This window comes from Nyctereutes procyonoides, unplaced genomic scaffold (genome assembly GCF_905146905.1).
Source record: "Nyctereutes procyonoides isolate TBG_1078 unplaced genomic scaffold, NYPRO_anot_genome, whole genome shotgun sequence".
Taxonomy (NCBI): Eukaryota; Metazoa; Chordata; class Mammalia; order Carnivora; family Canidae; genus Nyctereutes; species Nyctereutes procyonoides.
In genome coordinates, this window is record NW_026575121.1 from 26,654,079 (window position 1) to 27,230,794 (window position 576,716).

At 37.0% G+C, this 576,716-nt stretch overlaps 5 protein-coding genes and 1 pseudogene across 9 annotated transcripts; 3 read left to right on the plus strand and 3 right to left on the minus strand.

The window, feature by feature from the left end:
• Positions 1-99,366: 99,366 nt before the first annotated feature.
• MZT1 (mitotic spindle organizing protein 1) lies at positions 99,367-118,194 on the minus strand. The gene is made up of 3 exons (XM_055335790.1): positions 117,953-118,194; positions 108,351-108,496; positions 99,367-101,130 (listed from the first exon to the last, which is right to left on the minus strand). The coding sequence occupies exons 1-3, from the start codon at positions 118,026-118,028 to the stop codon at positions 101,107-101,109; spliced, it is 246 nt and encodes an 81-aa protein (XP_055191765.1). The 5' UTR covers positions 118,029-118,194; the 3' UTR covers positions 99,367-101,106.
• BORA (BORA aurora kinase A activator) lies at positions 117,573-147,874 on the plus strand. Its single transcript, XM_055335788.1, has 12 exons — positions 117,573-117,915; positions 119,391-119,558; positions 121,237-121,343; positions 124,342-124,387; positions 127,351-127,432; positions 134,940-135,005; positions 136,087-136,143; positions 136,619-136,845; positions 137,607-137,739; positions 139,852-140,465; positions 146,575-146,691; positions 147,747-147,874. Exons 1-12 carry the CDS (start codon positions 117,778-117,780, stop codon positions 147,771-147,773), a joined length of 1,782 nt encoding a protein of 593 aa, XP_055191763.1. The 5' UTR covers positions 117,573-117,777; the 3' UTR covers positions 147,774-147,874.
• On the minus strand, positions 147,412-177,491 carry DIS3 (DIS3 homolog, exosome endoribonuclease and 3'-5' exoribonuclease). Of its 2 annotated transcripts, none has more exons than XM_055335786.1 (21): positions 177,146-177,491; positions 176,317-176,474; positions 174,205-174,398; positions 173,763-173,836; positions 169,379-169,546; positions 168,461-168,625; positions 167,226-167,339; positions 166,957-167,094; positions 166,223-166,369; positions 165,219-165,335; positions 164,858-164,959; positions 163,885-163,949; positions 163,714-163,798; positions 161,368-161,495; positions 157,494-157,580; positions 155,304-155,460; positions 153,726-153,940; positions 153,239-153,407; positions 152,948-153,106; positions 152,199-152,321; positions 147,412-151,355 (listed from the first exon to the last, which is right to left on the minus strand). In XM_055335786.1, exons 1-21 carry the CDS (start codon positions 177,371-177,373, stop codon positions 151,272-151,274), a joined length of 2,877 nt encoding a protein of 958 aa, XP_055191761.1. In that variant the 5' UTR covers positions 177,374-177,491; the 3' UTR covers positions 147,412-151,271. The 2 variants fall into 2 exon arrangements, with proteins under 2 accessions (XP_055191761.1, XP_055191762.1); XM_055335787.1 differs by lacking the exon at positions 177,146-177,491 and adding an exon at positions 176,790-176,863.
• Positions 177,492-177,692: 201 nt separating this feature from the next.
• On the plus strand, positions 177,693-365,789 carry PIBF1 (progesterone immunomodulatory binding factor 1). Of its 4 annotated transcripts, XM_055335942.1 has the most exons (18): positions 177,696-177,916; positions 178,947-179,260; positions 187,705-187,805; positions 190,300-190,498; positions 192,906-193,025; positions 218,428-218,561; positions 224,165-224,273; positions 224,522-224,703; positions 225,817-225,942; positions 241,765-241,863; positions 286,968-287,133; positions 293,833-293,983; positions 298,394-298,484; positions 308,967-309,069; positions 329,819-329,949; positions 337,129-337,213; positions 355,810-355,983; positions 365,499-365,789. In XM_055335942.1, exons 2-18 carry the CDS (start codon positions 179,009-179,011, stop codon positions 365,547-365,549), a joined length of 2,274 nt encoding a protein of 757 aa, XP_055191917.1. In that variant the 5' UTR covers positions 177,696-177,916; positions 178,947-179,008; the 3' UTR covers positions 365,550-365,789. The 4 variants fall into 4 exon arrangements, 3 of the variants coding, with proteins under 3 accessions (XP_055191918.1, XP_055191919.1, XP_055191917.1); XR_008665768.1 differs by lacking the exons at positions 355,810-355,983; positions 365,499-365,789 and adding an exon at positions 335,817-335,984 and having other exon boundaries at positions 177,694-177,916; XM_055335943.1 differs by lacking the exons at positions 329,819-329,949; positions 337,129-337,213; positions 355,810-355,983; positions 365,499-365,789 and adding an exon at positions 321,721-323,389 and having other exon boundaries at positions 177,693-177,916.
• A 34,560-nt stretch (positions 365,790-400,349) lies between these two features.
• KLF5 (KLF transcription factor 5) lies at positions 400,350-418,287 on the plus strand. Its single transcript, XM_055335968.1, has 4 exons — positions 400,350-400,963; positions 403,610-404,483; positions 405,489-405,548; positions 416,507-418,287. Exons 1-4 carry the CDS (start codon positions 400,703-400,705, stop codon positions 416,683-416,685), a joined length of 1,374 nt encoding a protein of 457 aa, XP_055191943.1. The 5' UTR covers positions 400,350-400,702; the 3' UTR covers positions 416,686-418,287.
• Positions 418,288-476,822: 58,535 nt separating this feature from the next.
• Positions 476,823-477,594, minus strand: LOC129516457 (40S ribosomal protein S4-like; annotated as a pseudogene).
• Between the last annotated feature and the right edge of the window lie 99,122 nt (positions 477,595-576,716).

The window sequence follows — 576,716 nt, forward strand, 5'->3', positions numbered from 1 at the left end:
CTACTATATAGAAAACTGCCACTCAGGACACCTAGATTCCTTCCGTCATTTGTAGCACATCCAGGGAGGAAAAAGCCTTTCTAACACAAAGTTCTCCATGTGGTATCACCTGCCCAGTTTTTCCCTGCCCAGGGCAAGAGAATCTTAATTATAACACTCAAAAAATATTCACTGAGTATCATTGCCATTCTCAAAAAAAAAAAAAAAAAAAAAAAGAAGAAAGAAAGATCCTTCTTATTCATGAACTAAAGTCCAAAATTTGAAAATAAATCCTATGCAGAGTTCAAATGATTTTTTTCCCAATCTGAGACAACTTCATGAAGACAGAAAAAGGATTTGCTAAGAATGGTAACAACCTTTCAACATGAGAATTATATATACGTTACCATACAGTTAATTAAAGCTTAATTATATGCATAAAACTATAAATGTTGAAATGTGAGGTTCTAATTGTACTTATAATTTCTCCCCACTAAAGACCTGGTAAATCTCTTAACCCAAAATGAATAATAAAATAAACTTGCTTTAGGTCTGATCTGGATTTGTCATCTTGTGTTATTTTTTTATTTTTATTGTTTTAAGATTTATTTATTTATTTACTTGAGAGAGATAGGAAGAAAGAGAGGGGTCAGAAGGAGACACAGAAGGAGAGGGAGAGAGAAACCCAAGCAGACTCCATGCTGAGTGCAGAGCCTGGTGTAGGACTGGATCTCACAACCCTGAGATCATGACCTGAGCTGAAATCAAGAGTCAGACACTTCACTGACTGAGTCATCCAGGGACATCTTTTTTTTTATTTTAATTTTCTTCTTTTTTTAAAGTTTATTTATCTTGTATTATTCTAGTTCTACTGATGGTCTTTGTGTCTAGGCTGTTTCTGTCTCTCACATGTCACCAGCAAAGTCACATCATCATAGTGTCAGAACATTTACTCTTGAGTCTTTGTTCCCTTTCTCAATGTTCGGGTTTTAATTGAACACACTCTTCAAAGAGGCTTCGCTAAATTCCTTCTATTCAACACTTCTGCTTTCTAGAGCCTTGGTGTCCCCATGCATACTTTCTGCATTCTTCACCTTAATGCCTTCTGAAGCAAAGTAGGCAGTTTTAATAGGCAGTTTTAATACCCTTGTAGCAGGAATTCTAATTATGAAAGTCCCAACTGAAAAAAAAAAAAAGTCTAGATACCCCACAATGGGGAGAAATGCAGACAGCATGAAACATTCTAATGTAAAATATATCTTCCACTTTTCCTGCAACTCTGTCCTCAGTCTCTGATCTAGATGTTTGAGGGATGCTTCTATTTAACCCTTTTGCACCCAGCATTTTTTATAAGACCCTATTTATTTAAGAGAGAGACTGAGAGAGCAGGAGTGGGGAGAGAGGCAGAAGGAGAAGAAGAAGCAGACTCCCCACTGAGCTCAGAGCGCTAGGCGGGGCTCGATTCCAGGGCCCTGAGAACATGACCTGAGCGGAAGGCAAGATGCTTAACCAAGTGAGCGCCCCAGGCACCCCTTGTACCCAGTATTATGGAAGCAAAACTTACAAATACTCAAGGTTAAAAAATTGTATGTTGCTTTATTTAAGCAATGATTTCTACTTTAACAATCTTTCTTTAGAGGCCAGCATTCCCTTTTCATAAATACATTCTCTTATAATTTTAGATTGTGATATTGAGTCTTAGTGTCATTCATGCACATCTATGAACCAAAGATAATTTTTATCCTCTAATTATTGATGACCCTTTCTGTACTCTTGCTTTTACCTTATTAATCTCGTGTATATTCCATGTTCCACTCCTTCCTATATCTTTTCAAGTCTTTTAATTCCAGCTAACATGTCATTTCCTTTGTGCAATCATTCATAATTATTTCAGTTTTTATCTATACATTACTTCTCTCTCACTCAAAAATTCTATAGTAAACCATACAATTAACACATAGGAAAATATTGCTTATTTGCTGATTTTGTATATATGTTAGTATTATCACCACAGTGAGACTGTCAGTATCTCTCTTATGTTTGCATATCCACCACAATCCTGTAACACCTATGAGTGTGATCAATAATAAAAATGGATTGGTTAATTGATGGGTTCAAAAACATCAAAAATGGATTGTACATTATGAAGGAAAGATAAATACATTATGAAACACTGATAAAAACCAGAAATATTTTAGATAGATACATACAAGTGGAATTATGATCCAAATTTATTTCAAAACTAAACTTTCTTGTGATGTTCAAATGATAAAGCTCAAAACTTGGGGAGGCGTATTTCCTACCAATTGAAGTAAGTCCCCCTCCCAGCAGACGCTGAACAGGGAAATCCTACACCAAGAAGGGAAAACAAAATGAAAACAAATGAGGCTCCTGAGAAGTTTAGATCATTTATTCATGCCAGAACCATCAATAGCTAACATTTTGCGATTTTTTATCACATATCAGACCCTGGGTCAAGCAGACTATTATCTCATTTTATCTATTATCATCCCTGTTTTATAGATGAGAAAATTGACATGCAAAAGAAGTTAAGGGACTTCTTGAAGGTAGCCCAAAATGTATTGAATTCCTATTTTCACAGGCTCTAGACTACAGATATAGGAAGAGACAATAGTTTGAGCAGTGCAATTTGAGAAGTGACTTGAGAGCACCCAGGAAAGAGATCCCATCCAGACCAAAGGCAACTTCCAAGGGAAGCTGGTACCTTTTAAAGGATGAGAGTGTGTCAAACAGATAAAGAAGCAAGAGAAGAATGTTCTAAGAAAAAAACAGCATAAATAAAGGCAAGGTGGCCCAAGAAGGCATAACCTAGCCTGAGAACTGCAAGTGGTTGGGACTAGAACACCAAATAGCAGGAAATTAAGTATACAGGATCCCATAATGACCTGCGCAGGCACTTACGGGTGTGTACAAAGGAGTATCCCATCATGACATCAAGGCATTTGAAAACTTTTTGTTCAGCAATGTTTATACTGATTGGAAGCTAACATAAAGGAAACAACCAGAGAACAAAAACAGATGTATAATCATATATTCCAAATTATCAAGAGGAAACATTTAAGGGACCTTAAAGAGAGGTACATGACCAGTCTGGGAGGAGACTTTTTGGAGAAGATAGATCCTGAATCAGCTAAAGAAAGCCATCTGACAGTGTTTGAATGAAACTTAAAGACAAAGACGTGTATGGTTTAATTTTTGAATATACACTCTTTTCTCCAATTAACAAATTTTTCCTGATTTGTTTTTAATACTATAACGAAACTTAACATGTCCAAGGCACAGAAGTCAGTATGCTATACAGTAAATCTTCATTTCTGTAGAATAATCAATACCATCTATAACAAAATAGACTTTTTCTTGGAAAATCTGTTTAAAACGGCACCTTACACACTCTGGTTTCTCTTCAGATCGCATAAAATGGCACCTTAGCTATTTCTAATAGACTATAATTAATTAACACAAACAAATCAACCGAAAATTGGTTCAAAAACAACTTAGTAGAAGCACAGAAATTTAAGAATAAAGCAGAACATTTTAAAGAGTTTTACTAGTATGATCTCATTTCCCTTTTTTCCTCCAACACAAAATAACAACCACAAATCTTTGTATATTGGTAAAAAGTATTTATTGGTATGTGAATAGTCGTGAATTTAATTGTTTATTGGAATTTAAACTTTGAGAGATGTTTTCTTAAGTTATATAAATGATTTATATAAAATATAGTGACAATAGTAAAATTAATAAGATCAAGTACTGAGACATGTATCAACTCTGCCTTCCCAAATATATAAGGGAAAAACAGGCAAAAAAATGAATGCTGCTGAATATAGGCAAAAAAATGTTGGCACCATGGGAAAATAATGGAATGAAATTGTAAGAGGTTATGAAATGCCTTTTTCTGGATATCTTCTCCTCGATTTTTTTTTAATTTAGATATTACTGTTCTGAAAGCAAAAGGTCTGACCAAATGATTGTTCTAAGATCTCTCAGAAATGAATCTACTATCTTCTTTTTTTTGTTTTTATTTGTGTTGTTTCTGTGTGTGTGTGTGTGTGTGTGTGTGTGTGTGTGTATGGAGATGGAACAAACAAATCCTAGTATTTTTAAATATTTATATTATTACTAAAAGTTATATATGTACTAAATATCCAACTAACATTTTATTTCTATGAATTGAGCTTTAAATCTCTTGGTCAAGTTTCTAACCATGATTATGCACAATGATCCAATTACATAGTTTATGAGTTAATTTATTAACATTAATTATTGTTCATGAAAAGCTAGAAAATGGGATCCTGAAAACACTAAGTTTAAATATAATATCACAGGCCCAATATTTCAACAGTAACATGAATCAGGTAATAAATAGCTCCCTTTGATCATTGTTTTTAAAGTCTCTTGAACCATGCTTTGATTAGTTCTATTTAATATTTAACATCTGGTTAGTCAATTTCAATCTGCAGGAAACACTGCTGGAAAAATTCTATGCTGACTAAATACATTTATAATACTACAAAGCTGACATGTAATTGATTTTAGTTCCCATAAAAGGATTATGTTAACTTTCCTTAATCTATATATTTGTATTTTGTGCAGTCTAGTGAATTCACACCAGAGATGCTAAATTTTTATTTCTTATCAATATTTTATGTAAAATTGATAGGATTATATTTTAGTCTAAGTACCACTTTCCAATTTTTCCCTCGAAAAGAAAATAAGATACTAAAAAATATGGCTGCACAGTCGTAGCACTAATACAAGAGAGGCTAACTGGCAGGTTGTGGTACTTTTAGTTATTGAAAGGCATACAGTAGTGAAACATTTTCTCTAGGCTATCAGGCCCCAGAGAGATTTCTGGATTAAAAAAAAAAAAAAAGATGTAAAAGTTTTTACTTCCCACAGCTCTGGTTTTGCTTTTTTTTTTTTTTTTTTTTTTTTTTTAGTACTAATTCATTCAGGGAATCAAGAATTTTCTCATCATTAAACAAAGGGTGGTGAGGTTGCAAAAATCTGTTAAAGCCAGTATTTTGGTTATTGATCACATACTATTTTACCTTATTGCATATTACAATATAGAAGTACACCAAATTGATAATTAGTAGTCATTTCCAAGGAGGCTATGAATTTTATGAGAGAAATTTTGGTTTTTATCTTTTTAACAGTAACTCAACTAACAGAGAAGTTATTTTTTTTAGAAAAAAAATATGCTTTTTCTATTTAGTTTCAAATATTCAATCTGTTGGGCATTCTTTTTTTTTTTTTTTTTTTTTTTTTTTTTTTTTTGCAGCAGGCTTTTAATTTCAGAATTCAGATTCTCCTCCTGTATGGGGTTAGGAATAATCACAAAGTGATACAAAAACTAGGAAGACAATGCCCAAATTTCAACTCTTTCTCTAATCTTATCTACACAGTATCTATCATTAAAATTGTAACAAGTTCAAAAGGTGCTACATTATGGAAAAGAGAAGTATTTAAAGCTATACTAAAAAAGAAATGTCTTTTCTTTCTAAAGAAAAAATCATCAAAGATTGCAATCTCTGGGCAATAAATACACTAAAGGAAATAAAGATCTCTGCAATTACAATGGTTGGCTGTGCCAATTCTACCCAAGTTTTCTATAGATCTACAGTAAACCATGTCTTTCACAACAGCCTCTTGGATATTCATAGTGCTTGGACCAGTACTGAGCCCATGCTTGATAAATAAATACTAATAAATAAGTACTGTGCCTGATAAATATTAATAGAGTGCAGTGAAAGCTTGTATATAGCAAGTAATTATTCTTAAAACGCACATAACAAGAGCTGACTGAAAGAGGGTTAACAGGTATTCATTCTCTAGATTCAGCATTTGCTTCCCTCTAATATAATTAAACTATGTTGCTAAAATAAAATCGGTTTTTGTTGTAAGGACTTCGGCTTTTACTCTGAGTGAATTGGGAAGTCTTGAAGGGTTTGAGCCAAGTAATGACATCATCTGGTCAATGTTTTTCACTGTGGCTGCTGCCTTGAGAACAGACTGAAGGACATACATGTGGAAGTGGAGAGATCAGTTGGGAGGCTAAGAGAATTTTGGCCAAATATGATGGAGACATGGACCAGAGATGGAGTGAAGGAATTAAAAAGAGCGTGTATTCAGCACACATATTTTTTAAAGATATATTTATTTATTTATTTTAGAGAGACAAGGAGAGCACGAGCAGGAGGGGCAAAGGGAAAGGAAGAGAAACTCTCAAGCAGACTCCACGCCAAGTGGGAACCCTCCAGGGACTCCATCTCTCAACCCTGAGATCACGGCATGAGCCAAAACCAAGAGTCAGAGGCTTAATCAAATGCACCACCCAGGTGCCCCTCCACACACTCTTTTTTTTGAAGGTACAGCCAAAATACTTGCTCACAGAGAAGATGAAATCCAAAAGAGAAAGTAGTTGAGAATGAGTTTGAGGACTTTGATCTGAACACAAAGCGGAGTTGAGTCTGAGGTGCTTGTTAGACCTCAAGTAAAGGAGAAGGCATCTGGACATATGGGTCTGGAGTGGAGAGAACCACCAGACACCATGAAGATTATTGGAAAGAAGCTCTGTGATGTCTCACTCTTCTTAAAATTTTACTACCGTGCCTGGGGCAGAAGTCCTTCCCTAGGGTCAGAAAGCTTATAGTTGTTTAAATCTTGAAGACGTGGAAGGAAACTATACTCGTCTTAAACCATATAATGACTTTGTCAACTCAAGTCCTAGTGCAGCTGTCACCTAAGGCATTGGTGCTTGAGAACCTCAAAAGAAAAGAGGCATTTTTATACAGTTACATTCTTTCTGACATCTTGTGGGATTTTCTGGAAATGTATAAAATGGCAAATACATTTGTTGTAATTCCATTCCATTTTAACAATATTTATTGAGCATTTGTGATGGGACGATTGCCAAGGGACTTACAAATTAAATAGAAATCCCATAAATTTTGCAAAAATATAAAATATTATGGCTCTCAAGGTACCTATAGTCTAAAGGGGAAATATACACAAAATAGGAGATATGCTTCGAAGGCAGTGGTTCTTAAACTTTAATATGCGTACGAATCTCTGCACTCAACCCTAGGGATTCTTTTGGTAAGTCTGGCCAGGGGCCTAGTATTTTAACCAAATCCTATGTTATTCTGTTGAAGATAGTCTGTGGCTCTAAATAATGATACTTTTAAATGTACTGAATGAAAATGATCCTTATTTATTTATAATGATATATGTCTAACCCAGATATAAGGTGAGGTTGGCCTATCCCTTGAGACCCAGAAAGGTTGACTCAAATTATAAAACCTGGCCATATTAAAGTCTGAAAATATCTTAAAGATTTCTGTATATTCTGGGGAGGCAAATTTTCAGTCTTAAATTCTTAAGGCAGCCTCTCAGATACCTGCTTCTATAAATATTGTTTCTTTTGTGCACAATTTTTACAATGATGTGAACCTCCATCCCATACCAACCTGTCCTACACACACACTCACACACACATACGCACATACACACGCACGCACAACATTAATAAATAGAATAGATTTTACTAAAGTTGCCAGGAAGAGTTGAGACAAGAATAGATGTTGTAAAATACAGTTAACTTCAAATTCAGCATTGGGCATCACATGCCCCACTCTCATGCACGAGTCAGAAATTTTACTGATTCTAAGTTTTGCTATGATTATATGATGCAATGTATGTAAAGAAGAAATGAGGGATATTTAAAATAACGTTTTGTGGAGACATTGAAACATCACATCATTCTCCAGAATTCTTTCTCCCTTATTAAGTTAATAGAAACAGTGTTGACTGTGATTTCCTGGTCTCGAAAAATAGATGACATTTTAGGACCTTTCTATCCTTGAGCTTCAATGATTCTGTGGGTAGTTATTACTGTTTGCTTAGAACTTTTCTCTAAGGCTCCCTAAAACAATGTATTTACATATGATATCCACTCAGCTCGAAACTTGCAGTAGTAAGCAGTTCATTTAAAATTTTGGGACCTAAGAGACTAAACAGGAAGTCAGAGGAGCTGTCTGCTATGGAACTGCTAAATCAACAAAGGATAATTTCAGAAGCTTGTCAGAGAACTCTATACATAGAATACCCATTCCAGCCTAATTTACAGTACCCAATGAAGGGAGAAAAGGTCTCCAGACTCCTCTCTTTGGCATGGATAATACCTCACCCTGATTCAAATAGCAATATAAAGTTATACTGTACATAAAAATATAAACACACCGACTACATAACCAAATTCACTTATACATTAGTGGAGAAGTGTTATTATTCTTGAAGTGATTAGATAGATCAGAAGAAAAGGAGAATCATTGGAATGGGCTCTACAGAGAAGCAGAGATTTGAAGCAAGGAAAGGATGGATGTATATTTTAAAAGAGAAATGAAGATGTTAAGCATGAAAACTAATGCTACATTGGTGAGGAATGACAGGAATATTTACCTGATTGAAGAGCATGCCTTCCTGTGTGTTATTGGCAGTGAGGTCAGATAGTTTGGATGGATGCAGTGGCTCATAAGGAACGTTAGAGGTTTAATTTTAAGCTCATGATTAGGAATTTAAAGATGATCATTGAGAGCTTTGGAGGGTGGATTTTATTTTAAATTGGAAAAGGAATTACTTAGCAAAGAAAGTCAAATAGTGTTGTAAAGGCAGACTATTGGAAGATGTAAATGCCTCGTTAAGTCCGAAGAAAAATAAATGACCTGCAATGATTATTGCAGGTGTTCATATAATAAAATAATTAAAGTTTACTGAAAGCTTACTATGTGCTGAGCATAATTATAAGTAGATTAGCATGTATTAACTTACTTATATCTCCCTGTCTAGATAGATATTACCATCCCCATTTTAAAGATGAAGACATTGAGGTATAGGATGATTACATTATATGACCACGTTTGCAATTTATATAAAGAAACTGAGATCTGAACCCAAGGACTTTGGCTCCTGAATTTGGTCTCTCAGCCACTCACTAGGGGTGTCTAGGGATATAAAGACAAAGAAAAGAGAGATAATAAAAGTTACCAAGAAAGAGCTGCAAGGATTTAGGGGGCAAAGAGAGAAAAGAGGTGGGGCACCTGGGTGGCTCAGTGGTTGAGTGTCTGCCTTCCGCTCAGGTCACGATCCCGGGGTCCTGGGATGGAGTCCTGCATCGGGCTCCCTGCAGGGAGCCTGCTTCTCCCTCTGCCTATGTCTCTGCCTCTTTCTCTGTGTCTCTTATGAATAAATAAGTAAAATCTTTTTAAAAAGAGAGAAAGAGAAGGAAAAGAAGATGAATCCGAAGTTTCCAGCATAAGGAACAGGAAGGATTGATCATGTGTTTGATAACTATTTAAGTTTTAAAAGTATATTAGTGACACAATAATAGAGAGAGGTGATGATGATGTATTTGCCAATCAATACATGAACATCATTTCTTTTGATATAAGGAATTTTCCACATTGAGAAAAAAATAGATGAGGAGTTGATTGTGCCTCTTAGCAGCTATATTTAAAGCATTGCAGCTATTTTTCATATGAGATAATACTCTGTATTTATGTAGCATCTTTCTTCTAAGGAGCTCAAAGCATTTTACCACAAAGCATTACCTTATTCATCCTCATAACATCCCCTTTTAAGAAAGGAAGTGTCAGGTATAATGACCACAATTTTACAGATGGGAACACTAAGACAAATGGAGCTAGTGACTTGCCAAGATCATAGAAACCCCAGTAGCAAAATTCAGAGTAGAACTTGTACTTTCTCTAGTTCAAAATCTCCTCCAATCTCTTTTTAATAATACATCTCAAATTTGTCCAAACTTTTGGCAAATTTACCTATAAATTAGCGTACTGAGAACCAGGTTATAATCTAGTACTTCCTGAGAATTGTGCATCATGCATTGGGTGTTTTTTAATTGAGAAAATCTGTAAAATGGTACAAATCAATGCTTCAGTCTTTAAAAAAATAAAAATAAAAACTGTCCTCCTCAGTTAGGCATTTACTATGCTTGGCTTTAACCCTAAAGTTTTAATAAGTATGTAAATCCTATGAATCCTGAGAAAATGCTGTTCTTTACCTGGAGAAACTTTAGTATATAGAAGCCTCAAGTTATCAATAAATTATTTTTTAAAAAAGACAATACACACATACAGGCACATACGTATGCACACACACACACACACACACACACAGGGGGTAGTAACAGCAAAAAATCAAGCAATTTCCTTAAAGAAAATTCAGTACTTCCTTCTAAATACTAAGAAGACAAACAATAATACCCTTCAATCTTGGGAAATATCTTAAAACTCAACCTATGTGACTCTTCACTTCTCTATATTAACTAAAAGTTCCATCTCATTTTTATTTCACTTTCCTACAAATGCAATGCAAGATTAGTTCACAGTCATATCCTTAGACATTCAGATCTTTAAAAAGAGAGAGAAAAGGCAGAGAAAGTGTTGACTTAATTTTTTTAAAAAAGGGCTAATTGAATATAGTCACTATTAGAGTCTTTTAACAAAATCCATCTGTGCACTGGTGGGCAGAGCAGAGTACAGGATACAGCAGCACTATAGTCAGTAAAACAATCTAAGGTCCCGGACTGGGGATCCCTGGGTGGCGCAGCGGTTTGGCGCCTGCCTTTGGCCCAGGGCACGATCCTGGAGACCCGGGATCGAATCCCACGTCGGGCTCCCGGTGCACGGAGCCTGCTTCTCCCTCTGCCTGTGTCTCTGCCTCTCTCTCTCTCTCTCTCTCTCTCTCTGTGTCTCTCATGAATGAATAAATAAAAAATCTTAAAAAAAAAAAAAAAAGAATTATTAAGGTCCCGGACTCAGTCACTGGCTTACACAGTTTAAGGCAGGTGTGCATTCCCCCTTTCCTCCTTCAGCTGCACATTTTCTGCTCTTAAAACGTGTAAAGTCTTTGAAAAATTCTACAGCAGTTTGGCAGGATATTCCAGTGCAAAAAGAAACTGGAACAGCTTTTTCAATGACAATCCATGGAAAGAACAAAAATGGTAAAACACAAATGATGTACAACAATGTGCCAAAAATTATATCAAATCGGATTCATCATTAGCCCCAAAGTCAGACAATAATTTGGGAAGCTAGGTTGTAGTTCACATTTATACCATTTTCCAAAGCATAGATCAGGCCTCATAAGATTTTTTTCTTGTTGCTTTAAGCCATCTAATTTTGGGGTAATCTGTGAAGTTTTTCAATTTATTTTAATTTTTTAAATTTTATTTAAATTGAATTAGCCAACATATAGTACATCGTTAGTTTCAAATGTAGAGTTTAGTAATTCATCAGTTGTATATAACACCCAGTGCTCATCACATCACATGCCCTCTTTAATGCCCATCACCCAATTACCCTATCCCCCCACCAACCTCCCTTCCAGCAACCCTCAGTTTGTTTCCCATAGTTAAGAATCTCTCATGGTTTGTCTCCCTCTCTGATGACTTCCCATTCAGTTTTCCCCCCCTTCATGTATAATCTTCTGCGTTGGTCCTTATATTCCGCATATGAATGAAACTATATGATAATTGCCTTTTTCTGATTAACTTATTTTGCTCAGCATAATATCCTCCAGTTCCATCCACATGAATGTAAATGATAAGTATTCATCATTTCTGACGGCTGAGTAATATTCCATTGTATATATATATTACCACTTAAGATGTTTTTCTTTGTAAGATGTTTTATAAGATGCTTTTCTGTGTCACAAAACCGCCACTAACAACTATTAACATTCGTGAACAACGGTCAATCATTTCCTAAATGAAAGTTTAAATTCTGAATAATCAGTGAGAATTTTTCTGAATGGCTTGATTTACTGCTATTATGCTTTGTGTTTCATAAAATGCCAAATCTAGTAGTCTCAAAATTGACACCAAAAAAGCAGTTCTTTTTATTGACACAATGCACATTCGCATATTTATGTTACAAACATTTACTGAATACTTGCTATGTTTCAAACATTGTTGACAGCAATGGGGATAAAGCAACAAACAAAAGTAAAGCACTGCTTTCATGGTGTCTACACTCCAGAGTGAGAAGATAGAAAATAGTTCATAGTTAATAAAATAATTATAATATGTAATATGTCTCATGGTGGTAGTGGCTGAAAAGACAAGCAAATTGCGGGGGCACCTGGGTGGTGCAGTAAGTTAAGTATCTGACTCTTGATTTCAGCTCAGCTCATGATCTCAGGGTCGTGAGATTGAGCCCTGCATTGGGCTCTGAGTTGAGCACAGAGTCTGCTTAAGATTCTCTCTCCCTCTCCCTCTAAGCCACCCCTCCCCCACTCATGGGCTCACTCACTCTCTCTCTCTCTCTCTCTCTCTCTCTCTCTCTTAAAAAAAGAAAAATCAAACTGCTGAAGAGTCAGAGTGGAGGATGAAATGTGCAGTCAAACATTATATCTTATGTTGCCTGAGTTAAGTCAAATCTGGAAACTAAGGAAACCTTTAAAAAAAAATGTGTATAATACCTTACGCTATTAGAAAATCCCGGAAAAATCCAATATGGTTGGAAAAACACATCTGCTTTGCCACATTGGTAGTCTGTGGGATTTATCCCACATGAAGATGAGGTGCCCTGTCTTTTCATTCATTCCATAAAAATCTATTGAGGACTTAACTATATACAGGGTCATATGTTCAGGAATGTATGTGGTAAGATCGAGGTTTTGTCCTCAAAGAAATGTGCTATGATGGTAAAAGGAGACTCAAAAGGAATTTGAGCCATATTGGTGACATAAATGCTACCCAAACTACAGAAAGTTGAATAATTAATCTCACCTAAAGCGTTAAGAAAAGCTCCATAGGGACGCCTGGGTTGCTCAGTGGTTGAGCGTCTGCCTTCAGCCCAGGGCATGACCCGGGGTCCTGGGATCTACCCTCCCATTGGGCTCCCTGCATGGAGCCTGCTTCTCCCTCTGCCTGTGTTTCTGCCTCTCTCTGTGTCTCTCATGAATAAATGAATAAAATCTTAAAAAAAGAAAAAGAAAAGAAAAGAAAACCTCCGTAAAGAAAAGTGACATCTGAGTGCCACTGTGGCCAATGAGAAGGATTTAGCAGAAAGAACAGCATGAGCAGAAATGAGTAGGGGAAGGGCTTTGTAGTCTCTGTGGGATCCGAAGCACAGAAGGCAGCTGGAGGTGGGGCTGAAAAAGTAAATTGAGGACAGATCCTGGAAGGATGAATGAATAGGTTTAAACTTTATCCTGTAGATAATTGTGATCCACTGAATATTTTTGAGTTTGGGCCAACAAAATATTGGTAGCTCCAACAGATTTGGGTTAGAAAGAGGTCTCTGGCAGCAAGGTGTAGGAAGAATGGAAAAAGGAAAACAATGAGGTTAGAATGATGGTTAGTGCTTGCCTCAGTCTCCTGGGAAATGAAAAGGATCTGAACGAAAACAGCAGAAATAGGAACTGAGTAGATGGAATGGTGGAGATAGACCTTTTTATGTGGCAACCAATCTGTGGAGCATGGAGCAGTGAAAAGGTCTCTTTACACATGTAAACAAATCTTCCAAATAAGAAGTAGGACAAGTAAACACCTCAGATTTCTTTTCTTTGGAATCAGTTCAAACATAAACACTGCTTGCAAAGTAAATACAACTTTCTATTTAATATAAGTATGTGTGGAGATCATAATTGGTGTCCAACACTGCCAGGCTCTGTTTGGGATGAAAGTATAAAGCCCTAAGATAATTATTAAGCCCCTGAAATATAAGAATAAGCTGCCAAAGTCAGTATATAACAGAGAGTTTAATTACACAGACCAATCTACAAATGTAACTGAGGCACTAGTGACTAACATGAACTCTTGAGCAGTTGGTAGACACTATATTAACCAACCTTAGATTTAATATCTTTGACTTTCTTGTTCAGAGAAAAAGATGAAGGGTCAAATAACTTGATCAATTTTTCCACTTGCTGGAAACCAATCACAATCAAGAATCATGTCTTGTCTAGTTTCAAATCTTCAAAAAGAATAGATTACTTTTCCTATTAGAAGAATTTTCCAAAAACTAATGATTTTCAATGTCAAAGAGTTCTTCTTACTAAATTACTCCTGGTAACTTACTCTTTTGTATCATTTTAAATAATTCTACTCCCACCTTTTTAACTTTCAAATATTTGTAGAATCTTATAATTTACCCTGTAGTCATTACCTGCCTAGCTATATCTTTGTCTACTTAGATCTTTTCTTATAAATTAATCCCTTCCTTCTCTTAATCATTTCTCCTGGCCCAGCTCCAAATGTTCTTCAAATTATTTGTTCTGAGGTACCTAAAGTCTGATACTGTATTCTAGGCCTAAATCCTATCCAGATATTTCCTTTTTATTTATTTATCATTCTGCTCCTGTGTATGTGATTTGCTGTATATCAGCACCCCATAGACACTTAGCCAGGTACAAATGTACTTCATACCTGGAAGATAACCATAATTCCCTCAAATCTGATACAGAATAATTGTCCATTTTCATGTATCACTTGTACTATTATAGTAAATCTACAGTTATCCACATCAGCATTAATAAAGTATGTGAGTTGAATTTGTTTTTATTTTTACTTCAACTTTCATTTCAGTATCATGTTTCTTGCCTGTTCTTTGCAAAAATGGATTATTTTAGAATGTTTTTATTTCCCAGAAACCAGTAGGTTTCACTAGTGGAAATGCATATATTGTCAAAAATTATTTTGCATGTTTCTCCTTTTATGCTATACTCTACCTAAATTAATATATGAACTAAGAAAAATTAATTAGAAGAAATGATTATCTTAGCTTCAACAACAAAAGAGAACTGTGAAAATTTATTTTAAAATTTGCCTTCTGTGTCTATTAAGTTGTTTATTGTGATTTTTTAAATAATATTTATCCAAATTTTTTTAAATCCTTATCTGGTGATTCAAATAAGTACATAATTCTCAATAATAAATACAGAAATAGAAAGTGAGTTAATACATGACTTCTAGATTTACAGACTTCAAAAGTATGTGTTCCTTCTGCCAGGGAAACAAAATATCCTTCACTCATGTCCCAACTGTGTGTCAACAACACAATTTATGAAGTTACATTCTCTCTCTTGCATCTAAAATCATGTGACGGGGAGATTTCTTTTTGCCTTCTCTTCTCTCCCCTTCATGACCTCCTGAATCTCAGTTATTCATCTATATTGAAAACAGTAGCTTCTCAGATTCTGAGCTCTTTTCAGGCAAAAACCATATTTTAGTTTTTCTAACACTTAGCAGAGTATCTGGCCTAGATTGGCTATTCAATAAACATTCACTGAATTCATGAAGTATGAATTAGTGAATAATTCATGATCACTTCTCCATTGCTGGCAACCTATGCAAAGATAGAGACAGTATTTATAGGAGGAATGTTGAAAAAAAAAGTTGGCTTTTATTCAGAGTAAAACTACTACACTTGTTTTCTTCATTATTTTTCCTTTCCATTTTCTCTGACACCTAGGAATCAAATGTGTTCCAATGTACATTTATAACTATGTATAAATGCATCCAACAATTTGGCCATTTAATAGTAGTAAATCTCAGATATTAGAAAGCAATTGGTGAAATTTAAATAAGCCCTTTAAATGCAATAATAGTACTGTGCTACCTGTTAATTTCCTTATGGTGTACTATGATTATGCAAGATAATGTTCTTGATTTTAGGAAATACATGCTGAAATATTTAGGAGGAAAGAGGCATTATGTCTATAGCTTATTCTCAAATGGTTGAGATAAAAAGTATCCAGAGAGAAACAGAGACAGAGACAAGAGAGAATGATTAAGCAAATGTAGTAAAATATTAACATTTTGGGGAATCAGAGTGAAAGGTACATGAGAATTCTTTGTACTAATTTATGCAACTTTAATGCAATCTGAAGTTATTATTTCAAAATAAAGAATTTTTTAAATGGTAGTATTAAATAATGATTAAAGAGGACAATTTAGATGACACAAACAAAATTTATTTACCACTTGATGAGGCAGGCAGGCAGTCTCCTTTCACAGAACTGTGAAATGGGGCAGAAGACTGGGAACTCTTTCAGGCTAATGAATAAAGAACATGGAGGAGAGAAACACAAATTATCTGATTGGCTGGGGCCCCACAGAGTCAACTTTGTTTGTGTTGAGAAGGAATAAGGAAATAAATATAGGACCCAGAGTTGGCTTGGCATTGGCAGATTGGTTGACTATATGGATATACTGAAATTCTGGTCAAGAGGAGCATTTACAGGGACATGGGAGTGATCTAATTTTCTGTTTGCTGATGCAGCATCCCAGGCAGGAACAACTCTAATTTGGACCCAGAAACTTATTTCAACAGCAGTCTTTATTTGATTGGTAATTTATGATTTATAAAGTTATTAGATTATATCATTCAATTGTCCTCATAGCTTTTGGGTTTTCTTTTTTCTCTAAAAAAGGAAACTCAGAAATTGTCTACATCATTAAGGCATCAGAACCTGGGAGTCAAAGGCTTCCAACCTGAGGCACAGAGTTATTTGTTCCACAAACCATTCTGCTTCTCTGTAATTAAAAACTTACTCATTGCTTTGAGGTCTTTTAAGAGTTTTGTGCTACTAAGGAACTTTTTGTCTAAATAATTGTTCAAATAAATGAACTTAACCTTGTTTCTCCACACCCAAGAGTGTCAGATCCGTCAAAAGTCTCTTTCGCTAACTTGGTTGGGCCCCTCTGGACTCTCCCTGACTTTTTCTCACACTCCTCCGCAGCCCCTTCCTGATCACAGTACCAAGGCCCAGGATCACAAATAGAGGACCATTGCAAACATATTCAGATTCTCCATGCAATCTGATCAGAAAGGAAAGTATGAAAGGAAAGAGTGTAATATATTAAACTGAGATTGTAAAACACTTCTGGTTCCTTACTGACCCTGACCACATCTGATGGTACCCAAGTGCCTTGGAAGAACTGGGGTCGTCTCAAGTCTCTTGTGGGCCACTCCGCATTGTTTAATTAACTATGAACTTTAGTGGCTTGAAAAAGTAACCACAATCCCACATAGGTCTCACTGGAATTTATTTACATACTAGAAGAATATGTATGAGTTCATCCTTCACTCAGACTTACTGATTTCTGTATGCCATGCCTTAGTTTCAAAAATTATCGTCATCTCTTTGATTTGAGACTCTTTCTTGAACATTTTAACCACTTCCTAATCATTCCAAATATTTTTTTTTTACTTTTTGCTCAATACACACTGATTTCAATGATCTTAGCTATTTCAGGATTGTAGACACTTTGAAGGCAGAATAAATAAGTAGTCCAAATGAAGTAAATCTTACTATGAGGAAAACTATTTTTCCTCCATTTTGAAACTACTCACTAGCTAAGTAGTTAAAGCTCTTTCCTTTTCTTCCTGTAAAAATTGACCCTGAACTGACAACAAAACCCTAGGTGGGATATTTAAATCTTAAGTGAGTGGTCAGTTAAGTGCCTGTGGAGGTAAAAGGACAGATAGCATATTTGGTATGCTAATGGAACCTATTTACTTCAAGGAAAGTGACAAAAACATCAATCAAATCAGAAGAGGCTATTAAGCATTGTTAACTCCCTTTCAGATGAGCAATGATTTCCATTGGGATTTAAATAAATATTCATGAAAAAGACCAATGACAGAAATTTCACCAAAAATCACAGCATGGTAAGGTTTCTATACATCGTATGACAAAACTTACTTGGCTCCCAATTTCAGAGAAGTTTTGACTATTTGAGGCACATTCCCCCTTTTAAAACATCAACAAAAATTGGCATTCTTTTTCCATTTTAAACCTAAAATACGTTTATCTAACATCATGCCCTTGAGATCTCTAATTTTCAAAAGATTATATAATACCTTTCCCCACCATAACAATTACACAATTACTAATGCATTCATATCATTCAGAATATACTTCAATTTAAAAAAAAACTGGCGAGGTTAAAAAACAACAGTATAAAATCATAATTTAAAACTGCACACAAATTATGTAAAGAGCATTTTTTTCTTTAATTAAACAAGTCAGGCATTAGGCAGTTTTTCCATGTTTACCGCCACCTGGTGACAAATCTGTGTAAGTTTACTATTAACACCCCCAAATCCCATTAGTAAAGATTAGTTCAATTTAATTCAATAAATATCTATTGAGTTACTACTATATTTTTAGGACTGGTTTAAATTATGTTAGGAACACAAACATATAGCACGAGGACTCTCTATCTTAAAGATGCTTACAATTGAGATGGAAAAGTAAAAAAAGAAGCAATTCTTATGGCTATTATCAAAAAGAAAAGAACAGGTGTTGATGAGGATGTGGAGAAAATGTGGATGTTTACCTTTGTATACTGTTGGTGGTAATGTAAATTTGTACAACCATTATGGAAAACAGGATAGAGGTTCCTCAAAAAATTAAAAATAGAACCACTTTGTTGTCTAGGAATCCCACTTCTATGTATATGTTCAAAGGAAATGGACTCAGTATATTAAAGAGATATCTGCACTTCCATGTTTGTGGAAGCATTATTCTCAATAGCCAAGACATGGAAACAACCTAAATATCTACCAACAGATGGATGGATAAAGAAGATGTGATATATGCATATATATATATACATATATATATATATCCAATATATATATCTGATATATATCCAATATATATTTATATAAATATACATAGGAATCAATACATATAGAAATATTATTCAGCCATAAAAAAGAAGGAAATCTTGCCATTTGTAACAATATGGATGAACTTGGAGGACTTTTTACTAAGTGAAATAAGCCAGACACAGAAAGACAGATACTGTATGATCTCACATATATGTGAAATCTAAAGTAGTTAGACTCATAGAAGCAGGGAGTAGAATGGTGGTTGCCAGGGGTAGGGAGATAGGGAAATGAGGAGACATTGGTCAAAAACGTACAAACTTTCCATTATGTAAGATGAATAAATTCTGTAGATTGATGTGACTATAGTTAATACTGTATTTTATACTTGAAATTTACTAAAAGAGTAGATCTTAAGTGTTCTTAACACACAAAAAAAGAAAATGACAACTATGTGAGTTGATGGAAATGTTAATTAGCTTGATTGATTTATAATGTATATGTATATCAAAACATCAAATTGTATACTTTTACTATATACAACCTTTATTTGTCAATTATACTTCAATAAAGCTTGGGCGGGCAATTCTTAAACAATATAGAACAGTGCCTAAGTAAACACTAAACATAAAAGAAAAAGAAAAAGAAAATAGGTACCAAATGTAGGCTTGGATTTTCATGCTTCTGGATGAAATGAGACTTAAGATAGTGTTTAGAAAACTTAAGAGAGGCTACATTATAAAGGTAATTGAAAATCAAAAGGATGTTAGACTTGGTACATGAGGTATTGGGAAGCCTGGAAATTTCTTAATCACAAGATTAATATAACAAAAATGGGGTATTAGGAAAGCTAATCCAAGAAAGGTCTTTAATGTGGACAAGATCAAGGAGATGAAGACCATTTCGGAGATAGCAATTTTCCTATGAGTTGACATAAACCTAGGTAAATTAATATTAGGAGAAATAGAGGAAAAAAAGACAAAATAGAATATTTCAGATAAAATTTTGGAAGAATTTGGTGGCTGGCTTTGAAAAAAGAGAAGACTCATGACTTTGGGCCTGGCTGACCACTAGCAAAAGGAAGGATTCAGAGAGAAAACAAATCATGGGGGGTGGGGGGGGGGGAGACAAGACAATTTGGAGATGCTGAATTTGAGATTCTGGTGAGGTATACAGATATAAATTCCAAATTGAAATCCTGAGGCTCACTTTTCAGAAGTTCGTTAACTAATGATAACATTAAATGGTATTTCTCCATTTTTAGTGCTCTATCCTAAAGGAAAGTTTTACCTCAAAGAAATCCTCATGAAAATTAGTCTTGATAAGATTCAAATTCAACTAATTGAGTCCCTTCTAACTGCCAGTCACTGTGGTAGACACTTTCACATACATTATCACATTTAATTCTCACAGCAACTGCGTGAAGTTGTTTATCTAGAAATTCTAATTAATTATATTGTAATGAAAATGCAACTGCCAAATATTAATCAAGTATTCATTGAATTAATTAGACATATATTGTTTGATTTCTAATCCTATACTGCTCCACTGCCCAGATTCCAATTTTCCTTTTAATAGACATTAATAGCACAAAGTAACAAAAAGAGTAGTTCAATGTCAAAGAATGCACAATGAATAAATGCCTTAGCAAAGGCAGAAGCATACCGGGAGATGGAAGACCTAAGTTACAATCTAAGCTCAAACTAGGCAAATCACTAAATATTCTTGAGGCTTAGTTATTCATCTGTCACATGAAATTAATTATTTTTATTCAGTCTACATTTTTAGGTTGTTATATGAGTCAAATGAGGTATTGGTAAAAAAAAAAAAAAAAAGCTCTTTACCAAACAGATCAAAGGTCTAGAGGTGGGGAGAAGAGAGTATTTTCCTCTGGGTTCCTCTTCTTCTATTTTCAGTCTTTTCTTGACAAAGCTTTATAGATAAAGAGAGGTGGCAAGAAAAAGGGCTCCCAGTTTCCCTCCCCTCTGTTCCTTATCCATGTCCAACATCCATCCCTTTTCCTCTTGGGTACCTAAGTCTATGTCCCAATACACCCCTGCAACTAGACTGTCAACTTGTTATTAATGATTGTTTATATGGTTTCACTCAATCATTGTTATAACTCTTGACTTTAGCCTCTGATCACTGACATTAATCAATGAATTGAGAAGTCCTTTGAAGAGACAGAGGAGTGTAGATTGAGCATACACCTGGATATTAACCTCAAATGTGGGCTGAGTTTATCTGTAGAGTATACCTCTTTCAAAACAGAACCTTGAGGGAAAAAAAAAAAAAGCTGTAAAGTCATTTAGAACAAAAACCCACAAAGAGCTTTCCTAACAGTTAATTTTAAATGTGCATATAATTACAAGCCAACTCAAGCATCACTGCAGTGTAGGTTTGATGTTAATGACCAGCCCTTCGGTCTTGGGGAGCTATGGAAGCACTAATCAAGAGACACTCAGGTTGCATCTGTGTTCTTAGATCTGGTGCTTTTATCCCACATCCGGTCCTCCCTACCTTATCTGTCACAGTTCCTTTCTCCATCACATGATAGCCAATTCCCTTCCAAGTTGATTCAACATTCTAACATGGAAAAGGTCTCAGTCTTTCTGTCTGCAAATATTCAAACTGTAAGCACAATTTTTCTCTCTGAAAAGAGTTACTAATTGATTCTCTTTCACTACCTCTGTGATAATTCAATCAAAAGAATCTGTGTAGAGCAAGAACCATAAAAGTTTCTCACACACACACCCTGACTCCTTCAAAGCACAAATACACATAAATGATCCCTAAAGTGCCTTTGACCCTGATATTGCTGGGGTGAGAAAGTTAGGGAGAACTCTATAGCTTTAGTATGATGAGGAATAACTCATCAGAGGCCCTCATCTGCCTACTGCTCAAAGCTTTCATCCAAGACTGAAGGCTTGGATGTCTTTCATTCAAGACAAGGCTTCCCCTGCGCCCTCCAACTTGATAGGGAGCTAAGAGCTCCTTGCCACTGAATATTGCCTCAGTCTGGCCTAGAGCCAGGATGAACTGTCCTGTTTAACTTGATTTGAACTAGAGAGAGGCTTTGTGTATTGCAACTGCCAAGTCAACATCTTATTTTCCTTATTGCCAAGTATGAAACTCCTACCACTATCACTATAACAAATACTGTTTATGGAGCCACCGCCTATGGCATTGTGATTAGACCTTACAAACATTAGCTTGAACCACATGAAACTTCCTTTTAAATTTATCAGTCAGACACAAGCAATTCTCTATAATCAATCCAATACTTTTCATTCAACAGCACTCAGCAGCCATGAAAAGTAGACACAATCATCCCTTTTTTAGCTGAAAAAACAGACTCAGAGTGATTAGGCCACAGTTAGACACCTGGGGAGGCAGTGGAGCCCAATTTTAGAACAACTATCAAAGTGCCACTGTCACATCTATACATGCAGAGATAGATTTTGAGGACAGATGAGGGGAATTCATGAGACTAACTGTGGGTAAGAAACATAGGCTAAGATTCAACGTGAAGATGATAATATAGAGACCACAGATAATAACAAACTTTAGGTCTCTTTAGGTCTCTTCCCTCTAGCAAAAGATCTCTTCCTTTTCCCAGAAAAAAAAAATAGCATAGACTACTTCACAAAAATAGTTTGCATAATATAAAAGCATATATCTCCTAGCAATTTAGTTCTTAAATATTGGAATGGCTTACTCATAAAATTGGTTGACTTGTCTTCTTTTTTCTTCAAAATAAGTAATGACCTGTTTAGCTACCCTAAATAAAAATAAATAGCCAAATATTATAGCCAAAAAATAATAGGCAAGCCTTCAAGTATAACTCTTAAGTTAAGATGGCAGAATGAAAAAAGTGTAAAGATCCCAGGCCTGGGATCTGGGGGCATTGCTAGAGTAACCATTCTGATCCTGGGTCGCCTATCCCCAACCGCCCCTAATGCAGGACTCACACAGAGTAATGCAACCTTGAAGCAAAGGTAGAGGGAAGCGATTGGCTAATTTCATTCAATGTCATGGAAGAAAACAGAAATCAAAGTGAGGGATATCAAGCTTAGAAAATGTGAAGGATTAATATCTAGTAATATCTAGTAAGATTGAATAAAAGTGTATTATCTCGGTAATGTATAAAATCAGTGAAATGCAGGGCCAGTCTTCAGTAAAAGAGAAAGTGGAACATTTGACCCAGGCACTATGGTACGAAGGACACAGGAATCCTTCTCTCAAAACTACTACTAATATGCTAAAGGCAGTTGTCATGTTGTCAAGAAGATCTGCACACACACACACACACACACACACACAAGTACCACATTCCTATCTAATGAGGTCAACTTTCATTCATTCACTGAACTTTCTCTTTTCTTTAACTAAAAGTCATAGAAACAAATGAAAGTATTTTTAAAGGAAAAAGTATCCATAAACATTCTAATCTAAACTATTTTCACTTTAAACATCCCTTCCAGATTTTATCTATGTAACTGTGACCTCTATGAACATAAGATTTATATTCTGTTTTTCTACCTATCATTATACCACAAGCAGGTTTCCATGTTTATAATTACCACTTTAAATGCCAGCATCTGCAGGGCATTCAATCTAGAAACTAGGATTTATGCTAAATGTTCGAGTGAACAATTGAACGCATTTTTTTTTCTTGTTGTGAAGCTCCAAATTCCAGTAAAGAGATCTGTGACGAGCATCTGTTTTTTCTGCCTGTCCAGCATTGACTCCCTCTTCTTTGGAGGACTTTGGTAGAAGAATCCTCTTTCCTTGTGGAATACGAGTCTGTCCCTACTTTTGTCCACTGGCTTCAGGTAGGGATGACCTCAAACTAGGAGTGGGGCAGCGACTGGATTGAACAATCATATTCCATCCCCTTGGATGAACTGATCGGGGGAGGGGTCATGTGGCCCTAGGCAGTAGAGTGAGACACAATTTCCAAAGAAAAATTCTATATCTGCCAGATTTGTAGTTGGTTGAGTAAAGGACTAGAATTACCAAGGCCACAACAAGGTAAGAGTTTGTCTGAGACTTTAATCCACAGACAAGAAAGTTTAGACAAGGGGTGTGGCAAAAACAAGAAGAAAAAAGCAAGCTCTAATTGACTTTTTTTGAGCCCATGGGAGGCAGCTAGGCCTGAATTTTCAAATATCTAACCTAATAAATCCTCCAAGGCTAAAGTCAGTCAGAGATAAACTTCTATCACTTGAAACCAAAACGGTCTTAAGTGATTCTAAATCTAAGACACAAGGCATGACATCAAGAAAGAAACCAGTATTAAATATATTAGTAAACATATTTCACCCAGAAATAATCTAACTATGATAAATGTGGTCTAAAAACTTGAAATTTACAAAATGCAGGGTCATGTCATTGCACGATGAGCCAAGGGACTCTGGGATGAGCCCACAAAGCCAGCTGGGTAATCCCAGGTTTGGCAGCCAAACCCATCCTGTTTCAGAGGCTACTGGCTGCTGTCTGCAAGGAGTGGCCCACTTAGTCTTACACACTGACTCTACTCATTTTGGCTGGTTGGAACTCCCAAGATTAATCAGCAGTGATTCTAGGACTCTGCTGCTTAGTTGGAAGCTGTTTTTGCTGGTCTGATCCAAGGTGACTGGGCTAGAAGGATCCTGGGAATCCAGGGGCCACCCCGTCAGGGACTTACTTCCTTGAGAACTCTTTTCCCCATTTGGCCCCACTGTCCCCTCCCCTGACTCTTTCCATAGAAGAAAAGAATTTTAGTTGGGAACATAACCTAGACAGAGGAGTGGATCCAATTAGCTCCATTGCAAGGTTCGCTATTGTTGAGTTAGTGAGCTCTTACTCTAGGACAGACACCATGTAGAACATATACATAAAATCTGATTTAATCCTAAATCTCCATAAGGCCGATGTTATTAGTATGGCCATTGTATAGGTGAGGAAATACCCACGCTCCAACAGAAATGACCCTGGATGCCCCACTTTGAGCCCTCATTGTATATATGAGGACCCTGGGGCATAAATGGTCCAGTCTGGCCCAAGGACATCCAGCAAATCAATGAGGTTCAGGGCTTGGACTCAGCCTTCCTGATTCTGTTCTCCTTTCTCCATTAGGCTCACTTGGCTTTCTGTCCTATAGCACTTAAGAACAGACATAGAAATTGGGCAAAACTAATTTTTGACAAACACAGAGACAGAACATCAAGCTTAAAAACCAGTAAGAAGGGAATTGATCGAGTTTGGGGAATAAGCCATTGTGGCATCTGGTAAAGGATATGAGAGACGAGATGCAGATCATGCCTCCTCAGAGGAGGAAAAGAATTGAATAGAAGAAACAGCTCACAATGTCCTTATGTTCAACTGTCATATTTATAATCTCCCCTTTCCAGTATAAACATAACCTTGATGAGGGAAATTTCCATGGCAAAAAAATGGAAGAACCGGTAAGAACAAGGAACTAATGAGATTAAGTGTCAAAAGGGCTAGTCTTTTTCCTGTTTATTAAACAACATCTCGTAAGACAGTCAAGAGTACGTAACTGCAAGCAGTGGATAAGTGAGTTGGTAGAAATCAGGCATTGTGAGATAAAGGTGATTCAGAAAATTAAAATGATAGAGAGTGGGGAATTTACTCACCTAATTAAGGCCAGTTTAAAAGCTCAGTCAGTGCAGTTGGTACTTGAAATGATGTCTAGGAGTGAGTGACTAGGGTCACTCGGTGTGCGCTCCTTTTCCATCCCATCCCAAAGAAAAGCATTAAAAGAAGAAATGGCCAGTTTCTCACCTTTCTTAATGCATCACAAGGATCAGATCCAAGCACAAATCTCTCTTAAAGAGCTTGGATAAGCACCACAGGGTGCCGAGTAAAACAGACACAAAGAACCCCAACGTGGCTTATTTAACTAGCTAATTGTTAACTGGTAGGAGGTGGGTGATGGCAAGGAGTGGAATGGGCCCGCCTTCTGCATGAATGAATTCAGCACATGGAATTCATGTTCATATTTACATTTATAACTTACAGAACTTCTATGTCATTGACCCCAAGCTGATAAACAAAATTACAAAGTTCATTTTCATTTCACAGACTTGGCCAATCTCATCAGTCTCCCCATTAGGTTTTCATATTAAAAGAAAGAGAAAAAAAAGTGAGAAAGCATATGTTTATAGCCAAGAATAAATATAACAATAATAAAGGAAATAAAAAAGGAAAACTGACCTTGGCACAGTTGCTTAAATTTTTCCACCTTTCTCATATGGACAGTTTCCAAGTTCTACCATTTCAAAGAAAACACCTCATCGAAGAACACGTAATTGCATGTTGTTTCCATTCTTTAAATGTGGGAAATGAAGCCTTTTCACATTCACATCATCAGCTGTGCCCCAGGAAACCTTCCATTCTTTCCAAATTAGTTTTTGTATCATTAAACCAATCAGCATTAGGTGCTTAGGATTATTTTCTGGAATAAACCCTGAATCATTACCTACATCATGTATGTAATAAAGTCAAATAATGACATCATTATATAGCACATGAGCACTGACCCTAAATGACCAGGACCTAAAAGAAATCAGGGCAGTCCTAATAAGAATCAGGCAGGATGCCTAATGAAAATCAAACAGCAAGCCTAATAAGAAACAATGTATTTTGCTTCTCCTTCAAATTCACTTTTGATTTGCTTTTCATGAGAATCCTTGTTTGAAGTAGAGCTCCCGCAGGCTGGAATCCTCAGAGCTAACTCTGAGATGAGTAACTCCCAGGTGGTTCTCTGGGCCATTTGATCTAGGACAAGAACCACTCGCTCATGCAGTAAGTATTTGTTGGGCATTTACCATAATATAGGCTTCAACTTGGTGTTTTTTTATTCTACAAACATTATTGAGTGACTAGTGTAAGCATGGATGGTGCTAGACTCAGAAATCTAAGCAATAAATAAGAAATGTCATAGACACCGCTTAAAGTGTATTTACTACATTGCACAAATACGTATGTGTTATTTATCGATAATTTCATATTCCCAGCAGCCCTATGAGAAAGTGTATGTTTTGCCCCCACTTTACATGAAAAGAAAGGCTAATCGAGATTACAAGACTTATCCAAATTCACACTGCTGGAGAGGGGTGGAGATGGTGGGGAAAATTCAGCCTCTGTCCAGCTCAAGCAGCACATTATATTACATCGGAACCATTTGAAATCGCTGATGTTGGACTATTGTCTGACCTACAAAATGACAAATATGTTTTTCCCAAGGGGAGCTCAGGGTATGATCGTGAAGACAGAAAGACAAACATAAACCCCAATAAGAGACAGATTTGCCATACGGTGAGTCCTCACATCACCAGCCCCCTTCCAACCTTGCCAGTCACAATTCTGTAAGTCCACATCTCTTCACTTGTCTGTGAGTCCAAATCTCTTCACTTCCTGTGTCTACCCAAAACCCAGCGCAGATAGAAGAGAGCACATCATGCGCTCTTCTGAGTCCTCCTGTATCTCATCCTGTCTGAGACCCCAACCACTCTCCTCATAACTTTAATAGGCTTGGGATTGAAAAACCAAAAAGATTTGCCAATATTTGCCCCGCCATAGAAGAAGCAGCAAACAGCATGGGCAGAGAGGAGCCGGTGTGTGCCAAAGGAGAAACCAAGGCCAAGCACAGGCAGGATGTCAAATGGATTTTTGCAACATTCTTTCGTATAGATTTCTTATAAACTTGAGTGTATGACTTACGTTCTGTCCTGCACCTTGCAAATCTCAAAGAATGGACATCATATGAGCATCCATGTGTTTTTGACAACATATAAATGATACTTTAAAAGGTGGAAAAGTTCCCTCTTGTGCACAGTGGATGACCTCCAAGTAATCCAAGCATCTCACCTCCCCTCTTCCCACTGCATGCATTCCACTAGTAGTAACTCAGCATGCATAAGCCTCATGGAAAGATTAGAAGCTTGTCTATCTCTGAGTATGATTAAGTATGAGAAAAATTTTTAAAAGTGGGTAATCAAAATAATGTTTACAGGGATTTAACCTTCTGCTTTCAAGACTATCAGCCTCTTGAAAGCAAGGACCACGCCTTTAATTCCTAATCGTTCACAGGTTAAATAACACCAACGAAAATATTGCTTGGTTGCTTTATTTAGGTCTCTGATAATATTTGTAACTCTTCAAGAGATAAACCGAGTAAGAAATTGTGTTTGTAGCCTTGATGTTTGTAATCAGAAAAGGGCTGAGTTGCAGGAAACAATGTTTTATCAGTCAACCATTAAAAATATTCCACATGGTATTAGGCCTATGCAGAGCCCAAACTGACCAACATGAAATACTTCATCTCCTTGGACAACACATCCCGTAAATTATGAAAAGAAAATGATATTTTATGAGAGCCAGGCAACCTCATTTTCTAGGCAGCACATTTCATTCATATTGCGGTTATTAATAGGTCACTTACAGGATTCATGACTGGTGCCACTGCGTGAAGGTACCCATACATGGACAATCACCGTGGTGAAAAGTAGTATATCTCAGTTCTTTCCAGGGCAGTAACTTTATCAAAACTATCACAGGTGTCCTTTGAACTCTACTCAAACATTCTCTAATTGGATTTTCGGTTGTGTTCATCAGAGTCCCCTGTAAGAGTTTTTTTTTTTTTTTTTTAACTTCGAGATTTTCAAAATCTCCTTTTCACTAATGAATTTTACCTACAAAAGTTAATATTTCCTCCGTGGACTACTGTGTGTAAAAGTGCCTGGTTGTACTTTTTTATAATTCTTGAAGCAGCTAGTCTTTTGCATGAGCAAACATATTCAATATTTTTAAAATGAGAAGTTGAAGAACACACAGGATGAGATGTCACTATAAAGGGAGCTCGGACAGATAATTAAGGATTAAAATCTAAACCATTCCCTCTCATACAAGGTAGAGCAAGAAGCACGGATGGCTTCCATCTCCTTAGAGAAATACAGCTACAATGTACCCGACAAGGCATTCTCTAGTTTTCATTATAAAGTTAATATTTATCTTAGAGCATTGAGTTTATCTTACCAACATATCTCATTCAGAAAAGGAGGAATTTCTTGATTTACCACATTAAAGTAAATATTGCTATGAGATACATGTTAAATTTTTAATAAAATCACCCTATCTTTGTTGGATCAGAGAGCCGCTTGAGCTGAGATACAAACAAAACCAAATAAAAATACATAATTCCAAATACTGAGCATCACTGCACATGGTGACGAGCCTGCCCGTGACGATTGCAGTTTTATATGACTGAGCATTTCAGAGCCTCAACTAAGTTTATTATAAGTCATCATCTTAGAGCTAAAATGGGCAATTACCTGTAATGCTGACCCACAGGATCGTGTTTCAGAGCTGCATACTCCTCGTGCTTGAACTATGCCCCCCAAAAGGCACAAAAGTGAAATTCAATTCAATTAGATTTACAAACATCATCCTTTGCCCCGTGTGGATATATTTTTAGTATGGGAGATTTATTAGCATGGTGTGTTTATCTTTGCACGGGCTACAGCCAGATGTAAAACCCAGTTTGTTTTCACTCATCCTATATCCTTTAAGTTCGCAATAAACATTCTATTACTCAAGAGCAAAAGCAGCCTGATGGGGTGATCCTGATTCTCTGCCTCATGTGAAGGAGAATGAGAAGTGGGCAAGCCCAGGAAGGCTTCACGTCTTTAGGAAGTGATTCTCCAGCACCCTGCAGTTAGCGCTTGGGGGTCTCTTCCCATCCTGGAATAAGCTCCAGAGAGGACACAAGACAAAATGGACACAGAACAGAGTTCTGCTTCAAATCCTTCAGTTCAGAAGGAAACAATGAAGTCAAATCCTCAAAACATAGTATATATATTAAATATCTATATTCAGGAATATATCTCACCTCAGCCTGGCTTCCTTTGTGTTGCTCCCTGTGACAGAAAAGCACCTCCAGCCTTAAGACCACAGACTCTAGGGGCAACTGGGGGGCTCAGTTAAGCATCTGCCTTCAGCTCAGGTCATGATATCAGGGTCCTGGGATCGAGCTCTGCATAAGGCTCCTTGCTCCGTGGGGAGTTTGCTGCTTCTCCCTCTTCCTCTGACGTTCCCCTGATTGAGCTCTCTCTCTCTCTCTCTGTCTTTCTCTCTGTATCTCTGTCTCTCTGTCAAATAAATAAATAAAATCTTAAAAAAAAAGAAAAAAAGACCACAAACTCTGCAGCCAGATTGCCATGCATTTGAATCCCTCTGCCATTTACTAGCTGTGTGACCTTGGGAGGCTACACAACCTCTCTGGGTCTGGATATTCTCATCTATACAAGGGAGAAAATAATTATATCTGTATCCTAGAGTTGATATGAGCTTTAAATGAGTTAATATTCATTAGCTCCTGGAAGGAGTCTGGCACATAATAAATGGCATTGTGTAAGTACTTATTAAATAAAGTGAAATCCTGGTTCTACCAGCTTCCTTGATTTATATCATGAGAGAACTGAGGATAAATTCAAACCCTACCTCTTGCTCCAACTCCACGTTTTCCCCTACCCCTCTGCCCAATTCATTGACCTTTTAATCATAATCAGAGGTACTTTTTCTCTTAATAACAAGGAAAGCTAAAGATTAGTAACTACTCCATACGTACTAGGTTCATTATCACATTCGGTCCTCATAAAAATGAATGAAACTGGTATTACTGTTACCCCCATTTAACAAATAAAGGTTAAGTAAATTGTCCAAGATAGCATAGTTAGCATGGAGCAGAACAAGGATCAGAACCAGAAGATGTTGAGATTTGCTTCATAAAAGGAAAGTCTATTGTACCAAGAAATTCCCTAATGCATAGACCCCTTACAAAACTAATCCTCATTCAAAAATCCTTCTTAACCTAGTCAAACTCACTGTATCAATCAAAACTCAGACAACCTACCAATCCAGGAGAATGAATGATGGTTGCTTTAAACCACTGAGTTTGGCACTGGCTTCTTATACAATATATTTATAGCAAAATCTCACTGACACAGGCTTTTTGTATGCTTTCGATAAATGGCAACAACCCCAAGCGCGCGCAAGCGCACGCGCGAGCACACACACACACACACACATATTAATTTTAGACTGATTATGTAAATGCAACATGAATAAAGCTTCTCCTAGAAAAACAATTCTTTTTTCCTTAACACTACATTGCCCTGTGTTTTGGGTTCATGTGCTTTTATAAACAACAAAATGAAATTGTAAACTTGACAAAAAAATCCAGGATTCCATGAAGTCAAAGAAAGTGCTGTCATAAGACTGTAGGACAGGCAAAGCCAACAACCAAAACAATCAGAAAGTGTTAAGCTAGTCAACAAAGAAGAGGATATCAACAAGTGTGACGACACAACAAGTGTTTTCAAAGAGATCGATTAAAGTATCAAAGAATCAGGGGATACCCTTGCAAAAACTGATAGTCTTTAAATAATTCCAAAAAATGATTTCTTACATAATCATACGAGGCAAATAAGCCAAGACAGCAACTCTTCCTCCAGGAGACAGAGCTGAACAGAAAGAGCACGAGCTGGATTCTGCCCAAAAGAAAAACACTGGATACATTTTTTGGTATAGTTGAAAATAAAATCTAAATTTGATTAAAAGTACGAGCAGCTGGAAAAAAAAAAGTATGAGCAGCTGAACATATTTTTATAATTCCTAATTTTACTGGTCATGATAAAAAGCCCACGCAAGCCATTTTTACCTGACCACATTTCAGCCAGCATTTTTAAGTGGATGCACTTGCAGAAGCTTTTTCCTCCAGTACCAATTATTCTCAGGTAACAAGTTAAGGAGGACTTCCTCTCTCTCATTTCTCTGTTAAAGAGTTGTTAAAAAGCAAACCCAACTAAGTCAAAAAAAAAAAAAGATTATAACAAGAGTAATTCTGCTATCTGGTGGCAAAACACACAAACAACAAGAGTAGGTGTTGGGACTGTGAGTACCAAAGAAAGGGTCTAATTTTTATTACCTTTTCCCCAAAAATGACAGGTTTTCTATTCTGAACTAAAAACAAAGAAACTACTTAGATTTTTGTCAAGGAGTCGTTGACATCAGAAAGGGAAAAAAAAGAAAGGAAAAAGGTAGCCGATCATTGAATACTGCGTTAGCATCTTAGAGACCTTGCATACGATTTCAGAGAAAATTTGGATCACTGAGACTTTCCTTCACGAGAAAGAACAACTCTCCAAAGCCAACTCAATTACCCCAAAGATAAACTGGTCCATTTGCCATCGTGATATGAATGCCTCCTCTGACTTAGAATAATACAAAACGAATTTGAGAGCCAGAAGAGATCTTAAACATCATCTAGCCTGACATTCTCATTTTACAGATGAGAAGACAGTATGCAGGAGATTAAATGATTTGTCTGAGACCGTGCAACTGGTTAGAGCCAATGCAAGGTCTAGAAATCTAAGTCTGGGGATCCCTGGGTGGCGCAGCGGTTTGGCGCCTGCCTTTGGCCCAGGGCGCGATCCTGGAGACTCGGGATCGAATCCCACGTCGGGCTCCCGGTGCATGGAGCCTGCTTCTCCCTCTGCCTGTGTCTCTGCCTCTCTCTCTCTCTCTCTCTCTCTCTCTGCTGTGTGTGTGTGACTATCATAAATAAATAAATAAATAAAAAATTAGAAATCTAAGTCTGGACTTGAGGGGGCCAACAGTCTTCCTCCCTTCTTCTTCACTGAGAAAGGGTAGCCAACCTACCAAAGAGAACTTTGCCCAAAGCCTATGTTTCCCTCATTGAGCCCCTTTCTCCCAGTTGAAAAGAGGTCAAGGGCTCTATTGATAATGAGTTCAGCATCATCTTCCATATTTAAACACAGCAGAGTCTTAAACCCTCAAAGCAGGATTGCAGGGGCTCCTTTGTGTGACGTCCAGCCCAGGCAGCCTATGGACTTCCGCCCCACTCACTCCATGGCCAGGCACCCTGAGAACACAGCCTGAAACAATGGTCTCGAAGGTGGTCCCTGGGCCAGCGGCATCAATATCAACAGAGGACCTGTTAGAAATGCACATTCTTAGGTCCTACCCTCGGCCACCTAGATCTGATGGTGGGGCCCAATCCGTGTTAGCAAGCCCTTCAGGCAACTCTACTGCCCACTCGAGTTTAGAACAACTGCTCTACGTAACCTCTACATGCAATGGCTACCTTAATAAAATCTGATGCTGCTCCACTTGAGTGGTGGTTCTTTATCAGATACAGAAATGCCAGCCCACGTGGTGATGTGTTCTCTGACCTCAATCTTGAAACAGTAGCACAAACTTACCTGATGGCAATTGTTCCAATTTGCTCATGGAGTCCATGCCTACCTTCATTTGAGATTTGCGGATTTGGTTTGGTTTGGTTTTGCTTTATTCCCTACAGATCATGAGTGCTCCTATCAATACAGAAACGATAGGGACGGGGAGGAACCACCTCAAGAGCATAAGAAGGAGCACAAGAAATATTTCCTTTGCCCTCCCCACCCTCTTCCTCTTCTGTTTCTTCCTCCTGTGGCTCCATCTCAGCTTGCCCAGCCAAAATCACCCCTTCAACCACTACTGACTCTTGCCTCCATGACATGCTACCTATGAGGCACCTGTCCCTCCAGCTCCCATAACTGCCACCTCTGCCCCTTTTCCCTCTTTATCTGCTGAGATGTCCACTCTGCCTGCTAATTTGGCTGCTTGGTCCCTTAGCTTCAGAAGATCAAGTAATCTCAGTACCTACAAGATACCTGAAGTCTAGTTAAGTCCATCTAATACAGAAGAGAAAAGTGCAGGTCTGAGTAAGTTAAATAAATTCTTCACTTGCTATATAGCTCTTCCAGTTAAAATAAATAAGACTGTTTTTTTCTATTATTCTCTAGCTTTCTTGCTTGAACCCATCATTTTAGCCCCTCAAAATTAAACTAAAGTTGGTTTTGTCATTGTATGGCTATTCTTCCTAGCTTAGGTTCATCAAAAATTTCCTAAGCCTACCTTTTTTGTCTTCAACCAGACTCCACTGAGAATTATCAAAGTTCTAAGTGACTCAGTACACCTGAAACCTTCCTGAAGGTTCTCATCAGGCATTGGTTCTGATGGTTCCATCCAAATAACCATGTTATCATTCACCCTGGATTTTAATATCTTCACAAAGATATGCTTTCTTTCAGCACCTTGTATGTACCATGGACTGTTCTAAGTGCTGGGGATATGGCAGTTAAGAGAATAGAGTAGGAGAAGGGAAAGAATCCTTCCTTGTGGAGCTTACATTCCAGAGGAACACACAAACTAATCAGACAATGTGTCTGGGGACAGTAAGCACTACGGAGAACAATGAGGCAGAGGTGGAGAATATTGAATGTTAAGAAAAGTTACAATTTTAAATAGGGTGACTGATAGAAACTCACTAAGAAGGGAAATTTTAATATCTTGAGATATTTGAAACATATCTTACATTTTGCTAAAACATTTTTTTTTAAATTTTTTTTAAATTTTTTTTTTTTTTTATTTATGATAGTCACATAGAATGAGAGAGAGAGAGAGGCAGAGACACAGGCAGAGGGAGAAACAGGCTCCATGCACCGGGAGCCCGACGTGGGATTCGATCCCGGGTCTCCAGGATCGCGCCCTGGGCCAAAGGCAGGCGCCAAACTGCTGCGCCACCCAGGGATCCCTAAAACAACATTTGTTTGACATCACTAACTCTTCAATAGTCCTGTTGATTTCTAAGAATCACCAAAACCCATCCATTTTTAGATCACTCAAAATCCACTTGTTTAACCATACTGGAATTCTGGAATTTTCGACAAGTTATAATCAACCTTATAAATTATATTTTCCTGAATTTTCCCTGTTTTCCCAGCATCAGTAATTTCAGGGACACCAGGAAGAAAGAAACAAATACTGGTACATTTAAAAATAGATAGAAAAGGCAGTGCCACATCTGCAGAACTATTTGTTTTCCAACAAGGAAAAATACCATGGAAGTTACTATTTAGGAAACATGTTTTTCCCTTTTGTGCCCTTTCCTACCAAAAGAAAATATCAGCGTTTATTATTATTATTATTAAAAGTCAGCTTCACAAGCCATTAAGAACTCAGCAATAAACTGTGAAATGGCCACATGGGTAGGAAAAAAAATTGTGGGAGAAAAAACAGGATGAACCTTTAAAACATCTTTTTGCAGCCAACTGTATCCTTTTTGTCCCAGCCCAAACTAATAAAGACATCATTTATCCAAAGCACCTCAAGTCAAATATAGAGTCTGCATTGTCCAGTAGATGTCATTTTTATGCCACTTTACACCTGGTTCACACAGGAACAGGTTCAAGGCATTTAGCCAAAGTCACGTGCCAACAGTTTCTAGTTTTGTCTGTTTTAAAACTGAAGTACTTAACACCTTCCCCTTCTTCTTGTATTCACCAGAATCCACCATCCCCTTCTAAACTTCTCTGCTCAGTTCTGCAGAAGACACTTAAAATCTTTATCTGCTTTTGGTCATTTAATTCTTCCAAATTTGGCAGTTACGTGAATTGCCTCATGTCCGATATAATGAGTCACTGTAAAATGTCCGCCCAAAATAGGGTAACATTGTTAGGGGAAAAAGAGGGGGAAATGTGGGGCTACTAGATGAAGTGATAAATAAATACATAAACAAATAAATAAAAGCAAAAACAAATTTAAAAACTTTATACAGAGTAAGTAGTATCTTTGAAACAGACTTCCCAGGATCATGCACAAATGTTGGTTTATTCATCTTTGTTTGGAGAAGACATCCAGTGATGAGTCAAAAAAATCGAGATATAACCTCTTCCCAATAAGCTACATTAAAGAATCCATAGGCTACTGATTAAATTTCAAGCTATACTAACTAACCTCTTGTGTGATAAAAAATCTTATCTTTCGCTTCCTGTTTGGCAATTTTTCAAGGTGGTTGGTTCTGACCCCTGTCTTAATAGGTCAGTTTAAAATTTATGTCCCAGAATTTTTCTCCATCCTTAAATCCTCTCCTTAATTTTTTCCCAGGTTTGGGAATCAGTCCCAGATTCAAATCCTGTCTCTTTTAATTACGTGCTGAGTCCTGTGTGTGACTTGGGTCCATGATTTAACACTTTGAAATTCATTTAATGCTTAAATGGCAACAAATGCTATGAAAACTCTTCAAGTGGTTATTTTGGGAATTAGGTAAATAAAAATACTACCCACAGGAATGTTTAATCAAAGTTAGTTGCACCCCTTCCTCACCAGAAATTTTCCTTGTTTACTTAAAACAATATTTTTTTATTCCAAAAGTTTTACAGGATAGTTGTCAAAAATCTAGAAAATAGAGATAAATCAAATGAAGAAAATTTAAATTATTCCTATTCCTCATAACCAGAGATAATCAGGCTAACAGTTTATATATACTTTTCCATTCTTTCCTTCTACAGGGAAACAGAGTATTGACTTTTTAAAAATTGTATCACTAACTTATTATTAAAGTGCGGCATACATATGAAAAAGTACATAAATCATAAATTTTCACAAAGTGAAAACACCCAATACCAGTACTTTGGGTCTGCTTCTGGGCTTACCAGTGCATCAAGACCAAGACAGTGTCGCCCCAAAGCTCCGGGGCCAGACTGCCTAAGGTTGACTCCTGCTCTGCCTTTTCCTGGTGATAGGATCTAAGTTATTTGACCTTTCCAGAGCTCAGTTATCTTACCTGTTAAACGGTAACAGTCTCCCCGATTATGAAGATTGAGTTAATGTAAATCATTTACTTAGAATCATGTGAGACACACAGCATACTCCCAATAAGAGTGTATTTTTGAACAATCCCTGGAGAACCTTGCCTCTCAAAATCATTTCGTGTTCGCCCTTGTGCAAGAAAGTTATTTTTCCCTTGAGGAATTTGGTTAACTCCCTTAAAGTCTTCCCTGATTCCCTTGTATGCAATTAGGGCCATGGAGAGGAATCCCCATATTCACAGAAACCACATTTCCACTGGAGATGAGACTCCCTCACTTGATTCTGAGACTGCAAATCTCCCCAGATAGGCCCTAACCTATCTTTCCATGCATAAATAAATCCTCTGCTCCTGTCTATAAACATACCTATGAGTCTGTTCATTGTCCTCTAAATGAGTCTTGTTGTTCTCTATCTCTGGCTTTGGGTTTAGATCCCCCTACTTTATTGGAATGCCTTTTCCATCATTGCTTTCAAATCTTCCCACACTGCTCCAGGTAAAGCCATCAGCCAGCGCTGAACTCGGTGCCGCCCTCAGCTGGCATCAGCATGTACTGCCTTCATCCTAAGGCAGTTCCCGTGTGTACATGGCACTTAACAGCTTGCAAAACGCTTTCACATATAGTGTCTCTTTTGATCCCCACAGCGATCTGATGAGACAGTAAAGCTGTGATTATTATCCCCATTTTACCGGAAATTAATTCTTCATCGTGAAAACACATCTGGTTTCTGCTAAAATGAAGCTCCCCAGACCAAAGACATTATAGGCTCCTCCTGGTTTAGTTTTCTTGCCCACAAGACCTATTTACCCTGGAATTGATCTACTGCCCAAATCATTGCTACCAATAAAAAGAGCAAACGCTTTTGAATGCCTCATACATATCTCTGAGCTAACACATATGGTTATCATTTACTTATTTAACAGTACACTAAATCTCTGCTGTGTGCCGGCGCTGTGCTCCATCCTGAGACCCTTTTCGGGGCCCTCTTTGTTTCTCTGTCTTCACTCAGGTTATGGGAAAGAGCAGTAGATTACACACCTAACGGCCAGAGTCAAGTGCTGCCTCCACTAACATACCCGTAGAGTTATCTTGTACATTTCTGGAACTGAGCTTCTTCATCCATAAGGAGATAATCTCTAATCTGATCTTCTCATGAGATTATGACGATCAAATAAGATAGGCCAGTGCTTTATATGCTTTATAAAAGCGTTAAAGCCCCAGTGCTCTACAGTTATTAAGAGACGGTTCTTGCCCTTGAGATCTTACAGTTTAGTTGAGAAGATAAGAAATGTCCATAAGCAGACAAGTTACAATATAAAATGACCTGTGCTAAGTGGCAGAAGGTGTAAAAGTATAATAACCTAGAGAGAAAACGTGAAAGGCACGTTTCTGTGCTTTAAAACTCAGAAGATTATAACAGTATTCCAGATCTCAGTTTTTCCCCTAGTTCGTTGACATTCAAATTGTGAAAATATTCATTCTTCCTGTGGCAATCAACTTGCAACCAGAAATTGGATTACCTATTTGGGTTTGTTAGATGTTTTTAATGCCCTGCATTACTGTGACCGTATTTATCCAGGCTCATTGCATTCTTCTACACATATACCAATGCCATTGCAAGACTTATTGTCCACCCCCCCCACCCCATTTCTAAGGTAGAGAGAATAGGAGAAAATGTAAGGAAGCTGCTCTTTGATCTCCATGCACATCAATTTCAGGTAATAAATCCTTCTGCAGTTGGAGCTAAGACAGGATCTCAAAAGCACATGGACTTTTCCTATTAGAAAATAGAAACCAAATAGTGACTATTTGTTGTTTAGATTTATTTTGTGAGTAATGTAACTGAAAAAACAACCCAGCATTGAAGGATGTATCATTTTTAATCTCAGCACTTTTAGCTACTGCCAACACCAGATAGAGTATCTTATTGCAATAATTCAAGGATTTCTCTATTAGTTTCTCTAAGCCCTTAAAGCAAATGAAGCTCTTATGATATAAAACACCTTCTTTCTATATTTTTTTCTCAGCTCTCAAGCCTAAATGCATTTCAGGGTAGAATTTTAAATGAACTAGATAAATGAAATTCTATCTAACTGTATTAATTTTTGACACTCTTTTTATGATTCTTTTAAAAAGAACATAGAAACGAATTGCAGCTCTGGCTGCTGTACAGCCATGATGAATAGCATGCTACAAATAATCTTTTTTTTCAAACTTTTGAGAGGACAATTTAGATGTTTAATCTCTTAGGTGGGTTTACAAACACCCTACATTGATAATTGACCAAGGAGCTATGAATAAGGTTTCTTAAACAAAGAAAAGCACTCGTATATTAAAGGAAGCATTTTCATACTTTTTCTCCCTATTGTTTAACCTTTTGTTCCCATCACAAATATCTCCGTGGAGTTCTTATCTCTGACCTTGAGGGATGCTATAGCTTTATCGAGGCTTCCTTTTAGATCACAGATGACCTTCAGCTGGTGTCATTGAGCTCTGACCTGCCTCAGTGATCTGCTCACACAAAATACATATGCTGAACAGTGCTGGTGTGTGCAGTAGGGGTAAGTGAATTATTTACAAAAATTTGAGTTGACACCTTTTATCAAATGTGGAAAGATGAAGACAAAACAGCTGCTATTGCTGTCGTAAGCAATCTGCTGGTGATTGAATAAAAGTGTCAAGAAAATGGCTGCTTGATGGCCTTTTGTTCTCCCTCATCCAGCTTGATGTTAGTTTGAGCTGTCAGTTAGGAATCACGGCAGTGTGATTTATCAATAGACTGAGTGACCTTCTATTTTAGCTCTCGGTAGACCTAGAAGACAGCGCCCTCTACTGCGAACACGCAGCATTTCCTCTTACTGGGCCACAGCCTGAGTGATAGGTTTGCATTTGCTAGGAGCAACTCATCCTTGCGATAATTATGGCTTTTTAAATTTCGTCCTGTTTCAATTGCCTCCACACATGTATTAAAAATTAGCAAAATTCAAAAAAAAAAAACTTCAAGCATATTTCTATACCTTCCAGCAAACTAATTTAGAAAATCAGTATTTCAGATAAAATGCTTCCTCCTTACTAATTAAACTGCAGAATAAGGAAACATTATCTTTGATAGCAAACTGAATCTTTAAATAGTGTTTGGATTATATTGATATTAATAACCCATCTGCATTAACTCAAATTATTTTATAGTCTCTATTTAAAATGGGGAGATTTAGAATTATTTTTCTGGCATACTATCGTGGTGTCCTCAGGGAAGATAATATTATCAATTATTTTGTGAATTCTTGAGAGACATGAAACCATAGTGGACCAGGACCTTACAAACGAATATTTCTACTGCCATCATGTAGATATATGCATTTTTAAAAGTGGTATTTTCTGATTTAATGGATATTTATTTGATCCAAAACTCAAATAAGTTTAAAGTAAATTATGAGCAAGAGGATATTCCAGCAGTTATTGAAAAGGTGAAAATGAATACAGTTAAAAGAATTAAAATAGCCTTATTTGACTTCTACTAACCCATAATCTTTTCAAGTGTCATTCCTAATTCACTACAATGTGCAGCAAATCTTTATTCTTTTAAACATTCAGAAATATACTATGTTAAATATGTTTATTCTCTTTGTGAGGTATTTCATAACAACTTTTTGTTTTCTTGTCTTGAATTTTTAAATCAGACGTGAAAAATAATCGTTTAGGTATCATTTTGTTGGCTGTATCACAGACTTTATTACTTAAAGATACCTTCCTAGAGCTTTCTTCACTCTCTTATATGTTGTTTTCATTGCACCTGAGACTAGGGCAGACTAGGTTAGGAGTACGAAAAGATGTGTTTCACTAATTCACAAAATTTCTACTTTGTAGTCCATGCTCTTTCCACCTCGATTTAATATTGTCCATTAGATGGTTTCCTCACTATCATTTAAATCCACAGAAACACCGCAAACAGATTCAAGCCTGGGGTTCAGACCTCAACTCCTTGCAAGAGCTTTGACTTTTTCCCCTCTGTCCTGATATACATACACACCATGACTTGTTCATAAAAGATCTGCAGCAAAGTTGAATAATATGTAAATTTTATGTTGTAATGAATTAGGTCCTAAGATCTTTAAAGGTCAGACACCTGGTATAATACATCACATTCTTTAATATCAACTACAAAATAACTGTAATAAATTTTTCCAACACCACATCCTCACACACTGTTACCCACAAGGAAGCACCAAAGGAAATGTGTCATTTGTCAAAACATGCAGAAAAACTGGCATGTGTACAAGTCACTTTAAAAGTAATGCTCAGGTTAGAAATAGCTTTCCAAATGAATATTTTGTGGTTAAACAAAGAAACACACATCAGTGCTTGACTAGAAGCATCTCCTGATATGTAAAAAGAACAAGAAAGAAACAACTACTATTGTAAGATATATGATAAAATCATCTTAATTAGTTGCAAGATAATGTATAATTTATAGGCAAAGAGCCTTATTTGATTATCTTTAAGGAAAAATTCAACAGGCAGGGAAATTTAAGCATGGATGAATGAGTGAGCTATTATAAAAATGTATACTATCTGAGTTATAGAAATATGATAGTTGCCATTAAAACAAAAACATTTATTTCTTTTATAATGCTATTTGCAAGCTTCAATTTCAAGTCTCTATTATAGGAGTATGTCTATTAGCAAGGGAAGGAAAAGAGATTTACCCACAAATAAAGCAGCCTTTGGGGATTAAAAAAAATGCAACCCCACATAAATACCTGCTTTCATTCCCATCCACCCTGTGTCCCTATTCTTCAAGAGGGTATTTTGTTAACTTAAGATACTGTAAAATGAACATAGAAGCAGAAGTATTCACCTTTAGAGTTTCTGGTGTGAATCCAGTTAGGTCTCTGATAAGTTTTTGCAATGCTGTTGAAGACATGTCCTCAAAATATACATTGTGAATGGTCATTTTATATATACCCCTTAGTTTGGCAATGAATCTTTAGATAGGGATTGAGACCATCTGAGAAATAATTGAATGGACTTATCAGTTTAAATAGTATTTGTGTAATAACTTGAATATGCTTAGAGAAAGACTGTGGTCACTTAAACAACCAATTTCATTTTTTCCAACCGACTATAATGGTTCAGTTAGCACATACATATGGCACCAGTCAATAGTCACAAAGCGAAGTGGAAATTTTGTCCAGATCATTAAGAGGCACCCCATGAGTAAAAAAAAAATTGAAGCCAGTATAGTTTTTGTATTTGAAAGTTCTGGAAAATTGCCCAAATCCCACCCTTTTAATACATATACATAAAGTTAAACAAAATATTCATAATTTTTATAGCCAGATCCAAAATGGACTTTCTAAGCTGGGGAGAATGAACTCTGCCCCCCACAGCAGCTGAACACCTGTGTTCTTGTTCCCAACAAACGCAGTGTAGAGCTCATTAGACAAACTGAGGGGAGTAAGGAGATCTAAAGTGAACCTTTCAGTGCTTAAATAAATTTGTTCAAAATGGGCAAAGAACATAAAGAAACAATTTAAAGAAAAGAAATATATAGTAATTGAAAGAAAGCAATAAAGTAAATTGACCTCCCCAAAATGTTTTAGACCATAACACATACTGCTCATGAAGGTGTAGTTAAGAGCATGCCCATACTCTGAAAGAAGTATACATTTCTTTAGTTTTCTGGAAAATTATTCCAGAAAGAAGAAATCTGGTAAAGAATTTGGCAGCATGATTCATTCATTCTTTCAGTCAACAAATGTTTAGGAGTGTCTAGTATGTGCCTAACAGTAAACAGACAAATAAATCCCTGTTTCCCTGGAGCTCATATTGTGGGCGAATGAGATAGACAGTCAGATGTCGGTAAAAGCAATGGAAGAATTATTTTCATTTGCAGAGAGGAGAACAAAGGTGCATGGCTATTTTAAATAGCTTCACTGAGAAAGTAGCATTTGAGCAAAGTATAGAAAGAAGTTAAGGCTATTGAGGGAAGAAACCAAGCATTGTTCTCAGAGAACCCAAACCCATCTCAGCCAGTGATGCAGGGACCCTGCACCCAGATGCCCCAGCCCAGGGAGCTGTCCTCAGTGCTGACAGGGCTGTGGCACTGGAGCAGGCAGCAAGACAGGGCTAGTCCCTTGCATGCCCCTGAGCAAAGGGAGCTCAGCCCTCTATGACGCCCCCATAAGCGCTCAGCCTGCCTCCTCCCCTCTGAGTGTTCTCTGAGAGAATTCACCTTGGTGCTCTTCATCTATCCTAGGGAACTAACAGAAATCAAAACCAAATATACGATTAAAGTTATTCATCATTTCTATTTGTGGTAGAAATATTCAGTGAGAGGCAGGATTACAACTTGTATTTACAATGAATTGGACATAGGCACACATGGAAAAAAAGACAGAAAAAGAGATTTATTAATGTGTCAGCAGCAGTTATAGAGCAGGAGCCAGTAAACTATGGCCCAAGGTACCAAATTTGACCAAAAGCAAAATTGGTTTTGTAAAATTTTACCAGAACACAGCCAAGCACATTTGTGTGGCTGCTTTTGCAATACGACAACAGAGTTGAGCGTGTCAACTACATGACCTACAAACCTAAACAGAGACTCTACAGCCTATAAACCTAAAATACTTAATACCTCACCCTTAACAGCAAAGATTTGCTTGTCCTTGATCTACAGAATTCACTTAGAGATGTTTTAATTCCTTCCTATGTCTGGGCATTTTCTATTTTCTGTGCAGATAAAAATATATAATGGTTATAGTCAGAGAAAAAGGTAAATAAATAATTTCGTTCTTTTCTGTTGTTCTGGGAATATACTATAAAATGACAAATAGTTATTATCAAATCCAGTTTGGTCCTGAGCCATAGTTAAAGAGCTTATAATGGGGGCTATAAAGTTACTATTTATGTCACAAACATTTGTTGCTCATCCTTACTACAGCTGAGGCATTGTTGTAAGTTCTTTGCAACTATTAACCCCCAATCCTCATGACGATTCTACGAGACAGGAATTATTCTTATCCTCACAGATGAGGAAACTGAACAACAAAGGAGTTAAATAATTCACCTTAGGTCACATGTTTGTACTCTGGAACCAGGATTCAAATCCCAGCAACATAGAGCTAGGGCTTGTACTCTAAATCCTATGTTGTGCTGCCTCCTTGTGACTACTTCATTCTTGCACTGCCTCCTTACAAGGAAAATGTACTCTGTCCGTGGTTAAGACTAGTTCTCTCAAATTAATACTTGAAGTCCAAAAACTTTTGCAGAGGCTGGAAAGGGAAATAAATATGTGGGAGAGAAGGAAGGGATAGATGTGGGAGGCTAAGTTTTTGTAGTCCAGATCATATTAAAAAGGTAAGCCATGGGAAAGAGTCTGGTGTATTAGCCCAGGTTCTCCAGAACAGAACCAATAGAGTGTGTGTGCAGAGAGGAAGATTTGTTTTTAAAAATTGGTTCACATAATTATGGGAACTGGCAAGTGTGAATTCTACAGGGCAGGCCAGCAGAGAAGAGCTGATGTTGCCAGCTTAACTCTGAAGGCAGTCTGGAAGCAAAATTCCTTCTTTCTTGTGGGATCTCATTTTTTTCTCTTAAGGTCCTCAACTGATTGGTTGAGGCCCACCCACACTGGAGAGAGTAATCTGCTTTACCCAGTCTACTATTTAATGTTAGTCTCATCTAAAAGCTATCTTCACAGTGACAGCTAGACTGGTGTTTGACCAAATATCTGGGCACCACGGCCCAGCCAAGTTGACACATAAAATTAACTATCAAATCTGAGTAAATGAATGAGAAGGGGGGAAAGAAAAGAAAGAGGAGAAGACTAAGGGACATAGCTACAGTAAGCTGGGGGGATTCTGGAGATGAATAAATACTCTTCTTCCCTTAAGTTGTTTAAAATCTGCTAGGAGAAACAGACAAGCCAACAGAAAAGTCACAGTTGTAGACAGGCTCATGCCTTGACTCTAAAAATGGATTTGGACACATCTGAGCATGAGGGATCAATGGGTAGACGATCAATTGGCATAAAGATTTGACTTGGAGGGGAAGGGAAGCTCAGTCAAGGGGGATTTGGGGTGAGAGAAGGGTTGGAAAGGGCAGCAAGGAGCCTAATAACATCTCCCTGATGCTGTACTACTGGCAAAAGCAAAGACTTGTCTTCATAAGGCATTCTGTAACATTCAGGAGCTGGCATGCTGCTTCTGTGAACAGGACAGCAGCATGATGAGAGTGGGGTTGAGTAGCCCAGCTTCAGCATTCAGGTGGCAAAAGCTCCAAGGACCTCTCTACCACTTCTAGACCTTTAGGGTTTACAGCTTGAGGAGGTCCAGGAACAATACTCTGCATCTCCAAGAGGTGGTATAGGGCCTCAAATGAGTATCAAAGAAGTGTTTGAGCAACAGACATGAGTGAGGCCAGATGGGAGGTCACTGCACATAACCAGATGTCAGACGTACCTGGAGAATCTTTAGTGAACCTGTGCATGGGCTCCTGGGCTCCTGGAGACTTGGAGATGGATTAATGCTGCTCTTAACCCATTAGTACAACAGGCTGAAGAAATCAGTGACAGCACCTGCTGACACTAGTTTCGATGGGCATAAAGAGTGATGCAAAGAGAGGCAGGGAGACTCAAGAGATCTTTGGATTTGGGCAACTGCGTACATTCTGTGTAATTTGAGCATGAAATACATGTCGGGGTCAGGTGGAGATTCACAGCTTCTCTGAGTTCACGGACCTTTTCAGATGAGTCTTTTCAGACTGAATCATTGAGCTACGTGATTCTTCTTCCCACCTCTCTCCACCCATTACTCCCCAGTACCTTCACTTAAATTCATCTTCCTTTTTTGCATCCCTCCCCCCGAGAGAAAATGTCCCTGTTCATTTGCAGACTGATAATTACCAAACCTGTTTCAGAACAAAAGCAGAATGTAAGCCCCATCCGGGCAAGAATTTCATTTCTGATATTCACTATCTTATCTCTGTTTCTTAATAGAGAGTAGTCAGACAAACTGTATTGCTAAGAAAGAAAAAATCCATTTCCTTTCATTTTGGAGATTAAAAATAACTTGTAATACCATAGAAAAGTCCAAGAAGATATAAAATCGCTTAGCAGGGCAGCCCGAATGGCTCAGCGGTTTAGCATCGCCTTCAGTCCAGGGTGTGATCTCGGAGACCCAGGATCGAGTCCCACATCGGGCTCCCTGCATGGAGTCTGCTTCTCCCTCTGCCTGTGTCTCTGCCTCTCTCTTTCTCTCTCTTTCATGAATAAATAAATAAAATCTTAAAAAATAAAATAAAATAAATAAAATCACTTAGCAGAATGCCTGCCACATACTTAGTGGTCAGCAAATGTCACCTGTTATTATTTGTATAAAGAAAAATAAGAAACACCAAAGTTGATTTTCTAGAAAAAAAATATATTAAGCATGTAGCAACCAGATTATGAAGAACCTCTCTACCATATTGAGATGTTTAAATTTTATCTAAAGCCAAGGTAAAACTTCAAAGAATTTTAAGCAAAGAAATAAATGGTATGTGTTACATTTTTAAAAGATTTCTCTCTTGGGTGCCTGAGTGCTCAGTCAGTTAAGCATCTGACTCTTGATTTTGGCTCAGGTCATGATCTCAGGGTCATGAGATCAAGACCCATGTCGGGCTCCACGCTGGGCATGGGGCCTGCTTAAGATTCTCTCTCCCTCTGTCCCTACTCCCTACCCCCACTTATATGGTCACCTGCACTCTGTGTAAAAAAAATAATAATATTAATTAATTAATTAATTAAATTAAGAAACTTCTCTCACAGTGTGAAGAACAAAATGGAACAAATTTTGAAAAGATAAAACAATAGAAAGGAGGTGACAGATAGGAAAGGTATTTGGGAGAAAAAGTTGGCAGAGATGTTAAGTAATTTTTTTAGAAAAGAAAACTGAGTAAAAGAAAATGCAGCATGAGTACTTTAGGCTTAAGAGACACTTTGCTACAAAAACGTTTATAACTGATTTACCAAGAAAGATCACACAAGCTCCTTTCCTGGAGATTTTTAGAAATGAGATGAAGCCAACTGTTTGGTAGCTGAAGGCTTGGGCTTGGTCGAAAATTGATCCTACTCTTGATGCTATGACTTCAACAGAAAACCAAAAAGCAAATAGTAATAGACAGAAATAAGATATAGTATTTTTAAGATTTTAGTCATCTATACATTTTATCATCACACCTTCTTATATTGTTCTTATTTAGTTACAGAATTTTCCCCATTCACCTTTAAATATGCTATCATTCTCTGCCCATGATCTTTTTCCAATCATGTTCTCATTATGTCCCATCACTTTATGACAATGACATTGCTGCAAAGTGACTTCATTACTGTAAAGAAACAATATGAGTTTACAGCTGAAAAAAGTATAATTAAAAGCATAAATTATGACTGCTGTCAAGACAACAGACATTAACATGAAACTCAGGACATAATGTAGAGAGATAGGCTAGGTTTATGCTACCTGAAATCATTGGGAACCTTGAAAGCTGGCTCTACAAATAACCCACCCAAAAGTTATTACATTTTTTGTAAACAAGGAAACTAAGTGAATCACCCTAGATTGTCTTTTCCGGGTCTTTTTCTTCTCTTAATATGTGCCACACTGGTATTAAGAGGTGTTATAAGAATGTATTAAAGAACACTGAAAGAGGGGTGCCTGGGTGATTCAGTCAGTTGAGCAATTGACTCTTGGTTTCAGTTCAGGTTATGATCTTAGTGTGGTGAGATAGAGACCTCGAGTCTCTCTAACTCTCTCCCTCTTCCTCTACCCCTCCTCCGTTCCTGTTCACTCCTATGCTCTGTCTCTGTCTCTCTCTCCCTCAAAAAAAAAAAAAAAAAGAATACTGCTAGAGATATTAGTATAAACTAGATTGCATTAAAAAACAATGAAATTATGAATATATGCATTAACCAAAATCTCTAATCTTGTACGAACTCTGAGAAATCTTATCCAACATGTAAAAAACGGGAGGTTCCAACTAACATCTGCTAAATGAAATCACAGCTGCATCAAAACTTTAATACCGTGAGATAAGAGAGGTGCCCCTGCTTCCATTATATATCATCCTCTCAAGCCAGCCTACTACTAAGGTTCAGAAAGTCATTCCTCCATTCCCAATGTGGTTCAGGACCTCAAATCCAAAACCAAAATTTCAGCATAGGCATTGAATAACACTTACTTAAAGTGTACTTAAAGAAAAGAAACGTAAGTATAATTTTAGACCAGGGAATCTTTAGCAGACTTGCTTTTGCTTGAAATGATGGGCTTCATCAGTAGAGAGCCACAACAGACAACTATGTAGGAGCAGAGGCTGCTTGGCCACTTCACTGGGGGTGTTGCAGTGGAAATCCACAATTATTTTGAGGGGCTAGAAGAGATGAGCTCTAAGATTACCACCTCTCAGAGGTTTCCAAATCTACAAACCACACACACACACACACATACACACACACACTGAAAACATTGGCAGTCCAAAATAATAACAATGGTCCCCCCAAAACTGTGATATTTTCCTTTGTATGTATGTGTCTATATCTACTTGTCTACATCTATATTTCTATTGTATATAGATAATATTTAAGATGTATGCATATATTTATATGATTTTTAGATTGTTGAGTATTTTAAATAGGTACACAGAAAAATAAAAGTATGCATGCCAAGTTATCAATGTATCAGAGCTTTTATATACACATGATCCTATAAAGACAATAAAATTGTATATCATCACAAAAAAATAACAAATAATAATAAATAAGAAAACCGGAGGAAACCATTGGAGGTGATGGATAAGTTTATGGCATAGATTGTGGTAATGGTTTCATGGGTATATACTTATCTCCAAACTTATCAAGTGTATATGTTAAATATGTGCAGCTTTCATGTGTCAAAAAACGAAAAAAAATCATTTTTCACATGCCATATTAACAAATATTTAAGAGAAAATTCTAATCTTGAACAAAATACATTTGAACAAGTAGCCAATGCACGGGTGGGGACAATTTAAATCTACTGAACCCTCCTGAAAAATAATTTGGCAATGTGTTTTATGAAATAAAAAAGGTTCACACAATATGACCCAGTAAAATTATTCATGGCAATATCCTAAGGAAAAAATAAAATATAAGAAAAACACGTGGGCATGAGTATTTTTATTGCAGTATTATTTACAAGATGAAATGGAAGCAACAACTATAGAACTGTGTGAAATATTATTCAGCCATTATAAAATTAATAAAAAAAGAAAAAATTACATAAAGAAAATATATCTAGGAGCCTGAATTCCTAAATGTATCATGACTATCAAGTTTAGTCATGTCTGCTCTCTGGTCCCTTAGAACTGCAATAGGACAATGCCTCTGATGTGGTTATAATACAAGGAGATACCAGATTTAATAAAATATATTTTCAAAAATGTTTTCCTTTGTTCTTGTTTTATTTGCATATAGCAAACTCATTTTATCATAATTATTGAAGATTTTTGGAGACAAGAAGCTGGGAAGATTTATTCCCACAATATATCAAGAAATTTTTCCTAATGGTGAATAGCAGGTTATTTATTCCTCAAATTCATCATTTTACTGTGGATGAATCATCATATGTGATAAACAAGTAAGTAGACTCCTTAAAAAGTGATTTGCCATGTTTACTAAAACATGAGGTCTAATTTCTGTTAAAATATTTTTCAATATTTTTAATGAATTTTAATAAAGGTTTATCAGGCGCTTGTTATGGTGCAGAACTTTTATTAAAATCTGTGATCCATAAAACGTTTTTTTTTTGAATGACACATAGTTTAGTTTTTCATTTAGAGGCTATAAAAGTGTTCACAAAAGTTATGTTGAAAAAAAGTGATTGAAAGTGCTAAAACACTGTACAGAATATAAAATCCTTTCATAGACTTTTTATGACACATGAAACATGAGTCTTAAAGGTTTAATGTTACTGACTTTTATACAAGGCTTTTTAATTCTTGATTCCAGTTATGGTTCTGCAAATGAACTGTGACATTAAAAGGAATCAGGCTGGAACTGCCTGGGCTCACTTTCTAGATGAGTTCCGACTGGCCATGAGAGGTTTGCTCTAGGATGCACCCCGCCCACAACTGATGAACACTCACTTGCTCGCGCAGCAGAGGAGTGAGCCTGCTTGACAGATTCCCTCCTACCTAAACTCAGTATTAATGTTGGGGAGGGCACCCAGATTACTATTAGCAAATATGAAATATGAAGGATGACTATGCCTTAGACCTTGTTTCTTTAATGTCGTACACCATTTACTGCTATAATTGCAATGTTGTCTTGGTGAACTACAGAGCCAATATTGCTGTCTGTCCCATTAAAATAACAGATAGAAATTCACTTTGGCTCTACCTTTTGAGACTTTTGAGTCAAGGTGCTGACCTGAATCCAGTACAGGAGACAAATTCACTAATTTTTTTGTTAATTTCTAGTATTTGAATTCAAACATATAAAGTTCCCATTTTTATAAGCTAAAAAACTTCCACTTCTTATGATTCACCTTAATTTTCTGAGCTTGTCTAAAAATTAACGTGTTTCAAAAGCTACAATGGTAGTTTTATTTAAAGGAAAAGAGAGCACTATGTGATGAGTCAAAGTAATATAAGAAAGCAATTTGGGTAATTCAGATTAGACTTCAGAATAATATGCTCAGCTTAAGTTATCTTGAGAAGTGCCTCAAATTACACATGATTTTCTATGTGTAGACACTGTTCTTATTGGTTAATTTCCTAAGAGAATCAGAACAAGTTCCAATTTCCATCTGTTGATATTATACTGTAAAAATCACTTTTGAAAATGCTCAAACTGATACAAGAGAATAAGAAAAAGATGGTGTTGAATGACTATTTCACACGTACTTTAGCTGCGGTAGGAATCATCAGTGGTATACTCCAAAAGGCTGAAATAAAATATCTGTGTCATATGTGATATTCATTATTCATCTGTTTGTCTTAATAAAAAATCTTTCTTATTTCAAAATTATTTTAATATGAAAGGCATGAGACATTGGATTTCTCAAAATGAGACATAACTTAATATCCTGAATGTAACTGAAAGAATGATCAAATATAATAAAAATGTCTACTTCCTTATAATCTGTAATCGTTCTAATATGAAGCATGTGATTCTAATTTAACAAAAATCATAAAATAATTTTTCATTTTTTTAGTAGGCTCTATGCTCAATGTGGGGCTTGAACTCACAACTCCTAGATAAAAAGTCACATGCTCTGCCAACAGAGCCCATGAGGCATCCCTAAAATAATTTTTCTTTATACATCCTAACACTACATATTTTAAACCAACATCTCACAAATTTTACAATAATTTTAGTGTACTTTAGAAATTATTGAAAGACATAATTTTGGTGCATTACCATATATTACATTAAAGACATACTGCAAATCATAATTTTTTCTTTAACTTCCATGATTCATTATAGTCCATTTGCAGTTTGGTTTATTATATATACCATGTCCATAAGATATTAAAACTGCATTCCAGCTAGAATACTCTGTGCAAGACTATTCAATAAGACATATTTTGCTTTTCTCTCATGTGTTCTAAATTAATAAACTTTTACTAAACTGCCAAATAAGGGGATCCCTGGGTGGCTCAGTGGTTTAGTGCCTGCCTTTGGCCCAGGGAGTGATCCTGGGGTCTGGGGATCGAGTCTCACATCAAGCTCCCTGCATGGAGCCTGCTTCTCCCTCTGCCTGTGTCTCTGCCTCTCTCTCGCTCTCTCTCTTTCTATGTCTCTCATGAATAAATAAATAAAATCTTAAAAAATAAATTGCCAAAAATTTCTGTACTATATGATCTTTGAATACTACTTACCTATTACCCTAGAGATGAACAATATAATATTCAAAATACTTAGTCCTTTTTTTTTATTCATAAGAGACACAGAGAGAGAGGCAGAGACACAGGCAGAGGGAGAAGCAGGCTCCCAGCAGGGAGCCCAATGCCTGGACTGGGGATCACACCCTGAACTGAAGGCAGACGCTCAACTGCTGAGCTACCCAGGTGTCCCAAAATACTTCTTTAAAACCAAGAGCTAACAAACAAATCCCTGCCTGACACTCAAGAGGACACAAGAAATCTGTCTGAAGGGAGAGAAGCTTCTGAGATACATTGATAGAAATCCAAGCAAACCAGGAAGAGAAAAAGCCATTTCAACTTTCATCAATATTAAAAACATTTTTAGAACTATCAAATGTTGCTAATTTAGAAAGAAGAAAAAGTAGGCTAAGGAACTGAAAACAAGTCTAACTTTTTGAAAAACAAACTATTTCTAAAAATGTGGTATTTTCTTTAAAAATCATATTTTAATCTTTCAGCAGGTAAAACATGTATTTCTCTTTTTTAGGACAATTTTATATGCTCCTGCTTGCTGTTTGACTGGATTCAAAAATTATGAGCATGATGGATAGAAGAGACATATGTTCCTTCCACTTGGAGGCAATAGAAGCAGGTGTGCGATTTCCAAGCTGTAGTTTCCTGTCAGCAGTGATCATAGAAGCCACAGCTGAGATAGCAGAACCACAAAACGGAAGATCCCTGAATCCCTGGGTCACTGCATGGAGAAAAACTGCCCTGGAACATCAACCTGACCTGCTTTGTAATTTGCAAGAAGAAGAAGCAAACCTTGTTGTGTTGTGTCACTAACATTTCAAGATTTGTTACTGCAGCAAGGCCTGTCTGGATTACAAACTGGATAACTCAGAGCTACTCTCAATTTCTCCCTCTTATCCCCTCCCCACATCAAATCAGCCCACACATTTACCTAGCTTCTTTGCTACTGTTCTAAGCTTTGTTATTGTTCTACTAAATTCAGCTACATTCTCAGCACCAAGAATACAATGGAAAAATAAGATCAAAGCTTACGTTTTTGTGGATGAAACAGAAAAAAATTATTTGAACATAGTGAGATTGGGTACAGCAACAGAAGCCAGAACAGCAGTGGTAAAAAATAAGAGACCATACTTTTCATGAATTGACTGAGGCTTCCCAGAATAGACAATGTTTAAGTAGTGTCCAGAAAGATGAAGGAAAACATTCTCTCCACAATCCTTGGTTAGCAAGGCCTTATCTCAGACTAAGACTATTATAATAGCCTGACTGGGATCCCTGCCTTCGGATTTCACCTGCCCTCTACTACCCTACACATCAATCCTCCCAAACGCCAGCTAGGCTGTCTTCCTAAAGCTCAATAGGGCCACATACCTGCCTGAAAGCCTTCCACCCTCAGGATTCCTACAACACCTCCCTTTGTGCCCACCACAGAAAAATTTTCATCTTTTCTTGAACACCCCAAACTTGTCACACCTGATTGCTTAGTGTCCCTTTTTTATCCTCTGATGTGATAGCGCACCTCCCCTTCCCTTATCTCTGCTTTGGCAAAAGGCGACGATAAAGCACTTCCTGATACACATCTGGCAAAATGAGTCACCCCTTCTGCTCGTGCTTTGCAAATTCATCTGCTCTAATAACAATAATAACTAATATTTATTGAGAACTTCCTTTTGCAGGCACTTAAGCACTTCCTACAAAGACTGTTTTACTCAATTCCCACAAAAGGCCTCTGAAGCAGCTATTACTATGCTGTCCCGTTTACAAACGAGGAAACTAAGACTTGCCTAAGTAGTAAGCCCAAATTTTTACACGGCTAGTAAGTGATAGAACCAGCAGCGTAAGAACCTACCACAGTAGGACAGCTGGATTCTAACTGTTGGCTAAACTCTCTCCACTCATCTCCCTCTTCCTCTCTCTCTCTCATCCCTGCAGGGCTGCTTGAGGACCAATATTACTCTTAGTCTCTATCTGCAGCACCTAACTAAGTGTCTGGCACACAATAAGTGCTCAACAAATGTTTCTGAGAGAATGAATGAATGATGTAGGTTTTGTTATTCACATTTTATCACTCTCAAAAATTTGGTCCCCCAAATTATGAATTTTTTATTTTTGAATGAAGGACATTTTGTCCCATCTTAATAACTTCCTAATGAAAGATTCAATTTGTGAGTTATGCGATCCCATTCATATTATATTTCTTAATTCATTATTTATTTCTCTCACATATGTATGAGCAGATATATATTACAGAAAATTAAAGCTCCACAGTGAGATTTAAAGTGATATTTTCTCCTAAACTTTTTATTTCAAAACTTAAATTTCAAGACTAAAAACATGATCTTAAAATGTGACATTTCCAATCTTTCCTTTTTCTTTTGTAGTTTCCTAAAGGGTTCAAAAATCACCTGACAAGTAATAACACAATAATAATAATTGAAAGGTATGTAAAAATCATTATATATAATAATCTCTATTTTCATGTTTTACATGAAGTAGCTCATGTACTCATCACACCCACTCTATAAGGTTATGTGTTCTTGTTATGCTTTTTTGACAAATGAGGAAACTGAGGAACCCAGGGCCCTCTGAGATTAAGTCACCTTACATAAATAAGGTTACACAGCTAGTGGAAACAGAACATGAAGACTGCTTTCATCTTATAGTAGAGTATTTTAAAGGAGATGATGTTTTATATGTTGATATCTATACTTCCAAACAAACTAATAAGAATGAGAAAAATGGAAGTAACCTATATTTGGGCTATGAGAGTATTATGGGGTGAAAATGGGACCTCACACATTGCCTTTGATCTTAATTGCATATCCCTACAATGCTTGGCAAAATGTAATGAACTTAATGAATTACCCATTCCTCCAGTCTGGGTGTGAAAAGGTAGATTTGTCAAGTGCTTTCATTATTACTCCTGCTTCAATATTCATATTGCTGAGGGCTTTCACTAACTGATGGACCTAACAGAGTTTATATAAAGAGGTTCAGGAGGCCCAAGACCTCATAATCAATTTTATTATTTTTTGAACACTGAAAATTATGGCTATCCACAGATCACATACTCAAGTACAGCCTCTGATCTTGTCTTCAAAGGCCTTATAGTCTGGCAGAGGAAATAAATAACTAGAATGCCAGACAGAAAAATGTGCCTGACATATAAGACACACAGAGAATAGCGAAATGGAACTAAAAGAGGGAGAGAGTATTTCTACTTAGTGAGACAAGTAGAATTTGACTTGGAATTTGAAGTAGGAGGAGAATTTCAACAAGTTCTAATAAGGAAAATGCAAATCTGACCAAGGACAAAAGAGTAGAAACAGAGCCGTTCAGACAGGCTGATGAATGGAGAATATGTGAAGAGGAGGACTGGAAAGGAAGAAAAGATATTCTTTGAGACTCATTTATAGAGTCTTGAATAATAGCTAAGGACTTGAATGGAATTCTTTAGGAATTGAGAAATCAATGAAGGTTTTCAGGAAGATGTTTTCTTGCAAAAATGCCAAAGAGAAGACAGAAGAGAGAAGCTAGAGATGAGAAATTGTGAGTCTATTGCAACCAAACTGATAGATGATCAGGACTTAAAGAATTTGGTGAAAGGGACAAATTTTGAAGATGGTATGAAATAGAAGCTATTAAGAGTCATAACAAATTGCATGCTGTGAGAAAACACTCAGAGTTTAAATTCTTTTTGGTATTTACTATTGATGATTTTATTCAAAATAGGAGACACAATAGCAAAATAAAGCTCAAGGGGAAAGATGATTTTCACATCTGGACATATTACATTCTGTGGGGCAGAGACTGTCCTTTGGGGATACATAATGGGCAGGATAAGAGCTCAGAAGAGTTGGCACTTGGACAGAAGCATTTCTAAATCACTCTGAAAGATGAAGTTGTTTGAAACCATGAGATTTGAACAAATGTCCAAATGAGGAAAGATGGTAAATAGAATGTGCACATTAAGAGAAAAAGCAAACAAACAAATGAAAAAACTCCAGAAGAGAAGAGCACACTGTAAAAAATAGAGTTATGAAAAACAGGGAAATTGAAAGTTTGGACGAGAGTGGCAAATTTCATGAAACCATCTGGAAGAATTATAACTAAGAGTGAAATGAGATGCTAACCAATAGCGTGAGGGGACAAGACATAATCTGAGACTATCCTGCAAACCAGGACACATAGTCACTCCATTTATAACTGAAGATGTAATTGGTGAATGTTAAGAGATTTTATACCCAACAAAATCAAGTGAGATGTTTCATAACAAAGCCTGTTATCTAGACTCTATTACAAACTCTTTCCCATTACATAGCCCTGAAAGAAGACAAAAATATAGAAACAGAAGAAAATTATCTAAAAACTAAGAAATTCACATGAACTATTTTAAAAAGGAGATTAAAATTTTATTACTTCAGCAGGAATATATTGAGTAGTTCTTATACCTAAGATTGTAGATGATACAAAAATGTAGATGTATATAAAAAGTTTTATAAAAAGTTACATCTATAAAAATGTAGATGATATACAAAGTTCATTCCCTAACTATTTTACAGTTTTAATGCTATTTTAAATAGGATTTTCTTAATTTCCTTTTTAGATATTTCATTTTTAATGTTTAAAAATTAAAACTGATTTTTATATGTTGATTTTGTAAATTTGCAATTTTATTCAATTCGTTTATTAGTTCTAGAAGTTTTTTTTTTGTGAAGTCTTTGGGATTTTCTACAAATAAAATCATGTCATCTACAAAAAGAGATCATTTTAATTCTTCTTTTCTCATTTGGACGATGTTTATTTCTTTTCCTTACTTAATTGCCCTAAGACTTCCAGTACTATGTTAAATAGAAGTGGCAAGAGTAAGCATTCTTGCCTTGTTCTGGATCTTAAAAGAATGCTTTCCATTTTCACCAAGTATGTTAGTTGTAGGCTTTTCATATATGGCTTTAACTGTGTTGGGGTATGTTCTTTCTATACCTAATTGGTTGAGAATTTTTATCATGAAAGGGTGCTGAATTTTCGTCAAATGCTTTTTCTGCATCTACTGAGATGATCATTTGATTTTTATCCTTCATTCTGTTAATATGGTATTTCACATTAATTTTTGTGTGGTGAACCATCCATGCATCCCAGGGATAAATCCCATTCAGGCAGGGTGTGTGATCCTTTTAATGTGCAGTTGAACCCTGTTTGCTAATGTTTTATTAAGTATTTTTGCATCTAGGGATCCCTGGGTGGCTCAATGGTTTAGTGCCTGCCTTCAGCCCAGGGCGTGATCCTGGAATCCTGGGATCGAGTCCCACATCGGGCTCCCTGCATGGAGCCTGCTTCTTCCTCTGCCTGTGTCTCTGCCTCTCTCTCTATCTCTCATGAATAAATAAATAAAATCATTTTTAAAAAGTATTTTTGCATCTATGTTCATCAGGGATATATGCCTGTGGTTTTCTTTTCTTGTGATGCCTTTGCCTGGCTTTTAACCAAAGAAGTGAAATACTTGTACACTGAAAACTACAAAACAGTAATGAAAGAAATTTTAAAAGACACAAATCAGTGGAAAGACATTCCATGCTCATGAGTTGGAAAAAATTGTATTGTCAAAACACCTATACTACCCAATGCAATCCACAGATTCAGTGCAATCTCTATCAAAGTCCCAATGGGCAGTTTTTAGAAATAGAAAAAACAATCTTACAATTTATATGGAATGACAAAAGACTCTGAAGAACCAAATAAATTTTGAGCAAGAACAAAGTTGAAAGCAGCATACTTCCTGACTTCAAAATATATTGCAAAGCTACAGTAATCAAAGCAATATGGTACTGGCATAAAAGCAGACATATAAACCAACGGAGCCAGAAGTAATCACACATGTGGTCAACTTATTTTCAACAAGGGTGCCAATAATACACAATGGAGAAAGGATAGTCTCTTCAATAAATGGTGTTGGAAAATCTGGATATCCCATGCAAAAGGGTAAAATTGGACTCTTAAGCAAAAATCAATTCTAAATGGATTAAAGACTTAAACTGTAAAACTCCTAGAAGGAAAGAAGGAAAAAATCTTTCTTATCTTGATGTTGGCCTTGATGATTATTTATTGAAAACCATAAGCATCAGGGCAGCCCAGGTGACTCAGCGGTTTAGCGCCTGCCTTCAGCCCAGGGTCTGATCCTGGAGACCCGGGATCGAGTCCCACATCAGGCTCCCTGCATGCAGCCTGCTTCTCCCTCTGCCTGTGTCTCTGCCTCTATCTCTCTCTCTCTGTGTGTCTCTCATGAATAAACAAATAAAATCTTTAAAAAAAAAAAGAAAGAAAGAAAAACATGGCATCAAAAGCAAAAAAAAGACAAATAGGAGTGATATACTACCTCATACCTGTTCAGGTGGAAGAAAGAAAGAAAGAAGGAAGGAAAGAAGGAAAAGAAAGAAAGAGAAAGAAAAAAGAAAGAAAGAAGGAAAGAAAGAAAGAAAGAAAGAAAGGAAAGAAAGAAAGAAAGAAAGAAAGAAAGAAAGAAAGAAAGAAAGAAAGGGTGAGTTTGTGGAGAAAAGGGAACTCTTATACACTATTGGTGGAAATGTAAATTGGTGTAGCTAGTATGAAAAACAGTATGGAGCTTCCTCAAAAAAATTAAAAATAAAACCACCACATGATCCACCAATCTCATTTCTGGATATATATCCAAAATAATTGAAATCAGAATATTGAAGAGATATAACTTAAGCATTCTCACGTTTATTGCAGCATCATTCACAATAACCAAGACATGGAGACAACCTACGACCATCAATTGATAAGTGGATAAAGAAACCATGATACTTCATTACACATAATGGAATATTACTCAGCCTTGAAAAAGAAGGAGATCCTATCATTTGCAACAACATAGGTAATTCTGGAGGACATTACACTAAGTGAAATAAGCCAGACATAGAAGGAAAAATACTACATTATCCCACTTCCATGAGGCATCTAAACAAGTCAAACTCATAAAAGCAGAGAGTAGAATGGTGGTTACCAAGGGTTGGGGGAGTAGGGAGGAAATGGGTAAGTATTGGTCAAAAGGTAAAAGTTTCAGTTACGGAAAGTGAATAAGTCCTTTCAGATCAGCAGTATCATTCAGTCCATTCAGATCAGCAGTACATTATAGGCTTATTGTTAATAATAGTGTATAGTATACTAGTATGCTTTGTAAGCATGTTTACTAGAAAAATAAATTAAAAGGGCAAGAAGAGACTTTTAGAGATGTTGCATATATTCATGCCATTGATTGTGGTGATGATTTCACAGATATATACTTATCTCTAAATTCATCAAGCCAGGGCAGCCCGGGTGGCTCAGCGGTTTAGTGTCGCCTTCAGCCCAGGGTCTGATCCTGGAGACCAAGGATCGAGTCCACATCCCGTTCCCTGCGTGGAGCCTGCTTCTCCCTCTGCCTGTGTCTCTGCCTCTCTCTCTGTGTCTCTCATGAATAAATAAATAAAATCTTTAAAAAATAAATAAATTCATCAAGCCATATACATCAAATACCTACAGTATTTTGCATGTCATTCATACCTCAATAAAGCATTTTTTAAAAATAGAACAAAAAGTAGTCTCTCCCCTTAGGAAATTTATTATCTAATTAGGGAAGGAATATGTTAAACCAAATTCATAGATACAGAGAACAGATTGGTGGTTGCCAGAGACAGAGATGGGTGAAATGGGTGAAGGGGGACAAAATACAAACTTCCAGTTATAAAATAAATAAATAAGTCAGGGTGAGGTAATGTCCAGCATGGTGATTATCGTTAACAGTAATGTATTGTAGATTTGAACATTGTTGAGAGAATAGATCTTAAAAGTTCTCATCAGAAGAAAAAAATTCTCTATGTGTAGTGATGGAATTTAACTAGACTTAGTGTGGTGATCATTTTGCAATACATATACACATAAATATCAAATCAATATGCTATATACCTGAAACTAATATCATGTTGTATGTCATTTTTAAAAAGAATGTGTTTATAACTAGCAATAAGTAATACAAAGACTTTTTTAATGTTTTATTTATTTTTTAAAAGATTTATTTACTTATTTATCCATGATAGAGAGAGAGAGAGAGAGAGAGGCAGAGACACAGGAGGAGGAAGAAGCAGGCTCCATGCAGGGAGCCCGACGTGGGCCTCAATCCAGGGTCTCCAGGATCACGCCCTGGGCCAAAGGCAGGCACTAAACTGCTGAGCCACCCAGGGATCCCTACAAAGACTTTTAAATATGATACTGAAACTTTAAATTGATTGAGAAATTGAATCAAAGAGAAAAGAGATTTTTTTTTCTTAAAGATTTTATTTATTATTCATAGAGATGCAGAGAGAGAGAAACAGGCAGAGACACAGGCAGAGGGAGAAGCAGGCTCCATACAGAGAGCCTGACGTGGGACTCGATCCAGGGTCTCCAGATCACGCCCTGGGCTGCAGGCAGTGCTGAACCGCCGTGCCACCGGGGCTGCCCAAGAAAAGAGATTTTTTAAAAAATATTTTCACCCAAGCAGAATTAAAGAACATATTTGAGATAAAGATAAGAGTGGGCCCTTTTAAAAGAGAAAAGTCTTACATGAGCTAGATGAAACACACAAAGAAATTTTAAAGGTTGTATCTGCTACATTAGCCTGACTTAAACATGTTCTCATAATTTCATCATTAACAACACCAAAAGCAATATCATGAGCATCTACTGTCATGAGAGCATTTGATCTATGACATAGAAACTAATTAACTAATTGAACATTGAGTTGCATGAAAGCTAAAATATGATTTGGGAATATTAGGATATTTATATTTAAAATTAAATCCTCTGCAAATGATTTAAATAACCTGAAAGGTAGTAATGACTATTCATTTCAACATATGACCAGATTTTAGGGTATATCAATGATACTCACATATCCAGTGAAAGTAAAAAGTAACAACCTCTAAACTACTAAGAATATCCAATGAAAAAAATTGATATTAAAATAAATCAAGTAGGCAAAAATGCTTCAAACTCTCCAGACTTATTTTGGGAAAGCATGAGCAAATAAATTAGGTGGTCAGTAAATAAATCTGGGATGCAAAGTAGCAATGCAAATAACAATCCATTTCTTATAATTAAAGCTTAGCTAAACTATCATTTGGCCACAATGATAATTTTTTTATGGAACTATAAATATCAACAAAGGTTATGTAGTGAAAAATTGCCTTGCAGCATTTTTGGAAAAATTAATGCATATCCAATATTGATCTTGATTTGTGCATGTTAAACTGTGCCTCCTAGAGTAAAATATTCTTGGAGAAGTCAATAATATGCCATAATCTCATATGACACTAATAAAATAACGCAAATGACAATTCATTTTTGTTTACTTGTCTATGACTTAATGGATAGATAAATTTTGTTAAAAGAGGAAGCAAGAAATTGGTGCATAGTAGGCATATTTATAAAGCAATTGTGATTGATTTTTTTTTTTTTTTTGGTCACTTTCCTAAGAGAGAAAGTGAAACAATCTCTTGGAATCCTTTCCTGAAAAGTATTTTTATAGCTGCTGATATATGTTTGAATTTCAGAAGACCAAAGCCACGTATATTAGGTAGTTTGTTTTGTTCACTAAGATATAACAAAGTAATAGCCTTGCCAATAAAGTCCAAGGAAGCTAAAATTATGCAAAATAGTGCCATTTTAATGACTTTATATGTAACACTAATTCTATTTACTCAAAATTGCTGAAATTAGTAACACTAAAGCTCATTTCTTATACTCAAAGGTAAGGGGAAAGAAAAATTGAGCAGTGAGACAGCCAAGTGAAATCTTAGATTCAAGGAAATATACAGAGCAAGTTAGAACTATTTTCTATCTAACCCAGTTTTGCCATTCATCCATTATGAGAATGCAATGAATTAAAGACAGTTGTGCTCAGTACACCAATGAAATTTGCAGTAACTAACTTGCTGGAGAAAATACAGACGGTGTACCTAGAGGAAACAAATCTGAGCCTGATTTTCCCTGGCTATTTCCCAGTCATCATTCAAACTTTTGGAAAGGCACCTAAACTCTTTTCAAGGCACTACCACTTAGGCTATTGCACAGACATTACAGTAATAGTCAAGATGCCACTTAAACCCCATAACTTAGAACCCAAAAGTGCCTTAGTCAATGAGAATTCCTCTAAGGCAAGCTTTCTCTGGATAAACTACTGTTTGACCACAATTTGTGTTTGGTCATTATATATATATAAATGAAATATTCAACAGAATGAATAGTCACTTAGGTGAAAGGTCAGTTATTGAAAAAAATAGTTAAAATTGGCTCACCTATGTAACAATAGGACTTAAAAATAAAAGGTAAGGGGCACCTGGGTGGCCCAATGGGTTAAGCATCTGACTTTTGATTTTGACTCAGGTCGTGATCTCAGGGTCATGAAATTGAGTCCCACATTGGGCTCTGTGCTGAGTGTGGAGCCTGCTTGGGATTCTCTTCCCTTCTCCTTTAGCTCCTCCCAATTCTCTCTAAAAAATAAATAAAAATAATAAATAAAAATAAAATAAAAGGAAGATCTCATCCTTTCTTGCTTTACTGTGTCTCACAAAAAGGAAAATTCAAATTCGTAAATTACTTATCCAAATTGGTGTCTTTTCATCATCATATAAAAAATGTTACTCAAAATGAATCATAGAACTAAGTGTGAAAACTAAAACTAAAAAATGTCAAAAACAAAATGTAGGGGAAAAAAATCTTTGTCACCTTGGGTTAGGTCACAAATATTTCTTAGATATGGCACCAAAAGCATGATTTATGAAAGAAACAAATGGATAAATTTGACTTCATCAGAATTAAAGTTTTATGCTCTTTGAAAGATACTGTTAAGAGAAGGAGAAAACAAATCATAGAGCTGGAGATAATATTTGCAAAGTATATATTTGATAAGACTTTTATCTAGAATGTATAAAGAATTCCTAAAACAATAATAAGGAAACAACCCAATTTTGCACAACAAAGGAAACCACCAACATGACCTAAAAGCAATCTTATGAATGAGAGAAGATATTTGTAAATGATATACCTGATAAGGGGTTAATATCCAAAATATATAAATGACTCATGCAACTCAATACCAAAACCCATAAATAATCCAATTAAAAATAGGCAGAGGACTTGAATAGACATTATTCTAAAGAAGACATACAGATGACCAACAGACACATGAAAGATGCTCAGTCATCAGGGAAATGTAAATCAAAACACAATGAGATGTCACCTCACACCAGTCAGAATAGCTAGTATCAAAAAGACAAGAAATAACAAGTGTTGGCGAGGAGGCCAGGAAGACCAACCCTCATGCACAATTGGCAGGTAAGTACATTGGCACAGACACAGTGGAAAATAATATGGAGGTTCTGTAACAGCACTCCAGCCAGTCTTGAGGGTTAACTTGCTGGCTGACCTAAGGTCCTTGATCTGTAAAAGAACTAACTCACTTTCTTTACATTTGTAGACCACTGGCCTCAGGGAATGAAGGACCAGAAAGTTTCCAGACCACAGAGTCTAGCAAGTCCATTTGAGGCTGCCTCAGCTTTCTAATTATCCCAGCAATTTTTTTTTAATTTTTATTTATTTTATGATAGTCACACAGAGAGAGAGAGAGAGAGAGGCAGAGACACAGGCAGAGGGAGAAGCAGGCTCCATGCACCAGGGGCCTGACGTGGGATTCGATCCCGGGTCTCCAGAATCGCGCCCTGGGCCAAAGGCAGGCGCCAATCTGCTGCGCCACTCAGGGATCCCTCCCAGCAATTTTTTTACCAAAATATTTCTCTTTCTTAAGATCACACCAATGACTTTACTGATCTCCCTTTGCACATCTGTAGACCTTGCCCTCCTTACAGAAAGAACAGAGCACTCTTGCATGACTCCCAAGCACTAAGGAACCACACCCTCTTGCACAAACTCCTGGATACCAAGGAAGGAGAACTTCTTGCATAACCTCTTAGCACCAAGATAATTCTGTAGCTGGCATCATGGAGTCTGTACTTAATCAAGAAATGTCACAGACCAATGGATTCCCTTAACTGAGTAAACCCTTTTAAAACCCCTGGGCCAGACAGAAACCTCAGAGTTGGCCTTTGAAGAACAGTCACCTTCTCTCCAGATCACCAGACTCCTGAATATAGTTCAAACTCCTTCCCAGTCAAACCTATCTCTGGAGTATTGCTTTTCGAGGGACGGGCAGCCAACCTTGGGTTCAGTAATGATTCCTCAAAAAATTAAAACCTAAATATACCATACGACTCAAATATTCCACTTCTAGGTATTTACCTTAAAAAACAAAAACACTAATTTGAAAAAATATATACACCTCTTTGTTTATCGCAGCATTATTTACACTAGCCAAGATATGGAAGCAAACTAAGTGTTCATTAATAGATAAATGGAGGGCAGCCCCAGGACTCAGGGGTTTAGCGCCACCTTCAGCCCAGGGCGAGACCCTGGAGACCCGGGATCCAGTCCCAGGTCGGGCTCCCTTATGAGCAGCCTGCTTCTCCCTCTGCCTGTGTTTCTGCCTCTCTTTCTCTCTGTGTCTCTCGTGAATAAATACATAAAATCTTTTTTAAAAAAATAGATAAATGGATAAAGATGTGGTATATATACAATAAGATATTAGTCATCAAAAAGAATGAAATCTTGCCATTCACGACAAAGAAAAACAGTATCATAAATACAGAGAACAAATTGGTGGTTGCCAGAGGCAAAGCTGGTGGGAGGGATCAGTGAAATAGGTGAAGGAGATTAGGAGATACAAACTTCCAGCTATAAAATAAGTCATGAAGATAAAAAATACAACACAGGAAATAGTCAATAATATCGTAATAACTTTATATGGTGACAGAAGGTAACTACACTTATCATGGTGAGCATTTCATAATGCATATAATTACTGAATCACTGTGTTGCACACCTGAAACTAACACAATATATGTCAACTATACTTCAGCTAAAAACTTTTAAAAGTTAAAAAAAAACTTTAAAAAGTAAATAAAAGAGAAGAAACCCCAATTTTTTAAGTAAGCAAAAGATTTTAACTGATACTTCACCAAAGAAGATATAATTCCAAAAAAAAAAAATATATATATATATATATATATATATACTAATTCCAAATAAGCACATGAAATGGTGCTAAACATTACTAGTTATAAGGGAAATACAAACTAAAACTACAATGAATGGCTAAAACTTTATGAACTAGCCATACCAACCATTGACAAGAGTGTGGAGTAACTGGAAATTTTATATACTTTTGATGGGAATGTAAGATGGTGCAGCCCTTTGGCAGTTCCTTAAAATGTTAAATAGACACTTGCCATATGACCCATCCATTCCACTCCTAGCTATTTACTCAAGAGAAATGAAAAACATATGTCCATAAAAAATCTGTACATGACTGTTTATAGTAGTGTTATTTGTAAGAGTCAAAACTCAAAACAATCCAAGTTCCCCTAAACAAATGGTAATCTATCCATAAAATGGAACACTAATCAGCAACAAAAAGATATAGTACCAATACACACAACAACATTGATGAATCTCAAAATAATTGTACTGAATAAAAGAAGCCAGACAAAAGTAGTACATGCTGTGTAATTCCATTTATTTGAAACTCTAGAAAATACAAACTAATCTGTAGTGACAGAAGGCAGAGAGCAGTGATTGCTTGGGCCAGAGGTGGGGCAGTGGGAGTTTTGGAGGGGAGGTGTGAGAAAGGATTACAAAGAGGCTTGAGGAAATGTTTGGGCACGATTGACATGTTCAGCATCTTGATTGTGGTGATGGCTTCATGGGCCAAAACTTCAAATGGTATACTTAAAGTAAATTTAAGTTTTGCATGTCAATCATATCTCAATAAAGTCATTTTTAAAAAATTGTGTAGCCCTCTTTTGTTTTACTAGAATCTTCTGGGCAAAGAAAAATGCAAGTAAATAAAAAAATCTTTTTTAAATAGTTTTTTTTTATGTTGCCATAAACATGGCCCTTCCTGAATGCAATAGAGACATAATTGTTTAGAGCACAGACTCTGAAACAGACTACCAAGAGCTCTAGGATCTTGAGAAAAGTATTCAGCTTCTCTTTATCTTACCGGTGGGAGGAAAAAAGAGTTATTGTAGGGCTTAAAGAGGTGGATCAAGTACACTATTTAAAACAGTGCCTGGAAGAATAAGTACTACATAGGTATTTCAATATTGTAACTTACTGTGCAGTCTCTGGTTCGTTCAACAGTTTTTTGAATAAATAGCATTTAATTTCATCAGATCAGCAATCCTTTCATGCATAATATTTTTAATACTAAAAGAAGGAAAACATTTCATGGATACTTTATTAAATTGCAAAACTATAATTTCATCTTTCCTCCAAGAGTTTTGCATTTTCTAAATTTTAGACATAAATATCTGTGGTATTGTCATCCATATTAAATTAGTGAAATTTAAAGACATGATCACTGAAATGAACACTTCAAAGAATAAGTGTTCTGTTGTGTTTTGACTTTAAACTACTCCTGTCTCAGATTTCCACAAATTCCAATCTAGATGAGCAATATTCATTAAAATACTCACTGCTTGTTTTATTATTTATAGTTTAGATGTCTTTCCATTCAAACAAAGAGACAGATTGTCTTCTAGCTGAGACACCTGGAAGGTGCTTGAAGCACAAAGGCCATGATTCAAAAGTCTTCAGTGCAGTCAACAAGCAATTACTTTTGCATGTGATAGGAGACTGTCAGCTTCAAACACAGGACATTCTTTGGGAAGATTAGTCCAAATTACATTTTATTACATTGGCCTACTTGAATGGCCTAAACTTCATATACTTCTTATTCTAATGGAATTCCAACTGGGGCATTAATATATTGTTTATGACATGTTTGGAGTTCTTGTGTTATCAGCATGCATTCATGAGAGAAGCTTCAAACAGTATCAGATAACAGTGAGCTGGATGTTGGCTGTTGTACAGCACAGGGGATTTTATCATCTTGTTGAACCAGTGGCAGTGATTAAATTAAACTGTCTGAACAAAGCTTTTGCATGTCAGACTGTTGAATGGCAAAATGAAAGAGTGACACACTTCAAAGATCAGAGGAAGGGAGAGAGGGCTAGAAAAACATAGTTACATAACTCCTTATTTCCAACATTCAGACACAAAATCAACAGTTAAGGGCAGTTTCCATTTTACTTCATCCTTAAAACTTTTTCTGTAGCATTTCATTCATTTCCTGGGCACATTTCCCCACATTCTTTTTCACATAACATATTTAACTTAACCTGAAACACTGACTGAATGATGAGGTAGTTTGGGGGATTTTTACTTGTGTTCTGTTTCTTTGTACAAAAAAGATTTTTTAATTTGTTTTAATTACTAATTTTTCTCTTATTAGTTCCAAATGAGATATTTAAGGAAGAAAAAACCTGGGAGATTAAAATGTTTCTATAATTTACAAGCACACTTTTTATTCGGAGAGACAAACATACGGGCTTTTGTTTTTCTACCTCAAGAAACAAATTAAAATTTTGAAAGAAAAGTTTAATACAATAGAACTAAATGAAAATTATTTGTATAAGTTGAAATATTATGATATGTGAACTCTCCGAAGAAGTTCATTGGCAAAGAAGTTTTAAGAATCTAAATATATCTGAGATACAAAGTAAGCTTTTTAAGAATCCACATGTTTCCTATCTAGTGAGATTTTTACATCAACAAACTGTTCTGACATTTATTTATAATTATCTTTGTTAGTAAAAAAAAAAATGGCTTTGTTAGTATTAAGAAAAATGCTATTTCCTCTCAAACAAAATAAAACTGGGAAAAAGTCCAGAGAAAGCAAATTGAATTTTAGTGCTGTTTCCATTACAAAATCTACATAGTCCCAGCTTTAAATTATTTTCTAGATTGGTCATTTCCTTTTTGTTTAAGACTTTCACTCAGTTATTTAGTAACATGGAAGAAACATCAGTGTGTCATGGTAGTAACAGAAGATAAATATTCAGATGATATTAACTTTTGTAAATTTATGTTTCTACTTTTACTTCAATTTTGATTATACAATTTCCAGAACTATAAAATAATGACCGTTTTGAAATAAATGCTGGTTCTTAAAAATGTATTTTCAAAATTGAGTTTTTCACTGTATTTATCCTGAAAGGTGGTAGCTTTTCAAAGAAATTCACTGCTGAGTGACATCCACTAACATTTTTTTCTCACTTTTTTTTTTCCATTAACATTTTAAAGTACAAAACACTGCAAAGCCAATTCCAATCAAGAACTTTAGTGGTGATTTAGTAGCGAAAAAAAAAAAATCATAGAAAAAACAAAAACAAAGTCAACCTGTCCTCTTAGAGTACTTCACTGAGAATAACTACATTAGTATATGCATCTTATAAATTTACTGCTTTCTTTAATACATTAAATATTCAGGTTTGCTGAGTGTAGCAAGGTCCAATGAAACCAATCGAGGACAATCAGAATTGTGTACAGATATAACAAAAGATGAATTTTGACTTAGTTATGTGGAAAATTTTCTGAATTAGGTTAGAAACATTGTCATTTAGAAATCCATGGAGACAGCATAAAAATTCTTAAATTCATAGATTTTAGAGCCCTGAAATCTTTGATTATAAACTTGTTCAGCATTTCATTTGACAAACTTCCCTCAAAGTATGTATTTTTGATTAAAATATAATTAGGAAGAAGTTATTTGGGGCATTTTCTTTATACAGAATGTTTATGTTTGTCACAGACATTCATTCATTTCTTATGCATTCAAAGCCATCTACAATCTTAAAAACAAACAAAAAAGATAATGTAAGTAATAGCAAATACTATATAAATATCATTTATAGTCTAAAAAAGTAAATCTTTCCATTTCTCCCTACACTTTATAAAAAACTAGCCATGAATTAGACAATGAAGTAAATGTCTTCATTGAAGTCATAAAAGTAGAAAAATTTTAATATATGTTACCTGGCAAAACTATAAGAAAATTAGAAATGAATAACAAAATTTATATAAACCCTCAATAACTAAGAAATTCTAAAAGACTTCTCAAGTAAAGCTTGTTTCAAAAAAGAAACTATAATGAAATCATCATGAGTCAAAACTCATGAGATATCTTCAAAGTAGATTTTCACAAGAAAACCATACTCCTGGGTGTTTACTATTCAATAAGTCAAAAAAAAAAAAGAATATAAATTAAATGAACTCTCAACTCACAAAATTAGAGAAGAAGTAAAAATGTCAAAAAGTGCAAAAAGGAATTAATGAACATAAATTTTGAAATTAATAAATGAAAACAGAAAACTCGGGAACTGATAACTTCACCCATAAGCTGATACTTGGAAAAGATCAATAAAATAGATAATCCTTTGGTAAATCTAGTCAGGAAAAAAAAAAGGAAATCAAATATATTGTTAAAAATCAGAACCTATAATTGCAAGTTAAATTTTCAAATTACAGATCTACCTCAACTTACAACGGTGTTACATCTGGATAAACCCATTGCAGGTTTAAAATATTGTAAGTAAAAATGCATTTGATCCACCTAACCTACCAAAGATCATAGCTTACCTCAGCCTCCATTAAATGTGTTCAGAACACTTACATTAACCTACCATTGGGCAAATCATCTAACAGAAATCCTATTTTATAATAAAGCGTTGACTATCTCGTGTGATTTATTGAATGTTCTACTGAAACTGAAAAACAGAATGGTTGTATGGGCACAGGATGTTTGTAAGTATATTGGTTGTTCACCTTCATGATCATGTCACTGACTGGGAGCTGTGGCTACTGTCCCTGCCCAGCCAGCACCACAAGAAAGGATAGGGTGCCTGGGTGGCTCAGTCACTTTCAACCATCATAAAGTCGAAAAATCGTAAGTCAAACCATCATAAGCCAGGGACTATCTGTATAAGGAAATACACTAACACAAGACCCAGACCCCCCTCCAAAAACATGAGAAAGAAAGCACAACTTATTTTACTACATTAAAAACATAAAACTTTTGTTTGGCAAAAGATATCCTCAACAAACTTAGAAGATAAATTACAAAATTAAAATCTGGGAGAAATGTTTGTTAGCTATATGAAAGATAATTAAAACAAGAATAAGCACATTTCAGAAGAAATAAATATGGTTACACATCTTTAAAAATATGGCTCTTCTGTAACCTAGTAGTCTATTTTTAGTAATTGATCCTCTAAAAGTGTTTGAAAAGACATAGTCAGATGTCCGTTGCAGTTAGCATTGGTGAAAAAAAATCACAGTACAAACTGCAATGAAATTATATGTAATCATTAAAAGAGTCAAGAAACAAATAAATAAAAATATCTCCAAAGCCTATTATTCAATGGGGAGCAAAGGGGAAGCAGGTTACAGAACAGTATGTACAGCATGATCAAAATTATGCTTTTAGGGGTGCCTGGGTGGCTCAGTCACTGAAGCGTCTGCCTTTGACTCAGGTCATGATCCCAAGGTGCTGGGATTGAGCCCCACATTGGGCTCTGTGCTCAGCACTAGTCTGCTTTTCTGTCTCTCTCTCTACCCCTCCTCCTGCTCATGCTCTCTCTCTCTCTCTCTCTCTCTCTCGTAAATAAATAATGTCTTTTTTTAAAATTATGCTTTTATAAAAATGAAGTGCTAGAAAGGTTACATATACATAGAAGAGCCTGGAAAAACATACACCAATTTAGTACCAATAGTTATCTCTGGGAATTGGCATTATGATTATGTAGGTTCAGTTTCTTTCTGACTAGAGCAGTCTCCTTTTTTCTTCCATGACATTGGTTGAGGAGACCTGTGCCATTTGTCCTTTAAAATGCCCCACCTCTGGATCATTTAAGTTGTGGTATTATATACTCAATTCATCTATCCCTTGTATTTTCTGTAATTGAAAGTTTTAGGTTGGAAATCTTGACTAAACATTCAGATTAGATATTTTTGGCAAAATATAAGCAGTTTTCTCTGAGCAATAGGATTACAGTGACCATAAAGAGAATATAATGATATTTCCTTCCTGTGATACAGATTTAAAAATTATTTGGGTTTTTGCAATAAACAAGTACATGTACACTTTTTAAAAAAGAAATTGAGACTTTGATAACTAAATAAACCTACTAGTATACCAATCATATAATTAAGAGAGAAAAGCAAGGTACAAAGTAAGATCTTTCTTTTCATAAAAAAGGAGGATTGTATGTGTGTGTGTTTCTACACATATGCACAGGAGAATCCGTATAGGGATTTATAAATCTGAAAAAAGTTAGCAAAGATTACTGTTAAGGATGATATTAATTTTCCATGTGACTCGTTCTTTGCTTTTGCTTAATTTCTACTTTTTCTTCCGTAAGCACAAAATGGTTTTTTAAAGGACTGAAATTTATGATTATTTAATGAAACTCATGATTTCAAATGTTGGAAATAGCAACTTCTGACAATGAGGAAAAAGAAAGAATGGTTGAAGCATATACAAGAACTCAAAAACAGCACTCATAGAAGCAATGGCCTGGTATTCGAAGGAAATACCAAATTATATTCAATATAAGTGATACTTACTTTCCAAAGCTGTGCATTTCTAGGAAATGCATTCCAATTGTGCCCTCATAAAGCAGACCGTATTTCATAATATCTTTAATATAACTGTGTTTGGGGGCAACAGACGGTAAATATATTTATTTGTTCCACAGAACTTTGCTGAACAAATTATAACCATGAGAAAATTTCTTTAGAATCATAGCAACAACCATGACCTGCTACAATAATTTAAAATATAAAATTATGTCCCAAGTAAAAATAACGAACAAAAATATGTTGCTAATTAGCATACAAGGGCCTGGAAGTATATAAATCAACACATACATATGTATTAAGCTATAAATTTGACCTTTTTAACCTTTATTTTGTAATTGTTTGCTACAAAAATTTTCGTAAACATCTCTGTCAAGAAGTATTCAGATTATTTTGGCAAAAGCAGTGTTTGATAGTGAGATCATTTATGTAACTAGGCATCGCAATTAAATCTAGTAAGTCCTCTTTTTAAATTTGGAGTCATGAGATCTTGGAAAGAATGAAAGTGTAAAACTTTTTTCCTTCTCTTCTCTTCTTGGTCTTTCCTAGCCTTGACAATAGTGCAAGCTTACCAAATGATTTCACTTATATGTAGAATCTAAAAAACAAATGAATCAACAACCAAAAACTAGAAACAGACTCATAAATGTAGAGAACAAACAAATAGTTACTAGATGGAAAGGGGTTGGAAAGATGGACAAAATGGGTGAAGGGGGAGTGGGATGCACAGGCTTCCACTTAAGGAATGACTAAATCGCAGGGATGAAAGGTACAACATAGAGAATATAGTCAGTGGTGTTGTAACAGTGTTGTATAGTGGCAGATGGTAGCTACGCTTGTAGTGAGCACCGCATAACACATAGATTTGTTGAATCATGTTATACACATAAAACTAGTGCAACATTGTGAGTCAACTGTATTTCAATAAAAAACAAGAAGTCTTAAAATCATTGTAAGCTTAAATGGGTAATGAAATCTTCAAAAGGAATTCTAAGGGATAAGGGAAGTCACAGAATAGAATGTTGCTTTACTAATAATGGTCTCAGTTAAAGAAGGATTGATGATATCAACTAATTGTGTCAATATCAGCTTCAGAGATTGTTACAGCCATCTCCCTCTTCCTACTGCTTCTTTAGAGTCCCTCAAATGAGCAGGTATATACTATGTAAAAGGAAGTGTGACTATCTTTCAAGTAGTGTCAGCACAGGAGAGGAATGTTGTTGTTTTAGTGTCCACATAAGTGCCAGTATCTTCTTCAGACAGATCAGAGCCAAATATTTCACTAGTTATGCAAGAAATTCCTTGTGGGGGCACCTGGGTGGCTCAGTCGGTTAAGCCTCTGACTTCAAGTCAGGTCATGATCTCAGGGTTCTGGGATCCATAAATACATACATACATACATACATACATTTCTTGTGAAAAGCTGAATTAGCTGGCACTACACCTATGATTTATCCTCGAGCTATAAAATTTAACCTTAAACACTGGTGCCTGAGAAGGCTGCAGCTCACTTCTTAGCCCATGCCCATTGTTTGAGAGCTGGGAAGTGCAGAGGAACACAGGGAAAAGGCAGAAAGCAGAAGACTGAGACAGTACCCGCAATGCAAAAGAAGCCAGGAGATGGAAAAGAGAGCCAGTCAGCTGGTTAATGAGTTGCTACAAAAGTGAAGCAGAGAACTCTCTGTTGAGAGAGTTTTCAACAGCGAAATGGTGAACCCCAGAGGAAGAAGCAAGATGTACTCATTCATTGTCTAGAGAGCAACCACTAGATTGATGAGTCATTGAGTCACCAGGGCAGCTGCTGCATGACTACAGCCCCTGCTGGGTTCTGATGGCACCTCAGTATCTATGAGGCTGTTTTTCCTCCTACTCCCGTGTCTTCACAACAAATGCCTAAAACTTAAAGTAGCGTAATACATGTCTCTTTTGCTTACTTCTGCAAGGAAACCAACAAATGTAAAAGTTTTAGATATTGTCAAATATTGAAAATTATGAATATATTTTCTTTTCAATTGAGTGTGAGGGATAAGATGATTTTCAACTATCAAAAACCAAGACTATTTTTCAAGCTTTTAAGCAAAAGAAGCCAGCATTTCATAATACTCTACCGTCTATAAACCACTGCCATGCTCGCAATGCCATGGAACACTCACCATTGGGTGGTCATTACTAGTCCTATTTCACAGATGAAGAAACAAACATACTTACATATACCATAGTGGTATTTAAAAAAAACAAAAAGCAGGTGATGGGCAACTAGTCTCATATACTTATGAAGTATTTTTAAAAATTCTCCACCAATTGATATATATCTTATGTGAATATTTTGTATAATTCCCAAATAGTTAGATTGATAATATTTTTAGTAAGCAGTTTCCATTTATTCCAGGGCAAATTAAGACGAATGAATATCTAGTAAGTAATGAGTGATATATATGCATAAATCAATTCAGAAGAGACTTTTTAATCATTCTAACTACAGCAAGAAATGTACAGTATTATTAGTGATTATTATTAGGGCTGTAATAACACACAAACAGAAGTTTTCATCTTTCTGGGAATTTAGGAACATTAAATATCTAATCTTCCCTGTGTCTGCTGGAGGTTTTCCTTTTTACTTGGTATTTTTATCAATATAATATTTTATCAAGATGCTATTCTTTAAAATTGTCTGTAATGGCTTCTCTGGAGAGGAGGCTCAGTGTGGTGTTTATGAGCATAGATTCTGATCCAGATTGTCTGGGTTCCAACCCCAGCCCAGCCATTTACCTTAGGCAAATTATTTTACCTCTCTTTGTCAGTTTTCTCATTAATAACATGGGAGTGATTATAATAATGGTATATATCCTCATAAGATTTTTGTAAGAATTAAATGATTTAGCACACACTAAACTCTTAGAATAACACCTGGCATGCAGTAGTCCCTCAATAGTTGACAGACATTAACAGTACAGTTATTTTTTATAACTAACTTATGAGGAAGGTTAACGTAAGCAGATTTAACTTGAGGACAGGGCAGGTTTCCAAAGGTTTGTTTGCCAAGTTAGAATGAATTGCCTCAAAGAAATAGTATTGCCAGTGGAGGACAGGAATCCAAAGAAGCGCATACATGCCCCAGCCATGATGTAGTTGAGATTGTACAGTACTCCTGCAATGAACCCCTCTAAGTTCTGGGGAGCGAGGTACCGAAGTAGTGTAGGAACTGTGGATGTCACTAGCCACATCAGGAACACCAACAAGTTATGGAAAAGATGTCGGAGCTGGTCGTAAGGGGTAACCTAGTACCAGTAAAGGATGTGGACTGTTCCTTCTGGTGCTTGAAGATGGCTCAAGGCTCAAGACTTGAAGAATGTCAGTTGCAAGAAAAGATTCCAGGTTGCAAGTATGGTTAGATATTCAATGATTTATAGGTGTAATTTACTCAACTGTGTGCCAGCATTATAGTTTTCAAGATGAGAAAAGTAAATGCCAAAAGACCTTCTCAAAACTATTTTCCATTATAGTTAAAAAGGTGGACCTGCATGAGTAATGGTGGGAGGATCATGTTTTCTCTAAGGGCAACAAGTCTTGAAACAGGATCATTAATGGAAGGAAAAGGAGGGAGAGACTGAGGAACTTCTGGGTTTGGCACCCTGCCACCTGAGACTGCCAGTAGATGTTGTCCAGGGCATTGTACGTGAAGACCACACTTTGGCCTTCTCGGTTTCTCTCCAACCATGTCCCGAAGGAGCCACAACAAACCAGGACATATAATGCAGCAGGGAAATGAGAAAGCATCTGGGCTTTTGCACATGCTGCTTCCTCTGCCTGGATTCTTTTTTAAAACCAAGTATTTGTGGATATGGCTGACTTGGGCTTCAGATCTTATTTAGAAATCCCTGGTTCCAGAAAACAACTTTCCAGATCCTGCCAAACTAGGTATGTGTTTATGTCCCTTATAGCAGTTGCGCACTGTATTGGATTGGCTTGTTTGTTAGCTAGCCTCTATTAATTTGAGAGCTCCTCGAGAGCAGAGAAAGTATCTTACTCATTTTTGATCTGCAGTACCGTTGGTTGGACTTTCATGCAGGAGCTACTCAACAAATACTCACTGCTCAAATGAATGAATGAACATAAGCAGGAATTTCAGGGAGGTGGAAAGATGATTCTTCAGTTCTTTCATGTTCTTTGTTTTATTTTGACTTGGAACTGAGTGGACTGTATCCTTTGTCTTTGTAGAATAAACTGGAGCTAATAGAAGATCCAGAGTAAAAAACTGTAAAAAGCTGGCTTCTAAGAGCTAGTTCTGGTCCAGGCTGTAAAGAAGAGAGATGAAGAGAGCATGGTGGTTTCCATGCTATCCAAGCAAGTTGACAGGAGCAAGAAATCAGAAGTGTCAGAGCAAAATCCCTAACTGAGAAAAAGCTGACATCCAGTTACAGTAACCTCTGCCTACTGTGTCTTTAAGGAATGCAAGCATAGAACTAGGAAGATGAACGGGTATTGATCAAATAGAGGAATGAAAACTCCAACAGTGGCCACTCAATTAAAGCTCACTTCTACAGAGGGCAGATCTGTCCTTTACTGACACACACTAGGTAAGTGTGAATTGGGAATAAGGAAGGAGAGAGCCTAATTACAGAAAGCGAGCTGGGCTCTCTGGGTACGTCCCCTCTCACCTGCTAGGTGGGCCATCTGTGAGCTCTGCCTGTGGAAACATGCAAGTTACTGTCCTTTTGCTGCTAAAATAGCTTTAGGTTATTCGGTATATTAATGGAAGCAGTTCTTCTCAGAATTAAAGAGAAGCAAATACCACTATATTCCAGTTATGGAGATCAGAGCTGAGAAGTTAAATGCCACTCAAAGAGACGATTTTCTACCTCAATAGAAGTAAAGAATTCTTAGCTTTAAACTCAGGTTTAAAAATAAATAAATAAATAAACTCAGGTTTATCAGATGGAAGGAAGTAGTGCTGGAGAATCAGGAGATTAAATGTCAAGACGAAGGCTGTATCTACATAGAGCAATCACATCGGCCAAAGTGGAGGGAAATCAATATACTTTGTGGCCTCTATGATGAAGGTGTGCAGGGATGTCAACTGAGATGTGATCTCACTCAGTGTGTAAGAAACAACCGATTCAGCTTTACGGTAATGTGAATTTGGTTATAATCCTAAATTAAGAGTCTCTGATCTTCCCTTTAAAATTTTATAAGGAAACGCAATTTCAATTAAACTAGTCAAAACTTCTCTCAAAGATTAAAAAAAGTATTTGAAATGCAGGGTTTCTGCAAAGCACAGATGCTTTCTAGGAATTACTTATTAAACATATTTACAATGGATCATGTTTTTAATTACTGACATTTTCCCATGTTATGTATTTTTCTTCAAGTATATAGTTTTATCATGTTTGCCCAATTACCTAATAAGCAAACTGTCAGGTTCTGGCTACATTTTCTCTATCTTTTTATATTACATATCTCACACATAGCATAAATAGTAGTAGCAAATGGCCAACAACTAATAATAACATTGGTGACCATGATTGTGAATTGACAAACCACCTCTTTTCCTGTACAGTTTTTATGAATTTAGAATTTAAATTAATATTACTACCTTCGGTGTCAAGCTTGAATTTCTTTTCTAGTCCCCATTATCTTGCTTCTTCCATTTTCGTATATTCTTATATGCATGCAGGGGAAAATAATAATAGGAGCTGATATTTGTTGAATGCTCTCTACTTTCTAGAAGTGGCACTATTTTCTTCACAGATTGTAACAAGACATGAGAACATTGAAACTGGTTGAGACTAAGCCATTTATTCAAGTACAGGTAGGATGTATAGATTATTGTTAAGCGAATAACCTCTCCCCTTCCCATTCTGTACAGAGTAGACTTTCCCACATCCTTGATATTGGACTTGGCCACACAATTTGCTGGGTCCACGTAATGTTAACGGACATGATGTGAGTAAAGGTCTTAAATGTGCTTGCTGTTTGCATTCTGGTCATCTGCCATAAGAAAACATGCTCCAGATGGATGCTGCCTTTCAGCCTTGGCCACTTTTTTTTTTTTAAGATTTTATTTATTTATTCATAAGAGGCACACAGAGAGAGAGAGAGAGGCAGAGACACAGGCAGAGGGAGAAGCAGGCTCCATGCAGGGAGCCCGATGTGGGACTTGATCCCGGGTCTCCAGGATCACACCCGGGCTGAAGGCGGCGCTAAACCGCTGAGCCACCGGGGCTGCCCCAGCTTTGGCCACTTAATGAAATACATGAAATAATGAAAGCCTTCTTCCTCCTTACACTCAGTCACCATATTTACACTGCCTTTTTCTCCTTCCTGCCCCAATCTCACATCTGGACACAGAAAAAAAAAAGTTAGAAATAATATATGTGCTGTCCAAAGAAAGCAAACTGCTCTAGAAAAATCCCGAAGTATCTGTTTTACATACATTTTTCTCATATTTCATTTTAAAGGATTGGAGAATACTTTTGCCCATATTTCCACTGGTTGCAAAGATCCAGAAAACCACTAATGAGTCAATATTTAACAGCTGCTCAAATATAAGTAGATTCTTTTTGATAGCAATATCACTTTTGGATGAGATGGAGGCCCAGAAATTCACAATAGTGATTTTCATTAAAGCATCCTTGGCACTTTTTATGGCAAAAATTATTAGCACTTGTCTTTTGGCAAAATTCCAAGCCTAGCAATTATATTATACCTGTTCATACTCCTCCCATGATTTCAAATGTCATTCTTCTTGCTTTCTTCCTTGAAACAATGCGATGTTACTGTGAATGTCAAATTCAATTCCAGGAGCCAGTGAGCCATGGTTTCTCTTTTCTTAAAATCAAAGCTTTTAAAGTTTTGATTAACTAATTATAAAAGCAATTGTATGAAGGGAAATATGGTATTTATAACATTGATACCAACTGGTTTATAATATTTAAAGCCAGTAAGATCATTAAAAGTGATAAATTAGAAAACCCCCTACATCTACTCCACTCCCAAGACCTGTGATATTTTAGGTATTTTGCCAGAATTGAGGCCTCTCTAGCAATATTTCCCGCTGAATCCATATTTCAGACTCACTTGATAAAAGGCAGAATCACACTAAAGCAAATATAAGGGAGCCTAGATTTTATTTTTCTTTGAGATTCTAAATTTTTTACTACCATCTTTGAACCTGGGGTTTATTATAATGACTCAAATCATGCCCTACCACAGATTGAAAGTGCTTCTCTAACTCACTGTATTAATCAGAATTCTCCAGAGAAACAACAGAATGTGTGTGTATATGTGTGTGTACATATTTGAAAGAGGCCACACAACACCTGTATATCTTGAAAGACAGAGAGAGAGAGATTTACTTTAAGGAATTGGCTCACCACAACTGTGGGGCTTGGGAAATCGGAAATCCTCAGGGCAGGCTAACAGACTGGAAATTCTGGCAGAAGTTGATGTTGGTTGGAGTCTTAAGTCCAAAGGCAGTCTAGAGATAGAATTTTTCCTCTTTGGGGGACTTCAGTCTTTTCTCTTAAGGCCTTCCACTGATTGGATAAGACTCATTACGGAGGATAATCTGCTAGTCTGCCTTACTCAAAGTCAACTGGTTAAATATTAATCACATCACTGCAGCATCTAGATTGGTATTTGACCAAATAGCTATGTAACCATAACATAGCCAAGTTGACACTTAAAATTAGCCATGACACTCATTGATCGCCAAAGTGGGATGACTATGTTCCTAAAGATGCTCTAGACAATCATGGCATTTGAGAATTAAAAATAGAACTTTTTAATACTTATTTTAATCCAAAAAATAAATTTATTTTATTTTATTTTCACCTGTATTTAGTGCATGGATTGACAGCAATATCATTCTTAGTCTTTACGTGAGGTATCACTTGACATGACCAGCATTTAAGGTGTCCTATATAAGGAGGTGGGTGGGGGATCTAGAGGACAAAGCATTGACAGGGGTCCCTCACAGCAGAGGCATCATTCTCAAGTTTACTTGAGCCACTGTGTAGACAAAATAATAACCCCCCAAAAGACATCAATGGCTTTATCCCTAGAAACTGTCAATATGTTACCTTACATGACAAAAAGCACTTTGCAGATGTAAACAATTTAAAAATTTCGAGATGGGAAGTTTATCCTGAATTATCCCGGGGGGACACAGGAGGAGCCAGAACCAGAAAAGACAATGTTGTGACAGAAGTAGAGACTGGAGTGATGCCCTTTGAAGAGAAGAAGAGGCCACAAGCCTAGGAATACAAGTGGCTCCCAGAAGCTTGGAAAGGCAGAGAAGTAGATTCTCTCCTAGAGCTTCCAGAAGGAATACAACTCTGCCAGTACCTTGATTTTAGCCCAGTGAAACTCATATTTGCAAAAACAATGCAATAATAGCAGAAAAGGTGGAAATTTCTTGCTAAATTTCAAGAAAAACTTCTGCATCATTTTTGAATGGGGTGTAAAAATGTATATCACGATTTTTAATTATTGCTGCACTGCTGCATTTATGAGATACTATCTTTGTGAGTTATTTCAACTATGGCAGTCATCAAACCAAGTATCAGAAACGTTTTTTTAAACCATTAGAATCAGACCTTCAAACTATATCATCCCAAAAGGGGTAAATTAAGATTTCAAAAATAATGTTGCATATTCACTCACATTGAGAGCCCAAGGCACCATAGAGATCACTGCTGATGACTGGTTTGCATCTCTGGTCATGATCTCTACCTTGAGCTCATAGGAAAAAGCAGCACTGGGGGAGACAGTCCATTCAGCTCGAGATCCAGCAGTCTTAAGAATGTGAAGAGAGAAAGTGAGAAGGGAATGGTCAAGAGCTTCTGGTCAGGGCACACCTGATTCAGCTTTAACCTGAAGATTACAGCTCCTAGGCACCCGTGATCCAGCCTGTGGTTGTGGATTTCCAGGGAGGACAGACAGGTTGATTATACCAAGGCCACTGGAAAGAAAGAGAAGAAAGTGCATGCTAATTCTCCACTTTGGCAAGAATGCCTTTAGGGACCTACTCACACCACCTCTGTAGACCCACCTCTAAACCCATTACCAACTTACTTAGAATACCAAAGACATCACCTCGAACGAATGCCTTTGAATTTCCTGCTGTCCATCTCAACACATTTTCCATCTTCTGAAACTACAAGGAAGGGTTCCTTCTCTTTTCGAAGGCTAGCCCTTGCTATCTTCCCTGTGATCAACAATCCCTTCCCTTTCTCCCATATTGTCTCCCCCCTTTCCATTGGCTCCTTTTCTTTCTCAAGCACAATTAGGTCCCACTTACTTTTAAATATGTCATCTTCCTAACTTTGTTACAGCCACAAGTCAACATTTTCTCATATTCCTTTCTCCTAGTGTTAAGTTTTAAGAAACTGATGCCTCCAGTTACCTCCACTTTCTCTCTGCCCCTGCCCTCCTTTCCAGTATTTTGTGCATGGATTGACAGCAGTACTACCCTCAGTCTGTGTGTGAGGGGTCACCTGACATGACCCGCATTTAAGGTGTCCTTTGAGGAGGTGGGTGGGGGATCTAGAGTGCAGAGCACTAACAAGGGTCTCTAACAGCAAGCTTCATTCTCAAGTTTATTTGAGCCATTGTGTAGACAAAATGTAGTAATCTTCGGGTTAAAGCCAAATCAAGTGTGCACTGACCAGCTGCCCTTGGCCATTCCCTTCTTACTTTCTCTCTTCACATTCTTAACACTGTTGGATCTTGAGCTGAAGAGACTACCCTATACTGCTTTTTCATGAATTTAAAGTGGCGATCCTGACCAGATATGCTGCCTGGCAGGGTAGCATCAAACCAGAGTCATCAACAGTGGTCTCTATGGTGTCTTGGGCTCTCAATGTGAGTGAATATGTAACATTATTTTTGAAATCTTAACTTACCCCCTTTGTGATGATATAGATTGAAGGTCTGATTCTAAGGGTTTGTTGTTGGGTTTTTTTATACTGGATTTAATGACTGCCATAGTTGAAATAACTCACCCTAGTGGAGAAGGAAGGTCTTTAATTATTTCCAATTCTGCAAACCAATAGCCTCTTCCCATTTCTTCTATGTTCCAATTGAAGATTTGACACCCATTCCTCATGGAGTTTTTTAAACTATACCACCCAGATTTACTTGCTACCTTTTAACCATCTTGAGTTTTTCTCATCATCCTCCCCCCCCCCGTGAGATATAGGGTCTCAAACTTTGATGTTTATAAGAAAAACGTTGACGACTTGTTAAAAGTGTAGAGTTCTTAATGCTAGCTCCCAATTCTGATTAAGTAGGTATTAATTGGGGCTGGGCATTAGGATTTTCAACAAGCTCTTTCCTGCTGTGGTCCTCAGGCTCTCATTCTCACTAGGGGAAATACTCTGTGACTGTCAGTTCACAAACTAACCCAATACACAGAGGACCAAAGAAAGAGGAGGACCATCCCAGAGTAGTAAGTGGCTGAAAGACTTTAATAAGCAAGGGAACTTCACTCAAGTCTTGCTCTCAAGGTTGTGAGTTGAAGTCCTGTGTTGGGCTCCATGCTCAGCATGGAGCCTACTTACAAGAAAAAATATATTGTCAACATTTACTTTTTCTTTTCTGACTTCAAGCTTTTTTTTTTTTTTTGGCTCAAGTTTGTGGGTCACCGCAGGGAACAGTCTATCTTGTTTATTCTTGTACATGTCTCCTCTGAGACCTTAGACTGTAAGTTCCTTAATGGTAATAATGCTATCTTCTTAATAGGTGTAATGAACATACTAATGAACACTTATTATGAGATACTATTGTTTTTAGCATCTTAAGAATACTAATTCATTTAATCCCCATTTCTACCCACGTAGAGGGTACTGCAAGTAGACTATTAGGTCCATTATGCAGATGTAGAAACTAAGGTAACTTGTCCAACTAGCATACGACAAAGTCACACTACCAGTAATCCTGATTGAGCCAGGTTTAGGATCTAGGCACTTTGACTTCAGAAACTCCACATGAAACGTCTACTGTATACTGCCTCCTCCTGTGTGTTCAATAAATACTGACTGAATGAATGAAATTTAATATATATACCAGCTGGGGTGGTATGTCTAGGCTACACACAGTTTCTTAGAAGACCTCCCAAGAGTTTTTGAGGTCAAGAGAAATGATCGAACAACCATACTGTGAAATGCCAAAGAACCCCAACCTGAGACTCCAAGTTATGAGGCTTTAGAGCACACCAGTTTTGATACACCTGGTTGGCTAAAAAAGAAATCTTGAATGATGAATGGAGGGGGCACAAAAAACGTGGGATCCAAAGCAATGGGCAGTTTTCCACATCGTTATAGCAGTATTTTGTAACAATTTCTTTGGCAACTGACAGTAGGCATTTAAATCAGCTATTTCCTCCTCAGAATTCCTCTCCAAAGAATAATAATGGCCTCTGCGACTCTGAAGGAAATGTAGCCCCTACTCGGATACAATCTTATCTGGGAAATTGCCATGGTATTCGTCACAGCTGTCACTGCTGAGCCCATTAGGGATGTGCTGAGTGGAGATCTACAGGGTTGTGTGCTCTGAGGGCTCTCACTACACATTCTTCCTGGTTTAAGCAGGAAAACAAAAAACACTCAACGTTTGGGGGGACAGAGTCCCCTCAGAGCAGGGTGAGCAAAAGAAAGCCATTCATACAGCCTAAAGGAGTTACTCTCGAGCTCAGGTTGTAGATTTGTAAAGGCAGTTGCCGTGACACCATTGCAAAAGGCAGAACTCAAGAAAGATTATATAGAGAAAGCTCAAATTTCTATTTCTTTCATTGGAGAGCATGAGGGGAGCTGAAGACCGAAAAAGTTGGGATAGGAGGTTAGCACTGGGACCTTGGACTTGGAGTTCTTTTCAGTTCCTTTCAATTAAACAATGGGCTGTTAGAGTTTCCATCCTTCTCATGGAGAGAATGTTAGTGCTGGGAGTCTAACTCCCTCTCCATGATATGCAATTTAAGAAATTAAACTTCTGGAGCCCAGAAGTGTAAAACGACTGACCAGGTCCCCGCATTTAGCAGGCAGCAGGACCCCCAGTGCCTGGATTAGGGCCACTGGGACTTTCTAAAGTTTGGTTTTGTAAGGGAAGTCTCCTGCAAATCTAATGTAAGGTTTTTTTATTTAAAAAAAGGAACCCCAAATCATATTCCCTTTTATTTTATTTATTTATTGTGTGTGGGTGTGTTTATAAAGTTTTTTAAGTTAGGTTTCATTTATTTTATTTTTTTATTATTTAAATTCAATTTGCCAACACCCAGTGCTCATCCCATCAAGTGCCCCTCTCAGTGCCCATCACCCAGTTACCCCATCCTCCCACCCACCTCCCCTTCTGCAACCCTTTGTTTGTTTCCCAGAATTAGGAATCTGTCATTATTTGTCTCCCTCTCTAATTTTTCCCACTCAGCTCCCCTCCTTTCCCTTATAATCCCTTTCACTATTTCTTATATTTCACATATGAGTGAAACCATAACCATATGTTGATTCTCCTTCTCCGATTGACTTATTTCACTCAGCATAATACCCTCCAGTTCCATCCATGTCGAAACAAATGGTGGGTATTTGTCATTTCTGATGGCTGAGTAATATTCCTCTGTATACATAGACCACATCTTCTTTATCCATTCATCTACTGAAGGACACCGAGGCTCCTTCCATAGTTTGGCTATTGTGGACATTGCTGCTATGAACACTGGGGTGCAGGTGTCCTGGCATTTCATTACATCAGTATCTTTAGAGTAAATACCCAGTAGTGCAATTGCTGGGTCGTAAGGTAGCTCTATTTTATTTTATTTTATTTTATTTTACCCATAGTTGCCTTTACAAAGAAACAGAAAAATAGACTTCTACTCAACATATAGCAAGGAAAATCATTTACTCTAATATTCCATTGTCCTAGAAATTAGCTTACTGCACCATGTGAGTTGCTTATTCCCCAAAGTCATTTACTCACCTTGACTCAAAACAAGATCAGGTATCTTTGTCACACACACATACACACACACACAGCACAGGCTTTTCTCAGCTAGAGACTCTGGGACTGGTTATAACTTACTTTGTACAGACAGCATGCCGCCTCGGGCCCACTGGGGTTCCCACCTCCATTCCTCTCCTACTGCCAGAGGCCCCCCCGTAGGTTCCTGGGGACTGTGGGCATTGCTGGCAGACTCCTGGATCTCCCTTTTGTTTTTGTTTTGTTGAGGAAGAGGTAGTTGGCAAAGCTTAGAGGGGAGAGAGCTAGGTAAGGTAACACCACCATGGCAACTATTACTCAATCTCAGCAATTCTTTTACTACTTCCTGTTGGCTCCCTTAACATCTTCCCTACTCTCTCTCATATGCTCTTGTTTTGATAGAATAAGCCACATCACCATTCTCACCCAGCCCCTGAACCAGAACATGTACTCAGCAGAAGTCCTCGAGCTGAATGAATGATTGGACTTTACTCTTTTTATCACCTCTTCTTTTCTATCATTTCTTTTTTCTCCTCTTTTCCAAGGCCAGATGTAAGATAAATAGTAGCAAAAGTAGTGACTGAAATCGGGGCAAAATACTCAGCCTCTATGAACTACTTTTTATCTGATAGTTTGATAGCACTTTATCAAATTATGTCTGTATTTTCTAAAACATTCTCTTTGGTATAACTCCTCTATTAGCCATTTTGTAGATTCATAAAATAATTTTCTCTTTGATGGTAAATGTACCAGAGCAAGTGTCTGTGAAACTCTTCTCAAGTGTATAGTAAAGTGGTCTAATTACAAATGCCCCTGAAGACTTATTGTTGATAAATGGCCACCTGACGCATCAATTCAGAGTAAAGAAAAAAATTCATATTAGAATTAACACAGAAAAAAAGGACATACCATGCTTAACTGTTCTATTATATTTCCTTAGCTTACACAGTTTTTATTCTCTTTATAAAAAATTATATTTTAGGTTCATAACCAAGGCTGTACCATCAATCTTTTTACTTCTATTATTATCATTATTTGCAATATATCATAGTTAAGTATATCTCAACTGTACACCTAATTATGCCCATGTGTATGAAAAATGTTTCTGCATTTAAATTTGTTTCTAAATGCTACTTTTTTTAAAAAAAAATTTGTATTAAAAGAGCACGGCCGTATTCCAAGGCCAATAAAATTCCATCATGTATGTTTTAATTGAGACATGTGGGCATATATGTACATACATAAACAAAAACTAATTCAAAGTTCCTCTTTAATTTTATGCTTAATATGATTAAATTAGTTAAAAATAATCAAATGTCTTATAATCATATTCTACAGTTCAAAGTGAAATGAAATATACTTCCCTTTATTAAAAAGTCTGCAGAACTGATTAAGTAGACAACAAAGTAGTGTCCATTACAAGTGCTTTTTCTGCCATCTAGTGGAAAAATGAAATCTATGAGGATTCACAATTTACATTTTTAATTCTATTGTCCTAAAATACTTAGCAAAGGTTGATTTTAAATCTCAAGAAAAGAAAGCAAAATAATGTATTCTCTCTCTGTTTCTGATTTGATCTGCAAGTGAATCAGCTGTAAGTAATCCTGAACACTCTCAATGATGCCAAAGGAGCTATAGACAGTAATGTAGAGGGTGAATTTGGCTTTCTATAAAAATGATGGAGGCCATTGGCTCTAACCAAAATACTAGCACCATTGTTTTACATAATTGGACTGTCTAAGGGACAAAAAATGCCTCAAGCCCCTATATGCCTCTGTTCCAGCCAATACTCAAAACCTATAACCTGGAGGATGGAAGGTTGGGAGAGATGATTTGTTGGGCACTGTCTAGATCAGTGGCTTTCAAACTTTTTAAACTACAACACACACTGAGAAATGCACTTGACATTACAACCTAGTCTGTGTACATAAAACAGAAGCCAAAGTACCACAAAGTAATAACCTTTCTAGGAGATCACTATATTTTACATTCTGTTCTCCTTTATTCTATTTCACTTTTTTTTGGTATTATTTTATAACATTTAAATTGACTTCATGATCCACTAATAGTCCTGAAGCTGAAAAAACACTGGTAAGATGTGTTTTTCACATATGTTTACCTCTACTGCTTTAAAAATATATGATACTAAGCCTAAAATTATGGCCAAGTAAAAAGTTATATGGAAAAAAATATGATGGTGATTGGCTAATTAACCTTTGAGATCTTATCAGTTCTGGATGTTTTATCTGATGAGTGTTTACATTTATTACCAACATCATCCGCTCTGTCTCCCAGAATAGAAGGTTTTGGGCCCATTTTCATAAACTTCTCTTGGTCAAGTTCTGTGGATTCTGTTAACCATGAGTCTTCTGTATTTGGTCTCTTTTCATCTTCATCTGGAATAGACCCTTCCTGTTTTTCCCCCTGGATGATTATACAAACTTCCATACTGTTGTCCCTGACTCCCATCTCTCGCCCCTCTCTACCCTCCTTCACACAGTTGCCAAGACCTAACCTCCTCCTCACCGGTCAGATAAAATCATTCACTGCATTCTCCTCCTAAGGAATAACACCCGAGTGACTAAGGATTACATTCAAGATCCTCTCTGTTCAGTGTTTTGTTGGCACTTATTATTTTTAAAATTTAAAAAAAGATTTTACGTATTTATTTATTTGAAAGAGGGAGCAAGCAGGAGAGAGAGAGAATAAGCATGAAGAGGGGTGGAGGGAAAGAGAGACAAGCAGACTCCCCACCAAGTGGGGAGCCCACTTGGTGTGGGACTCGATCCTAGGACTCTGGGATCTTGACCTGAGCCAGAGGCAGATGCTTAACCAGCTGAGCCACCCAGGCACCTCGGTATGTACAATTTTAGATTAAACTATCTCCTCATTAGGTTGTGAGCTAAGTCTTCATTTCTTTTTAAGCATACTATATTTGCCTCAGCAGGTACTTAATAAATATTTGTGGAAGGCTCTAAATGGATTACTTTCTGACCTTCAGTTTTGTGCACACCTACATTCCAGTTGCTGTTCTACTAACCATTCCCTGAACTCTCCTTTTATTAATTAATTAGTTCATTTTTTCTTTATTTTCAAAGAATGTGCATTTGCTTGAGCTTTTTTCTGGGTTGCCAGAATCTCTGTTTTCTGCCTGTGGAAATTCTTTTCACCCTTTATAAACACCAGCTTAAATGCCATTCTTGCAAGAAACTCCCTTGGTCCCCAGCAGAATAAACTCCCACAGCCTGTTGACGGTAACCGCTAGTTTCTATTCAAAGCTTCTGCTCTCCTGCAGTTTTAGATTATGCTTCTCTGTATCTGTCTCACTTGATTATGAACATCTTGAGGGCAGGGAACATGCCTTGTGCATGTTTCTAGTCCTTAGTAATATTCTAGGTATTAAATATATGTTCATTTACTTAAGCACACTTGTTGAGTATATCTTTTTAAATAGGTGGAACTGGAGCTTGAGCCTGCTGCCAATAATTTTTAATATAGGCCAGCCAATCTTAGATGGGCTATTATGGAGCATATACACAAGCTTCAGAGCAGGGATTTGACCAAGATTTTTACTTTCAATTATCAGTCCCCACATAGATGCTTTGTTTCAGCCCATGGCGATGTACTGATGGTGCTCTTCTCCGTGGGCCTTTCCTACTGTACCCTTGAGAGCTCGTCGTTCATGCGTCCCTCAACCATTGCCCAGGCTCCTCATTGGTTGGCTGTGAGCACTGAAGGGGGCTCTACAATGTGAAAAAAAAACCCACTTTGTTTCAGTATCTATGAGAACTAAATTCTGCTGAAAATACCAAGAAATGGAAAGCCAACTGCCAGCCTCCCTACAATGAAAGTCCTTCTGAGCGGCTCTTATCCCTGTTCCCATATTGATCTATACTTTTTTTTCTGTCCCTGGACTCTCTTTTTGTATTGCATGTATGTGTTTCCATGAGTTCACTGTAGGTAGACTTCTCTTATCCATTTGCATACTCAGCAACTAGCATACCACCTGCAATTACAGACATGCAATAAATATTTGTTGAATGAGAATGAGAGACAGAAAGAATTATCATGGATAAAGAACTATTAGATATTATGTCCATCTTCAAGGCATTTATGCCAGTTAGGGAAATAACTGCCTAAACATTCTGACCATAATGTCCTACACTTAATAGACATTCAATACATTTTAATGAATTACAATTAATGAAATGAGAGCCAATCTCTGTGTCCAAGAAAAATGCTAAATACTTATCAGGAGGTATAAGTGGCTGTTTCTGTCCTCTAGGAGAGGATAATCAAGTGTGAGGTAATAAAATGTTCATGAATACATTCCTGAGCATGTTGAGTTTCCTGCCAAATGTGTCTTAGAGATATCACTAGAAGCCAGTATAGTTAGAAAAGGCTTCCCAAAGGAAAAAGGTCTTTGTCAAGAACTGTGAAAAAGCTAAAATTTTACCCTATTTGCAAGCTGAAAGTTAGTCTGTCGCATTTTCATAGGTACTTGAAGAGAACACAAAACTCCTAGGTCAGAGATAATGGACCTCCTTACTCACAGGATAGCAGGCCATAGGAACTTTGCATCCACCCTGGTGAACTGGTCCTCCAAAGCCCATAGGGCCAACACAAAGTAGTCCGGGAGGGCACCATACACTCTATGGGTTTGTTATCACAGCTGAGGAACCCTGAGATAAGGAAACCCCAATCTTCTAAAGGGGCTGTTAGCAAACCTGTCCAATCTACCCTGGAAGGAAACATTATCTTTATTAACCTGGTCAGAAAACAAATTCGTCTTCTCTCAGAGGGAGATGCTCTCTCTCTTCAAGGCTGTATGCTATACATTCTTAAAAAAAATAGCACAGACCAAAAGTTGCCAGTGCCTTTACTCAGAAGATGGACAAAAACACAAGACACCCGTGGAGAATGTACTTCAACATTCTTGATGGTTGGGTGTGATTTGATCAAGCAATAGGAAGAGAACGGATATTCTAAAAGAGAGAAGAATTTCATGTGTACATATTTATTTCATGACAGATCCCTTTGGGCCTCAGTTTCTTTACCTGTAAAATTGGAATACCTTCATCATGAGGTTGCTGTAAAAATTGTATGAAGTAATCTATGTATGTTATCCAGCCTGATGACTGACATACAGCAGGTACCAAACTCTTAGTTCTTTTCCATTTCCCCCAGAATGTATAGGATGTGAGTCTGTAGCCTGCCCTGACATCAAGAAATAATCAAATGGAAGCACTTAATTATTCCACTTGCAAACTTTTTATTGAGCATCTACTCATGTTCCAGGCACCAGATTAGAGACCATGCTTGCTCTCTTGGACTTTACAGTCTGTTTCAAGGGTGAAATAGAGGAGAGCAGAATTTTCTTGCTTCTGCCAAATAAGCTTGTAGAAGGTATAGCTCCAAAGTTTTATGGTAATTCCATTTGACCATGAAGCCAGGGAATTCTTGAGACATAGAAGGAACATAAACCTAAAATAAGAGCAATGACATGTCCAGGTTCAGTGATGGCATACAGCATTCAACAATAGGCTTTCTTGGGATCTTTTTGGAAAAAGAATACTAATAACTGTTGCAGAAAGATTTCATGTGGACATTACTGTCACCAATGTACCATTGTTCTGTCATGCATTTGGTAAAGTTGTATTGATCACTCACTATATGCTATATATAATGATAGGTGCTAGAATTCAAGGATTGAGAGCAGGAATTTTCTTGAGAGTGAGATGGCCCCCAAGGGACACGGGATTGATTTTTCATAAGTTGGTGTCAACATTTAACTATATATAGATAGAGAAAAGTGAGGGGATCTGAGACATACTGTGAATAAGGGCTTCAATTTAAAGATATGATTATTGATTCATTGAACAATCCTAAAATAGCCTTTGGTTAGGAGAGAATAAAGTTGTTAAAATGTCTTTATCTGTGGAGAGGATATACAATTATTCTTTATAGACTCTATGTATCAAATACTTAATAGTAATACAATAATTTTTTGAGAGATACAAGGGTTATAACAACCATCCCTCCTTGGGGGGTGGGGCTTAATAATTCAACCACGCTGTGAAATCTGTTTGATGCATTAGAACAGTACATGAAAGGACAGCTCCAGTTGGTATTGGTACTAGTGGGAATGGTACTTGGTTCCTACCTTGCTTTCAGGGCAGTGCAGACTGGATTCCACTTATTTGCTTAGGATCTACCTATCCCACTGGATTTTGAAAAATGCTCATGCTGTTTGAGAGCTGAGTGTTGGAGAGTTAACCAGGAGAAGAAGTAAATTACATTGGAAATGAGAAACTGAGGACAAGGTATGAAAGCAGAGCCAAAGGGAGCTAGTGCTGCATCTTCAGTTTTTATTCCTCATAGGTGGTGAGGAGGGCCTCCGCCAGTACTAAAGAGCTGGCCTTATAGCAGATTGCTGAGGGGAATGCTGGGTCTAGCAGTCAAAGGGAGTCAAGGACCTTCACAACTCTCCAGATGCCAATCATCCTCGCTCCTCTGCTGCCCCGTGCTGTCTAGCTGGTTACATTCCTTCAGGTTAGATCATACTTCTAGATCTTGGCTTTCCCCAGGGAGGGGGGACACATTATCAGCAACATCTTACTTAGTATGGATTCCTTTGTGCCGACCTGAGTTTGCAAGAGAAACAAGAAAGACAGCACACAATACTGCAAATGAGAGAAGGAAAGACTGGAGAATTCCCAGGGGAGAAACATCTTTTCTCCGCCACACGTTGTTTTCCTTAGGGGCTCCCTTGTTAACCAGATTTACTGCTAAATCCCAACATAGGTTCTCAAACCTTTCTGAACTGATGAAAGTGACAGTGCGGGAGTCATAACAATCCATCACGACAGCCTTCTTCGTATCTGAGTCATGCTAGTGGCTGCTGTCTTGAAAGGTCAGGCCCACACCAGTTTTTCCTGAGACTGCAGGGCCCCCAGGGTCCTTGCCGAGCAGCCTTTCAGCCTGAGAACAGCACAGCAGATAGTGTCATCTTTGTGAAACCAAAGCGCTTTTGTCTTAGTGCCATGCAAAATGCTTTTCTCTCTCTCTTTCTCTCTGAACATGGCACCTAATTGATAAAGTCCCTTCTGCCTATATTGGGTGAAGCCAGATGAGAGCTGGGGTGGCCTACGTGCAGGGCCCAGATTAAACCTTCCAGCGCTCTCCCTCCCTGGGTGTCCCTCCTCCTCCTCCACCACGTTCTAGGAGCGGACTTCCCAGGAAGGTTTCCTTTAGCCAGGTGTTCGCTCTGATTTTACAAGACGGTTCTCCGTGTTCAGTAGGAACAAAGATCACTGATATCCCCATTGGGTTTATCAGAAGCAAGTGGGAACCATGAGCTCTTTTTATGTGGAAAAGAGAGATTTTGAAATTATTCATAATCCTGCTTCTTCTCTCAAAACATTCTCATCCCCATGGGCCCCTTTCACTAATCAGTTATGCAAGTCTTTACAGTAAAATTTAGCTACATATTAATCTTTTGTTTTTGTTGGTAGGATGTCTTGATTTTCCTCCCTGTATAAATGTGAAAATAAACAGAGAAAACATCACTTAAGGGGAGCCTACCTGGCTGAGTTGATAGAGAATGCAAACGGCCTCTTGATGCCAGGGTTGTGAGTTCAAGCCCCACATTGTGTCTAGATATTACTTAAAAATAAAATCTTAAGAGAGAAAACAATTTAAAATGGAGTCAGGAAGTCCAAAAGGAGGAGCTTTCACACACTACCACTTGCCATAGGAAGCATACCTTGCATTCCCAAACAGGAAACTTACCCTGCATCAGGAGGAAGGGAAGAATTTCTCCCTGTCCAGCAACAAGTGTAGCCGGTAAGAAATTGCCGGCGGGTTCAACCAAGGAGAAGCCCCGGGAGTCCCTCCCAAGTTCCTTCTTTCCCCTAAAAATGTATACTCCTCTCCCCTGTTCTCCAGGCTTGCCTATAATTCACCATAGTTTGCTTGTCCTGAATTGCAATTCCTCTGTTATTGCCAAAAAAAAAAAAAAACCACTCATTTTACTGATAAAATAACTGGCTCTTTTGTTCTTCTAAGGTCAACATAAACATAGTATATGCTTGTATTTAAACATATTTTGTCTATGTTTCAAAAAAGAGTATATAAAATTAGAATTTATGGAAGCATGAGGTCTGATTCCATTGGTGAGAAAAAGGTGCATTTTGAATTAAAGTCTTTTCAGAATTAATGGGCCATTCCTGAAATTAAGTGGTTAGATAAGTCCAATTAATACAAAATACTAAGTGAAGTTTTTTTTTTAGGTTTTATTTATTTATTCGTAAAAGACACAGAGAGAAGCAGAAACACAGGCAGAGGGTGAGGCAGGCTCTCCACAGGGAGTCAGATGCGGGACTCGATTGGTACTCCGGGATCACACCCTGAGCCAAAAGCAGACACTCAACGGCTGAGCCACCCAGGCGTCCCTGAAGTGAAGATTAACACTTATTGAGTTTCTACTATGTGCCAGATATGCTATGGGTTTTACATATCTCCACTTAATCTTCGTAACACTGAGATATATCCTATCTTTATCCTACAGATAACTGACACTTGGAGAGGGGACAACAAATCAAGCCTGTCTGCTCCTAAAGCCTGATCTTTCTATTACATTTTATGAATATTAAAGCAAAAAGGAATCTTGGGGGTGTTTTAAGATAGTGGCTTGCCAAAATGTAAGATGGGTACCAAAGAGGGTGGTACATGGGTCAATTACATTCGAAATGCAATAAATGCCATGGTGAAGAAGTTAATTCCTTTTCCAAGCTCTCATAATCCTTCTGATAACCCAGTTCTATGTTGCTAAGACTTGATCATCTGTGAAAGAAAGAGCAGGTCTCAGAATCACAGATTCTAAAGACAGTATTTAGCAATGTTGTAAGCCTATGTTTATTTTTCATTGTATTTTTTTTTTATAGATACTTTCTAGCTATGGCAAATGATGCTGTTTCCATGCTAGTAGCCTTGTAGTTTTTATTTTAAAAGTAAGTGTATTTGGATTTTAAGTAAGTCTATTTAAAGAAAGAGGTTTATAAATAATAGTACGGTGGCATATACATGAGGTAAAAATCATGAAGATGTCACAGGAAATGTAAACTTTGGGGGCACAGATCTGGAGATTCTAGGCCAAAACTCACATGATACAATTGAAGAAACAGACACCTAGAGAGGCACAGTTAAGTGTCCTTGACTTACGAGTTTCCTGAATTGCTGAATCATGATCATCTACCTCTTAAAACATACCATGATCTTCCCACCAGCAGGTCAATTTCCATTGTCATTCTCCATGCTTTCCTGGTGGTACATCAGATATCTTAAGACTAGTAAATACAAATTAGAATTAAGGAAAGAAACCACAAATTCTGTTTCCATGCATAGCAGTCAGCAAATTCAAGTATAAAGTGTAGCTGTTAAAATAAAAAGGGTGTTTGTTGGAGGGAGAGCAGATAGACTTGAAATATTTAACAAATTAAACAGTTTCCCAACATTGCTCCTTGAAAGCATAATTATCAGAACAATCATTTTTTTTATTTTATTTTGTGATTCATCACTTACATACATACAACACCTGGTACTCATCATAACAAGTGCCCTCCTTAACACCCATCATCCATTTATCTCATCTCCCCCCACCTTCCATCGACCCTCATTTGTCAGAATAATCTTTTTAAAGGCTTTTGATGTAACTCACCAAGTATGTATCTGGCAATTTATTGCTTTTAGTAGCTAGAGGTGATAATGTGGACGGTTTCTGATATAACATGCCTATATTTCCATTCAGCTATGGGAGACCCACAAGATGCCCCAGTATTCTGCGCTAAAGGACATGGTGTTACTGGTCAATAGATACATTTCCTGTGGCTGTTATTTAGAGCTGTCAGATGTACCATCTTTCCTGTAACACTTAAAACACTTCAACTTGGTGTATATGAGCCTGAATTTCATAAAACAAGATTTATTTTTTGCTAGTACTGGGTTTCCTAAATACCCAGTACTTCTGGAAAGTGAATGGCTTTAATATGTTATTTATTTTGTCCTAATTAAAAGACAACAACATAGATCTGCAAGATGCCACAAAAATTCACCAGTTCAGCAACATCAGCGGTAGCATGGTTAGGAAAAGAATGGGGCAATTCTAGGCAGGGTAAGCATCTATCATTAATTTTTTTAAAAGATATTTTTATTTATTATTTATTCATGAGAGACAGAGAGAGAGGCAGAGACATAGGCAGAGGGAGAAGCAGGCTCCATGCAGGGAGCCCAATGTGGAACTCGATCCCAGGACCCCAGGATTATGAGCCAAAGGACATGAGCCACCCAGCTGCCCCTATCATTAGTCTTTTATTATACTTTCAACATCTACTTCCAGAGTGTCAACTACTACTTTTGGGCAACTGATTCCAAGCTCTTTCAGTCCCTTCTCCCATTTTGCTCCTTCATCCCATGAGTTGGTGATGTAGAGCAAGGGGGCACTACAGCCAATTTACCTAGGTTTGAATCCTCTTGCCTGATAAATCGATTTCATTACCACTTTGTGCTTTAGTCTCCTTATCTGCAATGGGATGATGCTATCTATTCCTTAAGGTAGCTGTAAGCAATGTGATATAAGTAAAGCACTCAAAACAATGTCATGCACATAGAAGTTTTCAGTGTTAGTTATTATTTTTCAATGACACGGTAGAAATTCTCTTGGATGTCAACTCTGCCCATGCATGCATTCACCTAATACATAATTTTGAGCACTTATAATGTGCCAAGCACTGTTCAAGATACTTGAAAAACATAAATGAACAAAACCAAAAAATATCCCTTGCCTTGTGCAGATTTTTCAGGTAGAGGGAGATAGACCAATAGTCAATAAATAGAAGTAAGTTGTATTAAAGTTTAACTGCTGTGAGAAAAAAATGATGGAGTCAGTAAGGGAAATTCGGAGGGTAGGCAAGGGTGGGATTTAATATATGCTCAATATAATATTTCTTTTTTTTAAATTTTTATTTATGATAGGCACAGAGAGAGAGAGAGAGAGAGAGAGAGAGAGAGAGAGAGGCAGAGACACAGGCAGAGGGAGAAGCAGGCTCCATGCACTGGGAGCCCGATGTGGGATTCGATCCCGGGTCTCCAGGATCGCGCCCTGGGCCAAAGGCAGGCGCCAAACCGCTGCGCCACCCAGGGATCCCCTCAATATAATATTTCTAAAATAAAATAAAACTCACTTTTTGAGTAAAACCAGATTCTTAAAGTAGGGCCCATGCCCAGACCAGCTCGGGACTTGAACTCACAACCCCTCAGACCTGAGCTGAAATCAAGAGTTGGACACTTAACCAACTGAGCCACCCAGGCACCCCTAGATTCCCTTTTTTAGTTTTCCATTTACTGATGCTTAATCTTTGGTATCCTGGTTAAAAACTCAGTCACCTTACTTTCTTCTCTATGTTCCCCATAACTTGCCATTAAATCCCATGTGTTTTTCTTTTGTAATGTCTCTCCAATCTATCCTGATTGAGCACTTAGGTTTGGGTTACTCTAGTAGCCTCCAAGTCTCTGCTTCTAGTTTCTTCCTACTCCAATCCATCCTGCTCTTAATTCACTTGCAAAGCAAGTCCTAGAACAGAGCTAAACCAGGTCTCTTCCTTTCTTTGCTGTCTATGGAATAAAAGTCAAATTTGTTCAAGGATGTTCATAATCTGGTCTGAGCCTGCCTTTTCAAGCCCTCTCCTTCTCTTTTCCTCATACAGAACTTTCCATTTCAGCCAGAATAATCTACTGTGATTTCCTGATTTCCTTTCTGCACCTACACAATGCATTAGCTTCTTTTCTAACATTGTATTGCTAGTTTTCTCCTCTTTGTAGAAGTGTTAGAAATTTCAGTAAATTACAATTCAAAAAAAAATTAAAATTCCCTATAGAATTTACAAAATTCCACACAGTGAGACAACATCTTGAAGGTAACCCTGTGGGCCTGATCTCAGCAAGGCAGGGGTGCTGATGGAAGGACTCAGGGCTCTCTGGAGAACCCACAAATAACTAAAATGGATTGATACTACCAAGCCAATGCAAGAACGAATACTTACTGGTTTACCAGCAAAAACGTGCAAACAAGTCTTTTTCTAGACTGAATGCCTTCTTTTTAGTCCTCACTTGCAAATCCTTTCTCCACTTAGTTTCTATCAAGGATTCCCTCTTGACAGTAATTTCTATAAAAGTAACGGACACCTCAGTTTTTACAATAGGCACAGAAATAATTTTGCTTGCATTAAAAATGTTTGACTCATGTGATTAAAGATTTTGTAAAAAATAAATCAATTTTTTGTTCTGTAAAAATTGTATTTTATGGAATTTAAGTAAAAACATAAAAACACTCTTGCCATTGGTGGTATCAAAGTACTTTTATATTAATCCATTTCCTTCTGTGAGGTCTTAATCCACAATGGACTACCATTTTGATTTCTCAGTGATACAATTCACATCTGACTGCTGAAGCTGCTTGCATATAAATAAATGATTCAACCAATTTCCATTACTTATATGGGTTTCAGTGCTAAGCAGGATACACATTTCTGTCAAATAAGACAGATTTTTCCCAAAGATTTCTACTAATTTAAATGGTAACCTTCAATGGGACAGTATCTAGAACTACAGGTCCAAGTATCTCAAAAATAAGAAATACGTTATTTCAGATCATCAACCAAAATCTTTCTTCTTTCAGATTTCTGGCTTTCCAAATAACTGCCTGACCTCTGGGCTGTTTTCAGCAAAGTTCTGAGTAGGCCTGAGAACAGAACCTCTTTACCAATGAAGAGTTACAGCAGCCCATCTAGTTTTTTTTTTTTTTTTTTTAAGATTTTATTTATTTATTCATGAGAGACAGAGAGAGAGTCAGAGACATAGGCAGAGGGAGAAGCAGGCTCCATGCAAGGAGCCCGACGTGGGACTCAATCTCGGGTCTCCAGGATCACACCCTGGGCTGCAGGCAGTGCTAAACCACTGCGCCACCCGGGCTGCCCCCCCATCTAGTTCTTTAAAAATAAAACACTTGTTTATTTCATCTTCCCATTATTTACTCAGTCTACAGGAGTTACTAAGTGAGAACTATGTTTTGTCTGTAAGTATTTTGTAAATATTTATTCTGATATATTAGTTTGCTAGAGCTGCTATAACGAAGTACCACAGACTGGGTGGCTTAATCAAAAGATCTATTCTTTTACAGTTCCAGAGGTCAGAAATCCAAGACTGAGGTCTTTGGAGGTTTTACTTCTGAGGCCTTCCTCCTTGGCTTGCAGATCTCCCCTTCTGCTCCCTCTTCAGTTCCTCCATGCTTGTGCATCCCCCAGGTCTGCGTGTCCAGATTTCCTCTTACAATGACAGCAGTGGGTCTGGATTAGGACTCACCCTAAAGGACTCATTTTAATATAATTACCTCTTTAAAGGCTCTCCAAATATAGTCACATCCAAAATATTGGGAGTTAGGGCTTCAACATATGGATTTTGGGAAAAGAGAATCAGCCCATGAACAGTTTCCTAACAAAGAGAGTCAAACTGCCATTTATGATGTCTTAAAGAATTTTGGCTCTACCTTTGGGAAAGGTGTTAAAGTAGCTCTGGCAGTAAATGAAACTCATAGATCAAAGGAGGTAAAGAGTCCAAGTGCAAAGTATATCTGGAAATCAGAAATTTGTTCATGGACACAGAGTTTGCTCCCCTATCCTCGTTTTATGCATAATTCTTAAATAGCCCTTCACTCTTGACCCAATGGAATGTGTGTGCAAAAAATAAGCATTTAATGTGTTTCAGGTCCTGGGCAAAATATTTTCCACACAGTGTGGCAGGGATGAATTTCCCAAGTATTCTGAGAAGGACACTGGAACTCAGAGGAGTAATTTGCCCCAAATTGTTAAGCCAGAACAGGAAACCAGGTGAATCTGACTGCAGAGCCCAGGTACTTAAGCAGTATCGTCTTCTGGTTCCTGTGCTTTCCTCAGGGTGAGGCTATGAGAACTGCAGGGCTCTCACTGTGCTGGGGCCTACCACCTGTCAACTTAGCATTCCGGGGCACCTCTGGCAGGAGAGCAAAACCACAGGCATCAGAAGAAAAAAAAAAAAAAACTAAATTAGACTTCATCAAAATTTTAAAATCTTTGCAAAGAACAGTCAAGAGAGTGAAAAAACAATTCATAAAATGGGAAAAAATATTTGCAAATCATGTATCTGATAAGCAATTAATATCCCAAAACGTATCAAGAACTCCACCATTCTACAAACAAAAACAACTTAAAATTGGGCAAAGGATTGAATGGACACTCTCAAAAGATATACAATAGCTAGTAAGTAAATAAAAATATAGTCAAAATAACAATTAGGGAAATGAAAATTAAAACAATTAGTTACCACTTCACACCTAGAGTGACTATTATATAAGCAAAAACAGAAGATTGGCAAGGATATAAAAAACCGCAACCCTTGCGCACTGGTGATGGGAATGTAAAATGGCAGTCACTGTGTAAAACTACATGGCAGTTCCTCAAAAACTTAATTATAAAGTAACTACATGATAGCAATTCTACTTCTGGATATATACCAAAAGGAATTAAAAGCAGGCACTTGAACAGATATTTATACACCAATATTAAAAGCAGCATTACTCACAATAGCCAAGACAGAAATAACCCAAATATTCACTGGGTGAATGGGTAAACAAGATGTGGCAAATGCGTATTATGGAACATTATTCAGTTCTAAAAAGGAATGAAATTTTGTTACATGGTATATAACATGGATGAATCTTGAAGACATAATACTAAGTGAAAAAGAGGCACTAAAGGACATTACTGCATGATTCTACTTATAGGAGGTACTCAGAATAGTCAAATTCACGGAAACAGAAAGATGTTTACCTCGAAAAATGGGTTGAAAGTAGAAAAGTAGGGAAGTTACTGCTTAATGGGTAGTTTGTTTGGATGACGAAAAAGTTCTAGATAGTGGTGATGGCAGAACAGTGTGAATGTTCTTATTGTTATCACCTGTACAATTTAAAAATGGTTAAAATGGTAAATTTTATGTTGTGTATATTTTACAAAAAAATGTGGCCAGTGTGAGGAACTGAGTTTTTATGTTTAATTGATTTAAACATGTTTAAAACTTGATACTTGATTATTAGAAAACTTTTAAGTATGGAGTATGTATAAAACTTTGTAATGTCCCACTATGTAAGGAATCCCTTACTTGAAGTAATGAGAAATATGATCTGACACCTATTTGAAATGCCGACATTGTTTTCAAGTCTGGGGTAATGTTAATAGAGCTATCTACTCTACCAGGAGAAATGTATTGCAATTTATACCTCAAGCTTAATTTTTTACTGTAAATCATAGAGCCTTTAAATTATCTTCATTCTAAATATTTATAGAATATTTACAGAAACAAAAGTTGTGTTCACAAAGGATATATTAAATCAAAGTACATGCCAGTATCACCAAAATGGTTTTATTTCTGTCACTGACAACATGCATAACACTGCCAATTGTATCATTACAATTTGTTTTGATTTTGTTAAATAGTACTTAAGTATGCATTAAAAATATATGTTTACATTTAAATGTAACACTTAAAGAAGTTCTCTGTAACCATAGGCCTTCTCAATATATTTTCCTGCTCTGTATCAAACATAAATAACTTAATCTACAAAACCATAAATAAAACTATTAACTCTTGTGGCCTAAGAGTATATACCGATTTTGGAGCTTGACAAAAATGTCTTTATGATTTTATGAGTAACAACATGCAGGATCTGCAGTGTTTACTATCAAATAAATGACTTATCACAAGTCGTTATTGTTTCCCAACCAAGTCTGCCAATAATACACCTTTCTAGTGCCCTTGGTAAAGATTCTAGGTGCTTACAGTCAAAATAATCAAGACTAGATTTTTATAATAGTGCAGAAGGTTGTCACTTAAATATTAGTGCTAATTTGTCTGAAGAACAAAAAAATGCTGCTAAAGAGTAAATGCTTATACTATCATTTAAATGGAAGCTAACAAAATCTAAAATAAAATCAGATTAAAATCCTATCAGCCTTGGGAAAAATATTCCAATAAGATTCTGCTACAGGAACAGATTTAACACTATCCTACATTTTCTAAAATTTACTTTGAACCACCACTTTGATTAGTTAAAACTTTCAGGGAAAAAATAATGACAAAGTGTCCTTAGAAAGGAATACTTATAATTCCTGATACAGAACACTTGATTATTTAGCTTTTGTTTAATGGCTGGAAATTTATTCTTTCAGAAAATATCGTATTTGTTGAAACAGATTTCCTATTTAGGGATTTATTAGATAAGCACTCAAACTATTTTTATGTAATAAACTTCAAAGAATTTTGCATGTCAGAAATGTTTCATTATGTGTGTTTTTTTTTTTAGGTTGTCATATGTAGAGTATAAAACTCAAAGAAAAATATTGTCAATATTTTCATTAAATTTAAATGATTCATTCAAATGACAATACTAAGCACTACCACTTTTAAATCTAAGTTTCTAAGTTTTATTTTGTAATCAATGCAAAAACAATCTGGTTCATACTGCTAAGTGACAGATAAACTTTTATGTTTAAAAAACTAAATATTCTGTGTTAAAGAAGAGCAGATTAGAACAAATCATTTCAAATTTCTGTGCTCTTATAACAGATTCTGATATGTTGTAAGTCTAAATCAAAATTCATAAATGGTGGCTGAAATTCTGTCAACTTTTAGCCCAATACAACACAAATCTATGGTTATTTTGCATAAACAATTCAAAATTAAATTTTATAATGGAAATGTCAACAAGTCATAACTACTACATTACTTCTGATGGGTTCCACTATACTTCAACCAGGCACAGCAGATGTGCACATCTGATAGACAGACTGCTTAGAAAATTAAAGCTATCAGAGCTATAAATAAGGAATACATAAATATGAATACAGCAATGCCAATGCATTAGAGCTGTTAAAAAAAAAGTAAGATGTGATGTAAACACATCTGATAGTTCTCTCTGTAAGCCATTTTCCACTGATTTATAAAGCTATGGTTTTATAATTCTTTTAAAAAGGAAAATGTTTCTACACTGCTGCATGCAGTAATTTCACTGTACATTCTTGACTACAATGCAATCTTCAAATCCTCCTGAAGAGCTTGACATATCTCATCAGGATTTCTCCAGAAAGTCAGCTTGTCGTATTTTCAGCAGCCTAGAACAAGAAAGTAAGTTTCATTATAATAAATCCATGAAAAAAGAGACACCATGGAGATATATTTGTCAATACTGCACTGTCATTAACAAACAATTCCTCCTCCACAAACACTGAACCACTTTCATCAGGATAATGCAGTGCTTTTCACTCTTTGCAATACATTAGACCTACCTTTTGAACTGACTGCTAGGCTGACAGTGGAAAATTTGTCACATCATCTTAAATAATACAGTTAATGTAAAAATACACCGCTACTTGAAAAACAGACCCAAGTAGACCTTCTCCACACACTGTATCCACCTTATCCAGTCTTTGTTGGTTTGCTTGTTTATGCATGTTTCATTATAGTGTAAAAAGGGGATTAATAATGAAAAAGATCTTTCTGTCAGAAGACAGAGGAAAAAAGGGGCAAAAGGGAATAATGAACACATGTCTAATCCTCTTCACCTATATCACCATATACTTTCCCTGATTATTTTGCAGAAATTTGTAGACACCATATAATTCATCAATAAATGATTTGAGACTTTTTTTCTTTTTAAAGATTTATTTTAGAGAGAAAGAACAAGCATGCATGCGTGCTCAGGGAGGGGCAGAGGGAAAGCAGCAGACTCCTGGCTTAGCTTAGTGTGGAGCCTAATGGGGATCTCCATCTCACAACACTTGAGATCATGACCTGAGCAGAAATCAAGAGACGTTTAACAGAGCCACCCAGGTGCCCTTGATAAATATTTCTAAAAGATAAGGATTTAAACAAGTACTTTCTCAATGCTAAATAGGAAAATGATGACTTTAAATAAATTTAATTTCAGAAATATACGGTAAACTTTTAATTCATTTACATTTCCACTTCTTAATTAAAACTTGCTTTTAAGTTTAGTCTAAGTTCAAAGACCTTTCATGAAAATCCCTTAACATGCTGGGAAAATTGTAGTTAACTCAATCTGAAACACTCTTTGCCATTAGCAGAACCTACCACGTTTGTCCAATAGTTGGTTATTCTAGTTAGCCTTTCGCTTCTTTGGCTTTATTATTCACAAGGATTAGAAATTAGTGAAAAAAAAATATCCTTTGTTCTAGAAGGGTTTTCATTTTTTTTTTTTACCCCCTTAAAAGTTCTTATATTAGCTCTAGCTGCATATCTTTAGGCATTCTGTCTTCTTCCTAACCCCATTCTCAGAATCATCTACTTCAAAGATGACTTGAAATAATGTAAACAATTTTAGAGTTTCGAAAAAATTAAAGTACCTTAACTCTAATGGAATTTGTCTAGTCCCATTCCATTATCATACTAATTGTAGAGATTCTCCTCCAAGATGCAGACATTGAAAGAAGTATTTTCACCTGAACTAATTATAATATGCAAGCCATCAACCTTGTAAAGCATTCCTATTAATATGAATGCAGCACTACTTTCTGTTTGGAAGGACAGCACTGGCATCCTAAACTCCAGTTACCAAATTGCCATTAGAGCCTTCCAAACGTCCGAAACATTGCTCCTGGGAAAAATCAACTTCGGCAGTCTTGTCTCCCGGACTTTGCTTTCCTGTGTAAGCTTATTCCCTCCTTCCTTACTTCTCTCCCAACTCCAAATTCTACAGCTCCAGTGTCCTCGTGCTGTACAAAATGCTCCTACAGTGAGGAGACACATCATTCACTCTAAGGTGTTAGTAATCATATAAGAGAAAGGGCAAGGATTATTAGTACGAAATGCACCAATAAAAGTACAATTTGAGGTACCCTAGTCTTAGAGTAGAAGACACAGGAAAGTAGGTTTTTGCCCAGAATTCCTGAAATCACAATATGTAAATGTTGCTTATACTTCAGTATTAGCCTAGAGGAGACAATATGAAAATGCAGTGTTTGATAGAAGAATCATTCATAAAAATGTCTTTTAACAACTGCACCTTAATTAACAGTCCTACTTAGCCTGTGGGAGACACATACAAATAACACATCTACTGATGCTAAGAAGTTGACCTAATCCTGTGACACACAACCAGCTACTTGATAACTAATTGATTTAAACTGTATCAATATACAATCTGTGAGAAAGACAAAACAAGTAATGAAAAACTTGCAATTTTCTACATTGTTAACTAAAGGAAAAACTGGATGTTTCAGACCCCACAGCTCCTTGCAACATTTCAGGATGTCCCTAATTTATATTTTACACATTCTAAAATAGAAGTACATATAATGAAATTCTAATCAGTAGGCTTTCTAAGTAAAGGCAGAAGATCACAACAGGTACAGTTTTTTCTTACCCTATTTTTAGTACTGAAAGAAACACAAAAAATATGAAATTAATTACCAGCAACCATCCAAAAAGGAGAAAACCATATATGCTTTATTAAGTCTGTAAAGGATGGTCAAGGAAAGTTCACAACGCAGCTCCCAATACCAACCCAGTAACAGCAGGCAAGAGAGAATAAGCAGATTTTATAATTTAAAGAGAAGGAACCTATGAAAGGTTATTCTTTAATCCATAAAGTTAAATGTAATATTTTTATTTTTAAAGTAGCATGGTATCATCTAGAATGATGTTCACCAAGTATCGCTGGTTATCCCTTGGGTGGTTCTGAACGATTTATATCCTTCTTTGTATTTTGGTATTTAAATATTTTAAAATTGAGCATTTTTTAATAAAAATTATGTACAGATTTCAAAAATCCCTTTAAAGAAAAAAAAGTCCTAATTAACATTTTTCCTCTTTGCTAGAAACTTTTCAGGATTCTCCTCCCTGCCTGGTTTTAATGAGAAACTGGCATACTGGTTGTTGTTTATAGAGCAGTGTGTTTAAAGAGGCTTTGTGTGAGACCGTTCTTCCATTCAAATAGGCAATGCTTTTTAATTTTATCTTATTTATTTTCCCTCCTATATCTCACTATGGCCCACTATTCTCACTATGCAATAACCAGCATGTTGAAAGCAAAAACGCTATGTTAAGTAGGTAATTCTCAAACTCCTATCCTAATGCTTTGTGTGTTTTATTTTGTCTAAGTAAGTGCTATGCCAAAATACTTCTCTCAGTTTCTCTTGCTGCTAACTAGGTTGTCTCTGGTTCCTTTATGGTACTCAAACTGCATTACAATATGAAAACTTCATGCTCTTCTGCCTCCCTATTCTCTGTCAAATTCCAATATAACAAAAATTCATGCAGTTGTGGAAAATGTTTATTAAATAAATTCTCTTCCACTAGAATTTCAGAAATTTACCGATCAAAGACTGATACTACATTTTATTTTTAACAACAGTTATGAGAGAATACAAAGCCAGGGAATGTTCCCATGCCACAGTCCATTAACTTAGTTCTAATCACATTTCATCTTTTTTTAAAAAGCAGGCTCAGATATTTTTTAGAACTTACTATAGGTAAACTTACAGTTAACAACCTGAAGCCAGAGTCCAAGTTTAAATCTCAGTTCAACTACATCTCAGTAAGTTCTTGGGAGAAGCTGGCCACCATAAGCTTCAGTTTCCTTAACAGGAAACTACTAACCATAGTAGCAGTACATATCACTGCTGTGACCATTAAAGAAATAATGCAAAGAAAGCTGTTAGTGCAAAGAGAATGATAAAAGGCAAGTAATATTCTTATTATATTTAGTTATTTCTCTGTCGTATGAAAGCATGGTTGAGGGTTTAACATTTAACAACAACAACAAAAAAAACATTTAACAAAAGGTTCACATTCAGAATATTTAAGACTACTAATACAAAAGGAAAAATAGACAACCCAGAAAAAAATGGGCAAACTACTTGAAAAGGTATCTTGCAAAAGAAAATGACCAAAAGAACATGTAATAACACATTCCACCTCATTGGTACTAGGAGAAATGCAAACAAAACAAAAACGCACATAAGAAACTCATACACAATTACCAAAATAACTAAAATTAAAAACACAATAAATATTGGCAAAGATGTGGAGAAAGGAAGAGAAACTCAGATGCGGCTGGTGGAAATAGAAATTGACACAAATACTTTAGAAAACTCTGGCGTTATCTATTCCAGTTGAAGATAAACATAACCTAAAACCAAGCAACTTTACTAACAAAAATGCATGCATATATATGCATCATGAGTCATTAACAACTATGATCACAGCAGCATATTTCTAATAGTCCCACCCTGGTGGTACCTGAATATCCATTCACAGTAGAAAGGATAACAGGAGTATATTTGTGCTACAAAGCATGATTGATTATTCCAGTGAAAGGGACTGTATTACAGCTACACACAACATAAAAAAAAAAACAAAAAAACAAACAAACAAAAAAAACCTCTGGGGTGCCCGGGTGGCTCAGCTGAGTAAGCATCACTCTTGGTTTGGGCTCAGGTCAAGATCTCAGGGTTTTAAAAACAGAGATCCTCATAGAGTCTGCTTAACATTCTCTCTCCCCCTCTTTCTCTGAACCTTTCCCTGCTCATGTATGTGCTTGGATGCACTCTCCCTCTCAAATAAACAAATCTTGGGGAAAAAAAAACAAAAACAAAACAAAAAACAGGGCAGCCCAGGCGGCTCATTGGTTTAGCAGCGCCTTGAGCCCAGGGTGTTGATCCTGGAGACCTGGGAGCAAGTCCCACGTCGGGCTCCCTACATGGAGCCTGTTTCTCCCTCTGCCTGCATCTCTGCCTCTCTCTGTCTCTTATGAATAAATAAGTAAAATTAAAAAAAAAAACCATAAACCTCACATCCTCACAATTCTACTCGTAAATGGAATCCAAACACTCCTCCCCCCCCACACACACAAACTCCCAAAATAAAGAGGAAATCAGATCTATAAAAAGAGAAGAAACTAATGGTTGCAAAGAGGAGGGAGAGGAGTTCGAACAAATTGGGTGAAGGTGAGAGGGAAAAATAGGTTCCAGTTATGGAATGAGTAAGTCACAGGAATAAAAGACACAGCATAAGGAACACAGTCAATAATACTGTAATAGTGATATCACCAGACAAGTGGCAGCTCTACTTGTGGGTGAACAGATAGCATAATATACAAACCTGTCAAGTCATTAAGTTATACACCTGAAACTAATGAAACATTAATGTGTCAACTATATTAAAAAAAAAAAAAACACTCTCAAACATAATGTGAAATGAAGAACCCAATAAAGACCTCTATGATCCTGGTTTACATAAAATTCAAAACTTTTACAAAATTAAACTGCAGTGTTTAAAGACCCATGTTTAGTCAGTAAAACTGTTAAAAGTAAGAAAGCTCCTACCATAAAAATCAGAACAGTAGTTATTGAAAGGGGAAGCAGGACAGCCGAGGTGATAGGGGAGCTCAAAGGAACTTTAGGGCTCTGGCATGAGAACTGCACAGATAGTCTCTTTATGACAAATTTTTGCTGTGTAAATGTATTTGGTTTACCTTTCTGTGTTAGATTTAATAAGAAAGTTTAAAAAAATCTCAAAAACCCAAAGCACTGGAACTTACTGGAGACTGACTTAATTTTAGATAAATTACATGCATTATATAGTTTTGCTTTCTCAAAAAAAAAAAAGAAAAAAGGCTAGAGAAATGTTGTCTGTCCTTGGACAAGTTTTCAGAAGGATTAACTTGAGTATCAGCATCTGTGATGAGTTAGTTACATAAACAAGGAAATAAAATCATCCAAGGTCTTAAATCAGTGTCTGGAAGCAAGAGGGAATACACCTTTCCTGTTCCTAATGCGAGCAATTAAGAAATGGCGAGTATGAATTTGAAAAAAAGATAGTCCTCTGGGCCCCTGGTAGCAGTGCAGCCAACTGGCCTCTGCAGTCCCTTCGTCTTAGAGCTACTATGTGTCCTTCTTCCCTCTTCTTGAAGGAGAGACACTTCTTCACAGCCAGGTAGCCCTACTGGCCAGTTTCCTTCCTGTAGAATCCAGAAGTATAGAATCCCAGCCTTTTTTCATTTTGTCTGGGACCCTTTTATTGGGGTTAGAGATGGTTGACTACATCTATGAATCATATACTTCATCTCACCAGAGCCACCACTCTGGGCTTTCTCTCCAGAGTATGCTCTTTGGGTAAGGCTGAGAATTTTCCAGATCAATTGCTGGTTCCTTTTTTCTTAACCAGTTCCTTCCTCGATTTCTCATTCCTCTTACATTTTTATTTAAGTAGCAAGGAGAAATCTTTGCTACTTTCCATACTTTGTTAGGAAATTTCAACTAAATATCCAAGTTCATCACTTACAAGTTTTATTTTTCTTCCAATAGTAAAATATAATTCAGCCAGGTATTGTCACTTTACAGCAAGGACAATCGTCTCTCTGGTGTTCAGTATGTTCCTCATCAGATCTCACCAGAAGCCATTATCCATTATTTCTAGCAACATTCTGCTCAACATGATACATGTATTCGCTAAGACAATTAAAGCTTTCTCTACAGCTCTTTTCTCCTTTCTGAGCCCCTACCAGAACTGCCTTTAATGTTCAAAGTTCTACCAACACTTTCTTCAAGGAAAACTGGGCCTTTTCTATCAAGTGTGTAAAATTTTCCAATTCTACCCATTACCTAATTCCAAAGCCACTTCCTGACTTGCAGGTATTTGTTACAACAGCACCCCACTTTCTAATAGTGAAATCTGTATTAGACTTCTAGGGCTGCCACAACCAGGTACCATAAACTGAATGGACTGAAACAGGAATTTATTTTCTCACAGTTCTAAAGGCGAAAAATCTAAAATCAAGATGTCAGAAGGCTCTAGCAGAAGATCCTCCCCCTGGCTTCTTCCTAGCTTCTGATGGCTGCCAACAATCCTTGGCTACCATCGCAATCTCTGCCTTCACTGTCACAAGGCAATGTCTGTGTCTGTGTGTCCACATGGTACTCTCCTGGTGTATCTCTGTCCAAATTTCCCTTGTCTTATAAGGACATCAGTCATTAATCCACTATCTCATCTTAATTTGATTATACCTGCTGATACACAATTTCCAAATAAGGTCACATTCACAGGTACGTTATCTTTTTGGGCACAGACACAATTTTACTTACAACACTAGGAAAATTCTAAACACAGCTGGAGACTTCTGTGAAGAGACAATGTAGTCCATGATAGTAGCAATGCTTGTAACTGAACATACGTTACTAAGACTCTGGTTTTCAGAATTTCTGATGGTGACAGAAACTAATTTAATCACATTTAAGCAAGCTCTTCCACATAAATTCCACTCACCATTTTCTATAAAGCATCTTTCCTTAGAATAAACATACAAATCTCTAACCTTTAGTGCTTCAGTGGCCTTGCGAAGTTCCTTAATAACCGATGATAAAGCTTCTGGGTTAATTCCTTGTTCACAAAGCCGTACACAAATAGACAAAGTTTCCATATCTAAGCCAGTATTCAGAATTCTTGAAATTTCCAGCAGAACTGAAAAAGATATAGAGGATATTTAAAAAAAAATTACATTTAAAAATACGTACACAGTATTGTTTTTAATTCATATAATATTGCAAGTACCAAAAACTAGCACAGTATCCCTAGATTTTGAAATTATCATGTAATACTGTCTTGTTCTCTTACTTAGCCTAGCATCAGAAATACACTTATACTCTCCCTCCACATAACTGCTTTTTAGACTTTGGTTTATATTCTACAACTCATTTAATATCTTAAATATATGCATTATAATGAGGAGTATTATGAACATTTCCCCATTTTTAGTATGCTTTTACAATATAATTTAGTCTTACAACATTCCATTTTATGAAAACATCTTATGTTACTTAACTACTCTACTATGTAGGAGTTACTATTTAGGAGTTAAGGGTCTCAAGTTTTCCCCACTGAAATAATCCTGCGATAAACATCTGTACATACTAACTATATTTTATTTCATTAGGATAAATTCCTAAAAGTGCAATGCTCAGTGATGTACATATTTAAGGCTTGAAGTGCTTAGAAACTTCTACAATTTGACAGAGTAATCACGTCTGTTGAAATCATGAAAGCTTATTTTTTTAACTTTTTTTTTATAGTACTTCATTTTATTGCAGTTTATAAAAGTAATTGACATAAGAAACACTAGCAAAGGGAAGCACAGAATGTAAATACACTGGCTCCATTACATTTTGTTTTATGGTGGTTATTCCCCAGAGCATGTTTAGAATTTGTTAAGTCAATGGTCAACATATTATATATGGCTGCCTATATTATTTTCCCTTGGCAGTATACTTAGAAAGTTATTCCCCATGCAAAGATTATATAATTATATACCAGGATTCCCTTCTATTACTTCAAAGTTTGTTTCCCATCTGCCTATAAACACTTGAAGATTTAACTCCCTGGAGTTCAGGTGGAAGACAGGATTTAACTTTATCTCCCCTAAATAAGCCCATTTCCTCAATACTATTTATTGAATAATCTCTCCTACTATTCAGCTAAAATGCCTCCTTTATCACAGGAAATTCCCATTTACCCATGCATTTGTTGCTTCTCTTATGTCAGAACCACAATTTTAATTACTAACTTTTATCAGCATGTAGAAGGTTAAAGATTCTGTTATCTTTCCTTTTCATAAGCCCTTTCGTTCTCTCAGTGAACTTAAAAGTCTTAGTCAAGGGGTGCCTGGGTGGTTCAGTCGGTTAAGCATCAGACTCTTGATTTCAGTTCAGGTTATGATCTCAGGGTTGTGAGACAGCCCTGCATTTCCACACTGGGCATGGAGTCTGCTTAAGATTCTTTTTCTCCTTCTGCCCTTCCTCTTTCCTTCTTTAAAAAAAAAAAAAAAAATCGTATCAGACATTCATTTACATCTCTAGAGTTTTGAGTTTTTTAAAAAATGTCTTCCGTGCCTCTACTTAACTTTTGAACACATGGAGGACAGTTCAATGTCCTTGTTTTGCTAATTCTAACATATGTGTCAGCTTTAGGTCTGTTTCAACTGACTGAATTTTTCTACCATGGGTTGTTATTTTCTGGCTTTACATACTTAAGAATTTTTTATTAGATGCTTGACATTGTAATTTTACCTTGTTGGTTGCTATTTTTGTATTTCTATATACATTCTATATTTTTAATATTTATATACATATTCTTGGGTTTGGAATGAGATGCAGTTACCTGAAAGCAGTTTGATCCTTTTGAGTCTTTTAAAATTTATATAATCAGGATCAGATGCCTGTTTAGTGTACAGGTAATTATTCCTCACCACTGAAGGAAGACCCTCCTGAGTATTCTGTTTTGCAAATTATCCCTGTTCTGGTCTCTCTGGACTCTAAATTCCTTCTGCTAACTTAGGGGATCCACTGGGTTCTACCTAGGTTCATAGCACCCCTCAACCACATTGATGCCTGGTAACTCTCGGAAGGTACCAAGAACAGATAACTTGTGGATTCTTTTCATTTACAGTCTGGGATCACTGTCCTTTACTACCTGGTGTCCAGGGTCTTTAAAAATATTATTCCACCTGGGCTTTTTGTTGTTTTTTTCTTCTTCAGGTAGGAGGGTAAATAAATCCAGTTTCCGTTACTTCATCTTGGCTGAAAGCAGCCCTTTCCATTTCACTTCTTCACTTTTGATATCCTAACATATCAATACTGCTCTTCAGTTGTATGCAGGCTGTAGTTCTTGTTATCTGCTGAATTCATTTCAGTAACTCTATTTTGAGATTTCTTATTTCCCCCTAGTAACTGCTTGTTCAATAGTTAAATGCTTTTTTTATAACCACTCATTTTGTAGCTGTTGTTTCTGCTTTTACCTATTTGAAGCTACACGCTTGTCACTGGCTATTTTTGAAAGGTGCGTTTTCTATTTTAAGTATATGCATGCAGCAAAAAGGAGTGGTTAAGAGTCTGCTCTCTAGAACCAAAGTACTTGAGTTCAAATTTCACCTTCATTACTTAGTAGGCAAAGTAACCTTTCTGTGCCTTTCTTTTACAATTTTGTGAAATAGGAGTAGTAAGTACTTACTTTATAGGATCAGTGTGAGTACTACAAGACACACTCAGAATGCTGTGTCCATTGGCATCTCGCGCTCAAAAAGAGCTATTACTAATACCTTCTCTCTTTTCAATTTTTGTTTGTGTTGCTTATGTTTTGTATCTACCTTAGCTACTTAGTAAGTAGATTTCTGGCTGGAAGTTCATCTTCCACAGATTTTTCTTGATGTCTAAATTGGTGAAGCATTCTTGGGATAGGTAGTCTCACACTGGTCTCAGCCCTCTGGATCAGACCTGGTGGAAGCACACTGGCTCCAGACCCACAGGACACATGGATGGTACTTCCCAATCCCTGGCCATGGCAGATGGCACATTTCTGGCCTCCAGCTTCAACCAGGCACATAGGACACGTGGATGGTACTTCCCAATCCCTGGCCATGGCAGATGGCACATTTCTGGGCCCCAGCTTCACCCAAGCAGCGCAGCATGCTTTGTCAAGTTTCATTCCCAGTCTCCTGCTGTGGTTCCCATCTGCTCCTCTCTTTGGGGAAAACCTTTCTCTTTCTAAGCAGGAGATTTTTGCTTTCTTGAACATGGCTGTGCTGATAATTGCATTTTTACTAAAATTTTTCCTGTTATTTTTATATGCTTGGAGCAGAAAGTTTTAGCCAAGTGCTCAATCATCATCAATTTTGATAGTGAATCACCAATTTCTTTAATTTTTAGTTTTGTTTTCATAAATGCATTCTACCTTGCTTTGGTATATTCTAAGTGATTAATGTAGATATTCTAGAATATACTTATTTTTATTTTGTAGCCAGCCATCTTAACAAATCCTACTGATGTCTTTTAGTTAATTCTCTTCTGTTTTCCAATTAGATAATCATTTTACCTACAAATAATAGTTTCATGTCCTAACAGTCTTTTTCTTTTTTTATCCTACATTATTTGCTAAAACTTTTGTATCAGTGGTTAAAAAATAATTAAGTCAAAGAAATGCTTTTAACACTAATGTTAAGGATGATGTTAATTTCATATAACTATTCCTTGGCGTGTTAACAACGTACTGTTTTCTTTCACTAAGACTTTAAAATTAGAAGAAAAGTGTTGATTCTTATGAATTCTTTTTCATCAAACACTGAAATGACCAGGCAGCTTTCTGCCTTTGACATAGTAAAAGAGTACATTATATTGACAGACTATATTCACAGCTGAAGAACAGTGAGCTTAGGAAATCCCTACTTTTAATTGTAAGCAAGTTAGTAAACTTGTTCTTTATCTGGAAGTAGATGTTACCTCATCCCTCAAGTTGTTCACCATAAATACACTCTTGAGAAACCGCAGGAGGAAGGCCTTGCCTTCTCAGCCTATAGAGCAAGACTGTTCAAGTAGGCTCAGGGCTCACAGGCTGTATCTCCCAATAGTGACACTGCATGACTTCTGATGCTAGACTTGAGAAGGTAATATGGCTTCCTCCTGGCAATCTCTTGAAGCACTCTCTCTTGCACCCTAGCCACCAAGTGAGAAGAAACCCACATGCTGGAGACAACAGCCCCTGCTGCAGGCCCAGCTAACATGTGTCAACTAGAAGATATGTGAGTGAGAAAGCTTTGGGATGACTCTAGATTCAGCACTAACTGCAATGCATTAGAGACCTTCAATGAGAATTACCCAGATAAGCCAGGCCACCATACAGAACTGAGAGACAAGTACTTGTTGTTTTGTGCCAAGAAGTTTGGGATGGTTTGTTATGCACCAGGAAAAATGAAAGCAGGTACTCTGACCCTACTCCAACTCTCCAACATTACCAACATGAGCACCATCATCAACTATTCCTGACAAATTCTCACCAGTTTTCTCTGCATGACAGACCCTGGTCTATAAATGCTGTTTATTTCTGATTTCATGCCTTAGTTCATGCTTTTCTCCTCTGCCTTTTCTCTTCTCCCCATGTAATTCCATACTCTCTCTCAGGTCCATCTCAGGACTATTTCTTTCCTTTAAGCTTTCTTATAAAATCTATGTTGATCTTTACCTCCTAACTTCATAACCTATCTGTAATAAGTACTTCTGTGGTGCCTACTACATAACTGATACTTATATGTATTTTGTGCTATGTTACTGTTGGAAATACAATTGTGAAAAAAGACAGATATGGTCCCAATACTCATGGAATTACTGTATAGGAGAAATAGATATTAAAGTAATAACTGATCCTAGCCAAAAGGGAAATAAAGAAAGAAAAGCATACCTCCAAAACAAATTATAAGGGCATCTTACATAGTTGTGAAAGACAAGTGTTTAGGAAAGACTTGCCTGAAGAAGTGACAAGTAAGCTTACACTTCAAGGATGAAGAGAAATCAACCTAACACAGAGGTAAGAAGTACAAAGAGTGTGAAAAAAACAGCTTGTGCAAAAATTCCTGCATTAAAGAGAACTTGGTAAATTCATAGATCTGAAAGGTTCTAAATGTGGAGGCAATGTAATTCCAAGGAAAACACAGGTGTAAAATATGAGAAAGGACAGGCATGAACACTCACTAAGTCTCTGAAGATTTCAGAACTTTGGTAAGCTACTAAAAAATATAAAAATTAAAGTATGACAATCAGATTTTCATTTTTACAAGACCCCTGTGGCATAATATAATGATCCTGGAAAGAGGCAGAACACCCGTGGAGAGGGAGTCAACTTACTGCCATCTTAGAAGAGAGATTAAATGGTCAAACCTGAGACGAAGGAAGAAAGACTTAGTGAAGAACAGAAGGGAGGGGAGGTGAAACAAAGCAAGAATGATTCCTAGGTTTCTTTCTTCAGTGACTGACTAGACTGATAGCAGAGAGACTATATGTCCGTTTCACTGACATGCCTTGTATACTGTGAACTTTCTTAACTCCTTCTAACTTACTACCTGATATGTACTAAAGCAGCACTACACTGAAACCCTCTGGTGAGGAAGAGGTTCCTTTTAATCACATTTATAACAAGCATAATTATTAGTAGTAATTGAAGCCATAAGGAAATTTTTTAAATTTAAGAAAAATCAAAGTATAAAACTACCAATAAAGAGTACCTAAAATTTCAAAACATTGAAAAGCAAAAGAGGTAAGTGAGTACACTGGAGAACAGAGAGAGAGGCAGTATAGAAGACTGACATTTTTAAGAAGGAATCTGGAGAGAATGTTGAGGATATAAAAATGAGAGGAAGGGATTGACAGAAGACCTTATACTAAATCAGGGCCAGGGTATCAGTCGGGCTCCTTTCAGAGTAAGCCACACAACTACAAGCCTACCTGCTCCTGAAGTATCATTTTCAACATGCTTTCACTTCACAAAAATAAAAATGTTTATAGCTGAGTTCTATAACCCTGAAATCATGCAGATCCATTGGATTAGCTGATTCTAACCCAGCCATTAGAAATGACAAATACCCACCATTTGCTTCGATGTGGATGGAACTGGAGGGTATTATGCTGAGTGAAATAAGTCAATCAGAGAAGGACAAACATTGTATGGGTCTCATTCACTTGGGGAATATAAATAATAGTGAAAGGGAATAGAGGGGAAGGGAGAAGAAATGGGTAGGAAATATCAGAAAGGGAGACAGAACATGGAAGACTCCTAACTCTGGGAAACGAACTAGGGGTGTGTAAGGGGAGGAGGGCGGGGGGTGGGGGTGACTGGGTGGCGGGCACTGAGGGGGGCACTTGATGGGATGAGCACTGGGTGTTACTCTGTATGTTGGCAAATTGAACACCAATAACAAATAAATTTATTATTAAAATAAATAAACTAGTTGATTCTAGTAGTGATAGGAGGGAAGTAGTAAGATGATGAGAACTACACTAATCCTGAGAGAGGGTACTGGACTCAAAAACTTTTGGCACTCAAGGCTAGACTTAAGTTCAATGAAACCCCGCATTAACAAAGTTTCAAATGATAATCCTATTTGGGTAGTTCTGTTTAGCCCCTTTAGGCAAGCTGAAATTTTGTTTCTGGGAATGAATGTGGAGGAAGGTGGGATTATAAAATGACAACATGGGGATGCCTGGGTGGCTCAGTTGGTTAAGTGTCTAACTTAGGCCCAGGTCATGATCTCAGGGTCTTGGGATCCAGCCCAAGGTGGGCTCAGTGCTCAGCAGAGGAGTCTGAGTCTGCCTGACTCCCCAGCCTCTAGTTCCCCATCCTGCTGTGAGGGTATGTGTGCGCCCTTGCTCTAATAATTACATAAAATAGTTTAAAAATAAATAAAATAAAATGAAAACATGTAGGGTTTTTCCAGTTCAGTTTATGATTATTTACAGTGTTTTTAGTGTGCTTACCTTTGTGTCTTAATTATTAAACATGGAAAAGTTTTACATTAATTTTGCAGCAATTTAACTTCATATTTTATGTGACTGTCTTGGACTCCAATTATGGCAGAATACCAGGGATTTTCTGTAAGTTTAGAATTCTAATAGACGTGATATTCCCTAGCTGCCACATTTAATAAATGTTGATTCAGTGCCAACCCGGGGCCTTTTTATCTTGAGGTTTGTGGACTAACTGTATATGAAGGAGCGGTGTTCTCTAAGTCATAGAGCCTCTCAATTTTTATTTTTTAAAAAATCTGTATTTCTTCACTTTTTCCTGTTCTTTCACTCTCAATAATCTTCATTTTACACATACTCCTCCCAGTAAAAATATTGATGACGCAACCAATAGTCAGTTCTCATTTGTACATCAATAGTTCCACCAGTGATAAACTGGGAGTTCTCCATTCAAACAGGATTTTGTGGCCCTATAAATGAGGAACCTAAGTATAGCCATCATAAGAAAATTGACAGAAGTGGGGCCTCATACTCTATTCTTCAAAAGACCCACCGGCTTCCAAGCAAAGATGTAAGACAATATAACCATCGCTCACTTTTTGAAAGTTTATCTTATTTCACTTTGCTTTTATGGAAGCCATACATTAGTAGCTATTTTTGCTAACCAAAAGAAATCCAATAAATTTTTGCTTTTATGAAAATAGGCAAAAAGTGAAAATAGTGTTGTTTGTTTACGATAAGCCATTAGAGCCAGCACATAACCCCAGCATTTAGTGTTTGTTACTGCCAAGCTCCTTCCCCAGGAACTAAACTCAATCTCTTGCCATCAAGCTCCCAGAGCCTTAAACTAGTGTCTGGGAGCATCTGTGCTTTATCTCTATTTATTCTGTGCATCTGTTAACAAGATGTATCCTAGGGCATCACAAAACCCTAAGAAAGGTTATTTTGGGGAGTCTGAGAATGCTCAAAAAATTTTTCAATTCGTATTGGCTCTTCACTTTACATAATTTCAGCTTAGGAAAGGTTTCATGGGACCAGTCTGCTTCCAGATAGCTGGGGAAACCTATAATGTGGTACACTGAGAAAGAATGGGAAATAGGCTGAATATGATGTTAATAAAATTCTGGGGTGCCTGGTAGTTCAGTGGGTTGAACATCCAACTCCTGATTTCAGCTCAGGCTTGATCTCAGGGTCATGGGATGGAGTAGAGCCTTGTTCCTCTCTCTCTGCCTCCACCTCTAAAATAAATAAAATCTTTAAAGAATAAAGTCTGTTTTCTTTTCAGAGAAACAGCAAAATAGATACTTGGTAAGTAAAAAGCTAGATGCAAATGTTCTAATGTACATAGTTCTTTGAAAAGGAAAGCAGAGCAGCCCCAGTGGTTCAGCGGTTTAGCGCCACCTTCGGCCCAGGGGGTGATCCTGGGGACCTGGGATCGAGTCCTGGGTCGGGCTCCCTCCTTGGAGCCTGCTTCTCTCTCAGCCTGTGTCTCTGCCTCTCTCTTTCATATATAAATGAATTTTAAAAACCTTAAAAAAAAAAAAAAAAAGAATGTAAAGGAAAGCAACAACCTCTGCAGAAAAAGCCAGAAAACTTTAAAAGCCAGAAGCCCTTTAAGGAGTGACTGTATCAGTAAGTGAATCCCACAGGGAGATTCAGCAGAAAGGCCGGCACAACCAAGAACTGCAAAGTTTCTTCCTTTCTTAAAGATTTTATTATTTATTTATTTATTTATTTATTTATTTACTTACTTACTTACTTACTTATTTATTTATGAGGGGGAGAGAGAGAGAGAGAGAGGCAGAGACACAGGCAGAGGGAGAAGCAGGCTCCATGCAGGGAGCCCGATGTGGGACTTGATCCCGAGACTCCAGGATCGCGCCCTGGGCCAAAGGCAGGCGCCAAATCGCTAAGCCACCCAGGGATCCCCCAGAGTTATGTTTCAATAGAGATAAAGACTCATGTTAGTAACCCTCCGGAAAATGCAAAAAAAAAAAAAAAGAAAAGGGCATCAAACCCCTAAGTGGATGCTATAAAATGGAGACAAAGGAGTCCGCAAGTAGTGGGATGTACATGTAATACAACCCAAAGGTCATGGTAACTATTTTTTGCTTTATCGCCTCTGATACGCCTTTGCTTTGTGGTCTTAAATATTCACAAAGAACTTCTGGGAGGAGGTGACCTCACTTTATAGAAAAGAAAGAAATGGGGATCCCTGGGTGGCGCTGAGGAAACGGCCGGACGCCGGGGGTGGGGGGTGGGGCGCCCGAAGCCGGCTCCGCGGGAAAGGCCGCCAGGAGCCCGCCGCAGCGTGAGGCGCGCGTGAGGCGCGTGGGGTGCGTGAGGCGCGCGTGAGGCGCGTGGGGTGCGTGAGGCGCGGGGCGCGCGCGCCCGGCTGACGTGGCGGCTGGAACGCCGTGCGCGCGACACAGTACGCCGGAGCCCAGAGAGCGCTCTCGAAGGATGGCACCCTCAGCGCCACGGCCTCGGCGGATCCCCTGGGAGGATCCTCGAAGATGCCGTCCGGGGCCGGAAGTGGACCTCAAGTCCTTCTTGGCTTCCCGCCGCCTGGGGGCCCTGGCTGCGGGAAACGGAGACAAGGTAAAGGGGGGGGCGAGGGCGAGAAACGGGCACTCACCGTCCATGGTCTCCCTCACCGCGTTGAGGTTCGCCGCCGCTGCCGCCGCCGCCCCGGCGCCGCTGCTGCTCGCCATGGCGGAGGCCGAGGGAGGCGGGAGAAGGGCCTGACCCGGAACTGGAGCGCCAGCCTCTCTCCCGGGCAATCACACCACGCGTCCCCCGCTCACGCCGGGCAGGCTCCGCCCCTCGCGCTCGTCGGCGGCGTGAGGCTGCGTTGATTTAAATTTGGAGCCTCGTTGCTCTGCGCGGAATGCGAAGCGGGGAGCTGCCGTTCGAATTTGCTACGCGGCCTCGATGCGATTGGTTGGTTCGCGGACGGCGGTGCGACGCGATTGGCCAGTTCCCCCACGGGGCCTGTGCGCTGGTTGGCCTAAGACAGCGCGGAAGCGGGGAGTTAAAGAATCTGTGCCTGTCGTGGGAGCTGGCCGGGCCCCCCGGGAGCGCCCTGGAGTCGCCTACTGGGGGGGCTTCCTTTTTTATACGCACCACTAGGTACGTTCTCTGTCGCCCCTGGCCTTTGCTCCTGTCTTGGGTTGGAGAGCTCCCTTTTCCTCCCTTGCCGACCCACCTGCCCGCTGTCCCCCGGGGGGGAATGGGAGCAGCGAGGGAATAGGTGCGGAAGAGGGTGGGGTACGGGGGGGGCGCCGAGCTGTGATCGCCTAGGACTGGGAGTGGCACTGGCTGGAGTGTCCACCTCTGCTCTTCACCCCCAAGGAAGCCAGCTGCTCCAGCCTTCCAGAAGCGGATCCTTTCTCCCTAGTCGTACCGACCCCCTTTGACTGCAAGTAATGCAGTCTTGCCCTCTACCCTGGACGTCGTAGCGCAAGGAGGATGTTTGAGGAGGCAACCGAAGGGCGGTTAGTCTCCTAGCCCTAATCAGCCGTGCTTCGGGGCTAACGTGGAGGAAAGACACTCGTGCTTAAGCTTCCTTGCCTCGTATATATCTGCCTGCTGCAAATAATTGTTGCTTAGCAGCTGTCGTTTGATAGGCAATTGCTGGGATATCCGAAGTATGTTAAGTGTTTGGAGACTTGAAATAAGTAATGAAGAAACTATAGGTTTTAGTTGAAACGATAGCCTTTTAGTTGGAAAGAGTTTGGTGCCTCTAGACCCATTTCGTTGCTTCGAAAGCGGACCTGAACTCATTCATACGCGGTTGACTGCTACTTTTGTGCTACTTAGCTTCTCTGAGTTTAAATCTTCTGCAAAATGATATCCCTAATCATATCCCGTACCTCTCTAGTCCTCAAGGTTATTTCGAGGATCACTTTAGAAAATGTATGTGATGCCTTTTGTAAACTATAAACCCAAGAGCATTAGATTTTGAGTTCTTTATGCAAAATGTTTGTTGAATACATTTTAGTTGTCAAAATGAATGTGGAATGTGCCAGTTTTATTGTTCATAATGCCTTTTTTTTTTTTTTTTTTTTTTTTAGTTTTCTCTCTGTGCTATGGGAGATGTCAAAGAATCAGGAATGCAGATAACACCGGAAACTCCAGGAAGGGTCCCAGTTCTGAATCCTTTTGAAAGTCCTGGTGATTATTCTAATCTCCATGAACAAACTCTCTCCAGTCCTTCTGTTTTTAAATCAAGGAAATTACCAGTAAGCTATTCTTGACTAACATATACAAATTATCTTACATGTAAACATCTTTCTTTACAACTTAAGGGAGAAATTTATTATGGAGCACGTGGGGAATTTGCTTTCTTAATTGTAATGTTCACTGTAGTGACTGGGCTAATAATAAGTTAGGTAGATTTTTTTTTTTTTTTTTGCCAACATTTCTCTTTTTTTTTTCTTTCAGTAGATAATGTCTTGGCTTCTTGCAACTGGATATAGCTAGATACTGTGGTTGATTATGTATTTACTAATAACACATTCAAAGAGAAGCTATTTCATCTAATTATTCTCCTTTATTGAGCAAACCTATTTGCTGCTGTGTGTTAAAGTACGAAGCATAAAGAATAAGTCAGGGTCATTAAACACAAACTCTCAAGGAGCTTCTATTCTAATGCAGGGATCAGCAGACTTTTTCTCTCAAGGGCTAGACAGTAAATATTTCAGGCTTCACAGGTCATCTTGTTGCTGTTAAGACTAGTCAGCCTCTGCCTGGTATCACAAAAGCAGCCATAGGTAATATATAAACAAACATGGCTGTGTTTCAATAAAGCTTTAATTATGAATGTTTGAATTTCATGTAATTTTCTCATGTCATGAAATAATTTTTTATTTTTCCGATCATTATTAGCTTGCAGATTGTATAAAAAGAAGCCAACATCTACTCTAAAGGAAAAGAATAACTAATCCAGCAACTTCAAAACAATATATGTGCTGTTAGTGGTTAAGGTGGCTAAGGGTGCTATGGAAGGGAAAGTGCTCCTTTGGAGATTAGGAAAGGCTATTACTTTAGCTTATTTTTACTGTTACTTGCTACCCTGGCGTTCTTTTGAAGTATGATCTTTTAACCTAGTAAATTACCTAGAAAAACTGCAAAGTGTGTGGCTGTTTATGCTATATTTTCATGTCGGCTTAAACAAAGAGCAAGTTAAGTTGTACAGTTAGGCAGTTTATATTGAGTTAATCTGACCTCATGATTTTTGATTCAACTGTATTCCATTTTAGTTACCTGTTAATATAGAATAAATAATAGATTGGCTGCAACTTAATCCTCAAAGCCAGAATGTGTAGGATATTGGGTTTTTAAGCCTAATTTTGTCAAAAATGCATTCCAAATTACAGATTAGGATTTGGGCACGTTTCTGGTTCAGTTGGATAGTTGAATCCAGAAGAGTAGCAATGATTACTTTTCCTAGTTATTTTAAGGATCAACTATTTTATGATCTTTTGCAGGCACTTCTGTAGTTAGGACTTCATTTCATTTCAGTTCATTATTAGTGAAAGTAAAGACCTTTGATAACTCTAATAAGAGATTTTTACTTTTACTGGGGTATGTTGCATTGTTGATGAGTATTAATTCTGGAATTTCTATACCTTTATTACTCTACTGTGATTTTTCCTATCATTACGCAATTTTAAAAATCACCCAGATGGAAGATTCAGATATTTTAAAATACAGGCCAGTTGATTTAGTGTGATTTGATTATCATTTGCCATTTAATTTAGTGGTAAAGCCAAACTTTAAAATACAGCTTTAAAATACTTTTGCATTATAACCATTCACATTATTTTTGAAGCTGACATTTTGGTTAGCTTTTTGGTTAGCATTTCGATTAAGTATTTTAGTTTGCTTTTACTCATAAGTTCACTTTCTTTTGTTAAGACTCCAGGGAAATTTAGGTGGTCTATTGATCAACTAGCTGTAATAAATCCTGTAGAAATAGACCCAGAAGACATTCATCGTCAAGCTTTATACTTAAGTCATTCTCGGTAAGTTTTCATTTTTTGTATCTAAGTATAATAACATATTATTAAGTGAAGAAAGATAGGAAATTCCAAAAGCTGAATATATTTATATGTAAAGATAGCAGGGAGGAAAGATTCTGATACAGATTTATTGTACCTAAATGAAGAGTGAGTTCAAAGAAAGAACTGTATCCAGAAAGAAGATGCCCTTGCTAACAGTTTTAAACCTGAGTAGGGATCTTCTGTGGTTTTTTTTTTGTTTTTTGTTTTTTGTTTTGAGATAACTTTCTTCTGCTACTTATGGGACAACTGTGCTTTCCAGCACTTAGTAGAAGGAAGACCATTTTGCAATTTGTACCTTTCTATATGATTGTGGCTTTTCCCATTGAGTTTTTGTATTGTTTGTGGGTTTTTTTTTTTTTTTTTTTTGTGGTATGGAGTAAAGCAAAATGCTCTTTCATTTCTGTTTGTGTTTGAGGTTTGAGGAAGCCTAAAATCCCCTCACCAAATTCAAACACATTAAATGAAATGGTATCCATTTGCAACAGAGAGAGCTTTTCTAGATATTATCTAGCTTTGATATAAGACCCTTAGGGATCTAAATTACATTGTATTGCAGTCAATCTGTTAATCAGAGCAGCCTTAACTTGTTGATATTTTATATAGGTTTCTAAGCACTGGTGTGTCTTGGACTGGTGTACTGTGCTGCTTGATGATGTCCAACATAGAGACGACATGTACTTCTTTGGTGGAACACACCTAGCTTTTGATTACATATTACTGTAATCTGTAATTATAAATAACAGTGTTTGTTAATAGTTTTGGGGATTCTTGTTGATGTCAGTTTTATAGTCTGATTTTTTAGATATTTGAAACAATTGAATACTGATGTAACCACCTTTTAATTTTCACTCCCAAGGTACATGTGTTGTCTTTCCAGAATAATGGATAATTGTTTTCTCTTTAACTTCAGAATTCAGTCACAGAAAAATGTATATATGTTGCAATACTTTTGCAAATATTTGTCTGGGTTTTCTACCCCTTCCTCTCTTGCTTCGTAACTTGATGACCATTCACTCACAATTAATGTCAATCTAGAAGTGTCATAAAAAGGGACTAGAATGGAGAGAGAGCGTAAAAGAACTTTAACTTAAAAATAAATAGTATCTTTGAAGAGAAAGTGAAAGTTTCAGAATCTAAAAGCAAATGGGTGGCATCAAATTAGACTGATTTTTTTTTTTTGTTTCACACAAACTATTTGCTTTATTATTTGCCTCTTGATATATTCAATCATGGACAAATGTTATCTTAGTTAAGAGGTATTTATTGAGCGCGTTGAGGAATACTGAAGAAGTATAGACTATTATTTCTAATATGAACCAACAATACAGTTAACCAAAGTTGTGGCACAACATTTCTATACTTATTCATAAATGATGTATTCTCTAGGTAGATTTATGAAAAGAATCTTGGTGTATTTCAGTAGGTAGATTTGTAATACAAAAGAGAGGAAAAGAGTGGGAAAGACCGTAATTTTAATATAATTTACTAATGTAATTCAATACATGTTTATGGCTTCTACAAAGGACGGTGAGTACAGTCTCAAGAAAACATTGATTCATTCTTAGAAACAAGCAGTGGCTTCCAGTGCCTCTTCCTTTCTAATCTGAGTTCCCAGTTTCAGTGCTTCCCACCCTTTCATACTGCTACTCATAAAAAATGATGACAATAAGGCAGATGGGTGTAAGCAAATGAGTCTGTCCATACAGAAGTTGAACAGTCCTGAAAAGGCCCTCCTCTACTCAGGATCCATTCAGGATATCTGTGTAACCTAGATGCATCATGCCAGTGTTCTGTGATATAATGGTCAGGATACTCTGTCCTATATGACTTCTTAGAACCTTCCATGATCAGGTGGTAAATATTTGCCTAAACTGATTTTCACTGCTTCTAGCAATCCCCTAAATATTTCAGGTTCTTAGTCCATCTGATGCAGCAGAAAATATTTCTGAATGAGGTAGTACTAAATCAGAGCTTACTAAGTATTATATGCTGTTACTGTGCACTGTCATTTTGACCTGCTTTATGTGCATGATAAGATAAAGAGAACTGAGTTATTTGCCCCCCAAAATGGCTATTGTTCAAGCTGAGATATGTGGATTATCACTGTAGTCTATTTTCTCATCATTCTTTTACTTGAAAAATTCACTTGATTTTAATTTGTGAAACATATTCTTATATGAGGTTTGTTAAGCTACTAATATATATATGAAAAACTTGGAAAGACATTCTTTTAAATTGTTGTAAAAAGAAGTGTTTACCAACTTATTAACAGAGAGCAAATAGTCTTCCCTGGGACAGATTAAAGTGGTCCTCTAAGGCTAGCTGCTTAGTCCTTGGCAAGTCTATGCCTCATGCTGGAGACCCAACATTTTGTTAAATCTTGTAGCTGATAAACTTGTGTTGCTGTAATTGCATATTGTATCAAAATAAAAAAAATCATTTGGACAGAATTCTATATTGTCAATATTTTATTTCATAATTAATATTTTTGTTCCTTAATTCAGAACTATGATAGTTTCTTTTCTTCTATTTCAGAGTAAGAGTTGATTCTAAAATTATGGCTATGATAAACTTGCTATAATTGAAGAAAAAGAATTTGAACAATAGATTTCTGTGGAATGAAATGCCTCTTGTGATAGTTAAAGAACAAAGTTTATTCAAATTACTTTATGTTGTTAATAGTAATTTAAAAATTGTATCAGTGTAAGCCCTTTAACAGAAAATACTATTCCATTCAAACTGAATGGAAAGGAGGGAGGTAAGCCTAACAGCACAATGCCAAATATCCAAATACTGTCATTTACTAAATGTGATAAGATACAGGTTGTTGTTTTTTTAATGAGCCTAACATTTGCCAGTTTTCAACAGAAGGAAATTATTTCTTTGAAAGCTTATTATTTTAAATGTTCAATCAGCTGAAGTAATGGCATGGTTATGTTTCTTCTTTATCTCTGTATAGAATAGATAAAGATGTGGAAGACAAAAGACAAAAAGCCATTGAAGAGGTAACTTAAAACTGTTACTGATCATAAAGCCAGTTAAGCATCAATTCTGCGTGCACGTCACCTCTTTTAGGATGACTTCCTTTAAATCTTTTACTATCCCAGAACCTACCAGCCTGGCCTGTCCCTAGCCGTGTCAAGTGCCCCTCTGTACTCCCATAAGACCAGTGTTGTTCAGCCATTCCAGTGCCGGTCATAGTGCTGCTATTACAATATTGTAATGATTGGTTTAGTGCTTCTCTCCCCTTGACTAAATTCTTTTTTTGGCCAATATTGTACTTTACTTATCTTTTCATTCTCAGGACCTATCAAACAGTTTGTCTTCCTTGTGCCTTCAGGATACTGATGAGCACAAACTTTTGTTTCAAGTTGGAGTTTGTATAGGGGAAGTTGAATATTTTCAGACCTTGGAAATCGAGATTGGCATTGGCAATAGTTTCATCTTTTGTTGTTGTTAATGCTTTGAGTTTTCAAGACGCAATATATTTCATGAAATAAAATACCTTTCTAAAACACAGAAGAAAGTATATTACACATGTAGGGGTTTTTTTTTAGATAAAAATAATAAACCAAGTTTTTCACTTTTTGCTCATTTGTTTGATGATCTCCTCCTAGAGTGCAAACCAGGGTTATCTATCTAGTTATTTCCCAGAAAGTCTTTATGTCATGACAGTACCTGTTTTTCCTTTTTCCCTTGCCAGCCCTCTCTAACCACCCCTATTCCTTAGCTATATTCAACTCTTCTGAATCCCAGAACACTTCAGCTATGGTGTGTGTATAGAAATTAAGTGATGCTGTGCCGCCCCCCCCCCCCCCCCCGCCGGCGCTTATTTTTCTAGTGTTGATATTGGCCCCTTGTGTTTCAGATATAGCATATTTCTTCAAAAACTCTTGCATGTGCTTTCCTCCTCCCAAATATTATCTGCTTATTTATCTAGTAACTTCAGAATTTTCATTCTGATCTATCACTTGATTCCACCACAGTTGAATATCTCAGACTGTTTCCCATTTCCCAACATTTTAGAAAATGTGCTTTCCCTTTAGAAGCCTCAATTTTAAAGGGAAATTCAGCAAAAAATTTAAGAAAATAAAATCAGAGTGAAAATTAGGGTCAGTGTATCAGAAACAAGTTAATGTATCAGAAACAAATATTTTCAAATGTATAAATATTTGAAAGAATAAATACATGCAGATAGTATAAACAAAGTTTAGACTTCAAAGAAAAATTATAAAGTGAAAATAAAGAGCTTCTTGTTTCCCATCTTACTTCCTAAAAGTAACTATGTGACTTTTATATTTAGATTAATTTTATGTATATAATGCAAATGGCCTTTAACAAATAGTATCATCATTCTCATACTGTTTTGCATCTTTTTTTGCTTAAAAATGTTCCTTAGTTTTTTTTTTTTTTTAGCACATACTGATTCTTAGTAATGGCATAGTATTCCTTTGTATTAATGTATCGTAACCTAACTGAGCCCCCTACTAATACTTACGTTGTATTTGATGTTTTCCTATTACAAATAATGTTTCAGTGAACACACTTGTGCATATATCTTTGTGTGATTGCAACATACTTGGGAAGTCAGAGGCTTTGTGTTTTCAGTTTTGGTAAATTTTGCAATGTGGCTCTCCCAAAAGGTTACAGCAGTTTTTACTCCTGGTCATGTTATCATACCCACTGTTTTCTTCTATCTGCAATACTGATTATTATTCAGCTTCTTAATTTGTATTATTCTAATCACTTTAAAAATTTCATCTTGTTAATTTGGATCTATAGGTCTTTAATTTTGAATGGACTAATACATTGCTTCATTAGTTGGTGGGGGTGGGTCTTTCATATTTTTTTTCTGGAAATTGTACATATCATAATCTCTGCTCCCCTCGCCCCCCCCCCCTTTTTTTACATCTTTCCTCATGTCAAAGAAATTGTTCTTTACCATATGTTTAGCAAAATATAAAGAAAATGTTTTGGGGGTATCTGCCTGGCTGGCTTAGTCGGTGGAGCTCAGGACTCCTGATCTCAGAGTTAAGGAATTTGAGCCCCATATTGGATGTAGAGATTATGTAAGGGAAAAAAAAAAAAAAGAAAATGCTTTGAATTCCTTCCAAAACAGAGAGAGGGAAGGGAAAAAAACACTATATTAGACTTTATATCTGGAATGAAAAAAGGAAAAATATGTATCCAAATGCTCTTACCTCCATTTGAATATACTGGCCAGTGGTATACTGATAAATGTTTGACAGCTGGCCCTCTGAGGGAGGAGTATGATTTTTAGTGATTGCTGCTATCTGTAATGTGAATACTCCGACCATGACCAGTTTCAAGTTACTGATGTGACATTACCCAATGGTAAAAGAAGTGCAGTGGGAGTTCCACCATTCTTATTAATCTCAAGAGCATGGATACTGGTCAGTGTAAAACAGTTAGCAAGTAGAGAATTGGGGCTTTTGTGACCTTTATTTTTTATATACTTAATTGTAAGTTTACAAGTTTTTAACATTGGTTTTAACAACTGATGCACAAAATTCCTGAAAATTTAATAATTAGATCTTGAGAGCCAGTATAAGCCAGTTCCAGCATACCATTCTAGGAGCTTACTTTTATATATTTATTTCCATTTATTTCTCCCTTCTTCATATTCCCTTTTGTCATCTCCACATTGCCCCCCCCCCAATTGGGAGGAATTTAAAATATTTCTCTATGATTAATGCCCTTAGATTAATTTGCAAGTTTTAAATTTAAGTGGTGGAAATAGTAACATCTCTCTTTATATATATATATATATATATGTTACATTTATTTTACCTTTGGTCATTTGTGCTTTTAAGTATTAAAATTTTTAAATGTAACTGTAAAGTCTTTCTGTATCACATTTGATGATTATTTGAAAATAACATAGGTACTTATTTATATTTGGGGGGGGGGGAAATTATGCCTAATTGTATAACTTTAATTTTTCTAGTTTTTCACAAAAGATGTCATTGTACCCTCTCCTTGGACGGATCATGAAGGGAAACAGCTTTCAGAATATCATTCCAGTAAATGTGAGTGCATAAATATCTTATGAATAAAAATTATAAAAATCATAGAATCATAAAGCTCAGTGAATGTAGAGCAATATACAGTGAAGTGTCAGCTTATTGCTTTGGTAAGGAGCTTGATATTAGATTTCTGGATACATTTAAGGGTCAAGCTTCCAAGTAATGAATGAATAACTCGAGAATAAAAGGCACAACATAGAGAATATATTCAGTGATACTGTAATAGCATTGTATGGTGACAGGTGGTAGCTACACTTGTGAACAGAGCATAATCTAGAGAGTTTTATAGAGTTGTCAAATCACTGTGTTGTATATGTAAAACTAATGTAACATTGTGTGTCAGCAGCAAAAATGCTTAGAGGTTACAGTTTAAAATGTGACTAAAATATACTGAATTCTTTTTTTTTTTTTTATTTTTTTTATAAATTAATTTTTATTGGTGTTCAATTTATCAACATACAGAATAACACCCAGTGCTCATCGCGTCAAGTGTACCCCTCAGTGCCCGTCACCCATTCACCCCCACCCCCCACCCTCCTCCCCCTCCACCACCCCTAGTTCATTTCCCAGAGTTAGAAGTCTTTATGTTCTGTCTCCCTTTCTGATATTTCTCACACATTTCTTCTCCCTTCCCTTATATTCCCTTTCGCTATTATTCATATTCCCCAAATGAATGAGAACATACACTGTTTGTCCTTCTCCGGTTACTGTGGCCAAGTTCAAAAAGGACACTGTTTGTCCTTCTCCGGTTACTGTTGCCTGAGTTCTCCTCTGGGATTTTGATGGAATCTTGTCTCACATTTAGAGCTTTCATCTATTTTGAGTTTATCTTTGTGTATGGTGCAAGAGAGTGGTCCAGTTTCATTCTTCTGCATGTGGATGTCCAATTTTCCCAGCACCATTTATTGAAGAGACTGTCTTTCTTCTAGTGGATCGTCTTTCCTCCTTTATCGTATATTAGTTGAGCATAAAGTTCAGGGTCCACTTCTGGGTTCTCTGTTCTGTTCCATTGATCTATATGTCTGTTTTTGTGCCAGTACCACACTGTCTTGATGAACACAGCTTTGTAGTACAACCTGAAATCTGGCATTGTGATGCCCCCAGATATGGTTTTCTTTTTTTAAAATTCCCCTGGCTGTTTGGGGTCTTTTCTGATTCCACACAAATTTTAAAATAATTTGTTCTAAGTCTCTGAAGAAAGTCCATGGTATTTTGATAGGGATTGCATTATACGTGTAAAATGCCCTGGGTAACATTGACATTTTCACAATATTAATTCTGCCAATCCATGAGCATGGAATATTTTTCCATCTCTTTGTGTCTTCCTCAATTTCTTTCAGAAGTGTTCTTTAGTTTTTAGGGTATATTTTGAGAACCATTTGAATGGTAAATGGTTCTCCAACCTTTTATTTTCAGGTTGTAGGTGTCCTTCTGTCTAAAATGAGTCTCTTGTAGACAGCAAATAGATGGGTCCTGTTTTTTTTATCCAGTCTGAAACTCTGCGCCTTTTGATGGGGTCATTAAGCCCATTCACGTTCAGAGTTACTTGAACTTCTTCTTAAAGGGGAGTTTTAAGAGTCCCCCTTAAAATTTCTTGCAGGGCTGGTTTGGAGGTCACATATTCTTTCAGTTCCTGCCTGTCTTGGAAGCTCTTTATCTCTCCTTCCATTTTGAATGAGAGCCTTGCTGGATAAAGTATTCTTGGTTGCATGTTCTTCTCATTTAGGACCCTGAATATATCCTGCCAGCCCTTTCTGGCCTGCCACGTCTCTGTGGAGAGGTCTGCTGTTACCCTAATATTCCTCCCCATGAAAGTCAGGGACTTCTTGTCTCTTGCTGCTTTAAGGATCTTCTCTTTATCTTTGGAATTTGCAAGCTTCACTATTAGATGTCGAGGTGTTGAACGGTTTTTATTGATTTTAGGGGGGGATCTCTCTATTTCCTGGATCTGAATGCCTGTTTCCCTTCCCAGATTGGGAAAGTTTTCAGCTAGGATTTGTTCAAATACATATTCTGGCCCTCTGTCCCTTTCGGCGCCCTCGGGAACCCCAATTAAACGTAGGTTTTTCTTCCTTAGAGTGTCATTTATTTGCCTTAATCTGTCTTCATGGTTCTTTAATTGTTTATCTCTTTTTTCCTCAGTTTCCCTCTTTGCCATTAACTTGTCTTCTATGTCACTCACTCGTTCTTCCACCTCGTTAACCCTCGTCGTTAGGACTTCTAGTTTGGATTGCATCTCATTCAATTGATTTTTAATTTCTGCCTGATTGGATCTAAATTCTGCAGTCATGAAGTCTCGTGAGGCCTTAATGCTTTTTTCTAGAGCCACCAGTAGCTGTAGAATAGTGCTTCTGAATTGGCTTTCTGACATTGAAGTGTAATCCAGATTTTGTAACTCTGTGGGAGAGAGGGCTGTTTCTGATTCTTTCTTTTGAGGTGAGGTTTTCCTTCTAGTCATTTTGCTCAGTGCAGAGTGGCCAAAAACAAGTTGTATTGGAACACGGGGGAGTATCACTGGTCCCTCTAGCTGGTCTTCTGGGGGAGGGGCCTGTTGCGCTGATTTTCAGGTGTTAGCACTTGGGGGAGCTGCTCTGCCCCTGCCTGCTGCCGGGCTCAGCCGGGATTGTTTACCCCGTGGGGCCCCAGGAGGAACAGTCGCAGTTGCTATGGCAACTCTGGAAGCCTGGATTCAGCCTCCGCAGGAACTACGGGGCTCGGGCTCGGGGCTCTCGGCTCTCCGTCCGCAGGGCCTGGAGGCTCCGGGGCGGGGCCACTGATCTGCTCAGCTCGGGGCAGGAGCGTCCTCGCTGTCCTGGGCCCTCCCGGCCTCTGCCTGTCCCGGGGGAGGCCGGATCCTGGGCTGTGTCCCGGCGCCCTGTGCTCCGGGGCCTGCGCTGTGGGATTCGCGCTCCCGCCCCGCAGCCCCCTCCCTGGAGCCGCCGCCCGAGCCCCTCCGAGCTGCTCCGGTCGGTCCCGCCGTGCGCGCTGCAGCCCTTAGGGAGCTCGGCGCACTCTCCCGGGGCGCAGGTGTCTGTTAGTGTCCCCGGGAGCCCGAGGGCATCCCCGCCCTCCTGGGTCCTGCTCCAGCTCCCTGGGAGCCCCTTGCCGCCCGGGAAGGTTGGTGCAGCTCCTGCTCCTCCGGGACGGGGCTCTCCTGTCCTGGGGACACTCGCCCCGGCCTCAGCCCGGCTCCTCGCGGGGCCCCTCCCCCTCGGAGGCCTTTTGTTCCTTTATTTCTTTTCCCCGTCTTCCTACCTTGATAGAAGCGCGGACTTTTCTCACTGTAGCGTTCCAGCTGGTCTCTCTTTACATCTCAGGCCGAATTCGTATATTTTCAGGATGATTTGAAGGTTATCTAGGTAATTTGGTGGGGACAGGTGATTTGGGGACCCTGCTCTTCCGCCATCTTGCCCCTCCCCCCACTGAATTCTTTTTATGGCCATTTTATCTTGAATTTAACTTTTTCTTCATGACCATTATGAATATCCATTATGATGGTTATAGAGGATCCATTGATGCCAAAATGGTTGATAATAAATCAAGAACTGAGCTGTTAGTGATTTCTGCCTAATTTTCAAGGTTAATATTTAAAATGAAACTCTTAAATTGTTTTGTTTTTTTGCTAATTTGCCGATTTCTTATAAATATAGAAGAAATATGGACACTTGACCTAGGGCAGTGTAATATAGATGATTATATGCAAAATTAATGAGGAAATTGAAGGACAAACCAGTAATCTTTCAAATATTTTTCTGCCTCCAGGAAATGGTTATATTTGCTCTCACTGTCCTTTGAGTTATGTGCAGTGTTTGAGTATTACTTGTATATATATGCTCATTTCAGTGAAATTGCCCATTCTTCTATTTAACGTACATTAATTATGCTCTCATTGTAAGAAAGACTATTTTATTCATTATCAAAAAACACAATAATAGGTAAAATGAATTGAGCACTTTCCATGTGCTATACAGTGCTAAGTGCTTTCAGTAATTTTGTACAACAGCTCACTTGAGGTAGATACTATTATTGGCCTCATTTGATGAGAAAACCTAGTTTTAGAAAGGTTAGAGCACTCATTCAGGATTACAAAGATGATAAAAATGGTAGAACCTTGATTCACAACTAGATGTTCTACGTTGAATTCTGTATTCTCAGCCATTACAAACTGAAGGTAGGGTGCAGTAGTGGACAGAGACCTGAGCTGGAGACCCCCTGCTACTATAAACCTGTAGAAGCGATCCTGAGATCTTTAGACCTCAGCTTTTCATTTCTAAAATAAAGGAGTTAAACTACATAGTTGCCTGTTAATGTCCATCCCAGTGCTAAAATTTCTATCCAAGGTATCATTTTCATAGACACTAGTTTTTTCCCCCTAACTCCTTTTATGTTGGATTTTTGAACAGATGACTCAACCTTTTATGTGGTCTTTATACTGGTTGGTCAGAGGCAAAAATGGTTTTGTTTATTCACATTGGCTTATACTGTTAACTTTTACTATTAATACTTGTGCAGTAGGGCAGCCCCAGTGGCGCAGTGGTTTAGCGCCGCCTGCAGCTCAGGGCATGATCTTGGAGACCCTGGATCGAGTCCCAAGTCCGGCTCTCTGCATGGAGCCTGCTTCTCCCTCTGCCTGTGTCTCTGCCTCTCTCTCTCTCTCTGTGTGTGTCTCTATGAATGAATAAATAAGTAAAATCTTTAAAAAAAAAATACTTGTGCAGCAAGGTGCTTCAATGAATATCCTCATGTGTTTTAATTTATGGACTTGAGTGAGAATTTCTTTGAAATATATACATAGGCTGAGAATTCCTAGCATATGAGCTGTGTGTTTACCTGTTTTGACTATGTAGTGCCCGCCTGCTCTCCAGAATGCGCAGTCTATACAACTACCAACTGATTCCTATGCCCCCACATCCCTGCCAACATTTGACATTATCCAGGTTTCAAATGTTTGCCTTTTGTTTTTTAAAATTTAATTTAAATTACACTTAACTTATTAACATATAGTGTGTTATTAGTTTCAGAGGTAGACTTGAGTAATTCATCTGTTGTTTATAACACTCAGTGCTCATTACATCGTGTGCCCTCCTTAATGTCTACCACTCAGTTAACCCCATGTCCCCATCCTCCATCCCTCCACAAACCCTTGTTTGTTTCCTATGATTAAGAGTCTCTTCTGGTTTGTCTCCCTTTCTGATTTTGTCTTATTTTTCCCTCCCTTCCCCTATGTTTCTCTGTTTTGTTTCTTAAATTCCACATGAGTGAAATCCTATGATAATTATTTCTCTGATTGACTTATTTCACTTAGCATAATACCCTTTTTTCCATCCACGCCATTGTACATAGTAAGATTTCATTCTTTTGGATAATATTCCATTGTGCATATATAACACATCTTTATCCATTCATCTGTCAGTGGACATCTGGGCTCTTTCTATAGTTTGGCTGCTGTGAACATTGCTGCTATAAACACTGGGGTGCAGGTGCCACTTCGGATCACTACATTTGTATCTTTGGGGTAAATACCTAGTAGTGTAATTGCTGGATCATAGGTTAGTTCTATTTTTAATTTTCTGAGGAACCCCCATACTGTTTTCCAGAGTGGCTGCACTAGTTTGCATTCCCACCAGCAGTGTAAGAGGGTTTTGCTTTCTCCACTTCCTTGCCAACATCTTTTGTTTACTGACTTGTTAATTTTAGCCATTCTGACTTCTGACTGGTGTGAGGTAGTATCTTACTGTGATTTTAATATGTATTTCCCTGATGCCAAGTGACATTGAACATTTTTTCATGTGTCTATTGGCTATTTGCATGTCTTCTTTGGAGAAATGTCTGTTCATGTCTTTTGCCCATATCTTCTTGACTGAATTATTTATTCTTTGAGTGTTGAGTTTGATAAGTTATTTATAGATTTTGGATACTAGCCCTTATCTGATAAAAAATGTTTGTCATTCCTAATGAGTTGTTTGACATTCTAAATGATTTTTGAAATTTTCATTTCTTCATATACTAATGGTCTTTGAAATTTCCTTTCTTGCAAAATACTTATTTATAGTATATTGGTTATATTTATATTGGATTGCTGTCTTTTTTTTTTTCTTGTTAATTTCTAAGACACCTTGTGTAACAAGGTTATATTGGTTCTAAAGATTTCAAATACCATTTCCCAATCTGTCATATTTATGCTGTTTTTGTTCTTGATGTCTTTGGTTGCAAAGAAATCTTATTTTGATGTAATCAAATACATCAGTTTCTTTTCTCATTTGATGGTGTTCTTAAAGCTTATTTAAGAAGTCCTCCTGGAGGAAAAAACTGAGGAATCACTCACAATAGAGTTGAAAAGCATGATAATGCTGCAGTTGGTGCTTTTCTGATCTAAGGAGGTCAGGGAATGCATGCTGGTGGAAGACAATTTAAGCTGAAACTTAATTAACCAGACTCAGCAAATAAGGGAGGAAAGTCAGAATAGCATGAGAAATACCTAAATATGAGGGAGAAGCTCGTTTTTTTTAAGGTGCTCAAATAGTGTTTAGTTGGAGGACAACTGTTCTAGAGACAGACAAGGTTTTGAAGGGCTTTCTATGACGCTGAGGTATTTGGGCTCTAGCCTGAAGACCAAGGACATTATAGAGTTTTCTGCAGCAAAGTGCCTTGACTACATTTACTTTATAGGTCACACTGCTTACAGCAAAGAAAGCATTCAAATGTAGAATTTTCATGTTTTTTTTTGTTTTTTTTTTTTTACTCATTCTCACAGTATTTATTAGGAGGCTTTAATTCATTTACCCATCTACCCACCTATTCATTCATTTATTTATTTAGGTTTGTTAGGTTATCAGTCTTCTGTAATGTTCTTTTAAGCTTTCTTTTTTTGTTGTTGTTGTTTTTCTGGGTTTTTTTTGCTCCTTCCCTTTTCCTTTTATTTTGTTTATATTGGTCATTTTTGTCATTGTATGTTTGTTTTTTCATCTCATAACTTTCAAGTCACCGAAACTTAGTAGTCATTCATTTTCTTTTTTTTTTTAGTAGTCATTCATTTTCAATTTAAAAATATTTGCAGCCTGACTTTAGATTCCTGTTATGAAAAGAAACAAAATATTTTTTATCAAATTTTATGTTTTGTTGAAATTATCAGGCATTTTAATTCAGACAATTTATATAACCCATTTTGCCAAAACATTAAGCAACAGAGGATATGTTTGAGGACTTTGAGGTTGACTAACGTGCATCCTCAATCTTTTAAAGTTGACATAATACAGAGTAACCATACTTTCCTCAAAAACTATTACTTGGTACCTCATCTGCTGTGGTAATCCTTCAAGTTTTATTTGTACTCCTTCAGAATTAAAAAACTAATAGAAACATGCCAAATTATTAGCTATACAGATTTTATTTTTAAAGTGTTGTAGAATAAAAGTTTTCACTTTGCTTACTTTTTTACTCTGGGAGAGGTCACTCTTGAAGGAAATGAAGAATATAAAATGTAAGATTTGACATTTAAAATGTTTTACAGGTATTAACATAACTAGTGACTCTCCAACTGGTAGAAAGCTGACCATCCATTCTGAGAAAAGCAACGGTGAGTGTGAATATAATTTGAAATGAAGAATGTTCCACATTAAGCTACACTTGATTTTTTTTTTTAAATTTTTTTTTTTTTTAATTTTTATTTATTTATGATAGTCACAGAGAGAGGGAGAGAGGCAGAGACACAGGCAGAGGGAGAAGCAGGCTCCATGCACCGGGAGCCCGACGTGGGATTCGATCCCGGGTCTCCAGGATCGCGCCCTGGGCCAAAGGCAGGCGCCAAACCGCTGCGCCACCCAGGGATCCCGCTACACTTGATTTTAAATTGTGTTTGTGTGATAACACTTTACTCTGGAATTGAAATTGTTTAATTATGAACTATACGAGAGCTAATTTTAAAAACAATTAGAATAGATAAATACCACCATGTTTTAGAAATAACATTAGTATGTGTGTGTTGTTTTCTTATTTGAAGTATGGGAGACGGTTTCTGGTTTTGGAAAACATTTTTCTGAAATTTTGTGAATAATGAGGAAATCTATCCCCAAATAGAGTTTACTCTTGAACAAGATGGGGCCTATGCGTATGAACCCCTTATGCACTCAAAAATCCATATAGCTTTTGCTCCCACAATGTTCAACTGCTAATAACCTATTGTTGACTGGAAGCCTTACTAATAAATAGTCAACATATATTTCGTATGTCATTTGTAGCGTAATTTTACAATAAAGTAAGTCAGAAGAAAACGTTAAAAAAAGTCCTAAGGAAGAGAAACTACATTTATAGTACTCTACTGTATTTATTGAAAAACATGCACATTTAAGTAAACCTATGCAGTTTAAATCCGTGTTGTTCAGGAGTCAGCTGTAAACTGGCTTCTTTTCTCATTCCAGTGCCAGCAGTACAACCAGGAGTTAACTCTTTCCATTAACAGGTTTATATCAGTGCTGGAAGGTGTGGGAAACTGCTTATAGAAAGGTGGCATGTTGTTTAATAGAATGCATAAATGAAATAATTCAGTTTGTCTGGAACATCATGGGGAGATGGTTGATTGGGAAGCACATGCTAAATTGCATGTAATATGCTTCCATTGATTTATCCATGTTTGTATTTGTTTATCTGCTTGCTTCCAGCTGCTTGTCAGACATTGCTGTCTCTTCCTGTGGATTTTAATTTAGAAAATGTATTAGGTAAGTATTGTATTTGTTTAAACCTTTAATAACTTAAATAGAATGTTTTGTTTTGATGGCTTTAAGTAAGTGGAAATAGGTGGCAATGTCTCTTTGTAAAGAAGTGGAGAAACAGTCTTGAAATTTCTCCTTTTTCTTTAATTTTTCTTTTTGTCCTAATGAATTTTGCTTTAGCCCTTTATCTGATAAAAAATGTTTGTCATTCCTAATGAGTTGTTTGACATTCTAAATGATTTTTAGACATAAACTATTCTTGGGCACATCATGTTGGTTTTACCTACACTAATAATAAAGTACTTGAAAAAGGAGTAATTTCAGATTTCAAATGTCACATATGCAATTAAATTTTGCCCTCTTTATTGAACAAAATTCAAACATATAGTACATGCTGTTTTTTAAAAAATCATGTAACTGAAGCGCAATTGCTCTTCAAAATGACAAGCCTTGCCTTTTATTCTGTTAATATTAAATATAGGTGATTATTTTAGAGCTGATGAATTTTCAGATCAGTCTCCTGGAAACCTGAGTTCTTCATCCCTCAGAAGAAAGCTATTTTTAGATGGCAATGGAAGTATTTCTGACTCCTTACCTCCAGCTTCTCCCAGAAGTCCTTGCAGTGGTGCTCAAGCCTCACTTGAGGTTTTTTATTCGATAGATTTATCTCCTGTACGGTGTAGGAGCGCTGTGCAGACACCAAGTTCGGTAAGAAGCATACTGAACATGTACTATAGTTTGCTGTAGATGGACCACAATGCCCATTTTGTGCTCAAGGAATGGTTGCCTTTGGGTTTTATATTTTTGTGAGGATTAGACTAGTTCACATTTTGTCATTAGGAATATTTTGGTCAGGAATCCCTGGGTGGCGCAGCGGTTTGGCGCCTGCCTTTGGCCCAGGGCGCGATCCTGGAGACCCGGGATCGAATCCCACATCGGGTTCCTGGTGCATGGAGCCTGCTTCTCCCTCTGCCTGTGTCTCTGCCTCTCTCTCTCTCTGTGACTATCATAAGTAAATAAAAATTTAAAAAAAATTTAAAAAAATTAAAAAAAAAAGGAATATTTTGGTCAGACTTCATTTCTGTATTTAGAGGTATAGGGGATGACCAGATTAATCCTGAGTCTCAAGGAATTCCAATGTAAGTTATTTACTGAACTCTATGTAAGGTTTTCCATATATGACAATAGAATTGACATTCATGGAGTAAAGTTGTTCATTAACAGTTGCTAGTATGATATAGGATGGTTTGTTTAAACACTGCATTTATATTTTACTTTGACTAACATAATTCTATTTCAAAATTTTTCTAAGTCTTAATTGCTTTTGTCACAAGATGCCTTACCTTTTGGTGAATGACCAAAGTTTATATGATCTACTTTGTAAACGTGTTTTGAAGATGAAGATAAATAGCATATGGTATAAGAAATGGAGAAAGAGAACCATGCAATTTTATTTATTTTTATCACAGGGGCAGTTTTCTTCCAGCCCTATTCAGGGCAGTGCAAAAAAATACAGCTTGGGAAGTATAACCAGCCCTTCACCTCTTTCTTCACCCACTTTCTCACCGATCGCATTTCAAATAGGAAAGACTCCACTCCCGGGTATGTTTCATAAGAAAATACCTAATTTCAATTTTTATGTTTACCAACATTTGTTATTAAAGAAGTTCTTTTTTAGGTTGTTGTAACTATAGAGCTCTGGGACGCCTGGGTGGCTCAGCAGTTGAGCGTCTGCCTTTGGCTCAGATTCCTAGGATCGAGTCCCACATTGGGCTCCCTGTGAGCCAGGGAGCCTCCTTTGCCCTCTGCCTGTGTCTCTGCCTGTCTCTCTCTCTCTGTGTGTCTCTCATGAATAAATAAATAAAACCTTAAAAAACAAAAACAAAAAAAACTATAGAGCGCTGACTACTAACCTTCTTAAATTTAAAAGCTGGCCTTTTTACAAAAGGAACAATACCTGGATTCTCGACAAAGTTCTATGCTAGTGTTAAACACAGATCATCTGATTAGCAGTATTTATATCAAGAATTCCTATAAAGGAAATCAGAAAAAGATTAACCTTAGAGTTAAGTTGGTTTCTGTGTACCTTCTGATCTGCAGGTTCAGACTTTGGTAATCTCATATTCATATTCATATTTTGTAAAGATATATTTGTTTAAGACTTGTAAATATAGTGTGTGGAAATTTACATTATTTCTCTTTGTAGTGAGTTAATTTCTCTGAAAAAATTATAGGTCCTTTTGAAAAAATTACAATAAAAAGCTATTCATAATAAATTGGAAAACTCAAAGCTATTTTTGTTAATCTTTATGTACTTTTGCATAAATGCGTATATTCTTTGTGTGGAGATAGACACACACACACTCTGGTTCTGTGGTCTGTTTTTTTTTTTTTTACCAAGTATCGTATTAGAATATTTTTGTAGGTCATTCAAATCATTTATTACTGTATGAAACAATGATTTTTGAATCATTGATCATGGATGTATTATTTGTTTTCAACTACTGATGAACATTTAAATTTTTCTAATTTTTCTTTATCAAAAAACTATTTTTGTGTAAACATTGTGTTGTATGTATTTGTATCTTCAGGTTAAATTCTCAGAGGTGTAATTATTTGGTCAAAAGGGGTAATTGTTTTTTTTTTTTTAATATTTTTTTTACTTATTTATTCATGAGAGACAGACAGAGAGAGAGGCAGAGACGCAGGCTGAGGGAGAAGCAGGCTTCATGCAGGGAGCCCAATGTGGGATTCAATCCTGGGTCTCCAGGATCAGGCCCTGGGCTGAAGGCAGGCGCTAAACCATTGAGCCACCTGGGCTGCCCTGATTGTTTTTAAGGAGCTTGATGAATTTTGTCAAATTTTCTTCATAAAAAGTTGTACCAATTGAATTTTCATCAATAGTATGTAAAAAAGTTTCTCCCATTTAGAAACACTGATATTACTGTTTCTTAACTTATGTTACAGAAATGTGTCTCTTACTGCTTTAATTTTTATATCTTTGATTGTGATGGTGTTGAACTCTTCCCGAATATTTATTGGCCCTTTACTTTGGGGAGGCATTCTTAGTTCCTACTTAACTTTTTGTTAAACAAATGCTTATTGCTTTGTCCTCCATATTCTTTATTATTTGTGTGGCTGACCACTTCATATATTTATTTGCCTTTGGGGGGATTGTTTATGGGCTTTTGCCCATTTTTTTAAACTTTTGTTTTTATTAAGCCAGTGAAGTTATAAAAATATTACATTTTAAAGCACTTTTATCATTTTATCATTGTTAAGCTCTTCATTATTGCAAATATCATTTTACAAATTTATGCTTGCTTTTTAACATTGCTTATAGTATTTTGCAGTGTTTTTACCTCCTTCATTTATCAGCTACAGCTATTAATTTGTAGCTCTTGGCTGATTTGTTCAATATCTTCTTTGTATATGAACACTAATAGTAGCAGTATGTTTACGAAGAAATAATTCTCAGGGATTAGATTATTTTGTTTAAATAAAAGGAAGTGCCAGAGGACTTCTTTTTGAAGACTCTTATACCCTACTTATTGAGACAAATTCATTTGTGCTTTGTTTTTAACACCAAAATTTCACTTCAATAAATAGAATGTTCTAGAAATCCAATTTTTCTGGCATTAAAGCATGATTACCATTTAGTAATGTCTTTTCCATTTGCATGTTTTTATGACGCAGTTTTTCCCTTTCTTTTAGAACAAAGGAAGTTTACTTTTCATTCTCCTGATAATTCGTCTGGAACAACAAATTCTAATGGAATTACTAATCCATGTATCAGAAGTCCTTATATAGATGGCTGCTCACCAATTAAGAACTGGTCTCCTATGAGACTTGAGATGTGTACGGGTGGTACTCCGTACCGGACCTCACTGATTCGGATACCTTTTGCTCTCGAGGCTCACAGTGAAGATGAAGAAGATCAGGTGAATCTTCCTCCTACAGATGCCTCGTCACCAGCCATGGACACTGGTGGACTACACCTGCAGCAGTTGAATAGTGACGCTTCTCCACATGGCACACATTTAGTAGTGACTGCCATGTCGATTACACAGAATCAGTCCAGCACTTCTGAGAAAGAATTAGCACTGTTGCAGGATGTTGAAAGTGAGAAGGAGAACAACACTGTGGATATGGTTGATCCTATAGAAATAGCAGATGAGAACACTTGGATTAAGGAGCCGGTTGATAATGGGAGTTTGCCCATGACTGATTTTGTGAGTGGGATTGCCTTCAGTATTGAAAACTCTCATATATGCATGTCACCTCTTGCAGAAAGCAGTGTCATTCCTTGTGAAAGCAGTAACATTCAGGTAAGATATTTTAATATTCTAGAGTGCTTTTCTCTTATTCTGTCTTTTTTTGAGATTATACTAAGAAAGAAGATGGGTTAAATGTGAGAACTGTAGTATCATATAACTTTATATATAACATTTTTAAAAAACATTCATACATGGTGATACTAAGAGGATTAGTTTCTTTTAATTGGGACTGGTGGTGCATATTTAATATTTACATTAACTGATACTTCAAATAAAGAGTAAGGAAAGATGAGAGCAGACAAGAAATCAAGCTGCTCTGTTTTTATAGAATGCTAGGGTCAGGCTACTTCTAAGGATTCATCTCTCTCATGTGGACCGAGCACCAAAAAAATTCAGTTCCTGGTATAGTATTTGTCTTTTAAAATTGCAGTAGTTTTTGTTTTTCCTTTATATGATTTGGGGAGGAAAAAAACATAGAGGTTAGAGCAGTTTTATGTATATGCTTTTTTGTACTTTTAAAAAATGATTTATAAGCAACATTTTTCATGTAACCACACATTTCCAATTTTGCAGTATCTGACAGCAGAGAAACGATCCATTTGACAAACTTTAGAGCCAGCATTTACTTTTAGAAAGGTATTTGTTCCATTACTTGCTATAGTTGGGGCTGAGAATTTTGAAACAACTTTAAAATAGGAAGGCAATTCTTACCTGCCATTTCATAGTAACATCTAATAACACTTAAGTAGTTCTTACCGTTTTCCAGGCGTTATTCTGAGTACTTTACATGTGTTAATTTATTGACTCTTGTGAGATAGGTGAACTGTTATCTCCATGTTCCAATAGGGTAACTGAGGATCAGAGAGGTTAAGTAAATAAATTACCTCTATTGGTAGCGAGTAGTGGTGCCACGATTTGAATTCTGGCAGTATGGCTTTAGAGTTCACATTCTTTAATCAGAGTTTATAGTGACTCAGTGATAACTAACATGTACACAGTGTTTCAATATGCCAGGTGCTTTTCCAACACTGTATGTAGTCATTCATTTTATTCTTCCACCACCATATAATGTTTTAGTGCTGTCAGTTTTGGAATGCTAAAATTTAAAACTCAGAGGGATTCTAAATGACCCCAAATAAATATAATCATCTGCTCATATTTTTATGTCTCTATTGTCTTTCCTGACTTCTCAGGATCATTGCTCAGAAAAAATACACTAGAATCACTTTTATATGTGTTAGCTTCTAAATTTGATTCCTAAGTGAAAAAGCACTTACAGGTTAGTTTAGCCTTCAAGGTATTGTTAACTTCTTTTCTCTCCCTTTTCCTCACTGCCTCTTTTTTTTTTTTTTTCCAGAGCATTTATAAGAAGAATCAAAATACTTTCATTGAAATAAACTTTAATCATCCCACTGGAAACCTGTATCATTACTAAATTGTCATCCACTCTATACCTGAGTGCCTGCAGGGATATTCTAGTCCATTTTAGGGCTTCTCTTATCATTACAAGCCTCTTCCTTATATTGAGCTAAAATATGGTTCTGTCTGTGAGATCTACCAGTTTTAGTTTGACCCTTCAGGCCGTATCATAATGTTTAACTTTTGCAGAGCATTTTATTGTTTAAAAAATGTCTTCAGACATTCTTATTTTCCTACCACAAAGGTAGCTTCTAAACATTTGTAGACAGCCATATTTTCCCAGGGCCCTTTTGACTTGCTTTATTGTAGACTGGTTGGCTTCCTGTGTGGTACATGCTGGCAACCTAGAAGATCCCTTCATCAGACTGGGGATTCCCTTCACCTCTCCTGTCTTCTGTCTCCCTTCACCTCTCGTATGTTTTCTACATTCCATTTTTCTCTTTCCTGGTTTACCTCTCACTTTATTGGAACACATTTTCTGATGGCTTTGTGAAAGTTCATTTTGTAGGTACTGTAGGTCTGATGTATCCTTCATTCTCTCACATGAGATTTTGGAAATAATTGTCCTTCAGACTTTGAAGGCATTGTTTCATTGATTCTATTCCATTCTTGCTGGTGAGAGAGCTAAAACCATTTTAATACTTGATCTCTCTTTTACCTACCCCTGGACATTCTTTTTGCCTTTTCTTTGTTTTCAGTGTTAAGAAATTTCAGTGATTCTTTGGTGTATCTTTTCATCCATAGTACTGGACACTCAGCAGAGCCTTACAATTTGTAAACTCATGTCCTTCATTGTTGGATCTTCTTTTGAATAATAGATTTTTCCTATCTTACACATTTCTTTCTGGAATTTCCTTTTAATTCTCCAATTTTTAAAAATCTTTCCAAGATATTTTTTATCTTTTTTTCTAATTTTTGGAAGTTTCCCAGCGTTACACAATAACCCTTCTATTATTTTTTGTTTGCACATCTTTATAAGGTTTTGAGGGGCTTGAGAGGGTTGTTTTGTTTTTGCTTTTGGTATTAATTTAAAAATTTGTAGCATGGCTGGCAAAGTATCCAGTGGTCTGGCCTTTGCCTTATATTCATCAGCTTTGTTTTGTTTCCCTTCATTCTCTTTGTTTCAGTCACATTAGCTTTCCAGTTTTAAGTAACCATGTTCCTTCTTGTCAAAAGAGCCTTTCCATATACTACTTAGAATTCCTCTCTCTCCCACTTTACCTAGTTAACTATTAGTTTTTTAGCTCACAGCTTAATGATCATATCCTCAAAGGAGCCCCCCTCCCTGATCATACTAGCCAAGCCAGATCTCATTATATCCTTTCATAATTCCACGTACACTTTGCATTCTTTCCAATCAGACTGTTTATCGAGCAATCATGTATGTTTTGGTTTATCCCAGAGCACGTAATAGCTACTTGTTAAATATTTGTGAAATGAAAACAGAGTGAATGTATATGTAAGTTCAACCAGGACTGTATAGAGTGAGAACAGTGAGCCAATCAATGTTTGGAATCCTGATGAAACTTTGAGGGTTTGGTAAAGGAAGCAGAGCCCCCAAAGGAAACTGAGAAGGACCAGCCAGAGAGGAGAGAGGGAGGTGAGGAAAGCATAGTGTCATGGAATATCTTAAAGAAAGAATGGTTAGTTCTGTGAAAATAAGAGCAAGGGACATAGGGCTTGAAAAGTGGCTATTGAATTAAAAATGGAAGTAATTTGGTGAGTGAACAGCCTCAGGTGGAGTGGTGAAAAGTGAATGAAAGAGGAAGGTAAAGGAGGTGAAGTAGTGAAAAAAACTGTGTAGATAACTCTTTGAAGAACTTTAATTGTGAACAGAAGGGTTATTGTAGCTAGAAAAGAATATTAAAGTTTAAGATCTTTTCAAAGTTTCTTTTTTAACTTTGTTTTTACTTTAGATGGGAGAAACTAGCATATTTAAATGGAAAGGAAGAAGAATAAATAAAAAGAACAAAGAAAACTAGAAATTGGGCAGGACAATTATTAATAGGTATTGATTATATATCCTTTTCAAGTACCAGAACCCAGGGCAAGTGTTTTACAGTTAGAATCTAATCCTCTTGGTGCAATGAATATAATCTGTAAAATAGTGATGAGTTTTATACATGAAGGAACGGAGATGGGATAGAATCTAGAGCTCTGGTAGGAGGATTAGCTACAGGTAACCCTTCCACTTTCGTAGGGGGCCAGGGTATTGGGGCTAGGATGGACGTGGGTGCATATATTTGTAGCTGAGGGCTAGCATAGCTTTAAGGAGCTTGGATTTGGGAAAGCAAAATGGCGGGTTTCAGTTTATTTCCTAGCTCAGTTTTATCAATTTCAGGAAGTGAGAGCTTTGAGCTTGTTCCCTCTTATTTAAAATGGGGACAATAAGAGGATTGTAGAATAATAGTTGAATCATGAGTTGAGTTCATGTGAGTATACTTAAAGTGCCTAGACACTCCCTTAAGTAATGGGCGACAAAGTCTTCTGTAGCAAGCAAAAGGGGCAGAGTATGATAAGGAAGATGAAGGCAATGAGGGAGGGGCGAAAGTGCCTAGGCCTGATTGCAGGGAAAGCACTGTAAGCCACTCTGCTTGCCAGTTGCGAACCTGAATCTGGAATGTTTCTGAAATACCACATCTGGTTTATGTGGGAGAAAAGTACAGGAATGGTGTGTAGGCTGATTGGCAGTAGAAACATCATTTATAGGCAGCATAGTCCAACTGGAAGTCTACATTGCATTCAGAACTGAATTTGAATTAGTTCTATCATTTATAGGCTGTAGATCTTAAGGCAAGGTCCACTTCACAGTGAGTAGGGCAGGACTTATTTTTTTTTTTTTAAGCACCTTATTCTTCTTAGCTATAAGACGTTGCTGATGCCTGGTGTTGGTTTTGTTTTGGTTTTTGTTTTGCTGATGCCTGCTTTGATGCCTGTGGGGAGTTAGATGATGATGTATATTGTCTGGTTGGTCCATGGTGGGTGTCACCATTAGTAGTGGTCTAGATGAGAGCCAGTGCAGTCAGCTGCCATCTTATGGGTCTGCCAATTGATTCTTCTCTTCCTAGGGAAAAGAATCTTCTCTTCCTGTGTCTTACTCTTTTTTTTTTTTTAAATTTTTATTTATTTATGATAGTCACACAGAGAGAGAGAGAGAGAGAGAGAGAGAGGCAGGCAGAGACACAGGCAGAGGGAGAAGCAGGCTCCATGCACCGGGAGCCCGACGTGGGATTCGATCCGGGGTCTCCAGGATCGCGCCCTGGGCCAAAGGCAGGCGCCAAACCGCTGCGCCACCCAGGGATCCCTCTGTCTTACTCTTTATGTATTAACTCTTCTCTTGAAATACTCAGTTATGCATTACTATTAAGTTGTATAAACCAGTTGTTTGGCACTGGTGATAAAAGGAAGAGTAATTGGCGGATTCTCTGGAAGCAATCGGATAATTAACAATTTTGATCAAATAGCTGTCAAATGGTAGTAGAGCCAGGTGTTTCCCTCTGGAATAGAAAGGAAGATTCTTTTTTATGTGTCACAGGGTTTTGTTCAAATAGAACATGACTCCCAGTAGTTGAACACACAGGCATTCATCCTTGAAAACTAGAAATGTTTTTCTTAAGATTATGGTAGAATGCACTTTGCTGTGTTTTTTTGTTTTGTTTTGTTTTGTTTTCTAGAATGCACTTTGTGATGGAGACAAAAGTATAGTCTTTTCCTTCCCTCTGATCCTGATTTGCAGAAAGAGTTTCAAAGTGTAGGGTGAACCCCTCATGGGGTTTGGTGTTATTTGGTGCTCAGCACTGTAAGATTGATGCAGTGTGTGTAGTGGACAGGGGCTTGGGAGACTCAGCTCTTCATTGCCTCATTGTGATGCTGTGAAAGTTGACCTTTCTTATTAGCTTCTTCATCTGTGAGGTTTATAGGGTTATTGTAAGGAGAAAGTAGGAATGGTACTATGTAGAGTGCCATATAGGCCATGGGACTTTAGGCATTCAGTAAATATTTATCATGTATGTACGAAAACTGAAGTTTCCAGAATCCCTTTTTCAACTTGGGGCTGCAACAGTACATCCTAGAATGCTACAATTCATTAAAATGAAAATTTGAACTAACATCTAGAGCCATTATGTATATATGGTATTATTATGAATCTAAGATTTGTATTTCAATAATGGTGTATAACTGGCCTTTTAAAATATGTAAATTATTTTGAATAGTCTTAAAGATAGCATGCCTTTTAGGTAAATCCTATTTAGAGATAAAACCAAGGTATTTGGAGACAAGCTTGGTAAAGCTCGAACTGGAAGGTGAAGTTGATTGTAATCCTCACTTTTATCTTCTGGGTGTGATCACAAACAGGAAAGCAAGGTCAAAGTGGCTTGTTCTCAGATTCTAAGGAAACTACAAGATGTATTATACCAAAAGGAATGCTGCAGTACAGTGACAACTTTGAAGAACAACCAGTTCTATGTAGAACTACCTTTTATGTTTCTATATTTTAAATTTCATTCAGTGTGGTCAGTATTAAATAATACATGTATTGTTCACTTGTGAATGGTAGTATATAGTGATTCACTTAAGTGTTTTATATTTATTATATAAATTGTATCTTATATTTTAGAAATACATTTTATATAAATATTTCTAACTTAAACATACAAGTTCCTCAAATTTTATGGATAAGTAAATTAGTCTAGTCTTCAGTGTTATATCCTTGTTTTTCTTTTTTCCTTTTTCCCATCAGATGGATAGTGGCTATAATACACAGAATTGTGGAAGCAATATTATGGATACAGTTGGAGCAGATAGTGATGCACAAACCTTAGAGGTTGAGAATAAATCTCAAGTTTTTAATACAAAGGTATGGAAAAAACGAGATGACATGATATGGTTATAAGTTAGGTTATAAGTATTTACTAAATGTGAATTTTTTCAGGGGCACCTAGCTGGCTCAGTTGGTGGAGCCTGTGACTTTTCATCTTGGGATTGTGAGTTTGAGCCCTACCTTGGGTGTAAAGATTAATAAAATCTTAAAAATTATATAGATGTGACATTTAGTATTTTTCCACCCATTTTGCTTAAAATTTTGTTAGCATGTTTATGCCTGTTTTCAGTTCATCTAACAGCAAAAGGTAGTTTTTAAATCAAAACACTTCATTTTCCTAACTCTAGCTATGGGAGAGGTTATGAGAAGAGGTTGGAGAGGGAGAGCCAGTCCTACGTTGGAATTGGTAACTGAACTCCTTTCCTTAAAACAGGGAATAGAGAGATAAGACATTTTTTTGCCTCTAACATTGTTTCAAAGTTAAACATAAAGAAGAGTTTTGATTAGGAAAATGGTACGAGAGACTACACATCCAAATAACAACTCTCAAAGGTGTAAGGGCTCTTTTCTTAAAATCCAGAAGCCTTTCAAGACTATGAATAACATAGACCTACTGAGTGTACTTTTGATTAGGGCATTTATTGAACTGAGTGTACTTTTGATTAGGGCATTTATTGAACCTTTTAGATAGAATGATTATAACTATGTATGCATATTGAAAACCCATCATAATTTTAGAAACTAATCAGGAGAATCTTTGATTTTGATATGCCAATTTATTCATAAACACAGTAAACACCAGCCAGTGTGCAAATGAACATAGCTCTCTCCAAGTGAATTTTAAGACAGAATATGGAGGCCACCTTAATTTCCCTTTCCTCCATTTTGGCGGGGAATTACAGCTGTTCATTTCAAAGCAAGCAAGCATTAGGGTCCAGGAAAAGGACTTTTTGATAAGAATATTGGTTACAGAAAGCCCTATTTTCACTGTCCCACTAGAATTCATAAGGAAATTTGCATTCAGGTTTAAAACATAGTAGTTGTACCCTTGAATGGTCCTGTTCAAGCAGCAAATATTTTTCCCCCCACAGGAAGAACATGTAACACAGAGGTGTTGAATGAAAACAGCCAATCCTCCTCGAGGCAGAAGCCCATACCTCTCCGAACCAAAGACCATCGTTCAGTGGCTCCTCACATATTTTTTACACACAGGATCAACAATATGATCGTGATTGGGAGAAAGTTGCTTCAACCAACATGCTTATTAGCTTTCCCCCCTTAATGTGAAAAATCAAGGACTTAATTTAATGACATGGGAACAACAGAAAAGCTCCTGGAACTTTCAACTCATTGAAGTACAACTGTATTTTTCATTAATACATATTTTTGTACTTACCTTGATTGACGTGTTTAACAATAAAAAGTTTGAGAGCAAGGACTTTGCTCCTGTCCCAGAGGGTCAGTGACCTGCTTATTAGTAAACCTTACCAACAGCACTGAATTTAGCAGTAGTCTTAAGAACATGTGAATATTAAGCATACTATTTTATGTAAAAATACATGAATATACAGATGAATTTACATATATAACCTTTGTGAAAAATCAATCTGAATTAGCTATAAAACAAACTTAGAGGTGGGAAGGAGATTTAAGCAGGTTTCCAGAATTTTTCATTCTTGATTTGTTCATTTCTGTGTAGAAATTCTTGGTTCCAATCATTACTGTTCACTACTTTTAAAAATGTAAATGCTAAGCCCACTTCATAATGTGGAATTTAAGAAACAAAACAGGATCATAGGGGAAGAGAGGGAGAAATAAGATGAAATCGGAGGGGGAGACAAACCATAAGAGACCCTTAATCATGGGAAACAAATTGAGGATCACTGGAGGGGAGAGGTCTGTGGAAATGGGGTAACTGGGCGATGGGCATTAAGGAGGGCTGGGTATTATATAAGACTGATGAGTTGACCTCTATCTCTGAAACCAGTGAAATATATATATATATATATATATATACTGAATTTAAATAAAATTAAAAAAAATAAATGTACCTACTAGAAAATTAGTACTAACAGCATCTTAAACATCACATATTATTGGTGGGGTAAGTATAGGATGCCCAGGATATAAATCTCTACCCCTAGGGTGGGAACATCCTTTCCAGCTAAAATGTGGCTGGGGAGAGAAATAACCTGGGAGAACCAAGAAAAACAGTGGGGATTGGGCAATGGTGGAGTGTCTGGGGCTTTAGGCCTATTAAAATTATGGTTGGGCAGACACAAAACTAGTTTTTTCAAAATTTATGTTCCTGCTGGGAGTAAAAGTGATACAGAAATTTTTCAGAAATATTCTTTACCTCTGGAGAAGGTATATTCGTATTTATAAACCACCTTTTAAAAATCATCTTCAAAAGGGAGTAATAATTCATATGCAGCCCTAGGAAATAATAAATACTACCATTGTGTCATTTTTCTGCTTTTTTACACCTTGTAACTTGCTAACCTATAAAGACCATTTCTTCCTATGTACTTAACTCCTCCTCTCCCCCAGCTGTTAGTCACTAGGTCCACTGCTAAAGATACTCCATTATGAAGTTGAGTCCTTAATCACACAGGCTTACAATCAATATAAACTTAAATAGCAACTGCTGTGCTGTAAAGGAAGGAGCCTCCCTGGCTATGTTTTTTTTTTAATAGTACAAGAAACAAGGACGTAGTAATTATACTTTGGATTCAAATTCTCCTGTCACTTCTTGATCTGGGCCAGAAAACCTTAATCAGTCCTCTCATCTATTAAATGGTGGGGAGGTGCAGGGGATAGTCTTACCCAACAGGGCTTTTTAAATGTAATATTCTATGTATACTGCTTCGCGTAGAAACTGACATTAGAAGCATTTTAGATTACTTAGGATGAGGTTTTAGAGTAAAAATAAGGATTCTTCTGGTCACTTGAACTACCCAATAAGGACTAATGCTTTAGACCGAGACCCAAAAAAAGAAACTTGGAAAGACAGGTTAGCTATTGCCTTAACCAAGAAGCCTCCCTTTCCTACTGCTGCAAGTAAACCATGGGCTGTCAGCAAAGGACTTTTAAATGGTGGGGAGGTGGAAATCAAATGGGTTTTGTGACACGAGAGTTACAAAATTTAAATTTAAGGTTTTGTTGGAACATAGCCATGCTTGTTTATGTATTGTCTTATGGCTGCTTTCACACTAAGAGTTGAGTACTATGGTTGTAGCCAAGACTGGCTAGCAGAGTCTAACATGGCTGGTCCTTTAGAAAAAAGGCTCACTGACAACTGCTCTTGGATGTTAGCCCATTACTTGGACTCAAGACCACTCACAGTTACCTTCGTTCAACTGAAACAAGTTCTGCCTCAATGTATGGATGTTTCCCTCAGTAGTAGGAAACTGGAACAATAATAATAGACAGCCTAAATGATCGTACATGTGGTAGTTATTCCCACTTAGTTGTACCTGCTGACGTATTTGCTGTTCCTTTCTCAGTCTACTGCAAGCTCCTTTAAGGCAGAAATAGTTTACTTGACTTGGTGATGAGCCTGGTACATTTTAAGTACTTTAAAAATTGAATAAGCAAAGTAAAATAAGATTAAGAATCAAAATATTCTTAAAAAATACTTAAACGTTACTAATCTTTGTGGTTGAATAAGGCACACCAAATTGTAAACTTTACTTCATTCTGTTCCCTTTAATAGGTCATTAGACAATCCCCGTTCCCACAGAACCTGATACATGTATAGTTTAAAAGCCACTCATGAACCTGCTTTTTATAAATAACATGATGCAGACGTTTAAAGTGCCATTTCTATTTGCTCTCTGAGCCCCTAATGCCTTATTTGGGGGGAGGTCTGAGCTAAAGGTCAAGGATGATGATGATCATACTTACTACCTGATATTAAAAACTTTTTCCAGTCGATCAAAATATCCTACTTGCCTTCCTATAACATTCAATTCTCAGACACTCACAGCTGTTCAAGGACCACTAATAAGAATGCAGGAAGCTTCTAAAGGTAAAAGTTTATAGGAAATTCACATAAATTAGATAAAGATGGCAAAGGACTGAATTCCTTGACAAATCTTGACGTCATTGTCTTGAAATCTAAAAACTGCCATACCAAACATGGACAGCTTTCAAGATTTAGAAACAGGTTCTAAACAGATTCTGACTTCTAAAAATGTTCTACTTTCCTCCATAGGAAAATGATAGGTTTTTTCTATTAATATTAAGTAATCAAATTACTTATATAAAGTTAATCTGTTCTTTAGTGAGCAGATGAATGCTCCATCTAAATGATCTTTACAGATCCCTGAGGTTGCTATCTTGTCACTATTTAAGTGATGGATATTCAATTGAATTTTTATGCATAAATAGTTCTGTTCAATCCCAAAATGAAGTATATGGACAGACATGGTCAATAAACAGTTCAATAAAAAAAAATGCAAATTTTTAAAACCATTGAAATGTATTTAAAAGTAACAAACTGTATCACATACTTCTTAGGTTTAAAAGTGTTCTCTCAGGTTTTTTTTGTTGTTGTTTCTGTTTTCGTTTTGTTTTACGGAAACCAGTCTTTGAAGTTTTTTTGTTGACTATAGCTATTTCTCATGTTTCTTTTTCTTTCTCTCTGGTTCATCACTGTCCATGTTTGGAGTATCAGCCAGAATGCTTATTCCTGGAATCTAAAGTAATGCAAACGGAAAAATAAGGTGAGTAAAAGCATAAAATAACGAATCAATCTCATCTTCCCCTTCCCCACTAACATTTTCAAATTTAAAAGGATGTGAGTGAGGATAGAGAGGGGAAAGAGATTAAGATTAGTAAAGGGTCTTCCACACAAAGTATACATACTTCACAAATAGTGGTTCAAAAATGAAGACAGGCACAATCTCAATGTGTGAGAAGCATGTCCTGAGACAGTGTGGTTTAGCTAGAACATGTCCAGTTTGTCCTAGCTGAGCCACTGACAGCATCAGAGGCCTCAGGTGTGCTGGGGCAAACAAAGAACTAGTATCTTGGAACACCTGGATGGCTCAGCGGTTGAGCATCTGCCTTCAGCTCAGGGCATGATCCCAGGGTCCTGGAGTCCCGGTATCAAGTACCACACCAGGCTGCCTCAAGGAGCCTACTTCTGCCTCTGCCAGAGCCTGTCTCTCTCTGTGTCTCTCATGAATAAATAAATAAAATCTTAAACAAAAGAACTAATATTTTAGGGTGAAACATGCTTAATCTTTAAAACTGCCGATTTCAAAACTGATAAAAGTGAAAAGGGACCAGGCAGGAGATCTCAGACAGCTCTCTGCCTTTGGTACTGAGGACCTTTTCCAAAGAATCCCAATTGTCTGGGAGCCCATAGCCTAGGGAAACCGGTGAGAAAATAGCATTTGTCATGCAAATATCTGGCTCACACACTACTTGTAAGACCCCTATTCTTGAACAGAAATAACTTAGAACTACATCCCTCTCTTTCACACAATATGTACCTTTTCTACCATCACAACATGGACAGTGAAGTTTGGTCTTACCTGTGGTTCTACCAGAGACATTCGGATTTTCTGATGCTGGAGATTGGATGAGTCTAGCATGATTTTCACTTTAACTTTATCAAATATATGGAACACTGTATCCTCTATTTTAAGGGAAGGTACCTAAATAAAACATATTTTACTTTATCTTTCACATTAAATTTAAAAAATTACTTCCATATTTAATAAGCACCGAGGTGTTCACTATAATCAAAACCATTAGCCTAATAGCTTTACATATACATGACCCACTTATGTGCATACTCCCCACCTCTCAGTAAGATGGTCCCAATATATATATTCATTAATCTCAGGATCCTCACCCCACTAATGACCAGATTGCTGGTCTACCAGAGAAAAAGGTTCTGTGGGCAAAGTTTGCTGTGTTACAGTTCTATTAGAGTTAGGGCAGTAGAGAGCATGTCAAACACTGGAAACAGGTTTAAAAAATTCCTGTCTGAGCAATAAGCGGCCATTTATTCTTTTACTCTGATGCACTTGTCCACCGAGTGCAAAGCATAATTCAGGTTTTCCTGAGGGGAGGAAACTACATGGTATGAAACAAATCAAGGACAACATGAGAATGTGGGAAAATATACTGAAGTGAGAAATTATGAATAGAATCAGCTTATTAGTTGGTACAATTAAACTCTGTAGGATAAAAAAAAATAATTGTCCTTTATTGGTACCATCAAAGAATAAGTACTCCCTCAAAAGACCCCAAAATAAAAACATCAGAAATACTGTACCTCATCATCATAAATAAGCTTTGGCTTTGGTTTATCCTTTTCTTCAAAAAAGACTGTACCTTCTAAACCATACTTTGGAATTAACACCACAATAGCATTCTTTCTTACAAACAGAATATAGGCTTCTTCACTTACTATTCCTTTGCTTTTGAAAAACAACTGTAAGATAACACATAGCCTTATTAAGGGTTGTCTTAAAATATTTTTGAAATTAACAAAAAGTATTCTGAAATTAAATTGAAAGTGAACAAAACTTCATCTCCCCTGACATTACTGACAGAAGGCAAATACCTGGGTATGAAAAGCCACTGATGCACGTTGGGCATACTGAGCCATTTTGTGCCGGAAATTGAGATTTTTACATAAATCTGCAAGCTTGTGTTTGTCTGTCAACTCTGGATAAGTACAGTCAGCCCCAATAGCCACAGCCAACAACCGATGGACGATGATGTCTGCATATCTAGATGTGTGCAGGAGAAATAATCATGCTACATTAGCATTAACATATCTTTTTACAGTTCAAAATGAACTATTTTCTACCTCCTATAATTTTATAAGGAAAAAATACTTTTTTTTTTTTTAAAGATTTTATTTATTTGACAGAGAGGGACAGAGAACAAGTAGGGGGAGTGGCAGGCAGAGGGAGAGGAAGCAGCAGGTTCCCCAAGGAGCAGGGAGCCCAACATGGGGCTTGATCTCAGGACCCTGGGATCATGATTCCTGGCCGAAAGCAGACACTTAATTGAATGAGCCACCCAGGTGCCCCAGGAAAAAATACCTTCTAATGGGTGAAGTAAAATGTGTGTATATTGGAGATGCTAAGCCATAATGATGAAAATCATTATCCATTCCAGAGCAGAAGTACACAGCCTGCATCATACAGCGAGTGGCTAATATCCTTAAGAGAGTGTTGACATATGGGAAAGTCGGGGAATCCGCCCGGTCCAAAGAGTCAGCCAAGGATTTGGCTGTATCAGTTTTAATTTCCAAATTCTGAAAGCAAAGAAAAGGGAAACAGCATCATATTAAACATTCTAAAATAAGTACCATCATGTGTTCAAAATACAACAAACTGAACTGAATATGGTGTTTTTGACCATATAATAAGTATTCTTGTCTTTTGTCCTTAACCTAGAACTAAAAATAACTTATAAAAAGCAGTGATTGTTTTGTGCAACATCAAAGCTTAAAATTTTCTGAAAGCATTTAAAGGTACTAAGGTATCAACATTCTGAAGTAGTTTCAAAGGGAAAAAGAATGGTGGAAGGTGGAAGCAAGAGTGTAATTTCTCAAAGTCCCATCTGTGCCTGCCTATTCTTTGTTTGGGTAGGAAAAAAAAAAATCAATGCAGACCTGGATACTTTCTAGCATTTCTGGATCTCCTCTGCAGATATATATTTTCCTTCCATTCAAAGTAAAAGTAAAGGCCAGAGGCTAAATAATACCTTAATGGTCACTATACTACATCAGCTCAATATAGTAATACATCAAACCAACAGCTTTGTTCTACTTTGGGAGTTGAGGCAAAAATGCTTAAATCCTTTCTCCTCTTCCCATGTCTTAGGAAGATATAGGACAATAAGAGAAAATTCCCCAATTTACAGTGTCAGCCTTAGATCAGAGAAGCTGTTTCTGTTCTGATGGATAGGGGTAGAAGACCCACCATAAAGATAAAAAAATCTGAAAAACCAGAAACCAACACCATTCTATTGGAATAATACCCTGAGACCAAACACTACTTCCAGCTCTTTTCTAGACAGGAGAGATGGGAACTAAACAAACTAAACAAGAGATCCAAAGAAAACCAATATAAGCCATAGTCACCACGAAGGTAAGGGTAATTATGCCAAAATGAGGTGTAGGATATGGTACCCTTTCTACATTTTTCTTTTCCCCCAATGTATGCAATAAACGGACTTTTTTCTTAGGGCCATGATATAAAGAGGGCTTAACTGAGTTGAAGATAAGAGGAAAAACAATTATTTCTAAGTCTCTAAAGTTAGGCAGTTCAGAGGAGGCATAAAATAATACAGATATAGAGAAATGTATATAGGCAAAGAGATATCGAAGAGCTTCACATGTTCAAGATACTGCAAATAAGTTAGTCTGGAACTTCTGGCTGTAGCACAGGGTGCTCGTTCAGACATCAAAAGATTTTAATAAGCAAATGATTTCAATGTAGAAGGAGATGACTGCATCCATCTTACATATTTTTCCTTAATCAAAAGTACTACTCACATATCTTTGCATCAAAACAACCAACAAAACTTTCATGCAGATGCAAATGTAGATTATTTAGTACAAAGGATAGATCACAATTCAAATACAGATGATTTTGCAAACTATGTGACCTTACCTTGGATTTAGCTGCCTTAACAAGAATTTCATAATTTGATGGAGGAGGAGCAGGGTGTTTTCGAAGCAGGGCATGTTCTGAGAATTCTTCATGAATTTTTTTTGCAACAGAGATATTGGCAAGTAACATAAATTCTTCCACCATGGAATTTGTTTCTCTGCCAATAGAGAAATCATTAAAGAAGGAAAAAGAATTTGAGACTTCTATATATGACAAGTATTTCCTATGTAAACATTTCTATATGTGTGTGCACATGTATATTTTTTGTAACCTAGGGCTCTTTCATTTCTCAGCTGCTATGCTGACAATCTTACTATGCATCTACTGCATGAGTAAATGTCATGCAAGAGACTTTAAAGTTGCATTTAAGAAACAGAAATTTCACTAACTCTAGTAATATATAAAATCCAAACCATAAGCATTTTCACCAGCTTTTACGAAGTGTAAAGAGATTTTTAACTATAATTCCATAAAAATAAAGTTTATTTTTTTATTTTTATTTTTTTAAGATTTTATTTATTCATGAAAGAGAGAGAGAGAGAGAGAGAGAGGCGCACAGACACAGGCAGAGAGAAAAGCAGGTTCCATGCAGGGAGCCTGACATGGGACTCGATCCTGGGTCTCCAGGATCAGGCTCTGGACTGAAGGCGGCGCTAAACCACTGAGCAACCTGGGCTGCCCAAAATAGTTTACTAATAAGAATTAAAAGCTATTTAGGTCATAATAATTTGGGCTTAAAAAGTAAAATATTCACCAATAAATCACCAAAATGAAGAAATTATATTTACAATACCTATTCTGGATATTTATTATGGGCCTGACATTAGCTATGTTGTATCATCTGTATCCATATAGAAAAAGCTATATGTTAGTTCTGTTAATGCGAAAACTAAGGATGTGTAACATTATTCTCTTGCTCAAAGTCAGAGTTAGTAGTAAAAAGACTCAAGCCCACTTAACTGACTTCAAAACTCTTAACCAATTTGATGTTACTCTTCATTCTCTATAGTCTATGTCTACTTAAAACTTAGGTTAGTAAATGATCTGTATTCTGTGTACATTGTGCTTTCTTTCTCCCAAATCACTGGCTGAATGGGCATTATATAATGATACCTTTAAAACTACAGGGACAAGCTCTTAAAATGTGTTTTGTCTTCTTCTTGGTAAAAAGAAAGGGGTGATACTCTACTTTGGCAAAGTTAGATTCAAAATTTTCCTCAAAAAACGTCTTAGTATTAGGCTCATTGTTCACATTAACATTAGTTTTATTTGTACAGTTCTCCCAAAAGTATTTTTTCATTTTAGCACACACTGGTCCTAAGAAACTTGCATATTGTCTCATTTTTAATCCTTGGTCATCTAGGAGAAAAGTATACATGTGCATTTAATTTCAGAATTAGGGGATCTCTGGGTGGCTCAGCAGTTTAGCGCCTGCCTTTGATCCAGGGCATGATCCTGGAGTCCCGGATCAAGTCCTGCATCAGGCTCCCTGCACGGAGCCTGCTTCTCCCTCTGCCTGTGTCTCCGTCTCTCTCTCTCTCTCTCTGTCTCTCATGAATAAATAAAATCTTTTAAAAAATAAAAAATAATAATTTCAGAATTACCTTTTAAAAGCATAATAAAGAAGCCTAAGTGATTTAACTTTGCTTCTTCAATCTCAACCAAATCAATACAATGGCAACAACAGTAACATCTGAGCACTCTTCAGAACATCTGGTGAGGTAGTTACCATTATCAGTCCTATTTTACCAACAGATGCATAAAAAGTCCAAATAACTTGTCTTGAGTTATCGGTGGAAGTGAGATCCAAACCTAGGCAGTCTGGCTTTAAAGCACAAGGTCATGACCACTATGCTCTTCTACATTAAATACTTAAGAAATTAACCAGGGCAATCTCTTGGTTACCATAACTATTACTGGTCAAGTTCTAATATGCCACACATCCAGAACAAATCAAATTGGAAATTCTTCTATTATAATACTAATCTCAGTTTTAAGTATGAAAAACTAAAAAGCAAAATCATATTTATTTTTCTCTATATATCCTAAATCAAAAAGATCTACAGAAATCATAACCCTACTAGAAACAGGTATTTGGGGTACAAATAGGTTTTATTTATTAATATATATATACTAGTTACTGCATTTAAAATAAAAATCCTATCTACTGCCCAGCAAGAATTTACATACCTGAGTTCTTTGGTCTGCAAATCTATAGGATCATGAGTTTCACTGTCCATGTGGAATCGAACTTCTGGAGAAGAAAGAGTCAAAGCCCTAAATAAAAATTAAAGATGTAAATTAGTAAAGTGAGCCAATAACAGATATAATTCCAGAAGTGATGCTTTTAAAATAGAAAATGATCACAGCAAGTAATACTTTTTCTTCTAAAACCTTTAAGATCATCTGCTATGTTTTATGTTCTATTTTCACTGACAGCTTTGCATCTCACAGATCAAAGTGCATTTAAGACAGGACAATAGTAACTCAACAAAATATGCGTCCTTGTGCTTATAAGAATTTGAGTATGTTCTGTATCCAAACGATGAGTTTTTATTCATAGTTTTTCTGAGCTTTTTTTTTGAGTATGCACAAATATTTAATTTTTGAACTATATGTATTCATTTGGACATTTAAAAATTACATATTCATTTGGACATAATAAAAGTACACATGCAATTATAAAGCATTAGCACATATAATTAGTAGATGAAAAAAACGAAAATGAAGCTTCTAGACTGATGACAAAGTATACAATTAACACATACTATAAAAAGAAAAAAATGAGAAAAGCCTCTTAGAAAAATATGTAAATGTATACTTCACCCCAAAACAATCACCCAACCAGTAGCTAGAAAATAATTTTGCTAAAGACAATCTGGAAATTTTACTTTTTAGAAGATTTTCAGATTTCCACTATTTCAGTGTTTTCTAAGCAAGATTCAAAAGGTACCTTAGAGGATAACAGTATTAGAATTACTTATAAACATGGATTTGTAATCACTTTTGTAAGTAAAGAAGGTAACTGGCAATATTTTATTGCAGAAAACAATGTATTGGGGTGAAGGATGATGCAGAGTGGCAAAAGGAAAGCTGCCATGGGCAGATAAGTAACATCAGAATATCCACAGTTCAAAAGTATGTGCACATTCGCTCAGCCAACAAAGAGACTGATAAACCACGACCCTGTAATGTACACACACGGACGCTACTGATAAGGAGTGCTACGTGTCAGATTACAGACTTTTCTAAATGCTTTATATGCATGGTTCACTTAATGAGCTGGCAGGTTCTCCTGGGAAAAGTAAATTCCAACAGGGCAAGTCTTATGTTTCTTCACGCCCTGATGCTATTTTCATGAGGTTAGCTTCAAACCACTTAAGACAAAGAATTTTAAATGAAGGTGGGTAACCCTAATCAATCGTGGAGGGGAAAAGTGGAGGGACAAAAGATCAAACTGTGTAAGCTAACTCTTCACCTCTTCCCTCAATTCTTCAGGTTTATTAGAACTACCAAAGGAATACTAGACTGAGATTCTTGACAAATATTCTTGACCAATAATTCCTTTCTTGTCATGCAGTCTTTTTTTTTTAATTTTTTATATATTTATGATAGTCACAGAGAGAGAGAGAGAGGCAGAGACATAGGCAGAGGGAGAAGCAGGCTCCATGCACCTGGAGCCCGATGTGGGATTCGATCCCGGGTCTCCAGGATCGCGCCCTGGGCCAAAGGCAGGCGCCAAACCGCTGCGCCACCCAGGGATCCCCTGTCATGCAGTCTTTACAGTAAGATTCTACACTAGATTTAGTCTGTGTTTATCAATACATCTGACCTTAAAAGCAAGATTTGTTGCTTCTTTTTAAGATTTATCTATTTGACAGAGAGAGGGAAAGAGAAAGAGAACACACAAGGAGACAGAGCGGCAGACAGAGAGGGAGAAGTAGGCTCCCCTGAGCAGGGAGCCACATGTGGGGCTCAATCCCAGGGCCTAGAGATCATGATCTGAGCCAAAGGAAGATGCTCAACCAACTGAGCCACCCAAGTGCCCCAAAAACAAGATTTGTTTTTTTTTTTTAATTTTTTTTTTTATTTGTTTATGATAGTTACAGAGAGAGAGAGAGAGGCAGAGACACAGGCAGAGGGAGAAGCAGGCTCCATGCACCGGGAGCCCGACGTGGGATTCGATCCCGGGTCTCCAGGATTGCGCCCTGGGCCAAAGGCAGGCGCCAAACTGCTGCGCCACCCAGGGATCCCAAAGCAAGATTTGTTAATCACATTTTCATCACTTTTTCTTCATGACACTTAAAACGTTATGTCTGTTCATGACATAACATTAATCCTTTAAGACATAAAATAAATATAAAACAGAACATATCCTTTAAGAAAGCAAAAGAATAACAATTTTTTTTTTTCCTGATTGTTTGCTCAATTTTCCCCTAAGACTGAGAAGACTCGATGACCTCTTTTTCACCAGTAGATGACTGGTTACAAAATTAAAAGTAAAGACTGTTTTTGAAGTTAAAAATTATCTTTCCTGAGGGTGCCTGGGTGGCTCAGTCGTTGAGCATCTGCTTTAGCTCAGGTTGTGATCCTGGGATCCCAGGATCAAGTCCCACATCGGGCTCCCCCCAGGGAGCCTGCTTCTCCCTCTGCCTATGTCTCTGCCTCTCTCTGTCTCTCATGAGTAAAGAATTTTTTTTTTTAAATAAAATCTTTTAAAAAATTATCATTCCTGTACTAATCAAGATAAGCTAAATACTAATGCAAATTTCTCCTTAAAACCACCAAAATGAATAGTTTCAATTTGCATTTTACTCATTTTGCTTTTAAAACAAACTTTCTAAACATTATCTTCAAACTTTCTTCTGATATCTTGCATACTATAAACCTTCAATAAACAAACACTTGCTGAAAAATGTGTTTTGTGTCCTTTTTAGTTTCTTTGGTTTTAATGCATCCAAGTTATCCTTACATAGCTGCCAAGTTTTATATTTAGGATCCCACTGAGTATTCGCAGAACTGACCTTTTGAGTAGATATAAAGATGACTCAGTGTTAACTACCTAGAAAAATACTGTCTGATATAACTTTCTTCAGAGATGGAAATGTTCTCTATCTACACTAATATGGTAATCACTAGCCATATGTGGCTACTGAGTGTTTGAAATGTGGCTAGTGTGTCTCAGGAACTGAATTCTTAATTTTTACTATTTAAAAATTTTAATTTACATAGGCACACCTTATGAAATAGCACAGTTCTAGAGTTTGTACTTCCCAACAATAAAGCACTTTTAGTAACCACCTGTGACCCTCCTCTGGATGGGCAGGGGAACCCAAGACCAACATCTGAAAGGCTCATATACTTGCTTTACTCCAAGAGCTGATGCTATCTTTTAAAAATCAAAGTTAACTATTTTACTTCAACAATTTTGGTTGGATAGTCCTTATCTTATACTGCTGCAGTTAGGCAAATCCCATGATAGAATACCTAAATGACAAGTATCTGCCACTAGTTATTAGATCTTTGGGAAGACTGCTTCTATCTAACTCTTAATCATTTAAAAGTTATAAATAAATAAATAAATAAATAAATAAATAAATAAATAAATGTATGTATGTTATAATCATGTAATGTTGGGTTAAACAATCTCTAAAATCACTTCAAACTCTAAAGTACAAGTAGTACATCTACATTTATTTAAGTATCTGAAAACCAATGTTCAATATAGAAACTCATTTCTAACTAAAACTAGAAACAATCCATGGAAAAGTCTTAAGGAGCTCTTGCCTCCCTAGAATTTCTCCAAGATCTTTAATTCTTTAGCATAATAAATTACAAAGACCGAGGTCCTGAACAAACATCAGTCCAGAATTAAGTTGCAAATATAAAAGGTAGCTAGAAGAAAAAGAATGTCTCTGAGTTTCTTTTTTTTTTTTTGTCTCTGAGTTTCTATTCAGCTCATTAAACAGTCTGTCATTGTCCATGATAAAACACTTTAAAAAGTTCACAGATTATCTTATTACTAGGATAAATAAACACACTTCTTAATAGTTTTGAGATATACCCTTTTTCGATTCTTCTTTTTTTCAAAATTTTAGCTAGCTTATTTAGTCCACGGAGACTAGTGGTAATATCATCATTCATGGCTGCAGAATCAATTCTCATCTGAGCTTCAGCATATGTAAGGGAAGCCTAAAAAGAAAATCATATGTTAGTATAACTCTTAAAAAAACTGGGGATCCCTGGGTGGCTCAGTAGTTGAGCACTTGCCTTTGGCCCAGGGCATGATCCTGGGGTCCTGGGATCGAGTCCCACATCAGGTTCCCTGCATGGAGCCTGCTTCTCCCTCTGCCTGTATCTCTGCCTATCTCTCATGAATAAATAATTAAAAAAAAAAAAAAAAAAAAAGAAAAACAACCCTGGTTTATAGGGGACCTAGGTGGCTCAGTCAGTTAAGTGGCTAACTTAATTTCAGCTCAGGTCATTATTTTAGGATTGTGAGCTCAAGCCCAACATGGGGCTCCAGGCTGGGCACAGAGCCCTAGATTCTTTCTCCCCCTCTGTCCCTCCCTGCCCCCTACTCTCACATGGTCTCTCTAAAAATAATTTTAAAAAAATATTTTACATGTAGGAAAAAAACCTGGTTTACTCTATTTTCCTATTTGCACTACATAAAATCTATGATTTTGGAAAACCTAAATCAATAACAAAAGATAGTCCTAAGCCATTATATATATACTCCAGACCTATGGTTTCTGATTCATTAATTTGTATCTGATGCATTATACAACATAAGCAAACTATGTTCACAAAAAATAAAATGGGGTGCCTGGGTGGCTCAGTCTGTTGAGTGTCTGACTCTTGGTTTGGGGTCAGATCTCAGGGTCATGGGATAGGGCTCTGCAGTAAGCAGGGTGTCTGCTTGGGATTCTCTCTCTCCCTCTGCCCCTCCCCCACTAATGCCATCCCTCTAAAAATAAGTCAATCTTTATAAACAAAACAAAATGGTAGTATCTGTTGGTAAATAAATTGCTTAAACTTTACTTTCACAGGTCAGTTAACAAATAAATGCTTAGGTAACACAAAATAAAGTAAAAATGAAAGTTATATTATTCTCTGGCAATGACTACTGTGAAGTCCTTTTCAGATCATCATTACTTCCTTACTCAATGACAAATAACTAAGAATATTGTAATAACCTAGACATATTTTACAGAATGTCTATGAAATATCCCAAATTAAGTATCTAAAAATGAGACCAATCATAGTAAAAAAAGATCTCAAGTAATTTCCAATTACAATTTGAATATACAAATAGTGCTTCTGTTCCTATTTTGCACCTCATGGGAAACTACCATTCTTTAGCTTATCAAAAACATAAATAAATAAAGTATAGGGGCACTTGGGTGGTGCAGTCGACTAAGCATCAGGTTTCAGCTCAGGTCATGATCTCTTGTTAACAAGATTAAGCTCGTGTGGCTCCAAGCTCAGCACGGAGCCTGCTTGGGACTCTCTCTCCCTCTCCCTCTCCTCTGCCCCTTTTATTCTCTCTCTCTCCTTCTCAAATAAATCAAAAAGCTTAAAAAAAAAAAAAAAGAAAGAAAAGAAAAAGGTAGCTTCACAAGTAAAAACCAGGAATAGCATAAGAGAGTTAGATAATGCAGACCAGGTCAGATTCTTAGGGAATCCCAAGTTATCTACTAAGAACTAAGACTTCGCTTCCAAAAATGTTTTCTGTTTTATGTTCAATGAACTTGTTTCATATAATTTTGTTACACTGATCAAGTCTGGGAGAAAAAGAAACTCATCCTCTTTAAAACACACAAATCAAGGAAGGCTTAAATCATTCATACATCAGTAACTATCAGTTCAATACTGCTTTCTTTTCCAACCATTAGTTCATCCAAGATGGCTGAAAGCAACTACTTGATGGCAAACTTCAGAGGAAGACTAAGGGCAGAGTGAGAACATAAGGGAACATGGGGAGATTTCCAAAAAAGAGAAGGATAAGAACCTCGCTCCACTCTGTCTGACCCGAAACTTCAGGGCAATTCTGCTAAAATCCAAGGATAATTTATAACATCATTTATCTGAAAAATTGTGAATATCACAAGATAGTGTACATGCCAAGTTTGGAAATACTGACCAGTTTATACACTGGAACAATTTCAAACAGTAGTGTTCCTGAATTAGGACAAAAAGCCATCTATTTAGTCTTCTCAAGTACCCAGGCTTTGTAAGTTTCTGAGTATAAGACAACTGCGTCAAGAATTAAGCAGATAAATGGAAAAATTAATTTTGCTACAATATTGGGGAAGATTTTAATTTAACAAATCTTTTTCAAAACCATCTAGAACACTGTTAAAAGTCCCAAAGATCTTAAACATTTAATATTAACCATGAAACCAACCTTTGAATTAATGACACTTTTGGTAAACCTCACTTTTAAGATTTCAGCAACGTGATTCATTTCCCAAATACATGAAAATGCCAACCTACGGAGGAAAGTCCAGTGTTTGTTAATGGGAATCCATTAAAACAGTAAATATTATGTTCTCATGAAAAAAACATGTATCAGTACCTGTCAACATTACATCTTAAGGAACATAAATTAGAGCTAAGCAGCTCTGGAACCATGTCGATCCTCTGGAACAGGAAAAAACAAGAGTGCAGATTACTTATCTATAGCCACACATTTATTTGACGTTTCATTCTCAAGTAGCATTAATTTAAAAGGGGAGAACAGGTCTTTGTGAATTGAGAAAATAAGAAATATATCTATTTCTAGAAAAGTATTTCCACGGAACTGTTACAAACAAGAAGCAATGAAAGGAAACCGGACTTCCTGTCAGTGGATCTAAGCATAAGTCCTCTCCACAAGCCACTTAGCTGTCCTTCAAGTCTGCAATCCCTGCTCTAGACAGTAGGTTTGGACTAGATAACAGACACAAGTTTTAACAGTTCTATGACTAGGTGGTGCTTTAGACATACTGAAAAAAAGCCATAAAATTTTTACAGAAAAAAGCTACATGCAAGAACTCTGACAATGGATTCATAAGAGATTAAGCTTAACTTTCCCTTCCACTGTCACAACTTTCTCTGTAAGTTTATAGAAGATTCCTTTAAAAAGAAGAAATGGTAAATTATGACAAAACAGACTCATGACTGAACTTTTGAAGCAATGGAAGACACATTAGTTACCCATAACTAATAAGTTAAATGTTACAAAACAATTTATATCACCTAAACCTATTTGTTATTTGGGTCACTCATAACCAAACACACTGCATTATTTTCACTGATTTATGGCCCCCTTCTTCTTTGTATGTCATTTAGCTAATTCAGGTACTATTCCAGACCATTCAGGAATTCCAGAGTGCCCATGGTTTTTACAAACTAACAATGCACAACATATATATAATAGTTATTCCTCGTATTTCACTAAATACTGAGGATGGAAACACCTCCGATGATTTTATTAGTAAGAATAAAACAGACGCTGAAAAAAGTTCCAAGCATGTGTCAAAATTCCATTTTAAATTTAACCCATTTACCTTTTCACAAAGATACACAGTTGTTCCCCTTCTGGCTGACTCTTGATCCAAAGCATTTCCTGGCCTAATAAAATGGCTAACATCTGCAATATGAACACCAACCTTAAAAAGGTAAGAATAAAAGGATGTCAACATGCTTAATTGGGTAAACATACCAATGGAGTTCTAATGAGAAGTAACTGAGCAAAGTGAAAAAGGATGATCACTTTTACCATTTCAATTTCTGACATGTGCCCATTAGTCTCTGTAGCTACAACTGACTAGGCATGAGTGATTCACAAATTCTATACTGGGTCAAAAGAAAATAAACTCAAAAACAGAACTATGTATTCAGATAAGAATGTCACTACAACAAGAATACCTCCAAGTTTCCATTTTCAAGTTCTCTACAATGTAGAGCATCATCTATATCTGTACAGCCTGGTGGGTCCACACTACAAACACACAGATGTCTCAGGTCTTCTCGGTTTTTCATGTCCTAGAAAATGCCACATTGTTGAGATATAAAAAATTATTTTGGTAGCACAAATGAAACACAGCTCTTATGAAACAGACATCTCTCTCTATATATATTTTAAAAGAAACTTTGTTTTGGGGCGCCTGAGTGGCTTAGCAGATTAAATGTCCGTCTTTGGCTCAGGTCATGATCCCAGGGTCCCGGGATTGAGCCCCACATTGGGTTCTCTACTCAGCAGCGAGCCTGCTTCTCCCTCTCTTGCTCCCCTTCTCCTTGTGAATGTTCTCTGTGTCAAATAAATAAATAAAATCTTTTAAAAAAAAAAAAACCTTATAAAAGAAACTTTGTTAATAATAACCACGCATTGTAATTTTAACTTGTGGTTTCTTTACCTTTGAATAATTTGACATAAGTTAGTGTTGGCTCCCCAGAAAAATGTATCTTTCAGTAAAACAAATGATGTTTGTAATACCTAAGAATTCTATATCTAGCATAAATGCAGCAGGGGAGGACGGGGCTATGGTTTCTCCTACCTCCCTTCATTTATTGGCTGCATGCCCAATGTGGAACCCAATGCAGGGCTTGAATGCACAACCCTGAGATCAAGACCTGAGCTGAGATCAAGAACTGGATGCTTATTTTCTACATATTTAAAAAGACATACAGGGATGTGTGAGTGGCTCAGTGGTTGAACATGTGCCTTCGGCTCAGGATGTGATCCCAGGGTTCTGGGATCGAATCCCACATCAGGCTCCCTGCAGGGAGCCTGCTTCTCCCTCTGCTTACGTCTCTGCCTGTCTCTGTGTCTCTTATGAATAAATAAAATCTTAAAAAAAAAAAACCACACATACAAAAATCAAATTAGGCCAGATACAGTAATTTATACATTCTTTTTTTTTTCAATTTACCTTTTCAGTAATGCTCCAGGGCATCTTTGGAAGAAAGCTAAGAACAGCCTGTGAGAATGGCTGATGGGGAACGTCGTGCTCAAGCAACAAAACTTCTGTTTCAGTCTCTTTCTCTCCAACTTCACCCAAGTTTTTTACAAAGTGTCCCTAAAACCAAAAGCTATTATTAGAAAGGTGAATGTTATAGCTTTTTGTTTGGTGTATGTTATTAGGACATTAAATTCTTAAACATTTATCTATCACTTCAGTATTTCTAAATGTTTCCGTTCTTAAAATGAGTCCATAAATCTCAAGTGATTTATGATGGAGACTTCCTGAGGTCCCAGTTCTTATATAACAAAGTGTTGTCTATTTCCTATGACCTTTTAAATTAAAAAAAATAACTTCAAATATGGTAGCTTTAGAATTTATTACATTTTAAGTACTATTTAAAGTACTTTAATAGTACTTTAAAGTACTATTTAAGTACTATTTATTTAAGTACTTAGGTTTTAAGTACTATTTTTGTAACCACTATCAAAAGTTGTTAGGAAATGAGTAAAAACAAACGATGTGCATTGGAATTTCTTAAGATCAATTTTCAAATAAGATGTACTACTTATCAGTTAACTTTGTAAAATATTCCATATTTCAATATAAATTTTATTACACAAGCAGATTCTATTTTCACTAAAAGAAGCAATTTCATATCCAATTCTTAATATTCCAAAACAAAATAAATCATTCAAGCTTACGTTTGGATATCTAGAATTTCTGGGCCAACCATCAATAGCAACAATAATCCTCCGTCCTTCTAATGCAGATGCCTGTCTGGTTTCTATTCGAATTCTAGGGATTCTCCTATCAGCAGGGGTAAAGAGATGTCTTCTTGACTAAAGAAAATTAAGACAGAAGATTTTATACACACACACACAAATCTGAGGAGGGGGGTAGAAGCGGAAGGCTCTAAGTTCTATTTAATGCCTAACATTTTTAATTACATAACAATAGGCTCTTTACTCACCTCTTTAATATCAGACTTGGAAAGCATGCCACAATATGGTCTCCAATTTCTTTTTATTATTCCTACAACTCTACCCGTAGGCTTTAACATTTTTTCACTTACAGCAGTCTTAAGCTGAGATTTAAAAAGAAAAATAAAAATCGTCAGTTGTTTGTCCTCTACGTATAATGAGACAATTTCTCTTTAAAGTCAGAATATGAATATGGATACTAACACTTCTAGGGACTAAATTATGACAAAGAATCACAGAATCTTGATGCTTCAAAATTCTAGGTCAGAATATGCCAAACCAAGCCATTTCTATAATAATAATGCACTACAAAAACAGATCATCAAAAACCAAAGAAAAAGATATATATAACCAAATAAATGTGTCAGAATTCAACTGTTCAGTTTTAATTATAAGGATTTACTCATCACACACAGACAAATCTGGGAATTAATAGACTAGGATTTTAGCAGCAGTTGCACTACAGAGTCATGTGGCATTTATTAATTCATTAAAAAGACATGTATCTTTAAAAGTTCTTCCTTATCCAAAACAAAAACCCAAATAAAGAGTATTTATTAGAAATAGCTAAAGGACTTTATGATATTTCATTTCAACACTCTCCTATGGCCTGGACTCTGAAAAAAATAACACTATACTAAGACTCCAGAGCACTGAACACAATTCTTATAAAAAGGAAACTACTAATGTCTGAATTCCAACTATTTGCATTATTCTTGTAATTCTAAAATATAGACATAAATAGGTCGTATCAGGTAGACTTTAGATTGTAAAGAAACAACTGAAAGCATTCTCTTCATAATATTGTTAACAGAAAAGGAATTAAACAGGCACTATATAAGGGCCCCAAAATACATCAATTATGCTGATGTAATTTTAATATTACATAAAAGCAATGTAGAGAAGTTCTAATTTGTATTTACTTAAACCTCCTAATTCAGACAAACCTAATTCAGACAGATCATGTACCAGAACATCAGAATCCAAGTTACGGTCTTTTTATATTTAAACCTGTTTATTTGAGCAAAAGAAGATGATAGGAAGACTATTTAAATATTTAAGAGGGAAAATAAACTACTGTATGATATGTATTAAACCCACAGAACTATAATCTTACTCAGTAAACTTGAAAGCACTGAAATGTGTTTAATTTTCTCCAAAGCTAAAACACTAATGAATTCTACAAAACTACACAGACAAAACATAAACCTGCTTGGTTTCATACAATGTGTTCTCTCTCCTCTTCTTTTTCCACATCATCTTCATTTTGACCTTCATCGTGTAAAACCACAGAAGATGGTGCCACCCACTGATTCTTGGGAAGAAGTTCTATAGCCACAATATCTTCATGAACAGCTCGGTTTAAATTTTTAAGTCCCTGTAAGATTATCTATTTAAAACAGCAAATGACACATGCTCAGACATTTTTAATGGCAATATAATAATAGGAAGATTACCTAACAGAAGTAAAGATATAATGGGTGTTTCTATTTATCTATATTTCTCCTTTCTATTTTTCTTCTTCCATAGTGTCCCTTTACTCCATCTTCTTAATTTCTCAATATCAAGTAGAGAAAACATGTCAGAAAATATGGGTTGTATTCATGGCTCTACTGTAACTCTTACATTAATACCAAAAGACTTTGGGAAAACGTCTTAAGCTCTCTAAATCTGAGGGTCCTGATTTGTAGAATGAAAAAAAGAATATCTGCTTTCATAGGCACAGTTGAAAATCAAATGAAATGCAGCATTCAAAGCAGTTAGAAGAGTATTTGCCAATAGCACCAAAAATAATTACTATTTGCTTTAAAGTGTGTGAAACCCTCTGGAGCGTTTATAGGTTATGTAAATACCACTTCCCATAACTAGCCATAATACAGAAAATAGAGGCATCCTACTATTATTATTATTTGATTAGACTTTAATTCCCTTAAAGTGGGGTAAATAAAAAGTTATTTTCTTCCATAAACATCTCTCTAAGAAAGTGATTCATTCTATTATTTATGACTTCTCACATAACTGCCTTTAAGCTGATAAACTAGAAGGGTAAAGTAAGTTTAAATTCTCATACAAAATTTTTAACACTTGTAAAAATCATAAAAAGCCTTTTACTATATATGGAATTTATGTACACAACACTTGCCTCTTTATCTTCTTCAGTGTCTCCATGAATCCATACTGTAGCTTCTAAGTAATTTTCCCTGCTGGCTCTAAATGTTCCTTGAAGGTATGTACCAGATTTTATGCCTTGTTGTAGCTTACTTAAAGGAAGATGCTCTGAAAATATTATTCTTCCATTCTCTATTTCATTCTGTGAAATAAGCAAACCACAAGATGCAGTTAGTACGTAAATCTTCCATACACTCAACAGACAACTACTATCATCACTATCAGGTATTAAAAAAAAAAAAAATCATCCATGGACGCCTGGTGGCTCAGTCAGTTGGGTGTCTGACCCTTGATTTTGGCTCAAGTCGTGATCTCTGGGTTGTGGAAGCAAGAGTCTGCTTGAGATTCTCTTCCTCTCCCTCTGCCTCTCCCCACCCCCTGCCTTTCTCCCTCTCTAAAAAAAAAAAAAAGAAAGAAAAAAGAAACTGATTCTTTACCAAAAATGTCTACCCGGGAGAAAATATTTGCAAATCATGTATTTAATAAAGAACTTGTATCAGGAATATAAAAATCTTATAACTCAATAATAAAAAGACAACTCAACTAAAAACCAGGCAAAGGATCTGAATAGGGATATGCACACATACACATACATAAGCTAAGATATATACCTATGTATTACATATAATATACACATGGCCAGTAAGCTCATGAAAAAATGCTCAACACCATTAGTCATTAGGGAATTGCAAATCAAAGCAAAATCATATGGACATATCACCTGACACTCATTAAAAAGCTATAATGATGGGGATCCCTGGGTGGCGCAGCGGTTTGGCGCCTGCCTTTGGCCCAGGGCGCGATCCTGGAGACCCGGGATCGAATCCCACATCGGGCTCCCGATGCATGGAGCCTGCTTCTCCCTCTGCTTGTGTCTCTGCCTCTCTCTCTCTCTCTGTGTGACTATCATAAATTTAAAAAAAAAAAAAAAAAAGCTATAATGAAAAAGACATGTATTGGTGAGGAACTGGAAACTTCATACATTGCTGGGGGGGGAATATAAACTGCTGCACACTCTTTGGGAAATAGTTTGGCAGTTCCTCGAAAAGTTAAATATAAAATTAAACTGCTCTATATGATGGAGCAAATCCTCTTGCACATCCCTAAGTATGTATCAAAGAGAAAGGAAAGTAAAGAAGACCACATATTACATTATTACATTTATATGAAATACACAGAATAGGCAAATTTACAAAGATAGAAAGGTCAGTAGTTGCGTGGGGCTAAAGCAAGGGCATTTCAGGAACAGACTGGGCTTGAGTGGTAATGGATATGGATTTATTTTAGAAGGGAAGAAAATGTTCTAAAATCAGATTGTAGTAATGGTTGCATAATCTTGTGACTATACAAAAAATTGTACATTTTAAATAGATGGTATGGTTATGTGAATTATACCTCAATAAATCTGTTTTTTTAAAAAAAAAAGTCTGCCAATCCTTGCCTCACATATTCTCATTTGGTCTTATGGTTTTACACATCACTTATATGCTGATAAGATCTAAATTTATCTCTCTAGTATATCTGATTTTCTAGTCTTAGACCCCCTCAGGAGCCCCAGATTTGCATGTCCAACTGCTCATACCATAAAAGCACTAAGAGCTCTAACACTTACCTCAAACTTAAATGTCTAAAATCTTACTTAGGATTTTCTACTCAGTCCTGCTCCCTGCCTACATCCTGTGTAAATAAAGCAATCCTACTAATATAATTGCTCACGCAAAACACCTAAGGTCATCCATATTCCTCCTGGTCCCATCCAATCTATCACCAAGCCCTACCATATCTATCTATAACATACACCTAATATCTGACTACTTCCCACTACCTTAACTGCTCCTACTATGGTCCTATTTTCTGTCTTGTCTCCCATGGAGTCCTAAAATATCCTCCTAACTCAAGAGCCTGTTTCTAATTTATTCTTAGAGCAGCCAGATGAATCTTAATCTTCTCTCACTCAACATCTGTCCAGCACTCATGGACTAAAATCCAATTTTTTTCCCCCATGACTCATTATATCCTCTACAATCTGGTCCCTGCCTATATTTCTGACTTCCTTTGTAACATTTTCTCCTTTGTTTACTCCATCCCAGGCATCTTCCAGCTGTTTCTTGATCTTGCCAACTTATTCTAACCTCAGAGCCTTTATTTGCTGATTCCTCTGCATAAAATGCTCTTCTCCTAGTTATTAAGATGGTTAACTCCCTTACACATTCAGCTAAAATGTCCTTGTCTTGAAGCAAACTTACTTAGCTAACATCTTTCACATCTCTGCCTTGACATCCTAAATCTGGGTTAGGTGCTAAGTACAGGCTGTTCTCCCATAATGCTTGTTTTGAAAACATGAATTGGTTCCAACACAACTGCTGTATTAAAAATACTACGTAAACACAAAAAACAAAGCTACAGAGGAATCCACAAAACAGTCACCTCTCAAACATCTGTGACTTTAGATTACCGTGTGTTTTATGAGCCACACCATCTTCACCATCTGTAACTTTTTGTCCAAATTTCGATAACCCTATTTTCACCACCTCACAAAGCTTCTGAGTGTGCCCCAAACATATGTTCCCATTAGCTCTGCTGTTTTCACTATGTAATTTTGCATGACACAGTGAATCTGAAGAACATACATGTTGCATTACAACAGAACTGGCTGTAATTTCGTCATGTCCTATAGTCACCCTACCACAGTCCTCAATCAAATATTACATATTACCAATGTTAGGTTACTTCTTCTTTCCTCTTCTAGACCAGTGCTATCCAAAACAACTTTGTGATGATAGGAATAGCTTTTATGATCTCCAATTTGGTAGCCACCGGCACAAGCGGCTCTCAAGCACTTAAAAGGTGAGAAACTGAATTTTCAATCTGAATTAAATCTGAACAGCCAGATGCAAATAGTGGCTACCTGTTGGGCAGTCCCTAAATCTTTCTTCCAAAAATCAAGCCCAGCTCTTCTTTTCTCACTTCCTTTTAATTTTGTCAAGTAGTTGATTGAAGATAAGAAGTGATAAAGAAAATGTTGTAAAGACTGGATATCTAATGTTCTATCACATAAAACCCGTTTCTCTAATAATGACAGCTGCCATTTACATTCACCACAGCTATGTCCCAGGCACGGAGATAAGAATTTTATTAATACTGTTATTATTTCATTTGATCCTCATTTCAAGTCTCCGAAATCATTATTGCTAACTTCAGATATAAGGAAGTGAGTGCCCATGAGGTTTACAGACTCACTCAGCTTGCCCTCATCTCCACTACTGCACGGATCCCTCTACTCTTCCTCCTGCAGCTAACTTTGTCATTCATACAATGCATCAGCTCACAAACTGGAATTAGAGTGGTCTTTCAAATGCACTTTTTAAAAAGATTTTATTTATTTGAGAGATAGAGAATGAGCATAAGCAGGGGGAGCAGCAGGCAGAGGGAGACGGAGAAGCAGGCTCCTAGACTCAGGGCTTGATCCCAAGACCCCAGCGTCAGGACCCCAGCATCATGACCCGAGCTGAAGGCAGATGCTTAACCGACTGAGCCACCCAGGTGCCCTCAAATAAACACTTCTGATCATTCCCTCCCCTTCCTCTCAGATCTACCTTCATGTACCCTTAATTTTTTTTTTCAGATTTTTAAAATCTAATTATTCATGAGAGACACAGAGAGAGAGGCAGAGACATAGGCAGAGGGAGAAGCAGGCTGCTTGTGGAGAGCCTGATGTGGGACTTGATCCCAGGACCCCGAGATGAGTAACCCAGGTACCCACCCTTAATTTCTTCTAGTCTGCCATTTATAAGGGTAGGGAGCCCAGATTCCTACCTGCTACCTTCTCTTCATAGCAGCCCTTTAGACTTAGGTAGTTTAAAAATTGTTGATTTATAGAAGAAATTCTAGATTTTTGTTAGCTGGCCCCTACCCTTCCTGTTCTCTTATGACTTCCTTCCTTCTTCCTTCTGGATTAATTCTACAGCTTTATGCTGTCTGCAATGTCCATGTCCTTTTTTTGGTCAAATACTTACACCTTATTCACAAACCAGTCACATATTCCTCTATTCATTTATCAAACAGATGGTGCTATGATGTGACAGGCCCAACTCAGGTTGCTGAGGGTCTATCAATGAACAGTGCTATTTTAGAAAGTCAAGTCTTTTAGGGATGGCATTTTGATAAGCCTATTACAGCTACTCTTATTGTTTATAACCCAACTCCTATTCAATTCCAGCTTACCTACCAATATTCCAATTTTTAAACGTGATTAACTATAAATTTAATATCCCAAAATGGCTACTTTAATAAGTGGCTATTTTAATATCTTCACTTTACAAAAAAATAAAATAAAATAAAACAAACTCAAAACATACCCCTTCTTCAGACAAACAAGCGAGACGATCTATGAGTTCCGGGTTAGCAGTTAGGCTCTTTACATACTCTTCACCTGAAAAATAAGTTTTGTTCCTGATAAAGTCAGGTTGTTGTGGGGTTTTTTTTGTTTGTGTTTTTTTTTTTTTTTTAAATCTGTATCTGTTGACATGGTCATGTCAAAAGAGAAGTATTGGGTTGAGCATATCTATGAGTTTCTATTGCTAAGCCAATTACAAAGGGTGATGGGGAAATTAACAGCCACTGAGCACCACAACTTATTTGGCTGAGAAATGCTGAGAAATTAAAAAATGCAAACATCAGATGGAGTATACAGGAGTACGAAAATATTAAATACTCAAGTGAACATCTGACCAAGGGCCTGATGTTAGTTCCTATTTGCAAATGCATATAAAAATTAACAGCTTCTACATTTAGACTTACAAGTGAAAGCTGGTATTCCTTCTTCTATGGCTTTTTCTTTGTTTTTTCTGTCATTTGTTATGAAGAGAACTTGTAGATGATTCTCTGCTGACATTTTCTTCAAATGTTCATTGTACCATTTTGCTGCTACTCGAATGGCTCTATCATTCCTGTCATTAGCATTTTCTCCCTGTTCTTGTTCTACATAAGTTTCTCTAAATACAAAACAAAGTGATAAATTTAAATCAACAGAAATAAGAACATATAGAAAGTCTTAGAACATAAATGCTTAAAAACCACGAAACTATAATAAAACTTTGCAGGTCTGATAAGATTTTATTTGAACTGTAGATTAACAGTAATTCCCAAAGCTACAAATCCGATGATGATTAAATTTCAATGTACATAGTACATGGAAATCACCAATGATAAATACTCAGTAAATGACAGAGCTTATCTAGAGACTGAAAGATCACATAAAAATAATGACACTTTATTCCTTTGTAGTCTATCCATTCTAAATTCCCATATGTCAGCATTCTTACTTCCTTAAATGTTTTCAAAGCCAAATTTGAGTAAAATAACAAATTCAGTATAAAAATTTCTAGCGCTTAAATTAACAGAATCAACTTTAGAATCTTACTTATTTATATTAAGTTCTTAGAACTGCTTCATTTCTCACCATTAAATGCCCCTCCTAATGCTTTAAGCTTACTAGTCAGGCACTATCATTATATTTTGAATTGGTTTTAGCATGACTTGAGCAATAGAATCTTAGATGAAATGTGCCCCAGTATCCTCCAACTCCTGTATTGCTAAGCTCTATTCACTGCACTTAAGCAGAAAAATTGCTAACTTCTAATTGCTAAAAATCTGATGATAGTGCTCCACAAAAATTTGGTCACTCTGCACTGAAAAACAAGTTTCTGTTTCTGAATTTCAAGGACAAGCTAGCAATAAAATGACTACAAGTGCTTTACCAATGATTTTTACAGGAATATTTAAATTCGGGCTACAGAAATAACGAGAAAATTGAAAAATTAAACATTTTTAAATATATGCATTCCAATGAGCTTTCATTGCTGGAATTCTACTGTCTAATCCACTAGGGGTGATTTGCTGCCTAGCGAATATTCAGACAATGTCTGGAGATATTTGGGTTGTTACAGCTCTGTGGATGGGGGTGAAGAAGGGTTCCTATGAGCATGTAGTGAGTAGAAGCATAAGATACTGCTAAACATCCTATGATATATATGACAGCCTGTCCACAACAAAGAATTATTCAACCCAAAATGTCAATAGTACCAAGGTTGAGAAGCGCTAACTTAATGTAATAAAAGTATACTAGAACTTAACACAGGTAACTTATGTAACATAAGAAACAGCAAAATATTCTTTAAAACCACATATTATGTTCAAAGGGTATAAAACTGAAACGGAACAAAGAATTCTATCTCTTAACCCTATCTTCTTCAATGTGATCAGTTAAAAAAAAAGTATTTAAGCTTAACTTTTAAAAGTCTGTTAATAATAAATCTGCTTTGTATTTTTAAACCTCTCCTTCATAAACTCTTACATCTTATCAATTTATGTTGGTTATCAAATAATATCATATTCCAGGAACCTAGGTAAAATCTCCTCTTCTGGGATCCCTGGGTGGCGCAGCGGTTTGGCGCCTGCCTTTGGCCCAGGGCGCGATCCTGGAGACCCGGGATCGAATCCCACATGGGGCTCCCGGTGCATGGAGCCTGCTTCTCCCTCTGCCTGTGTCTCTGCCTCTCTCTCTCTCTCTTTCTCTCTATCATAAATAAATAAATAAATAAATAAATATCTCCTCTTCTGAGATTTTACTGCTCTATTCATATTGAAACCAATTCAGGATGGAGACATTCTGGAAACAAAAGTACCTACAGCAGCCTAGGAGTCTGGAGACTCGAGACTTGGTTCTAGGTTTGATCTAATCAATGCCTGTGTGCACCTCAGGTACAACCGTGGAACAACCAAATCATCCTCCCCTAAGTATGAAACTTACCCGTGCATCTTCCAACAATGTCACAATTACTGCCAGGGACCCTTGCCCAAATTTAGCTAAGTCTATGGTTTTCTGGTAAACAACATACTCTTCCCCCCTACCTATGGTGCTCATTAGTGAAGGTATAGAAATGCTTCTCCTGGTTATTAGTCACATCTCTGATCCGTTTATATACAGGAGCACTCCGATTCCTCACTTCTTGCAGAACTGTCTGCAGGACAATCACATTTCTGATGGCAGGGTCCTCAAGAACATCGATCTTAAAAAAATAAATAAAGAGAGAAAATTTAAATTTTCCTATTTAAATTGTTTCAGCACAATATAGAACCTTGTCGATGTTTTTTTTTTAAAAAAAAAAAAAAAACACCGTGTATACACTAAGGAGTTACTTTGCTACAAAAAAAAAAAACATGTATACACTAAGGAGTTACTTTGCTACAAAAAAAAAAATAAAACCCTTCAGGCCTATTACAGAAGAGCATATATACACAGATTAACCACAAAATTTTGTAGAATCACGTCCACTAATAATGAAATACGTCGGCCCACATAGTTTTCATTCGTAGGCACTTACAAGCTGCCTGGGAGTTGCAGGCTGGAGGCCACAGAAGCCCGGGTCCCCGGCCTCCAGACACTTACAATCTAAGGCAGAAGAGACACCAGGAGTTAGAAAATTAATCTAAAATCCTTATTACTCCAAGAATTAAAAAAAAAAAAAAGAAAAAAGAAAAGAGAGAGAGAGAGAGATAAAGAAGGAAGTAAAAAAGGAAAAAGGAACTCGGCCTGGGGGGCCGCAGGCAAAGGTTCCGAGACTAAGTACGTAACGTCCAAGCCGCTCCTCCTGGGGCCTCGGTTTCCCTATTCCATCACGCCCCCTTCTCCTGGCCGTGCCGAGAGAGAGGACGCCGGGTCGCCCGCCCGCCGACGCACCTGATGCAACAGCACGTTGGTGTCGGGAAGCAAGTAGTGCGGCCGGGGACACAGGCTGCTCGCCGGGTCCAGGGGCTGCGGCTCGAGGACCGGCCCCTCGTGCGCACCCCCGCACGCAGCGCACCCGGGCGCGCCGCAGCCGATGTCGTCCCGCAGGTAATGCTCGCGCACGATCTTCACCACGCCGCCCGCCCGCGTCTTTTTTAAGAAAGTCTTGGACTTGAGCATCTTGCTCCGCAGCGCGGTACCCCGACCCCGGTCGCGCTCTTCCGGCGAAAAGCGCCCAGTAAGAGGCCTGCAGTACAACTATACTCGACCCCGAGGTTCACCCCTTCCCGCTCCAGGATATTAGTAAATACTTCTCGCGGGAAAACGTCGAGGCTGACGTTCGTTGGCTCTCTGAGCGCTGCGAGGATTGGGTGACAGCGAGGAGGATGGGCGGAGCCCGGAGTTATTTCCCTCCAGGACCCGGGCGGGGCTTGCCTCTGGACTACAGATCCCAGCATGCATTGCTCCTCGCGTTGGGGGAGGATCCGGGCTGAGTTCCGGCGGCTTGGGCGCAAGCGCGCAGCCGCTTCCTCCGTCCTTTACGGGCGCGGAAGTGGTTGTCGTGGTTACGGGTCGTAATAACGGTCCCCAATCTGAGATTCCTTCTAGAGGAGCTGCGACCTGGGCTTCCGTTTGGAGACGCTTTTCAGCTCCCTGAAGAGGCGATGGTGGTGGTGGTGGCTGGCCCAGCCTCAGACGTGGTGTCGGTGAAGAGCGTTCGAGGTAGCTCGCGGCTATCCCTCTGCCACGCGGACCGAGGGGATCCTCCTCCTACGCCGCCGAGTTGGGCTTTTCTTCTTCGCTCCGCCTGTGTGGGCTCGTCCCAGCCGCTGATCCTTTGTCATCCAGATGTTGCCTCTCTCTGACTTCACCTTTCTCTACCCTTTTCCGTCTGAAAGGAGGGATTTCCCCTCCGCACACCTGTCGTATTAGAGCGAGAGAACTGCTAAGCATTGTTGTGAAAGGGTAACCAAGTGCCACTTAGAGGGCTCGGTCTTCTCTTTTCTTGTTGTCATTCTGTCTGGAAGTCTCTTAAGATGTGCTTATTTCACGGTTTCCCGTTTCAGAAGACCCTTCAGCGATGCCTCCTCGTGGCCTGCAGAGTAAATTTCGAGCACATTCTGACCTTTCAGGGCTCTCCGCAGCCTTGATGGTGAAGGTCGTCACGTGCGTTTGTGTAAGGGGGTTGGGGTAGGGGCGAGGCCTCCCCAAACTCAGCAGAGGCTTGGCCCCGGCCTGGCCACCACTGCCCTCTGCTGCTGTGCCTTTTCGCCACCCCCGTGCCAGCCAGCCGTCGCTCTTGCATGCTCTTCTGCTGGTGCTGCCCTAAACAAATCCTTCAAGATTCTAAGGAGAACATTACCTTCCCTTGATCCACTCAGAAGTGACCCCTCTCATCTTGAATCTGTGCTGCTTTTATTAGTAGCGTCCCTGGGTGACCCCTGACTTAGGGCTTTCATCCTTTACTTCCAACGTTTCTTTGTTTCCTCTGAGTGAGATCCCTGTCCCCCCGGAGATTGGGTTTTTGGGTTCATTAAGGACAAAGGCTTAGTAGGATTTAATGAGCTTGATTTAATGTGTTTGACTTGAGCAGCGGTTTACTAATCTGGTCCTCCGGATTGTCTAATACCTACTCGGGCAGTCCTTGGTATCTTTTTGATATACTTATGCTTTCCGTAGAGAATGTTAGAGTACACTTCAATTAATATATATGTATATATACATATATATATATTTTTTTTTTAACCTACAGAAAGCTGAAATAGAATTGGAGAAGAAAACGAATTCATAGTTTTAAAAAAAGAAGAAAAAAAAATGTCTCGAAAAATTGCCAGGGCATCACAAAAAGTGAACATCTCTAGTTCTCTGGAATCTGAAGATATTAGTTTAGAAACAACAGTTCCTACGGATGATATTTCGTCATCAGAAGAGCGAGATGGTAAGATCAAAATTACCCAGCAACTCATTGAACGTAAAGAACTACTTCATAATATTCAGTTACTGAAAATAGAGCTGTCTCAGAAAAATATGATGATAGACAACTTGAAAGTGGATTATCTTACAAAGGTAAGATTGGCGTGATTTTTGTTATCTTTATGCTTTATTGTCTTCAAACTGCAAAAGAATAAGAATTAAACATTTATGTAATCTGAACTTGAAATGATGGGTTTATCATTTCAAGAAGAAAATCATATTTTCTTGCACAGTTTAAAAAAGCTTTTTGGAAGGAGAAAGGTAATGAATTTTATTTCTGTACACTAAATTAAAAAGTCCTGAAAGAGGGGATGATTTTGAAGTTGGGTGCAGATGACTTGCTTGTATAGGCTCAATTTTTTTTTTTTTTTTCAAAGATTTTATCCATTCATGGGAGGGGCGGGGCAGAGACACAGGCAGAGGGAGAAGCAGGCTCCATGCAGGGAGCCCGACGCAGGACTCCATCCCCGGTCTCCAGGATCAGGCCCTGGGCTGAAGGCGGCGCTAAACCGCTGAGCCGCCCGGGCTGCCCTATAGGCTCAATTTTTTAATTTTTATTTTTATTTTTTTTTTTATTTTATGATAGTCACACAGAGAGAGAGAGAGAGGCTGAGACACAGGCAGAGGGAGAAGCAGGCTCCATGCACCGGGAGCCCGACGTGGGACTCGATCCCGGGCCCCCAGGATCGCGCCCCGGGCCAAAGGCAGGCGCCAAACCACTGCGCCACCCAGGGATCCCCCTAGGCTCAATTTTTAAATCTAGCATGTGTGAGATATATCTAAGTTGTTTTCAGCTTCATTGAGAATTAACCCTGATGTGACTAGTTTGATTGTGAGAATCAAGATCATAATTAGGTTATTGAGTTTGTATAGTCCTCTGCCCCGGAGATTTAGTTTCTTTGGTATTTAGTTTTGTTACTGTGTCGTAGTACCAAGCATACATTCAGTTATCATGGTGTTTAACGAGTGGTGTTTGCCAAAGAGGAAGGGATGTCCTAGAGCTTGGGGGGTTTTTTTTTTGTTTGTTTTGTTTTGTTTTGTTTTGTTTTGTTTTGTTTTATGGCTTGTGTGGTTTCTATAGTTATGGAGTATTTTATGTAAGACTTGGTAAAGTTGTCATTAGTTCTAAGAAATTTATAGTGATTTCAAAAAGACAGGAGACACTTTTTAGCTCTTACTACTTCTGTCTCTGAGAAAATTTTTTTTCTAAAAAAAAGAAAATTATTTTTCTTTCCAATAATAATTGTTTTCTTTTGCTCTTGATCCCACCTCTTCCTAAACACTACCCCCCCATTTTGCTGTTTTTGTTAAGTCAGCTTTCTATTTTAGTTCTTGTCAATCATGCTAATACATTGTAGTATCTTGCTGCTAGAAAAATTGTTGACTGTGCCTCTCTAGAAAAATGAAGTGTCCTATGGCCTAGGTGTCCAGGATCTTAATGAGTAAGGAAATCATTTAGATACAGTTATTAGAAATATTAATGGCTAACATTTATTGAGGGTTTGTTCTTCGCCAGACACTGTTTTATGAGCTTTTCATGTGTTACCTCACTTAAACCTCACAACTCTGTGAGGTATAAGCGTTTTTAGGGAGGATCTCCCCTGCCTTTAATATTAAATGAATCAATAAAATAAGTTAGACTAGTTCCTGAGCACAAACTATTAGTTATTGTTGCTATTGTCTATTAAAATAATATCCTCATGTTTCACCTCCTTTATTCCCTGTGCCTTAGATATGTGTTCATAGGACAACCTGGCTTTGTTTTGGTATTTGTCTCTCTTAATAGACTTAAAGTTCATGAGGACAGGGATTTCTTTGTACTCACATATCTCCAGTGCTTAGAACAGTTGCTGTCATGTCTTAAGTGCTCAACTACCCTAAATGAGGGACTGAACCCCATTTTGCTCTTGATAAAACAGAATCACAAGTGGTTAATAGCATACCAAGGCCATTTATTTTTTTATTTATTTTTTTTTTTAATTTTTATTTATTTATGATAGTCACACAGTGAGAGAGAGAGAGGCAGAGACATAGGCAGAGGGAGAAGCAGGTTCCATGCACCGGGAGCCTGACGTGGGATTCGATCCCGGGTCTCCAGGATCGCGCCCTGGGCCAAAGGCAAGCGCCAAACCGCTGCGCCACCCAGGGATCCCCACCAAGGCCATTTAGATGGAAGTGATGGAGCCAGGTAGGATTCAAACCAAAAAATCTAAAGCCCGTATTCTACCCAAATGAAAGCTCCTAACATTTTCTTAGGTTGCCTGTATAGTTACCTACCTAGCTGACTTGGTCTAGATTAGGCCACTTGGTATTTTGTCATTGTATATAGTGGTTTACTCATATTGCTGTTACTCCTCAGGTGGACTCTCACGGTGCTACTGGCTCACATATCTCTGCCCCTCAAAATCTCTATAGATCCAACTCACTGTAGAAAGCAGAGGTAATATCCCATTCATTAATCAACCCACTCAATCAACAGACATTTTATTGAGTGCCTACTACATATCACATCCAAACTTACATTTTTTTAGGCTACTTTTATTTTTTTCAACTTGCTTGTGCTTGGTTGTAAATGGCTTCTCTCCTTTTTGAAGTGTGAGATTTATACTTTAGAAATGGTGGCTTATCCATGAGGGACTCTATAGTGTAACAGATCAGAGCTACAGTTCTAGATACACACAGTTTGGATTTGAACTCTAGGCCCAATAGTTAGTTACTTTGGGCAAATCCCTCAACTTTTATATACTTCATGCATTTCTTGGAAAGATTAATCAATGCACACAAGCTGATAGATATACTTACTCAGAACTATATTATTATTTTTGTACCACATGGTGCTTAGTACAGTTTTTTATTGTAGTTTTCTAGTTAAACCGCAAATGTAGAAGACTGAATTAGTCATAGTCCTGAGTTTATGCCACCTAATCATTATTGATCCATGCCACAGCCACTTTTTCTGTTGTATATTCTTTGTATTCTCATAGTTCATTTCCCTTTCTCTCTCTATTATCTATTTTAATGTTTTTTTTTTTACAGTTGTTCTTGATAATGGGTATTTTTCTTATTTTCTTCCTTTATATAAATGTAAATTGCATGCTTTGTTTTAGGGTTTATCTCTTTTATAGTTTTTTCCCAACTCAGTGCTATTTTAAAAATCATTGATGTTACTATGTGTATATCTAGTTTTCTGCTTCTAATTTCTGTGCAATTCTGTGTGTGTGTGTGTGTGTGTGTGTGTGTGTACCTGTCTATCCATCCACTACCACAGAAATAGGCACCTGGATTGCCTCCCAACTTTTTGCTACCATGTACAATATGGGCCTTCTATAAACATTTCTCTTCTGAACCTATGTGAACATCTTTGACATGTATATATACTCAAAAATGGAATTTCTGGCTCACAGGGTATATGCATACTTAATTAAACTGAGTGTGCTGTCAAAATACTCTCCAGAATAGCTGCCTACTCTACATTCCCGTGTTTTTTGGTCCATGAGCACTAGGGATTTTTTGCTTAGAGACCCCTTGGGAGTAGGTTGTCTGCTGTCAAATACATGGAGAAATATTATACAGTAGAAGAATTAGTCTTCCATAATTCATCAAATCCAAGACAGCTTGATTGTAAAGTGAACAATTACTTGTAGCAGTGAGATTAAAAACTGCCAAGTTAAACTGTTATGTACTATAGATTGTAAGATGCATTCCAGTTTCAGAGACATAAAATGTGAAAAAGTAAGAGCCAGCCTGGGATCAATGAAGGAACATAATTTTTGGCCATTTTTTCTCCAGAGCTTACCAGTGCATTGAGCACTGGGGATACAAAGATGAAAATCTCATTTTTTAGCATTATTTTTTATTAGTTTCAGAGGTAGAGTTTAGTGATTCATCAGTTGCACGTAACATCTAGTGCTCATTACATTACATGCCTTCCTTAATGCTCGTGACCCAGTTACCCCATCCCCCCCCCACTAATCTCCCCTCCAGCAACCCTGTTTGTTTCCTGTAGTTAAGAGTTTCTGATGATTTGCCTCTCTCTCTGTTTTTTCGTATTTTTCTCTCCCTTCTCCTATGATCCTCTGTTTTGTCTCTTAAATTCCACATGAGTGAAATCATATAATTGTCTTTCTCTGATTGGTTTCACCTAGCATAATCTTTTCATTCCATGCATGTCCTTGCAAATGGCAAGAGTTCCTTTTTGATGGCTAAGTAATATTCCATTGTACATATATACCACATCTAGCATTATTAAAAATAAATTTCCCTCACCAGACTATAGATAATAGAAGTCACAGAAAAAGTAGATCTCTGCTGACTGTAAATCTATACTTGCTATTAACATTTAAATGGCCTGATTTATGTTACTGAGCTTCCTGTCATTGGAAGCATTCAAGTGGTCTTGAATGGCCAAGTATCATGATATAGGTATTTTTGATGTGGAAAGAGGTTGAACCAGCTGTGCAGTGTTCTGGGGATGAAGTTCAGCTGCTAGTACCGAGGCTTAGAAAATGGTGGCTGATTGTAAAACAGGAGAAGGATTTTGTTTCTCTGGTTTAACAGGAATCTGAAAGTAGCTAATTTAAATTTGGGGTGGATCTGAAAGTAGCTAATCTAGATTTGGAGTGGTTACTCCTTGATATTGTTAGGAACCCAGGCTCCTTTTATCCTTATGCACAGCTGTTTTAAGCATGTGCTTTTCACCTCAAAGTCACAAATGGCTGCTCTATCTCTAGTATTATATCCATGTTACACGCAGAAGAAATAGGTGAAGGGTAATGGGAAAATGAGGCACATGCCAAAGGAGTCAATCCCTTTTATTTATTTTTATTTCTTTTTAAGGTTTTTATTATTTATTTAAGAGAAAGAGATGAGAGCATGCTCACACAAGCGCAACCAGGGGGAGGGCCAGAGAAGGAAGGAGAGGGAAATGGAAAGAGAATCTGAAGCAGACTCCTGGCTGAGCATGGAGCATCACTCAGGGCTTGATCTCACTACCTCGAGATCAGGACCTAAACTGAAACCAAGAGTCAGATACGTAACCAACTGAGACGCCCAAAAGCCCTAGGAAGGACTCATTCCTTTTAAAGAGCTTTCCCAGAAGCTCAAGCCAGTGACTGCAGTAAACTAGAAGTATATAGCAGGACCACCCCCTGCAGCAAGGAGTGTGGGAAGCTGGGAAATGTTAAGTATTTAACTGGATACAGTATTGTCACAAATAAAAGTCAGAGTTACATTAGAAAGAAGACTTTGTGTTGGGAGACAAGCAGCAAAATTTTTTCTACTCATCATAGTCTTTTTAAGTTAGGAAGTCTGTGAATCTATGTGGTCTAAAGTCTTTTCACCATTTTTACGTTTGTAACAGTTCGTTACTAATATAGTTTTTTACTAGGAATGTCTTGATCCATGTTGATTTGATTTCTCCATTTCTAAAAACAAGAACAGATTTCTCCAAGGGAACTTAAAAGTGTTGATTCCCACTTCCCCCTTGCTCCCTGAGAGAACTTAAAAGGGTAACAGCTTAAGTCTAATGTCCTGATTCTAGAGAATTGCCAGCTTTCCATTTTATCCCTGCCCATTGATGCCTAAATCTCCTTCCTTCCTTTATTTCTTTGTTCCTTTCCTCTTCATTCTTCATGCCTGTCAATTTCTAAATGCTAGAAAGTCTTTCACTTGAGATATATGGGTACCTCATTACTTGGGAAATAAATGAAGGGGTGCATCTTCCCAGTTTGATTATCTCTGAGTTAAGGAACCTAATTTAGAAGTCAGTTAAAATTGTGAAAATTATAACCCTGGAAAGAGAAGAAGTTTCTGTCCTTGTAGTAACAGTATTCTTGATTTGCAAAATAATAATTATGAGGAATGTGGTTGTCTTTTGTTGGTTTGAGATATTCATTAAGGCATATTGCTGGGAATGTAACTGAATATGGCAGTCGCTTTTTTATGTAGATCGCATCTTGACATGATCAAAAAACAAATGGAAGATTTTCAAGGTCCTGTGACACAGCATCACTTAGCAATGGGAGTTTTCTACTGTAGATAAGAAGTCAGCAAACTTTTTCTGTAAAGGCCCAGACAACAAATATTTTTTGTTTTGCAGGCCATATGTGGTCTACCACATATTCTTTGTTTTTTTAACCCTTTACAGATGCAAAACCTATTAGCTCATGGGCTATACAGAGGACATGAGCTTGATTTGGCCCATTGCCATTGCTTATTTACCCTTGCTTTAGACTGTGTAATCATAGAAGCCACTAGCAGGTTTTAGGCAATTAGAATTAGAGACCCTTATTTTTGTGTTCAAAATATCACTGAAGTAATAGACCAAGGGCAGATAAGGTAGAAGCAGAAGACAGTTAATTGGGTTATTGCCTTATGTAAGACTCAGTTTTTGGCTTCATCTACTGGAGCCATTTATTGAGAAATGGAAGACTGGCAGAAGACTTATCTGGAAAGTAAAATTTAAGTTCCATTTGAACATGTTAAACTTTAGGTTTCTGTTATACTCCAAAACAGAATTGTCGATTTAAAGTTGAGGGGCGAGTCCATGACTGTGTGTGTGTGTGTGTGTGTGCTGTGTATTTATAATATGCGTCAGTGTATAGATGGCACTTAAAGCTATGGGATTAGATGACATTATCTGGTGAGAGCAGAGGGCCCCAAACCATGTGAAGGGGAGTCCCAACATTTAGAAATAGGCTAGAGGAAGAGAATCTAGCAAAGGAGCCTGAAAAGCCTACGAGTGGTTAGTGGATTTGGAGGATAGAATCCAAGATAAGATAGAATTGTCTGCTCTGTCAAATCATGTTTGTCAATTAAGATAAATATACTGAAATTACCATCAGCCTGAGTATTAAAGAGGTGATTCAGAATACTTTTATTGGAATATTATGGGATAAAATATTGAGGTTTCGCTCTGATGGTGAGCAGAAAAATGGTACGTTAGTATAGGGAGTGGTGTGATCAAGGGAGTATACTGTTCTTTTTAGTGGAAGATAGAAGTAGTTTGCTTAATGACAGGAATGATCTCAAGTAGAGATGGGGAATTTGTTGATGCAAGAGGAATCTACTTGACTATATTAAAGATTGACTGTTAATCTGTTTTAAAAGATGAACAAGAATTGCCTGGGTTAAGAGGGAAAGAGAAAAGAATTTTTTAATTAGACTAAGAGCAAAACCGAAGTGCATAGAGGCTTAAGAGGGACTACAGCATATTTGAAGAATGGCAAGCACTTACTTTGCCTGGAAGAGAGAGTATCCTTTTAAGCTAGTGACAAGAGAAGGAAGGAGCTGCCAGGGGCCGGATCAAGAAGTACTAGTATATTATGCCATGAGTCTGAATTTATTTCGAAAATAGTGGGCAGCCCCGGTGGCGCAGCGGTTTAGCACCGCCTGCAGCCTGGGGTGTGATCCTGGAGATCCAGGATCGAGTGCCACATCAGGCTCCTTGCATGGAGCCTGCTTCTCCCTCTGCCTGTGTCTCTGACTCTCTCTCTCTCTGTGTGTCTCTCATGAATAAATAAATAAAATCTTAAAAAAAAAAACAAAACTTTCCTTTAAAAAAAAAAAAAGAAAGAAAAAAGAAAATAGTGATGATCCTCTGAAGCATCTAAAACTGGGGAAATAAATTTTTAATAACATTTTTGAAAAGAAAGATAAATTTGGAGATTGACAAAACTGGGTATAAGGAAACACTCCTGGTGAGAGGTGACTGATAGAGATCTAACTGAAGACTTGTCAGCAGATATCAAAGAGAACTGAGCAGTTTTGACAGCTATTTATGAAGTCAACAACAACAACAACAAAATGGTGTCTGATTAGAAAAAGTGGTGAGGGAGAAGTAGACATCAAATGTGACTTGGGTGTTTTTGCATTGGAGACTGAGGAGATGCAAGAAATGTACGATTAGGTGAGGCTGAGGGCTAGTTTTCTTTTGGACATTTGTGACGTCATCCATGGAGTATTCATTTGGAGATATATGGATCAAGGGGACAAATGCAGGTCTAGTGAGAAATAATTACCTGGGTGAGGCACCAAAATAAAATCCCAGTTGTTAGTGGGCTTCTCAGTGAGAGTGGGTTAAGAGGAAAAAGTCTGATGACAGCCTGGCGAAAAACCGTATATGTAGCAGCAGTCTAAACCACAGTTTGAAAACCATTTGTATGCAGACTTTGTAATTTGTTAATATAACCATTGCAGAGGAACCTCTACCTATCTTTAGCCTGTTTCTTTTTTTTTTTTTTTAAGATTTTATTTATTTTTTTCATTAGAGACACAGAGAGAAAGAGAGAGGGGGGCAGAGACACAGGCAGAGGGAGAAGCAGGCTCCATGCAGGGAGCCTGACTTGGGACTCCATCCGGGGTCTCCAGGATCCCGCCCTGGGCTGAAGGTGGTGCTAAACTGCTGAGCTACCCGGGCTGCCCTAGCCTGTTTTTTTTTAAGCACTTTCTTTCTTTTTTTGTACATTTAGTATTTTTCAGACATTTTTAGTGATAATTTGGAAGTTGACCACATAATTTACCTCTTTCTCTTTACTAAGATTGAAGAATTGGAGGAGAAACTAAATGATGCACTTCACCAGAAGCAGCTATTGACATTGAGATTGGACAATCAATTGACTTTTCAACAAAAGGATGCCAAGTAAGAAAGTTTTTAAAAAACAATAATACCTACTGAGCCATTAAAAGTAATTTCATTGCTTGTTCATGCAAGCAATCGTAAACTAAAAGAGAAATTTTAAGTCCGTGATGGTAACCATTTTTACATCTAGGCCAACAAAAAAAGTTGGTTACTTGATACAGTACATAAGATACAAAAAATCAGAATTCATTCAACAGACATTGCTGAGGTAGGCAGTCGATAAATGACAATGGACGTTCTCTAAGCTCACCATTACTGAACCTGTTATCTGAAGTAACCTTTCTTCATTGGCTCTGTCAAGCACACTAATTCTCATGGCCCATTTCAATCTGCAGGTATGAATTATCTTCTATTTTACCTACATTCTTTCTTCCAGCTCAGTTGTCTACTAAGGGTCCATTGTATTTACTCTCAAATATGCCTGTGACAGTTGCACTTGCTATACTTACGTAATTTATTAAGAGTTACGTAAACAGTAAAATAGGAGTGGAAAAAAAGATACTGCTATTTCTATGAAAACTATAATGAATTCTTTGGAATGACTTAATAAAAGTGAGTGACTAAAAAAAAAAATCATCAAATTAAGTGAAAGCAAGACAGATTTAAAAGTTGGGAGCAAAAACCAAACAAATCCATAGAAAGCATCCTCTCAGGTTTCTTCCCAACAATGACTTACACAAAAGCAAAGCATACTTTTGTATTTAAAAAAAAATCTACATAGAAAATTTGACAAGTGTTAATTATGTGTGTTAATTAGAAGTAAATGTAAATGTGTTGTAAAGTGCTTATCTTTTCTCTGTATAAGATTTCACTATTTAATTGATATTTTAAAAGATTATCTATCTGATCAGTTTCTAAGCACTATAACATTGGATCAGTAGTTCTGAAACTTCAGTATGCATCAGAACCATCTGGAGGTCTTGTTAAAAAAGGATTGTTGGATCCCAACCTGTGATACTCTGATTTGGGGTGAGAGCTGTGAGAATCTGTATTTCCACCAAGTTCTCAGGTGATTCTGATGCCACTAGTCTGGAGACAATGCTTTGGAAACCACTGCATTCAGTGGTTCGGCTTCTACTCTAATTCTTGAGGCATTCTCAGAGTAAGTGATGTTGAAAGGGCAGTTAAGAAGAGGCTATTGCAATAATCTTGTTAGCTGATGCTGGTAAAAGGTAGTTGGATTTTGAATATACTTTGAAGGTTGAGCTGATATCCTAATGAATTATATGTGAGGTTCAAGAGATAAAGAGTCAAGGATTATGGCAACATTTTTGGTTTAAATAAATGAAAGGGTGGAATTGCTGTCAACTAAGGGATAGGGAAACCACAGCGGAATAGGTTTGTGAGTGAAGAGTAGGAGTTCACTTTGGGACATGTTCAGTTACAGTTGTCTTCTTAGAAACCCATGTGTAGGTATTTGAAGAGTTTGGTCAAGAGTTATAAATCTGGAAGTCATTAAGATATAGATAGAACATATTTAGGTCATAAGACTGGATGAATTCCCAAAGGTAATAAATATATAGAGAGAAGAGGGCCAAATACTCCTAATATTAAGGTAAACCACAAAAAGGAAATTGAGATAATACCACCGGTAAAATGGGAAACAAATGACAAGAGTATAGGGATTTGGAAGCCAGGTGAAGAAAGTGTATAAAGGAAGAAGAGATCAATTGTGTCCAGTAATCCTTTAATAATGGCTGAAAAGAACGAGAATTGATCATTAGCAATCTGGATATCATTGGCAACCTTGAGATTTGAGTAGGAAAGATGAAAACCTAATTGGCATGAGTTTAAGAGGAAGGGCATCAGAGAGAGTGAATATAGACAACTTTCTAGAAGTTTTGTTTTATGGAGAGGCAAATAGAGAGGGCAGTGAAATGGGGTCACTGTCCATTTTTTTAAAGATAGGAGATTTAACAGCATATTTGTATGTTGATGGTTGTGATACAGTAGGAAGGGGAAAGAAACCATTGTCCCTTCCTGCTCAAAATCTTTGAATAGGTAACTAATGATAGCAATGTCTGCTACATGTATTCTTTGAGAATGATTATTTACAGATTACTCTTTTCATTGCCTCATTGGTTAGATGAATACTTTATAGTGGTTCAGTTTTGCCGTCTTCAAGCTGTAGACCGTAAAGTACATGGATAAAAAAGAAATGAAAATGAGTAAAACTTATTTTGTGTAAATAAGATGTGTAAAACTTAAACCTTAAGCAGAGGAAGTATATAATTTTATAATTTGAATTTTGAAAGTTATTCCTTAAGAATATCAATTTTCTATTTAACAATTTATGTGGTGGCTGCACATTTAATAATGAGTATAGAATTGTCATTTCGTGTTTAACTAGTTAAGTAAATAAGCAATTAGCTGGAGCCAAAAATACTAGAGAGCTTCTCACTTCCTATTTTTGTGTTACTATAAAAAGGTAACTTTGAGAAAATTAAATCTCAAAGATTTTTTTAAGCTTGCCATAAATTCTTTCCTAATGTAGAAAATATCAAGAACTAATGAAACAAGAAATGGAAACGATTTTATTGAGACAGAAACAACTAGAAGAGACAAATACTCAGCTAAGAGAGAAGGCTGGAGATATTCGTCGAAACCTCCGTGACTTTGAGCTGACAGAAGAGCAATATATGAAACTAAAAGGTTTTCCTGAAGATCAGCTTTCTATTCCTGAATATGTATCTGTAAGTGTGTTATATCATTTAAAAAAAACTGCATGTTTTCAACTTAGAATTTGCCATTTATGTAATAGCCATACCTTCAAAGTATCCATTTGATAAATTGTTTTATTTTGTGGCCCTGATCTGAAAATGGTGAGTGGTGTTCAGATCACCAAATTTTAAAGGGTCTTGACCATTGATCTTCAAAGTCAAGCAATAAATAGGATTATGAAGTTAATGGCTACATTGTCCATAGAAATGAATCATTTTATCATGAACTGTTGGTTTATAATGTTCTCAAAATGAGAAATTATAGTGATAACAGATTAGTGGTAGCCAGGGAGAGTAGAGAAGAGAGGAATTGGTGTGATTATAAAGTGGTAGGATGAAGGAGATCTTTGTGGTCCGTCTAGTTCAGGATTTATTGCAGTGTTGGTTATACAAGTCTACACATAGAATTCATATATGGCAGTAGTCTTAAGTTTTTGATGTCAGCATCCTTTTACATTCACAAAATTACTAAGGATGCCAAGAAGCTTTTGTTTATATGTGCAGTATCTATTACTATTTACCATATTGAAAATTAACACTAAGACATTTTTAAAACACAAGAATACGTAAGCACACTCTATTAACCTTAAAGGCAGTGATCTCCTTGCACGTCAATTAGGTAGCCACTGGCAAACACCACTGAACAAGTATAAGGGAATGAGAATAAAACAGGTAAAAAAAATCTTAGTATTATTAGGAAAATAGTTTTAATCTTATGAATTTCCTGAAAGGGTCTCAGAGGGGCAGAGTGGTTACCAGAGGTTCCTAAACCACACATTGAGAACTGCTGGTTTGTCATCTATAGATGTCATTTCACCCTTAGAGGCTTAAACTTTTTCATATATGAAAAGACTGATAATAATAATAATGCCTTTCTGTTGAGGTAATTGTGAAGATTAACTGGGAATATGTATGTGAAATGCTTAGCAGAGTGCTTAGAACATAAGAAATAAATAGACAAAAATTTTTTTTTAATTTAAAAAAGAACATCATAAGCACGTAGTAAGTATTAAATATACCTATTACTTTTGAGGGAGTGGTGGTTGCTATTCTTGGTCTCAACTGCATTAAGGTTTCTGGATTAATGATCTCATATAAAACAAAGTGTTCCTATTTGTTTATTTTTATTTAAATAGTTCAAATATTTTTTTTTCTGTCCAAAATGTACTGTCCAGGACAAATCAAATTTCTCACGTGCTGTTGTGACTTTATCTATATAGTAGATATCAAGTATCCCACTAGTGGCAGTTACACATATTTTTGTTCTGTGGTTTTTTAATGTTCTTTGTTATCTTTTGTTTTCACAGATAGTATTATCCTAACTAGTTAGTTATACACAAATTCATTGTGTTAAGGACTAGCCTCTTACCAGATGTGGTACTCTTACAATTCAGCAATATATTAAGGAATTACAGATTGCATGCCTATTTGATATATAGGAATAAGTACTTTCTCCTAATTTGTTCATGGCTTCTTAATTTTATAGAAATTTGTCAGATGGAACACTTTACTAGATTAGGGCAGACAAATTCCTCTGAGAGAATTATGAATGAGAAGAGAGGTCTGAACTGAATAGAAATACTGATATAAAAGATATCTCTTGATTCATCTTGTTTATCCCTTGTACAGCAATGGTAGCAATAGAGCTTCACCAAGAGCTAAGGATGTAGGCTTATGTTTAGACAGTAGAGATAGAGCAGTGTACAAACCAGGCAAAAATTCTTTCATGAGCTTACATTCAAGTGGAATGATACAGACAATAAATTAAAAGTAATATGTAGAATGTTTGTTGTAAATGCTATGGAGAAAAGAGCAGGAGTGAGAATAGGAACAGTCACCAGGCTATTTTAAATCAGGTTAGAGGAATTAGGGCTTTACTGATAGAGTGACATTTGATCAGAGTCCTGAAAGGAGTGAAAGCATGAGCCATGCATTTGTATATGGGAAGAATTCTTCTATCAGAAGATAGAGCAAAACTCAAGCACTTCATGTGTTCAAGAAGTAACAAGCAGATAGGGTGAAGTGAGCAGTGGTAGGAGATGGGGAGTAAGCAGTAAATGGAATATAGATATTGAAGAAGAAAGAGACACTGTGTCAAGGGTCAAGGATTTAGATTATCTTGGCATTGAGGAAACTTAATTGAACATCAAGCCTTACTAAAGTATTAGTGGTCAGGGTCAGTTAACAACTGCCTTGCTTTGGTTTTGTACAAACAAAACAAAACTTTATTATACAGGCATATAATACAAAACTTCTAAACAGTTTCCTTTTGTTACCTTAATAATTTTATCACTCATAATTGAGGGTACTATAAATTAACAAATTTTAATTGTAACTTGGATTCTAAAACTGCTTACTAATTTGATTTTTGTTTTTAAAGATTCGATTCTATGAACTAGTGAATCCATTAAGAAAGGAAATCTGTGAACTGCAAGTGAAAAAGAATGACCTGTCAGAAGAATTAAGTGAAAACAAGGCTCAATTGAAACAACTGACAGAGGTTTGTATGATTTTGATCACTGATGGGAAGAAACTCCCAAGTTTTTTTCTAGGAAGTTCCTCAAGATTTGTGAACGGGAATATAAAAGTCAATGATAGAAAATGAGACTGGGAGATGCTGACAACACGATTTTTCAAGTAGTGGGAAGGTTAAATTGGAAATAGTCATCTTAAAGATTGACAGTAAGTCTATGACATTGGCCTGTAATCCATGGTTGAGCTTTTTTGATGTAACTGTTTCATTCTCGATTCTTTATTACAAATTAGCCTTGTTTGTGATATGAAAGAGAGCCACTATCCAGTTATCATTTTGCTTCTTCATTAAATACATTAGCTCTCCTAATGTTTTTTCAGAGCATGTGCACTGGTATAAGCATCAGCTCTAGTGATGCGCATGGTCCTGTGCCATGTGCTGGCAGCAGTGAACTCAGGAAAGTGTCTGCCCTTCAAGAGTTTAAACTCTCGTAGATTATAGTGTTAGAACCTTAGATGATGGCTTGACACTTTTATTTTTCTGTGTGATATTGAATAAGTCATTTAATGTTTCCTACTCTATCAAATGGAGGAAATAATCCTATTTGTTCATTTCATTAAGTTGCTCATGTTTCTGTTTGCAAGTAAAAATGTATTTTTTAGCAAAGTTGCATATAAGAATTTTTTATGTTCAATTTCAAGAGCAGCTTTTACCAAAGATATATTATCCAGAAGTAAGTAATTACAATTTAATTTACATTTCGATGCCCTAATTTGCTGCTCTGTTAGTGCTGGACAAAATCTATTTAGGTCATTAATGTAGCCAATATTACAGGCAAAGGCTTATCTTCCTTCCTCTCCTCATAGGAGTGATGAAGTCAGCAGGAATGATGCCAGAGAGGCAGATGTGCCGATATGAACCCTACCACAAGGTTCTATTGGGGTTTTTTGTTTCTTCTGCTAACCTGCCACATTGTGCAGGTAAAGTGTTTTGCATATTTTAGAAAGATAGCTTTTTATTTTTACAAAATTTGCAAAATAATAAAGGACAAGGTTAGAAGGCCTCAGTTTGGCTAGTAGTTAATTTTGTAGTCTTGGCCAAATCATTTAATCTATTTCTAAATGCCCAGGATGGTGGTAGTCATGGCAGCATAAGGTTCATTGGGTTTATTGAGGACAAGGTGATTAAATGAGTTTTCAAACTTGGTTCTATTGCACCTCATGGTACCTTAGCTTCCCTCAAGGACTTATTTTTTAGGAGAAGGGCTGGAAAAGTTTCCTAACCTTGTTTATATCAAACTACCTCTTTTTAAATGATTTTAACAGTTGGGGATTCTAAGATTGGTTTCTCTTGAACAAATGATTCCTTGGTCCAAAGAGAAAAAAAAAACTTACAATTCTAGAATTATCATTAGTATGTGATACTATTTTACTATGTGGTAAGCAAATCCTTTGACTCTCAAGGGTCAGTAATAATGGCATTGTATCCCAGATTTTTGTTTGCTTATAACACTTTTAGTATTTTACTGATAGGAAAACATAGATAATTAACACTGGTTTGACTCATAGGGTTCCTGAGTGTTTTTAGTGCCCTTATAACTCTTGAACAAAGAAACAGTTTTGTTTGTGAACCTGCATTAGGATTCTTCAGAGAAATAGAACCAATGGATATCTGGAGAGAGAGAAAGATTTGTTTTAAGGAGTTGGCTCACATGATTATGGACGCTTGATGAGTCTAAAATATGATGGGGTAGACTGGCAGGCTGGAGATTGAGGGTTGAGGGGAGAATTGCAGTTCAAGTCCAAAGACAGTCTGCTGACAAAATTACCTCTTGCTCAGAGGAGGTCAGTCTTTGGTTTAGTATGGCGTTCAGCTAATTAGATGTGACCCATCACATTATTGAGTGTAATTGGCTTTACTCAAAGTCTACTGGTTTAAATATTATTTGGTTTTTTGTGTGTGTGTAAGTTTTTATTTAAATTCCAGTTAGTTAACATATAGTGTAATATTGGTTTCAGAAGTAGAATTTAGTGATCCTTCACTTACATATAACACCCAGTGCTCATCACAAGTGCCCTCCTTAATGCCCATCACCCATTTAGCCTATCCCCTACCCATCTCCCTTCTAGCAGCCCTCAGTTTATTCTCTGTGGTTAATAATTATCTCTTATGGTTTTCCTCCCCCACCCATTTTTTTTTTTTATATAAATGTTAATCTCTGGGGCACCTGGGTGTCTTATTCCATTAAACTTCTGTTTTCTGCTCAGGTCATGATCTAGGGTCCTGGGATTGAGCCCCATGTCTGGCTTCCTACTCAGTGGGGAGCCTGCTTCTCCCTCTCCCTCTGCCGCTACCCATGCTTGTGCTCTCTCTCTCATGTTCTTGCATCTCTCTCTCTCTCAAATAAATAAATAAAATCTTTTAAAAATAGTGTTTATCTTATCTAAAAAATACCATTACAGAAATATTTAAAATAGTGTTTGATCAAAATAAAAACAAAATAAATAGTATTTGACCAAATATTTGAGAATTGTGGCCCAGCCAATTGACACATGAAATTAACCAGCACAGGGGCACCTGGGTTGCTTAGTTTTGGTTAAGCATCTGACTCTTGATTTTGGCTCAGTCATGATCTCAGGGTTGTGAGATCAAGCCTCACGTTGGGCTCCGTGCTCAGCAGAGCCTGCTTCTCTCCCTCTCCCTTTTTGCCCTCCCCTGGCTGGCCTGCATACATGTGCTCGCTCTCTCTCTCTCTCTCTCTCTCAGAAAAATAAATCTTGGGATCCCTGGGTGGTGCAGCGGTTTAGCGCCTGCCTTTGGCCCAGGGCACGATCCTGGAGACCCGGGATCGAATCCCACGTCAGGCTCCCGGTGCATGGAGCCTGCTTCTCCCTCTGCCTGTGTCTCTGCCTCTCTCTCTCTCTCTCTCTCTCACTCTCTCTCTCTCTGTATGACTATCATAAATAAATAAAATTAAAAAAAAAAAAGAACTTAGTCTTCTCTACTCTCTCTGCCCCTAGTCTTACAACTTCTCCATCTACCAAATAGGATGAAAATATATAACACCTTCCTCATATGGTCATTATTATGAGAATGAAATTCATTTAGTAAATATTTGTTTTACATCTGCTATGTAGCAGGCATTGTTCTAGGTGCTTGGAATACCTCAGCAAACAAAACAATGATCTCTGGCCTCACAGAGTTTATATTTTAAAAGATTACAGGGAAGGGTACCTGGGCGGCTCAGTCAGTTAGGTGTCTGACTCTGGATTTCAGCTCAGGTCGTGATCTCAGGGTCCTGGGATTGAGTCCCAAGTTAGGCTCCCACTCAGCAGGGAGTCTGCAGATTCTCTCTTCCTCTCCTCCTCCCCCACACTTGCACAGTCACTCTTTCTCTAAAGTAAAGAAATCTTGAGAGAGAGAGAGAGAGAGAAAGTACGGGGAAACAGTAAACATTATAAATAAGCAAATCTTAGAAGAAGAAGATGAAAACTGCAAAGGATAAAAGAAAAACATCAGTGCTGCATGGAGAACAGGGAAGAAATATTCAGAATTGTATAGAGTCAGCCAGTAGGCCTCATTGAGGAGGTTAGAAGTTTACAAAGACTTGAAAGTGAGGGAGACAACAAAGTTCTCAAGGAAGAACTTCCATGCAGAGGGAACAGTCAATGCAAAAGCAAGAGGGTTCCTTGATGTTTGTGGAGCAATGAGGAAGCCAATATGACTGGAATGACTGAATGGAGAGAATAGGTAAGATCGGAGAAGTAATGGGTCTGTTGAAGTCACTGTAAGGACTTTGATTTTAACCCTAAGTGAAAGGAAGCATTGCAGTACTTTAGGAAGAGAGGTAACATGATCTGACATATTATAAAAGGATTATTCTGGCTGGTACATAGTAGACCCTCAAAGAGTATTCAAGAACTTTGTTAATGTCCCAGAAGTTTGTTTTGTTTTGTTTTGCTTTGTTACTGAGAATTGGCTATAGAGCTTTAAGGATGGAAGCAGAGAAACTTGTTATGAGACTGTTGTAGTAATCTTGGTGAGAGGTGATAGAGCTTCAGATCGGGTGATAGCAGTATAAGTGCTATGAACTGGTTGGATTCTGAATATATTTTAAAAGTAGAGCCATTAGGATTTCCTGATGAATTGGATGGAGGACATGAAAGAAAGATAGGAGTCAAATTAACTTCCAGGGTTTTGGAACTGAATAACTCGAAGGATGGATTTGCATTCAGTTAAGATGGGTAGGTTGTGGGTGAGGCAGATTTAGGGTTAAAAGAGAGTTCAAGTTTTAAAGATCTGTTGGTTGTACAGTTGGAAATACTTGGATATACAAGTGTCAAGTTTGGAAGCTATATGTTTGGAAGTTGTTAACATAAAGATAATATTTATTTTTTTTAATTTTATTTATTCATAGAGACACAGAGAGAGAGAGAGAGACAGGCAGAGGGAGAAGCAGGCTCCATGCAGGGAGCCTGACGTGGGACTCGATCCTGGGTCTCCAGGATCACGCCCTGGACCGAAGGCGGCGCTAAACCGCTGAGCCACCTCGGCTGCCCATAAAGATAATATTTAAAGACAGGATGAGATCACCAGAGGAGAGTGACTACAGAGAAGAGGGCCAAGGCCAGGGCCCTAGGGCACTTTGTTATTAAACGGTAGAATAGAGAAGGAAGATTTATCAGTGAGACAATGAAACCAAGAGAATTTCATGTCCCAGACGCCAAGGGAGAAAAGTTTGTCAAGAAAGAGAGTCAGCTATTTCAAATGTTGTCTATAGGTGTAGTAAGATGAAGTCTGGGAATTCACATTATATTTAATAGGGTCATTGATAACCTTGTCAAGAGTAGTTCTGTTGGAGTTGAAGAGATTGAAAGCTTGATTACAGTGTATATAAGAGTGAATGGAAGGAAAGAAATTGGAAACAAGTCTAGGCAGCTCTTTCTGTGGGATTTTGATTGCATGGGGGAACGAAGGGATAGGGTTGAAGATGACAGAGGAAGTAGAGTGAAAAGGGTTTGTTTTATTTTTAAGGTGAGAGAAATCACAACTAATATACATGAAATTATACTGTAAACTACATGCAGAAATTTTTTCATTGTCAAGAACAATAGAAAGACATTCATCTAATTGCTTACCAGCAATATAAGTAAGCAGTGCTGTTGTACACTGGGGTATACTTGTGTTTAAGGCTTACCACTTCAAAAAAAAAAAAAAAAGGCTTACCACTTCACTGTGACCCATATGATTAGAGAGTCATCTGTGTTTGGGGCATAGCCAGTAATATAGGCTTCTGTAATTATATAGCTGAGGGGGAAAGTATGAGAACACAGAGGTGTTTGTTGATTGAATTACTCCTGGTGAGTTTTAAAGAAGTTTATCTTCATATTCCACATAATGGCTTTTAAAATAATAATTTTATCACTAAAATGAGATGATTTATCCTTAATGGCTTGAGTTTTAATTTTATATGATCTTTTCACCAAAAAGTGGGACTCAGTTTAAAAACAACTGAAGAGAAATGCCTGGGTGGCTCAGTTGGTTGAGAGCTGCCTTCCGCTTAGGTCATCATCCCAGGGTCCTAGAATGGAGCCCCGCCTCAGGCTCCCTGCTCAGCTGCGAGCCTGCTTCTCCTCCCTCTTCCTCTGTCAGCCTCTCCTTCTGCTTGTTGTCTCTTTCCCTCCCCCTCTCTCTCTCTCTGCTTGTTCTCTCTCTCCCCTCTCTCAAATAAATAAAATATTTTAAAAATATTTTAAAAATTAAAAACAACTGAAGAATTTGATCATAATCGCATATAAGAAAGGTAGAGAGGATTATGATCATTAAAGGAAAGTTCATAAAAAGGAAGTTTATAAAAAAAAATATTGAATTAGGAGGTGGGTTGAAGAAGTACTAGAGATTGAGATTGCCAGGTTACTAGAGTTCAGTTGTCATCAATGAGAGTCATTGTCTCTATGACTTTTTTAAATATTTGCAAGCATCTAGTTTATTTAAAGCACTCAGTGAAAGTGTTCTTCAGTGCAGATTTCCATTTTTGGTTCTGTTACTTGAAATGTTCTCATTTTGGTGCGTTTTACCCAGTGGCATTTTATGTTTCTTTCTTCTTCATTGTGTGTGTTACATGTATTTATTATTGGTAGCTAGAGTAGTGAGAAACTCAAAAATGCCCATCACATTACAAAAGGAATAGCAATTTTTTTTTTTTACTTTTCTAATAGTGTCATTAATTTAGGTCCCAATCCAAAAATGTAAATATTATTTTGGACTATTGTGAGAGAAGACCTGGATTCCTTCCTAAGGGGAATAAATATTTTATTTCATAATGGACACGTTGAAAATGCATCCAGTGAAAGATAGTGTCCATTAATTCTGAACTCTCCTAAATTTGAAAATGAAAGGAAGTGTAACTTCATTCAATAAAAGCAGTAAGATATAATGCCATTGTAGGCCTTGGGACAAGATCATGGTGTTAACGGCTATTATCACTATGAAGTTACCGATATTCAGTAAGTCATAATTCAAAATTTCTATACTGTTTGATTTCTTCATATAATAACTCAGCAAACATCTTTGTCTATATATATTTAGGATTGGATATTTTAAGGGAGGTAACATGGGTCTCCTATACAATGTTACATAATTTTAAAGGGGAATAAAATGTAAACTTTGGGGAAAAAAAATAAAAACATTACTAGGTTGTACTCACCCAAGAATTTTAAAAGGACTTCAAGGATCCACTTCACAGTGCAGCAAGTGTGTAATCTTATTATTCAGATAGAGCAGTTAGAGTAGATTAAATTGCTTCAGAGATGGTAAATTGTGTACCTGTCCTTAGAAACTAAGAACTTCAGGGGAGCCTGGGTGGCTCAGTCAGTGAATCATCTACCTTTGGCTCAGGTCAGGATCCTAGCACTGAGCCCTGCATCAGGCTCCTTGCTCAGTGGGGAGTCTGTTTCTCCCTTTCCCTCTCCTTCTGCCTTTCCCCCTGCTTGTATATACGGTCTCGCTCTCTCTTTCTCTGTCAAATAAAATATTTTTTAAAAACACAAAAATCTAAGGACTTCAGTAACTACAAACTGATCAACCATATTTCTGTTCCGAGCTTGTAGAATGCATGAAAATTAGGATACTGAATATTTATGCAAGTGTAAACCTATAGGAGAAGATCAAAGCAAAGATTTTATAAATGAATATAAATGAACAAACTATATAGTATTTCACTTGGGTGATAATTGTTCACATGTATAAAGAGGAAATAGGAAATGGAATATGTAGACTTCCAAAAAGCCATTCACAGACTAAATTTTAGTTTTAAAAATTTTACAGACTTCTTAAGAATTGTTACCATGAGCTCTTGGGGAATTACCTTCTCTTCAGTGTTTGAAAGATGAAAGCCAGAAAGTAGGAATAAAAGAAACTTTATGAAAAATGACAATAGAAGTATTGTCCAGAGATAACTATTAAGTCCAATCTTATTCAATACTTAACATTTTAAGATTTTATTTGTGTATTTATTTGAGAGAGAGAGTGTGGGTGTATGCAAGTGGGGAGGGAAGAGCAGGAAGGAAGGGAAAAGGAGGAGGAAAGAATTTCAAGCAGGCTCTGAGTGCAGAGCCTGGCATGGGGCTCGATCTCATGACCCTGAGATCATGATGAGCCAAAACCAAGAGTCATATGGTTAACCAACTGAGCCACCCAGGTGCCCCTCAATATTAACCTTTAAAAACATTATATTAGAGGGGCACCTAGATGGTTCAGTCAGTTGAGTGTCATATTCTTGATTTCGGCTCAGGTCATGATCTCAGGGTCATGAGATCCAGCTCCATGTTGGGCTCTGCACTCAGCAGGGAGTCTGCTTGAAATTCTGTATCTCTCAAATAAACAAAATCTTAAATTTAAAAAAAAAAAAAAACAGAACAAAAAACTTACTCCTTAAGACAAAACAAAAAACACATTATGTTAGAAAGGAAGCCCAGAGAAGAATCTCAAGTTTGGAGATAGGAGGCTTTTCTTAGTAGTAAAATACAAAATTAGGAAGGCAAATTGGAGGACAACCTCAGATGATAAGAGGGCTGATTACAACCTTTGTGTTTTCTTTTTTTTATAACCTCTTAACTTATATTCCCAAAATTAGCACATTCAAAATTGGTCACCAGCCCCAGAAAGTATAATATATTTCTATTTCATTATAAAAATTTTCAAGCATAGATAATTTCAAAGAATTTTATAGTGAACACCGGTGTATCTTATCACCTAATTTCTGCCATTAACATTTAGTTACACTTGTCCTAATCACATATGTATCTATCCAGTTACCAGTCATGTTTAGTTATATGAGAAATTGTCAGATCATTTTTTCCATGTATTAATAATTTATTCCTTTTTATTACTGAGTAATATTCCATTGTATAGATATATTCATTAACCAGTTGATGGACATTTGAGTTATTTCCACCTTGGAGACATTATAAAGGAAGCTACTACAAACATTTGAATATGGTTTTTGTGTGGACATGTTTTCATTTCTCCTCAGTAAATATTTAAAAGTGGAATTTTTTGGGTCACCTGGGGGGCTCAGTCAGTTAAGCAACACACTCTTGATTTCACTCATGTCTTGATCTCAGGCTTGTGGGATTGAGCCCTGCATTGGGTTCCAGGGGGATTCTGCTTGGGATTTCTCACCCTTTCCCTCTGCCCCTCCCCACCAATTTGTGTGCACACATGCATGCGTGTGCATGCTCACTCTCTCTCTCAAATACATAAATCTTAAATTAAAAATAAGAGTGGAATTTTTCACTTCTAGATTTCCATTCAGCTTATTATAGTTTTTAATTCATTGTGAACATGGTTTTCTTTATACCATTGGGAATAGTTAAATCCCTACTTTAAAGCCTGTTGCTGACTCCAAAATCTGGGTCACCTCAAAGTTGATCTCCGTTAGTTGTCTTTTAAAAATGGGTCACATTTTCCTGGTTTTAGAAGCTGAGTAATTTTAAATTGTTTATTTAAAACATGGAGTAAACTTAGATCATAATATTGTAACTGTTAGGTTATGGAGACTTCGTTTTATGTTCCTCTAGATAGTGCCATTGTTTTTGCTTTAGCAGGAAGTTAACTTGGTTGTATTCGAAGTGCATACTTTGTCTCTTGGGCAGCATGGCAAATTTCAGTTCAGTTTTTTGGCCTTAGAATATGGCTTCTTGGGTCTCCCCTACACATCTGTTGTTCAGAGGTCAGCCAGAGATTTAATAGAGATTATCCATAGAACTCAAGGTTCCCTTCTCTGTTCTTTAAGCTAGAAAGATGAAATATTTTCTGTTGTACCTTTATACCTCCAACAGTACAGAGTAGGCCTACTTTCAAGCTAAAAACCATAAAAAAAAAAATCAGATAAGATCAGGAAACTTCTCAAGTGCTGATCCCTTCTTCCTTGTGCAGATAGACTCTCCTCCAGAATCTACTTGACTTGGGTAACTTTCCTGTTTTATATTTTGTCCAGAATTTATAGTTGTTCTGCAGTAGAATTGGTCAGATGGGAACTTACAGAGCCATTACCAGAAGGAGAACCGCCTTACAATCTTGTTTTTAGCATAAATAAAGAATGAGAAAATCTAGTCTATGCATGTAGAATATTTGACTTTGAGATCACCTTACTTGTTTAAAAAGGGTCTTAGCCTCATAGGAGACTCTTTTTCTCAACATGTTTGACTTTGTACTGACATGGATGATGACATGTCAGGCACTATTAAAGTACTAAGAAAAATATTAGAAGCAAAATAAAACATATTACTAGATCTTGAAAAAATGTGCAGCTTTGAACACTGTAACTTTATTACTTCTTAATAATTATTGAACTGATAAAACCATTGAGTTTGGAGCTTAGAAACTAAAATCTAGTAATCAGGGAGCTGACTTTACTCTCTGAAGATCTATAAAAACTAGGATGTGTTGAATAAACACCAACAGCTAGGAAAAAATGTGACTGAAGTTCATAAAAGCACAATACAAATGTGGATTGAGTTCAAGAGGATAAACTTGAGACAAATGCAATAAAGTACTATGTCATAGGGGGATCCCTGGGTGGCGCAGCGGTTTGGCACCTGCCTTTGGCCCAGGGTGCGATCCTGGAGTCCCGGGATCGAATCCCACGTCGGGCTCCGGTGCATGGAGCCTGCTTCTCCCTCTGCCTATGTCTCTGCCTCTCTCTCTCTCTCTCTCTCTGTGTGACTATCATAAATAAATAGGAAAAAAAAATTAAAAGTACTATGTCATAGAACAAGTAGTAAATTAATAGAAATTTAAAAGAGGAAACAGTAGCCAACAAATATAGATGCTTCAAAAATGACAGCAATAATGACAGTTCTATTGTGGTTTACTAAGAGAAATTAAGATATTTGTTAGTTATTTGTCTGAGTTTGAGACTGACAGCTAGAAAGACATTTCCTACTTTAGTAAGACTTCCTGGATTGAGTTAGAATTTTCCAAAATTATCTTAATTTTTTTCACCACATGGTGGCAGCATGTATCCACTTATTTCTTTAACCAGGTTTGGTTACTCAGAAAATCTTGTCATTTTTGACCTAAAGGCCAAAGTGTTACATTGTTACCTTATTTTCATGTATATTCCTTACTTCATATCCACTGCCTAAAACCAATCAAATACTATTTTTCCCTAATAAAATTCAGATTTATAACTGGAAGAAAGAATTATAAAAGCAAACTTGTCTGGCATAACTTGTATTTCTCAGATCAAGGGTGTCTCAATTATTACACTGATTTCATGATTATACCTAACAAAAATATTTAGATGTTAAAGCCCCATGAGTATGCAGTTGCTTCTTTTTTTGTTTTTATAATCTGATTCATGGCAGATATGACATGAAAACTACTTTAGAAATTTAGTAGAAAGTTATTTTTAATCTTAGAAAAGAAGTCATTTTTCCTAAAGTGCCAATTTTAGTGGATTTCTGGGATTTTTTTTCATAATTTTTTCCACATCTGCAATTAAATTTGGAAACAATATCTAGATACTGACATTGGAAAGTAGGGCTCATCTTCTACTCCAAGCTTAGAGTTTGTTTATAAGTATCAATAATTAGTCTAATTTTAGCATATTTTGAGTATTATGTGGATAAGCTTGTGTATGATACTTAGTGTTTTCATAAATACTGTACTTTTAATTTCTATTTATGAAGTCTCTTTATAGCAGGTCAGAATTTTGGTCCAATTATGTAGCTAAACTGCATGTAGCTGTTTTGCTATTGTGGAATTATTTCAGTATATTTCTTTCATTTCAAAAGAAAAGAAGTGTTAACGGTGCTATGTAAGGCATTAATGTGTTTACCCTTAATGAAGCTATAAAGTTTCATGAGGAAATGGTGAAATTTTTTTTCTTTTGAGAACTTTCGTAACTAGGAAGCAAGAAGAGTGTTTTGTTTAAGTTAACTTCCTTGTTTAGGAACATAGTTACGTTTGTTGAGAAAAATTCTGCAAGATTACCTTGAGGCTCATCTCAGGTATTCATATGTGAGTAATCCAGTTGATTTTAACTATCAAAATGAGGTAGGACACGTATTTGTTATTCAAGTTTTTATATTTCAAGGATATTAACTGTTTTTTAAAATTTCTTTTTTAGCCTACCTAACTGATAAATTTTAAATTCCTTTTTAAGTTTCATGTTTATGATGATATTCATCAGTTATAATTATCCTATAACATCTAACAAATTCATTAGTAAAAAATAATAGTTTGTCTCTATATTAAATTTAAAATAAATAAGCGCTTCTTCAAATTTAGATTTATGGATACCTCCATAGGTTCTTTTGGTCCAAAATAGAACTAGAATCTCAATTCTAATAAACAGCCTACGTTTCTAATGTGGCAGATACAATTTGAACCCCATGGCCAAGATCGTATATCATCATATTATGACAGGGGGAAACGACTCATGAGAGACCTTACCTCAGCTTGTATCCAGATAAAATCACCAACTTCTATATATCAAGTGACAGAAATTGTAATGATGCTGGGAAAGTTAATATTCTAATTCCTTCTGAATTGGATGGATTTAATAGATTAAAAAAGTAAGGACTAGAAGAACTAATTCAGTGAATAATTTTGATTAGTTGATATATACAAAGTTTAACATTCTTTATAACTAGAGAATATTTTTAATGTGCCAATGGGAAGTTTCCAAAACAATCATGTATAAACTTGACCACATAGTTCAATAGCAATTTTTTTTTTTTTTTTAAGAGAAGGAGAGGGAGTTTGAGCACACAGGGAGCATGGGGAGGGTGCAAGGAGAGAAAGATTCTTAGGCAGGCTCTGCACTTAGCTCAGAGCTTGATATGGGGCTTAATCTCATGACCCTGAGATCATGACCTGAGCAGAAATCAAGAGTCGGATGCTTCACCAACTGAGCCACATAGATGCCCCATAATAAATCTTTAAATACAGATTTTATAGTTACTTAGTAAAACTAGAGATAATTAAAAGGTGAGGGGAAATAAATTTACTGAGAAATTAAGAAATATATCTTTTAGATCAAAGAGAAAATAAAAATAGACAAGAAAGCAAAGAAAATGAGAACATGTTATATCAAAATCCTTGAGACATTTAAATCTGTGCCAGAGGAAAATCTATAGCCTTAAAATGCCTGTACTTAGATGAAAAATAAAGACATGCAGTAGTTATTTTAAGAAAGCAGGAAAAGAAGCAATAAAAATAAGGAGCATGGAATTATTAGAGATGTTAAGGAAATATAGCTCTATGATAATAAGCTTGAAAATTGAAAGGAAAGTGAAATGTCCCAACAAAATATAGATGACTGAAATTGACAGAAGTGGAGAACTTAAATAGAAAAATAACCAGAGAGGTATTATAAAGTGAGTAAAGATGTACTACTGATGAAGTTACTAGATTCACAGATGGATTACCCAGATTGTTCACAGCTGATTTCCACAAGGAGAGCTGATTATAGTTAATTAAACTACACCAAACTATTGAAAAAGATGGGAAGCTCTGAGAAAGATAGTGCAAAAGCAAAACAAATCTACAGATCAGTTTGACTTATTACTACACATGCAAAAATTCTAAATAAAATGTTCAACAGTGAATTCTAGCATTGTAGCAAAAGAATAATACTTTATCATTAAAGTATATTCTAGAATAGAAAGGATAATGCATTATATTAACAAGTTGAAGGAGAAAAACCATATGATTGTATTAGTAGATGATAAAATTTAGCGACTACTCCTATTAAAAATATTTAAATAGCTACAAACAAAATGTTAACCAAAAAATTTTATCCTAAATGGGAAAACAATAAAACCTCTTCCTGTTAAAACAGTAATCAGATACAGACTGGATTGCTCATTATTAACTAACATGGTCTTGGAGGGCCTTAGCAGACACACTAAGAAGAAAAAAAAACTGTTCATACAGATTTTTTTCTGTTTTAGAAAAATAGCTAAAATTAATCCAGAAATTTGATATTATGACTGAATAAAAGATATATCTATAATCAGTAGCATTTCTCTAGGCTTAGAAAAATAACTGCTCACTAACTGCTATAGAGGGACATAGAAGAAAAATATTTCATTCATAAGGAAAGTAATGCACATCAGGAAGAAAACTATAAAGTCTTAGTGTTGAACTTGGAAGCTCCATATTTGAGGAGGACAACAAGGAAAAAGCTATCAATCTTTTCTGTATTAATATATTCATCAAAGTTATTTTATATCCCAATACTTTTCTTGTTCTTGTTTTTAATTTTTTGATGGAGAGAAGTTTTGTACAAGGACTGGGATTAGATAAATTAGTTTAGTCTCTGTGGAAAAATAAATGTCTCGAATTGCCAAGGAAATGTGGGGGGGGGTGGAATTAGAGGTGAGGAAAGGTGAGGTGCTGGTCCAACCAAGATCCCACTATACACTTCACAACTAATATATCAACAAAATGGGATCCTGGCATACAAACAGACAAACTAGTGGAACAGAATGTAGAACGAGATCTAAATATGTACCACAATTAGTGGTAGTTCAGTTCAATTGAAAAAGAATAGTTATTTAGTGTAAGGATGCTAGCACAAGTGGATATTCACCTTGTGAATATTGGATATTTAAAAAAAAAAAAAGTTTATCCTCACATTTTATACCATACACAGATCCTCATTCCATTGGATTAAAATTTTTAGAGGAAATTCTAAGCCTTTACTTGAACTATAAAACAGATTCTTAGGGTCAACACACCTCTAGGTCATATGGAGAAAAAATTATTTTCACTTCTAAATGAAATCTAACACTTTCTCCAATAACAGATATGGGCAGAAACCACAGTATGACTGCCACTACCTATGACTCTCTGGTCAACATTAGAAATCAGGTGTAGTTTTTCATCACAGTGTAGTTACTGCATGTATGTTTAGAATTATGCGCATCCCTACTTCAATGTTATTGTAGTTATTAAGCCCTTCACTGAGTTTTTCTTTAATGAAAACAAGAGAGATATATATAACTTTTTAAAATACTTTGGTATTTTTATTTCAGTGTAACTTGTTTCTTTCATACTTCTATATATTGGATTATTAGTCTCAGAAAGAGTTCACAGGCCTCCCCAGATTGCCAGTGGGATCCATGTCACAAAAAGTTTTAAGAATTCCTAATTTAATGGTTATTAGTGCTTCTCTAATGTAAATACAAAGCACCTGGGGATCTTATTAAAATGAAATGACATAGTAGTTCTGGGATAAGGCCTAAGACTGTTCGCAGCACGTTGCCAGATGTTACTAGTGTTCCTTAGCCTGTGCCAGTTCATGGACTGAACTGTCAGTAGCTAAGTTCTGGATACTATCCTTGTCCAGGAGAGTAGTCACAGCCACATGTGGCTATTTCCATGTAAGTTTAAGTTTATTAAAATTCAGTTCCTCAGTCTTTTTTTTTTTTTTTTTTTTACTTATGATAGTCACAGAGAGAGAGAGAGAGAGGCAGAGACACAGGCAGAGGGAGAAGCAGGCTCCATACACCGGGGGCCTGACGTGGGATTCGATCCTGGGTCTCCAGGATCGTGTCCCGGGCCAAAGACAGGCGCCAAACCGCTGCGCCACCCAGGGATCCCTGGTTCCTCAGTCTTAATAGCTACAGGTGGCTAGTGACTACCATATTGGATGGTAGAGATGTAGATTTTCATCATTGCAGAAATGTTCTGTAGGGTAGTGCTGTCCTATAGGTTGAGGTAATCTCAGCCAAGATGGAAACAAAAAGCTTTAACAGAAAAAGTCCAGAAAAAGAAAAAAAAAAAAAAACAGGCAAAGTTCAATATATAAAATATGCATTTGGGGGAAAACATTGGAGTTCAGATGATCAAAAGTTAATACTAGCATTATTTGAAGCTCTTATAAATTAACAGCAAAAAGACAACCTCAAAGAAACATAGGCAAAGACTATAAGTGGACATTTCACAAAAAAATATATATCCAAATAGCCAGATGCTCAAACTAGCTAGCATTTGGGAAAATACAATTAAAGTAACAGTGAGAATTCAGGTTGACAAAAATGGGAAAGATCTAATATGGAAAGATTTTCTAAGGAAAAAAATACATGTTGTTGGTGGAAAAGTGAACTGTTGCAGTGTTTTGGAAAGAAATCTAGTGGGGATGCCTGGGTGGCTCAGTCAGTTAAGCATCTGACTTCACTGAACTCAGGTAATGATCTCAGGGTCCTGGGATCAAGCCTTAGTCAAGCTCTGCACTCAGCAGGGAGTCTGCTTCTCTCTCTCTCAAAATAAATAAATAAAATTAAAAAAAAAAAGAAATCTAGCAACCTCATTTGAAATGGAAAGTAAGTATCCTTCAACACAGCAACCTCACTACTGAGACTCTGTCCCATAGAGTAAAATACTAGTGTAATATGGATATTGGTACAAGGAGGTTTACTACAGCACTGTTTCTGGCAACAGGCCTTGAAAGGAGGAAGCATGGACTAGAAAGAAAATAAATGCCCATCAATACAGCAGCAAGGAAATGGTTGCATAAACTATGATACAAGCTATACCACGGAATATTGTACAGGCATTTATAGAATGAATTAGAGAACTAGAGAATATCAGTTAATTTAGAATTTCCTCAAGGTGAATTGTTAAATAAATAAAACTGGGTGCAAAATATTCAACATGATTTTTTTTTTTTTTTTTTGAGAAAGAGAAAGAGACCTTGTACACATGTGGTGGTGAAGGGGCAGATGATGGAGAAGGAGAAAATCTCAAGCAGACTCTGAGCTGAGCACTGAGCCTGACATGGGGCTCGATCTCACCCCTGAGATCATGACCTGAACAGAAACCAAGAGTCATTTGCTTAAGACTGGATTCTTTTTTTTTTTTTTTTTTGATCAGGATAGATAAAGAATGACCCCCTCCTTCCATTTGTGTGTATGCATGGGTATATAAACTCATATGGAGAAGTATAAAGATATGTATTACTTAATATGAGTAATATGGGCTGTGGTTCAAAGAGGGAGGAAAGAAATAAAAAATTATAAAATTCCTGCTCTTAAACCTGTCAGTGTGTATGGTAATTCTAGTACATATTTATATATATACATTTATATATATATATATACACATATATATATCTTTTATATAAAATTGTGCTTGTGTGTGTTTAAAGCATAAAAATATTTTAAATATTATATTAATTTACCAATAAAACAAAAATGACATTCTTTTGCCATTGTTAAGTCACCTTTTGTTCACCATACTTCCTCATTTGCTTCAAGAGCTAAAACAGTTATTTGAACCTAACTGTAAATTGGGTGAATCGACTTTAATGTTTTATCCTTCTTATCCACATCTGTTTATACTTCTAATGCTTATCTAAATCACTTGAAAGGCACATGAAGCTATATTTTCTTACATGATATACTTAAATTCTTTAAATAATAAGTGAGATTTTAAAGATAATTTAGCAACGTGGTCTCATTTAAAATGTTAGGACTTAAATTTGTTTGGTTCATTTGTGTTTGGGTCAATACCTACTGAAAGACCAATATTTCAAATTCATTTCTGTAGTTTGCTGAATAAAATGTAAGCCATAAAAATCGCATCCCAACACAACATTTTGTTCAGCAGTGGAGGGTTCTGCTAGATCCACAAGCTAGTTATGAATAATAGTAATATGTGTACTACAGTAGTAGGCACATAAAAATAAATGAGACATTGAATGAGTTAGTGTACTCACTTTGCAGAGGCAGCAGTTAAAACTCAGAGAAGCTGACTTGAACAGTTCAGAGCAGAGACAGAGGTGAATCCATAGGTGAATCCATATCTCTTTATCCCAATCTAATGTCCACCACCTTTTTTATTTTATTTAAATTCAAGTTAGTTAACATATAGTGCATTATTCGTTTCAGGAGTAGAATTTAATTATTCATCAGTTGCATATAACACCCAGTGCTTATTACGTCAAGTACCCTCCTTAATCCTTATCACTCAGTTACCCCATCCCTCCTCCCATCTCCCCTCCAACCACTCTGTTTGTTCCCTAAAGTTAAGAGTCTCTTATGATATGCCTCTCTCTGTTTTTATCTTATTTTATTTATTTTTCCTATTTTTCCTTCCTTTCCCCTCTATGTTCATCTGTTTTGTTTCTTAAATCCCACATGAGTAAAATCATGTATTTGTCTTGCTCTGAGTGGCTGATTTCATTTAGCATAATATGCTCTAATTCTATGCATTTCATTGCAGATGGCAAGATTTGATTCTTCTTGATGGCCACTATGTGTGTGTGTGTATCACATCTTCTTTATTCATCTGTCATTGAACATCTGGGCTCTTTCCACATTATGACTATTGTGGACATTGCTGCTATACACATTGGGGTGCATGTGCCCCTTCGAATCACAGTTTTTGTATCCTTTGAATAAATACCTAATAGTACAATTGCTGGGTTGTAGGACAATTCTATTTTTAACTTTCTGAGGAACTTCCATACTGTTCTCCAGAGTGGCTGTACCAGTTTGCATTCCTACCAGCAACATAAGAGGGTTTCCCTTTCTCTGCATCCTTGCCAACACCTGTTGATTCCTGAGTTGTTAATTTTAGCCATTCTGACAGGTGTGAGGTGGTATCTCATTGTGGTTTTGATTTGTATGTCTCTGATGATAAGTGATGTTGTGCATTTTTTCATGTGTCTGTTAGCCATTGGTAGGTCTTGTTTGGAGAAATGTCTGTTCATGTCTTCTGCCCATTTCTTGACTATATTTATTAGTTTTTGGATGTTTGAGTTTGATAAATTATTTATGGATTTTGAATACTAGCCCTTTATCTTACATGTCATTTTCAAATACCTTCTCCCATTCCATCAGTTGCCGCTTAGTTCTGTTGATTTTTTCCCTCACTGTACAACAGCTTTTTGTCTTGACAAAGTCCCAGTAGTTCATTTTTGCTTTTGTTTTCCATGCCTCTGGAGACGTGTCTAGGAAGAAGTTTCTGTGGCCAACCAAGGTCAAAAAGGTTGCTTCCTGTGTTCTCCTCTAAGATTTTGATGGATTCCTTCCTGTCTCACATTTAGGTCTTTCATCCATTTTGAATTTATTTTTGCTTATGGTATAAGTTTCATTCTCTTGCATATGGCTGTCCAATTTTCCCAATACCATTTGTTGAGGAGACTCTCTTTTCCATTAGATATTGTTTCCTTTGTTGAAGATTAGTTGACCACAGAGTTGAGGGTCCATTTCTGGGTTCTCTAATGTCTACCACACTTAATGAAAGTTACCTTTCTTCATTCCTCTAAATTTTTTTTCAGTCCTCTAAATTTTTTAATTTTTCCTTTTAGAAAAGGTTAAACTTTTATATTTGGATTCACATTAACTGACTGAAATAGATACTACTGAAAATTATCATGTAATACAAAAAAAATAAAATTTTCTTGTTTTCTTTTTAACCAACAGTAGACTTGTAATAGTGTAGTTTTGTCTTAACTTTTTTTTTAAAGACTTTAGGAGAAGTAAAAAAATTTTAAATAATATTTCTTGAGGATCTTAACAACAATGAAGAATAGTCTTTGGCAGCAACAGACTCTGTTATTACTTAAAGGTCAGTCTACAGCAATCAAAGGTTAATTAGGTTTCTTGTCCTTCTCTGTATGTAGTTGCTTGGACTAGATTATAGATAATGTGAAACTTGTGAAAATTCTGAGGGGTGAATTCTTACTTTCTCAGAATAGCTAACCATGCCATTTCTTCTCATTCACTAAACTGCCATCCAATGTAAACGGCTTCTGATTTGAACCATTGACCGAAAGGTAAATGTCACTGTATCACCTTTCCAATTTCCTTAGCTGCCCTATCTCCCCACAGGCAGGAGATCACCTCATTTATTAAAGATTTATTTTGACACATAGGTTACCACTCTCTTCTCAGTTTACATGGTGTGAGAGACGAAAGATTTAAATGATGCTTAGAAATCCATTATACCTAAAGTAATTGCCTTTTGGTTTACACAGCTGCCGTTTAAAATATGCCTATTTAATTGCATCTTTGAATACTTTTTTAACTTTTTGTAGAAAGCATTTAGATTCAATGTTGTTTCCTCAAATGGTTTTTCTTATTATGTATTTAAGGAATAACTGTAATAATTGTTTTAAAGGAAAGAGCCCAAAATTAATTGTGATTTATGCATGTGCCATATTTGAACCCATAAAATTCACAATTAAAATGTTTTTAACACTCTGAATTTGAACAGTAAATAATGTTAAAACTTCTAACAATGGTTTTATAGTTTCCATAGAATTGATTCTTCAAAACACAGGAACTTGAAATTAAGAAAAGCATGAACTGTGTATGAATTTGAGAACCTGGATTCTGTCTGGTTCTATCTCTACTAGCCCTGGCCTGGATTCCTGGACACATTATCTAACCCCTCTAGGCTTTAAGGTTCTGATCTTCAAAATAAGAAGATTGTAGTAGATTATCTCTAGTATATCTTATAAATACAAAGGTTCTAATAGTTGAATACTTTGCCAAAACAATGTATAATGTAAAATTTTCAGCTTCTTATGTCAGTCAAACTGTAGAGAAATATAGAGTAAAAAAGTGTCTCTTCACTACCCACTTTCATTCTGCTCTCTTTACACTCTGATGTGATTATCACATCTCCCCCTTTCCATTCCTATTATGAGCACCCCTGCAGAACTTCTCCCTAGTTAACATTTTCCTAGTTGAAACCTGTTTCACATTTTAAAACTGTATAATGTACATAAAGAAGTCTTATTTGAATTTTCTCAAAGTGAACACACCCATCACCATAAGCAAGAATAAAAAGCCCCTTTCATGCTATCTTTCTCAAAATCTTTGAGAAAATTCTGCATATATATTGCACAGTTACCATTGTTTCAGATGACATATTTTATTTGCAGACTTATGATAGTATTCTTTAATTTCAGTTGGAAAACTGATAATGTATGAAATACTTAATTTTTAAAGTCACTTTTTCTTATAGCTGAAGATGGTTATTTTAAATGCTAATGCTGCATAGTCCATTTATATTTCAACAGTAGTTACTTTTGCAAACATGTCCAGTGCAACCACTATGTCTGTACATCTACTGGATGTACAGAGATAAAGCAGATCTTCAAGGAACACCGGGTCTTAGGTGGATGTGGGGAAAGATGAGGTTTATAGGCAATACAAGAAAAAATGCAATTACAATAATATATTTACTTTTTTCAGACTGGAGATAGTCTGCTATTATTTCCTCATATGAATAATTTAAGAGATGGAAAAGTTAACATTAACCCTGGCAGTCAACGTCATTTCCATTCTAGATATGTAGAAAACTGGACAACATTTAAAATCTTCTCAGTGACTTGGATTGTCCTTTATTTTCCCCATGTAATTTTTTTTTTCTTTATTACAAAAGAAAGTTGAGGGGGGCAGCCCGGGTGGCTCAGTGGTTTAGTGCCGCCTTCAGCCCAGGGTGCGATCCTGGAGATCCTGGATCAAGTCCCACATCAGGCTCCCTGCATGGGGCCTGCTTCTCCCTCTGCTTGTGTCTCTGAGTCTCTCTCTCTCTCTCTCTCTCTCTGTCTCTCATGAATAAATAAATAAAATATTAAAACAAAAAAAAGAAAGTTGAAATTGAGACTTGCTGTTAACTTGTTCATTGTTAGGTAGAAATTTGCTGTTAGGGCTGGTGACTGGAAATTTTATGTGTATCCCTTTATGTTTGAAAAGGTTAAGTTTACTTCATTTGTTTTAGTCAATTTAATGTCCTCTTTTGCTCCTTCTTTTCCACAGACATTAATTACAAATCTTGATGTAATAGGTGGAATGCTAGCTAGGTACTAGGATTATAGAAAACCTTGAGTAAGTAATGGCTGCTCACAGCACATGTGGTACATTTTCTGACAGAAAGAACCAGATGCTATGACAAAATAAAGGACAAATATCAAAATAGGGTTTGGGGTGTGAATCTTCCCAAATAAGTTGATCTTGAGTTCAAAACAGGGAAGCATCTATAGGGATAATACAAAGTAATCTTTTCTCTTCTCTTTAGCCTTAACCTGGAAGTTGTACACAGTCATGGGGTTTCATTCATTTCAAAGGAAGATGTTACTGTCCTTATTTTCCAGTGCTGTACTTTAACCTATTTTACTTGTTACTACTAAGTGAAACATATTTTTTCAAAATATGAAGTATTAATTTTAAGGGGAAATTTTTCTGTTGAAAAGTCGTAAGGAAAGTATTGTTAGAATATATACATTCCTATACTGGACCTCTGTTTATACTTGGTTATACGGGGTTTATATTTAAAGAAAGTTTATATAGCTCCCATGGAATTGGACCAGGAGCAGTCTCTGGACCAGGACTCTATGTCCTAAGTATTTTAGGGCCAGTTTCTGATGTCTTCTCTAAGTCTTTATAATTTTAGATATTGGCACTTCTACTCTCACAAAAACCCCTGCTTCTTTGGGCATTCATGTCATCTGGCTACCACACCTCAACCTTCCTCATTAGCAGACCACCAAGGGATATTGTTCTTTATTTAGTGGAACCCTTGCTCCTGCCTGAGTTGCTCCTATGATTTATCCATAACCACATGGCCTTGGCATTTTATTGATTTTCTCAACTTCAGTGATTGACTCTTTTCCACTTTAGCACTCAATCTCATGGCCCATATTCTATTCCTTGTCACCCAGAACTCATTACTTCTGAAGTTAACAATTCAGGTTGATCACTGAACATACTACTTCCTCTATTTCATGTTTCTTGATCCTTTGCTTCCAACTAATCTTTAACAGAATTTCCAATTCATATAATTTATCAATCCGTTCCTAATTTTATTTTCTTACTTCTTCATCATATTATCAGTCTTAAACCTTTCTCTTGCCAAGATTCTCTTCTTTCCAACTGTCTTTTTATCAAACCCACCTGACAAAATCTTAACTCTTCATTTTCCAACTGAGCCCTACTGGATTAAAAAAAAATCATATAGGCAATAACAAGTACACAAGTTTATCATTACCTTAACACACAGTTGTGCTGCAGTTCTGTTTTTCCTGGTCCTCTCACTTTTCACAGCCATTTTAGACATTCACCACTCTCCTCACATCTCCAGCTTTCCACTCTCAGCAGATGACTTGGTATTTCATTTCATAGAGAAATTGGAAGTCCTCAGATGAGAACCCCCACAGTTTTCTGCCACAAAACAACAAATTTATTACATCTGTACTCACTCCGTTTTGTTTGTTCTTAACTGTTTATAGCAGGAGGAGTCTTGCTTTCAAGGAATGGAAAAATCATAAACTTTTAGGAACCAAGTGGATAATATAAATATATGAAGTGTTAGGGTGATGAGTAATTCTGTGGCTTTTAACAAATTGATAAGAGCTATGTAAGGATATCAGATTCAAGTTTTTAATTCTCTATCTGCTGGAAAAAAGCCTGCCACAATGAGCATGTCTGCTGATCTAAAACTAATCCCTATATTCGAGCTCTGGATCCTATTCCCTGTGGCCTTCTTAGAGCCTCCTGCATATGCCTATTTTCTCCAGTGTCTATCTTTCTTTCGCTATTCATTCTTCCCCACTAATATTTGAACATTTTCAAGCTTACCTTATCTTTTAAAAACCTTTATTTATCCCTATTTTCTAGCTACTGTACTTTCTCACTTTTATATTTTAATTAAAGAGAGGGTTGCCTGCAGGTTTGGTGTTTGACAACGTTCGATTGGAGTCCTTTACGCTGCTGTTGATGAACTTTGAGACTTCTATCGTCTCTAAACCCCGGTTTCCTCATCTGTAAAAATGTGGGTAATATTTGTACCCAGTCATAACAGTAAGTATAAAGTGATAGAATACATATAAAATAGCACAAAACAAGGACACATTGAGATGAGTATTCAGATATTTTGCTTTATTTAGTCTGTGTCAGTCTTTTCCATCCATACCCCTGAATACTTAATGCATTTATTTACTGGATTTTTTTTCTTGGTAGTACTCAGTACCACTGACTACTTGTCTCCCCACAGCACTTTCTTCTGCAGATATTTGCAACACACACCCCCACCTTACCCTTTGATTCTGTTAATACTGCCTTGTGTGCCTTATGCTCTTTATTTTGTGGCCACCTTTTAAGTATTTATATGCCCCAGGATTCTTTCTCGGTCTTTGTGCAGTTATTAAAGTTAAGCTATCAGTTTGGTTCTATAATCTCTCTAGAAGCCAAAGTAAAGAAGAAGCATTATGATACTAATTTATAGTTAATGATTATTTACTATGTCTTGGGAATTTTTATAAGCACTTTACATGTATTACTTGATATGATCAGTACTCTGTGAGGTAGATAAGGACACTGAATATTGAAAGGTAAACCTGCCCAAAGTCTTACTGCAGATAATTCTACTCTAGACAGTTGAATTCTGGAGCTTGCTTTCCCAACTATAACACTATACACTGCTCCAAAACTGTTACATGATTAGTAGTATTTAGAAAGGTAAAGCATTCTTCAGGGGGAACTAAAGTGTCTTCTGGGATTTAGGCCTGAAACGATGTATGTGATGATCCTTTGGGCAGATGATAGAGTATCCTCAGTTATGATCCTGTAATTAATACTATAGTAACATTCCATTCTTATGAGGAAATGCTCAGTAGAACATAATATTATACCAAAATAATATACCAGTATGTGTGTGTATAGTTTTTCTATAATTGCATTTCTCACACAGCCCTTGGATAGAAATTTGGGAGCCAGCATTTCAAAGTTATGTTTAATAGTTTAAAAAAGACAAGAACAGTATCTTATCTTTGTATCTACAGTATTTCTAATCAAGGATCAGTCAGGTAGAAATAATTCGGTCAGTATTTATGGAATGAATGTGGCCACACTGACCTGGTCTGCTACTAAAGAAAGAATGACTTGGAACAGGATGTATTTAACATGACAGGTTCTAAGGGTGAAGTTGACAGTTGCTTGTAAGATCTGATGAGTCCAAAAGGCAGAAATAAGGAGGAACTCTGTCCCTGTGTCCTGTTTTTCCTCCCCATTCCCGTATTTATTTACTCCTTATTTATTCAGAAGCATTTATTTGATTCTTCCTGTGTATACCAAGTACCGTATAAAATTATAGAGATCCAGGGGTGAATAAGACAAAGTCCCTGCCCTTAAGATGTTTATACTCTGGTGAGGTGTATAGAAAACTAATCTGATAGTAAGCAACTATTCAGATAATACACAGCTATTCAGGCAGTGAGAACAAGGTAGAAGAAGCATGGTATGTTAAAGAACTTAAGATCTTCTTTAGGGATGCTGGGTATGAACATGAGAAATGGTAAGAAATGAAGTTTGTAGTAAGCGAGGCCAGGTTGTGGTTTTTGACAATTTTCCCTCTACCCTTCCCCCATATCTCTGTAATCCCTTTCTACTGGTCTGGTTAGTGGAAGGAAGATCAATGGAGAAATATTGTTCCAAGTACCACAGAATTACTTTTCTGCTGAACACCACAACTGAAACTGCATGATTATTCAGTAACTTTTTCACTGTGGATATTTGATATTCAAATGGCCCTTCATTTCTTAAGTTGTGAACTCCTCAAGAACTGAGACTGTGCTTTATTCATTTCTGTGTCTTTGGCATGTAATAGTTACTCAAACAAAAAAGCTGTTTAACATTATTGGTCATTTTATGTATTATTCTAGTAACCAAAGCATACTTGCCCTCTTTTTTCTATGAAAAAAGGAACTCAAGTTTTAAACAAAGGAACTTACAAACTATTGTCAGTTTAAGATCGTCTATCTTCAAGTAGGGAAAATTACTACACAGAAGAATTGAATTTTTTTTTTAATTATAAGGATATTCGCAGATAACATAAGAATTCAATAAAGAATTTGGTCAACTATGTTTAGCTTGAAATTTTGTATTATTGTTTTGATTTTTAGACTTATGAGGATGATCGAAGAAATTACTCTGAGCTTCAAATTAGATGTCAACGTTTGGTGTTAGAATTAGCAGACACAAAACAGTTAATTCAGCAAGGTGACTACCGCCAAGAAAACTATGATAAAGTCAAAAGGTAAGCTGTTAAGGTGGCTATTGTCATTCTCCTTTTTTACATGCATCAAAATCACCTGAATTTTTACTGTCATTAATTCCACTTTGTATCTTACTCTTTCTCTGTGTCCGTAGTTTTGACTCTTCCAGAATTTCATATATTTGGAATCATACAGTATGGAACCTTTTAAGATTCTTCACTTAGTGATGTACATTTAAATTTCCTCTCCGTCTTTTCATGACTTGATAGCTCATTTCTTTTTGGTGCTGAATATTTCATTGTCTGGATATTCCACCATTTATGTATCTATTCCCCTAATGAAGGATATCTTGGTTGCTTTCAAGTTTTGGCAGTTACATGTAAGGCAGCTATAAACATCCATGTGCAGGTTTTTGTATGGACATAAGTTTCAGCTTCTATGGGTAAATACCAAGGAGCACAATTGTATGGTAAGAATATTTTAGTTTTGTAGGAAACCACCAAACTTCCTGTCCCAAAGTGGCAGTACCATTCATATTTCTACCAGCAGTGAACAAGAATTCCTATTGTTCTGCGTCTTTGCCAGTTTTTGGCATTCTGGATTTTGGCCATTCCAATAGGTGTGTAGGGGTATTTCACTGTTGTTTTAATTTGCATTTTTCTGATGACATATGATATGGATAATCTTTTCATGTGCTTATTTGCAATCTGTATATCTTTGGTGAGGTGTCTGTTAAGGTCTTTGGCTCATTTTTTAATTGGGTTATTTGTTTTCTTACTGTTGAGTTCTAAGATACTTTGTATATTTTGGATAATAGTCCTTATCAGATATGTCTTTAGCAAATATTTTCTCCCAGTCTGTGGCTTGTCCTTTCATTCTCTTGACATATACCTTATTCTGCATAGCACAAAAAGCATGTGTTTTTGGCAGTTTATTGGGTTTAGATTGTATTTTTTATATCAGCTTTTATTTTATTTGGAAATTTCTGCTCTCTTTTAAAATGTAATGTCTTAGGAGATGGAGACCCAGTAAAGTCCCATGTGTGTAAATATTTTTTAAATCTCACTTGATGATTATTTTTGTTTTATGAAATCAATTTAAATACTTCAGTTTTATCTGAAGTTTTTTTTTAGCTGTTCCTTTCTGACAAAGGGCATACACACTTTGAAAAAATAATACTTTCTGAGAACGTTTCCCAGTGCTACTAAGTAGCAAAGAATTTTCCTTTTACTGGAATGTAACTTTTCTATTGTCTGAACATTAATGAGCCACTACTTAGCTGTGTGTCCCTAGGTACATCTCTTATCATTCTAAGCCAGAGTTTTGTCATCTATTAGAGGGCACTAATACCAATAAATGTACTATAAAAACAAAGATCAATAAAGAAATATTTATGAAAGTATTTATAAATAGAGACATTATTCTAATTGTTCACTGTTGTCAGTACCTGCACCTAAAATGATTCTTGAAATATAGTAGTCACTTAATATTTATTAAATATTTATATTAATTATATATGGCATATGATATAATTAATATTATGTCTAATATGTTGTGTTAATATATTATATTAATTGTACTATATTATAATTAATATTAACATTAATTTATAATATATAAATGTGTTAATATATAATGTGTTTTATGTATAATAACATATAAGTAGATAATACAGATAATGTATAAAATATATAGCTTATAATTATAAATGAATATGAAATAATTATATTACATATTTAATATTACAAAATATAAAATATTATTAAAATATTACAGAATAATGTTGATAAATAAAATAATTAAAGGAATGGACACTTTAAAAATTAAATAACAACAAAAGTAAATTTCAAAAAGCAGATTGGTATTCCTACTACCAGCATGACTGACATGTAGTACATACTGTTATGTATGTATTAATGTCAAAATATAATTATTGGAGCTCAAAATCTGTGGCTCTTGAATAAAGCTGGATTTCAAAAAAAATCATTTCAAAAGTAAGTAAATTGTGATGGTAAGATTATATTTTGAGTTGGTGTTTTGATGTCCTCTCTGCTACTATAAATCTGTGGCAGTAAAAGGTAAAATGTGAAAAGAAAAAATGAAAAAGCCTAATCATCAGAATAATCAGCATGGCCATGAATGAAGGATAAATGAACGAAGATGAGTCATGAGTTGGGAATTATTGAAGCCCGGTGAAGAGAGCAGAGTGTTCATTTTATCATCTCTATTTATATGTGTGTGTGTGTGTGTGTGTGTGTTTTATTTTCTATAATAAAAACCTAGGAAGGGAAAACATAGCCCTGATCAAAAACGTGATAAGCATCTTTATGTGCTAGAAGTAGAACAGAAAAACAAGCAAGAGGGGCTCAAACCAAATGCTTTGGTTCACTCAATAGAATGAATAAAGACATGTTCTGGTTACAAATATATAAGGTAAACTGGCAGAGGTGAGGGATCACTTTTATGTCCCTGATAAATTCTTACAAATGTGCAAAAAGAAACAGGAAAGTGGATGTTAACCATAGCATTATTAGAAAGAATTCAGGTGCTTTTCAACAACAGAATGTGAAGTGAGTTAGGATTTATTTCTATAATGTAATTCAACATAGCAGTGAAAATCATTAAATTAGATCTGAATGTATCTATATGGATAAGTCAGACACATAATACTGTATTTTAAAAAGCATGTCCATCTTTTTAAAATTTTTTTAATTTTAAAAAGATGTGTCCATCTTTTTTTTTTCCTTACTTTCTGGCATAACATAATTTTCTCAGGTTTAGTTTTAATTTCTAATTTTCTAATTTCATTGCCTCAACCCCTTATCTGATAAGTCCTGATTCCTTTTAGTGGGAAATACTATTGAGAAATTAATAAGATTTGGATGCTGGTCATCCTTTCTAGGCCCTTTCAGTAAAGAGGTGATGGAGAGGGAATAGGGAGAATGGCTTACACTATGGGTAAGATCACAGATCATACTGATACCTCTAATTCCAAATCAATGCCATAGTAGCTAATTGAGGTGGTTTCAACTGTCTAAATATGGTACAACTTGAGTATCAAAATGAGTATTAACAATAATGAGTTATAATCTGTTGACTGGAATAAGATCAGTCAACAGATTATTTACTAATAATAAAGAGAATCTTTACAGTAGAATGCCAATCAATAAAAATTTATGCATATTACAATTACCATTTTGTAGCCTTATACTATTTGATTCAGAATCATCAATGGAAACTAAAACCATTGGGTAAAAGTATTTTGGGGAACAAAATATTTATACAACCTCAAAGTATGTTTCCCACAGATTATTAATTTCAGAGGGCAAGAAGTTACTTTTATAGTTGAATTCTTTGGTAGATACCACCTTAACCAGGTGATCAGAGTTATTTTCACCAATCATGGGAAATAGTGACATCATATGCCTCTTTGTATACTGAGGCTTTATGTACTTCATGTACTTTTTATGTGGCATACTGAGGACACATTATCACTTGTGTAGTATCTCTGCCTCAAATGTTTAACCTGAATCTAATTATAGGGAAACATCAGACAAATTAAAATTGAGTGACATTCTATGAAACAATTGGCCAGTGCTCTACAAATAGCCGCCTTTTCCCACTACAAATAACCTTTCCATATCTTTTACAATGTTGACTGAGGAACTCCCCAGAGGTAAAGGAGACTATAGGTACCTGGCATCCAAATGCAATACATAATACATTGGATCCTAAACCAGATGGGAAGAAGGCCAATTGGGACAAACTTGGAAAATGGATAATATATTATTGTATAAGGGCTAATAATACTGTGATTATAGAAGATAATATCTTTAATCTTAGAAAATTCACACCAAATTATTTAGGGATAGAGAGATTTAATGTCTGCATATATCTTTTAAATAGTTGAGAAAAATTGCACACGTGTGTGTGTGGTATGTATACATGTATATATGTGTGTGTGTCTTTATTCACCTGTATCAACGACAGAGAGGGAGAGAATAAATATGACAAAATAATATTTAGTAAATAGTACAGAGTATGACTGTTAACTATTGGTGAGTTGGAATCCCTGGGTGGCTCAGCAGTTCAGCGCCTGCCTTTGGCCCAGGGCGTGATCCTGGAGTCCCAGGATTGAGTCCCACGTCAGGCTCTCTGCTTGGAACCTGCTTCTCCCTCTTTCTGTGTCTCTGGCTTTCTCTCCCTTTCTCTCTCTCTCTCTCTCTCGCTCTCTCTCTCTCTCTCTCTCATGAATAAATAAAATCTTAAAAAAAAAAACTATTAGTGAGTAAAAGTACTTTTAAAAATATGGAAACACTAAATTTATCATCATTTCTAGGGGATGATACAGGAATAGTGAGGAAAATGTAACCAATTTTAAGTTTACCTGTAGTGTCTTATCTTTTTAAAAAGCAAAACAAGGGGGACCTGGGTGGCTCAGTGGTTGAACCTCTCCCTTTGGCTCAGGTCTTGATCCCAGGGTCCTGGGATCAAGTCCCACATCAGACTCCCTGTGGGGAGCCTGCTTCTCCCTCTATTTCTCTGCCTCTCTCTCTCTTTGTCTCTCATGAATAAATAAAATCTTAAAAAAAAAAACTTTATTGCAAATGAAGACCAATGTTAACTCTTGTCAGCTGTATATAGCAAGATCATGGATGTTTTGCTATATCATGATTTATACTCTATTTTTTTACATAAGAAAAGTCATAGCAAACAGAATGTGATCCATTACCATGTGAGAAAACAAGTATTTGTGTGTAAACACAGGAAACACGTAAAGTAATATGTACCAAAATATTGATACTGTCAGTCATCCTTTGTGAGTTTATGTGTGATTGTTATTTTGCAACTTGCATTTTGCTCACTTTTCTTCAATAAACATAACTTTGTTCATTAGAAGAAAATAGTTTTCTAAACCAGTTATTGAAAATCTAATGAAAAGAAAAACACTTCTTAGCAGCCATCAACATGGAAACGCCAGGTGAGTAAATGACATCAAGTACAAAGGAACTGATTCTGACTAGAGAGGATAAATTAAGAGTAAGTCTAGTTCTCTGCTCACTTTTTAAGATACCAGTTATAGGTTTGTTCCAATTCTTGGTTTCATGGTTTTGAGTAAAGAGCTTATCTGCAAATGGAAAGTAGAATCTCTGGGTAATCATAAACAATTTGTGAACCAAACAGTCACAAGAATGTGTCCTTATGTATCTGCTATGCAATCTGAGTGATGAATTAAGGGCTTTCTGATGCTAACTGAACTGAAAGCCTAGAGCCATATATAAATTCTTTAAAAGTTTTGGCTTCCAGGTAAGATTGTTAATGATTAATGAAAAGATACCAGAGTGTACCTTAGAAGGTTTTATTATGTATTTTACTGGCTAGTGTAGTTTACATATTTATTTTTTAAGGATAATAAATTTATATTTATATATCTGAACAGTCTTGAACAGTCTTCTCAATTTGAAAAGCAGATACTTCATTGTTCATAGAATGACACTAAAGCCCTACTGTCGGTATCTCTGTTCGGTTTCCTGAAACATAGGCAACCCGTTTTCAGTGTTCGTTATAAAATGGTATATAAAATATACATATGTGTTTGAATTTTATTTTAGTAAAAATAAATAAGTGTATTTGAATTCTACAGTGAGCGTGATGGACTTGAACAGGAAATAATTGAGTTAAGGAGAAAACATGAAATACTTGAAGCCTCTCACATAATTCAAGCTAAAGAAAGAAGTGAATTATCAAAAGAGGTAAGTTTATAGAGTCACATTATTTTATCGTACAGCGATTGTGGACATAACACAGGGCAGAATTGTGGGAGGAACATTTTTGCTTTTTGACCAGTCCTTAGTAGCTCTGTTTGGATGGCAAATTGCAAAATAAGAATTAGCCCTTTTTATGTGGCAAGTGAAAGCCCAAGTGAAAGCAAATAATATGGTAAACCTTGAAAAGTAAGAAAAAGTTTCTCTGGACACTCTCTGTCTCTGCACATATGTAGGTAACCACCTTACAGCAGACTGTTACTTTACTGCAAAAAGATAAAGACTATCTCAACCGCCAAAACATGGAGCTTAGTGTTCGCTGTGCCCATGAAGAAGATCGCCTAGAAAGACTTCAGGTTCAACTTGAAGAAACCAAAAAGGCTAGAGAAGAGATGTATGAAAAATATGTAACATCCAGGCAAGATTTACAATACTTTTCACATAAATTTATATAAATTAACAGTGGCTTCTTTAAGGAAACTCTTAGCTTTGGGGAAAAACAATGATTTTTTTTTTTAAAGGAATATAGGACTATATTCGGGTAATAGTTCATTTTGTTTCCTTGTAATATGTTCTTCTTGTAGTTGATTTTTTCTTAAGACATGGTGGGTATTTTTCCAATAATGAAAAATGCCTATTTCTGGTAGGTCAGTGTATATATGCTATAACTACTGTGCTTTCTTATGACATAACCTTTTTAATTCCCTACAACTAAGATCTATATATAAATGGTTTATTTTTAAGAAAGTATCTCTGTAGAAGTCTTTTGGGAAAAAAAAAAAATCTAACAGTGCAGAACCTAGCTAAGCTGACCTTTTCCTGACCATGTAAAACAGAAAGATGAGGAGACAGCATTGCTTACATGCTCTGGAATCAGACTCCTGCATTTCAATTCTGTCTTCTTTCTTCAATCAGGTGTATAAGCTATTAGAGTTCTTTTATACCAGTAGCCTTTGTACTCCTTGAGATAGATACTTATTTTTATCAGCACAACAAATCCAAAACAAATTTAAAATTTTACCCTTTAAAAGTTCACACATTCATAACTTTTTCCCTAGCCTGTGGTATTTTTCATCAGTTTGTGCTCCTGCTAATGACCTAGGTAATGCTTTGTGACTTTGCTAAGAGATCACAGTGGTTATGGTTGTTGTGCTTATTAGAAGGAAAGGTTTTATAAAGAGTCAATTAGAGTCATTTTGGTTTTGTTTTTAATTTTTATTTGTCTCTCAACATGTACCACACCAGATTATTTTTAAATGAAGGGCATTCCATATGCTTCAGTTTTCAAGTCTCTGGTCACAGGCATTAAAAACTTTAGTAAAATATTTTTGAAGATAAATGATTATTCAACATGAACTAACATTTTATATAGTGATTAAGTCTTTGGGCAATATCTCTAACAGCTGTGTTTTTCAAATAACATTGTATATAGAACATATTGGACATAAGACAATAAATATTACGTGAAGGACAAAAATATGTTTCTTTTACAGAAGCAAAATTCATGGATATTACTTTTGATACCTTGCAGAGACCATTATAAAACAGAATATGAGAATAAGCTACATGAGGAGTTGGAACAAATCAGATTGAAAACTAATCAAGAAATTGATCAACTTCGAAGTGCCTCTCGGGAAATGTATGAACGGGAAAACAGGTATAAAAGTGGGAAATTTGTAGATAAAGTAGGAAATTTATTTCTTTTTGTTTGAAACTTATATTTTGGGATCCTTGGGTGGCTCAGCGGTTAAAGCATCTGCCTTCAGCCCGGGGCATGGTCCTGGAGTCCCAGGATCGAGTCCCATGTCAGGCTCCATGCATGGAGCCTGTTTCTCCCTCTGCCTGTGTCTCCGCCTCTCTCTCTCTCTCTTTCTCTCTCTCGGCTTCTCATGAATGAATGAATGAATGAATGAATGAATGAATGAATAAATAAATAATCTTTAAAAAAAAGAAACATATTTTATTGAAATTAAACTATTTCTATGACAGTCTCTTTTAAGAGAAAATTTGTTAAATCTAAATTAAAATATAATGGAACATTAAAGTTCTAAAATCTTTGATAACTAGCTAAGAACAAGGTTTATAAGACCTTAAGTTAAGCCTCTTTACTCTGGTATTCCCATTATCTCTTCATTACCCTAGTAACTTTTCTTTTTGCCTTTATGGCAGATCAGATTGAGGACAGAGATAGAAGGAAATGAGATACCAGTAGTTCTTCCCATATTACACCAATGATTTCTCCAAGAAATTTTTAACAGCTGGAATGATAATATGAAATATTACATATGTCTCATTTATCTGCTGGACCTGACAGGCATTATATTAGATAATCTTGAAGATCATTTTTATTCATTTTAATCACTTTTAGATTAGTGTATATTAGGTTCCCTTAGTTGGTGGTTGGTAGTATTAAGGGGAAATAAATGCTACTCATTTCATTAACAGTTATTTTTATATAATATCATTATACTTCATATGATTTTTAAAAGTTTATATTTTAGTGGGAAAATTATTTTGAGGGGATCCCTGGGTGGCTCAGCAGTTTAGCGCCTGCCTTCGGCCCAGGGTGTTATCCTGGAGTTCCGGGATCGAGTCCTGCATCGGGCTCCCTGCATGGAACCTACTTCTCCCTCTGCATGTGTCTCTGTCTCTCTCTCTCTCTCTCTCTCTCTTTCTCTCTCTGTGTCTTTCATGAATAAATAAATAAAAATCTTTTAAAAAATTATTTTGAAATTGACTTAATTGCCATACTAGTTTATTAGGACTGATTTGAGTATATGATATTTTGAAGTTTGTCAGCAAGCAAGACTTTGAATCAGACTTAATTCTGTAATTATCATGGTAACGTGTTAATAGAGGCATAGTAGCAAAAAATTTGAGGGTCTTACCCCTCAATTCCAGGGGGAAAATCTCTAGTACTGTAGTTGGCCTCTACTGGGGAAAATATGTGAGAACTACATGTGCAGAATTATCCTTTGGGTAGAAAACTAGCAAAGATAACTTAAATCACTGTTAAATTGTTATTTTAATAAAACATTGAGAGAGAGAGTTTTATGATGATGCTGAAATATTTTTGAGCATTTAAAATAACTGGACAACCACATGTGAAAAAATGAAATTGGACTGGTATCTTATACTATACATAAAAATTAACTCAAAATGAATTAAAGACTTGAATGTAAAACATGAAACCATAAAACTCCTGGAAGAAAACATAGGCAGTAAGCTCGTCAACAGTAGTCTTAGCGATGATTTTTTGAATTTGACACCAGAAGTGCAGACAACAAAAGCAAAAATGGCTGTGCAGTTTTCCCAGCACCATTTACTGAAAAGCCATCTTTATTTCTGGGCTTTCTATTCTATTCCATTTATCCATGTGTCTGTTTTTATGCCAGTGCCAATGCTCTTTTGATTACTTTGGCTTTGTAATATAATTTGAAATCAGGGAACACAATGCCTTCAGTCTTCTTCTTTCTCAGGATTGCTGTGGTTATTCGGGGACTTTTGTGGTTCCATACAAATTTTAGGACTTTTGTTCTAGTTCTGTAAAAAATGCCATTGGAATTTTTGTAGAGATTTCATTGAATCTGTAGATTGCTTTGGGTAGTATGGACACTTCACTGATCCTTCTAATCCATGATCATGGGCTGTCTTTCCATTTATTCAGTCTTTATTGTCTTCAGTCAGTTAAAGAAAAGAGAAAAGTACTTATTTAAATGTACACTTGATAAGTAATTACAAATTAAATGCCTGTTTAACCATTATCAGAATCAAGTAGTCAATGTCAACACCACAGAAATGTCCTTGAGACCCTTCCTCCTTCACTTTCTGCTTTTTCTTATACTTTTATTATTTAAATTGCCAGTAAATATGTACCCCTTGAGAAATATAGTTTAGTTTTTCGTATTATATTTGTGTCACATAAATGGAATCATGCTGTATATATTCTTTTGTGGCTTTTGTGATTCTTCATATAACCTTATGATTTTAATCACTGTTGTTGTATTTATGCTGTTGTATTTAGCTCTTCATGGTCATAACTAAAGTATGCCATTTTTATGAATTCATCCTTAGCAAGGGCATTAGGACATTAGAAGACAAGCATACAGAGATTAAAGAATGCCAAAGAAATTCTTCCATCTTTTTCAAAATTTTGGTTAGTTCCAGCCCTGTTTTAGGTAAGAAGGACCCTGTACCTTGTGGTTACTTACTTTTAAAGTTCAAAATGCAGACCAAAAAAAGAGTAATAAGCCTGCTATAGACTAAGGTTGATGTTTAAAAAGTTTACATTTGGGATCCCTGGGTGGCGCAGTGGTTTAGCGCCTGCCTTTGGCCCAGGGCGCGATCCTGGAGACCCGGGATCGAATCCCACATCAGGCTCCCGGTGCATGGAGCCTGCTTCTCCCTCTGCCTGTGTCTCTGCCTCTCTCTCTCTCTGTGTGTGACTATCATAAATAAATAAAAATTAAAAAAAAAAAAAGTTTACATTTGAGTTTTCTAAGCAACATACTCACTTATTGAGCAAATACTTATTGTGATCCACCATATGCCAGATACATGCCATAGATAAAGCAGTGTCCTCTGACTTCACAACGTTGGTTGTTCAATAGACCTAAAGACAATAGAGAAATAGTAGTTATAAGTATGATGATAATGAAGAACATGACAGGAAACACAGAATGAGGCCATGTAGAATCAGGGAAGACTTCATGGCAGAAGAAATACCCATGCTATTACCTGCATGACGACTAAGAGTAAGACTGAATTAGGGGAAGGAAGAGAATTAGGAGAATGAATGTTCATCATGGATAAAACCTGGAGATTAGATAATATGAAGCTTTTTGAAGAAACTGAAAATAATTCAGTATGTCTAGAGTGTAGACTGAGAGGCAGAGAGTGCTAAGAGATAAAATAAAATAGGGAGATAGAGGGTCAGATCATGCATTTGGACCATTGTCTAAAACCAGTGGGGAACAACTGAAAGATTTTAAGAGTGGGTGTTAAGTGATCCGATTTTATATAAAAAAAGAGACTGCTAGGGGTACCTGGGTGGTTCAGTTGGTTAAGCGTCTGACTCCTGATCTTGGCACTGGTCATGATCTCAGGGTTGTAAGATCAAGCCCCAACTCAGGCTCGATGCTTAGTGTGGAGGCTGCCTGAGATTCTCTCTCTCCCATTCCCTCTTGCCCTCCCCAACTCTACATGTGTGTGTGCTTTCTCTCTTAAGAGAGAGAGACTAGACTGCTCTGCAATGTAGAGTGATTAGAGAAGTAGAGTATATGGCTATAGACACAGAAGCCACTTTTTTGAGGTGATTTGTGTTATCAGAATGAGAAATGATGATAAAACTGGATTAGTACCAATAGAGATGGAGAGTAGTGGCCCAGACTGGAAACATGTCTAGGAGGTGGAATCAGCAGGATTCAGTGACTAGATTGGATTAGGGAGTGAGAAGATGTTAAATATGTCATCAGGTTTCTGGATTGGGTAGCCAATGTGAATGGTGATGGAATTTTTTAAACATTAAAAGAAAACAAGGCTTTAATAGGAAAACATGATAAATTTAGTTTTATTTTAAATTTCTATGTAATAGGCAGATAGAAAAATTCACTGTTTCAGGTTTGAGCCTCAAGAGAAAATTCTGGAAATGAGATAGATCTGTGACATAGGGGATATTATTTGTGTTTTACAAATAAGTAATTTTAGTCCTGTGATTCAATTGTTAGGGTTTTATTGATTGACTTATAACCTTAAAATTTATGGGATTATTTCTATAATAACATGCATGATTACTTCCAAACAATCCACATAACCACATAAACATTGATATTATCAACATTTTTGAGAATTTGATTTTTTAGCTTTTGTCCTTTAAAATAATCCTTTGAAATTCATGGTAACAGAAATTTAGACAAATTAGCCCTTATTCTCTAGGATGCTTGACACTGGTAGGTTGGGAAGCAGCTAACAGAACCATTTCTGGAAGCAGGGAAACTGAAAGCAGGTTTCCTTTAACCCAGTATTCTTCTGACTCCGTATCTACATCAAATATGGATACCACTAACCAGGAAATTCCTGGGATTGGGGCAGCTGCCCTGGAAACCCCAGCCAGCCCCTGAAAGCCAAAGGACTCCATGGATATTGATACTAGAGTGGGCCTTGCCACCAGATGGTGCCAAACCGCAGCCCAGATCCAAATGGATTTGAATTGCACGGAGACCCCTAGCCAACTAGTTATATAGGCTCACCTTTGTCATTTTATTAACCTCACAGTAATCCAACCTTGCAATTTATGTGGCTGAGTCTTTTTGAATCCCTTTTTCTTCATTATGGCAGGATTTAAATGTATTTAGAGCTTATGTCTCACTAGTCTTTTACTAAGTAAAAATAAATTATAAATTGTTTCTTTTGAAATTTCACAATATGAGTTAAACAGATAAAGTACTTACACTTGCATATTTGTACTTAGTCTCCTTACCTCTCCCCCAATAAACATTTTTAGAAGAAATTAAGTGATGAGATTAAAGAAATATGTTATGCCTTTGGCTGGCTTTCTGTACATTGGGGGATATTAAGAAGGTGCCTTTTATTTTCTCCTTTTAGATGTGGAAAAGAAAGCTGGAACTCATGCCATCTGATCTTGGCATCTGCCCCTGTAATCATAACCAGTAGTTTGTGAAGTTAAGGTGTTGAGAGGAAGGGAAAGAGAGTGGAAGAGATAAAGACTTAAGAAAAGGCAGAGATAAGCAAAAAAAAAGAACTTGGGTATTTGGGTACATCAAAAATACTGTAGTTGGGATTATAACATGTATGTATGTATGCTTTTCCTCAATCTGTGAGTTACATCTCTTGTCTTCTTCTGTACTTTATATTTGCTTTAAAATCTAGTTTGGAGCTGTGGGAAATAATGAATGAAAGTCACTCTAATGGTGAGATTTGTTATATAAATAACTTCTTACTTAGTAGGTATCTTGTGACTGAAATGTACAGACCCTCTTACACATTTGGAAGAAAAGCATTATTCCCTGAATAGGAAGTATATTATGAAAGAGATTTGGATCAAGATACTAAACTTAAATTCTGGTGCTGTCAATAAACTAGCTGAGTGAATATATCACTTAATATCCCTGAAGTTTGACTTTTTTTTTTATAAGAAGAACCAATACTATTTCACAAAGTGGTCTGTAAGATCTAAATGAGATAATGGATATGAAAAATACATTATAAATTATTAAGCTATGTATAAATTGTTTTTTGATACCTTTTTTCTGTATGCAGTGTTTTAAATTTTTTTCTTTTATCGATTTCTTGACAGTGTAAGTGAAATGAGCATTGTATAAAAGTCAACTGAGAGGCATCTGGCTGGCTTAGTCAGAAGAGTATGTGATGCTTGATCTCAGGGTTGTGAGTTCAAACGCTACATTGGATATAGAGATTACTTAAATAAATAAAACTTTTTTAAAAAGCCAACTGATAAGATTATGAAATTGTTTATTGTCATCAAAAGGCACTACTACAATATATATAGTTACTCTTAAGTATTGATCTCCATAGCATTGAACCATTTTTTCCAACACAATATAGACATTGAGGATCTGCATGCCATTTGTTTCAGTCTAAATCTCTATGTAAAATCTAACTTACTTGTTCCTAATTAATACTATGAGATAATAAAGAGGAGATAAATTCACCTGATTAAGCTTTTCCAGAAAGTTAAACTACCGTTACCTAAGGTAGTCTCATTATTGTGAACCCAGAAAGAACTATTCTCTTCGTGCTACTGTAAAAAGGCAGAGGATGAGTTTGTTAGAGGTATTTTATTATGCTTTGAAAAAGGCAAAACAGTAGGGAAAAGGAGATTGAAAATACACTTTAAGTGTGACACTACTGCTTTAGTGATTTTATTTTCCCACCATGTCGATAAAAACCATCTTGATCAGAATTTATCATCTTCCAAAGGTACTCAAGAAGAAACCTTAATGACATAAACTTGAAATTTGTATAGAATTTTGCAATGATATTAAACACCTTTCAATCTTCAATCTAAGTTTATATACAAAGATTACTTGAATATACATAATGCATTAGAATACATGAATTAGAGCTAGTGAATGAGGGCTCCATCATTTTTTTCCATTCATTGTTTTAATAGTATATGTCCTCATTAGTGCTTAAATAATCTTTTTTCATTCATGTCTGATTAGGTATCTGTATAATTTTTTGAGTTCTTATATGGAAAAACTTAAGAATATTTAACTTTGTCTTTTTAGTTCAGTGATTCTGACAGTATATGGCTCTTTCAATATCTTATCAAATATAAATGAAATTTTGTTAGCTATATTTTATTATTAGCTATATTCTTTACATCTATAGGTGATTACCATATGTGTTCACGGCTTAATTAATAATAATTATTTCAAGGTGTATAGGGTGTTTCAAATATGAAATGAGCTGAGTTCAGGTTGTACAAGAACTTAAATTTGACTGTTATATAGCTCACAGGGTGGTGAGGCATGTGGTCACATTCAGGACAGGGTCAGATTTTAAAAGGCTCTGACCCTGACATCAGTGAGGAATTCTTGGAAGTTTTATAGTAACAGAGTAACATGATGTATTCATTTTTTGTAACTAGTTGCAGTGTGAGGAAAATTATAATTGAAGAGGGCCCGGATCCCTGGGTGGCTCAACAATTTAGTGCCTGCCTTTGGCCCAGGGCGTGGTCCTGGAGTCCCAGGATCGATTCCCACATCGGGCTCCCTGCACGGAGCCTGCTTCTCCCTCTGCCTGTGCCTCTACTTCTCTCTCTCTCTCTCTCTCTCTCTCTCTCTCTCTCTCTCTCTCTCTCTCTGTCTCTCATGAATAGATAAATAAAATCTTAAAAAAATTAAAAAAAAAAAAGAGGACCTGAGACAGAGAGATTGGTTAGGAGACTCTTGCAAAGTTTGAGTGAAAGAAATGGAAGGAGAGAATAAAAGCCAATTTTAAAAAATATTTAGGTGAAAGAATTGGAGTGACCTGACAATAGACAGGAAGTAAACATCAGAAATGACTCCCTTGTCTGTTTTACTAGTCTCAGAGAGATTGGCCATGAGGCAGGGCTGTTAAGTCAGGGTTGCAGACAAGATTTAGAAAAGAAGATAACTATTAATTCCTGATCTTTTACAGATACAGCAGCTCGGACCAAGCCTAAAAGTACTTGTGTAAGATGACGTTGAATACCAGACATTTTTCTCTACAGCACCTTAGATGTCACTCCCCTTAGCCTTAGGGTGCCACAAGGGCAATCAGCTGCTTAAGTCCCTCCAGCAGGCTTCTCTGTTTTCTAGGATACTATTCTATATACTGTCTTTTTTTAATACAATACAGGGTCTTGGGAAGCACTAACCTAATTACCATTCTCTAAACAAATACCTTTATAGTTTTTAATGTAGGCTTTCATGTTTATATAACATAGTAACAATAGCTCTTATTTATTGAGTGCCTATTATGCATCAGGTGTACTCGACACTTTACATATGTCGTAACGGAGAATTGGGTGGGACATTTTGTCAAGTTGTAGGTATTAGTATCCCTGTTTTACAAATGAGGAAATAGACACAAGGGGTGATTTGCCTATGATTATAGACTTTTTAAGTGATGAAACTAGATGCATCTGATTTTACAGTGCAATGCAGATTCTCATGTTACTGGTCAAAGTTATGAAAATTGATAAAAGATTTCTTATCAAAGCTGTAAATTTGGTGGTAATTTATTTGGGAAATAAATGTGTTTTTTGTTTCTTTTCTTCTTTTTTTTTTTTTTAAGATTTGTTTATGTATCCTAGAGAGAGCTAATGGGGGAGGAGGAGTGGCAGAGGGAGAAAATCCCAAGTAAGCTCCCCACTGAGTGTGGAGCCTGATTCCAGGCTCAGTCCAATGACCCATGAGATCACGACCTGAGCAGAAACCAAAAGTCGGACGCCCAACCAACTGAGCCACCTGGGCACCCTAAGAAGTTAGTTTTTTAAGAAAGTTTGCAAGCCCCACTTAATACATCAGGGCTGAATTTGGATCTTTAGAACTTTATAAAAGCATTTATGATTTTGAAAATTAGTAAACAGGACTTTATTTTTCCATAAAGTGGTCTAATTTTTTTGTCAGAACCTCTCTACGCTACTCTCCTAAGGCCCAGACTTTCCACTCGTGTAACTTGAGCCTGTCCTCTTTCTCCTCCTCAAGGACACAGCTCTAGCAAATCTCCCCTTTGTCTCCTGTATTGCTGGTTTTCCTTTTCTACCAGATAATTCCCAATTACTGTTACTAACAAATCGTTTCTCCCATCTTTAAAAAGCCTCTTTTATTGCTCATTCCCTTTCTAGCACTACTCCCTTTCTTTATTTTCCTTCGTAGCCAAATTCCTGCAGAGTTTTATATATTCATTCTTTACCCTCATTTTTAAAAAGCTATTACCAAGCTTTTGCCTCCCTGTACTGCTCCAGCAAAGCTATTCCTATCAAGAGCCCCAGAGATCTTCATGTTGCTGAAAATCTAGCGGCCGTATTCTCAGTTCCTGTCTTACTTGACCTGTCAGCCGTATTTAATATGGTTGATCACTGCTTACTCCTGGAAATACACCTTTTACTGACTTTCAGAATACTATACTTTGACTTTTTCCCTTTCTTACTGGCTGCACCTACTTGCTTCTTTTATTGGTCATCTTCATCTCCTTGTCATCTTTTACAGCTGCCTTCATAGCATTTCATTTGGTTGTCTAGGAAACATCTTAAATTCAAGGTGTACAGAAGTCCACTTCTGTTCCTTCAGCCCTACTCTACCCTCAGTCCGACCCAGATCAGTTACAGATAACTGTTCTGCTTGCTCAGATAAAAAACCTTGAAGTCATAAACCTCTTCTCTTTTTTTTCACATTCTGTATTCTGTTCAACAGGTGCTTTCGGTGGTGTCTTCAAAATTTTTGATTCTCTTACATCCCACACACACTACCTTGGTCCAAGCTGCCATTATCTCTTGACTGAATTACTGCAAGATTCTCTTAAGTGGCCCCCCAGCTTCCTTCCTTGCCTTCTCAGGTCTATTCTCAGCCACTCCTCTAATCAACTGAAAAGGCTCCCATACAACTCAGTACAAGTTTAAATGACTATAATGTCCTGTGACACTACATGATCTGCACCCAGTTGTCCCATCCTCATTTTACTACTCTGTAGTAAAAATAAAATAGTACCTAGCACACGGCAGGCACTCTATATTTTTGTTACTACTGTTAATTGTCAGTGGAACATACTCAGTTTATCTCAGACTTAATTTGAAACCTTAAAGGTCAATTGATAAAGGAAGTATTTCCATCTTTATGTTAAAAGGAATTGAAAAAAAAAAAAGATGTGGAAGGTATGGTAACTGATAAAGAGATTAGGTTCACACAGAAATCTTACCAGTAGACATCCATGAAAGGACCTGTTGGTAGTCCCTCGTTTATTCACACTGCCTCCTGTTCCCTTATCTGATACACATGCTCCTCAGGTCCTTTATATTTACAGTTTCCACTGCTTAACCCTCTACTCTTGGATACCTTAGATCCTTGTTTCCTGACTTTCTCCATGTCTTCAGATGTCACCTCCTTTCTGATGTCTTTCCTAACCACCCTACTTAAAACTGAAATTCCCCATCCTGCCATGCCTGCTACCCATTAGCCCCTTCTTTGCTTTATTCTTCTCCAGAGCACTTAGCACCTACTAGCATACTTTGGTTTCTTTCAAACTAGAATGTAATCTCCATGTCAGTAGAGATTTCATCTGTTTTTCAGTGCTGGATTCCTAGGTACCAGTACCTGGTACATAACAAGTGCTCATAAATATTTCTTGAATGAAGGAATTAGTTGGAACTACTTTTGAGAAATCAAGTAACTATTGATTTAGATGAAACCTATACAAAGATTTATAATGAAGTGAATTTAATAGAGTAGTCACTCAGTTAACCATCTATCAGATTCACCCAAGTTGCATTTTAATATATTATGGTGTATTTTATCAGCTGCTTTTTAAACCTCAATATGTGGGCAGCCCGGGTGGCTCAGCGGTTTAGCGCCGCCTTTAGCCCAGGGCCTGATCCTGGAGATCCTGGGATCAAGTCCCACGTCAGGCTCCCTGCATTGAGCCTGCTTCTCCCTCTGCCTGTGTGTCTCTGCCTCTCTCTCTCTCTCTCTCTCTCTCTCTCTCTCTCTCTCTGTGTCTCTCATGAATAAATAAATAAAATCTTAAACCTCAACACGTGAAATAGATTTTAAATAAGTTTTTGCATTTTGATGCTTAAATTTTTCATGACTTTTTTTAAACTATGGTTTGGTTTGATACTTACCTACTCTGGGATAAAGTCTCCACATCTATAAAATGAAAAAACAAATCTCCTTGAGCACCAACTAAAATAAAATGATTGGAAAATATAGTATGTTCAGTCAACAACAGTAATCTTCAAAAGTTTCTCCTCTGAAAATGCATAGCTTCTCCCAGGAAATCATATTACCTAAAATTTCCGCTTTGCCTTTTTTGTTATGTCTTATTCATTCACTTTTCAACGACTATGTTAATTAAAGGAACAGTTATTGGTCATTTGATTATAAACAGCAGATAGTCCACTTTAATCCTTGATGTTTATGTCATCTTAAAAACAAAGGCATCAGGTATGGAAATGAGTTGTCCAGGAGAATAATCTGGAGGTAGAAGTGATTAATTCAAACACTTACCCTATAAATAAGTTTGTCATATAAACAGCCTGTTTTAGTCCCTTTTTGTTCCAACTGGAAAAAAATGTATTCACTTTTATTAGCCAAAAATATGTTTACATGGAGGCAGAAGGAGAACAGGTTGCTTAGCTGTGCCTACTGTGCTCTTCTGATAACCATAGTTTTTCACTATTTATTCATGGTATTTCAAGTTTTGAGTTATTAGTGATGTTTATTCAGGTTAAGCATGCCCTTGGCATTCCCAAACTCTGATTTGTTTCTATTAGAATTTCAAAGGTTCCTAAGCTTTTTCTCATTCTTCCAACATTTTCTTGCCACTTTTCAGGTATAAATTTAAATGTGGTATATTGGTACTATGAAATTTATCTTCTAGGTAGAGGAAGATACATTCCATGTACAGAAATCTATTGTTACATTCTGTACTGAGGTTTCAGGCTTTGGTTGTGAGCTATTTCTGGATAAACTTGACATACTTGAGGTTATCTCTGCACAGGTACATTAGTTTGCCTATTAAATATATCTATTTTATTGTAGTATTAAGATCCTTTTAGAGAAATAAAACTTTAGGTTTCTTATTTGAATGTTATAATTTAAATGACAATATCTCCAGTTATTTGTCCCTGTAAGTCCTGGTTTATGCCTATTTTATTAGCATGATTATTATTTTTTTAGCATGATTATTAACAGTATCCTCTTTCACTCATAAAAAGGGCTCAAGTTGAAAAATACATTATTTGGACACAAGTTATATACTAGGACACTCTACTTTTGCACTTACTTAGGATTGATCAGATTTATTTTCCCTTTTCTGCATCTTTCCACCTCCCACAGACAAATACAGGATGGATGGGAGAGATAAGTATGTATATATGAAGGATGGAGTTTGTAGGAAACAATGTGAAAGAATGATGAAAGGCAGTTTTGAAATCAAAATGTTAGCTTTTTAAAGAAATTTATTTATTTATTTATTTATTTATTTATTTATTTATTTATTTATTTATAACAGAGAGAGAGCGAGCATGAGCGGGGGGAGGAACAGAGGGAGACAGACAAGCCAACTCAGTGTACACCAACATGGGGCTCAATCTCTTGACCCTGAGATCATGACCTGAGCCAAATTCAAGAGTCCGTCACTTAATTGACTGAGCCACCCTGGGACCCCTCAAATGTTAGCTTTTTAAAAGCATTTTTAAGGGTGAAATATCTTAATTTTAGATTTAAATGATGTCCAGTTGGCCAACTCTGAACATCATTCTCTATTATTATAATTTTTCCATGTTATTATAAGTATATTTGATTATATATTCAACTTGGACTTTTAAAACATTAGCTTGTACATGCTGCAGATAGTCTCTATCAATTTTTCAAGTTTATTCTTTTGAAAAACATTAGAATTCTTGCTCTTCCATAATTTTATGTTGTTACATTTTCTAATGCATTTAACATTTAAAAATTGATTTTAAAAAGTTTGGGTTTCGTCTGTGGCCAGAATATAATCCATCTGGTGTTTTATCAAACCACTCTAGTCTGAAGGAGCATGGACTGTAAAAACAATTGTATGCATGATGTAGTCACAATTCTTTCAAGGCTTATTTTTGATTTAACATTTGTTCTATGAGATGACCATATAAATCTTATAATGACAGAATGTCTCAAGGAGAAAACTGAAACAAAGGGAATCTTAAGAAAAGCAGCATAGTTTGATGAGGAGCAGGGACTCTAGAACCAGATGGTTTAGGCTCCGTAGCTAGTAAGTACTTGTGGCCTTAGATAAATACTTAACTTCTCTGTGTTTGAGTCTTCTTCTTTGTAAAATGGAGATAACATTCAATTATGGATAACCCCTACTTTGTGGGGTTGTTGTGAACATTAAATGAACTATTATATACACAATGCCTAAAATAGTTCCTAGCATACAGCAGGCACTCTATATGTTTGTTACTACTGTTAATTTTCAGTGGAATATATTCAGTTTATCTCAGACTTAATTTGAAACCTTAAAGGCCAATTGATAATATTAAAGGAAGTATTTCCATCTTTATGTTAAAAGGAATTGAAAAAAAAAAAAAGATGTGGAAGGTATGGTAACTGATAAAGAGATTAGGTTCACACAGAAATCTTACCAGTAGACATCCATGAAAGGACCTGTTGGTAGAAGCCTCAACCTCTAGCACTTCCTTCGATTCTTTTTTTTCTTTCTTTGAATTGCCTTTACTTATTTGCCCTTTGAGGTCCAGCTTATATATCTTCCCTTCATTCACTCAGCTTTTTTCCTCCGATTAAAAAATAATCAACTCTTCTCCTTTGTGATCTTGGAATTTTGTTTATGCCTTAATATAAATATAAATTCTAGTTAGCTGGATGATACAGATTGTAGCATGGTGAATGCATTAGAACCTTCTAATCATATCTCCACTCACAAGCCCTACTGTTAGCTTATTCTGGGTTTCATTTCATTCTCTATGACTTACTTTTATTTCTAATGCCCATTATTCCAAGAAAGGAAATACAGTTAGGGACTGAAGCTTTTCTACCTACTAAGTAAGCATTGATTGATAGTACTATAATTGCAGTCTACTTGGAATTTTGCTATTGAAATAACTTACAGAATAATGAAGCTATCTTTGAAAAACGAAAACCAGTTTGTGGTGATTTACTGACTGAAATGTATAGACCATCTAGGAATGAAAAATATATAAGTGTTTAATAGGCTTAAAGAATTTAATTCTGTATATAAAAGTACATTTTCATGTTTCATTTAGTTTGATAGAATATTTTTGAAGCCCCTTGCAATCAGGATGATGTCAGAAAATAATGACATGACATTTTGTGATACCTATTTTAAAATGAACTTCCGCTTAGATAATAGTATACAAAAGCTGTTTTCTTTTTAATAAGTTATGTTTACTATAGTTCTTTTAAACTTCTATTTATTGTTTCATAAACAAATTGATGAATCTCCATTGGTTGATATGTTTATAAATTTTAGCTTTATTATTAGCATCACAGTGTAAAAGATGACATTTCATACTGACACAGCAAGTAAGCATTTCTATCCAATAGTTATTACATAGATTTATTTAAATGATGTGGGTTTTCATGACTTTCTACTGACATTCTCCATGAATAATAAACACAAAACTCTGATACCCAATCCATTCTTTATGGGAGATACAGTGATATGATGTTAAAAAAAACCACTTGCTTTGCAGTTAGACAGTTGAGCTCAAATTATGGCTTTAACACAGGCTGTGACTTTGAACTAGGTACTTAAGTTCTTCAACTTCAGTTTACTCCACTATAAAACAGGGATTTGTAGGAATTAAGCAAAATCATTTATGTTACACTTTACATTCATTTACAACTATGTTAGAGAAGAGGATTTTTTAAAAAATTTAAGTGGCTCTCAAAAAAAACCAAAAACAAAACAAAAAGGGATGCCTGGAAGACTCAGTAGTTGAGCGTCTGCCTTCAGCTCAGGGCATGATCCTGGAGTCCCAAGATCCAGTCCCACATCAGGCTCCCTGCATGGAGCCTGCTTCTCTCTTTGCCTATGTCTCTGCCCCTCTCTCTGTGTGTCTGTCATGAATAAATAAAATTAAGTGGCTCTGAAAGAAGCTTCCTGTTGGTATTTTTCTTTTTTAAAGATTTTATCTATTTATTCATGAGAGATACACAGAGGCAGAGACATAGGCAGAGGGAGAAGCAAGCTCTTGACTGGGAGCCCTATACGGGACTCGATCCCAGGATTTTGACCCGAGCAAAAGGCTGACGCTCAACCACTGAGCCACCCAAGCACCCCTGTTGGTATTTTTCTTGATCCAGACTTCCATCTCGATTAAAAAACAAACGAGATTTGATCTTTAAAGGCTCATGACTTGCTGTGTCACCCTTGTTACTTTTTGCCTTTTGGACATTACCCTTAACTGTCACTAAATGTATATTTCTCTCAGTTTCAGTCCCTGGTACCATCAGTAGTGTAAGTGGATAACTTATCTAATACTCTGGCTTCATACTTTCTTTAGTCTTCTATGAATATTGACCTTTATCTCATCTCTCCTTCACTTAGCTACTTTACTGGTCACACCTTAGATCTTAGTATCAACTAAAACAATGTCACTGAAAGTACTCTTCAGCCTCCACAACACCATTCTTTAACAACATTCTCTAGTCTTCCATCCCACTTGTACACTACTTACATTTATATATTTGTCATCTTATCAGGACTTCATGTCCTTTGTCCAAACCTTCTGAGTTCTCTTCTCTTCCATCCCTCTCTCATTGGATCCCAAGGGCCATCATTTCATCTTGCTCATATCCCAAACTTTGTTCCCATTAAGACACTTGGGATCTTTATATTACACTTTTCATTTAAAATGTTTTAGAGAACATGTATTACCTTCTCAAGACCTCTTTTCTTGTGGATACTAGTGTGAGTAATCCTACCTACCTCACTAGATTATGGTAAAGGTTAAACAAGTTACCTTCAACCTACCTTCAACCCATGTGGAGATAAGTTATAGAGAAGGATAATGTGACATTTAGAGATAGACCATGTTTGCACCTTCATTACTGTGCTGCTACAGAAAATACCAAGCCAGGTAAATGTATATAATACACCTTGGATCACCAACCTCCAGTGTGTTCTTAAGATTATCAGATAGTCCAACTCTAAGCAAGCACATATATGAATCTTTAGAAGATGCTTTGTATTTGGAACAATTGGATATATGTTTAAATTTTAGAAATCTCCGAGAAGCAAGGGACAATGCTATGGCTGAAAAGGACCGAGCAGTGATGGCTGAAAAGGATGCTTTAGAAAAACATGATCAGCTCTTAGAGAGGTAAGCATTCTGAAAATCTGTAAATGTTAAGTGTTAAAAACTCTTTCTTGATTTTTGTTCTTGTACCTTAGAAAAAAAAATATTTTTAATAGAAGTATATTTATTTCAACTGAACTACAGTTTACATGAATTATTTTTGTAATATATATTACTGTATATACTCAAACAAGATACAGCACAGTGCAGTCACCCTACAGTTTCCTTATGCCCCTTTTATCCATCTCGACCACTAACCCTCAAGAAGCAAACACTTTTTCATTTCTGTCACCATAGCTTAGTTTTGCCCTTACTGGATTGAAAAACAGAACTGTACAGTATATACTTTTTTGTGTCTAGCTTCTTTCACTCAGCATTATATATTCATCCATTTTGTTGTATACGTAGTTCATTCCTTACTGTTGCTGGGTATGAATATACCACTGTTTGTGCATTCATTCACCTGTCAGTGGACATTTAGGTTGTTTCCATTTTGAAGCTATCATGAATGAAGCTGCTGTGAACTTTTTTTTTTAAAGTCTTTTTTGGGCATACTTTTTTTTATTTGGACAATTTTCTTCAGAAGTGGAATTGCTAATCATAAAGTAGAAGGAGTTTTACTTTAAAAGAACCTACTGAACTTAAGTCCAAAGTGTTAATACCATTATATGCTCCACAGTTCATTTCTTAAAAATCTTTATGTTCTGGCTCATGTGTGTTGGAAGATGGAAAAGAGAGAAAATGATTTATCTTTTATTTCTCAATAGAAAACTATATTTATTTTTAGTAGCCTAGTTAATAGGAAAATCACTGATGAGTATTAATGTAAATACCATTGCCTCATTGAACACCCTAGATTTTCTTTTTTTTTTTTTTTCACCCTAGATTTTCAGTTACTTGACTACATACAGAATAAACTTTGGTTACTTTTTTTCTTTTAACTTTTATTTTGAGAATAATTTCGGACAGAAAAGTTACTAAGCTAGTACATCAAGTTTCCATACACCTTTCACATACTGATAAACTTTGAAAATAAGTCAGTGGAGCTTTTATTTGTTAAATGAAGATTTAAAGATTCATTTATAATTTAAGTAGTACATGACACTAAAAATTCAGGTAAGTTTTCATATAATTAACCTAATACAGAAATCTTTTAAAATGGCTCAAATCATTATACTTCTGAATTCATATCAACTTTATAAACTTGGTACATTAATATATTAGAGAAATCTCTTCTGTAATGTGAAAGTATATCTAAATCCAAACATTTTAATATAAAATAAAATTTATAAATGAGCTGTTTTAATTGGAATGCTGTTTATAACCTACTTTAAAATATTTATTATGTATAACTTTTCCATTCATAAAACTATGGTGTACACAAAAGATTTATTTGGCTTTTTGTTGATGTTTTTAAATTGAGGTATTTAGGAATGGCTCTGGAATAATATTTATGGAGAAACCAATAAACTTTAAAAGAAAGCATAAGATTTTTAGCTAATAAATCAGAACCTATATTTGGACAGAATTTCATAACTTACTAGCTTTGGTATGTTTTTGTGAATTTGGAGAAAAGAGAATAGTAAATCTGACCTTAAAATTGACTATTTCATCTTTATACTCAACCCTCTTATGTCCTAAACTCTAGCACTCTAAAATCCTTCTTATCTTGTCCATACACTAGCAACTGGTATTTATCGTAAAGGCCATGGGATGCTTCATTACTTAAAGATATCATTGGAATTAGTGAGAATGATTGATTTAATGTTTGTATGACATGCAGAACAGTGTCTTTCACATAAATACTAATGTATAAATGTTTGTTACTATTATTATAAAATAATTTGTTCAATTCTATTTACTAACTGAATTTTTGCTATTTAAAAGTTGATCTTTTGAAATCATTTTCCCCTAGAATTTTGTTTTTTTTTGTTTTTTTTTTTTTTTAATTTTTATTTATTTATTTACAATAGTCATACAGAGAGAGAGAGAGAGAGAGAGGCAGAGACACAGGCAGAGGGAGAAGCAGGCTCCATGCACCGGGAGCCCGACGCGGGACTCGATCCCGGGTCTCCAGGATCGCGCCCTGGGCCAAAGGCAGGCGCCAAACCGCTGCGCCACCCAGGCATCCCCCTAGAATTTTGAATAGACTGGAACAGCTCATTTTTTTCATTGAGATTTAATTGATATGCAATATTATATTAATTTCAGGTGTATAACATAGTGATTCAGTATTTATATACATTACAAAATGATCGCAGCAATAAGTCTAGTTACCTTCTGTCACCATGTAAAGATTTTAAAATGTTATTGACTATTTTCCTTATGCTGTGCATTTCATCCCCATGTGTTATTTATTTTATAACTCATGACTGTACCTCTTAATCCCCCTCACCTCTTTCCTCTATCCCTCCACCTTCCCTCTGCTCTAGCAGCCATCAATGTATTTGAGTCTATTTCTGTTTTGTTTGTTTTCCTTCTTAGATTCCACACGTAATTGAAATCATAAGATATTTGCCTATTTCTGTCTGATTTATTTCACTTACCATAATACCTCTGGGTCTATCCATGTTGTAAATGGCAAGATTTCATTCTTTTTTTAGAACTAAAAAAGGGCATGAAGGGGTGTGTGTATGTGTTTATCTACACACCTACATACATTTACACACACACAAATACATACATACCACATCTTCCTTATTCATTCATCTATCTATGGACACTTGGTTTGCTTCCAAATTTGGCTATTGTAAGTGATGCTGTGATGAACATAGGAGTGCCTGTATCTTTTCAAGTTAGTCTTTTTGCTTTCTATAGATAAATAACCAGAAGTGTAATTCCTGGGTCATATGGTAGTTCTATTTTTAGTTTTTTAAAGGAATCTCCATAGTATCTTCCATAGTTGCTATATCAATTTACATTCCCACCAACAGTGAACAAGAGTTCCCTTTTCTCTACATCCTCACCAACATTTATTATTTCTTATCTTTTCAATAATAGCCATTCTTACAGCTGTTAGGTAATCTCTTTGTGGTTTTGATTTGCATTTCCCTGATAATTAGTAATGTTGAACATTTTTTCATGTGCCTGTTGGCCATCTGTATGTCTTTGGAGAAATGTCTATTCAAGTCCTCTGCCCATTCTTTAATCAGATTGTTTCCTTAATATTGAGTTGTATGAGTTTTTTATAGAGAGAGATATTAACCTTTAATTATATATATCATTTGCAAATACCTGCTTCTGTTCAGTATGTTGCCTTTTTGTTTTGTTTATCATTTTCTTTACTGTTTAAAAACTTTTTAGCTTGATGTAGCCCCATTTGTTTATTTTTGCTGTTGCTCTTGTCTGAAGGGACAGATTCAAAATAATATTGCTAAGATCAGTGTCAAAGAACTTACTGCCTGTGTTTTCTTCTAGGAGTTACGGTTTCAGGTTTTACCTTTAGGACTTTAATCTCTTTTGAGTTTATTTTTGTGTATGGTGTAAGAAAGAAGTCCAGTTTCATTCTTTTTGCATGTGGCTTTCCAGTTTTTCCAAAACCATTTACGAAGAGATTCTTTTTTTTCTATTATATATCCTTGACTTCTTTGTCATAGATTAATTGACCATATAAGCATGGATTTATTTCTAGGCTCTCTAGTCTGTTCTGTTGATCTATGTATCTGGTTTTGTGCCAGTCCAATACTGTTTGATTACCGTGAGCTTATAGTATAGTTTGAAATATGGTTGTGATTCCTCCATCTTTGTTCTTCTTTCTCAGGATTGCTTTGAGTAGGTATTCAGGATCTTTTATGGTTCCATACAAATTTTATTATTTTTTGCTCTGAAAAATGTCCTTGATATTTTGATAGGGATTGAATTGAATCTATAAATTGCTTTAGGTAATATAGGACATTTGACCAGTATTAGTTCTTCCAGTTCATACACATTGTATATCTTTCCACATATTTGTTTCCAGTTTCTTTCATCAATGTGTTACAGTTTTCAGAGTACAGGTGTTTAACCCCTTGTTTAAATTTATTCCTAGATATTTTATTATTTTTGATGCAATTGTAAATAAGATTATTTTCTTAATTTCTCCTTCTCATAGTTTATTCCTAGTGTACAGAAATGCAACAAATTTATGCATATTGTTGCAAGCTGCAAGTATACTGAATTCATTTATTAGTTCTAATAGTTTGGTCGAGTCTTTAGGGTTTTCTGTATATACTGTCATGTCATCTGCAAATAGTGACAGTTTTACTTCTTCCTTTCCAATTTGGATGCCTTTTCTTTTTCAGTCTAATTGCCATAACTAGGACTTCTAGTACTATGTTGTATAAAAGTCATGAGAATGGGCATTCTTGTCTTGATCTTAGAGAAAATGCTTTTAGCTTTTCACCATTGAGTATATTAGCTATGGGTTTGTCATATATGATCTTTATTATATTGAGGTACGTTACTACTATACTCTGTTGAGAGTTTTTATCATAAATAGATGTTGAATTTTGTTGAATGCTTTTTCTGCATCTATCAAGATGATCATATGATTTTTATTCTTCATTTTGTTGATATGGTTTATCACACTGATTAATTTGTGTATGTCAAACCATCTTTGTATCCCTGGAATAAATCCTTCTTGCTTGTGGTATATGATCCTTTTAATGTGTTGCTGAATTTGATTTGCTTATATTTTGTTGAGGATTTTTACATATGTGTTCACCGGGGATATTGACCTTTAATTTTCTTCTTTTGTGTTATCTTTGTCTGGTTTTGGTATCAGGGTAATGCTGTCTTCATAGAATGAGTTTGGGAGCATCCCTTCTTCTTTTATTTCCTGGAATAATTTGAGAAGGACAGATATTAGCTCTTTTAAATGTTTGGTAGAATTTACCTAAGGTGCCATCTGGCCCTGGACTTTTGTTAGGAGACTGTGTGTGTGTGTGTGTGTGTGTGTGTGTGTGTGTGGTTTTTTTTTTTTTAATTACTAACTCAATTTCATTACTAGTAAGTAGTCTATTCAGATTTCCTATTTCTTCATGATTTAATCATGGAAATTGTACATTTTTAGCAATTTATCCATTTCTTCTGGGTTGTCCGATTTGTTAGTATATAATTTATTGTTATAGTAATCTCTAGTGATCCTTGGTATTTCTGTGGTATTGGTTGTAATTTCTCTTTCATTTTTTTATTTTATTTACTTGAGCCTTTTCTCTCTTTCTTGATGAGCCTACCAAAAGGTTTGTCCATTTTGTTTATCTTTTAAAAGAACTGGCTCTTAATTTCATTGATTTGGGAGAGGGGGTCTCTTGCATTTATTTTCACTCTGATTTTTATTATTTACTTCCTTCTTGAACTTTGGGCTTCATTTATTCTTATTTTTCTAGCACATTTAAATATAGAGTATTTGAGATTTTTGTTGTTTCTTGAGGTAAGCCTATATTGATATGACTTCCCTCTTAGAACTGCTTTTGCTGTATCCTGTAGGTTTTGGAACATTGTTTTTCCATTTTCATTTGTCTCAAGGTATTTTTTAACTTTTCTTTGATTTTTTTGGTTGACCCTTTGGTTCTTTAATAGCATGTGTTTAGTTTCCACGTGTTTGTGTTTTTTTCTGGTTTTCTTCCTTAAATGATTTCTAGTTTTGTAAATCCATCTGGTTTAGTGTATTGTCTAAAGCTAGTATATCCTTGCTGATTTACTATATGGGTCATCTTTTCATTGATAGTATTAAAATCCTCCACTATTATTGTGTTGTCAATTTCTCCCTTTTTGTCTGTTAATATTTATATTTAGGCACTTCCTGTATAGGGCACATGTTTATAAATATTATATCCCCTTGTTAGATTGACCCTTCTATCTTTGTGTCATTCTCTTCTTTGTCTTTTGTTAACAGTTTGCTTTAAAGTCCATTTTGTCTAATAGAAGTATTGCTACTCAGCTTTTGTTTCCATTTGTATGGAGTATTTTTTTCTGTCCATTCACTTTCAGTCTTATGTATCTTTAAATCTGAAGTGAGTCTCATATAGGCAGCATATAGGTGAGTCTTTTTTTTTTTTTTATAAATTAATTTTTATTGGTGTTCAATTTACCAACATACAGAATAACACCCAGTGCTCATCCCGTCAAGTGTCCCCCTCAGTGCCCGTCACCCATTCACCCCCACCCCCCGCCCTCCTCCCCCTCCACCACCCCTAGTTCATTTCCCAGAGTTAGAAGTCTTTTTGTTCTGTCTCCCTTTCTGATATTTCTCACACATTTCTTCTCCCTTCCCTTATATTCCCTTTCGCTATTATTCATATTCCCCAAATGAATGAGAACATACACTGTTTGTCCTTCTCCGGTTACTGTGGCCAAGTTCAAAAAGGGTGTTGCCTGAGTTCTTCTCTGGGATTTTGATGGAATCTTGTCTCACATTTAGATCTTTCATCCATTTTGAGTTTATCTTTGTGTATGGTGCAAGAGAGTGGTCTAGTTTCATTCTTCTGCATGTGGATGACCAATTTTCCCAGCACCATTTATTGAAGAGACTGTCTTTCTTCCAGTGGATCGTGTTTCCTCCTTTATCGTATATTAGTTGAGCATAAAGTTCAGGGTCCACTTCTGGGTTCTCTGTTCTGTTCCATTGATCTATGTGTCTGTTTTTGTGCCAGTACCACACTGTCTTGATGAACACAGCTTTGTAGTACAACCTGAAATCTGGCATTGTGATGCCCCCAGATATGGTTTTCTTTTTTTAAAATTCCCCTGGCTGTTTGGGGTCTTTTCTGATTCCACACAAATCTTAAAATAATTTGTTCTAAGTCTCTGAAGAAAGTCCATGGTATTTTGATAGGGATTGCATTATACGTGTAAATTGCCCTGGGTAGCATTGACATTTTCACAATATTAATTCTGCCAATCCATGAGCATGGAATATTTTTCCATCTCTTTGTGTCTTCCTCAATTTCTTTCAGAAGTGTTCTGTAGTTTTTAGGGTATATTTTGAGAACCATTTGAATGGTAAATGGTTCTCCAACCTTTTATTTTCAGGTTGTAGGTGTCCTTCTGTCTAAAATGAGTCTCTTGTAGACAGCAAATAGATGGGTCCTGTTTTTTTATCCAGTCTGAAACTCTGCGCCTTTTGATGGGGTCATTAAGCCCATTCACGTTCAGAGTTACTTGAACTTCTTCTTAAAGGGGAGTTTTAAGAGTCCCCCTTAAAATTTCTTGCAGAGCTGGTTTGGAGGTCACATATTCTTTCAGTTCCTGCCTGTCTTGGAAGCTCTTTATCTCTCCTTCCATTTTGAATGAGAGCCTTGCTGGATAAAGTATTCTTGGTTGCATGTTCTTCTCATTTAGGACCCTGAATATATCCTGCCAGCCCTTTCTGGCCTGCCAGGTCTCTGTGGAGAGGTCTGCTGTTACCCTAATATTCCTCCCCATGAAAGTCAGGGACTTCTTGTCTCTTGCTGCTTTAAGGATCTTCTCTTTATCTTTGGAATTTGCAAGCTTCACTATTAGATGTCGAGGTGTTGAACGGTTTTTATTGATTTTAGGGGGGGATCTCTCTATTTCCTGGATCTGAATGCCTGTTTCCCTTCCCAGATTGGGAAAGTTTTCAGCTAGGATTTGTTCAAATACATATTCTGGCCCTCTGTCCCTTTCGGCACCCTCGGGAACCCCAATTAAACGTAGGTTTTTCTTCCTCAGACTGTCATCTATTTGCCTTAATCTGTCTTCATGGTCCCTTAATTGTCTGTCTCTTTTTTCCTCAGTTTCCCTCTTTGCCATCAACTTGTCTTCTATGTCACTCACTCGTTCTTCCACCACGTTAACCCTCGTCGTTAGGACTTCTAGTTTGGATTGCATCTCATTCAATTGATTTTTAATTTCTGCCTGATTGGATCTAAATTCTGCAGTCATGAAGTCTCATGAGGCCTTAATGCTTTTTTCTAGAGCCACCAGTAGCTGTATAATGGTGCTTCTGAATTGGCTTTCTGACATTGAAGTGTAATCCAGATTTTGTAACTCTGTGGGAGAGAGGGCTGTTTCTGATTCTTTCTTTTGAAGTGAGGTTTTCCTTCTAGTCATTTTGCTCAGTGCAGAGTGGCCAAAAACAAGTTGTATTGGAACACGGGGGAGTATCACTGGTCCCTCTAGCTGGTCTTCTGGGGGAGGGGCCTGCTGTGCTGATTTTCAGGTGTTAGCACTTGGGGGAGCTGCTCTGCCCCTGCCTGCTGCCGGGCTCAGCGGGGGTTGTTTACCCCGTGGGACCCAGGGAGGAACAGCAGCAGTTGCTATGGCAACTCTGGAAGCCTAGATTCAGCCTCCGCAGGAACTACGGGGCTCGGGGCTCTCGGCTCTCCGTCCGCAGGGCCTGGAGGCTCCGGGGCGGGGCCGCTGATGTGCTCAGCTCGGGCAGGAGCGTCCTCGCTGTCCTGGGCCCTCCCGGCCTCTGCCTGTCCCAGGGGGAGGCCGGATCCTGGGCTGTGTCCCGGCGCCCTGTGCTCCGGGGCCTGCGCTGGTGGATTCGTGCTCCCGCCCCGCAGCTCCCTCCCTGGAGCCGCTCCCGAGCCCCTCCGAGCTGCTCCGGTGGGTCCCGCTGTGCGCGCTGCAGCCCTTAGGGAGCTCGGCGCACTCTCCCCGGGCGCAGGTGTCTGTTAGTGTCCCCGGGAGCCCGAGGGCATCCCCGCCCTCCTGGGTCCTGCTCCAACTCCCTGCGAGCCCCTTTCCGCCCGCCCGGGAAGGTTGGTGCAGCTCCTGCTCCTCCGGGACGGGGCTCTCCTGTCCTGGGGACACTCGCCCCGGCCTCAGCCCGGCTCCTCGCGGGGCCCCTCCCCCTCGGAGGCCTTTTGTTCCTTTATTTCTCTTTCCCCGTCTTCCTACCTTGATAGAAGCGCGGACTCTTCTCACTGTAGCATTCCAGCTGGTCTCTCTTTACATCTCAGGCCGAATTCGTAAATTTTCAGGATGGTTTGAAGGTTATCTAGGTAACTTGGTGGGGACAGGTGATTTGGGGACCCTGCTCTTCCGCCATCTTGCCCCTCCCTCTATAGGTGAGTCTTGATGGGGTTTTTTTATTTTTTGTTTTTTTGGGTGGGTTTTTTTTTTTTTTTTTTTTGGTGTTTGTTTTGTTTTGTTTTCCTTTAGCCACTATGTCTTTTGATTGGAGAATTAAGTCCTATTACATTGAAACAAATTATTGCCATTTTGTTCATTGTTTTCTGATTGTTTTTGTAGTTCTTCTCTGTTCCTTTCTTCTTTTCTTGCCTTTTTTCCTTTATGGTTTGATACCTTTATTTGGTGTTATGTTTGTATTCCTTTCACTTTATTTTTCTTGTATCTATTATAGGGTTTTGGTTTGTGGTTACCATCTCTGTCTCTCTCTACCTATATTTATAGCAGTCTATTTTAGGTCAATGGTCGCTTAAGTTCAAATTCACTCTCAAAGTGCATTTTTACTCTACCCCCTACCATGTTTTACATTTTGATGTCATATATTACATCTTTTTATCTTGTATATTCCTCAACTAATTATTGTAATTATACTTGATTTTACTTCTTTTTAACCTTCATACTAGGTTTTTAACTAGTTAATCTACCATTTTATAATTGCATTTATTAGTGAGATTTTTTTTCTTTCATGTTTTCTTATTTCTAGTTATGGCCTTTTCTTCTCTACTTAAAGAATTCTCTTCAATATTTCTTATAAGGCCAGTTTAGTGTGGTGAGCTCCTTTACCTTTGCTTGTCTGGAAATTTCTTTATTCTCCTTCAATTCTGAATGATAACCTTGCTGATTGAAGTATTCTTGCTTATAAGTTTTTTCCTTCCAACCCTTTGAATATATCATGCCGCTCTCTTCTGGCCTGCAAAGTTTCTGCTGAAAATATCAGCTGATAGCCTTATGGAGGATCCCTTGTACATAACTAGTTGTTGTTTTCTTGCTGTTTTTAAGATTGTCTCTTTATCTAATTTTTGACATTTTAATTATAACATATTTTGGTGTGGATCTCTTTGGGTTCATCTTGATTTGGACTCTGTGCTTCATGGATTTGGGTATTTTGTTTCCTTCCCCATGTTTGAAAAGTTTTCAGACATTATTTCTTCAAATACGTTTTCTGCACCTTTCTCTCTCTTTTCTCCTTCTGGGACCCCTATAATGCAAATGTTATAGTACATTTGATATTGTCCCAGAGGTCCCTTAAACTATTACCATTTTTTAATTTTTTTTTCTGATGGGATGATTTACACCACTAGTCTTCTATTTTTCTGTATCATCTAATCTACTGTTGATTCCCTCTTGTATTTTTCATTTCAGTTATTGTATTCTTCAGCTCTGATTGGTATATCCTTAGGTTTTCTCTTTGTTGAAGTTCACTCTATGTTCATCCATGTTTCTCCCAAGTTTGGTGATCATCTTTATGAGCATTACTTTGAACTTTTTATCAGGTAGAGAATTTACCTCCGTTTCATTAAGGTCTTTTTCTGAGTTTTTGTCTTATTCTTTCATTTGGAAGGGAAGATGTTCTTCTGTCTCCTCATTTTGCCTGATTTTTTGTTTGTTTCTATTTATTAGGCAAACCAGCTACCTCTCCTTGTCTTTAGGGAGTGGTTTTGTATAGATGTCCCCTGGGGCCCAGAAGTGCAATACTGCCTCCTGCTCAGCAGGCCAGGTACTCATAGGGCATCCCATATGTGAATTGTGTGTGCCCATCTTTTGTAGTGAAGCAGCAGCTGGAAGAAATCCCCCTGCAAAGGGTTATAATGTTGCTGCTTGATACCAGAAAAGTAGGATTCTTGGTGTCCCTGTAATTTAATTCTTAATTAATCTATAAAATTAGTATAATTCATGTCAAATTTCAAAAGACTTTTTAGTGAAACTTGACAAAATGACTAAAATTCTTTTTCAGGATTATGGCTATTCTTGTACCTTCATATTTACATGTGAATTCACATTTATACTATATATTTTTCACATTATACCTTTCATCCATCCATAGTTCATTTGTGGGTATGGTGTAGATAGAGAACTAATATTATTTTTTCATGAAAATGTCATGTTAGTTAAACTGTACATTAAACTATACATTTAATGGGATCCAAGTAGAAATAGCAGGGTTTTTTGTTTTTGTTTTTGTTTTTAAGTCTAAACTCTTGATTTCCTCTTCTGTTGGTTGGTGTCAGAGTAAGCACATGCCTTTTGGTATCCTGATAAGGGGAAATGAATTCAGGATGCATTTGGATTAAGTGCTTTGCAGCCATTTTTGTTTATAGTAAAATTATTGCTAGCCATTTTTTACTAGGAGTGACTTCCAGGAGTATTCTTGTTGTCTAGGCGACCCCCATGTGTAGTAAGAACCAGGAATATGTCTTAGGTATCCATTACTGGAATGAGACATTGTTGCCTTCTTTCATTATGGAGAATATGCAAGATGCAATAATACTTTATTTTGGAGAAGATGCATTTGTCAGACCATGGACACTTAAACTTTTTACTGATGTGTTGGGTTCCTAAATCTTTCTGTTTTTTCTTCCAGCTTTATTGAAGTATAGTTGACAAATAAAACTATAAGATCTTGAAAGTATACAAACTGAATGGTTTGTTATAGATATACATTGTGAAAGGATTCCCCCCAACAAATTAATTAATACATTTCTCACCTCACATGTTACCATTTTTTTCCTTTTGATGAGAACATTTAAATTTTACTCTCTTAGTAAATTTCAATTATACAATACAGTATTAGCAATGTAGCCACCACATTATGTATTAGATCCTCAGACTTTTTTCATCTTACCGCAAGATTTTTTTTTTTAACCAGACATATTAAATCTATGGTTTATGTGGAAAAGCTAAATAAATGAGTTTCTGAATAAGAACAAATTTTATCTAATCACTGAGGTAACCAGCTAGGGGAAAAGGATACTTTGGACCCATTTATCACATATATCACAAATTCCAAATAGACGAGAAATTTAAATGAAAAGAAATTTAAATTTAAATGAAAATAAAGTACTAGAGAAACTATAGGAAAATATTTTAGTAATCTTGGATTGAAGAAGTCTTCTGAAAGTCAAAAGTTGTAAAAGTAAGAATTGATAAATGTGACACCTACAAATGAAAAATGTTGATGTGGCATTACTCCTATTAAAAATAGTCAAAAGAAATGTAATCTGGGAAAAGTATTTGCATCCCCTATCACAGTCCTGTAACCAATTTCCCCATAGGAATACCCTCTTTTACAAGTCAATAATAAGTGAAAATTAGATTCAGATTAAAACTATACTGATTTTTCTGGAAAAAAAATACAAAGGTTGATAATACACTGTGTGTAGGTATGGAAAGAAAAACTGGCAATCTTATAGATTGCTAGTGGGACTTTAAGGTATTACAACCCCTAGGAAGAGTTACTTAATAACACCAAAAGTATAAATGTGCATTGGTCTGGATCCAGGTGTTTCACTGCTAGTACATTATCCTGAAGATATTCTTGCCAGATACAAAATTACCTATATACCAATTTATTCTTTATAGCAGAGATTACAACTACAAAAGACGAAAACAACCCAAATGTCCATGGACATTTAGGCAGTGGTTAAATAAGTAGTAGAATGCAGAATATGACATGTAGCTGTACAAAAGGAATGAAGTACTGTACATCCTAATAAGGAAAAATCTTCAAGATATGTTATTGGATGGATGAAGGCAAGGTGCAGAACCATATATATATATATATATATATATATATGACAGCATCAACTTTTTTTCACCCAGGCTTTTTATGTACATATATTTATTTATATATACACACATAGAGATTTATATATATATACACGCACACATATATTTATAAATAAAAGTCATTTATATTAAGAACAAAACTGTACGATACATGTCATGTCTGTATATATTTGCTGATGTGTATATAAACACATTGCTTGTGGAACAGGAAATTAGGTGTCTGGTGGACAGATGCTAAATATAGAATTTTTATAATATATTCTTTTGTACTTTTAAATACTCAGAATTGTGAATATGTTCCTTATTTTTTAATGTTTTTAATGAAATATTAAAGAATGATTTTTGTTATTTGGATAAAAATAAAAATACATTATAAAACAAATATGATATATAAAACAGAAGAATTACAAGTAAATTGTATTACAGAATGAGGATCCCATTAGGTCTTTTCAGGCAGAATTAATGAGCTAAACGAAAATGAATAAGTGTAAGATCATGTACAAAAAAACATGTGATTTTGGGGCAACTGGATGGCTCACTGGTTGAGGATCTGCGTTTGGCTCAGGTTGTGATCCCAGGGTCCTGGGATGGAGTCCTACATCAGGCTCCCAATAGAGAGCCTGCTTTTCCCTCTGCCTATGTCTCTGCCTCTCTCTCTCTCTCATGAGTAAATAAAATCTTTAAAAAAAAAAAAAAAAGAAAGGAAAAGAAAACATGATTTTAGTATAGGCTTCAAATTGAAATATGAAAATGACTGAAGATTTCACTATTATTCTACATTAATAAAAGTTATACAGACATACCTCCTTTCATTGCACTTTATTGCACTTCACAAATACTGTGTTTTTTCCCAAACTAGAGGTTTGTGGCAGCCCTGCATCAAGCATTTCTATTGGCACCATCTTTTCAACAGCATTTATTCACGTTGTGTCTTTGTGCACAATGCGGTAATTCTTGCAATATTTCAACTTTTTCATTATTATTATATTTGTCATGGTGATCTGTGATCAGTGATCTTTGATGTTACTATTGTAATTGTTTTGGGGCAGCACAAACTTCACATATACAGGACAGAAAACTTAACTGATAAATGTCATGTGTGTTCTAACTCCACCACCTACTCGTCAGTCCCTTGTCTCTTGCCCTCTCCTTAGGCTTCTCTATTCCCTGAAATACAACAGTAGTGGAATTAGGCCAGTTGATAGCCCTATAATGGCCTCTAATTGTTCAAGTGAAAAGAAGAGAGTTCTACGTTTCCCAATTTAAATCAAAAGCTAAAAATGAATAATATTAGTGAGGAAGGAATGTCTAAGGCTGAGATGGGTTGAAAGTTAGGCCTCTTGGCACCAAACAGCCAAATTGTGAATGTGTAGGAAAAGTTCTTGAGGGAAATTAAAAATATTCCTCTAGTGAACCCACAAATGGTAAGAAAGCAAAACAGCTTTATTGCTGTTATAGGGAGAGTTCAAGTGATCTGCATAGAAGATAAAACAGCCGTAACATTTTCTTCAGGCCAAAGCCTGATCCAGAGCAAGGTCCTAACTGTCTTCAATTCTCTGGAGGCTAGAAGAGGTGAGGAACCTGCGAAAGAACAATTTGAAGCTAGTAGAGATTGGTTTATCAGGTGTAAGGAAGAAAGCTCTCCCAATAAAAAATATGTGAGATGAAGCAGTAAGTAATGATACAAAAGCTACAGCAGGTTATCCAGAAGATCTGGCTAAGATCATTAATGAAGGTGGCTACACTAAATAACAGATTTTTAATGTGGATGATTTAGCCTTTTATTAGAAGAAGATGCCATCTGGGACTTTCATAGCTAGAGAGGAGAAGTCAATGCCTGGCTTCAAAATTTCAAAGAATAGCCTGACTCTCTTGTTAGGAACCAGTGCAGCTCATAATGTTAAGTTGAAGCCAGTGTCATTGACCATTCCAAAAATCCTAACACCCTTAAGAGTTATGCTAACTCTACTCTGCCTGTACTCTATAAACAGAACAACAAAGCCTGGATAATAGCATATCTATTTACATGGTTTACTGAATATTTGAGCCCACTGTTGAAACCCACTGCTCAGAAAGAAAGATTCCTTTCAAAATATTACTGTTCATTGACAGTGCACCTGGCTACCCAAGAGCTTTGATGGAGATATACGATGAAATTAATGTTGTTTTCATGCCTGATCATACAAGATCCATTCTGCAGCCCATAGAACAAGCAGTCATTTTGACTTGCAATTTTTTTTTACTTCTTACATTTTGGGGCACTGGATGGTTCAGTGGCTGAATATCTATCTGCCTTTGGCTCAGGTCGTGGTCCCAGGATCCTGGGATCGAGTCCCGCATCGGGCTCCCTGCAGGAAGCCTGCTTTTCCCTCTGCCTAGGTCTTTGTATCTCTCTGCGTCTTTCATGAATAAATAAATAAAATCTTAAAAAAAAAAAAAAGGAAGAAACCCACAATATCTCGGAGGTATGCCTATATCTTGAATATGGTCTGTGATTACCTTATCTGTAAAATCATGCTCGGTACTGGGCACCCAAACTTTAAACCCACGGGCTTAAGAAAATGACCAAAATAGTGGAAAAAAATTTTAAAGTCCGTTTAGTGCTGTATTATAACTGTCTACAAGTATTTGGAAGGTTCTCATATGAACAATTTGATTTTTTTACTTGGACCCCTGGTAAATATTATGAAAGGTAGTAAAAAATAAACTTTCTAATAGGACTGTTCAAAAAAAAAAGTTTTTATGCATCAGCAGGAATTGCTCATAAGTATTGAAACATCGGGTGGGTAGCTTAATGAGTTTGAAGGCCCTTTGGATTCTGATTATGTTACAACAGCTCAAAAGAGTTAACACACCGATTTTGTTACCTTACAAAAGGAATGGTGAACCCAAGGTCTTTTTGAGAATATTATTTAAAAAATCTCTGCAGTTTCTGTTTTTTCAAAATAAAAACCTAATATATAGGACTATTATTTGAAAAGGACTATATATATTTTATATCCACTAAAATTCTTAGTGTAAATTACCCAGGAATATTTGAACTCATATATAATATGAGAATATCATATATATTCTTTGGGTATAGTGAAACCCAAAGAAAAAATTTCTTTCTTTTTCAGAGGTTGAGTTTTAATATTCAAATATGTGATTCTGATTTCCTTTGTATCAGAATTGGAATAAACATGTTTCAGTCTTTACATGGATTGTGATTTCCCTGAGTCATACTTAATTAGGTTTCAGATATGCCTATACACAATTTTCTAGTCAGGTGTAATTAACCTCAACTTCACTTATGTTAAAAGTTTTTCTTTATCAAATTCTTCCTTTAATGATTAAACCACCTGTGTTATTATAAAGAAAAATGTAAAGAAGTAGTATGCCACTTTCAAACAGGAATGAAAAAAGGGTTTTTACCCAAGGACTTTCATTTTCTACAAAAGAATATATTTTTCTCAGGCTTATAAAAGACCTACGTCTATACTGTTAGAGAGCCTACATGAAAGAGCTATATATGAATCTAAATAGAAAGCTTGCAATCCAGAATTAATTTTAGTAGTATTTTGCTTCAGTTATGGTTGTTTTAACTTTTAAAATATATATTCTATATTTTGATATATATTTGGAATCATTTTCAGTCCAGGATTATTTTTAAAGGTAATTTACTTGAGAGAATGCCTGGGTGGCTCAGCAGTTGAGTGTGTACCTTGGGCCGAGGGTGTGATCCTGGAGTCCCAAGATCGAGTCCCACATCGGCTTCCCTACAAGGAAGCCTGCTACTCTCTCTGCCTATGTCTTCGTCTCTCTGTGTGTGTCTCCCATGAATAAATAAATAAATATTTTTTAAAAATATTTTTAAAAATAAAGTAAATTTACTTAAAATTATTTTCAGTCCCTGTAATTTTTCCGGCAATAGGAGGATTTTGCCCTTTTTTTCTTATAGAAGATAAGAGAGAGAATAGGAGATGAGGTGAGTAGAGCTCATGATTTTTGTCATACTAGGCTACTTTGATACTCAATACAGTACCCAGCAGTCCAGAATTTCCGTTCAGTGCCTTCTCCTCAAGAGTAGAATTGTTTTGACACATCTCTTATTCTACCTTTTTTCATATTCATATATTATCTGTATCTGCCTTTTTTGATCAGCTATTGGCTTCTTTAACAGGCAAGTAAATGTATCATTTGCAAGATAAACTTAATGAAGAAAAATATCAAGATTGAAATAAAAGCTATGGGATTGTACTTAAACTCTATTTTTCATAATAAATTACAATAACTTTATTCATATTACTCTTAGTTTTCATGGTTACACAAAGTAATCCACATCATACTTGTTATTTAAATGGAGAGATTCCTAATTTTCAATCCTAAATTAAGTTACACTTTTATCTTCTTTATGAAAGAAATAATACAATAAGTTTCTTTTTTTTTTCTTCTTCCTTTTTTATTGTAGCCTCCCTGCCCTGCATTGAGCTCTGTGCTCAGTGTGGAATCTTTAAAAAAAGAGAGAGAGAGAGAGACGCTTAACCCAGGTGCCCAATTTCTACTTTTTATGAAATTTTTTAGCATCTGATTTTATTATTTGATAATTTGCAGAATACTCTTATTAGTGGACCTCTCTAATGATTTCCCAGAATTTAAAAATTACCTTTTCTTGTTACTTAATTTCTTTTTTTTTTTGCAGTGTTCTCTTTGCCCATAGGTTTCCTTTATTTATATCAAAATAGTCTAGCCGTATGCTGCTCTAAAATTTTCTCTTTGCTTCTAACCTTCTATTCCATCTAACATATATTCATCCACTTGCATTGGATTATATCTCAAGCAGGATTCATTACATCTTAAGTGATTCTATTTTTTTTTTCCAGTAAAGGCTTTGGAATTAGTGGTAATATAGTGTTCATGAAAGCATTAAAAAATTTATTCTTGAGACCCAAAGTGTCTATTCATTTTTAGTGTAGACTAAAGGCTCTGAAAGGAACTGATAAGAAACTCTTATATCCACATCACAGTTGTTTGAATTTTATTTTATGCCACCTCTCTCTGTCTTCCTTTTCTTTATTGAGTGTTGATCTGACATGAAATTCCTTGTAGGAACAGTGGCCTAGGGAGTCCTTCAGCCACTCAAGGATAATTTATTGCTTATAAATGGGGTTTCTGGTTCTAAAGTAATAAGCCTATTCACAAGCCTATTCACCTCAAAAGAACAGATCTTGAATATTTTTGTGCAGCAAGTCAAAACCCACTTACATGCACAAACACTCTGAGCAATTTGATAGTGTTTTCTGACAGTCTTTTTTTTTTTAAAGAAGACCTGAGTGCTTCTGTGATCAAAAAAAATATGTACTCTATAACAGAAGAATTAAATATGAATGCCAATGTTGTTACCTGAAATTGTGTGGAATGGAACACCTTTATACAGTAATGAACTAGAATTTTCAGCGTATTTTGTTGTATAAATGGAACAATTGGTATACCTACCAACCTAAATCTCTTCTCAGTCCTGAAGAACTGAATGATTATCACTTTCCATTTGTACCTTATAAAATCAGTAGTGTTGCCACATTCAGTCTTGGTTCATATTCTTTTTTATATGCTTCTTTCAAATTTTATACATGTACAAAAGCTACAAAAATGTTACAAAGAACTCCTATACAGTTGACCCTTGAACAACAAGGGTTTGAAGTGCATGAGTCAACTTATTGCTGATGTTTTCTAATAAATACAGTACTGTAAATCATTTTCTTTTCCTTATGAAGTTTTTAAGAACATGTTCTTTTCTCTAGCTTACTTTATTGTAGGAGTACATTATATAATACATATAACATGCAAAATATGTGTTAATCAACTGTTTGTTATCAGTAAGGGTTTCAGTCACTAGTAGGCTATTAGTAGTTAACTTTTTGGGGAATCAAAAGTAAAGGCATGGGCCCCTGGGTGGCTCATGAAGCATCTGCCTTCATCTCAGGTCATGATCCCAGGGTCCTGCTCCGTGAAGAGCCTGCTTCTCCCTCTCCCTCTGCCTGCCACTCCCCTTGCTTTTTGCTCACTCTGTCAAATAAATACATAAAATCTTAATTTAAAAAAAAGTTACATGCAGATTTTCAAGTGCATAAGAAGTGGGTGCCCCTGACCTCTGCATTGTTGAAGAGTCAACTGCATATCTTTTATCCAGATTCACCCCTTTTTAATATTTTGCTACATTTATTTTTCTTATTCTGTCTCTCTTCTCCCACCCATACACACACACATACACACACTTGTAAATTTTTTTCTGAATGATTTAATAGATTGAGTGCATTGTATAGTTTTGCTTCTTTATAGTTTATTTTCTAGGAGTAAGAATATTCTGTTATATAATCACAATATACTTCTCAAATGCAGCACAACATCGATAGCAATATTTTCATCCATTTTTGTCAGTTGTCCCAGTAATATCTCTTTATAACAGTTTTTTCCTGGCATACGATCCAATTCAGATTCATGCATTACTTTTAGTTATGTCTTTTCAGTCTCTTTTAATCTGAAAATAATCTTCAGGCTTGTCCTTTTTTTTTTTATTTTGTTTTCATGACATTTGGTGTTCTTTTAATTTTATATATAAATAATTTTATTTATATAAATATATATGAATTTTATATGTAAATAATTTTATTTATAAATAATTGTATATACATATAAATAATTTATAAATAAATAATTTTATTTATATATATACACACACACAAATATACATATACACACACACAGATCGCCCTTGAACAACACGAGTTTGAACTACACAGATCCACTTCTTATATGCAGATTTTTTTAGTAAATGCAATATAGTACTGTAAATGTGTTTTCCTTGTAATTTTTTAATAACATTTACTTTCTTCTTGCTTTTTGTAAGAATACATTATATATTACATATAACATACACAATATGTGTTAGTCAACTGTTCACTTTAGTAAGGCCTCCAGTCAGCGATAGGCTATTTGTGGTTATGGTTTGGAGGAGTCAGATTCTCAATAATATGGGGGATGAGCACCCCAAACCTCCACATTCTTCATGGTCAACCATATGTATCTTTCTTTTGAGATCTCATCCTCTACTCAACTGTAACTAAAACATGACCACCAGTGCTTTTCAGCTCAAATCATACCTTTTTTGTGTCTCAGATTTCCAGCTACCTATTGACATTTTTATCTAAATGTCTTTCTGGAACTTTAAACTCAATATTTTTGAAAGACACAGCTCCTTCCCACATTCATTCCTCCCAAAACAAAAAACTGCTTCAGCTGACTTCATTTCTGTGATTGCACCACCATTTTAAAAGCCATCTCTGCTTGAACCTTCAGAATAATAATCCTTTCGCCTTGCTCCTATGGGTAATCACTTGTCATTCTTCTGCTCCTGTTGTATCTCTAAAATCCTCTTCACTCTTGTTGCCACCAACCTGGATCAGCTCTCATTACTTCTTACCTGATGTCGTGTTTAAATTGTGCACAGTAAACTCCTAATAGGTTGCTCCATCTCTTCCCCACTCAGTTAATCCTCTTGCCCAGACCTGTTCTTCCTCCCATAATTGTGCATTCTGACTAACATCATCATTTGTGGGGGCATTTGAACAAGAAAGCTGGTGATTCACAGCTACTTTTTTTCCCTTCACCCCACTTTGCATTTATTCAACTAACATATTTGTTTGTAACTACCATATACCAATCGCTGTGGTAGATGCTGGCATATATATTTGTAAATGAATAGAGATAGTCCCTGCTGAGAGTCAGTTGAGGAATACAGAAAATAAACAAGCAATTAGATATTATTATATTGTAATTATGCTTTCGTGACTGTTATGAACTGGGTATTGTGAGGAAGAATAATGGCTTGGGCAGGGTATACCATTATAGAATAAGCAAGAAAAACCTCTCTGATGCTTAAGCTAAGCAAATGTCATGTTATTTTCCATTCCTTTTTTTTTTTAAGATTTATTTATTTCATTTTTTTTTAAGATTTTATTTTTTTATTCATAGAGACACAGCTAGAGAGAGAGGCAGAGACACAGGCAGAGGGAGAAGCAGGCACCATGCAAGGAGCCCGATGTGGGACTCGATCCCGGGTCTCCAGGATCACGCCCCGGGCTTCAGGTGGCACTAAACCGCTGTGCCACCGGGGCTGCCTTTATTTCATTTTTAGAGAGAGCATGCATCCCTATTTTGATGTCCCTCCTCCCATTCCCAGTGATTAACAGGGGAATACTAAGTTAGCTAGTTCTGCATAAAATCATGGTCTAGGAAACTGACGTGTGGCCTAAAGAGGAATTTGCCTTTAAAGGAATTTAAAGGAATTCTGAAATGTTAAGTTAATGGAGAACTTTTAAAATTGAAGATTTTGTAACAGCATTTTTGTGACATTCTATAAGGCAAAGGGTCTAAGATAGCAGAAGACTGAATGTATGTTTTCTAACAACAATTATAAATATAATAAGCACTATTATATAAGAAAAATAGTTTGAGTCAAAATCACATCAAGAAATGAGTAAGGATGTTTAAAGATGAAAAAGATAAAATGGAAAAATAGAAAAATAACATAAACTATTCTACAATAAATTTATTGAATTTTTTTTTTTTTAATTTATGATAGTCACACAGAGAAAGATGAGAGAGAGGCAGAGACACAGGCAGAGGGAAAAGCAGGCTCCATGCACGGGGAGCCCAACGTGGGATTCGATCCCAGGTCTCCAGGATCACGCCCTGGGCCAAAGGCAGGCGCTAAACCGCTGCGCCACCAGGGATCCCCTGAAAATTGTTTTAAAATAAGAATTCAGAATCTTGATAATTCATCTGTAATGACATTTCCCAAAGGGAAAGTGCTGTTTCCCAATTTCGGTTACATGCCCAGACTGGTCAAATTTTATTTATTTATTTTTTCTTAAAGATTTTATTTATTTATTTGAGAGAGAGAGACAAATAGAGCACAAGTGAGGGGAGGGTCAGAGAGAGAAGCAGACTCCCCGCTGAGCAGGGAGCCCAACATGGGACTAGATCCCAGGACTCCAGGATCATGACCTGAGCTGAATGAAGGCAGACACTTACTGACTGAATCACCCAGGTGCCCTAATGGTCACATTTTAAAAACACAGTGGATAGTTTCTAGATAAAATTCCTAAATGAAAGGGTGCTAGACAGATACTACAATGAATTGTTTACTATAGTAATTAATAAATAATTGAAAAAAATAAGGAAATAAAGCTCAGAAAACGTGAACTCTTCAGAAGCAATTTTTCATTCAATTTGTCTTAAGGCCGCATTAAAGTTAATGATGAAAGATACATTTAAGTGTGTGTCTCATTAACAAGCTTAAAGAGAATGTTGATAGTAAGACCAGGATTTCAGATTCATTCATCTTATGGACCTTTGGCAGAGTGATGAGGGTAGAGGGACAGGTCAGTTCCCTGTCCTCTTTTAATTCTAGCAAGCTGCCTCACAGATGTGTGAAAAGTGGAGAGAGTAGATAGAATCAGTACAAATATGTAAATACTACTACAAAAAAACCTCAAGTACATGTCTTCCTGGTGACTTATCAGTAACATCATGTTTGTAAGTAAAGGAAAGTACATTATTATATGTTTACACAGTTTTTAGGATGCTTTCTTAGAAGTCTAGAATCATAGTTGCTCATTATGCATGTGAATTAAACCAGAGAGAGAGAGAGAGAGTGTGTGTGTGTGTGTGTGTGTGTGTGTGTGTGTGTGTGTGTGTGTGTTTATACAGCTTTTATTTTTTTTATAGGCTGCTGCTCTGTTGCTTTGGGGGGAAATTTTCATAGATTTACATTTGGTAAATATATCCACATCCAAAAAAAGATATGTATAAAAATTGGAATGCCAGCTAACTAAATCAACTCATAAAAACTTCAGTTAAAAGTAAGATATTTTCCACGATTATTTTAAAATATGATGTTTACTGGAAGGAAAGTCCAGAGAATTACCACAGATGAAGTGTGAGTGTATTTCTCCCACTTGTAAATGAGCTCTTATTTCCTACAGTGTATATTCTGGTCCACAATGAGTCATTTTCAACATGTTTCAATTTAACTCCTAATACATTTTTAAACTTGGCAGGCATATTTAGATGAACATTATTTCCAGTTTTAGAGACTGCTTCTAAATTATACTTCAGTATTGCAGTCATCATGAAAAGTTCTTTCAGTAAAAAGGAAACAGGATTGATTGAAAGTGTGTGTTTTAGAGGAGCAAAAAAATGGTTACCACCAAATAAAAGTCAGATAGTTAAGCTTTAAAAATTTTGTTACTACCTAAACTCTTTTAATATTACCTTAAAACGTTGTACTTATGAGATCCTTTTTATGGGTAGAAGATACTTAAAAAGAAAAAGATAAGATTTATCCCAGACAGTAAACCTAGTATGTATTGATCTCTTACTATTTAAGTGTTTAAATGTATTAACTTTTTTAATGCCCGCACAATAGGTATTGCTTATTTTCTATAAATCATTCAGGTTTTCTCTTACAATCCATGGAGCTTGGCACATTTCTGGACATATAACTAGAGCTACATGACTATTTCTAAACGCTAATGACTTTATGGAGAATTTTACATATTGCTAACTCTTGATAAGTATTTAATAATTACCATTTATAAGTGTGTGCAATTCTATGAATTTCTAACATTTCATTTAACCAACTTATCCATTGTTACTATTTTAATATTCTTTATTTCTATTATGATTTTTACACTGTGCTTTATTACTTTAACACCAAAAGTTTAGAGTTGGGAAAAACTTTGAGATCATTGAAAACATTCAACCTTTTGCAAATAGGGAAACAAATCCAAAGAAGTTATAGAACATCCACAGGTAGGTGTCTTCAGGGCCATACACCCTTCAGAAACTCCAGGAGCACTCTGTTCCTTACTTCTTCCATCTTCTGGGGGCTCCAGGAGTTCTTTGGCTTTGGCCACGTCACTCCAGTCTCTTCCTCTGTCTTCACATTACCTTCTCCTCTGTAGGTCTCATAAGGTTGCACATGATTGCATTCAGGGCCCATCCAGATAATCCAGGGTTTTCCTCTCAAGATACTTAATCACATCCACAAGGCCCCTTTACCAAATAACAATATTCACAGATTCTAGAGACTAGTACATGGACATGTATCTTGGGGAGGGGCTGCCATTCAACCTACTACATTAAAAAAAAAAAAGGCCTTTAAGTCACTTAAATTAGTATTTATTCAGATTCTTCAATAGGAGTAACATTTTATTTTTACATTTTCCAACCAGAATTTTATAAGGTGTCAGCTAATTTTAGGAGTTGTTAAAATTCTATAAAGTTGGGTTACTTTTTGAAATTTCTAACATGATATTAAGCAAATTACCAGCTCTTGAACAAATAACACCTTAAAGATTCTAGATTCTGTACCATTATATATGATGTATATTATTAATTAAAAGTCATCTGACATGATTTTTAGTAAGATTTTTATAAGAACATCATGGCAGTGATATTGGTTTAAAAAACAGACATGTTTAAGACAGTATAAAAATAAAGCTTTAAGGTAAGCTGTATTAACTTCATTTAGACTTTTTAATTGCTTTTTTTATATAGCATTAAATTTTGCTTTACTGTATTTGAGATTCAAAATAAGACCTTGAATGCTTTAATAATGACTGTTTCACATTTTATTTTTGTTCTACTTACTTTTTTCATTTGGCAAACTTGTAGCCCTTTCTGGTTTTAATAAATGTTTATGTGTAATCTGTGTATTTCTGTGGTATGTGCCAGATATGTGATCATTTTGTTTTTTCTGTAGGAATCATTACTAGATGTGAAGATACTCTCAATTCCTTTTAGCCATCAAAGTGTTACTGTAAAAGAAAGAAGAAATATAACTATATGCAATTCCTTACTCTATAGAACTGAATGAAATTTCATACATAATTTTAAGTTCTAAATAAATGTTAGCTGTCATTTATTATCATCATACAGTTAGGTGATTTTTAAAGTAAAATATCTGTGTTCTCTTTCAGCATCATAAAGATAAAAGGTTAGGAGCAGGCTCTGACTAGACCTAGTAAAACAATTTCATGCAAATGAGTAGCCTTCACTGTTACAAAGCTCTCTGAAGAAAGAGCTCCCTTTCTTCAGCTTATTATTTATTTTCATTATTAGTAATTTATACTATTGATAATTCCTTTGCATTTTTTGTAAGTTTAAAAAAATATATATCCAAGTATTTTTAAATGGATTTTTTTAACTTAAAGGCAATGTTTCTTCCCTTTTTTAGAATTTATTTATTTATTTGAGAGAGAGAGAGAGCATGCTAATGCAAGGGAATTAGCATGGAAACGGAGGGAAAAAGAAAGAGAAAATCTCAGCAAACTCCATGCTGAGCGGGTGCCATGCCCCCACAGCTCAATCTTACCACCCTGAGATTGACCCTAGTGGAAACCAAGACTTGGATGCTTAACTGATTGAGCACCCAGGCATCCGTGTTTTTTCCTTTTTAAAATGAAAAGTCTATATATTTGTAAAAAGTAAGAAATGAATTAATGCATCTTGAAACAGCAAAACTTAACTGACATCCACATATCTATTATTAGAACTTGAATGTTTTCTTTTAATTCCCTCGAACCCTAAATGTGAATTTCTGTGGCTAGGTTATTCACAGGTACTCCAAATGTAATGATGCCTGTCATTTCTAAAATTCTTTTTGTCCAATGATAGAAAATGACCAAAAGAATACATCTCCCGTGGGGGATCCCTGGTTGGCTCAGCCCAGGGTGCAATCCTGAAGTCCCGGGATCGAGTCCTGCGTCAGGCTCCCTGGATGGAGCCTGCTTCTCCCTCTGCCTGTGTGTCTCTGCCTCTCTCTCTCTCTCTGTGTCTCATAGATAAGTAAATAAATAAAATCTTAAAAATATATATATTTAAAAAAAAAATACATCTCCCTGCCTCCAGGCAGGAGCACACCCAGATCATTCTAGTCAGATAGGCTGTTCATATGTAAACCTGTAAAAGAACTCATGTACCTGTAAATCACAATGAAATGTTAGCTTTGAAACAATTTTTTAAAGTAGGAAAATCAAGGTATGGTTTATGAGAATGGAATGTTCTGTATGTTTGTGCCACAAACATGTCTATTCTTATTCATTTGTCATCTTTTGCCATTGGTTAAACTCTGCATTTGACCCAGAAATAAATCAACAGATGTTTAAATGAGAAATATGTTTTGAAATTCAATCATTTGTATATAGTAAAGACAGATTTTTGTTAGTCCAAAGTTACAGCATTTGTAAAATAAATTAGATTCTTTAAAGCATGGGTGTCTAGTTTTTGAAAGTAAAAAGTATTAACTGAATGCTTCTAAAGGATAATATTTGTTAGCCAATTTTCCATATCTCTAGCTGCTGTATTCCACTTGGTATTCAGTCAGTATAGCCAATAATGCCTCTTTTCAATATAGAAACTTCCCCTTCCCATCACAATCAATAGATCCCCTGAGTATTCCACTTGTAAGAAATTTGTAAGCTCAAATTGCTTTTCTGCAGGCTTATGTACCAGCTTTAAATCCACAAATTTTAGACAATATTAGGTTTACAAATTATAATTTATACCAAGGTATATCTAAAGTCTATGGCTCCTAAGCTGTACATATTTCTTTAATGATACAGAGCACTAGAGCAGTGCTGAATTAAATGGCTCAAACTTTTCATAAACTTTCAATAAAAAGAATAGCAATAGTACTTCTTATATAGTTCATTTGGATAGGACTATGAAGAAGATACCTTTTTTCTTTTTATGAATTTTATTTATTTTTTTAAGACTTTATTTTTAGATAAGTATGTACCCAATTTGGGGCTCAGACTCAACCCAGAGATCAAGAGTTGCATACTACATCAATTGAGCCAGTGAGTAGCCCCTATGAATTTTATTTTGATTTGATTTTATAAGCACTTATAAATTTTTAACTGCAGATACCATCTGAAAAAGGTAGATTTGTACCTACATAATTGTACATACAGTAAAATTCCATATAGACAAGCTCATTTTCCCTATTTTATAACTGAACCTAATGGAAATCAATTGCCATGACTAACTATTCCTGGTGAGAATTGACTCTCTTTAACTCAATTCTATGAACCCTTCCCTACTTTCCTTAATTCACTGATGTGTGAATGGACCTAAGGTTTCCTTCTTGTGAATTCCAAATGTTTAACACTGCTTGCCTTATTTCCTTTTATTATAAATGACAGTCAACATTATGAACTCTTCACTTTACAAAACATGTCAAAAAGCAACAGAATGATTCAACAGTTCTATATATTACTCAGTGCTCATCACAATAAGTGTACTCTTAATCCCCTTTATCTATTTCATCCATTTAATACACAGATCTGAAGGGCATTCCAAAACTTCATAAACCTAAAATATAGGAGGCAAAAAAAAGGATTGTCAGGAAACAGGTAATTCAGTTAACCTGATTTGAAGTGTACAAGTAGGGAGGTATAGTTTCATATGTTGGTAGGCATGGAATGTCAGGAAAAAGAGCTTATATTTATTCTTGTGAGAAATTGGGGTGACATGATAAAAAAATCATGTCAAAAAATCACAGAGTAGGGCCACCTGGGTAGCTCAGCGGTTGAGCGTCTGCCTTCAGCTCAGGGTGTGATCCTGGAGTCCAGGGATCAAGTCCCATGTCGGGCTCCCTGTGAGGAGTCTACTTCTCCTTCTGCCTGTGTCTCTGCCTCTCTCTCTGTCTCTCATGAATAAATGAGTAAAATCTTTAAAAAAAAAAAAATCAGGACACCTGGGTGGCTCAAGTGGTTGAGCCTCTGCCTTTGGCTCAGGTCATGATCCTGGAGTTCTAGGATCAAGTCCTGCATCGGGCTCCTGCAGTGGAGCCTGTTTCTCCTCCCTCTGCCTATGTCTCTCATGAATAAATAAATAAAATCTTAAAAAAAAAAATCACAGAGTTAACTTGGTAGTAAATATGATATAGGTTCAGGGTAATAATACAAGATACTCTGATTAGGAATTCCTAAAGTCTAGATGAGAGATAACAGTGGTCTCAATTGGTATGCTGGCATAGGGATTAGATGGGAGACTTGGTTCTAGAAATACAGCTAGGGGATGATGAATTATAGAGCTTTTTCTACCTGCTCTCTATTCACCCATCTGCTCCCATAGAACAGAAATGTTTGATATGTTTGGGCCATATTCTAAGACAGTTTGGGCCATGTTTCTAGCTGGGTGGTCTCTAACTGAAAGGTCACAATCAAGTACACCTTCCTGTGACTGGAACAAAAATAGAAGGTTGGCGCTCACCTGCACCTCTTTTCAGTCCTCTGCAATATGTATTCTAATGTAGTCTCCAGGAACCAGCCAGTGTCAAGATGGGACTGGGGCTTATTAGAAGGCTCTCTTAAACCTATTACATTCTCTATCCCTGTCTACCAGAGATCTCTGAATTGAGGTTTTCACTCTAAGCTCAGCTATTAACATAATCATATTTCCCATTTATGACTGACCCCTTTCTACATGTCTTTTCAAGAACATCTTGCTGAGGGATGCTAATTTTAATGAAGCATGAGACATTTCATGGATTTTTCTGAATATCAATCATCACATAGCACTCAATCCCACTATCATCACAAATGAGTGGATCCCACAGTCTGCATGCATTAGAGGCAGTATCGTTTATCTTGAAGATTACTTTTCCTAGAAGGAGATTGCCTGGGTTATGATACTGGGTCTTTTGTTACCAGGTGCTTGACTTTGGGAAAGTTTTTTAGCTCCTATGTGCCTCAGTTTCTTCATGTATAAAGTAAAGATAATAATACTAATTTTACCAATATAATTGTTGTGAGGACTAAATGAGTATCTGACATAGGGTTTGTCACATAAACATTAAATATTAACTGTTGTGGTTATTACAAGATTTGGTAACTGACGATTTGAGTGGGTCTTTGGAGTTAGTGATTTCAGAATTTACTGAGTAGCTGAGATGACAATTCAAAAGAAGAATTACTTTTTCAGAAAGCAGAAGTGATTCATGGATGAATGAAGGTTATGATTTTGATTTAGAATTTGAATTTCAAAACCCCATTCACATATAAAAATATAGTAGATAAATAGGAATAAGGATCTCAAGCCTGGTGGAAGATCAGACCTAGGAAATAAAGATTTGGGATATGTCAACATTGCTTAAACTTATAATAAGAACTCTGAAATCTGGGAAGGGATTTAATACGTACTGTATATTGGCTGTGGTTCAGATACTGTGTTAAATGTTTTGAGGGGTTTCTGAGTAATTTCATTCTATTCTCTATTTTGCACAGATGCTATTTTCTTAAGTAAGGAAATTAAGGCTGAATGGTTTGTGTCTTAAAATTTCTTAGCTAGAATCTACAATCATACTACTAAAACTGATAAGTAACTTCAGCAACATTGCAGGACATAGGGTATTTATGAAAGAAGCCAATTGTATTTCTGTATACTAGCAATAAACAGTTGAAAATTGGAAAGTAAAAGTTCCTAAAAATAACATTTGTAATAGTATCAAAAATATTAAATACTTAAAGACAAAATTAACAAATTAAGAAGCAAGTACAAGTTGTAAGTTGTACACTGAAAAATGATAAATATTACTGAGAAAAAGTAAGGCAGACCTAAATAGAAATTATAGAACACTCAGTATTGATAAAGTATCAATTGTGCTCAAACTGAATAACAACAGATTGAGTGCAATCCTGATGAAAAACTCAGCAAGTTGTTTTTGTTGTTGTTTTTACTAACCTCAAAAATGCATGGAAATTCACAGGACCCAAAAATCCAAAGCAATTTTTTTTTTCAAAGCAATTTTTAAGAAGGAAAGTGCCAGGATAATTCAATAAGGAATTGTTGAATCCAATATCCTGGAACATTTTTATATCCATATGCAAGAAATTGAACCTCAACTCTTACCTCACACGAAATACAAAAATTAATTTGTAATCATTTATAGATCCAGATATAAGAAGTAACACTAGAAAGGTAGAAAAAGCATAAGAGAAAATCTTAGTAAAATTTGGTTGATCAAAGATTATATAAATACGACATAACAAACATGAACCATAAAGAAAAAACTTGTTATATTGGGACTTCATCCAAATAAGAAAATTTTGTTCTTCTGTAAGAAAGGAAAAGGCAAGCCGCAGACTTGAAAATATTTGCCAAACACATACAGTAAATATACAGAACTCTTACAACTTAAGAAGACAAACTGCCTGCTTTAAACATTTTTTTAAATGGCCAAAGGTTTGAATAGATACTTCACAAAAGAAAAAATGCAAATGACCAATAAGCAAAAGAGAAGCTGTCCAACATCATTATTAATCATCAGGAAAATAAAAACTCAAATCACAAATTAGATACCACTGTAACTTACAGAATGACTAGATTTCAAAAGACTGATATTACCAGATGTTGGCAAGATTGTGGGTCAAGTGGATCCTCCATTGCTGGTATGAATGTAGAATTTATACAGTCACTTTGGAAAACAGTTTGGTAGTTTCATGGAAGCATACACTTATGGTATGATCTGGGAATTCTAGTTATTTACCCAAGAGAAAAACATGTCCACACAGGAATTGTATGTAAGTAAATGCTTTTGCAGTTTTTTTCATAATGGCCCAAAACTGAACACAACCCAGTGTACATCAGCTAGTAAATGAATGAACACATTTTGGCACATACATACCACGATGAACTCAGCAATAAGAAGGAACTACTCATATGTGCAACAACATGGATGAATCTTTTAAAAAGCACTTTGTTGAATGAATGAAGGCAGATACATAGGGCTACATACTATTTGATTCCATTTATGTGACATTCTAGAAAAGACAAAACTAGTAACAAAGCAGATCAGAAGTTGCCAGGAGCCAGAGTTAGGAAGAAAGATTTGACTTCAAAGAAGCACATAAAATTTAGGGGGATGATGGAAATGCTGTATATCATGATTGTGGTTATGGTTACATGACTGTAGACATTTGCCAAAATTCATACACCTACACATTTAAAAGTGGTGAATTACACACTTTATATCCCATTAAAGTTTTTAAGTGGAGGAAAAAAAAAAAGAATAGCCAGTGGATGATTGTGCCAGTATTCAAATCTGTTTCTCTACTTTTATGGCAGTGGTGGGAGGGCCAGACCAAAAACTCATTGGAAATTTAAGATTCCTATTTTCAGATGACATTTGGAAGTGGAAACTAGCTTATAAGAGGTTAAACTGTGAAGGTACAGAAGCACCAACTGTAAACAAATGGAAAAGGAGGAGGGACCATTAGCTTAAGAGGATAACTAAGGTGAAATTTGAGCTTTTCCCCACTTTTTTAGTACACAGGAACACTAAATATATTTGTGAGCAGAAGAGAAGCAGTCTGAAAGGAAAAGTTTGAAAATGTAACCAAGAAGTGATCATTGAGGAAGTTACTGTTTTAGTAAATGAAGAACTCTGATCCTTTAACCAGAGAAGAAACGTTACCAGAAATGTTATCAGATAGGAGTGTCGGAAAAGAAAGAAAGTTAGGATGAAGCGAGCTTTGAGGTAGAGAGGAGGGAACCAGAAGAAACCTTTGCTGGATAGGTACTGATCTTAGTAAAGAGAAAGTCATCAAGAGAGAATAAAGTGGCCTCTCAATGATCTGAGAGCTTTGATAAAAGATGACTTTTCAAACAATCATTGCAGAGAATATAGTGGTCTAATAGACTTGAACAAGTTTATTCTAAGCAGTAAAAGCCAAGTCATGGCTTGGTTAGCATGTTGTCTATCATTAATGTCCTACAGCTTCTCTTAATTCAAATCATAAGTTGACAATTCAAACCGGAGACAGACCAAATCTAGCCAGCCATCCATTTTTTTCTGTAACCTGCAAGCAAAGAATGGTTTTTATATTTTTTTAATTAGAAAAACTCAAAAGGAGAATATTGTCATAGCGCATGAAAATTATATTAAATTCAAATGTTGGTGTCCTTGAATAAAGTTGTATTGGAACACAACTACATCCATTGGTTTATAGATTATGCATGCCTGCTTTTGTGCTAGCAACTGTTCTGGTGGGTTGTTGCAACAGAGACTGTATGGCCTGCAAAACCTAAAATTAAAATTTTACTCTATGGCCTTTTACAGAGAAAGTCTGCAGACCCATTTATCTAAAGCATTTATGCCAGCTCTTCAGCAGCTTAAGTTAAGTAGCAGGGGTCACTAACTAGTTATCCATGTCTCTCTCAACAACTGTTCACAAACCTGAGCAGATAGGTCACTATTTGTAGATTTCCTTCCTTGATATCAACAGTGATGTTCCTCATTTATTTCTTTAGCTGAGTAAATGGGAAGTTATTTGACTTTGAAGACATAGTTCTATTTCTTGGTGAGATTAACTTGTTAACATTCCACTAACTGGAAGAAAAACCAAACTCTGTGCTTCCAAAATGTCCATATTTTAAACAATTAGAACACATCACTGTTCATAGGAAAAAATATGAAACATGATGAGACCTCTTGGCCAGGCTGAAAAATAGAACTGTTTGGCCAAGAAAACATCTGAGGTCACTATCATTTTTCCCACAATAGGCTTTTGCTTTTTTTTTTTTTTTTAAGGATTTGGCTATCTTGAATATTTAATTTTATTCAGCAACCACTAACATAGAAGTACTTACTCTACCAGCAGTTTTAAGTATTTTACTAATATTAATTCATTTAATCCTCATATGATGAAATTGTTTTCATTACCATGATACAGATATGGAAACTGAGACAGACAGGTAGTAAGGCGCAGGTGTAGAATTTGAACCCACACATCTGGCTTCAGAATCCTTGCTTGCTATAGTTATATGTAAACATTCAAAATTACACTATGTAAACAAATACCCTTCAGTCTCTTCACATGAACCTTCAGGATCATCTAAGGCACTTTCTGAATTATCCTACACAGTTTTCCAAAATATATCACCTTTACTGCTTTTGTTATTTTTTCACTGTTTGAATCCCTTGATGATGATTCTGTCACTGGATTTTTATCTTTAGCCACAAGTACCCCTTCAAATAATTAAGGAAAGTTTTCATTTCTCTTCTTTTGGCATGTTTGTGATCTTCAAAATGCGATTGATTTAGATATCTTTTTAAAATAATCTTTAAACCTGTTTCCAGTGTAGTTGGGAAGCTGTATCCTAGAAATATTTATTTAATCTGTTTTAAATGTCTTTATTTTTATGTTTATACATTCCTTCAAATGAACAATATCAGCATTCAAAATTTGCACTGATTATGGTTTTTGCAAGCCAATTTGTCTTCCCTAAATAGTGTTTTGTATTTCAGGGAGAGAATACTCAGGGAGAGAGATTTTGTAAGAACTCAAAAAAGTAATACCTTTTTTGTTTTAAGGATAATTTTGAAGGAAAGGCCTTCTCTTCTTTTCATTCCCAGCTGTATCAGTAAGCTACAGAGCCAAAGCAAAGGGAAATAACCTGTCTTGGCTTCCTTCTCTGACAACCATCACACCCTTAATGACCTTCCACCCTCCTTGAACTTCTGACCTAAAGCACAGGTTTTCCTCTGCCCACATAGAGCCTTTGTATGTTTTACTCTTTTTGCGGAGAGCCCTTACCAGTTTTCATCTTTGTCCACCTTTCAGTCGTGTTCTTTGTCTCTAGCCTCTTTCTCCTTCAATTGTCTCTGTCCTCATTTACCTGCCAATGGCATGTTGCTGAACATTGTGGATGTGTTTTTGGCACAAGCTTTTGTTTAATTTTTTAAAAATATTTCTTGGATACAGTATGTTGAAGTGTAAGAGCCCAGAAATTTGAGGGAATCTTGAATACAGATTCCAGCAATGCTACTTCCTTAGGCAGATTAACTTTTCTGTGTCTCAATTTATCTCTAAAAAGAGCATAGTACTAAATTCTTTGGTAGAGTTTTGGAAATGATTAAATGAAAAAAAAAATATATATATATATATACACACACATGGAAAGCAAATACAAACCTAAGACACCAGAATGTTGGGCAGCCCCGGTGGTGCAGAGGTTTAGTGCTGCCTGCAGCCTGGGGTGTGATCCTGGAGACCCGGGATCGAGTCCCACATTGGGCTTCCTGCATGGGGCCTGCTTCTCCCTCTGCCTGTGTCTCTGCCTCTCTCTCGCTCTCTCTGAATGAATAAATAAATAAATCTTTAAAAAAAAAAAAAAGACACCAGAATGTTAGGCTTTTCTCCTTTGTGTTGGTCTCTTTGATGTTTCTCTTCATGTATACCTTTAGGGTTCATCTCTGAATATTGATTACAAGCCTCTCACAATCACTTCTTTGGGCCTTGGTTCCAAAAGCAAGTGAGAAAAAAAAAAAAAAAGCAAGTGAGAGAAAAAGAAGAGGAGGCAGGGCAATAATAAGAGCACTGACTTTCAACCAGCCTAGAGAAGAGGAGCAAGACTTTCTGGGATGGGGAAACAAGGAAAATATAAGGAGAAGACTGAGGGCTAAGAAAATATTTAAGAAGAAAAGGCATTTCTTCAAAATAATAATCAGAGATTCTTAAAATGTTTATTTTTTCCTTCAATTAATATTTATTGAGTTTCTTTGATTATATTGGGTACTTTATTATTTCATTTTTACTCTGACCTGTTTTTTTATAGCCATAAACAGATTGTTAAATAAATACCTAGGTACACAGACATTTTGTGGAATCTTGTAAGCTTTCTCATTTGATGAATAGCTGGAGAAAATAAAAATCTGATTATAATATGATGTGTTAACTGTAACCTGGCATAACACTGTATTTTATATCAACTTGTTTGAAAATCCCAAGCTAGTGGTTTACAGAAAAACTAGTTAAGTGGTTATTTAGTAACTTAGAGTGGGGAAGTATACCTATCAAAGTGATTTAGTTCTTCTCATTATTGTCTTATGTTTTTCTTCTTCGTTTCTGTTTTATTTTTATGCCCTAGTGATTGACTTCATTACATTCTTGTGGGTAGGCTACTGAATTGCTTTTACATTCCTAAAATTGTGTGTACTTTTTGCAATTACATTAACTCATTACAGAACTTAGGTATTTCACATTGTCATATCACACTAACTTTGCTTCCTCTTTTGCATTTCTGTATTTAAAATATTTAGGATGTTGTCATGTCTCCTTCTACACCTTAGTCATTAACCAAAGTGTACATTTTTAGAAACTTTAATCTTTCTTAGCTCAGCTGTACCTATCCTATAATCATTTTGCTTTCTTTTTCTTCACTCCCTGTAATTTGTTTTCATCTTACGCTGACACCTAACCCTGGAAGTAATCATCATGTTAATTCACTGGTTTTGTCATACTTCAGAAAAAAGACTACCCCTCATCAAATTAATTTGTGATACTTTAGTGTTTTTTTACCCTGGCTTGAACCTATTTAGTAATTTAAATTTTATAACATCTAAAAATGGTTACTAGGACTCCATTCTTTAATGCAGTATATATTCATTAAAAGCTTATACACTAGATCCTAAGAATCCAAAGATGCATTAAGCAACATTCTAGCACTCAAGGAACTTCTATTTTTTTAATTGTACAAGGCACTGTGTCAGCATTTTCCTTATATTTGCTCTTTTAATCACTCAGAACTCAACATTCCCAAGTCTGTCCTCAGGGATTTTGATTCAGTAGGTCTGAGGTGCGGCTATGCATGACACCTAGAATATTCTTAGAAGTTCCACAAGGGGTTCTGATGGTTATCCTTGGTTGGGCTAGATAAAATTAAGCTCAGGGGTCATCCTCGCCCTTAGAAAAGAAAAAATTCTTGCCAATGGTCCAGCTCTGTTACCAAACTATCTGGGTTTGAAGTCCTAGGACTCTGGTCCATAGATCCCTATTCAGGAGTTTCTTTAAAGTCCTTATGGAATTCTATAGCCCATTCTTAGTACAGTTCTGTGTTAGGATTTATAGCATTTGCCTGCTCATAGGAAGTTGGTCTGAATAAACATTTTTTATATCCCTTTTTGCCTTATTCAGTACTTTGTGTATTAACCATAATAAGTTGATTTCTTTTCTTTGAGCTATGTATTTTGGAAAAATAAGACAAAACTATGATTAGCTTCTATCCCGCTACTGTTCATACTTGACATTACTCCATAAAAGCATCCTCTAAAAGTACTTATTCTTGTGAGTTTTTTTCTAAGAGCAGTTTTTAGGTTCAAAGCAAAATCAAGAGGAAAATAGATCTTATGACTATTTTAGATTCAGTTTTATATATTTTGATTTTTTAAAATGTATCCTAACACTCTGCAGTATATGCTAAAGGCAGCAGGAAATAGTTTTGAGTGTTGTAAAGCACTGATATAATAAATACTCTTGGTTCAGAGGATGATTCAAGCTGAATTTTAAGTGTCACGTTGCCACATAAGGGAAAATAGCTACCCATTCAAACACTATTATAAAATATTTCACTCTAATTTTATCTTATGTATGCTTTGATTTATTTTAAGGCTACATTCCTCTCATTTATTTCACTTAAGTACTTTTATCCTCACATACCTGCAGCACCTATTTTTTGCCTTTATAAGATGGCCAAACATTACTACATATTATTTATTAATGACATTACATATTTTATTTGATCATGATATGATAGATGCATTGAATTACTCTAAATGGATGCTTGAAATTCTTATAAATCCATGGTGCAGTTGTTAAACATACTCAGCGTTTTTAACCCAGCAAAAAAAGATTTCTCACATTCATTTAAGAATTAGTCCGTAAGCCAAAAATGACAGATGTAGTCTTACAGCTGAGAAGTGAACTTGTTGAAGAAATTGAAATGGCAGAAACATTTGGAGAAATACCCCAGTACCTTTAAATTCCTTTCTCTTGTCCTGTAGTAACCATTGTTGCAACATTGATGGCTATTTTTATAACTTTTCTCTATCTGGTTTCTCTTTGGCTTAGAGAATTTCACAACTGAAAGGAAAAGATCAGAGTTACCAGAACTCTGATTCTTTGTAATTTTATATTCATATTTTTTAACTTAAGTAATTGTTCTCCTGATTTTCATTAAAAACAGTTTTCATTCAGTATCAAGATATATATTTTAAAATTTAGTAATATCAAGATGATAAAAACAGAAAACATTTGGCAGAACAACAAATAAAATCTCTTAAAAAGCAATTTCTATTTTAGTATTTAAATAACATTTTCTATTTTAATACCAATGAAAAGAAAGCAATTTCAGATGTATACTCTAATATATATTAAGTTTTCTGGGGTTTGTTATTTCTTTCTTTCTTTCTTTCTTTTTTCTCTTTCTTTCTTTCTTTCTTTTTTTCTTTTTTTTTTTTTTTACTGAAGTTTGATTTGCCAACATATAGTATAACACCCAGTGCTCATCCCATCAAGTGCCCTCCTCAGTGTGGGGTTTGTTATTTCTTTGGGAGTTTTTTGTTTTGTTTTGTTTTTGTGTATTTCAGAGGTTTTGGAGGGGGTGGGGTTTTTTGCTTTTGTTTTGTTTTTGCTTTTTTGAAGTACCAATTAGGAATTATAGATTGAGTGTGGTACAACAACAGTGCTTATTATTCTTGGAATCAGAGGTCTTCCAAATGTTTCAGAATTTTAAAGAACTAACCAACCAAGATTTATTCTACTAGACATTGATGATATACACTTCATCCCTTGCTTGGCTAATAATACTTTATTGTGAGAAGTAAGATATATTTGAGCCAGAATTATTTGTATCAAAGGTTATGTTTCATTTTTTAATTTGCCTGTATCAAAAACTTTTGAGTTTCATGTAGTAAAATTATTTTTAAGTCAAATCACGTAACACAAAAACAACTAACTTTTTTCTCTAGCTTTCCTTTTCCCAGATATCTTTAGCTATAGTGAAACCATTTTTTTTAGGACTTACACTTTTTCTTTTCTTTTTCTTTTTATATAAATGTAAATATCCTTATGTGATTTTAGATATATCTGTAATACATATTATCTATATATATACGTAAGTAAATGAGTCAAGTTTATATTTTTAAAAGAAACACATCAGAATATGGATCCAAATGAGAATACCCTGCACTAAAGTAGACATGTTTGGGGCTCTTATACTTCTCTCTACTGTACTGGCTTTAGTCAATAGGACTGCTTACAAGCATAGTCCTTGGAGCAGCCATCAATTTTAAAGGCCTTATTCCTTCAAAGATGTATTTTGGTTCGGAAATTCAGACGTTATTCAGAATAAAACCCATTGCGTTGTGTGGGTGAATAAACTGGGTGCTACTATTTGGTGTAAAAAATTAGGTTAAGAAATTGGGGAGAGGTGAAATGTCTAACAATAGAGAAATACTTAATGGAAAATTATGGGGCCAATAATAATGCTTATGAAAGGGGTTTAATAGTATAAAAGCTTTTTAAGTTTTATCAGCAAGGGGCTGCCTGGGTGGCTCTACGGTTTAGCGCCGCCTTCGGCTCAGGGTGTGATCCGGGAGACCTGGGATGGAGTTCCGCACCAGGCTCCCTGCATGGAACCTGCCTGTGTCTCTGCCTGTGTCTCTGCCCTGCTTCTCCCTCTGCCTCTCTCTCTCTCTCTCTCTCTCTCTCTCTCTCTCTATCTATCTCTCCCTCTCGCTCTCCCTGTTGTCTCTCATGAATAAAAAAATAAAATCTTTAAAAAAGAATCAGCAAAAACAAGGATATCAAATTCTATATGAAGGTGTGATTTACATATATAAAGAGCATAGTAAACATATAATATCAAAGATTGGTGAGGATGTAGATAAACCATATTTCATATACTTCTGGTAATATTTTAAATTTATATTGCTATTTGGGAGGAAAATTGGGCAGAATCTATTAAAACTTAAAATCTTTTGACACAATTCCAGTTCATGATATCACTCTTAGAGAAACATTCACTTGTGCATAGGAGGCATTATTTGGATGATCTTGAAAATACTAGATTTAATTTTAAAAAATTAGAAATAATCTGAATATTCATCAGCTTAGAATTAAATAAATGGAGTGATATTAATTAAATAATTCTGTCTGCATTGTGATCTCCTGTGTAGCAAATGAAAGTAATGAGGTACTGACAGGAAAAGATCTGAAAACATACTCTTAAGTGAAGAAAGGAATTTACAGGGTATTTGTGACACAATGCCATTTTTTTTTAAAGTAAGAGGAAATGGATATATCCTTCTGTGTATAATACATGCACGTTGTTTAAAAAAAATCTAGAAAAATACACAGAAAATTGATAACGATGTTTATCTCTAAAAGGAGAAATGGAGTTGAGAGTGGTAATGAAAAGATCTTTATTCTTTATCTGTAATATTTGAAGCTTTTGCCCTAAGAATGGATTTGATAAATTTCTTACAGAATTGAAAATAAATTTGAAAATGTTTACTTGTGCAGAGAAGACAAGAAAGAAATATATATAGATATAAACAGCAGTTATCATTGTGAGCTTATGAATGATATTTGTCTTTTAGTATATAATCAGTACAAACATTTAAAAGACTTTTTTAAAAAGACACCAACTGTAAATGGTGAAAGAACATTTCTTATGTGACTTTTAATTACCTCAGTATAAAAATGAATCAAAATATTTTTTAATTTATTTATTTTTAAGGATTTATTTATTTATTTGAGAGAGAGAGAGAGAGAACGCAGGAGTGGGAGAAGCGGCAGAGAAAGAGAACCTTTAAGCAGACTCCTCACTGAGCACAGAACCTGACATGTAACGATCCATCTCAGGACCCATGAGATTATGATCTGAACCAAAACCAAGAGTCAGACACTTAACCAACAGAGCCACCCAGACACCCCTCAAAACTATTTTCTAAACAATAACAGAATTATTTGTTCAAATAAGTATCTTTTTCCCAGTCCTATGAAATACTTGCACTCATCCTGTTAACCAGCTGAGCCACCCAGGCACCCCTCAGTGATGCTGTTTGTGGTTCATTGGTATCTAATAATTAATACCTAACACAGGTGTGCAGTAAGTATTTTTAAATGAATTTGATGTTAATGAATGAAATATTTTGGTTAATGGAAAGTTAGCCCTATATAAAATAGCAATTTTAAAAGAATAAATTTAAAATATACTTTTGTAAAAAAGTATTGTGTCTTCCTGTGCCTCACTTTTAGTATGCTTTAAATATGTACTTGGTAGAAATCTAGTTAATGTACTGTTTTATATATATATATATATATATATATATATATATATATATATATATAAAACACATATACACACACAGATATATACTGTTGGAACCAGAGGAAAAAAAAAACTTTAGACATAATTAAAAACTCAATGATTTTGTATCTTTAACCTAAGACAATTAGCTTTTTCTCAGTCATAGGAGCAAAAAATCCAAAAAAAAAACCAAAAACAAAAAAAAACAGGTTTTTTTCTCAATTCTTAGTTGGAGTAAGTGAATCTTATGGTTTGGTTAATTATTCAGTAATTTATTCAGAGGCATTTTGGACATGTTATACAGTTTAGAAATACATGTGGTACAGGTCTAGAAACACAACCAAAATTCTTTGTAAAAAGAATGAAAAAAAAATGAGTCTTATCCCTAGGAATTAGAAATAGCAGGCACAAAGATTATTCAAGGCATGGATTAGTTATTAGCTCAACCAAAATGAATAATTTGAAAAGGAACATCAAATCAGAGAGGCCCTATTAAAAGAATAAAGAGGAAGGAGCCCCTGGGTAGCACGGTGGGTTGAGCGACTAACTCTTGGTTTCGGCTTGGGTCATGATCTCGGGGTCATGGAATTGGCCCCCTGCATCAGCTCTGAGCTCAGCAAGGAGTCTGCTGTGGTGTGTTTCTCTCTCTCTCTCTCTCAAGTGAACAGATAAATCTTTCCAAAAAAAAAAGGACAAAGAAGAGTCTGAGACAGCAAAATAGAATGGGATTGGGGGATTGGTAGCCCACCTATGTAAGATGGATTCTCAGTTGACTAGAGATATCAGCCCCTGTCAACTCCAATTTCTCACAGCAAAATCCACCAAAGGCTTCCTATCTGGAGACTCTGGTGCATCTCTGTTTCAAAGTGCTCCCTTTACGTGCAAGTTTATCAGCAGCCTCTGCCCCATTTACTTTTAAATTTTATAATGAGATTATCCTCCTCACACAAAGTATAGTGGTCCAGCCATGACTGTCTACTCCTTTGTATTTTTCTGAGTCCCACAGTATTTTCTCTGTGTTGACCCAGAATACCTTTGAATCCTTTCTCTCAGTTAATCTACCTAGCGCCTGACTACTAAAAATCCTTCCCTAAACCCTTGCCAGACACTGAAAATCCTGTTACTTTGCTTAGCTTCTTTTGCCAATCTTCCTTGTGCAGATTTTACTTCCTATATCTGGCTACACACAGTTGTCCTCTGGCACACAGACTAATGCCTTGCCTCAACTGCTGCACTGCCTTCCTTCCAGATTGGACAAGCTCTTAAAATTTCTTAATGGAAGGACTGCTTCCTGGTCCTGATGATTACAGGAACTTCACCACTGAATATAATCTATTTTGGGTATTTTACCTTAGGATGGCTATCTACCAAATGAGAATAGATAACTGGGGTCAGTTATCTAAATATCCAGTTTTACCATTGAGATAGCCATGAACATTTTGTGTGCAAAATTCAAAGATCAGTTGTTTCTTGGGGGCATAAAAAAACTGACATTAAATAAAAGGTTAATTATATAGGTCCTTCACCTTTTTATCCAACAATAAACTTGTTGATAGAGTTGGAAATAAACCATATGCATTTCTTGGCTTAATAATCAGAGTGTAATGAGCAAAACTTTCATCATAGTGTATATGTAAAGACTATACCTATAAATACTGTTATAAAATCTTGTTGTTATTGGGGCACCTGGGTGGCATAGTCGGTTAAGCGTCCAACTCTTGGTTTTAGTGAAGGTCGTGACCTCAGGATCTTGAGTGGCTTCCATCTCCATGCTCAGTACGGAGTCTGCTTGAGCTTCTCTCAACCTCTCCCTTGGCCCGTCGACTCATGCTCTCTCTAAAATAAGTAAATATTATTTTTTAAAAACCTGTTGTTATTTAGTGTTTTATACAGTGCTTTTATTCAAATGAGTTCTACCATTTCTGAGAATTGAATACCATGTTGATCTTTCTCCTACAGTTGTTTCTCAGCATTGCAGAACATACCATGCTACTTGGAATTACTTCACCACAGCCTGCAAGCATTTCTTATGGGTCAGCATGTCTGTGGCTCCCTTTTTTACAGATGTTTTTTGCCTTTTAACTTCTTTCCTTCTATCTCTTTATAGGAAATTTGACCTCTCAGGGTTACTGTGCTGAATCAGATTGTCAAACATAAAGTTGTTAACATGTGAATAATAATGACTTCATTCAAATAAGATGTCCGTTCACCTTATGAGGATAAGATGAGAAATCAGAGTCAATAAAGTAAAATGTGACAGGTTATATTACCAAAACAAGCAAGCAGGAATCACCTGAGATTGCAGTGCTCACTCTTTTCATCACCTGATCCTCGTGCTGGAACTGCTTTTGCAGCTCTAATGTTTCTTCACCATCGTCACAGTACACTTTAACAAATTCAGAATTTTTACATAGGCATCTAAACTGGAGGCAAATTATTTCATTGTATAAACAACACAGGAATAAATTAGTCCTTTAGAATTATCATTTGACTTGTAGAAGTGTCAATTTATTAAACTTAGTGTTCTCAGATTTCTAGGAGATACCTATTGTTATTTAACTTCTCAATAAAGGATAAGAGTAATAGTGCTAAAAGTGACTTTCTAATGCTGTGTAGTGAATAAGAACAGGTGGAGCAAAAAGCTGAACCTGTGATTTCCTATTTAGAGTTGGCATTGATTACCCACAATGTCTTGAATCCATAAAAAAGCAAACTTTGCAGTTTAATCTTTTCAAAGCAATTTTAAAAATCAATATCACATTCTAAATGACTTACCTAGAATTTATTTTGGTAATGCAGTGTCGTGTGTTCCGTAGTTAGCATACAAAATAGATATTGATTTCACACGTTTTATACACTTATGTTTATTAAACAATCTACCCCGAGGATATTTTCATGTCAGTAAAATGTTGGATTAACAAATGTTTGAGTAAAAGAACTTTTTTTTGCCACTTCACACCCATGAGAATAGCTATAATAAAAGAAAATAGACAATAGTAAGTGTTGATAAAAATGTGGAGAAATTGGCCCCCTCCTAACTGCTGGTGGGAGTGTAAAATAGTCCAGCCATATTGGAAAGCAATTTGAGAGTTCCTCAGAGGTTAAAAATAGAGTGACCATTTGACCCAGCAACTCTTTTCCTAGATATATAACCAAGAGAAAAATACGTTTACACAAAAACTTCTACACAGATGTTCATAGCAGCATTATTCATAATAGCAAAAAGGTAGAAACAACCTATATGTCCATCAACTGATGAATGGATAAACAAAATGTGGTATATCCGTGCAATGAAATATCATTCAGCCAAAAAAAGGAATGGAGTACTTATTCATGGTACAACCTGGATGAACCTTGAAAACATCAAAGTCATATTATTTTATTTGTATGAAATGTCCAGAGTAAGCAAATCCATGGAGCAAAAAGTAAAGTAGTGGTTGCCAGGGCCTGGGGGGAGAGGGGAATGGGGAGTGCTTGCTAAGTGGATATGAGTTTCTTATTTGGGATGATAGAAACATTTTGTAATTAGATAATGGTGATGTACAACTTTGTGAATATATAAAAACTATAAAAACTGAATTGCCTACTTCTAAGGATTAATTTTATGGTGTATATATTATGTGTCAAAAAATAGCAGTGTTTGCTTACCTATATAAAAAGATATTTTTAAGATAAAAATGTAAAAATTTTATGTGTGTATGTGTGTGTGTATAATTACTGGCAGGACTTTCCAAAATGTTAAACACATAAGCTGGTATTCACCTGAAAGCCTTGCTATATATTAAATCATGTGTACCAATATACATTGAACTTCCACCAATCTGAATGTCACATGTTTTTTCAAAGACAAAAGAATGCCAGAAGTGAAGCAGCCAAGAGCAAATATCTCATGCATATCTTTGCTGATTATTCTTTGAATGTTATTATCACCTCATGAAATGACCTTTAAAAGCTTATCTGATCTCAGAATTATCAGTTCAGAATATCATGTAGTACTAGAAAGACCAATTACTATAGAGTCAAATATGGCTGGATTTTAGACCCAACCTATAATTTCCTAGCAGCTTCTTCCGGTTAAATTCTCTGACATCTCTGAGCCTTAGGTTTCTCATTGCAAAATCCCTAATAGGGTTGTTGTGAGGATTACATGAGATACCCTGAATAAAATAGACTGTGTTCTCTGCTTCCCTGCTGTGCATATACTCTGTTTCTTATCTCTACACTTTCCACCCCAGTCTTCCTTATATACTCTCCACTACACAAACTCAGATCTATACAAACCAAATTATGTCTCCTTCCTCTATTTCTATTGAACCAAGGGATTTACCCTATTGAAGTACTTGCCATATTGAATTTTCATGTTTATTTGCCTATCTTCCCCAGAAAACTCACTTGTTGGGAGGGGAGCCATTTTGTCTACCATTATATATACATTTACCTAGCATAGGGACTAGCTGAATAAATATTTGAATAAATGAATTTTAATAACATATCTAGCATTTTATTGGGTTCATAATAGCTCTCTAAAACAGTATAATGTGTCCTGTGTTTTCCTCTCTAGAACATAATCGTCCTGAAGCATTTTCAAATTTATAATATGTGGTGATTTATATATGGAAAGGGTTTTATTACTAGTTAGACCTATGGTTTGAAGAAAATGTTCCTTATCTGTATTATAAAAGACTATTTGTTATATATTTATCTCTGTAATTTGTGCATTGTTTTCTTGTAATATCCAAATTTATATATTTACTAACTTAAAATTTATTTTACAAAAGTCCTAAGAATTTGCAGTCCAATGCACATATTTCCTGCCATCCTCTGATGTTACTTAGAAAGAAGCAGGCTTAGAATCAGTTTTGCTGTAGATTTAAGAAGGCCTTTGAAATGCATAGAAATTAAATCATTTTAAGCAATATAACTGAAACTTGCTCTTATTTTTTATTTTAAATGTCTTACAAAATAATAATAATAGGCAATATTTGGGGATGGAAGGAATAAAAAAAAGGAAGCAGTAGAGGTAGTTTAATTGGTAGGTTTTGTTCTCCACACTTAGCATATTTCCATACATATGCCTATCTAAATTATTTACAAAAGCTTTGCTGTATAAGTTATTAACTACATAATAATATGGGGGTATAGAAAAAAGTAGAAGTCATGTTTATGTTTATATAAATCATTGAGATTTCTGTAGAGTCTCATAACCATTCTGTTTCTTTCAGGTACAGAGAACTGCAACTTAGTACAGAAAGCAAAGTAATGGAATATCTCCATCAAAGTAAATTAAAATCTTTTGAAACTGAGCGTGTTCAACTTATACAAGAGGAAACTGCAAGAAATCTCACACAATGTCAATTGGAATGTGAAAAATATCAGAAAAAATTAGAGGTACGTATACAAACTTTTCTTTTAAAATTAGCATAAGAAGGGTGTCTGGGTAGCTCAGTTGGTTAAACATCCAAATCTTGGTTTCAGCTCAGCTCCTGATCTCAGGGTAGTGAGATCAAGCCCCATGTTGGGCTCCACACTCAGTGTAGAGTCTGCTTAAGATTCTTTCTCCCTCTCTGTCCCCCTTTGCTCCTCCCTCCACCCATGTGCTCTCCCCCTCTCTCTCTAGAATAAGTAAACATGCAACTCTTGATCTCAGGGTCATGAGTTAGAGTCCCACTTTGGGCATAGATTTTAATTTTAAAGAATAATAAATAAAATAATAAAATTAGCATAGCATGTAAGCTCAATAAGTATAGGGTGAATATCATATTGAGCTTTATTTTACCTGTAGGACCTAGCACTGTCTTGTACTTGTACATGAGCGCATGCATACATACACACACACACACACACACACACACACAAGATACGTGTATTTCAGAAAGATGTGTAAAAAAAAGGACTGGAATTGTTAGAAAATGAAAAAAAAATCTCATTCTCAGTAGCAACCAAAAATATATAATTACTTGGAATATTTTTAATAGGAATAGTGCAGAGCCTATGTTAAGAAAAGCATACCACTTCACTAATATATAAGAAACACCATCTTTCTGGAAGGTAATATTCAGTATTACGTATTTTCTTATTTTTATCAAGTAATGTATGTTTATTTTTAATCAAATACTAACATGCTTGTTTTTAACTGAACAAAGTAATTCTGTAGTATAACTGGGAAAAAAAACAATAATTAATTTTTAGGATTTCCTTATTTATTTTAGAGAGAGTGAGAGAGATAGCATGTGCATGTGAATGGTGGGAGGGACAGGGGGTGAATATTAAGCAGACTCCCCACTGAGCTCAATCTCTCAACAGTGAAATCATGACCTGAGCCAAAACCACTAGTTAGATACTCAATTGACTGAGCCACCCAGGTTCCCCAAGAATAAAAAAAATTTTGAAGAAAATTGTTAAAAAGAAATAAAAGAAATATCTATCACATTTTAAAATTCATTGAGGCAAGAACAATTAAAACACACTGAAGAAACATCCATAAGTCATATCAGGTACAAGCTCATGACCCATAATTACATAAATTTAAGAATGTATTCATTGTAAAGGTTCTATTACAAATCAGGGGGAAAGGTGGATTAGACAACAAATAGTGCTGTGATAATCATTTGAGTATTTAGAGAAAACAGTTTATATACTTCACACTGCATATCAAAATAAAACTCAAATGGATCCTAGATAAATGTAAATGCAGAACTATAAAACTATTAAAAGTAAATACAGATGAAATTTTATGTCAGTTTGGGGATTAATTCTGTTGATGTGTTGATTAAAATCAGGGAAGGGTTGATTAAAATCAGCCACTGGGGTGGCTCAGTCAATTAAGCATCTGCCTTCGGCTCAGGTCATGGTCCCAGGGTTCTGGGATTGAGCCCCACATTGGGCTCCCTGCTTAGCGGGCTCCCTCCTCTGCCTTCTTCCCTGCTTGTGCTCTCTCTCTCTGTCAAATAAATAAATAAACTCTTTAAAAAAAATAAAAATTAAAAAAAGTAGGGGAAGAAATATAAGAAAAATAAAACTTTTAATGTTTCTATGTTAAAGGGCAAAATGAAGACTGAAAAATATTTGTGTTATGTAGGAGAAAGGGCTTGTGTCTTTACTTTTGAAAGATCTCTTATCAAAACGATATACCTTCCTCTTCTAGAAAATAGATGGAAAGAAGGAATGTACTGGTTTTAAGGAAAGATATGCAAGTTGCTAAGAAATAGATGAAAACATGCATTCTCCCTAATAATTAGAGAATTGTGAATTTAAACTCTTTTCTAGCTTTACATAGATCTGTTCATTGTTTTCAGACTACTGGCAAGAGTACCAGTAAGAGGAAATCTCATGCAGTTAGAAAATGGAACATATATCTCTTCTGAGGACAATATGGTGACCTATGTTAAAGTCCTTAAAAAAATTGATCCAGTAATTTTAAAGGAATATTATCTGAGGAAATAGTAAGAGATGTTTGTAAGAGTTTATATTAATGGAATATATCACAGCCTTATTTATTATAGTAAAAATTAGAATTTGTTTAAGTAGTAGATAAACAATTTTCAGTTAGTATGTTATAAACTGTATTTTTGTGGGACGCCTGGGTGGCTCAGTGGTTGAGTGTCTGCCTTCAGCTCAGGGCATGATCCCAGGGACCTGGAATTGAGTCCCATGTCCGGCTTCCCATGGGGAGCCTGCTTCTCCTTCTCCCTCTGACTGTGTGTCTCTGCCTCTCTTTCTGTGTCTCTCATGAATAAATAAAATATTTTTAAAAATAAAATAAAACTATATTTTTGCTATAAACATGAATTCTATGGTTACATGTAATCATGTTCCTGAATATTTTAGATTTGTGGGAAATAATTTTAAAAATTGAATGAAAGTATAATAATGTCATTAGCATGATTAGCTAATAAGTTTTCATTACAATACTCTCTCAGAGATTATGTTTCTGCAAAGCATTCTGATAAATAAAACTAAGATTAACAAGATAAAGATTCTCACAGAAAAATAAAGCCTTAGAAAAATATTAAAATGATATTAAATACATATATAAAGAAACAGAAACAAAAATTGTAGATAGTGTCTACTTCTAAAGCAAACTGGTGTTGAGCATTTAAAATTTTTTCAAATACCTTCTTCAGGAACCTACTACAGTCATAATCTGCAACGGCAGGTTCTCCCAAACATTTTCAGTCAGATTGTATTTGATCAGCTCTAATTTGAAATTCATCTTTTCAAGGTATATTTTCCATAGATTAAATTTCATAATCCCTAGCAAAATGCCTTTCTCTTTTTTTCCCCCAGATTGGATGACTGTGCTTAAGAATTTGTCTTGAGGCAGGTGGAAAGGAGATGGGGGTATATATAGGAAGACAGGGAAACCACTTCCCTCTTACTCTGTACTTCTGTTTAAACATTTCACTAAATAATACTTTACAACACATGGTACTGATGTTTTTTGAACCATTCTATTATTTTTAGCTGGTTGCAATCCATATTGATTTCATGACCTCTTAAAGGTTACAACTTGCAGTATGAAAACCACTCTCCCATAGAGAGTGAGTGGTTAGTGAATTCAGTTGACTAGCAATTATTGTGTTTTTTGGGGTAAAGGTAATGGAGAAACATTTTGGCAAAAAATATTATGATTCTAAAAACTGGTTGATAAAAGTGAGGCTTTAAGGAAATGTCTTTACATTTCCTCCTCTGTTAAACTGGGAGCCTTGAGAAGACAGGGACTATTCGTTTATCATTATGTTGCCAATACCTAACACAATGCTTTGCTCATGGTGGATGCTCAGTAAATAATGAATGATTGAATGGTTTGGTGAATGTTACTATAGTAATATTATTGTTCGAATCCATTTTTCTGAAGTCCTGGGAGGTATTTCTAAGAATTCTTATTTACAGTGAATTTAGAGAGAAATCTATGAAGGATAAAGATTGTTGTATTTATGTACTTTTCTGTGGCTTTTACCCAATATTTTCATTGATTTATAATTTGGAGATAATATATTTTACTTCTTTTTTTTAAGATTTTATTCATTTATTCATGAGAGAGAGAAAGAGGGAGAGAGGCAGAGACAGGCAGAGGGAGAAACAGGCTCCATGCAGGGAGCCCAATGTGTGACTCAACCCCATATCTCCGGGATCAGGCCCCGGGCCGAAGGCGACCCTACACCGCTGAGCCACCCGGGTTGCATATTTTATTTTAATGGTAAATTGGCAAATTTAATAGTCAGGCTCCCAAAACACTGACTTTATATTTTTATCTCTTTTTTAAAGCAATTATTGACCCAAAGTTTTTTTATCATTTTTTTTTCTTTATTTAAGATTTTATTTATTCACGAGAGACACACAGGCAGAGAGAGAAGCATGCTCCTCACAAGGAGCCCAATATGGGACTCGATCTGAGGACCAGGATCACGGCCTGAGCCAAAGGCAGATGCTCAACCACTGAGCCATTCAGGCGTCCCGTGTTATCATTTATTTTATATGTAATTACATATATCATCTTATGTAATTTTGTATCATCATTCTATTATTTAAAGGAAGGAAATATCCACTGTGAAAGCTTAATATCTAATGGGTTTCTAAAAGCAGCTGATCTATTTTATGCACTCATGTTCGAACTCAAATATTTGTATGTTGGTTTGTCATAAAGAATCTTTAATAGCCTTCCATAGGTCCAGTAATCAAGTTCTTCTTTGACTTTCAGAAACACTAATAAATTTATAGCAACCACTCAGACAAATCCAAGTAAAAGGGAATTCTTCACCATGGAGTACAGAGGTATTAGGTGTTTCTGGCAATCTCTCTTCTGTGTTACAAAAATAGGAATTTTAAATTATATTTCTCAATTTAATACTATTTTTTAAATCTCTTATTAAAATAATACTTTTTGGGATGCCTGGGTGGCTCAGCTTTTGAGCATCTGCGTTTGGCTCGGGCCTGATCCCAGATTCTCGGGATCAAGTCCTGCCTCAGGCTCCTTGCATGGACCCTGCTTCTCTTCCCTCTGCCTGTGTCTCTGCCTCTCTCCCTCTCTGTGTCTCTCATGAGTAAATAAATAATCTTAAAAAAATAAAATAAAATAATACTTTTTGAAATATCTCATCTTCAACATTTTGATTGTTTATATCTTTAGATGTCCATATCTGCAGGTTTTCATTGAGGGAAGTGGAGTACAGACGAAAACTATCAACTGTGTTGTGAGAATAGTCATTTAACACTGTTCTTACTGATCCTCTTTTGACCATGGAATTAGTGTCATCAGCCACCAAAGTCTTAATGAATTACATCTCAATATAGTAAATTCTATGAAAGCTCTAGATTATTTCACTGACTAGCGATTTAGTATAATGAATTAATAAGTCTCTAAAAAATATATTCCCAGCTGGCAAGAATAAAGAAGAAATTGTACTAAAAGTTGAATTTTCTTTTTCTGATCTAATCAGGGACACTAAAATCATCATCATCATATAATCATCATCATCATCATAATCATTATTCCCATGTTATTCTTTCTTCATCTTCCAAAGAAAAAAATTTGGGAAGTGGAGGATAATGCTTAATTTATTTTGGCAGGAAGTTTTGATGGAAATAATTGAAGGAAAATAAGATAGAATAGGTTAAGGAAAATTAAATTGTAATTTTTGTTTGTAAAAACTGTAAATAGATCTGCATCTTCTCCTTTTTCCACATCAGAGAAAGCATACAATCACATTTGTTAAGGTGAACTTTATGTCATGAGAGAAAATAAATTGTGTTAAAAATTGTTTCATTATATGGGGTCCTGGGTGGCTCAGTCAGTTAATCGTTTGCCTTTGGTTTAAGTCATGATCCCAGGGTCCTGGGATCGAGCCCCACATGGGGCTCCCTGCTAAGTGGGGAGTCTCTCTCTCCCTCTGCCACTTCCCCTGCTTCTGCTCTCTATTTCAAATAAATAAATAATCTTTTTTTAAAAAATTGTTTCATTATATAGAATTCAGAGTAATTAGCCAATGGATCTCTATTTCTATGAGCCATTTAATACAATGTTCTCATAATTCTTAAATTTGTAATAGTATTTTCAAATAGTATTCAATATTCAATAGTATTTTTCAAACTCAGGCATTCTACTAAGCACCATGAATTTATCATCTTACGTAATCCAACAATGTTTTGAGTTAGTCCTAGAAAGAATAATTGCCTAAGATCCACAACGGATAAGTGTCAAAACCAGCAATGAAACCCAAATCTTTCTGGCTGTAAACCCATATTCTTAACGATAATACTCTATTGCTTCTAAGGAAATGCTACATTGCTTATGCTGTATTGAGAAGCAACTGTAATACCACTCCATAATTTAGTCTGTACTAGTTAGCAAACTTTCTAGATAATTGGAATTTTATTTTAGCTTTAAAACATTTCCTTTGTCACTAGAAATAGTCTTTCTTTTTTTAGTGATTCCTTCAATGAATCACCGTTGAAGAATGTAGGATTTTTTTGTTCTTATACAAAATAACTCCAATTTCCATAGCTCTTACTTATAATTTTTTAAATCCTTCCTTTCTATAGAAAGGTATTTTCTGATACTGCCCCAAGTGGTACTTCATATTTATCATTTTGATTTGTTGCTTTGAATTTATGATTGTTCAAGAAACCAGAACTCTCATTAAAACCACGGTAAGCATAGATGAAATAAGCTCTGATGGAAAACTGAGTATATCATTTTTATGCACAGCTTTGTAAGCCTGCAAGCCTTTCTCCAATAGCTACAATTGCCAAATAAATTACCTTCTGGTAAGTATGACATTCTTGCATTTCTTAGTTCTAACAAGCAAATGCTAATCTTATTTCTATAACTCTAAGTTTTAAATTTGTTGTTTATTCAGTTCAAATAATAAAGTGCTTCATAGTTTTCAGTTGCAAACAACTGAATTATTTACATTAGAAATAGATGTGTCTTACCTCCTCTCATCTCATTTGAGCTACTTTCTCCTCACATTTAAAGGAAAGGAGGAAAGGAGGAAAAAATCTAAAAGTATTTTTGTGTCACATATTTGTCTTAACTACTAACCTTTTTTAATTCTGCCTTGGCAATTTTTTTTCTTCCACTGTTAGGTTTTAACTAAAGAATTTTATAGTCTCCAAGCCTCTTCTGAAAAACGCATTACTGAACTTCAATCACGGAACTCTGAGCATCAGGCAAGGCTAGACATTTATGAGAGATTGGAAAAAGAGCTTGATGAAATAATAATGCAAACTGCAGAAAGTAAGTCACCCACTACCTCACACACACAGCTCTTACTGGCAGTACAGGGAACCTGGTATTGCTTCTAAAACTGCTTTGGTATATTTCGTTTATTTTAAAAATTAATCTTAATTTCAGTAGTTGGCATTTAAAAAATATGTTAACTGTGAGAGATTTTATTTTTCCATTTATTCAGTTCCATTGTTGAACAATTGAAAGTTTACATGTGCCAGAATCCAAAGCTGTGGATTTCATATGATAATTCTTGTTGAGAAGAGTTCCTAACCTAGACCACTGGAAGAAACAAACATAGTAAAGATAATTAAAGTAGCCAGATGTGTGCTACTATCAATAAATAGGCATTTCTCAGTGGAAATACAGAAAAGGTCATAAGTTAATTCCAACTTTGGAGGTGAGGAATATAACACCTAAGAGAGGAGGTGACACTTTGAATGAGTCTTGAAAAACAGAAATTTACTGAGTATGCTGGTTATAATCCTGGACCTTTAATTTCTACTTCTTCTATTTCCTTTTATTGTGCTGTCTTCCTGTGTTATCCTTGGTGTTAAGGAAATATTTTAAATCAGCCTTTCACCATTGACTGAGATGTTTGCTGCAGCACATTATTTTTGTTCAAAAGTTGGAAATATCAGGGGCATTCTTTATAAAGTAGGTTTAAAGTTCAATCGAAGCTGAGGTTAAATTCAAATCTATTTGGGACACATTTTCTTGTAAAGGCTATGTAATATTTGTAGGCCAATTGAAGGAACACTTTTATTTCATTCCTATCACTTTTTTCCACTTCTGGGGTCAATATCTGATAACTGCAACAGTTTCCAAATTTGTCTTCGTGTCTTCACTGGAGTCAGAGGAATCTTTTTAAAACTCAGATTTGATTATACCATACACCTGCTTTAATGCCTCTCTGTCAGTCTTCTTAAAACAGTATAAAGTCAGATTCTGTAGCATGACTTTTTAAATTAGACTCTCCTTTATCTTTCATGCTTTACCGTTCCCTGTCATATCATCTTATTTTGAAAGTTCCATACTCCTTCTTCATACCTTTGCATATGTCCCTCTGTCTAAACAAATTAGGAGTAGAACAGAGCTTCCTAAATCTGATAAATGGTATCTACAAAGAACCTACAGCTAATATCATACCTAATGATGAAGTAGAAATGCTTTCCCTTTAAGGGAGAGTACAAGGCAAGGATTTCTATTTTTATAACTTATATTAAACATTATAATAAGTTTAAAATATGTTTTATACTCCATTTATATGGAAATTCAAGGGCCTGTTAAGGCCCACTTTTAATAATACCAGTACACACCTACCAGAATGGCTGAAATTAGACTGGTTATAGCAATGTTAGTGAGAATATAGAACAACTGCAGTTTGTTATAAAGCCAAACAACCTATCCAATAATCCAGCAATTCTATTCCTATGTATTTTGCCCAAGAGAAAAGAAAGCATATACACACAAAAAGACTTTTACTAGGATATTCTTAGGAGCTGTATTTATAATAGTCGAAAACTGGCAGTAGCCCAGGTGACTATCACAGGAAAATGGCTAAATAAACCATAATACATTTTATACTATAGAATACCACTCTTTAATAAAAAGAAAAAAGAACTAATGATTCTTCAACAACATGGAAAATCTGAAGAACTTTGTGTTTAGTCTAAGAAGCCTGATATAACTAAATTTATATAAAATTCTATATAAAGAGGAAAAACTAATCTGCAGTGAAAAACTGCAGAACAGTGGTTGCCAGTAAAGATGATTGTCACCAAAAATTAACTGGGAAAAGAGATGTTAGGGAACTTTCTAGGGTGTTGGAATGTTCTGTATCTTTACAGGGTTTGTGTTACATGTGTGTGTATATTTCTCAGAACTCATTGAAGGTAGACTTAAGATTTCTACCTCTTACAATATGTAAATTTAATTTTTTTAGGAAGAACTATAAATATTCAACTATAGTTGATAATTTACATGTTGAATTCAGCTGGTGAAGCGTTTGACTCTTGATCTCAGCTCAGATCTTGATATCAGAGTTGTGAGTTCACACTGGGCATGGAGCCTACTTGAAAGGAAGGGAGGGAGGGAGGAGTATTGCCCAGAAGCTAAATAAGTTCCAATATAAAAAGAAAACCAGATTTCTAGTTGTCAGATTCTGGAACCTTCTGTTACATCTCATCCTACTTGTTACCTCTACAAGGCATTTGTCACATTTCTTGAGATGCTTCTTGAGAATCACCTGCCTCTGATTGTTTCTTCTCCATCACTTTTGTTATCTCTTCTAGCTAACTGTACCTATTTGTTCACCAGGGGTTTTTCCCCTCAACTACTCTGCAGTTCATACTTACTTACTTTCTCTCTGGATAATCTTATCCCTTTCCACAATTTCATTTACTCTCCATAGGCTAATGATTCTATAGATCTGTAAAAGAGTTCCTACAGGCATTAGAAGTGTAACATTTCTTACATTTTTTTCTTCTGTCTGTGAAACTTACCAATTTTCTTGTATTCTTGACCTGTTAGTAAGGTTAAAGTCTAATTACCATCAGATTTTGTCAACCTTGGTTTCTCCCTTATTCTGTCTACTGCCTTATCTCACCTCCACACCTATTCAGTTGTCTGGAATCTAACTTCTTTTGTTCATCTTCCCTTGCTCTTAGGGACCATGTCTCAAATGGATTATTACTATAACTTGTGAGGAGTTCTCTGTGCTAATATAGGCCATCTTTTTCCCCATTAATAGAAATTATTTTTCAACAATATCAGCATCAACAACAAAGATCTTTTGGTCATGTCACCTTCCTATTAATTTTTAATTAAATAAACTTCTTAGCCTAGCAAATAATACTTTAAGTTCCATTCTTAATTGGAACTGAGCCTACCTTCTACCATTGTTCTCTAAGCTAACTCCAACCATGTATCTCACAATTACTAAAACTGCACACCTCTGTGCCCTTACACATGCACAGGCCCTCCTGTGCCTTCTCTGTGAATGTTAGTCTCCCCACACATTCTCCCACTAATGCTCCAAGCTTAAGAAAAGTGGTGGCACTCAGACGTAGTTGCTCAGTGCTCTATACTTCTAAGTCACATTCATATCTCTTTAGTGTCATTTACCATGTACATTGTTTCTGTAATTAAATCACCACTAGAATAGTTATCCCATGAGTTATTAATACACTGAGTATTAAATTTAAGATGTTCATTAATATCTAACTGATGGATTTCTGAGATGTTAGCTACCTTTACCTTCTTCCTTCTGAATTTAAAGACAGGAGTCATCTAGTTATCTAAATGCCACCTCTAATAGAACCATTCTGCCATTCTGATACAGCTGAATTGGAGAACTCATTTCAGTTCTGGAGCCATGATAGCTGATAACACCAATAGTAATGGCATATATCATCTCTTGCTTCCACGTTTACCTGACAGCTTATAACTCTACCTCTGAAAACTGATTCTAGTTCACCATGAAGAAATAGGAGTAAAGTTGAAGAAAAACAGGAAAAATTTATTTAAAATTCTTATTGTGTCATAAAAGGATCAGTCAACAATTATGTACATATTACAGTAATGGGTCTGCAAATACCTTCACTTACTAATGTGACCTACATGGCTTTGTTTTAAATCTGAAACACTTCTGAGAGGTTTCTCTTTTTAATGTTAAATAATGATTGTTGTTGAATAATGTTATAAAAATTGTTATATGTCATTGAGTACTTTAAGCTTGTAAACCTTTAGTTTTTGTGGACTTTTAAGTATTTTTAATCCCAACTTACAATAAAATTGTCATTGCCTTTAAACTTTATAATAATAAAATGTTAACCTGTCAGTTAAAATTCCTTCTGAAAAAGAATGGTGTGACAGTGGCAGAATTCAGAAGTAAATGGTTCTGCTGAATTTTTTTCTAATTAAAAAAAAGGCCATCAATACATTCTTAGTACTGCACATTTTTTTCAGAGTAGCCTATTTAAATGCATGATTCATCATTACAAGTTAAGATAAAGTTGTTCTGATAAAATGATGCACATCTTTCCTAATTAAAAATAGCCCTTTCTTTTATCAAGAGAAGCAGTAAAGTTGATTTTATCATTACTTACTTATAATTGCATAACATACATTCTACGTAAAAAGCCTTAGAATCATTCAGAATAACACAGAAACTTTAACATGTCATATGATGCAAGCCCTTACACCTTTTAAAAATAAATGGAACGAATTTAAGCAACCATATACTTTAAGAAATATGTTTCTACTTACAAATGGACTCTTTGAGATTATGCATTAGCCCTTTTTAAATGTTCTCATGCTCCCTGATTCATTAGCATGACCTCTTTTATTTTCACTTCTGCCATGCTTTTTAAGGAAAAAAAAAACTTACGTTACATCATACACTTTAATATTTTTCAGTTGAAAATGAAGATGAGGCTGAAAGGGTTCTTTTTTCCTATGGCTATGGTGCTAATGTTCCCACAACGGCCAAAAGACGACTAAAGCAAAGGTAAAATCAATATATATCTGTTTTACTTATCTACTCAAGCTAAATGTAATTACATTATGCTTTTTGATAATGTGCAAAGTAAAGTTACTTTATTCTTAGTATGCATAAATATTAAATTGCTCACAAAATAAAGCAAAGTAAGTTATAATCATGCATTTCATGTATTTTTAAGTAAGTTTAATGGTCAGTAAAATAGAAGTGTACATTAGAATTTTCCTAGAACTAGATTTAGTGATAATGACACCATTTTAGTTTTATTTTCACATTTATTTTAAGTGAGTTAGAAATGCTTTCGTACCAACAGTTTTCAGGTTAAAATTAACTAATTATGCTTCCTTTTTCTCTTGTTTTTTATTTACCTGTGTACATTCCTTGACATATACTTGAGAAAGAGAAGGAGGGAGGAAGGGAGACAGATGAGATAGAACATATATTATAATTAAAAGTATAAAAGACTTTGTGAAGCCCAAGAAATTTGGGGGGAGATCCCTCGTGATTTCATAAGATATTCCTTAAAGTACACTAAGAAAAATAGTACCTGCATTAGTCAGTTTTCTAGTTGACCTAGCCGATTTTGTTTTTACCTACCTCCTTGGTCTCACTTTAATTCATCCTTCTGGGGCAGCCCCGGTGGCGCAGCAGTTTAGCGCCACCTGCAGCCCAGGGCGTGATCCTGGAGACCCTGGATCGAGTCCCACATCGGGCTCTCTGGATGGAGCCTGCTTCTCCCTCTGCCTGTGTCTCTGCCTCTCATTCTCTCTCTGTGTCTCTATGAATAAATAAATAAAATCTTTAAAAAATAATAATAATTCATCCTTCTGTGCAAAAACATCTCACTGCCCCATTTGCTACCATATCGAATCTAAGTATTTCTGCCAGACCTCCAGGCCCCTCCATGTGGCCCCACCTCTCCAGCCTTATTTGCCACTTTACCCAAAGTGGGGGCAATATATCTCTATGCCTATAAACATCTATTTTCTCCATGCCATCCAATAGAGCATCTCTCTTATCTCCTTAGCTCTTGTTTCCCATGTCCTTTCCCCAGCCCGGTAGAAGGTACCTCAAGGTCAGCAACTGTATCTTATTCTTGTTTACCCTCTTTTTCTATGTAGCATGATGTAAGATACCTAGTAGAATTGTTTCTTCATCTGAGTATTTGAGGATTCAAAGCTGCTTGTTTCTCTTTTATTTTTATATGAGTTGACTGAAACATTTAGAGACATCATACTCTAAGTAAGAAAAACAGTTCATCCGAACTCTAATACTTCTGTAGGAACTTTGAAGTCATGACTCAGAGAATAAAATGTCTTTAAGGCCATGATGTAAGATATAAGCCATTTTATAACAAGACAAATGGGTACTTTGAATTTGTGTCCCTTACTGGTTAAAGTAAATATCTAGAAAATTTTTAGATCAAGGATAGGTGACTGTCAAGTGTCATTTTGTAGCTGGTTAAATTCTGTCTGGTGAAGATGCAGGTATTTCTAAATAATGTATTATTTGAGAAATCAGTTATAGTCTCGTCCCATTCACATTCTCTGCCGCTCCTTCCATAGGTCACTAAGGGTGACCCAGGCTATTTTGTAATTGTCAGCGTATCACTTTGTTGGAGCGTTATATTGCCGAGGGAGGAATAGAAATATACTTTGTGGACTTGTGAGTCCACAAAAGAGACTTGTGAGTGGCAAATGATTGGTGAATACTAAAAATTGAAATTTGAAGGAGCAGGTCTAGTCTCTTCTTTTTTTAGGATATAAGCCTTCAAAAGAATCTTTGCCACAAGGGAAAAAAAAGGAATTTTGCTGTTGTAAGCTTTTTTCTTTAGCCCTAAATGCTGAGTTCCTCTAAAATTGAAAGCAATTATTGCTGTTACCTTACTTTTTCTGAAGAATTTCCAAAAACAGATGTTGATTTCTTAATAATTAGAGTGAAGATTTAAGGAACCACAACTGATTCATATTCTGAATAATCTTAAGTATCCAAATATTTCTAAAGATTTTATCACTGAGCTATCTATGTGCCTTGAACAAGTGCCTAATGGGCATACTATTAATATCTCCAACCAGCTGGTGCCAGACATTCGTCTCATGGTGAACCAGAGGGTTATTTTGAGGAAGTGCTTCTCAGGTCATCTAAACTGAGTGAAGGGAAAGTAAGTCTAGATATCCAAAGAGGACATTTATGCATTCCTTTGCCCATTCATTCAACATCTTTTATTGAGTGCCTACTGCATGCACAAAATGGAACAGTGGCAAGAAGGATCCATTGTTTAGGATCTGACACATTTCCAAAGTTTGCAAAGTCTAGATTTCATTTTTTAGTAGATATTTGTAAAGAAGTCAATGACTTCATGCTCTGTTTAACTTATTTAACATGAAAGCAATGTAGCCTTGGAGAGAATCCATATTTAATTCTTCACATTTAAAATTAAAGCAATGGAATCTAAAGGTACATTATAAAACAATTCAATCAGAACCACAAATGAAATGTTTGCATAATAAAGTTTTCATTATACATCAGTCTAAACCAAAATATGTTAAAATTTCAAAGGAACTTATTTTCAACTACTACACAGTATATTCCATTCATACTAAGTTTGGTGTAAAATCTCATATATTCAGCAACCAGATTTAGGTACTTAAGGGTAACAATTGAAGCAAATTTCTTATTATAAAAATAATATATTTGTTTTAGAAAATTGCTAGTAATCCTACCATCCAAGGATAACCATTCAAAATTTATATAGACACATACATCTCCTTGCATATTTAGGCTGTTATTGTATGTAACGTGGAAATTTAATTTTTTATCTTATAATTCCATCTTGAACATTTTCTTGTATCATTGAACATTTTCTTGCTTCGAAAAGATAATTTTTAATGGTTATCCAAAACTTTAATTTTCAGGCCTTCAGTTTTTGAGTTTCATGTTGTTAATAAATTTGATAGTCACTGAAAATTCTCACGGTTTGCCTGTTGCTACTCAAGGTATATTATGAAATTAAAGTAAGAAAATGCACGCAGAGTTCACCAAACAGTGCCTGGCATATGGTGGGTTATTCAACAAAAGGTTAGTTTGTTATACCGATTAATGTTTCTTAGAGGAACTTACATAGTTGATTTAGAGGAAAAGCTAATGTTCCAAAAACTTTACATACAATTTAAGTTTTCACTTAAAAATTTTGCTTGAGAATTTTCATGAGACTTCTTAATTAGTTGAGAGACTCCCCTGGACATGAAACCAGTTTTGAGATTGACTTTTTTTAATACCAGTTTTAAGACATACTATAATGCCCATTTCCTATTTAACAAAAAAAAAAAAGTAGCAAAATTAATTTTTGTAGTTTGAAAAATAACTCTCAAAAATGTCTCTTGACCACATTATAATGATCAAATCAGCTTACTCATATTTTGAAGTTTCAATGGAGATAATGAACAATAACGAAATATCACATCAAACTCTTTCTGGGACACAGTTGCGGTAAGTTAAAAGGGCTTATACAATGAAAGTAGATTAAAATGAAATGGGCTCTTCTTGACTTGACCAAACTTGAAAATCTGAAGTAATGTTTTTGTTTCGGTCATGATTGTTTTGAAAATAGCAAACAAGATTTTCTGGTTACATGTTTTGGTTATGCTCTTTAACCTGCAACTTTAAATGGGTAACACCCAGGCACTAACATGGTCTCAGTGTGTGCTGCTCTGTTTGCTTTGGCAGATCTGAATGGATAGCCTTTTCTGAAGGTTTTTAAACCTTTCAAATTCCAAGATTTACTGCATACTATAGACCTTTTGTTTTAGTTTCTGCCTAGTTTTATGAAGAGCTTTAAGTTGAAACTTTCACAGTAGACTGAGCTTTTATAATAAAGGAAAAAAATTAAAGCAGAGGAAATTTTGTTTCTCTAGCAAACTTTGGTGTATAATGAAAATTTTTTTTCTCTCTTTATTTCTGTGTATATGAGTTTTCATTTTTGTCCCTAGGAAAAGTTGTACTTACTTCATTTGGGTTGGTTTTAGGAATAGTCCTTCAAAAGTTACTGATGTTCTATTTATTAACAACTTGAAAGTTTAAACCTATAGAAGAAACTAGGGAAAGTTTCATATGACTACAGATAATCAGCATGAGACCACTATTTGGTTCTCAATAATTACCAACAGAATAGGCAGTATAGGACCAACTTCAAGAATTTGAATCTAGAATCATTCTGGCACAGTGCTCTTTTTTTTTTTTTAAAGAAAAGTTTTTTTGTTTTGTTTTTTAATTTATTTGAGAGAGAGAGAGCACACAGAAGCAGGAGGGAGAGGCAAAGGAAGAGGGAGAAGCAGTCTCCCGTCTGAGAAGGGAGCCCAACAGAGAGCTTAATCCCAGGACCCCAAGATCATGACCTCTGAGCTAAAGGTGGATGCTAACTGACTGAGCCACCCAGGCGCCCCAACAAGTGCTCTTTTTTTTTAACAATTTTTTTAATGCCATACTAATAGAAACAGACTTCTGACCTGCTAAAATTGAAAAAAAAAATAAAATGTTATTTCAGAAAAGTAACAAATTAGCAAGGAACTAAATAAATTCACTTATTTATTTGGAGTTTTGATAATACTAAAAAAAATACCAAGATTGAAGGAATTGGGGCAGAACATCAATCCTCCATTGTTCTTTGACATCGCAAATATGGATGAAGATCCACCACATCCACATTGGTTGGGCTATACTACTATGCCCAACTATGCTATACTACTATTATATGTAATAATCAGCAGTGCTGCTGCCATTGACAGATCCAAGAATAACTTCTATTTGGAGTCAAGAAATGATGAAGGGGCTAAGAGATAACCCTGATGGGAAATTTTTGCCAGGTAACAGGTGAAATTTTCATTTAATATTTAGATACAAAGCTGTACTCCTATAGTAGTAGTTTCTAGTTGATGTTGAACTTAATCTTGGTGCTGGTAAAAATCACATGGCAATTAATATAATTCAAAGAAGTCTTGTTAAGTTGTACCTATATTAGTGTCCCAACAGATAGCCTGTAGAAGCAGTGCTTTCTTCTTGAGTTCAGTACATTCTGTACAAAAAAAAAAAAAAAAAAAAAGGCAACCTTTAGCAGGAGTCATTTTTCCTGACTGTATCTTTAGTCACTCTTTATAAAGAAGTTGAAGAGGACTTGTTTTCATTCTATGTGCATTATGCTTAAAGAGACATAAACTCAGCTGTATAGGTGAGAAATTATTCATTTGTCTTGCTTTGAATTTCAGTTAAAGTGAATTTCTTTCTTCCCACTCTAACACTCAGATTTCTACACCAGAATCCACTTAGGACACCAAATCATTCTTCACAACAATATGCCACATTTAAAGATGTAGGTGGTTGAAGTATAGAAGAAATCACTTGGTATCTGTAATATTTGCCACCATTTATTAACCTTATGCACATTTTTATTACTAGTTCAGTGTTTAGATGCTGAGCATGAATCATACTTTAATACTGAAACTCTGCAATCTAAGAATATAGTTTCTAGTAGGGTGTTCATATGAACAAAATTTGCTTAGAACAAAATCGAGAAGGATTTATTAAGTGTCTATCCTGTCTTCATGTAAGTTGCATCTGTTGGAAAAGAAAAAATTAACACACATAAAAGAATATCATGAAACATCAAAAAATATATATAATTTAGTGCCATTTTGTACACTAGACTATGTCAGCCAGAGGAATAGAGATCAGTAAAGACTTGCATGGTCAGAAATAGAGGAAGTGGAACTTGAAGGGAGACTTTAAGAAAAAGTTGGGTCTGGGGTGCCACAGTGGCTCAGTTAGGCATCTGACTCTTGATCTCAGCTCAGGTCTTAATCTCAGGGTCCTGAGTTTGAGCCCCACAATGGGTTCCATGCCCAGGGTAAAGACTACTTTTTTTTTTTTTTAAGATTTTATTTATTTATTCATGAGAGACACGGAGAGAGAGAGAGAGAGAGGCACAGACACAGGCAGAGGGAGAAGCAAGCTCCATGCAGGGAGCCTGACATGGGATTCGACCCCCGGGTCTCCAGGATCGCGCCCTGGGCTGAAGGCAGCGCTAAACTGCTGAGCCACCCGGGCTGCCCCTAAAGACTACTTTAAAAAAAAAAAAAAAAAGTTGGGTCTGTCAGGCGGTGAAATAACCTTTTTCAGACTGGGGGACCAACAAAGGTATAGTGGAAGGAATATCCAAAATATGTTTATGCGACATTAGGTAGAGTAGACATTAATGGAAAATAAGGCAGGTTCAACTGAGATTACAGAAGGCCTGATATTTTTCAGTAATTTAGATAGAGTAGAATTAACCCATGTAGGTAAGATTTGAAGTGGGTCAGAAAAGGACATAAACATCACTTCATTAAATAAGAAATACAGATACCTGACAGACATATGAAAGATGTTTAACCTCACAAATGAAGAAATTGACAGTAAGATTCTATTGTTCATGTATAGTTATTAGCAAAACTTTTAAAGATTATGTCCATTGTGAACTAGGGTATGAAGAAATAGAGGTGTTATATAAAGTTCTAATTTTTCTTTTGTTGCCTGTGCTTTTGATGCCATATCTGAGAATCCTTTACCAAATCCAAGGTCAAGAAGGTTTACTCCTGTGTTTTCTTCTAAGAGTTTATATTTTAGTTTTACACTTAGATCTTTGATCCATTTCGAGTTAATTTTTTTGATAACATGTGAGGTAAGGACTTTGTAATATTTTGAATGTGGCTCCTAAAAATGTTTAGGTAATATATGTGGCTTGCATTTATGTTTCTATGGGACAAAATTGGCCTAGACCGATGGTCTCTAAACTTTTTGATATGACTCCCTATTGAGAAAAAAAAATTGAGCATTCACCTACCAATACATGTACATGTATTTATACTATCATATGAATAACGTATTAATGTACATTAAAATATAAAATGTATATAGAAAATTAAAATTTAAAGGCACTTAGTATTAAAATAAATATAAGTAAAATTTCCCACACTTCAATGGATTATTTTGCACATAATTACTTTTGGAGCCCACCAGTCTAGACTGTGATCATAACTTTATAATTGGCTCAAGTCTTCTTCCTTCTCCACAGGTGTTAACAGAGAACTCTCCAAGTGCAAATCTGATCATGTCATGCCTAGCCAATTTACAGATAAAATCCAAATTCAGTTTAACACTTAAGGCCTTTCATCCCTGCCTTTAACCCTCTAGCTTCAGGCCTCACCACGCACCATACATGTTATCAATCCATACCATACCCCCACACATCACCCTTTACCTATGCTTTTCCTCTACCCAGAATTCTATTTCTCTGCCTCCTCACCAGGTTAGTTAGGATTCGTTCTCATCCTTTAGTGTGTCCCTTCTTAGCATTTAGCATTCTGTGGTAATTTATTTGCTCATCTTCCTCAGCAAACTGTTAGATCCTCCAGGTAGAAACTATGTATTTCCAGTACCTATACAGATTACAGGCTTTTTATAAATTTTGTTAAAATGTTCATGAATGTCTTATTGGATGAGTTAATAATGTTTCTTCCAAATCAGCCTGCTTTTCTATAGTCATTGATAACTTATGATGAAGGAAAAATGATAATATAATTATTTTTGTTTAATTGCAAGTATGATAGTGATGAAAAATTGTATCATTTTTCCTGTGTGTTCTAGATTTCACAATTTTTTTTATTTTTTCCTGTTTTGTTTTGTTTTGTTTTTTCTGTAACATCTGTAATCAGTGGGCTAAATGGATCATTTAGGGCAACCTGAGAATCTTACTACCATTCATAAAATATCTATGCAGAGATGATTCTGCTGTCTTTACAGTGACTTAGGAGTAAATGTTTTAAATGTGATCAGTGCATCAATTGAAGACAATTGTACGACACCATCTTCTACATTATAAGCATTATATCATAAATGATATTAGCATTCATAGTAAAAACCACATAATTCCTGTTAGCATCAGTTCCTAAAAAGTTTTTCTCAGTAAAATGGTTCTATAAGCTAGTAATTAGAACACTGTAAGACATTTCAAGGCATCATAAGATAACTTCCTTCTATTTAGAGTTGATTTTCCTCACTTAGAATCTACCTTAACTAAAATCAGGGCAATTCTTAGTAGAAGGGTGGCTCAGCAGTTGATCGTCTGTCTTCAGCTCAGGGCGTGATCCTGCGGTCCCAGAATCGAGTCCCACATCGGGCTCCCTGCTGGAATCTGCCTCTGTCTCTGCCTCTCTCTGTGTCTCTCATGAATAAATAAATAAAATCTTTAACAAAAAAAAAAAAATTTTTTTTGGTAGAGATCTCATTTGAGGGGATCCCTGGGTGGCGCAGCGGTTTGGCGCCTGCCTTTGGCCCAGGGCGCGATCCTAGAGACCCGGGATCGAATCCCACGTCGGGCTCCCGGTGCACGGAGCCTACTTCTCCCTCTGCCTGTGTCTCTGCCTCTCTCTCTCTCTCTCTGTGACTATCATAAATAAATAAAAATTAAAAAAAAAAAGAGATCTCATTTGAAAGAACTTGGCATATTTTAGATTGGGAGATAGAAAATGGGGTAGCCATAATTGTAAATATCTTAATCTATAAAAGAAGAAAGATTAGTGGTACCCTACAGCTGTGCAGGAAGATAGGGAGCATTGCTAATGGAGGAAGATTTTTTTGTGATGAAAATATCCTAAAATTAGATTATAGTATTTGTTGGAAATTCTAAACATACTGAAACTTTAACATGTTTTTTTAAATTTTTTTTTTTATAAAAAAACATACTAAAACTTTAAATGGTTGGCCCTTATGGTATGTAAATTACACAGCAATAAAGTCATATATCTATAAAGCTTTTTATTTTAAAAAGTCAAAAAATTAAAAAAAATGTTTAAGTCAAAAAATAAGGACTATGTCTTTTCCATCTCTAACTTCAGCTGATATTAAGGCAGAATCTTATGCCAGTTTGAACTTAGATATGAGCATATCTAAATAAGCTGCCCAATTCACTATATAAACTTTTACAGAACTCATCTTTTACATTTGGGCTAACAAGTTCTTAGAAGTGGATGTGTAAGATGATTTTAATGTTATTTTCAGAGTTTTGTCCACATTCCTTTATCCAATGTTAGGATATTAAAAACACAATGGAATTGTTCCTATTCCATAAATAAATAAAATAATTTTATTTAAAGTGAAAATATTTTATTCCATGTCATTATGTAACATCTTTTCTTCTCAGATTCCAAAGATTTTGCAATTCAGTAATAGATTAACTTCTTCAAACATGAAAATATGGGGGACACTTGGGTGGCTCAGTGGTTGAGCGCCTGCCTTCAGCCCAGGGCGTGATCCTGGAGACTGGGGATCAAGTCCCACGTCTGGCTCCCTGCATGGAGCCTGCTTCTCCCTCTGCCTGTGTCTCTGCCTCTCTCTCTGTCTCTCTCTCTCTGTCTCTCATGAATAAATAAATAAATCTTTTAAAAAAGTAAAATGGGATCCCTGGGTGGCTCAGCAGTTTAGCGCCTGCCTTCGGCCCAGGGCATGATCCTGGTGTCCCGGGATCGAGTCCCACATCAGGCTCCCTGCCTGCTTCTCCTTCTGCCTGTGTCTCTGCTTCTCTCTCTCTCTCTCTGTGTCTGTCATGAATAAATAAATAAAATCTTTGAAAAATAAAACATGAAAATGTGGCAAATAGGAAACTTTTAGTTTTTTGGAATCACAGAAAAGGTCTTTGGAGCAACATGTCTTCTCAACATTATTAGCAGTTCTTTAAAGAAGTTTTCCTTTTTTTTACCCTAGTAGAAAGGAGGAATGATCAAACCTTTTATTTTTTATTGTGTCTTAAGTGGGGAATTGGGGCATTTCACATTTAATGTCACCATAAATACTAAAGGTTATACTCAGTGTCAGTTTTGATCATTATATGATGGTCAAAATGTGATCTTTTAGTACAGAATCTGCCTTTACTATAGACATTCTCCACTTTTCATGTATCTTTTCCATCTCTGCTTTCAACAGAAAATGTATTCATTTGTTTTTTATATTATAAAATGCATTTTGTTGTCTGAGGTAAACACTGAAACTTTTCAAAGTGCAGGCTTATTATTGTTTCAACTAATTGCCTGATTTGTTTGTAAAGGGGAAATTTTTATAAAAATGGAGAAAAGCTGTAAATTGCTATCTTGTGGTCTTTTCAAGCAAGTATAATGTAACTCTCTACTTTTTATAGCAAAGGCTAGAAACCATTACTGCAGTAATCAATATGTCATAGTTATATTATTATGGAGATTTTAATGTTATTTTCAAAATTGTGAGCTGTTGGGTTATTGGTCTTCCACTGTTGACACCTGAAAATATTTGACTCCATATTTTTTTCTGTAAATATTTAAGTATTGCTAGGAAATGGTAAGTCAATTTTCAAGCATACAAACACATTTTTAATATTTTAGAAAGTATTCCTCTTTTTTAAGAATTAATTTTCTTATTTCACTCACCTAGTGTCCACTTGGCAAGAAGAGTACTTCAGTTAGAAAAACAAAACTCATTGGTTTTAAAAGACCTGGAACATCAAAAGGAGCAAGTAACACAGCTTTCACAAGAGGTAAATAACTTAAACAAAAGAAACACATATAAAGAATTACAGTGTTCATTTTTAATTCTTTGTCACTCCTTTGTATATATTCTGAGCAGTTTTAAAATAAGCTGTTTCCTAGTACAAAATAATTTTACAACTTAGGAAACTAACTTAATGTTAAAGCCTAATAAAACAACTCATAGTGTATGGCAAAGCTAAGATCAAAAAAGAGATTAAATTGGCCAGACTAAATATAAATGCAGACTAGACAGGCAGAGCTTTGATTTCTGAGAATATCAACTGGCAAAACAAGTTTGGCAATTTCAGGTTGCATTTTGAGTTTTTAAATAAAACTTCACTTTTTAAAATTTTTGTAAATTTAATTCCAACATTGTTAACATACAGTGTTATATTAGTTTCAGGAGTACAATATAGTGATTCAACCCTTCCAGATACTTCTCAGTGCTCATCATAAGTGTACTCTTGATTTCCTTCACCTATTTCACCCATCTTCCCACCCATCTCCCCTCTGGTAACCATCTGTTTGAAACCTCATTTTTAAAATAGATTTCTTTTTGACTCTTATTAAATAAATTACTTTTCTATTGAACACACTTATTAGCTTGATATTCTCAACCTCTCATATTCATTGGTACATGATTATTCCCAAATTATCTTTTAAAATTCAGATTCAGGATACCTGGGTTTCACAGTGATTGAGCATCTGCCTTTGGCTCAGGGCATGATCCTGGGATCTGGGATTGAGTCTCACATTGGACTCCTTGCATGGAGCCTACTTCTCCTCTGCCTAGGTCTCTGCCCCTCACCCCACCCCTTCTGTGTCTCTCATGGATAAATAAATAAATAAAATCTTTTTAAAAAATAAATAAAAATCAGATTCATATTTCTTATTTTCTTCAGCCTTATATATATCATTAAAAAACATATTTTACATGTTGTTTTAATTCTTTTATTTAACATCTCATTACATTTTTCTATACTTCTGAAATAAAACAATTAAAACCAAAGGTACCAACTCATTAGGATACCTTTTATTTCCTGAGTTTCAGCATAGCAGCTTTTTTATATTAACATTTTAAAGCTTGGATGTATTCTTTGTTTTCTGAAGGACTCGTTCATATTTATCTTCTTTGTGCCCTCTATTAAAGAACTTTTTTTTAAATTAAAAAAAATGAAATCTTGCTATTTACAATGATGAGGATGGAATTAAAGTACTTTTAATAGTGCGCCATTAGGATTTATATGCTCAAATTCCAAAGACCAGAAATATTTCATATTACTGCAGTGCCTGACATGTAGTTACACTCAGGATAGAAGTAGTGTTGTGCTGGCAGATGTTAACAACCAGCTCTCCAGGAGGGAGCATGAGAGACAACTATGATTTGTAGCGTTACTTATGTCTGTGGGATGAATATTCCCACCATGACTAACTTTGAGCTGCCAACATCATGTTACTGAACATAGAATAAATGCTCAGTGGCACACCATCACATAATATTTCCACCATACAGATACAACAGACATGGATAAACTCAGGAGCATTGAAAATAGTAAAATAAAAATTAATGAGTGTGAATAATCCCTTTTTAAAATAAAATTGATTTTATTAAAAACTTAAATAATTTTTAATAATCGTTATGTTTAACATCCAGCTCACAAAATTCCCCAAAATTTACCAGTTTGCTGTGACAAACTGCTAGAAGCCAGTTCCAACACACTGTGGAAGGATAAATAAATAAATGATTAAAGAAACAAGACGTTAAAGAAACCTCTGTTTGTTGATATTTTATAATCCCTCATGTTTGTTTTTACTTCAGAATGACCTATCAGAAATATTTCTTTAAAAAAATTAAACTATATACATATTTCTGTGTGTGTATGTGTGTCATACTATTACTTAAAAAAAAAACACCCTCCTGAACACATCAGTTAATTTTAATAGAAATTTATTTTTCTTTGAAATAAGAGTTTCTCAATAGCACATAGTCCCATACAAATTGTATGAGTGAAATGTAAGAAATTAAATGTTCTTGTAATCAAAAATAAGTAACTTTTTAACTTTTTGTGAAATAATTTTAGAATAAGCTATATTGAGAAAAAGATTTAAATACTGAAATATATGTGATATGAAATGATATGATGCCTAGAATTTGCTTTTAAATATCCCATAAAAGTGGGGAAGGGTGGGGGGATCCCTGGGTGGCTCAGAGGTTTAATGCCTGCCTTCGGCCCAGGATCCTGGAGTCCCGGGATCAAGTCCCACATCAGGCTCCATACATGGAGCCGCCTTTTCCTTCTGCCTGTGTCTCTGTCTATCTCTCTCTCTCTCTCTCTCTCTTTCTCTCTGTATCTCACATGAATAAATAAATTTTAAAAATCTAAAAAAAAAAAGTGGGGAAGGGCTCACTGATAAAAGAATCTCAAAATTTTTATCATATTTGAAGCTAGTTAATGGGTTTATTATTCAGTTCTGTACTTTTGTGTATGTTTGAAAATCTTTCATAAGGAGGAAAGAATCAGTAATCTTATATTAAAATTTTTATGGCTAAAAAAAAATTGTATAGCTATCATAGTATATAATCTTTCCCTTAAAATTAAAAATAAAGTATTCTAATTTGAAATATTCCATGGATTTAACTGTTTTCTACCTCACAAAAATTATGTTGCTTAAATTGAAAATAATTCTATAAACTAATTAGCTGAAAGATAATAGTATTAGAATGCTTCTGTACCAACTGACTCTTTGTGATACATGGTGAAAAAAATAGACGGAAATTCTCTCAGGATCTGTAATCTTTTAAACAGTTTAACTATTTAAACTAGCTTGGAGTTTTGAGGGGTACCTGGGTGGCTCAGTCAGTTAAGCATCTGCCTCTTGATTTCAGCTCGGGTCATGATCAAGCCCTGCTCTGAGCCGCATGAGCTCAGGACAGAGACCACTTGAGATTCTCTCTCCCTCTCCCTCTGTAGCTCCCCCTGCTTATGCTCTCTAAATAAATAATATCTTTAATAAATAAAGAATAAATAAACTAGCTTGGAGTTTTTGGAATAATACACAGATGAAACAAGTAACTAAAGCTATAACCAGTAAGTTGTATATGTTATTGAGAATATGTCTGAAATTAAATGAAGTATCAAAATGAGAATGCTAAAAAATATTCAAAAATATTCCTTTTATAGTAGCTTTATTGAGGTATAATTGACATATACTAAGCTGCACATACTTAAAGTGTACTTTTGACACATATGTATACCTATGAAATCATCACCAAAATGAAGATAATGAACATATACATCACCCCCCAAAAGTTTCCTTTTACCCCTTTGGAATCTCTCCCAACCTTCCCTATCGCCATCATAGTCCTCAAGCAACCCCTGATGCATTCTGTCACCATAGATTGGCCATGTTTTACATTTTATATAAATGGAATCATGCAGTATATATATATACTGTATATATGTATATATGTGTGTGTATATATATATATATATATATACACACACTTTTTTTATTCTGACTTCTTTCACTCTGCATAATTATTTTAAGATTCATCCATAGTTCTTTCCCTTCCATTGCTAAGAAGCATTCCATTTATGGGTATCACTGTTGTTCTTTCACCTGTTAATGTTACATTTGGGTACGTTGCAGCTTTTGCCTGTTACAAGTAAAGCTGACCTGAATATTCATGTACGGTCTTTTGTTTCTTTTGGGTGAATACCTGGGAGTAGATGGAGTGGATCATATGCATATGGTTAGATGTCTACTTAACATTTTGGGAAACTACCAAAGTGTTTTCCAAATGTTTGTATCATTTTACATTTCCACCAGCAGCATATTAAAGTCCTAGTTCTTCTACCACCTTGCAAAGACTTGATAGTCAGTGCTTTTAATTTTAGCCAGTCTAATGGGTGTATCGTGGCCTCTCATTATGGTTTTAATTTGCATTTCCCTAATGATTAATAATATTGAGCATCTTTTTGTGTGCTGCTTTGCCCTCTGCTCTTCTTATTGGGGGAAATGTCTTCAAAATTTTTGCCCATTTCATCACACTGTTATCCTCTTATTGAGCTTTGAGTGTTATTTATATATTCTAGATACAAGCCCCTTATCAGTTATATGATTTACAAATATTTTCTCCCATTCTGTGGCTTGTTTTTCCATCTCTTAAAAGTGTTTGAAGAGTTTTTATCAAATCCAGTTTATCAGTTCGTTCTTTTATGGATTTTGTTTTTAGTGTCGTATCTAGAATATCTTTGCCTAACCCAAAGCCACAGGGTTTTTGTCTTGATATTTCATAGTTTCAAGTCTGTAATCCATTTTTAGTTAATTTGTGTATTGTGTGCAAGATATAGATTGAAATTTATTTGCATATTGAAATCAAATTATTCTTGCATCATTGGTTGAAAAAAAGACCTTGTTGAAAATCCATCATAAGTGTGTGAGTCTGTTTCTGGACTCTGTTTCCAGTTATCTAATTTGTCTATATGCCAATATATACTGTCTTGATTACTGAAACTTTATTTTTTTTTAAGATTTTATTTACTTATTCATGAGAGACACAGAGAGACTGAGGCAGAGACATAGGCAGAGGGAGAAGCAGGCTCCATGCAGGAAGCCTGATGTGGGACTTGATCACGGGACTCCGGGATCACACCCTGAGTCAAAGGCAAATGCTTAACAGCTGAGCCACCCAGGTATCCCCAATTACTAAAACTTCATAATGTCTTAAAATTAGATACTATTGGTTGTCTAACTCAGTTCATTTTCTGACTTGGGTATTTTGTGTCCTTTGCATTTCTGAATGAATTCTGTAATCTCTAAATAAACTATCTATGATTTTGGTTGGGATTACATTGAATCTATAGATCAAGTGGGGAAATTTGAAATCTTTGTTTTCTTTTAAAGACCAATTAATTTTGTTTTTTGGGATTTTTTTTTTTTTTTTTTTTAAGATTTAGGAGCACCTAAGTAGCCCAGTTGGTTAAGCATCCAACTCTTGATTTCGAATCAGGTCAAGGTCATGATCTCATGGGTGGTGGAATCAAGCCCCACATCAGGCTCTCTGCTCAGCAGGGAATCTACCTAAGATTCTCTTTCCCTCTCCCTTAGCACTCTCACACATTCTTTAAATAAATGAATGTATAAATAAATAAATAAGTTAGTGGGTTTTTTTTTTAATGTTTATTTATTTTAATGAGTGTGAACAGAGGGAGGGACAGAGAGAAAGGGAGCCAAAAGAGCACGGAGCCCAGTTTGGCCTGATCCCAAGATTCTAAGATCATAACCTGAGCAGAAATCAAGAGCTGACTAAACAATACAGTTGCCCTGGAAAATTGGAATCGTAATAATATTGAATATTCTAGTCCATTAATCCACCTTATCCCACCATTTATTTAGATCTTCAATTTCTCTTAGTGTTATTTTTTATTCTTTAGTGTAAAAGTTTCACATCTTTTGATTAGTCTTAATATAGTAGTGTTTTTCCATACTACTTTTAACTTCTTTATGTCTTTATAATTGTCTTATAGGCATCATATATAGTTTTATCTGTCTAACAAAATAGGACTTTAATTGGAATTTTCAGAACATTTACATTTCCTGTGTTTATTGATAGGTCTGTCATCTTGCTATTTTGTTTTTTATTCATCGCATCTATTCTTTTTTTCGTTTTTCTTTTATTCCTGCCTTCTTTTGGATTAGCTGAATATATTTTTAACATTTTGTGTTATCTCATTATTGGTTTTTTAGCTTTAATTCTGTGTTATTACACTAGTTTCTTTAGACTATAGTATACACCTTTAACATCACTGTCTCATTTCATGTGATTTTCTCCTACTTTGTATATAGTATAAAAGCCTTAAAATCATATAATTCCATTTGTTCCTCATATTTTTGTGCTCCTGTTGTCATATATTTTACTTATACATGTAAAAACTCCACGCTACATTGCTATTATTTTTATTTAGGCAACTGACAATTTTTTAAAAGATTTATTTATTTATTTTTAGAGAAAGCATGTGTAGCAGGGAGGGACAGAGTGAGAGAGAGAGAGGATCTTTTTTTTTTTTTAATTTTTATTTATTTATGATAGTCAGAGAGAGAGAGAGAGGCAGAGACACAGGCAGATGGAGAAGCAGGCTCCATGCACCGGGAGCCCGACTTGGGATTCGATCCTGGGTCTCCAGGATCGTGCCCTGGGCCAAAGGCAGGCGCTAAACCGCTGCGCCACCCAGGGTTCCCGAGAGAGAGGATCTTAAGCAGACTCCCTGCTGAGCATGGAGACCAATGCAGGGCTCAATCTCAGGACTCTGAGATCATGAACTGAGCTGATATTAAGAGTAGGATACCTAACAAACTGAGCCATCCAGGCACCCCAGAAATTGACAACTTTTTAAAGAGATACAACAATATGAGGAAAAGATATTATATTTAACCAAAGAGTTACCATGCCTGGTATTCTTAATTCCTTTGTGTAGGTCTAAATCTCCATCTAGTATCACATGGCTTCTGGTTGATGCACTTCTTTTAATAGTGCCTGTAGAACAGGTCTTCAGGTGATGGAGTCTTTCTGCTTTTGTATGTTGGAAAAAGTTATTTCACCTCTTTTTGGTTTTTGTTTTTACATTTCTTACTATTCTTAACAGAATTTAAGATATGTTTTAAATTTAATAATTTAAAATATGTTTCTGACAATTACGTTACTAAGGCCAAAGGAACTGGAAGTAGTACACTAAAGGGTTCACTCTTATTACTATAAAATTCACATAACATGTAATTCATATAATTCAGTGGGTTTTGATGTGTTTACAGTATTGTACTATCACCACCATCTAGTTACAGAGTATTTTCATTACCCAGAAGTAAACTCTGTACCCATTAAGTAGTCTCTCCCCCTTTTCCCCTCCCCCCAGCCCCTGGCAGCCACTCTGTACTTTATGTCTCTGTGGATTTTCCTGTTATACACACTTCATATAAATGGAATCATGCAATATGTGGCCTTTTGTACCTGGCTGCTTTCACTTAGCATCATGTTTTCAAGATCGTTCCTGTTATACCATCTACCAGTACTTAATTCCTTTTTATGACCAAATAATATTCCATTGTACAGATGCATCATAGATTGTCCATTCATCTATTGATAGACATTTGGGTTATTTCTACCTTTTGACTGTTGTGGATAGGGCTGCTATGAATATTCAGGTACAAGCATTATGTACTTTCAGTTCTATGGAGTAGACACGTAGGAGTGAGATTGCTGAGTTCGCGTTTGTTTTACAAAGAGAATTTTTCCAGGGTAGAAAAGTAGAGGTGGACTCTTTTTTCCTCTCTCTCTTTTTCAGTACTTGAAAGATCTTGCTCCACTCTCTCCACTCTCTTTTGCATTGTTTCTGCTAAGAAATATGCTGTCATCTTTATCTTTGTGCCTCTCTAGGTAATGTGTCTCATTTCTCTAGAAGCTTTTAAGATTTTCTTTTTTATATTAGCTTAAGTAAGTTTTTACTTACTTAAGAGGGTAAGTTTTTTACCCTCTGTAAGCCTCAATTTTTCAAACTGTGAAGTGGGAATAATAATACTATATATATGTTTGCCTCAAGAATTAGAGATAACTTAATCTAAGATAAGCACCTACCAACTGGCATACACTTATCATCAGTAAATGCAGATGGGTTTTTTTTGTCCTATGTTTTATTTATTTTTCTGCTTCTGGCAATAGTAGTAATAAGGTAAGTATTGTTATCAATACCCTTGGCATTTTAAATAAATACTAGTTTCAGAATTGGAATAAATAATGTTTATTTTGCTTATGTGGAAATATTCAGAATGAACTATCCAAATGAATTTTTAACACAATATAGAAAGGTTATATAATGACAGTGTAAGTAATTTTTATGAAAAGGTAGATGATAGTAAAACTGCAATTCTGGAGAGTAATCACTTGCTCTTTTCAAGTGTTAAAAGTATATTTAATTGCATACAAACTAAGCATTTTAGGAAAAGTATGGAAAACTGGATATTTTAAGACTAATAAAAACTTCAAATTAACCAGAATTATGATATTTAAAATAGAGAACATGAATTACTAATAAAATTCAACAACTTTGTTGAATCGGTATAGAAAAGCAAAAGGTAAGCAATAATAATATACAATAAAATGATGAAGATAAACATTTAATAGCAATGATAACATAGCTTCCTTTTTTTTTTTTTTTTTTTTTTAGATTTTATTTATTTATTCATGAGAGACACAGAAAGAGAGAGGCAGAGACACAGGCAAAGGGAGAAGGAGAAGCAGGCTCCATGCAAGGAGCCTGATGTGGGACCCAAACCCGGGAATCCGGGATCATCCTCTCGAGCCAAAGGCAGACAGACACTCAACCACTAAGGCAGCCAGGCATCCTGATAACATAGCCTCTTAAAAATTTTGTGTAAATATTTCGCTAAAATCAAAATTATATGAATAAATGATATTAATAATGGCTAGCAATTTTAAGTGCTTATTTAATGCCACTCAAACTACTTTATGAAACCATAGGAGTGTTGCTTGCACTAACTAGGATCTTAAAGAGTGTGAGATCCCGGAGTTTACCAGATTCCCAGACTTCCTGAGGCCTAAAAGAAGCTCTTTTGTCTGAGTGGGCTTCCATTAGATTGGCATATTTATGAGAGAAGAATCAAAGGAGAAAAATGATTCAGATGCAAATTCTAAATTCTACTCTGTCTGCTCTTAGGTTTTTGGTGGACATGCCATTGGAATAGTTAACATGTAATGTTAACTCCTCCCTTACATGACACCTCCACCCTTCAGATCCGAAATTTTCAGCAGGTGATAAAGCCCACAAAACCTTGCCACAAAATTAATCAGAGACTGATTTGGATTTGGACTACTTTGAATGTAAATTTTGTACTTTATAATTAAAAATGTTAACTATCACCTGAACAAATAGGCTTTATACTCTTTCACCATTACCTATAGTAAGAAGTGCAGCTTATATAACAATCCAGTATATACATTTATGTGTATTTGTGTGTGTGTGTATGTGTGTGTACTTGAAGTAATTTTCACAGGAGTGGGTACCTTACGACATGTAAAATATTCTATTAGTTGCCATTCTGTTGTTTCTTTTCTCTTCCTTTTTTTAATACTGCTTACAACCCACAGTGTGTTTTCAATTGGACAGATAAGTAACACATTTTCTTCTCCTTAGGGAAGCCTTCTTAAGAAATCAACATAGATACTGAGAAGAGAAAAAAAGTGAAACCTGTTCAAGAAATACAGGGTCCTCTGGTGTGACTGTCATATGAAAACCTATAATGCTTCCCAATTCTCTACCACATATAGGAACAATGCTAATCCAGCCTCTGTATGATTTTGAATTAACACAGTGTGCTGCTGAAGCAATTATTATTTCCCCGTATTTTTGTCCATTTCTCTTCCACTGAACAATTCTGAACAAATTTACTATGGTTTCTCCCATTGTTTGGAATTAGTACCATTTATAGATTTGTATAATTTTATTCTATAACTCTGATCCTGCAAATTATTTATAATGTGTATATATGACTAACAGTCTGAGAACCCTGCTATTTTCTTCTTTATCTGTAGAAAGTGTTTAGGCTTCATCTTCACCAAAAACAAAACAAAACAAAACAAAAAACAAAAACTTGTAGTGATTTTTTTAAGTTTTTTTTTTTATTATTTTTATTTTTTTATTTTTTTATTTGAGACAGAGCAAGGGGAGGGACAAAGGGAGAGAGAAGTGAGGAGAATCTCAAGCAGACACTGTGCTGAGCACAGAGCCTGATGCAGGGCTTGATCTCATGACCCTGTGACCCTGACTTGAGCTAAAAATAAAGAGGCAGTTGCTTAATTGACAGAGTAACCCAAGCACCCCTGAAGTGATCCCTTTTTTAAAATAAATGTTGTTTTAGGGTGCCTGAGTGACTCAGTCAGTTGAGCATCTGCCTTCAGCTCAGGTCATAATCCCAGGGTCCTGGGATGGAGCCCTGGGTCAAGCTTCTTGTTCAGCAGGGAGTCTGCTTCTCCCTCTCCTTCTGCATCTCTCCCACTTGTGCTCTCTCCTTCAAATAAAGAAGATCTTAAAAAAAAAAAAATACATCTTGTTCTGAACTGCATTGAGTTTCTTCGAACTGTATTGAGTTCCATATCTATGTGTTAACATTTTTATCACTGAGTTACGTAGATATATTCTTGAGGAACTCCAGTAAACAACAAGATTTCCCATTGTAGAAAATGTGATTTTTTCCCCCAAATAAATTTATTTCTTTATTGGCTCTTTACACAGGAAGTACTTATGTAAGAATAATTGGTAAAGGTAATGTTATCAAAAAATGTTTTAGTTCATTTTGTGCCATTGAACTCAGCATAAGAAATAAAGTATATTAAGTAAATGAATTCTGTTAAGTGTCAGGTAGTACTAATATGAAATTCAGTCTTTTGGTAAATATTCAGTACCTGTATGTCAGCTGTCATTCTAGGTTCTTGAAATAATCATTGAATAAGACAGAAATTCCTACCATTTGGAGCTTATATCCTAATTAGGGAGAAACAAAGCATTTTTTTTCAAGTAAAAAATTAAAACTTCGTAAGTTTTATGAAAGAAGTAAACCAGGCACAGGATAACAACCAATTATCACTGCCTGTAATTTGCAGCCAGATGGGCACACAGAAGGCACAAACGGAGCACCACTGTTCTTACATGTCCTTGGAAAATGACTAAAGCACCAAGGAATGAGCATAGCACCCATAAATCCCACATGAACATGGCACCCACGTAGATTCAATTAGATATCTTTATGTGGAAGAATAGCTATGAAGCATCTTCCTTTGTGGACAGTTGGTCATGTTTCTTTAGTGTTTGTGTGTTGTCATGCACACCCATGCCTTTAGTCTACATTCTTTATTTTGAGGTAGTAGAGGAGAGGAATTCTTATATCTTCACATTTTGTGCTAGTCGTACATGTTATTGCTTTCTTTCCTGCTACTGAGAGGCAGTAATGAATACTGGCTATTAAGCAAATGATTCTGGAGCCAGACTCACTGGGTTAAACTGTCCTTTCTGGTAATTACTTGCTGTGTAAACTCAGAAAAGTTGTTTGACCTCTCTGTGCCTCGGTGTTCTCAGTTGTAAATTATTTATTAAGTTCCAAATAAGATTTTCCAAGCAAGGGCAGTCCCGGTGGCACAGCAGTTTAGCGCCGCCTGCAGCCTGGGGTGTGATCATGGAGACCTGGGATCGAGTCCCACATCGGGCTCCCTGCATGGAGCCTGCTTCTCCCTCTGCCTGCGTCTCTGCCTCTCTCTCTCTCTCTCTGTGTCTCTCATGAATAAATAAATAAAATCTTTAAAAAAAAAAAAAAAGATTTTCCAAGCAAATGAGTGGACTACTTCTAGTTTTTAAAACAGAGTATGTTTGGGGCACCTCGATGACATAGTCAGTTAAACATTTGGCTTAGGTCATGATCTCAGGGTCGTGAGATTGAGCCCCACATCAGGCTCTGTCCTCATCACAGAGTTGGCTTCAGATTCTCTCTCGCTCTCTCTCTGTCCCTACTGCTCATTCGCTCTCTCACTTTAAAATAAAACAGTATGTTTCCTAACATTTAGGAGAGAAAACACAGAAAAGCAAAGCAGAGGATGAAGGAAAAAAAACTTAAAAACAGGCAAAGACCATCTGAAAAGGCTGTATACAGTACAATTCTAGCTATGTGATATTCTAGAAAAGGCAAAACTATGGAGACGGAAGATCAGTAGTTGCAGGGGTTAGGAGAGAGGGAGGGATAAATAGATACAGCAAAAGGACTTTTTAGGGTAAACTGTTGTTTATAATATTGTAACTGGACACATGCCCTTATCCGTTTGTCCAAACCCATAGAATGTATAGCACCAAGAGTGCACTGTAATGTAAACTCTAGACTTTGGATGACAGTGGTGTGTCAGTATAGGTTCATCAGTTGTCATAAATGCTGATGCTGGGAGAGGTTGTGAGATGGGGGAGCAGGGAATATAGGGGAACTCCATGTGTTTCCAGGCCATTTTGCTATGAACCTAAAACTGTTGTAATAAAGTCTTCAAAAACAAGATGAGAAAGGGAATGAAATCTGAATACCACAGAGAAGAGATAGATGAAAAAAGGAGGGAGAAGATGTTAGTGGCTCATTTTCTGTGAAGGTAATCGTGGCCACCTTTTGTCCCTTGTACAATTTGGCAGTCCTTGAAGCTGGATTTGTTGGTAGCAGGAAAATATCCCTTGGAAAGTAACTTTTTGACATAGATAACAATTTTTTTGTAATGTTAAGGAATCTGGGGGAGACTTCTTCATTTTCTCTTGTGTCTGTGTATTTCATGTGATGCTTCACTCCTTGGGAAGTTAGTGTCCTCACAAATTTTGTGGATGCTCAAGATATAATGTAACTGGACATGAGGGATAATTAAACTGTTGATCCATGATAAAGTTCCATAAAGAAGACCTAATGTGAAGAGGCTGATTATTGCCATTCTGATTTTTTGAGATTGTAATGTGGAATTATATACAGGTTAACCTTTTTATTTTAATAGTGATTAGCATATATTTATCTACCATATGAATGACCAATTTGTTTTATGGATAAAACATTCAGTTTCATTTTTCTAACAGCTCTGTGTCCAGCCTTGCCAAGTGCTTAAGCCAAGAAGTCTTTGTTACGGTTCCTTCTGGAAGAAACTCAATTACGTGGATTCAGGACAATATACTAGAATCTGTTCTATAAGCATGCTTTTTATAGGTTCACATACCAGCTAATGTGAGAGTGTGTGTGTATACAAAATACCAACCACCACTGAAGTAAGGGAAAACGATGATTTATCTATAAATTGTATCCTGTTTACCCATCAAACAAATTGTTTAAACTCCTTATCTTACTGGTTTGCCTTGATAACTCATGAATGACCACTTTTTTTTTATTTAAGAACTATTACAACTCACAGCAACACCCTCCCCATTGTGAGCAGGATTGGTATACAATTGAACCACATTAAAACGAATTTCTCAGGGACAAGAAATTTAAACCCCTTGAACTTGAAAATCCCATTCTCTGACTCTAATCTCCTGTCCTTCCAGCTCTTCCAGTCCTCTCATTCCCACTAAATCTGTGCTTTATTTGCACTCATTGTGTTCCACACTCATAAACTCTTCATATTTTCCCTGTCAAGCCCCTCTTGACTTCATTTTTCTTCCTACCCAGCCTTACCAACCATCTGAGTACTACACTCACTAGTACCCCAGATTGCTTTGTCCCTTAATTCATCCATCAATCTGGCTTTTCTTGACATTCTCTACCCTTTGCATATTACCTTAAAATCTGATAGTTACCCCATAAATACTTAATGGAAGGAAGGAGAAAGGGAGAGAAGATTCTTTGGTTTTGTGGTAATGTGCTGAAAATTTCTTGTGGAAATCTGTTACTTTTGCCTCTTGAAAGCATTACAAATTCATGTTGTTGATGACCAGCCGTGCCCTCATTCCTGCTGCCCAGTGTTTTTATTTTTCTGCATCTGTCCTATTATTGGGATATCCGTCCCAATATCCTCATTGCAGGTCATTTCCACTCCTCAAAACCATCAGTTCCATCATCCATCATCATCTGTAACTTCGTTACTATAATTAGGTCATCTCAGTTTCTTTTTCTGGAGTCTCTTTCACCCAAGGATTTTTTTTATATCTTCACTTACTCTTTTTGGTCCTTCAAAAAAAATGGGAGAGAGACTGTGTGTGTGTGTGTGTGTGTGTGTGTGTGTGTGTGTGTGTGTGTGTGTGTGTGGAAACAGGCAACTTTCAAAAGTTAACCCCTCTCTTTATACTTAATTCCTACTACTGTCCTCCCTGATCATCTGTTCAGCTATGCCCGCCCTTAGTGATCAGCACTGGTTTCCTAATTGTTGGTATTCTTTTCTCAGTCTCCTGATCTATGGCATGACATTTTGGATTTCATAGATAATCTAGAAATTCTTGCTTAATGACACCATTCTCCCTCAGATGTCTTATCTTCTTCCAACCCTGCAGTGTAGGTGTCCCTCACATGTCTGCCGCTTTGCTCTATACTTACACCTCACTAGTGATTCTCAAATGTTAGTGACTGTAAGAATCACCAAAGATTCTTGTTTAAAATATAGGTTTCTAGGGATCCCTGGGTGGCGCAGCGGTTTGGTGCCTGCCTTTGGCCCAGGGCGCGATCCTGGAGACCGGGGATCGAATCCCACATCGGGCTCCCGGAGCATGGAGCCTGCTTCTCCCTCTGCCTGTGTCTCTGCCTCTCTCTCTCTCTCTCTCTCTCTCTCTCTCTCTCTCTGTGACTATCTTAAATAAATAAAAAAAAAAATTAAAAAAAAAATATATAGGTTTCTAGATCCTGCCCTTAGAGATTGTGACTAAGTAGGTCTGGAATGAAACCCATGAATCTGCATGTTTAACTCTCTCTTCTTGTGACTCTAATAAAAGTGATATATGACCACACTTGGAAAAAAAATCACCCTCTCCAGTCCTGAGTATTCTGTGACTTATGAGTAGATAGTCCATCACATCCAAGCTGATTATTCTGAAATATTTAATGTCCTTCTCAAGAATTTTGTCTTACCTATTATTTTTCATTTTATTTTGTTAATATCTCCTTATTACCATACTTTGATAATCTCAGGATCAGAGCAGGACTAATAATCAACTAGCATGCACTTGCTTTTGGTTATTAAAATAAGAAAATATTTGGGGGTGCCGGGGTGGCTTAGTTGGTTGAGTGTCCAGCTCTTGGTTTCATTCCAGGTCATGATCTCCTCGCGTCCTGGGAACAAGCCCTGCATTGGGCTCCACACTCAGTAGAGTCTACTTGTCCCTCTCCTTCCCGCCCACCCTGCCACCCCCCACTACTTGCCCTTGTTCCCATGTGCTCTTTCTCTCTCTCAAATAAATAAATAAAATCTTTTTAAAAAAATAAACAAGAAAGTATTTGTGAGAATACTATACACAGCTGTTGTCCTAAGTCCCTGCATGTCATTTCTTTCTGTCTGGTGCCTCTCCTAAAATCCCCCAGATCTCCTCACCATATACCAACAAAGAAGTAATACCTGGAATTACAGAGTTTCTCCAGGCACCAGTGCAAAGCTGGCATCTTAATTGGTTGAATTGTATCAGTTAAATATCACTCCTGTTAAATATGATGAGATTATTAACCACTGAGCCACAGGATAAGAAAGTGGTTTTAATGGGAAGGATGGTAAGTTCAGGATATAAGATGAATTATGTGCAGTAGAGTTAAACCTGCTAAAAGTTGGATGGAGTGGCCTGATCACAAAAGCTATGCTTTCTAAATTTTTGACTGATTATCAGAACCTAAGACTAGCCTTGAGAAATTCTGATTCATTGGAACTGGGCTGGGACCCAGAAATCACTGTTTTTAACTGTTTTCACCAGTGATCTGATGATTTAACTAGATTTGACAACTACTCCTATAGGTTGAGAACACAGAGAATTAGTACCAAAGTGTTGCTCCATATTGGACCTCAAATAGGCATTTTACATTCCAAGGCACAATCAAAAAGATTAGATAAGGATATGTGGAATTTTCTTCAAAAACTACCACCTACTAGAAAGTATCACTTGTAAATATCTTATGCACAGAAACTAATTCAATGTTAAATTCTATTCAACAGAATGCATTTTGTCCCTGGCGAGAGCTCCATTTCTAGGAGTTTCTTTAAAAATAAACTCTACAAGGAAAAAAATCCCACATTTAGTAGAAACACAACAAAATGTGGTCACCTTTATATACTTTTTTTTAATTTTAAGAGAAAATATATGATTTTAGATTATCATCCAAGAGTTAATTAAAATTTGAATTGAAATATATAATTATGCTTTAATCAGGTGTTGCGTTTCTCTGAATCATATGCACAATTTATTGAAACAAAGGCGGAATAACAATTCTATAAAATGTTGTGTCATGGGTTTACTCCTGAGTCATTTATTACGTATATGATTCTTGAGTCACTAATTACTAAGGCTTTCCTATAAGGAAAAGATTACTAACAATAGGCAAAGTGAGTGATTGTGTAACTTTTTGAATACTAATTATTATAGTTACAGAAAGACTTTTGTAAGCCATGTTGGAGGAATTAAATTCTGTCGAATTATAATTATTTCAAAAATAGGTATTAGCATCACTTTTCATTGACAAACATCTATTTTTCATGAGGAATTAAATTTGGAGATTTAAAAGCTTAACAAATTTATAAAGAAATATGTTCTTAAAACTGACAGCACTGTAGTTCTTAATGTCCAGAGAAGGAAGAGTTTGTAGGCTGTATATTAGAGATACCTTTTGAAAGTAAGGCTTCTGGGACCCTTAATTTTGTTTATAATACTAAAACCTAACCTGTGTAATTGCTATGATGAAAAAAGTGGAACTAAAATAATTAAGACTAATGACTGCTGTTATACTTTTTATGCAATTGAATTTAGATCTGATAAGTTTCAAACGTAGCTCATTCTAGGCTACAGCTAACTACAATTTGTAAATGCCCTTAGTGCTTCCCTGATGTTGCTCACCAGCCCCCGGCCCCACCCCCCACCCCCCTCCGGACTATTCTGCACTTTGAAACACAAAGCAACTTGTCAGTTCAGTTTATTCAGTTAAGGTCAGTTCCGTGAAAACAAAGTCGAGGCAATTGTTTGATTTAATTGACTAGTGAAACTGGTTATACAGGTAAGTAGAACTTAGTTTTATTTTTGTCCAGCTGCATATTTGAATGTTCATAAAATAACTAAGTAGACTAAGTAATAAGATTCCAGTGACATTGTAATAGATTTAAAAGAATGACTACCAAAGGAAGGAAAAAGGACACTAAAACCCAAACTATAGAAAATATTCATGGTATTTTTTTTTCTTTATAGCTTTGCTTTACTGTAATGAATCATGTCCAAAAAATGAAGTCGTCTTTTCTTTCACTATTCATTTCCTTTTCTTTGAGGAATTTTTTTTCCCTGTGCTAATGTAACCAAAAGGAAATTTTCTAATATAATTCAGTTGAGCTATTTAAATAACTTTTATAAAGTAGTCCTCAATCTGTAAGCAGATATTCTCTAACAGCTAGCTGGTCAACCACTTTGACTTTTTCTCCTTTACCCACTTGGATCTCATGGCTGATCATTTTAATGATGATTGTTTCTGCCTTAGATTCTTTCTGCCTTCCACTGTACCTTCCACTGTACCCATATTACTCTTCTGTAAACCTTCAGCTTCTAAGCTGCTAGTCACTCATTTCTTTTATGTGAATAGAAAACCAAAAAATTGCAATACTAAAACAAATTATATGTTTAGATCTTAATAAAAAAATATAAATCCTGTAAATATAATTCACTTGAGAAAAAAATATAAATCATTTCTTGTCCCAGAAAAAGAGCAAATCTTTAGGGACTATGAAGGAAAGAGGAAAAAATATTTAAATATAAAAAGGCTAGAATTTTATTATCAAAGAACATTTAAAGTCATAAAGTAGGAATTTTATAGTATTTTTGTTCTATGTAATAGAATACTCTCTTCCCCATACCTCACACTTATAATAGATATCCACCACTTTTGTAGTCATTGTTCAGTTTTTGCATATCCATCTTTAGAATACTTTTTCTGGAACTCATTAGGTACCAAAGTATGGGCCTGCTGATAGTGACAGTGCTGTGTTTAGTCCTCTACTAACCTATATTTTACATTTGCTTAGGAAAACAGCAAACACAATAAACAAAGAAACTAAGATTGGTTGGATATATAAGTTAATTAAATCCTTAAGGAAAGAATTTTGGTTTTAATATATCAAGAGCATTACATAGTCCTTAACCTTAGTGCAACTTCTATCTGAAAAAAAATTCATAAAGAAAACATTAAAGAAAAATAATTAATTTTGAAGTCTGTTGCAATATTATACTAATCAAAAATGGATAACGTTCTAAATGTTTATTACTATAAGCAATGTAATTATGATACATTAGCTTCCTAGACAGTTTTGTAACCATTAAAATCATAAATTAAGATACTCTGAGAGCTTGGAAAAATAATTATATTAGGTAAAGGCATAATATAAAATTGTGCGTAATATACTAGCAATGAGCAATCCGAAAGGAAATTAAGAAAACAATTCCACTTATGATAGCATCAAAAAGTATAAAATGTTTAGGAATAAATTTATCAAATAGAAGAAAGGTTTGTACACTGTAAACTACAAAATATTGCTGAAGAAATTCAGAAAGACCTAATAAATGGAAAGATATCCCATGTTCATGGATTAGAAGACTTCATATTGTTAAGATGACAATACTGCCCAAAACAGTTTAAAGATTCCATGCACTCCCTATCAGAATCCCAAGAGCATTTTTTGCAAAAATAAAAAAACTCAGCCTAAAATTCAGATACAATCTCAAGGGACCCTGAATGGCTAAAACAATCTCGAAAAAAGAAAAAGTTAGAGAATTCACACTTCCAGATTCTAAAATTTACTACAAAGATACAGTAGTCAAAACAATGTTGTACTAGCAAAAGAATAGGTAGAGAAGACAGAGTAAAACAGAGTCTGGAAGTAAACCTTCACATCTACAGTAAATGATTTTTCAACAAGATTGCTAAGACCATTCAATGAAAAAAAGCCTTTTGGACAAATGGTGATGGTAAAACTGGATTATCTCCATGTAAGACATTGAAATTGAACCCATACCTTATACTGTATACAAAAAATAATTCCAAGTGGATCAAAGACCTAAATTTCAGAGCTAGGAAAATAAAACTCATAGAAGAAAACATTGGAGAAAATCTTCATGATCTTAGGTTTGGCAATTGTTTCTTAAAAAAGGACCTCAAAAGTATAGAGAACAAATGAAAAAATAGGTAACTTGGACTTCATTAAAATTAAAGACTTTTGTGATCAAAAGATAGAAGAGAGTAAAAAGAGAACCCACAGAATGAGAGAAAGTATTTACAAATCATCTCTAATAAGAGTTTAATATCCAGAATGTAAAAGAACTACTCAACAACAAAAAAGCAGACAACCTAATTAAAATATAGGCAAAAGACTTACAGATATTTCTACAAAGAAGATATACTATAGCCAATAGGCACATGAAATAACAGTATTGGTGAGGATGTGGAGAAAGTAGAACCAAGTGCATTGTTAATAGGAATGTAAAATGATTCAGCCACTGTAGAAAACAGTTGACAGTTCCTCAAAAAGTTAAATATAGAAAAAATGTTTTTTTAATTTTTTAAAAAGCTAAATGTAAATTACCATATGACTTGACAGTTTCACTCCACTCCTTTGGGCAGATACCCAAAGGAATTGAAGATGTAAACTCAAACATATTTATTTATACACCACTATTTGTAGCAACATCACTTACAATAGCCAAAAAGTCAAAACCACCCAAATATTCATCAAGAGATGAATAAATAAACAAATGTGCTATAAACACACAGTGGAATATTATATAGCTATAGAAGGGAATAAAGTTCTGATACATGGTACAGCATGGATGAATCTTAAAAACAGTACATTGGTGAAATAAGCAGACACAAAATAACAAATATTATATGATTCCCTTTATATATCTAGAATAGGCAAATTCATACAGATAGGTAGTAGAATAGAGATTTCCAGTAGCTTGGGGGGGGGTTGTTTTTACTTAATGGATACTTCTGTTGGGATTGATAAAAAATATTCCAGAAATAGATACTAGTGATGCTTCCACAACATTGTGAATGTACTTAATGGCCTCTGAGTGTTAACTTGTAAAATTGTTAACATTGTAAATTTTATATTATTTATATTTTAACTACAAATTTTTTTAGATGTCATTATACATAATGATTTAGCTACAATTCACCAATTTTACAAAGAGAGGTACATGGGTGGCTCAGTCAGTTAATAGTCTGCCTTCAGCTCAAGTCATGATCCCAGAGTCCTGGGATCAAGCCCCACATACCTGGCTCCTTGCTCAGCAGGGAGCCTGCTTCTCCCCCTCCCTCTGCTGCTCCTCCTGCTTGTTCTCTCTCTTTCTCTGTCAAATAAATAAAATCTTAAAAAAAAAAAAAAGAAAGAAATACGAACACATGAGGAAAATGGTAAATTATAATGTCTTTATGTTATTTTGAATAGAAATAAAGCTCAAAAGATTTTTATTCTTAGCTAATGGATACTTATTAAAAGGAGATAGGGCAGCCCAGGTGGCTCAGTGGTTTAGCACCGCCTTCAGCCCAGGGCCTGATCCTGGAGACCTGGGATCGAGTCCCACATCAGGCTCCCTGCATGGAGCCTGCTTCTCCCTCTGCCTGTGTCTCTGCCTCTGTGTCTGTGTGTGTGTGTGTGTGTGTGTGTGTGTGTCTCATGAATAAATAAATAAAATCTTTTAAAAATTAAAAAAATAAAAGGAGATAAAATTCTTGTTACATATCTTCCCACACCAACAAATGGCAAAACAGGTAACCCATCCCTAAAATTCATATTTTATTTAAAATTTTTTCTTTCCTATTTATGTGTTGCTTGTTATTATAAAGAATACTTTTATTGGTTAGTAATTTTTAAACTTTCAAAGTTACACAGGAAAAGCTTTTCTGAGTAATTGATGTAAGGGAGTTTGGGTGTACTGTATCTATGCTACAGTGTTTTGAATAACCTTGGTTTCTTGTAAAATTTTTAAGGTTTTCATGAAATCTGTTTTTCTTTAGCTTGACAGGGCCAATTCTCTGTTAAACCAGACTCAGCAACCTTACAGATATCTCATTGAATCAGTGCGTCAAAGAGATTCTAAGATTGATTCGCTGAAGGAGTGTATTACACAACTTGAGAAAGATGTCAGGTAAATCATCTATATAAATCTTTTATTCAAATAATAAAGGCAATGTAAAGATAATACTACTATTCATGAATTAGGTTTGTAGATTCTGAAGAAAAATATTTAAATATAAACATGGTCTTAAATGTAATTTATCTTAGAGAAACTAGGTCACATCACATTAGGTGTTCACCTTCCACCTTATGATCAGAAGTCTTAGCCTGGAAATAACAATGCTACACTTAATAACAAAGCACTTTACCCACCCTAGGACATAAGCAGCTCTCCTGTCCTTGTTTCCCTAGATTTCAGTAACAGAATGGGCTTGACCAAAGGGAGAAGAATATAACCAGATGCCATTTGTGGAGTCAAGTGACTTTTTTTTTTTTAAGTTCCACGTCCAGTGTATAGCCCAATGCGGGGCTCAAACTCGCTCCCCAGAGATCAAGACCTGAGCTGAGATCAAGAGCCAGACACTTAACCAACTGAGCCACCCAGGCATCCCAAAAATAACTTTCTTTTAAGATTTATTTTTTTGAGAGAGAACATGGGGGAAAGGAGGTGCAGAAGGAGGATACATCAGGATCATTTAGGGAACTTTGTAGGAAGTATAAATTCCTGGGCCCTCTTTACAGAGATAATTTGTTTTTATTTTTTTATTTTTTTTAAGATTTATTTATTTATTTGAGAGAGAGTGACCTTAAAGACTTGCTCCATTTAATAATCATTCAAATTCTTTACCTGTTCATCTGTATAATCATTTTAGTCTTTTTAAGTTGAGGTAAAAGAATAGTGTTATACAGAAAGAAATTTTAACTCATGGATGGTTAGTTATTATTGGATTTTAAGATTGTTGGAATAATTTAAATAAATTATTAACTGATTCATAAATGGAGAAGCAGAGAATTATATGGGAATAGAAATTGTAAAATGAAGGAATTGGAAAACAATGAGGATAAAATAGTTATTAAATGCAGATTTCCTAAGATATATAACCAAAAGTATAAAACCACTGGTAGTTAACTCTAACATATGGGTAGGTGTTCTTTTTGATGAATCAGAGTAATTCTTGTTTCTACCCCACCAAAGTAATTGGTCCAAAACTTTACTCCTGATCTTTAATTGCAGGATGATATGATAAAATAATTTTAAATCACATTTATGCTTTAAAATGTCAATGTAAATAACTATTTCTGGATTGATTTAATTCTTATGTAAATTGCTATTGGGAACAATAGAAATTATGTTTTATCACTCACTGGGCACTTGGTTATCTTAAGGAAAGTGAGGGAAGAACTCTAAATAGAACTTTTTCTTCCTATGTTATATATTTCTTCCTGTATTCTTTTTGAAATTTTGTTTAGAATCTCCTTTTACCTTTTTAATCTTGGAGTGGGAACATAAAAGTCCTATGGAAAAATTACCTTTCACAGTCACCTTTAAATCAGTTTATTTGAATATTTATTTTACTAAAAATTAAGAGCTGAAAGTATTTAATATAGAGGAAAATAATAGCTATAGAAGGAAACTATTAATACGAACAAGTTCAGCCCTAGAGAAATTAAACAACTTGCTATCTAAAAGCAAGTTGGGTCAAAATTTGAATCCAGATCTGTCTGCTTTCTGATTCTATACTCTTCACCATTAACATTATGTTATACTGCCTCCCTATGTTCTGTTCTGAATAAGGGATAATTTTTCATTAATATAATTAAGGGAGAGAAGCAAAAAATAAATAAAATAGTATAGAAGAGTGATTAAAGGTGGAGCTTTCATGAATTGATCATTGTTGAAGCCAGGTGATGGATACGTGTGGCTTTGTTATATTTTCTCTCTTCTTTCCAAATATTCCAAATAAAGTTGTTTTTAAAAAAGATTTTTAAAAGGGAGTATAGGCTCTATAGATACATTGCATGGGTTCAAATCTAGTTCAGTACTTAGTTTTGAATTGGAACCAATCAATTAAACATACTCTCTAAACCTCCACTGTCCTTGGGATGCCTGAGTAGTTCAGTCGATTAAGCATCCACTTTAGGCTCAGGTCATGTTACCGGAGCCATGGTTGAGCTCCAAGTCCTCGCCCCCCAAGTTGCTCTCCCTGGCTTCTCCCTCTCTCTTTGCCCCTCCCCCTTCTTCCCCCTCCCCCTGCTTGTGTTCTCTCTCACTCTCTTTCAAATAAATAAATAAAATCTTTTTTAAAAAATTTAAAATTAAAAAAATAAACCTCCTCTGGCCAGTAGAACTTTCTGTAATAGTAAAAATACTCCATATGTGCACTGTCCAGTATGGTAGCCACTACCCATATGAAGAACTAATTTTTTTATTTTAATTAAATAAATTTTAATTTTAATTGCCACCTGTGGCCAGTTAATGGCTGTGTTATTGGACATGACACCAATTAGTAATCATAGAAACTATGTCAATTATGAAATTAACTATAAAAAATATTTTGTGCTAAAATCTGAGTCCTTTAAAGCTATGTTTCATAAATTTACTGTATAAATATTTTAATAAATTCTGAACTAGTATTTCATAGGACATGAAACTTGCTCCTAATTGAAACAACTACCTTCTAATGTAAAAAATTAAGATGCTTTTAGCAGTTTAAATATGGCCTTTGAGATGCTGTTAAATGTGCTCCCATGACATGAATAAACTACCATAAAAAACAGCCCAGTCAGTAAGTCTGACCCAGCAGTCTGCCCACCATCACTATTATTCTGAGCTGATGACATTTTACATGTAGGGGAATTATCCTGGGCTCTGAATGCACATCAGCCTGGTTTCTTTTGTCATGGCAAATGTGCCTGTAAAATAGAGATATTAGCGTGAACTCAAGGGTTAGATGGAAAAATTAAATGAAAGAACATATATAAAGCTGCTGGCACGAGAAGCTCAGTAAATATTACTTCCCTTCCTTTTGTCCTTCATTAATTTGAAATCTAAACATCAAATAACGCATTCAAAATGATTACTAAGTGATTATCCTTAAAAAGGCCTATTCCTTTTTGCTAGCTGTTGATTTTAATTGTAAGGAATATTTACATGAATCGATTATTTTTTAAGCTGAAGTATAGTTGACATGCCATATTAATTTCAGGTGTACAACAGAGGGATTAAACATTTATATATGTTATGAAATGCTTACCATGGTATAGTTACCATCTGTCACCGTACAAACTTATAACAGTGTTATTGACTGTATTCCCCATGCTGTACCTTTCATCCCCATGGTGTATTTATTTTATAGCTGGAAGTTTGAACCACTTAATCCCCTTCACCTATTTTGTCCAAACTCCAGCCCCCTCCCCTCTGGCAACCACTAGCTGTTTTATGAATCTTTGTGTTTTGTTTTGTTCGTTTGTTTTGTTCTGTAGATTCCACATGTAAGTGAAATCCTGCAGAATTTGTCATTCTATGACATTTCATTTAGTATAATACCCTCTAGGTCCATCCATGTTATTGCAAATGGCAAGATTTCATTCTTTTTTATAGGAGACTAATATTACCGTGTGTGTGTGTGTGTGTGTGTGTGTGTATGTGTGTACACTACATCTTCTTTATTCATCCATCTATAGTTGCCTTTTTGTTTTGTTGCTGGTTTCCTTTGCTATTTCAAAGCTTTTTAGTTTGATATTGTCCCAATTATTTATGTCTATTTTTGCTGCCCTTACCTGAGGTGATAGATCCAAAAAATGAATCACTAAGACCAATGTCCAAGAGTTTATTGCCTATGTTTTCTTTTAGGAGTTTTATGGTCTTAGTTAAATGGCTTCTTTTTAAAATATGTCTCTAGCTTATACAATAAAAGCTCTTTAAGGAACTGAATAATTTTATCATTTTCTTAGAAAATGAAGCAGTACCACTATACCACACCCACAGCTTGCAAATCTAGCTATTTATATTCAATGTCTAGAAAGGTTAGAGTAAATATGTACTAAAATGAAATGATAATAAACACATTAAAAGCTAACATTTGAGATATCACTATTAACTACTTTAAATTCACCTATCATTAAAGTAATAATCCATTCTAAAAGTAGTACTGTTAAACTCTCCTCTACCAAACCACAGGAGACAATCTGGGTTATATAGTTTGATCTATGGCTCAGAACTGAAGGAAAGAGAATAATTAGCATAAATTTCTTTTCCCCATTGTCAATTCTCAGTTTATTCTTAACCAGTAGTTTAAGAAGAAAAGACTACTTAGCCTTGTAAGGCTGAGCCAAGGTATATTGATCCAGGAAGTTAAAGAACAGTATATCAGGAATATGTTTTCATATAGCAGGTGACACAGAGCCATAAACATGAATTTCTGAGTAATAATTAACAGTGAATTGAACAGTTATGGGTGTAATATACCATTCATGAAAGATGTGCTTATAAGGAGATTTGTTTTGTAGTTGCTTGAGTCACGCATGGGAGCTTTGTATTTTTAAGGTAAATTTTCACCACTGTTATGAAATGTCTTATAGAAACTAAACTTTGATTGAGTAATTACATACATAGAAGAATACAGAGTATAATAATCGTTATATTCAGTTTTAGAGACCCATGTGTTAAAGATAGTCTCCCTTGTGGTTTAAGAGTATATTATAGAGAAGGCTGAGACTTTGAAAATATATACCCAAATATCGTCAGAGGAGTCTGTACTGTTTGTGATAAACCCACGTCTTGCAGGTAGAACACAGTTGCTCTGTGAACCAATTTATCTACCCACTTTTTATTCTATATTAAATAGTTATTTTTGCTATTTAAATATGGAATAGGGCAGCCCGGGTGGCTCAGCGGTTTAGCGCCACTTTCAGCCCAGACAGGGCCTGATCCTGAGGACCCAGGATCGAGTCCCATGTCGGGCTCCCTGCATGGAGCCTGTTGCTCTCTCTGCCTGTGTCTCTGCCTCTCTCTCTCTCTCTCTCTCTCTCTCTCATGAATAAATAAATAAACAAAATCTTAAAATAAATAAATAAATATGGAATACTTTCAGGATGCCTGGGTGTCTCAGTGGTTGAGCATCTGCCTTTGGCTCGGGGTGTGATCCTGGAGTCCCAGGATGGAGTCCCAAATTGGCTTCCTGCATGGAACATGCTTCTCCCTCTGCCTGTGTGGCTGTCTGTGTGTGTGTGTGTGTGTGTGTGTGTGTGTGTGTGTCTTTCATGAATGAATAAATAAATCTTAAAATAAAATAAAATTTTTTTAATTGGAATACTTCCTTTATTCTGGAAAAAAATTAAACACTACACATAAAGCATTTCTAACAAATTATCCAGTTAAAATCCTTGGTTACATCAACGTTCCATTCCTAATGCATACATTTTATTTAAGGGCCTGTTGGTATTTGAGAGAAAGAGTGTGTGTGTGTGTGTTCATTTGTGTGTTTGTGTGTATGTACTGCTTGTGTTTGTTTACATAGTATGTGTATGTAACATACATGAACATTAACATATACATGCATATGAGCATTAACACATTTCTGTTCCTCGAAAAATCCTATTCCTATGTTACTGGATGTTTAATTTTGAAAAATATTTCATCTTCAAGATGATTCTAGCTAAAGATAGATTTGAATTCTATAGTTACAGAAACATCTGATCTTTACCATGCTTTGGAGGACTCTGGCAGAATGTAGCACTCAGTTACCTTTATATCATTTAGTTCTTTTCAACTCCAAGGCTCTGTAGGATCTCTGACGCCTAATTCTGAATTCTTCTGCTGAGCATCTAAGCTGTATGGCATTTAATTACTGTTTTTCTGTGATATATGTTTTTCATCTCAATTAGTAATACCATGTAGCATTTATGTTGCATTTTATATGTTCAATTCTTTAATCATTTATTAGGTAATTCATATATCCCTTTGACATACATGAGTATTGTTTTCCACTTTTACAGATGTGAAAACTGAGGCTTAGTGGGGTGGTGTGTGTTGTGCTTTTATACCACACACTTGAGTCAGTGGCACAGTTGGAAACAGAAGTCAAAATTGCATCTTATCTTTCTCTCAGAGGACAAACTATGGTGCTTCCTTGGGGAAGTTCAGTTACTAGGAAAAAGGAGAATGTGAGTTTTTCCCTCTTAAGTGCTTGGAATTACCAGTTTTTTCAGATCACCCACTACTATTCCTTGAATAGTAAAAAAAAACTTGTGACTAATATTTTAAAAATTGGTGGCTTTCCATTTTCTTAAAGGATAATCTTACCTATCCAGCAAAATAATTCTAATTTTACCTTCACAGATTTTGTTTTGATATTTATGAAATTATGTTGTTTTAATTCATTGTTGCTTTTCTTAATTCTTGATGTGGTGCTGAGTAGATTCATTTTAGTGGCTTTCAAAGAGCATTTCATTTAATAATTCCAATTAATTTTTATACATTGAATAATAAAACTCCAGAAAATACAAAATAGACCTCAAATATTTATCTTTTAAAATTTTAATATGTTCTACTTAGGCTTCTCACCCTTTCCAATCAGAAGATAGGTTTTATCAAAGGCAAATTCACAATGCAAAATTAGAAATTAAAGATTGAACTAAGAATTTGGGGACAAAAATTGTTTTCCCAAATTTAGCACAAACTGAATATCTCATTCATTTATCTAGCTTAGTTACAGGTACCTGGTAATTTAGTGTGTGGTAAATTTTAAAATGTTACTTTTAGTTCTAAGGGTAAATGTTTTTTGTTTTTTTTTTTTATTTTATTTTATAAATTAATTTTTATTGGTGTTCAATTTACCAACATACAGAATAACACCCAGTGCTCATCCCGTCAAGTGTACCCCTCAGTGCCCGTCATAAGGGTAAATGTTTTAATTTGATTTCCTATGTCTTGAGTTTTAATATCTTGCCCAAACATACTTTTTACCTTTATATAAATCTCATTTCATCTTTTCTACATTTCAGGAGTGAGTAGTCCTCTTTAAAATACTAATTTTATGTTCCTACTAGGCAGGAAAGAATTCTCTGAAAGCATCTCATCTGTACTGTCAAATGATCATTAAAAGAAAAAGTCTTCTTAGAAAATAGTTAGCTGTTGATTAAATCAAACATTACAGTTGCTAATCTGATATCTTTATGGACTATAAATTTAATTTCTCTTTAATTCAGGCCATCAGCTTTGTCTTTAGCCTTTTGCTATTTACTGTTTCTTAGTTAAATTTATGCCAATATGATGGCTTTAAACCTTGATCGGCTTTTTGTTTTTCAGCAATTTAAATAAAGAAAAGTCAGCTTTACTACAGATGAAGAATCAAATGGCATTAGATTTAGAACAACTTCTAAATCATCGTGAGGTACTTTTTCCATTTTGTCATAATTTTTACTTTATGCTTTTTCAGAGTCCATGTTGCATTAAGATTGCTGGATTCCAGTTGTCCATGTACATTAATGATTTCTCATGTTTATGTCTCACTGTGATCTGGTCCTTTATATTGAACTTGTGATATACTTTGTTATTCTTTATGAATTAATTATACTTTATTCTTTGGGTTAATTCTTATTCTTGGAATGCCCCTTTTGTTGACCCCTTTTGCCTTGTTCAGTCTCTGTCATTGGATTTCCCCATTATTTAATAATTATGTTTTACCTCTCTATCGCACTAGACAGTAAATTTCTTTAGTGTACTTTGTCTTATTCATCACTGTATTGCCTGTATACTATATGTATGCCAAGAGCCCATAAAATATTTTTTGTTGTTCTTCTCCAAAACTCTTTTAGAGCTAATATAAATTCCTCATTTTATAAAAGGAGAAAGGAGTTTCAAGTGGCTTGTCCAAAGCCAGTTAATAACTAAGAGATAACCCCATTTTTCTTATTTTTTTGAGTCAGATGTATTGAAATGCAATATACATACAGTAAAATTCATGCCCTGTTTACTATACATTTCTGTGATTTTTGGCTAATACACCCACTTGTGTAACCATCACCATAGACAATATATAAAATAGTTTCATCACTTCAGAAAATACCTTCATGCCCCTTTTATATTGACCCTTTCCCCACCTACAGTCCTCCCAACTACTGATCCATTTTCTATCCCTATAGTTTTGCCTTTTCCGGCAAAAGGTATTCCATTTTCCCAGAATGTTGTATAAATGAAATGATCAGTCTTTTCAGACTAACTTTTTTCATTTACTATAAAAAAAGATTCATCCATGTTGTTGCAAATATTAGTCATTTATTCCTTTTTGTTGCTGAGGAATATTCTCTTGTATGGACATACCAGAGTTTGTTAATCCATTTACCAGTTGATGGACATTTGAGTTGTTTTCATTTGGAGGCGTCTATAAATAATAACGATGCTATAAATGATCATGTATGTGTTTTGGTAAATGTAAGTTTCCCTTTCTCTTGGTATATACCCCAGGAGCAGAATTTCTGGGTCTTTTGGAAAGTGTATGTTTGACTTTATAAGTAACTGCCAAACTATTTTCCAGAGTGACTGTACCTTTTGCATTCCCATCAGCAACGAATAAGTGTTCCAGTTGCTCTGCATCCTCTCCAACAGTTGGTATTGTGAAGCCTAGTTTTTTAATCCAGTGCATTTTTTCCACTGAACTATCAGTGCCTTGTCTTGGCCATGTTTTTACCATTTTGTTATCCTAACAGAGAAAGAAATGCTCAAAACAGATGATTGGTTTATGAGTATGCTGAAGACATTGTTTCCTTGTCTGGGAAAGACATAATAGATATTTGGGAAGAAATTATTGGAAGGATATTATTGAGAGAGATGAACTGGGGAATATTCCTGGAAGCAGTTCAAAGCAGTTCCCTAGAAATGGTGTCAAGGGAATTGCAGGATTTTCTCTGTCTTAGAAATGGCCTTTGGAGTAGTTCTCTAATAGGTATATTTTCCATGATGGGTGAAAGGAATAAGGTGTCTCTGACTAGATTTCAGAGGTGACTTTTGCATAGGTAACTAGATCTACCAACAGGTTGTACAGAATAGGAAGAGTTTCTCTAAAAATATTTATTCTTTTTTCTGACTTCCAGGCCTTATCTGTTACCACTTGTGTTCTAAGATTCCACCTTCAAATAATTGTTCTTCACTGTGGAAGAAGCCTGATTCATTCACTATGTGGATTTTCACAAATGTTTAAAAAATTGAATATTTAGGAAATAATAATGCAGGGGTGCTTGGGTGGCTCAGTTGGTTAGGTCTCCAACTCTTGATTTCTGCTCAGCGTTATGAGATTCAGCCTTGCATCAGTCTCCATGTTCAACATGAAGCCTGCATAAGATTCTCTCTCACTCTTCCTCTGCCCCTCCCCACTTCACTCATGTGCACACACTCTCTCGAGCACGTGCTCTCTCTCAGAGAGATGCAGATATCCATTCAGCCATACCAACTTTTTTTCATAAAGCGTCATACAAGTATTCTTTTGGAATGACAATTCTCATTTGTTTTTAGAAGATTATACTAGACCCTGAAAAATATGTGAACAACTTTATGTATTTTGTACATCCTGCTCGGGATCACATTATTCATGAATCCAAATAAAAATTAAAAGTTCTATTTAGTAGGTTGAGATTTGTATAAGTTTACAAGGAAATATGTTTAAACATAGAAATTAAATACTAGCAAGATGAAACTACACTATGGCATCAGTGAAATTTGCATGGATTCATATCTAATCATCAGTTAATTTTCATGCATTCAATAGTATCTTCATTTTGACAATTATATTTTAATAATCCAACACTGTGATTTTTCTTAATGCCAGACATCTAAAGAAAAGAAGCTTTTTTCTTTTCAAAGCAAAATGAAAATTAAAGTTTAATAAAGCAAACTTGATACAAATTTTTCATTTTTTTGGCAGCCCAGGTGGCTCAGCGGTTTGGCGCTGCCTTTGGCCTGGGGCATGATCCTAGGGACCTAGGATCGAGTCCCAAGTTGGGCTCCTTGCATGGGGCCTGCTTCTCCCTCTGCCTGCATCTGTGCTTCTGTCTCTTTGTGTGTCTCTCATGAATGGATGAATAAAATCTTTAGAAAAATTTTTTTTCATTTTTTTTCCAAGAAACCATTTAATGCCAACTTAAAGTATGTAGATGCAAAATCAAGTGTAAACTGCTTAGTTAAGAGAACAGCAGGTAAAAAAAAAAAAAAAAAGAGAGAACAGCAGGTAACCCAAGGGTAATGCTTGACTATCCACTTAAATATTTACCTGATAAAACAGAGAGTCAGGGCACCTGGGTGGCTTAGTCACTTAAGGATATGACTTTTGCTCGGGGCATGATCTCAGAGTTCTGGGACTGAGCCCTGCATCGGGTGCTGCACTCAGCAGGGAGTCAGCTTGTCCCTCTGCCCCTCCCCCACCACTCATTTTCTCTTTCTCTCTCTCTCTCTCTCTCCCTCTCTCTCTCTCTCTCTCTCTCCCCGCCCCCCTCTCTTTCTGAAACATTTTTTAAAGGCCAGGGAATGCCTGCGTGGCTCAGTGGTTGAGCATCTGCCTTTGACTCAGATTGTGATTCCCGGGGTCCCGGGATCGAGTCCCACATCAGGCTCCCTGCGAGGAACCTGCTTCTCCCTCTGCCTGTGTCTCTGTCTCTGTCTCTGTGTCTCTCATGAATAAATCAAATCTTTTAAAAAAAAAATTTTTTTTTAAGGGGGATATACCTGGATGGCTTAGTCAGTTAAGTGTCTGCCTTTGGCTCCATGATCCCGGGTCCTGGGATTGAGCTCTGCCTTGTCTCCCTGCTCAGCAGGAAGCCTACTTCTCTCTCTCCCTGTACCCCACCCCCTACTTGTGCATTCACTCTCTTTCTTTCAAATAAATAAAATCTTAAAAAAAAAAAAAAAACACAGAGTCTGCGGGATTGATTTATCCATTTTATGGCTCTGAGAGTCAAGTACTTAGAATAACCAATAAATAACAGTCGGATAAGAATACCTCTGATAAATAGAATTTTTTTGAAAGTGAAAAATCAGGGCTGAGACTAAGGTGAGGCAAGCAAGGCACGTAGGGCACAAAATGTAGGAGGTGCCCACTCTCATAGTCATGCACAGTACACGTGAGAGCTTGTCCTACACTAGGCAGGACCCTGGGAAAATTGTCTAATATGAGTCACTGCTTTAATCAGCTAAATTTTCTGAGTTTATATCCATATGTGATCAAATGCACATTTTAAATTTTTCACTGGACACCTCTGGTTCTAACTTTTTAAGTAGTGTCAATTAGTTCCAATAAGACTTTCTAGATGGTCACGTAATATGAAATGAGAACATCCACTCATTTACATAGTTATCAAGTATGTGTTAAATAAAAAAGAAAACAGATGAGATTATTCTAGGTTGACAATTCTAGGACATTGGGGCATGACCGTAAAGGGTTTTTATTTTCTATATTAATGTTAGATCTAAAGTATTTTTTTTTAAGATTGTATTTATTTATTCATGAGAGACACAGAGAGGCAGAGACATAGGCAGAGGAAGAAGCAGGCTCCCTGTGGGGAGCCCGATGTGGGACTTGATCCTGGGATTCCAGTATCACACCCTGAGCCCTGAGCGGAAGGCAGATGCTCAACCACTGAGCCACCCAGGCGTCCCAGATCAAAATTATTTGCTTTAAAAATTCCTAAGCTAAATATCACAGAGTTAAATCTCATTGTCCCCACTTTTACAGATGAATCTGAGGCTGATAAGAGTTAAGGAACTCAACCATGATTACATATTTACTGTCAAAACTAAAAGCAAATACTTTTTTTTTTTTTCTGAAACAAAAGTTTATGATCTTTTTCCTTAGTCCCATTTAGACAAAAATCTCATGATGAATTACTGCTTGCATTAGTTCCAGGAAAATTTTTGCCTCCGTAGATGAAGTTATATTCTTTCTTTTTGTCAGAAAGTGAAAACTATGTAATTTAATGTGTTTCCTTTTTGTCTTAGTTGCCAAAAAACTCAGAGCTGAATATCTTACCCAGGTGTTATAATCTTTCTTTTTCCTCTTTCTCTTTTGATGCTTCAGAGTAACTTTTTTTGATTTCCTTTAAGTGGGTTGTGACCTTTTTTGTTGTTGTTGTTGCAATCTTTTTTACCCTTAAATGTCTTCACTTATGCTAAGACCTCTTAGTTATAAAAATATAAAATAATATAATCTTAAATAATGAGGTTAAAAGGAAAAGATCAACTGATAGGATCTCATCTTGAATTATAGTAGCGAGGCTTCAAGTTAAACATTCAGTTTTGAATATAAGAAATGTAATTCCTGAGCATGTCTTCTTTCTTATTGAGTGTACCTCTCAGGAATCTTCTTAAGTGGCTTTCATTTTTCATCCCTTTTTATCCACTCATCTTCACCTTTTGAAACAAGGTATCCTGATTTGGAAATTAATTCTGCTTTTCTGTGTATATATTTCATCATAAAAATATAAGCCCTTAGAATATAAGTTTTCAAGAGTAGGAAAAGCATCTTTAATCAGCCAAATGTTTCATAGAATACTGTGCATAATTTTAAGAGGTTGATATAAAGCCCTTTTGTGATTTCTTTTGTAGCTGTATTAAGGGTGGTGGTAAGAGTCCCAATTAGGAAACTATTCCAGTATTTCAGTGAGTGATGGTGGTATCTTAAACCAGACTGGTATAATGGTGTCCCACAAGAATGGGCTAATTTGAAGCCTGTTTAGAAAGTAGAATCATGGGGCTTGGTGATTGGATCCAGGGAATGTTGAAGAGCAGAGATACGAGAATTGATGCCTGGAGTTCTGGCTTGTGTCGTGGGTTTATGGTGGTGCTGCAAAGCACATGGGACAAATAGATTTGGAGAAAAAAGCTCAAGAAAATATCTAAGTGGATATATCCAGTAAAGAAGGTGCTTTATATATGGAAGGGATTAAATGAATTGGTAAATGAACTACATAGAGTGAGAGCAGAAAAAGGCCTAGGCCAAAATCTTGAAGAGCACCAACATTAAGGGAGAGGCAGAGGAACAAGTGTGTACACAAATTAGAAGGTAGGGTAACCAGAGAGATGGCAGGAACATCAGAAAGACAGTAGAATCTGACCAGTGACAATGGGCTGTCAAGGGGCCAAGTCAAACAAAGATAAAAAAAAAAAAAAAGCATCGGTTGAATTTTAGTAAGATGGTACAGCAGTTTCAGTGGAGCTAAAAAGCAGACCACAGTGAATTGATGAATGAGCAGAAGTTGAAAAGTGGTCTAGGAAAAATAGGCAATCTTTAAGATATTTAAATCAGAATATAGGATGATGGGAAGGAGGGAGAACATGAGATCAAGGGCTTTTACCTCCCACAGCTAGAGAGTTTAAATGGTGATAGGAGCCAGGTAGAGACATTGTAGGTACAAACAAGAGAAGATAATCAATTTCCCAGCAGAGTGTTGGAGAAGGAAGAGATCTAGAGCACAGTAATGGGATTTAACTTTAAACAGGAGGGGACCTTTTCCATTTTGAAGATAGAAATAAAAATTATGTTAAGATAAAAGTGAGTTCAGGGCAGCCTGGGTGGCTCAGCGGTTTAGCGCTGCCTTCACCCCAGGGTGTAATCCTGGGGACCTGGGATCGAGTCCCACGTCAGGCTCCCTGCATAGAGACTGCTTCTTCTCCCTCTGCCTGTGTCTCTGCCTCTGTGTGTGTGTGTGTGTGTGTGTGTGTGTGTGTGTCATGAATAAATAAATAAATAAAATCCTAAAAAAAAGAAAAGATAAAAGTGAGTTTGTAGGTTTGGTGGTAAGAATTCAGGTAGTTTCCATCCAATGGCTGTGCTCTAATGGCAAGAGATGTGCTAGTGTCAGAATTTTGAGGAAAATAGAATTTTGAAATAACTACACAGTAAATGAGAAATATATATTATGAAAATATTAGGGATGCCTGGGTGGCTCAGTGGTTGAGCACCTGCCTTCAGCTCAGGGTGTGATCCTGGGTCTGCAGATCAAGTCCCACATCCGGCTCCATGCAGGGAGCCTGCTTCTTCCTCTGCCTATGTCTCTGCCTCTCTTTCTGTGTCTCTCATGAACAAATAAATAAAATCTTTTAAAAAAATATATTAGATAATTGCCAAGTTGAAACACCATGTGTTTATAGTAGTACCATTCTGCACAATTTATCTCTAGTAGTGTGTAGCATGCTAGGTGTAAACATGGAGAAGATGGACATCTGGATTGGTCGAGAATTGCATTCTACCTTCTAGTGTATATGCGTATATATATGTTCAAGTCTCTTCTTAAATTTTAAGGTTGGAATTACCTTTATATTCTTTATGTCACCTACATTTTGAAATACTGTGGGAAAAGCCAGTCAGACAAGATGAGTTCATAATCACAGCTCTGCTTCTTGATAGCTATAGATTCTTGTGACAATAAGTTAACCCCTTAAACTCAGTTTCCTCAGTGTAAAGGCAATGTTTCCCTTATATGACTGTATGGGAATTAAAAACTGTAGTAACATTCCTAGAATGTAATAGGCATATAACTCAATGAATGTGGTTCCTTTTTCTCTTTTCCTTCTGTTTCAAAAGTCAATTCAAATGGTATGTGTTCTTTGAAGTTCTCTTTAGCTCCACAAAGAAAAATTTAACTTTTTTTTCTACTTTTTTCCAATAATTTTTTAGATATTTCTATTAATGTTCACATTATTATATACCATAATTATGCATATGACTTAGCCAGAAAAGTGCTTCATTTTTCCTAGTAAATTAGCCGTTAGCACAGTATTTAGCACATAATAATAAGTGCTTAGTTGAATGTTTGTTTATGGTCCTTTACAGTCTTCAATTATAATTGTACTTGAAACTGTCAAATAGAACAAATAGAAAGCTTTAGAAACTAGCCTTCAATATATCCTCATCCTCTTCCGCCCATAGTAAAGTACTCTGACAACTGCTATCATTTTAACTGAAGAAGCTCTCCTACACCCAAGAACAATTTCAGAGATTTATCTAAAAGTAGCCACTAGAGGGATCCCTGGGTGGCGCAGCGGTTTGGCGCTTGCCTTTGGCCCAGGGCGCGATCCTGGAGACCCGGGATCGAATCCCACGTCAGGCTCCCGGTACATGGAACCTGCTTCTCCCTCTGCCTGTGTCTCTGCCTCTCTCTCTCTCTATCTCTCTGTGACTATCATAAATAAATAAAAATTAAAAAAAAATTAAAAAAAAAATAAAGATGAATCCTTTAAAAGTAGCCACTAGGAAGTCGTATCTGTAAAGTTTGTCTAGAATAAAGCTACTCCTAAAACCCTGGATGTGGTATCTATACCCACAAGCTAACTTTGGGGATATCAAGCCTCTCAAAAATGATACATATTTGTGGAAGATATCTAAGACCTGAGATTCTTCTACCTTTTCACTTACCGCTTCTACCAATACTATCTTTCAGGGCTTATTGGCATTTCAGTTAGTATTTAACCAGAATTAACTAGCCACTCCTTACTAAGGTACCTAGAATATGCAAAGCCCCATACTTGCCTGAATGGTGGACTCCCATTAGCCCAGATAATTTGCCTCTTACTGCAGTATGTATCACTTAACAAAAAGAAAACGAACCTGCAGTTAACCAGGTTTCTTAAAAGTGAAGTCACAGTATAATTATCATTCTTTTATGGTATGTTTATGTTCCGGGATTCTAACTTGTATGTTCTTTGTGATTTCTCGGAAAGTTTCAGGGACATTTCAGCACCACAAGTGCCCCTTAGGCAATCCACTTCATAAAGGGTTCAAACAAATTACATATTTCTATATGTGTGTCATTCCTTTTGGTTCATACTTCACTGTTTTGACATTTTCTTAAGGATACCTTTTTACATGTTTTTCTTATATACCTGTGTAGTTAAATTTTACATCAACATGACTAAAAAAATACTGAGTGCTTAAGTTAATTTTTGTTAGATATAATTATTTCTCAGATTCATACATTTCTCCATGATGCTCTTCCACTTAAAATTTTTGATTTAGTAGGTTTTAGTGAATATTTCTTTTTAAGATTTGTATTTGTTTATTTGAAAGAGAGAGAGAGAGAGAGAGAGACCACTCACATGGGTTTAAAAGTTAAAATATGCCAGAACTAAACCTATTATATATCAGTAATAATATCTTGAGTTTTTATAGCTTCTTTCTTCCAAAATGTTTAAAACATTTAAGTCTCACAGGAACCCTATGATGGTCATTTCACAGAAAAAGCAGCTGAATCTCAGTTATCCATCTTAAGGAATGTTAACTCTCCTCAATTTTGAGTTGCATAAAAGACGCACGAATTTCTCTTAGGTTGTACTCTGTGGACCTCTATGTTTATGTGGACTTGTACAGAACTTAGTAAAACGAGGTTAAATTATTTTCATAAGTATTTTGACTGCTTTAATCTTTTTCATCATCTTTAAAATTACAAATATTCTTGTTGTATCTTGCAAGTAAAACTCTTATGTGAAGCAATATAATGTCTCATCATAAAAATATTTTACCTGTGTATATATGCTCTCTTAACTTTTTTCTCATCACACTTTCATATCTCTTAGGTATCATATAGGCCTGCTATTCTCTAGTTTTTTAAATATGTATTTTAGAATGAAATATGTATTTTTCCCACTATATTTTAGAAGTTTGGCATATTTTCTTTTAAATAGTACATTTCTCTAACCTTTTTTTTTATCAGTAAGGAAAAAGTAAAGGCCTCTTGCTGTCATTTCTATCCATGTGTTTTTATAATTCTCTTAGAATTGTAACAGTTTATAACAATCCAAGCAATTATAGAACATGAGACACACAAAACTGCAAAGCTATAAATAAAAGTAAGTCTCTGGAAATGTATGGTGGCCAGGAGGGATGATATAATTATGATCATAATCCTGTCAGGTTCCATATTGGCAGTATTTTGATAGAAACTTAAATCACTGATCACGTCTCAGGGAACTAACACTGAGAGAAGGCTGGGAATAAAACATGGAGAAAGTACAGGTACTGGAGTCAGCTACACTCTGGAAACCAGTCCTCAGAGTAGAACACAGTGTTCAGAGCCTGAAGTCAATGATGGAAATCAGCTAGAGTATCCATCAAAACCTATCAGATTATACTGAGATAGTAAAGGCCAGAAATTGGACAGCAACTAGAAGAATACTGTTACAGAGGAAGAGCAGGACACCAAGAGAGCTTGAGTACCAGAAGGCAGAGAAGTCAGAAGTCCAAAGGAGACCATCCAGCAATCAGAGGAGATAAAGGGTGTGTACAAGGCAATCAGAACAGAATCAGAGTGCCCACACTTCTGTTATGTCAATGATGTCAGTGATTTCAACTCGGGGCCTACTTTTGTGTTAATTCTAGCTTCCTCTATCTGGATCGCTGTTGAGCATGACCTTATGATTATATCCAAATTCAGGAAAGAATGTACTAGGTGATTAGTTATGTCCCTTAGGCTATGACAGCACAGTTGTGTCTCATTCATGTATATACTTGAGCTCTTGCTAAGCTTTCTTTTTTTTTTCTTTTCCTTGCTAAGCTTTCAATCACAGATAAGGTATGGTTCCAAAAATGTAAATGTCATCTTAAATACATTGGAATATGAAGTAAATAGGCTTTATTCTGCTCTAGCCAAGACTTCTTTCTTTGTTCTGTTCTAGACCCCAAACTTTTCAATACTAGAAGGTAATCTGAGGAAAACAATCAGGGTGGTGAAAGAATTCAAGAATTATTTTTACATAGAAGAGGAATGAATGAACTGGGGGTGTTTACAGAAGAAATGATTTAGAGGGGGATCCCTGGGTGGCTCAGTGGTTTAGCGCCTGCCTTTGGCCCAGGGCACTATCCTGGAGTCCCGGGATCGAGTCCCGCGTCGGGCTCCTGGCATGGAGTCTGCTTCTCCCTCTGCCTGTGTCTCTGCCTCTCTCTCTCTATGTCTATCATGAATGAATGAATGAATGAATGAATGAATGAATGAATGAATAAATTAAATAAATAAACAAACAAATAAATAAATAAATCTTAAAAAAAAAAGAAATGATTTAGAGAGTTTTAAGAAATTCAAAGTAAGCATGTGAAAGAGATAGTAATAGACTTGTTATACATGTCTCCAAAGGCTAGAATTAAAACCTAAGAGTACACATTAAAAGGAGACACGTTTTGTTTTGTTTGGCTTTGTTTTTTGTTGTTGTTGTTATTGCTGTTGTTTTGTTTTGATTAGAGGGCAGGTTAAGTAACTTGAAGATCCCTTCCAAATCTGAAATTGTGTGATTGTGTGCATATGTGTGTATGTGTATAAAAGCCTTTGATAGAAGATACATGAACTATTATATAAATAATGACAGCTTTGAACCCAAGACGACCTGCATTTGAAAACTGGTTTCACTTACTAGTAACTAATGAACTTGGTTAAATTTCTTAAAGCATCATAAGCTTATTTCTTCATCTTCAAAATTGAAGTAATATTTACCTCTTGGTATTTGGAAAAGGATTAATTTTTTTTAAACATTTATTTGAGTGAGAGAGAGACTACAGAGGGGGAGAGGCAGAAGGAGAGGGAGTCTTAAGCAGACTCCACACTGAGCACAGAGCCTGACATGGGGCTTAATCTCATGACCCTGAAACCAAGAGTCGGGCACCCAACCAACTACACCGCCCAGACACCTCTAGAAGAGGATTAAATTATTATGTAAAATACTTAACACAAGGTCTAGCACACAGTAGATGGACAGTGAATGTTAGCTCTTGCCCACTCTCTTCCTCTCTCCACACCTAAAAACTTTATAGTCTCCCTATGATCCAAAGGGACAACCCCAGGGAAAGGTTCCCTACCAATAGGAACAAGTATTTAGACAGTAGGGACAGAGAACAGGGATTTGCAGTTGTCGATACTGATACTATTCTTGAACAGTTCTGCCATACAAAATCTGCTTTGTCCCTGGTTTAGAGTGTAGTGGCATTGACATTCAAGGTATATTTTAACTTCCTCAAAACCATGTATTAAAAATCTCTACTAACGTATTTGTAAGTGAAATAATCTGAGGTCTGAAATCTGCTTTAGAATATTTTTTAAAAACCGGTAAGGAAATAGATAAAACACTGTTGACAGAATAATCTGGCACTTCCTCAAACAACTAAACATAGAGTTAACCATATGACCCAGCAGTCCACCTCTAGGTTTGTACCCAAGAGAAATGAAACATGTCCACACAGAAACTTACGCATGCATGTTTATAGCAGCATTATTCACAATAGCCAAGAAGTGGAAACAACCCAAATGTCCATCAGCTGATGAATGGATAAACAAAATATGGTATAGCTGTACAGTAGAGTATTATTTGGCCATAAAAAGAAATGAAGTACTGATATATGTTACAACATGGACGAATCTGGAAAACATTATGCTAAGTGAAAGAAGCTAGTAACAAAATTATATGACCACATATATTATGATTCCATTCATATGAGACATCTAGAACACGGAAATCTATACAGGCAGAAAGTACATTAGCTGTTGCTTAGGGGTGGGAAGGTGAGAGTAAGGGGATTGAGGAGTGACTCCTAAGGAATCCAGGTTTCTTTTGAGGTAATAAAAAAGTTTTAAAATTGACTGTGGTAATGTGCACATATCCATGGATATACTAAAAACCATTGAATTACACAGTTTAAATGAATGACTGTATGGTTGTGAATTATATCTCATTAAAGGTAGTTTAAAAAACAATATTGGCAAAATGTTTGTTATTGTTACAATTAGGTAGTAGAACTGAAGAGTTTCATATATTCTTTGTAAATTGGAAAATTTCCATAATAAAATGTTTTTTAAATACCCTTTCAGATGAAGTTTAAATATCCAAAATATGTATGTACTTGATTTAAAACAAGGTTGGTTTTTACCTTGTGTTTACCTCAAGTGGGAAAGATGCACAGAATTATCTGACTTGTTAGCTGTGATACATTATTATTCCTATGTAAAAACACTTACATTTGACCTTCAGTAGAGCACATACTTTGCATTATACTTGTCAGAGCTATTTTCATCAAGAAATGCCATCTATGTGTCCCCTTGCCAACATCTTTGCAGAGTTTACAACTTTCAGCAATTTATTGGCATCAGCTATGCAATACTGTTAAGCAGCTGCTCTGCAGTTGAGCTGTTTTAATATACCACCATTCTATGCAAATAGTTTGTATTCAATGGCCAAGATATGTGATTTTGGATTCAAGAGAGCAGTTTATCTGTTTTATAGATATTATTTATGCAATAACAGTCGTCATCCTTCTCTTCCTCCTCCTCCTGCTCATCATCATCTAGAAGTTTCATAAGAATATCCTTGCCCTTAATTCTTCCATCTTGAGTAGTAATTATTTTACTACAGTGTGGTTTTTATTTTTTTATTTCAGTTTTATCCTAAGTCTCAATTGTATAACCAGATGCAATTCTAGAGCTGTTCATTTTAATGAATGGTTTATTAATTCTTGAAGTTACTATAATTTTTTATGTATTTGATATCCTGGATTATAACATATATAATATTAGCTTTTTGAAAATCAGTGTAAAAGTGTTAAAATTTATGTCTATTATTATAAATCAGACTATGTGTATAGAATACTATTTAAAGATCTCAAACTAGTGGTTAAAGGGAAAGAGGATTAGGGTGTGTCTCTTTTACAGTATTTGAATTTTTACAGTGAACAAGTAATGCTTGTATAATTTGTAAAAATGGGAATTTTAAAAAATATTTTGAGACATTAATGGAGCATTTGCCAAGAATAGGCTAAAACAGCCAAAGTGAAAGACTCCAGATTAGAGCACTCTGCGTTTTGTCATTTTGGAGAAGAGAGCCTGCTTTCTGCATGAGGACCCCTAGAGTGAAGCCACTAAACAGATTTTCTCATCCACATATTCAGAGAGTTTTCAGTTGCTTCCTTTCCATAAATGAAACAAAAAACCAAAATAATCTGGTTCTTTGTTCATAAATTGGAACACATACCAAAGACTGTCAAAAATTGGAAGAAAATTAGGACAAAAGAGAAAAAAATCACAGCAAACAGAGAAACTGACCCTGTTCTGCAAAGAAAACAAAAACAAAATTCCATAGCAGAAAAACACAACATATTATAATTCTTTTTTTTTTTTCCAGAAAGATTTGAGAAAGTAGTATTTCCATAAAATAAGAAACAAGGAGGGGATTCCTGGATAGCTCAGCGGTTTAGCGCCTGCCTTTGGCCCAGGGCACAATTCTGAAGTCCCGGGATCGAGTCCCACATCGGACTCCCGGCATGCATGGAGCCTGCTTCTCCCTCCTCCTGAATGAATAAATAAATAAATAAATAAATAAATAAATAAATAAATAAATAAATAAATAAATAAATAAATAAATCAGAAAGAAAGAAAGAAAGAAAGAAAGAAAGAAAGAAAGAAAGAAAGAAAGAAAGAAAGAAAAAACAAAAAAACATTAGTGCTATTTTATTTTCAAAAATTGCAGGAGAAGGATGTGAGGAAAAGTCAGTGAACTCTCCTAAAACTGAGAAAAAGGTAAAAAGATGGAAACTAACAGAGAAAAACTAAACAATATAGAAGATCATAGAAAGAAAGAAAACAATTACTAAGAAATAAGAATCAGCTTGGCATCATAGTTCTCAGAAATTTGGCTTTAGAAAACAAAGTAATACCATCAAAGTCCTGAAGGAAAGCACAATACTTTCTTCCACAATGCCCTCAGAATAATGAAACTTGCCAAGATAAATAATAAAGAAAGTAACCAAAAGAAATTTCAGAATAACAGCTGTGCATCAGTCTTAAAAGCAATCAGTACAAAATTGAACCCAGCTAATAAATAGCATGATTAAGAAGCTAGATAATCTTAAGTGATATGGAAAAAAGGCATATATTGTTTCCATCAATGAGGGAAAAAAACTAAAAAGCAAGCACTTTAAGAAGGAGGAAAATCTCTGTAAGAAAATCAGAGTACAAAATAGGAACCCAAATATGACTTGGAACAATAGATGCAATGTAAGAAAAAGAATTCAATTGAACATGATACTTGAAACATTCTTTGAATATCAGAGGTTCCTTTCTTGTGCATCTAATCACACTCTGCTCTGCAGTGAACAGTATTTGTAAGTCATCAGATACTAGCACAAATAATCCTACTGACCAATCAGAAAAGGACAGTGATAGAACAGAGAAAAGCAGAACCCAAACTAAGGAAATGAAATGCAAAAATGAAGTCCAAACAGTAAGAGTGGAATCTTAAATAGGAGATGGAACCAGCAATCAGGAGCCAGACAAGAACATGGTAAGAACCAAACCAGATCAGGACCAAAACAGAAGATCTCAGGGTGACTTCATCCTACCTAAAGATTCTCTTTTGTAGTGACAAGTTTTCTAGCTCATCTATGCTATGTTGGTTTATTTATTTTTTGTTTTGTCAGTCTAAGAATTGAGATCTTGTAATTATAACCATTTATTTGTAATGGTAATACCAATTAGGGCATGACAATTTATGCCAAAAGTGTAGGTGAAAAATCTATTAAAATATTGTTATGGGTAGAAAGACCCAATATCCTAAAAATCAGTTCTAAGTTTTTCTCTTACTTTAATAGAAGTCCACCCCTGTATCTTAAGACCCAAAAACATACCCGAATCAGTAAACATTTTACAGTGTGACATAGGGTGCATGAATTGACAGACTATTGAAATAGAGTTTAAAAGTCCAGGAATAAATCATATACTTAATGGAAGTTTAGTGCATGATAAACATAAGCATCTGAAATGGGTGAGTACATAATGTTATCACAGAATACCTATGGGGGAAAGATGTTGAATCCACACCCTTCACCACAGGCCAGGATAAACTTCAAACAGATCAGAGGTCTAACTGAAAAGGAAAAGAAAAAGAAAGCATAAAAGTAACTGGAGGAAAATGGAAGAAGACACAGAGAAGGCTGTAAAATAAAGATTGACATATTCAGCTACATCAGAATCATAAAGTTCTGCATAGCAAAAATATATATATATATAAACATAGATAAAAGATTTAACAGGGGGCGGAAAACTGCCACTCATACTACAAAGGGCTAAAATCTCTAACATATAAAGAGCTCTTTGAAATGTGTAAGAAAACGACCAATCACCCAGGAGAAAAATGGGCCAAGGATATCAAATACCCTTAAATATATGAAAAGCTGCTCAACCTCACAATAAAAGAAATGCAAAATAAACATACTTATCGGACTGGCAAATAGCCGAAAAGGTAACACAAGCACACATTTTATCAATTAGGAAACTGAATCTCATTGAACCAGAGTAGATTGCCTAAGTTTACAGAGTTAGTAACAGGAGTAGAGGTGTCTTCGACTTCTAACCTAATGCTAAAATAATTCCAGTACATGTGTTTGTTTGGCTGTGTGTTCAGTGCATGATGGGATTGCAGATCCTATTTGTTGTTAAAGTAAAATATTCCTTCCCAAAATTTACCATTGATATGAAAGGGATCATTTCTATGACCAAACATAATAAAACTGAACAAAATTTTTCTACATGTTCTTTTAGTATCCATTGTAGCTGTCTTTTTTTAATAGGAATTTTTTAGAACTGTGTTGCTCGTAAAATGTTCTTTACCTAGATTTCAGAAACCGTGCTAACATTATTGCTTAATACAGTTAGAAGAATGAAAGTAGACTGTGACAACAGCCTAAATTAAAGTGATCCTAGTTTGGATGAAGCAAAGATCAAGAATTTCTTGAATAGAGAATAAATCAAAGAATAAATCAAGAATTTCTCTTCTGTCTCCTGACCAGCACCAGGAATGAACTATTTCCTGTAACTGCTCCTATACCAGCAGTAGAAGGAAGCCAAAGAGAAACAAAATGATGGCCTCCTCCCGGACACTTAGGAGCCAAAGCCCTCTGCCTTACTATACTTACAACTTCTTCCTGTTTGTTGTGTAGATGATTTAGGCACTTAACTTTTTCTCTTCTACCTTTTCAATTATTCCATTTCCTTTTGAAGTCTTTTAAGAAAATGGTAAAGAGCCCCAAACTTTTTTTCTTGCCTACTAATCACCAGTTAATCTACTCAGCCTCATTGCCCCACTGGTCCCCTTCCCCAGCAAATATGATCCCCTTTACGTATTAACTGTAGATTAGTAGTAGGTTGTGCTAAAGGTTATTTTTTCCTATTATTTTATCTTCATGCCAAGATACAAAAGTTAAGGCAAGTAAGCATGGGTTCTTTCAGATGCAAAGCTTTCTTTTGATAGACCGAGAACCCATCATCTTATCTCCCCTTTCCCTTCTTACAATGGTCAGTAGAACAGGAGCTAAAATCTACTATAATACCAGACATGTTTAACATCAAATTGGTGATTATGTACTTCACTACAGAGAACACATAAGCGAAATAACATAATCTTGAAAGCAAAAAGATCCCTCAAAAGGCCCAAATGATGTTATGTCAAATTGGCACTATCTGAAGGTGTACACATTGTCATGGACTTCAGAAAGGAGAAAAAAGGGTTCTGGCACCATTTCTTCCAACTCCTCTCCAAGATTTATTAAGGCTTAGTGGCTTGAACTCAACAGTTCTGTTTTAAAATACCCACTCAAGCTAGATGGTTCTAAATAGAACTCATGACAGCCAGGGGAAAAAAAAGGCCTGTAGAAACTTGCTCTGACACAGAGCTGATGTCTATAAACAGATTAGTAGAAGGGAGCAGAACATCTCTCCGTCACCGTAACTTTTGTGTCTTGGCATGAAAATGAAATAAAGTCATAGGGAAAAAATGACTTCCAACATAGCCCACCACTATTCTACAGATAATTAAGGTAATGGAGAGTTTAGTCTGTCCTGTCTCCATATGCTTGTGTTTGATTCAGTGAATTTAGTAATTAATCATAAATACCCACTAATTAGTGTTAAAAGTTAAAGTTTGCACTGTTGGGAGAAATAAAAGACAAAATAGAGTTAGAAGAGGGAATGACTGAAAGTTGTGATCTGAGCCCTTTAACAAGTTCAGCATGATTAATTCTTAGTTGAAACAGTAACTGCTAAAGCAAACTCTAGTTTTCATTTGTAAAAGAATAGTGGTTAAAGAAATCCTGAAATTGTATTAAACTTAAGACTCAACTGGTGATTAGTAGGCAAGGAAAAAAGTTTGGGGCTCTTTCCCCTACCATCTTCTTAAAAGACTTCAAAAGGAAATGGAATAATTGAAAAGGTAGAAGAGAAAAAGTTAAGTGCCTAAATCATCTACACAACAAACAGGTGCAGAGAAACTACGGTGGGTGGAACATAGCTCTGCCAGTGGTTTCCAGATTTGTCTGTTAGAATCTCAAGGAGATAGAAGTCTTTATGTTCTGTGTCCCTTTCTGATATGAACTAGGGGTGGTGGAAGGGGAGGAGGGCGGGGGGTGGGGGTGAATGGGTGACGGGCACGGAGGGGGACACTTGACGGGATGAGCACTGGGTGTTATTCTGTATGTTGGTAAATTGAACACCAATAAAAATTAATTTATAAAAAAAATAAAATAAAAACAAAAAAATTACACCTTAAAAAAAATAAATATTAATTACATCTGAAATATAACTTTAAAAAAAAAAAAAAAAAGAATCTCAAGGAGATCTTTAGAAAATCCCAAAGCCAAGGCCATCTCCCGGGCCAATTTACTCACAATCTCTGGGGGTGGGACACAGACATCAGTAGTTTTTGAAGTACCACAGGTGATGCCAATATTTAGAAAAATCAAGGATCCATTAGAGTATGGAATGATATATTTATCAGTTACCATACCAAAAATACTGATGATATGAAACTATTATGTGCATTACTTTACACTGACATGTTTCACAGCTTTCCTCATTCATATAGTGTGATTGCTTCAAACGTTTCTTCTACTTCAAGAATAAAAATAAATGCTTTAACATCAATCATTTTTAGTCTGCTTCCTAAAATCATACTTGCCGTTATCTTCTGTTTTTGTATCAACAGGAATTGGCAGCAATGAAACAGATTGTCACCAATATGCGTAGTAAGCGTTCTGAGGACCAGTTACTTCTTACTAAAACGGATGCAAAAAATATGACAGAAAATCATAAATCAAAACCTTTAAATGTGCCAAGAGAACATGAAGACAATATATTTATACCCAAACCAACACTCTTTGTAAGTAAAATCAAAATTAACTTAGAATTTTAATATCTCTGATTTTCATAAATATATTTTACTTAAATTTCTAACCTCTTCTTCATATGGGTTTTGAACTAATTTTCAGTTTCATTAAAGGGCTTTGAGAGATCTATATTAATCTCCAAATTATGTCTTACCGCTGATAATTGGGTTTTATATTTTTAGTGAACATATTGGACTTGCCCAGAAATTAGCCTTAATCTACCATTTACCTCCTCTAATCTTCAGGACTTGTTGTAGGGGAATCAGGGAGACATTTTGTATACTTTTTTAATTTACCCAAGAATAAAAAGATGCAAAATATCTCCTTCGCCCTCTTATTTTTAATTAGTATATTTTGCTCTAAGTAGTTCTTCATAAAATACAAAACCAATCATATTAACATAAACTGAAATGCATTAAGTAGAAACCTACATGTACAGAAATCAAAGGACAAAAAATTAGAAAAATTTGGATTAAAAGTAGAGAAAATACCAAAAATGATGTTTTAGCAAATAAGAATAAAAATTAAAAGGCAACAATCAAAATAGTAATATTATCAAATATTACACTTTAACATGGTTTCCCATGCTTGCTTTAATTTCTCAGAAGAAATGTAATTTTTACCATCTGAACAGCGATTCAAAACCAGACAGATTTTCTCTATGATATTCTGATTTAGTGAGTCCCCAGAATCTTGGTTTTTTAAAACTTCCAAGATGATTATAATAATTGGTCAAATATGGGAGCTTCTGATCTAAGCTACTTCATTATACATTCAGATAATGCTGCTCAAGATCAATGAGACATGAGAGATTGCTTGGTGATTACATGGTTCAACATACTTTTAAAAAAAAATGACAGAGTTACAATTTAGATGAAACAAGGGATAATTACTGTAAGGATCCATGTGGCAGTAATGGAGACTGAGCTGACAGAAGAGAGAAAACAGGAAGCCTAGATTGACCAGCCAGGAAACAAGGCAGCTATACGGATTTCCGGATTTCCGCAGCTGTGTCCTGGGATCTTTCCCTCTGGTGGTACACCAGCTTCTCTTTGTTTCTCTCCTAGTTTCTGCTTACTCATAGTTTCCACTTCCTCATCGACTTGCTCTTGGCCCCTTGTCTTGAGACATGTTTCCTTCCCACATCTACTCTCTTATAGTCTAGTTCTTTGTATTTTCCAAAAACAGGAATCTCATTGGTGCAGGTTATTTTTGTTGGGCGATACCCCTTGGTGGCAAGACCTGTTAAGGTTATTAGCCAGGCTACTGAACGGCCACTCAAACTAGTGAGCAGGAATCGCATGGTACCAAATAAAGCTGCCTAGAGCTATTTGCTATTTATTTCAAAGGACCATGGCTCAGACACGGGGCTAAGATTATGGCAGACAATATGATATGTCTATTATGTTAAAATCTATAAGAAGAGAACAGAGTGAAACCTAGATGTTGATGGGAAAAGTAAGGTCAGATGAAAACCACAAGATAACAGCCAAATACTTAAACCTATCACGTCCTCTGATCTGCTTTTCTGACCCTTCTCCGTTCCAAGCAGTGAGCTGTTCCTTGTGACTCTGAACTCCTGTATTTCTAACTTTGGCTGGTAACCTGATTGTGATATCCTGACTGCTGCCAGTATATAATTAACAGTAAAAGTTCTTCAGTACCTCAAAACAAGGTTCTGCAGTGAGAATAAAATTAAGAACATTCAAAATACAAAGTATCAAGTGGGTGGCTTATATTTCCTTCTTTTTCCATATCTGTGTTTTCTGGGGGGGGGGGGGGGCGGGGTGTTCTATAATAACCTTATTTTATAATAAGGGAAAATTTTTCAAAAGAGGTATGAGCTCAGCTATACTCTAATGAAAACTGAGAGCTACTACTGAAAACCAGTCAAATCAAGACTATGTGCTAACACAAAATTGTTAGTGTGAATTGACTGAGTAACCGGGAGCAAATCATTGAACACTCTGAGCTGGTTCTAATCTGTAAAACTAGAGGGAGATCATATGAAATGAGGTCTGGACATCTTTTATACTAACATACTACTATTATTCTTTTCAGGCATTATACTTTTTATAGTTACCGTTCTGATAGTTTCAATTTTTCATAGCAATATTTCTCTTATATCTTTTCAAGATATATTTTCTTATATCTTGTTAATAAGGAATTTATGATGCAAATATTTGAAAATTAGATCTAATTATTTCATAGTCTTACAGTTTTATAACTAAAGTGGAAACATTTCTAATTTGCTTCCAGATCCTTTGGCTGATATTATTTGCTATTGATAGTTTTCCCTGATATCAAATTTAATGCTGGATAGATAGATGGGTATATATTCATATATGCATTGAAAATATGAGGAAGGGCAACCTGGGTGGCTCAGCGGTTTAGCGCCACCTTCGGCCCAGGGCATGATCCTGGAGACTGGGATCGAATCCCACATTGGGCTCCCTGCATGGAGCCTGCTTCTCCCTCTGCCTGTGTCTCTACCTCGCTGTCAAATAAATAAATAAAATATTTTTAAAAAAAAGAAAATACAAAACTACTTCCAACTGGGCAATAGGGTGGAGGTAGAGCTGTGATGTAGAAGAAAATGAAGCATAAGAGCTTGAGACATTTTCCTTTGTATGCTTTTATATTCATATGAACCTTTTATAAGGCTCATGTGATATTTATATACGAAGAGAACCCCAAGAGGTGCATTTTATAGACACCTTTCTTAAGTTCTGGCCATGGAAATCACAGATATGGCAGTTGTTTTTCAGGCATTTGATGCACTAACAAACACTAGATTGAACCCCAGAATGTAAGTGCTTTAAGGATAGGAGTGTGTTTCCATTGCCTTGCACAGCTGATAAAGCTGATAATAAATATTTGCTGATTGAGAACTTAAAAAAAAATGGTTCTGTGCCTTCCTGATTTACTTATCTTCTTAACTATTAAAACTCTAGGGATCCCTGGGTGACGCAGCGGTTTGGCGCCTGCCTTTGGCCCAGGGCTCGATCCTGGAGACCCGGGATCGAATCCCACATCGGGTTCCCGGTGCATGGAGCCTGCTTCTCCCTCTGCCTATGTCTCTGCCTCTCTCTCTCTCTCTCTCTGTGACTATCATAAATAAATAAAAATTTTAAAAAAATAAAAATAAAACTCTACTGGGTGGAGAACTTGAGTGTTGAACTAAAAGGACTTGGAGAGCTAAAGCAGCAACTCCCAAGGCTATGGTTATTGCCGGAGACTATGGTTAGTGCCACTTCTGCAACAGGCAGCACCATTTCAGTCCCTTTCATTCATAAAACCCAGCTCATTCCGCTAATCATCATCTTCTCTCTCAGGCTAGCTTTTACCTGTGCTTACCCTTTTCTCTAGCCTTGCCTCTCTCCTCTCCTCTCTAGGAAGAACTGGAGCTGTTCTAATCTCTTTGTAGCAACTTTCCTTTTTCCTTCCAGAGCAGCATAGGACTAATTTTTGCTAGTATTCTGCTACCATCCTTTTCCAAACCAGTACTTTTGACTCAGGATTCATATCGTTGTCACTATTTTCTCAGTAAAAATGCAGATGTTAGCAATCCTGCTTAGTCTTTTTGAAACAATGAAAAGCCTCAGGATCCAGGGAGGGCAGGGAACATGATAAAAATAGTAACACTAGTAAATTGTGTATGAAGTTTCCAAATTACAGTGAGTTTATGGTAGGGTTCAGATCGTAACTTAGATTGGTTATCTCAATGACTGGCATCTGTTGGATGAGTAAATTAAGTTTATGTAATTGATGCATAAATGGCTATGTGACCACATGACTCTCTGTAGAAGTGATTTAAAAGGCTACATGTGGTCATCTGGAAGACAGCGTTCAAATAAGTACAATTTAGTTCAACAACTTTGTCCTGACTATATGCAGAAACCCTTGCTAAACATTATAGATATTTGATCATTTTGATATAGATAAAATTGAGTGGACTACTTTAAAGGAAAATAAAGAAAATGCTAAGTGCTATGGAAATTTAAAGAAAGAATAGATACTGTTATGTTGATGCACTCCTGCAGAAAGAATTTGAGGTTGGCCTTGAAGAAGGTCTAAGATTTTGACAGGTGACAAGGAGGTCTAGTTAAAGTGTGAGAAATACCCAAGGCAAAAAAAGTACAGTATTTACAAATTATTTTCTAATTTGTGCTTCTTTCCATTATTCAATAATAGAATGTCTAATATGCATTTTTTTTATATCTAGACTTTATTCCTCTCTTTCTACATTCTTATCCCTGCCTTCAGTCACTTCATGATCCATTAACACTTTCCTTAGGACAAAAGGGGAGATAAAAGTAGAGAGGATATACCTAGAAGACAGATTCATAGAAGCAGAAAATAGAACCGTGGCTGCTAGGAACTGGGGGTGTAGGGAGTCACTGTAATGGAGACAGTTTCAGTTACACGGGGGAAAGAGCGCTGTGGATGGATGGTGGTGATGGTCACACAACAGTGTTGATATACTTAATGCCACTGACCTGTACACCTAATAATGATGGCAAATTTTATATTGTTTATATTTTACCTCAATTTAAAAATTACTTTTTCTGAGTAGATAAATTATAAAAACAGCTTTTCTCATTATTCACCACAAATGAATTGAGCAGTTATTTATAAGATAGTAATGTAATGAGTGCAACTGAACATAGAAAGACAAATGACACAGGATGCCACACTGGTGTAGCATCACTACAGTCATATGCTAACTCTGTGCCTCCCAACCTTTTTCAAGACATAACTACATACTTGAGCAACACACTGGGTTAAATGAACTTTGCTGGTAGATTGAAGGGACTCCAGCCATCTCTGGAAACTGAGGGGATCAACAACTCATTATACCTATAGCACTTTCTTGTGAATTTGTATGGAAGTTCTGGACTCACTTTTTTTTTTTTTTTTGGTGGTGAATCTGGATTTATCTCACCAAAGTATGCTCGGACCTCAAGATATCTAGCTACATACATTTACATTTCAAAAAAATGACTTTTCAATTTCTAGCATCATGAGTTCTTTTTTTTTTTTTTTAAGATTTTATTTATTTATCCATGAGAAACACAAAGATGCAGAGACACAGGCAGAGGGAGAAGCAGGCTCCAAGCAGGGAGCCCAACGTGGGACTCGATCCCCGGGCTGCAGGATCATACCCCAGGCTGAAGGCGGCGCTAAACCGCTGAGCCACCAGGGCTGCCCAGCATCTTGAGTTCTAACTGCAACTTCTTCCTGATATACATTATTAGAAATAAATAATTTCTTTGTGAGCATGCAAGTAGGAAAGTGAAGGTCAAATAATAGGGGACAATCTCTCATTCAGTCGATAGGAAAGCCAAGTAAGCTATCCTAGACTCACTTAAGTTGGGCCCTGCCTGTGAAGCTGTGAAGACTGTAAGTATTTATTCTGTGATTCCCAGCTTATATCTTTTTTGGAAAACAAAGTCATTATATCTAGTAGAGATCATCTTTCTTTTCTTTAGAAAAGTGACACTTTTCTGGTGGTTGAATACTAATAGATTCTTAATTTCTAGCTCTTTTTCTAGATTCCAGGAATAATCCACCAGGTTTATTATATCTGCATTATCATCATTCTTTCTCATTTTAACATACTTTCTCAATATGTTAGAACCTCCAAATAATATATGAATGTTTTAGTTGACTGCTTCTCCATGACACAAAAGTGCCTATCTTATCAGTTATTTATCTCCAGAATCACATGTAACCTGGTAGATTAGTCCTGGTAGGATTCCAGTTAATCCTGTCATTTGTTTTCTACCACAGCTCTCTGAGTTCCTCCCTAAATCTGGAGTGCAGCTCTCTTAGGGTTTGTTAACACTCATCTAATAATTCAAAGTTTTCACTAATTTGTACTATTTCTTTATAAAACCACAAACAGGGGATCCCTGGGTGGCACAGCGGTTTGGTGCCTGCCTTTGGCCCAGGGCGCGATCCTGGAGACCCGGGATCGAGTCCCACGTCGGGCTCCCAGTGCATGGAGCCTGCTTCTCCCTCTGCCTATGTCTCTGCCTCTCTCTCTCTCTCTCTCTCTCTCTGTGTGACAATCATAAATAATATATATATATATATATATATATATATATATATATATAACCACAAACACAATTAATCTAAGCCATCACATAAAAAATAAAGCTATGTGCCATATGTACATATAAAAAAGATTTCATGTAATGGAACCTATGAAAGATCAAATATCTCAAAAGTCAGTTTATGAAGTGGAAAAGCAGCTAATCCCTGGAAAGAGGTACGCTTGATTGTGGCAAATCTACTTCATTAACACATCTGATTAAAAAAATGTATTGGTGGGGAGGGGAGGGAGGAGAGGTGGTCTGCTTTGGACAAAACACAATAAAAGGAGTCAGGAAGAATTGCCACTGAAATTCTTGTACTGTCCTTTTTTGAGTCTTAAGATTTCTTTTTAATATCAAAAGTTTTATTCATCATCTTCCCATGTACACAGAGCAGTAATATTTTTTGTATCAGTTGATTGAAAAAACAGAGATGTACAAATTCTCTACCCTTTGCTATAAGCTCGAGGATCTATAGCTTGGTCTGTAGAAGGTGCTTTCAGATTTTTTTGCCCAGGAGCTACAGTTAAAAAAACCAGTTCACATTGTGACCTAGTGATGATCATACTTTGTCAAAACAGAGTTCACCCCAGCTATAGCAGATACTCTGGCATTTTCTATTCTAGTCTGTTGACTTTTTTCTTCTCAAGTCCAGTCTTCACCCATTAAATTGATTTTCTTACCTATGGGTGGGGACCTAGTTTCTTTTTTTTTTTTCCTCCAGTTTTATTGAGATATAATTGAAGAGGCCTACAGTTTCAAAAACACTGGCATAGATGTGCTTCTGAGACTGATTGTGTCAGCCTTAGACTTTTAGCTGGCTCACCTTTTCCAGTCACTCAAAACTTCTCCATCTCTTTATATAAGAACCATGCAATTTTTCAGTTTTACTGTGACTTATGATCTAGAACTATTTAAAAAAACAAGAAAGAAAGAAAGAAAGAAAGAAAGAAAGAAAGAAAGAAAGAAAGAAAGAAAGAAAAGAAAGAGAAAAGAAAGAAAGAAAGAAAGAAAGAAAGAAAGAAAGAAAGAAAGAAAGAAAGAAGAAAGAAGAGAAAGAAAAAGAAAAAAAAGTACTGGTAAAACTAGCAGGCATTTATGGCCAAATGACAATTATATGTCTTATTACCAATTAATAGCATTCTGATTTGTACCCTGGTATCTTTTGGATTTAGCTAGCCTCTGCTACTTATTTTTTAAAGAATTATGTATACATCCTTGCACATGTGCTTGCACGCACACACACACAGACTGGGGAAGGGACAGAGGGAGAGAGAATGCCAAGCAGATTCCTTGTTGAGCACAGGGCCAACTCTGGACTCGGGTCCATCCCACGACCTTGAGATCACGACCCCATCCAAAATCATAAGTCAGACGCTCAAATGACTGAGCCACCCTAGGCATCCTGCCACTTGTTTTTTTTAAGTCGTCTCCACACCCAACATGGAGCTCGAACTCACAACCCAGGATCAAGAGTCACATGCTCTACCATCTAAGCTAGCCAGGTGCCCCAGCCTCTGTCACTTTTCAGTTAATTTCTCTTAGCAGACAGCACCTGACCTTCTCTATGATTTCCTGATTTTGCCATGGAAGCTTCTTTGACCTTGTTTTTGCATTTTATTCTTTTTTTTTTAATTTTTTTTTAAATTTATTTATTTATGATAGTCACACAGAGAGAGAGAGAGAGGCAGAGACACAGGCAGAGGGAGAAGCAGGCTCCATGCACCGGGAGCCCGACGTGGGATTCGATCCCGGGTCTCCAGGATCGCGCCCTGAGCCAAAGGCAGGCACCAAACCGCTGCGCATTTTATTCTTTTTTTAAGTAGGCTCACATCACTGAGATAAAGAGTTGCATGCTCTACTGACTGAGCCAGCCAGGAGCCTCTCTTTTACCTTTAATACTAAGGACTTTGAACTTTCTTTTAAAGAAGGAAATACTGAGGTGTTTTTATACAGATTTGCATTTTAGAAAGATAAGCTTGGAAGAACTGTGGATGAATAATTAAACAGAACAGGAAAGCCAGATCAGAATTAGGAAGGTCTTACAGAAACAATGAAGGCCCCGTGGGGTCGAGATAGGAACAAAATGAGTTAAAAAGATATTTCAATAAAAGCTAAGTTTTAGACTGTCTAGAATGGATGTGAAATCCATTTCACCAAATGGATGGTGAAAAGAAGAAATCTAGGATGAAGAAGAATCAGATATTTCTGGTTTGACTGAGTAAAGTATGATACTATTCACTAAGACAGAGACTATGGAGGATTGGGAGAGTTCATTCTGACCTACTGAATTTCAGTCACCTCTGGAGGCCCTCCTGTGAAAGTATCTATAGCTCAAGTTAGAGCCATAGTGTAAAGATTAAAGTGGAGGAGAATCTACCAGCTTATTTAGTGGTAATTGAAGCTGGCCAAAGCATAAATAAGGTCAAGAGGAGCTGATTGTTGATATCACTTCCAACAGTTTGTACGTCAACTAGGGACTATAAAACAATATAGAAATTACAAGTTATCATACTCATCTATATGCTTACACATATGTGTATATATTTAGAAATATGGTCCTTCATAGTTTGAAGCAGATCTAAGTAGGAAAGAAACTGCATATTTAATTTATTGTAATATATTGTATAAAATAGGACATTTTGGTCGGAATCAGTGCCTTACATAAAGAGTTTTGAGTGCTTTATTCTGTAATAGTCCACCTCCCCTGCTTTTTTGTTACTACTCTAAAGAGCAAGGCTCATTTTAGATTGAAACAATTAGGGCAGCCCCGGTGGTCCAGTGGTTTAGCACCATCTTCGGCCCAAGGCATGGTGATCCTGGAGACCCGGGATTGAGTCCCAAGTCAGGCTTCTCCCTCTGCCTGTGTCTAAGCACCTCTCTCTCTCTCTCTGTGTCTCTCATGAATAAATAAAAATCTTAAAAAAAAAAAAAAGAAACAATTGAATAGTAAAGCTAAGAAGTACTCTGACAAATAGCAATTCAGAAGCTCAAAGTACAGTGATTTGAATCTAGTAATTCTTCAGGAAATACCCATTGTGTGAATAAATATCCATATATAGACAGATAAGAGAAATGAAAAGAGCCAAGTCCTAGATTTTTTTATGATTCTCTTTGAAAATAAAATCAATTCATAAATACTTATGTCTGTACAATATGTTAAATATAGGCTTTGAGCCAGAAAACACAGATGTACATTTTTTCTACACACATACCAGGAGGGAGATTATTTCTGACAAAAGACAGAACCTTTGCCCTTAAGTATTTTTCTGAATTAAGAAAATCACTTATTTACTGTAATTTTACATACAGAGTCTCAATATTATATAGGTACTTAGTTCTCTGAATTGCGTCTCTTATTTTACTTGATTTTTATATTTTTTTTTCTTTTTTCTTTTTTTTAACAGACCAAAAAAGAAGCACCTGAGTGGTCTAAGAAACAAAAGATGAAGACCTAGTGTTTGGACTGATTTGCTACACCGTTATTTACTCCCAGATTTCTTTCTTTGATGAACAAAAAGTTTGTCATAATCATGTACTTGGCATTTTTTTAAATAACTAAAGTTCATTTTAACAATGTTAAATTAACAGATTTCAGCATAAGAATCAAAATGTATGAAATGCAAACAATAGTATGCTTTGTATTAGGTTTTATTTTTTGTTACAAAATAAATATATACTCATGATTTAAATTTTAGAGCTTTCATCATTCTCAAATTATGAAAATAATAATATTTTAAAATATTTGGCTAAATATTGTTAGATTGGTGAGTATATTTTCTACTATATAAATACCAGGTTTAAATGTCATAACAGAAATACCAAGACACTGTAGATTTTTTTAAATTAAGAATCATTTGTGAAATCTAAAAGACACTATAAATGCCCAGTAATGGTGGTCAGATATCACATATTTAGGTGGATATGAATTACTGATTATTTCTTTGGCTTCTGTTTTTCCCTATATTTCATATGATCGTTAACCAATAAAATCTCATAGAAAATCTGTTATTTCATTGGTCAAGGAAAAATTTGGGGGAAGGTCTCTCCTTACATTGATCAAAACAATGCTGATTCAGATGCAGGATGGACCAAATTTCTACTCAGTGAGGTAAAAAAGAGTAGCGTGTCTTTTTCTCAACATAAAATTAACATTCCATTTCTCATTCAAGAGATAAAACTTAAAGAAGAGTGGGAAGAAGGGAAATAGAGAAAGAAAAGAAAAGAAATAAAGTTTTATACATCAGGTTTTCTCAACCACTATTAAACTTAGTGGCTGGGTAATTCTTTTTTTGAGGTGGGAGTGGGGGGCAGTCCTTTGCATCGCCGCAGGTTCAGCAGCTTCTCTGGCCTCCACCACTAGATGACAGTAGCATCTCCCCCCAGTTGTGATCATCTGAAATGTCTCCTGTCCCCAAAATCACTCCCTACTTCCCAATGCAGAACCAGTGATACCAATGATTAACCTTGTAGATATGAAACAATCCTATCTGTTGTGTGTTCTCTGAAAATCACAATAGTACAGAACTGTTAGTTGAATGAGAAAACAGAAAAAGACTTTGATAATAATATATACTTGTAAATCTATCCTTAGTCTGAAGACCCTAATCTCATTCCCCTTCATTTCATTTAACTAAGCATCTTCTAACATATGACTTTCTGCAACAAAGATTTGTGAATATGACCTTTCTTAGGCATGCATTTTAAATCTAGATTACTTGTATAATTCATTAAAACTAAATTAACTTGTAGACAGACATATTTTGTTTCCTTCTAAAATGATAGAAGAAAATGTCTTATTTTCAACTCTATTAATCTAAAAGCATTTAATGATTTAGTTTAGTCAATCCATTATTATATGATATTTTAATATAAAGGAATAGTGATTGATTATCCAGGTTAAAATAACGGTGCACAAGAGTAGGAAAATTTGGATCTCATTTAAGAAATAGAAACCTCAGTGATGAAGAAATTGAAGAAGTCTTCCTCCATCCAAATCCTTAACTTTGTTCCCTCATTCCTTCCTTTCAATTCTAGATGTAATTACTTTTAAAAAAAGTTCCTACTCTCATTTGTCACCATAATATCTGTTAATACATCTCAGAGTTAGATTGTTTTGTTGTTTATTGAGTTCTGTTTGACATACCATAATGTATTGGTTTCAGATGTACAACATAGTGAGTTGATCTTTTTATACGTTATGAAATGACCACCACAATAGGTGTAGTTACCCTCTGTCACCATACAAAGTTAATACAATATTACTGACTATATTCCCTAGTTGTACACATTTCATCCCCATGACTTACTTATTTTATAACCGGAAGTTTGTACCTCTTAATCTCTATTGCCTATTTTACCCTTCCCTTAATCTTCTTCTAGATTGTGGTATGACAGCTTCTTGGAAGACCTTTGGGGATTTCTAATTCAGATGGCACTTTTTCCAGAAAGTCTTATCTGTTCTACCATAATAATCTGTATTAAGTTCTCATACTTTATATCTCTTTAATTCTGTTTATCATATTTTATATAATTGTTTATACTTATCCATTTCCTTGGAAGGCAAGAAATGTTTCTTATGCTTTTTTTTGGTCCTTCATATCTAGCATATCTAGCCCTGTGCCTTGAACTTAAGCAGTGAATGTTTATTTGATAAGTTTGGGCATAGGTGAGATAAAGTGATATAAATTTTTGTTTCATCGATGTCTTGATGAAAAAATTAGAGACTTTTATTATCATGGAATCTTTTGACATCAAGCTCATTTCTTGATGTCACCACAACACTTGCCTGTTCTCCAAATTTCAAGACCTTCACTTTTTCACTTTTTTTTCTCCTTACCACTTCCTTTTTTTTTATTATGGTAAAAAACACATAAGATAAAATTTACTATCTTACTCATTTTTAAGTGTGCAGTTCAATAGTACTGAGTATATTCACATAGATATGCAGCAAATCTTCAGACTTTTTCATCCTTCAAATCTGAAACTATACTCATTAAACAGCTTCTCTTTTCTTGTTTTTCCCCTCGCTGGCAGCCCATCATACTTCTTTCTATTTCTATGAATTTGACTACTTTAGATTACATATAAGGGGAATCATACGGTATTTGTCTTTTGTTGACTGTCTTACTACACTTAGCAAAATGTCCTCAAGGTTCATCCATATGTAGCATATGTCAAAATTTCCTTCTTACTTAAGACTCAATAATACTCCATTATGAGTATATACCACATTTTTGTTTATCCATTCATCCCTTGATGGACATCTGGGTTGCTTCCACTTCTTGGCTATTATGAATCTCCTTACTTCCTAACTTTATGATATCCTTTCCTGGCTTTGGCATTTTCTTATTGAAAAATAAATAAAAACATAAAATTCTTTTTTTTATTGCTAAGTGTTTTATGAAATGTTGCTCAAATGTAAGAGTAATAGCTACCATTATCAACCTCATTCTATCAGCCAGTTGCTGCGTTACATGCTTTCTACTCCTTAATTTACTTAATCTTCTCAGTAACTTTGCCAAGTAAGCATTATCTTCATTTTTAAAATGAAGAAACTGAGACTCAGAGTAACTTAATGGCCCAAGATCAGACACATAATAAATAGTAGAAGTGGATCTGAACCAAGACTGTCTAATTCTAATGGCCGTGCTCTTTCCAGTATACTCTATTGCTTGTATCTCCACCCCCTACCCCAGTAAGACGGAAAGGAGGGGGGGGAGAAAATCTTGATTTAACAGCTTTCTTTAAGAAAAAAAAAAAACATATAGGACTTAGCATAGTTGGATTTTCATTCAAGAAAATTTCATGGATATAAGATCTATTCCTAAAGATAATAGTGTTGCAGTGCTAAAGGATTCTGGCAAAGAAATTCCGTGTCCTTCTAGCAGTTCTTACTAAGTTAATAGTATATAGTCAACTTTTCAGAACCAGCTAAATGGTCTCTGTGTTAATTAATCCATGCATTCATTCAACAAATAAGAAAAACCTAAAATGTACTAGACATTAAAACTTTGCATGGTTTGTCCTCATTCTTTTCTCAAAGGGCTTTGAAAAAGAACTCTATGATGTCTCAAACACCAGAGATGAGGTTTTATTCTTATCAACCTCAATATAAGAATTTCTTTTTTTTTAATATAAGAATTTCTAAAGAGAACTATTACAGTGACTCAGAGTACTCCAAATTCACTATCTTGTACTGACAGTGGTTGGATAATCAACCATCAGAAAATTTAAAGCAAGATTCCCACACTTAAGAGAAGGTTGACGCTATTAATGAGCCAGGTTCCCTTTTATACTAAAATTCTGGAAGGCTAAGAATATGCAAAAAGAGAAAGGGGGGCAGGAGAAAAAATAGTTTAATCTTATTTTAGAAAGTAATTAGTACTATAAATGCTTCAAAGGAAAGTTTCCTGGGGCTTAGAGTCACCAGACAAAGCCAACCAGTTAGCTATCAAGAGTCCTCCCAAGATATCATTTACTTTGGTTGATTTACAAAAGTCCATAGTCCAGACCTCAGCTCTACAGGCTCAGAAACTTAATTGTATTAATGTTTTGAAGGTATCATCTTTCAAGAGTATGCCCCCACTTAACTGGTATAAAAATCATGTATTTTGAGCAAGAAGTAAAACTACAGAATATGATGCTTGGATCAGCACAGGTGGAGTATTCTTTATTTCTCTGTGGCTTTTGCAATATTATATATTCATCATTTTCCTCCTTTCTCCTCTTCTAGCTGATCATAAAACAAGAGAATTTTTCAGGGTTTCTTTTTCCCCTTAAATCTTTTTCCTATTCTGTACTGAATGTCTTGATAATTTCTACTCCCTGGCTTTAGTCACTATATACCCGTATTCCCAAATTTTCACCTCTAGTCCAAAATGTCCCTTTAAATTTAACACCTGCTTACTTGACATTTCTATTTGGATATCCCTTTGTTACCTCAAACCTAACATGTACAAAACTGAATTCAAGTTTCTTCTTCAGTCCCTCAGTTTCAATAAATGGTACCACCACCTACTCAGCAGCTCATATCACAAACCTAGGAATCGTTCTAGACCCTTCTCTTAATAACTCTCAAGCATTAGATCACCAGGCCTTGTTGATCTCCCTCATAAATATTTCCTCTTTTTAAAAATTTTTTGATTATGAAAATTTCCAAATATACAAAAGGACAGAATAGACAGTGGTGGGTACAAGGGAAGAGACAGATATGTTCGCTGTTTGATTGTGGTAATGGTTTCATGCGTGTTTACATATGTCAACGTTTATCAAATTATACATTTTTTAAGTGTGCAGTTTATTATATGTTAATTGAACCTCAATAGGGATGTCTAAAAAGAACAATGAGAGGCACCTGGGTGACTCAGTTGGCTAAGCATCCAGTTAAGCATCCGACTCTTGGTTTTGGCTCGGGTCATAATCTCATCATCATGGGATAGAGCCCTACACTGGGCTCTGCACTGAGCTGAGAGTGGACCCTGCTTGGGATTCTCTCCTCTCCCTCTGCCCCCTTCTTCCCCACATTTGTGCTTGCTCTCTCTCTCTAAAAAATAAATTTTTTTTTTTAAATTTTGGGAAGATAGAAAAACAATTAGGAAATCACTACTCAGTAACCCACGATGAAATAAGTGATTCAGGCATCAGTCATCAATGAATACTAAAACAATGAGAGGGGATCCCTTGGGTGGCTCAGCAGTTTAGCGCCTGCCTTTGGCTCAGGGTGTGATCCTGGAGTGGCGAGATCCAGTCCCACATCGGGCTCCCGGCATGGAACCTGCTTCTCCCTCTGCCTGTGTCTCTGCCTCTCTCTCACTCTGTGTGTGTGTGTGTGTGTGTGTGTGTGTGTGTGTGCATGTGTCTTTCATGAATAAATAAATAAAATCTTTAAAAAATAAAAATAAAACAATGAGATACAAGGATAATAGGTAACTTTGGATCAGGCCATAACCATCTAAATTTTTCTTCTTTCTTTCTTTCTTTCTTTCTTTCTTTCTTTCTTTCTTTCTTCTTTCTTTCTTTCTTCTTTCGAAAAAAAGTATAATGACGTTAGCTTGGAAGGGAGAAACATCTCTTCTTTTGAGATCAGGGCAAAAAGAAGAAGATGTAAAGATAAAGAGATAAATTATGACATTTTCCTGGGTAACACGAGAGAAAGAATAATTAGTTATTAAAAAAATTTTCTGCCACAGACTGTTTCCCCCAAAATTCATATATTGAAAACTAATTCCCAATGTGTTGGTATTTAGAGGTGGGGCTTTGGGGAGGTGACTGTCATGAGGGTCAAGCTCTCATGAATATGGTTAGTGCCTTTATAAAGAGACATCAGAGAGCTCCCTAACCCTGCAGGTGAGGATATAGCAATAAGACATAGCTACCCATGAACCAAGAAGTGGAATTTCACTAGATGTTGAATTTGCTGGTGCCATGATCTTGGGCTTCCTAGCCACTAGAATGGAGAAATAAATATCTGGTATTTACAAGTACTCAGCGTATGTATTTGTTATAGCAGCCCAAATGGACTAAGGCATTCTTCCAAACAAAATGCAATATGAAAAAAAAAAATCAAATGCCATGTTCCTTCTTTCCCTTCCTTTCTTCCTACCATTCAACACAATTTGCAGGGGCAATTATTCTGTGCCTGGCACTGTGCTAGGTGCTGGGATACAGCAGTGTCAGGTAAGACTAGACTATTTGTTTTCATATGTGTATTCTATTTAGGAGGGACGGGCTATGAACAAATAAATAAGAATTTCAGATATTGCTCTAAATAAAATAAAACAGATGGAACATAGAGTGGTAAGTGTCTATGTGTTGAGGAAGGGACTGAACCCTAAGCTTCAAAATAGGAATTTAAGAAATCTGTCTAACTTTTGAAGAAGTTAAAAAAAAAAAAAAAACTCTTGTATTTAAAAATTAAATTCAGGGATCCCTGGGTGGCGCAGCGGTTTAGCGCCTGCCTTTGGCCCAGGGTGCCATCCTGGAGACCCGGGATCAAATCCCACGTCAGGCTCCCGGTGTATGGAGCCTGCTTCTCCCTCTGCCTGTGTCTCTGCCTCTCTCTCTCTCTCTCACTGTGTGCCTATCATAAATAAATAAAACAAAAAAAAATTAAAAAAAATAAAAAAATAAAAATTAAATTCAAGGACAGCCCAGGTGGCTCAGCGGTTTAGCGCTGCCTTCAGCCCAGGGCCTGATCCTGGAGACCTGGGATCAAGTACCAAGCCGGGCTCCTTGCATGGAGTCTGCTTCTCCCTCCACCTGTATCTCTGCCTCTCTCTCTCTCTCTCTCATGAATAAATGAATAAAATCTTGAAAAAAATTTAAATTCAAGACTATTGATGAGGTCAAAGAAAACCATACCAACATCCATATAGTTCTGCCGAAACCACCAACTCCTGATTCTATAAAACTAAAACAAATCAGTATCAGTTTTTTTAAAATACTCAATCCACCTGCCTGCATGAATATTTGCTAGACAATCACATGCTAAACTTTATTTTACCTTTATTGAAAAAACAGATACATAAAGAACCTGTGAAGATCCCACATGGAGGTGTGGGGTATTTGGCCATATAATTTATTTTGATTAATGCATATGGCTTAATCAAACTGGATGGAAACTGGCCCAGTTATTTCTACAATAAATTGAAATACATATTTGGTGCATCTGGCTGGCTTAGTTGGCAAAGCATGTACCTCTTGATCTTGAGGTTGTGAGTTCAAGCCCCGCATTGGGTATGGAGATTAATTTAAAAAAAAAAAGTCTTAAAGAAAAAGAAATACATATATATTTGTGGGCATTCAGCACCACACAAGTAAAGACATCACTGTTTTCCCTGCCCATCCTCAAATTCATTGATAAAACCAACCCTCTATTAAGTATTCATGTGTAACGGGTTGTTCTAAGCTCTGAGGATGCCAGCAGTAAATATGCCACCCTCAAGTTATTTTTACCCTCCTAGAGTTTGCTCTAATTGACATAGCGTTTTGTCCTTCAATCACCAAAGGTAGTAGGAATTAGATAAATGATTTCATTATTTGTTCTAGGTCCTTAGGGTCATAGCTTTGTTCTAGCTCCTGGTGAGAGTCTTTTGGGGACAAGTGCTTTTAAAAATTTATAAAACACTGAAGGAAGAAAACAAAAGTGGAGGTAACATTTTACAGAGCAGACAGTATGTTCCTGGAACTCTACTGGTAACCAGTAATGATAATGATCCTATCACACCAATAATAGTAAATCAAGATGATCATACCAGAAATAAATGGAAGGAACTGGAAGTAAAAGAGGCAGAAGATTTATGACTCTGAGTGCAGTATTGCAGATAAGCGAGGAGAGTAATAAGAGAGAAGTGATCAGTAGTGTAGAATGTCTAAACACATTTTAGAGCACAATTTTTAATGTTAGTGACATTTCTGCTATATAACATTAACAGCTTGGTAATGAAAGCACTAACAGATGGGTTTGAGGAATTCAAATGCTATGAACTTTGAGGGTGTAGGGGATAGGTATTTAGATTCTCAGTAAATGTTTTAATTGTTCTATAGTTATTAAACAGAGAATAAAGTATGATTAGATGTAGAAAATACATATTCAATAAATACCTGATACAAAGTAACAAATCAAAGAAGATACAAAAACACTCATTTTCATGTAGATAGGTACCAATTTATTAACTAAAGGAAATAAAAAAGAAAGCTCTTTTAAGGAAAGGAAAGGCAAAAAAAGGGGGGGCCAAGATGAAGAAGGGAAGAAGGAAGAGAGGGAGAGAGAGGAGAAAACGTAGTAAGTATATAGCATGGAGAATTTCATAGTACTTTCCTGAAAATGATGTCAGATGTATAAATAAATCCATTATTTAAAGACACTGTTTATAAGATGATTAAAATGACTTATATTTCCATTGTATTTAAATGATATAGGTAAGATATGAGGTACTTTTTTTTTTTTTTTTAAGTAGGCCCCATGCCAAGAGTGGAGCCCAACACAGGGCTTGAACTCACAATTCTGAGATGGAGACCTGAGCTGAGATCAAGAGTTCAATGCTTCACCAACTGAGCCATCTACATACCCTACACTCTTCTTTTTTCAAGAGGGATATTAAAACATTAGAAATCTCATTACAGGGCAGCCTGGGTGGCTCAGCAGTTTAGCGCCACCTTCAGCCCAGAGCGTGATCCTGGAGACTTGGGATCGAGTCCCACATCGGGTTCCCTGCATGGAGCCTGCTTCTCCCTCTGCCTGTGTCTCTGCCTCTCTGTGTGTGTGTGTCTCTCATGAATAAATAAATAAAATCTTAAAAAAAACTGTATATAAAAAAATCCACCAAAACCCAAAAAATCAAACCCAAACCAAATCCAAACAAACCTCTACATTTTATATCATAATCCAAGTTCTCTTGTAGTGCATGTGATAGCAGGAGCCTGAGGTCTAAGGCAGGAGGAGCACCCAGGGAAGGAGGATGCAGTTTTCTAGGTAGAAAAGGCAGCATGTGGTGAAAACCCTGAGAAAAGAGCAAGCTGGGAGAGAATAAGGAACTGTGGAAAGGTCGTTGAGTAACTTAGGGAGTAGCTCAAGAGGAGTTTGAAAGCATCCAGGGTTTGCACTCTGGTGGGTCTCCGCAGTGTGTGCTGAAATCAATCAGTTTGGAGCCTCCTGTGTGCATCTCTGCCCAGCGCCCCTGTGGTGGTTTGATGCTGGTCCCAGTGGGAGTATTTATTTCATTCCACCATGGAAATCTGGATCTTACCAAATTCTGGTCTTTTACCCCCCTGAAAGCCTCTTGTTAAACATTCACAAGCATACCATTCAATATTGTAATGGACACTTAAAAATTAAGAGGGTAAAACTTTTGTTGCATTTTTTTTAACAATTAAAAAAAAAGTGTCAAAGACCTGGCTGAGGCTTTATGAATCAACATGCTAAAAAATTATAGTGTCTAATAAATAGTATAATAGTAGTAGTAGAATATAAGTTCTTACAAATATTTAGAAGTCATGACCAACAGTCCTCCTACCATCTCTGGCTTTATCTGGAAGGAAACTGTAATGATAAATTAACTGAAGGGTGTTCAATGCATTTCCCTAAAACAGCAAAGCTGATATTCAAGTTTTTTGATCAGCTTCTAACATTTCTTCTCATTTTGAGGGGCTTATGTTTTGATTATTTGAGGGATGAAATTACAACTAATTTTTTTTCTCTGCTCTTAATCCATTTATTCCAAACGAGATGGCATTTTAGACAATTAAAAACAATACCTATACTTTTACTCTTTTTCTGTGCTGAAACTACTTATTAGTTTTTATGAAGCTGTCAACAATAAAGAGCACAACTGCTATTTGCTGTGAAACTGAATGAATTTAAAATGTTTAGAGCTTAAAACTTTTTTTCCTCCTAGTAAGCAATACATAAGCATTTCCATTATTAGAAGAAAAGAAACATTTTATATTGTATCTGGGTTAAGAGGACAGTCATTTCTATTCTTTTTCATCTCATTCCATTTAGGACAATATGTTAGATTCTAAACTGCTTAATACAGTTTGGAGTCTTTCATTAGTCACAGAATTAACTGTATTACGTGCTGTTTTGTGTTTGAATTGGAAAGTGCTCAACTATAAAATAAGATAAATGAAAAGTAAAGCCCAAAAGACAAAATAATGTCTCAAAATTTGTTTAAAGGAAATCCAGGAAGATTTTTTTCTGAACTACAAATATTCTCCTTCCATATAAAAGAAGCACAACATACTTCTGGTACAAGAACTAAAAGAATTGGCTAAATTTAGGACACTTTCAGATCTGTAGAGTGGGGGTAATAAATTATATGTTTTTATCCCTCTATTTATAAGAATCTACTTTATGTTATGCCAACAGCAGTCTTTTTAATTCAAACTTATTTTTATTTATTCTTAAAGTATAATTGACATACAATGTTATATTAGTTTCAGGTATATAATATAGCTATTTGACATTTCTATACCTTACTCAATGTTCACCATCTGTCACCATACAATGTTATTACAATATTATTGACAATATATCCTTTGCTGTACTTTTTATCTTCATGACTTATTTATTTCATAACTGGAAGTTTGTACCTGTTAATCCCCTTCATCTATTTTGCCCATCCCCCAAACTTCCTCCTCTCTGGCAACTACCAGTTTGTTCTCTGTATTTAAGAGTCTGTTTTTTGTTTATTCATTTGTGGGGTTTGGGGGGTTCTTGTTTTTGTTTTTGTTTTTTTTAGAATCCACATAGAATAGAAATCAAATGGTATTTGCCTTTCTCTGTCTGACTTATTTCACTTAGCATAATACCCTATAGGTCCATCCTTGTTGTTGCAAATGACAAGATTTCATTCTTTTTTTATGGCTAAAATTCTTTTGTATATGTATATACCACATCTTTACTCATTCATCTAACAATGAACACTCGGTTTGGTTCCATATCTTGGCTATTGTAAATAATTCTGTAATAAACCTAGGAATGGGTATGCCTTTTTATTATTTATTTATTTATTTATTTATTTATTGGGTATGCCTTTTTAATTCAGAATTTTTGTTTTTTGAAAGATAAAAGCCCAGTAGTGGAGTTGCTGAATCAAATGCTATTTCTATTTTTTTAAATTACTTAATTCTTTGGTATTTCTATATTTAATTTTTTGAGAAGCCTTTATACTGTTTTCCACAGTGGTCACACCAATTTATAGTCCCACCAAAAGTGCATGAAGGATCTTTTCCCCACAACCTTGCTAACATTTGTTATTTCTTCTTTTTTTGATGGTACCTATTCCGACAGGCATGAGGTGATAATTCATTGTGGGTTTTTTTTTTTAATTTTTTAAAGATTTTATTTTTTTATTCCTGAGAGATGCACAGAGAGAGAGAGAGACAGAGACAGAGACACAGGCAGAGGGAGAAGCAGGCTCCATGCAGGGAGCCTGATGTGGGACTCGATCTTGGGTCTCCAGGATCACGCCCTGGGCTGAAGGCAGGCGCTAAACCGCTGAGCCACCCGGGCTGCCTCCATTGTGGTTTTGATTTGCATTTTCCTGACAATGAATATTGAGCATCTTTTCATGTGTCTGTTGGCCATCTTATGTCTTTTTTTTGAAAAATGTCTACTTGGGTCCTCTCCCCAGTTTTTAATTAGATTATTTGTGCTTTTTTATGTTGAGTTGTTCCTTTTTTTTTTTTTTTTTTGGTAGTTTCTATGCCCAGCATGGAGCCCAACGTGAGGGTTGAACTCACAACCCTGATATCAAGACCTGAACTGAGATAGAGAGTTGGATGATTAACTTACTGAGTCCTCCCCCCACCCCCAGTGCCCCAAGTTGTGTAAGTTTTCTATACAAGAACTGGATATTAACCCCTTACACAGTAGTCTTCAAAGTTAATTCTCCGGGGTAGCTGGGTGGCTCAGTTTTAAAAGAAAAAAAAAAAGTAATTCTTGCCTATGATTCACTATAGCTTTCTAGTCCTAAATTGCAATTTATCTTCTATTCCAGAATGAAATCATTCTGCTGATTTAAAAAAAAAAAAAAAGGAAGAAAGAAAAGGTAATTCTGAACTTCTAGTCTATGAAGGCAGCAAGTGAAATACTTTTGGCAACCATTGCAAAAAATTTTTAGATTGGGAACCCTGGGTGGCGCAGCGGTTTAGCGCCTGCCTTTGGCCCGGGGCGCGATCCTGGAGACCCGGGATCGAATCCCATGTCGGGCTCCTGGTGCATGGAGCCTGCTTCTCCCTCTGCCTGTGTCTCTGCCTCTCTCTCTCTCTGTGACTATCATAAATAAATAAAAATTTAAAAAAAAAAAAAATTTTTAGATTATGATCAATATAGTCAATAATTTAAAAATTTTCCAGCGATGTACAATTTTATAATTAAAACTATCATGATTGTATTAAATGAAAAATGGATTTATTCTCTGTCTCATATGAAATCAATATTTAACATGGGTCTAATAAAAATAAGGCTCATATATCTGGTCATTTAAAATTTTTGAATTAAATTTATTGAACCATGGTACTGTGCTCTTAGTTTATACCTCAGTTGCATTTTTTCTGTTTTTCAAATTCATGATTTACAAATAGCTTGTATAGACTATAGATTAATTTTATTTATTTATTTATTTATTTATTTAATTTTTTAAGATTTTATTTATTCATGAGAGACACAGAGAGAGAGAGAGAGGCAGAGACATAGGCAGAGAGAGAAGCAGGCTCCCTGTGGGGAACCTGATGTGGGACTCAATCCCAGGACCCCAGGTTCATGACCTGAGCCAAAGGCAGATGCTCAACCACTGAGCCACCCAGGAGACCCACCATTATACTTTACATTAAGGTCCATGGGTGGACATGGGTGCAGGAAGAGAGTAGAGTACCCAATGCAGAGGGCCTGAGGCAAAATACCAACAAATACCCACATGTGGGGAGATAGGACAAAGAAAGGGGACAAACAGAAAGAAGAACCTTCTTCACTATCGTTTACCCCTTGTCATCTGGTTTCTGCCTAAACCACCAAATTAAGACTCTTCTCCCCAAAAGTGCCAACTACACCTCCTATTACTGAATTTCTAAGCTTTCATCTCTCACTACTTCGTTTCTAAATCCGATGGTCCCTTGGAGAGTCATTCTCAATGTTCAGTCACAAGCCCCGTGTTTTGTATTTCTTTTTTCTTTGAGGAAAAAAAAAATACAGAGAAATGAATGTATTTTCCCTTGCCTTAGTGCCACTCTCTCACCTTGTCTTTCACAAGGAGGAATTTCCCCAAATATCCCTGCCCTTTTCCACACTCTGATTGGTACATTCTATGTAAGAGACTGTGCTTGTATCCTTTTCCTACTCCTTTCCAGTTTTTTCTACAGAAGGACCAGCCTATTCTGTTCCTGGGTCAGTTCTTAGCACCTCTTCTAAGTCACAGTCATCACCATGTGGCTGAGGAGGTAAACCAGGCACAGTGGGGAGAGGTGAGGGCTGAAGTCTCACATGGCCTTCCCATTCAACTACTTCCTCCAAGATAGCATTTATTAATTAGAAAAACGATATTTTAAATCTCTACCCACCACTTTTGTTTTCCTAACCTATTTGTTCAGACCCTGCCTGGGAAGAAGGAAGCTATTCATTGAGCCCTTCACATCTCCACAATATTAAAGACTTATATATGTATGTATTTTATCTATTTTAAATAAGCTCTCCACCCAGCATGGGGCTTGAACTAACCACCCCGAGATCAAGAGTCACATGCTCTACTGACTGAGCCAGTCAGGTGCTCCAGAATTTTTTATTTTTTAAGGAGATCTGTATACTCCTATCATGATATATTGTAAATTTCTTTTTCTTTCTTTCTTTCTTTTTTTTTTTTTTTTTTTTTTAACATTTCTCCTCCTGAGATACCTTTCTGGTCTCTCTTCAAACATATAGAATTTGTTTCTCCCAAGTCAGTAAAAGACTATTTGATCGGGATCCCTGGGTGGCGCAGCGGTTTAGCGCCTGCCTTTGGCCCAGGGCGCGATCCTGGAGACCCGGGATCGAATCCCACATCGGCCTCCCGGTGCATGGAGCCTGCTTCTCCCTCTGCCTGTGTCTCTGCCTCTCTCTCTCTCTCTCTCTGTGTGACTATCATAAATAAATAAAAATAAACCCTGGTTCTTTAAAAAAAAAAAAAAAAAAAAAAAAAAAAGACTATTTGATCAAGGGGTGCCTGGCTGGCTTAGTTGGTAGAGCATGCAACTCTTCATCTCCAGGTACTAAGTGTGAGCCCCACATTGGGCATGGAGTCTACTTAAAAAAAAAAAAAAGTTAACGAAATAAATTTTTTTTAAGATTTTATTTATTTATTAATGAGAGACACACACAGAGAGAGAAAGAGGCAGAGACACAGACTGAGGGAGAAGCAGGCTCCATGCAGGAAACCCGACGTGAGACTCGATTCCAGGTCTCCAGGATCAGGCCCTGGGCTGAAGGCGGGCTAAACCACTGAGCCACCCAGGCTCCCCGAAATAACATAAAAAAAATAATAATAATAAATTTATTTAACTGCAAAGTCTTCATCATTTTGGAGAAAAAGGTGGTGGTAAAATCTAAGCAGTACAACTGTATTTTTTTTAATATTCTAAATGATGAAAAGTATTTTTCTGAGAAAATGGACAAAAGGAATAAATCAAATGTTGTCATATATGACTTTCAAATTCTCTCTGTAGCCTATATAAATACTTAGAGTCTTCTTCTTTCAGTCCCCCTTTACCAATTGTCTACGAGTATTTCCTCTTAATATTTTGATGGCCCTACGTATTTTTTAATTCTTTGAAACTTTTTGAGTTTATAGAGAAGTCGCAAGAATAATACAAATAATGATAATTTATCCCTTATCCAGAGTCTCCAAATGTTAACATTTCATCACATTTATTTTATCCTCCCCCCACCGATTTTGTTGATGGTGGTGGTGTTGTTCTGAACCTTTGGAATACTTTGAAGACACGGTTCCCTTTCTCTGCCAAATGTTTCAATGAACATCTCCTAAGAACAAGAACATTCTTTCACATCAACACAGGACAGTGATCAAAATCAGGAAATTAACATTGTTACAATACAATTATCTAATCTAAAGACCTGATTCAGATCTCACCAATTGTCCCAATCATGGCCTTTATGCCAAGAAAATCTCTATTCACTACATTCAGTTGTCCTATCTCTTAAATCTCCTTTAATCTGGGACAGTTCCTCAGTCATTCTTTGTCTTTTATGACATTGATGATTTCGAAGAGCACATGTCAGCTATTTTGTAGACTGCCCTTCAATTAAATACTACTTTGATCTTATCCATTCGCTTTGATTTGTCCCTTGGATATTTTATGGACATTTTCTATATTCATATTCCAGCTTCATATTCCAGCACCACTTCTTACTAAAATGTATGATCACTTAACCTCCCTGAGCCTTAGTTCCTCATCTTTAAACTGGGATAATTAAAAAATAAAGTAAAAACAAATAAAAAAAACTGGTATAATTATATATACCTGATGAGTTATAGAGAGGAGGATTAAAGGAAGTGATATATTTAAGAGGAATTTACCCTCCAAATATATACAACTTTTTGTACACCAATCATATTTAATAAAGTGTTCTTGCTTTTGTTTTCAGGAATTTACCCAAGGCATGTCACGAGGTCATTTGCTTTTCATGTGATTTGATTTCTCAACTTTTTATCATCTGGCCACGCTTACATAGACACCCATGTGTCTCTAAAAATGGGGTTCTAGAACTACTTAGAACTCACCTAAATAATGTCATCCTCATCAAATTATTCACTGCTATTGAACCTGTGGTCAGTTAAAACCCCTAAACTGGGCGCCTGGGTGGCTCAGTCAGTTAAGAAGGTCTGCCTTGGGCTTAGGTCATGATTCCAGGGTCCTGGGATGGAGCCCCATATTGAGTTTCCTACTCAGTGGGGAGTCTGCTTCTCCCTCTCCCTCTGCCTCCCTGCTTATGCTGTCTTGGTCACTCTCTCTCATATAGATAAATAAAATCTTCAAAAAAAATAATAATAAAATCCTAAACCTTTTCCTACATATGCTTTATTAGTATTACTAGTAATGTTAGTCTCATTATTGATGTTACTTCTAGCGCTGTACTTGTTGAACTGACCAGCTATACGTGTCAGAACATTTGATGCCTCCTCAAGTGAGTCTTTTCTATTATGTAATTCTCCCAGCTAGATCATGAGGTAGTTTATTATCAGCATTTTGGGGAAACAGATTCAAAGGACTTCCATCACAGGACTTATATAAGTGAGAGTGCTGGGATTTAGTCCCAAGTTGAATTTTCAGAACACAAGTATAATCTTCCTTTCTGTATTTCATATCATTTTTAATTTCTACTCATCATTCTAGCCTATTGGAACCTTTATGATTCCCGATTTTGCCATCCAACATATAAGCTTTTCCTCCCAAGTTAGATCATGTGTGACTCCAGTGTTTTCCTCCAAGTCATTGATTAAAAATGATGTTCAAGAGAGAATCCTGTGATAAATGCTAACATTTCCTTCTAGGTTGAAATAAGCCACTCTCTGGATACAGGTTGTTGTCCGTCCGTCCCCCCCCCCCCCCAAATAGCTGTAAATAAATCTTGCTGGATTGTGGGCTACTTTACCTATAACCATCTTACCCACAAGAACAACCCAAGACATTTTTTTTTCCTCAGGCCATTGGCGTCCCCCCTCCCCCCTCCCAAAGCTCCTGCCAGGCTATGAACCTAATAGCATGGCTAGGAAAGAAAAAATGCTCGTCTTACTTTGGCCCAACTTGTTTATATTGATATAATATTGATCTCAAGTGACTATTCCTTTCCTCCTTACAAATCCTCTCTTTAATAAACTATTCTAGAATTTCAATAGAAGGGAATCCAGATGATAGTAGTTTCTAAAATTCTTGTCCCTTTCTAACAATGTCACTGAGCTGCTATGTGACCTAGATAAGGTCATTTTTTTAAAATATTTTATTTATTTAATCATGAGAGGCACAGACATAGACAGAGGGAGAAGTAAGCTCCCTGTGGGGAGTGTGACATGGGACCCCATCAAAGGACCCTGGGATCATGACCTGAGCCAAAGGCAAACGCTCAACCACTGAGCCACCCATGGGCCCCAAGAAGGTCACTCTTTTAACTTAGACATTTCCGAACAAACAATGAGAAAATTAAACCTACCATTTATTATTTTTTAAAGGGATTTCTTTGATTTTGGCCATTTATGCAATGAATATTATCTCTGTCTTACAGATGAAAACACTAAGACTTGAAGACATTTTCAAACTTACCTAAAGTCACTCAGGTTATAAATGGTGGAACGGCTAGATACACTGTCTCAAAGTGGCAGATTGTTGCAAACTCCTTATGCTGTGGTTTATTTTAGGACAGTCTGCTGCCACTAACTGTTCATTTGCACCAAATGGCAGAGACTAAAAAGTAGATTTGCCTGAGCATCTAAGTACTCCCTACCCAAAGAAATCAGAAGCACTCCAGAAGGCAACAATTCCCAAAGTGTTTTCAAAGGAATACCCGTCCCTCCAACAGCCTCAGGACAAAGCAGTTCTGTCAAATGTTTGACATACGTCTCATACTACTGTGATTCTCTTGGAGATTCAAAGGGTTCTCAGGGGCCTATTAGAAGAAAGTAACTCATTTAAGTCTCTTGAATCCCAGAGCTAGAGTTTCATGAAGTAAGTTTGGTTTACACTGTTACAATGTTAAGGGTTTTTTTGCAGTTTTGTCTTTTTTTAATTTTTACTCTTTGGGACTCCAAGGATGTCCATCCAAAGATACAATGAGGTTTCAAAGCATATATTCTTATTTAAATAAACATTCCTTGTTTTGGGAAGTGCCTTAAGGCTTACAGAAGGCTTCCTCTTGCCTGAGGTATCCTTTGGCCTTCACAACCGCGGAGGATAGGGTTGTGCTGTTCTCCTTATTTTTCATTTACAGAGAAAGGTCTGGAGCTAAGGAATTTGCTCAATACTTTACAAGAGAAGGGGCCAAAGGGAAATTCAGATTTTCTCAAACCAAATTCAGTACTCTTGCATTTCACTGTCTTTGTTTGTTTTGCCTTTGATCATTTGCAAAGCTCGTTGACGTGTTCAAAACAAGCAACTCAGAAATGAACAAGGTTACGTTACAAATGTAAGATGACCTTTTACATTATGACCGTTTAGGTACTAAAGACCATATTTGGAATTTTTCCGTTACAAAAAGTTATGGTTCCTTAGTATGGTCAGCTTGGGCTTTGGAACGGGAAGCAGGGTATACCCCACCAAGTTTGAGCCTTGTGGGAAAACCATGGGCTCCTGGAAACAGCAGATTAGCCCACAGCTATCCCTGCTTACACAGTCCATGTGTGTTTGTTCTGTTTGAAGATACTTCAAAAATAACAATTGTAAAAGAGATTACTGCTTTGATCAGAGAATCTGAATCTCCTTTGTTTGACCATGAATAATTGGTCTTTGTAATGTTAATGCTTCTTTTAAGGAATATCAGATCTGTAAATGCACCTTAATTACAGGCAAGCAGTTTTGGAGGGAATCTGTGACAGCACTTACTGACGGTCTTGCGAGTTCCCCTTCAAATCTAATTATAGTAGAAAGATTATTTTAGGCCAAGCAGTAAAAAGCTATAATTATTCGTGTTTTGATTAATGTTCACATCGGTCAAAATAGTTATCTTGTTGAAGAGCAAGATTTAAATCTTTAAAATGCCCTATTTTTCCTATAAAGCGCGGAACAAAAGGGAAAGCCTTAACTGAGATGTATTTGCGAACCTGTCAACAACCATCATTCTGCGGGCAGCTCAGAAGTCTGTTTTCTCCAGCCTTTACATTTCGATGCACCCCATGGGAATCCACCACTTAAACATCGTTTCATTCCTAAAATGTTTCATTTTCATTTGAAGCCAACCAAATAAATCCCCTCATAGTATATAAGCACAGTATGGAGAGAAGGAAATACTTAAAAAAAAAAAGTTATTCTATTTTAATTTTGTTGTTGTTGGAAGGAAATACATGTTAATATAGAATGTTAGATGTTGCTGAAGATGTGAGGAAATGGGATTGCCACAGTGCAGATCGGGCAATTTAGTTAGATAGGAGGAAGAATTTCTCAACAGCAGAGTGAAATCTCCTTATGTGGAGGTGGTTTGAAAGTTGCATATTTTATGAAATGGTGTGAGGCAAAGCCTGTGTGCCAAGCAAGGCCTGGTCTAAGAAGAGAATCTTTCCACTGATTGCTCTTGTTATCTTAGATCATATTAAACCCCAAAATGGGATTTTTCTCCTCACCTGACTAGAATGGTTGTGACAATTAAGCACTTACACCTGCTACTAGCTGCTACCTTCCAACGTGGAGGAGTTTTTTCAGTTCGTGATAGCATTTAAACCTATCACTGAATAGAGCCGATCACCCCTATACACGAGGGGAAATATCTCTGAGGTCTAAGCCGTAGTGAATTAACACATTCCGAGTCCTGTGTGTGTGTGTGTGTGTGTGTGTGTGTGTGTTTCCTAATTATGGCAGCAATTAGCTTTGCAGCATTGCATTCATTCCAAGCAGCAGGGATGGAGAACAATAATCTTGTTTACTCGAAGCTGAAGAGAGTATACCTAGCTTTGTTCCCTCCACAGCCTAATCTAAATGCTTTGCTAGGTGCCATCCCACACAATAGAGTGTGACTGGCCCCGTCAAAGAACCTCCCCTTGCCTGGTTAATTCAGTTGTCACTGAAAACCTCTACAAGGTCAAGGAAAAACAGGTAATAGGCCATTTAAAACCTAATAAGGTGGCACATTTTATTTACATTTATTTCAAAGGTAGAGCTCCCAGATATAGGAACACTTTTTAAAAAGTCGTTTAATCTACTAAAATTATCAGAGGGAAGATAATGGAACTCCTTCGAATTGTCACTGACAATTAATGGAATAGAAAGGTGGCTGTTGTAAATGGCTCTCTCGCCGTAATGGGGAAAAGCAAATTATTAAATGGACAAGTTATTTACGTTTTGAAAATAAACTGCATCTCACACTGGGAAATTAGGTTACAGGCGATCCTGCATTACAACATGAACAGGTCATTAGTTTTAATTTTCCACAACAAAGATTTTAGGGTAATTTGCTTTCATTAGAATGGAGTAGTTTCTCTCCTACATACATTATCATTCAACACCTCTGTTGTCACCATTAGAGGTTCCCCACCCCCTTAATGTGTAAGGAGAAATCTTGATTTTTCTGTGTCTAAATATTATGGCAAAAGTTTTACTGCATTCAGCAAGGACTGAAACGGTAGGTGAGCACAGTGCAAATGTATCACCAGCATTGTACAATGCCAAACGTAATAACCCTAGGAAGGTAGACTACCAGCATTGACATGCTTTTGTGTTTTAGTGTGCTTAGTGTACACAGTGTATTTCTGTACTGTAAAATGTAGGCTACTACAGAGGAAGAACAATAATCAGTTATACATTAACCACAAAAGGCCATTTCTTATGGCAAATGCAAGGTCTATTGATCAAGTAATATTTGTCAGTAGAAGTGAGTCTCGTTACTGAATGAAGCTCATGAAGGAGACCATTGTCTAGTAGGACACCGTGATATGTGCAAGTCATCCCTTTGCTTGGGGTGGTTTAAATATCATCAAATGTTTATCTTCATTTTTATAATATAATTTACAAACTTTTCAGCTAATCAGTCCCTGAAGCTGCATTCTTTTGTTAACTTACGATACTGCACATTCAAACAATGATTAATCGCCTACTGTTAACTGTCAGATAGGAAAAACTTTAAAAGAAAATGAATGACGTATTCACTTGTGTTACAAAATTGTCTATAAACTAGTTTCCCAGCATGAGCTGTGGTTTGCTTTCAAACTTAAATAACTTGTCTATGTAACCTTATCTTCTGGGTACTTCCTGCAAACTTCATATATTATGCAATCAAGCCCATAAATATAGGTAGAAGTTAACTTGAATGGCTGGAACAGAGTTAACCACACACATGTCATCAAAGCTTTATCACCATTTCTGCCATAAACCTCTCCCTTTTCTTTAAGAGATTTACCAAGCTATCATAAAAATGTACTATGGCTTTTTCTTTGCAAAACATGAAACCCTAAGAAGAGGCTTGCCTCCTTAATTAAACATACCAGGCTGAGGCTTAGAGTCCCATACGAGTGCAACGAATGTGCTGCTCCATGGCAGGATGGCCTATGTGTATCGAATATCACAGAGCTGACATGGCACTGGCATTACTTATTCCCTACTTATCTTTCATAAATTCCCCAAAAAGTAACCCGGTAATTCCAATGATGACGTATTATTAGAGGCATACAATTAAACACATTTAACCAGTTCACCAAATAAACAAGGAAAAGTATAACAGGAAGCTTTGTGGGGGGAAAAGTGATTATACATAAACAAATATCTGTAATGAGAGAGAGAGAGATTTTCCAGGGATATTATCAACCTAAAATAATTAAGCAGGAAAATTGAAAGGATTAGATCCCCTAAATTGACTTAGCAAAAGACTCTAGCAAGCATAACACTGATGAGTCTGCTGGTTTATTTTCAGGAGCTACTTTCAGTAGCATTATATCTTGCAGTATATACACAGTATACTGAGAAACTACATTTAGTTTCATATATATACTTATCTTAATTTTTTTAAAGTAAATTTCTATAGCCAATGTGGGGCTTGAACTCATGACCTCAAGGTCAGGAGTCCCATGCTCTTGCAACTGAGCCAGCCAGGTGCCCCACAAATATAAATGTGTGTGTGTGTGTATATATGTATATATATATGTATATATATATATATATGATTATTTATTTATTTATTCATGAGAGACACACAGAGAGAGGCAGAGACACAGGGAGAGGGAGTAGCAGGCTCCATGCAGGGAGCCTGAGGTGGGACTCCATCCCGGGTCTCTACGATTAGGCTCTGGGGTGAAGGCAGCGCTAAACCACTCAGCCACCTGGGCTCCCCGACAAATATATATTTTTATGTGGGTAGACCCAAGGCCTCTTTTTTTATTAATGACTTCCCTTTAGAAACATGAAATAATTTTTAATTACTTCTCACTCTCTATGTTCCTATCATAGAAGCCTGAGGGTCATGCAGTGGAAGATCACTGGCTTGCATCAAAAAACTAAGTTCAGGGCAACCTGGGTGGCTCAGTGGTTTAGTGCCGCCTTTGGCCCAGGGTGTGATTCTGGAGACCTGGGATGGAGTCCCACATCAGGCTCCCTGCTTGGAGCCTGCTTCTCCCTCTGCCTGTGTCTCTCATGAATAAATAAATAAATCTTAAAAAAAAAAAAAAGAACTAAGTTCAAATCCTTTTTTTTTTAAATTTTTATTTATTTATGATAGTTACACACAGAGAGAGAGAGAGAGAGAGAGAGAGAGAGAGAGGCAGAGACATAGGCAGAGGGAGAAGCAGGCTCCATGCACCGGGAGCCCGATGTGAGATTCAATCCTGGGTCTCCAGGATCGCGCCCTGGGCCAAAGGCAGGCGCCAAACCGCTGCGCCACCCAGGGATCCCAAGTTCAAATCCTTCAGTGCCCTTCTCATACATCTCTTCCTCCGGGAAGCCTTCTTTGACTAGTGGCAGAGATAATACTTTATTTTCTGGGTTTTTATAGCATTTTATGCTCAACATTGAATAATGCTTTGGGGTCCTCTTTGGATTCCCATTGCTCATGAGCACAGTTCGTGTCACTCAAATGTTTATTTAATACTGGATTTTCATTTCTTCTAAATTGAAAGTTTTGTTTTTTTGGTTTTTTTTAGGATAGATAAATCCTTGGGGCTCCTGGGTGGCTCAGTCAGTTAAGCGTCTGCCTTCAGCTTAGGTCATGATTTCAGGGTCCTGGGATGGAGCTCCCCTCCCCCCCAATAAAGTTCCTTGCTTAGCAGGGCATCTGATTCTCCCTTTCCCTCTGCCTCTCCCTCTGCTCATTCTCTTTCTCTTTCTCTCTCACTCTCTCTCTCTCAAATAAATAAATAAAATCTTAAAAAAAAAAAGGATAGATAAATCCTTTGGTTCTTTTCAGACCAATAAATTTCATGAATCTGGGCTGATCTCCCTGGTATTAGGACACTCATGAAGGGTAGGCTACTTTATGCAGGGAATTGTCAATGCTTATGAATAGTAATACTGATGTATTACTACATCAGTATTTAATGTATTACTACATTTTTTTCTTTCTTTTTTTTTTTCTGATGTCTTAATTACTGTTGAGACGTAGGTAGCAGCCTCCCTCCCTGCCTACCATCCATAACCCAGAATCTCTTTCTTCTCCCCAGAGAAAAACTATTGGTAATTGTGTGTTAGCTATTTTATTTTATTTTATTTTTACTTATTTATTTTTAGGTGTTGAGTGTGGAGCCTAGTGCCAGGCTTGAACTTACGACTCTGAGATCCAGACTTGAACTGAGATCAAGAGTCTGATCCTCAATGGAATGAGTCATGCAGGTGCCCCATCTTAGCCACTTTAGAAAACATATACCTCATATAAACTATTTATGTAAGTGGCACTGTGAAATATGCATCAACCAGTAATAATTTTTAAATTATCATGACTTTAGAAATCTTTTCACTACAGATATAGTTACTTGGTTCTGTTGAAATTGCTGGATAGGAGTCCATTGTGTGGATATACTAGACTATCCATAGTCATTTACTTATTGTTGAATATTTAGATAGTTGCCAGTTTTCCATCATTACAAACAATGCTACAATAAGCATTCTGATATGTCTATCTATCTTCGTGCACATTTAAGTGATTTTGAGGAATGAATCCCTAAAAGTGGAATTTCAAAATCTATGAAAATTGTGCCTTTTGATAGATTCTCTAGATTTCTGTACAGATAAACATTTTACAACATTTATATATATATATGATTTAGTTATTTCATTTGAGAGAGAGGGAGAGCACCAGCAGGAGGTGCAGAGAGAGTCTTAAGCAGACTCCAGATCTAGTGCAAAGTCCAACATGCAGCTGGATCTCAAGACCCTGAGATCATGAGCTGAGCTGAAACCAAGAGTCCACTGCTTAACTGTGCTACCCAGGTGCCCCACAAAGTTCTATTTTTACTAACATTATGAGACTTCCAGTTTCCCCACATTCTCACTGAATCTTTTTCATTTTTGTACATCAGCCAAGCAAAAATAGTATTCCATTGCTGTTTTGATTTGCATTTCTCTGTAGAAGTAAGGTTGAGACTCTTTTCATGTTTGTCAGCCATTTGTGTATTCCCTTTTGCGAATAGCTTACTTACCATGCTTGCCTAATTTTCTTTTGAGTTCTCTTTGCCTTATAGATTTTTCAAGATCTCTTTTGTGATAGTGAATATTAATCCTTTGTTGCAAACATTTAGAAGTTGAGGGGTCACTTGTCTTTTAATATTATTGTCACATTGATTGATGAGACACTCCATTGTGTTAGACATTCTCATCGATTGTATGACATAAATTCTTTATATAGCATGTAGGAACTGGATTTGATCAATCCATGAGCCGACTGTTCTCATAGTGATTTAGACCTAAGTGCCATGTCATTTCTTGCCTGGAATTTCTTACCCTTTCCTTCTAGCTACTGTTTTGTAGAATCTTTCCTTTTCTTTAAGGGTCAATCCGAGAATCAACTTCTACTATGATCTCTCTTTTCCTTGTTTGCCATTCATTTGTACATGATGAATTTATTTTGTGTGTGCATCTCTTATAATTTCAACCTGGTGGGAAGCAATTCCACTGAAGGACCTTGCTTTGCCATAACTTCCCATGTTTTACACAGAGTAGGAGTCTAGTAAGTATTTGTTGGTTGCTTTAAAAACATTTTTTTTACAAGGAAATATTTAATCTGTTCTCACCCCCTATACATAGACACTGTAGGCAATTTGCCTATGCATTTCTTTATTTTCTTTGTGTTACTTAGTCTTTTGTTACAATTTGTCATTAAGCTACACCTGCTCCTAATGTCTGGGTTTTAAAACCTCAAAGATAAAGTTGTGAACAATATTAAGGATCTGATTTTCTCAGAATTCTCTGGTGGCACAAAGGAGGATCTAGTAGTTTTCAAATTTAAAAGACACATCTCTAAAGTCCAACTAATTCCCTGGTATAAGTCTTTATTTCATGCTACCTGAGACCTGTCTTCTCAAACACAATCCCAGTGCTCATTGGGATGTAACATGGGCCCACTAGAAAGGAACCCTGACTTTACTTATAGCAGTTTTTTTGGTTTGTTTTTCAAATGAAAAAAAAAAAATAAAACCAAATCTAAATAACATTAAAATAAGATTGATATTTCATTGCTTCAACCATTATTAACTTATGGTCAATCTTGTTTCTTTCATACCTTCACTCAGTGCTCACCGTGTGTGTGTGTGTGTGTGTGTGTGTGTGTGTGTGTGTATGCTCTCTTCATTCAGTCATACATTTTCCTTTACTGCTCTACTTGGCAGAGGCCAGGCCAGGGAAACAAAGATGAATGCAACATGGAATATAATAAAAATAAATTTGACAAGTGCAGTGATGGTGATGGTACCCAAGACATCAGAGCTATCGTGACCAAGAATTGATAGGCCCATGAAGGCTGAGGGAAGGAACGTACTTTAGCTAAGATGGAATTACTTTGTGGGTTTGTGATGGGTTCTTTTGGATTTAACTCTAATTCTGCTACAAATACAAATCTGTGGAAACCAGTCCCAGAAAATAGGGTCTTATCTTTTGAAGTAAATCAGTTTCCAAACTTTTATTCTTTTTTCTTTTAATTTCCAAACGATTTCAAACTTATGTTAAAAGTTGCAAAAAAAAAAAAAAAAAAAAAAAAGAATTGCCATATACATTTACCCAGATTCACCAGTCACCATCTTGCCACATCTGCTCTCTGTTTCTCTCTCTCTCTCCCTCTATACACACACACACATTTTCATGAGGGGGGCTTGATTAATTCAACTGTTAGTTGCAAACATCATGACCTTTTACCCATAAATACTTAGGGTGCATGTTCTAAGAACAAGGATATTTTCTCTCTCTCTTTTAAAAAGATTTTATTTTTAAGTAATCTCTATACCCAGTGTGGGGCTCAAACTTACAACCTCGAGATCAAGAGTCACATGCTGCCCTGACTGAACCAACCAGGCTCTCCAAGGACATTCTCTTATATAGTGTTATGTCATAAAGCTTAGAATGGGGATGCCTGGGTGGCTCAGTAGGTTAAGCATCTGCCTTTGGTTCAGGTCATGATTCTGGGGTCCTGGGATCAGCCCATATATTGAGCCCCACATCAGGCTTTCTGCTCAGTGGAGAGCCTGCTTCTCACTCTCCTTCCCCCTCCTTGCGTATGCCCTCTTTCTGTGTCACAAATAAATAAAATCTTTAAAAAACAAACAGACAAACAAAAACAAAGAGGAAATAAAATAAAAAACAAATACTAAAAAAAATAAAGTTTAGAATGTACCATTCTCCATAGTCAGATTTTGCTAATTTCCCCAATAATGTTCATTACAAACAATGCTGTAATAAACATTGTGGTAAATCTGTCTTGTGCAAATTTTAGTGATTTTGAGGAATGAATTCCTAAAGGTGGAATTTCAAAGTGTATGAAAATTTTATTTATAGTTCACACTGAAATTTTGCTAATTTACAGTCCATACTCAAAATTTGCTAATTACACCAATAAGGTTCATTATAACAATCTCCCTCACCACATTTGGAACAAACAGGATTATATATATCTTTAAAAAGAAACTGTGGCTGAGCCTGTCTTTGATCTTTCATGATATTTACATTTTTGAAGAGTACTGGGCTCATAGAAAGTTCCTGAAGTTGAATTTGTCTGCTCTTTCCCCCTGATTGGATTCAGGATATGAATTTTTGGTAGGAATACAAGATAAGGAATGTTTCATGCTTCTCAGTTCATCACATCAGGAAGGACATGAAGTCAGTTTGTTGCATTAATGATGATGTGAGGTACACCTGGGTGGCTCAATCATTGAGCATCTGCCTTTGGCTCAGGGCCTGAGCCTGCAGTCCTGGGATCCAGTCCTGCATTGGGTCTGCTTGGGGAGAGACCCGGGAGGAGGAATGGGGAGTCTGCTTCTCCCTCTTCCTGTGTCTCTGCCTCTCTCTGTGTGTCTCTCATGAATAAATAAAATCTTTTTTTAAAAATGAAGTTAATTTATTTTTTTTTAAATGACCTCTATCCTCAATGTGGGACTTGAACTCACTATGGCAATATTAAGAGTCACAACCTCTACTCTCTGAGCTAGCCAGAAGCCCCTGGTGATGTTAATTTTGATCATTTTCTTAAGGTAGTATCTGTCCAGTTTTTCCATGGGTAAGTTACCATTTTTCCCATGGTAATTAATACATCATCTATGGGAAATACTATGACTATGTTAATGTCTTATTGCTCATCAGAATTTCACCCAGTTATTTGAGCTTTCACTAATCCTTGCCTGAATCAATTAATATATTGGCTGTAAATGTCATAAATGGTGATGTTTCTCATATTTTTTCTACATTTTTAGAAGGCATTCTATGAAACTTTTATTCTTAATTTTACTTTTTATGTGTATAATGAATAAAATTGAGTTCGCCAAACATCAGTTGCCTATTTTGTATGGGACGCTGTGCTAGGAAACATCATAAGGCACTCAAAGTCAAGACCATTTGGGTCCTGCAGGAACATATGATTTGTTCGCAGAGGTGGATGCAAGGCAGATGGTAGGAAATGGTTTACTGGAGAAACAAAGCTAAATGTGGGGCTTAAACTCACAACTCCAAGATCAAGAGTCACACGCTCTACCGACTGAGCCAGCCAGGTGCCCCAAAAGAGGGTAATTCTCACTGGAACATATGGTGTGATGTTGGAAGACATATGGGATTTTAGTTGGGCTTGTGATAATATGATTTTTTGGTCAAAGTAAGACAGTACAGTTGGAGGAAACAGCAGCGATATTTGGGAAATGGCAAATAAGCCCTATGGTTAGAACCTAATTTTCCTGGGAGAAGAGGCAGAGAGGCATAGTGCGATTCCAGGTTGGAGAGATCAGCTGGGATCCAGCACAAAGTCTCACTCCAATCTACTGACTATGGGGAGCAATGAAACATTTAAGGAGGGGGGTTACCTATCAGATGATGCTGAGGCCAGGGACTGTGTCTTGTTCACCTTTATAGATCCAAGGCCTACACTAGTGCTCAGCACATGGAGTGTGTTTGATAAACATTTGCAGGCACAATGTGCAGAATGATTTAGAATAGGGACTGGTGTGTGTGTTTGTGTGTTTGTCGGTGTGTGTTTTACATGTGGGTTGATATCATGATCAGGAGGTAGCAAGAAAATGGAAGCACTTAATTCAGAAATCGGCTCTCTGTTGAATAGTTTATTTTATTTTATTTTCTTAAAGATTTTATTTATTTATTCATGAGAGACACACACACACACACACAGAGAGAGAGAGAAAGAAAGAGAGAGAGAGAGAGGCAGAGACAGAGGCAGAGGCAGAGGCAGAGGCAGAGGCAGAGGGAGAAGCAGGCTCCAAGCAGGATGCCCAATGTGGGACTCGATCCCAGGTCTCCAGGATCATGCCCTGGACTGAAGGTGGTGCTAAACCGCTGAGCCACTGGGGCTGCCCCGTTGAATAGTTTATAGAAAATATTTTAATTATCAAGTTCCTAGGCCACCAACACCACCCTCCCCTAGGCATTAATTTTCAATTTCCAGTAAGCAATTTTGGGAATTACTTTTCTATTTTTTAAGATTTATTTATTTATCTAGGGGGTGGGGAGAGCAAACACAATTGGAGGAAAGGGGAGAGGGAGAGGGAGAGAATCTCCAGCAGACTCCCCATTGAGCACAGAGCCCAATGATACGGGGCTTGATCCTAGGAACCTGAGATCACAACCTGAGCCAAAACCAAGAATCCAGCACTTAATTAACTGAGCCACCCAGGTGGCCACATGGGAATTATTTTGAACAACTTCGGGTGCTAAGAAGGAGAACAAGGCAGAAGGTAGTAGTATAAACAAGTATAAACATCTCATTAAAAAACTATTTCATTCTATATCTCCTCTATGAATATTTTAGAATTTAAAAAAACAACACAAACAGCTCTATAAAGATGTGTATAAATTTTATCTATCTATTAAGAGTCTATACTTTGTCAAAATACTGTAAATAAGCTTTAATAGAGGAAAACAAAGAAAATAAAATGAGATACCCAAAATAACTTTGAGTAAAAATCACTGTATAAGAAGTCTTACTGATCACATAGGAAATAAAATATATTTATATTTCATATATTCTCCAGGTTGTTCCTTTCCAACTTCAAACCTTGTAATCTCTCTTCAGCTTATTTATTCTGCAGTGAATCTTGAAAATCTAGCAGTTTGGTTAAGAAAATGTACATATTTTCATAGCACAGGGTGGTCGCAAGTTGTGGCTTTATATATGTTGCTTTCAAATGGAAAACCATTTTTTTAAGGATTTTTTAAAAATTTTAAAATTTTTGTGTTTGTGCTGTCTTAAAATTTTTTGAGTGATCTCTACCCCTAACGTAGAGCTCAAACTCACAACCTAAGATCAATAGTCATGTGCTCTACCGACTGAGCCAGCCAGGTGCCCTGCAAATGGAAAATCATGTGATCATTACCTACAGTCCCAATGAACTCTTAACTGTGTAAAGACAATGTTTACTTACTTTTTTACTGAAAACATTTATTCTCATTATAAATGGAACACATGGAAATTACGGAAAATTTAGAAAATATCGAAAAACAATGAAAACCTACCAGCCATTTGACCATCAAATTGTAGCTACCAAAAACATATGTTTTGTATTTTCTTTTCGTCTCTATGTATGTGTGTATTTATAAAACCTCTTTAACTCTTTTACTTGATATATCATGAGTACTTTCCCATGTGACTTAATATGTTTTAATAATGTGATTTCTGATGGCAGAAAAGTAGCCATAGTATAGATATATTATTCAGCTATTCTGTTGTTGGTCACTTGGGATATCTCTAATTTTATTTGATTATATATATATATTTATAATATATATTATATAATTTATATTTATATATAAATATATATATATTTCCTAGAGAAGGAATTACCTATCATCTTAAAGATTATTTCCATTTTAAAAAGTCTTTTTATTTGATATTTTGTATTTTTTAAAAGTACTCCCAGGGTGGGGCTTAAAAATCACAACCCCAAGATCAATGGCTACATGCTCTACTGACCGAACTAGCCAACAGCCCCATGGTTATTTCTATTTTTAGCCTTCTTCATACTTATGGTCAAATTGTCCTCCTTAAAAGTTATACAAGTTTACACAAGCATCACTCATGGATAGAAGTTACGGCAGAAGAGCCAGCTTTGGTCTTAGCACTACTTTTACACATTTCCTTTACAAATTAACCTCCAGAAGGGTCTTCCCTTGTGACCCCTGTGCAGTTCATTTGAGCATTCACTGTGCATGCCCCACACCCTACACCATTAGTGCTTTTGTCATCACAGGAACAGCAATTGGCTCAAAGCACTGCTCATTGTGATGATGATGTGGCCTGGTGAGGTAGCCTCCTTAGTGTTCTAAAAGATTGTTTGGTATAACTGCTTCAGTTCAGGATTTTTCTCTAGCCTTTCCTATCATGTTTAGAGTCAGAATTCAAATACTGTACAGCTTAAGCTACAGTATGCCTGGCCTGTAACTTGGTTCAAGGCATTATATTTATGTCATTTTTGTCTGCTTATTTTACTAACAGGGTGGAAAGAGCTCTCCCAGTCCTCCCAAAAAGGTAAAATTCTGTTATTTTATTTTTTTGGACTATTACTCAAGTTTTAAAAATAGATTAGAAAAATAAATAAATAAAAATAGATTAGATAAGTTATATAACATTTAGGAATAAGCTATCATTGAGAGTTTTATGAGATATTTCATGAAGAACACATTTAAATCCAAACTTAATGTAAAATTTAATTTCTTAAGAACTGGAGGGGGGGGAGATGGTACAAAAATAGGGTATTAACAATTTTTCTTACAACAGTATTTTAACTGATACAAAAAAGAGGTATATTAATCCTATTTAAATTAGATATTTTTTCCACAAAAAGGGACGAAAAGGACATCTTTTCTCATGTCTGTTAACCTTTGAGTCAAAATGACTGGAATTTTAACTAATCTCAATTTCTATTTATTGTGTTTTTTTCTCAAAATTTTTTTTTATTTGAAGTGTAGCTTAAAGCAGTTGCCATTAATGAAAACATTAAAATACTAAAAATGTGAAACGTTTTAGAGCACAAGAATTATGTTTTTTAGGTTTCTATTGATACAAATTCTAACACTAGGTAGGCAATCAGTTAATATCAAGAAAGTCATTTTAAATTGAATCATCTTACCCTAGGGAAGAGTACTCCCTTATAAAAAATTATTTTTACTCATTCTTGGGCTTTTTCTATAGTCCAATATCACTCTGGTAATTTGATTCTGACTTTACAGAAATGGAATATTCCATGAATATTTTCCAAAGTGAATAACATGTTGTCTAAAATCGTCTTAATTTCAAGCTCTCCCTGATATTTTGGCCGAACAACAACTGAATACAGATACTTCTCTTGCCGAGTCTTCCTGTGAACATTGCCCGAGTGATAGCTTCATATTTGTCTCATCTCATCATTCAGAAGCTATTCATTTTTTTCCACTGCCCCCTTTAAGCCTCCTCCCTGCCCCCCCATCCCTGAATGCCTGTTCAGCCCCCACACATTCAGGCGTATTTATTCCCGTAAAGATAGTGACACTTATGGTTTATTCTAAGACTAAATCTGTGTTGCCCAGTGACTAAGGACTTAAGCATGCACAGTGCTTCTACGCTTACCCTCCTACCTAACTTGACTACTCAACTTTATTCCTTTCCCTCAGAATTCTCTCTTTTGGCACAGTTCAGTTAACATACCACTGCCAGGCCACTAATTGATTTCTGAAACCTGACATTTGTTTTTTGTTTTCTCCTATCTTCCCTAATGGTACAGCACTACTAAGCAGGAAGGAATGCAAAGAACTAGAAAGTTCAAAGTAATTGAGGATCTGTCCATTCACCCTGTCTGGCATCATGCCAATGTAGAACCTGGAACATTTGAAAAATATTTATCAAGTTTTAACCCTTTTTGCTAAGTCGATGAATCAGGTTTGCCGCTGTAGCACGTGTGTTAACAGCAAGTAGGCTTGGTTGAACATGTTCTTTCTGTGTTCAGGATCGCATGGCAAATGTCTCAGAAAAGGATTACTTTCCAATTTCCGTACTATTGTACAGTGCTAAGCTAGTTGTTTTCTGTGAGATTGCAGAGCTGGGCGTTTCAGAGAAACCATTACTTAAAAGTGACAGCCCTATTCTATGAATCCTTATATTAGAAATGAAATTTAAATAAATGCTACTACATTAGAATAAAAAAAGATTGAATTCAACTTTTCTAACATAAATATATTGTGAGCCCAACCGTAGCTAGGTTCATATCTTTATTCATTACAAAAAATGGAAATGTGAGCAAAATTAAGAGGATTTATACAAGTGTTTTATTAAAAACTTATCATATAGTTGGGTTTCGTTTTGTTTTGCTATTGGGAAAGGATTTGTCAGTGAAAGCAAGTTAAAAAGTGGTGTGACATGCAGAAATATTTCCAGTGAAATAACTGGATTTTACGGTAGTGAAAACTTAGGATGAAATAACAGGCCGCTGATGCTCTGATAAAAGAAAGATAAAAAAGAAGGCAAATTAAAATATAAATAGGTGCTAGATTATATTAAACCTAAGTTAAAAAGAACATAAATGTTCTATTGAGAGTAATCTATATCACATTGAGTTTTGATCATGTTATCAGCATTACAACTAAAACCTGTCAAAGTTCAGTTTTTTAAAAAGGAATATTAAATCCCATACCAATTCTATAGTCTAAGTTATTCAATTAATTAATTCCTTGGATTTAAACCCAATACTTGGGTTCAATCTTAGCGAAAACCAGGACAGCTTCTTAAAGGTGGAGGTGGATACTATAGAACTGTCAGAAAAAAAAATTTGCAAAGACTCTTATCAAATACTACTTTGGTAACATGAAGGTAGTCGTCAACTATTCTCTGAAAAGAGTGATCACAGCCATAAAGATGAATCACTTTTTAACGAAAAGGCAAAGAGAAAAAAAATTTACAGCATAATTTTGTTTCCTAATAGTAAACACCTCTAATATTTCATGTGCACATTATTTTTTAAACCTACACACTGAAATAAGATCCATTCTTTTAATAGGTCCATCTCTTTGAAGCGAACATTTTTTCTAAGAACTCGTTTTTTTTTTTTTAAAGCTGTTTTACTGTGAAGTGATGAGTAGGCTGTTGTATGTGTAAAATTGTCTAATAGTATAGTGTGCTGTCAACATATATACATATGCAGTAATATACCAGGCATTTTTATTGCAGTTTATTATTCCGGCTTCTCAATAAGCCAGATAAAATCGTATACAAGAACATCAAGGATTAGGGAAGTGTTTTCCTTAGGTGATTGATGGCAAAACTGCACCTTCCCATTATAATGTAGTTAATGGCTGGTAATATATTTGACTATTACTTTCCTACAAATTCGGATTCCCAGTTTTCAGGGCGGCTGAGCGTCTAAGGCTTCTTTGGTTGTCTTTTCGTAAGAAAAGGTGCCCCAGTGTTAGGTAAATGTGCCACGTTTCTGTTTTGTAAATATTAAGCTCCATTTCTTTTTTTTTTTTTTGAACATACGGTGCTAGCAAAAACAAGTCAAAGATGTAATCTCTATTTAAATACATTGCAACTAGTCAGTCGTTAGGGCTTAAATTAGATTCCAGGCTCCGGCTAGAATCAAAAGTCGTAAATATTAAAAACTTCAGAATTCATATCCCCATATTCCCATCCTCCTCCTCCCCATACAGATACGAGGTAGAAACTGGGTGCGAAAACTTCTTTCCAGCCATTTACATACTGTAGGGGAAAACGAGCTCTTTATGCAAGGACTAAAAAAAAAAAAAAAAAAAAAAAAAAAAATCTATTGGCCATTAAACCTTTTATTCCGGACCTTCCAGATTTGCTTTGCTAGATGGACATGTTCACTGCTGAAGGTACACAGACACAAGAGCTGTCTTTGAGTTTGTGTATCACACCGCCCCTAGTTTTCCGCTAAAGAAAAGTACCTTTTGTATGTTCAAAAATACACGCTCCTGAGACAAGTCTCTCAAACCCTTGGCGCCCCCACCTCGCTGCCTGCCGGGCTTCTCGGCTTTTGGGTTTCAGGTCCCTTGCACCACACCTAAGACGTGCAAAACTCTTTTTTCTCTCCCCAACCCTGGCGGAGGACAGTTGGGAGCGATCTCCCTCCACGTCTCCACCCCGATCGCCTCTCTTCCGAGATTCCACCCGCTCCTCTCCTTTCCCCCGCCCCCGGCTCCGTCAGCCCAATCTGTCAGAGAAGTTGTGTACAAACTGCGCGGCCGCCCTGCGCGCGAAAGCTCGTGGCCCGAGGGGGCGGGTCGGCCCGGCGGGGGCGGGGCCCGCGCGAGCCTCTCCCTCCTCATAGGCTGTGCCCTGCGGCCCGGCCGGCCGCGGGGCGCCGGGATTCGCCGCGGCGCTGCCAGTCAGGCCGGCGGGCCCCGCCCACCCGGAGTTGGGTAAAATAGAGGCGGGCGTCAAGTGTCAGTAGTCGCGGGGCAGGTACGCGCGCTCGCAGCTCGCTCGCGGAGACCGGCGGTGGCGGGAGCGGGCTCCGGCGAGTGAGAGAGCGCGGCGGGGCGGGGCGGGAGAAAGTGGCCGCCGCGGGGACGTTGGCGTTTGCGCGTGGCGGAGCGGAAGAGTTTGGCTTTTCGTGCGCGCCTTCGAAAGCCGCGCCGGCTGCTGGCCGAGGGGTCCGCCGCCCGCCCGCCCGCCCGCCCGGAGCGTCCCCTTCTCCGCCCGCGGCCCCGCGCCGAGCTCGCCGGCCCGAGTCTGCGTGGGCGAGGTGGGAAGCGCGCCCGACCCGCGCCCGGAGCCGCCGGCCCCCGCCCCCCGCCCCGAGTGCCAATGGCCACGCGGGTGCTGACGATGAGCGCCCGCCTGGGACCCGTGCCCCAGCCGCCGGCCCCGCAGGACGAGCCCGTGTTCGCGCAGCTCAAGCCCGTGCTGGGCGCCGCGAACCCGGCCCGCGACGCGGCGCTCTTCCCCGGCGAGGAGCTGAAGCACCCGCACCACCACCCGCAGGCGCAGCCCGCGCCCCCGCAGCCGCCGCAGCCGGCGCCGCCGCCCGCCGCGGGCCCGCGGCTGCCCCCGGAGGAGCTGGTCCAGGTAGGAAGAGGCGCTCCCCTCCCTCCCTCCCTCCCTCCCTCCCTCCGCCCCCCTCCCGGAGCTCGGGCGTGTCCCGCCGCTGCGACGCGCGGGCGACAGGGGCCGCTCCAAGCTGGGGCGTGCGTCGGGGCGCTGGGGGGGGGCGGGGGGCGGGGGGCGGCCCCTCCCCTCCCCTCCCCTCCCGTCCCCTCCCGTCCCCTCCCCTCCCGGCCCCGCTGGCCTGGGCGCTCGCCGGCAGCAGCGGGAAAGTAGGGGGACCGGAAGGGGGGGCCGTCCCGGCCGAAGCCGCCCCGATGGGCCCGTCCGGGGAGAGGTCAGAGCGGAGCCGGTGCTCGCACGCACCTTAGCGTTTCCCCTCGAGCCTCACGTCCAGCCTCGCTTTAAATTCCGGCCCCCGCCGTGTGCACCCCCACCCCCACCCCACCCCACCCCACCCCACCCCCACCCCATGGAGGATCCCCCACGTAGGCTCGGGTCGGGTGGAAGCGCAGACCGGGGTGCCGGCGGGAGGCGCCTCGGGGCGCTACTTTCGTATCTCGTGGCTCGGGCTGCTTTGGACGCGATCTCGGGGCTGCCTTGGGGAACGGAGAGCTGGGAAAGCTGAGGTGGTATCGGAGCGGGGTGTGTGTGTGTGTGTGTGTGTGTGTGTGTGTGTGTGTTTTTCCTTAAAAAGCCAAGACCCAGAAAAAGCACCGGGGGTGTTGTTTTCTTCGTGTGCGCGTAAATCTCCCCCGGAGCCGCGCTGAGAGCTGGCAGTTGGCTCCCTGCGCTCGCCCGGCAGCCGAAGCCGAATTAGAGCAACCGCCTGTTCCTTTCGCCCACGCAGGGAGTCATATAGCCCTGGAAAAAAAAAAAAAAAAAAAAAAAAAAAACTTCCCGGGACTTTTAGCCTGTCCCAAGGAAAAAAAAAAAAAATTGGAAACATACCCACATGCAAACAGCTGGAAGAGCTAAAAGCAGAAACCACTGACCACCACGCGAGCGAGGCGCACGGAAGGGTTTTACTTGGGTTTATGTCGAGGCGCTTCGTTTCGCAGCCCCGGGGCACGGCCCCGCGTGGTGGGCCGCCCGGTCCCTGCGCCGCCGCGGGGCCTGCGAGTCTGTGGGGCCTCGGCGGGGCCTCGGCGGGGCCTCGGCGGGGCCGGGAGAGGGCAGGGGCGTTTGTCGGAGGCGTGACTCACGGGACCCGGGCGTTCGCTTTTATTTTTGAATCGTGTCTATCTGGGAAGCCCTGTCTTGACCTCCACAGCGGATGACACGAGGTTCCGATGCGAGACGCTTTTGAAATGAAGTGGTAGCAAGAAAAAAAAAAAAAAGTGTATTATTCACCACTTAGGATGCCACCGCGATTAATAGTTGCATGAGCCATTTCATGGGGGTGGGGTGGGCTCTGCTTTGCTCCGAAAATTTACTTTTCGACGTTGAAAAAATAAATGTCAAGTTTATGTTTATGTACTAGTTTATGTAGTAGCATAGAAGGCAGTTTGTAAAAGAGAAAAAAAAGAAAAGACGGAGGGTGACTAGTTACAAGCTCTGGATCGTTGTGTTAAAAAAAAAAAATCGCCACTTGCGAACGATTTGGTTATTTCAGGTTGGTCACTTTTCTGGTTAAGAGACACCAAGAGGCTAAGGGATGATGGAGCTTTTTTTTTTTTTTTTTTTTTTTTTTTTTTTTTTTTAACAGAGTAAGGGGGAATGTAGCATTGGGCCACTGAGAAGGACACGGTAAATGTTTTGCTGATGACTGTGCTAGGGATACAGCAGCCTCTCCCCACCCACGGACTCCTTAGCACCACTCTACCAAGGGAGTGATTTTCCCCTAGGTAATTAAAGATCTGTTTTAGATAGGGATATGAATAGGAACATTTCATTATCATATTAACCAATTACAGAATCTGCTGATTAAAATCAACATTTAGATCAAATGTTGAAAGTGAAGTTTGTTCTGTTCTTTGAGTGGATACTGTTTTGCTCAAGAGGTTGTCTTTTTAAGTTTCCAGTGACCTGTACATGAGAAAAGGCACTGAAATAGCCAAGGAATATGTTATGTTAGGTACTTCAACAATATGTACCTAGGCAAACAAACAAAAATCAACCCCAAAACAGGACTTTGCAATATTATTTTTAAGGTGGTTTTGCTTAGGTTTTGTTTGTTTAAACATACCTGTATTAATATGAATGTGGCACGAGCAGGATTGAGGTGGTTCGGCAGTAGTAAGTAGTACGATACTGTATTTAAGTTGAAAACTCAACTGTAATGGGGTAGGGAATCCTGCTTTTGTATGTGAGTTATAAAAAATACACTTTGTTATCGATTAGAAAGGAATTCTAATCCTTTCTTGCTGCTGCTGCTGCTGCTGCCTTTTTTTTTTTTTCTTTCTTGATTTGCCTGTTTCACTTTTTGTCCCGGGGCTGATTGTGGGAGCGATTTTACCAAATACACGTTATAGAGAGTTTCATAAGGCTTTTGGTAAACCAGTTATTACACAATTGACAAATAAACCTGATACGTTTATAAGCGACGCTTGAAAGGAGCTTGCCCTAGTACTTCTCACAGGTATCGCTGGGGGAATTTTTAGTTAAGTTTGTCTTTACTCAGCTGATGAATTGGGTGGATTATGCATGTTTGTATCTCTTCTTTTTTAGACAAGATGTGAAATGGAGAAGTATCTGACACCTCAGCTTCCTCCAGTTTCAATGATTCCAGAGCATAAAAAGTATAGACGAGACAGTGCCTCAGTCGTAGACCAGTTCTTCACTGACAGTGAAGGGTTACCTTACAGTATCAACATGAACGTCTTCCTCCCTGACATCACTCACCTGAGAACTGGCCTCTACAAATCCCAGAGACCCTGCGTAACACACATCAAGACAGAACCTGTTACCATTTTCAGCCACCAGAGTGAAACGACAGCCCCTCCTCCGGCCCCGACCCAGGCCCTCCCTGAGTTCACCAGTATATTCAGCTCACACCAGACCGCAGCTCCAGAGGTGAACAATATTTTCATCAAACAAGAACTTCCTACACCAGATCTTCATCTTTCTGTCCCTCCCCAGCAGGGCCACCTGTACCAGCTGCTGAACACACCGGATCTAGATATGCCCAGTTCTACAAACCAGACAGCAGTGATGGACACTCTTAATGTCTCTATGTCCGCCGCCATGGCGGGCCTTAACACACACACCTCTGCTGTTCCGCAGACTGCAATGAAACAGTTCCAGGGCATGCCCCCTTGCACATACACAATGCCAAGTCAGTTTCTTCCACAGCAGGCCACTTACTTTCCCCCGTCACCACCAAGCTCAGAGCCGGGAAGTCCAGATAGACAAGCAGAGATGCTCCAGAATTTGACCCCACCTCCATCCTATGCTGCTACAATTGCTTCTAAACTGGCAATTCACAATCCAAATTTACCTGCCACCCTGCCAGTTAATTCACAAAGCATCCAGCCTGTCAGATACAATAGAAGGAGTAACCCCGATTTGGAGAAACGACGCATCCACTACTGCGATTACCCTGGTAGGTGATATAACCCGGTTAAAGCATCAGTACCTGTATTTAGTGTCTGTGTGTGTGTGTGCACATGCCTTTTTAAGCCAGGTTTTCAGTTTGCATAGGAAAGTGGTACTTGACAATGAAAAAAAATCACCCACTTTGTCCTTTTCACATCTCAGTCTCTGTACTGTACCCTGGGATATAACTTTGTGTTTGTCTATTATGGTTGTATGTATTAAAAAAAATGGCTAGAATATACTGGAAAAGAGTTACTTTGGACTTCTTTATTTTTAATGTAGCATATAAATTCAGATTTTGAGTTGTGTCAGAGTTACTTAAACACCTAAATTGGCGTCTTAATTCTAAATTGAGTGCCCTGAAAAGAGAGATAAGGTAAGGTAGGGAAAATAAGGTGTGGTAATGAAATGGGGATTGAGTAGGCTGCTTTCATGATGGTGGGTTACAAGACTGTGTACAGAATAGATTTAAGGATAGTTGTGATGGCGTATGAACATATGTTCATTCTTCAGTGAGATGTGGCTCAAAATCTAAATTGATGATGGTGATGACTTGGTCTACAAGTTGCTGGCATAAGCTAGTTTATGATTAATACGGGATGTAATTGATACAGCGTGATATACTAAATGAAAAAACAAATGTAGTAGCACAGAAAATCGCAGTCATCTTGGATAATGGTTTAACACTGTCAGCTCGAGAGCCATTAAAAGTTTTTAAATCACTGAAGTATATGTTACTAGTATAAAGCACCTACTGGAATATAAACATACATTTTCCATTTGTAGCTTGTTTATCTGCTTTTTCTGCTAAAGTGGTACATAAAGTAAATCACTTTATACCCTTAATAAGGTAACAGGGGAGCAGTCTTTAGAACTGACGCTTCAAATAAATATCTCACTAGCATGAGAGATTTCTTCTTTAGAGCCAGATTTTAAACACTGAATCATCAAATGTAAAGATTTCAAAAGGATCTCCAAAATGACAAGCTGTTCTTCCTCTCCATTATTTCAGGCTGCACAAAAGTTTATACAAAGTCTTCTCATTTAAAAGCTCACCTGAGGACTCATACTGGTATGTAATTTTCTTGTTAATTCTGTGAGTTGTGTAAATAGTGTAAGTGGTATTCATCCTTTTAAAAGCCAACACGTGTTTGATCTCTTCTTTCTTCTGTCAAACCTTTATTTTTTAATGGCCTACCTTTTCAGCACTGGCTTGGCTCAAAATGCTGTTCAACGAAAAAGTCTGGTTCCAGGAAGGCTGATGTTCCCTTACGAAGGCCTTGCCCTGTCACCTCACATAGAATGAATTACCCAAAAACGTAAACAACAATGTTTACTAATGGATTTTAAAACTTTAATGGCACTGCAATTCCTATCTTGAAGGAATATAAAAATGTAACTCATTTTTTTTCCTTCCATAACAAATCCCTTGGCTGCTGTAGGGTATATTAAATGCTAAAACTTTTCCATTTAGCATGTAAAGCATGACTGCTTAATACATTATCTTTAATTTTACCTTTAACCTAACATCTCTATTTAGCATGTTTTATGTGGCTGATGAAAGGTAGGGATGAAATTGCAGAGTATTAAATCAGGCAAAGATGGGGTTGTGGTTTAAAGGTTGTGGTTTAAAGGCACAGGTTATACCCTGTGCCAGCCCAGATTTTGACGTATTTGAGACTATCTTCATTCTAGTTTACATTTCATCTTTGTTTAGAATGTGCTTTTAGGTAGAGTCACTTTAATTTTATAAATGTTTATTTTGTCAGGTCTGTACATTCACTTTTAAATGCTTTTTAATTTTAAGAATATATATTTGAAACCATTTTAGGACAAAACCTCATGGCATGCTTAAAAAGCTCCCAAATACCCAAAATATTTTCAAAATATATAGATGGTTACTATTTGGGATTTTCTTAAAAGACCAGCCCTAAAGGAAAGAACTTACACAAAATGATTGTGTTTTTTTCTCTCTCAGTAAATTCAGCCTTACCTAAAGTTCAAAGAATAAGTTTGCTAATAAAAGCAATGACCTAGCAAAATGTTTTATTCCATCATTGCTATGGAAACCAAAGTATTCAACAGTTCCTTTGAATGGGTTGTTGGATTAGTGTGAGGACTTGAATCTCCCCAGGCTAGATGTTACTATGGAAATTGAGTTTTGATAAATGAAGTAGTTATCTCTAACTGCTGCATTAAAAAGTAAAAGCCTTTGAACAAAGGTCAGTGCTGAGATAGAACACTAGGAGGAATATGGCTGCAGACATTTTGTATGCATGTAAGGAAGTATTACTTGATATCTCAGTGATAAACACTACTTATTAAAATCTAAATAGTGCTGGTGACAGTGGTAGATTCCAGGACTGAGAAATTGCTTTTAAAGAAAAGACAGCTCATGTATTAAAATGAATGGATGGTTTTGGCCTGAAGTTTTTAGATATAGACAAAGTGATTATATGAAACGCAAGATCCTACATAAGCAGCTCAAAGTAGGAATTATATTTATAGTTAAACAACCATTAAGTATATAATAAACTCAGTCTAAAGTTTTCAAAATGCACATGATGGCCAAGAAAATATTCCATATAGAAATACTAAAATAGCCAGTTATAAAATTAATATTCTATTAGAGAAAGAAACATTGAAATTGGGCTTTTACCTGAATTTTGACTAATGGGAATGGAAATAAAATTGAAGCATTTTAACTAGTTTTTTTCTTCTTTGAAAGTCCTTGAAATGGGAGATAGGAAAGGAAGGGAGGCAACATGTTTTTTATGAGGTTAAAGTCTCCTAATAAAAAGAGTGCAATTGCATATCACACTGTAATCAACTGCTTATTGCAGGGATGTAGTCAGAGCATATCTGAATGGCCTTACAACCCCTGTCAGGGTTTAGTGCTCTGAATGCTTATAGCTGGGATTCTGGAATTTGACCTGCTGGCAAAGAAATTTAATAGCAGGCTGTTTTTAACAGTGCTCATACTAATAAAATCAAACTAAAAAGAGGACCCAGGCCTAGTTTGGGTCCTATGCATCAACTTTTTCACCTGATCATAAGTGTATGGCCATTGACGACTAATGAATGAGACTATGTAATCCAGTTTAATAAAGTTTTGTTTGATAGTCTCTCAAATGCCTTGGGGAGGGTTTGTAGCAGACTTGTTCATCTGGCTAAACCCGTTCTTGGGTAATCATAGAGCATTGAGGTTGTTTTCTCCTCATTTCTAGTTTCTAGACAATGTCTTTTAAAATTACCTGTGCTCTCTCGTTGCATCCCTCCCCTGCTGCTTGTTTTTTAGTGAATGTATCTGAAGCCAGAAAATTCTCCTTTTTTTTTTTTTTTTTTTCCTTTTTCCCTTTTAGGCCTAGGTATTTCTAAATAACTTAATAGCTGTTTTGTTTTGCTTTGTATATAGGTCCCCTACTGTGTCTCCCTTCCTGCCCCTGCCCTGGACAATTTGTTAGGAGATTTTTAAAACAGTCTGTATGGGATAGATCTTGTATTTAATACAAAAATTACTTTTTAAGTGATTGCCATTTTGCAGGCAGAACGTGAAAAGCCACCCTAGCATTTCCTTGGAATATAATTGTAATTGCTTTAAAATGTCAAGTTACCTTATGTTTTAAAAATGATTTAAGCAATTAAAACAAACTACATCTGAATTCTATTTAATTGCTTATTCTGGATTTTTAGATAGTAAGTGCTTCTTGACTTGCAAATTGAACATAAGGAAACAGTCTTTCCAAAACAAGACCTTTTTCAAAAAATTTAGAATGAAAGTACAAGATACCAGTTTCTTGAACCAGAAGTCCTTTAGCATTTTTCTAAGTACATACACTTTGATTTCTTTATTCATAAGGAATATACAAGTTGTACCAAGTTCTGTCTTTGTATGGTCAAATGAAATACCTGAAATGTACGTTTCCTGTGTTTTAGGAAATCTATTTCACTTACAGACATGTCTGTATATATATATAACAGTAACATACTTAAAGGTCTGTAGAGGTAACCCCTTATATTGGCGTGTGGGTGTTTGTTATTCGTTAATGTGTGTGTATACATCATGCCTCTGGTCAGATACAATTATGGCTACTTCTAGGCAACAGTATTGGCTGGTATATCACACTTTTAAAAGCATGTAATGCAAACATTCTACTGAAATTTGTGTATGTCTTTTGATGTATATATGGGTGGTACCCATTGACATCATTTAAAAGTTGCTGCTGTGAGCACCTTTTAAGGAAAAGATTCACATAACTATTTTGCCCTTATAAATCCACACAATTTTTAAACTGATAAAGTAGAATAATCTACTGTAATCAGCAGGATAGTTGTTTCTACTCATACACTTTAACTTAATAATGAAGATTTAAAGTAATTCTAAGCACAAGCTTGAGACCAAAAAAGGTAAAATGCAATAGGAAAAAAAAAATTAAGGCTGTATATACAAAGAAAATTTTGCAAGAAATTGAAAAAAAATTTTTATCACTGCTACTGATTTCTTGGTGTGCTTATGAAATAGGACTTTTTCATTGAGTTTGGAAATTTCTTTGAAAATGATATTTATGGTTTAGTAAAAAAGTACTTGCTTTCCAAAGAAAGTTTGAAAACTAGTGAACTCAATACAGGTGTTTAAATTCTTAGTGATTTTAGTCAAATGTGTGGGTATGTACTTACCCCTTAAAGAATATGCAAAAGTGGTTGGGAAATTAGAGTATGGAAACATTTTTAGATCATTTATCAGTCTCAGCTATCTGGAACAAGGCAGAAAATGAACAACTGTAGAGAGAAAGTCTCCGAGCAGCACACACTACTTGGCTCAAGGATCCCTTAGACCGAGACTGTATGCACAGACCATTACATGGTTCTGAATCGCAGAGTGACTTGCCAAGGATTGATAAGAAAGGACAATTGGAAACACCCCCACACAAGAAAATGGAAACCTATAGTAACAGAGGAACACAAAATGGATTCAGGGAAGCACTATACTGTTAGCGCTGCATTTTGCAATGAGCTGTTTGGGGTGCTTTGTTTAATTAAGAAAGAATTCCACAGTTAAGTTTTAGAAAGATTTTTAGCCCAAGCCTGGTTTTAAGGGGATAGGTTCCCATAATCTGTCTTACTTGCTTATGTAGAACACGTTATTTCCTAATGATATTTACATTAAGATGTTTACTACATATGCTTTAAAATGTGTAATCTGCTCAAGATGATTTTAGTTTCAGTTTGGGTACTAAGCTGAATAGAAAACTAGATATAATTTTCTATCTAGTTCTTTGTTCTATACTTATTATCCATTTAATGTATTAGGTATAGATTTGCATCTAAAAATATTAACAATGTTGACACTACATTTTCATTCATGGTACTTTGCCACTAAAAAATTCAAAATGATTGGAACACAAGTTACTCCTTTTTTGTGGAATTGTGGAAGGGACCAGAAGGCTTTAAAGGCTTTAAAGCCAAAAGGCTTTCCACATATATATGAACAATTTCACTTCCTTGGAAAGTTATTTAGAGTTAAGATCAGCATAAGTCTCTTTCCCTCCCTCTGCAGATAAGTAGGTAGGTAGGTAGATGGCCTTAATGGAGATCATAAGTTTGGATCTAGAGATCAGTACATGGGTGTGTACCCTGGTAATCCTTCTTGTTGGTAGAGGTGGGAAAATTGTATAGGCTGAAATTACTTATTATCCAGTGGATTTTTTTTTTTGAGTCTGTATTTGAAGATATGCAGAAAAAAGTATCACAGTTAGCTTGTGATGTCAGATGTTACTAGTTAAAATTCTCAATTTATTTTTATTTGCAGCTTTGAAATTTATTTTCTATACTGACCATTTCAAGCTATGTAAGAAAAGTAGTAACTTAAGAGACTTGCTAGTTCAGACCCCTGGAAAGATATTTACGAGCGTGAAAGCTTAAAAACAATTTCTTTTTAATGACTCACTGGGAAAATTAAACTTTGCTTCTAGGACTTGTTCTTTCATCTGAAAAACATTTACATAGGAAATTGATTAAACATTGTTTTGAGATGATAAAGCTTATCGAAGGTTAAGAAGTATAATTTGATTAAGCAAACATTTGGACTGATCTTGTGGAGAATCCAAAGAGAATCTTTTTCTTCCCTTTTGTCCTTCTAAACTAGTGGGAGAAGGTAGTTCATAAGCAGATTAAATGGGATTGTTGAAGCTGAGATAGAAATAATCAGCTGTGAAGGTAGAGAGAATGTATACGTTTTTTTAATACAATAACTTAATCACCCAAGGTTTTTTATTTGGGCAGATATTTTTAGTTCTATAGAATGTAGTAGCTGTTTACTTGATGACCTACATTTTTTCTGGTGGAAGATTAGAAACAAAGTAATGCCCTACTTTAGTAAAAGTATCTGTGTAGCAGCATTCCTATTCTGTCAGCCTGTATTATTTATATTCAAGGATCTTTAACTCTGATTAGGGGGAGTTACTGTTTTAGAAGTGCATCTTAGGTAACTTTCAGTAAAAAATACCTAGGCAGAAGAATGTTTCTTTTTTACTACTTTATAAATATAAACCTTTTAAGAGCTGGGAGAAATCTTTGTCGAGGTAACCACAGTAAGTGCAAATTAGAGGAAAGAATATCTACTACTCATTCAGTGCTAGAAATACAGAATTCTTCTGTTTTGGTTAAAAATGAAGAGGCAAAATCTTTCATTGACCAGTTTTTTAAAAAGTTCAGTTTGGGTTCTTATTCCAAGAAGGCAAATCTGAGTGTTGTCTTTTTGTCAGCCTCAAGAATTGGCATTTTATTAACACTATTAATGAGTGAGGATTTTTCCATGATTTTTGTCAGGAACCCTTAGGAGAAATGGGAGAAACTTAGGACACTACAGATTCGCTCAGGGAGGAGACTGCAGATGTAACCCCTTTGGATTTGTCAGCTCACTGTTCCCTGGCCGCAGATGTCCCTTTGCTGTTTTAGGCTAGCAGTAGGAGCTTAAGAACTCCTTGGTTTTCATCAAATCTACTCCCAATTCTGTAAAGGAAAACTTGTTTATGTAGAGTTTATTTAGCCTTATACAATTTTATATGATGGATAATAAATGGATTCCATGCTAAATGGATTCTGAACATGTCCTAAAAGCATGATACCTACTTAATCATACATTTAGTGAGATTAGTCTCATTCTAGGTGGAATAGAACCAGGCAAAGCCTTGCTTCAAGTGGGCGAAGAAACATTCTGGTAGACAACACCAGATGCTTTCCTGTTTCTTATACCTTCCCTCCTTTTCATTAATGAAAATGTCAGAATTGGCCAAACATGCGATTGTTCCAAAGGTGCATTATGAGAAGTGTGGCTTTGCAACTGGAATAAAAAATAGTGTCTGTCCTTGAGGAACTTTCAAAGCTAATGAAGGGGACAAAACACATCTATTTGAACCTTTTACAGCAACGAGTGTGTAAGTGTAAACCAGTCATTCAAAACAAATCTAAATGGTGATGGGGATTCAGAGAAGTGGAATGAATTCTTCTGGACTGTTCAGAGGTTTTCTGGAAGTGTTAAGGTGAATCAAATTTCAAAGAAAGGGGTAAGCATATGAACTGACCACAAATTGATTGGTAGGGAGAAAGAAAAAATTTAATTTTAATATATCCTTTTAATTAATCAGTTTTCTGAAAGAGGGTACATTATTGACATGATACTATATCTAGTAAATATTAGTTGCATTTTGCAGATAAAAAAATACTAATCTTTGAAATGAACTGCCTACCCTTCTGTTCCGAGTGAAGGAAATGTGCTACAATGAGCTTTAATAAAAAGATTTTTTAAATGGAAAACTACTGGCATAGATATAAAAAATTTGAATTAATGAGCCCAAATCATCCTACCTTATCTTTTTTTTAGATGTTTAATATTTCCCCATGATTCCTATTTTTCACCTCTTATTAGAATATAGAGATTGTTTCAGACTAAATTCCATCTCTAGTAATGGAAAAAAGTATAATTATTACTAAATTACATAAAAATTTTCCTTCTGAAATAAGAGCCGTTTTCACTTCAAGGACTTAAGTTCTAAGAATTAAGATTTAGTACCAACTATTGAAATAATTTATTCCACTTTAACTGTTTGCATTGTTTTTCTCAGAATGAGAAATGGATTTTAAGTTCTTTGAGGCCAGTGACTAAGTCTTTTTTTATTTTTAAAGGAGAAAATCAAGATTAAGACTTACTTGTGTTTTCCAGGTCATTTAGTGCAGGTTACACTCTCATTTACTAGATACTGGTTTTAATCCTGATGATTTTTAGTCTCTATCAGATACAATGGAAATGTCTTTTAGTTATCAGGAGGGAGATCAGATATGCAAATTTGCTGCAATAAACTTTTAAAAAGTCACCTAAAATAGGTATTCTGAGAAATATTTCCATCTATGATTTTTTTTGTTGTTAGAAGAACCTATGTGGAACATTCTAGGGAAAGGCCTTGGTATGAATCTATTGAATATGTTCAGCAGAGCAGAGAAACCTCCCATTCTGTTGTGGTAGGTTCAGAAGTCATTTTTTACCTGTTTATCAGAGGGAAAAAAATAAGATAATATTTTAGTCTATTGCTGAAGATTTCAAATACATTGTAAACATGTTCTGCTTACCCCCTGAAATTCATTTAGCCTAGGGTAGAGGGAAATGGATCAGTGGGTGACATTTGGGATTGTCAGAACAGTTTTCTGGATCCTGCTGGTCTTGAGAGATGGGTCTCCACTGAAGGCTGGCTCAGGTATACACTCTGCTTCCCACTGTCTGCAGTTTAAGGGCTGCTGAGTCCATTAAGCTATTCCATAACTGACCTCAAGTGCCTTTAGAATCTTTAAATACATTTGAATAATATTTGTTCTTAAGTTGTTCGTATGCAGTGAATGAGTGTTTGCTAATGGAGAACTTCAGTAGGACACTAAGGACAAGTGGCAGGGCCGGATTCTTAACCTGGAGCTCATTGTTTTCACTTCTAACTCATGGAATTATTGTGAGGATTAAGTGAAAAAATCAGAAATACCTGGTTCCAGAGTTTGTACTCAATGAATGTTTGTGCTTGCTCCCTCTTACTGTTAATGCTTTTGCTTTTTAACATTTTTATGAAATACATTAATTGGCTTTACCAGTACTGATAATATGTATAACTTGAACAATTTTTAAGATTAGGGATTCCTCACAAAATACTCCTAGTTAATTTTAAAGTGGAATTAAAAAAATACTTTTTTTGGAGATAAAGTTGAAGCTTGTTTTTCATGCTGTTCAAACTTGTCATTTTTTTTTTCTTCTGCCTTTGGAAAGTTTCACATTAACAGCATGAAACTTAAAAATACAGTTGATGTTGAAAGAGCTTAACTAAATATTTTAAATTGGTGGTATTGGAAAGAGATTCTGTAAAAATCCAATTAAACTTTTGAAAGCTCTATCCTGTTGAAATAACTTAAAGGAAGTCAGTTTGGTTTCCCAGAAGTACTGTGCATAGTGTTTCTGGCTGAGGAAGAAAGGCCCGAATCTACTATTTGGCCAGAAATTGGGTACCAGCTTCCTCTATGATGTTTAACTTGAGCGGTGTTGACACTTGAACAAATCCCATAGAAACTGCCCCAAGTGGGGAATAGTTGTCCTTGCTTTTATAGTAAAAACTTGGCCCCATAACTAACGTCCCAGACACTGGTAGTATTCTTGGCTGAACAATCTATAGATGTGCATAAACTGAGAGCAAAACCCCAAATGTTTTAGGAACTTTAATGGCTACCGTTTTTCAACCAATCAGTAAAGTAAACTTTTAAAAATATTGGTGCAGTTTATTGCTTCATAGCCAATAAAAATAGTGAACAAAAAGAGTCTAGTGTCCCTTGTTTCTTAAGTAAACTCTGAAAATTCAGTTCTCTTGCTATTTAATTATTAAATGCAAAAGGCTAGAATGATTTCTTTTAAAATTGGAGCACTTTAGGAATTTTTTTCCTTGCTTCAGACATCAGAAATAACTTTCTCTTTCCATTAATTGACAGTGTAGTATTTAACCAAGCTGTTTTGCGATTTATTTTTCACGGGGAACAAAAAACAAATGCTTGTGCAAAAAGTTAATCTTTTCTCTTTGATTTACGTTTTCAAGAGTAAGAGCTAGATTTACTCCTGGTATCAAATAATATGTGAATATAAACGAGGGAAAAGTGGTTTATTATGTTATTTAAAAGATTGGAGTGTATTAGGCTTAAATTCTAAGACTTTATAATGAGAAAAAATTATATAATTGACATTTTTAAAAGAGTGATGTAAATCAAAAAGGAAATTTAAAAAAATAAGTGTATCTGTCTTGGTTCAGAGGCAGAGGAGGGAGGAAAGGAGATTTGGGAATGCATACCGTAGAATTTGAAAGAAAAAAATCTCCTGGGAAATAATAGGTACAAATTTCAAAGAGCTATTCTGGCCCTTTTTTCTTTGTCCTTACAGGATTTTTTTTTTTAAGTCAGAGTTATCAGGACAGCAAAAATATATTAACCACAAGCTGTAGAAATCTCGGTTGATGTGGATAGTGTCTTTTAAAATTTGGACTCAGTTGAGTAATCTTACAACTTCCTGAATATGATACTGCTAAATCAGACAGAAAGGTTGTTGGGTTTCATTGTGGTACGAAGTAAAGAGTATTCAAAGTGACGCGGAGGCTCTTCTCTTTCACAAGAAAGAATTCAGGAATTTTACTATTCAGAGTTTTAAAAGGTATCCATATGAAACTGAGCAGTAAGCCCACAAGAATACTTTAATGAGCAAATTTATCTCACAAAACTCCAACAAACTCGTAGAAAATTCTAACAAAATGAAACATAAAGGAACTTACTAGTTAATGCTCAGTGAAACATTCTCAGTTTTGAGGGTTTATTTAGAAGGGGAATACATGATCTCAGTTAAATAGGGTTAATTCTTAAACTGGGAGTTAAGGCTGCATTGTCAATATTAAATGAATTTGAAGGATTAGCAACTAGTTAACTTCAAATAACATTAAGAATAATACAAATTGCATTGGGATTGTGACCTAAATGTCAATTTACAAAAATGAAAAGTGCTGTGAGAGTAGAATAGATAGATTGAATGATTAGAGACTTTTAAAACCGGTATTATGCATGTAAGCTCCATGAGGCCAAGCATTTTTGTTGACTGTCGTATCCCAAACACTCAGGAGGACGGTGCCTGGCAGGTACTTGGCACAGATCCACGTATATATCAGCAAATGTTAGAATTATTATGGTGGTTTCATGATTCTTCAGTAAAGTGAAGTTACCAGTATCTGGTTGAGGAATTTATTAAATATCAAATGCATAAAGCTTTAACACCAACTTTAATATTTTCTAGTTTTGTTTTGCTTTATTTAATCTGACTGAAAAACAGGAAGGTGTGAATGTGTGTGCTGGAGTGACTTTCGAAGAGTGCCCACTCATCAATCCATTTTGGAGGCCCTGAGTTCAGAGAAGCTAACTAGTTTATGTGAAGTTTAGTCTGGCTAGTTTAGAAACATTTAGTTAGGACTTGGTTTGAAGTAAAGGATCACAGTTGTGGTACATTCAGTTCATTGCATTGGTGATTTGAGCAGGCTCAGAATTTTTTTTTTTTCTCCCTTGGCTGTCTTACAGCCATTGGTCCTTTACTAATTTAATTTGGGTTTGTTGGTGAAGTTATGCTCCACAGCAGATACAGGTCCCCCAAGTTCATCTAGTCATTTCATGGGTGTACATGTATGGGAACAATCCATACAAATGCACCCATTTGTCTTGCACATTCAAAATCAACGTTTTCCCGCTCTTCAGAAGAACTCCAAAAACTTTTTTCTTGCTGTAATTAGGTTGAATGCTACCAGGGAAACAGTGACTCTCTCCACTAGATTCTTAGAGAAAATTTAGGTCATAATGGAATTCATGAACCCTCCTTCCCCTGGACCATGATTTTTTTTTAAGATCTCCCTTCTCAGGCAGTGTCTGTGATGTTTGTCTTGCTAGCAGGCCACCTCACCTCCTCTTGGTCCCTTGTCACAGGTGAGAAGCCGTATAAGTGCACCTGGGAGGGCTGTGACTGGAGGTTCGCGCGCTCGGACGAGCTGACCCGCCACTACCGAAAGCACACCGGGGCCAAGCCGTTCCAGTGTGGCGTGTGCAACCGCAGCTTCTCCCGCTCCGACCACCTGGCCCTGCACATGAAGAGGCATCAGAACTGAGCCCCGCTGTGGCCTGCCGTGCCTATGCAATTCACCCTGCCGTCCTGCGGTTCCTTTGGCAAAGTTTTAAACTACACACTTAACTATATATATAAAAAAAGGAAAAGAAAACTAAAAACTGGAAATGTATATTTTGTATATTTGAGAAAACAGGGAATACATTGTATGAATACCAAAGTGTTTGGTCCTTATAAGAATCTGGAATGCTTGCTGTAATGTATATGGCTTTACTCAAGCAGATTTCATCTCCTGACAGGCAGCCACATCTCAGTGTGAGTAGGGGGGTGGGGGTGCAGGGTGTGTTTGCAGTGTCTTTACCGAAGCACCATCATTTAATGTGACAGTGTTTAGTAAACAAGTCAGTTGGCAGGCACAGAAGAGCTGGATTGCATGTCAAGATTTTACTTGACATCAAGTAGTTTTTTTCAATATTAGATAATTCCTTAGAGGTACACAGCGTACCTGGCAATTCACAGATAGCCATTGAACAAATGTGTTTTTTTGTTTGTTTTTATATGAGTTGCCTATATTTGCTATTCAAAATTTTGTAAATATGCAAATCAGCTTTATAGGTTTATTACAAGTTTTCTAAGATTCTTTTGGGGGAAAATCATAAATAATTCTGTTTGAAAATAACCATGAATACAATTACAGTTACAATTTGTGGTAAGATGCCTCTTCAAACCTCACCAAATTCATTTCTTTAGGAGGAAGAAATAATCATTCAAATGAACTTAAAAAGCAGATTCCATGCACTGATTAAACTAGGATTGCTTATTTTAAATATGAACGACATTTTATATGAATTGTGGACTGGAGCTTAAAGATAGGACACACAAAATTTAAACCTCTTACTATAAGCTAAACACAGTATCATTTTAATAAAAAGACTCGTAGCTCTCACGTGGCAGTGTTGAATTTATGATGCAGTTTTCGCATACCGGGATGTTTGTTCGTGCAGTACTGTGGGCTAAATGACAATTTATGTGGATTTTGCATGTAATATACAGTGAGACACAGTAATTTTACCTAAATTACAGTGCAGTTTAGTTAAGCATTGTTAATACTGACTCAGTGTCTGCCTTTAATTATAAATGACATGTTGAAAGCTTAAGGAAGCAAGTGCTACATATATGCAATATGATAGTAATGTGATGTTGATGCTGTTAACCAAAGGGCAGAATAAATAAGCAAAATGCCAAAAGGGGTCTTAATTGAAAATGAAAATTTAATTTTGTTTTTAAGATATTGTTTATCTTTATTTATTTTGTGGTAATATAGTAAGTTTTTTTAGAAAATTTTCATAACTTGATAAATTATAGTTTTGTTTGTTAGAAAAGTTGCTCTTAAAACATGTAAATAGATGACAAACGGTGTAAATATTTTGTAAGGCTTCAAAATGTTTATACGTGGAAACAGGCCTACATACGAAGCATAAATTGGTTGCTGTTTTGCTTCTTTTCCCCTCTTATTTTTGTATTGTGGTCATTTCCTATGCAAATAATGGAGCAAACAGCTGTATAGTTGTAGAATTTTTTGAGAGAATGAGATGTTTATATATTAACGACAATTTTTTTTGGAAAATAAAAAGTGCCTAAAAGATTTATGTTTTTTGCCTGCCTTCTTCACCTCCAGTAGCAAAAAACAGCAAATTCCATTCCCAAAACTATTTAAAAGGATCTGTCTTATCAGGGCAGTTAATAAGGAAGACGATTCACACATTGCTAACTTAGTTTAAAACATAAAAAGGAGACTTGTTTTAAAAATATGATTACAAGTATAGAGGGAGATATAGTTTGTGAATGCTTTTTTTTTTTTTTTTCCTGGTCACTACACACATACAACATTAACTTCAAGATAATTAGCTGAAAACTGTAGAGGTAACATACTAGTTTTATTGTTGGAGGTAAATAGAACAAATTGGGCTTTTAATCTTTTTCCCCCCTTTCTAGAAGAGGAAAAGATCACCAAAAGTTTTTTAATCCAATAGCAACAAGCACACACCTAGGGCTTGGTTTTTAATACCATTCTCCAATATAAAGGATGGGCCTTCTTAGAAAAATGGCTGATTCAAGGACTGGGTTAGGAAATAGACAAAATAAGCCTTCAGCATCTGACAGCACCAGAAAGGAAGTCATTAAAATCTCACAATGATGGAGGTATGTCAAAGCAACAATATAAAGTAGGGATGAGTTACAACCCAAAGTATAAAATTAGCCATGAGCCCATACTACAATGATTGAATAAATAGGAAAGAGGAGACCAATCTGCAGAATTCCAAGCAATTTTTGCAGATACTTTATCCTCAGAGGTGTTAACTCCTCACTCCTTAAGTGTATGTTGCATAGAAGGCAATATGGCCAAGAGGGGAAGGAAAGTAACTATGGTGCAGAAACCCGTCCAACACCCTCAGCCAGGTTGTCAAGGTCCTCATCAACTGTGATAAGTCATGTACGTACCCTTGATTTGATGTGATGAGAACGGAACTTTGTTTCAGCCGTCTTCTTCCTAAAAACCTGTAACCCCAGTCCATTCCAGACAGAGCCCAACTGAGGGACATTCTACAAAATAGCAATACTCTGAACTGTCAAGTTCTTAAAAAACGAGAATGTGAGAAACTGTTACAGCCAAAAGAAGCCTATATATTATGACTAAGTATAATGTTTAACTGGGATTTGGAGCACAAAAAAGACGTTAGGGAAAAAGAGGAAATCTGAATAAATAATTTAGTTAATGTATCAACATTGCCTCATTATGACAAAATAGATCCTACGAATGAAAGATGTTAATAGGGGAACCGGGTGTTGGGCTTTATGGAAATCCTGTATTTGTAGTAATTCTATAAATCTAAAACCTGAATAAAATGTTTATTTTTAGAAAAGTGAAGGAAAAGGTCCATGTCACCATTACATATGTTCAATAGATGGGAAAATCCCTGATGTTGGTGCTAAAGTGAAAACTGTGGTTACATAATTTAGCATCATCAGTTTATTCAGCCTCTCATCTTTTTTTTTTTTTTTTTGGCCTCTCATCATTTGACTCCCCATTCTTCCCTGTTATTCAAGTAATCTCTAGCTCAATAACACTGCATAGTTCATTCTCTAGCCAGAACTTCTCATTCTTTCATGAGGGAAAACATAATTTCTTTGGCTTAAATTTATTTCTAGAAATCGAGATAGTAAAGGCTGGAGGCTTAAAGCAAAGACAACTCTGTCTAGTAACACATCAGAGCTGTATCAGTTGTAATTGATACTTGTATGAATGCGGAAATTTTCTTGTAAGTAGAAGCCAGTCTTGCTTTGGCTCCCAGCACTTAATTGTATTTCATTTCCTAACACAGAGGATGACTGTTTCCAGTTCTCACCTCCCTGAATTAACTTTTCTCCCTTTGGTAGGTTGCTCCTCCTCCTCTCAGGCCAGCTACCCATTCCAAGTCCTTGTCTGCCAAAGCTCAGTTCAGACCCTCAATCTTTATTAGCCACACCCACTGGAACTTGTTTTTTATTTGGAAATGTTACGTTACTTTAGCATTTGAGTTATTTTCTGAGTTCTATCATAGATTTTTCTTCCTCAGATTGTCAAATTCATGGAAGAAACACCGGTTCTTAGATGGCCTTTGTCTTCCTGCTTTTATTGATGGATAAATCAGATGTCAAAAAAATACCCTTACGGTGCTGTATGAGTTGTCTTAAGTCCTGAGTAATTGAATCAATCCAACATTCACCAAGTTTCCTCTTTGTGTTGTGCTGTTGATACCGTGTTGGTGTTGGATTTTTGATAAGGCATGTGACTGTAACTGTGATTATAGTGTGAGCATGCAGGTAATGCCTTGTGAATTTTTTAACATTCTTAGTGCATTTTCAAGGGAGAGTTACTGTAGACAACTATGCTTAATACACTTTACAAAGCTGCACATAATTTAATTGCTGATCATCAGCATGTCCATTACGTAAATGTCTGGTTTCAAACATATTCTGACCAGTCTCTTGGTAAACAAGCTACCTCAACTAGACCAAAATTGAGTAATGCATTAGGTTCCTATTGGCAAGAATGCAATTATGTAATTTGATTTCAAGTTAGTAATACTCTGAGTTTTAAGTGTCTTCTATTAGTTTTTATTCTCCCCACCGCTAACCCCAAGTTAGCTTGTTTGGTTTTGCTTCATTTTGTCATTTCATTCCTGCGTTGTGGTTTGTGTAAAGTGCATCACTTCATGGCATCCAATTAGAGAATCCTTAGATAAGCATGACCTGGCTTGCCTACATAAAAATGTTCTTCAAAATCTAGCTAGATTCCTTTTCCTATCTTCAACTAAGCCCACCAGAGCTCTTTGGATTAGCTCATGGGCCATAACATAACAAAGAAGGGCTTTATTCTCCATTACTAAATCTGGTCTCTGCTTTGAAGTTGACCAAATTCCTTCTTTGGTTATATTCTTCACTGCAGTGTAAAACTAATCAATAGGATACTTTTATATTTATTACTTTATTACTTTATTTATTTATTTATTTATCTGTCTGTTTATTTATTTATTTATTTATTTATTTATTTATTTATTTATTTTACTCAGACCAGAGTATGTTATAGGTGACAAAACCTGGCAATTGTGTGATATTCATTTTAACAGTGACTATTTTTTTTTAAATATTTATTTATTCATGAGAGACACAGAGAGAGGCAGAGACACAGGCAGAGAGAGAAGCAGGCCCCACACAGGGAGCCCGACGTGGGACTCGATCCTGGGTCTCCAGGATCATGCCCTGAGCCGAAGGCAGATGCTCAACCGCTGAGCCACCCAGGCGACCCTTAACAGTGACTATTAAGGGAAAAAAGCATAATAAGTCACATAAGAGCTATCTGTGATAGGAAGAGTTTGTTATATTCTTGTAAATCAGCAATCTTTATCTATTCCTCTCAGTGCATATCTCCTCATGAAAGCATTTGGAGTCATGGAACTGATAATATTCTTATCAAAAGTAAAATCTTAATGCTATTTGGCCACTGATGATATGTAAGTGATGATATGTATGTATGTAAGGAACTGAATAGGAAAGTAAGAAGTTCATATAGACTTCTGGGTAAAAATGGTAGATTACATGCATCTCATTTTGCAGCCTTCAAAATAACACCCCTAAAACAAAGGGCCTTTTTCCTCCAAGGCAAAATTTATGAGAAGAACAGGATAATAGGAACACTAACAAACATATGGGCACTGGAAAGAGATAGAAGAGGCAATAAGCTGAGCAGAATTGAAAAACCTAAACCTTTTTTTAAAAAGATTATTTATTTTAGGGAGAGAGAATGAGAGGGAGGGTGTGAAGCAGGGCAGAGGGAGAGACAGCAGATTCCTTGCTGAGCGCAGAGCCAGGGTGAAGCTTGATCTCATATCCCTGAGATCGCACCCTGAGCTGAAACCAAGAGTCAGACACCTAACCAACTTTGCCAGTTAGGCACCCCGAAAAGCTAAATCTTAAAGTAGTGGAGAAAACCAAGAACTAACTCAATTCCAAACCCCATAAAAATCCCAAAAGGTCTCAGGAATTGATAGCATTGAGTACTTCTGGGAGTGAAACTAAAATGCAATTGTTAAAAATTTGTCTAAGAAGCTGTTAATTCCTTGGTCTCTCCCCTTACACCTCCACTCTAACATACACTGTGAATTGGGAATAACCAGTTAGTCTCCACCCCAACAGAAGAATGGAGGTTAATGTGCTTAGTCACTGGAGAAAGTAAAAACGCAATCTTTTTTTTTTAATTTTAAAAATTTTTAATTTTTATTTATTCATGAGAGGCAGAGAGATGCAGAGACATATGCAGAGGGAGAAGCAGGTTCCCTGTAGGGAGCCCAATGCAGGACTCGATCCCTGGACTCCGGGATCACGACCTGAGCCAAAGTTAGATGTTCAACCACCGAGCCCCCAGGCGCCCCAAGAGAGAGAATCTTTAAATTAATAGACAACACGTCCAGCTGAGGAAGGCCAAACAAAAAAGAAGAATCGAGTAAATGTGCATATTAATTGCTGGAGCCTGTTTCTCTTTCCATCCCCATTTGGTTCCCAGGACACTGGAGACAGGGATTTTATCCTCCAGGCAGGAAAAGTCTTCAGAATGGACCAGCCGAGGAAGCAAGATCTAAATATACTGAAAATCTCAAGTTCTCTAATAAAAAGGCTTAGATCACTCAAAGAAACCCACAGATGATTAGCTTCACAAGGATGCTCAGAGCTTCCGATCTTTTGGTTCCTCAGTATTAAATATTGACAGACAACCAAGAATTACCAGATATCTGGGGAAACCATCTAATAGGAAAGATAGAGATAAAACAGAGAAAAACAACTTGGAGAAAAAAGACTATAATATGGTGGGTGAAATATTAAAAAGAGAGCCAGTGTTAATAGCCTCAGAGATAGAAGATATTAGCACTATGAAACAGGATGTTCTAAATATCATGCAGAGGACAAAAAATTAAAATGGAACATATGATAGCAGGAAGGAGAGAATCAAATTTGAACAGAGAGATGTAAAAGAAGACCAATAAGTGAGAGTTCAAATCTAATAGGCTTATTATCTAAATAGAAGTTCCAGAAAGAGTAGAAAGAGTGGAAATAGGGATAGAAATTAAGAAAATAATTCAAGAAAATTCCTTACAACCAAAGGACATGAATTTCAAGAGTAAAAGTCTATTGAGATACCCTAACATAGATAAATAGATCCACATCAGTATGAAATTTTAAACTCTGGGACCAAAAGAAGTTCTTAAAACTCCTAAGGAGAGAAAAAAAGGTCCATATATAACTGAAACTGGATTGCTTCAGACTTTATGTCAGTGACACGAATCTGGAAGACAGTGGAGAAATACCTTTAGAATTCTGAAGAGAAATTTTTTTAAAAGATTTTATTTTTTTTTAAAGTCACCTCTGTATCCAACATGGGGCTCGAACTCACAACCCTGAGAGCTGCATGTTCCACTGACTGAGCCAGCCAGATGCCCTGAGAAATTATTTTTAGTCTAGGATTTTATACCCAGCCACACTGTCAATTAAGTGTGAGGAAACAGTAAGACATTTTTGGGGGGTGACTGGGTGGTGCAGTTCGTGAAGCATCTGACAGTTTAGGCTCAGGTCATGATCTCAGGATCATGAGATTGAGCCCCCTGTTGGGCTCCCCACTCAGGGCAGTCTGCTTGAGCTTCTCTCTCCCTTTTCCTCTGCCTCTCCTGCTCATGCTCTCTCTCTCTCAAATAAATAAATAAATATTTTTAAAAATAAGACATTTTTTTGATAGGTAAGGTTTCAAAAGTTTTATCAATCAAGAAGTCTTCACTTCACCAGTATGAGTGGGTAAACCAAGATGCTCAACCACATGGGATAATGTGAATGGATCCTGTACAGATGAGAGGGGAAGAGAACCCTCAGGATGAGGTGAGAGCAAAGGATCCCAACTGTATCCTAGACAAAGAGGGCAACCAGCCAGATTAGAGCAAGTGAAAAAAGTCTCTAAAGAATCTTCTCAAAGATTATGAAACTAAATACAGTATCTGATACATCTGAATGCCTTTCAAGGAGATTTAGGCCATGGGGTGGCAAATTACAGCCTGAAGTCCAAATCCAAACTCAAGTCTGATTGTTTTTTTCCTGCCTGTGAGCTGCAAAGGGGTTTTTACATCTTTAAAGGGTTGGGGGAAAAAATAGGCAACAGAAACTGTATATGAATCACAAAGCTGAAAGTAGTTACAATCTGTCTCTTTTACAGAAGAAGTTTGCAGAAGAACTGGTGCAGATTTGAGATTTTAATTAGACATCTGCGTATAGGCAACCAAACAAAAACTTACCACACACACACAATTATTAATTCCATGTAAAACAAAAAGTTGTACAACTGAAGAGATGACAGTGCACACATGTTATGTAGAATAGGGAAGCAAACATTGAAGATCAGCTAAAATGATTGAATGTGGATGTCTCTAGGGTTGGAGGAATGGCAGAAGGAAGGAAGGTGGGATTATTGCTTTTTCATAAAATATACATGTAGAAGTATTAGATGTTTAGGACAATCTTTGTGCATAATTTTGATAAAAATAAACTGAAGTAGAGGAGAAAGAGGAGGGAAAGGAGAACAGTGAGCTTATAGGAAAGAATTAAATGCATACCCTATGGTTCCTTTGGAAACTGCTGGGTAATCCCATCTTTGGTAGGCTTTTTTTTTTTCTTTAAAGATTTTTTATTTATTTGTTCATGAGAGACAGAGAGAGAGAGGCAGAGACCGAGGCAGAGGGAGAAGCAGGCTCCATGCAGGGAGCCCTACATGGGACTTGATCCCAGGACTCCAGGATCACACCTTGAGCCGAAGGCAGACGCTCAATCTCTGAGCCACAGGCATCTCCTTTTGGTAGTTTTAATGAAAGGAGGCTCAATTTCTACCATGAAGTTCAATACATACAATTCAATACAACACAAAAGAATACTGAAGAAGTATAGTTTAGAAGGACTTAACTATTGTAATGTTTGAAGGCTCTTTATTACACAAAATGGTTCAAAGGAGTCTGCATTGAGGCACTGATATTGGGGTCTAGCATTTACGTAGCACACAGGTGTACCAGCAAATGTTATCTTGAAAAAAGAAAACAACAATAAGGCACTGGGAAGAATGATTTTTCCCTATGGTTCAGAATTTTCCACACTAGGATTGGCATATGGTAAATGCTCATTAAATGTGTATTGACTAAATAAAGGAATCTGTAAAAAGGACTTCCTAAATACAGAAGTCTCAAGTGTGTTAAACTAAAAAAAATTAAGGCGAGCTAAATCTGATTAAAAAATATAAACACTGGTCAGGAGGAATTCTCACCAGAAATTATCAAAAAGCTGCTGTTTTGTGTTACAGTAGGAAATGTCTTGAGTTAGTAGTATCAGAGCATTTTAAAGTTTGAATACTATAAATTGCAGTATTTGACAATGTTGCTCTGCTGAATAATGGATATACTGGGATCTACAGAACAGGATTCAAGGCCACTTTTGAAATCTTCTGGGCGTAAATGAACTTACCTTAAGTACATCAATTACTTAGGTGCTTGACAGATACAAAGATAAAAAATTATAGAGTGAGGGACACCTGGGTGGCTCAGTGGTTGGGTGCCTGCCTTCTGCTCAGGGAGGGATCCCTGTCCGGGGATCGAGTCCCACATCTGGCTCCCTGCATGGAGCCTGCTTCTCCCTCTGCCTATGTCTCTGCCTCTCTCTGTGTCTCTCATGAATAAATGAAGAAAATCTCTAAAAAAAAAAAATTATAAGGTGATATTTATTCCTCTTTGACCCCAAATTAGCAAAGAGAATAATACACTCTGTGTTTATGTAGAAAATTTTACCTAAAAAAAAAAAAATTTACCTAAGAAGTCACAACTCTGAAAATAATGATTAATCACCACTGTACCACTGTGACTTAGATGAGTATCTTGTTTTATAACTACCTGCAGAGGCATTTAAATGAAAGCATGACAACAGATACTGTTAACTTTCTGTGGCTGAGGTGTATGGAACTTTACTTTTTGAAAGAGCGTGCTTGCTTATACTGCAAAAAAAAAAATCACCTTTTATTTAAAAATGCTATTTAAACCTTAAGGTTTATTTTATTATTATTATTATTATTATTATTATTATTATTATTAACCTTAAGGTTTAAAATAAAGAAATTACTTTTACAAAAATTAAACCATGACAATATTCTAAATTCTTGAGGGACTGTGTTTTATCTGTCTTCATTTTATTTTCTAACGCTGTCAGGAGTGGAGGGCGCAGGCTATCTAGTCCTAAACTTAGAAAACCTGTCTGAGGATGACAAGGACTAAGACCCACCAGAAGATTATAATTTTTTCTTCTTCTTTTTTTAAAAGGTTTTATTTATTTATTCCTGAGAGATACAGAGGGCAGAGGGAGAAGCAGGCTCCCTGCAGGAACCCAATGCAGGACTCAATCCCATGACCTGAGATCACACCCTGAGCTGAAGGCAGATGCTCAACCGCTGAGCCACCCAGGTGTCCTGAATATAATTTCTTTATTCTCCAGAGAAGGGTTTTCCTCCTATCTCTCCTAAAAATGACACGCACCAAACAAAACCCCTAAAACAACCGTAATAATTTTCTGTCAAACACAAAAGGCTTTGCAAATGAAACTTTTGTTGGAAATGTTACCAATGCTTCTTGGAACTGGAATGGCTTCTAGGTTCTGGATTGACTCACACTAACACTCCTCTGGAGGAATGGTGGGGCTGGAAAGCACCAGGGGACTACAGCAACTTTCTCTGTTTTACCTTCCACAGGGCTCACAGGAGGTGGTGAAGAACCAGAGATCTTAGAGGACTGTGGGGCCCAATTACACAGGCCATTATTGTAACAGGGGCTGGGGGGTAACTAGCTCCCCAGCCTGATTCCTCACAATATTTAATACATTCTATACAAGTATAAATACAAGCTCTAATTGGCTAAGTTTTTTTTTTTGTGTGTGTGTGTTTTTAAAGATTTTATTTATTTATTTGAGAGAGAGAGAATGAGCGGGGTGAGAGGCAGAGGGAAAAGCAGACTCCCTGCTGAGTGGGGAGCCCAATGCGGGGCTCGTTTTGGGAACTCCAGGATCATGACCTGAGCCGAAGGCAGACCACCTGACCCACCTAGCTGCCCCTAATTGGCTACCTTTACAACTGTAGCATCCTTGGGGAGACACACTGGATGTCTTGAATGCTGTTTTGGCCATTGTAAAAATATGCACCAAATGAGCGGATTATTATAAAATTGAAAGCGCCAGTAGAACTTCAAAGATGTTCCCCCTTAAGGCTTACCTATCAGCATGTGAGGTATTTATTTGTTGAAAGATGTGTTGAATTTCTTGCCTTGACAATGTGATTGTTGTAAAATACTGGCAATGCTAATGTTTTGGCCAAAAGTGAAACAAATGGAGGAGATTTTGTTCAACGTTTTGTTTTTTCAAACTGCTTATAATCCTGGAACGGCATCAGATAAGCTCTGTCTAAAAGACTAAAAATTAAAAATAAAGCCAGATGCTTGGGGATAATAAGAAAGAACTGAATACAGTGATATGTTAGGTAGAAAGGACTTAGATCTCCTAGGCAATTTACTAGAATATTTTCCTTCAAGAAAATGAGAAATATCTTACAAATATTTTTTCTGCTAATTTATTGAAATTTTATAAGCGTTTAAAGCGAAAATGATCACACTATCTTGTGCCGCTTATAACCTGGATGTAATAGGTTTGACGAATATAGCAAAAAGCAAAAAAATACCACATTTCCATGGTAAATGGACTCATATGGTTGCAAAATTCTGCATTTTACATGAAGTAGCATAATACTAACTCTAGACCATGAAAAGTTAAAGATGTATACTGTAATCCCTAGATAACTAGTGAGAAAATACCAAGAGATACAGCTAAAAAGCCAGTAGATAAATAGATTTCTAAAATTTTCTTTTTAAATAATTATAAAGGAGACAGGAGGGGTGCCTCGATGGCTCAGTGGGTTGAGTACCTGCCTCTTGATTTCAGTTCAGATCACAATCTCAGGGTCAGGGTATCAAGCCCCACCTTAACCTCTGTGCTCAGCAGGGAGTCTGCTTGGAATAATGTCTCCCTCTCCCTCTGACCCTCCCCCTGCTTGCAAACGTGCATGCTCTCTCTGTATTTAAATAAATAAATCTTTAAAAAAATTAAGTTACATTAAAAAAATTAAAAGAAGGCAGGAAAGTAGGAAGAGAGGAACAACAACAACAACAACAACAAAACACCCCAGTGGGGATACACAGAAAACAAAGAGTAAAATGGTGGACCTGAAACCCAAAATCTTAATGGACTAACGAGCTACAGACTTTTTTCTTTTAATAGAGAAGCAAGTTCATTTTTGGACCTTGTTTATTCCCCATTTTTAGGAAAAAAAAAAAAACTCAAAACAAAAAACCAGCTCTGGATAGCCTTTTTAATGACACAGATGTAAAGCAAGGATCTACCCATTATTCTGGAGGTAAATTTTTTTTTTTTGGACGTAAATTTTGGGTGTAGCTGTTATCTGATCCTGCCCCCATGACGACTCGACCTTGGTAAGTCTCTTATTCTGTTAGTGCCACTGTCAAGACCTGGACCAAAGAGCTGGAACACTTGGGACTCAGCATGTTTGTCACAGTTTTCTCAGGACAGAATGGCTAACACAAAGCAAAGTGACATTATCTTTCTTTTTGAAGAATCAACAGTTTTATTTCCTTTTTTTTTTTTTTTAAGATCTTTCTTGACAGAGAGCACAAACAAGGGGAGTGGCAGGCAGAGGGAGAGAGAGAAGCAAGCTCCCTTTGAGCAAGGAGCCTGATGTGGGGCTCCATCCCAGAACCCCAGGATCACAGACCCAGCTGAAAGCAGACACCCAAATGACTGAGCCACCCAGGTGCCCCAACAGTTTTATCTCTATAACTATGTTTCTATAAGTACCCAATGAGGCATAGCCATCATACCATGACTATAGGCAACAGTCGATCCAAGAATACACAATAGGGGCACCTGGGTGGCTCAGCCAGTGAAGCGTCTGACTCTTGATTTCTGCTCAGGTCATGATCTCAGGGTAATGAGATGGAGCGCTGTGCTCTACTCTGTGCTGAACATGGAGCCTGCTTAAGATTCTTTCTCTCCCTCTCCCTCTACCCCTGCTGCCTCCCTCTCTTAAAAACAAAGAAAAACAAAAAGAAAAAAAAAGAAAAAGATAACACAATAGCACTGACCAAGAGAACTGAGATTTGTTGAAACAGGAAGAGGTCTATTTTTGGACAGGGGTGGTCAAAATGAATCTGGGCTTGGGTGATTAAGTACAATCTTGTAAGTTCAGTGGTCACAACCAAAGAGTGTATTGAAAACCAGGCAGTTTGTCAGACATAAGCACATACTGCATGCCAGGATACTGTCCTAAGTCCTTTAACACACATTACCTACCTTACTGTAATCCTATAATGTGCCTATGATTATAAGGCCAATTTTATATTTAATTTATATTTATATTAAGACTCACTAAGGTTAATTGACTTGTTTTTCTTCATGGAATCATAGCTAGTCAGAGCCAGAGCTGGGTATTCTGATTTCAACTCCTTGACTCTTTCCACAATAGCATACTTGTCTCAAGAGTCAAGAGACTCACTCTAAGGAAAAGGCAGCCATCAGAGTCAAGGCATTAGGGAAGCTGGACATGGAGGTGACTTTCAGCTCATCTAGAGAGCTTCTCAGTCTCCCTTTGGGGCAAGAGTCCATTCCAGGGGGCATGCCTGGGCCTGCCAAGAGCAGCAGGTGAGCCCTGATAAGTGGATTAGTCTGCTCAGCGAGGGAAGTGCAGATCCCGACTGTGCCTTGGAAGAGCAGTGGAGGATCAGAGCTGCCATGTATAGGGACAGACCCCAGGGCTTGTACGGGCCTCCAGGGACTGTTTGTCCACTGTCTTGATCAAGCCTCATCCAAACCAAATAATACAAGTCACTGTAGGAACATAATGACAAGCACATTCCTTGAGATTATACCTAAAAGGGAAGCAAGAATAAAGGGAAAGTGGGGGATGTTCCCAGGCCTTTGATCTTGTCTACCTGCCACAGGCCTCTCCTCCGCCTCTAAGAGACTTCCTGAGGCAGGAAATGGTGACATCACCCTGTGTTTGTCAGCACTGTCTTGTTCTGAGTCATCAGGATTGTTGGCATGGTTTTCCATAAGATTTCCCAGTAGATGATTTACTCCCCTTTTAGGGGCTTGGCACTGTGTTGGGCAGCTCTCACTCAGTGACCTGCCAGACTTCCATTCAATGTGGGATTTCCTCCTCAGAATGTCATTCAGAATCCTTATAAGCAGTATATTCTTTTTTTTTTTTTAACCATTACTTTTATTTTATTTTTTTTGTCGTTGTTTTTAAAGATTTAATTTCTTTATTCATGGGATACACAGAGACAGGCAGAGACATAGGCAGAGGGAGAAGCAGGTTCCCCATGGGGAAGCTGATGCAGGACTTGATCCCAGACCCCGGGATCATGATCTGAGCCAAAGGCAAGGCACTCAACCACTGATCTAGGTGTCCCTACCATTACTTTTATATTAACTAACTCTGAGTTTGGGGACGAGGTCATAAAAATAGAATATGGTTTCAAATTATTGGTTATTCAAACAATATCATAGGAGGCATCTTTCTACATAAATGTGTGCATGTGGATGAGTGTTTCTGCAGGACAGATCTTTAAATGTAGAACTGAGGGGTCACAGGATATAAGCACTTATATTGTTTTAACTGGTCATTTAAAAAATCTTTTGATTACGGAAACTTGAAAACAAATGTGAAAGTAGAGAGAACAGTATAATGAACACTCAACCTTTTATGTAGCTTTTACAAGTATCAATTCACAGCCAACTTTAATTTATTTATACTCCTACCCTTTTCCTTGTCTTTTTTCCCCTTGAGGGAATAATCCCCTCGATTATCTTAAAGCAAACTTCAGGCATCATCTAGTTTCATTTGTGACTATTTCAGTATGCATGACTTAAAGATTATTCCTTTTTAAATAAATAGAACCACAACACCTTTTTGATACTTCAAAAATTAATGATTTCTTCATATCATCTTCATATGTCATTTTAAGTCTGAGTAGGTTCTCAGAAATTGTCCTTCAAAAAAAAAAAAGGTACTAATTTATCCTTCCATCAAGAGTGCTGCTCTTGGGAGCAGAATTCTGGAGGGAAAGGCAGGGTACAAGGGAAGGAACTTGCATTAGCCAATGTTGAAACATAAAGAAAGACACCAAGAAATGGCATTGTAGCAAGAGCGGAAACTGAACCCACCAGTGCTCTATGAGCTCTCATACATTTAACTCCCCTAAAGAACAGTCTTGAATAACAGACAACATCAAAAGGCAGCTGTGCTTTTCTCAGAATAAAACAGCTGAGCCAAACAACCAAAACCAAACAGCTGTACTGCCTTTGGATTTAGTGTTACATTAAAATTAGATGGTTTCTTTCTCTAGCCTTTTTTTTTTCTTTTGGCAGAAAGAAACAATTGAAGAGTTTTATTTCAGACATAAATGTTATGTTCAAATCATTTGCACACAGCCCACAGTAAAATGTTAGTTATTATGGAAATTTGACTGATAGCATTGTCCCTCATAAGTATAGACCCTCTCTGTAGTGTTTTCATTATTCATACTACTTAATTATTTAGAATTTGCCTGTGTACAGTGAGCACCATTTATGATCCAGAAGCAGAAGTTCAGTTGCAAATTTTTCAGATATTTTATTTGTAAAAAATAGGAAAATATTCTGTTGGATTAAAACAACTGAAACTTGCTTTTTAAACAAGTATTATTTGAAGCGATATTATTCCTTTCCTTTATAGAAAAATTAATTATTAACCAACAATCTAAACTGAATGGAACCATGCAGGCAAAGACCAAAACAGAGCATGGTCTTAATTTTCCCTTTCAGTAAACTTCCAAATAAAAGGTGATACTATGCATTAGATTTTTACATTACACAATATTATATGTCCATTGTGGAAAATATAGTTAAGCTGAAAAAAGAAAATGAAAAAAAAAAAGCTCCACCATTTATTCTTCAGATATTAACCTGATACTCTATGCTAGAGATACCACCCTCCATACTCTGCTATTCATAAATCCATTTTGCAAATTCAAGGTTATACTCTACATTGTTTTCTGTAATCTGCTTTTTTTCTACATATGTCAGGATAATTTTTCCATGTCACTCAACTTTTTTCACATTGTAATTAACATAGTTCCGCAAAAGCGTTTTTAACCTTTTTCATCACCATGTGTACATTTTGTGTGTGACAATGTGCAGAAGTAGGCAAGGGGAGATGGACTTCAGACCAATGCTTGTCAAATTATCTGGGGTGAAGGATTAGTTTTTCATTTCTTACTTGTTTATTTAAAGATTTTATTTATTTATTTGACAGAAAGAGAGAAAGCAGGGGGAGGGACAGTCAGAGGGAGAGGGAGCAGCAGTCTCCCAGCTTAGCAAGGAGCCCAATCCCTTGATCCCAGAACACTGGGATCATGACCTAAGCTGAAGGTACATGCTAAGCTGACTGAGCTACCCAAGTGCTCCTGAAGGACCGGTTTTTAGAATTTCCAATCCATTGTGGACTGATATTTCTTTTCTTTTCTTCTTCTTCTTCTTTTTTTTTAAAGAGTCTATTTATTCACGAGAGATACACAGAGAGAGAGAGAGAGAGGCAGAGACACAGGCAGAGGAAGAAGCAGGCTCCATGCAGGGAGCCTGATGCGGGACTCCATCACCGGACAGGGATCCTTCCCTGAGCCAAAGGCAGACACTCAACTGCTGAGCCACCCAGGCATCCCATGGACTGATATTTCTGAAACATATGATTAAAATAAGAAAAGTGAAATATTAACAGAAAAATTATTTTCAAGAAAATATTTAAAAATTAACAGAAAAATGAAATAAAGGTATTCAAAGTATCTTGTATCTTTTTATTAGTAGATGTGATAGATATAAAATCCTTCTGTGAAATTGTTATATATGTTTCTGTTTATTCTCAATACTGGTACTGATATCACAGGCCAGTGATAGTTACAAGGACTGTACTTTGATTACACTGCTTTATACTTTACCATGAACACTAAATAAATGTTTCTCTTCATAGAGAATCATGAATGGAAAGCTTAAATACTAGCACTTTGTTATTTGAGATGAAAGCCTACAACCTTCCAATTTCCATAAGAAGGCCCAGGATTCAAGAATGATTCCAGACTACTCTCCAGACGGGCCAACAATACAGAAGTCCCATAGAGATCTTAGCTTTGCTGTGACTGGTTCTTTCAAGCAGCTTTATTGAAATATAACTGACACACAATAAACTGCATATATTTAAAGCATACAATTTGATAAGTTTTGACGTATGTATATACCTATAAAACGATCTTCAAAATCAAGATAATGAACATATACATGAATCTAAAAAAAAAACTCTTCATTACCCCCCTTATAATTTCCTTCTCCCCTCTGGCTCTCCCCTCTTCCCAGGCAACCACAGATCTCCTTTCTCTCACTATAATTTCGCATGTTTAATAGTTTTATATGAATGAAATTACACAGTATGTACTCTTTTGTTGTCGTTTCTTTTAATTGTTTTGAGTATATATTATATAAATACTTTGAGATTTAGTCACATTGCATGTATCAAGATTTCATTCCTTTTATTGCTCTGTAGTATCCGGTTGTCTGGAGAGACCACAGTTTCTTTATCTATTTACCTGTTGATAGACATTTGGTTGGTTCTAGGTTTCACTGATTATACATAAAGCTAGTATGAACATTTGTGTAGAAATCTTTGCATTGACATAAGCTTTTTTTTTCTTCTGGATAAATACCTAGGTATGAAATGGCTTGATCATATGCTAAATGCATCTTAGACTTTTTAAGAAACAAACTATTTTCCAAAGGGGTTATATCATTTTATATCTCTATAGGCAGTGAATGAGAATTTCAGTTACTCTACATCCTTGCCAACACTTGTTTGGTCAGTCTTTAATTTTAGCTATTCTATTAGATGTGGAGTGGCATCTCATTGTGGTTTTAATTTGTATTTCCCTAATGATAAATGATGTTGAGCGTCTCGTCATGTGCTTATTTGCTACATCAGTACACCTTTGGTGAAGTGTCTGTTTAAATCTTTTGCCCGTTTAAAAAATTGTGTTACTTTCTTCTTCTTAAGATTTCTTAATATAGGGGCACCTGAGTGGCTTAGTTGGATAAGCATCTGCCTTGGCTCATGTCATGATCTTGGGGTCCTGGAATCAAGCCCTGCTTTGCTGGGAGCCTGCTTCTCCCTCCTCCTCCCTGCTCATGGTCTCTGTCACCATCTCTGTCGCTCTCACAAATAAATAAAGTCTTAAAAAAAAAAAGATTTCTTAATGCAGTCTAGATACAAGTCAGATTTTTCTCCCAATTAGGGCTTCTTCTCTTCATTCTTCTAGCATGTCTTCTGAAGAGTAGAAGTTTCAAATTTTGATGATGAATTTTGAAAGTTATAACTGGTCCTAGATGACTTGCCATCACTGGAAGAGAAGCCAAGTTCCAGAATGAAAAAATAAGAACAAATAATTCAGGAAGTACCTGGTGTTGTACAATCTTACCACCAACCACAGATGAGGGAACAGGCAGGACAGCTGTTTTTTACTGAAGAGGGAACATAGAGAACATGTCTCAAGGTCAGAGATTACAACCCCGATCCCTCCGTTGGCTGTCTCATATTACTTGATATTAAACTGGGGAGGTAAGTTGTAAGAGTGTAGAGAATGTCCTTGCTTAAAGCAGCAGTTTAGAAATGAAGAATGCCTGAAAACACTCTTTGGTTTGGTTTATATGATGAGCTTAAAATAAGCTACTGTATTAGTTTGCTAGAGCTGCCATAATAAGGTGCCACAGACTGAGTGCCTGAAACAGTGTACTGTCTCACAGTTCTGGAGGCTGCAAGGCTGAGACTAAGGTGTTAGCAAGGTTGATTTCTTCTGATGCTTTCCTCCTTGGTGTGTCAGTGGTCACCCTCATGTTCACACGGTTTTCTTTTTGTGTGTGGCTGCACCCTACTTTCTCCTTAAAAGAACAACAGTTAGGGGTGCCTGGGTGGCTTAGTTGGTTAAGCATCTGCCCTTGGCTCAGGTCATGATCCCAGGGTCCTGGGATCAAGCCCCGCCTTGGGCTCCCTGCTCAGCAGGGAGTCTGCTTCTCCTTCTCTCTCTACCTCTCCCCCTTCCACCCTCATGCTCTCTTTCTCTCTCTCTCTCACATAATAAATAAAATCTTAAAAAAAAAAAAAGAACAACGTAATACTGGATTAGGGGTCATCCTAATGACCTCGTTTAACCATAATTATTTCTTTAAAGACCCCTAGCTCGAAATACAGTCACATTTTGAGGTATTGAGAGTTAGGACTTCAATATGAATTTGGAGGGACATAATTTAGCTCATAATGCCCACCTAAATGAAAGACTAAACACTTATTCAGAAGGACTGTATTTTGAACCCATTCAGCACTGGTATAGAGTGATAGTAGACTTCCTGAAGGACTCCAAGATGTGCAACCCAGGTGGCATTTGTAGCTATTTGTAAGCAAATCAGTATACCAATGTAGATGAACAATCTCTTAGTAACTTGTTCTGGACTTGTCCATTTTAAGGTGGTGGAATTGTGTATAAACTTATGCCCACACTCTTTCCAGGCAACTGAAACAGTAGAGTATGTGAGTTAATTCTTTCTGGAATTAATTAGCCACCTTTACCTACATCAGGGTTTCTTTAACTTAATGCTATTGACATTTATTTTTTATTTTTAGAATTTTATTTATATATTTTAAATAGGCTCCATGCCCAATGTGGGGCTTGAACTCACAACACTAAGATCAAGAATTGCATGCTCTACCGAATGAGACAGGCAGGTGCTCCAACACTATTGACATTTTAGGCAAGACCATTTTTAGTTGTGGGGAGCTGTCCTGTATAGGATGTTTAGCTGCATCCCTGGCCTCTATTCACAAATGCCAGCATCATTTTCCTAGTTGTGACAACCAAATGTGTCTCTAGACATTGCCAAATTGCCCCAACTTAGAACTGATCTAGATAGATGCTTCTAGATCCTGAAAGTAACTCAGCTACTGGTAATATTACACGTGAACTGAAGCAAGAACATCTGGTCTGGGCCTGACACACAACATTTTGCAAAGGCCTTCCAATCTCTTCTAACCCAGCAACACTGGACACTCAATGTCTCACTGCTTTACTAGGCTCTACTTTTTTCTAAGTCTCAGATATAAAAAGACATACTACCCATGCTTTTCTGCCCAAGATGTTCTTTGAAGTGTCCCCTCTTTTTTGGGACCTGTCCCTCTGGATCAGTTTCCTAAATCCACTGGCAAAAGCTGTCAAGTATTACAAGGCTAAATTTGTTGTGTTACAAGAGCTTAAAAATACCCTTTTCTGAAAAAGGGTATTTCTCTGGTAACTCCATGGAAGATTCCTTAAGTGAACTTCAGGTAAGATGACATGTTATTTGTAGAACATGGATTCTTCTCTCCAAGGGTTTCTCATTGCATGACATTGGCCATATCTAAACTCACTGACAGGTAAACCCTTCCAGAAAACACCTCTTTATGAACTGTGAGTCATTCTCCCCCTTTGTTAGCTGCTGGGTACTGAAGAAGTTAAGCAACACTATACAGGTTGTAAACTGGAGATAATAATAGTACTTGCCTTATAAGGTCATTATGAAGATTCAAAGCGATAATCCACATAAAGCCCTTAGAAGAGTGCCTAGCACTTGCCGAGGGCCTGAAAATGTTAGCTATTGTTATTGGTTCATCAAATATGTATTGAATTCTGGCTTTGAACTCAGCATTGTGCAAGATGTTGTGGCAGAGTCGAAGATCAGTCATGGATTCAATATCAAAGAAATGATGAATGTATCAGTAGTATTAATAGCTACCATTTACTGAGCACCTCGTGTGGGTCAGCTTCTATGCTAGGTGCCTTATAGTTATTGTTTTGTTTATTCTTCAAAAAGACCTTGCAAAATAGGGCCTACTTATCCTCCTTTATAGACGAGGAAACTGAAACTCCTTGGGGTGAAGCGAAGTACCATAAATGAGCTCTGTAGTCATGGATGTGAGATTTACATAAATCTTAGCTACCTAAGTTCTGCTCTCTTCTCTGTGAGTTTCTGGTCACAGAAGAGATACTGCACAGCCATCACGTGGTATACTACCAAGGAAAAAGTGCTGTGCGCTTAGGAAGATATCGATAAACTGTTAGAGGGATTAGAGTAGGAAGAGATTTCTCCCCTTGGGGTTTTAAGGAAAACCCATAGGAGAGATAAAATTGGGGCTGAATTTGCACGTGTGGAATTGGCAGGGCTGAGGTGGGTGGGAACATTCCTGAATGTAAGAACAAAACCATACAACAGGAAATTGTGGTTTTTAAATGAGGAACAAGAAGGAGTTTGGTTTGACTAGAATTATGAAGGCAGCCCTAATCAGCTCTAGCTGGAACTATTGCCCCCTGGTAATCACTCCGACTTTCCTTCTGTCTCATCCTTCTGAGGACTTGGTCCTCCATATACTGTCTACATTACTAGGAGAGAGATGATCTGTCTAAATCTGATCATGTTGGTCTACTGCACAAAATTCTTCAATGTCTCCCCATCAAAAACATGACAAATATCTAAATTTTAGAGCCTCCATGATGTGCCTCCAACCCACTGCCTGGTCATACCCCCTTATATTTTTCCTCTTGCATGTTATGCCCTGCAATCCTGAACCCCCAACTGTTGGTTGGGAGACACTGCCCTGTTCCTGACCCTGCCCATGTCTTCACACATGCTGTTTTCTCATTCCCTTCCTTAGACACCTGGAAAATTCTACCTTCATTCTTTGGTTTCAGCTCTTATATTTTTATTTTTTTAAGATTTTATTTATTTACTCATGAGAGACACACAGAGAGAGAGAGGCAGAGACACAGGCAGAGGGAGAAGCAGGCTCCATGCAGGGAGCCTGAGGCGGGACTCGATCCCTGGTCTCCAGGATCATGCCTTGGGCTGAAGGCGATGCTAAACCGTTAAGCCACCTGGGCTGCCCACATTGCTTTTTTTGAAACCTTCCCAGACACCCTTTATCTCCACCCCCAGACGGACTTGGCCCATCATTTTAAGTACCCACTACATTGGGTGGAGGTCATTAAGTGATTATTTTATTATAATTATGTTACTTATATGTTCTTCCATTTTTTACCTTTTTGAGGGCAAGAGTTGTGTCTTATTTTCCCTTCTGCATTCTCAAGTCCCAGTACAAAGCAAGAGTCCAACAAATACTTCTTGAATAAGTGAATGAATGAACACATGACTGAATTCTGGGAGTGTATTAGCACAAAATTTTGAGTCTCTGTCTTTGGGGATCTAGATGGCTTCAGTTCTTTTTATTTGTCTTATTTTGTTGTGCATTGGGAAACCAGGAAACATTTTTGAAAAAAACCATTAATCTTGGATAAATGCCTTGGTAAAGCCTATAGGAAAGGCCAAAGTCAGGGAGCCCAGGAAGCTTTATAATAAAAACATGGTAGAAAGATAATGAAGACCTGAATTGGGGTAGTGTTAGAAAAATATTTCACTTTACCCTTTTTTTAAAGAAAAAAGATTTTATTTTTTTAGTAATCTCCACACCCACCCAACTTGGGGCTGGAGTTTACAACCTGAGGTCAAGGGTCTCAGTCTTGACCAACTGAGCCAGCCAGGAGCCCTCCTTTACCTTTTTGACCAAGGAAAATGTTACTTGGGAATTAACTGAGCTTTCCACTTACCAATTTTTTTAAACATTTTATTTATTTACTCAAGACACACACACACACACACACACACACACACACACACACACACACTGAGGCAGAGACATAGGCAGAGGGAGAAGCAGGCTCCATGCAGGGATCCCGATATGGGACTTGATCCCAGGTCTCCAAGATCATGCCCTGGGCTGGAGTCGGTGCTAAACCGCTGAGCTACCCAGGCTGTCCCATTTATCAAAAAAAATTTTTTTAAACGATTTTATTTATTTATGAGAGAGAGAGAGAGAGAGAGAGAGAGAGAGGCAGAGACACAGGCAGAGGGAGAAGCAGGCTCCATCCAGGGAGCCTGAGGTGGGACTTGATCCCGGGTCTCCGGGATCACACCCCGGGGCCAAAGGCGGCGCTGAACCACTGAGCCACTAGGGCTGCCTCCATTAATCAAATTTTTAAAAAATACCACAGAGCTTAAATAAGAAATTCCTAGATGCTCCTTTCCTCATGATCATCTGTAAAATGAGTCTGGCATTGGTGTGTTTCTATTTCCTTGTATCTGATATGAGAGGATTTCACTGAGTTCTGCTCCTTCAAGACAAGGACTTTGAGCCATGGAACCTACAGAACTTTGAACAGAGATTGGCAGATGGGTGCTCAATATACATTTGTTGAAAAAAATGCCTTCTGGTGTTGTTTTGTTCAATTTAATGGCTCTGCTCTAATTGCTCCCATGTTCTCTCTTGTCCTCTCCATCCAGACAAACAAAACCTTTCTTTCTAATGCTTACACTCTGATGGTGCCATTTCGCCAGCCTGTGTTGGCCTCTTTGTCTCACTAAATCATATTGTATATTCTTTGAAACAAACAAAAAGCCCATTAGCTTTCCCCAGCTGAGTTCAACCCTCTACCTTCCTTCACTCTTTTCTGACTACCCTACTGAAAACCATTGACTTTAGGAGTCAAGGGTTAAATCAGGTGTTTGAAACCTGCTGACTGGCAGGTTGTGAAATCCTTGAAAAAGTCTTCGCTTTTTTTTTTTTTTTTTTTTTTTTTTTGGTGAATCTCGCCCTAGGTCCTTGGTTCCTATATCTGGCCAGGTGTCATCATCAGGACTAGTTAAACATCTACATTCCTGGGGCCATTCCAGCTTCATTCTCTCAGAATTTAGGATGGGTGGGGCCTGAGGAGGACAACAGGAAGCCCAGGAATCAAAATTTAATAAGTCTCCACATGGTTCTGACACCCAGACAGAGAGTCAGAACACAGGGTATAAATGTCTTCCAGGGCAAGAAAAGGGGTGAGGGAGAAGGCTATGTTCAAACTTTGGCAGAGAGTAGGGGAGGGGAGGAGAGACCCTAGGCTTTGCTTAGTCTGAGACTGACTCTGCTTTGGAGGTTTATCAATGCGTTTACAATTTTATATTTACATTCTAGATTTTCTTTCATGGTTTTTTCCACAGTTAACGCATAGATGGAGTCTGGAGGCCTGGGGACTTGCTACCACGTTTGTATTAAAAGCAGGAATTTCCATAAAAACTAACAGACCTGAATTCTTTTATCTTAAAATCCTAGAAATGTTAGGAATCTTAAAGGTCATTTAGTGGGACATGCAAATTTTTAAGGCTGCCTTAGATACCCAAGGGACAAGCAATGACATCAAGATTAGCAATGCACATAATTGTGGTGAGCAACTCAATTCAAGCTTTACCTGAGGCTTCCTGCCGCCAGCATTGCTGGCAGAGAGATCAAGAAGTCTGAGACTGAGACTGAAGCTGAAGGGGGCTAGATCTGGGGGGCTAGATCTGGGGGGCTGCACCTGAGAAAATGAAGGGAGATAGGACTGCACATTGAGCACAGAGGGAGCGGAACAGGCGCATGTGGGTAGGAGCAATCTTTCAGTGCACTCACACACAAAGGAATTCATTCACTCTTTCACCAAACACTTATTAGTCATCTACTTAGAGACCGATCTGATACCAGCCACAGTTCCTGCCCTCAAAGAGCTCTCAATCTAGTGGACAGACAAATACACATTACAATAGAGGTGATAAGTCTAACAATAGTGGCAGATACTAGGAGTAACGTAAGGATATGCTAAAATGCTACAGCCCAAATATCTCTTTCCCACTCTTTTTTTTTAAACACCAACTTTCTTTTGTCTTTCTTTTCTCAAAAGGCACATTTCTGTCTAAGGGGATACCGCCAGTGAATTCACTTTGGCTTCATCCCTCACCTCCACCCTCCCCTGTAATTGCGAAGCTGTTGCTGAATGCTGTGGACTAAGGGCATTTTATCGGTGTGATATTAAAGTGGCAACTGTGTGAATGTAGCTTTTAAGACGTTTCAGGGATGGATTGGGTAGAAGCAAAACGTTAAAAAACAGATTGGATGTGCCCGAGATTGGTAGCGGGGCAGGGAGATTCAGGGAAAGGAAGAAGGAATGAATTGGAGCATGAGAAAGAAAAAGAACTTTATTCCAAACATGGACTAATGCAGTTAGGAAATATCAGGCAGCAGAGTTTAACCTGCACAGTGGAAGATAAGCATTCAAAGTGTATTACTTTACCGATTAGCAAGGGGGAAATATATCTCAACCTTTTCATAAAGAACCACGTGAATCAGAAGTGCTGCAGGAAATTTCAAGGATACCAGGAAAGATGTTATGTTGTTACAATCTACTGTTACAACTGTTAGATTAATTGAAAATTAATAATCAAATTGGTATAATCAGTGGTAAATTTAGTCTGAATGACACCCAATGATTAAAATTACTCTATTACTGTAATTTAGTTAGTGAAGGCCAACTTCAAATAAAATTTAAAATATAAATAGCTTCAAATAAAATGTAAAAGATGGTCCTGCTCCCCCCCTCCCCAAAGATTATTTAAGATATTTTATGGCAATGAATCCTAAATCACTTTATAAAGCTTTTCATTTCTAACAGCAAGGTTGAATCTGTGCTACACAGATTTAGTTATTATTAGATATCTTATAATTCAGCCCTTTCCACTGAAGTCAATGCTTCCTCTTTATTTCTTTCCTCTCCTGATGCACGACAGGCACATGCTAGGCATTCAAAAAATAATCATTGACTGTTGAAAACCTTGACAAGATATGCACAGACTCCGAGTTTATCATTTTGATCTGTTATAGAAAAGAATAAAATACGGGCTCAGTAATCTGTAGTCATTTCAACACATTTCTTTTCCTTAGTACATCTCAGAAAAATATTTGCATTTTCTGGACACATTTCTTCTGATAAAATTGAGATCAAATTTAATGTGCTCATTTGGATTATAGAAGGCCCCACACTTCGAGTACAGGAGACCCTGTCTATAACTTAGAATCCACTCCAAGGGGGCTTTCAGCCAGAGAAGCAGCATAATGGCCTCAATTCTCCCGCATACTTCCCTGTTGCAGCAGTCACCTGGACTCTTAAGTGTGGCCTGGTTGCCATGGGCAGACTTGTTAGCATGCAAAAGATAGCACCTGTGACTGTACATATTGAAAATGCAATTGCAGGTGTATTTGCAAATTGGATTTTGAGGGGGAAGTTTAAGCAAATCCTTTTGAAAGTGAATCCCTCCAAGGCGTGAGTAATGAAAAAACAAGAAGAAAAGTGACAATCAAAAACCTATTAAAATCTAGTTTCTAGAGAAGAATCTGACTGCCTGATGACATTTATGCTTTCATAGCTAGGCATTTAACAGTCATTTTGTGTCAGTTGCTTCCTTTATATATGCACATGACAAATTTTTCAGTTCTCTGTGTTTCTGAGACCTTAATCCTTGAAATGAGTTGAAGGGCCTAGGAGTAAGCTTCTCTGTCCTTCTGCCTTTCTCCCCAGGAACCTACAATGCCGCCTCACCCCAATACATGAATGCAATCCCTTGTCCAACCCATCCATTCTTTCTTTCTTTTACTTGGTCCTCCAAATTCAGGGTAAATTATCATGGCCCAAATAAAGACCAAACCTGCCAAGCTAAAATAGAGGCCAAACCAACTGAGCCAAAACGAAGGCCAGTGTTTAAAAACTTTAGAATTTGGGATAGCAATGGATTTCTGCGTGTAAACAAAGAAATTATTTTCACCAGATTCATCACTGATGCTTTTAGTTTACATTCCTGTTTTGCCTCCCCAGTTGTTTGCTTTCTTTAAAAAGCCACTGCATCCCCACCCTTCCAACCCCCCCCCCCCGGAAAAGTTTTAGTCTAATGATTGTGTTTGGTACCTGGACTCTGTTTTGCGGTTGTGATCCTTCTCCGGGACAAATGAAATGGTTGAGAAGGTAGGAACAGAGGAGAGAAATCAGGAGCAATAGAAGCCCAGATCTGACGTTTTGGTCAGATTGTCAATGCGTGATGAGAGCAGTGTATGCTCAGCTTTCCACTTTTACCCTGACCTCTCCAAACGACACTGGTTCTTGGATCCTGAATGACTGGCTCAGGATCCAAAACTTTCCCTTTCCCTTCTTGGTAAGGAATATAATTCTAGTCAGGAAAAGAAGATGGAATTAACAAGTTCCAATACTTCAGCTGGTTTTTAAGATAATCCTGATTGGTCTAGAACGAGTATATTGAAAAAGTGAGTTGGGATCTTACTTGATCTCTGTTGGAGTCTATGAATTGCTGGTAGTAGACCTGTTAAAAATAAATGGCACATAGGAAAATGTTTTCTGAAAGCAAAACTTGATATTTTAAAACTTACAGACTCCTGGGTTTTTGACTGGGAGAGTGCACACAGACCCCTCCAATGTAAATACATACATTCTAAATTTACCTGAGCGCTTTAAGCAGCTCTTAACATCATATGACAAGGAGAACATTTGTTAATCAGAAAAATTACAACCTATTCATACTTATTGTTTGATTATTTCTTTGCTGACCTCTGAGGTCCCATTGTTGATTGAATTAGTTATAGTAACTCATATTTATTTTAGCAACTAGCTATTATGAATGCAAACTCTTCTTATCGCCAGATGATTGATAGGCACATTAAGAAGTTGTTCAACAGGTTGCTTGGTTTGAAGAAATGCTTAAATCCTGATCGGTTACTTTTTTATCAGTAAAGAGTGGGAATTAGTACAGATAAGCCCTTAGTAACAAAAATTTTATTTTCAGACTGGAATGTTGTCATTTCTTTAAATTTGATTCTTTTAAGCAGTAGATGCTTTCAGTTCCCTTTTATAGATTAGATTTCATGTATAAAGTTTTGGTAGGTTGATAACGTTCCGAAATAAATCGTCTTCCTCGGCTTGGCTGGAAAAAGTATGCAGTGAGGAAAATTGTCAAGCTGACGAAGGTGATGAAGTATCTGTTGATACTAATCATGTAGACTTTTCTTCTTCTTTTTTTAGAAATTATTATTCTTTCTGTGTTGTTTAGTTATTGCATAAGGGCCTCCATTTTATAAAGGCTTTCAGGTCCTTAAAATAAGACTCACGAATGCCCAACATTTTTTTGATGGTAAAAGTAGTCTTTTGATTCTTTTTTTAAGTGGAAGCATAAGCACACTAGAGCATGGTAAATTACCCACGGCTATCTGATAGGTGAGTGACAGGGTTAAAGTTCATAAGGCCTCATCTGTAATGTGGTCTTTGTTTTGGGGGCCTAGCAGAGCTTCTCCATCAGATTGGCTGTCATTTTGTCTCATTATAATATCTCTTCCGGAGGACAAGGCATTGTGGTGGTAAGTGAAGCTGGTAAGGCCTAAATGTAGATAGAAGTCAAAACAAAAGATTGAAATTTTTTTTCTTGAATGGAAGCTGAATGATGTTGGTAGAAAATTCTGTCCTGTGATGCCTCAACTTCAAAAAAGGTGTCTCATGGCTTGTAGGGCTTTTTGCACAACCTCAATTTCTGAGGGTGACTTTTTTTTTTTTTTTTTTTTTTTACATTTTTACATAGAATTGTTTGGATTACCCTACCAGTGTTGAGAAGCCAGATACCTAGAAATGCAATAGTATATACAAAGATAGGCAGGGCAATTTTGAAATACAAATTTGCCAAAGGAATGTGAAGATCGATGGCATGGCATTCCTGCAGTTGGAACCAGCCTGGCATCGTCTGGTCAGAATCCAGCTCTCTGGTGGGGGTCTCTGCTGTGGACACTGGGGGCACTTTATCTATTGGCGTATTCATGGGCAATGTGGAGAGTGACAGCACGGCAGAGTGTCTAATGATTAAACAAATCACAGGCTCACGTCTTCCTCCCCTCCTCCACTCGTTTCCTTGGAGACACAGTTCCTTGTCAATTTTCTGAATTACATTAATATTAAACTACGACTTTGAATCGGGAAGAATGCGAGGTATCTGAAGAGTAATATTTATATCTTCCATGTGACATTTGCATCACATGGATAAACGTTTAAAATGTTCTGGAGAATGCTGAAAAATAAGGAAATAGAATTCAAAAATAAAGTATAGAACTTGTTAGACTAGTTTCTGTTTAAAACTTGGTGGATTAGACCTCTTTGTTTTAAACCATTAGAACAGCAATGATTAAATATCAGATTTCTTAAAGAGTCACTAGTTCCTTTTGGAAAGTTTTGATTAAAGCATTGTATTTATTAAACTCTGCTACCCACACATCTTTCCTTCAAGATGTTGTTTTTCCCACGTCTGCTGTTTTATTACATGACAGTTATTGGAAGGTTAGATGCCTTTTACTTTCTCAAAGTTTATTTTATCATATAAATCATATATATATATATATATATATATATATATATATATATATATATATTTACACTTTACAAGAAGCAGTGTGGTCTGTTCAAACTGGGCATCAGGAGACGTGGGTTCTATTTCGGACCCCGACATGTGGCTCTGGGTAAGTCCATGAATGCATGTGTATCTCAGTCTCCCTCGATGCATAATGGGGATAATAATATCTCCCTTTTACATACTTCATAGAGGTGTCTTTTTTTTTTCCTGAGGATTAATTAGTTAATGTTTGCAAACCATTCTGAGGTCCTTTGATAAAACACAAAGCACCATTATTTATGACAATAATAATAGTGTCTTGGACCTGTAGGCTTCCTTTCATCCAAGGATCCCAAAGTACTTTACCACTGGGATTGTAACTTTACAGAGGGTTACTGTGTGGTGGCTGGCTCTCCTTGAAGAAACAGATGGTAACAAGCAGTCTGGGTTTTCACTAGAGAGTAATTAAGTCTCCCACCAACCTCTTGCGTCATTTGCATAAACTTCCCAAGACGGCTCCCAAAGGAGAGCCCAGTCTGACTCCTTATCCCTCATCACTATTTATAAATAAGCCCCAGGGGATTTGGAATTTGGACTATCAATGTTTTCAACTCCCAAGTCTATTTGTTGAGAATTAGGTAGAGCATGGGAATATTCAGACGGCAGGCAAATTAGTTTCAGCAGAGACGTAAAGGTGACAAGTGTGAGTTACCTGCGGGTCTTTCAGGTTGTGTACCCCAATTATGGATGAGTTCTGTGGTCTCTCCTTGGCAGCCTGGTTAGCCTAACTCTTGGCTAATTGGCAAAGATGATTTAAGTGCCTAGCTCATGTGCAGGTCTGGAGTTACTAAGGAGAAAAAGTGTACGATGTGGTTCCTGCCCTCAAGTTGTTTACAACTATTTGAGAAGATGAAACTAAGATACAGGAAACAATTAGTGGACCATGGAAGACAGCATGTAATTAAGGGCTAAATTGTGTGGAACAGACCACAGGAAGTAAGAGAGAAGGGAGCCATCGATACGGACTAAGTGTAGTTCAGGGAAGGTTGACCAAGGGGGTAAGTGGAAAGGAGCGTGTCTTCTGCAGGACCAGTACCACGTAAGAAAGGCGTGTAGCACCTGTAGGGACCGTGTTTGCCTCTGTTGGGAGACAGAGTGCACAGGGAACACGGCCCAGGGAACGGGATGGGGGGGCGTGGGGGGTGCTGTGGGGCAAGCAGAAAGGAGGAAGCCCCCAGGGAATGGGGAACTTTCTTGGCAGGCAAAGTTTGGACTTAATTTAAGTCACTTAAAAAAAAAAAAAGGCCTTCAGAAACCTGGGGACCTGTTAAAAGCAGGATTTTGAAATGATTCTTTGGCCATGGCATGCAGGGCTCACTGGAGCAGGACAGAGACCTAAGAAGCTGGGAGGCTGGCTGGAGTCGGATACAGTAACCCAGAGGGGTAGAACATTATCTGGAAGCATTGTGGTGGCCATAGAAAGAATCGAGCTTTTCCTGAGAGCTTAGCACGTGCTGGGAATGTGTCTTCTCACAAGCATCCAGGGCGCTGCTAATATTAACTCATGTAAGCCTCGATTTCCCCATATGGAATTTGTGGCTGCAGGCGCCGAGGCACTTGCCCATAGTCACAGAGGTGGAACGTGTGAGAACCCAGATGCCAGCCCAGGATGCATCCTTTACGGGGTTCACATTCTGATGAGGGAAGAGCCGTCCAGTCTATGGCAAAATGCTGGATTAAATAAACTTAAAACCAGTCCCTTCGCCTGCTTTATTCCTAGGACGTCTTTGGAGCTCCAGCGGCGCTCCTTAGGGCACCTGGTGAGTCTGCAGGAGACCTGAGGGTGAGGAGCACATCCCCACATGGGCGTCGTGCAGAAAACATGTGGAAAAGGCTGGCTTGGAATCTCCAAGCCTCGGTAAGCTCCAGGCTTGGGAATCTGGGGGCGCCCTCGAGGCAAGGAGTAGGGAGGCATTCCAGGCACTAAGTTAGGATCGGAGGTAAGAAGAGCAGGAAGGAAGGAGAGGAAGGAGAGAGGCAGACCCTAGGAGGCTGCTATCTGGCCGCAGGTGAGGTTTAGAGGCCTGGGAATTCAAGGTTCAAAGGCTTGGGTCACAGGCAGATTCATTACAGAGAGAACCCAGAGCCTGCAAGTTCGGTGCCCCCATACCTGATGCTGGAGCCCCCCTCGCCTCACCTGGTCAGACTCTTTCCAGCTTAACCCATCTCCACTTCAAAATTTCTCAAAGTGCTAAGGCTGCCAGCGGATGCTCTTGATGTAGGATTGCAGAGAGGTAAGTAGGTTTTCCACTGGGAAAAGATTCTAGAAGAGTTAGAGTGCAGGCAGTAGTGGATCTGGTTGACGCCCGGGAAGCCCGGGGTCATAAAATTTGACTTTGACTCCGGGTGAAACTGGGAATAATTCTAATCAGATAAGACATTTCTTGGAAAAGAGGTTTCTTGCCGCTCACTCCTGAGGTGCTGAAAGGGGAAGAGGTTAAAACAAAACTGCAGCTGACTTGGAAACCCCAAGAAACCTTAGACATTGGCTGGCTTTAAGACTCTACTACAGATGATCAGAGCATTAGCCATTATTTCTAAAGCTTGCAATTTGATTTACGAATCCACTCACTGATTATTACATTTTGGATACATTTGGCAGCCCAAGTAAAGCAGGAAATCATTATTAGATAACGAGGGCCACACAGGAGGAAGTTTTTATTGGCAAATACCAGCTTATGTATTTGCAAAATCCTATCATCTTAGTAGGGGGAGCCTACCCCTCTCTCGTGGAGGCCTTTGCTAAAACGTCTGCAAAGAGCTAACGGTCTCTCTTTTCATGTTTCACATGTGCCTCTGTTCCTTCCCCAGCACCCTGGGGCCCAGATCTCTGAAATGTATTCCAACCTCAATTCTGCTGTCATCAAATCTGGCCACTTATCAATTTGAATCTATCTATCTATCTATCTATCTATCTATCTATCTATCATCTATTTCATAACTCTTCAGTGAACATGGAAAATAGTTATCTTTTCTTTCAGCACCCTTCATGTACTAGAAGGGCTATAATTACATTCCCTCGGTTTTCTGAGCTTTAGATGCAATAATATATACGTCAGATATTAAGTCTGACGTTTGTTGATGCCCAGAGATGTGCAGGGCAGTGAGCATGTCACAAAGATTCTCATTTACTTCTGACAAAATCCTGTGAATCAGGCATTTTCATGCCCATTCGAAAGATAAAGAAACTGACACTTGAGGTTCAGAGGTCCACGACACCTTTCAAATAGTTGGTAAATAGGGGTTTCCTGGGTGGTTCAGCGGTTTGGCGCCTGCCTTCAGCTCAGGTTGTGTTCCTGGAGTCCCGGGATCGAGTCCCATGTTGGGCTCCCTGCATGGAGCCTGCTTCTCTCTCTGCCTGTGTCTCTCTCTTTCTCTCTCTCTCTCTGTGTTGTGTGTGTGTGTCTCATGAATAAATGAATAAAATCTTAAAAAAAAAAGTTGGTAAAGAGCCAGGACTGAAAAAACGCCTTTTTTTTTTTTTAGATTTTATTTATTTATTCATGAGGGACACTCAGAGAGAGGCAGAGACACAGGCAGAGAGAAAGCAGGCTCCATGCAGGGAGGCTGATGGGGACTTGATCCCAGGACCCTTGGATCATGCCCTGAGCCCAAGGCAGACACTCAACCACTGAGCCACAAAGGTGTCCCCAAAGACTGCCATTTTATTGGGAACTCACGGATTGAATTTTGCAATCCTTTGAGTCAACTCTCCTGTAATGCCCTTCCTTTTGCTTTTCTTCATGGCCCAGTTGTCCTTGACCCTTTTTTCTTTCCTCCATATTTTCTTTGACTATTTGAGGCCTCACTGTTCTTTTTAGCTATCATTTTTAATATGTATACATTATTTGGGTATTTTATAATATTTGTACATTATTTAGCCCTCTGCTCCCACTATTCTATCTAAAATAGAAGTTCCTTGCAATTTAGAACCATGCCTTGTGATTTATTGACTTCTCAGCCAAAACATTGTACTTTGAGTGGATATTGTCCTATTATGGAATGAGCAACAATGAGATCGAATTAAGGGGATGATAGAGACTTTTATGAGGCGGACCATTCCTCTTTCCTCCATGCTTAGAAAGCATTTTGCACAAATGCAGCCAAGTATGGCAAAAAGAAGGTGGTTCAAGGGTCAGAGGACTTGGGTTGGAATCATAGCTCTGAAATCTGCTGTTTGACTTTGGGAAAGTTAAGATAACTTTTAGGGACCTATTTCCTTCTCATAAGATGGGGCTGATAATGCCACTCATAAAGTTCTTGTGAGAATTTGAGATGGGATGAATTGGGCACTGCACAGAGCCGGGTACATGGTTGCTGTTACAACTATAGATTTTAGAATTAAACTATGTTCTATTTTTTTAAAAATATTTCTCACAGAAATCACTCTCTTACTAGATAGTAAATTCCTCAAGGGTAGAGAATGGCCTTTGTTTTAAAAAAAAATTTCCTTAAAAAAAAATTTCCTTAAGTAATCTCTACATCCGACGTGGGGCTCAAACTCATGAATCCAAGATCAAGAGGTGCATGCTCTAAAAAAAAAAAAAAAAAAGGTGCATGCTCTACTGACTGAGCCAGCAAGATACCCCTGTCCATTTTTATTACCTACCCTCCCCCCAAGCTCAGTACTTGTCATATAGTAACATTCAATGCCATTTTTTTTAATGATTATATTAGAAGGAAATCTAGTGAAGGGCCCAGATTGGAAGACTCTGTAAAAGACTCTTTAAAAAGCTGAATGCAGCCAGTTTTTATGAATTGTACTTTTTACCGGATCCTAAGGTGCTCAAGTAAGTATTGTTTCCTTACTTGAATTTATCCCAGCAAATGTATTTTTGTTTCTAGTATTTCATTTAGATTATTTTCAAATATCAGTATTCTTTTTTTTTTTCATAATGTCCGGTCCTTGATTTATGGATTCTGTTCTTTCTTTAACAATTTACACATTTTATTTATTTAATTATTTATTTATTTAATTAATTAAAAAATTTATTTATTTATTCATGAGAGACACAGAGTGAGAGGCAGAGACAGGCAGAGGGAGAAGCAAGCCCCGTGAAAGGAGCCAGATGCGGGACTCGATCCTGCAACTCCGGCATCACACCCTGGGCCAAAGGCAGATGCTCAATTGCTGAGGCACCCAGGTGTCCCTAATTTACACATTTTAAACAAATGTATTTTAATGTCTCTTTCAGATTGTTCTATTACTCATAGTTCCTGTATTATGAATACTTCATTTCTTGGATTTGGTGTGTCCTTTTCATGGTCTTTGGTTTCCTCTTGTGTTGCAATATTTGAGACTGAGTTCATCTTCAGTGGGTGTTGTTGTCTGAAAGGGTCCAACCACGCTCTGGATTATGGCAGTACCCAGTGGGATGGGTTTCCATTTGTCTCTGTTGTGATCCTCAAGAGAAAACAGACACACAGTACAGTTTCTATTACTTATAATAAGGCCAAGAATGCAGACCCAAGAGAGATCCCTCCATAGAGATCACTTCTTCTGTACCTTCCTAGTCTATTTTGACAACCAGCATATGGTTATAGTTATGTACCTATACTTTCTAAGATATTAATAGGGACTTTGTAATGGTCTCCCCTTCCTCTTATGCTTCCAGAACTGTCACTCTGATGTGGAGATTAGGTGATTCAGACAGGATTATTTGTTAGGAATCATTCTGATTATTGTTTTGTTTTTATTATTATTTTTTTACTTAATTCAATTTGCCAACGTATAGTATAACACCCAATGCTCATCTCCTCATGTGCCCTCCTTTTTTTTTTCTCATGTGCCCTCCTTAATGCCCATCACCCCGTCCATCTCCCCTTCTGTAACCCCTTGTTTGTTTCCCAGAGTTAGGAGTCTCTCAACTGTTCTGATTATTATTCAATACTGAGTTTTCTTAGTGTTTACTAAATTGATTGGGTAGTGATTTTTTCCCCCTTGAGCATAGATCATGGGTGAATGTATTTCTAGTCATATTTTATTTTATTGGTGATTACAGATAGTTTATTTTCTTCATACTTTTTTATATTTTCCAAATTATCGACAATAAATACTTTTAACTAAAAATAATTTCAAATATCTTCAAATACCAGTTTTCTTAGATATCTCAAATCATCAGTCTACTTTTCCACTTCCTCAAGATTTCCCAAGCACAGCTACTAGGCCTTCTTCATGGGGTATGATATCTCTGTCTAAATTTCCATTAAGAATTCATAGAGGGGCACCTGGGTGGCTCAGTGGTTGAGCGTCTGCCTTCGGCTCAAGGCATGATCCTGAGGTCCCGGAATTGAATCCCACACCAGGCTCCCCTCTGGGAGCCTGCCTCTCCCTCTGCCTATGTCTCTGCCTCTCTTTCTCTCTGTGTCTCTCATGAATAAATAAATAAAAAATCTCTTTAAAAAAAAGATTTCATAGAACTAGGAAACCATATATCTCAACCCAGAAGAGTCCACTTCCATTCTCATACTTGTAAAACCGGTATTTAATTCCGAAAGTGTGGTTATTGTACTTATACACTTTTTCAATTTCTCCCTAGGCCATTGGCTCTCGCCCTACTGATTTTCTCTCTAGGGTCTTATTTATTTTATAGCTTAAAGAAAGCTTTACCGTTTTTATTGCACAGAAGTAACATGTATGTTTAGTGTTACGTTCATGCACACAGTTTACTATGCTACCCCGCTCCCCCAACACATAAGCACTCCTTAGACATTATGAAGTCCTGGAAGGTGATGGTAAGTAGTCCTTTGATAGGGATAGCTGATTCTTATCATAGACTGGATCCAAAAGATTGAAGATATTGGTGTCTCAAAGACAAATAAGACATTGAGTTTTCCACCAAAGAGTTTAAAATCTAAGGCAATGACAAGGGCATCATGGAACAAAAGTAATGTCTTAGAGGGAAGTGTGAAGAGCTATGGGAATGAAAATGCGAGAGTGCCCTGTGAATTCTGACATGTGAAAAAGAATAAGGGAAACCTAGAGAAAGAGGGTGACCTTCTGGGTGCTCTTGCATGAGGATTTCACTAGGAAGGCAAGGCTGGCAGGCATTCATGGCAGAAGAAATAGCTTGAACAAAGATAGGTGTGACTACTACGATGCTTAGATGCAGGAAATAATACACCTTTTAATTTTTTCTAAATAAAATGAAATCTGATTCAGGACACCTACCCACTTCTTGTCCGGAAGTACAATGTGTCATTTTTTGGGGGGGTTGGGGACACCAATAGCTAGTGTATAAGGTGTAAAAATTTGAGCATGAGTCTCTGGCCCTTAGGGCATCATGGTTGCCACTGGGATGTTCATTGTTTGAGTTCCTGGAGTCCATATGAAGAGGGCTGACTGTGCTACTGTTACTGGTTGCTCTTCTTCCACGAAAACAAAGGTTTTCACAGGGGTTCTCATATTTCCTGGGAGCTGGGCTGAGATCACACAGCTCTGTATGAAGTCTTTCTTATTTTTTTTAAGATTCTATTTATTTATTCATGAAAGACACAGAGAGAGAGAGAGAGAGGCAGAGACATAGGCAGAGGGAGAAGCAGGCTCCGTGCAGGGAGCCCAATGTGGGACTCGATCCTGGGACTCCAGGATCACGCCCTGAACCAAAGGCAGACACTCAACCCCTGAGCCACCCAGGCATCCCTGAAGTCTTTCTTAATGCCCCCATATTCTGTTCACCCCTCATTCCTGCCATACACCACGCCTACTGCCTAAAGATTGGGCATCTCCAGCCTGGTTCAGTGGCTCCAGAGAATGAAGCTCTTGCTTCTTTCAAGCATGGGGAAAGGATAGAGGGTAAAGGGTAGCGTAGAGGTCTGGGGTACAAATATTCTTTGTGCAGACTTTCAGGCAAGCCTTGTATTATGAGCACCTCCCCTCTCTCACCATCTTTAGTGACTGATGCTTCCAACCCTGGAGATTGGGTATCCAGGCTTGGGTAAGCATCCTCTGGTAAAGATTACATTTGGCACTTATAACCATATCACTAAGCAACTGGCTTATAATGTTAGATCTTGATTTTTCAGTTAAGGTATTGTCTATTTCCTTTTTGCTATAGAAAGTAAGAATTTAGCTCCTGTTTATCCCCCATTCTCAAATGCAAACACCATTCCCCCCGTCTGCTCTGTAGAGATATATCATAATTTTGTTTAACCTTCAGCATTTGTAAGATTCATAACCATTTATAAGATTATGACTTTATATCTAGGTGCCTAGTTGTTACACATGAGTTTTGCAGTATTCTATGATTGTTCTACTGTTCTTGAACCATTTTGAAAAATTCAGTGAAGTACATAATTGTATTGTTCTTTAGTTTTCTTTTTTTCCCCCCTTTAATCATTTCTAAACTGCCTTCTGCATATATTCAAGCCCCTTAGGTGTTCTATCAGTTTCATCTTGGACACACTCTTTTCTTTTCTTTTTTCTTTCTTTTTTAGATTTTATTTATTTATTCATGAAAGACACAGAGAGAGAGGCAAAGACATACGCAGAGTGAAAAGCAGGCTCTCTGTGGGGAGCCTGATATGAGACTCGATCCCAGGACTCTGGGATCATGACCTGAGCCAAAGGCAGATGCTCAATCACTAAGCCACCCAGGTGCCCCCTGACACATTCTTCTTAGAAGTTTCTTGATCTCTAATCTTAACTGAACCTTTTATTGCTGGTACACGCGTGCCATCTTGAACTTCTCTTTCATTATTATTTTGGGACCCCTTTTACTTCTCTCTTGAATTTGTTCCACTGATTTTTGGATCCCATACCTTCCTCTTCCTTGGTTTTTTCCCTTGTTATCTTGAAGTGCCTTTTTAAGTAGCTTCCTAAGTAAGAGTGCATAGGAGGTAAACTTTATAAGCATTTCTTTTTTTTTTTAATTTTTATTTATTTATGATAGTCACAGAGAGAGGGAGAGAGAGAGGCAGAGACACAGGCAGAGGGAGAAGCAGGCTCCATGCACCGGGAGCCCGATATGGGATTCGATCCCGGGTCTCCAGGATCGCGCCCTGAGCCAAAGGCAGGCGCCAAACCGCTGCGCCACCCAGGGATCCCTTTATAAGCATTTCTTTAAGTGCCCTCACAATTTATATTTTGGCTAAGTGAATAATTCTAACTTGGAAATAATTTCCCTCAGACTTTGAAGGCATTGTTCAATTGTTTTCTAATTCTAATCTTAGAGGTTGACAAATCTGGAAGTGTTTTGTCTCTTGACTCACTGTATATATTTTTTCTCTCAAAGCTTTTAGAATCTTTTCTTTATACCAGTTTTCTGAAATTTTATGAGGACATGTCTTGGTATAGCTCTATTTTTATCTATTGTGTTAGGCACTCAATTGGACTTTTCCATCTGGAAACTCATTTCTTTGGGAATTTTATTGAATTACCGTTTGATTTCTTCCTCTCCATTTTTTCCCCCTCTCTTTCTGGAATGCCTATTATTTGGAAGTGGTACAATCTGTATTGATGTTCTACTTTTCTAATTTTAAAAAATTTTCCATTTTTCATCTCTTTGTCCTTTGCCCTACTTCCTAGGGACTTTTTTTCAACTTTATTTTCTAACCCTTCTTGAGTTTTTCATTTTTGCTGTTATATTCTTGATTTCTACAAACTTCCTTTTTGTTCTCTGTTAGTTTTTTTAAAAGAGTTATTCTATTCTTGTTTTATGGTTATGGCACATTTTCCTATCTCTCTGAGGATATTGAGAACAACTTTTTTTTTTAAACTTTAACTTTTTTTAGTAGGGTTTCTGTTTCCTCAAAGTTGCTTGATTATTTGTTTGTTCAGTAGAGATTTTCCTACGATCACATCCTTGGTGATCGTATTGAACATCGGGCACTACAAACCTGACTGGAAATGCTGAGCATATGGGTGGGCTTTATGACCGTAGGCTTCATTATAGGGTGGTCTGGCTGGGTCATTTTGGGGGGTAATGACCCTGGTGTCTGAATCTTCTGGTATTTCCTTGAAGGTTTTTACAGTGAAAAGTCCCACCCCTGTGATAGCCACGCTGCTCAAACTTCAATGTATATGTTAGTCACCTGAGTTATTGTTGAAATGCAGATTCTGATTCAGTCAGTCTGAGGTGGGACTGAGATTCTGCATTTCTAACTGTTGCTACTATCTACAGACTGAATAACAAGGACAAGGGACTGTGATCCTGGCTGCCAGTTCTGGGAGTCATATTGGAGAAAAGGACTGTGAAATCTCAACATTCAGAATGTGGTATTTGCCTCCTTTGTACAAAGATCACTTAATCCTCTTGCTTTTAGTTTGATGCCTTTGCTCTGAATTGCATGTGATGCCTCATCCACAGTGCCTGCGCTTCACCCTCTTTAGAGGTGAGACCTCCAGTTTTCTGCTGGGGAGAGAAGGGGCCGGGAAAGAAGTGGTTGCTTGATCAAAGGGTGAGTGGAGAGAGGGGTAGGCATGGGGGTCTGATTTCTTTTAAGAAGACTTTAAAAAAAAAGATTTTATGAGATTTTATTCATGAGAGCCACAGAGAGAGGCAGAGACATAAGCAGAGGGAAAAGCAAGCTCCCCCCGCCCCCGGGAGCCTGATGCGGGACTCGATCCCAGGACCCTGAGCCAAAGGCAGATGCTCCACCACTGAGCCACTCAAGCTTTCCTCTTTTAAACAGACTTTTCTCCCATTCTGTTTTGTTCTTATTTTTGCCTCTGCTTCCAGATGTACCTGGTTCTGCTGATTTTTAAGGTTTAAAAGAAATTCTATGGGAAGCAAATCAGGTTGCTGCTGGACTCCCTCAGCCGCTGATTCTAGGATTCAGCTTTCTTGGATTCCTACCTTATTTCAGCAGGGTTTGTCCTTCTAGTTTCTAACCTTTATTTTAAATTTTATGAAGTGTTTTGCCATGGTGTCTTTTCTCCCGTTGCCCTTGGGAGAGGTGCTCTTAATGAAAGTCTCTTTACTGTAGTTTTAGGGAGTTTCGAGAGAGAGAGAGAGAGAGAGAGAGAGAGAGGGAGAGAGAGAGAGAGAGAGAAGATAGTCCACCATCTTTAACTACAAACTGTCCCTCATTCATATTTTTACCTTTAAGCTTCTGTTGTCCCCAGAGTCCTTGAAAATATAGTTCATGATACACAATTTATGGAATTTTATTTCCCAATTGAGGTTGACTTGCTTGCCTTTCCAAGGTTGAGTAATCTGGGCTCATAAATTTTGATGTATAGTCTTAAAGTCTCTGTATGCAAATGAGACAAACATCACTATTTTATTGACCAATTTCCAATATTTCCATTGGTTTGAGGTTAATAAGCACCATTATTCTTTCTCCATGTCTGGGAACAACTATAAGGGCATAATTCAATTAATATGAGGCACCTACTTGTCTTAAAACTGATTTATTTATAGCTGAAGACAGAGCTAGTTTTACATTATTATCTGGGACTCTGACTTAGTCATGCTTGCCCCCCACCCCAACCCTTCTAAACAAGTATGCAGATAAAGGGAATATCACAGAGATACGTTCCATGATAATCCCAAACTCTTTTCTCCGTTTTCTTTTCCTCCTCTACTAAACAACCCAACAAGAAGCTAAGCCTAGATAGTTAACACAAGTAGTATTTGGGATGCTGAGGGACTTAAAATATGGGTGGGTGGGGGGGACCACTCTGACATTCCATGATTCTATGAGAACATGAATTTCTAAAGGTGTACCCCTGAGTGACTGTGGTTTTTTGGTTGTTGTTGTTGAACCTGATGGTATGAGGAAGTAGAGAATAGTGACTAAGAATATAACATCTAGCCTTTAGAGTCACATAGAGTTGACTTCAGTCCACTTACTAATGGGAGTGACTTGCACAAGATATTTAATCTTTATAAGCTCCTGTTTCCTCACCTGTAGAGTAGGTGCCTGCCCTACAGGTTATTGTAAAGATCAAATGTGATAATGTATAAAGCACGTAGGACAGTGACTGGCCCTTAGGATGCACTTACGGTTTGTGGTTGTGCTGGGATATTATGATGCCTTTTCCTCTCTTTCAAAATAGAGACACTAACATCATCTGCAATTCCAAGAATTCAAGTATTTTCTATTTGTATTAGACAAGAGAGCACCTTTGAGTCACTCCTGTAATGATCTCTTTGGCAGCCCTTAAAAGTTAATTTACAGGCTTTGAGAGATTGTCCAAAAGACTCAGAATCCCTGGATTCTTAAAAAAAATTTAAATAGTTAAAAAAAGTCTAGATCCTTTGGCTCTATGAAACCCTTTCAGATAAAGATATAGAATTAGGTATTTTTTTAAATGAAAATCTTAGTGCAGAGTGCCAGACCAATTCTGAAGGGTGTAGGGTTAAATTATAGCTCCTCAGGTTACCTTTAGTATTAAAATTATCGTTTGATGTATTTATTTTTGTGAAATATTGCATGAGACAACATTGGACAGCTGCTGGGAATGGATCTATGTACAAAAGCTGGCTTTTCCCTTCTTCAAGAAAGAAAAGTGATTGGTATACTCCATTACTTTGTTTTTCTTTGCAATCCCTCTTTTTCTTTTCTTCCTCCCTCCTTCCTTCCTTTATCTTCTTCCTTCCTTCCTTCCTTCCTTCCTTCCTTCCTTCCTTCCTTCCTTCCTTCTCTCCCTCCCTCATTATTTTGAGGGTGGGGACAAGATGGAAGGCTATACTAGCTAAATTAGAAAAGGCAGAAATGCTTTGCTGGCCTGGTTTGCTGTAACTTTCCTATATGACTACACTGTACAGCTAGGACCTAGAAATACCTGTCCTGTTACTTAACCTGTCATTTAAGACAGCCTCAAATGGTTTAGTGTGATTTAATCACTCATTCTCTTTCTCTCTCTATCACTTACTATGCAGTCATTATCATGGGTTCTTATCAATATGGGACGCCAACTAATGCTTTTGAATACTTACTGCTTTGGAAACTCTTGGCATTAGGTCTAGTTGCCTGTGGATTGAATGCACCACCTGCATCCTTTTTATCCATTTTTTACAGGCAGTGCTCCTTCAGTGTTCTAGCCTGACTCCAATTTGCAAATGATGTTTCCACCATGAGTCTTTGGCTTGTATAAACCTTTAGCTCTAGCAGATCCAGCTATCTGGGAAGGGTAAGAGGTGAAATGAAGATGAGGCAGCTCTTACAACAGGCCAGGGTTCTGCCTGGAAGCCGTGGTTTGAAAGCATAACTCCCCTCTTGGCACCGATAGGAACCAGGAAGGAAAGACCTGTAGGCTTGGGCCTGGGCCTGGGCCTGGGCCTGTCTTTGGTCTTGGAACTCCTATGTCACATTTACCCCATGACATTAATTTTTGGATAAGCCTGGAGTGGACTGTATGAGTTCCAAAAAGCTTAACAATTAGGAGAAAAAGGCCAAGAACATAAATTTCTATTTTTTATTGACAAAGGAGAAAACACTAGTATTTAGTATTATATACATTCACAGCTGAAGATAAATCTGCTTTGAAGCAGAAAAATTTATTATAAAAAAGGCAACCTTTCACTTTTTCCAAAATTGGACCATCACAGTCTTTTGTCTTCCCAATTTTATTGTTTTCCTGGAGTGTTGCTTATGTAGAAAGTGGTTTCTTACATTTTTTTAATCACGTGATTCAACATTTCAAAATTTCTTGGTTTGATCGCCTTAAAACCTTTCTCCTGATTATCAATGAAAGCCTTCAGGGGTCTGGGGACCTAGCCTCTTTCCTTTCAAGTATGCTTGGAATCAGCAGGCTCTTACATTTCAGAATTTAATTTTAGGGCTGTAAGAACAATTCAGCATCCCAGTTTTGAAATTTGATGCCTTTTCTAGTCACTGTCCATCTTTTCTGCTTTTTTTCCCTCACGTCTCCATCCCTCCTCACTGAACTCTCCCATGACATCAAAAGGAGCCCTGCTTCGAAGGGGCAAAATCACACTCACAGGACATTCTGTTTTAGTGTTTCAAATTTAAATTGTGATTCTACTTTATAAGGACCATGTTTCCTTTTCTGTTTTTCTTAGAACCCAACCCATGACTGAATTTTAAATGGGGAAAAAATGCTGAGAAGATATTAGTTAAATATTGTATTGGAAAATGCTCAGAAAATGTTTAAAAATTATTATGATTATGGTCCCTGCTTTATCTAAAGTCATTTTGCTCTCTTAATAGCATTGCCTATTTGTAACTTTTTAAATGCATAGGACTTACATGGAATATAATCAGTTCAACCTAAATCAGTAGGTTACACTTAAGAATTAATGTTGCTTTGTACTTCTACATTAAAAAGCAGTTCTTAGGTTCATAATTTAAGAAAAAAAATCAAACAGAAATTTAGACAAATATATCCTGGTGAAATGCATTGATATTGGAAAGAGAATAAATGAAAAATAGTCACTTCAGGTACAAGTAGTGGGAAAGGCATGCATTCTGGACAATGAAGGAGAAGAATCATGGAAGATTTGGAGAGCCAGAGAGAAAGAGGGAAGGAGGAAGAGAGTGTGTGTGTGTATGTGTGTGTGTGTGTGTGTTGGGGAGGGGGAACTGAACTCTTCTCTATTTTTTGTTTTTTTCCTCTTCTCTATTTTTTACCTTTTCTCCACATCTTGGTGTGGCAGGTGCTAGAAATACGAACTGAGCTCTTGTCCCATTCATGTACCCAACAAATTATGTATCTCTGGTCAGGAGATAACTTTGCTCCTGTAGCCCTCAGATTTTTCATCCCTCAAATATGAGTAGATTCTCTGTCCATCTGTCTCTTCTTGGGTCACCTTTTCATGCTAATCTTTGGAAGTATATCAAAGAAAGTATCTTAGCATTAATTTCAGCCCATGTTTTCTTGTTCCTGTTTTTGGACCATTGGTTGGTTTCTTTGGAGACAGTTTCTGACTATTATGCCAATTGTTACAAAGTTGTGAATATCAAATTACAACCTATAGTTAATATTCAGCATTATTAGAATATTTTAAAGCAAAATCCACCAGATACAGAGTTCGTGGAGAGAATATGGCATTACCTTTCTCCCTGAAGTCCTTTAACAAAATCTGATTTTATGGAGCTAAATTTTAAAGTGTTTATAATCAGTGATGGCATTTTGTACTGTAGTTACTGCTGTAAGAAGAAAGAATTTCTAGTATTAAAAATTGAGAACAATTTAAATTTCAATGGTAAGTGAATAAATATGAGAAATATACTTCCAAAGTAATAAGGAAATTTATATGAATGCCATTCAGTTTGTAATAGTAGCAGTACGAAAATCACAGAACCATTTTATAAAGAACTTTTATAGATTAGATGGAATTATCATGTGAATTCTGTATTTAAAAAACTGAATTTGGGGGCTGCTGGCTGACTCAATTGGTAGAGCATGCAACTCCAAATCTAAGGATTGTGAGTTCAAGCCCCACATTGGGCTTTAAATAAATGAATAAATAAATAAATACGTAATTGAATTTGGTTCTGTCCAATTTTATGGAATAAGTGTATTCTATATTTTCCTTTAAATGTGACACTAGTGCTATCAGAGCTGTTTGCTTATATCTTACAGAACTTTGTATATGTATGTAAAGAATTTATTAAGGGAAATGTTTAAAATGAAAACAATATATACTCTTCTATTTAGTTTCTAATAAGCATGAAACAAAAATTTGACATGTCTTTGTAGAAGTAATTCAAAATAGAAAATAAAAACTGTTTGGTATTAAGACAAAAGACTTAATTCTCTTGGATGATATTTGTCAATTTTCATAATTTGGAAGTTCCTGGAGGCCAGAGGTCTTATCTGTTTTGTTTATTGCCATATGACCAGTTTTGTGTATGGTGTATTCTTAATATATGTTTAATTATTGACTAGATATATTTGATTCCACTGAAAATCTTCCTTTATATTCTTGTATACAATGATTGTAGATCGTTTTATACCAAAATTATTTGATTCATATATTCTGGGCTTTATGACCTTTTTCTTTTTTTTTTAAAGATTGTATTTATTTATGTGGGAGAGAGTACAAGAGAAGAGAGGGAGGAGGGGCCGAGGGAGACCAGTGTGGAGCTCAATCCCAGGACCCTGGGATCTTGACTTGAACCAAAGGCAGACACCTAACCAACTGAGCCACCCAGGTGCCCTGACTTTATATCTTATTTTGTTTTTTTTTTTTTTAATTTTTTTTTTTATTTTTATTTTACGATAGTCACAGAGAGAGAGAGAGAGAGAGAGGCAGAGACACAGGCAGAGTGAGAAGCAGGCTCCATGCACCGGGAGCCCGATATGGGATTCGATCCCGGGTCTCCAGGATCGCGCCCTGGGCCAAAGGCAGGCGCCAAACCGCTGCGCCACCCAGGGATCCCTTATATCTTATTTTGACTAAGATATCATTCACAGGACTGAGTTGACCATAGATAAAGTAGTCTTGCCTAGACTTTTCCCCCCTCTTTTGGCCATTTTTTTTTCTTTTTCTCAGTTATTAAAAAGTGTTTCCAAGTTTGTTGCTCTGTTCCAGAGTCAAAGTGATTTAGATGTATATGTGACCTTGTGATTAGGAACTGATAACTAATCAATGAACAAGGATTGGCTGTTTGATAAATCACTGATAACCTGAGTAAAGGGCATTGTTGAGTTAATGTAATTACATATATATATATATATATATATATATATGATTTGAAATAATAGCTATAGTTACATAGAAATAGGAAGTTTTTTTTTAAGATTTTATTTATTATTTGACAGAGAGAGAGAGAGAGAGTGCACACAAGCATCGGGAAGGGTCAGAGGGAGAAAGAAGCAGGCTCCCTGCTCAGCAGGGCTCCTAAGACCCTGGAATCTTGACCCCATCTGAAGGCAGATACTCAACCAAATGAGCCACCCAGGTGCCTGAAATAGGAAGTTTCTGACTCTATATTTTTTAAATGGCTGGAAGTTTATTTAGGACATATGTAAATCCTTTATCTGAGCATTGGATTCTCATTGTTTCACTTTCCTAGGTGTTTGATGGCTTTCTGTGTATTGAAACCATCTCTTCAGACGACTTTTGAATAAGAAATCAGAGAATGGTACTCCTATTGGTGAGGCTTACCCTTCTCTTACTTCCTGGGTGAGGAAGCAAGTTAGAGAATTGAGCTGAATAGTTTGGCCTACTGATGGAGATTTGTTTCAGGACTGAGTTGAGCCTGTGGGCTTCCCCAGTGAGCCTCCCCATGTACATTTCACACTTGCAAATGTGCCCGCACAGGAGTCTTCAGGAAGCAGCAGCCAGTTTTATATGAGCAGTCTTACAATTTGAAGATAAGCAATGCCAAATTTAACCAGATGGTAAGTATGGAGTTACTTATAGATAACTTAATGCCATTACAATAACTAATTAATTTAAAAATGCTTTCCCCACCCAAACCCTAGAAAACATTATCCATTTGACATCAAGAATGTGAGATAAAGACATTAAAAATGATCAGTCTTTCCTTTTCCCTGTTTAAGGGAGAAATGTGATATATGCCCGTTGGTAAAAATTTAGTTCCTGCTTTTCAAATGCCACACTTTTCTTCAAGCACTTATTTTATCATTTGTCATGCAAAAAAAAAATTACCCTTGTAAAAATTCAGCTTACATAAAAGTATACAATATCTATGAAATTCCTCTTTCCTAAAATGTCCCTTCCCACCCTGAACAACATATCTCACTTCCCTCCCAGAAGTAACCACTGATAAGATTTTGCTATGTATTCTCCTTGACCTTTATTCTCTGCATAGTATAAACAATTCTATCTGTTTTGAATTTCATATATAGAATCATATCACACATATTGTTCCATAATTTAATGTTTTCACCTGCATTTTTTCATATCAGTACACTGAGGTCCAGCTCATTATTTTTTAATGCTACAGAGTAAGTAGTCAATAGAATACAACCCAGTGCATACTTTTTGGGGTTTTACCATTTCTCTATTAATTAAATCATTCATGTTTTCTCCCCAATATTTCATTTATAAAAAAAAGTTATGGTGAACTTTCTTGTATACATTTTCTTAAGTGTTTTCTTCTTTTGTTTTGTTTTGTTATTTTTATTTTAAAGATTTTATGTATTTATTTATGAGAGACACAGAGAGAATGGAAGAGGCAGAGGCAGAGGGAGAAGCAGGTTCCATGCGGGGAGCCCAATGTGGGTCTCAATCCCAGGACCCCCTTTCACACCCTGAGCTAAAGGCAAATGCTCAACCACCGAGCCACCCAGATGTCCCCTTTTTGGGTTACTTCTAATGAATTGCTTTAGTAGCTTCACTCTGCATCTTTTGGCTTATATAATTAATACAAAAATTGGAGTGTGAAATGCAGAGGTACTATGTTTGCCTTTCTGAAGTTTTATGGCTGCATCCCAAATAAGGAGCTATTATAGCCTTTGAGCTATTGAATTCGTCTTTCCACTGAGACTCCCCATGAACTCTGGGGAGGTGGGGTACATGGTAATGGCAGGAAACATAGAGATCCACATGTTGATTCATCTATTAATTGGTTCTTATCTTTAAAATAAACAACCCAAAACCTTCCTTAACACTACATACCTCTATAGCTGTGGCTTCTCATTGCAACTTAATCTTCACATTGCAGTCAAACTCCACTACAGAGGAATCTTTGCTTGCTTTAGGTGCTTCCTTCCCATTCAGCTCTCCACCCACTGAAGTCCAGGCTCTGTTCCACCTCAGCTACCACCACTGAAACTGCTCCCATAATGAGCTGGTTACCAGCTTCTTGCATGCATTTCAGGCCCTTCTTCACTTGGCTTCTAGGCACCATGCAAGACTCTCAATCATTTCTTGCTAAAGTTCCTATCTCCTTTGGTTTCTATGACACAACTGTATCTGCATGTTCTCTTTCAGAAGAAAGTAGCAGAAAACTCAAATTGATTTAAGCAATAAGGAAATTCTTAGGAAGTTCACACAAATGCAAGTCTAGAGGTAGAGCAAGTATCCAGGGGGGTTGGCTCCAGCTCCATATCTCTATGATTCTTCTGGCTTGATTTTCTTCTTTCAGTTGGTTTCCTTCTCAGACTACGGGGAGTGAGGGCTACAGCAAGTCGGGTTTCATAGTTACTGAGAATGACATCTGGAGGAAGGGAAAGCATTGTTTCTTGAAGTTCTACTAGGAGAATAATGAAGAATTTCTCTAGAGTCTCATTAAACTTTTTTTAAAAATATTTCTCCAGTTTTATTAAAATTATTGACACATAATATTGTATAAGTTTAATGTGTACAACGTGACTTGATATATGTATATATTGCAAGCTGATTACCATAATAAGTTTAGTTAATGTCCCTCACTCAGTTATAATTTTTTTTCTTGTGATGAGAACTTTTATTTATTTCTTTTGTTTTTATTTAAATTCCAGTTAGTTAACATACTCTGTCATATTAGTTTCAGGTATACAATATAGTGATTCAGCACTTCCATACCTTACCTGGTGCTCATCATAGCAAGTGCCCTCCTTAATCCCCATTACCTATTTCTCCCATCCCCCACCCACCTCCCCTCTGATAACCATCAGTTTGTTCTCTAGGGTTAAGAGTCACTGAGAACTTTTAACATCTACTTGCTTAGCAGCTTTCAAATATACAATACAGTATTTTAACTACATTCACCATCTGTATTACTTCCCCCGTACCTATTTATCTTATAACTGGAAGTTTGTATCTTTTGACCAACTTCATCCATTTCATCAAAATTTCTTGAATTTCTTCAGGTTACTTGTTCCTCATGGTCCCCAGAAAAGGGGGGAAGGTTATCTTTAGACTAGTTAGTTCAATCCTTGGAACTGGGGCCTTTAGCCTTCTTAGAGGCCCATGCATTTCACTGGAGGTGGGGTGGGGTTGGGGAGGGTAGGAATTATGTGAAAGTAGAGCAGGAAATTGGTACTTGTTAGGAAACCAACAATGTCTACCACAACTTCTGTTCCCTGGTTTTTGTTTTAGTTCTCTTGTTTTGTTTTGAATCTCAGATGTCTCTTCTTGGTTCCCTGATGATTTCCTCTTCTGTCCAGCCCTGTAATGTGGTCATCCCCAGAGTCCCTCTCTTGCTTGTTTCTCTTCTCACTGTTTGTGTTAGCCCTGGGACAATTCATTCACTTTCAAGGCTATGTATGTTGATGACTTCCAAATCGATAACTCCAGACCATGGAGTTACTACGAACCGTAGACTCTTCTATCTGGTTGTGTATTTGTACATCTCCACTTGATTACCCCATATGCATTTCAAATTCAATATGTTCCCAACTGAGTTAATCACCATAGCCCAAGACCAGCACATTCTGTATTCCCAATCTCAGCAAGAGCCTCATCAAACACTATTCCCTAAGTCATGGTAAACCCTTTTTACTTCCTGACATTGAAGCAGTCATAAAGGCTTATTGATCTAGCTGCCAAAATTTAACAGGGCCACGGGCTATGAGAAATCCTTTCTATAGTACCCTTTCTTTCCATTTTGGGTTGTGTTCTTGTCTTCTGTGATCTTATGGCACTTTGTGTATAACTAGAAGAGCACTAATGTAGTTCACTAACTCTTTGACTGGAGGTACTGCATCTATTAGTTTTTAATATCCCTGTTTAATATCGCAGCAGAGCACCTTGAACACTGTAGTTGTTCAGGAAATGTTAGATGATTATTAAATGAGTTTAATCTTTAAATACTATTAGGCCATTATTTTCGGCTACTCTCCCAAGCTCTGAATGCCTGATGCTCTTCATCGACAGACTTGGTCCTGCTTTGTGGTTGGAGTGGGTGGAGTAGTGGGAAAATGCCAGAAGCTGTGTCCTAAGGCAGTGAGTGCCAGGTCAGGGCCAGTGTAAACAGTTTGAAACTAGGTCACAGATCCAAATAGGGCTGGATGAATCTAGGAAGCTAAGGCATGAAGCCAATTGGGTTGGTGTCTGAGTTTTTGAAGAGTCTGATGTGAAGAATATCTTAGAATTAATCTCAGGTCCATGAGAGACATCTAGGGCACCTTTTCATCCACCTTAAGATGCTCAGAGTGTTATAGTCTTTGGCATACAATGATAAATAGGACATGATTCCTAACCTTGTAGGAACTTATGGTTAAGTGGGAAAGTGGATATGCAACAAAAACTTATACTTTAATGTAAGAAGTGATATAGTAAAAAAAATATGTATGCAGCATTAAGGAATCCAGAAGAAGGAGCTAATGCATGTTCCTAGAAATTGTGATGACCTTTCGAGGATCTTTGTTAAATGAGTCTTTAAAAAAAAACACTTCAAATTTAGCATTTAACTCCATAAATTTCCCCAGGGCAAATCACTTCCTTTAATATGTAGGCAAAAGTTTGTTTGCTCCACCATATCTATATGTCATAATTTTTTTCCAGGGCTCATAGGGATTGCCATTCCATGGAAATCTTTTCAGTAGCTTGGTACTCAAGCTATAAATACAAGAGGTTTTTTGTTTGTTTATTTATTTTTTCTGAGGATTTTTTTTTATGCAGAGAAAAGAAAAAAAGAAAGAGTTTAGTTTAGATATATAAAAATTAATATTTAATAGATTACATTTATCAACTATACCTTTAAATTACTATTGTAAGCTTAGCTTGTAAATCTTATTCTGCTTAAAAGTCTAACAATTTTTACATAACTTTATAGGAATTTAAATAATGTTTGTAAAATAAAAACCCTTAAACTTTAAAATTGAATTTATAAATTTAATATATGTGATTTTCCTAGTAACTGCTATAGTTGCATGACTTTATAAAGAAAATTCTTAAATTTTAAAATAACTTTTCTAAATCTAATTGAACACAAATGTGGATAACCTTAAATATTCTGTTATGTATAAAGTTAGATTTCAACAACTCTAAATCTATCTTATAATTATATACACTTTAAATTTGTAAGTTTGACCCTTTATTGTCATAGGTCAAATTTTCTTTCATATCATGAATACTTAGCCAAGTATGCTCAGATTTTTCTTTTGTTAACATCTTCTATTTACTTATTTAGGAGACACAGGATTCTCTAAATTAGGTAGTGGCAAGAGAGACAGGGTCCAGCTATGTTGTTAAGACTGGAGTACAGTGGCTGTCCACAGGCACAGTCCTACCACTGTGATTGTTTTTACCTGCTCTATTTTTGACATGGGCCAGTTCGTCCGTCCTGAGGCAACCTGTTGGTTCCTGCTCTGGGGAGGTCACTATGGATGCCGAACTTAGTGCAGACACCGGAAAGGCATAATGGACCACAGCCCAGAACTGCTGGGCTTTAAGCCATCCTCCTGCCTCAGCCTCCCAGGTAAGTGGGACTTCAGGCACATGCCATGCCTGGCTAGATTTTTAAATGTAGAAATATTCAGCATTGGAGTTTGATTTTCTTAACCATTTCTCTACTTAATTGGAAACTTTTCCAAAGCTGGGAGATGCTTACTCTATGTGAACAAGATTATACCTCAGTTTTTTTCCCCCAGTGCAATTGCATTCTTGGAGACTCTGGGACATCCTGCATTCATTTGTGGTTGGGGTGGTTTCAGGTTCCTAAATGCTGGATTCAAGAGAGAGATTTCCTAATAATTTCATCTATTCATTCATTTCTGGAATCCCTGCCTAGCCTGCTATCATCACTTGATTGAATTTTGCATTTCTTTGACTCTTAAGACATTTAAATGTCTTGCCATCTACTGGATCTAATGACTGTTGTACTTGTGAATTTTTTGCATTCTTTTTATCTCCTTCCTTTCAGCTAGGGCCACAACATTCCCATAATATAAGATCATTCCACTGAAACCTGGCTATCCTTCAAGGGTTTTGAGTTAGTAAAGTCACAATTTTGAAAGGTTATCCTGACTTAGGTCAGCCAGGATCTTTTACTGTGTTTGCTAGTTGGCTGGCTCATTCTCATTTTATGGTCTTAGTTTGAATGTACCTCCCTCTCAGAGTTTTTCTCAGATTTCCCTAAGAAAGGGCACCTTAATTATTATTATTTTTTTAAAGATTTTATTTATTCATGACAGAGAGAGATAGGCAGAGACATAGGTAGCGGGAGAAGCAGGCTCCACACAAGGAGCCCAATCTTGGACTCAATCCTGGGACTCCAGGATCATGCCCTGGGCCGAAGCAGACGCTCAACTGCTGAGCCACCCAGGCATTCAAAGGGCGCCTTTATTATTAAATAAAACAGCACTTATTATGAAATGTTCGTCCTACCACATAAAAAAAATCTTGAGGAAGAATAAAGCTGGAGGTTTCACAATCCCAAATTTAAAGATACACTACAAAACTCTAGTAATCAAAAGAGTATGGTACTGGCACAAAAATAGACACATAGATCAATGGAACAGATTAGACAGCCCAGAAATAAGCCTATGCTTATACAGTCACTTAATCTACAACAAAGGAGGCAAGAATATGCAATGGGGAAAAGACAGTCTTTTCAAATGGTGCTGGGAAAGCTGGACAGCTAGGTGAAAAAGAGTAAATCTAGACCACTGACTTATACTATACATAAAAATCAACTTGAAATGCATTGAAACCTTAAATGGGACATCTGAAACCATAAAGCTCCTAGAATAAAACATAGGCAGTAATTTATTTGACATTAGCCATGGAGACATTTTTCTAGATAGGTCTCCTAAGGCAAGGGAAACAAAAGCAAAAACAAACTATTGGGATGACACAAAAATGAAACACTTGTATGGCGAAGAAAATCATCAACAAAATGAAAGAGCAACCTATTGAATGGGAGGAGATATTTGCAAATGATATATCCAATAAAGGGTTAATATCCAAAATATATAAAGAAAATTATACAACTCAACACCAAATAAGCAAATAATCTGATTAAAAATGAGCAGAGGAAAAAAAATAAATAAAAATGAGCAGAGGACCTATGCAGACATTTTTCCAAAAAATATGTACAAATGGCCACAGATAGATGAAAAAATGTTCAACATCACTAATCATCAGGGAAATATAAATCAAAACCACAACAGGATATCATCTCATATCTATTAGAACCAAAAAGGTAAGAAACAAAAAATGTTGGTGGGGGTGTAAAGAAAAATGAACACCTATGCACTGTTGGTGGGAATGTAAATTGGCACAGCCATTGTGGAAAACAGTCTAGAGGTTCCTCAAAAAATTAAAAATATAATTATCTTATGATCCAGTAACTTCACTACTGGGTTTTTACCCAAAGAAAATTAAACATTAATTCGGAAAGATATATGTATCCCTGTGTTTGTTGCAGCATTATCTACAATAGCTAACGTATGGAAGCAACCCAAGTGTCCATCAAAAGATGAAAGGATAAGAAAGATGTGGTACACACACACACACACACACACACACTCACTCTCTCTCTCTCACACTGGAATATTAATCAGCCATAAAAAAGAATCAGACCTTGCTGTTTGCAGCAACATGGTATAATGCTAAGTGAAATAAGTCAGACGAGAAAGACAAGTACCATATGATTTCACCTATGTGGAATTTAAGAAACAAAACAAATGAACAAAGAAAAAAGAGACAAAAAGGCCAAAATCTTAAATACAGAGAACTGATGGTTACCAGAGGGGAAGTGGGTGAGGGGTTGGGTGAAATAGATAAAGGGAATTAAGAGTATACTTACCGTGACAAGCACTGAGAAATGTATGGAATTCTTTTTTTTTCTTTTCTTTTTTTTTTTTTTTACTTTATTATAGTCAGGGGGAGAGAGAGAGAGAGAGAGAGAGAGAGAGAGACAGAGACACAGGCAGAGGGAGAAGCAGGCTCCACGCACCGGGAGCCCGACCTGAGATTCGATCCCGGGTCTCCAGGATTGCGCCCTGGGCCAAAGGCAGGCGCCAAACCGCTGCACCACCCAGGGATCCCTGTATGGAATTCTTGAGTTATTAAATTGTACACTTGAAACTAATATAACCTTGTATGTTAACTATACTTCAATAAAAAATAAACACTAAAGACCTGTGATTAATTAATCTACTTGTTACTTATCTGTCCCACTAGAGTGCAAGCTCCATGTAAAGGCCAGTCTTTTTTTTTCAATTAAACATTTTATTTTGAAGTAATTTTAGAGTCATAAGCAGTTGAAAAGATGATAAAGAGTTCTATGTACTCTTCGTCTAGCTTCCCCAAAGAATATGCTCTTATATAATTGTAATGTACTATATAGTACATTACCAAGACCAGGAAGCTGACATTGCTCCAATACTATTGTCTAGACTTACAGAGTTCATGGGGGTTTCACCAGTGTACATACACTCGGGTGTATACGTGTGTACATATGCACATGTGTGTAATTCTAAGAAATTTTATCCCAATGGACTCATGTAACCTACCACAATCAGGATACAGAGCTGTTCTATCACTATGAACACACTCTCTCCCGTTAGGCCTGTAGGAGGACTAGTCTATTTTATTCACTTTTGTCCTGCCAGTGCCCTGCGTCGTGTCGGGCTCATGATGGCATCCGATAAATATTTGTTGAGTACACCAGAACATGGCTAGATATTACTGGGAAGAATTTACCTAATTTGTTTGGATAAAGATGTATTACTCTGTTTATCAGATTTCAGTCACTAAGAGGATGTTTGGGGAGAAAAAATGTTATCAAACTCCATCTCGTAATGACTAATTGGAGGAGAACATAAAAAATCCTGGGCTCCCCAAATCTCACAGAAATGTTACATCACTCCACGGCTTACAATCAAGCCTTGACCAATGTGAAAAGGTTGTAAGTCTTGAGAGGAGGCTTCAAGGGACCCCATATACGTGGGTGTGTATCTCTAGGTCTCTGATGAATTATGTGAAGTGTCACTTTGCCATCACCTGGAATCCGGACTAGAGGATGGTGGCCTGACCGGAGTGCAGAGCTCCAGGGCTGCGAGGCCCCACTTCTTTCTGTTTCCGGTTACTACTACCGGCCTAGAGTAAATAGAAACCTGACCCTCCATTAACGAGCTTTAGACTGACTACAATAAAATTTCCCGTCATGGGTACTAGGGGGAAATCGACTACTGCTGAAAGATATTTGCACATTGTTGGAGTTTCTTGACCTCAAGATATCTTTTTGGAAGCATTTAAAGAACTAAAGAAAGAAATTGCCCTTTAAGGAGACCTCGTGACAGAAGGAGGCAGGAGAATAATTACGCTGCATACCAGACCTTACCTCTGCGCAGAGTAACTACCTGACAAATGCTAAAGCAAACATGCTCTAAGAATACCACAATATTCATTCCCCTCTTTTCTGATAAGAAAGGTTTATGAATTTTTATATCTGGAAAACCTTTGTTTTGCAGGCTTTGCTTTAGCAGGTTGCCTCTTACCCAGTGTGTGGAGACTGAATCGCTTTGGAATCCCTTCGTATTTAGTTACTGGAGGTGTAGCATTTAGTGTATTCTGTGTTGGAAACCGCAGGTAGGACCTGTTTCTGTAAATGATTTATTTCCATGGATCTGTTCCTTTAATTGATTCGCTATTTACTTAAGAAAGTTCTTTCTTTGCTTGCCTTGTCAGCCCCCTCTGAGAGCTATTGTAAAGTGTTTTGCTGTCATAAATGGGCTCGTTCCTTCCCAGATCGGTTGTTTCTCTGAGGTTTATCTATCTTTAAATGGATTCTGGGCACCATTTCTTAAGGATTTTTCTTGAAGTTCTCTTTTGGGATAAAACCTGTGGCTTGAGGAGGCTTTAACCCGGCCCTCAGTTAACACTATGGACTATCTTTTTCAAAAAGTCTTTATTTATTTATTTGAGAGAGAGAGAGAGTGAGCTAGGAAGAGAGAGAGAGAGCACGCACATGAGCAGGGGAAGGGGGGAGAGGGGGAGGGAGAAACGGGATCCCCACTGAGCAGGGAGCCCAATGGATACAGGGCTGGATCCCAGGACTCTGGGATCATGACTCAAGCCAAAGGCAGATGCTTAACTGACTGAGCCACCCAGGCACCCTCAACACTATGGATGATTGATGTGGCCTCAATTCTACTTGGACTTTGAATAAAAGCTTCTTTAGAACTCTTTGCTACTTTCATTGATTTTAAAATTCAATCTAAATAAAAACAGAGTGTCAGCTTTAAGACAAGTCCTGCCCAACCACACAACCAGCCTGAAGCCATTCTGGAGTGGCCACTGGATGCATAAGCTGTGATGCAAAGTCCTAAAGCTGGGCGGCCACTCTGTCTAGAGTGCCTCAGTGTCTTCCCCTCTCTGAGTAATAGGAAGTCCAAGGTCCTAAATGTGGGTTTCATCTCAGTCCCCATTCATAGTGACGTGGGTATGGAGCATGTTCTTCGAGTTGAATTTTTGAGCTCCACGGAGCTGGCTGTGGAGGAGTCCGGGCAGGGCCTGGAGAAGGGATGTCCCCACTCTGCACCTTGTCCCCCTTCCTCAACAGCAGTTGGAAGGTGTTCAGTCCCTTTTCACCCCCCTTTCTTTTCATTTGAATAGAAAAATGCTTCCTTTCTGCAAAACTAATGTATCAAGAAGTACCTATGGTGTTTGTCTCAAGCTCACTTAAAAGGAAGAGTGGATTTTATATGCAGAGGAAAACTAATGGTCAAGGTCACCAGATCTAAGGAGACCTAAGAAAGAAAACTGCCTTCCAAAGCATCCAGCTGTTCCCAGCCACTGAATCCCATTGGCATCAGAGCTTATGGTACAAGTGATTTCCACTCAGAGCTCCTGGCTGCAGTCTTGGAGCTGGCCCCAAGGACTCCAGGGAGTCATTGAATCCCAACTTTGCTGAGGGAAGTCCACGATGCAGGGGAAACCCTGTGCAGCCTTCCAGGGAACTTCCAGAGTTAAGGATTCATGTACGACTTGGTCAGTCAGGTGCACTTTCCAGACAGCAATGCTTCATTTCACCCTTATCAACATGAATATTTTCCCAAATGTGGCTCTCTGCTTCACCCTTGCCTCTGAGGAGGAAAGGATTGTTCATGGAGAGGGCAGACCAAGGGCAGGGGATTGCTCATTTTTCTGCATCACGGAAAATATAGGATGTGCAGGAAACATATCCTTTCCACTGGCTTAATCCTTCAGTGAGGCTCATTTCAATGAGCTCCATTGTGTTCAGTCCTTATTCGAACACGATAAAAATAGAACACTTAGAGTGCTATGTCTGTAGAACCAGAGTGAAATAGAGAGTTGAGGTAATTGCCCAGATAATCCAAGCAAAAACAAAACAAAACAAAACAAAATAAAACCAACCACTGTTGAGAAAAAAAAAAAAAAAAAAAAAAAAAAAAAGCAGCTTTAGGAGTCTGAATGATCCAGTCTGGTTCCCTACATTGTTCAAATTCATCAGCTCTGTTTCTATATTTACTTTTTCTACATCGACTGAGCCTAAGTTATGTTGAAGAGTTTTCTTCCCCCCATATTATCTCAAGTACTGCCTCAAAAAATGCTTTTGCTTTAGAATACCCCACTCTGCCTTATTTCCCTAAAAGTAGGTCTCACAATAGATTTATACATGTTTTTACTCTAAGACAGCAGGGTAAAGAATAGATGGTTCTGGAGTTTGGGGAGTGTTTTTTTTTTTTTTTTTTTTTCATTTGTTTCTGTGAGTTCCCCTTAGGTTGCTAAAGGCTGGAGATGGTTTATCTACGCACTCACATGTTTTAGACCTGTGGCTTTATGCTTGGCTAAGTGCCTGTCATGTGTGTTGGTTGCCAGCCCAACAGCTTGGCTCATTTAGAAAATCAGGGAACCCAATTTCCTCTGACATTGCAGCTGGTAATATTCCACTGGATGTTAGTGAGACACTACCTGAATTGGAGATGTCGTCTTGGCCAGAGTTCTTAGACTGGCTTCCCACGTTCGGACCTTGAGACTGTGACTGGCCTCTCAGATTACACTCCCTGACCCTGTTGTTTTAAAGGCGCTGTTTCTCTCACCGTCCCTCTTACATGGACTCAAACCTTTTCATTCATTTTTCTGATTCTTCCTTCTGCCTCTTTCCTGACATAACCAGCCACCAAGTCCCTTGGATTCTTCTTTCCCAAAAGTTTCCATTATTCTAACCTTCAATTTTATTCCCATTCCCTGAGTTTAGGATTTCCTATTTTCTTAGCCTTCCTAATAATTTCCTGGGGTTTTTTTTTTTTTTTCAGTCTCACCCATTTCTAATCTCCCCTAAGTAAATGCCAGAACAAACTTCCTTGAAGCTCTCCCTGATTGAATTGTAATTCCTTGCAAAAAAAAAAAAAAAAAAAAAAATCCTTCCTTGATAGCTCCTTGCTGCCTAAAAGATTTTGCCCACATTCCTCATCTTGGCATTGAAAGCTTTTGTGAGTTTGGTTCTGAAGACTCTGGAATCTTATGTGGAAATTAGGCTCCAGCAATAGAATTTATTTTCCTTCTAATACCCTTCTTTTTCTTGCTCATCCATCAGAATCTGAACCATCTCCTATCTCCTAGATTGGACATCCCACTTCTTCCACAAAGACTTTTCTGGCCACCTTGGAAGGAAGTGACCATATTTGAGCTGGAGTCACAGAATCTTAGAGGTTGAAGGCATCTTGCAAGATGCCGTGTTGAACTTTCCACCCTTTGACCTTTGCTGGAACATGTCAAAGATGGGGAACACATATATATAGCTGCTCATTGCATTTTTGAACAGCTATTATTGATAAGAATGCATGCCTATCTGCCTGCCTGCCTGCCTTTCTTCCCTCCTCCTTCCTTTCTTTCTTCCTTCCCTTCTCTTCCTCCTCCTCCGCCTTCTTCCTTCTTTCTCTCCCTCTGTTTCTCTAGTATTGAGATAATTTCTGCCTGCCTGTGCCTTATTTGTTTTTGGTCTATCCTCAGGAGCAATACAAAAGAAATATCATTCTTCTTTTATATGAAAGCCCCTCAAATATTTGATGAATGCTATCATAGCTATCTTGACTAATCCAAAAACAACTCTGATCATTCAGTTATTTCTTCTATTAAAATGGGTTGTAAATCATTCTCCATCTTGGCTGCTTTACCTGGAAATGCTCCAGGGTGTTAACAATAATCTTAAAATACAGATTATCAGAAAAAACACAACTTCCTGATTTATAGTATTCATTCCAGAGAACTTGATATATTTGTACCACTCATTTGGCTCATTATGTACTGTAGTATTTACAGGTTTTTTTGGCTGCAGAAGACGGAGGGAATATTTCTGGTGCTTTTGCAATTTTGCTTATTAACTACACGACTCACCCCTGGAAAGAAGCAACTCAGATCTGTAAATCTCTGTGTCTTTAAAGAAAGTCCTGCATCTAGTAGGCATTCTATACTCTGATTTTGAAAAACTCATCTCAAGTGACAAACTTTGCTAAATCTAGTGCTCTCTTCTAAGTCCTTATGTTATCTGATCTCTTGGCAACATTGACACGGTTGACCACTTTCTCCTTCAGGAAACTCTTCCTTTGGTTTCCATGACGGTGTACTCTGCAGATTTTCTGTCTAACTCTCTCCACTTCTCAATCTTCCTTGTAATTTCTCTTTAACATTGGTTTTCTGTGGGGCTCTTTCTAATGCCTTATCCCCTTCTCCTTCCACGTCATCCTGTAATCGTCTCCTTTTAGAAGTTTATGAATGCTTAAAAATGGTTCAGCTTTCCTTTCTTAGGAAGAAACACAGCGGTAAGAAGAAAATTTAAGAGATTTGAGAGATATTTAGGACATAGAATTGAATGAGTTTAGTGATGTACTGGGTTCTGTGGTGGGAACAGGGAAAGAAAGAGGGAGGAGCAAAAGATAATGGAGCATTGCTGGCAAAGCGGTAGGTGTACATTAGGGAGGAAGAGTGTGGGATATCCACTGCACGTGTTGGTTCCCATCACAGCACTTGCCACACTCACTGTGATCACCTGTCTACCTGCACGTGTCCTGCGGTAGATCTACCCTGCAAGTTCTGGGAAGGCAAGGATTCACCATGTACCCTCTGTGCTCGTGGTTGTATCTTCCTTCCTTGCACAACACACACTGTGGTATGTTTAAAAATATATTTTAATCTTTTTATTACTATTTTTAATCATGCCGTATTATCTTTAATTGAGTATAAGTACTTCCAATCACATCACCTAGAAATCATTTTACCCACTGCTCTATTTGCCCACCGATCTCTTATCTCTCTCCTTAGCAATGGTGAGGCAGATAGGGGAAGAGAAATGCATGGCTTATTGCCTTTGCCAATAATACAAATGTTACAGAGCCAGGTGGCAAAGCCATTGCCATTGGCATCTTTTATGTGAACTATATCAAAGAAACGAGGGTGTCTCTCTCTCTATTGGTGATCACATCAATTTTTCTCAGATTAGCACCTCTAACAGTTTGACCAGTGTCAAACTTGATGAAATTAGTAATCTTTCTTGCCTCCAAATTAATCTGAATGGTGTCATTTACCTTGATGAGGGGATCAGGAGAGCGGATGGTCTGAGCATCATGGATTACCAGATGAGGGATTCCTTTTGTCCCCACAAAGATCTTTCTCACTTTGCACAGCTTTTACTTGGCCTCCTTAGGTATAATCCAATGAACAGTAAAGTGACCTTTGGTGTCATAGATCAGACCAAAACTCTCCCCGGTCTTGTCAATGATGATGACATCCATAAAACTAGCAGGGTAAATTCTATCATCTTGGACCTTGACGTCAATATTAATAAAACACTGCATACAGATCTTCTTTACTTTATCTCCTACTAGGCCATACTTAAATCTTTTCCTTAGGAAAATGAGGAGAGGAACATAGTCTTTCAGCTTATGGGGACCTGTAGATGGACAAGCTGCAAACACAACAGTCAGTTTATCCAGCATCCAATGCGTTGGAGCTGCCACACTCTTCAGATGGAACCATGAACCATGGTTGTTGCCAGGCATGAAAAGAGGATTGCCTCCTTCTGGTACACCAGAAAAGAGAGCCCAAAATATCTTTTTAGGAAATATTTGGTAGGGAAAGTTTAAGATTATTCAGGGAAGAATCTTGCTGCATACAATTGGAGTTATAAAACAGAAGGAAAAAAAAAAGACAAAAGTTGGAACTTTAGAATGTACTATGGCATTAACTGCACATCAGAAAAATGACACAGCACAACCAATCAGTGAAGTGATATTTACTGAGCATGTGTTGTGGACAAAGCTCCGTGTTAGGGCCTTTGGGTAATCACATAGGGTTTGCCCGACAAGAGCTTGCTGAGGGGAGGCCTGGTTTCTACATGTTGTCCCAGCCAAATTATTAAAAGTTCTCTCTTGGGTTCTAACTTGTTCTTTTCTGGATAGTATATTAACTGACCACACTATCCCTGGGGGATATGAATAATTCCAATTCAAATCAAGAAAGGGGATTTGTTTTTTATATTGAGTTAAATGGGGGTCAAAGATCAGCAGCCAGGCATGGGGGGATTTAGGGCTTTCAGGGAATTCACCCAAGAAAACCATTGGAAGAAACAAACAAACAAACAAACAAACAAACCTCAAACTCCAAATGAGTCAAGAAATCTCTAAAAGAAAGATCTGGTGGCAGATTGCGACAGGAGTCTAAAATGCATCATTTTCAAGATGTTGTCATCCCTTCTTGGTTTGAAATTTCTACTGTAAGACTTATTCTCTGGGTTTCTACAAAAAAAGCAGTGGGATGGGGCAGGCTATTATCTTTGGAATGCCATTATTAAAGAACAACGTGAGGAGAGAAAGACAGATCTCCCCTGCCATTTTCGGAAAGCCTTTCTCCATTGGCTGATGAGCAACAACACCAAGTTTGGAGACTACTTGGTTTTCCCTTGGCAGGGGTCAGGGATCACAAGAGGGCATAGATCCTGGTGAATCTTGATAAAAACTGACAATGGCCAGGACCCAGGGTGAGCCTTGAAAGGGCAAGGGAGTCCCATCCTGCATACCCAGAAGAGCTGAGACATTGTAACTGGAAGGAGGTGATCATGAGACAAAAGCCAAAATGAAATCAAGCAAACTGATGTGGAGGACTTTTTTTTTCCCCATGAGAATTCAAGAAGCTGGCCCTCATGATCACGATAAGGATGGAGACAGCACACTGCGATGAATGGGGGAGCAGAGTGCTGGATGGGTGCGGAGAGAGGGAAAGAGTGGTGCTGCATGTTGTGAGTGGGAAATTGGTTCCAGCTTCTTTCACTTAACATAGTGAATGTTAATTTTCCCACATCGTCCACATTTTCATTTAAAACAACTGTTTTCCCAGATTCCTATGTATATTCTATAATTCACTTAACTCTTTCATGGGTAATTTCTAGATTTTTACCATGAGAAGTAAGTGTGGTGTCCAGTATTGTGGAAGTATGTTACCTGCCCCTTCCCCCAGTTGCTTTTCTGGGAGTGGCACCCTGATGTCCTCCGGGGCCCCATGTTCTGGCATTCCCAGCCATGCACTCGCACTCCAGAGGGGCTCAGCAGTTGAGCATAAGGCCTGGGTAATCACAGGATTCCCCTGCCCACAGCAATTGGCTCAGTCATGGACTTGTGATCCTCCTAACAGAGTTGGTTAGATGTGGAGAGTCTTTGGCTGAGACTTCTGAGCGACTCACACTTTTTCTTCAAAGGATTTACAAAGGAGAGGCCATGACAGAGATACTGGGGAGACGGTCTTCTCACTGTGGGGAGCCTCAGAATGACACCCATGAGGAAAGCAGAGTGGAAGCAAAAAACAGAAACGAAAGAAAACAACAACAAACAATAAACAAAACCTGAGTTTTGACAGGATTGATTAAAATTCTGACTTCAGCCTGTTTTGCACCTGGACTTTTCTTTTCATTGGTTGAACCAATAAATCCTACAGCTACAGCCCTCCCCTCAACACACAAACACACATATACCTTTTTTTTTTTTTTTTTAAGATTTTATTTATTTATTCATGAGAGAAACAGAGAGAGGCAGAGACACAGGCAGAGGGAGAAGCAGGCTCCATGCAGGGAGCCCGACGTGGGACTCGATCCTGGGTCTCCAGGATCACGCCCTGGGCTGAAGGCGGCGCTAAACCGCCGAGCCACCTGGGCTGCCCACACCTTATTTTTATAATTCGTTTGCACTGAGAGTTTGGTCTCTCAATGAGAGAGCCCTCTTGTAACCTTTTTATTCACATGTCACTTGCTTCACAGTAAATTATGTCCTTTGGATAATAGGAGCTAACATGTATTTGGTGTTCACCTTGTGTCAGGCATCATGTTAAAAGACCCTGCATTCATTATCGTACTTAGGCCTTCCAAGAGTCGTTGGAAGTAGCTACTATGATAAACTTCACTTTACACATAAGGACAGTAAGGCTCAGAGAAAAGACCAGAACAAAACATTAGTGCTGAGTCACAGGCTAGCATGCGGCAGAGTCATGATTCCATCCTAGGATCGTCTGTCTCCAGAGCCAGAGCTACTTCACGCTCTGCCTGTCTGTTTCTCCTAATTTCCTTTATTTATTCCCTAAGAACAAAATGATTTTTTTTGTGAAATCTGAAAGACCAGAGCAAGTAAAGCCCCTTTGAAAAGAAGTATAGTAAAAGATTTTGTTTTGGAACAAGATACAAGAAACTAAAAGACTGGATTTTAGTAGGAACGTAAGAAGTAGAAGGGTCTGTGGGTAGACTGTGATTGTGTGCCCATGTGCGTATGAGTGGAATGGGTGGACATTAGCATTCTTTCTCATTGCAGAGGCTCAGAATCTAAGAAGCCTAGTCTAGGGCAGCCCGGGTGGCTCAGCGGTTTAGCGCCGCCTTCAGCCCAGGGCCTGATCCTGGAGACCCGGGATCGAGTCCTATGTCGGGTTCCCTGCATGGAGTCTGCTTCTCTCTCTGCCTCTCTCTCTCTCTCTCTCTCTCTCTCTCTCTCTGTATCTCTCATGAATAAATAAATAAAATCTTAAAAAAAAATAAAATAAGAAGCCTAGTCTATCCAGAGTGAGAGCTCATGTGGCAATGTGAGCGATAAGATTAGAGCAGATTTTGAGTTCTACTTTAAAAAGTCTAATTGTCATATTAGAAGGTGCAGTGGACTGTTGCTTTGGTGGCCCCGCAATGAACCATGAACCATGCACCCTTGTTTTCATGCCCTGTGTACTTCCCTCCATGTTGATTTAAGCTTGACCTTTTAATGAGCTTTGGCCAATATGGCATTAGCAGACACAATGCAAGAGGAAGGTCAATAAGCTTTTGCACATTTGGATCTATTCTCTCAGAAGTCTCTTTCCTAGAACCCAGCTGCCACCTGTGAAGAAGCCCAAGCAGCCACAGAGAAAAGTCCATGGAGAAGTGATGTCACCTGACTGATGGCGCTAGCTGTGCTCGCCATTGGCATCCATCACCTGTGGGCAGCCATTTGATGTGAGGCCATTTGGATGGCCCATTCACCATAACATAAGGCAGAAGAACCACCCAGTCAGCTCTTAGAATGGTGAAAAATAATAAATTGTTGTTGTTTTGAGCCACCGAGTTTGAGGTAGTTGGTGATGCACTAATAGATCATTGGAAAGGTAGAGAATGATCTTCCTGCCTTCCACCCTCCCTTTCTACCTTCTGGCAAATATAATGGGCTTTTCGGACAATGGGAAGATAAAGAGAAGAAAGCCTCATGATCCATGCCCTGATTTTTGCACCTCTTACTCTCCCCTGCATTTGTTGAACTTGAGACTTTTATTTATAGCTGCTGTCAATATTTCCAAAGCAGAGTTCATTTTATTTAACTTCAAAATTCCCCTCTTCCTCTTTTCTACATTTTGGTTATTGATATTGCCCTGAACCCAGTTGGCCAAGTTAGAAATCTCAGATTCATTTGACTCTTCCTTGACTTTCGCTCCTCACCATGAGCAGCTCCTCTAGCTCACTTGCTGTAGCAGGGCTGCCAGCCTGTACTGGCTTCCCTGGAGAAGGGAGAGCCTACATGCCCGGAGATCTAATACAGCTGAAGTAGAAGGTGTAGCCCTAGGAGTGTTACAGCTACAACACTGTTCTAGAAAAAAAGGGAGTGACTAGGCCTCTGGCCAAGATGGAAAAATCTCTCTTCTGGCAGTTGTACCTCCATAGCGAATGAGTATAGTATAATATCTGTCCCCTCTCCCCAACCCGCAGTCTTGGTCAGGTCAAGGATCAGTGGCAGTTGAAGCAGGTTAGACACAAAGGAGACTGCACTCCCTTATAATTTTAGAAGAGTTATCCTGCCATCCTCCTTTGTGCAGAACTTGGAGCACTGGCACACATTTTTCCAAAAAGTGTTTTTAAAAACTCCAAAACATATTTAATTAATATGGAGTTGAATCAACTGTGCTGCATTTAGAGTGTGTTATATTATAACAAGAATAAAGTATCCTGGCACATTTTTAGCCAGGCAATCTGGTTACATTGCCTTCTTCTTGGTGTACAATAATATCCTAGAAACTAGAAGCCACATATCACTCTTGGTTTCCTTTCTCCGTTTTCCAAAAACAACTTCTTTTTCCTATTCAGAACTAGATGAGGAGTCAAGAGGCTTAGTCTCAGAGCTGCTGCTGGTCTGGGGGATGCCCTAGTGCATGGTAGAAGAAGGGGTCTTCTGTGAGTGGCAGCAGCTATGGGCGGATGGTTCCCCTCCTTCTGGTGGTTGCTACTCCTATCCCAAAACGTGGAGCTCCGTTGAGAGAGTACAGGCTGGATTCTAGTCTCCACTTGTCTCTTTGGCCACAGGCTTTTGCACAGTGCACAAAGTGTATACCTGTTCTCATATCTCTCCTGGGACAGCATGCCCAGGGCAGCATGGCCATCAGCAGGTTGTGTGACTTCATGTTTCTGGATCTGGGTTTCCTCAGGGTTGACAGAGCCCTGCATCTGGGGTACAGATACCTGGGTTGGAGTCTTACATCCTCTTCTTAGTCACAGCATGACCTTGAGTAAGTCCTTGCTCTCAGTCGGCCCTGATTTTCTGGTTTGGAAAGTGGAGGTGGGTAAATTAGAGAAATTCGAAGAATCTCCTTCCAAATTCAAAAAACTTGGATACTAACATGTTGCAGAAAGGCAGGCAAGTATTCAAAATCTTCAAGTTTCATGACAGGACTTGCTTTTAATAGTCTGTTGCCATCTTCTTCCCCTTATGGCAAGTCAGTCAATTAGTCAATTTCTCTGCATTTTAGTTTTGCTCTATTTGTCAAATGGAGATACTAAGAGATGCCTTGGAGGGATTCAGGGAGGATAAAGCAATTAATGGTCATAAAGGCCTAGTGGCCGTGTGCCTGCTAAGTGGTCGTGATTCTAAACAGATCTTTACAGTTCCTTGGCTGCTCCTGGCCTGAGCGTCAGACAGCACCATTTATGACATGATGTTCTTTTTTATCAAAACAGACACTCTGAGGCATTGAGAGGAAGCATGTCAGAAGCAAAGGCCAGAATACTGACTAGGATGGTCCTGGGTGGGGCGGGTAGGGGAGGAGGCGTAAGGTGAGGGAGAAAGAAATCTGTGAATGGAAGGAATTGCTGTTGCAGTTGAGATTTATTGGGGGAGCTGAGTTTCTGGGAGGTTTCTTTCGCTGCTAGGATCAGGGAACAGAGGAAGAGATGACGCCATGATGGGCGGAAGCATACTCTAGCTCTGTATCTATCCTTGGTGCTCCTGGCTTTGGGTTCCACATTCTCTCTCCTTATTTATCTTGGTTATGTGGGATGGAGAAGGCAAGGAAGCAGCTGTAAGGAAGGCAGATCCACTTTGAGTTAATCCACTTAAGAGTTAATCTTGCTATGACACTGAAGATCCTAGCCAGCTCATCCAAAATGCCAATATGGTATTTAACTTTTTGATCTAAGTTAAGTTCTGGGCAGATTGACACTTCAAAAACTGGAAAGTATGTTTCAGAATGGAATATAAACATAAGCCATTGTCTATGTCTCCATTTTCACTCTTCCTTAAAGCTTTGTCAGTTGAAATTAATTTCTTCTTCCTAACATTTCATATTGCTTTGTGGACTGCCATATATTAGAGGTATTTATATAATTACCATGAAAAATTGTAAGTCCCTTGAAAGCAAAGAACATATTATTTATCTGTGAGCTTTTTATGGTGTTTGCCATACTACTCTCAAACCAGGAAGTCTGCAGTAGCTACTTAGTAAGCTCGGTTGTGAAGAAAGTAAGCTTTCTTCATGATGTGAAGAAAGCACATGCAAGAATTAAATGACAAGGTTTTAGAATGTCAAGATTTAAAAATTTTCTGGATTTATCCACCAGGTGAATCCCTTTTTCTTTTTCCTTGATTTAACATTCTCTGTGAGACTGGAATTCTCCTTTTGATATAATAACACAGGATTTGTTGGTAAGCTAATCATATCACAGTGGAAAGCAGAGAGCAGCGATCTAAGGGGAAAAATGAGATGAAATTAATTTTGTTGGGGGCAACCTATGGGGGATATATCTACAATGGGAAAGGATGGATAGGATGGATAACATGACAGAAGTAGGAAAGGAAAAGAGGAAAAGCAAAGCTCTCTGTAAGTTGGCCTTTGGGCAGATTATATTTTATTTACATAAAGGGAAGTCCTATGTGATCAAGAACGTTAAATGAAGTAAACACTGATTCTGTCTTATGATTTGGTTGAACTTTGGATAATGATGTATGTGGTCAGCAGATCCTCTGTTGTAATTCTTCCACGTAATTCGCTAAGGAATATTTACCTTTGTACTCACTGTAACTAGAAGGCAGAGGTATAAGGTTGTATTTCCATGCTTTTTGTGGGCAAAAGGAAAGTTTGATGACCGCTAAGTCATAGCTTTCACCTTCAATGGGAAAATATATGCGTTCAAAGAATTAAAATGTTTTAGATATGTTTTGCATCAAGAAGTTATCTGGTCCCTTCTCTCTTTTCACAAATGAGGATACTGAGGCCCAGAGAGTTTAGTTGATATGACCAAGGCAGCGAGACTGGGATCTGAACACAGGTGTCTGAATCTGAGTCAAGGATAGTTTCTCTATTTTTCCCTCTCGTGATGATATTGTCTGGCTTGAATTTATAGGAGTGACTATTTTTGTTTGACCTTATATTTTGCTTCATTCAGTGTATCATCTACAGTTCAACACATTGCCTTCTGTGCAGGCTGGTTACCAGGATTAGCCCTCCCCTCAGATTGGAGTCTTTGCAGTAAGGATGTTAGGCTTCTCCTCTCCCAGAGCCCCTACACCATTCCTAGAAGTTTAACTTACTATATTTAGAAGCTGGCAAAGGATTTCTTTGAATAATGGAATCCATAACTTGCAATGTAAACCATTTATTGTTACTATTGTATCATAAGGAATGCTTTAAGCTGCAAGTATGCTGATTGGCTTAAGCAATAAAGATGTTTAATTATCTCATGTACAAGTGGGTGAGCAGAAGTTCAACAATGTCTTCAAAGCCCAAGAATCTAACTTTCTTTTCCACTGTCTCCAGTGCATTGGCATGCTTTCTGTTGTGTTAACATTGTTTCTAGATACTACATTTACATGACAGCAGCAAGGGGAATGGGTCAGGACTAGTGGTCTTTTTTCCTTTTTTTTTTTTTTTTTTTTTTTGATGAAAGATGTTTCTTAGAAGCCTGTCCACCCCTAACTCATAGACTTCCGACTTCTTATTGGTCAGAACTGTATCATATGTTCTCTCTTGTCTGAAAAGGGACTAGGGAAGAGTTATATAGCTTTTTAAAAAAGATTTTCTTTATTTGAGAGGGAGAGAGCACAAGCCAGGGGAGGGGCAGAGGAAGAAGGAGAAGTAGACTCCCCGCTGAGCCTGGAGTTGGAGAGAGTTTGATCCCAGGACCCTGGGATCATGACCTGAGCAGAAGGCAGATACTTAACTGGCTGAGCCACCCAGGCATCCAAGAGTTAGATAGCTTTTTTTAACCTCTGTAGTGAATACGGATAAGAGAAGTATTCTAGGTGTAACTGTTGAGTTAGCCAATTTCTTCAGTATAATGTAGCCCAGGAATAAATATATGCAACTATAAGTAATACTCTATATGAACTGATTTTTTTAAATAAAAAATTTTTGAAGTTTATTTATTTATTTTTTAGTAATCTCTACACCCAACATGGAACTCGAATTCACAACTCCAAGATCAAGAGTTGCATGCTCTTCTGACTGAGCCAGCCAGGTGCCCCTCTCTATCAACTTTGAGATCTGTAGGTCATTGTCCACCTGTCCTCATGGAGAAGGCAGAAGGCAGACCTCTATGCCTGGTAGATTCAAGAGAATTTACTGGGTGTTCCAAGTATACTCAAACTGAGGGACATGCAAAATTAAAGGGTCAGTAGGCAGGCTGGGATCAAGATGTGAGTAAAAATAGGTCCTTCAGAGGAGAGAAAGTACATCAAAGTGGTTAAAGTTATGGGCTCTCAAGCCAGATTATTCTGGGTTTAACTTCTGGCTTTGTCACTTCCTAACTATGTGACTTCACCAAGTTGCATAACATGTCAGGCCTCAATTTCCTCCTGAGTTTAATGATGATAATAATAATACCTTATTCATTAGGTTGCTGTGAGGAGTTATATTTACAAGTCCCTGAGTATAGTGTGGATCATACCAAGTGTTCAGTGTCATCATCATCATTATCATCATCATCATCATCATCCAGACAGGAGGAGGGTAAAGTACAGGCATTAGGAATTGACATAGAGAATGAAGAACTCTCAGAGCCTGAGGTATAAGAGGAGGTTACATGGAAAAGCAAGAGAATGAAGGCAGGCAATACCTATTCACTGCAGTGAGAGTGGGCTGCCTCCGTTAAAAGGATTCTCCATTGCAAGATAATACAAATGACTCATGCATGGGGGTATAACTCTTATCTTGTGGCTTAAACGTATCTCCTAGAAGGTGGTATGCTGCATAGGATTTCAGAGTACAGAAATGGGATGATTGAGGGAAGAAATGCTGGCAGTAGAGTCCCAAGGAGAGGGAGTGGAGTGGGAGTCTTTTGGTTATGGAACTTCTGCCAAGAATGCCAGAGGCCTATAAGAGCCATTCACTATAGAAACCATAAAGCATTAGTTTCTCCCTTTAATCTTCTGGCCCTGTTTGATAGATTGATTGGTTGTGTGGGGGTGTATGTGTGTGCATGCGTGGGTGTGTGTGCCTGTGTGTGTTTTTTGAGTCACTGGAGATGCCGTTTGCAATGCCCACTTACATAGCAGTAGTTATAGGTAGGGTGGGCATTTGGGATCACTGGAAAGTAGCTGGCTTCACGTACCCGGGTGATGTCACTGGCTAGGAGCTAGGGTGAGGTGGAGATGCAAGGCAAAATTTAGGTGGTTTCCACCTTCCTCTGGGGCTGGACAACATCTACCTACCAAGTAAGTGGCTGTTTATCTGTCTCAATAACTATGTCTAGTCAGTTACAAGGCTTTCTTCCCCTTCTAAAAAGAGACCTAATGTATATAACTTTAAACATGTATGCTAGACATGATTATTCTATGTTAACTAACTTAATCCACAAAACAACCCTGTGAGGTAGTTATAATGATTACCCTGATTTTTACGGATTAAAAAAAAAACTGAGGTCAAGTAATTATAAAGATCATAAAGGCATCTAGAAATTTTGAAAAAAAAAAAACCCACAAAACTTGTTTGGAAAGGAGATGTGATTAGGTCTAAACCTGGGCTTTATGCTAAGACCCAAGACTTTAGTAAGGCTAGGAAAACTGATCTGTGGTTGTTCTTAAAGATTGTTTTATTCTAACTTCCACACAAAGAAGTGGAGTTTAATGAAGCATTGATCCAAACCCTTGGCACCTTGACAGAAATAGTAAAAAACGAAGAGTCTGTGCTCTGGGCTTTTCCTGACATATGTTAGTCAATGACTTGTGTAAAGGCTTCTCTTTGCCCTCAAAGCACATATACAATGAGATGACTGACTGCTGGAGGTTTCCCCTACAGTTTCTAGGGTGGCAGTTTTTAGGAGTTCAGCCTTGATGGAGAGGTTTGGAGTGAGGGTAGGTTGTTGAGGCCAAAGTTTTGAAGACTGAGCTGGGTCTTGTGAAGGATGAATAGAAGATGATTGGGCAGGAAATTCCTAGCATGGGCAAAGATATGGAAGCAGAAAAAAAAATACAGGGCTTAATTCATTTGGACTGAAAAATAAGGCATGTGAAGGAAATGTTTGGAAGTAGAAAAAGTGGGAGACAAATCATAGAAGACTTAAAATGCCAGGCCAAGAAGTGTGAATTCTGCTCCGTAGGTAATGGGGAACCTATAAAATAAGATCTAAGTAAAAATTTGGGTGAAAGGGCAACTTTTATTTCACATGTACTTTCGTATAAAGTCAACCTGGGCTGTTACTGTCGCTGCCTGACTTGTGGCTGCGGGTTGCAGTCTGTGGCAGCATATTTCAAGCCTCATGAAGGGCTCCCTGACCACTACCATGTGTCTGGGTATAAGACTAAGGCAAAGAGCTCTTAGGTAGATGGTAAATGAGTGGGACTAGAATTTGTGTTTTCTGACTCTCAGATCAGTTTGTTCACTTCACAAATATTTTTGAGCATCTTTTTAGGTACAGCAAATATGATCACTGTTGTAGGAAAAGTGGTCTTCCCAAAACTTAATCTACCGCATAGCTTATTGGCTCAATCTTCAGATCCTTGGATCTGACACTTTTATAGTGCTTCTGTGGAGCGCCCTGATCTCAGATGCCATTATCTCTTGCCCAACTCTATTCATAGCCTCTTAACAGAACCTCATGGCTTTTATTCTTGAGATTGTAGACCCACACGGCAGCCAGGGCAGTATCATGAAAGCAGAAGTCAGATCTTGCCACTCACCTTCATAAAACCCTTCAATGGCTCCCAGGATACTTAGATTAAAATCCAAACATCTCTCCATACCTCACATATCCTTGTATAAACAACACCCCCTGCCAAGACTTCTGATCTTACCTTTCACCTCTTTCTCCCTTGTTCACTATCCGCACTGGCCTCTTAATGTTTCTTGAACAATCATAGTGTATTCCTGCCTCAGGACCTTTACTCTTGCTGGTCACTCTGCTTGGAATGTTCTTCTCCCAGATTCCAGCATGGCTGCATACCTCTCCCCCCAACCCCATGCCATTTAAATCCCTATTTGAATATTGACTTCTCAGAGAGCCATTCTCTGATTAGCTATCTAGCTATCTTTATGGCACCTAGCACTACCTGAAATCATACTTCTGTTTGTCCATTTGTTTACTGTGTTTATTGCTCGCTAGGATATATGCTTTGTGAAGAGAATATTTTACTTGTTCGTTGTGGTATCATCAGCTCCTAGAACAGGGCCTGGCCCATGAATGTACAATAAATAGTATTAAATGAATGAATGATTATTATTGGGGCTTCTTTCCTTCTGGTTGAAAGAAAGATGTTTTATCCCTCAAAAACTTAACACCTACTTATATGAAAAACAAACAAATAAAAAACCCATCTATCTATGTGTTTTCCTCACTTATCACAACTCCAAATTTGCCTCTCTTGACTCTTACACCTCCTGAATAAGTGACATCCATTTTGGCACGATAATGGGCAGTCCTCAAGTAGTAGAGTGCATTTCTGATTTAATTCCCTTGGCTGCTGTGAATAGTTTTTCTCTGGTTGTTAGTAATTAAAACAAACAAGCAGAAAGACTCATATTATTCTAGCTCATTGCCAAATTGGATATTGCTCAACTCAAAATTAAATGTACACACACCCATAAAACTAGCCAAACTGGCTATTACAATTATATAAAGATCCTTGTGTTCATTAGCAATGTTGCCTTTCAAGGGTTTATCCTGTTTGGCATATACATCAAAGTAACAGTCATAAAGACGTCTACAAAAATTTGGAGCATGTAGATGTGGAAAAAAAATTAAGATTTTTTTTTTTTTTTTTAAGATTTTGTTTCCAGCTAAACTGCAAGGCCTGGAGTAAAGAAATTCAGTGGTTTGTCAAAACTTCGTATTTTAAGACCAACTGTCACAGTCACCCCAAAATGGCAGATGTGATTCAGCTTTGTATTCTGCATCTTGGGAATCAGTGTCAGAATACCAGCCCTGATCTCTTTAGTGAATGATTCATTCGCTAATGTGATTAACGATTCTGAGAGCCAGCAATGTTGGCCACTAATATCAGATTTTTAGAAGCTGCCTACTTTAATGGTACTGGGGACATGTTCATTTGTACTTCGGGGGGAGAAGGGGTCCTGAATCTGCTGTTCTGATTTTTAATCTTTTTATTTGAACTAGGATAATGAGCTTCTTAGTTCTACAGATGTCTGCTTTTTTTTTTTTTTTTTTTTTTTTTTCTTTTAGAGACAGAGAGAGTCCATGAGTGGTGCGGAGTCCTGAGAGGGCAGAGGGAGAGGGAGAGAAAAAATCCTAAGCAGACTCCACACCCAGCGTAGAGCCTTACGCGGGGCTCAATTCACGATCTTGAGATCATGACCTGAGCTGAAATCAAGTCTGTTGCTTAACCACCAAGCCCACCCAGGTGTCCCCATCCATTTTCTTTTCTTTTCTTTTCTTTTCTTTTCTTTTCTTTTCTTTTCTTTTCTTTTCTTTCTTTCTTTTCTTTTCTTTTCTTTCTTTTCTTCTTTTCTTTCTTTTCTTTTCTTTTCTTTTTTCTTTTTCTTTTCTTTTCTTTTTTCTTTCTTCTTTTTCTTTCTCCTTTCTTTCTCCTTTCTTTCTTTCTTCTTTCTTTCTTTCTTTCTTTCTTTCTTTCTTTCTTTCTTCTTTCTTTCTTTCTTTTGATAGGTAGTAAGTATTCATGAGAAAAAAAATACAGTAACAGTTCAGGAAAATTAAGAGTAGAAAGGAGAGACGAAGACTCATCAAGAAAATTTTGAAGATGAAGTTCCTAGACATTTGATGAGTATGTCGAGTAAAAAATATTTAGCTTCGATTTACTGTTTGACTCAAAGGCATGGCTCTGTATCTTTTTGAATATAAGAAATTCAGAACAATTGGGGCGGAGGGTCAGATTGCGATTGTCATGTGATCATGTGTTTATATGTCTATCCCTAAGGGTTGCCTGCAAGGACCTCAAAGTTAGAAGCTTATTCATCATGATTTGCCACTGTCTGGCCTGGGAAGTTAATGGCAAGCGTGATTGTGACGATGCTGGTAATGGCTAACATTAGTCAGCTTGCCGTTTGATATACATGATGCTCTTTTGTATCCACTACCTTATTTAATTCTTACAACAATATATTCTGTCCACATTTGGTGAAGAAACTAAGGCTTAAAGGTGTTTATAAATTTGTCCGCAGTCACAGAGCTAGTAAAACATTGAACCTGGTATTTCAAACCATTTCTGTTCTCTGTCCTAACAACATATTAATTACCATGCTGTCGGTTGCCGGAGAGTGTAGTTAAGCAAGGATCTCCTCCACAACTTGGCCGCATGACTCAGTCAGGAATTAAAAGGTGACAAATAGAATCAGACAATACTAATGTCCTAGAACTAACCACCATTTCACCCACCAGTAAGAGAAGAGAAAACTTCAGCGTGGGTAACTAGAGATGGAAAGATTAACTGTGTCAGGGATTAGCTCCAAATGTGAGGAGGACAGTGGGTTTAAGAAAAAAGGTGAGAGAAAAGAAAGTGCCACAAAAGGGAAACCAAGTAGGATTTTTTTTTTTTAAAGAGAAGGTAGATTTTCATTCCAGGAAGTTTCCAAAGTGTTGCTTTTAAGCCCCCACCTTGTTCAGATTCCTGCTGGTGTGTTTGAAGCTGGGGAAAAGAAGCAAGTGGAAAGGTTGGCGCATGCTTCTATATACATGGGGCTGCACTCCTCACACCCTCCCGGTAATATGGGCTTTGGAAGCAAATGGGTGGAAAGTTTTGCCCACTTTGGCTTCCCTCACCAAAGGGAAAAGTGGGTGTAGGTTTGTGTGCCCGACTCTTCCATGGTGAGTTCAGGTTGCTTTACCTGCTATGGAGTCTTGACAGGGTGAGACATGTGCCTGTGGTTGCAGGCCTGTCCCAGGAAAACTTGTCATACTGGATATGAAAATGGTTAGTTAGGGCAAAGTGGGAGGCCAGGTTGTCTTATTTTCATGCTGATACTTGGTTGCTTTCCTCTGGCCCAGCCAGAGCATGGCATCATGGAATGAGTGGGACCAAGCAGAGACCATTTGCATGTAATGCTCACCTGGCAGTTCTGGATATTTTAGCCAAGAGTGCCATTTGCACAGACAGCAGGCATTAAACAAGAATATCCCCATCAGGATCCCTGGGTGGCTCAGCAGTTTTGCGTCTGCCCAGAGTGTGATCCTGGAGTCTGGGGATCAAGTCCCACATCAGGCTCCCTACGAGGAGCCTGCTTCTCTGTCTGCCTGTGTCTCTGCCTCTCTCTCTGTGTCTCTCATGAATAAATAAATTAAATCCTTAAAAAAAAAAAAAAAGAATATCCCCATCAGAAAACAAAGGAAAAGTCATAGGCTTTTCTAGCCTTTATTAGCTCTCCTTGCTCACGATCCCACAATCCTGAGGGCTGTCCAGTTTTTCAAACTGGTCCTGTTCAGATGTCCTTTTTCGGTCTTTGATTCTCTTTCAGGATCATCATTCATCATGATTTGCCACTGTCCTGCCTGGGAAGTTAATGGCAAGCAGATCATCCTCTGGCTTCATTTGACCAGTGGTTTTTGAAGAACTGATATAAGCATCAGTATTCGTGTGCTGCAGACCTGCTATAGGAAAAGGGAGCCTGGTTTCGTAAAGCCAGCATCAGCAGCCACTGATGGAAGGTATTCTTCTCCTAACGTGATTACATAAAAATTAATGATGGGTAAACATCAATGTTAAGAGATTTAATTTGGATTAACCTTATACTGCTCATCTGCTCCATTGGAGTTTATCTGATCCTTTCTGTTTTTTTTTTTCCCCCTTTTCTTTTCTTTGTTCTGTAAATTTTCCAAAAGCAGGTATGGGTGGGATACTCTTCCTACTTCCTTCTCTAGGGCAGATAGGAACTTTGTGAGACCAGACATTCTTCTGATACTTTGTTAAGTTCCAGTTGGGGGGAAACAAGAGCGGACAGAGGCATGCAGATGCAAAATGGAGAGAGATAGGAGTAGAGCTGATTAAAAATCCCTCCTCCTTTGAAGGGTTCCAGGGAGAAGCAGCAGCACATTGGAGGAGTTCAGGTATTTTCCCCAGGTTGGTTTCCTCTTTCCTAGCAGGCAGCCATGGATCTGTGAAAGCTGCTTGCTTCTGAGAGCTCCTACCAGAGGACAGTCTTGTCTGCTGCCACTCTCTTCCTCTGGCTCTCAGGTCTCTCTGAACCCATGTTTGATTTTCTGTGCATTTGCACATGGGCCAAACATAACCCGTATCTAATGCACGGCTAATTTATAGGCATCTTTCTCAAGGAGGATGAGATAGTCATTGTTTCCATTGTTTCCAGTCTCCCAATGTGCTTTTTTTTCCTTCCTATAACGATCAGACTTCTTACCTCTTTTCATTGACCACTGACTGGTGGTCTACCGTCCTACCTTCCATTTCTGTATCTCTTGCTTCCACTCTGATGAAAGGCTCATCAGGCGTATCCATGAGCAGGCAGGGTCAGAAGCAACTTTTGGAGGAAAGGAAAGAGTTTGATGGAAGAGCTTACTTTTTTTTTTTTTTTTTTTTTTTTACTGGAATGAATACCCTTTAAAGACTATTTGCCCTGTTGGGACTATTGGAAGAAGAGTTAAATTCATTTTATAGTTTCTACTTGTTGGGTACTTATTTTATCCAAAAAAGAAAGAAAGACAATTCCACGTTCCAGGAATCCATCTGTTGTCACATTTCACGAGAACAAAATGCACTGAAAAAATATGGCCAAACACACTTTGTTCATGTTTTCTCCACCTTTGGACTGATACTGGTCATAAAACTTCATCTTGTATAGACAATCTGTTAAAATAAGTTACTAAGAAACCCAAACAGGTGTAAAGGTCATTCTTAGTGTGAGTGGGCTTTCCTTTAGCTGTGGTGACAGCCAAACCAAAACTCACTTCAAGATGGTGTTTTATAGTTGATATTTTAAGCTGTAAACCACATTATATGACTGTAGAACCGCACCCAGCAGAGTCAATTTTCCCGTTTCAGAACTCTTGGTGCGATTTGGTGCATAATTCATGTTCATTCCTCATGTTCTCACTTTGTTCAGACCTAGAGCTTATAAGCAGGTTCCTCTACTGCATTTTAAACATGTCATCTCTCCCAAGGTGTATTTTAGAAAATACACGGGCAACAAAAAGGAAGCCAAATGTGTCCTGAGTATGAGAGACAGAGGATGTTCTTAACAAACTAAAAAGAATTCTATTTTGAGAGCCTAAGGAAAATTTATCCAATATGGGAAGAGCACATAGGTCTGAGGGCAAAAGCAGATGCATTTGAAGGGAAGAGATTACTCTCCTCTACTGTTTTCTGAGCACATATAAGATAACAGGCATTTATTTCCTTAAGCACTTTAGACACATTATCCCATTAAATCTTTCATAAGTTTTGTGAAATATCAAGAGCATGGGGTAAGAAAGGTGAATGACTTGCTCAAGTGCTCATAGCAAGGAATTAGCTGTTGTACCATTGTAGCCAGTGTGGTTTAACTCCTGCTCAGTCTGTGTCCCAAGGCCATCTCATCATGGAGTCGCTGTGGTGATCACCCCCATGACTGCTGCCATGAGTTTTAACCCCACCAGGGCAGAAGAATCCAATGTCTTTTTGGATCTGGCCTGGTTTGTCAACGATAAGATAAATGGCTGGCAATAATGCTGAACATGTAGATACTTAGCCAAACTGAAGAGCTTCTGTGCTCATCTGGATAGAAAAGAAATAACATGTGTTATACAGACTTATCTTGCTTGCCTCTAAGGGGGGATCAACGATAAGTCATTACTTTTAATAAAATCAAAGCAGATTTCTTTTCTTTTTTCTTTTTTTGGAGAAAAATCTATTGTTTTTCATGACCCACTTCTACCTTTAAATGAATCTATTAAACTGTCTACATTTTAGGTGTAACTTTTCAAATTCCTTTACCTATGGACCTAAAAGAAGGAATGTTTCTTTCCTTCTTCAGTCTTACTTAAGGGAAAAGAACTCTTAGAACCTGATTACATGAAGTTGCCTTTGCTGACTTTGGAGATTTCTAGACCAATGTTCTTTCTTTCTTTTTTTTTTTCCTTTTCTACAAAGATAACACATTTATAGCAATAAGTATTCTGAATGTAATACATTACATTCTGAATGTAATAAAACTTTTCTCCATTCATCTGTGCTATATGATGGTATAACTTTCAGTCAAATAAGATTAAGAAAAGAGTGCCCAGGTTCTTCCTAATTAGAAATTGGACCTCAAAGAATTTATCGTTTTTATTTTTTTTAAATTTTTATTTATTTATGATAGTCACACAGTGAGAGAGAGAGAGAGAGAGAGAGAGAGAGGCAGAGACACAGGCAGAGGGAGAAGCAGGCTCCATGCCCCGGGAGCCTGACTTGGGATTCAATCCCGGGTCTCCAGGATCGCGCCCTGGGCCAAAGGCAAGCGCCAAACCACTGCGCCACTCAGGGATCCCAGAATTTATCGTTTAATTGGGGAGTCACAAGGAACTATGACACTTTAGTGGGATTAGTTACCATAGGAAGAATGGAGTGGCTACTCTAGGACTGTGTTTTGGTTGGAGGGTAGGGTGGAGGAGTGGTTTATCACTACTGCCTGGAATAGATGAAATAAATGAACAAATCAGCATTTGAGCTAGATCTTGAGGGAGCAATTGAATTTGGTAGGATGAAAATGAGTGAGAAGAAGAAACTGGCATGCAACAAGTGGAGATTGAAAGAAACTCAAACACAAAAATACACATTAGATATGGATGGGATGACAAAGACTATTGAGAGAGACAAAAGATATATGTTTGCCATACAATTATTGGGTCAGATCCTTTCCTTTTTTTCCATAATTTTCTAGACCTGTATAGAGAGGGGGAAAAAAAAAAAGGAATCCTGCCAAGACTTCTAGCTGGCTATAGCAAGATATGGGAGGAATATTTACTTCTTTTATTTTTTCCTGCTTTCTGCCTTAATCAGTGACAGGCACAAACTTTTCTTAGTGCTATTGTTGCTGAGACAATAAATGGAGGAATGAAATGGCATCTATTATAAGGACAAAATAGGTAAAATAAAGACATTTATAGTAGGTTTTCCAATCTCAGTACTATTGGCATTTGGGGTTGGATAATTTTTTGTCTTGGGGGATAGGGATTATCTTGCTCAATTTAGCACACTCCTGACTCTACTCACCCAATGCCAGTAGCACCACCACTCACTGCCCCAGTTGGGAAAACCAAAAATATCTCCAGACATCGTCTGATGTCCCCTGGAGGGGGGCAGATCATCTCCAGTTGAGACCTAGGCTTTATAGTAGGTAGATGATATACCAACAGGCATGGTTTCTTTATGTCTGGAAACTTGCTGAGCCAGGGTAAAGATCTACAATCTGAGAAAAGGCAACCACGGCAGGTGTAGAACTTGAGAAAGGGTAGTGTCTCTGCCCTGAAAGGACCTCAGGGTCAAGAATATGTCTTGTTCATCTTTGCATCCTCTCCCTGGGGTCTAGCACAGTTTCCATAACCTAGAAAATGGTCTACAAATGTTGGTTGAATAAATGGGATATTTGCTTAGAGTCTCAGTGAAGAAATCATTAGGACCAACAGCTATTTACTTGTAGCTTTATCTACTTACTGGCTTATTGTGTTCTATTTGAGGGTCTCTTGAATGTTGCAAAAGTAACCAAGGATATCAGTGTGATCACATGCAGCCAACAGGGGAAAAAAGAGTTGAGTGACAAATGTCACAAGGCCTGTTTTTCAGGTTTATTGCCAGATAATGCAGGGTTTGGAAGAGAGAGTATAGAGAAGTAGGGCAAGAGCCCTACCATCTTCCAGTGCCCTTTATTAGAGAATATTTACAGTTATGAGTTACTAGTTTGACATCTCTTGCCTGTGAATTTTGCATTTTGCCTTAATTAGAGGTTTATGTATCTTCCTTCCATGGGAGCACATCAGGGTTCCTGAGTTATGAACCTCTGAAAGACTTGCCTAGTGACAAGGAAAGGGAGATGTGGTGGAGATTCCAGGGATGGGAAATGAGCTCAGTGTGGCAAAGATTTGTATGTCCATCCTTCTGCCAACCAAGTGATGGCAAAATAAAGACCAACTAACTTTTTCTCCTCCCAGGACTCTTGATTCCCCTCTTCATTCACATCTTTCATTTTTGAGTAACATGTTATTTTGTATTTAATATATTGCTTGTTGCTAATGACTAGTCTCAAAAAAAGGGGGGGTTAGAATTCTAGGGAACCTCTCTTTAGAAGATTCTCATATGAAAAGCTTCAGATTGGGTCTCTCTAATTCACACAGCTTGCACTGATCTCTGGAGGAGGCTATGGCAGGCACCTTTTTCATCTGCTCCTTGATACTCCATCAATAATTGGCATCTTCTGGATCCAGATTCATATACTCAAGTGTCTACTTAGCATCTTCCCTGGGCTATCTTGTAGACATCTCAAATGAGTAATTTTCTGCCTCATCTCCCAACCTGCTCCTGTGTCCTTATCCATCTCATTCAAAGGCAGTTTGACCTTGCAGAGGCTTAGGTCAAAGTCCTTGGAGCCATTCTTGACTCTCCTCCTTGTCTCACACCCCATCATCACACTCCCTACAAATGTTATTGGCTTTACCTTCAAAATATATCTAAGATCTGAACACTTCTCACCAGATTCTCTGCTACCATTCTGGCCTGAGCTACCAAAAAGTCAACACAGAGGCCAGGATGATATTTTAAAATTGTAAGGTAAATCCTGCCACTCTTTTGCTCAAAACCCCTCAATGCTTCCCTATTGCAGAGCTAAAAACAAATTCTTTGCGTGGTCCTACAACTCCCTATCCCATTATCTCTCACACCTCCTCTCCTGCTTCTTTCCCATCATGCAGGCACCAGCTCACCACGTTCTTGCTGTTTCTTAAATGCATGAGACATGCACCACCTGTTCCCTCAGCCTGGAACCCTCTTCCCCTAGAGATCCATGTGGTTACATTTGGCCTCTTCAAATCTTGGCTTGAATATCACCTTGCAATGAGAACTATCCTACTTATGCTACTTAAACTACAACCTGTTTTCAATCCCCTGTCCAATACCTCTTATTCTTCAGTCTTTTTTTTTTTGAAATAGTACTTGTCAACTTTTAATAAACTATATCATTTGTTGCTAAGTACATTTATTTTTTGTCTCCCATGATAAAATGGAATACTTATAAGAGCAAGGATATTTATGCATCTCAAGCACCTGAAACAATGTCTCATACATTGTAGTTACTCATCAACATTCGTGGTTGAATCATTATCTCTTTCAAAGCAAGTATTAGTTGTTTACTTAGTCTTTCTTCCTGCTCAGACTGTAAACTGTTTTGGGGAGAGCCATCAGTAGAATGTACTGTGTATTGCAGTAGCTAATAGGGTTAATTCTCTTCCTTAAAGGGGGCTCCTCAAATTATGTAAGCCTCAAGTTCCACAAAACCTGGCCTGTCCCTGTACCAATCTCATAGGGTTAGTATTGAATTAAAGAGATGATACAAACACATAACTTAGAAGATTAAGGTTAAAGACTTTGTTATATTTTGCATGCCTCCTCCCTATTTCCATTGTGATGGGCTCAGTGGCTGGAACAAGGGTGGGAACAAGAGAAACATCTTTGCTAGTAAACAAACCAGTTGAATGGAACAAATATATTTTGATAGTTCAACCATTTCCTTAGATTTTTATTTCTAGGTGCCATCCTCTTTCCTCTTTTTAAAAAGACTTATCTTTTTCTTTTCTTTTCTTTTTTCCTTTTTTTTTTTTTTTGAGCACTGTGAGATACACAGCCAAATTGAGAGGGAACAACAGATTTCCCATGTACCCCTTACCCCCACATGGATAGCTCCCTCTATTCTCAACACCCCTGGTAAGAGTGATACATTTGCTAAAACTGATGAACCTACACTGCACATTATAATCACTCAGAGTCTATAGTTTACATTAAGGTTCATTCCTGGTGTTGTGTAGTCTATGGGTTTAGCAGAGCATATGTATGTGCCATTGAATTATCACAGAGTGGATTCTCTGCCCTCAAAATTCTCTGTGCACCACCTATTCATCCCTTTGCCCAATAATTCCTGGAAACCAATGACATTTTCACTTTCTCTTAAGTTTTGCCTTTTCCAGAGTGCCTTATAATTGGAATCAAACAGGATATAACCTTTTTTTTTTTTTTTAAAGTATGTAACCTTTTAAGAGTGGGTTCTTTCACTTACTAATATGTGTTTAAGTTTCTTTCACTTTTTTTTTCATGGCTTGGTAGCTCATTTCTCTTTAGTACTGAACAGAATTCCATTGTCTGGATGTACCATAGTGTATTTATCCATTCACACTCTGCTTCCTTTTAAAGTTAGGTTTCTATACTTAGGAACTTATCAAAAGATTCATATTAAAAAATTCATGCATGCTTGCTTGATTTAAAAAAAAAAGATTTTATTTATTTGTTCATGAGAGACACAGAGAGAGGCAGAGACATAGGCAGAGGGAGGAGAAGCAGGCTCCATGCAAGAGCCCAATGTGGAACTCGATCTTGGAATTCTGGAATCATGTCCTGAGCTGAAAGCAGATGCTCAACCACTGAGCCACCCAGGTGTCCCTGATTGCTTGATTTTTTTTGAAAAAAGATTTTGTTTTGAGAGAGAGAGAGAGAGAGAGAGAGAGAGAACACTAGTAGGGGATGGAGCAGAGGGAAAGAGAATCTCAAGCAGACACAGAGCCTGATGCAGGGAATAGATCTCAAGATCCTGAGATCCTGACCTGAACTGAAACCAAGAGTCAGATGCTTAACTGGCTGAGCCACTCAGGAGCCCCTGATTGCTTGTATTTTATTATGTACCTGTCATGACAGTATCAGAGTGACATGGTATTTCATGACATTTTTAATCTGTGAATAAGACTAAGAGTCAGAGTTGTTAATTTTTTTAGCAGTCTTTAACATAATGTGGTGCTAAAATATATAGTGAGCAGAAAAACATGATAATGGCAATGAAATTGAAATGAGACTTTTTAGAAATGGCCCCTTTCTTATTTTGTTATGTGCCTATTGTTGACATTATTTGAATTTATATAAGGTTCCTACCCTCAGTCTTATCTTTTCCATCCTATTGATTTCTTGTACCTGCCATGTTTATATTTAACACACTAGCAGATAAATATGTTTTAAATATCATGTGATGGCTGTTTCTATAGAGAATGGGAAACTCTCTGAAATAAATCTCATTGAAGAAAACAGTTGAGACAAGGGTTTAGAAATGACTGCAGAACTGTTTTTACTTTCTTACTATCCCTTTACCTCTCCACATGCTGGAATCTGGCTTCTGGCTTCACCATGGACTGAAGCTGCTCTTTCAGTGGTTCAGCAGTTAGCTCCTCAAGCTTTTGGATGAACTCTAGCTCTGCTGGATGTCAGCAGTGTTTTGTAATGTTGACTCTTTTTCTTGAAACAGCCTCTGAACTTGGATTCGGTGGCAAGTTTTGTTCTCTTCTTCCTTCTCTGGTGGTTCTTAGTATCCTGCATGGGCTCCTCTGTGCCTTTCCTTTGAAAAGGAACTTTTAACATCTTAAAGGGTTTGGTTGTGAAAAAGTTCTGGCAGAAGTATCACTGAAGGGGAGACACTGTGACACTACAAAACATTTCCAAAGGTAGAAGAATAAAAACGTTCGAATACGGAGCAATGAGATATAGAAAAAGAGTTCTAGAATTTTGTATTTATTCTCTGAAACTGAGAATGAACCTAAACTCCCTGAAGATTTTGACCTTACAGCCTAGGGGTTTTCTTTTAGTGTTCTTCCTCATATTTTCTCAATTATGGGTGTGTAGATTTGAATGAAGAATACCTCTAAAAAATGTAGATTTTTGTTTTGTTTTGTTTTACTTCACTTCAAAATATGTGCACCTGTTGGTCTTCTACGGGCTGCATCTAGATGAGTATTTGCCAGATAAAGTTTGTGTGCAGTTTAGTAAACATCTAATTCTCCACTTCAGTGCTCAGGAGGGAGGAAGAGAAGAGAGGGGTAGAGAGAAGGGAGCCTGAAAGGCATCACTTCACTGGAGGAGGGGCTGAGGGAGAACACAGGGCAGGGGGTACAACGCTGCTTTGCTGGTCTACACTGGGTGTCGTGACACCAGAGGAAAAGGTGAGAAATCCAGTTCATCATCAGGGTAATGCTAAATTTCCATGTATTTGATAACTTTTGACATTGTGTGAAGCAAACATAGACCACAGAATTTTCCTACATTACACATGTTGTGTAGAAATGACCTCATTCCTTGTAATATTGTTCTAGATCACTTAACACTGAGTGATTTAGCATAGACAGAATGTAATTTCTTCTAAAATTCATGCACCATTGAAGAAAGAATCTTCCACCTCAACTAGTTATTCAGTGTGCTGTGGATTTTCTCATTCACATCTTGACAAAGGCAAAAAAAGGAAAAAGAAAAAGAAAAAATATGTCTCTGTCTTTTTCCACGAATGGGGTTAGATTCCGTAGCCTCACTCTACGTAAAGGCTGTTCTACCATTCAGAGATATATGGCTCGTTAATGTCAGTCCTGATTCATATTTTGCTATCAAATGGCACCAGGTCTTCTTCTCATTCTGTTCTTAAATATTAAATGTCACCATTCTCTTGTCTCCACAAATCTTAGCCCTCTAAAAAGCAAAAATAAAAGACGTGTAAGTTTTAGATTGCCCTGTAAAGTAGGAGAATGTCTTCACATCATTTAAATGTTTATAGTAGAACAGAAAGTAAAACACAGGTTGAAAGTAAAATGCAGAACTGAAAGTAAAATATTTATGAAGTTGTCTGAAATCTTTTCTGGAGCAAGGCAGTTGTACATACATAAATAGGCAGAAGAGAAGAAAATGTAAAAATCCCTGACAGAAGGTCTTGTACATACATTTACTGTGATGGATAACAATGCGCTAGGTCGTGATCTTATATCCAAGAGTTAGTAAAATAAATGTTTATAGAGAAAAACAGGTGATGTGGAAGGCTGACTATTTTATGTACTTATGTATGTGATTAGGACATTATTATCCAATGTTAAGAACCAATAACTTTAATAAAGGTCAAATATCCATTAAGTTTCAAAAAATAATCAAGAATGTATTATATACAGGGCAGTGCTCTCTGTGCTGGCTATAGGGCTGTGAACAAAAAGCAATATAGAACCATTCTGTCGCTGGAGATGGCAAGCACACGGTACTTGTTATGTGCCAAGCACTGATTTGACTCTTTTACATATATTAATTTCTCAAATCTTCAATTAACCCTCTGAGATGCTATTATCATCGCACTTTGCAGATGAGCAAATTGGGACACAGAAATGTTAAGAATATTGACTAAGGTTCATACTGGTACTTAGTGGAAGAGCCAGGTTTCATACCCACACAGTTTGTTCTAGAAATGAAAACCTAGGCATGATCAACAACTAATTCATATCAACTTATGAGTGGTTTCCAGCTGTAATCTACATCCCAAGTTGTACTGCTTTTGAGGAAAACTTAAGTGTACAGAGTTACAGTAAACACTGTTGTTAGACTATGGTCCTTCTTTTTTTAATTTTTAATTTATTTTTTTTATTGGTGTTCAATTTGCCAACATATAGAATAACACCCAGTGCTCATCCCATCAAGTGCCCCCCTCAGTGCCTGTCACCCTCTCATCCCCACCCCCGCCCACCTCCCCTTCCACCACCCCTAGTTCATTTCCCAGAGTTAGGAGTCTCTCATGTTCTGTCTCCCTCCCTGATATTTCCCACTCATTCTTTCCCTTTTCCCCTTTATTCCCTTTCACTATTTTTTATATTCCCCAAATGAATGAGACCATATAATGTTTGTCCTTCTCCGATTGACTATGGCCCTTCTTGACCAGCTTTTCTGTAAATGTGAAGGTAACAGATTTATTCTCTCAGATATTCTTGACCTTAGAAACATCCATTATTTTAGAATAGGGAGATGAAATCAAGACTCTAGAAAACATATTCAAAGAATTAGTCTTGTTTTGTACATAGACTATGACAAATATGTTATTTTGTCCCCATATCATATAGAATGCTCATGCTCTCTGGATAGGTTCTTCTATTAAAGCAAAACAAAATGTGTCATGGCTTGACTGAACTTCAGACTAGCATGTAGAAACCTGGTGATCTGACTTACCACTAGGGAATGCTTAAAAAAAAAAAAAAAAAGAAGAACTCTTGATAATAATGTTCACATTGCTGTACTTTGAAGGAATATGCCATTTGTGTTATATACCAAAAGTGCTTTCAAATGGCAATCAGTTTCACGTGTAATCTTAAGGAGAATACGACCTAATCCAAGCCTGAATAACTCAGTTGCTGAGAGCATAGAACAGATGAGGTCACCATAGGCCAGTCAGTTCTATCTATGCTGTGGCCTAAGACTGCACCCCTACGCCAGGCCAACCAGGAGGGAGAATTTGAAAGGTCAGTGGAAATCCATTACACAACTACAAAAACAGCTCAAATACAAGTCTTGGTGACAAATCAAACTTTATCTTTATATATGGAAGACTGTACCAGGAAGCTTAGAAGTCTTTTATACTTACACGGCTTGTCAAAAAAAAACCCACAAAAACTTTTTTGATATATTTTTAAGTAGGCTCCTTGACTTAGTTATTCCAAAGTCAGATGGTTAGATTTAATGAACTATAAGTATAGGCATGATGAATTTTGATACAATGTCATGGATGTGATTATTAAACTATAGATTTTTATACAATTTCAAGCTATATGGGTATTAATATTAATAAACTATGGTTAGGATTTTTCTGATATCAGCCTTTCCCTCCTTCTAGTTCTAACTGGCCAGTCTTTCAGGTGGAGGGCAAATTATGTGTGTGTGTGTGTGTGTGTGTGTGTGTGTGTGTGTGTGTTTCCCAAAGCCTCTTATCCATGGTATTAGTAAGTAAAGAATATGTGAATTGTATCCAATAAAGAATTTCAGGATGTAGTAAGTAGAGAATATGTGAATTGTATCCAATAAAGGATTTCAGGATGTACACATGTAGCATTGCTATGCATTGAATTGTGTCTTATGAGGGTTATATTCAAATCCAAACCTCTGCTACCTCCAAATGTAACCATATTGGGAAATAGGCCATTTGTGATGTAATTGAGTTTAGATGAGGTCATACTGGAGTAAGATGAGCGCTGAATCCAGTATGACTCATGTCCTTATAAGAAGAATCTCTCTCTCTCTCTGTCTCTGTCTCTGTCTCTCTCTCTCTCTCTCACACACACACACACACACAAAAACACACATGCAGGGAAGAAGGCTGATGATGGAGGCAGAGATATGAGTAAAGCAGCCACAAGCTGAGGGAGCCCTAAGACTGCTGGCAACCACCAGAAGAGAAGCAGAAGCAAAGAAGGATCTTCCCCTAGAGCCTTCAGAGAAAGCATGGCCCTGTAGACACCTTGATTTTGCACTCTCTAGAACTGAGAGAATGAATCTCTGCTGTCCTAAGCCACGCAGTTTGTGGTACTTTATTATGGCAGCCCTAGAAAGCTAACACAAGTATCATGTCACAGTGAGGTGTTGTGGATCAAAATATGAAAGTGAGAATCTCTCTGGATGAATCCCGAAATGTTGGCTAATGTTAATGTCTTATGCATTCTGAACAGATCTTGTGGGGATGAAGTGAGGCTCTGACAATTCCTGCTTTTGGATGAATCACTAAATTCTACCTCTGAAACTAATAATATACTGTATACTAATTAAATTAAATTTAAATATAAATTTTTTAAAATTTCTACATGTAGTCCTTCCCCTATGTGGAACTGTTTTGAATTTCTCTGGGTTTACATGGTGGGTGTGCCTACCACACTCTTCCAGACTTTCCGAAGAGGGAGGTAGATTACTCTGACCACTGTTCTGGTCTGTCACTCTCCTAGTGGACCAGTTTCGCATCTTATTAGGTCAGTGGTAGAGGATGAGGGTACTTAGGGGGAATTGTTGCAAAGATCTTGGCCACATAGGTGGAGCTGGGAGTGATGAAAAGGGGTTATGCTGGGGATTGACTGAAGAGAAAAAGCTCACTGGTTGATAATCTTTGTAGCCTGAGGAGATCTTTTCACCTTTGGCCCAGATGAAATGCTCTCTTCCACATAGATGGATGTTTTTATTTTTCTGGAGCGTAGAACCAATTGCCATGCTCATCATACAAGATGAATTTTGATGCAGTGGTGTTGCAGTTTGAGGTTTCTGGAAACAGACTCTGAGTGAAGGTTAGTGTGCTAGATGTTTATTAGGAATTAGTACTTGAGGGATCCCTGGGTGGCGCAGCGGTTTGGCGCCTGCCTTTGGCCCAGGGCGTGATCCTGGAGACCCAGGATCGAATCCCATGTCGGGCTCCCGGTGCATGGAGCCTGCTTCTCCCTCTGCCTATGTCTCTGCCTCTCTCTCTCTCTCTCTCTTTCTGTGTATGACTATCATAAATAAATACAAATTTTAAAAAAATATTATAAAAAAAAAAGGAATCAGTACTTGAGGAAGGAAGGTGGAAAAATCAGGAATGGGCAGAGGAAGAGGTCGAACTGTAATACAGATTGAATTAAGTCTGGGCTACCCCAGCAGAGAGCTCTGGAGTGAATCAGAGTTGTTTCATGTTGGGCCCAAACAACTGCATCTTCATATCCCTACCTTTCTTAGTCAGCACATGTGGGCTTTCATGGGAAGGGCCTGACCTCAGTCAAGAGCATTCTCTGCAGGAGTTTATAGTTGTCATCTGTTGATCACATCCCCTGCAGCTGGGCAGCAAATCCTTACATGAAAAGAGATTGGATGGTACATCTCTGTGTCTTCTGCAGATGGTAGCCCACTTAGTTGACTTGAGCTCCTAGGTTCCTGAAGGGAAACTGAGGGGTTGGTAGTGTTGGGAGTTGTGGGGGAAGTTATAAGGGAGTATTCTGGGCGAAGAATATGGTCAATTGGTACGTAGACTGGTCATGCTGTGTATAGGAGATGTAAGTACAGAGTTTTTCTTTTAGAACTTTTTTGATGTACACCATCTGGCTGTCTTGGAATGTGGACAGTGGACAGATGGAGGAAGCATTGAACAGCCCCTCCCGCAGTCAGCATATAAATTGGGAGATCAGATTAGTAATGAGGTGACTAAACGTGTAGAAACAGAAAATCTCTTTGCAAAACAAGGTAATAGAGAAGTACAGATAGGTAACACACCATAGAGGAAGAAATGTCCATTATTGGATGGCAATGTGGTTGAAAGAGAGGAGGATGTCATTCATTCATTTATTCAAAAGATTGGCCTTGAAGTCTAAGTGATGATTAGCTAAGTAAAGAGGTAGGAGAAGAGAATTCTAAGCAGAGAGGCCTGCGGCACAGGACCCTCCATCCATGTCAGGCTCTCTGTGATCCAGGTCTTCCATTTTCTTTCTATTTGCTGAAATGAGCAACAGAAACCTCCCTAGGGGTCGAATGGGCAAAGCTGAGTACAGAGACTGTGTCCTGCTGGAACAATTGAAATAAGTTGGTGCACAGAACAGGAGGGCACACGTAGCACAAGGTAGGTCAGGGGTCAGGCAGGCTCCACATGGTGGAGGCCCTTCTATACTATTTGAAGAGATGTAGATCTCCTCCCAAAGGCAAAAGGACATCTTTGAAGGGCTTAAGGAGGAGGGTAGCATGAGCAAATTTGTGCTTTAGAAAGGTCTCTGGGTGAAAAGTGAGTTAGAAGGAAGCCTTGATGTGATTCGGCGAGAAGACCTCGGTGAACAGAACAGAGAGCGAATCAATAGTGAGCAATATATTGAATTTTGAGGGTTAAGAATGGAGAGGAGGTCAAGGATGGACATGATTTCTGATAGAGGAAGCTGGATAGAATAAGCTCATCAAACATTTGCAGACTTTACACCCAATTCCATTCTTTTCAGCCATGACAGGGATGATGATAATCATGATTAGAGAATAAAAGACTCTGAAAAGAAGCAAATGTAGAAGTATGGGGTTTGAAGTTAGCAGATCTAGATCACATGGGCAAGTCAATTGTCTTGGAGTTTCAGTTTCCTGTTTGGTACGATGGGGATAATGCTACCTACATCACTACACGGTTATGAGGGATAATTGAAAGAATTATTAATGTATTAATGCATATGAAAGCTTTTAGCCAGTGCTTGTTATTGAGCTGACACTTAGATCTCCATTCATTCATTTGTGTAACAGTATAATCTTTTAAGATATATTGCTAATTTTAATATTATATCACAATGAGCATCTATCTATACTCTGCAAGGCACCATGCAGGGCAAATAGTTGTAAGACATTACTTCTGTCCTTAAAGATTTTGTAGTCTATTTAGGAAGACAAGATTTCTATCTATGTAAAGTATAAAACCAACAAAATATCTAAAGCTTTTTTGGGGGGGGCAGGGAAGTGAGGGGGTCATGCAATAATAGAAAAATAGATAAATAATAGAGAAAATGAGACAAGATAAGATAGTGAAAATTGCCAGCTGAATTTATTAGATGTATTTACTTGGAAGAAGATGTCCCTTTAATCTGGGGTCCTTAAAGAAGGCTTTGAGAAGAAGATAAGATTTGAGCTGCGTTTTATTTTATTTTTTTTAAGATTTGTTTATTTATGATAAACATAGAGAGAGAGAGAGAAAGAAAGAGGGAGAGACGCAGGAGGAGGGAGAAGCAGGCTCCATGCCGGAAGCCTGATGTGGGACTCAATCCCGGGACTCCAGGATCGCACCCTGGGCCAAAGGCAGGCGCTAAACCGCTGAGCCACCCAGGGATCCCCCTGAACTGCTTTTTAAAGATGAGTTGGATTTTGTTGTGTAGATCAGGGGTTGGCAATCTACTGCCCAACCCTCTGCCTCTTTCAATGTGGACCTATGAGCTAAGAATGGTGTTTAAATGGTTGGAAAATTTTTTTCTGAAAAAGAATAGCATTTTGTAATACGTAAAAATTATATGAAATTTAAATTCTAATGTCCACAAATAAAATTGTGTTAGAACACAGACACACCCTGTCCTTTATATATTATCTGTGCTGCTTTGGAGCTACGAGGGAATTAGTTGAGTACTTATGGCAGAGACTTGATGGCCTGTAAATGGAAAATTTTACTCTCTGGCCCTTTATGGAAAGTTAGTTGAAATCTGGTGTAGATGATTGGGGGGAGACATTCTGGGGACACGGAATGAGAAGAGTGAGGATGACTCCTTTGAAGGTAATAGAAAATGAATGATCACAAAGGAAGAGGCAATATACAGGAGCTTCATGGAAGCCAAGGGAGGGAAGAGCAGGTGTCTCAAGAAATAGAGTGGTACCGAGAGAGTATAGAAATGAGCAGAAGACATGGGCTTTTTCATTGTTGCCATCGCTTGTGAGTTTTGAATCCTGTGGGAAGAGTGGATCAGGAGAGTGAGAGGTGAGGGAACAGAGCCAGAGCACAAGAAATCAGGAAGAAGCAGGGAGGTTTAGTAGAGAAATACCTGTGTGGTTTAAGTCTAGTATAGAATGGAGGAGACCTGTGCATATTTGAGTACAGAGGGGAAAAAGCGATTAGAGAGGGAGGTTTTGAACATGCTCTGTAGAGAAGAGCTATTTGAAGCAGTGAGGTTAGGAAAAACATCAAGCCAACATTTTTTTTCCTTTTTTTTTTTTTAGACATGCTTAAGTCATCTTGCTACAGAAAAGTACCAGTGAATGAGGTCCTTTGGAGTTTTTTCAGCTCTATATTCCTGCACTTCGAGTCAGGTGAAGCCTGATGGACCCAGGAGTCAACAGGCTAGAATTTGCACCTGTCCCAACTTCCCCCAAATTATTCGCTGTTGGCCTTGGGAAAGTTGCATAACATTTGTGCTCCATTTGCCTATCCGGGAACAGTGGATAATAATACATTCATCAGAGGATTATTGTGGGAAGGAATGAGATGATTCTGTTTGGAAAATGTCAAAAGCGTGGGCTCTGACAATTAGTGGGCTCTCAGTAACAAAAAATATCAATACCATCCAAGTAAAACAATAATAACTAATAATGCAAGTCACTGTGTTAGGGGACATTTTCTTTCTATCCCAGAGATGGCACATATCTTGCATATATCACCACTCTCCATTCCTGTGATCATGGCACTTTATCACTGACACCAACGTGGCCTCAGAATTTTTTCAGTAAGGTGCTCTAGAAACTACGAACAATTAGTTGGAGTTGGCACGTAACTTGAAACACGTTTTATATTCTGACCTAATGCATACTTAGCTACCTACAACACATGAATGGAATTCTTCCTGGAATTTTGCCATTGGGATCCACAGATCTAGTCTCATAGTTTGGAAGTTAAAATGTCAAATCTCCTGCATACTCTTCTACTAGTCAGTAAAGTCCTTTATCTTACGTAATAAGGACCATGTTGTCATATTTTCCCTCTAGGTAAGTTTTCAGAAAACATTGTCTTTTAGAGGTATCAGTGGCTTGAAATTTCCGAATGAAATTGGAATGGAAAGTAGCCTAAAATTATACTTTTCTAGTTCCTCCAAATCTCAGGGGACATTTATACATCATTTGTGAAGACTGAATTCCAAACCTTGGTTAAAGTTACAGGGCAAGTTTTCCTCTCACTTGAATATGTGTGCCATTAATTGAAATCAAACAGATGCATATGACTGAGGATAGAAATTTATATTTTCTGAAGCTTCAGATAAAAGGTTTACTCACAAAGCAGATTGCAGCTCTTTGCTTTTCACATTTTTGTGTCTGTTACAGAAGAATTTTGTTTGTGCTGTGTATGAAGAAAATGTATGCCACACTGGAGTGTGGTGATAAGATCATGTTTCTATGGTATCGCTTTTTTTCCAAGTATTTCAGTATTTTCAGATGTTATCTTCTTAGCTTTCACAGCATGCTAGGAAGAAGGAAAGACATGTTGTTCTCACCTAACAGTGAAATTGAGGTAAGCAGTTACTCTGTTGCATAAGTGACTAAGCCAGAGATGTGATACCAAATCCGATTCTTCTATTCACCAGTCCATTGAGACCTTGGAGTATTTCTGGTCAATCCATTAATCCCATTTTCTTTTTCTTAGTAAATGACTACACAGTTGATTCTTGCTTATCTGCTCTGAGGGAAAAGGAAACGCAGGACATAATCTCAAATGGTAAATGATACAAAAATAATTTGGATTTGGCGACAGAATATGTTTTTGTACTTGCATTGGAACCTGGGCGTGTCTGGTGTTCTGGAAATTTATGGCATTCCAATCTGAGTGAATTAACTATCCAAGAAGAGACCCAGAGTGGGGGTTGTCGCAAGTGCACCTAGTTTATCCCTCATCATTCCCAGCCCACCTGTTCTACCCATTTTGCTCTGCTCTGGTTAGACAGCCTCATCTCAGACTGATGCATGGAGCCATCTGAAGTCAAACTGCCTTGTCTTTTTATCTAAATCTCATTTTGAGACTTTTATCTCATCTCTTCCCTGGGCATGGGAGAAACTGGTATGTTGAATTAGACATTGATAATCATTTCTTAAAGTTATTTTTTATGGAAAGGCACTGATAATGTAGTAAGGGAATTTAAAAATATGACTCCTGTGAATAAGAATATAAGAAAAAATTGAAAGCACTATGGGGCTAGATAATGACAAATGAATGAGAGATCTCATGGGAAAGTGAAAATATCTTTTTACTCTAAATTTGATGACTGATGGTAATAAGTTCTTTTATGACATTTATTCTTATGTTCATTCAAAAAACAAACATTACTTAATATCTACTCTATGCCAGGAATGATTAGTGACTGAATTGATGATAAGAATTTTCACATAAACAAATAACTAGAAGTTGAAAGTTAAAAGAGCCTTAATGGTATTTTTTGTAAATTCTTTTTCTGATTCATTATTTATCCATAAATTCAATTGATCCATTTATTGAATAAATCTCTAATTAATCTACTTATCTTTGGTATTAATGAAAATAAATATTAATTTTAATCAATTAATTTATTTGTCCTTAAAAATATTTACATTCACTCCCCCCCCCCGGCCCCCCCAATATTCCATCAGGAAACTCATACCTTCTAGTTCTGGATAGTTTTATTAAGTGACTTTATTGCTGACTTAATTTCATACATCCTCTCTGTTCTTTCATTCTGGAACTTTATCATTTGGAAAATGAATGTGTTGAACAAATCCTCTGATTTGGATCTAATTTCCTGATTTTCCATGACAGCTTTTTTGCTTTTTGGGGGAGGAATGTTTTCTCAGGATGATCTTCCAATCTTCTGTTGAGTTTTTTATTTCTGCTATTTTAGTTTTTAATTTCCAAAGCCTCTATCTTTATTCTCTGAATTGTTATTGTTGTTAACTTATCTCTGTGAGGATGTTAATGGTACTTTTTGGTAAGGCCTCTATTGCATTGTCTCTTCCATCCACAAGAATGGATGGAAGAATGGTTGGATGGATGGATGTATCTGTCTTTTACATTAGATACCTTCTCAGATGTGTGGTGATCTTTGGTTGTATGTCTGTATTTAAGAGTGGAGGCCTAAAATCTATTTAGAGTCTCTTGGCATGGAGGTGGGCCTTGCCCACTGTCTGCTTCACTGGACGTTTTCTTGGAGAATCCATAGTGTTAGCATCTTCAATTCTTTTCCCTAAGCCTGGTTATATTCTTCCAGAGAAGTCACTTCTGATCTCTTGCCTAAGGAAAATAATTCTGGCTTCAGCACTTTAGGAGCTGGTAGGAGAAGGCTCAGGGTTTCAGCATTCAGTTTGTACACTTTCCTTTAATCTCTTTATTTTTAGAATGATCCCAGTGCCCTTGACTCAGCTCAATGTCTGCTGATCCATAGACCTTCTCTTTACCTTCTCCAGAGAGAAGTAAACCTTTAGTTTTCTCTTGGAGTAGGGTAGGAATATGAGCATTGTAATTGCTTCTCAATCACAATTCCAACCCATCCTCTTGGCTTTTAGTGCTATTTTCATCTCTAGTTCCAGATTACTCAGTGTTGCCAATTTCCAAGGTTTTGGGGGTTCTGTGGTATAATCTCATAATCCTTGGCTTTCCCCACTGTTTGCTTCCTGAGATCTGCTTAGTCATTTACCACTAATCTTTCTGCTCTTCAGTTTCTAAAATTTAGTAGCTGTCATCATATCTCTCATTTTCTTTGTCCTTTTTAGTTTATATCTTAAGAAATCCCCTTACTGTTGTTGGTGGAGTTTACAAGACAGTGGAGGCATATCTTTAGCTCTAAATGAATTTTTTAAATTATTAAGAGTTTTTATTAAATACCCATCTGAGTAGTGACTTGAGAAACAAGCGATTCCTCATTTGGTATTCCCAGCAAAGAAATCCTGGAAGACTATCAGTAGTTCTGTTTCATTCATGTATCCATCCCTGGACCAGTTGCTGTGTCCATGGAGAGATAAGATTCTAAGCTGAGTTCTGTAAGACCACTTTGTAATGTTGGTAGTGCCTGTTAACATAAGGAAGAGAAGGAAAGAGGGATGGATAGACAGAAGAATTGTTATTATGCCTCCTTTTGTGTTGATTTTTATTTTATTTTATTTTATTTTATTTTATTTTATTTTATTTTATTTTATGCTGATTTTTAAATATAGGATTCAGTTTTACAATAAATTTATTTCTTTTTATCAAGAAAAAGAGAAAAACAGCAAGGCAAAAAAATATCTGAGTAGTCACAGGATAATCTTTATGTTCTTGTTCAAAATTATTATTTCTTTTTTTTCAAAATTATTTCTTAAGATTTATTTATTTGAGAGAGAGAGTGTGGGTGTACATGTGTGCAAGTGGGAGAAAGGGCAGAGGGAGAGGGAGAGAAACAGACTCTCTGAGGATTCAGAGCCAAATACAGGGCTCGATCTGAGATCATGAACCTGAGATTATGACCCTGAGATCATGACTTGAGCTGAAATCAAGAGCCAGTTAACTGAATGAGCTACCCAGATGCCCCTTCTCATTCAGAATTCTTGGAGAGTACCTCACTGCTATCCTCACATATCATTTTAGAGCCTTCATAGAAACTGATGGACTGGGTTCACTAGGTCACAAGTTATTGATATCAGTTACATACACTTGCACCTGAATGGAGAAAAGTCTTGATTTGGGTATTTACAAGCAAGTCAAGTTTTCTCTTTTCCCTTTATAAAATATTTTGTTTTTAAGTAAGCCCCAGTGTGGGGCCCAAACTTATAACCTCTAGATCAAGAATGGCATAGTCCACCTACTGAGCCAGCGAGGCACCCCCCTACCTTTGTGTAAAAGCTAGGTTTTACACAAAGAAAATGATAAGTGGACTCAGTGGATTGATGGGGTGAAGAGGGAATCACTAAGGAACAACATCCTAGGGGAAATCTCATCTTTTTTGATGTTTGGCAGAAAGATTCTCAGAGGCTATAGTGTTTTTGGAAAGATGAGAGAGAGGAATCCTGTGAATTAGACCAAATTCCAGGGAAGTTTGAGTTACTTGAAAGAGACTTAGAAAAAGAAATGAAAGTGCTCTCAGTTGTCAAGTTTAAGTCCTTCCCATTCATTCTCTTCTATACCCATGAGGAAGATAAAAGAAAATAAAGAAGCTACATTTTATTTGCATGTGAATGGGTTAAATGGCAATATTGCTAATATCAGATTTTAGAAAGATAATTTTGGCTATGATTTTAAGAATGCTTTGGGGAGCAGTGGGATGAATGTCAGGAGACTATTTAGGAGTCTTGTGATAATCCAGGCAAGAGCTGATGGTGGCCTGGACCAAGGGTAAAAAATAGCAGAAAGTGAGAGAGAAGTGAGTAGATTTGGAAAATTATAGAGGAATATTAAGACGTGGAGATCAATTGGAGATGGGATGCGAGAAGGGAAAACAAAGGATTGCAATCATTCTCTAAGTTTCTGGTTTGGAAACTAGATGGCTGAAGATACTATTTACTGACAAAGAAACAGAAGGAAGAACAAATTTGGGTGGAGGGAGATTCTGAACTCAGTTTCAGACACGTTGCCTTGGAAGTTTGTAGTTCTGTTTACATATACACCTAAGAACTGTTTCAAATTAGTCAACAAATGAATGCTGTGGATTCTTTCTTTTCTTCTTCTTTTTTTTTTTCCAGAACTGTATTCTCTTTTCTGTTTTTTTTCCTTCTACCCCGTAATTTAATTCCCAACACCTCACATCTGGAAAGTTCTCCTAATCATCCTATATTACTCCTAATATTCATTTTGTATAGGGTTACATAATTAACCTACTCAGAACCTCGTTTGCTGTGTTCTCTTTCATCTCACAGCATTTCAGTGCTTTCTTACTGCCAACAGAATACTTTCAAAATTGCCTACAAATTGTCTCCTAACTACTCCAACCTTATTCCACTTTTCCTTTAGCGTTTGCCTCAGTTTGGTCAAACTAGAACTTCGAATCCCATGCGCTCCTTCCTATCTCTGCAAGTGTAGTCATGATGTTGCCTGAGCATGGCCTGAGCTTACTTCTCCTGTCTAGCCCAGCCCTTCAAGCTCAGCCCCGAAGGTTCGCGTGTTCCTGGAGATCAGCAATGCGCTCCACTCCAGCTCGGTCTGAGACCTACTAGGAAAATCTACAGATAGCTGTCTCCCATTGGCACGTATTTCCATATTGCATTGTTTTGCAATTTCATGTTCATTTAATCTCCCTGCACAAGATTGGGAACAGAGATCAGGTATTATGCTACTTGTATTTTCTCCAGAGCACCTAACATAGTTCTTTGTACAAAATAGGCACTCAGTAAGTATTTGTCGACTTGAAATATTAAGGTACATTTTTTTCTTTCCCACTAGTCTTATCGCTGCCTGAGTAAATGAATTTGATATGTGAAAGCAGTTGAGATTAAGCAGGTAAAGTGGAAGAATAAACAGGAGACAGGAGATTTTAATGAAACTTTATGATCTTAAAGAAAAATCATCACTCACTATTAAATCTCTTTTTAGAGCTTTTAAAATATTCGGATTTCCCCCTTCACATCCTCATAACAATTTGGCATGTATTTAAGTAGTAAAAGGCACACAGAGGCTAAAAAGTAGAATAATTATTTTTAACACATTTCACAGCAACAAAAAGACGTTTTAATCAAAAAGTACGAATGACTTCATAGCAAAGCTCACTGTATTTTTGTGTAGATCACCTATTTTGATTCCAAATTGACTTCGTATGAAACAATTCTCATTTCTTAAAAAAACAATCAAGGATAAATAAAACACTTAGATCAAGTTTGTTGGCATAAATAGTAACATATTTAGTTATATGTCTAAGCATTCAATAAATATCCAAGTTTGGAAGTTTAAATGACCAAAATATACAATAATAAAAATATAAAAAGGAAAAAACACTCAAACTCTGTTTCAGTGGGAACATTTTCCATAAAACAAGCTTGCTATTTTTATTGCAGAATTAGAGAAGTCGACCTAAAGCATATTTAAGTCAACAGAAACTGTTCTAGGTAAATGAATTTAATCTTCATGGTCACTGACACACAATATAATCTTGTTTCTCTCAGGATTTTATTCTTTAAGTAACTAAGTGACTCATAAGCTCAGAAAATATTTTCTGGTACAGGTAAGTCTGAGCTTAGCATGAAATATTCTGAATATTTCTTCTCCTCTTCAGATGAGTATTTCAAAAATAACAGCTCCTTCCTGGAAGGTGCAATTGGCTTTTGGTTAGGAATGTCTAAAAATGATTGTCCTTTTGTGGAATGTATTTTAGGACAAACTAGAATATACTTTTCCTCTCTCCATTTATCAAAATCCTACTGATACTTTAGGGTTTGGTTCAAATGCCACCTTTTTTACACAACTTTGCTTTATTTTTAGACAGAATTAAACACCCATTGCACCTTTTTGGGGAAGAAAGGTAACATCTCATAATAATTTTATTTCAGTTTACCAAGTCCTATAGTTGATGTGTATATTCATCTCCTAGAAACTATAAATTACTCAGCTTTCTATCTCTCTTTGTACCTTAACATTATGGTTTACAAGTGGTAAGTGATCAGTAAGTAAAAATATTTTATTTTAAAATATTAAACAGTTTTAATAAAAATAATACATAATTATGATTTTTAAAAGCCTATACAGGGATTATAATGAAGAAGCAATAGCCCCTTTCCCACCTGTACCACTAGACTTGCTTACCAGAGGAGACCAAATTTAATTTCTGTTTTTGATTTAAGTTCTTCTGAGGATTACCTTCACTTCACTAAATAATATTCATAGCTCCCTATTTCTCTTTTATTTTTTTTTAAGATTTTACTTATTTATTTGAGAGAGAGAGAGAGAGAGAGAGAGCATGAGCGGGGGAGGGGGAAGGGCAGAAGGAGAGTGAGAAGCAGACACCCCACTGAGCAGGGAGCATGATGAGAGAGGGACTCTATCCCAGGACCCTGAGATCACGGCCTGAGCTGAAGGCAGGTGTGTAACTGACTGAGCCATCCAGATGCCTTCTTTTTAAATTGTAGACATTTTCTGCTAATTTTCTGTTACAGGAAGTGCCTGTTATGGGAGATGAAGATATTTTAAACTGAAATCTTTATCTACATTTATTGCATACTGAAATTGCTTTTCTGTTTTTTTTTTTTTTTTAAGATTTTATCCATTTATTCATGATAGACACAGGGAGAGCGAGAGAGGCAGAGACATAGGCAGAGGGAGAAACAGGCTCTCCTCTGGGAGCCTGATATGGGACTTGATCCCTGAGCCCCAGGATCACACCTAGAGCCAAAAGCAGAACTCAACCACTGAGCCATCCAGGCGTCCCTGAAGTTGCTTTTCTTTCTCAAAGATGGTTTTTAGTCCCGGAACACAGGAATATTTTTGGATACCTTACAGGACACTCTGTATTCTTGCTGCAGTCTTGATGGTTGTTGCCTCATAAGGCTGTCACACAGCTGGCATTGGGACTTCTTTCTTTTTTTTTCTACTTAGTTGGATTTCTGGCTCTCTAGATCTCATATCTGTTTACTTTTTGGGTTTTTATTCACATATTGTGGGACTGCATCTTTAGGATACTTCGTAATATAGGACATATGGGAGGGAAATTTTCTTAGTCTTCCTTGATATTTATTTGATTTATAGTTTGATTGGGTAAAAGATTCTGTATGAAAATCATCTTCCCTCCTAGCCCTGAAAGCAGTGTCCAAAGTCTTCTGGCATCCAGAACTGCCAATGAGGCATCCCATACCAGGATGATTCCCATTCTTTTGTAGATGAGAATCTGTAAGATTTTAGAATCTTCCCGTTATCCTTGGGGTTTGAAAATTTCCCAGTGACATATTTAGATGAGGGCATTGTTTTTGGTCTTTAGCTCTGAGCTAGTCTCTGGATTATGTTCTTGATGATGTTGTATCTTTATCTCTATCTCTATATCTATCTTTATTGAGCTGTAATTCACATACCCTACAATTCAGCCATTCAAAGTGTACAATTCAATGGCTTTTAGTATATTTACAGAATTGTGCAACTATCACAACTATGGAACTTTAGAATATTTTCACTATCCCCAGAAGAAACCCTGCCCCCATTAACAGTCACTCTTCGTTTCCCTCTTTCCCAGCTCCTGGAACATACTAATCTGTTTTCTATCACTATGGATTTGCCTGTTCTCAAAATTTTACGTCAGTGGAATCATACACTACGTGTTCTTTTGTTTCTGGCTTCTTTCACCTACAATAGTGTCTTCAAGATATATCTGCACTGTGACGTGTATAAGTACTTCATCTCTGTAATGGTTGAATAATATTCCATTATATGGAAATATCACATTTTATTTTTCCATTCATCAGGTGATAGACATTTGGGTTGTTTCCACTATTTTTTTTTAAGTATGAACTTTGTCATGAACTTTCACGTTCAAATTTTAGTGGGAATATAAGTTTTCATTTCTCTTGGATATATATCTATGAGTGAAACTGTTGAATCATATGATTGATGGTTATATTCAATTTCATAGACTTTGCTCATGTTTTCTTAGTTTTCATTCTCCATAGTACCTTGTTGTTACTTTATGATTTTAATATATGCTTAAAGCTCTCTGAAAAATCAATTTGCTGTATCAGTTCCCATTGCTATGTCTGCAATCTCCCAGAAATTTGTGACTCTTCTATTTGTTGATACTCTCCCCTTCCCCGCCCCCAATTCTTTTTGTGGTTTTCGGTTTAAAGCTGTACATCTGTTTAGAAAAATGCTACTGGGCTATTGTTAATCCTCTGTCTTGAATTCAAATCAGTAAATATTTGTTTAAATGGTTATCCAACTGCCCCTGAAAGTGGAGGTTAGTAGATTCTTTACATATTGTCTATTTGCTTACCTTCATGTGATAGCCATGGAGTACTTCATAAAAATGTGAATCGTGGAAAATGGGCTGTATATAGAGAATACTTTTATAGCAATATGTTTGACCCTGATATCTAAGAGATTATGACCATGATTTAGACTTTTTCTTACATCTAAAAGAATGGAAGAAAACCCTACTAATACTTTTATATTTGTATGGAGTTTGCTATTGGTTTGCTTATGACCAAAGACATGTTACTTCTCTTTCATTTCCTCATCTATGAAGTAGTATTTATAATCTCTTCAGAGTGTTATGCCATGAACTCACTGACTATGGAGGATTATTACATAAACAAGTTTCCTATGTTTAAATAAATCAAATAGCATCAGATTGGACCCCATTTTCATTTAGAGAAAGATGCCAGCCAGCCCCCTGGTTGTGCTCAATCCTCTGTCCTTTCCTGAAGAATATGTTACTCTTAGGAAATGATTAGGCAGTCAGCAGTCATTCATATTGGTCACCATGAAAGAAGGAATTGCATTGCTTTCAAGTTTACCCGTTGATTCTTTTATAAGGAGTTTCATGGCTACAGTTACCAGTCAGAGGCATTGAAGCTCTACCCAGTAAGTAACTGCTCTTCTATTTATGAGAAAGTTTTCCTTCTGAGCAGATAGGGCCAGGTTATTTGGTGGCTGGATGACCAATATTTATTTACTACTCTAGTGGGATGTACATACTAAGAATTTTGCTGTGAATGGGTAAATGAGTCTGACAAATGTTAGGTGATTTTTTCTTTTCCAAGGCTGAGCTCAGTTTCTGCAGGGAAACTATGTGTTTTTATGTGTGGTCTTGAGAGAGTTTCATTATTCATCTTCATTTCCTCATTGTCAGATAGGGATCCTATAATGGCTTGATCAAATAACCATTGAGATCTGATCACATGGAATCTCAGAAAATGAATGCTCCATATGGCCTCACTTGTCAATACTACTATATTCATGGGTGGAACACACACATGCACACACACACACATACATGCACAGATAGAGTTACTAGTGTGAGGCTTTATTCCTTTGCCAGCCTTAGTATCTATCATTGCATTCCAGATCCTATATGATTTAAATTGATAATGAGTTACAGGCTTAAAATTATATGCTATGGGATGACTCATTATGCATAGGCATATTTCTATCTTCCAAGTGGGCTTCTTTTAATTAAGAGACTGGGAAACTTTTAGAATATGGATCTGTTAGTCTAAATTGTGGGAGAATAATCGTTTCCTTGGTAAGCCCTGAGTTGTGTTGCATGTGTCAGTTGTGGTTTTCTCCAATGAATCTTATTTCCTTTTTTCTAGTTTCTAGTTGGTTTTGGTTTGATGTTACTCATATTTCAAACTTAAACGATCCTAAGCTACACTGACTTCCAGAAGGGCACATCTGAGTTAGGATTTCCACAGATGCAATTCCATCTAGAAGTTTCAGAAGTCTGTAAAACTTGGGTGTGATAGCTCAAGCCTCAAGTATGTCCTAGAGACTAGATATCTTGGCAACCTTCCTTCTCTGATTTTTTCTGCCATTTCTCCCATGGTCCTCTTTCTTCTCTCCTCTTTCTTCCCCTTCAAACTGCTGCCATGGTGGCTTTCAAATGTGTTTAAACCTCAAGAAATAAAGGCACTTTGTAGTTCCTAGGGCTAATGTCCTGTCTGTGAACTGAGACCAGGTCATCTCTGCTTGAAAACCTGTATGGTTTTCCATGGTAAAGGTATTCTGTATTGAATAAAGGGTCCCACCACATGATGTCTAAGAACCATTGCTCCTTAGGGGTCCTGGGGTTGTGAAAAATGAAATGATTGATCATATGAACTGGTGAGGAAAAAAGATAGCAAGAGTCTTAAATTATGTATTTGTTCATGAAAAGGCTCAGAGCTCTGAGCCACATTTGGTCCCTTAATTCCACACTACGCCTCTCATTGAAGCTAACAGCTACCGTGGTATCTCGATTGAAGTCTTTGGAGAACATTCAGAATGTGTTGATAGTTTGTACTATATCACACTGTAACTTGGGCGCTTGGCAAGAAAGCATACTTCTCTCTTTAGAAAAAAATTAATATTTGCTTGATTCCCTGATAAAAGGAATACTACAAAAGAATATTGCAAAACCTTGAAGGTTTGGCAGGGTTTCCCATGTGGGTGGAAAAATGTTGTTCTGAAGCCAAACTGGAATTGCTCATGAAAATATAACATAAAAAATATGTAAAAAAAAAAAAAAAAAAAAAAAAAAAGAGCCTCGATCATGGAAAAAATACATACATAAATGTATGAAACAACAAAGCTTATGGCCTTCACCAGCATGTATTATATAAACACAATGATATAACTGCAATGTTATGAAGTGGCAAATCTCTAATATCAGAGATAATTGGAATCTCTTTGCTATGCTAATTTTAACCCTTATCAGATTTCTGCTGTGTTTAGATCTATGTCTGTTGGGTGTTGATATGTTTATATCTTGCTTCTATCCCCATCCACCTCTACGTTTGTTATATAGCATAGCACTCTTGCATCTTAGAAGGGAATGCTATTTAAAACTGAAAGACCTGTTAGGCTTGTCTTTATTCTTGTTGTTTAAGCATCGGAATGTCCCACATCTAGAGGCAAAATTTCTCCCTCTTCAGCTTCACTCTTTGAATTCCCAATGTAATGATTTCCGTCTGCCCCTCCTTTTACCCACCAGTAAGCTGTTACAAAAGCTACAGCATAATAATGCTTTTCTCTTATGCCACATGATAAATAAGTAGGACAATGGAAGGTGAACAAGGCTATAAAAGATGTGTTGGTTGGGCAAAAGATTTAGTGTTTCCAATTAATGACTTGTTTTAGGTTTTGTTTTTTAGTCGAGAGGGTCTCAATTGGGATTTTTTTTTAAGCCTTATTCCGGAGATATCTATCAGTCTTTCCATCTCTATCTGTTCTTTCTATAGAGCATAACAAGAATAAGGGATGTGGCTTCAGGAATTCCCCATGAAAGAAAGATGGCTAATGTAAATTGCTATTTTTATCCAATCTCATAGATCCCAGGACTGTGTGTATTAATGGTGCTTCTTTGTTAGATGGCATATAGTCAATTTCCCCTAAATTAGAGAAACTATTTTTTGCTAAATGATGGAGTGGAAAGAGGATATGTCACAGAGCAGGTTGGGATTTTTCCAAACAAAGGGTACACTAGAAGATAGCAGAAGGAGTGGGAGAAACAGATAATTAACTTTCTTGAATAGTTGTTAATGAGTAATCAATGAAACATTTATTGAGTCTTTCCTACAGTCCCCAAAGTGAAATAGGCAGTATGAGAATCAATGAGTTCAGAGAAGGGAGATATTAGTGATGCATAGAGAAGCTAGAAAAAGATGAAGAAAGCTTAAAGATGGTCAGTGAAGACATTTGGGTGAGTGCTGACACTCCTGGCCCAAGAGATGAACTTGAGTGCTCACATTTGAAATATGTTGAGGAGACGAGCATTGATGCCTAGTGATATTTATGGAAAATTAGTTTGGAGACCCTGATCACTGAAGGCAGGTGAGTTTAACTTTGATGGGAAGGGGAACCATAGTGGACTTCTAGTGAATGTGGTGTTCCAGGAAGATGAATGTCAGCAGGGGATAGAATGAAATGGAATAGCAAGATATTGGAGGCTGATGGACTTGATAGAAATCTTAAAAAAAAAAATCGAGATAAATTTCACATAGCATAAAATTAACTATTTTAAAGTGAACAATTCAGTGGCATTTAGTACATTCACAATGTTGTGCAACCACCAGCTCTGTCTAGTTCCAAGACACTTCCATCATCCCAAAGGCAAACTCCTTACCTAAGACAAGCAGTTTCTCCCCTTTTTCTAGACTCTGATGACTACCAGTCTGCATCCTGTGTCTATGAATTTACTGATTTTAGATATTCCATAAGGTGGAATCGCATCACTTGTGATATTTTGTGTCTGGCTTCTTTCTTCCATCTTATTGTATGTATCAGTCCTTCATTCCTTTTTATAATAATATCCTGGAAGTCTATTTCTGACTAGTGTTGGAGGAAGGTGGCTGAAACGATTAATCTAAAACATGTTTTGAAGCTCTATAATTCCCTTGTGTCTACAAAAAAGAAGTATCTAAGATGTTTCCTGGGAGAATGGAGAAATCACCTCACTGATAGAAATATAATAGTTGAAGGGAGATGAATTTTAGAGAGTGAGACCTGGAGTATAGAATAAGAGTGAAATTAGTAAGTAGAGCTCTCCCGCCAAGATCTGAAAATTCAGGAAAGAATTGAGAGTTGGGGTCTACAGTGAAAAGTTTGATCGTTTTTTAAGGTTAAACCGATAGCGCCAAGTTTGAAATAGCCTGGGAATAGGAATAGCATGGTCCACAGACCGTCAAGGGTACAGTTTATTTTGGCCAAGTGTTTTGTTCTCCCTGTAATGGGACAGAGCTTAGAGCTGGACAAAGAATTTGTGGAGCTGAGGAGGCCCACTGAAGAAGTGCTGCCCAGGCTTGCACCAGCTAGTTGGCACTGCTTGCACAATAGCAAGGAGCTCATGGTGTTTCAAACCCTGCTAGATGCCAAACCTACAGAGACCAGAAAGTTTGGCAGGGTGCTGGAAAGACCATCAGAGCTTAAAGTCAGATAGACTGGGGTTTAGATTTGGGCTCTGAGTTATTACCTGAATGTACTTAGTCACAAACTTTAACTTCTCAGAGCAGGGAGATGATTAAATGAGATACCATTTGTGAAGGTGGCAGGTACATAGTACTCGAGCAGGAAATTACATATGTAAGTATTTGGAGGGGCAGGGCAGGTGGAGAAGGATACAGAAAAGTCTAGATAGACCTTGTGTTTTGGGGAAGGTGAATGGGTGAATTTTGAAAAATGAACTCAGAGACAGCTATTTATTTGTTTATTTATTTATTTATTTATATTCATTTATTTCTTTTTCTTCATCTTATTCCTGAAAGACTTTATGAAGATAGTTTGCAAAGATGCATATCAGGAGGAAGTGGTGTGTATAAGGCTACTTTTTGAAGGCACATATGTTACAAGATCAAAATAAGTAACAATTTAGGTTTAAGAAAAATGAGGCAGAGGGAAAATCAGACAATAGGAGTGGAGAAGCATCAGGTGGGGTTAGAACATAAATCGAGTACTATGAATTTTATATCCTTGCAAGAGCTGGCTATAAATTTAGTTTGAAATGTTAGATATTGTTGTTTTGTCTGATGTAGAGGCATGTAAGATGAACTATCCTGCCGGCCAGAGGCTAAGAGGTAGATGCTGGCAAGGAGGCTGCTGTGGTAGTTAACTGCAGACATTGAATGGTTTCCTTCTGATGGATATTCCACTTTATTGCCCAAACACATCTTGCTGTCACATCTGTTACTGGCTTGTGTAAAACTTTGCTTAATTTGTTTTTCAGGAGCCTGCTCATGGAGGTAAACATTTTGTGAACCTTTCATGCTGTTCCTTATTACTTTACATCTCACGAAGTGGTTTTTGGAAACCTACTTATTGAAGTTGTCTGGAGGAGCGCTGGAGAAAAGACAGGTGTGCTTGTTGGTGAAAGACAGTGCAGGTGGGGTTGTTCATCCCCTGGATGGACTGGTTGCAGAGCAGAGTTTGGGGGGGAGGGTGTCAGAAAGAGGAGATTGGACATCTTAGCCCCGTCAGGACTGGAGACTGGATCTCCAGATTGGCAGGAGTATTTTGTCTGAATGAAATTGCCAGGGTATTAGACTACCCATATTTAATATAAATATGCTTCACAAATACATTTCTAAGTTAACTATATATAATGTTTTGATTATCTGATCTTTTAAAAAAATTGTATTTATTCATGAGACACACAGAGAGGCAGAGACACAGGCAGAGGGAGAAGCAGGCTCACTGAGTGGGACTCAATCCCAGGACCCCAGGATCACAATCTGAGTCAAACACAGATGCTCAACCACTGGGCCACTTAGGTGTCCCTGATTATCTGATCTTGCCAGTCATTCACGTCACTGTTCCCATCAGCAGTGGATAGTAGTTGGCATTACCTCGCAGAAAATAAGCCCTATATTAGTGCAGCTTTAAACATTTTAAAGTGTTTCCCAGTACCCCTATAGAGCTGAATTTGTCCCCACCTGCACCTTCATGTACTAAAGAATCTAACCCCTAAGGTGATGGTACTAGGAGGTGGGGCCCTTGGGAGGGGATTACATCATGAGGACAGAGCCCTTACTAATGGGTTAGTGCCCTTATAAAAAAGAGACTCTGGAGATCCCTGGGTGGCTCGGCGGTTTAGCGCCTGCCTTTGGCCCAGGGCATGATCCTGGAGCCCCGCGTCGGACTCCCTGCATGGAGCCTGCTTCTCCCTCTGCCTGTGTCTCTGCCTCTCTCTCTCTGTGTCTGTCATGAATAAATAAATAAATCTTAAAAAAAAAAAAAAGGAGAGAGACCCTGCAGAGCTCTCTTGCCTACTTTTGCTGTAGGAGTATACAACAGATTTGTGACCCGGAAGAAGGCTCAACCATGCTGGCTGGCACCCTGATCTTGGACTTCCAGCCTCTGAAACTGTGAGAAATAAATTTCTGTTGTTTATAAGTCTGTGGTATTCTGTTTTAACAGTCTGTATCTCTACTCTACATTTACAATTCTCACAAATACTCTCTGAACAAGGGAGAGCTGATATTATGATCATTCTCATTTGATGAATGAAGAAACATCTGTAGAGTGTTCAATTTAGTCCTAAATTCAGGTTTCTGGGGAGTGGCAGAGTAGAGTGAGTTCCCTGTGCTCTGCTTTTCCCTTGGGAAGTATAGAAGTTTACGGGATCCTGGAATAGAGAAAAAAAAATTAGTTTAAAAACTGGTGAAATCTGGATAAAATCTGTAGTTTAGTCTGTAGTAATGTACCAACATTGGTTCTTAGTTTTAACAAGTGTACTGCAGTCATGAAGCCAGAGACAAAGGGGGACAATCATAGCAATTATTATTTTAGGAATAACTGGGTAGTACAGGAGGTATAAGTAAGAAATTTATTTATTTATTTATTTATTCATTCATTCATTCATTCATTCATTCATGAGAGGCAGAGACACAGGATGAGGGAGAAGCAGGCTTCCTGTGGGGAGCTTGATGTGGGACTCAATCTGCAGACCTCAGGATCACGACCTGAACCAAAGGCAGACGCTCAACCATTGGCCCACCCTGGCACCCGATAAGTAAGAATTTTAGAAAAGAAGACTGAATAAGTGGTCAGAGAATTATGGGGAAAAAATAGAAATAATATCACCTAAAAGCATCCAGGTTAGAAAAGAACCAGGTTAGAAAAGAAAAGTGGCAGCGTCAGATGCAATATCCCATTCCGAAGCATCTAGCTAAACTCATCTTTGTTTCCCATGCCTGCTTGCCTTTGGGATTCCCTTGCGATATGAATGGCGTTACCACCCCCAAGTTGCTAAGCCAGAAACCAAAGACTCTTCACTCTTCCTGAGCCCTGTATCCAGTCAGTTACCACAGCCCATGGACTCCACTTACAGAATCTGTTCCATTTCCTTGTTGCCAAGTTCAGGCCTCTCGCATCTCTCTTATTTGAACTGTTTATGGATCTAGTCTCTTGCTTGGCACCCTTCTTTCCCCTCTTGTCCTCCTCCTTCCCATTCTCTAGCATTATTTCCCCCTTCTCTCCCTCTCTCTCTTTTTAAAAGATTTTATTTATTTATTCATGAGAGACACAGACAGAGAGAGGCAGAGACTGAGGCAAAAGGAGAAGCAGGCTTCCTGCAGGGAGCCCAATGTGGGACTTGATCTCCAAGCCCCGGGAACCACACCTGGAGACCAAGGCAGATGCTCAACCACTGAGCCATCCAGGCCTCCCTCCCCTTCTCTTTTTAAATTTACTTTTTCTTACTTTTAGTACTTTTAAAGATAGAGAAAAATCCAAGAGAAGAGAATAACAGTCATCTATATTCTAATCACCCAGAATTAATCACTGTTGACATATTATTTATTTGCTGCCAGTTTTTCTTTTGAAAGAAAAATCACTCTTTTGTTTTCTAAAAGTAAAATGACCTGCATTCCATATAAAGTATTGAAACAAGATAAAAGAATTATGAAGATGAAAGTTTAGAAATCAACTCCAATCTCATTTCACAGAAATTATCATCACTAAATTAGTAAGCAACATTCTTGTTTTGTCTTGATACATAGAGTGATGTTTCTAAATGAAGACTGAACCAGTCTTATTCCCATTCTTAACATCCTTTAATGTTCCAGTATAATCATGAGGAAAACATCAGGCAAACCCTAGTCGAGAGACAATCTACAAAACATCTGACTACTCCTCAAAACTGTCAAGGTCATTAAGAACAATAAAAGACTGAAATCTTGTCTCAGCCAAAAGGGGCCTAAGGAGATGAGATTACAAAAATAATAATGTGCTATCCTGGATGAGATCCTGGAACAGAAGAAGGACATTAGTGTAAAATCAGGTGAAACCTGAATAAAATCTGGAGTTTAGTGTGTAGAAATGTACCAATGTTGGTTTCTTAGTTTTGACAAATATATCATGATTATGTAAGACATTAACATTAAGGAAGACTGGGTCAAGGTATACGGGAACTCCCTGTCCTACTTTGTAACCTTTCTGTAAATCTAAAATTACTCCAAAATTTAAAAACATTATACAAAAAAGCAAGTTACACAGAAAAGGAAAACATTTGGTGACAACTCTTAGCTTTCAAGAGGAATTTAAAAGAGAAGGCCTTTCGTGGATTGAGACCTGCCAACTTCTTTGTAACTCCATCTCCCATAAATCTGCCCACACAATAATATACCCTCCGCTGGAGTCATAAGGGACCACATGATAATAACATGAGCTCCTTGCAAACTCCTCCTGTGTTTGTGTGTAAGCTAGTGTTTGTGACCTCTTAATTTTTTTGCCCCCTATATTTTTTCAAATTCATTTACTTTCTTCTTATGCCCCCACCCTGATGGAAGGCACCATCACATCTTACTGGGATAACTAAAATAGGTTTTCAGGTAGTATCCTTATACCTACTCTTGTCCCCATCTGATTATTTTCTATTTAATTAATTAATTAATTAATTAATTAATTATTTTTAAAGATTTTATTTATTCACTCATAAGAGAGAGAAAGGCAGACACAGGCAGGGGGAGAAGCAGGCTCCACGCAGTGGACTCAATCCTGGGTCTCCAGGATCAGACCCTGGGCTGAAGGCGACGCCAAACTGTGAGCCACCAGGGCTGCCCTGTATTTTCTATTTAGCAGCTAATGTGATTTCTTAGTATATAACTATATTTTTCTTAAAACTTTTCACTGGGTTCCCTGTGTTCTTAGGATAAAAATTCAAAAAGCTCTGCAGCATCATTGCTATGAGTTTGGAGTCAACATTTCTATAAAAGACTTAGTAGAGGGGTACCAATGTCAGGGAAGGGGTTTGCTTCTCCAAAGCTATACTTGTCCCGTATCCTTATCTGGCTAAGTCCTACTGATTATTCAGGAGCCACTTCATAAAAATTTTTCCTGCTCTCTCCACCCCTCCCCTTGTCACCTCACACATATACTACTGTTTTCTGTCTGGTATGGGAGGAGAGGCTGCTGACTTCTTTCTTGGTTAAGAACCTGAGTTTGAATGTGTCTCTATCTCTTACTAGCTGTGTGATCATAGGCAAGCAACTTGGCATCTCATCAGTTGTTCTGAGAATTATTATATATATTATTATAGTTATAATAAACTTAAAGCACTTAGAACATCACCTGGCAACAGAATGGGATTCAGAAATAGCCATCACTATGCTTTAGTCTGTTCTTTGTCTTCATAGCCCTGGACACAAATATAATTAATGCATTATATTGACACCACTGAATTTCTAGTGTCTAACCAAAATATTTTTTGGGAAACTGTTGTTTCCTTTGTCTGGAATGCTCTTCAACTCTTTATCCTCACCCTTCTCTGTGTTGTCAATCCATGTACGCTCCTTATTCCCACCTCTACTTGGGTCCACTTCCACCAAAAGCCTCTCCTGCTCATGACACTCTCCTGTGAAACAGAGATTCCTCCTCTGGCACCATAGCTCCTATTGTACCTACTTTGTTAGAATTGCCTGTCTCTCCCATTATATTATCAACCTTGTGAAAACTATAAGCTCAGGGAAAACAAAACAAAACACTTCTGATGATTTTTGAATTAATGTATGAATGAATGAAGATACATAATTCCAGAATCACCATGCTGTTGTGAGGAGCAGATGATAAATTCTCAGGAGTTTTCCTACTTAAAAGTCAGTCTAAAGTGTCTCAAGAACAGTGAAAAAAGTCAACATATTCTGATATAATATTGGCAGTCAGTAAAGACTTAGAAGTCAGTGGTATCAGGGCTTTTGGCAAAGGAAAATGGAAATGCATTTGCTAACTTATAGGTGAAGTATGGACAGGTCATAAAGCTGGGGTAATTTAGGAGGCACATAGGTTGTCTATATATGAGTAAAATTGTAGATAAAGAGAAGCTTCTTGGGCAGCCTGGGTGGCTCTGCAGTTTAGCGCTGCCTTCAGCCAGGGGCATGATCCTGGAAATGCGGGATTGAGTCCCTGCATGGAAGTCTCTGCATGGAACCTGCTTCTCCCTCTGCCTGTGTCTCTGCCTCTCTCTCTCTCTCTCTCTCTCTCTGTTTCTCATGAATAAATAATTTTTTTTAAAAGAAGCTTCTCAAACACTATCTTTTTAAATACATCAAGACACACTTTGTGTTGCTTGTATATAATCAATGCCTCATGGATGATCATGAACTCACATCATAGAAGACTAGAGCAAGAAAGAATCTTAGAGGCATCTGGTCCATCTTCATGATGAATGAAACAACAATTCTTAGAAGGTTTCCAAATGAAAGAGAAAAATGTTCACGTTTCAGAGATATTGTTAAAAAACTAACTAGGACTTCTCTAGACCATGAGCAGTAATCGTTTCCTGAGCTCAGAACTTGAAAGACAGAGAAAGGTCAATTTTTGGGTTTTCCTCATAAATGGAGGATGGTATTTTTGTAATCCAAGGACATTGTTCTTTGAAATTTTTAAAAAAGATTTTTATTTATTTATTAATGAGAGAGAGAGAGAGAGAGGCAGAGACACAGGCAGAGGGAGAAGCGGGTTCCAATGCAGGGAGCCCGATGTGGGACCCAAACTCAGGACCCCAGGACCATGACCTGAGCCGAAGGCAGATGCTCAACCGCTGAGCCACCCGGGCCTCCCTGTTCTTTGAATTTTTGTATTGCTCCAAAATGGTCAGCTAATCCTAGATAACAACAGGAAATTAAGCTCACATCTTTACCGATTGTGGCTAATTGTCAACATCCTATGAAGAAGTCTTTAAACACTGAATAGTTCTGGTCTATTGGGATTGCTCCAGTGTGAACTTTTCTGCCTATGGGGCAGTTTTGGAGTGACCTGTGATTTACTTCTGTTTTTGTTTTCACTCAACAGTAGAGAATAAAATGCAAGCCATATGACCATGTGAGGCCAAAACGATTTAGAACCATTTTAATTTGGTGGCTAATTCAAGCATACAACATATAAGTCTAAAGAAAAAACAACATATGAACAAACCAACCACATTTTTGGCTCTGGTATACCAAAAGAAGATTAAAAGAGTAGATTACTTACTTATTAACAATATGAATTTATGTCTTGCAACTAAGTCACTTGTGAGTGAACATTGTTTCTTGAGAAAATTTTTAAAAATTCAATATAAAAAAAATCTATCTCAGATGGGCAAATATCCAGCACTGAAATTTTGGTCTTTATTCCTCTCTATCCACTTTATGAAGGAACAATCAGTTGATTGGAACTTTGATTAACTTCCTATTTGCAGTATGAGCAATAATGTCTACATCACAAATACCAGCACAGTATGGTTGTTGTCCATCCGTGTGCTAAAGCGCACAATTGAAAGTGGACTGTATTTAGGGGAAGAAGAGTTAAGGTGCTAGCGGGCAACCTCAGCCAAGTTATAGAGAACTTTCTTTAAAAGTGAGATCAATCAAATCACAAAAGATTATGTTACTCTGAGATTTAAAAATACTCTTCATGGAAAGAGACTGAGAAACTGAAATCTGAGAGTGCCAGCTCTCCCAGCAGGACAAGCATGAGGCCATATGGAGGCTTAATTTTCTTTTGAATACTTTAAATGAGAATTTGGATTTACCTGAGAGATTTAAATCTGATTGACAAAGCCCTTGAGGCATTCTCAGCTGCAGAAACAAGAAGAGTTAATTGGGCAAGATAATGGAGTCAATTTTGTTAATTCTTCAAGTAGTACAGTTTCTTTTCTTTTTCAGTCAGTTTGGGAGGTAATTATAAAAGCAAGAAAAATCAGATTTATAGGCTATAAGTCTTACCAAGTGATTTTTAAGTGATGACTGGGCAGCATAATGAACCCCAAGATTTAGAGACTCAGGAGTCTATTGAAATGTCTAAATTCTCTTACATAGTTTTTGTAAAAAATAGTAACATGTTAAGTTTTGCACAGTATTTAATAAGTATGTGCTATTCCTGAGCATGACATGAAGTTATGTTGGTAAATTGTTGTTACTGTGGAATGTTGTTTACATGATAAAATAGGAAGTTGATTTATTTTTCATGTTTATAGTAGAGAGAGTTCTTCAATTTTATTCACTGTAGTTATTAGTAGGAGATTTTACACAAGGAATGTAGAGGGGAAGATCTACAAATCTAGAAAAACAACAACAAACCAACCATATATTTGGCCCTGATAATACTGGAGGAAGATTAAAAGAAGAACTATATTGCTTATTTGGTAGTAATATCAAAATGCAAAACCTGCATTATTACTGACCCTATAGAAATATTTGCACAATGACACAAGGGTATCAGAACAAAGTTGTTTGTTTCTGTGTGGTTTACAATAGCAAAAAATATCACAAATGCCCCAATTGCCCCTCAGTAGGGAATTAATAAGATGTATTATTTGTTTCCATAAAATTGAATAGATAGATCCATAGTATAGATATAAGAAAAGGCCAACCATGTATTATTCATTAATTCATTCACAAGATTTTCTTGGCTATCAACTATGTACTAGTTAAGATGTTAGGGATAAAGGATATTAGGGATCAGGATACCCAAGGTAACAGTTCTCATAGAGCAAGTGTGTGCAAAGAAAAAAGAGAAACAAGTAAGATTACTTCAAATAGTTATGGTACCAAGAAATAAAACCAGCCGATATGGTAATAGACAGTGATTAGAGAGGCTATTAAAGAAGGCCCAGGAAGTGACATGGGAAATGGACCTGGAGACCAATGTTCTAGGCTAACAGAAGAACATATTCAAGGGCTCTTTGATGGAATGGGTTTGGTGTGCTCCCAGAGAGGGCCCGTGAGGCTGGACCATCTTGCAGTTGGGGAGGTGCTGAGGAGATAAATCATGGAGGATTTCATAGAGCACAGAAAGGACTTACAGATTCATTCTCCATGCAACAAGAAGGAAGCCATTGAGGGTTCCGAGCAGGGGGTGACAGGATCTGATAAATGATATGAAAAGTTCAGCTGGAGGTGCATGCTGGGAGGGTAGAATGGGGTGTGGGATGGGGAGATCACATCATATCAGACCTGCAAAAGTCTAAGTGAATGATGACAATGACATGGGCCATCAATGCCAGCCATATGGAGATGATGAATAAATGGATTCATTTGGGTTTTCTTTTGGAGAATGGTATTTTATTTTTTATTTTTTAAGTTTTTAAAAAGATTTATTTATTTATTCATGAGAGACACAGACTGAGAGAGAAGCAGAGACACAAGCGAAGGGAGAAGCAGGCTCCTCTCAGGGAGCCCAGTGCAGGACTTGATCCCAGATCCTGGGATCATGACCTGAGCCGAAGGCATATACTCAACCACTGAGCCACCCAAGTGTCCTGGAGAATGACATTTTAGTTCTCCTGCTTTATCACATACTGCCTCAAGTCTCTTGAAACAAGATCTGGGTTCTTACACAGCATCTCTCTAAAGTCTCATTTTTCTCCTCTGAATATGGGAATGAATCATGTCTGTGGTATCTCTTTCAGGGGGCCATTGTCAAGATTAAATAAGACAAAACCTGTGAAAGCATTTGGTAAACAGTAAGAGTGTTTTGTAAATATCAGGTATTATTGTTATTATTTCAGAGAGATTCCAGATGGAAAGCACAACCATCTGGAATCAGGGCTGTGTCCTTCCCCAGCATCACAGAGATCACACTGAGGACTTCAGTGAAGTCTTCTAGATCCAATTTTCTATGTAAAGTGGATAAAATACATCTCAGAACCTCAGTAAAGGCATAGCAAGGAGATGAAGCTGAAGGAGGACAAACTCATTAGTAATTACGAAATAATTGGCTGCTATATAAGTGATAAAAAATAATAAAATATTTTCCAAAGCGTTTCTGGCATGCTGGAGTGATTTCATTAAACCAAGTTTCTCCCAGGGATTAAATTCTTCCTACTTGTCAATCAATCCTTTTGGGGACGACTTTCTCTCTCAGGTATTAGGGGAAAGTTCAGAAAGTTCTGGAGGTCCAGGATTTTAGTAACTTCTAAGTTTCTTCATTGATGAATGGGAAAGGGCTAGAACCTTCAAGGGATAGAGTATCATTCCTTTCACACTTTAGGAACTACAACTTCAGGGAAACAAGAGCTTCAGTCTGAGGCAAAATTGTTGTTACCATAGACATATGATATGAAATATGGACATTAATGAAGACATCCTGTCAATTCACTTAATATATTTTTTGACTGCCTTGAAGCAGTAGATATTAAAGGACATTCAGTTCACATTTTATAACTGATATAGAGAAGTATTTGAAAGCACTTTCTTTTTTCTTTTTCTTTTTCCTTTTTTTGGAGGAGAGGGCAACTCAAGTCACTCAGGGTAACTTTTACCAGAAAGGTCAGATGGAGGGAAGAGGAAGGAAGACCTCTGTGATCAATAATGATTTATTAATCCTAAAGCCACAACTATAGTAATTTCTTCTGTAAAAGTCTAATTGACGTCAATGACTTTGAACATTCATACTCATTGCTTTTGAGTTCAATCTTATCTTGGTTTCATCACACCACCCACCAGCTGCCTCTACCTTCAAACAATGGCCCTATCAAGCCAGTTCTGAGCATGCCCCAGGCTTACTTTCCTAGGAGAAAATTGAGCATTACCTCACTTCCTGAAAATGTGTCCAAAAGAAACAAAACACTTTTCCCTATGAAAAGCAGACAGCAATATTAACATTTGCTAGTTTGGTTGGTGATTTGCTCAATTCAAGGACCATAGATTGCTTGTAGTAGGACTAAATGTGTACCAGTATAGCCTTTGGAAGGCTTTTTTTTTTTTTTCCTGTTGTATATATTTTTAGCAAGTGAGAAATAGTGATCTTCTATAATAAAACAGATGTGTGGTTTGCACAAAATTAACATGATTTGGCCTTCGCTAGGCAAAATGAAAGTCATGAGTGATGCAATATTTCAACTCCAAGCTATTTTATGGAACATTAACATATCAAGTTAGAAGAATGTTCTTTGTAACCAAAAATATTGATTCATTAAAAAAAAAAAAAACTTGGTGAAATAGAATTGTTCATAAGTTATTATTGCTGTTCCCATAAAAATATTTTCTGTTTAAATTCATAACAAACGTTCTGAGGAGGAGAAATGTCTTTTCTATGTCCCATTTAACAATATAATAACTTTGTTTTCAAAGTCTCATTTTATTCCAGCTGGAAGATATATGATCTTGTTATAAAAAACAACCACTTCATCTCTACAGAAACTTATTATTAAAATATATGATTATAATGTTCTACAGAGGATGTAAGCCATAACCTTTGTCAAGTTGAGGCTACATGCCATGCAGCTGAAACCTCATCTTCAGGAGGATTAAATAGAAATTACTTCAATAAAGTAATAAACACAGTTTGAATGTTAACCTATCTGCAACATTTGATAGAAATGTGATCATTGGTATTATTTTGTAAAGAGACTACTAAATAATATTAATAAGTGATCCATCCTCATGGCAACTGTTTAATAAAAAAATGGGAAAACATAGAATGTGGGATAAAGTTGTGAGCATATGCTTTACAAAGGGAAAATGTGATTAAAGTGCAAATGCTGAAGGTTGAATGTATGACCTTTACAAAATCATGTGACAGGTGATTCCATGGAGACATTCCCTGAGATTCTGCTAATATTATCACATATGAATATTCCCAACCCACCATCCTCCTGCCTCTAGGTCTTTGAGTTGCCCTTCTCTCTGACCACAATTCTTTTACTTCCCTTTCTTCTGCCTTCCTCTGACAAAATCCTAGTATTATTTTGGGTCTTGATTTAGCATCTTTTCCTTTGAGGTCTGCCCTGAGTATCCCATGCCTCCCCTCCTGGTGACTTGATTGGGGTTTCTACTTTGAACTTCTGTTACACTCCAGCCTCTTCATTTGCATTACCTTACAGGGAATTTATTACTGTTTATATCCTCCAAACAAGGACAAAGATTTGATTGTCATGTCAACATTCTATCACTAGCTCCTAGCACAGAATCTGGAGTATGGTAAATGTTCACTATAAGTTTTATTAATTGAATGAACATTTGTATAGAATTAATCATGGCCCCATTATCATTAGGCCATTAGATATTAATGCAACACTAAATCTGTTTGGTTGGAAGATGGATAGTTTAAAGGAAAAACACCCTGCTAGTTTCCTGATTGCATTCCTTTAAACTTTGCTGGGCAGATATATTAAGTAAAGACTTTAGGTTGTGAATGACAGAAAAAAGTCACTTGAAATTAATTTTTGTGTGCATGTCTGTGTGCCTCACTTAATTGGAAACTCAGTGCGTGAACTTGGCTTTAAACGAATGCATCTAAGAGTTTCTATTATGCACTTATAAAGCCATTTCTACTTATCCTCTTTTATCACTACTTTCTTTGCATTGACTTCATTCTTGGGCAGGATCTCTGTAACATAGGGACAAAGTTGGCCACAGGAAGCTTACGCTGTTTGTACAGAGCAACAAAATCAACAATGCCTGAAGGCCCTGATTGGCACTGTTTGAGTCACACATCCATCCCAGGGTTTATTGTGTAGCCACAGCAATGACTATCTGCAGATGTGCTCACCTGGGAGGAGTGAGGATTCCCACAATAAAGAGGAGTTTATTACCAGAGAAATGGGGAAGGAGACTGTGTAGTGGGTAGACAAAAACCTTAGCTATCATGGTTCTCTGCCAAAAAAATGCTGGATATCTTGGAAAATCATCAACATTGGCTAAGATCAGATATCCCGACTTTACTTGATTGGTATGGAAGTTGATAGGAGAGCCCTTTAAACATTTGCTTCCTTTCATGTGTTGACTCGTCACACAAAATATCTGTGCGAAAGTCTAAGGATGCAAGAATGAACAGGACAGACAAGAGTCCTTGCTCTGATGGAACTTACATTCTAAGCAAAGAAGCAAATATAATTAAAAATTATAATAAAGGCTATAAGGGAAACATACTTGGAGGCCTCCATGGGACAATTCACTTTCTTTGTCTTTGCCCAGTGTCATTTAATTTAATGAGGCCTACCCTGATTCTCCTATGTAAAATTATCACGCACTCCCTCCTGCCCCATTCACTTCCCATTTCTCCTCCTTTTTTTCATAACTCTTCTGATTTTTTTTTTACTCCTCTGATGTTTTAACATGATATTCTGACCTAACATACTCTGTATTTATGTAAGACTTATATGTAAATTTGCATATTTTGTTATTATCTGCCATTCTCCTCCACTAGAATGCCCCCTAAGGATAGAGAGGGTTTTTCCTCCATTTTTTCCACCAATCATTCAGTGCTTCACACACAGTAGATGCTTGCTACAAATTTATTAAATGACTGACTGAATAAGAGAATATTGAAAGCGTTAGGGATTTACTTGAGAGATGGAAGTTACCAATGGCTTCCTTGATGACATGAAATCAAAGCTGAGATGTGAATAATGAGGAACTAGCCATGGGATATGGAACACAAGTGCTTTAGTCAGAAGAAGCAGCAGATGCAAAGAAAGGAGCTTGGAGAGTTCAAGAAACAAAACACAGATTGCTCGGCTATATCATAGTGAGCTGAGGGTTGAGCAGAGTTGGCAATGTTGGAGGGGTATGTGGTGGCCAAATTATCTGAGGCCTTGGAGCCCATGGTAAGGAGTTTCGATTTTTACAGAACCATTGAATGGTTCTATAAATTACATGATTTGAATTACATTTCTATGTAGTATGTCTTGAATCTGTTCAATTATATTCCTTATCCAAACCACCTTCACCTCTTACCTGAATTCCATTTTATGGGTTTTTCCTCATCCACCAAGTTCCTTTCTAATCTTTTCCCCACACAACAGCTCTAATGGTCAAATCTGAAGCCTATTTTCTGCTAAAACCTGAATAGCTTCCCATTACTTTAAGACAGAGACTAAGTCTTCTTGAATGTTACAAGCCCTGATTATCTGCTTCTCCTGCTCTTCTTACCCCCAGCTCGGTCTCTTTGTTCATTTTTCCACAGCCACATTGGCCTTGGTGTAATTCTGGAACTCACCAAGCTGTTTGCTTTTGAGAACCCCCCTGAGAGCTCCTCTCCTGCCCCTTCCATGTCTGGTTACTGCTTCTTCCCACTCCTGGTTTGTCACTTCCTCTCAGAGATCTTCCTGGAGCACTCCCCATCCCATTAACTCTGGTTTTATGCTGTCATTGCATCTTGGGCTTTTCTTTGCTAATATTATATAGGTACTTGGATAATTATTTTTTAATGTCTCTTTCTCTCAAGACTATAATCTCCTTGAAGGTGGAAACTGTGTTTGATTTGCTGTCCGGGAGAGAAGCCGATTATTGATTGTTGGAGCTTAATGTGTATATACTGATTGATACCATGAATGAAATAGAATAGCTTAAACAAAATGCAATTAGATTTGGCTTTCAGTCGATCTAATGGGCCAACTTTTAAAATTAGGCCCTTTAGATCCTGTTCTTTCTACTCCTTTCTTTTAGCATCTTTATTTTAGGTTTTACAATACTTTTTCTTGTTTGGTCAAGCGGCCTCTCTTTTTCTATTGTCTTTCACAATAACATAATATCCTCTGTTAGGAGTTCTCAGGATCACCTCTCTTCACAGGAGGTGACAGCGCAATCATCTCCACTTCCTCCCTGCCTTGGGAGTAGGCTCATTCACTGGGTCTGAGCCACTTCCTCTGCCACACACTGCATGCCTCCTATTCTGGAAAAGACTGATGACTTTACAATGGCAAAAAAAAAAGTGACTCCCTCTGACATTCTTGATTTTTAACAAAAATTTCCCCATCCCTGCAATTAAGGGAGAAACTCGATGGTGGGAAGATGTTATGTGACCTTAGTGTCTCTCACTGGGATGGTTCAGGCAGAGATGGTGTGAGATTCTCTTTAATGAAAGAACCAGGCCAGGAAAATGGTGAGTGCAGTGCAGCATGACAAGGCCAGATTACTTTTTTCCAAGGAGAAAAGTGGAAGTCATTTTAATAGGAGGAGTAAGTAGTCCTCACAGAAACTAGATTAGGAGTGGCTCTAGCTTCAGGAGCTTTGGTGAATGGATATTGAAGCACCACCAGCCTTTCCCCTTAGTGGGACCTTGACCTACAAGGTCCTTTCCTGAGGAGTCACCAGGAACTCGATTGGCATCCAGCTGAGGTAAAAGAACTGGCTAGCCAAATGAGACCAGGACGATGAAGAGAGGTGATGTGTCCCTCAGCAGGGGGCTATCAAATATGTCCTACTAGAGAGGATTGTAGGGGGCCACAGAGAGGTTGGAAAAGGAGATAGGCTCCTGTGGATTAGTTGAGTTAGTTACACAAGGCTCAGCCATCACTTGAGAGACTTGGCAACACAACTACCCCACCCAGCAGGGGATGGGGCTCCTAATAAAGTTTCATGTGATTCTCTCTTTACCCTCAGAACAAGGTTACACATGAAACTTGCATGGCAGAAAGGGCCAGCTGGTTTTTAGTGAAGAGCTTTTGACAAAGCCATAAATAGGATGAATCAGCCCCCCTCAGCTTCTCTTTTCTTCCCCTGTGTAATTTTAATTCTCTTGTTTCTGAGCTAATTTTATCATTTTTAGCTATTTGTACAAATTAACCCAAACCCCTCAAAAATTTCAAATTAGTTTTGTTAATATTCAATGTTTCATGTCGGGTATGAAATGAAATACCATTTCATTTGATTCAGGTATATTGCAAACAACAGCAACAACATGGCCAATGGTGTGAGCCATCTAAAGCTGCTCTTTCTCAGGAAGGAAGGCATGTGGGGCAGGGTCCCTGGAGATCAGTGGGTAATTCTTCTATTTTAGGGGCTTCCTCATTGTGACACTTGAACTTTTAAATAGAAACTTTGTCTACGAGAAGGTGATATAGTAAGAAAACCTTAAAATGATTAAATGTTTCAACCTAAGTGTGTTTATTGTAGGACCTGAAAAACTGAAGAAAGAAAAGCTAATTGGAGTTCACTGTTAAGAGGAAAAATAGGATAAAACCATTACCAACAAAAGGCTCTTAATCCACTTATCACTTATTTATTACCTATTTACTTACTTTACTTACTTTCTCTGTGGGAAGTAGATGATTATTTTAAAATACGGTTACCCTTGAACAATGCAGGGGCTAGGGGGACTGACCTGTGCAGTCAAAATCCACATAGAATTTTTACTCCCCCCAAACTTAACTACTCTTAGCCTACCATTGACCAAAGGCCTTATGAATATTTTAAACAGTCAATTAACACATATTTTGTGTATGCATTATATACTGTCTTGCTACAATAATGTCAGCTGGAAAAAATAAAGTGCTATTAAGAAGATCATAAGGAGGAGAAAATACATTTGTATTTGTATTGTACTGTATTGTATTTTTTGAAACAAATCTGCATATAAAATGGACCCATGTATTCAAAACTGTGTTGTTCAAGGGTCAACTGTATCTTTGATATAAGTGACTTTTATTTAGCCAAAGGTATTGCATCCCTTATTTCCATGTTTGAACATATGTTTAAAACTTGGTTTGTAGTAAAACAGAACATTTCTCCCTAGTGTGATTTTACACGGTGGCAGTTGGGCAAAAAAGTGAAATTTGGTATTATGTTTTAATAGAGGACAAAGAAAGATGACTAAGTCTCCTTATTTGGAGAACAGGAAGTGGTCTAGGATTGAGATCCAAAAAAATCAAATTTTGTTTGATGTTACTAGTAGTGACCGGCCTTGATGTGGCTACTTCAGATGCAACTAGAACTAAAAATTGTGACATCCAGAAGGGGTGGGAGAGTTTGAAAAACATTAGTCAGCACCTGTTACCTGAATTTCAGCCTCTGAAGTCACTATTCCCAGGGTGAATGAATGGTCTTACAGAATATCTGCAATTATGATTACCTGGAATGGACTGAGAAAAAGGTTGTCTGAGAAGAACCAAGAAGTTCTTGAAATGGCATTTTGAGGATTGCTTCTAAGCCATGTGAAGTTCTTTGTTTGATTTCTATAGCTACCTCAACACATTTGGGCAGTGGTTCTCATCTTGCTACTCTTTGACTGAATAAGAGAAACACCATTTGTGTCTCACTGATGCCTGCATTAAAATTATTTGATGTTTGCTAAAGAGAGAAGTCCTGGACTCTACCCTGACCAATAGATTCTAAGTCTTAGACACTGTGTTTTTAACACATTCTGCATGTGATTTTTTTTTTTTTTGGCATCCTAAAATTTGGGAACCACTGGTCTCAAGTATAGGATCCAATAATATAGGAACCAACATAATGATGCTTTAGCTGATACTGATGTTATTACCTGAATTAGTTTAAATAGGAACTAAAGTTGATCATTTAAGATATTGTTACAGTCTGTTTCTACCTCTTTAGAGAATTCTTTTTAAGAATACGACAAATGGGGCACCTGGCTGGTTCAGTCGGTCAAGTGTTTACCTTCAGCTCAGGTCATGATCTCAGGGTCCTGGGATGGAGCCCCGCATCGTGCTCTCCCTGCTCATCGAGGAACCTGCTTCTTTCTCTCCCTCTGCTGCCCCCCTGCCACTCATGTTCACTCTTTTTCTCTCAAATAAATGAATAAAATCTAAAAAAAAAAAAAAAAAGGAATATGACAACACTGGATAAAAGAGAAAATGTCGCTTATTGGCCTCCTCTGTTCTTGAGCTAGAATATTCTAGACCAGCAGTTCCCAAACTAAGCAGTACATCGAATCATCCAGAGATTTTGTTAAAAGACAGATTGCTGGGCCTCATCCCCACAGTTTCTAGGTAGGGTAGGGTCGGCCCTGAGGGTTTATATTTCTTGCAAGTTTTCATATATATTAGACCACTAGGGCTATTGTAGCAAAATCACCACCTCCTGGATGGCTTAGACAACAGAAATTTATTTCTCAAAGCCCTGGAGACTGGAAATCCAATAGGAAGGTGCTGGCAGGCTTGGTTTCTCTGAGGCCTCTCTCCTTGGCTCCCAGATGGCTACCCTCTTGCTGCCTCTTCATGGGGCCTGTCCTCCATGTGCATGTATCTTTGGTGTCTCTGTGTGTTCAAATTTCTCTTCTTGGGATGCCTGAGGGGCTCAGTGGTTGAGTATCTGCCTTCGGTTCAAGTCATGATCCTGGGGTCTGGGGATCGAGTCCCACATTGGGTTCCCAACAGGGAGCTTGCTTCTTCCTCTACTTATATCTCTGCCTCTCTCTGTGTGTCTCTCATGAATAAACAAATACAAATTTTAAAAAAATGTCCTCTTATAAGAGGAAAGGTTGGAGTAAGGCCTTAATGGACTCAGTTTAATTTAATTATCTCTTTAAAGGCCGTATCTCCAAATACAGTCACATTCTGAGAGGCTGGCAGCTAGGGCTGCAACATATGAATTCTGATGGGTACACAGCTCAGTCCATAGCACCATATAATGCTCAGGCTTGACCACTGGACTTGACTGGCGAGATCGGGAAATGCCCTCTGTGTAAACATTTCCCAATCTTGTTAGACAGTTCTTGGCTTTCTACTCCTTCTACAGACTTTCTCTTGACAATCTTTTTTATGTCTCTGTTTTAATTGTTGTTGGCAGATAATTTTCCAGTCTGCAGTCTACCTCTCTCTGTTCTTAATGACTTCAAGTCTGTGTCAGACACCACCCTGGCTGTCTTGCCAGCAATGTGCTTATATATTCAGACCTAGACCAGAGTGTAGCTTAGTTGTTACAGTTGTGCTCTTCCTCCTGCTTCCCCTGTTTCTGTTCCTGGCGTGACCACTCTCTATGCCATTTACTCTAAATGGACCACGGAGTCATGTCTTTTGCTCTACTTCTCATGCCTCATCATTAAATTGAGCAGCATTTACCTGTGCATTTGTCTGTCCCCATCTTCTCTCATTTTCCCGGCTTCCAGCTTTATTTAGGTTTCATTAATACTTCCTTGATTATGGCAGTAGCCTTTTAGCCAGAATCCCATCTTTTAATCTCTTTTTCCTTTAATGAATACTATCTACTGTTTTAGAGTAATCTTCCTAAAAGCATAATTCCAACAAAAAACATCAAGTGTTTCCCACTGCCTGTTCGATAAACACCATGGCTAGCTAAATAAAATTCAGGGTTCTGTTACAAAAAGGAAGGGGGAGGTAAAGCTAGCACCCTCTATCAATCTGCTCTGCTTCCCAAATATGCATATATGTCTTCCCTCTCATATGTAGACCTCTTCCTCAGCAGAGACACCCCAGAAAGTGACACAGTTATAACCTTCAGCTCAAGGTTAGAGATCTCTGCCTGTGTGTAATCAGCTCCCTCAGAACCCAAGGTGGATCGTTATGGTCTGACAAAAAGTTTCTGCTCATGATACCCAATATTTAACAGTACAGTAGGAACATAATGACTGCAATATAGCTTCTATACAGAAAAGGAGAAAAGCAGACAGTAGGTTGCAACAACTTTTAAATCATGTTGGGCCAGAATAGTGACAACTCGAGCCTAGGCTGTGGAGTGATGTCCATGGTTATTGTCTGTAATGCCTGATGGCTTTGTGCTCTGAGATGCTTTTCCTGGTTCATTCTCTTCAGTAGTCTTTCCAAGTAGACATTAGAGGTAGACTGTTCTTGGGGGCTGCATTCCTATCCCACCTTTTTTTGAGGGTTAAGTTTGAGGACTCAAATTGTTTGGGAGATTGGATTGTCATGATGTTACTGGCTAGGCTTGGGGTTTTATTAGCAATACAATTCCCCAAAAACCCAAGAGGGCTTCCAATTTACTTACTGCTATTCCATTCCACGTGTGAGTAACCAGAATCAGAGATCTTGTCTTGATAAGGTTCCTGAGCCTAAAGATTTATTACCTATAGACCTCTGTGCTTTACCAACCTTCCCTCCCCTAAATTAACTTGATACTATTTGATAAAGTAGGCTAGTGGCCTTTATAATTAACTGCTTCCACATTTGACAGAAAAAAATTCCTAAAGGAAGTATTTGAAAAAGGCACAGGACATAGTCTTATCTCCTATGAGGGCTGCTTTTGCTCCTGCTTCTGGCCACTGCTTACAATAACTTCACTTTGAAATAGGAAGTAGTAAGGTTTTCCAGCCTGAAAAGGCTCTAAATTAGGCTCACTGTTAACTTAGTGAGCTACTGACTCTTAACAAAGCCATATCCCTTCCCACCCTGCTGGCAGAGAGGCCAGATCTAGCCTGGGTCCACTTCTTTTGTAGGATATTGTTGACAGTGTCAGGAGTCAGCCGACACACATCACATTCTAAAAATCTCCCACAATTTTCATTAATGCCACAACTCTTTGTACCTTCCAATGCTTTTCTAGTCACTGTTTTATCAGGATTGCCAGCTCTCCAGCCTGCAGTAGTTTTGTCCTGGCTGATGCCACTCAATCATCTCCTTTCATCCTACATTTTAGCTAATGCAGCAGCCCCCTTTTGGTGTCAACATCTATATTTGTTACATTCTCATTTGGGTGCATGTGTCAGTGACTCAAATGATGCATCAATTTACTTCTCTTCCTGTAAAAGAGTTTGAGGGAGGCAGTCTAGAGCTGGTACAGAAGCTCTGCAGTGTCATTAGTGTTTTAGGATCTTCTAGCTTTCCTCTTCACTTGCCTGGAATGAGGAGGGCATTGACTGCAGGGATTCAAGACTACTGCTGGAATTCCAGCCCCACATCCATTTTTCATACACCAAGATATAGGAAAGGGGAGAAGAAATGGGTACCTTTTCTCTTTCACTGAGACTCTCTATACTATGTTTTAGCTAGATCTCTAAATCTTGACCATTTAGAGATTTAGCTTCAAGAGAGGCTGGGAAATATGACCTTTCAGCTGGGTAAGATGTATCAGGGCATTTACCAAGGTTCTGTTCTTTAAGTAGAGGGGAGACTGGATATTGGTTTGAGTAAGAGACTAGCATCCTCTGTCACTAGTAAGTGTGTGAGTAACTGGGGGAAGCCTGGGTGGCTCATCGGTTGAGCGCCTGCCTTTGGCCCAGGGTCGAGTCCCATGTCGAGCTCCCTGCATGATGGAACCTGCTTCTTCTGCCTACGTCTCTGCTGTGCTCTCTCTCTCTCTGTTTCTCATGAATAAATAAATAAAAATCTTTTAAAGAAAAAAAAGTGTGTGAGTAATTATAAAACAGTGTAAACAGTTTCACGTGCCTTAAGGGAGCTTCAGGTAGATTTCAATGTGCATTCAGTGGGGAGAGGTGGCCTCCAGCTACAGAGGCAGTGGAAGGCTTTTGAAAGAAGATAGTACTTGAACTCATTCTTTGAGTAGGAGACAAGTGGGAAGTTCATGCCGGAGAGCCCAAGGCACTCAGTTTCAGGATCTGGCAAATGTGGGATGAGTGCAGAAATTTTGTGCTCTAGCACCTTGTTTGCTTAATCCTAGTCCCAGCCCTAGACTAGCATAAAAGTTGTGGTAAGGAGACTGGTAGTAAGCAAGGGTGGGATGTTGGGCTTACTAATTTCACGTAAAGAAACAGAAGGCTGCTCCCACACATGCCAGGAAGAAAGCATCGTAGGCCAGTTCCACATGACAATCTGGCAATCCTTCAAGCAAAGGAAGAGTTTTATTGTTGTTAACTAGCAGAATTATTTCTTAGGAACCACACACCAGAAACAAATTACATTCATTTTGGCATGATCATTCTGAGATTCTGAGTAGAGTTTTAGCCATTTTGTGATTAGATCCTTATCAGATTCTGACAAGACAAGCCTTTAAGACACTTGCTATGACGTTAATATAACCAACACTGGCTGTAGAGCCACACACCATGAGAACTGTGGGAAGGACCCAGAATTTTCCCTGTGTGGAGCTGTGGATCACACCCTCACACCAGTTAGCAGGAGTGATGCTTCATTTTCCCATCTAACCAGGCACGGACGACACAGGGCGAGTGCTGCGTTCTGAATTACTCTAGTCTGAGAGTAGCTTGGCTCACTTGCATTAGGTAGGAAAACAAGTGATTACAAAAGCCTTTAATAAAAAAGGTAAGTTGAGAAATGAGAGAAGTTGGTTATGCTGCGTGGTTACAATATCGTGAAAGCAGTAAATGCCACGTCACCTCTTTCCTAACCCCTGTAATTGAGAAATTGGAGTTCTAGGCTTTGAATTCCTGTAATCACACATTTTAGGTCCTGATTCTCCTTCCAATAACAGTTAAGGATATTGGAAAGTCCATATGTTAGTTGATCCACCTGCAGCTTTCTGGTAGAGGGGGGCTGATTACAGAAAAATGAAAAGTAATGGATGTAGTTTTTTGACATACTTTCTAAATGCCAACCTCTTGCCATATATTATCTCATAAAGCTCTTTGTTCTTACCTCTAATTATAGATAGAAGAAGTGGAAGTTTATAGAGATGTTAATTTTCCTGTTCAGTTGTCATCTTGCTTACATTGGAAAATGTTCTCACAGAGGGTAACTCACTTCCTCTTAAAAGTAACATCTTCAGATAACTTTGAGAGTAGGAAAATTATTTTTTATGTTTGATCCAAAAGTTAGTTCCTTATAACTTCTACTTACTGGTCCTAATTCTATCCCTACCGCTAAGGGGCCTTAAAATATGCAAAAATAGCTATCATGTTTGCAGGATTTTCTTGTCTCCTGATTAAAAATTCAAATTCCTTATATGGTCTGATTTCAAACTTCTTTCTCACTGGGCTTGCTGTTCTTTGAATATGTTCCAGTTTATCTATCAGCTTTAAAGAACTGAACACACTAATCCACCTGTGGATTTCTAAATGCATATGCAAAAGGGAACTGTCACCTCCCCCATTCTAGATAATATACTTCTATTAATGGAAGCTAGGATTTTATTACATTTTTAGGATGTCAGGGAGGGGACATTGATATCTTATAGTTGATTTCCATTAAACACACTTATGACAAAATCCAGAATTCTTTTTTTTTTATATTTACTTTTGCTACACCTTGTTACCTCTGTACTCTGTTTCTGCAGTTGGTTTTATTATATGCAAACACAAACCTTACATTTGTCATGGTGAAATAACATTTTATTAAGTTCAGTCCACTGCTCCAGGTGCTTTAGATCTTTTTGAAGGTTGATCTTGCCATCCATTGTACTCACTATTATTTCTAGCTTCATTTCATCAACTGACTTGAAAGCCTGCCTTCTGTGTCTTCTAAGCGAGCAGGGCAGAGATCTGACTGGTTATTGGCACTGCCCTCTGGCTGACATCGATCCAGCACTAGGAAACTGTCCCCCAGCACCCCCCACTCAGGCAATCCATTCTGTGCTCCTTTTTGTATGCAGATCCATATTTATAATGGTTTCCCTTCAGCAATGCCAGAAAGTCTTTCATCACTGAATGCTTCAAGGTCTACACTATTCCCAAGGTCTATTTCAAACCCTTCACCCCCCACCCCCCCGCATGAAGTCTGCTCTGACCCACTGTGATTCTCCTATCTCAAATTACCTTTGCCCAGTTTGACTCTTCATATCCAGCCTCTAGTGATTTCCAGTGAACATAAACTCCATCTTTACCTCCATCCTGGGAAGGCAAAACCGCGTTATTTATTATCCTCTAGCATCTGGTTAATACAGTGCCAGACTGGGAGTAGTGCTCAACTGTTACTTGCTTTTGATTGATTAAAACCAGCACTTCTCTTTACGATGGTTTTGTCCACCTCCTTCACTCTCCAGGGAACATTCAGCAATGTCTGGGGACATTTTTGGTTGTCCCAACTGGGGAAGGTGCTACTGGCATCCAGTGGGTAGAAGCCAGGGATGCTGCTGAATATCCTAGGATACACTGGACAGCCCCCCACACCAAAGAATTAAGAATTACCCCAAATGTCAATAGTGCTGATGTTGAGTAACCCTGTATTAGACAGATGATTCTGGGTGAGTTAGCAGGTGTCACTATGGGCATAATGAAACTGATCCCACAAACTACGCCTAAAAATTAGTTTTATTAGTTTCTGGCTATGCTCTGTTTAAATCTAGGTTTTTGCTTCCATTTATGTCTATATTAGAATGAGATAATAATAGCTTTCTCCAGCTATTTCATAAGCATATTTGGAAAAAAAAGGAGATAATGTAGGTGAGAAGTTTTGAACTCTCTGTATGGGAAAATTACTATTAAAGCATTATGATGATAATTAGTGGTGGTGATCTGGGGGATGGGGGAACAAAGTGTTTTATGTATGGTGTGTTGTACTCCAAAGAAAAGAACTAATTAAGGCAAACACGTTGTTCTGGTTTTAACTCATATTTCTGTGGCTGGGGTTGATCTCCTGAACTATAAATATGCCTTCTGACTATGACCTTGGGATACCCTACTGGGTACTCTCTCCCTGACCCATGGAGCATGGCCAGGCCAAAAATAGTGGATGAGAAACAATAAGAAAATGTTTGCTGATCTTAGTATGCACGAGTGCTTTTATTATTATTTAAAATTAAGAACTTACTGGATGCAGAAGTTCGTCTCTTGATGAACTCAGCTTGTTTCTGTGTTGTGTCAAGTAGCCCAGGAGGATTTTTCAACACACACAGGAATTAAGGGACTTCTGAGTGGTGACAGTATGGCTGGTCCCAAGCATGTGTCCCTTTGGCATGTAGTCTCTAGTCTCTACGACGCCTGCCCGCCTCACCTACTATTTGTCTGTGACTCTGTGGCTGCTGTGTGGTTGGCATCCACCCCCACACTGGCATGCCAAAGGAGTGAATGAACAATGGGATACCCTGGCACTGATGGGTGTTTTAATAACTGTGGAAAATGAGGAATTTACAGATGCATGATTCAAGCTCCCACTTCAAAGGTCCTCAACCGAAATCCTCCCAAAATTAGAAGCAATACTACTGAACACAATGCAACCTTTTGCATGGCTGCCCAATGTTACTATAAATCTGTGTGTGCAGTGTTTGGGAAAGTTACATTACTGTGAAACAGATGCCCTGCTTTCATCTGGAATTTATGTGTAATGTTCAGTAGGTAGGTCCTGCCTGGGAAATATGAGGTATGCAATGGGAAGCAATTTGCTTTTCATGGGCATCCAAGTACTAACGTGGGCCTGGGCTCTTTGACCAGGAGCTTTACCAGCAACCTTACATGGTTAGATAGTCCCATGTCTGAACTGCCTTTACTCTGAGGAGAGATCATTCTCTCCCACCTGGACCTGGTCTGAAACTCCACTGGGAAGGAGGTAAAATAAGTCATCTGTGTCCCACTCTTGTCTCAGTGTACCCCTGCTTCTTGCTACTTCTCAATAGATAGCCCAAACTCTTATGATGTATTTAACATGCGCCATTTCTCCCACAATGGTTCCCTATTCAGGCCTATCCTCCCAGCCAAGCCCGCCTCCACACCCACTCTTTTTCCTTTCATGAGTAATGACTACCACTCACCCAATGCTTAGCGTGTGCCACATGACATAAGTGTTCATTAAACCTCACCTCACCTGTGCAAGGTACCTATTTTTTATCCATACTTTGTACATAAGGGAACAGCCTCGAAAGACGTAATAACTTGCCCAAGGTCATGCAACCAGTAGAAATTCTCACTCAGGTCCAAAGCCTAAACTCATATATTAGATGACATTTCTCTCACTCCTCACCTTAAAATTTAATTTTACCTTTCACATTCTTTCAGATTAGTAGCAATTAACCTACTGAACATTACACAAAATTTGGGCACAACTATTTAACTTGAACCTATTTCACAAATAGCATTTCTATCTTAGCAGGGTCTTCTTAGACACAATGCCTGAATGCAAGGCCCAGTTGTTACTGTTAGATTTTCCCCACACTGTGACAATTGTTGAGGGGAGGGTGGAGTCTTTCGATGCTCTACCAAAAATGCCACCCAAATGGGGAAGCCTGTGGTTGGTTAGCCTGATTCATTCACGGTAGAGTTCTGTAGCTATTACTACTAGGACAAGAGAAGTCCTGTACAGTGTTCTTATGGGCACTGTTGATCTTTGCCCTGATGACTTTCATTTTTTTTTTAAGAGTAGGCCATTGCCAGCCAGTTTTATTTATTTTTTTTTAATTTTTATTTATTTATGATAGCCACAGAGAGAGAGAGAGAGGCAGAGACACAGGCAGAGGGAGAAGCAGGCTCCATGCACTGGGAGCCCGATGTGGGATTCGATCCCGGGTCTCCAGGATCGTGCCCTGGGCCAAAGGCAGGCGCCAAACCGCTACGCCACCCAGGGATCCCATGACTTTCATTTTTAACCCCTGATTTCAAGGCTGACCCAACATTTCAGCTGATGTCTCTTTCTGATACACAAAAGCCTTAATCCAGGTTGATGTCAATATTTTCTAGATATTTCCTTTACAAGGCATCTCTCCCAGGCAGACATTGGCTGAGGAATAGGTATGACTGGAATTATTAGCAGTAGACACAGATCTTACGCTATATTTTTTTTATCAGCTCATCCTCACCGGAAAACATTTGAGAAATGAATGCAATTTTAATTTTGAAGGAATTAAATGAAGAAACTGAAATATTTGAAGTGATTTTTTCCAAGACTCATTGCTTAGCGACTTTACATTAACAAAGAAATTGAGGCAATGTTAGTTTACTTATGGCTGATGTGACATACAATTCATTATATTTTTACTAGCTCCAAAATTATAAACTGGATGGTTATGCGTGGTTGACTGTGGTGGAGATTAATGATAGTTCAGTTAAGGATCAAAGAAAAATCATTTTCCTAGTTCTCTACCTATTCATATTGTTTTTTAAAAAAATCCTTCCTAGTTTTCCCTCTTTCTTCTCTCCCAGATTAAGCGCAAGCCAAGAAACCTTTGGAGTGTGACTTCAGGGCCAGGCTGTGTCAGTGTCACATGACACCACACGTCAGCAACTGCTATTTCTGAGTCTCCTTTGGTGATTGGGGCATTCTTACTGGAAGTTGGAATCAGGGAGAGGGAGCCAAGAGCATGGATGAAGCTAATAGTATTCTATCAAGTTGATACAGAACTTCTTAAAGCTCATTTATTTTCTGCCTTTCTTCCTGTGTGTTGAAAATATTCTCAGACCTTGTATTTCCTCATGAGTTTTTGCTTTGTTAACAGTATCTTTGTTCTTCTTCCAAGTATTTTTAAAAATTCTGATATAATTTCTTCTTTGTCCTATGAATTATTTGGAGGGGCATGAATTTCCAATCACATGGATTTTTAACTTGTTTATTTTTGTGTTTAACTGATTATAGTATGGTCTGAGAAGAAGGCCTGTAGGTGCCGATCCTCTGAAGTACATTGAAACAAGTTTTATGACATGGTTTTTGGTCAACTTCTCACATGAGTTTCAGAAAAATATGTATTCATTAATAGTTTGGTACAGAGTTCTATATCTGCCTCTTAATTCAATCTTACTGATTTTGTTGTTGAAATCTTTTTTTTTTTAATTTCTGTTTGATTTGTCAATAAATGAGTTAGGTATATTGAAAGCTCTAACTGCAATGATAGAAACGTTTTGCAATTTATTTTTACCTTATTTTGTACACAACAAATACATACTTATAATGTCATACTGGTTCATTTAATGTTTTAAAAAATATTTCGTAATAATGTATTAAAATTATTATGTAATAAGACCCTTTTTATCTTCAATACGGCTTCCTGATTTTTTTTTTTTAAGATTTTATTTATTCATTCATGAGAGACACACACAGACAGAGAAAGAGGCAGAGACACAGGCAGAGGGAGAAGCAAGTTCCATGCAAGGAGCCTGATGTGGGACTCGAAACTGGGACTCCAAGATCACGCTCCGGGCAGAAGGCAGGTGCTAAACCGCTGAGCCACTCAGGGAGCCCCCTCCTTCCTGCTTTAACGTCTGTTATTTTGTCTCAGTTGTTGTTATTTTGTTAGTTTTTGTCTGTATAGCTTTTCTTTCTCTTTGCCTTTGACCTGCCCATGTGTATGTATTTACAGATGAATCTCTTGTGAAGAACACATATCTTTAAAGAAATAGCAATCAATGTTTGTCTTTCTACTGGATAGTTCAGTTCATTTATATTAATTGTGATTTGGGATATATTTTGACTTGTTTCTACCATCTTATTTTAACTTATAATTTGTCTGATTTGTCATTTCATTTCTATTCTTTTAAAAAAAATATTTCTTTTTTTTTTCATCATGATAAATGTACTCTTTAATCCCCATCACTTTTGCCCCCATGTTTCCACCCTCCTCCTCTCTAGTAAACATCAGCTTATTTTCTATTGTTAAGAGTCTGTTTCTTGGTTTGTCTCTCTCTCTCCCTCTATTTTACTACTTTGCCTATTTGCTTAAATTCCACATATGAGTGAGAGCATATGGATTTGACTGACTTATTTTGTTTAACATTATACTCTTTAGGTCTATCCATGTTGGTGCAAATGGCAAGATTTCATTCTTTTCTTTTGCCTGAGTAATATCCCATTGTGTATGTATACTACATCTCTTTTATCTATTCATCTATCTTTGGACACTTTGACTGTTCCCACAGTTTGGTTATTGTAAATAATGCTGCTATAAACATAACGATGCCTGTGTCCCTTTAAATTAGTATTCTTGTGGTTTTTAGGTAAATACCCAGTAGTGTGATTCCTAGCTCATTAGGGTAGTTTTATTTTTAATTTTTTAAGGAACCTCCATATTGTTTTCCACAATAGCTGCACCAGTTTGCATTCCCACCAATGGTGCTCAAGGGTTCTTTTTTCTCCATATCCTCCCCAGCACTTCTTTCTTGTGTTTGGATTTTAGCCATTGACAGGTGTGAGGTGCTATTTCACTGTAGTTTTGATTTGCATTTCCCTGATGATGAGTGATGTTGAGCATCTTTTCATGTATCTGTTGATCATCTGTATGATGTCTGTTCATGTCTTCTTCCCATTTTTAATTGGATTATTTGTTTTTAGGGTATTAAGTTGTATCAGTTCTTTATATTTTTGATATTAGCCCTTTATTGGATATGTCATTTGCAAATATCTTCTCCCATTCATGGGTTCACTTTTAGTTTTGTTGATTGTTTCCTTCATTGTGCAGAAACTTGTTATTTTGTTGTAGTCCCAATACTTTATTTTTGCTTCTATTTCTCTTGTGTCAGGAGACATATCTAGAGGAATGTTGCTACCTGATATCAGAGATTATTGCCTCTTCTCTCTTCAAAGATTTTTAGGGTGTCAGGTCTCATTTTTACGTCTTTAATCCAATTTGAGTTTACTTTTGATAGTTTAAGAAAGTGGTTTAGTTTCATTCTTTTGCAAGTGGTTATCCAGTTTTCCAACATCATTTGTTGAAGAGGCTCTTTTTCCCATTGGATATTCATTTCTCCTTTGTCAAAGATTAATTGACCATGTGTGGGTTTATTTCTGAGCTTTCCATTCTATTTCATTGATCTATGTATCTATCTATTTTTATGCCAGTACCACACCTTTAATTACCAATGCTTTGTAATATAACTTGAAATCTGAAATTGTGATAGCTCCTGTTTTGTTTTTCTTGGTCAAGATTGCTTTGGCTATTCGAGGTCTATTGTGGTTGCATACAAATTTTAGAATTGTTTGTTCTATTCCTATTCTTTAGTGATAATACTTGAAATTTTTCTATCTTTTCAGAAGATATAATCTTTAGCCATTAATAAGGCATAATGTGTCACTCTGTTCATATAGCCAAAGCTCATTTGTGAATCTAACAACAACAAAAATATGAAAAAGCTAGAATCCTGACTCCCAACATTGCCAAAATATATCGATCATTTGTTGGGAATGATTATCTCATGTTTGAAAGAACTCTTAAACTTTGCTTTTATATGTCTTTGCCTTGAGATATGCTTGGTAAGTAGTGAAAACATAGAACTTCTCATCACCAATTGATTTATTTTATTTTTTAAAATTATTTATTTATGATAGTCACAGAGAGAGAGAGGCAGAGAACAGGCAGAGAGAGAAGCAGGCTCCATGCACCGGGAGCCCGACGTGGGATTCGATCCCGGGTCTCCAGGATCGCGCCCCGGGCCAAAGGCAGGCGCCAAACCGCTGCACCACCCAGGGATCCCCACCAATTGATTTAATAACAATTTCCTTTTTTTCTCTATTCTTTTTCCTGTTTGCGCACTCTCACCTTGTCTGACTTTGTCTCTGGCCATCTGGTTCCTAAAGCTCCTGGGCCATGCGCCCCAAGACTGCAGCCCTTTCTTCAGTTCTCTACCTTAACCATTGCTCATCCTCTTGCCAGCAGTGACGTGGCAGCTCGCAGCCACTCACAACTCACAGACTCTAGCAATTAACATGAAGAAACAAGTGCACTTCTATGTTATAAACATTTAATAAACAAAAAGAAAGAAAGCTCAGACTTAGTTGGAGGTGGAAGGTCAGAGAGACAGGGACATTTTTCAGTTCACAGAACTTTTCTTAAACAATCAAAGAGGCCAATATCAATACCGTTTTATTTTTTTATTTTATTTTTTTTTACATTTTTTTTTAAATTTTTTATTTATTTATGATAGTCACAGAGAGAGAGAGGCAGAGACACAGGCAGAGGGAGAAGCAAGCTCCATGCACCGGGAGCCCGACGTGGGATTCGATCCCGGGTCTCCAGGATCGCGCCCTGGGCCAAAGGCAGGCGCCAAACCGCTGCGCCACCCAGGGATCCCTCAATACCGTTTTAATTGTCTGTTTTGCCACATGTCCCTGTACTTTTTGATTCCCTGTTTATTTACCTGATTTTCACATCCCATCAGTTATCCCTGGCCTAAAGAATTCTATGTTGCAGCTTATTCGAGAGCTCATTCTGTTCAGTGATGTTATAAGATAGCTCACACTTTCCATTGCTCAAGAGAAACATTTTTGAAAAGTCACCATGAGAATTAAAAATTGAAGTTATGGATGGAGAGGAGCCATGGGAAAAGAAGCTTCTTTTTAGATATTCCTTATGGTATTCAGAGGTCTAAAAAGAATGGCACCAGAGTTGAAAATACCACCAAGGGTTTCTTTTTAAATTAATTACTTCATAAGATGATATTGTCCTTTCTTGGTAAATTTTAGTGCCAGTGCTTCACGTGATCTATCTGTCCAGACTTTTTACCTGTCATTGGCTTTTCTCATCTGTCAACTGGTGTGTGCTCAAGAAATGTAAATTGACATTTAGTATGCATCTACACAGATTATTTTAAGGGAAGTAAGTTTGTTGAGGAAAAATCCAATGGGGTTGACTACTGATCTTCCTTATGGTGAACAGTATATGGACTTTGGAACCATCTCCAATTACTCCATTGGTTTTGCTGGTTTTGGAACTCAAGTCCATTGGAGATCTTTTATTTTATTTTTAAAAAATAGTTTGAGGAGCTAAGGATCGCAATTAAATATCCATAACAGGTGCTTGTCTGCAAATGTGTGCCTGCATTGGCACATAGCTATGTGAACGTGCAGTGTTTGCTAGCTTGGTAATTGTGAGTGGAATTTGGGCATTAGTTCTGGAAAACACAACCTGTAATGTTTTTATTTTTCTCAGCCAAACAAAAGCATCCAAAACTGTATGTTTTCTGTGTGAGCAAAAATCAGAAATGAGCATGGAGAAATGAATAGTTTCATGTGAAGTAAATGTGTTAACTTCTCTCAAGTGCCTCTTTCAAATACAAATCTTTTTAAAACTATATCACACATCTTGCAACCTTCCATCGTGGAATAAACTCATCTAGATGGGTACGGTCATTATTAGAAAACTGTTATTTTTCAGTGCAAGAATACAGGATACCTGTGGGGTTATTGAGTTAAAGAGAGATGTGGGTCCCTCAGCCTATAGTTTTTTAGTTTTTCTTATCTGCTTTCCATTCTTTTTCTGTTTCTGTCTTATGGTAAAACTGACGTTCCTATTGTTAATTCCTGCCCTGTTAGCCATTGTTGACATTTATTGTTTGGATTGACAGATTGTTGGTTATTACTGAAAGTGTGCAATGTCTACACAATGCTTACTATATTCTCTCTACTTGGGAAATGTTTGAATAGTCCCAAAGTGGATTGGATAGGACAAAGGAGAAATCAAACTTCAAATGAGGGCTGGTGGCAGGTTGCACCTCCCAAAGATGGCTGCCAACAATCTTCCATACCACATCTGCTTCTACACAGTGACCTTGAACTCAATTAAGAGATGGGCTTGATATATCCTACCCCTTCATATTTGAGTAGGTTTGTGCTGAATATGGCAGAAGTGAAATTATTGTCTTCTAAGACAAAAATCATAGAAAATAGTGCATTTTTTGGTCTTATCACTCACTTTTGGAGTCTCGAGTCATCATATAAGAGATCTGACTTCTATGCTATGACGAAGCCTAAGTCACATAAAGAGGCTATGTGAAGGTCGTGCAGTTGTCAGCTCCAGCCAAGGTCCCCATGACAGGCGTCAACCTCCAGGCACATGAGAGATTGTAATGCACACCTCCAAATGATTCCAGCCTTCACCAGCTGCATCCTTCTGAATCCTTCTTGCCCTAGCTGTTGAGTCTTCCTAGCTGAGGCCTGAAGCACCATGGAGTAAACAGAGACAAAGAATTCCTGCTGTGCCTTTTCCAAATTCCTGAACTACAGAATCTAGAGTGGTTTGTTATACAGCAGTAGTAACTAGAACAAAGCCCCAGGGGTTCTTGCATAAGTGGAGATTAAGAAAGTAAGTACCCAATCTTTGCAAAAACACTAAGTCATTAAGATGCTGGACTCTGGAGTTGGACAGGTCTGGATTCAAATCTTGACTCCATGAGCTGTAATAATTGTACCTGGGAAAGGTACAGTTCTTATCCTCTTTGAGCTCTAATTTCCTCATTTATAAAAAGGGGACAATACTAGATTCCCACCATGGAGTTTTATGATAATGAGGTATTTTATATAAAGCATTTAGCAAAGTGAATAGCACAGAATAAATACTGTGACTTTTAGGATTGTGTGTGTGTGTGTGTGTGTGTGTGTGTGTGTGTGTGAAATGTTTAAATTCTCAAAGATTCCTGTTAGTGTTTTCTGATTCTCAGCTGGAATCCAAGCAATTGAGCTTTCCAGATAAATTAGGTTCACTATAGTGGTATTAAGATTGTCAATGTTATTTTCATAACTCAAAACTTGGAGAGAAAATAGCAGAATATGTACCCAGAAGCAGTTGTTGCTAGATCATAAGTGTGAGGAAGGCAGAGACCATCTCTCTCTTTTTCATCATTGTATCACCAGAGCAAATAGATTGAACACATAGAAAATAATACATACTGTTTGTATGAATCTCCATAAAATCCTATTTGTGTAGCTTTTGGATTACACAAAAGATAGAATTACTTCATCATCTGCTTATTTTCAGAATGGTCAAAAATGAGGAATTTTCTGAAAAAAAATTTACTCAGAGGCCAAAATTTTAATATCTATTACAACTATTCTTTTATGTCTTATCTTACTTAGGGCCATTAGAAGCACATAAAATACTAAGATAATCCACTTTTCATATTTGTAGATACAAAATATTTTCTCCATATTCTTGGAATATTATGATGGGTATTAAACAATTTGTTAAATATGTAGCTTAATGCATTTTTTTGCATAAATTCTTACAGTTTTAGCTTTTATGATTCAGAGGCCAAACTGATCATGTTGAGGCAGTACTGTGATTTAAATTAATTATAACCTTAAACTTACTTCATAATTGCAATCAGACTAGGCAAAGGCTTGATTTTCTTGTAACACCATAGAGTTAATTAATTAGAGTGAAAATAATGAACTATAGCAAGGGATTTCACTATAGTCTCATAACTCAATTTTTTTCTCTTCAAGTTTTTATTTAAATTCCAGTTAGTTTACATACAGTGTAATATTAATTTCAGATATAAAATTCAGTGATTCATCAATTACATACAATACCCAGTGCTCATCACAACAAACGCCCCCACCCTTAACCCATCGCCTATCTAAAACATCCCTGAGTTATTTCACTTAGCATAATGCTCTCTAGTTCCATCCATGTTGTTGCAAATAGCAAGATTTCTTTTTTTTTATGCCTGAGTAATATTCTGATGTGTATGTGTGTGTGTGTGTGTGTACCACAATTTCGTTATCCATTCAATGGTCGATGGACATTTGGGCTCTTTACATAATTTGGCTATTGTTGATAATGCTGCTATAAACATTGGTGCGTGTATCCCTTCGAATCAGTGTTTTCATGCCATTTCAGTAAACAGTAATGCAATTATTCATGTCTTCAGCCCACTTTTAACTGGATTATTTGTTTTTAAGGTATTGAGTGTTATAAATTCTTTACATATTTTGGATAGTAACCATTTATCAGATATGTCATTTGCAAATAATCTTCTTTCATTCTGTAGGTTACCTTTTAGTTTTTTAAATTTTCCCTCACTGTGCGAAGTTTTTTATTTTGATGAAATCCCAATAACTTATTTTTATTGTTGCTTCACTTGCCTTAGGAGACACATCTAGTAAGAAGTTGTTCTGGTCAATGTCAGAGAGGTTACTGTCTGTGTTCTCCTCTAGGATTTTGATGGTTTCCTGTCTCACATTTAGGTCTTTCATCCATTTTGAATTAATTTTCATATATGGTATAAGAAAGTGATTCCAGTTTCATCTCACATTCAATTTTAATGGGAACACTAGCTTCTGATTTTTGTTAAACGAAACAGAATATAAGCTTCTATCTGGGAGTTAGATAACCTTGAAAACTTTAGCATTTTATTGATGACTAGTATAGAAGCTACAAAAGCAAATTCTGCTCTTTGGGATCTAAAGTTACTGTGTTATTCTAATATAGGTTAGGTTATGCTATGTTGACAAACAATAGAAATTTTTTTGTTATACCAAGACCACTTTAGGTTCAGGTGATTCACCAGATGGTGGCCCAACCTTATAGGTCCTTTAATCTCAGGGCACTTGCAATCTCAGTATTTGTGTCCACGATCTCTATGGCTGGGGAAAAGAGCACAGGGAATCTCATCCTGACGCAGGATTCTTTTACTCAGAAGAGATGCATGTCGCTTCCATTTCACAATTCATTGACCATGACAAGTCAAATGGTCATGTTCAATTTCACTGTGTGGGAAAGAGTCATTCTCCTATATGACCAGAGACAGTAACATAATGGGAAACATTGGTGAGTTCCAGGAATTCTCCAGGAAGTGATGTAGTGGTTGTAAGAATCTGGTCCAACACCTTTTTTTTTTTTAGGCAGAATCCTTTTTACTTCTCCATCTGATGATCATTGCATTGAATATAAATGGAATCTTTCTTCTGTAATTTAATCAGTACAAGCTAAAGTACAACAAAGTATGGCATAATTTACTGCAGTGGAATTTGGTAGGACAAGGTTCTGTCTTGGATTCCTTCCAAGGGGTGTGGGTACTTAGTTCTTAAGTGCCAGAGGGACTTGGTTACAATATTGCCTTGTTGAGAAAGCAGTTCTGAGACTGGACCTGGAAGATGATACCATAGTGAGGCTCTCATTTAATTATCTCCCTCTGGTGTGCGACCCTGAGATAAGACACACAGTTGGAAAAGTAATCACAAGCTACTATAGTAGAATATCATTACATTTCAGATAGTTACTAGATGGATTTAAATATCCACCTTTTTTTCTATGAATCAGTGTGACACCACTTGTATCCCCTACTAGTCACTGATCTGTTGTCAACGAAAAGAATATATACACATAGTGAAGGTCTGATAAGATGCAGTAGGCAAGATGCGCTAGCTGTGATCTTTTTTTCCCCCTCTAAACCAACCAGGGTATATTATGCATTTGCTGCTTTTAAGGCTAGATAGGATTTTCTGTCATGATTTTTTATTGCTGCATATAGATTCTTTGTGCAAGGAAAGTGTCAGTAATTTGAACCTATTGTCACTTTCTTTAATGACCCTTGGCCATTATGAACTGAGAAAACTTTGTTCCAGCATGTTGGTAGTCCACTTGTAGACCTACTTTTTTTTTTTTTTGAAGATTTATATTTTTATTTGAGAGAACGAGAGAGAGAGAGAATGAGCAGGGGGAAGGACAGAGGGCGAGGGAGGGAGAGAATCTTAAGCAGAATCCTTGCTGAACACGGAGGCCGACTGGAGGCTTGATCTCCCAACCCCAAGACTGTGATCTGAGCCGTTATCAAAAGTTGGAGGCCTAACTGACTGAGCCACCCAGGTGCCCCTTGGACTAACTTTTTAACTGAAATGTATCATGGTCAACTGTGAATAAAAAGTTGTCAAGCATGTATTGCCCTGTGTATTTCTCCCATGCCACAGAAGAATCCTTAAGTGTAGCTAATAAATGAACTTCTCTGGTACACTGTCTTTGTCCTCTTAACACAGGATTTGCCTGGGGAGCACACATGGGACTCAGGGTGGGGCGGACACTGTGTTGTAAGTCCGTGAAAGTGCTTCTGCAATGTGCCTTTCACAGTAAGTGCCAGCCATTTAAGCAGCAATCTGAATCAGAGAACGCACTTGAGGTTTGCCACTTGTCCACATTTTCCATTATTTTATTATTACCACATATGCAATTTTTATTCCTAACCACATTTCCATAGTTTGTCGCCTTTTCAGCAAAAACAGGGCAGTACATTAAAAGATGTTGTCTTGCAAAGGAACAAGAATAATATCCATTTATCGGGTACCCATACAGGATATTGGTGTCAATATTTTTAAAAGGAGCATCAGTCCCCTGGCCCGAGGGCATTAGAACATCCATTCTTTACTAGAGTTGTAGCCCCTTTTAGGAAAAGGAAACAGAAGAAAGGCATATTGCAGGGAAAAAGAGTTGATCTTTGCAGCTAATGAGAAAGATGTACACGGATTTTTGATTTTATTTTGTAATTGGATTTTTTTTCATCTATATTATTCTCCCTCATGACCTTCCCCCCAATATATTGTTGTATACAATGCCATGAGTGTGGTCACCTTTATCCTTTCCTTCATCTAAAAATCATGTATTGATGATCTACTATGTGACAGGAAAAAGCTGGTATTGGGGGTAAGGAAATATGATTTTAAAACATTCACTCTTAACTAGGGGGAAATAACTAGATTAGGAATTATAGAACTAGAGTAGAAATAGAAACAAGGACCAGCAAGAAGGGCCAGTATAAGTATCTCTGGGGAAGGCGCAAAGGGAGAAGAATCCTCACAGCTTTCTGAGTGTGAAGGATAGGGACGAGTAGCTCAAAGGGGAATGACTCTTCCCAGGCAGAGGGAAGAGCCCAGAGACCTTAACCAGCTGAAGTGGCAAGCATCCTGTCAAAGTAGTGCTTCAGGTGAGGAGGGATGTGGCAGAAAGAAGAATGATCAACCTCTGAGGCTGCCTCATGACTCAGGACCTTGGTGCCATATCATGGATTTTGGGCTTCATCGTGTAGGTGGTGGGAGCCACTGAGCCATTGGAAACAGAGAGGGCGATGATCTGACTTCCATGTTGGAAAGATGACTCTAAAGGCAAAGAAAGCAAAGTTTTAATGAGAGGGCGCTGGGTTGCAGACCTGAGGTGATGGCCAGAGTGGCAGCGGGCATGGCAAGAAGAGGAGGGACGCTGAGGGAAATTCAAACCACAAAAGTAAGAACACTTGTGAAGTGAGGGGATGCAGAGGGTTATGGAGAAGAAAGAATCAATGATGACTTCCATATTTCTGGCTTGTGTTACTGGCATGAAACAAGAAAAGAAATACAAAAAATGAGCATTTTTGGAGGGAACATGAGTTTGAGATGCCTAAAAATTGAAAACGATATAGCCGTGAATGCAATAGTGCTGACTAACATTTACTGAAAACCCAGTATGTGCCAGATATTGTTGTAAAATGTATATTTTAACTAATATAATTCTCACAACAGCCCAAGTAGCTATGGCTAGTATATTTCATCAAATCTAACATGTCATCAATTATAAAACACATCCTGATATCAAAGATGTTAAATGTCCTTTCTAGAATTGATAAAAATATATTATCCCCATTTTATGGATGAAGACACTTAGGCAGAGAGATTAAGTTATTTATGTAAAGTAATATAGTTAGGTTCATAGAGGAGTGGGATCCGATGGTAAACAGTCTGGTTTCAGAAACTGTTCATTTACTCACCGAGCTGTGTCACTGCTTGGTACATGTGGCTTTCAGGAAAGAGGAGCTGGGATGGAGATTGAGTTCTGAGCGTTATCAGTAAAAAACTCTCATATGGCCAAGGTGGGGATGGGGTGTATGATACAGGATTCATGAATTTGTGATAAAAAAATTAAATTAAAATGGAAATAACATCGATAATTACAACCAATGCTTTTTTTGCTACATTAACTCTTCTTAGAACATCGGAGTACACCTATTTTAGGCAAACGTCCTACAAGAGAAACAAAAGATGCAGTATTAGAGCAGTTGCATATCAGAATCACCCAAAGAAAAATTGGAAGTTTTCAGAAGGGAGGCAATGGAGCAGTTGATTTTCTTGACCTGTCAGCTCTGAACTTCCCTGTGCACACTGCCATTTCCTCACATGTTCCGGGCGACGACAGCCAAGAGGAAGAGAAGGACGGAAACCAACCTGAGATGATTGCCAGGCAAGTGTGCAAAATCAAGGCTGTGGATTTGCACGTTATCTAACAACCTGGGAATAATTAAATTTCTTACCTGTGGGCAGGTGTGTACTTGGCCATTTGCCTTTACTTATTAGGAAGACAATGTCACTTGGCGCATGCAGTGAGTCACTTTTTGGATGCAATCCTTCTGACTCAGTAGGAGCAAATTTGTTTTGCAGGCACAGTTTTTTTTTTTCCCCTTCTTTTCTCCCACTCTTGTCTTCTGTCTTCCATTTCCTCCTTGGATTATCAGCTCCCAATAGCGGGAAGCCGAAGGATGAACGTAAGATTGCAAACGACAGCGACTTGGTTTTATGGAATTGCACAGGAAATGGAAAAGAAAGATTTGGAGCCCACTCCTCAGGTTGGTCTAAACCTTATCCAGACCAAAATGATCAACAGAAATCAGTGCTGATGAGGAGGGTTGCAGGAAAGCAGTGTCTCTGGGTCCTCAGCAGGCTTAGGTGCACATAGGTGTAATTTGCCTTTGAAAAGAAGACAGTAGAGTAGCCCAGCAAAGAGCGCTGCTTGGGGAGCTGGCCCTCCAGATGGGGTCAGTGTGAACAGCCCTCAGGCAGCTGCAGCTTAACCCAAACAAAAGCACGTGTTTGTAAATGCCTTTGGTCCCACTCTTCCTGACAATAAACAGAGCAAATGGAGAAGCCACTTCGGCAAGGAATGGGTTTCCAAGAGAAGAGAGCTGTGCTTTGGAGAAGGATTCTAAACTTTTGATTTGCTGTGTTTTGGCTTCTGAAGAAATGGCTGGTTTCTTTAATTGGTTGTGGTTATTTAATCCCACTCTAGTTAAACCATCCTCACCAAGTGTTTTTGTTATTTTTTTTTAACTCCAAAAATAACCCCCCAAAAACAAAACACATGGCGTATTTGTTTCAGGAAGGGTATTTGGATAGGAAAGAATTCTATTTATATCTCCTTGGCTATCACTGGCATAATGCAACCATCTCTGTATTTTTACTTTATATTTATTTTGTACCATAACTTCTCTATCAGCCCAACAACCCATATTAAGTAATCAGATCAGCTAGGTGATAAACTGCCTTATGTAAATCTTTTGAAAAGGAGGTGGCTTATAAATACATCCAAGATAAATACAAAATAGCGAAAGTACCAAAGTCATCTCCAAGAGGATAAAAACAATTTCTTTGCTAGAGAAAAGTTTGGCAAAGATACGATCTGAGACTCAGGGGGAAAGTATAATAATTCTCTGAAAGGTAGAAGTAAGTAATGAGCTGTCTTGTCTGCTGGGTGCCTGCCTGGGTGGAACCCAGGCAAGGCTCAGGCTGAAACTTTTCAGAGAATGTATCAGAAATTATATTCTGCAGCTGCTAGCAGGGACTGTGAAGTGGTGTCCTCCACAGGAGGAAGACTTATGGTTGTCTCATTTAATGACAAGTCCAGAGGCAGGCAAGCTGATCTGTTATATGGCAGCTCCCTGATGTCATCAGGCTTGGGCTCTCTGTACTCATTCTTGGGCTTATAAAATGGTTGTTAGAGTTCCAGCAATCACATCCATGACTCAAGTAGAAAAAAAGAGGAGAGAGGGAATGAGCAAGGGAGCTCTGCTTATTGAGATGGTCCCCTTTAAAGAGCTTTGCCTGAAGCCCTACCTGCTAACATGCCTATCTCCGAAAGACCTGAGGAAGGTAGCTTTCTGACCCGAGCACCTGCTTCCCTCCCCGAGTCATTCTGCTAATAAGGAAGTGGGGGAGACTGGTTATTGGGTAGATTCTGGTAATCATTGCCATAACCGGGCCCTGGGTAGTGTCCGAACAATAGCTTAACAGCATTGAGGGCAAACCATGCTTATTTTATTATTTTAGCTAGGTCAAAGTTTTCAGAAGCCGAAATGCAGATGTTGCCTTTTTGTTAATACAGTTTATCCCTGAATATCATGTAGTCACTACTATGACATTTCACTACATCCAGGTATGGCTGAGCAATTGGGACCAGCAATTATAGAAAATCTGGCACCGAGAATTGAGTACTGATACCAACTGATCACATAATTCTATAGGACCATACTTCCTGCAAGAAGGTTACTATTATTATTATTTGGAATGGCATTTGAGGAGGTGAATGTGGAGCTGGTTCATTTTATTTAAAGCTGTTTTTCCAAGGGCTTCTAAGTAGCTGACTCTGCCTTCTTGGATCCCATATGATAGAGATGGAATGGCCCCAGGGGTTTCAGAATAAAACTCTAGTCATTAGAACTTTTCTAATTGATGTCAGTGGTGTAATAAACAGTTTTGCCATTGGTTTGGTATTTATACTCTAAGGACATGCAAACCACTGATATCTATCTTGCGACCCTCGGTCCATCAACAGCCATATGACTCTTCTCACAAAATCCCTAGTGGTCAACGTGGCCCTCACCCCCACCCAGCATACACTAATGGGATCTCAGTAGCAAGTTCACTTCTGAAAAGAAAGGGTTAAATCACAAAAATCTTTATTTAACTCTAACAATTTTTAAAAATATTTTATTTATTTATTAATGAGAGACATATATATAGAGAGAGGCAGAGACACAGGCCGAGGAAGAAGCAGGCTCCATGCATAGAGCCTGACATGGGACTCGATCCCGGGACTCCAGGATCAGGCCCTGGGCTAAAGGCGGTGCTAAATTGCTGAGCCACCCGGGCTGCCCTAACAACAATTTTATAATTACATCAAATGAAGGTAAGTAGAAGTTGTTGGTAATGTAGATTCTACCATATTTGAAATGATTGTTTTATAACTGGGGCAACCTCATGGAAACAAAGAGAAGGTTTCATGATGACAATTACTATATATGGCAAAAGTAATCTAGACTACATCCCAGAACATTCGGCTGGATTGTGGATCACCAACTGACTCCAGAGAGCCTCTGTGCTTGGATTAGCTCCACTGGGCATGAAACAAGGCACAAAATGGGCTGTTCTTTTCTTTTTCTAGAGAATTTCATACGTAGCTACACCCCCGTGTGAAAAATAGAAATGATTTTTGTTTTTAAATTGGAACCAACTGAACCAACTCAAAAAAAAAAATGTGGAAGGAATAAATTCAAGTGTGTGAAAGCATAAAGAGGCAAAAGGAAATAATTCTATTATAATTATTTTTCAACAAGGGCTTACATCTGTTTCTAATTTATACAGATTATTGACACATCTGGATGTTTGGCCTTAGGAATTGTAAGTTGCTGTGGTGGCATTTATTTTTTGAATCAACTCTTCAGACCACCCTGGAACTCAGGCAACTAGTTTGGAGAGAAGGTTGTGATATTTTAAATAAAGTTACCTTCTGGCATTTCAAAACCAGTGCAAATGGGATTCTATAAATTGTGGTTTTGCATATTTGACACCTGCAGGAAAAATAAGACCAAAGCCAAAGGCCTAATGGCTTGACAATGACAAATTATAACAGCCAGATAAAGCTATCAAAGGGACACTGGAGATGGGTGTAAGGTCAGCCATTCACATTAACTGTAGGGGACCCTAGATTTCAGCAGAAACCAAATAGTAACGGAGCAAATGACTGATGAAAATGTTTTAACGTGGCCTGACAGAAGTATGTGTTCTAACAATGAAAATGGGATTGTTAAGAAGTAACGTTGATTAATACTTTACCTCTTGGACTGATTCCTTTTGTAATCAGGAGCTAACTTTTCTCCCTATGTGGTCTGATTGTAGTAATTTATTCCAAGGGTATGAATAATGGGAATCATGGAGCAGACCCTTAAGATTTTAGAAAACAAGAACATGATGAAACACTTATTTCATGGCAAATATTTCTTAAATGGAGTAGCATGATTTTATTAAAGGGAACAGAAGACCATACATCAAAATCCTAATGTAAATTGGCAAAAACAAAACAAAATTCTCTCATCTAGTTCTTTAGTCTAAAGGTATAACAGAAATCATTAAGCATACAATATGCTTTGATTACTTTTGGGAGGAAAGCTCTGGAGCTCCTAGAGTAGTTTGGGTTTTTTGTTTAGCTGTCACAGCAAACCTTAAAATTCTCTCCTGTTGGAGGTGAAGTTTCGCTAGACAGGGTGATGTTGCATGGCAGATTGACATTAAAAAAAGGACATCTGGCTTTAGCATTCTTTGGAGCAATTATTGTGTTCCATTTTAAAAGGAAATGATCACACTTATAGAATATCTGATATGTTCTAGAAACAAGCTTATCTGTTGTGCTGACATTCCTGTGTCTTTATGTACCATTTTATTGAGTGTTCATAAAACGAGAACACCAAATGCATACCAATGCCTGAGATAAATGATAAAATGTTCCCAAGTATCAACCTCAAGTCAATTCATGATGTGTAATGGAGGCCTACTTAAGGCTTTTTTAGTAGAGATGGCAATGAAGGAATCAGAATCAGTAGGCCCAAATCCAAAGACCTCACCTTGTATAAGATAGCTATGTAGTTAGCAATGCTCCTTTCTGCATTTCAGTACAGTCTTCTATTTTAAAAGGCTAATGGGTGTCCACTGGGATCAATTAATAGCCTCTGAGAATGGTTTCCTTGCAACTCAGTAGGGCGGCATGGTAGTATGTACAGTATTGACTTGAAGGGCTTAAAAACCAATATTGCTTAAAGTATCACCTACGGTGTTGTCATTTTCAAACCTCAGGTTTCATGAGTGTGTGATTCACAAAGCTAGTTTAGAATATTTCTAGTTAATTTTGAGTTTCTAACTCTTGATTAAGCACAAATGGCCCTCTAATAGATGCTTTAACAAGGGAAGACAGGAGTGAACATGAATACTGAGTTCTACAGGTACACGAGCATTTCATGAAGTGAAACTTTGCCTTGAAATCACTTCTCTGCTACTGGAAATAATAGTAGGCTGGCTTGAGCTTTGACCCATCCCTCTTTTTCTCTGTGCATAGCAAGTGACACTGGCTATTTACCCAGAGCAGGGCTAGGAGGAAAAATTTTAAAAATGTTTTTAGTTTTTTAAATAACAGACCTTTGGAATGCTTATGCATACTGACAAGTAAATGAGGAAGGGGGTCTGGTCAAGTGTAGAAGTGGTTCTCTTCCAGGTAGATCACCGGACTGGGCTGGGATGCCCAGAAGACAATCATTCCTTGGTTTACAACTAAGAGAATCCATTTCTCTCCCAACAAACTTTTCCTTGGCCTCTCTTGTAGCTATAAATCAAAAGACAAGAAGGAACAGGACCTGGAGGAAATCAGATGTAGAAAGTGCCAGTTCAGAGAGAAAAGAAAAGCAAGAGGGAAGAAAGAGAGAAGCAAAAAGGCAGCACTAGGGCTGGACCTGATCTTCAAGATTCAATTTCTCTGATGTGCTGCACCTCCACACCTCATGCCTCTTCTTTTGCTTCTGACTGGAGGTTGGGAGCTGACAAAATATGTCTTGGGGCAAATGCTATTGCATGCTTAAGGCGAGGCAGTCCCAGAATGCCGAAGGTGGAAGGTGACACTGGAGGTCACTGGTCAAACTCCCTTCTCATAAGACGAGGGATCATGGCTCAGAAAGGTGAAGGGACGAGTGGAAATCTCTAAGCATGACTCAGAACAAACTAATATCTTTGGCTGGTTTTTGGGTCTAGAGTAAGAGGAAATAATTATTAAAAACATTCCGAACAAGGACACCTGGGTGGCTCAGTGGTTGAACATCTTCCTTTGGCTCAGGTTGTGATCTTGGGGCTCAGGGATTGAGTCCTGCATCGGGCTCTGCATGGGGAAGCCTGCTTCTCTCTCTGCCTATGTCTCTGCCTCTCTCTGTGTGTCTCTCATGAATAAATAAATAAAATCTTTAAAAAAATATGTAAATAGCTGTCTCTTAGTATTTACTGAGTATGTAGGGTACATTCCATATTGAGCTTGATGTAATGGGGAAGAGAAAAGGATGACTTAACACATTTCACTGACAAATTTGCTGCATACAAAGTAGATATGCAGTGGTATTATAAGCCGGATGAACACAGATGGCCACACTATGAAGGTGATAGTTCACCATTCAGGGAAAGAAAAGGAACTTTCTCTCCAGGCCTCTGGGACTAACAGGTTGGATGGAATTCACAGAGGAATCATGTCAAGGCTTTGCCCGTGATGACGGTTTGGCCTGTCACATTCCAATGGAAGGAATCCTTGAGATTTTTTGGTTTGTGGAGGTGGGAGCATTTCTCCCTTCAGCCATTCCAGAGGGCCTATTGCTTAGTGGGAGTTGGAATCTTGAAGTGGTTTCTAATCATTACCTGAATCATCAGGAGGGACTCTTACTATTCTCTTTTCCTTCTTCCTTTTTTGTTTTTTCTTCATCACGCTGTGGCTCAAGGCTTTTTAGAAGATCTGCTCTGATTTCAGAACCCGTATACAATCTTTCTCAATATTTGTTTTTCTCTTTTGACTGGTTGAATCACATTCATCTTTGATCTCTCACCAACCAGAAATTCCTATTCTTTTGACTCATTCATTTTCTTTACCAGGAAATATGGAAATGAACCTCTGTGTTATCATGTCTAAACCTTACATGATTTTCTGTTTTCTTTTCATCTAACCTTTAAGTTGCTCTCAACTATGTTTTCAATTTACAATGCTTGTTTTAAAACTATTTCTAACAGAAAATGATATTTTACTTATTAATTAGTAAGACCTTTCATTCTATATCCTAACTTTAACTTTGTAGGCCTAATATCCTTTTGTTTTTCTGGATTGAGGACTCAGTACCTTGTGGTTATCCAGAAATCTATAATTCTTTTTTTTATACACTTATTTTGTTACATAAACTCATACAACCATTTCTGATACTTTCTTTTTTCACTTAAATAGTCATTGGGATAATTATGTTTCATAGAGTAGCATTAATTTTGCTATTATTACAGAACAATCTCTAAAGTCCCAATTTTGGACTTTTAAGCTTTGACCTCCAGTTTTCCTGATGAGGGAATGTACATTCTGTGTCTAAAATGTCACTTCACGGATCCTGGGTGGCTCAGTGGGTTGAGCCACTGAGAGTGGGTCTCTCTCAGGTAGTGATCTCACAGGTTGGGTTGTGGGATAGATAGAACTCCTCATGCAACTCTCTTCTCAGCAAGGAATCTGCTTGAAGATTCTCTCCCTCTGCACCTCCCCCTACTCATGCGTTCTCTTTCTCTATGTCCCCTCCAACATTAAAAAAAATAAATACATCTTTAAAAAATAAAATGAAATGTCACTCCAGGTAAACTTGTCCTTTGAGGTTTGGTTCAAATCCTTTGTCCTTCTGAATGTCCTAGGTAATCCTGAGACAGGGCATTTCCATTTCTCCTGGCGTCTCCTGGCCCTGGATTCCTGCTTCCCCTGACTAGCTCAGCTCATGGCTAACCCACTTCTGTATACTTTTGCCATTGCACACTCTGTACCCCACAAAGGGCAGTGTCTGGGTCTTTCTTCTCTACATTCCAAGGCTCTGGGTTTAGCAGATGTTCACTGAAGTTCAGGGCCAAGGAGTTGTTTCATTAATTAAAAGAAATTTAAATAATAGAACCATTAAAATTTAATATGTAATATTGCAGTGCTCAAAAATCTTTGGTCTTTGGGAACTTTTTACTCTCTACCTTTACCTATTTTATTCTCTGCCTGGCTTGTGATCCTCCTTTCTCTACTCTGCATCTTCCCTCTGGTCACAACTCCATCCCAAGTCTTGAGAGTTTAATTATCTCAGTAAGTCCTGCCTTTCACCAGGGCATCTCTTCAGGATCTCAGCTTACACCGAATGTTTCAGTCAGGTCTCTTCCAACTGGGACTTTTTTTTTTCCTATAAAGAACTCTGGCACCTGTCGTCAATCTTCCCTGGCAGCACATCCCTTGTCCCTCCTTCCAAATCAGATGAGTTTACACCAGAGAAAGCTGTACCTTTTTTGGAATAAACCTTTTGGTATTCTTGTTATTTTAAACATCTTATCTCATTTTATTTAAAAATATTTTTAATGTTCTAATTTATCTTACATTGAAAATTCTCATGAGGAAATTACGAAAGCTACATTGTTGTCAAATTTAATACAAGTGAATATAAGTGAAAGTTATAAATTGAACATACATTATTTCAGAAGGCTTTACCCCAATGTTGCATTAAACTTTGTTCTTTTTTCTCCTCTCTAGTGACTCAAAGTTATACATTCTATTCTATTTTTTATGGTTAGTGTCAATTTAAGGGGAAATACATATATGTATATATATATACATAGTTCTTGATCATCATCGAGAATGAAAAAGTATGAATTGTCCTTGGGCTAAATGAGAAATTTAACACATCTTTGGAATTACTAGAAACTGTTGAAATAATCTGAAGTTTTCATTCCAGATTATTTTATTATGTATTCCGCACTTTCAATTTCAAGAAGCCCCTTCATCTTTTCAAACAAATGTCTTAAAGTCTCACCATTTCATGAACAATTGTTTAGACTTAGCTATTTTACCAAATCTATTAGTTACTACTCTTATAGAGCATCTTTTCCTTTCTTTGGATTCCCTGTTTAAAGGGGAAAAGGCTCCATTCTGTCTTCCCTGGATATCCAAAGCACCTAAGTTAGCTTCTTCGGCCTTTGCCAGCCCTCTTCTCTACACCCAGAAATCACAAACCATAAATGATGCCAAATCTTCCCTGGTCCTCATGAACTTTGACACTGGTCTGAAGCTGAAACAGTTCCTGAATTTGTTTCATTGATTTTTGTGGCCCGTCCTTGTCTATTAGTCTCTTCTGATCTAGAGGGTCCAGGGCAGGGTCTTAGGGGAAGGCATACCTGGTGGGCTTCTCCTCCACTGGTTGGTTGGTATGCTAACACTTGTCATCACCTGTGCTGTTTCTTGTGCACATTGTGAAACCCTAGTTTTTTATTGTATTATTTCAGGAGAAGTAGAAAGTAACATTGATGTGTGTAGGAATCCGGTAGCTCGAGGTTTGTACATTTCCCAAAAGGGAAAGGACATAGTGTGGTAAATAAAATAATATAAAGACTAGTATCCAGAAATCTATATCAGAACAGTCAAAGCAACTACTTAACAAGAATTGTATTTCTTATTTCCTGTGCTAAATCAGCCATGGTCTCTGCCCTCCAGGAGCTCATAGTTTTGTCAGGGAGATCTGAGGGAAAGAAGAAAAGATGTGGAAAAGCTGAGTTCAGATCCCCATTCCATCACTAGTACTTGTGTGGGGTTGAGTAAGTCACTTAATTTCTCAGAGCCTTTATTTCTGATTTCTTCTGACAAAAACAGATCTTTTCATTAAGAGCCACATAGTTTGACAGCAAGAAAAACAGAAAAGGATAAGAAAATTGCTCTCAAGGGCCATGACCCATTAGGGAGTCAGGACAAGAACATAAGATAATGTAAAAACATTGGTGTCCTGTGTGACAAATGATCCTCTATGGCACGCCTGTGAAGTCAGAAGAGACACAAGATAGTGGGAGAGGAGAGAGATGCTATTTAACATCAACTGAACTAAAGAATACACTGTTTAGTGCTTGTTTTGATCTCTGATCTCAGTTTTAATACAGCAGGTGGAACACAAAATTGGCAAGAGAGAGAAAGGAAAGTTCTGGGACAGGTGGGGTGGCCGCCTGGGCAGCTGGCCAGTGTCTAGTAGCCGCACTCATCCCCACACAGAACATTCTACTATCAGATAGGATATGTTCCACCTCATACAGTGTCTTCCATATGTCTCAAAATATTGACAGCCTTAAGAAATGATGTAGAAGAGCAAATAAAAAGTGAGGAAGAGAGCGATTACCCAGGACAAACAAGAAGGATGGAGGCCAGCTGTTCTCCATTCTTCCCAAGGACAAAGAGTTCCGTCCTCTGATCTGTCCCAGGGCATTATCTTATTGCACTTAGCACTTTCTACCTTGGATTGCAGTTATTTATGTACAAAGCTTATCTTCCCTACTGAACTACAAGCGTGTGGAGCCGAGCCTGCCTCTTTTGCCTTTGGATCCCCTTGGTGCGGGCCTCCCACCTACTAGGAATCCAGTGACTGTGTGTTAAAGGCACAGAAGGGCTGGAAACAGCAGTGGTAGGGATTTAAATCACATCAACTTAAGGACCATTTTCATGAGAGCTGTTGAGTCAGGGAATACTTTGCTGAGGGAATGTTATCTGCTTCTCTAGAGGTCTTTAAAAAAAAATAACATAGTCTCATCCATTTGAAATTATTTAAATATGGTCTTGCATATGGCCAGAGGGAGAGAGCAGCTGAGCTCTCAGGATTCCTTCCAGAGCTCAGAGCTCTGATTCTGTGATGGGAAACAACAGCTTCTTCTTTTCTCTCCTTCATTCTCTCTTCTCCAACTTCCTGGTCAACCACTTGAGAGTGATAAATGATTGATAGAATTTGTGTGTCTTATCCCTTCATGGAAGTTTCCTCTTACCTAAAAGAGAGATCTGGGCTTGGGATGACTCACCTGAACAAGGTCCAGCTCTTATCTGAGGCCGTGGCAGGTCTCTTTCTGCCTACTGTAATGACTGTGTGTGTAAGAGGCAATCAGATGGCAGGGCTGCTTCCCTCATCTGGCCTGAAAGGAATGGAGGTTGTTAGTAATTTGAATGTTTTTTGGATAGGTCGTCTTCTGGAAACCTTCCATATGGAGTCTCTAACCTTGGCATGCAGACTTTTTTGAAAGCATCTAAGATCTGATTGGCCTTGGATGTAGCCCTGCATGCCAGTGGTCATATATGGCGGCCAGGAGAGCTTTTCCTTTCTCCTGTTTCTCACCTGTGGCACTGAGAATAAAGGGATTTCTGAGAAGAGAACTGCATTCTTTCATTTGACAGTGAAATCATGTTACTCTACCTGAAAGGAACTCTACCTCCTAAGTCTAATTTTCAAGCAGTTTTGGAATTAGATGTTCAAGGACCATGGAGAATGCATCTTTCTATTTTTGATTTCTCATTTCACTTGGTTTCTAGAGATTCCTTGTTTGCTTCTATTTCTTGGAATTTCCTTTTGAAAAATGAAAGTAAAAGGTAGAGAACTGCTGGTGGTTTGATGAGACCAGGTTTTTCAGGAAAGGGGAGAGTAGTAGTTCAACATTGGTATTGAGCCCTTACTCTGGGTTATTAGAAGCTAGGAATAGCACCCGCATCTCATTGCTTATCTGTTAGCTCCAGGTCTCCACTGGTGAAAAAGCAGCAGGTTTTTTTAGAGGTGGGCCTCCAGATTTTGGTAAGCTACTTGGGGTAGTCATTTTGGGTCATAGAAAGATGAGATATTCAATAAACATATTCTGGAAGTTAATTGTATTGACCTCTGCTCTCCAGTATGGTGTCACTAGCTCCATGTGGCTACTGAACATTTGAAATGGGGCTAGTCTGAACTGAGATGGCCTGTGAGTGTAAAATACACACCACAATTCCAAAGGCTCAATACAAATAAAGGATGTAAAAAAGCTCAATGATATGCTTCATTGATTATAACAATGAAATGATCGTACTTTGGATATACTGGATCAAATAAAATATACTACTAAACTTAATTTTGCCTGTTGCTTTTTAGTTTTCTTAATATGGCTACTAGAACATTTAAAAATATGTATGCAGCTTAGGACACTTGGGTGGCACAATGGGTTAAAGATCAGACTCTTTGTTTTGGCTTAGGCCCAGATCTCAGGGTCATAAGATTGAACCCCATGTTATACTCTGTGCTCAGCATGGACTCTGCTTGAGAATCTGTTTTCCTCTCCCTCTCCCTCTGCCTCTTGTGCTCATGCACTCATGCTCTCTCTATCTCTCAAATAAATAAATCTTTAAAAAAAATAAATCTTTTAAAAAATACATATGTGGCTCAAATTATATTTCTATTGGATGCTACTTTAGACGTAGCATTGGAAAGCAATGGGAATAATTCTTCTCACCAGACTTTCTCCTTTACTCTATTTTCTCTAAGTACTAAAATTGTCCAGTTTTGGCAAAGATGCTGTGTCATCTTAAAAGGAGTACATACCCTTCTCCACATTTCTTGTTTTTCCAATTAGATTGTAAGTATCTTGGGTGGCTTTAACTCATAAACTCAAAAAAACCGTAATGTTAAGTATGGTGCTGGGTTCTGGGATTGCAACATTGAATGAGAGTTGGCCACTGTCCTAAGAACCTGCTGTCTGGAGATTAGATAGGAAAGTACATAGGTGCTAGAATCAAATTCAAACGGTGCTGTGGTAGAAGCTAGCTCGGGGGTTCCATCGAATCACCTATTTCTATAATTGCCTTAGCTCTACTCAAATATCTTTATGTATTACTTGTTTTTATCACATAGATAAAAGATAGTCATTTCAAAAAAAAATAAAAAGAGAGAGAGAGAGAGAGAGAAAGAAAGAAAGAAAGAAAAAAGAACAAGGAAGTAAAGATAAAGCAAAAACACAAAGTTCCTGATTGCTCCTGTTACCATTTGGATATAATCCTTTCCAGTAATAAGGCTGTAAAGTGTCAGAACTCAAACTCAGATTAGGCATAGCAGAAAGGGAGTTCATGGATTTTCAATCACTGGATTCGGAGAGTCAAGCAATTATCAACTGTCTATCTGTCCATCCCTCTCTCTTCATTCTCAGGCAGACTTTCTGCTTATCCTGGAAAGACAGACCCTGACAGTTCAGGCTTATATGATCTTTAGTACGTGAAATTTCAGTTGGGGAGAGAGAGAAAGAGGGATCAATCATTGTGTCAAGAAAGATGAATCTAATTGGTTGACTCAACAAAACCCATGGACTGAGAACAGGAAAAGAACATTTTCCCACAGACAAAGAAGCAGAAAAAAACATGTCTGTCTATGGCTTGTCTACCTACTTACCAACCTACTTTTTTAAATTGTAATAAACTACTCTAGGGAGGAATGAGAGAAATAGAAAGTGCCTAACACTTCTTAATTTAACAATACAGACTCATTTTATTAAAAGGGGCAAGACCAAAACCAAGTTAATAGAAGAGATAGCCTTACTTCAATGTAATATTAGACTGCTTTGTCCAAGAAAAATTTTATCCCCTTTGTTGAGGTGCTTATCTCTTCTTCATTGTCATTTCTGGTAAGGGAATCAGTTGTGGCTCCTTCTGGTAGGGAGACCAAACTGGACATTCAGGCTCCTCATTCACTTCTGACCATAGTATGAGGGCCCATCTCACCCCACCCAAACCTCATCTGACACAAGAGACCTGAGCCCCAGGTTTTAGACAGGGTAAGTGGTGCTGCTCAACTTTGCTGGATGCAGAAAGGGATTTAGAGGCAGAACCTCCTCTTTCTGATGTAAGGTGGAGCATTGCTTCTTTCAAAGGGAGGAATTAGGATTGGGTGGGGGGCATAGGGCTGGTAGACTTGAAGAGTGAGCTAGAGTTGGGGAGGGGGAAATCAGAAGAAACTATTCAGGAGGAAGAGAGAATTTTCAGGGGGCACTCTTGTTGCAAAGACTTAAGTCTAGCAAAGCCTCTGTTTTGGTACAAGGGAACAATGACATTAGGTAGCATTCTGCTTTTGTTCCTCCTGTACTTTTCTATGATTTTAAGGTGGACCTGATCCTACAGTAGCTCCATTCTTACCTGACTAGGCAGGGTCTGGGCCAGATCTGGGGGACCTGATGGAGAAGGGATGTCAGTCCTAAGAGAAAGGAAGTTTAGAGACCCATGTGGCAGCGATGGCTGAGAAGACTTCCTAGGTTGGAGAGACAATAAGAGAAGAATGAATTCCTTGATCTGCACCCCTTTTCTGCTGAAATGATTAGTGAGATATGTCTTGGGACCAATAAAAGAGAGGTTCTGACATTTCCATACAGATAATCTCTGCCACTCAGAAACTCAGTAGATCTCCTTGTAGATACTTGCCTTGAACTTGGGTTTATTTCATGCTTTTATGATAACTGGGGGGGGGGGCTTCTTTTTTTAAAGATTTTATTTATTTATTCACGAGAGATAGAGAGAGAGAGAGAGAGAGAGAGCGAGGCAGAGACATAGGCAGAGAGATAAGCAGGCTCCATGCAGGGAGCCTGACGTGGGACTTGATCCCTGGTCTCCAGGATCACACCCTGGGCTAAAGGCGGCACTAAACCGCTAAGCCACCTGGGCTGCCCAATTGGGGGGTTTCCAACAGAGAAGAGCCAGAGTGGCAAATACTGATGCTCGAGTGCCCTGAATGGTAAAAGGTCTTACACCTATTCACGGGGCTCCACAAAGTTGTCTCTGTGGTACCTTGAAAAGGCACCTCTCTTGATCTACTTTAGGATTCTTTTGGCTCCTGATAAAGGCAACATGTTTAGGCTGCAGAAAGGTCAAAGGACACAAATAAATAACGGGTATGCATATTGAATGAAGAGCGGCAACGTTTGCTTCTAAAATCGATATATCGCCTATTAATCTGATCATATAGAACATGGTTCTCAGACTAACATAGGACATGATAAAATTTGATTTACAGAACAATGTACTTTGTAAAATAAATGATTGCAAAACACTTTGAATGTGTAAAGTATTATATGGACGCTTAATGATCATGGCAATTATTTTACAACTTAATTGTAGGAAAATGAAAGCATGGTAGCTTAACGAATTCAAACATTTGTCAGACTACGTACTATGAGGGAGATAAAAAGGAGAGTGTGTAGCTTAATGTCACAGTCTGCGATTGTTAAACCTATAGTCAGACTTCTCAGCATTTTTTAAGATGGAGAGAGCTATAAAATGACTTTGATTATGCAGATCATTAGCTTTAAGTGAATTATATTTTGCATTCCATAAGAATAATCTTTTAAAGAAACAACAAATGTTACAGTCTGGCATGGCACTGGATATGACAGAACTGATAAAATACATACATGGGGACTTGTGTGTTTGTGATGTGACTTTTCCCACGAGTGGAACCTCGAAACCTGTGCCCCAACTCAGCCCTGAGCACCTGAAATTAGGTGCATCTCTTTAAAAAAAAATCCATATATTGTAATAATAAGATGATGTAGGGTTGGGCTTTGGAGTGGATTTACTAAAGGCAGTATTGCATGCTGTACATTTTGTCAAGGATTATGAAACACTGGACACTGTTCCATCCACAGAATTTCCCTGCTGATCCTGAGAGCTGCATGGAGTAAGTTGAATGTAAATGGGAATTCGAGTTTTATTGTATTTGGCTACCAAGTCTATTGAAGAAATAGCTTACTTTGCCCGTTCACTAGACATGCTTTTGGCCTTGGGATTTTTATACCTTTGGTCCTTGGTTACAGTAGTTCATACATAATAAAAAGAGATTAAAGTTACTTCCTATCATGAGATGAATAATATTTAACATAGCTATTCAACGTATCTAACTTGTAACCTTTGACCAAATCACTGAAATAATTCGATTTTTAAAATCAGATTTCAGTCTGCTTTGACGTGAATTGATTCACTGCTTCCAACTAAAGTTTTGAAATAGGCATTTAAGCGTACGTGGCTTTCCTAACATATAAGGAAGGTCAGTGCCCAAATAATCTTTCATATTTGCAGTTCAGATTTACTCTCTCACAATCGTTTTGCAACCCATCTGCACA

What these genes read in the sequence shown, in the direction of transcription:
- BORA (XM_055335788.1), top strand. Translation starts at nt 117,778, where the DNA reads ATGGCACCCTCAGCGCCACGGCCTCGGCGGATCCCCTGGGAGGATCCT. An exon ending in TTAAATCAAGGAAATTACCA is followed by an intron (nt 119,559 to 121,236) that starts GTAAGCTATTCT and finishes TCTTTTGTTAAG; the next exon opens with ACTCCAGGGAAATTTAGGTG. An exon ending in CTGTGCAGACACCAAGTTCG is followed by an intron (nt 136,846 to 137,606) that starts GTAAGAAGCATA and finishes TTTTTATCACAG; the next exon opens with GGGCAGTTTTCTTCCAGCCC.
- MZT1 (XM_055335790.1), bottom strand. Translation starts at nt 118,028, where the DNA reads ATGGCGAGCAGCAGCGGCGCCGGGGCGGCGGCGGCAGCGGCGGCGAAC. An exon ending in GGTGAGGGAGACCATGGACG is followed by an intron (nt 108,497 to 117,952) that starts GTGAGTGCCCGT and finishes TATCTTTTTCAG; the next exon opens with TTCTGCTGGAAATTTCAAGA. An exon ending in AGGCCACTGAAGCACTAAAG is followed by an intron (nt 101,131 to 108,350) that starts GTTAGAGATTTG and finishes TTCTTGTTCTAG; the next exon opens with GCTGCTGAAAATACGACAAG.
- DIS3 (XM_055335786.1), bottom strand. Translation starts at nt 177,373, where the DNA reads ATGCTCAAGTCCAAGACTTTCTTAAAAAAGACGCGGGCGGGCGGCGTG. An exon ending in AAAAGAAGAATCGAAAAAGG is followed by an intron (nt 157,581 to 161,367) that starts GTATATCTCAAA and finishes ATTTTTATTTAG; the next exon opens with GGCTTTGACTCTTTCTTCTC. An exon ending in TTAAGGCAGCTAAATCCAAG is followed by an intron (nt 153,941 to 155,303) that starts GTAAGGTCACAT and finishes CTTTGCTTTCAG; the next exon opens with AATTTGGAAATTAAAACTGA.
- PIBF1 (XM_055335942.1), top strand. Translation starts at nt 179,009, where the DNA reads ATGTCTCGAAAAATTGCCAGGGCATCACAAAAAGTGAACATCTCTAGT. An exon ending in GAAAAATATGTAACATCCAG is followed by an intron (nt 224,704 to 225,816) that starts GCAAGATTTACA and finishes GATACCTTGCAG; the next exon opens with AGACCATTATAAAACAGAAT. An exon ending in AATATCAGAAAAAATTAGAG is followed by an intron (nt 287,134 to 293,832) that starts GTACGTATACAA and finishes TTCCACTGTTAG; the next exon opens with GTTTTAACTAAAGAATTTTA.
- KLF5 (XM_055335968.1), top strand. Translation starts at nt 400,703, where the DNA reads ATGGCCACGCGGGTGCTGACGATGAGCGCCCGCCTGGGACCCGTGCCC. An exon ending in CCCCGGAGGAGCTGGTCCAG is followed by an intron (nt 400,964 to 403,609) that starts GTAGGAAGAGGC and finishes CTTCTTTTTTAG; the next exon opens with ACAAGATGTGAAATGGAGAA. An exon ending in TCACCTGAGGACTCATACTG is followed by an intron (nt 405,549 to 416,506) that starts GTATGTAATTTT and finishes CCCTTGTCACAG; the next exon opens with GTGAGAAGCCGTATAAGTGC.